This window comes from Pelodiscus sinensis, chromosome 1 (assembly GCF_049634645.1).
Source record: "Pelodiscus sinensis isolate JC-2024 chromosome 1, ASM4963464v1, whole genome shotgun sequence".
NCBI classification, from domain to species: domain Eukaryota; kingdom Metazoa; phylum Chordata; order Testudines; family Trionychidae; genus Pelodiscus; species Pelodiscus sinensis.
The window spans coordinates 224,647,459-225,218,583 of NC_134711.1; the positions used below are offsets into that span (position 1 = coordinate 224,647,459).

General features: G+C 43.5%; 8 protein-coding genes and 1 pseudogene across 20 annotated transcripts; 3 read left to right on the forward strand and 6 right to left on the reverse strand.

Moving 5' to 3' along the window:
• Positions 1 to 67,546: 67,546 nt before the first annotated feature.
• PPP2R3B (protein phosphatase 2 regulatory subunit B''beta) lies at positions 67,547 to 158,333 on the forward strand. Of its 3 annotated transcripts, none has more exons than XM_075916042.1 (14): positions 67,547 to 67,797; positions 70,674 to 71,120; positions 129,317 to 129,502; positions 131,409 to 131,512; positions 132,192 to 132,294; positions 132,861 to 132,935; positions 137,176 to 137,262; positions 137,736 to 137,892; positions 139,677 to 139,725; positions 141,971 to 142,060; positions 144,034 to 144,209; positions 147,670 to 147,788; positions 147,895 to 148,001; positions 157,021 to 158,333. In XM_075916042.1, exons 2-14 carry the CDS (start codon positions 70,773 to 70,775, stop codon positions 157,163 to 157,165), a joined length of 1,746 nt encoding a protein of 581 aa, XP_075772157.1. In that variant the 5' UTR covers positions 67,547 to 67,797; positions 70,674 to 70,772; the 3' UTR covers positions 157,166 to 158,333. The 3 variants fall into 3 exon arrangements, with proteins under 3 accessions (XP_075772157.1, XP_075772165.1, XP_006135909.2); XM_075916050.1 differs by lacking the exon at positions 67,547 to 67,797 and adding an exon at positions 69,545 to 69,783; XM_006135847.4 differs by lacking the exons at positions 67,547 to 67,797; positions 70,674 to 71,120 and adding an exon at positions 101,454 to 102,130.
• A 5,275-nt stretch (positions 158,334 to 163,608) lies between these two features.
• Positions 163,609 to 166,393, forward strand: LOC102455362 (transportin-1 pseudogene; annotated as a pseudogene).
• A 123-nt stretch (positions 166,394 to 166,516) lies between these two features.
• LOC102454764 (cohesin subunit SA-2-like) lies at positions 166,517 to 275,151 on the reverse strand. 6 transcript variants are annotated; one of them, XM_075916025.1, is made up of 33 exons: positions 275,038 to 275,151; positions 272,112 to 272,759; positions 263,779 to 263,863; positions 263,046 to 263,192; positions 260,783 to 260,879; positions 258,328 to 258,404; positions 255,995 to 256,066; positions 253,667 to 253,871; positions 247,355 to 247,506; positions 244,817 to 244,890; positions 244,008 to 244,131; positions 232,321 to 232,419; positions 230,844 to 230,923; positions 220,037 to 220,144; positions 212,726 to 212,837; positions 211,930 to 212,041; positions 210,470 to 210,573; positions 209,874 to 209,966; positions 209,700 to 209,789; positions 207,167 to 207,370; positions 205,208 to 205,284; positions 202,187 to 202,274; positions 197,692 to 197,772; positions 191,913 to 192,005; positions 190,445 to 190,610; positions 182,035 to 182,186; positions 180,316 to 180,417; positions 178,922 to 179,067; positions 178,696 to 178,824; positions 173,476 to 173,660; positions 172,356 to 172,518; positions 171,202 to 171,283; positions 166,517 to 170,584 (listed from the first exon to the last, which is right to left on the reverse strand). In XM_075916025.1, exons 2-33 carry the CDS (start codon positions 272,153 to 272,155, stop codon positions 170,345 to 170,347), a joined length of 3,783 nt encoding a protein of 1,260 aa, XP_075772140.1. In that variant the 5' UTR covers positions 272,156 to 272,759; positions 275,038 to 275,151; the 3' UTR covers positions 166,517 to 170,344. The 6 variants fall into 6 exon arrangements, with proteins under 6 accessions (XP_075772140.1, XP_075772141.1, XP_075772133.1 ...); XM_075916026.1 differs by lacking the exon at positions 275,038 to 275,151 and adding an exon at positions 274,882 to 275,019 and having other exon boundaries at positions 172,359 to 172,518; XM_075916018.1 differs by lacking the exon at positions 275,038 to 275,151 and adding an exon at positions 274,882 to 275,019.
• Positions 275,152 to 275,160: 9 nt separating this feature from the next.
• On the forward strand, positions 275,161 to 295,134 carry GTPBP6 (GTP binding protein 6 (putative)). Its single transcript, XM_075916065.1, has 10 exons — positions 275,161 to 275,622; positions 280,102 to 280,239; positions 282,225 to 282,295; positions 283,553 to 283,683; positions 284,947 to 285,017; positions 288,219 to 288,377; positions 289,633 to 289,841; positions 291,152 to 291,300; positions 292,242 to 292,394; positions 292,953 to 295,134. Exons 1-10 carry the CDS (start codon positions 275,280 to 275,282, stop codon positions 293,074 to 293,076), a joined length of 1,548 nt encoding a protein of 515 aa, XP_075772180.1. The 5' UTR covers positions 275,161 to 275,279; the 3' UTR covers positions 293,077 to 295,134.
• A 2,199-nt stretch (positions 295,135 to 297,333) lies between these two features.
• Positions 297,334 to 321,168, reverse strand: LOC102453791 (PI-PLC X domain-containing protein 1). The gene is given in 8 exon segments (XM_006135837.4): positions 297,334 to 297,375; positions 297,377 to 297,603; positions 302,213 to 302,396; positions 310,769 to 310,924; positions 312,863 to 312,991; positions 318,262 to 318,398; positions 318,915 to 319,061; positions 320,975 to 321,168. Coding segments are annotated over 7 exon segments (981 nt in total). The 5' UTR covers positions 319,027 to 319,061; positions 320,975 to 321,168; the 3' UTR covers positions 297,334 to 297,339.
• A 12,743-nt stretch (positions 321,169 to 333,911) lies between these two features.
• On the reverse strand, positions 333,912 to 359,203 carry LOC102453557 (regucalcin-like). 5 transcript variants are annotated; one of them, XM_075916112.1, is made up of 7 exons: positions 358,315 to 358,435; positions 350,085 to 350,250; positions 345,607 to 345,789; positions 344,464 to 344,511; positions 341,792 to 341,923; positions 336,992 to 337,146; positions 333,912 to 335,208 (listed from the first exon to the last, which is right to left on the reverse strand). In XM_075916112.1, exons 1-7 carry the CDS (start codon positions 358,339 to 358,341, stop codon positions 335,158 to 335,160), a joined length of 762 nt encoding a protein of 253 aa, XP_075772227.1. In that variant the 5' UTR covers positions 358,342 to 358,435; the 3' UTR covers positions 333,912 to 335,157. The 5 variants fall into 5 exon arrangements, with proteins under 5 accessions (XP_075772227.1, XP_075772223.1, XP_075772197.1 ...); XM_075916082.1 differs by having other exon boundaries at positions 333,920 to 335,208; positions 344,296 to 344,511; positions 358,315 to 358,431; XM_075916098.1 differs by lacking the exon at positions 358,315 to 358,435 and adding an exon at positions 355,329 to 355,426 and having other exon boundaries at positions 333,922 to 335,208; positions 344,296 to 344,511.
• Positions 359,204 to 367,992: 8,789 nt separating this feature from the next.
• Positions 367,993 to 391,969, reverse strand: LOC102453303 (regucalcin). Its single transcript, XM_075916138.1, has 7 exons — positions 391,776 to 391,969; positions 387,485 to 387,650; positions 377,656 to 377,838; positions 376,509 to 376,724; positions 375,044 to 375,175; positions 371,360 to 371,514; positions 367,993 to 368,323 (listed from the first exon to the last, which is right to left on the reverse strand). Exons 2-7 carry the CDS (start codon positions 387,645 to 387,647, stop codon positions 368,273 to 368,275), a joined length of 900 nt encoding a protein of 299 aa, XP_075772253.1. The 5' UTR covers positions 387,648 to 387,650; positions 391,776 to 391,969; the 3' UTR covers positions 367,993 to 368,272.
• An 11,952-nt stretch (positions 391,970 to 403,921) lies between these two features.
• Positions 403,922 to 486,738, reverse strand: JADE3 (jade family PHD finger 3). Of its 2 annotated transcripts, XM_075916158.1 has the most exons (12): positions 486,501 to 486,738; positions 484,105 to 484,157; positions 443,560 to 443,619; positions 442,239 to 442,321; positions 428,187 to 428,344; positions 425,467 to 425,657; positions 422,297 to 422,508; positions 419,104 to 419,271; positions 415,071 to 415,187; positions 409,415 to 409,888; positions 408,242 to 408,359; positions 403,922 to 407,216 (listed from the first exon to the last, which is right to left on the reverse strand). In XM_075916158.1, the coding sequence occupies exons 3-12, from the start codon at positions 443,606 to 443,608 to the stop codon at positions 406,321 to 406,323; spliced, it is 2,466 nt and encodes an 821-aa protein (XP_075772273.1). In that variant the 5' UTR covers positions 443,609 to 443,619; positions 484,105 to 484,157; positions 486,501 to 486,738; the 3' UTR covers positions 403,922 to 406,320. The 2 variants fall into 2 exon arrangements, with proteins under 2 accessions (XP_075772273.1, XP_075772266.1); XM_075916151.1 differs by lacking the exon at positions 484,105 to 484,157.
• Positions 486,739 to 518,861: 32,123 nt separating this feature from the next.
• Positions 518,862 to 538,201, reverse strand: RP2 (RP2 activator of ARL3 GTPase). The gene is made up of 5 exons (XM_075916172.1): positions 538,016 to 538,201; positions 525,597 to 526,262; positions 524,510 to 524,624; positions 521,890 to 521,975; positions 518,862 to 519,291 (listed from the first exon to the last, which is right to left on the reverse strand). Exons 1-5 carry the CDS (start codon positions 538,127 to 538,129, stop codon positions 519,208 to 519,210), a joined length of 1,065 nt encoding a protein of 354 aa, XP_075772287.1. The 5' UTR covers positions 538,130 to 538,201; the 3' UTR covers positions 518,862 to 519,207.
• Between the last annotated feature and the right edge of the window lie 32,924 nt (positions 538,202 to 571,125).

Here is a 571,125-nt window from a genome sequence, read left to right on the forward strand (position 1 = left end):
GAAATTCAGTTTCAGCGGGAACTTCCACTATACCCAGTCATTCCCATTACATGTGTCAGTTACAACATAATGGGCTTTTCATTCTCTGATGCTATCACCTGTACCTTTTCTCCCATCCGATATAAGATACAGGAAGATGTCAACCTACTACTGTGAGCTGATGCATGGTATTAGGGTTTTACAATGCACATGCCAGATGGACTGATTCCACTGTGTAATTATAGAGTGGATCCTCCGATCAATATTGGGCAAATGAAAGTCATACTCTGGATCTGTACTAAAATGAGCACATGTATGATCAACATATAGAATGTGTAACATGTAATCCCTTGGCCTATATCAACAGTCAATGGTCTGTAAAAAGTAGTTACTATTTCAGTCTGCAAACTGCTGTATAGATTTTTCTCTTACACAGTGGTGATCAGTAGTACATATTTAGTTTGAGTTAGGGGAGCAAGTTAAAATGCCAGCAGGGACATTTTGAATGGAAAACAAAAATAAAGGACCTAATTCGCCACTTCAAGGTACTTTATGTAGGCCTTTGCATCTAAATGGGTGAGGAATGGATATAAAAATGCTACTGCTTCAAAAAGATTTGTTTTACATATGCTGTTCCCAACTGTAAATGACTGTTCAACATGTAAGGATGTGAAGAATCAGGTCTGGCATCTCCTATATTTTCAAGAAATCCTACAAATGGATAAAATGCCCTTGGTTGGATAGAGTTGTCCATTTTGGTGGGCCACATTTCTGAAAGTTTCATCACATGACAGAACCTTTTATTACAATTTAATCTTTAATTCCTGAAGAGTCCAGGACAATCCTGGAAGGCGGGCAACCATAGTGCTGGAGAACTTTTGAATTTGCTTTTTAAAGGTATTTACCTTTTTTTAAGGCCACCTTTTCAATTCAATCAGAATGTAGCTTCTGCAAGATACTTCATCTTTTGCTGGAATTCTAATTCTGACCTGTAGCATAGTTGCAGGCACCAACATACAGTATACTGTTTGTCATTAAAACAGATTTTTTTTCTTGTCCATGATGCTTTCTCCAAATGGGGTTTATGGGCCTGTCAACATACATGAGAGCAGTGTGCACACCGCTGAGATCCACAAGTTTCATTCTAAATTCACCAAGAAAATGGGATATGACACCCAGCACTATGGGATGTTCAATCATTTCTGACCCACTTGCTCACTTGGCTTGTCAAGTCCATGTGACTGTAGCCTCAACCAGCTTTTCACATCACTACAAACAGTACTTGGAACGAGAGGTTTTTTTTCCCGTGGACATTGGATTAGAGTATTTCAGAGGCACATGCAGTAGAGCTGGGCAAACAGGTTAAGGTAAAAATAAGAACATTGCTATGTTCTCTTTCTTTCTCACAAATACACACAAACACATATTCTGAACACAATGTATAGAAGGCTTAACTTTCATCCTCTCTTCTATCTTTCTGGTGATGCCTCTTTCTTTATTTCATTTCTCGGAGGAGTTAGCTGGTAACTCCTTTAGGCCAGTACCTCCCATACTTGCAAAGAATGACAATAAATAAGAATAGAAGAGTTGTTTTGGCCAGGTATATGCAAGGGGACATCTTCATGGGAAAGCACTTACTGACTCTCTTCCCCCTTCTTCTGTCTTAGGTCCTAATTGCTTCCCACTGAACACTAAGTAAAGCAGTCACATGATGGGGAAGAAATACGGAGCTTTATTTTTCTTTTTCCAAAATGTGAAAACTAGGCAAAGACTTATATTTTGCTTCCCCTCAATCTTGCACATTGTCAGACTGCTCTCAGGAACTGTAACCAGAATTTAAGCTGAAGACTGGACAGATATTTAGTGCATGTGCACACGCGCACATACACACACACACACACACACACACCCCAACCACAAGGCATTTTCCAAATCACTGCTGCTGAACCTAGTTTAAAATCAATACAGAGACAAACAGCAGAACAGAGGCCATAGCCACCATCTGCATTAATAGGTTCCCTCTCGAAGCTGAATTAGCAAGAAGGCACTTGGAAATCAAGAAGGGATGACAAATTGCTGAGACAAATTCTGAAATGTCGTTGCATGTCTGCTCTGACCACTTCTGTTTCAAATAATGTATTTAAAAGCCCCCTCAGTTCAGCTCAATAAAATCAACCCTATGTAAGCAAAAGTAATTCCATTCAAGTCAATGGACTAGCATGCATTTATACCAGAGCAGAATCAGGTCTTATCCACTTATTTTGCCTGTTCATTCAATCAAATGGGCCTTCATTGAATATTTCGTATCATTTTAGCTACATACGGCTGACATTGTTAGGGCTGGGGAGACAAGGTGAGTGAGGTAATATGTTTTATCGGACCTACTTCTGTCAGTGACAGCATTGGTCCAGTAAAAGATATTACCTCATCTACCTCGTCTCTCTACTACCCTGGGACAGACACGGCTACAACTACATTGTTATGGCTGTAATTTTTTTCCAGGGCAATATTTTAGAAGGAAAAAAACATCATACGACTTCAATGGAAAAAATATCATGAACTGCAAGAATCATTTTATACTCACAGGAATGGTTATTTTTCAATCTTTAGTGTTTGTGCTGTTCTGGGAGTTTTCAATAGAGGATTTGCTACACAGGGTATGACCTTTGTAAACATAATGGGATTCAGAAAATTAAAATTTTAGCTGGGGAAGGAAAGGATAGACTCCACATGGACAACTTTAGCTTGGATTGAAAGTCAACTGGACTGGTCCTTTGTGTAGCTAATTGTCATCCCCTTTCAGAGGGTCGTGAAGCCCAGACTTTACTGTGCATCTCTCAAGTTTGCTACTATTTATCACAATGCAGCCACCCTGAAATTATATAATGCCAAAAGTCTTGGTTTTGTGTATTTGGTTTTAAATGAAAAAGATGGTGATAGCAATTCCTGTCACAAAAGCATAGCCTTACATTTTGCAAAATCCTATTGGACCTCATCATTTCAAAGCAGCAAATGACCTAGACAGAAACTGTGGCTACAAACAGAGATTACTATACAGGCAGTCCCCGGGTTACGTACAAGATAGGGACTGTAGGTTTGTTCTTAAGTTGAATTTGTATGTAAGTCAGAACTGGTACATATTGTAGGGGAAACTCTACCCAAACATTTCTCCAGAGCTCAGTTTTATTCTCCCGCACCTCACTTCCCTCAGTCCTTTATTCTCAAGCTGAGGTGTCTGCTGAGAAAAGCCGCTCTGCGATTCCCTGGTCTGCTGGGGGGGGGGGGGGCGCTAGCTTCGCATCTCCCTGGTCTGCTGGGGGGAAGCAGCTAGTGCGGGGTTGCCTCACCCCGTTTGTAAGTAGGGATCCGATGTAAGTCGGATCCATGTAACCCGGGGACTGCCTATATTAAGGAGTGTTCGAGTGTTAGTCATGTAAGAGACATTTGCCAATGAAACTATGAACACATTTTTTGGAGAGCACTAGGACTATTAGACATATATATGTCTTTGCTGAGATAACTTACAGTTGACTATCCCAGCTGGAGGGGGTTAGCAGTCTGCTTAAAGAAGTTATCAATATCACATTCATTTAGTCTCATACATATGGCTCTTTCATTACATTACATTCATTGCAATAAGTCTCAGCGGGATGTGCATTAACCAAGATAATACATGTCTAAAGCTGGAATTAAAAAAGAGAGACATTAAAAGTAAACTTTGTAAACAGTACAGGAAGCCTTTGCGAACCCTCTGCTAATTTCCACACATATCATTAGACAGAAGAGCAGCCAAGTAAATACGGTACGGTACGGTACGGTACGGTACGGTATGGTATGGTATGGTAACAGCATTGCTTTTGTTTGCCAAACAACCTACAAACTCATGCTTAACATTTGAAAATACTAATTTCAAATCAAGTAGTGAAAATACCAAAAGGAACAAGAACATAAACAACAATTAAATTATCTGACCTATTGTATAAGAAATATAGGGATGAATCCAATGGACACTTACTCTAAGATGCTGACGGTTTTATTTCTAATCAGTTTAAAGAAATATGTTTAAGCTGCCAGTTTTTTCACCTTGTACAGTCATTTACACCTCACTGTAAGATCACCACCGAGTCAGCATTTTATGCCCACTCTGAACAGGGCAGCTCTCAGTTACCCCATCTTATGTTAGAAGTTTTCCCCTTTGAAAGTTCCTCTGACTGACACTAGCGTAGAAGTTGTTAATAATAGTGTCATCCTCAAAGTCACAGGTGATTCATGACTAGGGCTTTGGATTATTTTTCCTTCTCAAGTTCAGTGGCCTCTGATGAAATGAAGCTTACAAACTACTAGTGCAAGGAACAATATGGTACTTTAATATATTGAAATGCTGATTTTGGTACTATAGCTGTAGATTATACTGTCATCTAGTGGTACCTAAATACACTTGCATCCAAAATACTTGAGGCTTATCTAGTGCTTTTAATACTGGCATCTATACAGCACATGGCATTTTCTGCTGGTCGACCATCTAAAACAACCAAATACCGTAATTAAGATCATGAAATATATATATATATATTGAAATATATTGGCCTGCAAAATTTGGAAACTATATATCAGGTATCCCCAAAACTACTGAACAGCTGCAGTACACATTACAAACTCTTAGCTGACTTGGGGAATGCATAACCCTGCCAAGCTTGTCCTACTTAATGAATAATTAAATGTAAACACTGTAGGCCTAAATTCCCAGAAAACCGAGAACCCTTGATTACAGTGGCAGCAGATATGGAGGAAACCTATTGTATAATCTTTGGAATGGGCCACACTGACAATATTTTTCCACTTTGCAGAGGGTGTACATTTTATTAGCAGTTAGTTTTGACTGGAGGACCCATCCTGACAAAGATTATATTGGAGATGGTATAAGTGAGGAGATAATAGGGATTTGCTTCCAAATGCACTTTTCTAAAATACTGATCAATCAGCTTTAAGGAGCACCGATCTTTAACATGAAGACATGAACTCCTTTTGTGTTTTTCCCTCTGTGTTTTTATAGCAATTCTGCCCTGAGCATAGAAAACATCCACATAAGATGCACATAACAAAAAAGGTCCTTCTCCCTAACCTGATGCAAATTGGAGGTCTTTCAAAAAGGTGGCTGTTCATTTTTTTTAAAAAGGCAGGTGGCTATATTGTTTTACTGTAGTCTTGACTATTCCATTCTTCTTGGATTGGCATTGTGCAAAAAATTACACATATGCATAAATTAGCAAGACAAGGCCTTTAGGATAGATATGTGCTAGTGTCCTAGATGTAAAATCCTCTATAGCTAATTATCCATCCCCTAAGCTATTCTGTCCTTCCTCCCAGTGAATTGTTCTTTTTAAGGCTGTAACAAAAATATTTTCTGCCTTTCACTGCTCATGAGTAGAGGCAGCCTTCCCTAATTTATTTATATCTATATTCTTGCAATTTGCACAAATGAAATGATCTACAGGAAGGAATTCTCAGTAGTATACATACCTATTATCACAAAGAATGCATTTGTAACCCCATTACAGAAACTTCATAACTAAAAAGCATTTTGATTGCAACAAGCCATTTAATATGCATACTCTTTGCTGAAATTACGCTATATTAGCTAATCATCGAAGAAATAAGAGAAATAATATCTCAGTGCAAATTAACAATGCTGGCTCTGGAAGATTGTTAATTTATATCTGACACAGAGAGAATGATAAGCAAGAAGCTAGAAAATTAGGAATTAGCCCATGTTCTGAAGTTTAATATGTTTCTTTTTACATAAATTGTTTTTTTCTGTTGGTTAGAAAGATGGCATAGAAAAATCATACATAGAAGAATTAAATGTGATTCATTTAGTTGCAGTTATGCCTCAACTGTAGTTAAGTAAATAAATAAATATGGGAGAATAAGAAGGAGATTGAAAGGAAATTATTTTAACTTATTGCTTCTAAATCTGTGTTCCATCTTAAGACCTCTCACTATAGTAAAAGCTGATAGAGATGCAGCCGTGTTAGTCTGGTGTAGCTGAAACAAAAGACAGAACTATGTAGTGCTTTAAAGACTAACAAGATGGTTTATTAGGTGATGAGCTTTCGTGGGCCAGACCCACTTCCTCAGATCAATATGTGGAAGAAAATCGGCACAACCATATATACCAAAGTGATACAATAAAAAAAAAGTGAACGCATGTGAAACTGACACATCAAATTTTAGAACAGAGTGGGGGTGAGGGGGAATAGCCCCACAGTACGCTAACGTCTTTATGGCTGACTTAGAACAACGTTTCCTCAGATCCCGTACCCTTTTACTCCATCTCTACTTACGCTACATCGATGACATCTTTATGATCTGGACCCATGGCGAAGAAACACTGGATACATTCCACAGAGACTTTAACAACCTACACCAATCTCATCCTGGACCATTCTACACGAGAGATCCATTTCCTGGACACCACAGTACAAATTACCAATGGCAAATTAGACACCACTCTCTACAGAAAACCCACTGACTCCTACAGTTACCTACATGCCTCCAGCTCCCATCCAGAACACACCATATGATCCATAGTCTATAGCCAAGCCCTTAGATACAATTGCATCTGCTCTAATCCCACCGACAGAGACCAGAAACTTCAGGATCTCTACCAAGCATTTATAAACCTCAATTACCCACCTGGAGAAATAAAAAAATAAAAAAACAAATTGAAAGAGCCAAACGAATACCCAGAAACCATCTACTTCAAGACAGACCCAGGAAAACCAACAATAGAACACCACTTGTCATCACCTATAGCCCCCAACTTAAACCCGTCCAACGCATTAGCAATAAACTACAATCTATACTGGAACAGGATGCTACACTCCGAGAGGCTCTGGGAGACAGGCCCATAGTCTCCTAGGGTATGTCTAAACTACATGGCTCCGTTGATGGAGCCATGTAGATTTGTTTGTTTGGCAAAGTCAAATGAAGCCGCAATTTAAATGATCGCGGCTTCATTTAAATTTACATGGCTGCCGCGCTGAGCCGACAAACAGCTGATCAGCTGTTTGTTCACTCAGCGCGCTAGTCTGGACGCTCCCCTGCCGACATCAAAGCCCTTTGTCGGCAGCCCCGGTAAACCTCATCCCACGAGGAATAACGGGGCTGCCGACAAAGGGCTTTGATGTCAGCAGGGGAGCGTCCAGACTAGCGCGCTGAGCGGACAAACAGCTAATCAGCTGTTTGTCGGCTCAGCGCGGCAGCCATGTAAATTTAAATGAAGCCGCGATCATTTAAATAGCGGCTTCATTTGACTTTGCCTATGTGTCTAATCTACATGCCTCTGATGACAGAGGCATGTAGTCTAGACACAGCCCTATAGACAACCACCTAACCTCAGGATGATTCTTACCAACAACCACAGGACATATCACACTAATACCAACCCTGGAACTTTCCCTTACAACAGACCCCGGTGCCAGCTTTGTCCACATATTTACTCTGCTGACACCATTATTGGACCTAGCCATGCCAGTTACAAGATCAAGAACACATATTCCTGTTCATCCAAAAATATAATTTATGCCATCATGTGCCTAAAGTGTCCGTCTGCTATGTACATTGGACAAATGTCTCAGACACTTCGCCAAAGAATCAATGCCTACAAAATAGACATAAGACTCTCTCACAGAGAGAAGCTGTTGTCTGCCATTTCAGCTAGACTGATCATTCACTTAATGACCTTAAAACATGCATATTGCTTCAAAGAGACTTTAACTCCAGACTTCAACGAGAAGATTCAGAATTGTCATTCATGCTTAAATTTGACACTTTATGTATGGGTTTAAACAAAGACTCTAATTATCTCACCCATTACAAAGATAGCTTCCCCAATTATCACCCCAATGTCATTACCTCACAGAAACTTCCCCTATTATCACCCCTATGTCACTACCTCACAGAAACTTACCTTCCCCCCTCAACCCCACTCTGTTCTAAAATTTGATTTGTCAATTTCACATGTGTTCACTTTTTTTTGATTGTATCACTTTTTGGTATATATGTGGTGATTTTCTTCCACATATTGATTTGAAGAAGTGGGTCTGGCCCATGAAAGCTCATCACCTAATAAACCATCTTGTTAGTCTTTAAAGTGCTACATAGTCCTGTCTTTTGTTATAGTAAAAGCTGTGTTATCCAGCCCTATACCAAATGTAAACCTGTATAAACTGGCATTAGTGATTTTCATTGAAAGTCCACGTTATAGTCTCGTTGGTTGGCTCCTTACCTGGCTCCAAATGGCTCCCCAGAAGTGGCAACATGTCCCTGCTGCTCCTATGCAGAGGGAACAGCCAAAAGGGCTCCATACACTGCCTCACCCTGCCCCGAGTGCTGGCTCTGCAGTGCCTATTGGCTGTGAACTTCATCCAATGGCAGCTAAAGAGGTGGCACCTGTGTAGGCAATACACAGAGCCACCTAGCTATGCCTCTGCCTAGCAACCGCTCAAGGTTGAGTGCTGCCAGATCCAACACCTCAAAATCCCTCCCACACCCGAACTCCAACCCCTGAGCCCAAACTGCACTCCTCTCACACTCTGATCCCCTTGGCCCCAGCCTGGAGTGTCCTCCTTCACTCCAAACCTGTCATTCCTGGCTTTACCCAGATCCCACACCCTCACTCACTCCCACACCCAACTCCCTGCCCCAGTTTTAATCCCCCTCCTGCACCGTGAACCCCTCACTTCTTGCCCTACCCTATCCCCACACTTAAGCATAGAGCCCCTGCCCACATTACAAACTCTTAGCTAACCAGAATATTTGACTAAACAGCACTCCTCTTTCCCCCAGCACAACATGAAACAAAGCTTTTACTGTAATTTTTTCAGTACTCTGCCCTTTCAAAGAAACTTTGCATGTGAGTTTCCCAAAGCTTTGAATAAATTGTGAGAGTATATTGCCCCCATTTTACAGACATTGTTTCTTAAACTTTTTAAGACCGAGGAATACTAAACAATATTTTTCTTATGAGAAACACCAAGGATTTTTGGTTGAGCAAAAAATAATAGGTTGGGGAGAAAAAGGGTCAGGGGAAGTTATTGAGAAAAAAAAAGGGGATCGGGGAAAAGTTATTGAGAAAAAAAAGTTGCCTGCCCCTTTAAGGGCAGCCATTTTGAACTCTGTTGTTCTCCGCAGCACACCTCCGACTGCCTCGTGGCACACCGGTGTGCCGCAGAACACAGTTTATGAAACACTGTTTTACAGCATCACAGTGAGATTTCAGTCAACATTTTCCAAAAGTAATCATCGGTGTGTCTAACTTGAGGCAGCTAGCCTCTGATTTTCAGTGGTGAAGTTCTCATTGAAGATAATGATGCTCAGAACTTCTGAAAATCAAGACTCATCCATCTCAAAATGAGCACCCAGAACAGAAGCCTTCACATTTAGCGGTCACTTTTATATATTCAAGCCGCTGTCACTTGTCCAAGGCAGTGGCATAGCCAGAAGGGCCCACTTGGGCCAACTTTGGGTGGGTAGGCAATGAGGATGGGGACAAGGATTAATCCTCCATGCCCTGGCCCTGCTTCACAGATGGAGCGCTGGGTAGAGCAAGGGTGGACCTAGATGCAAAGTGGGTGAGTTATACCCCCATTCAGGCCCAGCCACTGGTCCAAGGTCACATATCAGTTGAATGGCAGAATAGAGAATAAAATTCAAATCTTCTGATTCCCAATCCTTACTTTAAGTAGCAGGCTACTCAACCTCATTGCCACAAACCATCATGACTAATTGCATTGCTAAGATTCTAATTTCAAATACAGCAAAGGAATAGTTATTATATTTTCCTAGCCATATCTTACTGTTCCTGCTAGCCAGTCTATTAACTGATATTGCATTCTTCGGTTAATTTTTCCATTTAGTTCTACATGTTTACATTTGTAACAAGGTCTGGTGCTGTTCTACCAAAAAAATTCCAGAAGAACTATAGGTCTGTAGCTATAGCAAAAGCAAGAGTTGAAGGCTGACGTTGGTCTGTTATAAAGCTATGTCTCACCCTGCCCTAATTGCTGGCTCTGCAGCTCCTGTTGGCTGGGAACTTCATCCAATGGCAGCTAAAGAGGTAGCACCAGTGAGCTAAAGTCAGAATAAGCTACACAACTTGAGCTACATCAGTTGCATAGCTTAAGTTAAAATAGCTTATTTCGGCTTTTGTCACTGTCTTCACAGCAGAAAGTATGAGGTAGAGCACTCTTCCTCCAGCTTCCCTTACTCCTCATAAAATGAGGGTTATAGGAATCAGAATAAGATGTCCTCCAGCTCGACATTATTTTGGCATACTATCAAAATAATGCTTGCTGTGTAGATGCAGAATATGTTATTTTGAAATAACGTTAATGGTTTGCTGTGTAGACATAGCCTTAGGGTGATCCGGTCTTTCATGATATAGGGGCTTTCAAATTGTAATTAGTGAAGGTGGAAAACATAAGGCTGGTATCTAATACTTTTCTGGCACTAGAGCTGACCACAGATCTCTCTCCACCACTAGGAGGTGAAAGCTAATGAAAAGCAGCTGCTGTAGTTCACATTCATACTATACTTTGTTCCAAATGCTCTCTTGCCATTTGGGATTTGTCTCCGTTCAGCAGCCCAGTAAAGCAGCCATTTTTGGCTCCGTTTTACAAAACCAAGATGTATTTTAATCCCTCAGAATTAACAAGGGAAAGCTGAAGTTCTCCCATTGTTATTAGCCACCAACAGATCACTGCATCAATCATCTACCATCAAAGGAAGAGTTGGGTGTTTTCAAGTATGAGATAAGTTAAAGAGAGAGGCTATTCAGATGTCAGGAGTTTTGAGTTTACCAAAATAATATCTCCAGGATCTCATCTTCTGCACTGATTTCTCTTCTTTCCCAAAGGAAAACAAACAAAAGCAAGTTTTTCTTCACTCAGTGCACAGTCAACCTATGGAACCCTTTGCCAGAGGATGCGGTGAAGGTTAGAACTTTAACAGGTTCAAAAAAAAGCTAGATAGATTCATGGAGGTTAGGGTCATAAATGGCTATTAGCCAGGATGAGTAGGAATGGTGTCCCTAGCTTCTGTTTGTCAGAAGCTGGAAATGGATGACAGGAGAGGGATCACTTGATAAGTCCCTGAGCTGTTCACTCCCTCTGGGTATGTCTACACTACAACGTTAATTCGAACTAACTTAGTTAATTCGAACTAATCTAATTCGAATTAACAGATCCAGACTAAAAAACTAGTTCGAATTAGCGTTTTGCTAATTCGAACTAGCATGTCCACATTAAGTGGACCCTGAACCAGGGTTAAGGATGGCCGGAAGCAGTGCCGGCAGGGCATCAGAGGAGGACTTAGAGCGTGGAGATGCTGTCTCAGGCTAGCCGAGGGCTGTGCTTAAAGGGTCCCGACCCCCCCCCGGACAGACAGTTCTCAGGGGTGCCCCGCTTGCAAAGCAGTCCTGGCTTGGATTGCCCGGACTACCCACACTGGGCACATCACAGCACTCGGCCATCAACCCGGCTGCACTTGCCGCAGGCTGCCACCTGGGGAGAGGGGACAATTGGGGGGCTGCACGAGAGCTTCCACCCCCAGAAGCCTGCAGAGCCAACCCAGTCCTCCCCATCGGGGGCTCGTGCCCCATTCCTCCCTCACCTCCTTCCACTTACCCTTCCCTAGCCCCTCTTCTTGATGTACAAAATAAAGATAACGTGTCTTCCAAAATGGAATCTCCCCCAAAACTGGGGGAGACTGGGAAAAGGAGGTGGGAGAGGGGAAGAGAGATGCTGGGAGAGGGGAGGGCAACTAAAATGATCAGGGGTTCGGAACAGGTCCCATATGAACAGAGGCTAAAGAGACGGGGACTTTTCAGCTTAGAAAAGAGGAGACGGAGGGGGGACAGGATAGAGGTCTCTAAAAGCAGGAGTTGGGTGGAGAGGGTGCATACAGAAAAGTTCTTCATGAGTTCCCATAAAGAAGGACTAGAGGACACCAAAGGAAAGGAATGGGTAGCAGGCTTCAAACTAGTAACAGAAAGTTCTTCTTCACAAAGCAAATAGTCAACCTGTGGAACTCCTTGCTGCAGGAGGCTGTGAAGGCTACAACTAGAACAGAGTTTAAAGGGAAGTGAGATCAAGTCATGGAGTGGTATTAGCCAGGGGGTAGGAGTGGTGTCCCTGCCCAAGGTTTGTGGAAGGCTGGAGAGGGATGGCATGAGACAAATGGCTTGGTCACTGTCTTCGGTCCATCCCCTCCAGAGTCCCTAGGGTTGGCTGCTGTCGACAGACAGGCTACTGGGCTAGATGGACCTTTGGTCTGACCCAGGACGGCCATTGTAAGCTCAGGGCTCAGGGTCGGGGGTCTCAGTGGACCCCCCCTTGATTCTCTTGCACACCTGCTCCTGGGTGGCCAGGCTGGCAGCTATCCTGCCCTAGCCGGCCACTTTCCTGTGCCTAGTGCGGAGATCATGGACGAGGTCCACGATGTCTGCATTAGCCCAGGCGGGTGCCTGCCTCTTGCGGTCCCGGGCAAGCTCCCGGGAGCCGCCAGCCTGGTCCCGGGAAGAGGGGGAGGGCTGGGGGGCATCGGGTGGGTGGCTCGATCCGTGCCAGGTGCAGGGTCTGCTGGCTGGGTGCTGGCAGGCTTGCACCTGGCACGGGCACCATAGCCAGCCCGTGTCCCTTTAAGGGGTCCGGGGCCAGGAGGGGGGCAGAAGAGTTTCCCTGGTGTTGGCCAGAGTGGCCACCAGGGAAACCTGGGGAGGGCTAGCCTCCCACTAGTTCGAATTAAGGGGCTACACACCCCTTAATTCGAACTAGCTAGTTCGAACTAGGCTTAATCCTTATAAAATGAGGTTTTCCTAGTTCGAACTAAGCGCTCCGTTAGTTCGAATTAAATTCGAACTAGCGGAGCGCTAGTGTAGTGCCTATGAAAGTTAGTTTGAACTAACGTCCGTTAGTTCGAACTAACTTTGTAGTGTAGACATACCCTTAGGGACATCTGGTATTGACTACTGTTGGCAGACAGGATACTGGGCTAGATGGATCGTTGGTCTGACCCAGTATGGCTGTTCTTATGTTCTTATGATAAGCAAACTAGGCTAGAGATTGGACTGCATGAGTAGCCTCCTTCATCTCAGTGGGCCACAAAACTGTTGTAGCCAAGACAGTTGCCCAGGATAGAGTAGTTTGGCTTCCTAGAATTTTCAACCTAGAATTCTAGGGTAGTTTTGTGTATTTAGAATTTGTTGAATATGCTGATTGAACCATAGCAGTGCTTTGACTGGATGCAGAAGGAGCACACAGCTCTTAAAATCAATGTTGTGTGCAATCAGCATGCACCTCGCTTCATATGCCCTTGCTTTACATGTATATCACTTCAGTAATACTGATAGGAAAAAAACTACACTGACAGAAACCAGTAGAATCTGGCAACATGCTCATGGTCAATTGCAAGCAAAATATCTCAAGTCACGGGCCACACATAGAACCTCTATGGTCCGCATGCAGGGCTGCAGGTTCCCTACCACTGATACAGAGAGTGTAGTGACATGAATGTGTGAAAAAGATAGTGTGTGGCAGCTATAGATTTAGTAGTTGTGTCTAATTCCCCATAAAACAAACAAAGAAGCTCCAGAAGCCAGAGAGACAGAGCAGATTGATTGTCAGTCAGTCAGAGACAGGGAAAAAGCAAGAGATGAGAGTTGCCCGAGACAGAAGATAGATCCTTGAAGAAGGCTGAAAGCAAAAAGCAACAAGAAATGGTTGCTGGCTGGCATCTCTAGAGCCAGAGGGCTGAAGAGTGCTAACGGCAAAAGTAGCAGAAGAGGAAGATGCCTTCTGGCTCTAAGCTGGAGAGCCAGAGTCTAGGGCCAGAAAGAGCTGAAGGAAGAACAGTGGAAGGGCTTACCTGCTAATGTCTATTTGTTGGAGAGCTGGACCTACAGGAAAGAGCCAGGAAGAGTGAGAGATACTCCCCCGAGAAGAATACTCCCAGTAGAGAGGCTTTGAAAGTTTTCACTGGGAAACATGGTATTGCATCCCAGAAAGAAGGGTCAGGGTGGCTGTCCAGGAGAGGGATGGAATAGGACAGAGAAGGAGCCTAGCTATAAGTGAAGACACTGAAATATGGTGAGAACAAGGATTACTTGTAGTGGGGTGATTTAGATCAGGGTTTCTCAACCTATTTTTATAAAGTACCCTTTTTTAAAAAAAAATTATAAGTACCCCCTTTAAAAAAAAATTAGAAGTACCCCTAGTACATACAGCTTCTGTTTTTTCTACCATTGCAACACATTTGTTTAAACAACTTAATTGTAGCTGGGCAGGCAATGAAATTTTGGGGTATAAAAAATACAAAAATAATAAAGCGCTGTAAAACTTACAACAAAAATTCAGTTTTCTCCAAATTTCAGTTGTGTTGAAGTACCCCCCAGAGTTCTCTCAAGTACCCCTAAGGGTACTCGTACCACTGGTTGAGAAACACTGATATAGATTATGTTTTGTGTCTTTTGCACTATATTTTGTTAATAAACTATGTCTATGGTCTAGAGCAGGGCTACTCAACACGCGGCCTGTGGTAGGAGCCAAAACAAAAAAGTAATCAATATAATGGTTTTCTGTTGATATGCGTTTTAGTAGTTAAATTCCTGGACTGTCATTGCTAATTAAAAGTGCTGTCATATGGGTGGAAATCAGGTGAATATTGCATTTTATTAATATCAGCAGAACTGACTTAAATGGGGCCTGTGTGTTGTGTAGTCTTGCCTTAGTCTTTCTATTTGATTATATTTGCATGTATATGCAACCATACTTAAGTTGCGGCCCTCGGCATGTGCTGTGAGAATCATTGTGGCCCCTGGGGCTTCCGAAGTTGAGTAGCCCTGGGCTAGAGGATAATCTTCTATGGAGTTACTGGGGACCCAAGAGAGAAAGTGAGTTGATGGGACCATTTGCAGGGCTGGCCTGAAGCTAGGAGGGGGTGCTTTATAAAGTTTTTATAAAGGTTTTTTAGTGGTTTGAGCTGATGATAACGTATTAAGACATCTCAACTTCTAGTTCCAGCTTTGACACCATTTCCTCTATAATCTTGGGAAATTTACTCAACCTGTGTCAGCTTCCCCACCCACAGATCTGGCTCGATAATACAGACTTGGATCTGACTAGTACTATGTGAAAATTGTCTTTTGATAAGTACAGTCATTCATCAGTATGCATTGTCCTCCACTACAGAGTTTATTTGTGACAGGGATGTCCTGTAATGCCGCTGTCAACTTATTACCAGGAAAAGTACGGCTTCACATCTATTTTTTAACCTCTCAGGGCTTATAGGAGTTTGGTTAGTGTGGAATATATTTCTGTATTACAGAGGTGATAGGTGTTCTTCAAGTGTGTTCACTACAGAGTACATGTTCCTGAAATGTTCCAGCTCACATCTCCTCCTAATCAAAAATGACATTTTATTCTTTCAAAAATAATTTTACTGAACTTTCAAATGTACTAAATACGTGTCTTTTTGTTCCTGATGGGGCACATGATTTCCTTTCTAAACAGGGAAGGCCAACCATGTCTTCCTTTTCTTTCCACTAGAAATGATATCAGATGCATTCCACAAACAGATTAGTGCCTGCATCTTGAGTTAAGTACAACAGTACAACTGATTTTCAACAATACAATAACTCACATAGGGCATTTCCTATATAGCAGTGTTTCTCAATTGGTGCTCTGTGGAATCCTGGGGTTCCGTGAAGCGAAAGTAGGGGTTCCGCGAAGAGCCAGCACTTCCTCACCCCCTCTGAAAGAGAGAGAGCCGGCTAGCTTGTTTCCCGTTCCTCCCTGGCGATGCAGAGGTGTAGGGAGGTGGGGGCAGAGGGAACAGTTGCTCCTGGCCAGCACGCTAGGGGGGTGCCAGATAGGGGTGACTCCACGTGACCCACAGCGGGGAGGGAAGCACTTCCCCTCCCCAAAGGAGCCGGCGCACGCTGCCTGAACAGCTGGGGCTGTGACACCCGGCAACTTAGTTCCGCCGCCTTTCTGCGTGGTGTGGGGGGGGTGGGACAAGGTCAGGAGACCTGGATCTGCGCAGTTCCAACTGTGCAGGCAGTGTGCTCTGCCTTAGGACTCACCGCACCCTCCTCCCGACCCACCCCCGGAGGACGGCATCGCAGAAGTAAGTTGCTGAAGTAAAAAACCCCTGCTGCTCAGGCAGTGAGCACGCCAGCTGTTTGGGGAGGGGAAGTACAGTCACACACTTCCCGGAACCCAGAGGCGCTGCAGGATTGCAGGTACTGGTCCCAGCTGCCCCTGTCCCCTACCCAGACCCCCCATGAGTATCCTGGCCCCTGCCCCCACCAGCACTGTCCCCAGCACCCGGCAGCACCCTCTCCCCAGCCCCAGCACCCAGCAGCACCCTGTCCCCAGTCCCAGCACCCTGCCGCCCACCCCAGGACTCTACCTCTGTCCCCAGCACCCTGCCACTCACCCCAGCACCCAGCAGCATCCTGTCCCTGGCCCCAGCACCCTGCCACCCATCCTAGCACCCAGCAGCACCCTGTTCCTTGTCCCAGCACCCTGCCACTCACCCCAGTGCCCAGCAGGACCATGTCCCTGATCCCAGCATCCTGCCCCAGCACTCCACCACCTGTGCCAGCATCCCGCCACCCAGCAGCACCCTCTCCCCAGCCCCAGCACCCACTAGCACCCTGTCCCCTGCCCGCACCTGCACAGTTGGGACCACATTAGTGAGGCTTGGGGGGAGGGGTTGCATCTCAGTTGTGTGGCCCCAATTGACTTTTCTGTGGGTCAGTGACCCTTGACTCAGAACAGGTTCCTCGCCCCTCTCATAAATAAAGACAATGCTAAAACCTTTTGAGTTTGACATAATATTTTATTTAAAAATGAAACCTGGCCAACATGCCCCCAGTTGGGGCCAAAACCCCATCTCACTGCAGCATCATAACACTCCTGCACCACCTGACCCCAAATCTGAGCCTATCATACACTGGAACCCCCAGTGTCTTAAGCCTCTTACATCCCCAAACTCCTGCATCCCCACATCCTCAGTCTTCTGCCACAACACTCCTGCACCATCCACACATGGCAAATCTGTGTCCTGAGCCCATCATACTCACAGACTTCTTGCCCTGAGTCCCTCACATATCCAGCCCAAACTCCTGCACCCTCACATCCACAAGCCTGTGACTTGCTCGGCACCCAACATTCCCCAGCCTGGAGTCTCCTCCCTGAGCCAGCGTCCCCTTCTCCTGCATCCAAATTCCCTCCCAGAGCTTGCACTTCTCACCCCTTCCCACACCCAAATCCCTCATTCCCACCCCAGAGCCCGCACCTGCTATCTCAACCCAGTGAGAGTGTATAAGGGCTGGGAATAGCAAGTGATGGAGAGGAGGGGAAAAGAGAGGATAGGGCCTCAAAGGAGTGGGGTCTTGGGGAAGGAATGTGATTTTCATGCATTGGTGGGTTCCCTCTTTTTTTTTTTTTTTTCTCCTCGACAAACCTAGGGTTTCTTGAAATTCTGAAAAGCTGAAAAGGGTTCCATGGCCAAATAACATTGGGAAATGCTGGTATATATCATGGATGGACTCCTTGCATCTCTGACCTAATTGGTTCTCCAGGGCTTTGTAGGAGCATTGCTATTAGCCAAACCAAACTCTTAGGGTGCGTCTACACTGCACCGTTATTTCGAGATAACTAGCATATTTCAAAATAGCAAACAAGCATCTACACAGCAATTCCGTTATTTCAAAATAATTTTGAAATAACGGACGGCTTATTCCGAAATCTATAAACCTCATTCAATAAGGAATAATGCTCATTTCAAAATAGCTATTTCTAAATAGGGTGTATGTGAATGTGGTAGCTGCAGTTATTTTGAAATAAGGAGCCTCCAGGAAATCCCACAGGTGCCCTGCTGGCCACTCTGGCCACCGTCATCAGGACTATAGTTTCTCTTCCCCTGTAGCCCTTAAAGCTGCAGCCAGAGGGGAAAGGGCTTGTGGCAAGAAGCTGGCCCTGACAGCCTCCAGCCACACTGCTGCTGCCACAGTGCATCATCAGGCCAACATGACTGACCCTCGAGCCCCACAAGAGGCCTCCCCCACTCCCAGAAAGCACTCTAATGGCTCCCAGGAGCCTGCCATATGGCAATAGAGGCATGCGCTGTCCTGTTCCTCATTGAGGTTTGGGGCAAGGAGGAAAACCCACTTTTCCAGGGGAATGGAAGGTCTCATCTGGGAGTCCTGTCGTATGAGGGTAGGGGCGAGCCAGGCACACAGCTCCAAAAAGGTCTCCTTCCTCATGTGGAAATTCTGAAGCCACTGCTGGTCGTCCCACCACTTTATAATGAGTTAGTCTCACCATTCGGAACTGGTGTACAGCTGCCAGAAGCGACAGTGCACAATGGGGTACAGCTGGAAGAGCTGTGCTCCCAGATAAATAGTGAGGGTTTCATTCCTGCAGGGCAGCCTGCAGGAGCTGCTGCAGAAACTGCATCACGATAGTCAGGGGCCATCGCATGCCCAGAGCCAGCTCCGGCTCCATAACTAGGAGTGCTGTGGTGTCCAACAGGACAACCAAAGCATGCAGGGAATATGCTTTGCTGTCCCTCACAGAGGTAGGCAAGCAGGAGAAACATCTGAGAAACCGCTGTACAGGGGTGTCCCTTTAAACAGCATCTCAAACAGCCTCAGGAAGTAGCTCCAGGAAGTAACTGCTGTCCTGATGCCCTGCCTGAACTGGTTCTGGGTGGCTTTAAATGCAAGATAGCATCCAATCAGTATAGATGCTCTATTTCTAAATAGCTATGCACTATTTCGATGGTTTTTGTGCGTGAAGACACGCTATTTTGAAATAAATTATTTCAGAAAATAAATTCTGAAATAGCTTATTTCAAAATAAGCATGCAGTGTGTAGATGTACCCTTAGATATATTTATTAACACAGCAGCCATCTTAGCCTGTTTCAGCACTTTTTCTCTCTCAAGGCCACTAGGTGGCACCTATTGCCAGATGCAGTACTCACGGACATGAGATTCTCTTTGCTGAGTACAAATTAGTCTCCCCTGTCAAATATATTCGCTAGAAAATGTAGTACTCTGGGTGCTCAGGATTATTTATATGGATTGTCACTGTTACCTAATAAGCAAGTAATAGCACACTTAACTCAAGCAATAGAGATGCTGCCTAAACTAACCAGACTTTCAGCCATGGGTGTAGATTAGAGCTGGCAGGGAATTTCAAACACTGAAATCTTTTGGCCAAAAAAGAGACACGTTTTCCTGCAGAATATTTACTAAATATGGTCCTCTTCACTGACCAGCTCAAGTGGGAATTATCCTTCCACATTGCAAAGTACCTGAAGCCATACTGCCCCCTAGTATCAAAGGAAGAAGAGCTCTCCAGTGTTGTATGTGCAGTGCACAGTCTCTATCATCATATAATCTGTTTTACCCCTTGGCCTACAAAACTGGCATGCAGTTGTCCCAGAGCCCCATAGATCCATGTTTTCAGTAGAGCCAGCACCATGCATACAACCACCTGTTTCCTTACTGCCTATGGCCATTGCATTACCTTTTCCACAGACACTCAAATATCTCAGATTGGACTCCTCTCTCATTAGGCAGCCTGAGCACCTGCATATGAAGGACTTACTAAGGAAAACAAAAAATAGAAGACATAGCACACACACACACACCTTCTTTTCATTACCTCTGTTTAGATACATCAATTTTACTATCTCACACAATATTAGAGGAGAAATCAGTCTCTGAGAAACCAAAACAGGCCTAAATCATATCATAGCTTGACCCTGGCCACATTTTTAACAGCATTTTCATTATCTATTCCATTATTCATCTACAGATCTATCAAGATGAGGCCTTTTGGTTTTAACATCTATGAATCATATGCACACACACCCCCAAATACAGCAGTATCTGTGCATCTCACAAACACTAATGAATTTAACTGTTCAAGGCCCTGTGAGGAAGGGAAATATGATTTCCATTTCACAGAAGGGAAACTGAGGGTAGGTCTAGACTGCATTTTTAAAAGCACCTGCTATTTCCCGAAATAATGAGCAGGCTATTCCAGCATCCCTATAACTCTTGGTCCACGATGGTTAAGGGATTTGTCAGAATGGTGCCTTATTTTATTTCAAAATAAGCTCTTTCAACTTAAGACTCGGAATAAACTACCCAATTTGTGTAGCACAAATTGTGTAGCTTATTCCAACAGAAGGGGGCTGTCTAGACGCACAGAGAGATCAAGTGATTTCTCCAAGGTCACACGGGAAGCCTGTGGCAGCAAAGCACTGAACCCACATCTCTGTAATAGCAGCCCAGCACATTTAACTACAAAAGTATCCTTTAAAACATGAGCAGAGTTTTACAATTTTCCCTGTAATTTCCCTTGGAAACAGAAGAGATCACAATACAATTTAATACAGAAAGCATTAGGGGGCAGATCCTCAGCTGATTTGAAGTCAGTTAAGCTTTGATCATTAACACCAACTGTGGACCTGCCCGCTGGGGTGTAACCAAAAAAAAAAAAACAGGAAAAACTTGGGTTATCTGTGGCATCCACCTTCTGTTTGAAAAGAGTGGGGTGGCTCCCAGGGAGTAAGGTTTTGCTAGCTGATTTCAGAGTTCAAGTGTAGTTATATTTATAGATTGTGTGCCACAAATATCACATCTTCGGAATGAAAGTATTCTAAAATGTAAGGCTGTATCCCCGATGTCTGACAGGATATTATTTTTTAGATAACACACACACTTATTTTTTTTCTCAAGAACACAGTAAGAATGACAGCAATGCCAGAGATCTGAATTCTCTCAACAGCAACTATAGCATTCAGCTGTTAGAAGTCTGTACGTACTTTCCAGAAAACAATTTGTTGATTTTTGGTCCCTGGAAATGTACTGTTTCTATTACAATTGTTCTGAAGTTTGACTAAAAATAAAGGCGCCTGCATTCTTACAACATTTTCATTTTGTTTCACAAACCCAAGCCTTATTTCAGCTATACACTTAAGCATATGCATAATTTGTATGGGTCTTCACCGTGTGCTTCAGTGCTTTGCTGAATAGGGGTAGACTGAAATGTATGCCTAAAGCTAAGCCAATGTTTAGTTTCTATCATTCTTCCTGGGAAGGAGGTCAAGAAAAGCTTGTAAATCCTGTGCGCTCCCAAATTTTATATATATTCTGCTATTAATATTAGCTCCCAAACTCTAAAGTCCTTATTGAAAGAATCAGGGCCATTTTCTATCGTCTTACAATAATACAATATTTTTTGCCCATAAAAATGTAATCCTTAATAGTAACATCCCAAAGTTCAGCCAGTTTGGCTGCATGTGTACCTGGGGACCTGACCTTTCTTTCACTGCAAGGACCCATCACATGTATTATTCTGGGAACATGTTTAGGTTCTCAAGGATATCTGTGCATCTTTTCAGCAGAGTGCTATTTTCTATTAATGCTTTGTTTTGTGAGGTGACACCCCTAATGTCATCATTAAGGTGTAGCCTGAAGGCAAAGGAGCCAAGTCTCACTGAAATCATTGGCAAAATTCTCAGTGGCTGGTGATGATTAGGACCCAAATCCTGTACGTCAAGTCAGTGCAGTTAACTTTTTCTTCAGTTACATAGCTCTGTGTTTATCTCTTCCACTTTTTATTTTTGAGGATTTTATGGAGGATTGAACCTAGCTGTCACAATCTTTTCCAATATCCCCCTTGCACCATATGCTGGCAAATCTTACCTCCAGCTTTTCAGAACCAGAACCTTTCAGGGTACTTTGCATTATTGCTGGCTATCGTGCATTACAGTGATTTACTTTGTGTTTTTTACATCATAAGGACTCTTGATTATGTCCAGAGATTACCAGTTTTTAGACTGAAATGTAATATTTTCACGATCAAATTGGCTATTCTGTCTATGGTAGTTAATAAAACATGGGTGTCTGGGTTTTAAATGACCACTATGATGGCACTTCATATGCAAGAAAGGGATATGCACTGAGGCTATATCTACACTATGAAGGTGTCCTTCTCTAGACCTTCTCTAGACCTTCAGTATTTTGGAAAAACTCCGTTGCGTCCAAGGAACACGTTTGCTTTTCTGCTTTTTTTTTTTGCGGAAGACCAAACATGCTCTTTTGGGGAGCCCTGTATTTCTCAGTCTACAAGGGATAAGGGCTCTGCTGAAAGAGGAGGCTTTTCCACCATTTTGCCCTGTTTAGACTGGGCCAAATGGCGGAAAAACCTCTTCCAGAAAAGCGATTGGAAAAAGCTACACAATTTGCATAGCTTTTTCCGACAAAGGACTGTAGTATAGACCTAGCCTAGGAGAAGAGATGCTCTCAAAAACCCTTACATCAGCAGTTCTTTGCCATAATATATTCCTTTTCTTATTGGCTTTGAGAAACCATTATATAGTTAGCAACACCAATTTCTAGTGACAGGCAGGTATTTAAATTGCCAGCATATCTTTTCCATTAATACCAAGATGAATCATTTAACTAAAAACATAGAATCATAAAATACTAGGACTGGAAGGGACCTCGAGAGGTCATCGAGTCCAGTACCCTGACCTCATGACATGACCATGTATTGTCTAGACCATCCCCGATAGACATTTATCTAACCTACTCTTAAATATCTCCAGAGATGAAGATTCCACAACCTCCCTAGGCAATTTATTCCAGTGTTTAACCACCCTGACTTTTTCCTAATGTCCAACCTAAACCTCCCTTGTTGCAGTTTAAGCCCATTGTTTTTTGTCCTGACCTCAGAGGCCAAGGAGAACAATTTTTCTCCTTCCTCCCTGTGACACCCTTTTAGATACCTGAAAACTGCTATCATGTCCCCTCTCAGTCTTCTCCTTTCCAAACTAAAGAAGCCCAATTCTTTCAGCCTTCCTTCATAGGTCATGTTCTCTAGATCTTTAATCATTCTTGTTGCTCTTTTCTGTACTGTCTCCAATTTCTTGAAATGTGGTGCCTAGAATTGGACACAATACTCCAACCAAGGCCTAATCAGCGCAGAGTAGAGTGGAAAAATGACTTCTCATGTCTTGTTCACAACACACTTGTTAATGCATCCTGGAATTATGTTTGCAACAGCGTCACACTGTTGACTCATATTTAGCTTCTGGTCCACTAGAACCCCTAGATCCCTTTCTGACTTACTCCTTCCTAGACAGTCGCTTCCCATTCCGTATGTGTGAAACTGATTGTTCCTTCCTAAGTGGAGCACTTTGCATTTGTCCTTATTAAACTTCATCCTGTTTACCTCAGACCATTTCTCCAATTTGTCCAGATCATTTTAAATTATGACCCTGTCCACCAAAGCAGTTGCAACCCCTCCTAGCATGGTATCATCTGCAAACTTAATAAGCATACTCTCTATGCCGATATCTGAATCATTGCTGAAGAACATATCTGTATTGAACATATCAATACAGATCACAGAGTTCAAACCTGAAACCCCATTCATCTGTGAAAAAGGGTTTGAAAGATTTGACCATTTGCTATACATTTTGGGTCTGATTTCCATTCCCACTGAAGTCAATGGCAAAACTTCAATTGACTTTAGTAGTGCGGCACAAGGCCCTTGCAGAATGAGGAAGGCACAATTTTATTTCCCACTGAAAAATGTAAAACAGAAAAAAGCTAACAAAATACTAAAGTTTTAGATGAAAAAGAAAATGGACACCTTTTCAGGCTTTTTTAATAACTTTTTTCCCAATAAAAAGAGCAAGGTTTGTCTGAAATTATTATCTACGTGAACAGAAAATGCATTCTGTCCCAGGCAAGGCAATTATATCGTTGTCTATGAACACAAAAATGTAATATAAAGTAATAAAAAGAAAACGCAATATAAAATAAGATTCAGACATATTAAATTGCTTAATGAAAACATGAAAGAAAAAGAGGACAGGAAATGTGCTTTACTTTATTGAGAAAAATTCCTTTTCAAATGTTTAATCAATAATAAAGTTCATATTTCCAGACTTATGACTTGATTAAAACATTCTTCCCTCCTTGAAATAATTTGTGTGTTTTTGAGAAAATAATTAAATAACTATAATGAATACAGATGGCGTGGACCAACAGCATTCTGGACAGACTGCTCTGTGCTCAAACCAGTCCTTCTTTGCAAGTGATTGGTTAGATGGGGGCACTTTTGTTTCAAAATCATTCTTGCAAGTATTTGCGAATGCATGTGAGGAAAGGAAGTCCTGTAGGATCACAAAGCTCATAATTTGGAGATGTATCACAGTTGCATGGTATACATGTTGTTGTTAACAAATTCTTTTCTATTCCTGAACGACCTGAAAAGAAGTTTACAACAAAATTCAAGTTCCATAATTTGAGCAATGGAGACTCTAGGCCAAGTTCCCAAACCATGATCCTAATTCATCATTCAAAGAGTATGCAATATAGAGTCTGAAATTTGACAACAAAATCCATATTATTATCGGAGAATCAGAACTTAGTGCAGTAGTACGCATGAGCCTGTTCTCATATGTTACCTGTCCCACACCAATGACTAAGACAACTGAGCACACTCAAAGGAAGTGATAAGGCTAATCATACTAGACAGATTCTTTCTCTTTTACACGGGAACATTGGAATTGCCAGACTGGATCAGGCCCAAGGTCCATCTAGGCCAGTATCCTATCTCCAATAGTGGTCGCCACCACCAGATGGCTAAATATTCAGTCCTTCCCACTGCAAGGGGTGAAGTATCAGAATCATTGTGTGAAACGGATATAACCTTTGGTGAAAGTTGATAAACAGGAGAAAACTTTAGCAAATCAGCAACAGCACTGGAGTGTCTAAAGAACAAAAAAAGAAACAGTATATGAATCATTTACTACATTCTAGTTAGTTAGTTAGTTAATGTCTATTACGCCCGCTGGTGTGTGGGGCAGCAATGAAGGTTCTCCATTTTTGTTTGTCTTTGGCCATTTTCTTCAGTGTGTCCCAGTTGCAGTTCATTCTCTTCATATCTGCCTCAACAGTACGCCGCCATGTTGTTTTGGGCCTCCCACGTTTGCGTCATCCTTCAAGCATCCAGTGAACTGCTATCTTTACAATAGCATCTGCCTCCCTTCTCATCACGTGCCCTACCCATCTCCAGCATCTTCTCATAATGATAGTGGTTATGTCCTCCTGGTGGCATCACAGGAGCAGGACATGGTTGGAGATTGTTTTCGGCCCAAAGATGTAAAGTATCTTATGAAGGCTGGTGGTATGAAAGGATGAGAGCTTGGCACGGTCGCACTCTGTCATCCGCCAGCACTCTGAGCCGTATAGTAGTGTTGCTATGACACAGCTCTGGTACTGCTTAAACTTGATGTGGACACTGTACTGTGTAGATCTCCATACATTGTTCATACTCCTGAGGACATTTCTGGCCTTACTTAGTCTGCTCTGGATGTCGTTCTTGGTGCCTCCATCATGGCAGATGATGCTGCCTAAGTACATAAAGCTGTCTGTGCTGGATAAGTCTGCATAATCTATCTTGATTGGTGCTGGTGAATCTATATTGAGAATCATAATCTTTGTTTTCTTCTGGCTAACTCTTAGGCCAACCTGGTGTTCAAAGGTGCATAGGTGTTGTGTCTTTTTCCTGCATGTGTTGATGGGTATGGGAAAGCAACACAAGGTCATCTGCAAAGTCAAGGTCTTCCAATGTGGAAAAAGGTGTCCATCTGATACCCCTTGACGTATCTGCTGTTGTTCTCCGCATCACCTAGTTAATCACCATGTTGAAGAGTAGTGCAGATATGACACATCCCTGTCTGACCGCAGTCTTGACTTCGAAAGACAGATCACAGTATCCCATGCTACATACGAAGTTAGTATAAAAACTCTTAATGAACTGAACCACTTGTAAAGGGATTCCATAGGCTCTCAGAATGCGCCAAAGGCTTTCTCTGTGTATGCTGTCAAAAGCCTTCTCAAAGTCAACAAAGTTTATATACAACTGTCTCTGCCACTCTGTGCACTGCTCTATGATGTTTCTCAGGGTGAAAATCTGGTCTATACATCCTCTTCCCTTGCGAAATCCGGATTGTTCTTTCCTCAGAGACTTGTCGACGGCATCTGAGATCTGCTGGATGATGACCTTGGCTAGGATCTTGCTGGGTACAGATAGAAGGGTGATCCTGCTCCAATTGTTGCAGTCGCTGAGTGCTTCTTTCTTAGGAATCTTGATGATGAATCCTTTGGTCCAGTCCTTGGGTATCTGTTGTCCTTCCCCAATTGCTACAAACAGTGGTTGGAGAATGGTGGCTGCAAGTTCTGGGTCTGCTTTAAACAATTCTGCATCCAGGTTGTCAGGTCCTGGAGCTTTGCCATTTTTCAGGGATCTGATGGCTGCACTGATTTCTTCTTTCTCTGGTGGATCAATATTAATATCAAGGTCCTCCTTAGTTTCCTGAATGTCCGCTTATTCTTCAGGTGGTGGTCTATTCAGAACCTCTTTGAAATGTTCTGTCCAGCGTGCTTCTTGATCTTTCTCTCTTGACAGTAACTGCCCTTGTTCATCCTTAATGGGGGCACCTGTCCTGCCATGATACTTGCCACAAACAAGCTTGATGATTCTGTACATGTTTCCTTGCTCCCCTTGATTAGCTGCATCTTCAGCATGGCTACGTCTACACTGGCCCCTCTTCCGGAAGGGGCATGTAAATTTCAGCAGTCGTCGTAGGGAAATCCGCGGGGGATTTAAATATCCCCCGCGGCATTTAAATAAAAATGTCCGCCGCTTTTTTCCGGCTTTTAAAAAAGCCGGAAAAGAGCGTCTAGACTGGCCCCGATCCTCCGGAAAAAGTGCCCTTTTCCGGAGGCTCTTATTCTTACTTTGAAGTAAGAATAAGAGCCTCCGGAAAAGGGCACTTTTTCCGGAGGATCGGGGCCAGTCTAGACGCTCTTTTCCGGCTTTTTTAAAAGCCGGAAAAAAGCGGCGGACATTTTTATTTAAATGCCGCGGGAGATATTTAAATCCCCCGCGGATTTCCCTACGACGACTGCTGAAATTTACATGCCCCTTCCGGAAGAGGGGCCAGTGTAGACGTAGCCCTTTTGTTGCAAGGTTCTCCATGAAAACTTGTTTGTCTGCCCTCATTAACTTCTTTACTTTTCAATTTGCCTCTCTGTAATTCTTCTTGTATCTTTCTTGAATTCTGGCTTTTTTGACGTCTACCAGTCTCTTCTTTATGTTCCATCTCTCTTCGATGGCTTTCCATGTAGCAGGCTTAATCCACTCCTTCCTCTTCTTCCTATCCTTGAAACCCAGACAGGCCTCGCTGCTCCTTGTGTAGACTGATGCAATCTGTTCCCATGCCATGTTGATTTTATCTATGATACTGGTAGATATGTCATCCCTTAAATCTTGCAAAGCTTGAAATCTGTTCCTCAGTTGAATAGTAAAGGCAGTCTTTGTGGTGACATCTCATAGCTTTTCAACATTGAAGCACCTTTGTATGGATGTCTTAATACCTGTTCTTCACAGCTTAAGTTTCACAAGTTCCATCACTAAATGGTGATCACTACCAACGTCCGTTCCTCTCCTTTCACATCTTGCAAGCAGTGTCTCCATGTACCGTTGATCATCAGATGGTCGATCTGGTTCTTGTCTCTGCCATTTGGTGAAAACCAAGTCAGCTTGTGAATGTTGTGGTGTGGGAAGAGAGTCCTTCCAATGACCAGATTGTTGACAGAACAAAACCCTACAAGTCTCTCACCATTATCATTCATGGTGCCACACCCATGTCTGCCTGTGGCCCTGTCATAGTGTGTGTTGGTATTTCCCACTTTGGCATTCAAATCACCCATGATGATGGTAAGATCATGGTGTGGTGTAGATTCCACTTCTGCCTGAAGCTGCTCATAGAAGATGTCTTTAATTTCTTCACCACTGTTATTGGTTGGAGCATAAACCTGGATCAAGGTGATGTTCACTTGTCTTCCTTTCAATCTGACCCTCATCAATCTTCTGTTGACAGGTTTCCACTCTAGCAAACATTTCTCAATCCCCTTCTTAAGGATGATGGCCAGTCCCTCATGATTCTGGTCATCATCTCTTCCAGAGTAAAGCACTGTTTCTCCTGCAGAAGTCTTCAGTCTCCCCAATCCTGTCCATCTACTCTCACTAACACCAAGGACATGTAGATTGTACTGTCTCATTTCGGTGACTATTTGTGCTAACTTGCCAATATCGTACATGGTTCGTATATTCCAGAATCCAATTCTGGTCTTTGTCTTGGTGTCCATCATCATGGCAGTAGCTTCCTCACTACTGTCAGTCATACAGGTCCCCAGAGAAGACTTAAGAAGGCCATCACACAAAGTTGTAGGAGAATTCTTTGTTGCTGTTTCGGTAACAATTCTTTTTTCTAGGTCAGGGTTGTTAGCCCTGAGCCAAACCCCCAACCTGGAGGACCAATGAATCACACTTACTCTGGTCTCTACCCTTCAACCTGTTCAGTATGGATGATCCTACCAGGAGCACAAGACTTCCGCTGACATAGCTCTAGGGGTCCCTGAGATACACAAGCCTCCCAACCATGGCAAAGTAGTGATCCATTGGGGGGCTACATTCTAGTGAAACAAACTAAATTAAGATGGAAGGATCACTGTGGAAGGGTCTTGCCAATCCAATGCCTATGCTTCCATCTGCTTTTTTCTATCCTTTTATTTTTCAAGTATGTTCCTATGTCTGGATCTTGTTTAATTATATACTTCGTGCCAGGGTAACATTTGAATCTGGCTTCCTAGGAAACTAGAAATTGCCATAAAAATCGGACCAGTTATCTGGTATTCTGTCTCCAACTATGGCTACTATCAGAAGCCTCTGAGGAAGATGCAAAAATCCTACAGTACACAGTTTCAGAGTACCAGCTCCATAGGGAATCTTTCTTCAAAGCTCCCATCAATTACGGATTGGCAGATGCCCTGAAGCATGAGGGGTTTTATCTCTTATAAAAATATTTCCTACTTTTGAGTATCAGATCTGGTCGACTCCCAAAGCAGGAGTCATGCTATTGCTTTTGTTTTGGAAAAAAAATATTATCTCCAACATACTGATGGGGAACTGAGATACAGGGTAGAATAAGTAACTATATCAAAGTCACATTTGAAGTCTGTGACTGAGCCAAGAATTGAGTCAGGTCCCCCAAGTCCCAGTCCAATCCCCTAACCACAATCAACTAAATCATCTTTCCTCCATTCATTCTGTGAAAAGACAGCAGTTAACATGTTAGATTTTTTCTCTGTTTACCAATGTCCCAAAAGAATGAAGTCTTCTATATTTACTGATCTTCATAGAGCAAGGCTGTGTCTATACTACAAAAAAAAGTTGGAAAAAGATCCTTTTTTCTGGTTTTCCTCAGAAAGAGGCTTTTCCGACATTTGGCCCATCTACACAGGGCCAAATGTTGGGGAAAAAAACCCTCTTTTGGAACATGCCTTCTTCCTCATAAAGTGAGGTTTACAGGGATGCTGAAAAAAGTGTTCTGGAAGAGGCAAAGACCACCAGTATCGAGGCAATGATCATCCAGCAGCAATTTCGCTGGACTGCTCACATTGTTTGGATGCCAGACCATCCCCTCCCAAAACAGGTCCTGTTTTCTCAGCTGAAAGAAGGATACCATAATGTGGGAGGACAATGGTAGCACTATAAGGACTGCTACAAGATAACTTAAAGAAGTGCAACTTTGACATTGATACTTGGGAGACACTCACCCAGGATCACTCAAAATGGAGACAAGTCCTACACAATGACTCTGCATTTTGAATTTGCATTCTCACCGACACTTTCTGCATTTTCACCTACAAGCTGAGGAGGAGAAGAGGCACAGGAAGAAGGAGAGACTGGCTTTTATTTATGGTCATCAGCCCCCTGCAGTACCTGGAAACATCTGTCCTCACTGTAATAGAACTTGTGGTTCAAGGATCGGCCTTATCAGCCACCTGAGGGCCCACTACTCCCTTGGAAGATGATCATACTTGGCAACGAGTGATCCCCCATCACCAGACAAAGTATGGGTATACTGATGATCTGGGCGCTGTATGGCTGAGGATATTTTGGGTGGTCTCTTTAGGAAGAAGGTTAAGGAATGATGGAGGACAAGTGAACAGACAGTGAGAGAGAGATGATAGATTACACAGAGTGAGCAGCAATGCTAGCTGCTTTATGCATCCAGGTGGGTCATTTTCCCCACATGGGTACAGGAGGGAGATGCAGGGGTTAGGGCCACAGAAGGGACGTATGTGGAGGGTAGGAGTGAAGGGGCATAGTGCAGATATGAGTGGCAAAGGAGGATGCAGGGGTAGGAGTTAAGGGGCCACAGTCCAGGAGGTGAGGGGCACAGGAAGATTCAGGGGATAGGAGTGAAGGGGGCTCAGTGCAAAGGTTAGGGGCACAGGAGGGAGGTGCAGGTATTAAGGGCAAAGGGGGCATAGTGCAGGGCGGGGGTTGGGAGGAAGGGAAGGTGGCACCTATGGGGGACCAAAGGCAAAGGGGGGCACCACCACCTTGGAGGCCAGGGGCACCAAAATGCAAATTTGCCCAGGGTGCCATTTTCCCTAAAGCCGGCCCTGTACTCTACCAAAGAATGTTGAGCCGGCCCTGTACTCCCCTGAAAAGAATGTTATCTTTATCTTGTGCTTAAATTCCAGCTGTTAAACATACTCATGACATCAAGGCACAAATGATTTCAGCACATGTATGCACATGTCATTTGAAACACTATGCACCACTAGAATCAAGATGGATTCTAAACAAAAGCATTCAGGAAAATAGCCTGTCACATAAGAAAATTCTGACAGTTCTATATAACACTTTTGCTGAAAGATTTTTAAACTCACTAAAAATATAGTGTTGGTTTCCCCACAGAAAGTAGGATTATTTTATTATAACTTTCCATTTTAATTCCCCCAACATGGGATCTGAATAGTTTAGTATTAGCATAGGTTACTTTAAACAGAGTGTCATGACAACCAACAGATCCATCTGTATCTTCACAGCCATTCTGCTTATTACCTGTGGACAAACGTGCATACCAAATGCTCAAACTATTTTTTAAACATATTAAATATAAATAACTAATCTGATCTGACCTAGATAACTGAATGTAACATATCACAAGATGTGAGCATTAAAAATTAAACGTAAATACAGTGATGTATTTTACTGGAAAGAAGGAAGGAAAGCTGCTAAAAATGGTGGAGGTTAAATTTGTATGTAGGAAGAGGTTGTTTGTTACTTTGTTTCTGTTTGTTTGTTGTTTAAGAAAAGCCATTTTTAAAAGAAATAATTTCAATGCTGAAAAGTGTGGATCACCCATGCAAGACTTCAGGTATGCCTAGTACTTGTCAAATATTTTCCATGAACAGCACCAGAAAAGCATGTAAAGTGTATGTATTTTTATAAATCTGACATGTATCTAATCTACTGATTTACTTTTCCATTTATGCAAACTGTATATTAAATTGCCCTTTTATATTGCTCAGGCTTTGCATATGATTGAATCCTAGACTGGATGCATATAATTCTATATGGCATAGAACCATAGCTATTATGTAGTTGTATTTAATAGGGCCATTGTTATACATACCCATCCATACGAAAATGAGGCAAATCCAAATGGATTTGTGAGTAATTACCTATCAATGACACAAACTCTGATTTACATGCAGATGCATTAGACTATCATATTCCTAGAAAAGTCACTACATACATTCCAATCTTGCTTTGTTTTATCCTGTTGGAAATGACTGATACAAACTAAAAATTTGACATGATACTGATGTCCAGTTTGTACCTGATCTACAAATACTAACAATATATCCAACTTTACATTTTATCCTTAAACTATGCTATACATTTCATACTATCTGTGTTTCCTAATAATTTCGCCAAGGAGCACTGTATTTTTGGCAGCTAGTTTTCATAAGAGACAATGGGATTTGAGTTTGAAAAATGATAAAGGAATGTTAGTCCAAGAGTTATGCTAACTCAGGTTTTATTTTATGTAAAATATCTGTATATCAGACCTATTTTAAATGCTTATGTAACTTTATTGTTGTAATACAGACAATAACATAAGGGCTGGTATTTGGACTCTATGACCTTTAGTAAGAGATTGCTTTAAGGATGAAATATTGGATTCTCTGGTTCATTTCAAGTTTATCCCTTGATTCATTTCAACTTGATTCTGTCTAATTTGCCTCATCCTGTAATCCATTTTATATCAGTTCCCACACATCGTTCCAATATCTCTGCAGCTTCCTCCTCACAGCATGGTTCCAAGGCTTCACTCCCCACAGTACTGGATGCCTAAATACAGTAGACTTCCAATAATCCAGAACCTTTGGGGTGGTGCCAGATTATCGGATATGCCTGACTATCAGGAGGTACTATAAACTGGTTGTGTATATATATATATATATATATATATATATATATATATATAAAGTGTTTTAACCCTTTTTATTGTAGCACAAGCACCATCCAGCATCACACAATGCCAGTGGCAGACTGACTTGGTCCCATCTGGTTTCGCTCAGTTCAGCTGCTGCCACTGCTGCCTTGTGACTCGTTTTTTGCCAAAGCTCACTCACTAGGCTCTTGCCATTTTGATGCTGGACTATCAGGAGTGCCGTACAATTGGATACTGGACTATTGGAGCTTTACTGTATATCATTAGTGATTAGTTTTTCTCCCTTTTCCTTTAAATTGCCTCTCCAGTCCCCTTCATGTTTTTTCCAGTATTTTCAACAACATCTAGAGATGTATAAACCTTGATGGGTTTGTTTCCCTACTTCCCAAAAGTTCATCCAATTTAAAATCTGAGCAAGTTCACTCTCCAGGAATCTTCTTCTGAACTTTGGGCTTTCACTGTGGCCCAATTGTCAGAACAAAATGAAATCAAAGAGTTTCTACTGATAAGTCAGCAAACCACAGCTTTTGATGCAAAACCAGACTTGGCTATGTTCATTTGAAAGAACTCTAATAGTTTGGTGAATATGGTCTAAGTTTTGAGTCTGTCATGAAACCCAAAACCAAATGAATTTACTTGGTTTGTCGTGTCATCATGAGCCTTTCAAGCAGTTCTAATTACATTGGCATCAGCTCTAATTGCATTTGCACCAGATTTACTACATTTTTGGAGGAGAATCTGATATGGAATCTGTTTCTTCCTAATATAGGGCCAAATTCTGCCAGTTGTTAGTTAGGCCATTATTGACTTCAGTGAGGTTGCACCGGTGTAATTGAGATCAGGATATGGTTCACAAAAGCTGTTGCAGTCACAATTTTGTTGCTTAGGGTAATGAGACTGATTCAGGCCACCAGAAATACGGCAATAAAACCATTTTGGAAGATATAACAAACACTGATTGTATTTTTCCTCCACGGAATGTTGTATATAGTCTATTAAACATTTTTCCTGTATTTTATGCTAGCACAAGTTAAAAAGGAAAAGACAAGCACTGAAGTAGCACATGAACATACCACCCAAGGTCACCCCAATAATTTACTATTGTAGGACATGAAGTTTGGTCTGCAGCTGTTTCAAGGGAATTCCTCTCCCTGGAGTATCTCATGGCTTCAGTTTCCAACAGAATCCATTAGCTGGAATTGAGTATCAAGACTATTAGGAATGCACGGCTTCACTAGAGAGATGTGTGTTTCCTGGTCATAGATGGTATATTATTCAACCTTTTAGAAATGCTAATGGAGGTTTTTTAAGCGTGTGTGTGAGAGAGAGAGTGAGAGAGTGAGAGAGAGAGGGTATGGCTAGACTGCGGGGGGGAGTTCAGGATACCTCTGGTATCCCGAAAAAAACTCCGCTGCATCCAGGGAACACATTTGCTCTTCCACTTTTTTTGCGGAAGAGCAAATGAGCTCTTTTGGAAGTCCCTGTATTCCTCATTCTACGAGGGAGAAGGGGGCTTCCAAAAGAGGGGGGTTTCCAGTCTAGATGGACCAAATGCCAGAAAAGCCTCTTCCGACAAAAGAATCGGAAAAGGGTACGTAAAATGCAGAGCGTATTTTGCATATCTTTTTCCAACAAAAATTTGTCATCTAGCCATACTAAGAGAGAGAAAGAGAGAGAGAGCACTATCTACAATTCAAAGGCCAAATAATCCCCTTTAAAGGTTTAACATAGAGTGTAGAAGAATAAAAAAAAGCCTTCAAAATCCTTTAAAACAGGAAAGAATAAATGGTACCTATCCATCCCCTGAAATCCCAAGTTGGACCAATATCTGCTTCAGTCTCATATGCAGAATGGCAAAGATGCAAGCTGAAGTTGCTTCATCTTGCTCTCTTTACTATTTTTGTTTTAATACTGAGTCACATTTGGATCTGATGTCACTTTCTCTTTACTAGGTCAAGTCCATATAAGAGAATATTCTACAGTTTGCTTGAGATGGGAGCAAGCCATGCACACCATATTACGCTCTCCTGTGCTCCCCAGGTTATTAAGGCAGCATCATTTCTGGTGTAACTTATGCTTCTTTTACAGATGATTATATGTTACTTTCTTCCACCCCTTTTTTGTCAAATGCATGTCATATACTAGGCGGGACCTTGTGGGTGTCTGATCATTTTACATTTCCCAGATGGTGAGCCATTAGAATTATTAAAGTTGCAAACATATCATTTCACAGTCATTCCTTTATACCATTTGGAATAAAGGAAGAGAACTAGCTGTGCAGAACATACAATTGCAGAAACCTCCTTATTATAACCAGATTACATGGGTTTCAGCTTTGATCAATTCTTATTCAACTTTCCTGGGGAAGATTCTGATGTATTTGCACATATTGAATAGCACCTGACTTCACAAATAATCCCACTGGGAAAAACAATACTAGGGGAAAGGATCTCTTCAAAGTGAGTAAAGGTATCAGAATCTTGCTGTCAGTGGTATGACAATTGGATAGCAATGACAGCCAAAACGTAAAAATTTCCAATTCAGTATAGTCAGCATGAGACCCTACAATAATATTATCGTAACATGTTTGTGTTTTGGGTGTTGCAGCGAGGTATCACTCTCCCTGCTTCAGAGAACATGAGAGAGTCATCTAGAAACTATGACATAAAAAGACAATTCCATGTTTTTTTCTGTTTGTTCCCTTCAGCAGAGCTTTCGGTGTGCTACCTTGGAAATGCTTTAACCAGATTACTCACTTGGAGTTCACTCAAGGAGAAAAAGAGTCTTGGTGATACATTATTTTGTGTGTAAGGAAGACAAGAATACAACTAACAATGTCTCTAACTTTTCCTTCTTCCTCTCTTTTACATTACTCTATAGAGTTTTTGAACTTGCATTTATGATACTGCTCACACAAATTTCTGTGAACTGTCCTTCTGTCCTTCTAATTAATAATAATGATGCATATGAGGTGAGATCCCTGAAATAAGTTGCAGAGATTAAAATATGTGATATGTTAATGTATTGTATACTTTTGACTGCCTCTTCTGCCCTCTGCCCTTCTAATCCATCTCTTTGATTCCAAGCCTCTGAGCATCTTTAAATAGCACCTGTTTCTTTTTACATCAGTCGGTCAGATGTTTCCTTCTTCTCCTCTAAATACAGAAGTTCTTCCCAATTTATACCTGCACAAGGCTCAGATCAGGCTAGATTTAGTACTTGGTGACTGACAGGTTTCCAGACAGCATTTCAGTGTTAATCATCTTGAAACATTGTGGCAGTTGAAATGAAAGTTTTGCAAGAATGGAAAGGGGGAAGTCCCGGCTTCCTAATAGGATACACAATAGTTGCTCCTAGCACTGGAAGGGCAAGATACTGGACATTAAAGACATGATATTGTATGTACTGAAGAGTAATTTTGGATCACCTTTAGATACTTTTATGTCTACCTTTGAGCCCTGTTCAGTTAGGCCAGGTCTACACTGACAAAGAAAATCTATGTAAGATACACAAATCCAGCTATGACAATTGAGAAGCTGGAGTTGACATACCATATATCGATTTTCTGGTGCACAACACAGTGGCAGGTTGACAGGAGAAACTCTCTGGTCAACTTCCCTTACTCCTCGCAACTGTGAGGAGTACAGCAGTCAATGGGAGCACCCTCAGCTTTCGATTTAGCAGGTCTTTCACAGACCCACTAAATTGAATCCCAGAAGATCGATCACCAGAGCATCAATCCTCCAGTAAGTATAGACAAGCCCTTAGATTCCTGGGAATGAATCACCCCTTTCTCTGATGAAACACATGCAAAGAGATTGAAGATATGGAAAAATCAAAGAGGACCTCTTAATGGAGTTTCACACACGTTGTTCCATCAGTACTGGCTATTACTAATAACAATGAGCCTGCCACACACAAACTCTGTGTCAACAAATTCATTGCCTTGCCCGCTCCATAGACTCTATTGTTTTGCCTATTCCCAAAGGTCAGTTTATTGCTGTTAGACAAAATTAGTTACATTAAAGTAATTAACAAAATTGAAATTAACTTTTTCTTTGAGCCTACCAGTTTGTTCTCTTTCATATTTCACAAATACTTGTTAATTTCCTGACTGTAACCATAATGTCAGTTGTAAATTCCCTGTCTGATAAAGCTTTCGTTCTTTTTTTCCATTCCTTCCAAAATATCTTAATTTACCATGAAAATAAATACATTTTATATTATTTCCTCATGAAGGCTTTATCTTGTTCCCACTGAAACCAATGACAAAACTCGCAATGATTCCAAGTGTACAGCAGGAGAGACTACCTTTAGATTAACTTGTAAGTACACATAGGTATAACACAAAAGAGTTATGCAGCAGACCCTTAAGTTTGCACTAGCAACAAGCTGTACAGATTGACAAAGTTTCTGACAAACGCATCTTAATTTAATTTTGATGTTTTGTGTTTTACAGTACTGGACAATACATAATATTCTGAGTCAGAGTGGTATTGCAGGAATTTTGTATGGCTCCCTTTTATAGTTAAGTTATGAAACAGTGCAGATTGGAAAGAAAAAAAAAGTTCCAGTGGATTCCTAGATCAGTGTTGCATTTCAGGCGACAAAAAATAGCACAAACCTCTATTGGAGTGAATCTCTGCATAATTCTGTTTTTCATTTTAGATATTCAGAACAAACCATACACCATTGTATGAGACATAGATGCTATTTTTCCAGTAGAAAAGGCTTTTATGAGTGCTTATACAAGACAGCTTTATGTGCAGCTGACACGTCAGCTTGATGATTTATCAAAAATGCATTGATTCTGTAGCCACCTCCAAACATCACTAAAAACCCCCAAGGACATAGTAAATCATAAAATTACACATAAGCTTGGACTCCAAGTCAGCTGAAGCTCATGTACATCTGAAGAAACACATTTTGGGTACATCTACGCAGCAACAGTATTTCAGAATAATAAGCGTTATTTCGAAATAGTGTCAAAATACTGTCAAGCTGGAGGACTCCTGTAACCCTCATTGTACGAGAAGTAAGGGGAGTCAGAGGAAGAGTGCTCTATTTTGAAATAAGTGCTGTGTAGACACTCCCAATTTTGAAATAAGCTATTTTGAAATAAGCTACACAATTGACATAGTTCAATTTGTGTAGGTTATTTCGAGTTAAGCACCCAAAGAGAGTAATGGACTGAAAATGCAAATTGTATCTGAACCCAAGTCATCCTAAACTATACAAAAGTCCATCATCTGTCTGAATTCAGGAGTTAGATAATGATCAGTCTTTCAGATTTTTAAATAAATAAAGAAAACAAGACATAAACAAGTATCAGCAAGATAAAGTAGGATATGCCTCTTTATGTTATGGGTTTAGGAGTGTTATTTTATTTCCTTTTCTCAGCAAAGCTGTTGATTTTGATGAGGGAAGATTTCTGTTCTGCATGTCTAGGGGCACATCTGCACAGCAGGGATTAACTTGAAATAAGATACGCAAATTGAGCTATGTCAGTTACGTAGTTTATTTCAAAATAGTTTTTCTGACAAAAGGAAATGTTAATTGTTACTGGTTTTATATGGTATACTTATACCTTCTAAGATCAAAATGGAGTTTTGTAAACATTCAAAATGGAGTCCAGCCCTTAATTTTTTTGGAGGGGCATGTTCTGTTTCTCCACCTTTGCCACGTGGCCGGAGGACTTCTGTATTCTGCCAATTATGTGAGGGGGGCTGTGCCACTGCTTGCCCATCTTATCCACACTCCTGGTTGTGAGCATACTTATAAGAGCAATGAAGTGCATTTTGTCCAAAATGATAGTTCCCAATGCTTAAAATTAGCAAATAGAGTCAACTATTTTTAGCCATCACATATCCAGAACTAAATTATCTGCACCTATCATACATATATACACACACTGCTATTTAATAAGTTAACAAAAAAACAAGTAAATCATACTCTTTTAATTAGAAATGCTTGAAAAGCAAAAAGTGGGCTTTTCCCTATTCTGATCTCATCCAATGATTTCAATTTAACTTACTCTTTATTCAATGAAATTTCTGACTGTTTAGTTTTAAGTTTAAATCCATTTAAAATTGATTGCTTAGTTTTTGTTTACCTCTGCAATTATGGCTTTGAAGCTGAGAAATGAGAACTGCTTCATCATTATAAATAAGAACTAACAAAGTCATATATATGTTAAAATATTTTCCACATAGTTTATTTGTCCTAAACCTAATCATTTTGGAGCTATGAAAACTAAAGAGAAGGAATTTTTTTGCCATTCTGCAGTTTTCTTGCATCAAATGACAACATTGTTGCACAGTTCCAGTGGTTATCTCCCATTTTGTTCCCTTTTATTTTTGTTGCATTTGGCTGAACAAAAGTGTGCATGCCATAGGCGCTGACTTCCCCTTTTGCTGGGAGGTGCACAACCCGCCCTCCACTGAAAGCCCTGCCTCCACCTTGCCTCCTCCCATTCCTGCTCCATCCCCACCTCCATTCCATCCCTTTCCCCAGCCCTTGCCCCCCACTTCCCTGACTCTTCCACAAAGCACACCACATCCCTGCTTCTTCCCTTGCCTCCCAGAGTGTCTCAAACCCTGCAAAACAGCTGCTCAGGGCAGGCAAGAGGCACTGGGAGGGACGGGGAAGTTGGCTGTCAGAATGTGTTGAGCACCCACTAATTCTTTCATGTGGGTTTTCCAGCCACAGAGTGATGAATGGGGAAAAATGAGCATGGGTGACACATGAAACACTGGCTGGGGAAGTTAGTCCCCCACCCTGCTCCTTCTGCCCAAAATCTCACTCCTCTGCTGGAGCTCAGAGGTCCCCCCACCCATTGTGACTGCCAACCCCTTCCGCAAGCTAGTGCTCAAAACCACCCACCCCAGGGGAGCAACAGCCATGCCAGGCTGCTGGTCAAGGTGGGGGGAGACTGGCTTTGTGCTCAGAGAAGGCAGCCCTCATTGCCACCCGGAGCTCACCACACCACTCTACCCAGCCTTTAGAGCTGCCCAGAATGCACTGCACCTCGCTTCAGCAGCAATGTACAGGGCTGGGGGCTCCAGCTGCCACCACTGCTGTAGTGTGCAGTGGTATCTGGTATTGGCAGACAGGATACTGGGCTAGATGGACCATTGGTCCGAACCAGTATGACTATTCTATGAGCTTCAGGGGCCCAGGCCCTTTTGTATCAACAGGTCCACCAGACCTGCAGCACCGGGCAACTGATTGGTTGGGGTGCCAACTGTCCAATCACATAGAATCATAGAATAATAGGACTGGAAGGGACCTCAAGAGGTCATCGAGTCCAGCCCCCCACCCTCAAGGCAAGACCAAGCTCCGTCTATACCATCCCTGACAGATGTCTATCTAACCTGTTCTTAAATATCTCCAGAGAGGGAGATTCCACCACCTCCCTTGGCAATTTATTCCAATATTTGACCACCCTGACAGTTAGGAATTTTTTCCTAATGTCCAATCTAAACCTCCCCTGCTGCACTTTAAGCCCATTACTCCTTGTCCTGTCCTCAGAAACCAAGAGGAACAAATTTTCTCCTTCCTCCTTGTGACACCCTTTTAGATATTTGAAAACCGCTATCATGTTCCCCCTTAATCTTCTTTTTTCCAAACTAAACAAGCCCAGTTCATGAAGCCTGGCTTCATAGGTCATGTTCTCTAAACCTTTAATCATTCTTGTCACTCTTCTCTGTACCCTTTCCAATGAACTCAAACACCCTTGCCCTGGCCCCTGCTCTATCCCTCCCTAAAGCTATGCCCCTTCCCTGCCCCTTCTCCAAGGATCCACTCCACTCACCCGATCTCCCCTCTCTCTGTTGCTTGCTTTCCTCCACCACCCTTTCACTGGGTTGATGGTAGGGGTGAGGGCTTCAGAGTGTTGGAGGGGGCTGCAAGCTGAGGCAGAGGGTTGTGGTTCAGATGGAGGTTTGGGATGTGGACTCGGAAAAAGTTTGAATGTGGAAGGGGACTTCAAGCTGGGGCAGGAGAATAAGGGGTGGGTAGGGATGGCAATGCAGAGGGAGTTTGGTGTGTGGGCTCTGGAGGGAGTTTGGTTGCATTGTGGGGCTCGGGGCTGGAACAGAGGGTTGAAGTATGGCAGGAGTTTCGGGGTGTTGGCTCTGACCAGGCGGTGCTTACATTGGGCAGCTGCCAGAAGTAACCAGCATATCCAGTTCTTAGGGTGGCCCAGACAGCCCTGAGTGCTGTCCTTGAAAGCAGACGCCACCCTCACAGCTCCCATTGGCCATGTTTCCTGGCCAAAGGGCTCTCTGGAGTCAGTGATCAGGGTAAGAGCAGTGCACAAAGATAACCCTGGCCACCTCAAGCCAAGGAGCCACATACGGTGATTGCTTCCAGGTGCTGTGCCGAGCCAATGCATGCAGGGAGCCTGCCTTAGCCCTGCTGTACTGCTGGACTTTAAGCAGCCTAAAATCTCATGGATTGGCTTCAGTATCCACTGAAAAATCAAACCTGATTCCAGGAGGTTCCCAGCGAATCCAAGAGGGTTGGAAAATCTTTGAGCAGCACTGCCCCAATTTCTCCAGCCCCATAGCATTGGAAAGGTGACCATGCAGCCACCCATTTCCCCACCACCACCACCACCGCCTCAGGCCACTGGGAGGGGCATCCTGGTTGCAGCCTCCCCAGCACCAAGAGGGCAGATGGCAGGGCCCAGTCCAAACTGCAGCCTCCCCACAGTGGGATTCACAGAGGGAAACAGGAGTGGGCCACACACAGAGTCTGAAACTTGCCACCCATGATAGTAGCATTGGAGCCAGCAAGCTGTTGCTCAGCTTTAAACTCTATTAAAGTGAATGAGAGTTCACAGCACTTGGGGCCTGACCCACAATCTACTACAATTAGTAGACTGACTCCCACTGCCCACAGTGGGTTTTGGATTAGGCTGCATGAGTTCTTCCCATTCTCACTATGCAGTCTATTACATTTGAGTGAAGAGTCAGACTCTAGGGAGAACATGGACAGTCAGTGCATGAAGTTTCATCTGTCCTACCAGGAGCATGTGGCGCTTTGAAGCACCACATACTCGTGTCAGGGCGAGAGGAGAATTCACGTGCTCCCCTGCCCTCAAGACCTGATTGGCCTGGGGGTAGGGGAGCACAGGAAGTCTCCTCTCATCACCAGGGGCATGGGTGATTATTGTCCACCCCTATCTGAGATGGTTGTATGCTAATTCAGAAAGTATGGGGAATAAGTAGGAAGAATTAGAATTATAGTGACAAATCACAATTATAACAAGACTTATTCAGCATTGCTGGGTCCTTCAGAGCAGGAGCGGACAGTGTTGAGGGTATAGGAGTCAGGGTAGGGCCTAGGGATGGGGGGCAGGGCAGAAGTCTGGAGGTATGAGGGGTGCAGAAGGAGGATGGGAAGACTATAACCATCAGTGGCCAAAGTGTTAAATACCTTTTCGGTTTAATACCTTCCCACGGCTCCTCTTGGTTTCAAAGGACGAAATGGAGCCAAAGGGAGTCGTGAGGCTTCGTGGTTGCGGTGCCAGTAAATAAGCAAACCGGGGTGGCCAGTTAATGTGTTTCTGAAAGTGATTTCGTGGAGCACTTTCAGAAACACTGGTCTAGAAAACATGGCTTCTGAAGAAAGATTTAAAAGAATGGATTTGTTTAATATTGAGGCAGGGAACTTGATAACAGCTTTTAATAAAGAGGAGGGTGATAAATAGGTCTCCTTATTCACTAATGCTAGAACAAGAAGTACTTGTCAGGGATTATAGCCAGGGAGATTTAGGTTAAGCATTAGGAAAAATTTTCTAACCATTTTCCAAATATAAGTATTGGAATAAATTACATAGGAAGGCTTTCAAATTTCCACCACTGGAACAGGTCAGACAAATGCCTGTCAGAAATGGTCTAGTTAATACTCAGTCCTGCCTCAGTTGCCGGGGACTGGACTAGAAGAGCTGCTGAAGTCCCTTCCAGTCGTACATTTCTATAATTCTATGATTTGCACGCTGCATTATTTGAAAATTGTGATACTGCATGTGTGGAGCGGGAAATTTCCTGACATATAACAGGTGCACACTTAGACATAGCTGAACTATCATAAACAAACAGATACTTAAGGGCCAAATCCCATTAAAACAAATAAGAAGATTTCTATTGCTTTCAGTGGGGGACAAAGTCACCACTTTTTGGCCCAGATACCAGCAGAGCTTGTGAAATGACTGAGGAAAACCTGCAGAGAAATAAACTTTACTGATCAGGATGGCAAAGCCATAAGAATACCGTATTTTCCGGCGTATAAGGCGACTGGGCGTATAAGACGACCCCCTAATTTATTAGTTAAAAGATAGGTTTTCGTCTTATACTCGCCGTATAAGACTACCCCCCCTTAAGAGGCCAACCGGCAGCGCCCCAGTGCCCCTCCGCCTCCCCAGCTTTGCTCCCGGTGTCCCTGGTCTGCTGGAGACAGTCCCCAGCAGACCAGAGGCACCAGGAGCAAAGCAACAGCAGCGGCGGGGTCCCGCGCCTCTGAGGCTTTGCCAGAGCAAAGCTTCAGAAGCGCAGCACCCTGCCGCCACTTCGGCTTTGCTCCCAGTGCCTCTGGTCTGCTGGGGACCGTCTCCAGCAGACCAGGGACACCAGGAGCAAAGCCTCTGAGGACCCACTGCCGGAGCCCCTCTGCGGCTTTGCTCCGCGGCTTCCTGGTCTGCAGACCAGGGAGATGCGGAGCAGCTTTTCTCGCCCCGGAGTACATGGGTGGCGGGACCGCAAGGTCCCGCAGTCTGTGTCCTCCGGGGCGAGAAAAGCCCCGGCGTATAAGACGACCCCCGATTTTGGGGGGATGTTTTTTAGCATAAAAAGTCATCTTATATGCCGGAAAATACGGTATATAAACTCCATAAGTCAATATGTGGCAGATTTTTGTTCTCCCCCTTCCGTGTCTCCTCTTCTTCATTCCTATGTCACTATTTTTCCTTTAAAAATATCCAGGAGAAGTAATGCAATTTTTAAAACAAAAATAAAAAAGAGTTTTTATATAATGTCAAAAATTCATGATTTGCCACGAGCCCAGAGCAAGGGGCAGCACATTGCTGTGCTGTTCCAGGAGCAGAATAGGAGGTAGGTACAGTATACTTCCTTCCAGTTCCCCACTACTCCTTGGAGAAAGTACCCAGTGCAGTGTATATTCTCAGGTGTGTCTTCACAGGTATGCTTGTTAGTGCACTGGCGGGGGGAAAGGGGCATTGCAGCTCTGTTGAGCCTACTTCATCTTCACTGTCTGTGATGTGGATAGCTGGTATAGATTTGTAAAGAGCACTGTACCTCTTGCTCCAACTTATTACACAGCCTGCAATTTGGTCCTAGCTAAGCAAAATCAAGCACTTAATTGTCAGGACATACCACATAGCAAGGTTGCTCTAGTAGCATTCATTGGGTCAAATTTGACATGTGTAATATTTTCTGTTCTTTCCCTTGTTAAATGTAAGCCTCAGTATATTACTCTTTTTAACTGAAATACACCATAAAACACACCAGATGTGTAATGTAGCTGAACGACATTGCCAGACCTACCTTAACTTTTGCAATTTCCTGACCTTTGAGTACTTGATCACACAATCTTAACATTGTATGAACACTAGTTGTTTGGCATTTAATAAGAGTTCTGAAAAGTCTTTCATTAAGTACAGTACCTCTGTACTTTCTTTGAATAAAAATTTCCTTCTCATTCCTATAGGATAGCCTTTATTCTATGTTCACAAGAGCTATACTAGAATAAATATAGGGACAACACATATGTATTTCCCTATAGCTTTCCATTTGGTCACTAAGTCTACACTACATGCTTATTTCAAAATAATTCATGTTATTTCAAAATAACAGTGCATGTCTACACAGCAAGCCCGTTATTTTGAAATAACAGACTTCTTATTCTGATTTCTGTAACCCTCATTTCATGAGGAGTAAGGTAAGGAGAAGAAAGAGTGTTCTTTCTTCAACCTCCTGCTGTGTAGACAGCACCAAAAGCCAAGTTAACGTACTTCAACTTCAGCTACGCAATTAACTCAGCTTTAGCTCACTGTGTAGACATACCCTTAGGGGTTGAAAATGAAGATCCTCCCTGTCTGACCTCAATTCCCATTGACTTCAGTGAGAGCTGAGGGTGATCAGCATCTTATAGGAAGGGTGCACATAAACTTGTAGGTATAGTCCATTTGAGAACAAATCTTTCTTAAAACACGCAGACCATTTTGTATATTACACTGTTATACAATAATCCATCTTACCTATTTCCCATTTCTTCTTGTATGTTAACAGTTTCTGTCCTTTCTGATCATAAACTAAGACAGCTCTAAAGATGAATAGATATCCTGTTATTCATTGGCATTTTTAAAGAACCTCGGTAGTTAATAGCTGTCTCTTCCATTGCTTTACCACTTCTTCACTGCATTATTACCTACTCTAGTGTTTCTCAAAGTGTGCTCCGCGGAGCCCCAGGGCTCCGCGAGACATCTCAAGGGCCTCCGCGAGGTTGACAAACTGGAAACATCAATAGGTACAACACATACATACAGTGGACCGCTGGGGCTCTGCATACATTTTTATGCATGTAAAGGGCTCCAGAGCCCAAAAAGTTTGAGAACTGCTGGCCTACTCTATTCTATTCTGTGACTTGTTTATCCGGCAATATAGTCCATCCATTCGTTTATTCCTCCAGTCTTTGAGTGAAAGCATAAACTAAAGTTCCTTCCCTACAGAGTTTGGTTATTTATTTATTTATTTTTATTCCTTTCTTCTAACCTTAAGATTATAGTCAAATTTATGGAGACACTTTGTCCCACAGAATTTTGTTTCCATACACCGTGCCTTAGTTTGTGTTAAAAGAGTGTTTCTCAAAGTGAGCTTGTGCCACTTTGATTACTTAAAGGGTCCGTAGTCACGGAGCCTTGTGGCTCCCATTGGCTCCTGTTCACCATTTCCAGCCATGGGGAGCTGCGGGAAGCGGCATGGTCCAGGCCACCGCTTCCCACAGTTCCCTTTGGCTAGAAACTCCATGGCTAAGGACCCAAAGTGGTGCAGGCCCATGGCCCACTTTGAGAAACACTGCTTTAGAAGATGAAATACATTTCTTTTGGTGTTATTTCTCTTAGTATTACAATTACTTGGTGTTATTTTTCTGAACAATATATATCTTGTTTGTTCCCATCAGAGAAGCAGTTGTTTAATGTTCAGCTGTACATTTGCATATGTTTGATCTCAAGTGTCTTGCTGCCTAAAGAATTAATGGTGCTTATGAGAATATGTACTCAAAGGTATATTATTTTCAGGAACTCTTTTGACCTACTTGTTTCGATAATATTTGAGGTTTCTATCAGTATTGCTTCCTTTTTTTCATTTTTCTTACCTTCCCTTTACTAGAGGCTGATTTTCTTCTAACTACCTGTTTCATTTCTGCTCAGTAAAATTCTCTCTCTTTTTTTAATTTTCATAGTGTGACAGGGTGTCCGGCCCACACTGGCCCTTTACGGGTTAACACCCAGCCCTGGGAGTAGGCTGGAGCTGTGGAGCCAGCAGCTGTGGTAGGTATTTGCCAATTAGGGCCCAGCTGAGGGCTCTATAAATAAAGGCTCCTAGAGGGGTGGAGACAGATATACTCTTGCTCTGGCTGGGGAAGAGGACGGACTTGGCTGCCAGGGAAGCTGAAGGCCTAAGAATAGTAGGGCTGTAGTTAGAGCAGGGCTGGGAAAGGCAAGCAGAACTGGGGAAGCTCTAGCCCGGCAAACTCCCAGGCTGCAGGGCTTGAGGCATAGCCTGAGGCTACTTGGGCTGCAAAGAGGCAGTCCTGGTAGGCAAAGGCAGCAGGTCTACACCCCCTTGCCAGTGATGAGTGGCCATTTCAGACTGCAGTTTGCCCCGAGGTAAGGAGCTAGATGAAGACTGACAGTGGAAGGTGGGCATAATAAGCTGAGGGTTCCGAGAGAGGGGGGGATCCCAGAGGGTGGGGGCACTGTGGTAGGGCAGTACCCTGAGGTGGAGAAACAAAAATAGGTAGCTGTGTGAGAGACACCGGCAAGAAGGGGGTGCTCCAGCATCACAAAGCTAATTCCCAGAACGTCCAGCAAGAGGCGCCCATGGTGGTGAGGTGTGTCTGGTTGCACATAGGTTATTGAAATCCCCCACTTTCAAAAAATATTAATTTTACATTTTGTCAAATAAAAGTTCAGTAGACCCGACCAGACTGAATAATCCCTTTTATGTAATGTCCCTTTTCCTTTGCTTCCAAAAATTCAACAAACACGAATGAAATTTTGTTCCTATGATAGGCAGAAAACAAAAATGCTAATTTCATTAGATCTGGAATAAAAAAACTCATTGTCATTTAAAAAATGTATTCAAATATATAACAACATACTGATTCCTGTTCCATTTAGCAGAAGTTTGACTTTATAAAGACCGTGTCATACAATCTGATCCACAAATGAACTCTGACAACTCAACAGTCCCATTGAAATAACTTTGGGTTCTTAGTCAGACTGGCAGAGACCTTGGGTTATTTTTGCGTTCCTCTGCCCGACAGCTCTAGAAGCCAAGCCTGCAGCACTACTGGGCTGAGGATAGCTCTAGGCTACCACCCAGCAGCAGCTGTAAGCAGCTTGCACTCCATTTCCCATGACCCACTATGGATGTCGAAGTTCCTCTTCAAGGGTTTAACAGAAGCAGCCTCATGGTCCTGATTGGTTCCCTTCCCATGGGGCATTCCAGAAAGTGTCCAGTCAACAGCATGGATCTCCTATGGCTGTTATGATTGTTCCTGCTCCTGGATTCCTGGTTTTGACCTCAGCTTGATCTGATCTTTGCCTCCTGAACCAAACCCTGACACAGAATTAAGATACTGACCCTCAGTATTAACCCTCACCCTGGAACTCAGTTATGAACTTCTCTGTTGCTCCCAGCCCCAGGTTTGCCCCTGTTTTGACTGTTGACTCTGACTGCCTTTGTTGGGATTCTGATAGTAAATATTAGATTCCCTATAATTTGGAAATCTTTAAACCATGATTTCAGAACTTCTGTAATTCAACCAAAGGTTAGGGTTTTATAACAGGAGTGGGTGGGTAAGGTTCTGTGGTCTGCACTGTGCAGGAGGTCAGACTAGATGATCATGATGGTCCCTTCTGACTGTAAAGTCTATGGGTACGTCTACACTACAACATTAATTCGAACTATATTAGTTCGAATTAGTTAATTCGAACTAACTTAGTTCGAATTAGTTAATTCGAACTAAGCTAATTCGAACTAAGCTAATTCGAACTAACACATCCAGACTAAAAAACTAGTTTGAATTAGCGTTTTTCTAATTCGAACTAGCATGTCCACATTAAGTGGACCCTGAACTGGGCTTAAGGATGGCCGGAAGCAGTGCCGGCAGGGCATCAGAGGAGGACTTACAGCGTGGAGATGCTGTCTCAGGCTAGCCGAGGGCTGTGCTTAAAGGGTCCCGACCCCCACCCCAGACAGACAGTTCTCAGGGGTGCCCCACTTGCAAAGCAGTCCTGGCTTGGAGTGCCTGGAGTACCCACACTGGGCACATCACAGCACTTGGCCATCAGACCGGCTGCACTTGCGGCAGGCTGCCATCTGGGGAGAGGGGGCAATTGGGGGGCTGCAGGAGAGCTTCCACCCCCAGAAACCCGCAGAGCCAGCCCAGTCCTCCCCATCGGGGGCTCGTGCCCCATTCCTCCCTCACCTCCTTCCACTTACCCTTCCCTAGCCCCTCTTCTTGATGTACAAAATAAAGATAACGTGTCTTCCAAAATGGAATCTCCCCCAAAACTGGGGGAGACTGGGAAAAGGAGGTGGGAGAGGGAAAGAGAGAGGCTGGGAGAGGGGAGGGCAACTAAAATGATCAGGGGTTGGGAACAGGTCCCATATGAAGAGAGGCTAAAGAGACTGGGACTTTTCAGCTTAGAAAAGAGGAGACGGAGGGGGGACAGGATAGAGGTCTCTAAAAGCAGGAGTTGGGTGGAGAGGGTGCATACAGAAAAGTTCTTCATTAGTTCCCATAAAGAAGGACTAGAGGACACCAAAGGAAAGGAATGGGTAGCAGGCTTCAAACTAGTAACAGAAAGTTGTTCTTCACAAAGCAAAGAGTCAACCTGTGGAACTCCTTGCTGCAGGAGGCTGTGAAGGCTACAACTAGAACAGAGTTTAAAGGGAAGTGAGATCAAGTGATGGAGGTTGGGTCCATGGAGTGGTATTAGCCAGGGGGTAGGAGTGGTGTCTCTGCCCAAAGTTTGTGGAAGGCTGGAGAGGGATGGCACGAGACAAATGGCTTGGTCACTGTCTTCAGTCCATCCCTCCAGGGTCCCTAGGGTTGGCCGCTGTCGGCAGACAGGCTACTGGGCTAGATGGACCTTTGGTCTGACCCAGGACGGCCATTGTAAGCTCAGGGCTCAGGGTCGGGGGTCTCAGTGCACCCCCTTGATTCTCTTGCACACCTGCTCCTGGGTGGCCAGGCTGGCAGCTCTCCTGCCCTAGCCGGCCACTTTCCTGTGCCTAGTGCGGAGATCGTGGACGAGGTCCAGGATGTCTGCACTAGCCCAGGCGGGTGCCCGCCTCTTGCGGTCCCGGGCAAGCTCCCGGGAGCCGCCAGCCTGGTCCCGGGAAGAGGGGGAGGGCTGAGGGGCATTGGGTGGGTGGCTCGATCCATGCCAGGTGCAGGGTCTGCTGGCTGGGTGCTGGCAGGCTTGCACCTGGCACGGGCACCGTAGCCAGCCCGGGCCCCTTTAAGGGGTCCGGGGCCGGGAGGGGGGCAGATGAGTTTCCCTGGTGTTGGCCAGAGTGGCCACCAGGGAAAGCTGGGGAGGGCTAGCCTCCCACTAGTTCGAATTAAGGGGCTATACACCCCTTAATTTGAACTAGCTAGTTCGAACTAGGCTTAATCCTCGTAAAATGAGGTTTTCCTAGTTCGAACTAAGCGCTCCGCTAGTTCGAATTAAGTTCGAACTAACGGAGCGCTAGTGTAGCACCTATGAAAGTTAGTTCGAACTAACGTCCGTTAGTTCGAACTAACTTTGTAGTGTAGACATACCCTATGAGACTAGGAGCACCTGTACATGTGCACTAGTGTATGTGTGCCTGTGCACACACAGACAGAGCTTGCCAAACATGTATGGCACCTGAAAAATGCCAAAAGAATTTCCTTTTTAGAAAGAAAACATGTTTAGGTATAAAATATTAAAAGAAATCAAATTACTCCTGAATTCCTTCTGTGCCAAAAAAAATAAAAATTTTGCGCACAATATTTTAAAATTCTGCAAATTTTCATTTGTCTAATAAATATGGAGGTTACAGCATGGCATTGGGGAACACAAGCCACTGGTTGCACAGATGGGGGAGATCACAGTGCAACTCTCCACTGGGACATGGACTCAGCAGTGAGGCTGTCCCAGAAACATCCCAGGATTCTGCCTTTCCATGCCAGGTGCACTATGAGTGGGAAGGCAAGATCAGCAAAGCAGGATCCAAGTGTGGAGGGATTTAGTGTGTGGGGATCCAGGTGCAAGTTGAGAGGGTTTTGTATGGGTCAAACTGTACAGGGATCCCTCCCTCTGCAGCTGAGGAGCAATGGGTTTAGGAAGCTGGGAGGAGGGAGAGAGTTTGCAGAGCTTTCTGCTGCCCACCGAAAAATCTGTGAATGGGTCTGACCCAGCCCTAGATGCCATGCAGGGGAAGAGGAAGTACTGTCCTCCCCAGTCCAGCTAGAACTAACAGTTAAGCTCAGCATAAGGTAGGAGCCACCAGCTGGATCTTCCCCGTCCCACCCCTGCCCTACAGTGACTTATCTCTCTGTTGGTTGCCCTGGGCACTTAAAACATTTTGTTGGGAAGGGTCACATGACTGCTCTTGTGACTTTACTTTGCATCCTCATCATTCATTTTTCTGCAGAGAAGTAAATAAATCCATGGAGAACATAAATTCTGCATATGCTCAGTGGTGCAGAATTATTCCAGGAATATCAAATGTATAGCAATATATTTAAGGTATACTGAAAACAATAAGGATCATTGTAAATGAAAATTGTCAATGGTTATCATTGCACAAAGGCTCTGTCTTGTTTTACAAATTAGTTGTGCCTAGATTAAAATTAATAAAGAGGTATTCATTAACTTCTTTTATCACAGTGCAAAAGTACTTGCACAATTAATGAATAAAGAGGAAATCATTAACTTCTTTTAGCACAGTGCAAAAGTACTTGCACAATCATTTTGTTTGCTCACTAAGACCTGGTTTACACAAGGAACTTAAATCAGGGTGGCTACGTCTAGACTGGCATGATTTTCCGCAAATGCTTTTAACAAAAAAGTATTTCCGTTAAAAGCATTTGCGGAAAAGTGCGTCTAGATTAGCATGGACGCTTTTCCGCAAAAGCACTTTTTGCGGAAAAGCGTCCGTACCAATCTAGACGTGGTTTTCCGCAAGAAAGCCCCAATAGCCATTTTCACGATCAGGGCTTTTTTGCGCAAAACAATACCGCGTTGTCTACACTGGCCCTCTTGCGCAAAAGCATTTGCGCAAGAGGGCTTTTGCCTGAATGGGAGCAGCATAGTATTTCCGCAAGAACATTGACAATCTTACGAGATTGTCAGTGTTCTTGCGGAAATTCAAGTGGCCAGTGTAGACAGCTGGCAAGTTTTTCCGCAAAAGCATCTGCTTTTGCGGAAAAACTTGCCAGTCTAGACACAGCCTATAAGAACATCTCTCAGGATTGTGAAAAATCCACATCCCTGAGAGACATAACTATACTGACCTAACCCCAGTATAAACCGTGTGACATCAACAGAATAATTTGTGCACTGATAGCACCTTTTGGGGGAGATGGATCACCTACAACTGATTGTATAGGTAGTGTCTACAATGAAGCACTTTAGTAGTATAGCTGCAGCTGCCTCATTGTAGTGTCTTAAGTATAGACATGCCCTCTGACTTTGAAAGATCATCTGCTAATATTAGCATTGTAAATTATTCTTGAAGAGCAATACATATAAAATTAGAATTTGCTTTTATTTAGCTGTTTAGTTTTATATAAGCAAACTGTCTGGCTTTTGCTAATTATCTCACCTGTGTTAATGATTAACAACGTAATGTTGAAATGGTAAAGACTATGTAGACTTAGAAGCTCCATTTTCACATGGACTTTAACTGTCTCTTTATAACTGTTTGAGAATGTTTTCTGATTTATATTTTTAAAAGTTTAAACCACTTGACAAATATTGCATAGTACTCATATGGCTCACTGCTGCCACTTGTTTGGGAAACTGAAAGATAAGTTGAAAAATGCACCTTTTCCATTTTCATCTCTAATTGAATTCTCTCTTGACCCCCTTATTCCCTGTGGCTGTATTTCAGGTTTTGATGATAAGAAAAAGAATTTTGTATTTAGATAATACAATTTTCTCACTTGCCTTTGGCGACCTTCATCTCAATTTCCTCTCCCTAGAGACACTGTATATTATAGAATTGAATCAAATTCCTTATTCATAGAAAAAAGTTCCAATTTAATCTGAATATTCAGCATTTTACACTGGTCAGGGTGATGGATGGCATATTGAAATACTTTTGGTTCAGGTAATCAAATGGCAGAATTCAGACTTGTATTGAAAAAAATAATGAAGTCTATTCAATATTCCTATAAGGTACAAAAATGCACATTACATAGTAGAACTGGGGCCTTTTCTTATTATCTTACGAATAACATCTCCATTGCAAAAAGTATAGTCAAAATTAAGAATTTATGTAGGTTAGAACATGTGCAAAGCAGCAGCTGTTGAGAGCAAAAGGAGGTGGATACCTGAGGCTGCTTAGATGAACCAGTACTAAAACTGGGGGGGAGAGGACACACACCACAGTCATATACAACTGAAATCTTAAATATTGGTCAACTATGTTGTTTAATATTTCCTTTAAAAGGTATTTTTGAAAAGTAAACAATAGAAAGGGTTTTTAGAAAATTTCAAGTAATTAATTGTGTTATTTTATTACCATGCCAAAGAGTGTTATAAACTAACAAATTCACAAAATAATTACTCAACACAACCCTAGGACTGACTGCAGCTTGTAGAGGTATGGTATTTGGACAAAATATTACCAATGGAGCAAAAGCTAATGATTTTGCACCCATATAACTGTTTTAAATATAGACTAGGGGTCTGTGCCCTCTGCTTGCTAGATTCGCCTACCCCCTTTTTCTGGCTGCTTTTGCTGAGGGAGCTTCTTGGCGCTGAAGATATGATGATGTCATTCTGTCACCTGGCAGGAACATTCTGTCATCTGGCAGGAAAAACTTTTTGATATAGAGAGAGAGACGGTGTGGAAGTTCCTTGTATCCCTGATAAATATCTGTGGACGACCCTCTTTTGTTTTTAAGATCTTTTAGGCAACTTTGACAATTGATTAAAAGCACTTTGTATTAACAAATATAAACATGAGCACACTGTATTCAATATTTTAATACTGGATGATCTGTTACAATGATTTTACTTGCAATATGGCAGGTGAGATAAATTTCCATCAGAGCCCACCAGCGCAACTCCATAGCTGATTTATGGGAGGTGCTAATCACACCCTAAAGCTGGCCATTCTCCCTCTACATCAACAACAGCCCAGAGGGCAAGATATCAAACTCAAGTCTCCTGCATGGAAATGGAGAGCTTTAACACTGTGCAGTGGATCCTCAATTTGTATCTTAATTTCTGTGAATAATCCCTTTATTATGACTTTTACCTTTACAGACAACATGCAGTTTTAGAGTAGTATTTTCAAAAGCAGTTAAGGGTGATAGGTATCCACTGACACTGAATGGGACTTGGAAAGCTAGCTGTCATTTGAAAATCTCATATCCAGTCTTGTGCACTCACAAGTATAACACAAATGTATAGAATGAAAATAACCCTTCAGAATAATAGTCCTTAGAAGCCCTTAAAATATTGGACATCCTTAAAATTAAAGTAGCCTCTCATAATTAAAACAAAATTGTTAGAAAATGGAAAATGCTACAAACAGCTGTCGATTGTGATCTCACCAATATATTAACTCTACTTTGGAATAAGCAGGACCCAGTTTGATATAACTACATCAGTGTCACTCACATGAAGGTGAGCTTTATGTCCGTCCCCTCACCCCCATTCCAAATGGCTGACTCTGGAAATTCATCCTAAGGAATTGAAGATAACATGCAATTGCTACTAGAAATGCAAGTTCTACATTTGGATATTAGTTACCAATTCTGTTCATTAATGAATTAGAATCCCTCTCCCAGGCCTGGTCTATACTAGACCAGGCAGGTCGGCTTAAGGTATGCCATCCAGCTACCAAAATACCTAGCTGGAATACCTTTACCTTAATCCGAGTCATGATGGCGTCCACACAGAGGGAGGCTGATAACAGCACACGTTCCCATCAGTTTCCCTTACTCCTCACAAAACAAGGAGTACTGCACACCAGTGAGGGCTGCCAACAACATTTGATTTATGGGTCTATATTAGACCTGCTAAATCGAACACTAGAAGATCAACCTTCAGAGGGTCAATTTCTCACAAGTGGATATATGACCCAGAGCTGTGTCATGTCTGCAGATGTCGCAGTGAAATAAATAGTAAAAATGTATTGTTTTAAAAAGTAAAGTGAGTATATATAACCAAGTATACATGCACAGTTGTTTTGCTGAGTAAGAATGTCTTTTTTTTTTTTTTTTGTTAGCTTTCTGACAATTACACTGATTAAAGAACACATTCTTATTCAGGATAGAGCTTAAGCTTGTCACTTTAATGAGATTTAAGCGTGTGCTTAAATGCTATCTTGAATACTTTAATGATATCTTGAATCAAGACCTATAAGTACACTTTAAGGCCTGAGGAACAGCACACTAAAGCCGTAATCCTATAGACAATGTGCATGTGTTTTGCTTCATGTATGTGAGTAATCCCATTAACATCAATAGAACCAGTCATGGTCATAGCTCTTAAATGTCCCTCATTTTGAAGAGATTCACTCTTTCACAGTCCCCTACATTCCACACAAATAGTATTGTTGATATGTATTTATCAGTGTGTTTGACAATTCTGTCCTACATACAAATAAAAATAATGCATATACAGGAGGCCTCCAACTTGCGACCGCCCTAGTTCCGACCCCCAGCACTTACAACCATTTTTGTAAGTGCGGAAGGGGCCAAAAATCCCCAACTTACATCCTCGGCCTGCATTTACAATGGCATATGGTGCCTATCGTAAATGAGGGTTCAAGTTACGATACCTCCGACTTGCAACGCTTCCCCTGGAACCAATTGCATCGCAAGTCGGATGCCTCCTGTATGAATTAGCTACAGTATTGTACAATAGGGTGTTAGAAACAATTCACAGTTCCACAGAAAAAGTATGTGACCCTGCGAGCTGCTGAGCATTCTCTTCACCTTCAGCAGGGGTGGGCAAGAGGCGGCTAGCAGGCCAGATTCAGCTTGCCAAGCTGCTGGATCCAGCCCACAGCCACCTCACCATCACCCTTACTACAGAGCAGGTGCAGCCACTTTAAACAGCAGGCTGCTAATTGCTGTGCAGTGTGGGCAGGGAGGAGTAAGCTTCATGCGCTGTCCCCGCCTCCTAGCAAAAACTCTCAGCTCCCATTGGCCAGTTTCCAGCCAATAGGAGATGAGAATTTTTGCTGAAGCAGGGGCAGCACATGAAGCCTCCTCCCTCCCGCTCCCCCTCCCCCTCCCTTCTTCCCTCTCTCCCTGTGCTGGAGCAGAGCCACACAGAGCAGTCGCCCAGCCCACAAGCAGGGAGCATGTCTCAGGTTCCTGCAGAGCTGCTGGCTGGGAGCTGCCTAAATAAGCACTTCTCAGCCAGAACCTGCCTCTGGCACCCCACTCCCGCTCCCCCCCCTCCCAACTACCTGCTTCAGGCCATCACCCAAGCCCTTTATATCCCCTGATCCCACCACCTCCAGGTCACAACTCCCTCCCAGACCCTACACTCCCTCCTACACCCTTCTCCCAGGCCAGAATCCTTTCCTGCACACATACCCCTCCCTGACCATGCACCCCATTCTTCTGCCCCAGATCATAACCCCCTTTTCACCCAAATTCCCTCTCAGACCTCACACTCCCTCCTGCACCCCAGTCCTCTATGCCAAGCTCCTTCTACACCCCACCTGCCATCCCAGACCCCGCGTCCCAGCCACAGAAGTGCAGCCGTTGATCACTTACCAAAGTCTTGGAGTGGCCCCCCATTAAAAATTATTGCCCACCCCTGCCTTACAGTATTGCTCAGTGCTCTGCCAGTATCAGCCCTAAGAGAACATGAAGACTACATGGAGAGCATCTAAAAGTCAGGAAATTCCAAAGTTAGGATGACACAGAGTATTAACTGTATCCTCTACTATATACAGATGATGAGCTATATATACACACAGCACTGAAATAAATTGCCTGAGGAGATTGTAAAATCTCCATCATTGGAGATTTTGCAGCGCAGGTTAGACAAACATCTGCCAGGGATGATCATTCTAGATAACTTCTCAAGGTCCCTTCTAGTCCTATGATTCTATGATACTGTTTTTAATTATGTGATCAAATACTAATCCTCGGATCACAAGAACTGATCATACATTTTCTCTAGACCTACAGCCTTTACAACTTGCTTTTTTCTTAAAGCCACAGTGCTGGATTCCTGAGTTCCATATAATACAGTTCACAATGAAAAAATAAGAGGGGCAATAATAGAATCTATTAAAAGGGAATGGCTCAGCTCAAGGTACCAGTCTGCTAATGTGTCCCAAATGCCTGTTTCAAAGAGAATCACAAAGTACTTTGTTGAACTGTACAAGATATTGTGACAAGGAATTCAAGCATGTTTGGTTCTTTCTATGCATGCTTAACTCCGATTAATGTAAATGGGAGTTTCATGAGCATAGGCAAAGAAATACATGCTCTCGTATTAGCTGGCACACTATGAATTAGTTGCTAATGTGCTGTGTCGTGTTCACCCTGGAAATAAGCTAAGCATGGGTAGCAATTTAATAAAGCAGCTGAAGTTAATGCCATTTTTTGGCACCACATAACAGAGTTTGTTATGGGGTAGTCACATATGTGCATCTAAGAGGTCAGGTACTAGCAAATTTCAGGAAATCATAGACGTGCACGTTATTAGACTGAATTGTTGTCTGGCTCCAATATCTGAAATATGTAACCAACTCTTAACCTTATGCTACAGCCCACTCCAATGCATTTATATCTCAAAAACCTACAATTCTTTTTGTCTTAAACTAAGTTATTGTGGTAAAAAATAGACTATTAAGAATGCATGACAAAGTCCTGTACTGGAATACTTGGATAGAGCTATAATAACAATTCTACTGACATAGAATTGGAAATCCCAAGCACTCAGAAACCATGAATCAGTCCCCCTCCCATTATTAAATTGATTTTTTAAAATCTTGATTTAAACAAGTTATAAACGTGGGTTTCTTTTTATTTGAATTTGTGTTTTTGAGCACTGATTTTGATGACCAAAATGAGCAAATGATTTTGTCCATTTTTAAGCTTTTATCTGCAACTAGGAGGACTATAAACTTACTTGTTGATGTTGTTGTTATATTTTCATAATCACAGGAGGGCAGGACCTGAGCCTTTAAGAAACACCAAATATGACACTCATGATAAATGTGTGACTATTGGCAACACTGCACTAAAGAGTTGTATAGTGTTTTATTCCTTTCTAAAGTAATGGATATAACTAAAAAGATGTTAACAAGAGCAAAGGAACATGGTTCTCTATGCCCAGAATCTTCTGGAAATTTTAACATTTTCTTAATAAGAATGGAAACAAATGTACTTACTCCTGAAGGCTTTTATGGATATTAGAAATGAACTGGTATTTTCTAATGATGAAGACATGAGTTTTCAAAAATCAGAAAAAGTAAATATGGTATGCATTAGTTTGTAATTAGCCCACAGTTTTAAAAATAATGAGTTTTACTTGCTGGATTAAAATATTGTTCAAAGCCCAGATCCAGCAACTTACAACTGCAGTAGTACAATAGTGAATTAGGTCCCACTTCTCATAAAGGCCTGATCCTGCACCATTTAGAGTCTGGAAATGCTGCTACTGATGAGAAAAAGAGTGAACTCTAACTGCAGTTCCAAGATATTATTTCATAGATTACCACAAAATCAGTAAAAGAAGGAATATATGTTATTTACTAAATATGTGTTTTGCACAACATCATAATTCAACTACTAATTTGGTTAATTATTGTTAAATGTATGGACTAATTAGACCACTAGCCAAGATGATAGTGTGTTTTACTTCAAAGTTGTCACTTGGCACACATATAATACATTACAATAGACTCCACAAATAAAAGACATTATTTCAGAACCAGTTAAAGCTTCTAACAAAAATATACTTGGCTATCATATACTTGTAAAACCCAATCACTGAAATTCCAAAAAATTAGTAAAGAAATTGCAATTCCTATGCTGCTCATGGAATAAATATGTGATAGATAAATAACAAGTACAAAGATATTCATATTCCATAACAATAACACAACTCAACTCTAGTTTCCTCTGCTAGGTCCTGGCCATGTATATGAAGCTGCTGGGGATCATGATCCCAGAGTGGCTCCTGTGTGTTTGGGGGCAGATGAAATGGTTGGTAGGCCTAGCACCAGCTTGCTGCTGCTGAATGCAATGCATTAGATTCTGTTCTGATCTATAATGGTCACATCAGTGTGAAAGGAGAATTTGTCTCAATGACACTCAACCTGGAAAATGAATAGATTCACACTGTTATGTCCCATATCTCACACATCTTGCTAAACACAGCCCCTAAAACTGTGTTTTGAGCAGTTTTTCATATGGCTCTTATGTCCTACGTTCATTGTTAGATAAAACTTTTACATACAGCATTAGAACTCTGTAAATACAGGATACGAAGAACAGGATGACTTAGGCTATGTCTACACAGCAGCGTTATTTCAGAATAACTAACATTATTCCAAAATAACAGTCTCCATCTACACAGCAAGCAGTTATTTCAACAGAATGTCAAAATAATGTTGAGCTGGAGGACTTCTTACTCCAACTCCTGTAACCCTCATTTTATGAGGTGTAAGGGAAGATGGAGGAAAACTGCTTTCTCGGACTTCCTGCTGTGTAGACAGCGCCAAAAGCCAAAATAAGCTATTTCGACTTAAGTTACACAACTGACATAGATCAAGTTGCATAGTTTATTTTGGCTTTAGCCCTGATGTGTAGAAATGCCCTTAATGGGGAACCAGCCTTTGACATGTGGATTGCGGTCCAAGCGAAGGCCCACAGAGAAACAATCTACTAAATATTAATTCAGCAAAATGTACAACTGCTCAATTTTCTTGCTCCACAGTAATATAAATATGAATTAATCTGACTAAAGCTGAAATGGCAAACAACTGCTCAACTGCTTTTCCTGTTTACTGAATAGTGCACTGATCCTTATAGTCAGGGCTCGCCAAACTGTGGCGAGCCCCGCTTGCTAGCGGTGCTTTCCGGCGATCTGCACATGCGCAGATTGCCCGAACCCGGCTCTTCCGAGTTACAATCTACTCGCCACGAGCGAGTAGATTGTATTATTTGTCGAGCCCTGCTTATAGTAATTACATATTATGCTTGTACTTTTTCTTTTCCCTTGTAAATGTAAATGCTGCCATGTAGCCAGAACCCCTAAAGTAAAGAGACAGCCTGTGATGATGTCTTAGTCAATAAGTACACAATGTGATATAGAGGAAGTAAAACATATTCAGGGACAAAACATATTTTAAAATAATGTCTAAATCTATGACACAAGTTGACAGGCAGCAGAGCAATTCATAATTAAACCCAACATTACGCCCTGCCTGGTGCAGCAAGAATTGTTGATCTGAAAGTGATTATCCAGACTATTTGTTTTATAATCTCTTGTCACAAAGTGAAGGGATAAAAACAAATTTTGAACTTTAATTCTAAATTTCATGCTTTCCCAAGTTTGTAGCTGGCTGCAGAGCATGTGCACTAAGTCAACATTGTTGAAATTTTTTGTCTGCATATGATGCTACTTTGGGAGGCCATGTGATATCTAGCTCACCATTCTAGCTCTATTTTTGGTAGGCAGCTGCAAGAAAGGCTGAAGTGGCATGGTCCGGTAGTGTGGGTCCGTAATGTAAGGGATTCTCAGCCTATTAACATTTTCTTAGCCTTTCCCCTCACCCTAGCAGACAAGACAATGCATGAAGCCTCAGCAGTCAGTGCTCTATCCATGCAGATTTCAGTACTTGATGGCTTTCAGCATTAATACTTCTTTTTTGAATAGCAGAAAGTTGGATTTTCTCCCATTGGTCAGACAGGAATCCCTACATTTTCCTGTATGATCATAGAATCATAGGACTGGAAGGGACCTTGAGAGGTCAGCTAGTTCACTCCCCTGCACTCATGGCAGGACTAAGTATTATCTAGACCATCCCTGGCGGGTGTCTATCTAACCAACTCTAAAAAATCTCCAAAGGTAGAGATTCCACAATCTCTGTAGGCAACTTATTCCAGTGCTTACTTATCCTGTCAGTTAGGAAGTTTTTCCTGATGTCCAACCTAAACTGCCCTCGCTGCAATTTATTCCCATTGCATCTTATCCTATCCTCAGAGGCTAAGAGGAACATTTTTTCTCTTTCCTCCTTGTAACAACCTTTTATGTATTCTAAAAATTTTATCAAGTCCCATTTCAATCTTCTCTTCTCCAAACTAACCCCCCTCCAGTTTTTTCAGTCTTCCCTTATAGGTCACAAAAACAACAAGTAGTCCTGTGGCACCTCTGGGTGTGTCTAGACTACACGGCTCCATCAACGGAGCCATGTAAAGTAGTTTACTCAACATAGTCAATCAAGCGGGTATTTAAATAATCCCCGCTTCATTAAAATAAAAATGGCCACCACGCTGTGCCGACAATCAGATCACCTGGCACAACGCAGCAGTCTAGATGCAGATCGGTCAACAAGGGAAGCTTTTGTCGATCGCTCCTGTAAACCTAGTTTCATGAGTCTTACAGGAGCGGTCAACAAAGGCTTCCCTTGTCGACCGATCTGCGTCCAGACTGCCGTGCTGTGCCGGATCAGCTGATTGTCGGCACAGCGTGGTGGCCATTTTTATTTTAATGAAGCGGGGATTATTTAAATCCCCACTTCATTGACTATGTCAAGTAAACTACTTTACATGGCTCCGTCGATAGAGCCATGTTGTCTAGACACACCCTTAGGGCATGTCTACACTACCCCGCTAGTTCGAACTAGCGGGGTAATGTAGGCATACCGCACTTGCTAATGAAGCCCGGGATTTGAATTTCCCGGGCTTCATTTGCATAAGCGGGGAGCCGCCATTTTTAAAACCCCGCTGGTTCGAACCCCGTGCAGCACGGCTACACGGGGCTCGAACTAGGTAGTTCGAACTAGGATTCCTATTCCGAACTACCGGTACACCTCGAATCCTAGTTCGAACTACCTAGTTCGAGCCCCGTGTAGCCGCGCTGCACGGGGTTCGAACCAGCGGGGTTTTAAAAATGGCGGCTCCCCGCTTATGCAAATGAAGCCCGGGAAATTCAAATCCCGGGCTTCATTAGCAAGTGCAGTATGCCTACATTACCCCGCTAGTTCGAACTAGCGGGGTAGTGTAGACATACCCTAAGGTACTACCGGACTACTAATTGTATTTAAAGTTACAGACGAACACAGCTACCCCTCTGAGTCTTAAAGGTCATGTCTTCTAGATCACTTCTCTGGACTTCCAAATTATCCCCTTTTTTTTACTGAAATGTGGCACGCAGAACTCTACAGAACAATATTCCAAAGGAGGCCTAATCAGCTCACAGTAGAACAGAAGAATATCTTGCTTACAACTCTCCTGCTAATATATCCCAGGATGTTTTTTTACAACAGTGTTATGCTGTTGACTCACAATGTGCTTGTGATGCACTATGTCAGATCCCTTTCCACAACCCTTTGATTGTGTCATATGATCGAGTTAGAAAACCAAGAGCAAGTTTTGAGACACAAACCAGATCAGCAGCTATGGTCTGAATTGTCAAATGTAGGCACTTAAATAAAAGTGACCTGATTGTTAGAAATGCTGAACACACATCTCTCCAATTGATCTAAGCGGGAGCTGCAAGTCATCAGCAATTTTTAAAATCAGGTCACTATTTATTTCTTAGGTTCTCAAATATAGGTTTTACACCTAGCTTTAGATACATAAATTTGAAAACTGTGGTCTGTATCAGCAACAGCCATATTAGAAGCTGGACACAAAGTAGCTCTTCTCTTTTAAAACTACCTCTTAAGAAAGTATAGTGTTCCTCCACATGTGTATTTTTGAAACTCCAGTATGTAAAGATTCTTCTCGGTAAATTGAATCTTGACCTAAAAAAATAGAAATTTCACCTCACCATGCATGAAGTCTGTGAGAAATCTGTGGCAGCTCTTCCTTCAATCCAGGCTCCCTGGGATGCTCTTACCATAGCCTGACTCCAGCTTCTGGCCAGAGCAAGTGACAGGAGCCTCAGAGGAGAGTAGGAGCAGGACTCAGGGTGGAGAGTAAGGGGAAGAGGAGGGGCATGGCCAGAGAGGGTAATAGGTATCCTACACATGTCCCTCTTTTGTCTTTTAGTCACCCTAATTTGAAGCTACAAATAAGTAATATATTAAAAACATAAGTAATGTAAATGCTGTAGGCAGGGCTGGCGAGAGACTTTGATGGGCCCAGGGCAATACGGGGGGGCATTTGTGCAGGATCTCAGCTGGAAGAGGTGGGGATTGTGGCAGCCAGCCCTCAGTACCACCCAGACCATGCTGCACTCACCTATAGCTTGCTCTTAGTGCCACCCAGTAGGCACAGTGTGGGGCTCCGACTGTGATTTAAAGGGCAGTCTACTTGCCAAGGTAGCAACAGTGGCAGCCCAGAGTCCCAGGCCTTTATAAATCATCAGGACTTGGGATAATTGCCCCTTTGCGGGGCACTGCAATCTGGGCAGTACTGAGGGCTGTCTGCCCTTGACCCCACCCCTTCCACCAAAGGCCCCACTCCTTCTGGGAACATGCCCAGCGGCCAAACAAGACTAAGCATGTAAAGTATACTAATTTTGCATACCCACTGAGTCACATATTGGTGTACATTATTTTACTGCACCACCTACATCCCCCTAACCCTATTTCCTGATCATCATTTATCCCCATGTATAACTTTCATCACCTTTTAGGTAACTACTGAATATGACTCCATTACTTTAAGACACTGGATATCGATTCATAATTAATACACTCATTTTTTATTATTCAAATGTACATTTTAAGTGTTCATCACTGGAGTGAATGGGTAAATTTTGAACAAATTGGACCAAACAAATCTATGTTGACCACACATTAAACCAACTGAGATGTGGGAATACCAGTCAGAAGACAAATTTCTATAGGGAAGTGTAAACCATTGGACTCAGGAGGCGTGCGTGTTCCCCTTTTATTTAACCCTAAGGAAATTCAAAAGCCATCTCCTTGAAAACTCTTTGCTCCCTCCCCCCATGAGCCGCTGCCCACTCTAGTCTGAGCAGCCGAGTCCAAAGCCCTCCACCAGTTTCTCCACGGTCTTTCAGTTATTCAATTTCCGAGTCCAAAGCCCTTCACCAGTTTCCCCCGCAGTCTTTCAGTTAGTCAATCTCCGATACCATTCGCAAGGCTCACCACTTTCATAGCACCAGGAGACAATTGTGGATGGCGGGGTAGGAGGACCCAGCCCACCCTCACTCCCAGGTCCCAGCCCAGGGCCCTAAGGCAGGGACTCCTACTTCCTGTGCCTGGATGATGGGGGAGTTCCCCATAACTCACCAGCCCACGGGCTTCACGACCCCGCCTTGGGCCACTTCTTATCTGCCTACTGATGCCGACGTACCTCCGCTGGATACTGCACCTCGTCTGGCTGGGCCTCCGGCTTTCTTGCTCTCTGGCCTTCGGGCTGCTCCACCGGCCCTCCTCCCTGGGGTTGTACTCCTCGCTCTCCCCACTCTTGGGTCCTCCCTGACTCTTTTAAGCCTCCCGCTGCCGCTTCAGCGGGTGACGTCACTCTCCTGCACTGGACAGACGCCGGCATCCCCTCCGCTGCTTTAACGGGTGACATCATGTGCCTGCGCCGGGCAGACGCAAGAGGCACACCACCTCCTCTCTGCCCGTTCCCCCCATAGTGCTGGGCCGTCACTGTCACTAGTGCGGGGCTTGCTAGCCCTGTCACAGGAAATCCAAAGTCAGCTCTTATTTGGAAGGCCTTAACAAAAGGGTGCATTTACAACTTTTTCTAAAATTGGACAAGTTTGAGTTCAGACATGGGGAGCAGAAGCAAGTTTCATAAAAGACACCTTGTTGGAGGAGACCTGCTCCAGCTCTTTCAAGTTGTTTCCTTGGACCAACTTGCCAAACTGTTACCTCCAGTTGCAATACCAGCTGATGATTTTCTCCAAATGCTACTTGCTTCACTGAAGACATAAAGGGTCTGATTACCATCTCACAGAAAACAGTGTAAATGTTTACACATTCAATTAAAGTAAATTTAGTTTCTGTGAATTTACACCAACATGCATAGATAAGATTTGACCCTATGTATTTTTCACAGATGGTTTATTTCCTTTCTCTGATTTCTCCATCTGCTCCCTATGGGAGCTCTCATTGTCAGCATCGACAAAGGGAATCATTTCTATGCAGATGATATCCAACTTTACAACTCACTCAAGTGGCTCTCTGATCCCTTATTGCCACCTGTTGTCACTCTGTCAATCAACAGATGGCTACATCATTGCAAAGGAATGCTTCAGAGACTTTCAAAATGTTTTAAGAGTCCTCTTTGTTCCATGTCTCTGACTTTTCTGTTATTCACTCTGCTTAATTCAGGCCTTTACTCCAAGGGACAGAAATCTTATAATCCATGACAAATAATATTTTTTGTCTTCCCTCATCTTCCATATTGAAATCTGTCCTTGACTACTTCCAGAATATTCACAGATTTTTCCTTACTTCAGATTCTATTTTTCATATTTTATGTTCAATGCCTTAATAATTTTCCATCTTGGAGAACGCAATTCAATTCATTTTTGTCTTCCTAATATTCTGCTCTCCTGACTTTACAGTCCACTATGCAGGAGCCAGAGTATTATCTTACTCAAAAAAGTGAAGCCCCTCAATTTATTCCTCGTCAATTTTCAGACTTTCTTATAATCTCTGAATCCATTTTAAAAACTGTGTCAAAATATGAAATTATTTACAGGAATGGTTCAAAAAGCTAAACAAAAATGACAATTGTGCCAGTAGTTTGGGTAGAAGGTGAGTATTTTTAATATAGCAACTGCTTTCCTGCTTTTGTTGGCATTTGGATTTATACAAGATTGTTTCTCAACACCACTCATATGAACCTTCTCCTTTGCTCATGCAATCTTAGCTTCCTCTTGTCTATCCCCTCTTTCCTTTACTCTTCACAAGTGGAGGAGCAAGGCCACTTTTTCACAGCTCCTAGATTCACATAATTTTAAATTCAGGGTATGTCTACACTGCAATAAAACACCTGCAGTTGGCCTGTGTCAAATAACTCAAGCTTGCAGTAGAGCCCAGGCTCCAGCCAAAGGCCAGATGGCTTCACAGAAATTGTATAGCTCTGCAACCTGTGCCAGCTGACATGGGCCAACCATGGGTGTTTTACTGCAGTGTAGACATGCTCTTCATTCCTCCCTTCTCAAATACTAAATTCCATTTCAACTTAATTGCTGCTGCTTCATATAGATGATAATGTAGGGAAAGAACACTTCTAACGCTGCTACAGCCCTGGAACACTAATCTTTCAAAAACCGCCATTCCACCATTACACAGAAGATGCCATAGGAAGCCAGCAGCAAATCGTTTAAATTTAGCAAAATCCTTTCTTTCACTTCACAGTGACACATAGTTTATCTATTTATATATTTGAGAGAGTTTGTCTGTCTCTTTGTTCAATAACTCCTCCTAAACAGTAAGAGCAAGAACCACCAAATTGGGTATGTAGCTTCCTCTTATCATAATTTAAAGCAAGGTCATGGTTTGATTGTGCCAGGATAATGGGATGTGCGTGTAATGTGATTGTTTTTCATAACACGGAAAAGGAGGGTTCTGCTTGCAGGGACAGTTATATTGTATAATGACAACAGGGGGAGTAGTAAGGGATCAGTGATGGGGACTGGGACAGTTATAATGGGGGCCAGGGTAGACAAAGGGACAACCATCAGAAATAATTTGTCTGTTTGTGTATCTGTCTCCCGGCTGGGAAACATGCGCCCCTCTCCTGGCTGTGCCCTCTACAGCTGTAGCGGCCATGAACAGGCATTTATCACCTGACCCCAAGCTGCTGCGGTCAGAGAGGGCTGGGGCAGTCCTTTCTCCCTCAGCAGCCTGAATACTAACCTCCTCACAGTCAGTCCTAACTAAGCCTCCCCCGCCTCTCCCCCAGGCTCCCTTTAGGGAGGGTGAGGGGTGTTGAAGCCTCCCCCCAATTCATATGGAATATTGCTAACCCGAGCAATGCTGAATAAATCCCAGATTTCCCCACAACCTCTTCTGATATGGTTGCACTATATATATGAAAGGAAGTGCAACCATATTAGGAAAGGGTGGGGGAATATCTGGGTAAAAATACAGTGGATCTGCAGCTGGATGCCAATAGGTGAGTGAAAAGTGCATATAAGGGAATAAGCACATGCCCCTCTTTATATTCTCAACCCCACAAGCCTATCTAAAAAGCCGCAGATATTTGTGAAACGTATACAAATGATGCAACTATGCAGAGGTTTCGAAGCTGGAGAGCAAGAGTATAGTGAACTATATTGCAGGGAGTGGCTCTCAAACTGAGTTCTTAACAGAAAGACTCTTTACTATTTACCTTTACTATTTACCTTTAATTGAGCATTGCTTGGCTTCACACCCTCTCTCATTTGTCCATTAGAAGAAACACCTTTCCTCCCTTTTGCAACCCCCACCTTAGCATTCCTATGGCAACTACAGCAATTGCTTACATAGAAACGCAATAGGAAAATATTTAATGTATTTTTAGCTGTCTTTTAATGGAACTTAACAGCTGGAAACAAGAAGAGCCAGCATCACGTGATTAGTCAGCTCTCTTCAGAATACCAGCAAGTGCGCCGTTGACCCACTGCTTAGCAACTATTGCCAAAAGAGGCTGCCATCCATAAGGGTTTAGGTGAAGATGGGGGAGTCCCTTAGAGGAGCCTAGGACCATAGTGGCAAATGACACTGAGGCACAGCAGCACCTTGCTTTGTGACTTCTTGGCTGTAGGGACAAGCTGGGCTACTCCTTTGTGTCCCTTATGTTGTGATGCACTATGAAGCCAGGCAGAAGCATCCCTGCCACAGGCATGTGCCCTCAGCCATAAGGATGGGGAGACTCCCAAGCAGGAGGGAAGGATCCTGAAGATCCAGTGGCACAGGGAGGTAACCAAGCCCCAATCCTTGACCCACAAGAGACAAGGGTGGGAGCCAATAGGGCAGGGATGGGGAACTTTTTTGGGGGGAGGGAAGACTGCTGACACACAGAAAAAAATCAATTGGGGGGTGCACATAAGTGAGAGGTAAAACAAAAAAAACCCCCAACCTCTCACTGCCGTGTGGCCCCACTGAGAAGGAGACAGACCCTGCCCCCATTCCCCAGGCGCACCAGAGCCCTGGGAGGTCCAGGCTAGTAGATTCTGCCTGCTCCAGCCCCGCGGGGGGGGGCAATGCTGGAGGGGGGTAGAAACCCCGAGCCTCTGGCCAGCGGGGGCTGCATCCCCTGCAACCAGGGACATGGAGCAGGCGGAGGCTGCGCTCAAGGACAGCAAAGGGGCGGAGTCTGTGCTGGGAGAGGAGGGGAAGGATCAACACCTAGCCCCGCCCCCCGCGCCGCACGGGCTGCTGGGAAAGTAGAGCTGGAAAAGGGCGGGGCCAGGAAAGCAGCAGCCGGAGGAGGCGGTCAAGCCGCACGGGCTGCTGGGAAAGCGAGGCGCCCGCACGGTGCCGCCATCAAGCCACCGCCTCTTCCCGGCGCGGCGGTGTTTTCTTCCCGCCACGTGGGCCCTCCTGTCACCCGGGCAACCGCGCGCGCAGCTTCTCGCTGGGAGAGTCTCGTGAGAGTTGCGGGGGGGTGGGGGGGGATAAAGCGCCGGCTCCCGCGCGGGGCGGGCCGGAAGGCGGCGCGGTGGGTTTGAAGGCAGCGGCGGGAGGCGCCGGAGGTGAGACGTGAAACCGCCGCCGCCGTCTGCGCCCCGAGCCCGGCGGGGGAGTCCCGGGCCCTGGCTGCCAGCGGGTCCCCGAGCCGCCCGGTGGGGAAGGGACCTGAGAGGAGCAGGGAGCTGAGTGCGGCCGGGGCCTGTCCGCTGCCCGGGGGCTCGGCGGGGGCGGGGCGGGGCTGCTGAAGCCATCGGAGCGGCCAGAGCAAGGGGCCATGTGAGCAGCGGCCAAGGGCAGGTGCTTCGGGAGGAGTGAACAGAACTGGGCAGTTGTCAAACCATCCATCCCCTCTCCGCTTCCAGATGTCCCAGAGCGCGCACCCAGGAGGAGGGCGGGGTTGCACCCCGGACAATCTTGGCTAATGGCTAGGATGTCAGACGTGAAAAATGAGAATGGGGTAAAACAAAGCCCCCAATATTGCAGCAGTCTGGTAGCTCTGCGAATAGCTATTGATGGGCCTATGCTCTGTGAAGTGATCTAATTCTTTTTTAACTTTATCATTCTAGCTTTAATAACATCCCTAGATGACACGTTTCAGAGGTTGTGCGGTGTGTGAAGTACTTCCTCTTGATAGCCTTAAGCCTGCTGTCTATTAGTTTCGTGACTGACAGTAGTGCACCCTGGTTTGATCTCCTCAGGGAACTGAATCCATCAGGAGACAGACACTGTGCATTCAGCCCTGTAGTGAGCTTTGTGGACTAGGCCATGCAATGGGTTTCTTCCATATCAAATAGTTGTCATTCAATGAAAAAGGTCTGAATTTAACACAATGGATAACTCTGATGCTGTAAACACAACGTCTGAAAAATACACTAACCAACATAATGTACAGGAAGGGGTGAGATAATGTCAGTCACTTAACTGTAGCTCTGCCTGCCTTGTCTTGTGTGCTTAATTGCAAGCATTGTCACTGCATAGTGTGTTTAGGCTTTCCCTGTAGAAAACTGTGAAATCAACATATGGAATTGAACATATGCAAGTTTGGGTAAACTGAATACTGAATTTTTACTCTGCTTTTATTTGATGATAGCTTAAAATGTGGAGTATGGGTGTCTCTTTTTACTAAAGAGCCTCAATGTATTATGTTGCACAAATCATCTTTCAGTGTTACATGTGCCCCAAATTCACTTAACTGAAATCCCAATCTTCAAATATTTAGTGGAACTTGTAGTTAATTCTGATGCAGTGTATTACTCTGCAGATCTGACATTTACTCAAACCAGGACAAACAAGCCATATCTAAAGGAAGTTTGACTAAGTGATGTTATAGATGTTTAAAGGTTCCTGAGTTTTTTGTCCATTGTTAAGACATATGTTAGCTGGAAAATTGGATAAAAGCTCAAACTTCCTAATTTAAACATAAGTACATTTTTATGGTTTTGTCAAAAGCTTCAAATATGCTACTTTAATTCAGGTTTTAATAATAATTGCAAGTATTTTACATATCTGTAAAGCCTTCCATCTAAGGACAAGAATGTTTTGCAAACATTAAGCCCCTTTCTGAGAGTGTGTGTTGTTTTTTTTTAAGTGAGGTGACAGGTTATCAGGATCAACTATAGAACTGGGAGAACAACCAGATTTTCTCAGTATTTTGCTTTAGCCCTTTCCTTCTTCCCTTAAACTCTAAACTTAGGCATGTTCAAACTGGAGTTTTGCCTCAGAAGTGAAAGAAATTCAAAGCTGAAAGGTCTTGCTGCTATTCCAACACTTCCCAGCATCATAGGTTTGCACTGGCTTTTTAAAAGCACAATGTTCCATACATTGTAAAGGTTAATAATGTTAACTGGTGTTTTCAACAGTGATTTGTTTTGTGTTCTTACTAAGACATAACAATCCAAGGCTATGTCTACACTGGCGGGTTCTTGCTCAAGAACAGCCATTCTTCCACAGAGCGTCCACACTCCCCGCCTGCTCTTGCACAAGAAGAGTTACAGTACGGCGTTGGAAGAGAGGGCTTCTTGCGCAAGAGCTATGCTCTTTTCTAACGGGTAAGTCCTCTTGCTCAAGAGCTCTTGCGCAAGAAGGCAATGTGGATGCGGGGCAAGGGTTTCTTGCACAAGAAAGCCCTATGGCTAAAATGTCCATCAGAGCTTTCTTGCGCAAAAGAGTGTCCACACTGCCATGGATGCTCTTGCGCAAAAGCACATGACAGTGTGGACGTCTTCTTGCACAAGATGTTTTTGAGTAACAACCTGCTAGAAACTTCATTTAGGATTATACTGAGTAATCACTTTGTCTCTGTAGTATCCGGTTTTAAGCCTTATTCAAGACTGACTTTTTTCATTAAAAAAAACCCCAAAAGCACTTGGAACTTTGCACATTTACACTCACAGAAAGAAAGATTTTTTTTTTGGTAAAGTTGGAAATAAATGTTTAAACATTATTAGGGCTTGTCTTCATGTACAGTGCTCTAGTAGTGCACGCTTTAGTGAAAACACTCCAATGCTGACAGAAGAGTTTCTCCTATTGATGGAGTTAATCCACCTTCCCGAGAAGCAGTAATGGCATTGGCAAGAGGAGTTGTCTGTCGGTGGGTGGTGAAGTTGGTATAACTGTTGCTCAGGGGTATGGATTTTTCACACCTTGAGTGATGTAGTTTTACCAGTATAGGTCTGTAGTATTGCTCTGGCCTCAGATAATTTTTTTTTTTTTTGTGAAGATTGCACAGGATGGGGACCCGTAGAATAAACTTCACAGCTCAAATTAGTTTTAAAAGTCCTGGTACAAATCACAGTTGGTGGAATGTGGTCTTATTCTCATTTATTTGTTGTATGTTTGTCGTCAATCCTGGTATCCAAGTTTGTACCACCTGGAATTAGTTAAGTATTGATACTTCTTACAATCATGATACTAAGCAATAAAATCTTTCTCTCAATAGGCATCTTGGATTTTATGCAAAAGAGTGAAAAACCGTGGAATAAGCAGTGATCTTTTTTTATTCTGTTGATTTTGAGATCCTTTGTTGAACTGGTAGAAGATGCCAGCTGGGAAAGTTTTGCAGCCTGTACTAAAAATGAAAGTGGATGAACTCTTCCTGTGTTGGCTAAGCCAGCCAACAACTCAGGTGATGTTAAAGGATTGTTTGAGAAGGATTAAGAATGAAGAGAAGACTGAAATTGGTAGTGGAGATGCTGGGGACAATGAACCTCTCATTTTTACTAATAAAAACTCCCAATCTAAGCAAAGTATGCTAGATAACTTGATGTCTCCTTTGGTGACTCCTTCCAGTCCTCCTCATCTTTCCACAGCTCTCCCACTGGGAACTTCAACTAGCCCAAGAAGCCTATCTAATCGAGGAATACGTAGATCTACAGGAACAAGAGTCGTAAGTTCCTTTGGTTTCTGAGACTTAAATTAGAATACTTCTGTAATAAGTGATTCTGAAAAACAGGGTGAGGATGAGTTATGAGGATGTTTTTGTTTCACTATTGCATTTCATCAGAAAGTGAATTAGTGGCATAAATCACATGTCTTTGCTAATACTTGTCTAAATCCCAAGAGAGTGACAGTCATAACTGATTGCTTGCTGGATTCTTGTTTTGCTTTTTTCATTTTGTTTTTCTCTCTCGAATCTCCAGTTCTCCAAAATTAGTACAGGTTGGATCTCCCTGGTCTGGCAATGTCAGGGCCTGACTCGTCCCAAACGAGAGAATTTTCTGGACCAGAGGAGGTGTCCCCTGCCACAGGCCCTGAGCCAGATGACCCTCTGCCTTTGGGGTCCTCTATTTCTCCTCGCCGCCCTCAAGCCAGACTGTCCACCCTGCTGCCACTGCCTCCCTGGTCCCGGGTTGTCATGGATGTCCAAGGTTCTCCAGCCCTCAGCCTCATACTGCTGCAGTTCCCTGGCCCTGTGCTGCTGCAGGTGGCCCAGGTTTCCCCAGCTCTGCACTGACACATGCTGCTGGGATTCTTCAGCCCTCAGCCCCATATTGCCCCAGGCAACTGGGATTCTCCAGCCCCTGGCTCCACACTGCCATGGGCAGCCAGATTTCCCTAGCTCCGTGCTGCTGCAGACTGTTGGGATTCTCCATCCCCACACTGCCATGGGCGGCCAAACTTCTTCCTCTGGTCGGCGGTCAAAAAGGCAAATAGGATGTTAGGAATTATTAAGAAAGGGATAGAAAATAAGACAGACTATCTTACTACCCTTGTATAAAACTATGGTACACCCACATCTTGAATACTGTGTACAGATGTGGTCTCCTCACCTCAAAAAAGATATTTTGGCCTTGGAAAGGGTTCAGAAAAGGGCAACTAAAATGATTAGGGATTTGGAACAGGTCCCATATGAAGAGAGGTTAAAGCGACTGGGACTTTTCAGTTTAGAAAAGAGGAGACTGAGGGAGGATATGATAGAGGTATATAAAATCATGAGTGGTGTGAAGAGGGTGAATAAAGAAAAGTTATTTATTAGTTCCCATAATAGAAGAACTAGAGGACACCAAATGAAGTTGATAGGTAGCGGGTTTAAAACTAATAAAAGAAAGTTCTTCACACAGCGCGTAGTCAACCTGTGGAACTCCTTGCCAGAGGAGGCTGTGAAGGCTAGGACTACAACAGAGTTTAAAGAGACGCTAGATAATTTCCTGGAGGTTAGGTCCATAAAAGGCTATTATCCAGGGGATAGAAATGGTGTCCCTGGCCTCTGTTTGTCAGAGGCTGGAGAAGGATGGCAGGAGACGAATTGCTTGATCATTGTCTTCGGTCCACCCCCTCTGGGGCACCTGGTGCTGGCCACTGTTGGCAGACAGGCTACTGGGCTAGATGGACTTTTGGTCTGGCCCAGTACAGCCATTCTTATGTTCTTATGGTTCTGTGCTGCTGCAAGCTGCTGGATGTCTCCAGTCTGTCCCCAGCACTTCTGTGGGGCTCCAGTCCCATTGGCTCCGTCCGGGCTGCTGGCCCTCCTACCATTAGACTCCCGGGCTGTCTGGTCCAAAGCATTCGTGATCCTGCCACGAATATCAGTATATTGTCGGACCAGAGAATATCGGTTTTCAGAGGTTCAGCCTGTAGTGGTGGTGGTTAGTCCTTCAGTACTGTGAAGGTTAATGAAGTAATGTCAAAGGTCATTTAAATTCTGAGAACAATAAACTATACATGACGTACCACACTGAATGCTACCTGTGCAGGAAAATCTTTCCCTCCTAGATTAGAAATTGTAGAAAATTGTTGTTTTTTAGTTTGAATAGCTGTTTTAATAAACTCACCATCTAAGTTTATTTCCGCTCTTATGCTGGTGTGCATCTGTACTAGTGTCTGAAATTGGCATTTCATTTGGCCTAAGCAGTAGAGTATAGACTTCCAACCAGAGATGTCCATTTGTAAGCTCAAGTTAACTGAATATCCACATATCACTTTTCCCGGTACTAATACAGTGCATTTTACCAGTTTAAAAAATATACAATACATGCCTAACTCAGTCCAAAAGGAGTGATACCAATAGAAGGACAATGTCCTGGTGAGAAGACTAGGCCCACATTTTTAAAGATACTTGGGTGTTTCTTTATTCAGCATTGCATACCTAACTCTGTTTGCCTTAGACTCCAAAATCACTTTGAATAGGAGGCTTAAACTGCATTGCAGTGCCAAGTGAAGCAACATCTAAATTAAGGATGTTAAATTGCAGTTAATTGACTAGTAGAGTAGTGGATGGAATTTCCCTTCACTAGTCGATTGGCACTTCTGCATTCCGTCTTTGAAATGTACAAGAACCCCTGCTTCTCTGTAGCTTAACTGGTATTTTGCCCTTTGATTCTGGAGGGTTATCATTTCTATCCTTTTCTGTCTAATATGTATCTAAACTTGAACTTAATCTGTATGGTGCAGAATCCAAATGATTCATTGCCTCATATAAATGAACTTTGTTGTGGGAGTCGGTTTTAACTATGTGCCTTTCTTTCCATTTGTTCCATTTATGGTGATATCATAGATGCTTTCGAGTTGAATTTTCAGTGGAAGACTGCTAACTGTAGAATTTCTTATCCACAAGATCAGAATGAGTCTTGGGTTTTTTCCCCAAATACCAATAGCTGCAGAATGGTTTTAAAATTTCTCAGTGGAAAATATGCCCCAGAAATTATCTTCATTGTGAAAGCTTGATAAAATAGCATGAACGTGGAGAATTTAGTTATGTAGACTAATGCTCTTTTGTTATGCAGATACTATTGGGTGCATTACAAATTCATGAATTCATAGAAATTTCATATCAAAGTAGTATTGGAGCCAATTTTTTTATTCCTTTCCAGTGAGTAAGACAGTCTGATATCTGGTTTCCAGCACTTTTCTGACTGGAAAGGAAAAGCTAAGGGTTGGGGATGGGATGGAGAATATCCACATATCATGGATCATTGTTGGATTTATAGCATACTATAGTTAGAAAGAAAGAGAAACATAACCTATGACCTGGTCAACCAGATTTTCTGCCAGTCTTTCTGCATGAATTTGTCCAGGCTCAGACAGGAGCCCTGAGTGCAGGAATACCATTTGTTTGGAAGGCCAGAGATGAAAGCTTATAGACTCTAGATGCCAAATCTCTGACATATATGTGAAGTAGTGCTGATTATCCAGATATAGTGATACAGTAGTTACAGTGTGATATTCTTTCTCTCTGAGTGTGAGAGGAGTTTTTTCCTGTCAGTCAACAGAATGTTCTTGCTGGGTGACAGAGAGGCTCTGTCAGTGAAGCAAAAGCAGCCAGAGAGAGAGGGGTAGGTGAGCGTAGTGAGCAGAGAGCGCACCCCCTAGTACCTTTACAAAGCTAGCTTTTTCTTTAGTTAAGATTAGGTCTGAGGAAAAGATATTTTGCTACTTATTCTTATTTTGCTTCTGCCATAAAGCAGAGACTAGATAAACATTTGTGAAGACATTCTCTCTCCCTGTGTTAATAAGCTTACTAGGCACAATGTTTCTTATGGAACCTCAGACTTGTTTTAACTTAAATAGAAAGTACAGGAGACCCTTGCAATTTGCGGAATTGTTATTCACAGTTCCACATATTTGTGGGAGTCTCCTCTCCCTACCTGCATTGGGAGTCTCCTCTCCCTACCATGTGTGTGACAGGGGCCAGGAACTGTGGGAATCACAACCTAGCTGCCAGGAACCATGTTTCCTGGCCCCAGGGAGGTCACTGCAGGTGCCATGAATCATGGCTCCCAATATCCACAAATTTCACCATTTCTGGTGGTACCAGGAACACCCCCCCCCCCCCCCGCAGTTTAATCAGTTAGCCAACTGAGTTAATGTTTAACCGGTTAACTACTTAAATGGGATTTTACATCCCTAATGTGCACTCAAGGGGTGTGAATTCTCACGTGAATCAACATGTTACCCACTAATTGGGCCATATAGACCTTGCTGGCATGTGCTAAAAGTTCTTGCTGCCCATTAATATAATGCGGTTTGAAATAGGGATGTGAAAGATTAACCGGTGGCACCTGGAACAGCTCCCCACCGGCCATGGGCAGGGGGCTGCTCCAGCCCTGCAGGGGGCCTACAGGTGCTGTCCCCATAGATCCCATTGACTGGGACCAGCGAACTGCGACCTCTGAGAGCTGGGAGGTTCAGCAAAATCTCTAGCAGCCAACAGTCAAATAAGCCTGATGGGCCACAGGGTGTCTACCACTGAGTTATTCAATTCAAGGGTACGTCATCTGATCTACAGGATTGCTTTACTGGCTTAATAGCACTGTATTAATTTTCAGATCTAGTCAAGTAATCTGCTGTTTTGAATTTGAATAAAGATGCTCCCCAAACGCAGGGTGGAGTTGAAGTGTACTACAGAATTTATCTAGCTTTGTTGATTATAAGAATGCAGTGAGAATAGTTGCTTCGTGTTTGCAGCCTGAAAACTTATTATTAAGTACCTAATTATCTATCTGTAGCCTTGAAGTTCCTATAATAGCAGAGCAGGTGGCAAATGAATGACTTGGACTTCCATTATCAAAAGTAGGCAAAACTACTGAAGCCTCAACCTTAAATTCCACTGCAATAGACACCAGAATTTATTCTGATTTTACTGTAACATAAGGATAGTTTTATAAATATATTGAAAGTAATAATTTATTAGCTGTTTGACAGCAACGAATTAAAGCAGCTCTTGTTGCCACCAAGTAGGCTTCAAACAATAGAAAAATGTTTTGGAGAGGGAATTTTTATATTTCTAACAAATGTAAAGCATGAGGAAAATTAAAATGCCGTTTTTGGCAAAAAATGCACTTGGGATTTAGTTTTCCATAGTTATGTCAGAAAAAACCCTTTGAAGGGTATTGGAGTCTAGTTTAATCTACTCAGTTCTTCAGACACTTGAGAGAAAAGAAAATCTTTTGAAGCCCAGTATTACTCAGTTTGCATGGCAGTTTGAATACTCTGCAAACTGTGTATAGTAGCTAACCCAATGTGTCTTGTAATATACTGCCCTAGGTAAGTATAGAAGTTGTTTAAAAGAGCTGAAAATGTTTAATACTTATTATGGGGAGGGAAGGAAGTCTTAAATGAAAATGTAACCTTCATTCATTTGGTACAGTGGCTTTCATAATACTGTCCAGAAGTGACACTTATTGGCTTAGTTCCCCTGCAAAAAATTGGTTTTTAAGCTACAGAGAACTTGTATGAACTCTCGTCAAGTTTTATTAGCTGAACTGAACAGTCATCTTAAATATCTCTGAAACATACTGTGTGTTATAGAAGAGAAATAAGTTGCTTTAGAATGATGTATATTTGCGGTGTACATCAGCCCTTAAAATAACACCCTTGGTATAATTGCAGGTTCTCCAGTGGCAGCTAACTTAGAGCAGAATCTACCCTTTCTTTTCCCCTTCAGATAAGTTCACAAACCACCCATTACAATGTTAAATAGAATGCATCTGTTTGTGTATGAGCTTCCAAGCTGAGTTAAAACAGATATACCTATGGCTAGTTTAAATTTTAAGTGGTATTAGAATTCTGAAAGAGGGGCAGAGCAGAGGGGGCACCACATGGGGTGAGCTGGGATTCAACCAGTCCCCACTCGCCCTGTGTTTCTGCTGTGGTGTTTCAGCCTTTCAAATGTTCAACCTTTGAAAGGCTGAAGTGCCCACAATGGGAATTGGCGTGTGCCTGCTCACACCATTTTTGTTGTGCCTCTGCCTCCCCTGCTTTCCCATGGAGATGGTGCTGTGGGGAACCAGCTTTTAAAGCTGGCTCCCCCCCAGACAAGCTTCTGCTCCCACCCCCACTTGCTGCCTCTGATAGAGGCAGCTGGGGGGGGGGGGAAAGCAGCTAGTCGAGTCACTACTCGACTATCTGATAAGCTTATTGGATAGTCGAGTAGTCGCTTACATCCCGAACATGAAGTCTGCCATTCTTTAGCCAGCAAAAGTTCAAGTTCTTATTTGAACATAAGCTATGTCTGTGCTCCTCCAAAGCCACTGACTCCAAGTAGCTAAAGGCTAATAAGTTAGAGGATGAAGACTCTGGAATAAATTGGTTCTTATGCTGCTGCACAGACAACATAAAGGATACGTACTGTGTTATGCGTTTCCATGATGATCTGCCTTGGACTAGATCTGGTACACTATACAGCCGCTCCCTAAGTTACGACCACCTCCACTTACGACCAAAGCAGTCGTAAATGCAGATCCGAGTTACAAACGGAGATTCGTGCTTACAAACAGCGCGGTCGCCATGTAACTCTATGGGATCTGAGTTACGAACACTTCGAGTTATGAACCAAGTACTGGTCCGTAGCTTGTTCGTAACTCGGAGAGCAGGTGTAATAGGATGCCTGTGTGGAACAGTGTTTGACATCATTCAGCAGTCATTGTTTACTTCTGGGTTTTTCATTTTGCTTACACTGTGTCAACATCAAAGATGATATTTGCAAGGAAGTTGGTAGGCATTCAGAGCAGCTGACCACTTTATAGAGAAGGATCAAATTAGAAAATAGATTTCTGCATTCTACTTGAATTTGTATTATTTGATGTTTCAGTCATTCTTCATGTGAATGGTATCCAATTTCTTCTCAGTCTTAACAGTGTAGGCCACATTATAATCCCATGTCAAAAAATTGGCCACTGAAGCATTTATATAGAGAAGAGCAACAAGAATGATTAAAGGTCTAGAGAACATGACCTATGAAGGAAGGCTGAAAGAATTGGGTTTGTTTAGTTTAGAAAAGAGAAAATTGAGGGGGGACATGATAGCCGTTTTCAGGTATTGTTCATCTTGGCCTCCGAGGATAGAACAAGAAGCAATGGGCTTAAACTGCAGCAAGGGAGGTTTAGGTTGGACATTAGGAAGAAGTTCCAAACTGTCAGGGTAGTCAAACACTGGAATAAATTGCCCAGGGAGGTTGTGGAATCCCCGTCTCTGGAGATATTTAAGAGTAGGTTAGATAAATGTCTATCAGGGATGGTCTAGACAGTATTTGGTCCTGCCAAATGAGGGCAGGGGACTGGACTCGATGACCACTCGAGGTCCCTTCCAGTCCTAATATTCTATGATTCTATATTCCTCGTCTTTGGCTATTTATCTTAATAGAGCAGGTTGATAGTCTGCTTTTGAAAACTGAGAAAGCAGGTGAAAAATTGAATGTAATTTTTTTTAACAGTTATGTAAAGTTACTTTGCTTTTAAAGTCCAACTAATTTTTACCTGAATTTTCCCTTTAGTTTTCTCTTAAAGATTCACACAGAGAAAATGTCCTCATTGCATAAATGCTAAATGTATTATTTTTTGTTTTTACTTTGCTATTTTGCTTCACCGAAATCAAAATCACGCCAAAGATTTGCTAGATAAATTAGTATCATACCACCACTCACAGATATATTACTAGCTTTTGAATAAAGGATATCTTACAAAAAGTTTACTTTTCTTACATAGTCTTTCAGTGTTGATGCTGGAAGATTAGAACAGATATTAGCTTAGAAGAACACTGGCGCTGCCAGGCAGAATCAGGCTTTCATCTTCAGGGCAAGAAGACCCATACATCAAGATACATTAACTTTCTGGAGAAAGATTTAAAACTTGAAGTCTTGAGCCAAAATACAACTTTACAAAAGCTACATTAAAGAAATTTTAAGGTTGCAAAGTCAAGCATTCAAAGGTTAAGAAAAGCCATAATTAAGGATACACATTCAATTTGAATTTTGCCCTTTTGTGGGTATGGATTATGAAGCCTTTAATTTACATGATCAGTTTTCCCACAGGACTTTCTGCCTCATTCAGTACACAGACTTATAACTTGATCAAACTTGGACACATTTTCACGTGTGACAAAAGGCATGTCCCTAGCACCAGGCTATATTATGCTTTCAAGATAATCATCTTATTGAGGCTCTTGAAATCCTGTCTCAAGGAGTTATGCTGGGTTGTAAGCTGCTTCATCAATCCTGAATGTCTAAAATCGGTATAAGAGTTGAGTTACTAAGCACTGGAAATAACTATTACCCAACTTTCCTGAAATGGTCATATGCATGCAGGTAGTCTTCTCAAACAGCATTGGATTCTTTCTGCCTAAAACTACCAACCAACAGCTTCCCCTGCATTCTCAGACTATAGTATAGGTTGGACTTCCCTGGTCTGGCACCCTGAGGACCTGACTGGTTCCAAACGAGGGGATTTGCCACACTAGGGGAGGTACCCTGCCACTGGCCCCTCCAGCCTGCTGCTGGCTCTGTTTCTGGCTCCAGCTGGTCACCCTGCTGCTGGCCCCATGTTGGCAGACTGCCAGGCGGCTCTCGCCCCCTCATGGATGTTGCTGGTGCAACCTATACATTCATTTATCAGAAAGTTATGGGCACTCTAGAGAATTCTGATCCAAGACTTGTGAATCCAGCCATGTCCTTCCTGGCCATTGGAAGAGTTGTGAATAAAACTGGATGCTACTCAGACTGGAATAGCCCATGCATTTTTTTAGAGAAGGAATCTTCCTTTCCTCTTTCCAATGCACAATAATCTGACTAATAGGGCCTCACCCTCAATACTTAGAGCCAGCTGTTCATCTCAAACCCCCTATTCCTGAGCAAGCTCACAGAGAAACTAACACAAGGCCAACAACAAGTTCATGTAATGGAGGATAACATACTGTACCTGGAATAGTCTGGATTTAAACCAGGACATGGAACTGAAACTGCTTGAGTGGCACTAATGGACAGTTTGCCAGTGGATAGAAGACAGACATCCTGTACCTTCCTTCAGCATTGAACACATGAACTGAGAGTGTTGATGAAGCCCAGTGTAATGCACTAAAAGGGTTTGCGTCTTTCCTGGAGGGATTCACCCAACAAGTAGTGATGGGAAACTGCATCTCTACCACAAAACCCCTCACTTGTAGAGCGCTACAGGGATTGTTCTCTCTTCAGTTCTTTTCAGTGTGTGCCACCATTAAGTGAACTGATCAGACAACGTGGAATCAAATGCCAGCAATATGCAGATGATACACAGCTCTATTTATCCTTAACCCCATATACCAAAATTACTGACACTAAGATGGCCCAGAGTTTTCATGATTTCAACTCATGTATGAACAGCAGCTGGATGACACTGAACCCATGCAAAATAGCGATGGTGCATGCTGGGGGCCAGAGTTTGCAGATAGATACAATGCATTTTGTTTTAGATGAAGGGTTCTCATCCATGATTAGTCAGTTCAGTACATGTTCTAGGATTACTCTTGTATTCCTTACTGATATTGTGGTCTCGCATAGCAACAGCCATGTGTCACAATTGCTACCATTTCTGGCTGGCTAGAAGACTGCCACATCCAGTTGGAAAATTATTTGGGCTCAGTTATTCATGTATCTTTGTCACCTTTCCGCTGGGTTGTAGCAATGTGGTATATGTTACCAATTTAGGGCTTTGACTTAAAAGCACAACAAGCGCTTCAGTCTTCTAGAGACCATAGATATCATTGCATTGAACATACACTTTAGTGTTACACTTTCATAAAAAAGATGCTGTTTTTTCTGATAATATTGCTTTGCCACATTAACTACTGAGGGTTATCAAGGATTTATATTATTCATTAAGTTCTTTCTGTGGCTCCATGGGAGTCAGTGGCTATCAAACTTTTTTTTTTAAGATCTGAAAAACTGTAGCTAAGCAATGTTCCTCTGAACAGCATCTCAATACCTCAACTGCAATAATGAAATAATTGCACTTGATGCAAGTTGGTGTACCATTGGTGCCTTGTGACACACTTAATATATACTATACAGAACAATTTAGAAAGGAAGCATTGTTTGTTTACAATTGAAGAGCCAAGTATCAATTTGATATGAGACACTGATGTTATTCATTCACTAATCTAGCTCTTCTGTTTTATCGTTTCTTATGCAGAATTCCTTTATTCATTCATTGCACATGTGACCCTTGAGCAAAGAATTTTTCATTTCTCCTCATTGTCTTGGTATCCAGAAAGTTATTTCTGTTTACACATTTCTTTAGTCATGTCAGCATTTTTTCAAAATCTTCCAATTAGCTGTGTTCCAAACCACCAGTTAAATTTATATAGAACCTCTAAATGTTTTTTCTAAATACTAAATTTAGTAGTAATTTTTAGTGTTTACATATTGAAGTGCTCTTCCTACTCATCCATTCTTATGTTCTTTTTTAGAATCTTCACAACTGAAAACAAGTATAGTTAGCTTTCTCCAGAATATAGAGTTCATTTGAACTATAGCTATAGGAAAAATACAGATTTTGGGAAGTTGGATGCAACTCATTTTAGTTAACCATGTTTCACATGTTTGTCCTGGTGTTTCCACAGTGAGGCACCCCTTTTGTTACTTTCTCTCTCCTTTTTTTCTGTCTTCTGTCTGGCTCAGGCTCTGTTTAGAGCTTTCTATTTTTTTCCACCTCCCACTCCTGTCCTTCCTGGCCCAGGCTTTCTGTTTCCAAGATCCTTTTTCAAGGCGGTTTCACTTTGGGCCTCCTCCCCAACCTGCTTTCCCTCTTGGGCAATGATCCCAGTCAGTGCCCACCATCACTTGGTATGACAGGCCTTCTACCACCTGGCCTGTTTCCAATTAAACTGGCCCCAAACTTCAAGGGACACCAGACCATTAGGCACTGCCTTCCATCCCCATGGATGCATTTCAGATTTATGTTGGCACTAGGGATTATCTTCTTCTCCAGCTTACAAGAGTGTCTGCCAAAGCTGTATCCATCCATCATCACCCTCGCAGGAATGGTGGACAGTTTTCACACCTTTCTCTGCCCTCCTGAGTTGGTCCTCCCACAACATTCTGCAAAGCTACAGTCCCTATCTGGGCAGTCCTGTTTTTTATGTTCTACTTGCCCACACTGCCAGCAGTCAAGTGGTCCAGTCCCAGTAGGAGCTTCTTGGTTAGTCTCCTATTTTTTCTCGGGACTTTTCCCAGTCAGGGGGTTCCCTGGATTTTCTCCTGATTTTCTTGTCCTTATGTGGATGCCCCTACTTCCTGGGGCTGCCTCCAACATACCCACTTGGTGCCATCTCACCCAAACCCTTGTCTTCTTTGGGAGACTTTGTAAAAACCTGTTCTAGGAGAAGCACGTCCATAATCTCTCCTACCATCTGGGTGTCTGGTCTTAGCCACCAGCTAGCCCAGTCCATTAATTTCTGGACAAGGCATGGGGCCTGAAACCCTCTGTTCACTTTGCCGCTCAAAAGTGCTGGCAGTAGTTTTCGGCCAGCAGCCTCACCCGATCTAGGACTGGTGCTTTTACCACATCCTAGCTCTTGGTCTGTTCCTCACTGAGAGCCATGTAATCTTGGGCTTCACCAGTCCAGTGGGGAGCCAGCCACAGGGCCCAGGTTGGCCTGTCTCAGCCTGTTCCCATGGCTAAATACTCAGGAGTCCCCAGGAAGGCATCAGGGTCATCAGCAGGGACCATTTTGCACTGTCCCAAGTCCAGCACCCATATGCCATCCATCCTTTGCTGGGGAACTCACCACCTTTTGGAGGAGCTGCTTTTGAATGGCGATCTGTTACCAATAAAGTCTTGAAGTCTCTACTGCTAATCAGTTTGCCAGCTGAGCAAGGCCTGCTTCACCAGTCTCCTTGGACTGCTAATGGGAATGCTCTGCCTTTTGCAGCTCTTCTTGCTGCTTGATCATCCACTGCAAGGTTTCCTCTATCCCAAGCTGCCAAACGCTTGCTTTGGCGCAGAATCCCAGACAAGCCCCCATAAGTAATTGGATCTGCTGTAGGACCCTCCCGGCTTTGCTCCTGTTTCTCTGAGAGTCACTCAGAGACCTTTTTATGAGGTGTTTACCTCTTGCTATTGTTTATGGGCTGTGATCCTTTCCCCAGTACAGTTATAATAAACCTGTGATCCTTTGGGTGGACATGTATGTACCACACTTGTCACTTGAAACAGTTTTCTTCACTGAAATCCATAGAATAGAATGGGTAACATCAGGTAACCTTAATTTCTCTAAATTGGAGGCCTGATGTTCCAAATGATTGTCTCATGGAAGAAATTAATGTAACTAAATAGTCTGACTTTGATCTGGGGAAAATGTCAAATTAGTTTTTTCCCTATGCTCTGCACTTCATAATAAATGGGTACAAAAAATAAGGTTCTAGCTTAATGACAATGAAAATTACGTAATGCACCCCTTTATCTATACAGTATACTTCCAACTATCTGACTAGGATGGGGGATGCAAATTTTATTCAGGTAATTGGGAGTTTGGATAATTGGGAGGGCAGGAGACCTTCAGCGGTGGGGCGTCTACAGTTGAAGGTTTGTCCTTCTCATAGTCCTTTCTGTCTGTTTCTGCTCCACCGCAACTACAGCCTCCTCCTCCCTCCCCTCATGTCTTCTAGGATTAGGTGTCTCCAGTCATGTGGCGGCATAGGAACTGCAGTCACCACCCCCACTCACTTCTGTGATGGAGGGACTGCAGAGGGCTGCTTGTGGTGCTGTAGCAGCCAGTAGAATGGTCACCCATGCATCCCAGAACTTGCAGTCCTGGTCAGAGGCCTCTGCTCTATTATCCAGCCATCTGCATTGCCTATATCTTTGCCTTATTCTCCAGCATGAGATATGTGCCTCCTGCAGCAAGTATCTCACACTGTGGGACAAAAGTGATTCAGATTATGTGAAAGTTGCAATAATAGAGGTTTAGATAAATGGGAGCATACTATAATAGGTATATTATTGAGAGAGAAGTTCATAGAAATTAGTTCAAAAGGAAGTGGTGTTGGCCTAATTAAATAAGACTAGCTTGCAGTCCTTCAGCTGATAAATGAGGATAAAATACTTTTTTCATTTAGTGCATAGATACCAACCCAATAGCAAAAGGGATTTTTTTTTAAATGTAAGAACAGTCCCACTGGATCATCCCAATGGTCGACCTAATATGGTATCCTCTTCCAGATGCTTCAGAGGGAATGATCAAAACTGCAATTACCCACATATTTTTGGCTAATGGATATAGATGGAGCAAACCTCCGTGAACTCATCTAATTCTTTTGAACCAAATTATACTTTTGGCCTTCATGATATCCTCTGGTAGCAAGTTCCACAGGCTGACTATGTTGTGTGATAAAGTATTTCCTTTTTGTTTTAAACCCACTGAGTGACCCCTAGTTTTTGTATTGTGTAAAGAGGTAAATAACACTTCTTTATTCACTTTTTCCCACACCATTCAAGATTTTATGGACATTTATCAAATCCCCTTCTGTCCTCTCTTTTCCGAGCTGAATAGTCCCAGTTTTCTTAGTTTCTCCTCATGTAGAAGCTGTTCCATATCCCTTTGTGTATGTGTTGCTCTTTTCTGTATATTTTCCAATTCTAATATAGCTTTTTTGAGATGAGGCAACCAAGGTTGCCAAACATATTCAAGATGTGAGCATATGATGGATTTATATGGTGGCATTATAATATTTATATCTTTTCCATCTCTTACGTGGTTCTGATCACTGTTTGCTGGTTTTTGTTGTGGTGTGTCTTTTTTTTTAACTAATGTATGTTCAGTAGACGTTTTCAGAAAACTATCAACAATGACTTAGATCTTTCTTGAGTGCTAATTTAGATCCTGTCATTTTGTTTATATATAGTTAGGATTGTTTTCCAGTGTGCATTATTTTGCATTTATCAGAATTGAATTTCATCTGCCATTTTTGTTACTCAGTCACCCAGTTTTGTGAGATTCCCTTGGTAGCTCTTCACTGTCTGTTTTAGAATAATAGAATATTAGAACTAGAAGGGATTTCAAGAGGTTATCAAGTCCAGTCCCTTGTCCTCACAGCAGGACCAAGCACCATCTAGATCAGGGGTCAGCAGCCTTTTCAAACCAGAGCCAAACTACATCAAAATTCCAAACAAGTGGTCAACAAAAAGCTGTATAAGAATGCCCATTTGCATGACTCAAAATATACAATGTAATATTATTGATATTATGATTAATAGTATAAATGAAACATTGTACTCAGACCTTATTTAATGAGATTTATGCTGCTGCATCTTTTTGCACATTTCTTTGACGTTTACATTAAAACTGATCAAATCCAACTTCATGCATGCATTCAAGCTCTCTTCTGCCAATCTTATGACAGGAGACTGTTGATGTGTGGGTGCAGGAGTCTGGGTTGGGATGTACAAGGGGCTCAGAGCAGGAGAATGGCGCTGCGGCCAGATGGGGACTTGTTGGCCAGGCTTCATTTTTAAATAAAGTAAACACAAAAGGTTTCAACGTTGTCTTGATTTATGGCTGGAATGGGGCATTTATTTTGGTTTGGGGGCCACACAAGTGAGAAGCAAAAAAAAAAATCCTCCAGAAACCTCCAAAACCTCACTGTCCACCAACTGAAACACCTCACTACCTCGGTGCTCCAGACGGGGAGTGACAGGGAGGACTGCAGTTCAATGCCTTAGGCTAAATTTCCTCTTCTGGGGTTCCAGGGTTAGTGGATTTTGTGGGCCCCCTAGGCTCTGGGCTGGAGCCAAAAATGAGGAGTGAATTGGATAGGGATGGGAGTGCAGGATCTGGGCGGGAGGAGGTGGAATGTAGGAGGGGCCGAGGGCAGGCTGCCTGTCCAAGTGGTAGAGGGTAGGAACAGGCTGGGGGCTGGCTGCCTGGGCAGGGGGGGATTTTGGCCAGGGGCCGGAGGGCAAGGGAGTTTTAGACCAGGAGATGTCTGGTGGATTGTAGGGGGTGAGAGTGAGGGCGTAGGGTTCTGGGCATGAGAGGATGGGGAGCACTTACTTGTTTTTGTGCCTGCCACGCAGCACAAAAATGTGTAGCATGCCTTCCACTGCTCCCATTTGCTGGAAGACTTCAGGAAGCATTCTCAGGGGAGGCCTTTTTGTCCCAGGGGATGAAAAAGGCCAGTTTGCATGGAGCCATTTTGGCTACTTGTTTCCCCACATGCTGAGGGAAGGAAAAGAGCAGCACATTGAGACTTTTTTTGCTCTGCTTGTTCCCTGTGTGCTGGAATAAGGGGAGGCTTGGGGATTCTCCCCCGCAAGAAACCGGCACTGGCATTCCAATTTTGTGGGGGGTCATAAGGCTGTAGCGCTAGCGCTGGCTCCCTGCTGTGGGGAGAGCAAGAAGGGTCCGAGTTGAGGCTCCAGAAGAGCCATATCTAGCTCCCTAGTGAGCCATATTTAGCTTGCGAGCCAGAGGTTAGCGACCCCTGATCTAGATCATCCCTGATAGATGTCTATCTAACCTGCTTTTAAATATCTCCAGTGATGGAGATTCCACAACCTCTCTAGGCAATTTATTCCTGTGTTTAACCACCCTGACTGTTAGGAAATTTTTCATAGTGTTCAACCTAAACCTCCTTGGCTGCAATTTAAGTCCATTGCTTCTTCTCCTATCGTCAGAGGCCAAGGAGAAAATTTTTTCTCCCTCCTTCTTGTAACACCCTTTTAGATACTTGAAAACAGTGATCATGTCTTCTCTGTCTTCTCTTTTTTTTAAAACTAAACAAGCCCAATTCTTTCAGTCTCTCCCCCCCCCCCCCCCCCCGGTCATGTTTTCTAGATGAGTGGTTCCCAATTTTTTCGAGCATACGGATCCCTTTTCAATCTGTTAAAATTTTATAGGCTCCCAATGGGAGTGTCGGAAAGTAGCAGCTAGTATGTCCTTTGGCCCACGCTGCTTCCTCAGTTCCCACCCCCTCCATCTCCTGCCCATCCATGGAGCATATGGTGTGGGGGGCTCTCATGACCAAAAAAGGAAAAGAAAATTAAGGATTAGGCCCACTGCAGGACTGGAAGGGGGAGAAAGCTGGAGTATAAATGGCAGTGCATCTGGCAGCAGGAGGAGGGATGGACCCTCCTGGTGTATCCAGATCCCATCGCATGGGCAGGAGGCAGCATGCTTGTGACCAGTCGCGAATGGTGAGCTCTGGGCAAGAATCACCTGGCAGTAAGTCCCAGTCCCACAGTGGGCCCGATCCTTACTTTTCCTTTCCTTTCCTACACTTTTTGTGGACCCCCTACAGTACCATTGTGGACCCCCAGGGGTCCACAGACCATGGGTTTGGAATCACTGTTCTAGACCCTCAACGATTTTTGTTGCTCTTCTCTGGACCTTCTGTAATTTCTCCACATCTTTCTTGAACTGTGGTGCCCAGAACTGGACACACTACTCCAATTGAGACCTAATCAGCACAGAGTAGAGAAGATTAATTACTACTTGTGTCTTGTTCACAACACTCCTGTTAATGCATCCCAGAAGCATGTCTGCTTTTTTTTGCTGCAGTGTTACACTGTTGACTCAGCTTGTGGTCCACTATGACCTCTAGATCCGTTTCAGCAGTACTCCTTCCTAGACAGTCACTTCCCATTCTGGATGTATGAAATTGATTTATTTTCTTTTCCTAAGTGAAGTACTTTGCATTTGTCCTCATTAAACTTCTTCCATTTACCTCAGACCATTTCTCTTGCTTGTCCAGATCATTTTGAATTATGACCCTATCTTTCAAAGCACTTGCAATGCCTCCTAGTTTGGTATCATCTGCAAACTTAATAAGCATACTCTCTATGCCAATATCTAAATAATTGGTGAAGATATTGAACAGAACCGGTCCCAAAACAGACCCCTGCAGAACTCCACTTGTTATGCCCTTCCAGCATGACTGTGAACCATTAATAAGTACTCTCTGAGAACAGTTATCCAGCCAGTTATGCACCCACCTTATGGTAGCCCCGTCTGTTGTATTTCTCTGGTTTATTGATAAGAAAGTCATGCGAGATCATATCAAATGCTTTACTAAAGTCTAGGTGTACCACATCCACCACTTCTCCCTTATCCACAAGACTTGTTATCCTATCAAAGAAAACTATCAGATTGGTTTGACACATGTTCTTTACAAATCCATGCTGGCTATTACCTATCACCTTATTATTTTTCAGATGTTTGCAGATGAATTCCTTAATTACTTGCTCCATTATCTTTCCTGGAATAGAAGTTAAACTGACTGGTCTGTAGTTTCCTGGGTTGTTCTCATTTCCCTTTTTATAGATGGGGCTCTATTTGCCCTTTTCCAGTCTTTTGGAATCTCTCCCAACTTCCATGATTTTTCAAAGATGATAGCTAATGGCTCAGATGCCTCTTCTATCAGCTCCTTGGGTGAATTTCATCAGGCCCTGGTGACTTGCAGACATCTAACTTTTCTAAGTAATTTTTTACTTATTTTGTTTTTAAACTTCTAAACCCCATTTCCACTAACATTCACTATGTTAGGCATCCTGTCACCATCAATCTTTTTGACAAAAACTGAAACAAAGAAGTCAGTAAGCACCTCTGCCATTTCCAAGTTTCCTGTTATTGTTTTTCCCTCTTCGCTGAGCAATGGGCCTACCCTGTCCTTCGTCTTCCTCTTGCTTCTAATATATTTGTGGAATGTTTTCTTGCTACCCTTTATGTCTCTGGCTAGTTTGATCTTGTTTTGTGCCTTTACCGTTCTAATTGTGCCCCTTCATACTCGTGTTATTTACTCATATTCATCGTTTGTAAATTGACCTAGTTTCAACTTTTTCTATGACTCCTTTTTTATTTTTAGATCATGTAAGACCTGGTTAAGCCAAGGTGATCTCTTGCCATACTTTCTATCTTTCCTACGTAATGGAATTGTTTGCTTTTGGGCCCTTATTAATGTCCCTTTTGAAAAACTGCTAACTCTCATCAGTTTTTTTCCTTAGTCTTGCTTCCCATTGGGCCTTACCTACCAGCTCTCTGAGCTTACCAAAATCTGCTTTCGTGAAATCCATTCTCTATTTTACTGTTCTCCCTTCTACCATTCCTTAGAATCATGAACTCTGATTTTATGATCACTTTCACCCATGCTGTCTTCTACTTCAAAATTTTCAACCTGTTCCTCCCTATTTGTTAAAATCAAATCTAGAATAGCTTCTCCCCTAGTATCTTTCTCAACTTTCTGAAATAAAAAATTCTCAAATGCAGTCCAAGAACTTATTGGATAATGTGTCCTGCTTTGTTAGTTTCCCAACAGATATCTGAATAGTTGAAGTCCACCATCACCACCAAATCCTGAGTTTTGGATGATTTTGTTAGTTATTTTTTAAAAAAAGCCTCTTAACTATCTTGAGTAATTTTGTATAATCTTTAAACTTTGCCACCTTGCTGTTTATCCTTTTCCCACATCATTGATAAACATTACAGCACTGGTTTCAATACAGATCCTTTGAGAACACTGCTATTTACCTTCTCCACTATGAAAACTGGCCAATTACTCCTATCATTAGTTTCCTGTTTTAACCAGTTACTGATTCATGAAAAGACCTTCCATTTTATCCCATGACTGCTTACTTTGCTGAAGAATCTTTGGTGAGGGACTTTAGCGAAGGCTTTCTGAAAGTCCAAGTACAGTAAACAACAAATAGTCTATTGTCAGCCGACGGTCAGGGCAGTGTGTGCGTGTGTGTTACACCCAAGTCTTCAACTGCTGAGACAGTCTCGTTGCAGTGGACAGCCTAGGAGGCTGGAGGGCCCCCCGAAAAATAGTTTAACGTCTGTGACTTTACTGCTAGGACTGGGGCAGAGGGCAGCCAACAGGCTCTCAGATGCCCCGAGTTTATAGGAAGAGCTTATTACACCTTAGATTTCAGCTGCTAGAATTCATAATTCCTTCGCAGCGGGCAGCCTTGGGGAAAGACTGAAAGGTGCCCCAGTGGATTGTGCCACCTGGGTGTGACACAAATCCAAACGCCCAAGCTCTCCCTATATCTGTCCCTAATGACTGGCTGAAGTTCTTTTAAATTGTGCTTGGTTCTGTTACAGCAACTGAAGGAGTCAGGTTAAAGCTTAAACAGTTACAGGTTTATTGAGGAAGCTTATAAATCATATGGTTGCAATGGCTATTGTTCTATTTCTTAACTGCTAGCAAAATATAGATCTTAAAAATGGTTACAAAGAAGATCAAGATAGGAAAACAGAAATAATAGTATCAAGTAACAGCTTAATCTTTAAAGAGCTCTAAGTCTGTGTACACTTAAGACCGAGGACCACATCCAGGTACAATTTTTTACCCCCTTCTGTGCCTCTCGACTCCAGCATGTCAGGCCAGGGCCGGTCCCTCAATTCCTAGGAAAGACGAAAATACGAGGTGGGCATCCCCATAGAACCTCGGGAGGTCAAATACCTAACCCGACCAGCAGGTAGAGGGTAGAATGACACTCAAAGTGAGTGTGCTGGACCCATCTTTTATACTCATGGGGTCACGTATTTCTTTTATCTGTCATGCCAAATGGGGCTGGTCTGTCTTTTGTGAGACCAGTTCTTACAAGGGAGTTGTGAACTTAATTTACACTTGTAAGAGAGATAACTAAATTGGAATTACTGGGGATTCTTTTCTCAGTGGGAAATTCCTCTCCCAGGGACTGTGTGTGTTCGAATCAACATGGGTGCCAGCCGGGGGGGCATTTCTCGCAGCCTCGAGGCCAGCTTATTGACTTAATCGCTCTCTTTTTCTCCACATATCTGTTTTTTCAGCTTCTCAGGATCAGATGAGCCAGCATAGACTATGCTGATTTTACTGCTCCTTCTCTGCCCTGTATGCTTCAGAGAAGCAAATAAGATGGATGATATGGGGGGTTGGTCTGTCTGGCTACACCTATTAGCACCTTAAAGACTAACAAAGCATGTAGATGGTGTCATGAGCTTTCGCGGGCACAACCCACTTCTTCAGGTGACAGGGGTGTTGGAAGTCCAGATCCAAGAATAATTAAGGGAAGGGGGGAGAGGGAGGAGAAGGAACAAAATGGAAGGGAGGAGGGAAAAAAGTCAGTGAGTAGATAAGATTCAAAGGGATAGCTAAGTTAGTCTAACAGGAAAAACTTAAAAAACAACAAATAGTCTAGTAGCACCTTAAAGTCTAAATAGCTACAACAGGCTGACCTACACCAGATTCTACACAGATATCAGGAACCATTAGCACCTTCATTGTTTGTTTGGTTAAGTCATAAAGATGTGGAAGATAATGTGAGCCATCCTATATCTTGGTTCATACCATTTGCATAAGAATTCAAATTGTGCATGAAGTTAAGTTCCAACCCTTCTCTGTGTATTTGCCTTGTGGAATTGGTGTTAAAATAAAATGGCAACTTGGAGATCCATTAAGTGTCCAAGAAGATTAAAGTGTTCTCCAACAGGTTTTTGTGTATTGTCTTTTCGGATATCTGATTTGTGTCCATTAATTCTTTCCCGTAGAGACTGTCCAGCTTAGCCAGTATACATTGCAGTGGGGTGTTGTTGGCATTTGATGGCATAATCACAATAGTGGATGTTCAGTTAAATGAGCCTCTGATTTGGTGGCTGATGTGGTTGGATCCAGTGATGAAATTGCTGGTGTAAATGTGTGGGCAGAGTTGGCAGGGAATCTTTGGTATTTTCCCTTCCTACAGGGATGTTAAAATGTTGGTACGTTGTGGTTACCATAAATGGGCAGTTACTAGTGGACCGTGGATACTTTTGTTTGTAGGAGCTGCCTCTTTCCTTAGTGCTACTGAAGTTCAGAAACCTTCTGAGAAATAAAATCAGTTGAGGATATGCAAGTGCTGTCTTTTGGCCCTGAGTATCTGGAGTCAGAGCTGTGACCCCAAATGCCTCATTGCTTCTTTTTTTCTATCTTGCTATTGAAAAACTAATGGTTGTAGTGAACTCTGGTGGAGTGCTTAAAGGTTTTGACAATCAATAAACACATTTGCAAAAGGGTTAAACTATATGTGCACTAGTGTCTAGAACCGCTAATTACTGTTGGCTATTCTATTTTTAACTGTGACTTGTTTCTTAATCTTGTCATAGCCACATCTGGAGTAGCAAAGTTAAACTGAGGGGGTTAGTGAGTAAATGTTTCCTTATTGAGGTTTGTTGTCCATAGTCAGCTTGCTTTCAGGGTTAATTAATCTAAATAGCTTCGTTGAAGCTGCTTGATCTATTGGATTTTTGTCTCATTTGTCAGTGTAACATTAATCACTATTTGCTTTTTGCCTTTGTAACAAACTGTTCTTTAAAAAATTTCTTCTTTTAAAGAATCCTCCTTTTCTTTAGGCCAGAAGGAATCATGATAATCATTTGGTCTGACTTCCTGCATAACACAGGCCAAAGAATCTTGCTCAGTAATTGCTGCATTAAGCCAAAATCTCTGCTTAAGTTATAGCATGTCATTTAGAAAGAGATGCAGTCTTCATGTCAAGACTTAAAATAATTGAGAATCCACCACATCTGTAAGTAAGCTGTTTTGGTCGTTACTTACCATTGCCATTAAAAATGCACTTTATTTCTTGTCTGAATTTGTCTAATTTCAGTTTTCAACCACAGAAAAAGGCATAAACAAGATTTTGTTGGGATTCAAATCTTTCAAATATAGGTACTTTTAAATGTGGTTGTATTATCTTTTCTCATCTAAATTAAAGAGAGATTGAGTGCCTTTAGTTTTTCTTTAAAGGTATTTGTGGAGAATGTGAGATTTCTGTATTTTTATTAAAAAGACATGTTAGCTGCCGAACTAATTTTGAATTATTACCTACTGGGTATGAATGGATTAATTTCTTTCCAGGGATGGTGGGAGGGAGCGGATAAAAGATCAAATGACTATCATGGGTTTCCAACAGGGGGGCATGAAGATTTTTTTTTTTTTTTTTTTTTTTGTTCAACAAGTTTTGCTGCTATTTTTAGGGTGGTGGGAGCCTGAGAGTTTTTAAAACAAAAAGGGGGCGTGATGCTGAAAAGTTTGAGAACCACTGGACTTGATCATTTAGGCATGTTGGAATAGATAGGAATGTTAAGTCAGTTAAAACAGTAGCCAGTAACTGCTGAAAATCTTAGTGGCTATGTGTGCTTTAAATAAGCTTTATACTGCAGAGCCTGTAACAAAGCCTCCCCAGAGCGAGGCTGTTTGAGAGTTTAACCGATAACATTAACTAATAAGCATCAGCTTATCAGTTTACTGGTTAATCAGTTAAACTCCAGCATTCCTAGTATGAATGGACTATCAAGATCTGTCAAAATGGTGACCAAGCTTTCTTAGAGTTACAAATTAATAGTCCAACCATTGGTCTAATAGTGTGTAACAGTTGCCAACCAAGGGGACTTTTTTGGATGTGAACAGACAAATTACATGTCTGACCTCAACTCCACTCTTACCAGGCAGGGGTGGGATATGTGAAAACAGCATGACTGAAACTTGAGACAAAGGACTTAAGAGTGAAGAAACACTGATAAGAACCTGTTCTCACAGTTGATGAGCTTCAGAGAGGTAGCAGAGTTACTCTATGACTGGAAAAACTTAACAAACAGCCAGCAACTTCCAGACATTTCCCCTTCCCCACCTCTAATATCATTAACTCACTGGCATTCACCTTCCTTCCCCCCCCCCCCCCCCCCACATCCCCCTTCTGTTCTGTAATGTGATTTGTCCTTTTCATGTGTGTTCATTTTTTTTTTAATTGTATCCTTTGGTATATATGGTTGTGACTGTTTTCTTCCATTATTTGATCTGAGGAAGTGGGTCTGGCCCACGAAAGCTCATCATCTAATAAACCATCTTGTTAGTCTTTAAAGTGCTACATTGTCCTGCATTTTGCTTCAGCTACCCCAGACTAACACGGCTACATCTCTACCACTAATCTACATGTTTTGTTAGTCTTTCAGGTGCTGTTGGTTGGTTGTTTAAGTTTTCATAGTTTTCACAGTTGGTTGATTAAGTTTTCACAGCTCCTGAGTAGGCAAGAAGCAAAAGGTTGGCTGCAAGCATGCTTGAGTCTGCCTTCCAGACTAGGTGCTAAATGATACCCCACTAAATAAACAAGAAGATGCTGGCAAGCTTGATGGGAGACATTTAGTTTTCTTTGATCATTTTAACCCAATGCCCTTCATGACCACGAGGGTTAGCCAGCAGCCTGGGGACTAAAGGATTAACTACCTAAGCAGGTAGCAGGCAGCCAATAGAAATGCAGCTAGGAATTTCAAACTGGAACAAAGGAATTTTTTATTTTTCCCTCCTTTGTCCCTGGCCAGTTTCTCTCCAGGTACTGAGGGGGATAGATGTCATGTCTCTCTCCAAGAAAAGACTCTTCACTATCTGTAAGTAGGGTAAAGTTTAGATAAATCCATTAGGTTTTATTGTTTTATGGTTTAGGAATGGGAATCTGATGTCTGTGCATTTAAAAATGGGTTTTTCTCTCCTTTGTAACTAAGCTTTTGTCCAATGAGGGTCTCCCATGAGTATATTAATTGGTGACTTTTTTCCATCTAGTCATTATGCTTGTAACAGGAGTAGTGAGGTGATAAGAAAAGTTCTGTCTCTCTCTCTCTTTTTTTTTTTTTTTTTTAAATTAACCTGGTATAGGTTAATTTTTTTGTGTCCCGGTTTTACTTGATGGCTGAGATTTCCCAAGTGATCTTTTCTCTGGTTTTCTTACCATTACTTGGGTGGTGGCAAGATTTTATCACCAAAATCTAGGTTTTTAAGATGGGGGGGGGGGGAGTTTTATACCAAAGCCTGGAAAGATAAGGTTTTGGGGTACTTTTGAGGGCCCCCACTTCTTGCATTCCAGAGTGGGGAAGGAGCCTTGACAGCCCTAAATATTGTGTTCCAGGGGACTAATAAATGCTAGTTTGTTTTGACTGTCTTTTGTCACTGCATACAGCTGCTGGTTGCATAGCTCCCACTAGGGTGAGGAAGGGTGCAAGCTCATTTGGATCTCCTGAAGAAGCCACATTGAGAAACAGGTGCTGCATGCAAGGATGCAGTATCAGAGTAACAGAGCCATAGGGCTCTCCCTGGAGCAGGAGGTCAGGGCCTATAACTAACAAGGATACACTTCCAGTAAAGCTGTGCAAAAGTCAGAAGCACACTCTTAGTATCCATGACAGCAGGTTTTCCACACATCATATCCTTCTTGATGCTTTTTTCTTAACTCTTCCCAATTTTTAACATTTTTTTAAATTGTGTATGCCAGAAGTGGACAGTTATTCCAGTAACAGTGTCACTAATATTATATTTAGATATAACACTAATCCCCCTACTCCTGCTTGATATCCCTCCAGCCTATATAGCCACAGCTTGTGTTCTCGCTCACACAGCTTGTGTTCTTGCCTTCTGTGACTCAAAATGAACATATCTTACCAAGTATTCCAGGTGGTCTGTCCCTGACCCGTCCTCATCATTATTTACCACCAGCTTTTGTCATCTATACATTTTATCAGCAGTGGTTTTATGTTTTCTACCACATCATTGGTAAGATATTAGATAGCATGGTCCAGAAAGCAGATTTTTGAGTGACTGCACTAGAAACCTCTTGATTACTTTCTGATCTATCAATTAACCAGTTTTTAGTCATCTTAAGGTCTTAAAAGTTGTGGAATCCATGTTCCAACCCTTCCTATGCTGTAGTCTTTTGAGTCTTAGGACTATCTGGGGACAAATGTGGTAGAAACACATGCAGGAAACTGTTCTGCTGCTATAATTAAAACAAAATTACTGTCTTGTGATTTGAGGGACCAAATTACATGTACTAGTAGTATGTGGTGCTTAAATTCAAGTGGTGGTTGTACTTTCATACAGCAATCATTCTATTTTTGGAAACCCACTGAAATTCCAAGATACAAATGGGTTTTTGAAAGGATTAGTTAAAAATTCAATTCATGTTAGACTGATGAAGCAGTGAACAGCTGTTGCTGTGTTGGAAGTAGCTACTGATAAAGAGTTGTCATTCATATACTTTAAAAATATCCCTCCTTGTACCAGATTACTCTGCTGTCAGCTCTAAGTTAAGGTGATTCAAGGTAAATATATACGTAGAAGAGTTACATTTCTAATTCTGTCTGCAGGACTTCATAACTCATATCATGCATAAAACCAGCCTAGACCACAATTATGCCTTTTTGTTGGCAAACCTCAAACTAGGGTTCCTTATGCTCTGCAGGGTTTTGAAACCAAACCAGTATTTTTTTCTCCAAATTAGTATAAGTGTACTCAGACAAAATAGTAAGAGTTGTAGCCAGAAACTTTAAACTGCTTAAGTTCTTGGATGCCTAAATAAAGTGGCTTGGTTTTGAAAGTGGTCAGCCTCAGTTTTCTCCCTCTAACTTGGGATGGGAGCTATATATGCTTGCTTACCTTTCGTAGGTAAGCGCCAAAGCTTACAAATTTGGGTCATCGCTGCTTTTTTAACGTGTAGGCTTTTGTATAGAGGTGGGTTGTGCATTAATATCTGTGGATGATCACACTGGACTACAGTCTGGCCTCAAGTTAGTGTATTTTACTTCTGGGACCTGGAATCAGATTTCTAATCTCCAGTTCAGTGTTTTTTTTTAGCTTTTTAGTTTTCATGTTTCTGATGAGCTGATCTAAGGGTCATAAGTAACAAGGAAATCCTTGTGGTAGCCTTGTTCAACTCCAATAAGGTGATATTTGACACCAAATTGTGCTCTAGAGACTGCTTTAATTCCTCTCCCATGATGTTTGGGTGGAAACAATGAAAAATGGGCCAGTTTACGCTGTAAACAATATCGTCTTCCTGAGGCTGCAAAGAACCTGAAACTATAGTTATCATTCCTCTCAACAGTATAACTCTGAAATCTCAATTTGATAATTTCATTGTTGACATTAACTGTTTCACTACTAATCTTTTTAGCAAAAACATCCATCTAATGTGTTTATCTGCAATGTCATAAGTACCAACTCTCCCTTGAGCAACTTCGAAAACCTCCAGTTTTGCCATCTTATTTGTATAGCAAGTTAGACATTAGTCAGTACAAAAATGTGCACATATTGAAAACAGAATGTGGGGGCTGTGTAAAACTGCCTCGGGCTTCCTGTAGTCAGCGCTGGTCAGTTTCAGCAGCGGCTGACTTGGGGATGCCTGGGGCAGAGCAGCTGGGGTGCTTCTGGGTTGTTCCAGTAGCGCCGCTCCTCGGCGCTACTGGACCAACCCAGCAGCACCCAAGCTGCTCTGCCCCAGGCATCCTGATTCAGCCGCTGCTGAAACTGACCAGCAGCGGCTGAATCAGGACGCCTGGGGCAGAGCAGCTGGGGTGCTGCCGGGTTGGTCCAGTAGCGCCCAGAGCGGCGCTGCGGGACCAACCGGCAGCACGCTAGCTGCTCTACCACAGGCGTCCGGAGAAAAGCCTGGTCTGCTGGGGGAGAGGGGGAAAGCACTACCTGCGCCCCCCTCCCCAGCAGACGAGGGAGATGCGGGCGGCGGACCGAGACACACCGCGGTCCCGCCACCTGGGTCCTCCGTGGCTTTGCTCCGCGTCTCCCTGCGGCTCCCCCCAGCAGACCAGGGAGACGGGGAGCAAAGCCTCGGAGGACGCCGGCAGCGGGACAGCTGTGGCGCATCTGGGCTGTCCCGCTGCCCACGTGCTCCGCGGCTTTGCTCAGCGTCCCCCCAGCAGACCAGGGAGATGCGGAGCAGCTCTTCTCGCCCCGGAGGACGCATCTGGGCGACCCGCTGCTCCCGTCCTCCAGGGCGAGAAAAACCCCGTTCGTAACTGCGGATCCGACATAAGTCGGATCCGCGTAACTCGGGGACTGCCTGTATTGACTACTATGCTGATCGCTCTAGTACGTTTCCATGGATGCGGGACCTTGCTACAAAATTTGTCCAGACTACACAAGGCCTTATTAATAGGAAATAGTACTAACCCTTAAAGAGCGGAATGTATTTTTTCTGCTAGTTTATGGGATTCCTCACTAATAGATGCAGTTTTAGAGCTTCTGTGAACTGCGCTGCTGTGATTCAGCACTTTAGTAAGTGCATTTCAATTAGTTCAATAGTGTGAAATATGTTTTACTGAAAAGTTGATGTCTGTTCTGTGTATTTTGTGTCTACCCTACACTTTCTTATAAAGAGAGAGGAAATCTGTTCTCCGTGTATCCGAGTCTACTGCTGATACAAGGCTTCCACATATAAACAGATATTTCAAGAATGCAAACAACCTCTCATTTGGCTGCAATAGAATCTTCTGTATTTAAAGTTCTTGATGAGAAGCAAAGGAGAATCTAGGTTAAAATAGTTCAGGCTGAGGATTGGGGGTGGTTGTCAATACTTGACAAAGTGTGATTAAAACTTAATGTTTGTTTCCTTTTACGTTATCTTAAATCAAGTATGAGAAACATTAAGCGAGACTTCAAACTAGCTTGTTTGTACATTTAGTGGTTTTCTTGACTTCAGTATGGATTTATAGAGAATGACTTCAGCCTGCAGTGTTAGTTTTGACCTTGACTACTTCATGTTTTAACAGGACCTTAATATCATGTGTGACTTATAATGTTGCTAAATAAAGGGAGGAAATTCTCTCCAAACAAATATAGAAAAGTGTGAATATTCTCATTTTCTCTCTCATAATAAGAGAGGAACTTTTGCACTGAAAGACATCAGATCTAAATATTGAGTACTTTATACAAATAAAATAGGGTTTTTGTTGATCTGTCCACAGTGACACCGGAGATCTTTCCTGAGTGATGACCATTAATTGGAAGCAAATAATGTATGTAGATAGTCCAGGTTGTTCCTTTGACTGTAATAATGTTTTTATAAATGGAATTAACTTCCCATCATGATGTTTAACAGCTAGCACTCTTAGGTCTGAAGTTTGTCACACTCAAAATTATCTACAGATTTTGCCACCTCATTGCTAATCATGTTTAATAGATCAGCCACTGGTTTTGGTAAGGAAACTTGATGTGCTCCATTGATAACAATGTGGTTAGGTACTTGTTTTGTCTTTTGGACAATTCATGACCGTTTTTAGCTCTGTGCTACGATTACTAGAATGTTCTGAAGTAATTTGTCAAGAAGAATTTAATTCACCATTTGTCTGCCTCTTGTTTGATAAGCCAAAATCAAGTATTAATGTTGCTTTAATAGAAACTTTGTTTTCTAGTTCTAAAACAGAAATCTGAAATTTTCATTCAATCTTCAGAGTCTTTCTTATCCAGTCAGATGAAGACAGCTTAATCTTTAAAGAGCTATTAAACATAATATTCTGTGATATAACTTAAAGTCAACACATGTATCTCAATCCAGGTTGAGGACAGTTGAACAAGTCATATAAGTGTTGTCTGTTGTACTCTTTCTTATGTTGTGTACTGGGTGCATTTGATGGTATGTAATAGGTGGTATCAAAGTTAAGGTTGTTTGTGAATCTCTCCCCTGATTCTAAAAGAGACGGTTAGTACAATGGTCACTAACCAGTAGATTGGGATCCACTGGTAGATCTTGGATCCTCTGACAGATGATCCTAACTGGTTTGGCCAGGAGCCTATCAAGTGCAAGCACTTCAGCACTGCTGACCCCTTCTGCCATGCTGTTCCCGCCCTCTGCCTTGGACCTGTCCCCCCCGGAGCCACCTGCTTGCTGTGTAGGGTGGAGAGACAAAAGAAGGGAGGTCTGATGTCAGGGTGTTGTCCTCCCTACTGACCTGTACCCCATCTCCAGAGAATGAACAGGGTGGGGCCTCAGAGAAGGGGCGAGGTGGGGCAGGGCCTTAAAGAAGAGGTGGGGAAGGAGGTGGGACCAAGGGTACTTGGGTTTGAGGTAGATCCTGGATTGACTTAAATAGAAAGTGATCTTGTGCTTTAAAAGGTTGGAGACCACTGGGTTAGTGGCTTTCACAAACTTTAGGAGTGTAAGCTACTAGTCGACTATCCGTAAGCAAAAGCTTACCAGATAGTCGACTAGTCCCTTGACTAGTCACTTCTCCCCATCAGAGGCAGCAATGGGGGGAGGGGGTGAGCAGGAGCCAGTGCTTGCGGGACCTGGCTTAAAAGCTGGTTCCCCTAGCACCATTTCTGCTGGAGGCAGGGGGGTAGTGGGGACTAGGCACGAGCTGGAAAATTTGCTGATTCCCAGTTCATGCCCGGTCCCAGATGCCATGTCTCTGCTTTTTAAATGTATTAAGAGCCTGCTGGTGTGCAGCGAGGGGACCTTGCACAAGCCAGTAATCAGCTGTCCTGGCTCGTGCTGGGTCCCTTCTGCTGCACTTTAGCTTTTTAAATACATTAAGAGCAGACAGCGTCTCCCCCACTTATCGACTAGTTGATGGAAAATCCACTGACTAGTGGATTAATTGATTAAACTAAATTTAACATTCCTAACTGATATTACTTAATTTCCTGGCTTTTATTTTTTCATAATTACAAGTTAACTTTGTAGTAATGTTTTTATGTAACTGATATTGTAATTAACATATGTAACTGAATTATAATTCTTTGCTCAGAAAATGTTGTCTGTGATATCCATGTTGCATATTTGTGATCTGTGATCCTGTAGAGAGCCCATTTCAGTTTTTGTGGATTTTGTGAATTAAATTTAAGCCTTGTTACACTGGCATCTTTGAGTAACTTCCTTACAGTGCAGGCCAAAACAAAAAACTAACAACCCCCCTTCATCTAGATCTCTTTCCCAATGTTTGTTTTACTGTGTCCATTCTGTTACACACAGGTACAGGGTGAAACTATGTCCACTTTTTGAGCGGTATTGACTGTACAGAGGGCTGGAAGTTTTAACGTGGTAAATGGAGATGGTAAACAGGATTCCATTCTCAAAAGATAATGGTGACATCTAAAGCAAATGTATCTAAAAACTAAATGTTTTCCTTGTGACATCTAGAGTAAACTTATGACCATTTGAAATTTTAAAGTGATGCCATTTCAGTTAAACTTTTTCAAAAAATTCTGAAACAGAATACAGGGAGAGGAAGAATGTATATATTTTTGCACTTTAAAACCATATGAAAATGTACAAACTTTGGTGGGAGGGCAGAAAAGGGAGGGAACTCTTATGAACCAAAACTAAGTCTCAATCCAAAAAATATTGTTTAACTACAATAAACTGAAACTAGAAGTCTAGAATGGCTATCTCTAACTGCAACCTTGCTTCTGAAACATGATGTTCATGTTTTCTTTAAGATATGGCTGTATTTGCAATACTAAATGTACTTTTATTTGGGCAACAAAAGTTCATCCTGATAAAGCAGTTTTACATGTGTTAACTAAATCTTCTCTTTCATACTATAAGCTGCTATCTTTGTGAAAATGTCCCTTTAAAAGCATCCAGTTATGGTGATATTTGCCTACTTTTTTCCAAAGCATTTTCTGCTTTAAAATGACATGATGATAATCCTGCAATATGCAGGATATTTTTTCAGATAAATACAGAAGCTTTATCTTATGAAACTGTGAACATGAACTTTACAGCAGCTTATCCTTTCTAGTTCGTTGGAAGCTTATCTTGCTGTTTCCTTGTGTTCTGAGTTCCCTGTTAAAGGCTGAACAACTTAGATTTTAACTGCTGTGTGTGTAATAAGCCTGATCTTTCAGAGAGTTACTTCACTGAGGCTAGGCTGTGGTTTGTGACACAGAGAGAGGCAAAGAAATAACTGCAAAATGACCAAGACTGGCATCTTTACATTCCTTCAGAGTTTGCTTTTTTTTTTTAATTGTAAGCTCCTTGTATAGATGGTTCTCTAAAGAGGTTTGTTTCTTTCCATACCATCCCATTTAGTCTTTGGAATGCATGCAGCAAAAGGGCAAGCCCCCAAAGTGACTTTCCAGTCTGTTTTTGTGATTCCAGCCAAGTTCTCTTTAATGTATGGCGCAGGCTAAGTTGAGCTGGCACTCTCAGAGCAGCAGCTGCGCTTTAGTTCTGTGGTATTCTAAGTGGCACTGTGTGATAATAGACAGGCTGTGCTATTTACTTGGACTAAAGTGCCTGGACTGGCGCACACAGATATTTTATGAAATCTGAAAGCATGAGGATAAAAGAGATTTCCTTGAGACAAGATCCTGATCTAAGAAAAGAGTTGGCATTGCTAGCTCGGGGATGTGATTTTGTTTTACCTTCTCGATTTAAGAAGAGACTAAAAGCTTTCCAGCAAGTCCAGGTTTGTTGTTCTCTATATAATGCTTCCCCTTCTTGTGAAGGCACAACTTTGATCACCTGTAAACCTAATGAAATACTTAAGTTCTGTATTAACTAGGAATATTTAAATGTAACATTTGAATAATTAAATACTATGTGTGTTTTGAAAAGTAGATACTGTGCCTTAGTCCTGTTATGTGAATTGTTTTGAAAGCTAAAACAAATTCATAAATTTAAAATAGCTTACGCATGATTTGTTTAGAGATGTGTGTGAATTCGGAAGTTTGGTATACTTAATTAGCGCCAGTCGTGTTAAAATAATAATGCCATTATTATCTATGTGCACTTTCCCCATGGGCTTTAAGTTACTCCTCACTAAAACTAGATACACAAAAGTAGTCTGCAGCTTTGCCCAAATATAAATGTACTCCCTTAGCATTCTGTGTTGAATTCCACACATTATGTAACCTAAGACATTACCATTTTGAACTTGATGGCTCAGATCAATCCATAGTAAATAAGATTTAATATTACTATGTATTGCACATCTATCTGCATAACTGCTGCTTTTCAACCAGTGAGTTAAATCCACCATTTTACAAAGTGACGTCATAATTATTTGTGTGATCATGCATTTCAAATACTGTTAGTCAATTAAAATTGTACTCTTATAGAAGAGAAGTGCTCCAAGAGAACCATATTTTGTAAACTATGGCAAGTGTGCTTGTTTAGTTATGAAAAGTTAACAAATGCAATTTTAAAATTAACCTATATTCAAGCATCATTGAGTATTGTCATAATTTCTGATGTTTCAGAGCTTCAAGAGTTAATGTATCCACCCTTTATTAGATTACCCCCACCTCCCAATCTTTTATGCCTGACATTTTTGTACCCTGTTTATTTAGGAAAAGATTGGCTGCCAAACGTGAAATTTATAATTATCTTAATGTAAATATGGCCTACAATTTAATTCTAAATTCGAGGTCTAATGCACTAGTCTCTTTCAGGTGACCTTCGAGAGAGGGCCAAAGAACTCTATAAGGCTATAAATGTTTTGGTCTCCTGTTAGCTTAACATATTAGATTTAAAAAGTGAATGGTGGTGGTTTAGAGTTGGTTACATTAAACTTTATTTGGAAAGGTCATACTCCATTGTAAAGCAAACATATAAGGCTGATCCTGCTGTTTCTGAAGCATTTAATGTAAATTTGCTGAGTGTGAAAAGATTTTTATTACTGCAAAATTTAGTTTTGGTAGGTTTGAGTACTGAAGAGAGATGGACATAAAAAACTGAATACAGCCTGAAAATTACAAGAAGTCAGAAATGCTTCGTGCTATTTAATCTTGTATCTGGTAATTCAGTTAAATGTTTAGAGGTATCAGAGCTTGAGGATGGCTTATTCTAGTCACAACACCTTTCTGTAAACAAATCAGTATTACCTTCTCTGGTGAAAATAATCTTTTAACAATAAAATGATACTTATATTGTCATGAAAATTTTGATTGCTTCAGGTGGGAAGGAGCACTAAATATATATATGTGTGTGTGTGTGTGTGTGTGTGTGTGTGTGTGTGTGTGTGTGTGTGTGTGTGTGTGTGTGTGTGTGTGTGTGTGTGTGTGTGTGCGCGCGCGCCAATAGGCATATAATATCACTAAAGGAAACTTAGAATAAGTGCTTGCAAATCACTATGGCCTTATTCACTCTGCAATTTGTAATTGTTTAAACATGTTAACAAACATACTTGTAAAATCTAGTATGGACCAGGAACAAACACTTGTTGCCAAGTTACTTTTAACCCTAGTGTTAAATATTTCTTCTGTGTAAATATTTCTTCGGTGTATGTGTTACGGGTTCCATTTGTTACTTAATGTGTACACAATTATAATTTGCAATGTTGTTGTAAACCAAAATGCTCAGTGTAGAATGGGGAGGAGGGAGAAATAGCTTATGACATTCTATATTTCTTTATGAAAATAGAGAAGATCTGAATGATTTTTTAAAGTGTCTCCTGTTTTGTTTTTTGTATAAGTATCAGGGGTGTCAAGTTGGTTTGTCACTGATTTTTCCTGAAGATCTTCTGGGAGACTCAGAATGTGCTTGATGTGTGCTGGTTGGGATTTTTTTCAGCAAAACTATTTTTTTCGGAAAACATTGATTTGCCAAAATTGAAATTTTTAGTTGACATGAGTTTTGGCAAAACATTAATTTGGAAAATTTCTCAAGATAGAATTTCAAGAGACAGCCCACAACAGAGGTCTTCAGCTATTTTTAGTTTTTTTTTATTATTTTTTTTATTTTGTTTAAAACTAGAGAGTTACCACCACAACCAGAATAGCCAATAGCCTAGTAGTAGCTAGGGCATTAGTAATCAAATCCCAATTCTGAATTGGCATAGCATGAAACTTAGCCCTCACATCCTTTAGGAGTTCCCTAACCACCCAGGCTATTGGCTATTCTGGGTAGAACAGAGATTTCTGTTCTCCCCTAACTTTTTGTAGTCTCAAAAGTTGGTAGAACACTGTTTCCCACCCAGCTCTAATCCAAATGATTTTTACTTCTAGTAGTGACCACTATATAATAAGTGCTTTCCAAATAGAAGTAGAGATAGTCCATGCTTCATGAACCTCATGTTGAAGTTATGCAGCTGTTGAGAATGGGGTCGAAGGGGGGAAAGGAGAGAGAAGCGTTAAGTTGTCTGACCATAGCTTACTAGCCTCCTCTAGGTTGCGTAACTTTCCCTTTTGAATGTGTCAGTTCCCTATTTTTCTGGTGATTATAGTGCTTTTCAGTAGAGGAGATGACAAGATTTCACTTTCTAATGTAAAAACCAGAATATAAATATTTCAGTTTTCAGACATCATAAAGAAGCAAAAATAGAACTAACCCACATATTTTTGTAGACTGACTTTTAAGGTTTTTTTGAAATGTGGAGATCAGATACAATGTTTTACTTGTTAGACAAACTCCAGATTTTCTCTAGAAGACTTATTGCAATTAATACTGAACTCTGAAATAAATACCCAAAAAAGGAATAACTATATAACAAGATTTTGTTCTTAGTTTGTATATGAATGTATGCCACTAAAACTCTTGTGAGGTCATTCAGATTGATTGGCACTACAGTGGCTTCTGGAACAAATCAGTGGGCTTCCTTACCAGAGCTTTCCCTATAAATGGCTCCCCAAATAGAACCAATATGCTTTGTGAAAGTTGTCTTATGTACTACAGTAGGAATCACAGGAAAACTGGATGACCTTGAATTGAAGAGTCTGGGGACAGACTATTTTCCAGTATTTGGTTTTGTTATGTTGGGGACTAGAGGTGATAAAATTGGAGGCAGGCTTTAAAAAAAAAAAAACCACACCCTGAAACAAATCAGATCAGACGTTCAAAACCGATGTGTAAAAAAAAAAAAAAAAAATCTCAGGCCTAAAATCTGTGTTTTACCATGTTAGTGAAAATATTGACTTTCTCAGTACAGGCAGTCCCCGGGTTACACGGATCCGACTTACATCAGATCCCTACTTACAAACGGGGTGAGGCAACCCCGCACTAGCTGCTTTTCCCCCTATCAGACCAGGGAGACACAAAGCTAGCGCCCCACCCAGCAGACCAGGGAGACGCGGATCGGCTTTTCTCAGCAGACACCTCAGCTTGAGAATAAAGGATTGAGGGAAGTGAGGTGTGGGAGAATAAAACTGAGCTCTGGAGAAATGTGTGGCTAGAGTTTCCTCTACAATATGTACCAGTTCCGACTTACATACAAATTCAACTTAAGAACAAACCTACAGTCCCTATCTTGTACGTAACCCGGGGACTGCCTGTAATCAAAATTATTTTTCATAGGTAAGCAGAATTTTGCATTGATTATATGTAAAAGGGGTTATTCAGGAGATTTCAGATACTCTCTTAATCCATAATACTTAGGCTATGTCTAGACTGCAAGCCTTTTTCGAAAGAGGCTTTTTCGAAAGATACTTTCGAAAAAGCCTCTTTCGTAAAAGAGTATCTAGACTACAACCAGTACTTTTGAAAAAGCAAGCCGCTTTTTCGGTAGAGAGTACCCGGGCAGTCTGGATGCTGTCTTTCGAAAAAGCACAGTTTGCATTACATAGCATCTTTTTTCGAAAGAGCACTTTTGAAAAAAGACGTTATTCCTCGTAATGAGGTTTTCTGGTTCGAAAAAACTGCCGCGTTCTTTCGATTTACTTTCAAAAGAACGTGGCAGCAGTCTAGATGTAGGGGAAGTTTTTTCAAAAAAAAGGCCACTTTTTTCGAAAAAACTCTGTAGTCTACACACCCTTAGTGTGTAGTGAATTGGTAATATGAAACTTTAAAAGGCAGCTGTATCCCAAAGGCTTGTCAGTTTCCTTGAAACATTGGTGTCAGAAGTCAGCCACATGGAACACATGTCATCTGTATTGGAAACTTAAATCTATGAAGTTTGTGAACTGAACTAAAAGGATTGTTGCATGCTGATAGCTGAGTTGGGTATTTTACCCAGTGTTTGGTGACATCTGTCAGAACTAATATGTATGCCATCATTCAAGCACCAAACAGCCAAACTACATCAAAATTCAGAACAAGTGGTCAACAAAGAACTGTATAAGAATGCCTATTTGCATGACTTAAAATATACAACTTAATATTATTGATAATTGACATGATTAATGATAGCACAAGTGAAACGTACTTTCAGATTTTATTTAATGGGACATCTGCTGCTGCATCTTCTCGCACATTTCTTTGAAGGTTACATAAGTGATCAAATCCAGCTTCATGCGCACATTCAGGCTGTCTTCTGTCAATCGTATGGCAGGGAGATGAGGAGGTAGGAGTGCAGGAGTCTGGGTTGGGATGTATGAGGGGCCCAGGGCAGGGGATTTGGGTGTACGATGGTCTCAGGGCACAATGTTGGGGTGTGGGGTGCAGGAGTATTATGGCAGGGACCTGGGTATGTGGGGGCACAGGAGTTTGGGGATGTGGGGCTATGAGAGGCTCAGGGCAGGGAGTTTAGATTCATGATGGGCTCAAGGCAGGAGGCTGGGGTATGTGGGGAGTGCAGGAGTGTTATGATGCTGTGGCTCGATGGGAGCTGGGTCCCTACTGGGGGCTTGTTGGCTAGGCCTCATTTTTGAATAAAGTAAAATATTATGTCCAACACCAAAGGTTTCAACATTGTTTTTGTGACAGGAGTGGGGAACCTTTTTTGGGGCCACTGACCCACAGAAAAATAAGTCGGGGACCACACAAGTGAGAAGGGGGAAAAAAACCTCCAAAACACCCCCCCTGACCCTCACTGATGTGGCTCCCACCTGAAATACCTGACTCCCCTGGTGCTCCAGCCCTATGGTGGGGGGAGAGGCAAGGAGGGCTTAGGTTCAAGGCCTCAGGCCACATTTACTTTTCTGAGGTTCCAGGGTTAATGGATTTTGTGGGCCCCCCAGGCTCTGGATTGAGGTAAAAAATGGGGGTTCAAGTGCGTGGAACAGGGCTGCCAATGATTGGGACAAGGATGGAGGTGCAGGACCTAGGCAGGAGGTGGGGGTACAGGAGGGGGTGAGGGTGGGAGGTAGGGTGCAGGAAGCCTACAGGAAGTATTTCCCGGGGGAAAGAAAATGGCAGCACTCATGGAGCCATTTTTGGTTCCACTTGCACCCTTCATGTCGGATCCAGCGGGGAGGCTCAGGGCTTTTTCCCCACTCCCCTCTACTCCGCAGGAAGCCGGTGCTGGAGTTCCAATCTTGCGGCAGCCCATGAGGCTGTAATGCCAGCTCCGGCTTCCTGCTGGGAGTGAGCTGGGGGGCTCCAGAAGAGCCATATTTGGCTCCCTAGTGAGCCATATTTGTTTCGCAAGCCATAGGCTGCTGATCCCTGACCTACATCATGTGATGTAGCCAATACAATGGAAACTACCAAAATAAAAAAAACTTGTTCGTCTTTCAGTCCTCTTGCTCTGCAGATAACTTGCTGGATTCCTGAATCATTGGGTCTAAAAAAATCTTGACTTTATTAGAGCCATATTACAGTAAGAAATATCATTGCCACCTTTTGATCTCTTATATAAATATATTTCCACAAATTATATAAACCTGCTCCTCCCACTTAAAGGTATTTGAGCAAAAATAGACATTGGAGTAAAAAAATAAAGGTAGAGTGAAGGTATGTTAAATTCCACTGTTGATTCTCTCTCTATCACTTGTTGGCTATTAAAATTGTAAACTTTTTCAAAAGGAGCCTGTTCTGTTAATTTAGATGAAATATAGGGGCCCAAAGACTCAATGGTTCTAACATACCCAATCACTGTCCACTGTTTAAACAAGATTCAGGGTTTGATACAGAGGCCTCAGCCTGGTTAGTACCATTGCAAACACACTGTTAAAAGTCCTTTTAACATTTTATTTATGGTACAGAAACAGGAAAAGCTGTTAAGTATTTGAGTATTATATTAAATACATTTTCCTTTCTTTTAAACGCATCCCTTGTCCCCTTTCTCTTTCACAGCAGTTTTTAGAAAAAAGGGGGGAAAAAAACCTTGTTTTGACAGTCTCTTAAATAATTATCTTTTTTGGGGAAAATTCATTGAGATTGGTTGGAGCTGGTAAGTCCAATTCCATTTTCAGTGAAGACAGAACAAACAGCTAAAATGGAGAAGAATAGCAAAGATAGAAAATGCAGCTTCTGCTTGTTGTTGACTTTCACTCATTGTTAGAAAAACATTGGTACAGCAAACAATCATAGCAACTCCAAGACATGACAACTCGTACCAGCATCTCTGTCTAGGGAATTGCTTTTTATAACCTATTTGGTCACAGGCTTAGAGCTTTGTTGCAAAATATGCAGTCTTGGTGGGCTAAACCAGATTCTTACTAGACAGAAAGGGAAAAGGAGACAGGAAAAGGAAAGGACACATGAAGGGAAGAAGAGGTGGGGAAAAGAAACAATCTCACTTTCTAGGTTTAACTGATCAGGACATCTTTCAGGAGTGGGATTAAGACGTTATAGGTGGCAGCCATGATGGCAAAACCTCTCCGGTGATTGTTTTTTTTTTTCCTAAAGTTTCTTTAAGGGCCCACGAGGGAATTGTGGTTGAAGTTGCTTCCCCCATCATTTTGTCCACCAGTTAGGCTAAATATCTGACATACTGATTTTTCATTGATTTTTCTTGTTTACCAGACATGATCTTAACATAGTCCTTGACTTACACCAGCATGGCTTTTTTGTTTGAACTAATTCAGCTTTTCCCAGCAATCTTTCTCATAGATTATGAATTTACACTTTTTATAGTTGAATTCACAATTAGAGTGAATTTGTAAACCCAGTTATCACAACAGGACGTGCCCTCCCATGTGCCTGGAGAGTGCCTGGCGTGCTATAACTAAACATTAAATATCTTCAGGACCTCAGGCTTCTCTGTGTGGTTGCATTAACGGTTGCATTATAATTTACTTCGAAAGCAGATAAGCAGTCTGCCTTGTGTAAGCTGTTTTAATATATCTGCACTCCACATTCCTTTAACTAGTGCAGGAGCAGTACTGGTACCTTTTCATAATTGTCCAAAGAAGTGCTATGTTGGACAATTCAAGATATTGTGGGACCCGGCATTCTGGCAAACGAGTAATATCTCAAAACACTGTCCACATACATATTTCATTGTAGATATGTGCATGTTGAGTACACTTTAGTTTCTTGACAGTTTCCATTTTAATTGCATTTGGGAACTTTTTTTCTTCTTCCTCAGAGTATTAGGTACTAGGCTATTCAATATGATCATAGGTCCTCAGAATTCAAACATTCTCCATCTTGTGACATGATCATGCTGTTGATTGGTGATGTTTATTCTGCCTCAGAAGGTCACATGCCTGAACAGTGTGGCATTTGCTGATCCTTCTGCAGAAGAGTGCAGCAACCTAGAGAATCTTATCTCAGGGAATTCCTCCTTGAGCATCATTACACCCACAGTCAGGCCTGGTCACTGAAAAGTACGAGATCTTTGAAGAGTGATTCTGCATGTCTGACCTCACAGATTGTGAAAATAAACCTCAAATAATCTGTTTTAAGAATCTTTGGGAGGCAATGGTAGGAGAAAGTGCATAGACCCTCAGTGAGAAGAGAGGCCCATTCACTCTTAAGAGTGACTCCTAGATTTCATAAAAACTTGATGCTTTCATACTTAAAAGGTGCCTCTCAGCTTCAAAAGAGATCCCTGAGCAGCCATACCAGTATTGTTTGAACTGAATTGGACTTGCCTTCTATCTCACTAGGTATCACGTTGGCTATTTGGGTTTGTTTGTCCCACGATCAAGCCTTGGCAAAGTTTGACTATTCTATTACCAGTAGTATGAATACCATCTGTTAGAGGATGACCAGCGTCTACAAATCCAGCAACAAGAATAATTTATATTAGCACCTTCTCCCATGCCAGTTTCCTTCATACAGATGCAGTTTGAAGTACTATATCACAGCAGATTGTATCTGCTGCCACAGAGCTTACCATTTTATTGGTACTCAATTCCACAAGACTATTACCATTGGCCCAATCTGCAACAGTGGATCTAATGTAGTCTATTGTACCAGTAGTAAATAAAGAGCATCCCACATTATCACTGTTCCAATGGGGAACAGCACTATCTTTTCATGAGCACTACTTGCACCTCATTATCTTCAGAGGTATATGGAGAAGTCTCTGATAATATTGCAGTTTTCTGTGCTCTCGGCATACTCTATTCTACAGAATCTTCATGGGGTAGCCAAGTTAGTCTGTACAGAAAAAAACAAGTGGTCTGGTAACACTTCATAGACTAACAAAACATGTAGATGGTATCATGTGCTACCAGACCATTTGTTGTTGTTTTTCTACTCTACAGAGTAAGCCAAACACCCAACTACAGTAAAACTCCAATTGTCCAGCATCCAATGGTCCGGCACTCCCAATAGTCCGGCACCAACTGGAACCCGGAAGTGCTCCAGCCAGCCGGACAATTGGAGCGGCTCTGTGCCGCTTCCCCAAGTCCGCTGCTGAAACTGACCAGTGGTGGACTTGGGAAAGGGGTGCTGCCGGGTTGGTCCCGCTGCGTCGCCCCTCACCCCCCTGCTTGGCACCTGGCAGCACCCCAGCTGATCTGCCCCAGGGCTTACCCAAGTCGGCCGCTGGTCAGTTTCAGCAGTGGCGGACTTGGGAAGCTGTGGGACAGAGTAGCTGGAGTGCTGCCGGGTTGGTCCCGCAGTGCCGCCTCCGCCCCTCAGCTGAGCGGCGCTGCGGGACCAACCCAGCAGCACCCCAGCTGTTCTGCCCCAAGGCTTCCCCAAGTCTGCCGCTGCTGAAACTGACCAGCGGCGGACTTGGGGAAGGGTGGGCAGAGCAGCTGGGGTGCTGCCCAGTTGGTCCCTCAGCGCCGCTTAGGTGAGGGGCAGCAGCGGTGCTGCAGGACCAACCCACCAGCACCGCAGCTGCTCTGCCCCAGGGCTTCCCCAAGTCTGCTGCTGGTCAGTTTCAGCAGCAGTGGACTTGGGGAAGCCTTGGGGCAGAACAGCTGGGGTGCTGCTGGGTTGGTCCCACAGCACTGACCCTCACCATGCTGTTCCCCGCCCAACTCCCCCTCCCCCAACCCCCTTCCAGACCTGTCACAGCCCCCTGGCCGGAGTACCTCCTGATACTCCGGCATATCCGATAATCCGGCACCCCCGGGTCCCAAAGGTGCCAGATTATCAGAAGTCTGCTGTATTATGGCATAAAGCTCATAGACTCACCCTAGATACTAATACTCATTGGTTTGGCTACAATTTGGTATCTTATTTTCCTGCCTCCCTGAAATTTTGGGATATCTTGGGGTCCTTCCTGGGCATTGAGGACTTATCTCAACTACATGTTCAAGACATAAATCTCAAATCCCTTCTCAGATGATCAAGGGCTAATCTTTAGACACAACTGTCAGAACCAGCTCATAAGGCTCCTTCTCTTGACCAAGACTTGCAGACTAGAACAGACCATACCTGCGCATATCTCTACTTTCTCATCTAGAGCAACTGACAAAACTTGCTGACTTACCACTATGTGGGAAATCTTGTTGGTTTGGAAGCCCACTGTAGGATCTGCAGTGCTGGAGACATGAGTGACAACACAGTCCTGCAGCAGTGTATTAGCAATATGTAAAATGTCCGTGATAGATTTTTACATGCTAAGTTCCCCAAAAAGCTGGGGCAGTAGATGTTGTCAACCCATACAACCATCAGTGTATGACCGCTGAACAGGCCACTACTCCTTGGTACTTGGTAGGAGAGATGGATCACAGGATTCTGAATATTTAGTCTGCCAAAGAAATGGTACATAATTCAGTCTTCCCCACCATAGTCTATTAAGATTGGGGTGGGAGAGATTGTAACATTATCATGCTCTATTTAGAGAAAGTTTAGTATTCAAACAGTAAAAGGCCTTGCTTCACTGCCACCTCATAAAGGAGAGAATGTGGCTGGTGCCTTCAGTTGGACATCTGCATGACTTTTTATGTTTTGTACAAAATATTGTGAAAACAAGAGGGGAAATGTTCCTCCTGATAGACATTGAGCAGAGATGTCAGGCAGAGGAGGCAAAGCATTTCACTAGTCAATGCCACAACCTATAATTAGGTACCCCACAACAGCTGGCTTTAATAGATGTTCTGCTATAATTAAGAATGTCCTCTCTCAGCACTTTAGAAAGAGAAAATGAGACAGTGCAGATTTATACTATTTTTTTTACGTATGTAATACCATCATCTTCACAGTGTTGATTGTTGGTGGAAGGGAGGTGACATCCTACAAACTCCAAAAATTATTGTAGAATAGAATATCCTAGTGTTATTTTTTTAATTAATAGCTGAAGTTCTGTTAATCATACACAGTGCTTCAGCATCACAGCAATTCAACTAAAAACAGTATCTCAGAATTGGCAGTGCTGCCACAACACAGAAGCAGTAGTTAGTTGTATGTAGCTTTATTGGAAAAACTGAAGCATTTCCCTAAGTCTTTTGTAATAAATCAAGAACAAGGAAAACAGAATCCTTGTACTTCTGAAATTGCAAGTACAGTGTTCTGAGTCTTGGCTCTTATCTGCTGAGACAAGTGTTGCGTGTAGATGCAGTTCTAAATAAGGTGAGTATAAGATGCATTCTACAGTGGTGAAATGTCATTTAACGGTTGCAGAAATGGTGTTGATTCATTTGCTTTTTGCTACTTTTTTATTTACATGTAATGTGCCTCAGTAGGGAGGGAGTCTGATCTTTCTTGCTGATTGATTGAAAATCAGTTTGATTTGCCAGTTGTAAGAATGTTTTAAATTTTCCTGTGTGTACTCGCTTGTTATGCAGTGGCATACTAGCATGTTGTTGTATGTGGACATGTATAAATTCATATATTTATAGAGTGCTCTTGTTCAGTGCTCTGGATTTGCATGCATCTACAAAGCTTGAATGGAATTTCAGATTTAATGGGTCAACTTCCTGATTATGGTGTGCAGGGATCAAATTTAGTAAAATTAGATAGCAGTATTCTCCAAGTTCTACTTAAGATTCCAAAGTGAGTCACCATTCTCAATAGATTGTGATAGCCATTCTGTTGGGTTATCTGGCTAGGATTCAATTTAGTGTGTCTTTTGTGTCTTGGTAGGTTCTATTAGTCTTTTTGGATGGGAAAAAATACTTGGTGGTATTCTTCCAAGTGACACCTGCTTGTGGTCCAGTAAACTGTTGAATTATGAGGTCCTATCTCCAGTCATCCAAGGACATGCAGATAATATTGCAATAGAACACTAGGCGGACTATTGCTAAGCCCCTATAATGGTGGAGGAGCCATATTAGTTTCAGTGAAGCTTGTTAGAAGTTCCCAGAGTAACCTCAGACATCTTGCAGATGCAAATGTGCTTTAATTTGAAGAAGGGATGGGTAAGCCGTCTCATACTGAAGGTCTGGTCATTGATTGGGGTCTTACTGAATCTTCCTCTCAGGGCTGTTGATTTTTTTTCTTAATAACTTCATTGCTTTTGCTGCAGCTGACAATTTCAAATAGACACTTGGAACACTTTCATATATCACTCTCTTCCAATTGGTGTACTTAAGCTCACTGGATTGCTTTTGCTTCCAGGTAAGTATAAATATGCCATGGCCAGTAGCAAACTGTTACACGAGGAAATTATGGATTCATAAGTTGCAGAATATCCAATAATTCTGAGATCTTTGAAGTGAATGCTGCTGACAAAATATATGTTATAATTGAGGTGAATAGACAATGTTGTGTATAAGCAGCAAGGAGCTTCATAGATAATTATCTCTTAGCTCTCCCCAGACCCATCAACCAGAATGCACAGAACATTCCTCTAGGATAGTTGCAGAATTGAATTGGAACATTGTGTCTGCACTGTTGAACAAGGTTGGATGTGACCCCCATCACTTCCCTTTTACATTGACCAACTGAACTGTGGTCTCTGAAGTGTATACAAGACTTGCTGAGAGCTACTGCAAGTGATGAAAAGATAATCTGTACTGTTATGAAACATTAGGAGCACTCACATGAACGGTGTTCCAGATACTTGAATGTGCACTGTAAATGCCATAAGCTTCTTGGGTAGAGTGGCCTTTGTTGTCTCAATGCTTCATCTAAACTACTAGGTGATTTTTATTCTGCCCTCATACTATGGTAGCTCCAGTCTAATCTGAAAAGCCACCTAGTTTCTAAGAGACTGCATGAGACTTTCATGTTGTTTTGCAATGGGGGGGGGGGGGGATGTTTTGTAGGAGGGTCTGCCTGCAAGTTAATATGTCCAAAAAAACCTGAAAACCTCCTAAGTGCTCAAGAAGGATATGGGGTGGAGATAAAGTATCCCCATAAAGTAGACTCTGAGGGTGTGTCTAGACTACAGGTTTTTTCAAAAAAGGTGACCTTTTTTAGAAAAAAACTTGCCCTGCATCTAGACTGCTGCCACATTCTTTCACAAGTAAATCAAAAAAACGCGGCCATTTTTTGGACCGCGGAAAACCTTGTTTTATGAGGAATAACGCCTTTTTTCGAAAGTGCTCTTTTGAAAAAAGGTGCTATGTAATGCAAACTGCTTTTTCAAAGGAGAGCATCCAGAATGCCTGGGTGCTCTCTTTCAAAAAAGGAGCTCGCTTTTTCGAAAGTACTGGTTGTAATCTAGATGCTCTTTTTTGAAAGAGGCTTTTTCGAAAGTATCTTTCGAAAAAGCCTCTTTCAAAAGAAGCTTGCAGTCTAGATGTAGCCTAAGGTCTCAGGATGCAAAACTCAAATCCTTCTGGCTTGACTGCAAAAACATAAAGTAATAAGGAATTGTATAATCATGGCTTTGATTTATGTAGATGGATATGATGATCTCTGCCTGAAGTCACAGAACAGATACTGCAGAAGGTTTATACTATCTACTAGTTCAGAACATAATACAAGTTGCACCTCTGAAAACCGGTACTCTCTGGTCCAGCAACATATGTGGTCCTACTAGACCACAGATGATTCTGGACCAGAGAACCCCAGAGCCTAATGGCAGGAGGGTCAGCTGAGCTGGTGGAGTCCTACAGCACTGCTGGGGCAAGGAACAGGAGAACCCTGGCAGCTTGTAGCAGCACAGACCCAGGGGCTGGGGAACCCCAGGCACTTGCAGCAGCATGGGGCTGGCAGGCGTAGAAGCATGGATGCCCACAGCAGTGTGGAGCTGGAGAACCCAGACAACCAGCAGTGGTGCAGGGTTGGGGGACGAAGAAGTGTGGCCACCTGCAGCAGCACAGGAATGGAGAAATCTGACTCTTCGCAGTAATGCAGGCAAGAGCTGGAGAACCCTGGGTGCCAAAGGCAGCCCCAAGCCAGGACCAGGGGCAGCAAAACAGGGGAGAAAGTAGAGGGGGCCAGAGGAAGGGGACTGGTTGGCTCTGGGCCCCTTGCAGGGGGACACCTCCCTAGGTCCATCAAATTCTGTTGTTTGGGACCAGTCAGGTCCCAGCTGTGCTGGACTGGGGAGGTCCAGCCTGTACTGGTTGTAAACTTACCTTCCCACCTTGGAATCGTTTGTTGAATCAACTTCACTTTAACCTTCCACCCCAGTTTCATTTTTAGATTTGGAGTAGTGGCCATGAGTTTCCATTCCAAAAGAGTGTGAAGTCTTCCTTCATCCACAAACGTTTCCTAGCTAGTAACAAACTTATTCCTTGATAGTGTACTTTCATAAGTTTGTCCCTTCCAGATTCTTTTATCAGCTTTCAGAATATCTTACTTCCTTTTTGCTCCTGATCTAGTCAAAAGACTGGATCAGTGGACTTCTGACATCACTCAAGGCAGAGTTAGAAGCATATCCTGCTCAGGATCTGTAAACAGCTCATTAGTCATGTTGCTGGTTCCTCGTTCTGCTTGCTAAATCACTTTGAGACAGCTAAAATATATTCCCTAAAATTATTTTTCTGCATAGGCAGTTGCTGCTGTTAGAATTTGTGATCATGAACAGGAGGATGCTAATTCCCATGACTATCTTTGTGATCCATACTGAAAATTTTAGATCTCCTCATCTATGAACTTGTAGAAGTAAAAGACGTCCTACTTTCCAAGATTGTTGTTTGGGAAGACCCCCTAAAGAGATTGCTTAACTTTGCAAAAACTCCACTATCTACTGAATCGTGAACAAAACCATAATGAAGATGAACCATTGGTATGATTAAGTTTGGTAGTTCGTTTGCTCATTGTGTAGGTAACTGAAGCCTACCTATTACTTGAATGGAGCAATTTTGTTTTTAAAGGTGACAAAACCTGGGTTCAGCCCTGGAGTTATGAGGGAGGGACAGCTAGATAGTCTTTCTTGTGGGTTCTGTTGAAGCACTTCTCAGCTTGGCTTTAGCTTATTGCTGCTCATTGGCTTTCCATAGATAAAATAATTAAGCCATTCTAGGACTTAGTTTGGCAAGCTCATATACTTAAAGATTATTCATCAAATTGTATTTTGTGAACTCCTGTACTGAATGAAGAAGTAGATATAAAAATTATCTGTACGTTAACCCAAGTTTTTCTGGCATCTCAATACACCATCTCATAATTATCCTTCTGGGAAAACTCTGTTCCATATTTTATCTTCACATTCCAGTTTCTTGGTTCCTGCGTGTTGATTTCTCCATCTCCATCCAGTTAAACTTGCCTAACAAAAAGTAAGTTGTTAGGGATTTTGTGGTAGTGAATTATCATAGCACATTCTATGGTCAGAGGAAACCTCTTCCTGGGAAAGAGGGAGTTAATTTGTCCATGGAGAGTGATAGAGAAACGGATGTAGAGAAATTTGACATGTAAAGATCTCAAGGTGTATACTAGTTTATTTGGAAGAACCCAGATCTTGTTTTCAGCACCTTTTGATAAGACAAGGTACAAAATAAAATAAAATCTTCCTATGCACTTTGTTAGTAAGTTTCATGTATGCAAGAGGGAAGATGACAACTGTAGGTTGATGTGGTTATTGGGTTAATAAAAATACTAACTATTGATATTGTGGTTCGTTCGGTTTTTTTTTCCCCCTTTGTATTGTGACAAATCGACCCATATGCTATGTAGGTGGAGCTTGAATTTCACTGTGCTAATACAGTATACATAGAAGTTCTTCAAGAATGTTTTCTGTTTCACTCTCATAAATCCACTTATCTTAATGTGACTTTAACTTCGCTAAAAAAAGCACCAAGTGCAACTGTGAAAATCAAATAGAATGAACTATAAGGCTGTGCCCTCTGCTCGCTATGCTCCCCAGTTTTCCCCCAGGCACTGGGAGGGCTGGGCTGCTGCCGTGCCAGCCCAAACTTTCTCCCTGCCCTGCTGTGCCAGCCCAGGCTCCCCTTTTCACTCCTTTCCTTCTCCCCTGCCACACCAGCTGGGGCCCTTTTTCCTGCCCTTGCCACACCAGCCCAGGCTCCCCTTCTCCCCTGCCACACCAGCCTGGGGCCCTCTTCTCCCCATTCCCCGTGCCAACCCAAGCCTTTTCTTTCTCCCTCCCCCACCCCTGCACCATCCCAGGCCTTCTCTCTCCCTCCCCCCCCCCCCCCGCACCATTCCAGGTCTCCCCTCCACTGCCCACCAGCCAGGGTGCTTTCTCCCCTCCCCTCCCCTCCCTTCCCTGCACCATCCTGGGCCCCTTCTTCCCGCCCCTTGCCACGCCAGTCCAGGCCCCTTTCCTCCCTCCCCACCGCAGCCTAACCCTAACCCCAGTAGCTGGGGCAGGCCGGGCCGTGGCACGGGGCAGGCCCAGCTCTCCACAGAGAAGGCCAGGTTGGCAGTGGGTGGGGCTTGGCTCCAGGGATGGGGTCTCGAGTGGAAGGGGTGAGGTTGGGAGTGGGGCTTATGCATTCGCGCCTTCCCCCCGCCCCCCTCCTGTGGGTTACAGAGTGATGTGATGGTGTCACTTTGTCATCCCACAGGAAAAAAATGATAGAGAGAGAGAGACAGTAAGTCAGCTCATAAAGGAGTTGTGGTCTTCATCTTCTTGTGTCTCTACTCTATTGTAGCTGTAAGTCTATAATGGCTGTAGGAATGTACCACATTTGCTAAATAAGAAATTTCTTTTGTAAGAATTTCAACATAATACAGACTCAACATTTTATATTCAGGGACTGAATAGCATATATGATAAACTGTAAGTAAAGCATACGTTTTTGAGATTTTTGAGAAATTCTGCATTTCTGTAGCTTTTAAATTAAAAAAGAAACTTCATTTGGAAGATGAGTTAATTACTTTATTGACTGAACAATGTGGGATAAGATGTTGATCTAGTAACTACTTCCCAGCCTTTTTTCCTTGTGGAAATTTCATCCCCTCTGAATTTCCTGATTGATGCTTTTGGGCTCTTCTTCAGCAGAAATATCTGTCAGCTTTGATCAGACTTTTGACCGTTCTTCAGTACAATTGTTGAAATTCCATGTGTGTCATTCAGAGAGAACAGAGTTGAATACTGGATTTTATTTGTTTAGCCTTGCTCATAAGACCTAAAAATGGATTGTTCCAATAAGTTTCAGGTTTAAGTAATATACACCTGCAGAAATACTTATTTTTCAGACTTTTTAGAATCCACATAGCATTTTGTGATCTCTAAAGATGTCAAAAACTAATAAATTTAACAGCAGTATTTTAAGTAAAAATGGATTTACTGTTTTATTAAATCCTCTATCTTAAAAAAGAAACAAATTTCTGCAGAACCAGAAGTCTTTACCTTGTTAAAGTGGCTCTTGCATTCTCAGCCTTTTAAACTTTTAATTACTGTTTTGACTTGGCTATTTTTGAAGATTAAAGTACTGTGATGCACCACTTCTTGGAAGTGGCAACTCAAATTTTTGTCCATACTTTTCAGTATGTTAGGTAAGGTATTCTGAATCTCGTGTTAATTTAATCCTGCTGCATGTTTTCCCATCACTTGAAGTGCTAATGTTGACTAGAACCCCATTCTTGAGAGCTGTATTCTGGGGAATATATCAGGATAATTGATTTTAGTACTAGAAAATACACTTTTTCCTTATCTCTACTCCTAAACAATAACCAATATCAACTTATATACATGAGGCTTTGTTACTGTAAAACACAAGCATTGCCAATATAGAAGTACAATTTCACTCAATTATTCAAGTTTTAGAGTAGCCAGGTTCGTCTATAACTGAAAAAAATTAAAAACAGTGAATAGTCCTGCAGCACCTTAGAGACTAACAAAAAACATAGATGGTGGTATGAGCTTTTATGGGCACAACCCACTTCTTCAGGTGAATGGAGTAATGGGGTCTAGGTTTCAAATAAATAGAGAGAGAGAGGGAATGGGGAGGGAAAGAGAAGAGGGGAAAATGGAGAGAGAAAAATGTTGCCAATTAGTGTCCACGCTAAATGAGGTTAATAGTGGACTATAAGTATTCTAAGTACCTGGTGCTTAGCATTTTATATCATTAGGATATGGAAAGTAGTGGCCTATTCAGCACAGGTCTTTGTTTAAACCTCTGTTAAAGGTGTCAAACTTGTAACTAAAACCCAGTTCTGTAGTTTCTCCAGGGGACTTTTGAAATTGCTTTGGAACAATAACAGACCCTTTTAGATCCATTAGTGAGTGCCCAGGCAAGATGAAATGTTCCCCAACAGGTTTCCGTGTTACCATTTTGAATATTTGATTTTTCTCCATTAATCCTTTGTGCTAGAGATTGTCCAGTTTGGCCAACGTACATGGCAGAGGGGCATTGCTGGCACTTGACAGCATAGATCACATTGGTGGATGTGCAGTTATATGAGCCTCTGATGCAGTGGCTTTTGTGGTTAGTTCCTGTGATGATGATGATTGTAAGCTGTGTGGACACAGTTGGCATTGGGTTTGATTGCAGGGGTGGGTTCCTGGATGATTATGATGGGAGGTGTGCTTTATGGTTACTGGAAAGAATTTGTTTGAGGGTAGGAAGTTTTCTGTAGCTGAGGATTAGCTTTTCCCCCAAGGCCTGTGAGAGCGAGGAGTCATTTTCCAGGATAGGTTGTGGATTGTTGTTAATGCACTGGAGGGGTTTAAGTTGGGGGGGCTGTATGTGATGACTGGTGGTGGTCTGTTACTTTCTTGGGCCTATCTTGAAGAAGCCGATGCTTGGGTACCGCATCATGTCAAAACTGTGCATAGACTGAAAATTGTTTAGTCTGTGTCACCTTGATCAGCAAATTGTCTAAATGTATTTTTAAGTGTGCTTCATTTTCCCCTCCCTCCTTTTTCCAATGAATTCCATGTCCAAGTATTTAACTCGCTTTCTCTTGACCTTCACTCTGTAAACAATTGAGACTTAAAGTCAATTAGCTTAGTTGAGGTTATGCATTTGTTTCCTTACTGTGGTAATGCATGCACAGAGTTGCCATCCTGAAAAATGTAGCCTTTTTTTTTTTTTTTTTTTTTTATTAAGGGAAGGGAGCCCATTCTCCTTTTCTTGTTTTCAAGAGTAAGTTACTTTAGGTCTCCATTGTGGTACCAGGTACTCCCTTAAGTCAGAAAACAAGGAAAATGGGTTCTCTCTCTCCTAACACTTTGCAGTAATGGTGTGTAGGATGGGTCCCTCTGATGAGCTGCAAATACTTCATATTTCATTAGGCAGTCAGAGGAAGGACCAAGCATTCATGCCTCACCAAAAAGAGGATGCCATAGCCAGGATAGTCTGAGCTGCATAATATCCAGGGATCTCTGCTTAGGAGAGTGCTTAGGATTAAGGATGTTAAAGACTAGTCGACTATCCGATAAGCATTTGCCTATTGGATATTAATGTCGACAAGTCATTTCCCCCTTGCTGCCTCTATGAAATAGTCAACTAGTCAATCCTCCCCACCCCCTTTGCTGCCACTTGGAAACCCCAAGGTGGCAGCTGCCCCTTTAAAATGTCACCTCTGCAGGGATTCAAAGGGGCAGCCCTGGAGCCCGGGGTCAGCTAGGGATTCCCAGTTGATCCTGGGCTCCCCGCAGCATTTCCCTGGAACCCAGGATTAGCTGAGGAGTCCTCAGCTGACCCTGGGTTCCATGCGGCACATCCCTAGAACCCAGAGTTATCTGGGAACTCCCTAGCTGATCCCGTGTTCGGGGGGAGCCCGGGTTGAGCTGGGGAGGCCCCAGCTGAGCCCGGGCTCCCCCACCTCTGCGTGATTCAAAGGGGCAGGGGAGCCCATAGCAGTCCCACTGGGGACTCTTATGCATTTCAAAGCAGGCACCCGCGTGCATCCTGGAGTCAGCGGGACTTCCTGCTGGCCCCAGGCTGTACACAGAGTTCCGCATTTCTCCTTTGAAATGTACAAGAGTCCCTGCTGGGGCTAGTCAATTAACCGCATTTTAACATCCTTACTTGGGATAAGCATCCTCTTTAAAAAAAGAAAAAAAAAGAAAACAACTTAGGGTAACAGGGAAAGCAACAGCTACTTCCCCCATATTTAGATGTTGACCCATCTGGCTTCTAATCTCCTTGCTTCCTCAGTTTTGCTCAAAGCCAAATTTGGTGCTGAAATTGACTTTTTTGTCTGCTGCTAGGAGGAGAGAAGAATTAAGTAGGCAAGAGTAGGTCAGAAGATAAGTCTAATTTCTAGGGTTGGTGGAGATGAACATGATTTCTTTCAGCCTGATTGATGATGTGGTGTATTCCCTGTCTCTTGCTCTTGCAGGGCTGTAGGAATAATGTACCTGATGTTGATATACACTCAGATGTTCTCAGAGTAGGGAATATTCCTGAAACTAGTGAAGGGAATAAAGAAATCACGTTTGTCCCTCTTCCTAAACAAAAGAAATAAAAAATTGTCTTTCTCAGCACTTGTAACAATAAAGAAACACTTTCTTTGGGAAAATTCAGAGTATGTACTTTGCTTTTTTTATGCCCGGAGTAAAAATTGGCCATAAAAGGTACTATGAATCATCTTACATTATCTTTTCAAGGTAAAGCTTACAGAAGCTCATTTGCAATATTACAAAATTGTATACCATTAGCACATCACATTTTAGAGGAATCTTCTTATTGGCTTTTTAAATTACAAATTGCAGTTTAGGCTATTAATATAAAATAAATGTAATAGAGACATGGCATTACAGTATTGATTATGGTTTTTACATATGTTCATTGTATAGGCTAATATGTCAAATTGTCTTCATACTGTGACACTTCAACACAGGCAAATAATTCATTGAAGTGTAACTAAGGTTGTTGGGTTTTTTTAAATCCACTTTTAGCTCCAAATATTTCATAATTGTATGTGGTTTGGCAAGTTGTATGCTGGAGTTTCTCATTTGGCTGAACAGATTTCTTTAGGTAGTTTAATTAATAAACAAATTTTTAGCACAAGCAAGAACATTCAGTTTACTTTCAAAATGAAGGTTGATCTCCCTCCAACTGAAAGCATCACCACAGCACTGTCATTACCCGGTTTTCAGTCTAAATATGTTTATTCCTGGCACTAGCAAGATGCTTACCAGTATTTTTTTTTAGACATGAAAAGATATCCTACATTGCTTTAAATTGTTAGAATTAAGTCTGTAATTTGGAATTTGTATTTATCTGTGTGGAATAATAGAATCTTAAAGATGTAGGATTGGAATGGACTTTGAGAAGTCATCTGGTCCATTTATCCTACCTATGTTGAGATTAGTGTTTGTCTAACCTCTTCTTAAAATCCTCCAAGGATCACAACCTAGTCCAGTACTTAACAATCCTGTATATTTTAAAAAAATGTCCTAATATATAAAATAATTATATTTAACATTTTCATTATAAGGCTAGTTTTCCTAATATCTAACCTAAATCTCCCTTGCTGCATAGTAAGCCTATTATTACTTGTCCTATTTTCAGTGAACACCAAGGACAGTTGATTACTGACCTTTTAATAACAGCCCTTAACATGCTGAAGACTTGTCAGCTTGCTCCTTAGTTGTCTTTTCACAAGACTAAACACCCAATCTTTTAATCTTTTCTCATAGGTTGGATTTTCTAGTTTGACCATTTTTTGCCTTTTCATTCATTTATGGGGGACATACAGAGAATTACAACTTCAATAGTTCTTCAATTTTTTCTGACCATCTGAAAGTTGGAAATAAAGACCTAAAACTATAGTTATTTCCTTTTTCTTTTAAAAAGCAAAAAAGTATTCCTATACCTATAGATTTTGATTGGGTATAACTAATATACCATTTATTTGGGTTTTTTTTCTGTGCTCATTTTTTGGTATGGACTTGTTGACCTTGTACTCAGTGTTATAAGTATAGTTGGTCCCAGCAAAAAGTTTGAGTTTAAATGTTGTACATAATTCTGTACCAAGATATTGATCCCAGATAAAGTCTTAGTATTTGTTTGTTTCCTTTACTTCCTGCACTCATAGGAATTGGAAGTAGATTCTTGAACACTTTCTGCTTAAGGTGGGTCTTCAGTCATCTGAGTTAGGACCATTCTAGAGACCAAACAGCCCATAGAAGTCTTCAGAGATTCAGTTACATAAAAGGGGATGGTGGCCTTAATTTAGACTACTTCCTTGAGGCTGAAAGGGGCAGAGAGGCTCTTTGTTTCATGTAACATCCCTTAGCACTTCTGGAAGATGTGAAAGCCTGGGTTTGTGCTCCTAGTTAATGCTAAAGGAGGCTTTGAAATAGTTTTGATGTGGCAGAAACTCCGAGCGAGTAATGTGGGATTCTTCCAGGGAACTCTGAGTGAGTAATGCATTTATACAGCTGCTTCACCTCTCAGTGTAGTCTGGTTCAGTGCCAGAGGAATGCTTGGTATTTGCTGCTGAGGAATAGTGGAGAGTTACTGTCCTAGTATTCAGTTTCCTCTTCAGTGTGCCCTAGAAACCATCTCTGACCTTGCTTTCCAAATGTGATGGGTGTTGAAAATTGCTTTGGTGTAGATCAGGGGTGACCAGACTGGCTCTGAAGCTGCATGTGACTCTCCAGAAGTTAATATGTGGTTCCTTGCATAGGTGCTGACTCGAGCTGAAGCTACTGGCACCAATTTTCCAAATGTTCACTGTTCAACCCCTGGCTCTGCCTCCACTCCACCCCTTTTCCCATGGCCTTCGTGCCTTCCCTGAACCTGCTGCACCCTCGCTTCTCCACACTCTCCTCCAGAAGGTTTTCTCTATTCAAAAGCTTCAGAGGGGTAGCCGAGTTAGTCTGTAACAGGAAAAACTTAAACAACAACAAATAGACTAGTAGCACCTTAAAGACTAACAAAACATGTAGATGGTATCATGAGCTTTCATGGGCACAACCCTGAAGAAGTGGGCTGTGCCCACGAAAGCTCATGATACCATCTACATGTTTTGTTGATCTTTAAGATACTACTAGTGTATTTGTTGTTTTTAAAGTTTTTTCTGTTTCAGTTATTTATAGTTATCACCCTGCATTTTTAGTCTATTTTCAAGTATCACAAGAGTACAAAGGTTTAAGTTGGTAACTTCTTCCCACTTGAAGCAATAGAGAGGTCCCTCAGTAGTGCAAAGGAAGGTTATTTGCTTTATTTCATTGTGTATACAAGAAAAAAAAGGAAAACCTGCATCCCATATAGCTGCTCAGAAAATTTAACAAGTGCATAAAATGTTCAAATGTACATGGCAATTTGATCATTAACAAGACCTTAACTTGAAGATCCTTTTCCCCCATTATTTCATAGGATATTAGACAAATGCAAACTGAAAAACTGTCCCAGTGTTTTGTAACTCTTTATATGCTAGTTCATATGCAGATTGAATTTGTTTTATATTTATTGTTGCTTCCTGTTCAAGATCTGGGATATAAACATTCATAATAGGGCCCAGTTATGTGTAAACTGTTACCATCAAAATTGAAGCACATATTGAAATAGCACATATTTAGTGTGATTTTTAAATAGCACACTCAAGATAATTTTAGCTTGTATAACAAAAGCTGATGTTTTTACTGTTACCAAAAAAATCCTTAAATTTAGAATATCAAGTTTATTCGCAGCAGTATACTTTATGTAATTGGAAGAACAATTGTTGAATATTTACTGTTAGAAACCTGTGCAGAACTTTCAGTTGGATTCTTTTCTTCTCTTGTTTTTACTGGGTTATTTTCCTATCCTCTTAAGTCTTATTTTTTTTCTTCTTTGCAAAGAAAGCAGTTGTGCAACCTTTTCTTTACACTTTCTTAATCTTGCCTATATTTGATATATACTGAAAGATTGTTTAAGCTAAGGGTCTGAGACTTTGAACTAAAGCCATTTACAATAATTTATAATATCCTGGTTTTCCACCTGAAGGAAGAATGGACAGCAGTGATCTAAAGAACTTTATTACCTGCCAGTTTTGTCAGCAGTTGAAAGCTGGTGCCTAGGGAAATAACAAAGATAGGAGTAAAAGGAATGAAGTAGCTGGATCACAACTCAATCTAGCATTTTTCCCCTGCTTCCTTTTTCCTTGTTTTATCTGTTTCTGTAAAAATTGTCAGTCAACCCCAGCATTATTGAGAGCACACTATTGTCAGCTCCACGGAGAGGGAAGGGCTAACAATACACACTGCAGGCTGGCACAACAGATTAAGCCAAGATATATAATAATCCAAGGTTGTTTCTGTGAAGTTTAGAATATCTGAATCTGTTTGAGGTGATGGAAATAGCTACCCACATGGTTGAGATTTCCTTTTGTTTAGAACAGGGGTGTCCAAACTTTTTTCAAAGAGGGCCAGATTTGATTAAGTGAACATGCGTGAGGGCCGACCATTTTGCCTGACATTCTTTGAACCATTAAAACTAAATGCAAATTAACTATTTTATGCAAAGTTTATTGCAAATGGCATACTTTTCATTTCATCACATGGATGACAAATCTAAACAGGTGTTAAATCACTCTGCCTTTCATATCTGAAGGCCAGATGAAAAAAAAAATCCAGGAAGCTGAAATATATGTCAGGAACATTGTAAAGTACATTACATATTATTGGTAATAAAGGTTGTCTGTCAACTTTTAAGTTCAAAAAATATGAACAGGAACATAACACCAAGTATACATGTTGTGTCCAAATATATTTATAACTGATTTAGACCAACTGACATTAACTGAGATTTTACAATGTATTCATCTCAATACATATGGATTCGTTGGGGGCCATAAAAGATAGATATTGCCAAATTACCTGTGGGGCCGTATTAAACTGGAACACGGGCCGCAATTGGCCCGCGGGCTGGACTTTGGACATGCCTGGTTTAGAATATCACCAGATTGAATAATCACTGTCTGTCTATTCGGTTTTCAAGTTCTCAGCCATTGTACCTTTACGAATTACCCCTGTGTGATGCAGGCTTTCAGTGACTAGTTATGTTATAGAGCTCAACGCAAGCACTGATGTAAGGTGGTGGTTACCTTGAAATTTAGAGGGAAATGATAAAACTTGTTTATTGTCGTCTTAGTGGTTGTAACAATGGCACTACATTGGAAATGGAAAAATATTTCAGATTCTTAAAAACAGGAGAGGATGGCTCAGAAGTACATCTGGACCTGGGAAGGTATTTATGTGATATGGGGTATTTTTGTTTTTCAGTGTGATGATTGTTGATGTGACATTTTTATGTTTTTCTATGGCATGAGGAGAGCCTTGATGGTGTAACCGAAAAGTATAAATCTCGTAAATAAAATATTTTAAAACAATCACATACAAGCACCACAAACTTAGTTTAACTTTGTTCTTTTATGTTTTTATTCTATGACATACTTAAAGGCTAGCATTGACTTGGTTTAGCTGAAAGAACCACCACCTTAAGGAGAGTGGTGGTAATAACGTGTCTTTGCCATCCATTCCTTAATGTTGCTGCTGAACTGAGTTCCCTCTGAACTGTGTAGCAGCACAGCTTTGTAGGTGATTAATCAGCCCTGCCCGATCAGAGGCTCAGGGCTCCATGAAGGGAGCTGACTGACCACACATGAAGCTCTGCTGCCGCACAATTTAGAGGGAACACTGCTGCTGAATCTATCAGATGGTGCCAAGTGTGACTGAAGAAAATGGAGTCCACAGGGATCATTAATTTCATCATAGGCCAACATGGGAAATAATTTTTTATTACTACAGGTTGGACCTCCCTGGTCTGGCACCCTCAGGACCGGAGCCATCCTGGACCAGGGAGTTTGCTGGACCAGGGGAGGTCAATGTTCCACTGCTGGCTGCCCTCCTGCTGGCTCCTCTCCCTGGGCTCTCAAGGCTGGAGTTCCCTGCTCTGCTGCTGCCCCACTAACTCTGTTACAGCCGAGGCTCCCCGCCCACTGCCGCTGGGGTTTCCCCAGCCAGGGTTGCCTGGGTGCTGTCAGCCCTGTTCAGTCACTGCTGGCCTTGGTACCTCCGGGGCTTCCTTGGGGTTTCCTTGCTCTAAGGCCACCCGGCCATCACCTGCCCTGCTTCTGTAGCCTGGCTCTGCTGCCACCGGGGGGTTCCCAGCCAGGGCTGCCTAGTCACCTCAGAACCCACTGCCTCCGGCGGGTTCCTGGAATTTCCTGGCTGGGGTGCCAGGTGGGCCTGCTGCCACCAGGGACTCTGCTGCCGCATGGCCCCGCCGCTGGGGTTCCTTGGCCAGGGCTCCCGCTGCGCTGGGAAGTTCTCAGGGTTCCTGGCCAGGGTCGCCTGACCCCATTGATGTCAGGAGTTTTCTGGCTAGGGTGGAGGCTCCCAGATGCTGTCAAGCCTAGATGACACTGGTGTTTCCCTGTCTAGCCACTCCTGGCTCAGCCAGGTCTCTGTAAATCCAATACTCCCAGGGCTCTTTGGTCCAGCAACATCTTGCTGGACCACGGATGCTGTCAGACCAGAGAGTCCAGTATTTGGGAGGTTCAGCCTGTACTAAATTTGGACTGGTTTCAAATCTGTAACCTAGAGATGAAAGCCTTTGTATTCAGTTCCAAATTTGTTGAGCTGTCCAGTACACAAACTCTTCTTATTTGCTCAATTTATTTCTCTGTTGATTTATATCCTGATGACTTGTTTTTCAGCTACTGATCTTCTTCATGGGATTAACTGAATAAAGAACAAATTCTGAATAAATTTACATATTTTCATTGAGTTAATTACGCAACTCTAGAATATTCTTGCATTTGTGTGCTGACACATTAGTACACATACTGACAGAACATAGTCCTTTAATAATATTTTAAGGAAAGTTGTCTGGTCTCATTTTCAGGATTTAACCGATACTTTTTTCTCCACGGTTTTGACTTCTTGAATTAGAGAAGAAAAGTGTGCAGCTTGCAAGCCTCCAGAAGTTTGCATGCTTACCTGAATCTCTTTAGAGTGCAAAACAAAGGTGGACATTTTGCAAAAGCAAGATCTCACATGATTCTAGCACTTAAAGCAACAAGTTGAAATACTGAGTAGTCTTATGATATTTTGGGCTGTTCTGCAACTGGAAATGAAAATAACAATTGTGGGTACTTCAAAACTTCACAAGAATGTTTGGCTAGCGTTGAAAACTTGAGGTGAAATAGAGGAGAGAAGCTGTTTTTACATAGCCAAATTAGTTTCCTTATAGCAAATTTGAATCCATTTTGAAAATACTAAAATGTTCTAGATGCCAGTCTTTCAGAAATTTTCCACACATTTCCTTTTTACAGAATTTATTCCATCGTGTATAATGTGTTACAGTAGTTAATAGAAAACAGGATAAAGGCCTTCCAGTTTCATTCTAAGGATCGTATAGCATTCAGTTTGATATACCTGCTCTCTCAGATGTATTTATCCATTTAGGTTCAGACAAAGAAAGAAGAATCTTTGCCACCATCACTGAGCCAAACCATTCCATCGTTTTATTTTCCTCGAGGATGTCCAAAAGAAAAACTGAATATAGATGCAGTGATTGCTAAAATAGAGAGAACTTTCTCTCAGTTTCCAAATGAGAGAGCAAGTTTAGAAGACATGGGAAAAGTTGCAAAGGTGAGAATTTTCTGGGTGTGTAATTCCAGTATACTAATCTACAAATAGGAAACAAATGATGTGTTTCATATGTTGTTTGTTGTGTGATATGTATAAAATTCTAAAAAGTTAAGTCAAAATTAATCTGGGATCATAACCCATTAAAGTCAACGGGAGTATTGACATTAACTTCTGTGGGTTTTGGAGAGAGCCCATAAATGTCAACACCAGAAACTCAAGCAGCCTCTTGGAGTTGTATCTTATGCAGTCCTATAAATGTCCGTATGCAGCGTGTCCACGTGTCTTAACAGTAATCTTACTACTGCAGATGTTTTAAATGCATTCCTGTTGGTTTATGAACATGATGCATGATTAAAATGTTGAGTTATCAGTGTCAATATGGTATGCTACAGTTAAACCAGTTACTCAGGTAAAAATGAAACCAGAAACTTTTGCACCTTAAACAGGAAAAGAAAGTTATGGATGTGTATATTAAACCTTAAAATCCGGCTTTCTTTTTTTGGAGGACTTTTTCTTAGACCTTTTATAGTCACTAGATTTATTGCAGTGTCAGTATATGGGGTTTATCAATCCAAAAAGACTGACTTGTTTTGCTTCTGTATAACCTGCGTAACAAATTAGCTTAGAGAAAATGAATAACATTTTTCCGTATATAATATTGAAGCAGGAAAATAAATCTATGTATTTTAGAAATGTGCATTTGACTGTCTGTTAAAGAACTCCACTTAAAGGGTTAAAAGCTAGAACCACCAAATTGGTATGCAGCTTCCTCTTTTCCTAACTAAGGGTGTAGGGAAAAGGGCCTCCACAGGCTGGCTCTATCTCTCCAAGCGTAGGCCCTGCCGCTCACACCGCGGGGGGAGTGTATCAAGTCTCCTCTGGCTCTGCAAGGGGCTCAGCTGCTCAGCTGGCAGTTGACTCTAAGCATGGAGCTCCCTCACAGGGCAGGGGCGCGGAGCAAGAGATGTCACATGCTCCCTCTCCCCAGGCTCAGATTAACCTGGGGGCAATAAGAGGGAGCATGCAAAGTCTCCTCCCAGGGGCGGGGGTACCTAGAGGGAACTGCCAACTATTTAGAACATCTGGTGGTTCTCTCTGGGGGAGGAGGGGAAACTTTGCTGCTCCCCCATCTCCAAACCAATCAGGGTCTGTGGGTGGCGAAGCATGGTAGTGTCCAGGGCCCGTCCCTTCCAGGGTGGCCCAGATTACTTCAAAAATTTCTGAAGTGGGCCCCGGTCAAAAATTACCCACTCCTGTCCTAACTCAAAGCAAGGTCAGGGTTCAGTTGTGCCAGGAAAACTGGAAGTGCTGGGAATGAGACTGTTTTCCATAAAATGGAAAGGGAGGGGTTGTTCTGAGGGACAATGTACTCTTAGTGGCCACTGGGGGCAGCGAGCTCGCAGGGGAGAGCTATATTGCAGAGTGACTATTGGGGGACAGCTATACCAGCAAGATAGTAGCCAGCAGGGCTGGGGCTCACCATCTTACTTGCCACCGGACTGGGAAAGTGGGGCTGCCCTTTGGCCCACTTTTGTCCCGCTGACCCTGGAAGGGGGGATGAAGGGAGGCCCAATCAACCCCCTACCCCAGGAACAAGCCAACAGGTGAGGTGCACAGTTCCTGCTGCCCTGGTCCACCCCTTCTCCCAACCCCCTGTTCAGTACAGAAGAGACTAAAGCTGTTGATCAAATTAAAGGTTATCAGTCAATAAAACAAACTTTCCAGGAATCATATGTTCATGTAAGTTCCTTAGGAATGTGCACAATGAAACACATGTCTGTCCTGCTCCCCCATAATACTGCTTTACAACTTAAGTTTTCATTTTATGCTAATATTTGAGTGAGGGAGTAACACTCAGATAAGTAATCAATAAACTGACTACATTGTTCTACATTGTTAATTCCAGGCCTGTGAATGCCCACTTTACTGGAAAGGTCCTTTGTTTTATTGTGCTGGAGGAGAACGAACAGGATATGTCTCCGTTCATAAATTTGTTGCAATGTGGCGAAAGTAAGTTGCTTTTTGAGATGTACTTTATTTCTTAATTTAAATGTAATATTTTAAACTATGAATGTGATCCAGCCAGCAGACAGACAAATCCCCTTATGTATAGTCTAACACTCAAGAGTAATTTTTTATCAAGTCCAATATGTGCTGTAGATATATATGTAATGTAGTGGTTAATGACGAGTTCCTAGTGCTCCCTCCTCCCCCCACTGTAAGCTCTTGGCATATTCCTGCAAATTAAAACAATGCTGCTCAAGAGTTGTGGGCAGACATGTCTCCTTTCTAGCTTTTTCTATCCTCAGTGATCATAGGGAGAGAACTATGGTCTTTATTTCAAACTGTCCTCTCATTTGACTACTCCTTGCTGAGAGTAGGTAAAATATAGAGAATTTAATGTAATTGATGACTAAAGTCTAGTATGAGAGGAAGGTTTAATGCAATGGCTAGATCTGTGAAAATAGCTAGTAGGAAGAAGAAACAGACTACCTGCCTGTCATATATTCTGGTAATTAATTCTTTAGGTGCTCACATGTTAAATCAATGGGTTAGGAGTAAATGCTGAGTGTGCAGCTTTTTCATAAATCCTGCTATAGAACTTCCTAATACAAGTATGAACATTTTTCCTATTTAAATGGAGTAGAAAAGTATTATGATACGAATTCATTTTATATTTGCATTTCAGAATACTGCAGACCTGCCATGATGATGCTGCAAAGTTTGTTCATCTTCTGATGAATCCTGGATGCAACTACTTGGTGCAAGAAGATTTCATTCCATTTTTACAAGTAAATTGCAACTGAAATTTATCATTACCTCTTTGTGTCTTCAAAGCTAAACAAAAGACTAGATGTACCAGCACAACTCTAATTTCCTGATCATTATTCTAGTCATTCTTTTTACTAAAAAGATTACTGATATTTATTGCAAGCAACTTATATTGTCAACTGGCTTACTAATGAGTTTAGCTTGTTACAAGTCATTTTACAGTCACAAATATTTATAGCCTGCTTTTATGTAGGGAAGAAGTTGGGGGAAAAATCCCGACACATCCAACAGTAACTCTTAATTGTTTGATTTCAACTAATAGATGAGCACCTATTTAACCTTTAGAATGACAACTCATGATTGACATAGTAGTGTTAAGAATGTGGTTCTCAGGTTTTTGGGAAGTTATTGGGGATGGGAAAGAAGAAAAATGACAATTAAATCTCTTTTTGGACTGTCACAGGTCTTATTGCTTTGACCAAAAGCAAACTTGCTTGTTGGACTACCACTGTCTGTAGCGCACTTCCACGTGGTTTTATAGTTTATTTCTTTATTTGGCACTTCATTTCTTCCTATCTCTTTATAGGATGTGGTGAATAGTCATCCTGGCCTATCATTTTTAAAAGAAGCATCTGAATTTCATTCTCGTTACATTACCACAGTAAGTGCTTTACTTAGAAAAATTATTTTGTTTATACAATTTAACTATTTATTCATAGGTCAGAGGAAATATGTAAAACAAACCTATTCACAACGGTCTTATCTCCAGAAATAAGTATTCTGTTGACCACAGCTTTCCACACTTCCCATGCACTATAGTGAGTATAATTCAAATCTTTGGGAGACAGTCGTGGGAGGAAGAGCATCTGTCACTGCAACTCATGGTTGCAAGGTTTTCCTATTCTTTAGTATGTTCAGAGAGCTTACTGAATAACAGTCAAAATAGGAATAAGGAATAGAGAAAGTTTGTTTGGAACATGTTAATGAATTTCTATTGAAAAGCAAATTGCTTACTTTACTTGGACGCTTGTTTTGGGTGTGGTTTTCAACCTGTGGCTGGTGAGGAGCCTGACCCTGCTTTGCACTTCGTGATGAAAAAAGCCTGAAAATTTGAAATAACTTCTGCATTATTTCAAGTTCACCTGTATCAAGCCGATAATATGTAAGCTCCACAATATTATGGAATTGAAAAGAATTTGTGATAAGAATTGACACCTTCTTAAGCTACTTGCACCTTCCCAGTTCAAGGATTGTCCTTTAATTGAATTTTGTATACATGAAACTTTCCAGTTGTAGGTTCCCATGACTAATATCATCTTTCTGTCCATATTAGTAGTGAGTAACTGTTCTGTTGGTTTCCTTCAACTACTGATCTGGACTTGACAGCCTCTAGAGATTAGGTTGCTTCAGACTCTGTGCTCATTCACTCTTCAGAGTCTGAGATCGCTCCAAAGAGCATTCAGTTGCTAAAAAGTGTCAGTTGTTTAAAAAGTATCCTCCACAAACTGATTTAAGGCCATTGATGGATGTAGCACTTCTGCATGTAGCACAGATTTTATGTGGAAGTCTTCCTTTTGAGACATTAACTTTGGTTCTGCACCTTTCATACTCTATTCCAGAGTTGAAGGCTTCAGGTTTATCCTCCCCACACCAGTAAGCATTGCCAATGGACCAATAGTAATATACTCAAACCCAAGAGTTGAAAAATCATGATCAACCCTAAAAATCATGATTGGCCAAAAAATCAAGAAATTCTTTATGAAGATTCAATTGTGGGGTGTAGTCCATTCTGACTTTTTAACCTCCTTCTGCATACTTTCTATATGTTTTAAAAGTACTATTGTGTTAACTCTTGCACATTTATCAAAAGTAAGAAGACTTTTTGTCATCTTTTGCAGTTACACGTATCTCTTTCCAGTTTTGGAGTAGGTGCTTGTAGATCCACTTGCTATCTCTTGCCTTCCCAGTCCAAGACTGCTACCTGTTCCCTTAACTGCCAAAGTTTGCATGGATCCATGTGTGACACATGGGAGCTGACAGCTTCTGGGGCCCTGGGCAAGGTGCGGAGGCTGGCTCCACACCCTCAGAGAGGGTGGGGCCAGAGGGCAGCCAGCTCTTGGTGCTTCCCAAACTGTGCCTCTGCCCGCCCCTCCCTTGCCCTCAGAGCCGCACAGAGTGGCACTGTGGCGTGATTTAAAGGGTCCAGGGTTCCAGCTACTGCTGCAATAGCAGCAGTGGTGGCCAGGAGCCCACGCCAATTGCCCTCTTTTCCTTCCTCCTGATCTGTGGGCATGGTGTGACATTTCTCAGCAGTGTGAAAGTTTCTAATCTCCCAAATGTAGTCCCTTGCCACTGCTTGGGGATGTGGAGAGAAGACATCATGTGAGTGATATTAGAGAGCTTCTCCCCAACAAGGAAGGGTTACATCTGGAGCATCACAAAACTTTACTACTTTCAAAAGTTGGCTGTTACTACCATCCTCTTCCTCCCCCCACACCCCAAAAGTAGTAGTCAGTTGGTGCCCGCCTAGCTTGTGTGCTGCTGTTTCTGTTGTCTCCTGCAAAAAGCTATCAGTCAGGATTGGAGGATGTAGAGGAAGATGCTGAAATCTTAAGAAGGTACTCCCACCCTCTCTGCTTCGCAGAAATGCAGAATGGAGGTGCTGTGGGGGACTGAGTAATAAGGGCCAGTACTGGTCCAAGATGCTGAGAGAAGAGTGTAGCCATTGGAGATCTGGTCTATTGAAATGCCTCCATAAAACAATGTGTTTGTCCCTCCTCACTCTCTCCCCCGAGCAGCAAGGGATGGGGGTGGTAATGGGCCTTAGATTAATCTTCATGGTAGTGGAGTGAAGTGGGAAGGGTCAGAAGGGCTCAAAATTACCCTCCACAAGATGGGGGGAGGGTAATTTTGAGCCCACCCCCAGTTGACACTTAATGTATAGGGGACAGAGGGCTTAAGGCAGGTCTCTGGCAAAAGCCTATTCTTAGTGCTGTGGTGGGTGGGTGTTCCCTTTGCCCATAATGGGCTTTCTTCAATTGGATAGCCTGCTGGGAATACAGCTTTCTACTTCTGAGCCAGCTTTCGCAGTTCACCAAGAGGAGAGGACTGCCATCTTCCATAGTAGCCTGCCAAAAAAATGGGGATGCAGGCCAGTCAGTCACTTCCAGAAATCTGAGATGGATCAAAACAATCAGGTCCTCACAAGACAACTGCCTGGGTGTGGGAGGGGCGGGAAGAGCTTGAAGAATGAAGCAGTGGGGAGTTGGTGCAAGCACCTGCTTCCAAGTCACATGATGCCAGAAGCTCTTCATGTCATCACAAGAGCTCCTCAAACAGGTGTCAGATTTGTGGGACTTGCAATAAATTCACGAGGAGATGACACTGCACCTGCTGTGCTGGATTTTTCATGCTAAGAGTTAATGGCGTTAGTTTTTGCACCTCACCAGTGAGACCATAGCAGTTTATCAGTTAATTATTTCTCCAAAAGAGATGGCTGAAGCAGAGAGAGCGAGAGAAGGAAAAACATCATCGGGGAATATCTTTCTTGGCAATTTGTATTGAGGCCTGGCTTGTCTGATTTGTGGAAAAACTGCTGTTCCTTCTGAGAACTGTAGCAGCTCCATTCTCTCATCCCCCAATCCTTTCTTTAGCTGAGGAACGTATTTACTTAGGGTGGCCTGGGTTGAAATTGACAAACTGCCATGAGTGTCCTTTCTGAAAAGGGAAGCAAAACACCAATCCACAAATCAAACAGATGTTTAGAAAACTGTCTATACTGTTGTTTCTTGTCAAAGATGTTTAACTGGTTAACTGACTAAGTGGGATCTCACTGCTCCCACTGCCTAGCCCACGGGGCTGCCAGTTCCCAGCCCTGGCCCCAGGGCTACTCCAGCCCAGCCGGAGCAGCCTCTGCCTGCGATGTGTTAGGCGTGCCGTGGACAGGGGGCAGCTCCCAATGCCTGGAGCAGCTCCTGTTGACGGCAAGCCCCATCGGGTTGGAGCAGCCTCCACCAGTTAACTGGAACTGCTGAGCATCACCCGTTAACCTTTCATATCCCTAGTATTGGATCCAAAGGCTGGATTTGGAAGAGAAGGTGCTTGGCAGGCATGAGGCAGGAGGCTGTGGTGGATGTAGTGGAGAGCATTAATTCAGCATCAAATTGAGAGAGGCAATCACTGAGAAGTATAGGATGTGAGGGGTCAGATGAGAACTCAGAGGTAAGAATGGGCCCAATTTTATAAGACTATGTGGAGATCAGAATAAAAGTTCTGAGTGTAATAGAGTAAAAGGCAGAAACCCAGAGAGGAATATATATAAAATTAGTTGGTGGGAGCAATTAGAGGAAGGGGGAGGTCAGCAGTTGGGTTCTTAAATAAATAGGACAGAGGTGTGAAAGTTGATTGAGGATAAAGTTACAGCAGTTGAGGCAAGAGAAGCCAGAGCCCCAGCCCTGCTCAAGAGTCTTCTTAAACAGTTAACTGGTTAAACTTCAAGTTAACCTAATGATTAATTGATTAAATGGGATTTTACATCTCTAATCTATGTGGTATTTGAGGAGAGAGAGATTTGGAAATGATTTTGGAAAGTTAGTATCTAAAACAATGGGAGGATGAGCTCACTAAGGTTAGTGTTTGTGTGTGGGGGGGAGATGGAATGGACCTAGGCCTCGACAGATGGAGAGAGACAGAAGATAAAGACATAGAGGATGATGATGAGCAATAGTAATAAACATTGGAAAGTGAATAAAGCAGTAAACTGTAGAAACTTGCTTCATATTTCCTTTGTTTCTTGGCATTTGTACACAAGTATTTTTAAACACTTAACCAAGACTTGGAACATTACAATGTTTAGTTCAATTAGTTATAAGTAGACAGTAACTTGTCTCTTCATTTTACAGGTTATACAAAGGATATTTTATACAGTAAATAGGTCTTGGACTGGAAGAATCACATGTAATGAGCTCAGAAAAAGCAGCTTTTTGCAGGTATTTATGTAAAATTTTGCAAGTAGATATAACTTTTGCTCATTTTAATAAAGCTTTTAAGTTAAATACTTAAAAGGGCATAAGAACAAATACCATCTTTACTTGCTTCTTTCCAGATTAGTGAAGATTAAAGTGCACTGATTCTCCTGGGAGCAATTATTAATACAAGATTGTTTCAATTTAGATTGTGTTGTTCAGAGCTATATTTGTCTCTCACTTAACAGAAAGTTGGCTGTCCTCTCTATTCAACTTTCTCTGGCACCTTAACTTTTAACTCGGTTCATTAAAATCCTCTCTTAGCATGCTATCCTGTGCATACGGTCTTTGAAGATAAAATAATTCCACTAAAAAACTGTTTGTAATTAGTGATACTCATTGATGGTATAAGAACTTTCATTTATCCTTTCAGCTGTTGCTGTGACCAACAAGCATCTGCAGGTTCTTTAATGAGATTTTCTTTTGCCTGATAATAGAATGTGGCATTATTGGAAGAAGAAGTTGATATTAACCAGCTTACTGAGTACTTCTCTTATGAGCACTTCTATGTTATCTACTGCAAATTTTGGGAGCTGGATACAGACCATGACCTCTATATTGACCCAAAGGATTTAGCCCGGCATAATGATCATGGTATGACACATGGAACAACTTTGTTTAACAGTCTAACTTTAAAAACATATGTAGAAATTAACTGAAAATCTTTACGACACTTTATAGCATGAGGTATGTCTTCAACTATGCAGTCATCTCCCACAGGGAGTGGCCATCTCCTCATTGCTGTCACTAATAGTAGAATAGACCAAGCATTAATACATGTCGCAAGAAAAAATACTGAAATGGAAGAGGTATTCATGTGATAGTCTAACTGGTCTTTTCCCTCTAGTTTCTGTTATCTCAGCCTTCAGATGTGTCATGCCTTTTTCCCCCTTGAAGCAAACAAAATATTTTTGCTAGCCTCTAAGGTGCCTCAGGACTACTCTTGTTTTTTTTGTTTTTAATTAAAGTTGTTAAAGTTAGATTAACACGGCTACCCCTCTCAGACTTTTAAGATGAGTGTCATGCAATTCTGGGATTAAATGGTGAATAGGTTGCTGTTATTCTTTAGAACAGTGATTCTCAATCTTTCCAGACTACTGTATAAATTTCAGGTGTCTGATTTGTCTTGTGTACCCCAACTGTATTTGAAAAACTACTTGCTTTCAAAATTGGACATAAAACTACAAAAAGTCACAACATATTACTACTGAAAAGCTGCTTTCTTATTTTATCATTATAATATAAATCAATCGGAATATAAATATTGTACTTACATTTCAGTATATAGAGCAGTGTAAACAAGTCCTTGTCTATATGAAATTTTAGTTTATACTGACGTCACTAGTGCTTTTCATATAGCTATAGCAAATTTAGCTAGATGAATATATTCCCTGGAAGACCTTTGAGGGTACATACCCATGGTTGAGAACCACTGCCTTAAATCATCATAATGATGAGTTTTTTAAAAAAGATTTAGTCCAAACAGGAATTAATTCAAAAAAATCTTATGGCCAGTGTTATATAGAAGGCTAGACTTAGATGATCACAGAGGTCCTTCTAGCCTTATCTATGAAACCTTTGGAGATAGCAAAAACAAATGTGTGCTAGAGGACAAAGTTTGACTAATTAGCCTTATATAGAATCATTGATGGAGGTGTTTTGGTTTTTTGTTTTGTTTTAACTTTCAAATGAAAGGTTTCCATGGTTATTCAGATGCAATTCTGGGTCTCCTTTCTAATATTAAACTTTTAAAATTTAGAAGTACTTTTATAAAACATATAGCTGTGAAAGCCTTGAGTCCTGTTAATTCCTTAGTAATAGCTTCTGTATTCTGGTAGAAAAATAACTCTTAGAAAGCACCATAATGCTATGCAAATTAAGAGACAAACGTTTAACCAAATATGCTTCATCTTTAGTAAAACCCCAGAATTGGCAAGAAAAAACCATGCATCTCAGAACTGCGAGTCAGAGGTAGTTAAGTACTGTCTTTGTATATTAAAATTCCTAATTCCATGTTGGCTCTCAGAGGAATTATAGGTTTTTTTAAATGTAAAAACCTTGAAAGCAAGATATACTTGTTAAAATAATGCGTGTTAAATAAATACGGATCTAATAAAGGTGGATTATACTATGTGTGTATTGTCCTAGAATTCATGTTTCAGGTCAGAATTCAAGGCCATTTGGACCCATTTTGGAGGCTGTATGTGTCAAATGGTCCTTTCAAAGGGGACTCAAAATGATTGAGAGTTAACCTTTTGTTTTATGTACCTTTATGTTTATGTAATTAGGTAGATTTCAGTAAATATATTTCATCTTCTAAATACAATATAAAGCAAAAATAACTTTTAAATGCCTTCTAATATTTTTCTCATTGACAGCTATATCAAACAGGATGATAGAAAGGATATTCTCAGGAGCAGTAACAAGGTAACTTTTGATATACTGATTTAAATACAGGTAATCCAGTTCTATAGTCAGACTTGTTTATGCAAACTTGAGTATGAAGTTTCTAGAACAATTGAGTTCTACTGAAAATTAGTAGTTCATTTCAAGGATTCATCAATGTCACTACAACGTCTTAAATCCATTGTTTCAACGGGAATTTTAGTATTATACACAATGTACGATGTGTATATCTCTTTGATTTGGTAAATAAGGTAAATCAATGTTGACCATTACTTTGTAAGATATAATTTGGCTTGGGAGGAAAGCGAAAAGCAATCACATGCTTTCTCTGCCATTATATCTTTCCATTTGCCAGTTTAAAACTTTAAAGAGACTCCAGTTGGAAACTCAAATGTTCATTTGAAAACTTTACTTTACATCCCATATAAGTGCCTTAAGTCACTGGGATAGTGGTTACTCTGGAGCGGGCTTCTTATTTTGACCTATAATGAAGCCCTTCCAACAAATCTTACATGAAAACTAATAAGTTGGAATGAAAACCTCAGTTGTGATGAATTGGCATTTTTGACCCAAAAAACCGTTTTGTTGAACAATTCTCAGCTCTGTCGACCTCACATTAATGCAGTGCTTTTTGGCACTTAATGAGCATGCTGTTCCTGGGAGCTAGCACAGGGATTCTGACCAGTAATTGTAGCAGAATAGCTGAAACCAGAATAGTAGTGGGCAGTGCAAGAGAGGAAGGTATGTGAGATTCTTGATGTATCTCTTGACTTACCAAAGAGGTCTAAACATCAGCTTCATGGTAGAAAGATGCTTATTTTTAAAAATAGGAATTGTGTACAGGAGAAATTTCACAATGTGCTAAGCCAGGGTGAGGAAACCTCAGGCCTGGAGGCCAGATGCGCCCCCTTGCTTGCCCAGATCTGGCCTCCAAGACTCAGGGCTCTCCCAACATTGGGGAGCCCACACAGGCACTCTCTTCCCCCCTACCACCACCACCCCACTGTGGGATTAGAGCACACAAAATCTACTAGCTTCGGGTCCTCGAGCCTTTGGTGTTTAAGGGGAATGTAGGGTGTGTCTTTCTCTTCATTCAGGAAGTTTGTTTTGCTTCTCAGTTTTGTGTGGCCCCTGAGTGATTTTTCTGTGGGTCCTCAGCCCTTGATCCAAAAAAGGTTCTCCACTCCCGTGCTAAGCCAAGACTGCTTATCTTTTTCTTTTAAGAATCAGTCAGCTTTGTAAAAATAGAAGTTCTCTTTTTGAAGGTATAGGAGACAAAGGAAATTGCTTGGAAACTAATGATCAGTGCAGTGTAAAAACAGAAATGGCATGGAAACAAAACCAAAAATAATTCAGAAGTATCATGTTTGTGTATAGATAAACATGTACTTGTCACTCTTCTGTTGTTGCTTTCCAAGTGCTCATAGAATAGTCTACAGAATGTGCAACTTTTGTATTTTAATTCAAATGTAATCATAAGATTAAAAGGGACCACAGCAGGTCTTCTAGTGCAACCCTCTGAACTCATGGATGGTCTAAATACTGTCTAGACTATTCCTGACAGGTGTTTGTGTAATCTGCTCTTAAAAATCTCTAGTAATGGAGATTCCACAACCTCCCTATGCAATTTATTCCAGTGCTTAACCCTCCTGGCAGGAAATTTTTCATAAAATCTAAGCTACACCTCCTTTCCTGTAACTGAAGCTTCTTGTCCTATCTTCAGAGGTTAACAAAAATAAAATTTCTTCCTCCCCTTTGTAATGACTTTTTATGTACTCGAAAACTGTTACCAAGCCCCCCTCTATTTTCCCTTCTCTTGACTAAACAAGCTCAATTTTTACAATCTTCTCGCATAGGTCATGTTTTCTAGGCCTTTAATCATTTTTGTTGCTCTTCTCTGGACTTTCTCCAGTTGTCTACATCTTTCCTGAAATGTGGGACCTAGAACTGGACATAATGCTCCAGTTTATGCCTAAACGACCAGCTGAGAATTCCTCTTGTCAGTGCTCTTTGCCACCCCTTCCCCTCTTCCATCATACAGGATTGGGCCAGCACATGGAGTGTAGCTGACCCTGAGTCTGCACTGCAGTCCTTAACTTAAACTATGTTGTAACCTTTTGAGTAAATTTTAAAAGTAACAGAATGAACAGGAATCCCTTTATAATGATGAAGTTCAGTTCCAGTTTGCTTTGCAGTTTATCAGTGTCTTAAATTACTTGCATGTTCTTGTTTTCCATTTATGTTGATTCTTGCTTTGGTCTTTAAGGGGTAGAAAAGCACAGAAAGAAGGAAAAATTAGCTATGCTGATTTTGTCTGGTTTTTGATATCTGAAGAGGACAAAAAGACTCCAACTAGGTAAAAATTAAAACTCAAGCAGAACTAGAAACTGGCTTTATCAATATCGTCTCTAGCTCTATGCTGGCAAAACATACCTATCTAACATGAACACATGTAAATTCTTTTCGAATTTAATGGACAACTCTTAGTGGTTTTAATCTGCATGTTTCTTTTGACTTTTAGACCTTATTTCAGCTGTTGAGTCTGATTTGATTTAAAGGGGGTGGGTTGTGTTTGAAAAATATTTTCAAATATATTAGGCTTACACTAAGGACAGGTAGACTGTTTAAAATTGTTCTTTCTAACTCGATTTGGTAATTTTCAAAGATCTTTTAAACGAATTCATCTTTAAACATGTTCATTCCTGTCTGGCATTATGGTTAGCTTATGATGCTGAATGTGTGATACAGATGTCACTGTACGGGCAAAATGAATCTGAGCAGATAAGGAGGAAGTTGTTTACCCAACACCAGTCTGTTTAAAAAAAAAAAAAAAAGTAGGATGTAATAGGAAGCTAGCTAAGGAAATGTCTTTACATCAGAGTTCTCTCCTTTTAGTTTTGGTGTGTGTTCTTCCCCAAAGCACTACTTTAATACCTATGAATATGGTTAACCAAGTAGTGCTGTACATTTTATTCAAGCCTATACTGAGTAGGGTTAGACTTGCAAATAATTAGTCAAATTCTATATTGTTATATGGCATCAAAATGTTATATGGCTAGGCCCTACCCCATTCATGGTCTATTTCGGTCATTTTCACAGTCATAAGTTTTTAAAACTGAAATTTCATGGTGTAACTCTAAGGCCGTGTCCAGACTCAGGGGTTTTTTCGGGAAAAGTAGCCTTTTCCCGAAAAAACTTCCCCTGCGTCCAGACTCAAGCCGCGTTCTTTCGAAATTATTTCGAAAGAACGCGGCTTTTCTTTCGATGGCGGTAAACCTCATTTCATGAGGAAGAACGCCTTCTTTCGAAAGCTCCTCTTTCGAAAGAAGGCGTTCTTCAATGTAAAGAGGCCGTCTTCGAAAGAGAGCATCCAGACTCGCTGGGTGCTCTCTTTCGAAAAAGCGGATTTCTCTTTCGAAAGATCCGCCTGCAGTCTAGACGCGATCTTTCGAAAGAGGCTCTTTCGAAAGATGCTTTCGAAAGAGCCTCTTTCGAAAGAAGCCTGCAGTCTAGACATAGCCTAAGGGTCGTAACCCAAAAAGTAGCTGTGGGGATGGTGGAGGCCATGTTATTGTAGGAGGGTTGCAGTATTGCCACTCTTATTCTATGCTGCTGCTGACATGTTACTGTCTTCAGAGCTGGGTGCTTGGCAGCAGCCTCTACTGTCTGGCCACTCAGCTCTGGAAGGCAACACAGAAGTAAAGATGGCAATACTGCAACCCCTGTACAATAACTTTGCAACATCTCCCCATACAACCTCATTTTGGATTAGGTCCCCCAGTCTGAGAAACTCTGGTCTTCCCCCATAAAATCAGTTTAGTATGGGGTAAAAGCATACAAAAGACCTGATTTCATGGGGAGAAGGCTAGATTTCATAGTCCGCAATGTGTTTTTCACTGTCTACCAAATGACAGAATAAAACTGTGGTATGGATGAAAAATGAAGTAGTCCTTCAATGTGAACTCTTGTATGTATTTGACTCTTAATGACTTCACTTTTCATTGACTTCCCTGGGAATTGTGGAGGGTAGAATTTGGCCCTCCTACCTATTTAATTCATAGGTACTTTGTGCCATATACATTTTAAATATAAATTACACTGTATTGTTTGAGTCCACAACCGGGGAGAAAAGGGTTAGTGCAAAAGTCTGCTGTCCCATGCTAATTTGTTCTTGCCTTAACGCAGATCCCTACTCGGTATGCTTAAAGCTATGCAGTGGGATTCGTGAGCTTGTCCAATGCCTGTACAATTAAATAATTTTTTTAAAAGACCTTTGTTTACTTCACAAAAGGCTTTCTCAAGTTAATAAAGTGTAATCACTTATTTCAGCATTGAATATTGGTTTCGCTGCATGGATCTTGATGGGGATGGTGCATTGTCTATGTATGAACTGGAGTATTTTTATGAGGAACAGTGTCAAAAACTGGATAACATGGCCATTGAACCTCTGCCTTTTGAAGACTGTCTCTGCCAGATGCTGGATCTTGTAAAGCCACAATGTGAAGGTAATGGGCTTCTTTCCATTCTAAAACTATCTTTCTGTTGTCTCCAATTAATTTGGTGTTTGCCTATGAGGTCATCACTGGGCTGTCTTATGAATCTGCCTTTGCTGGTTGTTCAAGCATAATACTAAGGGACCTACCAAATTCATAGCCATGTAAAAAGACTGTGAAATCTGGTCTTTTTTTGTATGCTTTTACCCTGTACTATACAGATTTCATGGGGACACCAGTGTTTCTCAAATGTGGGATTTTGGCCCAAAAGGGAGTTGTGGGGGCGGGTCAAGTTTATTTTGAGTAGGCCATGGCATTGCCACCCTTACTTCTGTACTGCCCTCAGAGCTGGGCTTCTGGCTAGCAGTTGCCCAGCTGTGAAGGCAGTGCTGCTACCAGGAGCTACACAGATGTAAGAGTGGTAATTCCGCAACTCCCCCTACAATAACCCTGCAACTCCCCCACAGCTCCTTTTTGTGTCAAGATCCTTACAATTACACCATGACATTTCAGATTTAAATAACTGAGATTAAATAGATGAAACTTAGTTTTTAAAATCCTGACCGTTAATTTGATTAGGCCCTACTAATTCACCTACTTAAGCAGTGAACAACTTCTGATCAGCCAAAAGTATCAGTGTGCTTTTATAGTAAGAAACAGATTTAGGCCTAATTTTAGGCCAGATTTGGCTAATTCAGCCAAGAAAACTAGAGCAGAATATATTAATGTTGGTAAATAATTCTGTAGTTGTGGTCCTTCCCCTTGAATGTGTCTGTGCTTGTGACTTGAAGTGTCTGCTGAGCAAGTGAATTACTTTGCCTGTTAAAATCCAGGGGATCTTTTAGAAATTCGTTAGCCTTTTATTTCCAGTCTTACCTGAATCCATATACTCCTTTTCGTAGGTAGGTGGAGTATGCTCTAAAACTGAAATCCAGCATGACTGATGACAACTGAGAGCTGCCTGTCTCACTTTAACTGACAAGGCTCCATACTAGTATTCTCATTTCACTTGTGCTTCTACAAAGAAGCATAATGTGTAATAGAATGACTTGTCTTAGACAAGGGCAATCCTTTTCAACTGTGGGTTGAAATGTTGGTCTCCTAAATCCATTTTTAGGTGCCTAAAAATGGCCTGATCTTCAAAAGTTGAGCAGCTCACATTGACTGAAAAATCACTACGGTGCTTACTGGATTTTAATCTTCCTAAATTTGGGATATTAACATGATTCTTAACTGATGAAACCTACAGAAATTCAAAATTAATATAGAAAATATTATGCCTAATGGCAACATTTTAATATATTAAAGTGAGCATCATACTGCAGTGACTAATCCATTCTGTAGTTTTTGATATTCCAAGCAATATTGCTTGTCTTTCCTAAGATCTTTAAGGTACTGAGATGGACAACAATAATCTATATCCCTTATTCTTATTTCCATGTCTTCAAGCCATTTTCAAGAGAAGCTGTTCCACATGTTGCAAACTTTGGTTTCTAGCTGTGTAGAAGCCTTTAAAGTCCATCAACCCATGCTGTATTTGGCACTGGCCATGAGTCAAACTGTCCAAAAGTAAGGGCTGGCTGACTAGATTTATCACTAACAAGACATCGGATGAGTAGCCCAGTTCTCTGGCTTATCTTTCATGGCATCTATTAATTTTCACTGTGGAATTCATTTTAATAACTTCTATTTTGATATTTTTGTGGTGTTACTTAGATGTCATATTTTTCCAAGACATTTAAAGTGATCTTGCTATGTGAATTTTATGCACTCAGTTCTTAGATATCCAGAAGTGTGACTGTTACATTTCCCCATAATTTTGGTTCACTGAACATTGTAATTATTTTGAAGTCACATTTTCACCACCCACCTTCCTTGCTCAAATTAAGGGCTCTTTAAAAGGTTGCAAAACTTCTCTAATGTAGTTGAAAAGAAATTGACTGAAGCACTTACCAGCTCTCAAGACATGGCAGGTTTGTGGGCATGCACACTGCCTGCTAATGTAGATGTACAGCTCAGGACTTCACTTTTTGAAAAAATAACATTCTGACCCTGGTCACATACAGGTGCAACCTTAGTATGATTTTTGGTACAATATTGTAAATCCTAGGGATGTTTAAAATGCATTTATTTGTGTAAACATGTACCTGCTGAAATTTTCAGTGGGTACATGTATACGTGAGGGGGGAAGAAGGGTTTTAAGCCAGCTCCCTGCATGTAATGACTCCCACCTGGCCTCTGCACTGTTGCCTCTCATATAGAGACAGCAGTGAGAGGGAGGAGGGCAGGTGGCTTTGTGTGAATCGGTACTCCCACCCCCACCGCCTCTGTGGGAGGCAGCAGGAGAGGCAAACACTTCCACATGATACAGAGGCAGCGGAGGTTGGAGGAGCCTGCATGTTACCAAGAGGGTTAATCGATGAGCCCAGGCTCACTGGTTACCAGTGTGCTTGGCTAAACGTTCGCATCCCTAGTAAATTCCCTGTACTCTGAAGTTAAGTGCTTTCTCATCTTACTCTCTTATCAATTTAAACTCCTAATTCTCCAGGGCTTTAAAAATCAATTAAAAATAAAAACCATAGGATGAGGCCCAAGGTTTGAAATAGGTGGTAGCTGAGACAATAAAAACATGATGGAAAGAGACTGCTTTTGTTGGTGTGTAGTGAAGCTTGAAGGCTTGGAAGGGGTACTGGGAAGGAAGAGTTGCATTGAAGCCAGAGGCTGTTCACTGGACATGAGAAGGAAGAGGCAGGAGGGGAGATTGTAGCAGAAGAATAGTAAGGGAAGCTGTTTTAGAGAATTAAGTCAGGGATCAAGGGGGAAATCAAGAGGGCAGGTGGACCCTGGTAAAAGCCAAGCTGACTCCAGGAAAAACTTGCCCCATGGGAATTCAGGGAGCATTGGTAGCCCTTTCAGGGGAAAGGAACTGTGCTTTGTATGTGTGGTGGAAATAAATAGGAGAAAAATGAGAGCACAATACCAACTGAGGAGTTGCTCCCAGCTGGTTCTGAAATAGAAGGTGCCCTTCTAACCCATTAGTTTGTTAGACTATTATAATGTGCCATCTTAGTTCAGGAGTTAACCATCCTTGAAACCTAGTTTTAATCCTGTATATGACCCTGCACAGGCAAACACCTATGCTTCAATGATCAAATATTGACTTGAAGTTTTAAATATTGAAATTTTAAATATTGAAATTTATCATTAAGACAGATTGGGACCTGCTAACATTTCTTTATAAAAGGCACCCACAGCATATCAAATCATTCTTCATCAAAATAGCTACTGAAAATTGTAACTTTACACTGAAATAGTGCTGATCACCTTAGAAATATTTAGTTCTTGAGCAAAATATGGTGAGTTGTCCTTTTACATTTTCAACACACTTGCACTTTCAGAGAAGGAATGAATTACAGCTCAATCAGTTTACATTTTTAAATATTTTACTTCTTATCTCTTAATCTTTTTCCAGAGAAGATTACTCTGCATGACTTAAAGAAGTGTAAGTTAGCAAATGTGTTCTTTGATACCTTTTTCAACATTGAAAAATACCTTGACCATGAGCAGAAGGATCAATTTTCTATGTTGAGGGTAAGTGATAAGTAAACTTTGCCTTGTTAAATGCAAACATGTACACGGTAACGCCATGTATTGTGCATGTTTACTATAATACAACATTAAAATTTATTCTATTCAGGATGGTGAAAATGAAAGCCAAGAGATTTCTGACTGGGAGAAATATGCTGCAGAAGAGTATGATATCTTGGTAGCTGAAGAAGCAGCTAGTGACCAGTGGAATGATGGGTAAGAATGATGTGGGGAATGTTAATGACTTAGCTAAATTAGAGTACCACTCATTAAACATCTGTCGTCCATTTTTACCTTGCTTTCCCAGAGCCCCATTGTAGAAGTTACATAATAGTTACATTGCCAAGGAACGTGGATGAGATGGTATTGAGGGGGCAGGAGGACAATCTCCTGTATCTCAAGCAGTATATGCCAATGACTAGTATAAAATGCTAGAACTTCCTGAAGTTTTACAAAGGATTTTGTAAAAAGTCTTTTCTCCAAATCAAAATCAATTAAAAAAAAAAAAAAGCAGTTTCGCAGAATTGATTTAAACGTCTCACACTTTCATTTACAGCACAACCTCATTTTCAGTAAATACATACATATAAAACTTCAATAAATCAAAAAGGATCCATTTTGAACCCTGTAAGATGGAACAACTTTAAACTATTTCACAATTTTTCTTCCTGTTCTAATAAATGCCCTATCCCATCCAATCAAACCTCAGTTATTCACTAGCCAACTGCCAGAGGAATCACAAAATCCAGTTTGAGTTCGGGGACTCCTAAAAAGATGTGTCTAGGCATTTGTATTGTGGTCTGTGAGCATCTTTTAAATGCTGAAGTCTGTTGCAAATTCCCGAGCTAAAAGACTTCCATCCCTATAATGTTACTGGTATCCTGAATATCTGCTTTAAGGAGTCACTGCAAATTCTTTGTGTAAATACCTGTAAGAGAATGGAAAGAAATATAGATCCCAACACCATGGGATTAAACTGAAACTGGTTGTTTTTTAGTTTCATACTTGTAAACCTGGCATCCGTGCTGCCACAGCAATCAGATGTGCCTTCAGATTCAGCTTTTCGTGGTTTATGTTCAGGTTTTTTTTTCTAGTTAAAAACAGATAAGCAGAACACTGACATTCCTTCTGTAACCATTTTAGGGATTCTGATTTCTCTGACTACTAGCCTTGCCCAAGGCAAGGGTAAGGAAATGTTAAGGTAAGGATGCTTGTTTTTAAAAGGTCCAGAAGTTCCCACTGGTGCAGGGCTGCATGTTTTTAAATATCACATCCTTGCATAAGATCCAGAGTTAAGTTTAATTAATGTTCTTAATTTCAACTTCTCTCCTCCTAAGAATTGGCATCCCCAGTTGACAGGGCAATTAGGGCATTTAAGAGTATGGTTTAACTGAGGGTTCTCTACAAAGTTTGCTAAATATTTGTATAGGCATAATTTACCAAGTGTTTCTACATACTCTACCTCCTTAGTATTTTCTTACTAACTAACTTGAACCACTCATTGCCTTAAGATTAATTTTCTGAGTCTTTAATCACTGGGGTGATATTTTAAAATTACAGTAGATCCTACTGTTTAGTAGCCCCTCAGTTGCCAGCAAAAAATTGCTACCAGGGCAGGAAGCAATAGGGCACATCTGCTCTGGCTGTAAACCTGCCTCTGAGGAAGGGGGGGTGCTGACTGGATGCCAGCACTTTCTAAAGATGATAGAGGTGGTAAAGGCACACAGATATGCACAGTACCTCTCCCATTTGCTTTCTGCAAATAGTGCTCGGCATGCCCCTGCACTGCATTCCTTGTGGGTAGCCCCACCTGTGTGCAGTCTGCAAGGTGCAGGCAGAGGTACCAGCCTACAACCTCCCTTCCCTAGGGTTGCCAGGTGTCCGGTTTTGAACCTGGACAGTCCGGTATTTGAGCTTTCTGTCCGGGAAACAAATTGAAATGTCCGGTATTTTCTAATTAAGTTTTATTATTATCGTGAGTATCAGTACGTAGTTGCGTACTGCCTAGCTGGTAGATGTGCTCATGCTGCATGAGTGTGTCTACCAGCCAGGCAGTACGCAACAACGCAGTAGAGAGGAGGGGGGCCAGGGCGGGATGGAATCCTTGGGGCCCAGACTCGCCCGTGCACCTCGCTGGGACTGTGCACAGGACGGGCAGTACCCCGGGATCTGTGTGCGCCCAGGCCAGCCCTGCTTCCTGCTGGCCAGTTCCCCACTGCTCTTCCCCACCAGCCAGCCCCGCTCCTCCCAACCTCCTCCCGGCCAGCCCTGCTTCCCACTAGCCGGTTCCCCTTTCTTTCCCCTCCTTTTCCCCCTCCCCCCTATCTCCCTGGCCAGCCCTGCTCCCTGCCGGCCAGTTCCCCCCCGGCCAGCCCAGCTTCCTGCCAGACGGTTCTCCCCCCTCCCCAGATCTCCCCTGGCCAGCCCCACTCCCTTCCCGGCCGTACCCTTTTTCCCCCATCTGAGATCAAGTGTGTGCAGTATTTTTTTGAAACCATCTGATAACCCTACCCTTCTCAGCCTGCAGCCCCATACCTCCTGCATGTGGTACCTGTGCACAGGAAAATTTGTGGGCTGCAACCCCAAAAGGAAGCACTCATAGAATCACAGAATACTAGGACTGGAAGGGACCTCGAGAGGCCATCGAGTCCAGTCCCCTGCCCTCATGGCAGGACCCAATACTGTCTAGACCATCCCTGATAGACATTTATCTAACCTACTCTTAAATATCTCCAGAGACGGAGATTCCACAACCACCCTAGGCAATTTATTCCTGTGTTTAACCACGCTGACAGGAACTTTTCTTAATGTCCAACCTAAACCTCCCTTGCTGCAGTTTAAGCCCATTACTTCTTGTTCTATCTTCAGAGGCCAGGAAGAACAAGTTTTCTCCCTCCTTTCACAAGACAGGTTTGTGCCAGGCACAGGCAGGATTGCAAGACTGCAGCCAGGAAGGCAAATCCAAAGATTTCTCCCCTGGCTGCAGTCTTTGCAGTTGGGACCTTCTTCCAAAAGCGTTCTTTATAAACTGTACGCTATTGCTTAAACCTGAATCCAATTAACACTGACATACTGGGATTGGATTGGTTCCCAGTACAATGTTGCTATTAAATGGAAGTTAATCTCCAGGTTGCTGTTAAGCAGAATATACTAATACTGGCATCCTAATTTAATTGTTCAAGTGACACTGTGCACTTCTGTTGTCTGATGCCAGGGTAGAAAAATTATTCTTTTATACTTTTTTCCCCATAATAAACTTGTTTTAAAAATAAAGATATTGCATTTCTTTATTAAAAAATAAACCTGTGTGTAATTTAAATTTGTTTAAAATTATATTTGAAACTGATAGGCTACGTCTACATTGGTCCCTTCTCTGGAAGAGGCATGTTAATTTCCAACTTCAGAATAGGGAAATCCGCGGGGGATTTAAATATCCCCCGCGGGATTTAAATAAACATGGCCGCCGCTTTTCTTCCGGCTTGGGGAAAAGCCGTAAAAAAGCGTCTAGACTTGTGCGATCCTCCGGAAAAGGGCTTTATTCCGGAGGATCGCGCCAGTCTAGACGCTTTTTTCCGGCTTTTCCCCAAGCCGGAAGAAAAGCGGAGGCCATGTTTATTTAAATCCCCTGCGGATTTCCCTATTCTGAAGTTGGAAATTAACATGCCTCTTCCGGAGAAGGGGCCAATGTAGACGTAGCCATAATGTTTTAAGGACTAAACCTGTTATAACTATTAACATACATTAAATACAAAAAGTAATATTAATTAATTTAAAGCAGTATACATTTGCTGCCAAGTTATTTTTTAAAAAGTCAAGCTACTGAACTAGTTGGTCAGTGGTTGAGCCCTGGAACCACAGGTAGTTGAAGTGCTATAAACCAGCTTTTGACAGTAGGAGAGTCCTCCGCAAGCACAAAGAAAATATATATAATTGTTAATTTCAATGTATTCAACTAGTTGAGGTCAGTGACTAGCACATTTAAAGTTAAGAAGCCATTTGAGGAGTTGCAAAAATGGGGGGGGGGGATTTTTCTTCCAATCTATGAATAAAAAACTTGGTATGAAAATAGGAGATCTTATCCCTCAAGATTTTAGAATGAAAAGTGACCAGAAACAAGCAGTTCAATTGAATAAGTACAGATAATGCTTCCTTTCTCTTATAACTCAGTTAATTTTACATGCAAAATGTTTTGATAATTTTTTTCATATCCGTCCTGCACATTTAAAGTCGTTCTAGGTTTTTTAAATGCTGTTTTATGCCTTTTTAAAGGAATTTGAATTTCCATCCACATAGAGCTTGACAAAAGTTCTAAGTTACCTCTTTAACCTAGTAAAGAGGTTAATTATGTAATTACTTAATACATGTGTGTAAATGTAGCATATCATCCTGGTTACAATAAGCACCACATTTAGCACACAAGATATATTAAATTGCAAATCAGTGTGTTTTAATGGTTACCAAGCAAAACAAATGTCTTGCCTTAAGAAAATTAAAATATAAATGCAAAACAGGGTTAAAACTCAGATTTAAATCAAGGTTTTTTTGCTTCCTGATTTAAATAATAATTTAAATCACATGGCCTGGATGTGTCTAAGCCACAGAAAACCAGATGCTGGGACTGGGTGGATCACTTGATAATTGCCCTGTTCTGTTCATACCTTCTAAAGCATCTGACATCAGCCACTGTTGGAAGGCAGGATATTGAGCTAGATACACCATTAATCTGATCCAGAATGGCCGTTCTTGTATTGATTTATATCTGTCCTCCCTGATTAAAACTTCCAGTATTTATATCTAACTTATCTTACTTTAATTGGTCTTCTGTGCCTAAATCCTGCATTATCAATTTAGAGACCAGTGGCTTGGAAGTATGTCTCAAGTAGATCAAAACAAGGATAGCTACAAAATTCCATGTATACAATAATAGGTTGAACTTAAGTGACTTTCTAGAAGACTCGAAGCAAACACATACTAGTGTTTAAAGAGTAGGGCAAGTTATTTTGAAGCAAAAAAAGTTGGGTTACAGTTGACATGCTGTTAAAACAAGAATTTATAAAAACAAAAACTAGTAAAAATGTTTTTATAGATTTAATACTCCAAAGAACCAGTTACATTACATTTTCAGGGGAAAATGTTTATTTAAGAACCTGCAAAGGAAGACAACTTCATTTGGCTTTCATTAATGAGACCAAGAGAAAGCAGCGAAAAGTAAACTTGATTTTAGACTCTCAAACTTGTCTTACAACAAATAACCAGATTGGCATTTAGCTTTAAGTTACTAGGTTATATAAAGGAACTGATGAGCCTCCTGGTCTCCTTTCTTGGTTTTGTTTTGTAGACTGTGCTGTTGGTCTTTCTTGATATATGCATCTTAAAATCCAAATTTGTTTAGTTCAGCATAAAGTTTTGTTCCATCTTGTCTGGTCGAACAGCCCACACAATATTCAGGACAGTCACATAGAGAAATGAAGCATTCCAGTACAGATTTTAATTTTTTTATATGAATTACTAATAATTTGAACAGAGTTTGGAAAGTGAAAGGGGAAAAAAATAAAGGACCTAAGCAAAAATATTTTACCTATGAAACTTAAGTAAATCTGTCTGAAGCGTCAAGTGTGATGGGTATGGGGCTGGTCTTCTCAGTACAGGTCAGACCTCACTGGTCTGGCACCCTGGGAACCTAACTGGTCCTGGATGAGGGATTTTGCTGGATGAGAAGAGGTTGTTTCAGGACCCCTGCTGCCTGCCCCACCCCCTGACCTGCTGGCCCCCTGCATTTCCTTGTTGCCCTGGCAGCCCAGTTGAGTCGCATGCTGGGCTTCCTGGCCCTCTTAACCTCCCCCAGCTGAGCTCAGCCACACACTGGGCTTTCCAGCACCCCTCTGGTGGGTTGTGCATGCTGGCCTTCCAAGTTCCCCCAGCCCAGATGAGCTGCATGCTGAGCTCCTGCCTTGCCTGCCCCTCCCCTCTCCCTCTACCCCCTCCCCCCCCATTGCATCGGGCACTTGGGATCCCCAACCCGCATGGCACACCAGGACTCTCTAAACCTGGAACAACAGAGATGCAACCTGTATTCTGAGCAATAACTAAAGTACTGCCTAAAAGCTGGCATATGTGCATCTTGAGGAATGTTTACATTCCCTTTTGAGTCCATGGGTGTCTTAACTTCATAGTATAGGACAGTATCTGGTGATATCCTCATGCTGCCACCCTTTACGTAGTCTTTCTTTACTGCACAGTGGCATAAATGCAAACTGTACATTTGGATGTTTGGTTTTTTTTTTGAAGAATCTATTTTAGTCTCCAAAAGGAATTAATGCTGTAGAGGACTGTAAATTATAGTGTTCCTTAGCAAACCCATAATTATGGCTGAAGTCACTTACATTATAAACCCTTGTTTTTAGGCATTTCTAACATGAGTGAAAAATTTAACATGTCTCATGCTTCTTCTCAGCCTTGTGATGAATTTTTTGGGAAAATTTTCAGAAACGGTTTGACTGCTTTTAGAATTAGCTAAATGTGAGAGAGCTTCAGAGGGGTAGCCGTGTTCGTCTGTAGCTGGAAAAACTTTAAAAAAAAAAAAACAAGTAGTCTTCCAGCGCCTTAAAGATTAACAAAAAATGTAGATGGTGGTATGAGCTTTCGTGGGCTCATACTTAAAGTGAATTGTATCCACAAAAGCTTATGATACCATCTACATTTTGTGTTAGTCTTGCAGCACCTTAAAGACTATACAATATTTAAGTTTTTCTAAATGTGAAAAGATGTCACTAAAGACACTTATATTATTTTATGTCCCAGAAATCAAAACACTTCTTGATTTAAAATATCCATCAACTAAATCTTAAACGGGGACAAATATATTCTGACACACAAAAATGTATTGTGATTTCAAAGAATTAGACCTTTGATTACTGTGCATACAAGTGTGGATATTCCACTAATTTAACATACCAAGTTGTGGAGCTCTACTTACATGCTTATAAATACCCAGGACTTGCCACATTGGTTTGGTGAATTCACCCTTGCTGTTTACTTTAAACTGCAGTTTTGCATAACTTTGTTCCATAATGTAGACGTACCTTAAGTCGAATTAAGATACACAACATTCAACTACATTAATTGTGTAGCTGAAGTCGAAGTAGCTTAACTCTGCTTTTGGTGCCATCTACACTGTGGGGAGACAAAGGAAAAACACTCTCCCTTCAACTTTACTTGCTTCTCATGAAAGCGGGGTTACCGGCATCGACCGGAAAGCCACTCTCACTTTGAATTAGCTGTCTTAACAAGACCGCTAATTTGAACTCTGTAAAAACTCGGCAGCTTCAATCTTCCTCTGTAGTGTAGATGTACCCGTTCCCGTAGAAGGCACCTGAAACTTTAGTTAAGAGACTGTCAGCCGACGGTCAGGGCAGTGAGTCCCTTATGACCGGCTGAAGTTCTTTTAAATTGTGCTTGGTTCTGTTACAGCAACTGAAGGAGTCAGGTTAAAGCTTAAACAGTTACTATTTATTGTTACAGGGTAAACTTAGTTGTTAAATGCTACTACTGTGTTACAGATAACACAGACACTACAAAGGACAGGACAGAAATTACACTAATAAGTTACTTACAGGTACCATGAAACCCTTTGGTTCTCTGAGCTCTTATTAAATGCATGCAAAATAGACACATAGCAGGTATATATTCTCACCCCTGCGTTCCAGACTTGGCGTGGTCAGCGTCTTTCTCTCAATCCCTCGGGAAGAAGTAGGGCGAGGTTGGGCGTCCCACAGACCTCGGGAGACAATCAATACCTGCCAGCAGGTATAGATGATTGGAGCTCAAATGGGGTGGGCGACTGAACCTCTTTTATACCCCTTGGGTCATGTAGGCTTCTTCCTGGGCTCAAGTGGCCAATTAGGAAAAATGGCTTTGGATGCCAAGTTTCCCACGAAGGGTGCAAAGCATAATTTACACCTGGGAAAATGCAGACAATGGGCACCTCTGGTATGTGATGGGCGAAGATTCCTCTCCTGGGACAGTGCAGGCGTGTCAATTACTGGTACTAGCCATCAGGGCGACGGGAGGCCCCGGGTCGTCAGCTAGCCCATTTACTGTCTGGTTTCTGTTTATGGTAGAGTCAGGGACAGGCAGCAAACCTGTGTTCCCAGGGCATCCAAGGCTGACTGCCTTTCTCTTGCTCTCTGGGGGGGTGGGGAAAACAAGATGGGGCTCGTGGAAAAACAAGATGGGGTTTTGTGTCTGGCTACAGAGACTCAGGACAGCATGACAGATATAGTAGGCTCCTTCTTCAGATACATTTTTCATTAATGCAAACAATTGGGTTTTGTTTTCTAGCATCTACTTTGTTTGATTTACTGCCCGCTTTCTACCCCTAGCTTTCTCCTCATTAGTCTCACTTTTCAAAGCATTGTAGTTTCACTATCCTTCATTTCCAAATCTAATTTCTACCTTTTAAAGGAGAAATTGTTTCTTGACAAGAACGTGTACCGACGCATTTGACAGGCACTAGTTCTTGACTACAAATACTCCACTTGTATACTACGAGCTTGAGTCCTTTTAATTGATTCCATTCCTAGTATGTTTGGTGTACTTTTTATGAACAGGAGTACACAGTCCCAGTAACTGTATTGACTAGCCAATTAAACTGATCTGCGTCTAGACTGTCAAGTTTTTCCACAAAAGCAAACTTGCCAGCTGTCTACATTGGCCGCTTGAATTTGTGCAAGAACACTGATGATCTAATGTAAGATTGTCAGTGTTCTTCCGCAAATACTATGATGCTCCCGCTTGGGGAAAAAGCTCTCTTACGAAAATGCTTTTGCGCAAGAGTGCCAGTGTAGACAGCTAAAAACTGTTTTGCGCAAAAAAGCCCCAATGGCAAAAATGGCGATCAGGGCTTTCTTGCGCAAAACCGCGTCTAGATTGCCACAGACGCTTTTCTGCAAAAAGTGCTTTTGCGCAAAAGCATCCGTGTCAATCTAGACACTCTTTTCCGCAAATGCTTTTAACGAAAAAATTTTTCCGTTAAAAGCATTTGCGGAAAATCATGCCAGTCTAGACGCAGCCATAGGGTATTGCTGTATTCAAACCTAAGTTTATCCATATTTACATGCTACTTAAATTTTGTCAGAAATCTCTTAAAGCAAATACACAGGTAGAACACTAATGCACCTACACATTTCCCTGTGACTCTGGACTCTTTTCTTTTTATTCCTTCTTTATTTCCTAGTTATGAGGCAGAGCTGAATCCTGTAGACCATCAGAAGGCCAATGTCCTAAAATTTCAGATGGAGAAAAGACCTTTCTTTGAAATGCCTTCCCATCTGGCAGATGTAGACTTGGATGACTATGATTATGAAGAGGATTTTGAGTGATTTTGATCAACACTTGGAAAAGGAAAAGGACAGTCTGCAGCAGGTCTGCTATACACATATAAAATGAGTGGATTTATTGCAAGAGAAAGTAAGCTTAGTTCTTTGTGCTACAAAATAATCATTAGATTATCATTTAAAGAAAATGAAGTGCATTTGTATGGAATGATTAAACACTTTTGTATTTATTAGTAGTCTATAGCTTGTAAAATAGATTTAAATATTTATTTATAGATGTTGCATAATTCCTTAATGGAAGAGTAACCCTATTTGAATTCTTCTCTAAAGTACTCTATTGATTTTAAGAGATGACTATATAATTCTAGAGTTGATACACAGTGCACTGATCACCTTCATCCTCTATCTGTGAACCGAAGTCCCTGTGCTAGGATGGGAAATCAGGAGAATGCTTGTGCATGACCTCCAGTGTTCGTGCTGTCATGGCAAAAATCTAGTAACATTAGCACTGGCAAAGAGAATGACAGTAGCTGTGAGTAAAGGATTTGACTCAGTACTTTTGGCTAAAGGTTCATTTGACAAGCTGGATACGTTGGTACACAAGCTAGACTACATAATGCCTGAAACAAGCTTCTCCTCTTTCTTTACCACCCTCTCGTTTTATTTGCCTCAGCTTTTAACTTTGCCCTTTAAAATTTCAAGTCTTTTCTTTCATGTCCATTCTCGAATACCGAAGTCTCTTTTAATGTTCATACTTGATGCCAAAATGGGTATTTTACTCCATGTAGAAGGAACCAATTTTTTAAAAACTTGTATAAATGTTACTTGATCTGTGATGTGCACTAATTTGTGGGCATTCAATGTTTTTGTTTGTTCCTCCTTTTCAATGGTTAGCTATTGACACATTCCATAAATATTCAAAGTGTCACAGCAGCTTGAAATTGTTGCCTCACCTGCCTACCTATGACAAGAAATTGCTTAGACAGGTTGACATTTGTTACTCAGTTAAATCAGAAGGTTGTAGTGCCTTGAAATGTACAAATGTAAATGAAAGTTTAGGTATGGAATGTTTTCAGCAATACTTTAGTGCTAAACCAATTTTCATGTAAAATGTACAAAAAGATGTAAGTTATTTTTGTTTGCGGTGTAGATCTGTTTAAAATGTTTAAAAGATCATGTTTGTATTTTCCAATAAAGATTTTCATACATGTAATCTACCTGTACTCACTTATTATAGACAACAAATGTCGTTCTATTTTAATTTCAAGATGCCTTTTTAAAAATTACAAGGTATGCATGTTTGTAAATGCTTCTTTAAATGTTAAGCTTGGATCAGTTTGGCATGTTTATTCAGAGCTAAAAATGTTGAAGAAATCTGTAGGTACTTTCCACTATAGAAGGCAACATGGTTTTTAAACTTCAGGAAGATTGCTATACTAAACAAGCAGGAGGATAGTGTGTGATGATCTAAGGTAAATGGTAGCCCAAGTTCTCTCTCAATGTCACATAATGAAAGAATACCCTTTTGTAACATGAGCTCTGGTGTTGATTTCCAGTACCAGAGCGTAATTAGAGAGAATGCAAGCAGCATTCTAATCGCTTTATATACAAGGATTATAAAAAGAACCTTGTCTACTAGTTTTTTTGCAACTTGTCTAGTGGGAGATTACATAAATCTAACTTCTACAGTTGTGTAACACCTTGCAAACACCAACTTAGTCTGACCCTGAAGCGAAATTTCTCAGCAGGCTCCCTACAGAATTAATTTCAAGCTTTGTCATGACTCCCTAAATACCATGGAGAATGATTTATCTTGTGATGAGTAAACTAACTTCAGAGCATGCTCAGATACAACCTTATTCATGTTTCAAAGTTTTATGTTGTTGTGCTCTCTCAAATAGATTCCAACTTGTAAAAAGCATTTGTATGCGTAGGCATGTGGTTCTAATGATCTAGTTCTCTTCATGAGCTGACATTCCTGCACATAAAATGCAGCTCTAATCTGAAAAGTGGCAGAAAATGTTATACCTCACGGCAGAGTTGCTTTCCTGATTTTTTTAATAATGGCCGCTTTACATAGATCTGTCACTTTGGTTGTTTCACTCTCAGTAATAAAGGTCCTTTGAGTTATTGGATGTGTGCATACCTAATGTGGAGAACCTATAGGGATGTGCATTTTTGATTGGAGACTTTTTTCATCAACATTGTTCTGGGTTCCCCACCTCCAGTCTGTACATCCTCAGAATATATAGGTATGGCAGATATGCTGTTTCATTTCCTTTTCAACCTTGTGCACCTTACTGTCAGACAAGCAGTGCTCCATCTCCTTTCTTCAGCTGGCTTGTTCTCATCTTCATTAATCTTTCATTTAGTTGGCACCTTTTATAGCATAGACTTTTGCTTTCAGAGGGGTTCCCCTTCCTGCTCAGGGGCTTTGCTTCCCCAGGGTGCTTGCGGACTTTTTTCTAGATAAGTTATGCCCAAAACTATGGGTTTCAAACCCTGCCAGACTTTCCATAGGTCCTTTTTATCCCAGCAACAGACATTCCATCCATGTCCCATATTCTATTGAAGTATAACGTTTGCTTTGGCTTCAAGAATAGATCCAGAATATTGAGGGAGACAAACTAGTTATTCTTTATGGAGTATTATTTGGGACCTTCAGAGTAGGTCTCATGTGCATGCATCACCAGCACCTCCCAGGACATTAGCCTCAAACTCCCAGGCCACTCTAACAACTTTTAATTGGATTGCAGTGAGCCGAGGCTAAAGGCTGGCTTCAGCGTCTTAAAAAAAAAAAAAAAACTTAGATCCCTGACAGTGAAAGAAAGGGAAAACTTCCCCCAGAGGTCTTTAAATAAGGAGAATTCATGTTCTGGTATAAGTACAGCTGAGGGGCCAACCTTCTGGTACAGAGATGTCAGTACAGAGGAAGAGACTTCCAGAATGCATATGAAGTCATCTGGGATAAACAATCTGTTTTTCTCATGGGTCCCACAGATCAGCCAAGCAGAAGGGCATGGAAAATCATTTCTGACCCTCAACCTAGGCAACCTCTGAGCTGTGGACATAAGCATACAGCAAACCAACTGCATAATGCCTGGTATTGCGTCACCTCATTCTGAGGAACTGTACTTTAGCTCATCAGTACTGAACACTTTCCTCTATCATGAGGATCTCTGGTATTGGAAGCACCTGAATCGCCTCTGCTGAGAGGTACAGAGGGATTTTCTGGTGGTACCAGCATACCTACCTGCACTGACACTACTGCCCATCACTGCTGGTACCGCTGCACCCTCTTTTTCCCTTAAACTCAGCATCCAATATCAATATTGATACTGGCAACAACTTGACCACTGCTACTTAACCCCCTAGCTCTGCCATTGGATATGAAATAACACTTCCTCAGATGCAACGAGGAGTCCTGTGGCACCTTATAGACTAACTGAAGTGTAGGAGCATAAGCTTTCGTGGGCAAAGACCCACTTCAGTTAGTCTATAAGGTGCCACAGGACTCCTCGTCGCTTTTGCAGATTCAGACTAACACGGCTACCCCTCTGATACTTCCTCAGATGTTTGTCTAACATTTCATCACCTTCCCATTTCAGCCTCCCTCCTTGGCAGTGTCCTGATGACAAGACTAAGAATCCCTGGGTCCTGCCTTTTCTTTATAACCCTCCTCATAGTGAGCTTTTTGATACTTGTGGGTCTCCAGTAGAGAGACCCGAAGGTGAAACAGGTGTGAGTTTCCGTAGAACAGGAACTAAAGACAGTTCCTTTTAATGAAACCTCTTCTTTCCCTTACTGCTGAGACAGTTATGACCTCTCCCCCCTATTATCCAGTTGATTTTAAAGTCCTTCAAGAATTAAGGAAGTGTGGTTGAGACTTTACAGCTCCTCCTATAGCAGTGGTGGGCAACCTGTGGCCCATTAAGGTTCTGTGTGTGGCTCAAGAGACTTGTTTACCCTTGCAGGTGCACACAGAGTTTCCAGATCCTGCTGATTTTCACCCCCCGTTTTCTTCATACCAGTATTACTAAAGTGACACCCATGTAAAGCAAGGGCACATGAAGTGGGTGTGCACTGATTGCACACATCATTGGTGAGAGCCAGGCCCTCCCTCTGTGTCCAAACAAAGTGCTGCTGTGGTTCAATTGGGACATCCATAAATTCTAGGTATGCACGTGGAGTTAGCAAAACTACCCTATCCCAGCAGAAATGTCTTGGTTATGACAATCTTGGGGCTCACTGAAATGGAGGGTAGCTCATGCATCCCCCCCTCACTAGCCTAGGTGGCCCCTCAGTGTCCTAGAGGAACCCCAACTATGGATACTGTGCATAGCTCACCAAGGCAAGATAGCCTGGCCTACCAATGCTGATGGTTAGTTTCAGGATAACTATCTGTATCCCCACACCCTGCTCCAGCCCAGGCAGCAGTCAGGCCTATAGCTATCACCTCGTCCCATTCCTCCTTGCCAGATGAGTTTTGAGGCTGTACAGCACTATCCGCAGCAAGGGAGTCTGCCTAATGGCCCAGCCTCTGCTCTTGGCTCTCTCTGATGGTTAGGACCAATATTGCCAGTGGTTATGAAATACCACACAGCTCTCTCTAAGCAAGAACACTTATTGGAAGGTAAAAACGCAGCAAAATATTTTAAATTCTTACACATTTTAGAAGCTTACCAGCTGTCATCCATCTTTTGGGGCACTAGAAGATCAAAGTCCTTCTAACCTTTCCTCAGGGAGCTAGTCTCCCCTGCCAAATACAAGGTCATGTCAGTTTGCTAGACTGGAAATAAGGCCCTGAATCAGTTTACTAGAGGCCAAGGACAGGGCTTTTAATATGAAAAAGGACAGTAAAGTCAGTTTTGAAACATTATATGGTCTATTCCATCATGTAGTGTTGAAAAGCAGGAAACTTACCACAAGAAAAATGTACTTCTGGAAGAGGAATCATTTCCAGAAGTCATCATCTCTGTCTGAGTCTCACCTTTCTCATGTTCTTTAATGGCCATTGAACTTAAAAAACTGAATTTGTCATTAAGTTTAAAGTTCACCTTGCTGCCATTACAGCAATACACCTACCAATTGAAGAGTTTTCAGTATTTCTGCATCCCACCACCAGGTCCCACTGCTGTTCTGTCCAACATGCTTACAGTTCTCTAAGCCCTCCAGGGATCCTTAGCCTCTGTTTGCCAGAAGTTGGGAATGGGTGATTGATGGGATGGATTGCTTGATGGTTACATTCCGTCTGGGGCATCTGGCATTGGCCACTGTTGGAAGACAGGGTATTTGGGTAGATGGACCTTTAATCCGACACAGCATGGCTATTCTTATGTCACAGTCCTTACTCCCTGGACTTCAAACAGCAACGTGTCCTGCTCTGCCCCACAGCCTCTCTTACTGACTGTTTCCCACAGTGTCTGGCAATGTGAGGCAGACACCCCATGAGATCTACCGAAAGTCTCATCTTTCCACTTCAAGGAATACGTTGGAGTACCAGGTTTTTACCCTAAACACTAAGTATCTTGGCAAGACTAAACCCTTTAGAACCTCCCCTAGAATCTTTGTCTCCTTCGCGAGAAGAATGTAGGGAGCTTTTATTTCCTACCACGTGCTCAGGGCTGTAGCACTAGTAACCGCGGCCACCTGTTGTCCAGCAACCCAAGATGGAGTATGAGTGGAAACCCGACGAGCAGGGGTCCCAGCAGATCCTGCAGCGACTCAGTCGCAGTCTCTGGCCACCACCACGCAGAGGGCCATACAACAAAAACTGGACCAACTCAATCCGTATTCACATTTTAACAACTACCTGATATTTGTTCTTACGAAACTGAAGTCTGAAGATGAACCCGTGCGGTCCCTGAGTGGTCTCATCTTGAAGAATAATGTGAAAGCGCAGTTTCACAACTTTCCAAATGGAGTAACTGACTTCATCAAGAGTGAATATCTAAACAACATTGATGACTCCTCCCCTTTAATTAGAGTGAAAGAATACAATCTGGACACCGTATGCAAGCAGGAGTTTATTACACAGCGCTGGGTGGAGTGTCACTTGCTAAGCTCAGTGAACACTGCCAAACAATAGGTTACAACTAGTTATATAGGATGCTCAATGGGCAGATCAAAGTTTTTTTTGGGGGGGGGGGGGAGATCCCGGATCCCCTGGATAGATGCTAATAGTAAGGCAAGATAAGAGCAATAATGTAAAGTTACATAGTGTTTCCAGTAAAACAAGTATTTAAACAAAGCAGACATCAATTATCAGTTAAGTGGTGATATGTCTGTCAGCTTCAAGAAGGAATCACTGCAGGATGTGGTCCATCTGGGGATTAAAGCAGAGACATTAGCACCATTGATGTGTCTTGTCCTGCCTCCCATCCTGGGTGATGGCTTTCCTCGATGGGCTAGACTGGTGGGGAGGGGGAATAACCATGTACCGTGTTTATGTGCCATTCCCAGAGTCTGAATTTAAATTGGGTTCTTAACAGAATATCATAGCCTTCCTCAGAAATTTTCATCCTACAAGGGCAACTGTAGGTATTCTGATTACAACCATTGCCTCTGAGAGAATTGATCTGAACTCTTACCAAAACTTTGCAGCCTCTGAAGACTACAATATCTGTGCACTTGGAGCTCTTCAGAAAATATGTGAAGATTCTGCTGAAATCTTAGATAATGATGTATTAGACCAACCACTCTATTATGATCCCTAAGTTTTTACAGTTCTTCAAACTCAGCAGTCCAAAAATAAGGTCCCATGCTATTGCATGCGTCAATCAGTTTATCATCAGTAGGACCCAAGCGCTCATGTTACACATTGATTCTTTTATTGAGAATCTCTTTGCGTTGGCAAAAATGTATGTTGGGCTTTGGTGACGTTGCTGGAAGTTCAAATGGATAGTCTGCTTCCTCATATGGTTAGTATAATAGAGTACATGCTTCAGAGGTCCCAGGACCAAGATGAAAATGTGGCTTTGGAGGTGTGCGAGTTTTGGCTGACTTTGGCTGAGCAGCCAATTTGTAAAGATGTGTTATGTCGACATTTCACTAAGTTGATACCTGTGTTAGTAAATGGTATGAAGTATTCACAAATAGATATTATTCTGCTGAAGGGGAATGATGAAGATGAAGCTATTCCAGATAGTGAACAGGATATAAAGCCTCATTTTCATCTTTTACAGACAGTGGCACAGCATGAAGAAGATGGTATTGAGCTAGATGATGACTGGAATTTAAATCCTTCATGGATTTAAAAATCAAGTTGGGGATGAAAATTGGAGGCATTTATTTGACAAGTTTCCTCTTCCCTTAAACTCCATAATAAGCTGCAAGATGCTCTTTTAATAGATTTTCTATCAGGACGCATCCTAACATGTTACAAATCAAATGATTGCTCATTCCAACAAAGTATCATTCTCCTCTCTAGCCCTACTTAAGAATATAACAATTGCGGACATTTGCAAGGCTGTCACCTCCTCATCTGTGCATGCCTTTTCCTAGCATGATGCTATCCTTTATGATTCAGGAGCAGATACAGCCTTTTGTGCAGCTGTTCTCCAAATTCCACTGAATGTCTCAGCACCCACTCTCCATGACGGGGGCACTGCTCAGGACTCATGTAGCACAGAGTACTCACACGGACAATAATTTAAAGGAGCAGTTGCTTACCTGTACAGAAATAAAAGTTCTTCAAGCTGTTTTGTCCCAACAGGCGTGCCACTACCCACCATTCATTCCCTTTTGCTTCTGAGACCTCCTGTCTAGACTGCATGGTTGAGAAGGAAATGGAGTGATGAGGATTCCTTTTTTCCAATATACTGTCTGGCATGTGAGGACAGCAATTCACTAAAAATCTCCAATTAGGCACAGCTGCCCACACACTTAAAAGGGACATCCATATGGACACCACATTTTGAACCTCAATTACTCAACAGGTAAGTAACCTCTTCTCCTATAGATCAAATCCTACCTTTAATGTTATTTGTACAATAAATCCCCATTCTCTTCAATGAGTCTATAGAGATGTAACTGATTATTGAATTTGGTCTTTCTGTTGGAACTTAATACTAATAATATATGAACTAGAATAAACTTCTGTTTACTGTCCTATTGCTGTCAAAACTTAGCCAGGCTACAGTTAACAGAAGGGATAAAAAGACAGAGTCTACACAATGAAAACCTTTTCAGTAAAGATGATGCTTTTTAGTAGACTGGTTTAATGTGTCTGGCCATGTCTTGTGTGAGGTGGGCCTGCTATTTCTAGCTATAGTGGATTATCTAGCTCTTCAGCTAGTTGGTGAGGTCATGTTTCTAACTTTAACTGAATCTGATCCACCAGCTCAGAATGGGAGACAGCCCCTGCATGTTGTGTAAATACTTGCCTTATAGGTAAATCTGTGTCTAGTGCTGCCATTTTCATGTTTGTGAAAGCAGGCCCAGCATGGACTAAGCAATCAGTGAGATGACTAAAGCAGAATGCCTGCCAGATGTAATTGTGTACAGTATAATCTTGCCTTTGCTAAAGAATCTATTAACAAAACCTCAACTTAACACATGGCCTGAAAAGTAATTTTTTTGTTACATGTGTCACCCATAGGGTTAACTAGGGTGCTAGTTGCTAATGCTTCATTTCCCAGATTGTTGCAGAAATAGAAGGTCAGGCTGCAGAACAGTTCATTAGCTATATGAACTAAAATATACGCTCTTGAAACAGTGCCCCAAAAGGGACAGGCAAAACAACCCCCTAGGCTCTTAGCTCATCTCCATAGCAGTATTTCTCCTCATACATACCTTGGGATAGCAACTGCTATCTCCTAACCTTACACAGCACGAGCAGCTGTTCACTACTTCATAGGTTTGACCGAAGTATCCTTATCACAGCAAATGCCATCAATGGCCACACCTCTTCTAACAATGGGGATTTGGATTCTGAAGGGCTCTACAGCTACATGTGAGCTGTCTGTCAGAGAAGGAAAAAAGTCCTTTGGTAGCTGTAAGGTGTGGAAGCAGAGGGAATGACAGAAGTAAAGTATATAACTCACCTTGTACATGCACTAAGGCATCTGGCTATATGTAGGGCTGTGCTTCTCCTGTAATCTGTTCTCACTGAACAGGCAAGCACCCTAGAAATCCAGTGGCAGATAAAATTGCATTCAGCAATGGGCAGAGTTAAGTTTCTTTCTTACTTAAATTTTCCATTTTAAGGTGCTGGTAACTCTTGCATTGGTTACAGAAGTCTTTGGGGAGGGAGAAATAGGAGATGCAAGCAGAGGGTTTTGGCAGTTGAGTACAGGAAAGCAGGGTCACTCTTGGCACTGGGTCACTTAATTCACCGCCACTGTCATGTGGCATTTAAAGAGCATTGTAACCTCAAAATAGAAACAGGGACCCCTGTAGTTTTGATACACTTTATTTTGTACAGTTAGAACAAAAAATGAAATGTGAAATGAACAGAGCGCACAGTGCAATTTTGAGAGCACTCAAAAGATGAAAAAAGTTCAGGCGCAACAGGATCTCCCATGGTGAGTATAAGGGAACAGTTCACCTTTACATCAAGCAGATGAAAAAACTGACAGCATCAGGGACTGAAACAGTTTTTAAATAATGGCTAAAAACTTTATAAAAGTGTGTACTCTACACTTACATTGGTTTTTTAGTACAAAATCTGAGAAACAGCAAATCCCCGTTGCTTATAAAGTTTGCCCTGCATCTCTTCCCTATTTCCCTCCTCCACACTCTTTCTCCCCATCTCATGCACGCCCCGCCATCCTCCAGGCCTAGTTACACTGTTTTGTTCTTCTGGAACAGAAAGCCCGGATACAATTCCTAGGAGTAGGAGTGGTGTGCTCTCTCTATAGAAACTGAGCATTCTGCCACGGATAAGGGATTTTAGAATTGAATTTGCCGCCTCACAGCTCTGAGCTGGTACCCAGCAGAATGGTGACCCACCCAAAATGTTGATGAAACTTATCTTACAGGGTCTGCATTTAGTCCCTGGCAGGCTGCTACCATTATGTTTCCCTACACTGCCGCAGGTATCGGAGGATCACAGCTCTGGTTGGCCGCAAATCTACATTCACAGTCAATGCGAGCCGTGGGAAGCATCATGGACTGGGACACCACTTCCCAACGCTCGCATTGGCCGCCAATGGTGATTGGCGGCCAATGAGAGCTGAGATCTTCCGATACCTGTGGAGGTGCAGGTAAACATGGAAGTGGGGGCCCACCAGGGACTGCAGACTGGATCTGGAACCTCTTCTTCCTCAAGTGAGGGTCCCACTATGTGTTCCAAACACAGGTGAGTAACAAGCAGTGATCAGCATGGGGCTGGGTGTGAGGATAAGGTAGGTAGTGCCATTTGCAGTACAGTGCAGCCACTGCTTGGGCTATGGCCTAGTGCAGTGGTTCTCAACTCGTTTCAGTCCACGGACTACCAGGCCAATCAAAATGGACCACCAGGACACAGGACGAACGACACAGCAACTGCTCAGCATGACGGCAGCAGCTACACTGACGCTCAGAGCCTCAGACGGAAGTTACTGGCAACACAACGAGGTTACGTCCTAGGTGACGCTATGGATGACATGTCGCGTGCTTGTGAATACGGCATAAAACAGCCTAATGGTGGTGCCTGCTCACGCCGTGTGACTTTGGACAATGTTCCTGTGGACCACCGAAAAAGTCTCCATGGACCACCAGTTGAGAACCACAGGCCTAGTGGGATGTGACTATGTGGACAGTGTACCATGATGCTCTGCAACAGATGTCCTGTCATGGAGACAGTTGTAAAGCAGGATAATGTAGCTGCTTACAGCTTTGAGAATGACTCGACTTGGTGGCAGCACACTGGATTGTGTATAGCATTTGCAGATGCATCTGGAGATCCTATTGGAGAGTCATTGGGAGGAGAAAGTGTGGGTTTTGGATTGACTGGCAATGGCTATAAATGGTTTCCACAACATGCAGGAGTGAGTCTTGCATAGACAGGCTGCTAGTGCACAGTGGACACTGAGGGAATGCAGGACTCTGTGTGTGGTTTGAGACAGAAAACAGGTAGGTGGATGAAGTGGCTGATAGAGGATATGGCAGAGGATAGTGGAGACAGTGGTGTAGACACATCAGGCTGAAGAGGCTATACCCAGAATGGTTATTACACCACTATTTTTGGGTCAAAATGGAAGGCCTTAGTTCCAATTATTTTTAACCACCCCAATATTGGAATGGGAATATAGATTTTATATTGACTTAAATTCAATCTTATCCATTTTGAATATAGATACTAGGTTAACCTACTTCAGGGGTGGGGAATCTTTTTAAGGGGCAGGAGCCACTGACCCACAGAAAAATCAGTCAGGGGCTGCACATAAGTGAGAAAAAAAAACCCTCCTCTCATCACTGTGGGCTCCACCATGCTGGGGGGAGCCCTGAGCTTCAGGGGCCAGATCAAGGTAAACCAGGGGCTCTATCGAGCTCTTAGGTTCCCCACCTCAACCTTCTTCCATTAACCCCTCAAATTCTGTATTTTAAATGTAGTAGGAGGGCAACTTTTAATGCCAATAAGTATGCTACTATCAATTAACACATGCCAAAGACAACTAAGCACAGTAGACTTCCAATAATCCAGAACCTATGGGACTTAGGTGGTGTCGGATTATCAGATCTGCTGGACTATCAGGAGGTACTATAAGCAGGTTATACATATATACTGTATACATTATATAAAGTGTTCTTAACCCTTTTTATTGTACATACTGTATACAGTATACTGTAATGTTTTAGTTTTTTTAAGCCTTTTTTACCCTTTTTGCTCAGTTCAGCTGCTGCCGCTGTTACCTTGTGACTCGTTTTTTGCCGAAGCTCACTCAGTAGGCTCTTGCCATTTTGATGCTGGACTATTGGAGTTTTACTGAATTAGGCTTGGCCTTATGCACGTTGGGGATGGAAGAATACATTTTTGTAGGGTTGGATATAATGAAAATATAAAACTGTTTTACTGACATTAACAGAGTGTTATGGAGGATCAATTAAATATTTAAGTTAAAATAGGAATTTAGTACCGTTAAACAAAAGTTACTGTTTACTATAGCTTTTTGTTTTTCTGTTATTGAAAACAAAGATATTTATAGTTCATTGTTAAAATAAAAGAAATTTGTTTTGAAAGGAAAAGGGGGTCTCATTATTTACATCTTTCAGAAGAGAAAGCCTAATGGTGGAAGATGTTTCTATTCATCTTGGCTCTTCTGAGTATTAGTATCTATGGGATTCCACTTTGTATCTATGAAATTTGAATCCAGGCAAGACCATTGTACTCTCGTAGGCTTGGAATTTTGTCAAGCCAGTGAGGAGGGCTGCTAGGGTGGCAAACTCCAGCACAAAGTGTCTATGGTAACGAGCAAGAAACTGCCTCACTTGCCTCTGATGAGAAGATTGAGCAGGCTTAGGGATCGAACCTTACCCCCTATTGGCTGCAACTGACCACACTCTACACCACGTATCTCAGGTACATTATCTCTTTCTGTTCCAGGTGGCATTCCAATGGTTTTGTAGTTAGCCTGGCTTCCCCAAGGGCACTGAGGTGTCATGGATGATAGCTCCCCAACTGGCATGGTCAATATAAGCTGCTGTTCATTGATCAAGTAGCCAAAAGTGCTGGTCCCCCAAGCCATTGGAACACTACAACCATGCTATGTATGGGGCTGCGGTAAACTGAAAAAGGTAGAATGGCGTGACAAAGGCTGTCTTCTCCCAGGAAGTTGGACTCAGGAGAATTTGCCAATACCCTTTTGTTAGATCCACTGTAGATCTAAATTGTTGGGGTTCCCTCTTGTCAAACAATCACAGTCAAGGGGCTCAGGACCCTGGCAGGGCAGAGCAAAAAAACAGTCCAGAGCCCTTGGGATGGGACAGAGCAAACAGTCTGTAGCATCTGGGCCTCCTAGCCAGAGCGAAGAATAACAGTTGGGGGCCCTGACCCTCTGGACAGGGCACAGAGTGAATCATGAGTCTAAATCAGGAGTCCCCAGTAGCAATGCCTAGTGGTAAGTGGCTGAGGGGGGAAGTAGGGGAACCTGAGCCCTCCCTACTCCACTGGGTTTGAAGCCAGGAAATTCTGTATTAGGAGCCCAGGCTTGAACCCTTAACATATTCCCTGGAGCACTTCCTACCAGAATGACCATCTTCTCAGCTGGCAGCAGCTCAACACCCATCAGTCACCATGGTGAGCTAATCGCCTGCAGCGTAGTCTGCGTTCACAGTCCCAATGGCCTGAGGAGTCAACAGCTCCTCTGCAGGAGCCTGAAGCACATGTTCTTCCTCCTTTGCCGGCACTGACTGAGCTGGGCTACCTCCTTTTATCTGTCCCCTCCAACTGGAGCGTGCACAACAAGAACGAGGGGGGCTGGTCTCTAGTGACTGGTCAGCACCAATTGGCCCAATGCACGGTTGATATGCTCCATCACATACCTGAAAGTCAAAAAGTCCCATAACAAATGTATCTGGAGAGAGCCACAAGGACAAAAAGCTATTTATACAAACCAATTCTACCTATACAACCTCCAAAATCTAAAAGCACCCCAAGATTGGCAAATAGGGTTATAATGAAAACAATCTAAAGAAAATTTACAACTTCTGCAGCTGCTGACCTCACTAGTAAAGCAAACGTCACCAAACTGTGAAGCAGAACCCTTGGGGTTAGGGTGCAATGAAACATTCATGGGGGGAGAGCCTGAGTTAGTTCCCACAAGGGGCAGGGAGGGAGCACTGCCCAACCCAGCCTTGCCCTGCTCCACTCTGGCTCCACCCCCAGCCATGGCCCCAGATCCCCACACCTGGCCCCCATCCTCAGCCTCAGTGCAGCTCCGCTCCCTCCCGGGGAGCGTCTGGCTGCCAGCCCCCACCAGAGCCCAGCTAAAGGGGCCGTTCCACTACCGTCTCCCCACCCCCGACTCAGCCCCTGGCTGCAGCACTCTCTCTGGCCCCAATGCCAGTCCCAAAGATCACCCCCCTGCTCTGACCCCCCCCTCCAGCCACACACACACACACACACAAATTAGAAGAAGCCAAAACTAAACACCCATTACCAGGTCTGCGCCAACAACATCCACATCAACATCTTCTGGTCCCCCATCTACTGAGAAGTCTTCTGTCTTGATCACATCTTGGCTAGAATGAAAAGCCAAGTAGTTTAGTTCCTGACCCGAAAGGTTCTACTTAGGATGTGTTTTGCTTGCAGCACTAAAAGAAGAGGACAAGTTTCACGTGATACAAGTTGCTTTTAGGATTCTTGTACAAAGAAGCTCAACAGCTTTAGCCCAAAGTTCGAAAGAGCTTCATTATATTCTAATAAAAATGAATTTTGATTCAATTTACCATCAACCAACCAAAAAGTGTAAGAAAAATAACACAAACCACCTATGAGTGTCCAATAAATCCACTTCAGAGGAGGCTGGGTGGGCATTGTCATCTAGGAAACTGCCTTTCTGGTTGGCCTGAGTTTGAATTTCTCTTTAAATCTTACATCTAAGATTAGAGACAATACTGTTTGATTTTTCTGTTTGTTCCCTTGGTTCAGTGGATGGCATGTGGAATCTAGCCATAGGCCCTGTTTTGTTTATAATGTTGGGCCCTTCTTCCATTATATCATGTTCTGTGTGGAGCTCCTACACACTTGGCCTCAAGTCTCGCAGGAGGAAATTAGCATCAGCTTCAGGGCTGCTGAGGCCAAGACAGAGTGTTCTTCAATTCCTTTCTAAGAAATAAGAGAGCTGGGGCCAGGTGGGGTGGAGATACATCCTTCTTCACTCGCAGCCCCAGGGCTGAGAAGCAACCAGTAACTGGAAAGCCCCCTTTGTGCTCCATAGAAAGTTAGGGAGTGATTCAAAAATTGGCTGAGGGGACTAGGAAACCCCATTCTTCCCTCTACAACCCTTTGAATGTACAAGTCAAGCAGGAAGCTTCCTCTTCTTTCCCCCGCTGCCTAAATGACTAGGGAGCAATGGGAGTCCGGGTGGGTTGGGGAGAGGGCTGTAACACTCCATATAGGTTCAAGAGGAGAACACAAGAGTTGGAACATAGAATCAGCAGTGTGTGGCCCCAGGCAACTGCTCTGTGGCAGCATTAAGGAGCACTCTTTGTGTTCAAGTCCTATAAGGCTGCAGCTGCACACAGTTTTGCAGTCTGCATATCTGAAAAATTCCAGCTCTCACTAGAGACTTGTAAGCAATTTTCCCCTCACCTACTACATCTTCTTTTCAACTGGGCAGGACAATGGAATGGTGGATATTCCTGGAGGCTTGTATTGTGAGACTTCAACCTCTTTCTCCTTTTCCCTGCTGCAGCAGAGATTTCTGGAGTGCACTGGAAGCCTGGAGTCTTATTTGTTGTTTCAGGCAGGAACCCTGTAACAGACAATCAATAGAACCCTCGCTCTCTGAGATACTAGGAGAGGAATACCTCCCACAGCCCAAGAGAAAGGGAAAAGCGGTATTCGTTACAACGGGTACAGTCACTGTAGAAGACAAATTAATGGAGACTCTTTGAGCAAAGCATTCATTTTAAAATACCCACTGTGTTGAATGACCCGGCTAAAACCTCTATACAAAAACACTAAAATGACAGCTGCCCAATGGCTGATTTTGCACAGCGTACATGAGGCCTCCAACTTACATTTTTTGGGTCCTGACTCCTTCTCCCCAAGATATAGGGCACTGCATAAACTGAGCATGTAGCTCCTCTAGAAAGGCAGACTGCTTTTGTGACATGCTGCTGCAACTCCTCCTGTCCCCACACAGATACGGGGCTCTGAAGGCAGTCCTATTAACTCCTCAAAGGAAGGTGTGCAAAGCACAGCTCTGAGGGTGGCTGTAAGCCAGGAAAGGAGGAATTAAAAAAAATCCTCTCATTCTCTTTGTTTCTTCTAACAGAATACATCCCAAAAATAGAACCAATAAAAATCTGTTGTTAGCACTTCTATAGTAACTTTTTGTGTTATTAGAAGGCCTTCATAAAATGTGTCTAATCCTCACAATATGACGGAATCAAGTAATACGAGCCTCATTTACACCTGGGAAAACTGAGGCAGGGAGTTTAAGTGAGTCCCGAAAGGCTGCAGAAGGCAGGAATGATAGCTGGAACTAGATCACAACTGGAGAGTTTCTGGCTCCCATACTCAGTTCACTGAACCAAGCCTCTCTCTAGAGAATGATGAAAACAAATCTGAAGGGGAGGAAAGGGGTTTAGAATGGCAAGTCTACAACAGTCCATGCACTGCAGTATTTTAATGCAATATGTGAACAAATCCATTTTTACTGAGGACACAAGAAGTCAGATTTAGCAAGATAGTGGAACTATCATACCGTTGGATAATTTTCTTTTAAATGATGTCTTAGATCCGCCTATGGATGATTCTCTTGAACTGCTGATGATAGAATTCACCTCATCTTCATTTGCCAACAAAGAGTTTCTGTACCAAATCAAGGGGTGCCATTCATCACCTCTGCAAGATGCTGGCTCTGTTATATACCTCTGCAAGTACCCATACCTAGTTAAATGGAAAAAATTAGAAAAATTGAAGTCTCTTTGGTGACTATCTAGGCTAGCCCTTCTTGCATTTGTTTTTTTCCTCTGCAACCAGGGAACCAGAACCAGAACCAGACCCATCAAGCAACAGAAAGAGGGCGAGCCTGACACCCCCTTCCTGAAAAACAAATCAGTGTGAGCACTTCCAAAGCTGAAAGATTGCTCACAACGTAACTCTTGATTCCCAATAATTATGGAGCCACATCCATTTTTAGTACCATTTCCTACACTCTCGCACAAGGTAAGCAACTGCTTGTTGCTGCTGCCAGAAGGAACTGAGTGGGTAATTTTCTTGCAAAATAATTGCTCCCCAGCAGCAGAAAGGTCTAGTCCGCCCTCCTCAACTGCAGAGCAGAGGAAAACCCAACAGAGACACTCCCTTTGATTTCACAGCAAGACAAAACGTCACATCAAAACTCAGAATTGCAAGTAGGGGCCTCACTGCCTTTCAGCTACATGATAGCTTCCTTTCAGCTACATCATCACTTCCAATCCTGCCAGCACTGCTAAACCAGACCCCACGTTACAGCATATGCACAATGAAAGCATTATAATTTTTAATATATTAATTATAGAGAGAGAGATATTTTAGAGAGAGTGTGCATCTGTCTGATCATGAGTCCGTCCGTCCATGAGTCTGTTTGTTCATTCAAGTACTCCTAAACAGTAAGAATTAGGACCCCCAAATTTGGCATGCAGCTTTCTCTTCTCCTAACTTAAAGCAAGGTCAGGGTTTGGTTGTGGCAGGACAATAGGATGTGCCTGGGTTCTGTTTTCCATAACACAGAAAAGGAGAGGTCTGAGAGCAAGGACAGCTATGCTCTGCAATGACCACTGATACTGTAAAGGGACCACAGGGAAGAGAGTGGCCAGCTTCCCCCCAGAGGCTGGGGCTGCACTGCCCATGTAGCAGCTCCTTCCAGGAGGGCTGGTGGCTCCTTCTAGGAGGGCTGGGCAGCACAGCCCCTACTGCCATGGCCCCTCTGGGGAGCACCACTAGTCAGGCAGTGCAATCCCAGTCCCCCCAGAAGGTGTCGGTGCCAGAGCAGCACCACCCTCACTGCCGTGGGTGGCCCTGGTAAACCCCCCTCTGACCTTCCAGCCCCCTGCCCTGAGCCCCTCATCCCCTACCCTGACTCCTGCATCCCCATCCACTGATCTGAACCCCCCCACCACCACCACCCCTTCCAATCCACTGCCCTGAGCCCCATACACCTCTCAGGGTTCCTCTAAGATGTTTGCATCTATGAGCAGAGTGAGTTTTGTCTTGTGCACCAGTATTGAGGTTGCAGTGGCACCCCCCCGTTACTAACAAATATATTCGCATTACAGATACATTTTTTAAAACGTTATGGAAGAAAGAAGATTTACACAGTCACAAAGAATAAAAAGAGCTGTTAAATCAGCACTTTCACTCACACATCTTTATTATTATGGCTGACCCTAAGTGCCTATGTACTGTATTTGTCCCCCAATCTGCTTATTGACTCCCCACACACATGTGATTTGTCACCACACACAACACTGAAAGCCTGATAGTCATTCTGAATGGGGGCTTCCTAACAAATGAGCCTGTAAATAAAGACTTGTGATGGTTGCAGCAGGTAGAAGAACAATCCCATTTAAATTGTTTAACTATAAAAAATTTAGTTAAGATCAGATAGCTGAAACATGGAAGGAAAAGATGGAACTAAACTTTGCTAAAATACAGAAGTTATCAAAGCCCAGACCAGAAGAGATCTCAGCTGGAAAAACAAATAACCTTGGTCAAAGCTTAAAAAAAAAAAATGAACAGCAGTTTATAAATGTAAGCAACTTAAATGAGTCATTTGTTCATAACTTGCAATTTACACACGACCCCCCAAAGAAGCTCTCTGAAAGTCTAAAATCATTTTAAAAACAAAAAACCTCAAAACTTCAGCTAATAAAAGGTAAGCCAAGAAAGTTTAAAATATTTAGTCTCATAATAAACATAGCAAGGGATCTCAAATTTTCAAAAAAAATACTTTAATACATATATATAAAATAAATCAGCTTTTTAAAAATGTCATTAAAAATCTATTCAAATATCTTATTCACGGTTGCAAAACTCAAAGCTACTCTTTATCTAGCCGCGAGCATCTACTGATAACCTTAACTTACTTAGTTAACTCTTCAAGTGTCCTGATGCTTTCACAAAGTTTAACTTTTTTTTTTTACTTAAGGGGTTAAACATAAAATAAGTGAAAATAAAAAGATAAACCCAAAATAAACACCCTGAATCCCTTTGTCAATAATAAAGCAACTAAAACAATTAAAACTATCATTAAAATAAAAATGTAAAAATAATTATAGGTATTCCTATAAAATACAAAAATTAAATAATTCTTACTCAAAATCTTTTAAAAGCTCAAAAAAGGCCTGGATGGTTTAAAAACAAAAACGAACTTGGCACGCATGCACACACAGGCGTGCGCACAAGAAATTAATACCAGAGGTGTTGCCAGAGTAGGGAGGTTTATGTGTATTTTATATTATTAACACGACTTCAATTTAGAAGGCAGCCTAGAAAATATCAGAGCTTTCATCAAAAGAAGAAAAAAAGAGTCCTAGGAAGAGACTCAGATAATTAGACAGAGGTAATGAAGTCTCAAAACACTGATTAAGGAGTATGTTGGTTTCAAACAAGTGTGTATTGTAACTAAAGTTATAGGGTCTAATCCAACTCCCATCGATGTTAATGGAAAGAGTCCTATTTTCAGGGATCAGGCTCTTAACACTGTTTTTTATTTAATAAAATTACTTAAAAGTAGCAAACACCAACTGATAAATAAAATATTTTACCACTAAATGCCATATACTTAGAACACGTTGGTTATATTCCCTTCTAACAAATGTCGTTAGATGTGTTATAGGTGCATTCACAAATGTTGTGCAGGTCTGTAGACCGGTACTGTGCCTGATTAATAATAATAATTAAAATAAGGTGATGGGTTTTTTTTCAAAAGTTCATGTTGACTTAAAACATTCCTTCCTATAATTTATGATGCAACTAAATCTAAATATTTCTAAAAGGAAATATAATCTCCAGACCCTGCCAGGCATTTTGAGTCTCCCAGAATAGAAACTGTTAGTTTAAAAACATGGCTTGAGTGTCAAGTTGTAGATAAAACTGCAATTTGCCAATCTTATGAACTCGTTTTTCATTTATTTTTGATACAGATGGGCAAGTCAAAGACAGCTGAAGATAAACTCTAGGCAGTGTCTCTTGCTTTGTTCCCCACAAGAGTGGTCAAAAGATGAGCAAATCAGTAGGAATATTCCCATTGTAGAAAAAAATTAGACACTGCGTTTGAAAATTATCATGAAAATTTACCAACTTGTCCATCCTGCTGATGAGATTTTTTCCTTTATCATTAAAAATGCTCTCCTTAGACAAGTTGGTAAATACGAGTTTTACAAAGTTTGATTCACAGAAATCCACCTGAGATTTAAAGAACAATTGCTGAAACCAAGTCCATGGAGTGATGGCAGAATTAAAAAAAAAGTTTGCAGAAGGTACAGGCTGAACCTTTGTAATCCCTGGTCCAGCAACATCTGTTATCCGGCAGGACCACAGGTGTTCCAGGGCTGGAGAGTCCTGGTGGAGGGCTGGCGGTTGGGCTCCTCGCAACTGGGCTGCCAGGTATAACCCAGCAGGGCTGCCTGATGGGCCAGGAGCCCTGCGCACCACAGTGGGGCTGCCTGGGGGGGGGAGGGAGAGAGGAGAGGAGCTCAGCACTCCACAGCGAGGCTGCCCCGTGGAGCCAGGCGCACAGGGAGCTGGGCTGCCCGGCACAGCAGAGAAGGAGGTAGGAGGACCCGCAGGGCAGCAAAGCTGGTGGCAAGGGGGAACCAGGCAGGAGACTGGCGGCTGGTCCAAGGCTGGGGGGAGCTAGTAGCAGGAGAGCCAGATATGACCTCCCCTGTTCCGGTAAAATCCCTCATCTGGGACCAGTCAGATCCTGAGGGTGGCCAGACCAGGGAGGTTCAACCTGTACAATCTAGTGGTACACACAAGAGTTCCTGGCAGGCAAAAATGCTAAAACAGAAAGAGTAATACTACTAATTATAGATTGATCAAAAGCAAACAAAATCAGAGGTCACAATACAAAAAGGGAATTGTACATTTGCCCCTGCATAGTGCATTTTTAGATTTTAATCATTTCTCAACGTGCTTCTATGTAACTGAACCCTGAATACATTTTGTCACAGATTACAAGTAGCATGAGATGAGACATCATACCACTCTTGATCCTAGGCATACATGAGTCATTTGACGTTCTCCAATGAAAGATCAATTCCAGTTGAATCCATACTGATGCTGTAACCAATAAATTCAATCACCCCAAAATATGCAAGTTACTCACATGACAGGATGTAGGCAACATGCTTTCCTACTTTCTCCCTTGTTTCTTTTCTGCCACATGAAATTTTACCCATTGGGATTATTATAAATTGCCCAGAAATTCACCATCATTTATTCATATTTAATTATAAGCATCCACATCTTAAAGGATACTTGCTTCTTAGAAAAAGTATAAGGGGGGGTTATTTTATTGTTACTGATTTTACAAGTCACATAAATAAACAAACTGCAGCTGCAGAAGTCAAAGTGGGAGTTCCACTGACTAAGGAAATAAAGGGAAGGAATGGAGTGGAGGAACCAAGAGACAGAAAGGAGGAAGGAGTTCTTGCCTTATCAGAGACTGAGAAGAGCACAGACTGAGGAAGCTGGGTTTAAGGGCTTGTCTACACTTGCAACAGTGCCATTGTAGTATTTAGTGAAGAGGCTACCTATGTCAACAGGAGAGTTTCTCTCATGGTACTCCTGGGGTGGTAGCTATGTCAATGGGAGAAGCCCTCTTATCAACACCGGGCTGTTTACCACAGAGTTAGATCAGAAAGAGTCCCGTGCGGCTACAAAATTTATATCCACAAAAACGAGCCAGAGATATAAAGCAATGAAGGTAACTTACACTAATCTTTTGTCAGGCTTTAATAACTTGTTGGAGAATTCACTGATGATTAACAGAAAGCTTAAGTTTGGTGGCAGGCATTTCCCTTCTACTCCAGCAGCTCCTTGGAAGGCAAATTCAATCCCTTCTCTATTGAGAGGGGAAAATATAAGAGGGACAAGGTAATTTAACAGAGAAAAAGACGACAATGCCCCCGACAGATAATATATAGTTATGTGGAACATACTTGTGTATCATGGCTACTGATTCTCTGGATTTCACTTGATCCCAGCCAAATGTCAGTGAAAAGCGACGAGCAAGTTCTTTAATGTTTGTGAAAGATGAATCCATGCTGTTCGTACTACCATGGGTTTCTGTATGTTTCTGAAACAGCTGCAAAACCACAAACATCCATGTGTAAACTTCCAGGGGACAAAAGCACCAGGAGAACACAACAGCCATACAACACTTGCCTCAGTTAGTGAGAATCCTTGGAAAGAAAACTGACAAGTACAAAACAAATTCATTTGTTGAAGAATCACAGTCACTTGGAACTTGAGAGGTGTGAGCACCGGTTTGGGGCAATCTCTCCTTTTAGCAAGTAGGAACATATCAGCGTACAGCCCTACACACACAGGCCTCTAATCCTGCAAAGTGATGAGTGTCTGAGAGCAGTGGGTCTGGGCAGAGGGCTTAAACTCCCCAGAGGGTTAGGGAAAATCAGAGCATGTGTGCACAGCTGCTAGTTTTGAAAGAGAGGCAGCAACATTTGCCCATATAGCTACAGGCAGGACTGAGCCAAAAGAGACAGAGACATGTAGACGTTCTTGCTAAGTTTTTTCTAACAGAACATGTAGGTAGTTTGTTCCCTTCGACATGTACATTCTGAAGGTCAATGAAAGACCAACCTGGACAAGCTGTCTATGAGATATGTAACACAGGCTTTCTGACTATGTGAGCAGAATCTGTGGCTAAATGCTGCTTGCCCTCGCTTTATCTCATATTTCAGGGGTTGGGTCATGGATCTAAGCTCCTGGCAAAGTGTGTGAAGTCAACAAAGTTCATGTATCAGTCACTTTAACAGGAGTCTGTTCTGCAACTCAGAGTATGACATGGATGCTGAGAGAACAGATGTCCATGAGGAAACCAGGCGAGAGCAGTTGCTAGAACAGATTAACTGGTTCAATACTGCAATAGCTATCACAGAGTTGATGTAACTAGAGAAGCAAGAGCATCCTCGGGTGTGTCCAATTTCTTCAATAAAAATGTAATTTAAATTTTCTAGTGAAGCACAGAAACACTGAGGGCCTGCTCCCAGAAGGCACTGAAAACCTCTAGAGAAATGCCAACTACTGCCAATTTCAGTGGAAGTTGAGACTACTCAGCACCATGTAGCAAGAGACCCTTAATCTGTGTCTTGCAACACAAGACTGTGCCATACTTGATTAATATTAACACCCTAAAAGATTTAAAATAAAAAAATCATGGTTACTCTTAGGCAAAAGCACCTACATGAATTCAAGAGAGTGACATTTTCACTACACATTTCAATTAGTTTCAAAAACTATGACAAGATAGGAAGAAAATTATAGTGCGTGGATGGCTTTCATCAGAGTCCCTTTTCTCTTGCATTACTCTTACCTGCTGCAGGCATAGAACTAATGTCTTGGCGCTCTGGATTTTGTTGTTAAGCCTCATCCTGCTCAGAGTTTCTTTAATTATATCTCCAAAATCATTGTACGTCTATTAGTTCAAACAAAAAATAATACATACGTCACTGTCCTACTACAGCTCAATGTTCAGATGGGAATACACTCCTGATACACAGGAAAACTAAGAAAAATTGAACAATTCATAAAATATTCCAGGTCTCAGATATCTTGTTAAAAGGAACCTTATTACATGTTTTCAAAAGGATAATTTTATTTATGCTCCTTTGTAAAGTTCTATGAGAACTTTATTTCTCATGGAATTTTATTTAGTTCTCATAAAGTTCTCATAGAACTAAATAAAATTCTATTTATGCTCCTTTGTAAAGTTTTTTGTAAAGTTCTATGAGATCTATGGATGAAAACGTACTATAAAATAGTTCAGTATTATTCAGGAGGACTGAATCAGTGAGCTGAAAACAGAGTATGGAGCTTTTCACACCTAGGCTACTGATTCACATCCAGCCCATTCCATATGGAGACCACGTTTAATCACCAGCAGACAGCTGTTGAAACTACCAATTCATTTCTCAATTTTTGAGGGATCCTAGTGACCAAGTGACACCGTCACAAATGGGACCTCTCTGGCAGCCTGTACAGAAGCCAAAAGATTAACGAGCAAGGAACTAAATGATCCTCTCATTTAGCAACTATTCATTCTACTCTCTGGTACCTTAGCAGAGCAGTGGAAACCCTACCACAACTTTTCATTTCTGCAAACAGATGACTCCAGCCTCCAAGGCTGTTAATTCAGCTCCTTCCACAAATACTAGTGACATTTGAATGGCATAGAGCAGGGGTGGGAAATAATTTTTGATGGGGGGGCCACTCCAAGATTTTGGAAAGTGGTCGAGGGCCACACCCTTCCATGATATTAATGGAGATGTGGGGTCTGGAATGGAGGTTGGATGCAGAAGGTAGCTTGGGATAAGGGACTGGAGTACAGGAAGGAGACTGGAGTCTGGGAGGGAGTTGGGATGAAGCAGGTGGTTGTGACCTAGGGCAGGGGACTGGAGTACAGGGGTTTGGGATTGTGACCTAGGGTAGGAGGGGATTGTGATCTGGGGCAGGAGATTAGGGTGCTAGATCTGAGAGGGGGTATGGGTGTAAGAGAGGGACAGAGGGTTTGGGTATGTTGAGTGGGGGGGGGCAGAGATTTGGGGGAGGAAAGGATTGGGGTGCCAGAAGCAGGCTGTGGCAAAGAGACTTACTTGGCAGCTGCCAAACTAGCCTGCCTGCAGAGCTTAAAATGTTTCCCAGCCAGCCTGCCTGGCCATGTGCTTCATGAATAACTGAGCCTAAGAGAGGGGTCATGATTCTTCTTAGCTGCCTTTTATTCTAACAAGCAGCTTGTATCGGCTAGTTTCCGCCAGAAACCGGCCAATGGGATTGTTCTGTGGGGGGGGAGGAGGTGTGGGAAGAGAGGGTGGCTCCTAAATCTTCCCCCCTCCCCTCCAGTTTCAAAACAGAAACGAGCCCTGCAGCTGCATTTCTGCATTGCACGCGGGGCTGCAGGACAAGCTGGGGAGCCTGCCTGGGGCTCCCCGCTGCCTCTGTGGGCTGGATCTGGGGGCTTGGCAGGATGGATCCGGCCCACGGGCCGTATTTTCCCCAGGCCTGGCATAGGGGCATTTTTAAAGCTAAGTGTTACCTTCATATAGTGCTTATAGATCTCAGCAGCTGCAGACATCTCCACCACAGCAAACACAATTAGCTTGCAATAGGCTGAAAGTAGACTCCGCCTCCTGTGCAAATCATTCAGCTTGTAGACCTCCTTTTCCCTCTCCTCCTCTTCTGTTAAGTCTAGGGAAATAAGCATTCTTTGGGTGACCATATTTCCCTATACCAAATATGAGACACCTTGTAAAATTGCTCAGATTTCAGTGAGTTCAAGGGCAATCGATCAGAACTATGCAGTATAAACATTCAAAATCACATTATGTTGAGCAACAACCCATTAAAAAGGCTTGCTGCATTATTTTAGAAATGTGCGTCTGTCTGACTGTCTTGTCTGTTCAAGAACTCTTCCTAAATGGTAAGAGGTAGGACCATCAAATTTGGTAAGCTGCTTCCTGGTGTCCCAATTTAAAAGTAAGGTCAGGGTTTGGCTGTGCCAGAAAAACAGAATACACCTAGAAGTTGATTATTTTCCAGAACTTGGAAGGGAGAGGGCCGAATGGAGGAGAGCTATACTGCAGAGTGACCACTGGGGACAGCCATACCAGCAAGACAATGGCCGGCTGGAGCTCACTATCTTGCTAGCTACTGGACCAGGTAAGTGGCCCCCCTGCACCAAATTCCTCCCCCTCTGGCCCTTGGACCACACCGAGGGCCGTGCAGCACAGCCCCAGCCCCTGACCAGGAGATGCTGTATGGGGCCAGAAATCCCAGTCTGGCCCCACCTCCCCCAGGAAGAAATGCCAGGGGGACTGGGAACCACCATCTGGCTTCCCCCAGGAGATGCCAGGGGCACTGAAAACCATGGCCTGCCCCCATGGAAGAGACACCAGGAGGGCCAGGAACCGTGGCCTGGCCTGCACTCTCCCAGGAGACACTGTGGGGTACAGAAGCTGCATCCCCATCCTGGCCCTCCCACCAGTAGAGGCTGGGGTGCTAGGAAATGCAGCCTGCCCCCACTGCAAGTAGAGACCAGGGGCTGCACAGCCCAGACCTGGTCCTGCCTCCCCCACAAGCAGAAGCTGGGGGTCAAACAGCTCCCCCCACAGGAACCGCTGGCTGGAGGGCAGGCAATGCATCCCCAGTCTTGTGAGATAAGCTGGTGGCCCTCCTCACAACACTGCAGGATCCCCTAGGGCAGCACAACCCCAAGCCTCCAGAAAGAGCTGCATCTGGAGCAGTGCCAACCTTGCCACCAGGTTGCCCCGGTAAGCCCTCCCTCACCTCCATGCCTTGAGCCCCCCTACCCTGATTTATACCCCACTACTCTGAGCCACCAACTCCTGCCTTAACTCCTGCTTCCCCACCCCTGCCTTCAGCCCCCCACCTGAAACCCCAGCCCTGAATCCCACACTGCTCCCTAGCCCCCTGTCCTCACTGCTCTACCTCCTCGCCTCCTACCTGAGCCCCCACTAGGATCCAGGCAATGCTGGGTAAAGCCAGTCTAGTACCTAATACAGTAAACTTCCGATAATACGGCACCTTTAGGACCCAGGGGGCGCTGGATTATCAAATATGCCGGACTATTGGAAAGGGAGGGGCTATGAAGGGTGTGGGGGGGATGCGCCCCTTGGCGCTGCGGAACCAATCCGGCAGCACCCCAGCTGTTCTGCCCCCAGCTTCCCCGATTCAGCCGCTGCTGAAACTGACCAGCGGCTGACTCCGAGAAGCCCGGGGCAGAACACCCCAGCTGCTCTGCCCCGGGGTTCCCGGAGTCAGCCGCTGGTCAGTTTCAGCAGCGGCTGAATCGGGGGCAGAGCATCTCCAATTGTCCAGCACTTCCGGGTTCCAGATGGTGCCAGACCATCAGGAGTGCCGGACCATTGGATGCCGGACCAATGGAATTTTACTGTTAATAGGTTAAAAAATTAACAATATAGACTTACAATTAGAATAATAGGGTTGGAAGAAATCTCAAGAGGTTATTGAGTCCAGCCCCCTGCCCAAAGCAGGACCAACCCCAACTAAATCATCCCAGCCAGGGCTTTGTCAAGCCGAGACTTTAAAACTTCTAGGGAAATTCTACCACCTCCTTAGGTAACCCATTCCAGTGTTTCTCCATCCTCCTAGTGAAATTATCTTTTCTTAATATCCAACCTAGACCTCCCCCACTGTAACTTGAGACCATTGCTCCTAGTTCTGCCATCTGTCACCACTGAGAACAGCCTCTCTCCAGCCTCTTTGGAACCCCCCTTCAGGAAGTTGAAGGCTGCTATCAAATGCCCCCTCACTCTTCTCTTCTGTAGACTAAATAAATCCAAATCCCTCAGCCTCTCCTTGTAAGTAATGTGCTCCAGTGCCCAAATAATTTTGGTTGGCTTCCGCTGCACTTTCTCCAATGCACCCACATCCGTTCTGTAATGGGGGGGAATGGAGGACCAGAACTGGATGCAATACTCCAGATGTGCCCTTACCAGAGCTGAATAAAGGGGAATAATCACTTCTCTAGATCTGCTGGAAATGCTCCTGTTAATACACCCTACTATGCCATTAGCCTTCTTGGCTATAAGGGCACACAGTTGATTCACAGCCAGCTTCTCATCCGCTATAATCCCCAGGTCCTTTTCTGCCAAATTGCTGCTAAACCAGTCGGTCCTCGGCCTGTAATTAAGTGTTTACTGCTCTTTAGAAGTGCCTGACTTGTCTGCATCTTGCTTCCTCCACAGTGTGATGTTTCTTCTGGTCTGTATTTGTCACATGAACCAATTTTTTGAAGGAGCTGCTTGTTTTTCAGCAACTTGTCATAAAATGCAGCACAGTCTAGGGCAAAATTCACTCACACAGACAAAATAGCCTTCATGGTAGAAACACCAAGATATGATTTTTCAGGTGACCAAACTGCATTAATTGCTGAAAAGACATGTTCAACAGAGGTTGCGGCACCTGGCAAACACTGCCTTTGCCAGATCTGAGTATTCTGCTGTCTTACTGTCCATCTGTTGAAAAATGTTCCACCACCTTCCAGAAATGAGGGTTTTCTGAGTGTTCCAGTCAGACATGTGACAAGATTTTATTGGTTTTGCAGTTGTCTGACTATTAATCAAAAAGACAATTCTCATTTATCAAATGTAGGGTGGGAATTCTTGTGTGGCAAAGGCAAGACTGCTTTGTACACCATCCCACACTAGCATGTTTCTCAAGAGGGCCCACCCAAGCTTTTCCGAGCACTTAACAGCAGGTTTCTAGTGCTCCACATACTTCAGAGATGTTGAATACAAATTCTCATCAACAGCATTGTAAAATACCTGTTCCTTAATTCCCTTCCCCCTGCCACCACCAAAGACTTCAGTGGGGTCCTTGTGTGTGATGTGACAAATCTTTCTCTGAGCCTCATGCTAAATAATTTTGCAGGGTACAAATATCCAGTGCAACTTCCTGTCACCAATGAGTCGTTTTTCTCAACTGCCTCTACTATCTTTGGACGGGTGGCTTTTTGCTTATTAGCAAAAGCAATCCACAGTTCTGTGCAAGGGTTACTGAACACTTTCTTAAACAGTGTTGGGCATGCGTCTTGAGAGAGAAAATATAACTGGTGCCCATCAAAAAAAGCTCCTTTGCTCTAGCAATTTAAAATACTCCAGTTGACAGATCAGCAGAAGTCCTTCTATTCTTCAACATGAACAGTGTAAATGTGAAATTATTTACAAACTTTCATGGCAAAGGACTCCAAAACAATTAGAAGGCAGTCAGCTGCTGCTTGCAGGCAGTTATAAATGATGTGAGCACCAAAGCTAAAGATCTCTTCCTCTCATTTGAGTTGCAGTTTTTGTCATGCACTGTTTTTCCCAGCACGTTTTACCACCACCGCTTGTACTGGCATTGTCTATACAAAGCCCAACAAGTTTGTCACTAAGGGTACATCTAGACTACAGGCTTTTGTCGACAGATACTGTCGACAAAGCTTCTGTTGACAAAGAGCGTCTAGACAACATTCAGTTCTGTCGACAAAGCAAGCTGCTTTGTCGACAAGGCAGTGTAGATGCAAAGAACAGTTTAGATGCAATAACGCCTTCTATCGACAGAACTCTGTCGACAAAAGGCGTTATTCCTCGTAAAATGAGGTTTACCAGCGTCGACAAAACTGCTGAGTTCTGGCGACGTTATGTTGACAGAACTCAGCAGCAGTGTAGACACAGGTTTAGTTTTGTCGACAAAAGTCCACTTTTGTCGACAAAACCCTGTAGTCTAGACACACCCAAAGAAAATGCTTCTCAATTAATATAGAAATCTGCACTCGGTATCAGAAGTTTCACACGGTAGAGAATAAAACTCAATAACGTTTGTGTTTACCCCATCAGAGGGAGCAGCTAGGGACTCTGTACAGCTAAGGTGCAGAGAGGGATAGCCAGGGGCTGTGTGCAGACAGGAGGATACCTCAGGATTCAGAGAAGGGGTATCTAGAGACTGTGTGCCAGGACGACTTTGTGGTCCCCTAGTTTCTTAGGGCTCTGCCAGCCACGGAGCTGGGTCCCTCACCCCTGCCGGTTTTACTGGCTGTGTGAGCAAAGGGGGCTGGGAGCTATGGGGAAGCTTCTCTCCTCTCCTGCTGGACAGGGGGTTGGACACCACTGCTGCCTGTGCTATGACACCAGCCAGGGAGCAGCTGCCCATGATCTGGGCTCTTGCCTCTGACCTGGCATGGGGCAGGGAGAGAGAGAGCTGTGGAACTGTCTCTGGCACTGCTCTGCATGTGCTAGAGGGCCCCATAATTCTGCCCATGCGCTCTGGAGCCTTCTCCCTCATAGGGAGCACTAGGCATGGAGGACTCAGCTCTGCCGCTCCTAGTTTGAGCTCCAGCACTCATGGCTTGAAGGATGGGAGGGGACAGGGATTGGGGAGTGTGGATGCTGAGGATTCAGGGGGCACCCCAGATCAGGGCTTCAGCCTGAAGGGTACTGGGAATTCAGACCAGTTGCAGACCAGGGCATGAAATTCAGTGTGGGGGAGGGGGATGGCAGCCTCCTCCCCGCTGCTTTATGGTGCACATAGGGAGCAGTGACACACACCCTTCACCCCCACACACCATTACCCTGTATCACACACAGGCTGCATCTCTTCCTACCCAACTCCTGCCTTTTCGTCTCTGCACCCTGCCTGAGAGCACCACCTGCTGGCTACTGCCTGCCGCATTCACCTGCCAGCCACAAACAGGAGGCTGCTGTGGCTGCCTGACACCAACTGACCAGCAGGGAGAGCACCACAGCGGAAAACACGGGACAATCCCCTCCCCCCCCCCTTTTTTTTTTAAGTTGACACATGTAAGGGGACTTAAATAAGGGACTGTCCCATGTGAAACAGGATGGATGGTCACCCTAAGTGTGCTAAAGCTTTGTTCTAACATTTTACTCAATTGATTCTATTTTTAAGACCAGCTTTAATCGAAATAACACAAACTCAGTTGTTCAGTCAACTCTCTAAACAACAGATGCTATCCTTAACAGAGAATATAGGTGTATTTCCATTTCAAAGCTCACAGTTAATGACCGTGCAAGCTGCTCATCTGCATATCCTTTTCATTCTGATCTTTCCAGGGATTTCACATTTCTATCTGTCAGAATCTCCTTGTAAGATCCTGGCTATAGCTGTAGGACAGGATTAACACAGAGCACAGAACCAAATCCAAACACACCTGATAGAAAAAGACTGATGAACCATATCCGCATCCTTTCCTTAAAAGAAATCAATGCCAGCACCCAACACCCAGTTCATGAGTACCTCCACACAAACAAGCAGTACATCAGTAGTCACCAACCAGAAGACTGGGATCTACTGGTAGATCTTGGAGCTTCTGACAGGGGATCCTGACTGGTTTGGCCAAGAGGCTATTAAGTGCCGGTACTTCAGCTGCCCCTCCCCCTGCTGCTGCGCACCTCCTGCCCTTTGCCTTGGAGCTGCCTCCCCCCACCCCCAGGAGCCTCCGGCAGGGCAGGGTAAGGAGAAGAGGGGTGCTGATGTCAAGGTGCCCCCTCTCTCACCTTGTATCCTAGCTCCACAGAGTGGGGGAGGCGGCACAAGAGGACTTGGGATGGAGTTTTCTGGCTGCTTTTGGGAATGGTGCAGTGCCAGGGCAGGGGTGAGCCTGACTTGCCACCACTCAGAAGCCACCTGAGATAAGCAGTGTCTAGTTGAAGCCCAAATACTAAAACCCTATCCTAGTCACGAACCCCCCCGCCCCAGCACCCCAAGTCCCTGTCCTAGCCCTGAGCACTCCTGCATCCAAACACATCCCCCAGAGTCCAACCTAGAACCCCCTCTGACACCCCAACTGCCTGCCCCAAGAGCAGCTCAGAGCCCTTCTTGGACTCCAAATCCCTTAATCCAAGACCAGAGCCTGCACCCCAACCCGCTGCCCCTGCCTGGTGAAAGTGAGGGAGGATGGGGGAGAGAGGGAGTGAGTAGGGGGTGTGGAAGCAGGACTAAGGGAAAGGGGATTTGGGTGACTATTTCAGGGTTTGTCAGTAGCAGAGCAGGAGTCTGGGTCACTCTGACTCCTGCTAACGCGAGAGCCAGAAGAGACACTGTGTTCGCCTCTCTGTCTCTCCCATATTGATAAGAGTGGAATGCTTACCTCAGTGAGAGCCTTGAGATAAGACAGTGTCCGATGGGAACTGAGTGGGCAGGGAAGTAATTGTTTAATGTTATATGTAATAGAAAGGTATATATATTGGCTTTTAATTGTTTTGTATTTGAAGAACTGTTTTCGCTGTCTTCCCTTGCAATATTGCTCGAATAAACTGCCTCTGGCTACTTGTTGCTTAAACACAACGCAGAGTGAAGGCTCGTTTTCTTCCACAATTTGGTGCCGTGACTCGGATGGCAACGCCCGGGTGAGGGCAGCGGCAGCTGCTGCAGGCCGTATCCCCTGCTAACCCCAAAGGCGCCTTGCGAGAGGTAAGAGACCTTTTGAAATCTCTGAGGGGGTCAGAGGGAGGACTGCCTGTGGAGCTGTCTGCCTCGTTGGGCTCATGCCATCCGAACTTCTTGACAATGTTTTCTTCCACAGGGGTGAGGCCTCAGAGAAGGGGCACAAAGGGGGCAGGGTAAGAGTATTTGGGTTTGAGGTAGAGTTTGGATTGCACAATTCAAAAAGTGATCTCATGCTTAAAAAAGTTGGATCCCATGGAAGAAGAATTTAGTTGCCAGTTTTTAAGTGGTTATCAACAACAGCGAAGAGGAAAAAGAATTTGCAGATAATGAATATGTGAACCATTTGGAAAATGGTTAGTTCTCAAGTGGATGACAATTATATAGATTGTAAACTTTCTGGGGCAGGTTGTTTTGTTCTGTGGGTGTATAGTGCCTAACACACTCAGGTCCTGGTCCATAACGGGCCCACAAGCATTACTTCAGTACAAATAACAACACTTTTGAGAACCAGATGCTTTTAGAGTTTTTGCCAGCCTAGTTGCTTGAGGTGCTTGGAGATAGTTACCTACAAAAGGAAAGTATGGGAGGGAGAGACTCTTGCCCGGCATTAATTCAGCCTACTGACTGCCAGAGAGCTTCCCTCATCTATGGTCTAGCAGGCCCAATTACCTGTTTCTGGGTCTCAAACCCAGCCTCTAGCCTAGGAACCAATGAGAGGCAGGTAGGCTAACCAGGATCGTGTGACTGTCAGGGTCACAACTGATAGGGGGCAACTGCCAGGACAGGCAGACGGGTTCAAGGCAGAGAAAAGACTAGGAATCATTCCCGGATGAAAGAGTTTGTTGAGTTTATTGTAGGGGAGAAAGTAAGATGCAGGAGGGGGGAAAGTTGAGAGGACTGAGGAATTTTTCACCATATCCAGTTCTTCACAGCAGATTGCTAGATGAGTATCACAGAACCATAGAAATGTAGGGTTGAAAAGGACCTTGAAAAATCAGCTAGTCCAGCTCTCTGCACTGCGGCAGGACAAGTAAACCCAAACCATCCCTGAGAAGTGTTATATTATATTAGCCTTTTTCACCCCTCCAGCACGCTGTTGACTCATGCTCAATTTGTGATTCAATATACACCAGGGAGTGGGTGAGCATAGTTGTCCATCAGCGGGGAGGGGAGGAGTGTGTGTGTGTTTGCGCACACGTGCATTTGCTACTTTGTTATATTATCAATAAATGTAGCGTGTTGCCTTATCCCCCTGAAAAAGATCTTGTGTGCTTCTTATAAGCATAACACAACCACCTTAGCCCCTTTTATATTAGCAATACCTCCCTTGGTAAAGCCACAGCAGACATAAATTGCCATACACTGAGTGATCCATTGTGTTTGTATTCACATGCTACAGCTCCATTTGTGAAGAAATCCAAAAAATTAGCAATCCTTTCATTTGACAATGTCAAACGCTGCAGATGAATGGCATCAGCAAACATTAATTTACTTCCCTGCTGAGGAAAGTGGCTGACCTTTGATTTCTTCTTCTTCCTCTGTGAAAACGTGATCCTGAATGAACAAGAGCATTTTTGACTGAAGGGATGTGCTGGGAAGATACTGAATAATTCCTACAGTTTCATCATCATCCAAAGCTTGGTGGCTCAAAATCATCAGCAAATCACAGAGTATCATGAAGGCCTGTAACATATACACATACCAAACAAGGATTTAGGAAGTTCGGGAAAAGCTGCTAGACCAACGATATTTTTCCATCTCGGTTATCAACTAGTTTTGCTATGAGACCAAAGCTCTGACTTTGGGCCTGGTTTCAAAAGTATGGAGTACCCTTAGCTCAGCCCTTCTGGAGATCAAGAATTTGTGAGAGCAACATACTAATCCCCATTCCCATCTGCTGAAGATTTGCTAACTTGTATAAAAAAAACCTGCATTCTGTCATGTGCCAATGTCACTCTTCTTAGAAGTCTCGGGAGCTGAACTATGGAACACTTTGTTCCTGGTTTTCCATTTCTGCAGTTATATCTCAGCAAGGAAACCCATTTTTTCAAGCATTTATAAACAAACAAGAGCAGTAAATACACTCACACCAACAGTGAGTGTAGTGATTGTTAAAAGGAGAACTGCAAATGCAAATATGAAAAATCAATTTATTTCAATAATATGTGCTGAAGGTGTCCTGCCAATTAACCAAAGTCAGAAAGAGCATTCACAGCACATCAGCAACAAAAACAGCAACCTTTTGTTTCCTCTGCCACACTCCAGTTCAGTTTCCTTGAATCACAACCTGTCAACTCCCAATCCAGAGTGGCACCATGCTGTGACCTCAGTTTATATAATCATGTTAATGCTTTTAGTCTTCAAATCATATGACACACATTAATCCATCCCAAAAACACTTCAAGGTAAATTTTGTTCTGTTTGCTTTACAGATGGAAAAACTTCAGACAGTCAATGGCAGAACTGTGATTAGAACTCAAAAATTCCTAATATCTGGTCTTGTGCTTAAACCTCTAGACTTCATCTGTTTCTTCCGTCCATAGAGCCAGAGACCAATGAAGTCCAGAGCTGTAGTCCAGAGGAGGATTATAGCACATTGTGCATTTTAGAAATGTTAGCATTGTTTTACATGTACAATTTAAGAATATTTTGCAAACCCTTGTAATACATTTTATTAATGAAAGGCTGAATAATGTATCCCAAGGATTATCCTAGCGGCAGCACTTAGCACAAGTACTGCAGAGGAGAAACAAACAATCTTGCTATTTATATTTTCACTTCAGTTTTATTTAACAATGCAATCCAAACTTAACCTCCAGTCCTGCAACTGGCTCCATGCAAATGTATTACTGTGCTTTTGCAGAGCACAGTGCTCTCATTAACAAGGACACTGCTTTTAAAAAGCAAAATAAATAAAGAAAAAGATTTCAAGGAAGAATGAATAAACAAATCATTAAACAAACTAGCCCCTAAAGAGCCACTGACCTTTTCACTTAAATCTTTATCTTCATGGCTGAAGTAGCATGCACAAATCTGGCAGAAAAATCTCAACTCTCTGCTTAGTGCGAAAAGGGCCTCCTAAAATTAATGGGGGGGGAAAAGATTAGAGAAAAGATGGACACAGACACCTAGCAAAGGACAGGAATGGGGCCCCAAGACATGTATATCTATTGAATCAATCCCTAAATGGTTGGTTCCCTTCTATCACTTCTGAAACATCAAAAATAAAAAAATGCCACTTCCAATGTTGGTACAGGCAGTCCCCGGGTTACGTACAAGATAGGGTACGTCTACACTACAGCGCTAGTTCGAACTAACTTAGTTCGAATTAGCTAATTCGAACTAACACGTCTAGAACTAAAATCTAGTTCGAATTAGCGTTTTGCTAATTCGAACTAGCAAGTCCACATTGAGTGGACCCTGAACTGGGCTTAAGGATGGCCGGAAGCAGTGCCGGCAGGGCATAAAAGGAGGACTTAGAGCATGGAGATGCTGTCTCAGGCTAGCCGAGGGCTGCGCTTAAAGGGTCCCGACCCCCACCCCGGACAGACAGTTCTCAGGGGTGCCCCGCTTGCAAAGAAGTTCTGGCTTGGATTGCCCGGACTACCCACACTGGGCACATCACAGCACTCGGCCATCAGCCCGGCTGCACTTGCCGCAGGCTGCCATCTGGGGAGAGGGGATAATTGGGGGGCTGCAGGAGAGCTTCCACCCCCAGAAGCCCGCAGAGCCAGCCCAGTCCTCCCCATCGGGGGCTCGTACCCCATTCCTCCCTCACCTCCTTCCACTTACCCTTCCCTAGCCCCTCTTCTTATTGATGTACAAAATAAAGATAACGTTTTTTCCAACATTGACTCTGTCTTTATTGAACAAAACTGGGGGAAACTGGGAAAAGGAGGTAGGAGAGGGGAAGAGAAAGGCTGGGAGAGGGGAGGGCAACTAACATGATCAGGGGTTGGGAACAGGTCCCAGATGAAGAAAGGCTACAGAGACTGGGACTGTTCAGCTTAGAAAAGAGGAGACGGAGGGGGGACAGAATAGAGGTCTCTAAAAGCAGGGGTTGGGTGGAGAGGGTGCATTCAGAAAAGTTCTTCCTGAGTTCCCATAAAGAAGGACTAGAGGACACCAAAGGAAAGGAATGGGTAGCAGGCTTGAAACTAGTAAGAGAAAGTTGTTCTTCTTGACAAAGCAAATAGTTAACCTGCGGAACTCCTTGCTGCAGGAGGATGTGAAGGCTACAACTAGAACAGAGTTTAAAGGGAAGTGAGATCAAGTCATGGAGGTTGGGTCCATGGAGTGGTATTAGCCAGGGGGTAGGAGTGGTGTCCCTGCCCAAAGTTTGTGGAAGGCTGGAGAGGGATGGCACGAGACAAATGGCTTGGTCACTGTCTTCGGTCCATCCCCTCCAGGGTCCCTAGGGTTGGCCGCTGTCGGCAGACAGGCTACTGGGCTAGATGGACCTTTGGTCTGACCCAGGACGGCCATTGTAAGCTCAGGACTCAGGGTCGGGGGTCTCAGTGGACCCCCTTGATTTTCATGCACACCTGCTCCTGGGTGGCCAGGCTGGCAGCTCTCCTGCCCTAGACGGCCACTTTCCTGTGCCTAGTGCGGAGATCGTGGACGAGGTCCACGATGTCCGCACTAGCCCAGGAAGGTGCCCGCCTCTTGCGGTCCAGGGCAAGCTCCCGGGAGCCGCCAGCCTGGTCCCGGCAAGAGGGGGTGGGCTGGGGGGCATCGGGTGGGTGGCTCTGTGCCGTGTCAGGTGCAGGGTCTGCTAGCTGGGTGCTGGCAGGCTTGCACCTGGCACGGGCACCATAGCCCGCCCGTGCCCCTTTAAGAGGTCCGGGTGTCACATTACCGAATTGGAGGGAAGCAGCCAGATCGCTGCTGCACCCCTAGGTGGGGGTGTTGGCCCCGGAGATCTGTATGAGGGGGAGCCATGTGGGGTATTGAATGGGAGCTTGTTGTTTTCCAGTCCTGTGTACACTGTTTATGTGAGTGTATAATGTCTGTGTGTGTAGATCTGTAATCTGTGTGGAAACTGAAGATTTCCCTGCATGTGGTTAAGCATTGGGCAGGGCTGAGCCTGTGGAGCCTGTGGACATGCTAATTACCTGTGGGACAATGGTTCTCAATGGGCCAAAGACACACCCAAAGAATGGGGGCTGTCCTGAGAGCAGCCAGCAGGGAAGACAGAGAGGCTGAGGACCAGGTGACCTGCTGCATACAAGAAGAGGCCAGGAAGGAGTATAAAGAGGCCATGTGGTCGATGCCATTTTGTTCTCAGCTCAGCACTTCATCCCAGAGGCAGCACTGCAGGGATTGAAGAGCCCGGAAGACCTGTGAACCCATCCTGATCGTAGGATGTGCAATAAGAACTTTTAAACCAGCAGCTGCAACATCTCTGCTAGAGCCTGCATCGAGGACTAGGAGATTCGGTGCATGTAACGTACTGTACTTTAACAACCTTACTCTCATGCTTTTCTTTCTTGTGATAATAAACCTTTAGATATAGATTCTAAAGGATTGGCCCAGCGTGATTTGTGGTAAGGTCCAGAGGGTAAATTGACCAGGGATCTGTGGCTGGTTTCTTGGAACCGGACAGAACTTGTTCGGGGTAGGTGGGATTGGGTGCTAGGACCCCCCACCTGTGTATAGGCCCGGGGCCATCTGGGGCACGGATATTGCTGGGGTGTCGGAGGGGTTTTGCTCGGGAGGCATCAGGCAGGCTGCTGAAGCGCTCTGTGAGACTGGTTTGTGGCCTGTTTGGAGAGGTCGCCAGTCAGGGGGACTGTAAAGAGCCCCGGATTTGAGCAATTCGCCCTGAGCGGACGCCCTAAGCTGTGCCCAGACACGGCCCGGTCTGTCACAGTGGCGTAGTCGGCAGGATACTCACATAAACAGTGTACACAGGACTGGAAAACAACAAGCTCCCATTCAATACCCCACATGGCTCCCCCTCATACAGATCTCCGGGGCCAACACCCCCACCTAGGGGTGCAGCAGCGATCTGGCTGCTTCCCTCCAATTCGGTAATGTGACACCGGGGCCGGGAGGGGGGCATAGAGTTTCCCTGGTGTTGGCCAGAGTGGCCACCAGGGAAACCTGGGGAGGGCTAGCCTCCCACTAGTTCGAACTAAAGGGCTACACAGCCCTTAGTTCGAACTAGCTAGTTCGAACTAGGCGTTAGTCCTCGTAAAATGAGGTTTACCTAGTTCGAACTAAGCGCTCCGTTAGTTCGAATTAAGTTCGAACTAACGGAGCGCTAGTGTAGCGCCTAGGAAAGTTAGTTCGAACTAACGTCCGTTAGTTCGAACTAACTTTGTAGTGTAGACATACCCATAGGGACTGTAGGTTTGTTCTTAAGTTGAATCTGTATGTAAGTCGGAACTGGCATCCAGATTCAGCCACTGCTGAAACTGATCAGTTTCAACAGCGGCTGAATCTGGACACCAGTTCCGACTTACATACAGATTCAACTTAAGAACCCCAGGCGTCCCCAAGTCAGCTGCTGCTGAAACTGATCAGCAGCTGATTCCAGGAAGCCCGGGGCAGAGCAACTCTGCCTCGGGCTTCCTGTAGTCAGCCGCTGGTCAGTTTCAGCAGCGGCTGACTTGGGGACGCCTGGGGCAGAGCAGCTCGGGTGCTGCTGGGTTGGTCCAGTAGCGCCGAGGAGCGGTGCTGCGGGACCAACCGGCAGCGCCCCACCTGCTCTACCACAGGCCCCGGGCTTTGCTCCACGTCTCCCTGGTCTGCTGGGGGGGGGGCACTAGCTGCGTCCCCCCCCCAGAGACCAGGGAGACACGGAGCAAAGCGGCGGAGGAACCGGGCCGGACCGCGGCGCTTGCAGATCAGCGCCCAGTCCGGCCCGGGTCCTCCGCGGCTTTGCCCAGCGTCTCCCTGGTCTGCTGGCTCCCCCAGCAGACCAGGGAGACGGGGAGCAGCTTTTCTCGCCCCGGAGGAGGCAGCCGGCGGGACCAGGCGTCCCGCCGCTCCAGTCCTCCGGGGCGAAAAAATCCCCGTTTGTAACTGCGGATCCGACATAAGTCGGATCCGCGTAACTCGGGGACTGCCTGTATCTTATTCTGTTTACAGGGGTACAAAAGAGGAAGAGGACAGACTGTAGAAAACAGCAATTCTCATAGAAGTCAGAAATCTCTAGACAGAAACTACATACTTGTTTTTATTTGTATGTAGATCAAATGTATGAGCATTCGCATTTTTGTACTTTAAAACTAACATAGCCCATGAAGTGCTTAGCATGCTTTTAGTGCTGTGTAATATCAATTCATAAATAATTATTATAGTAAAAAACTGATAGTAAGATTGCCTAACACTTGTCTTGGGCATTCTTCATGCATATCATAGGCTAGGTCTACACTACACCCCTCTGTCGGCAGAGGGATGGAAATAAAGCACATTGAACGGGCAAATGAAGCGGGGATTTAAATACCCCGTGCTTCATTTGCATAATCACGTTCTGGCACTGTCTCGAACAAGCGCCATTTCGAAACTGAAACCGCAGTTTAGACACAGTTCTGCAGACAGCGGGGTGATTTTCGACAGATCCTGTTCTCATCGTTTTTTTGAGTACAGGATCTGTAGAAAAATCACCCTGCTGTCCGCAGAACCACATCTAAACCGCTGTTTCAGTTTCAAAATGGCGCTTGTTCAAAACAGCGCCAGAAAGTGATTATGCAAATGAAGCACAGGATATTTTAATCCCCGCTTCATTTGCGCTTTTGATGTGCTTTATTTATATCTCTCTGCCGACAGAGGGGTGTAGTGTAGACACGGCTATAGTGTACTAAACACAAACATACGTAAAGACTGAATTCCAAGGGTTTTCATTGAATATTGTATCATCGCTGTTTTTTTTATTTTAATTTTAACAATCTGTTTATCAAGCAAATCCTTGCCTCCGCCATAGAATACTAGGACTGGAAGGGACCTCAAGAGGTCATCGAGTCCAGTCCTCTGCCCTCATGGCAGGACCAAATACTGTCTAGACCATTCCTGATAGACATTTATCTAACCTACTCTTAAGTATCTCCACAGATGGAGATTCCACAACCTCCCTGGGCAATTTATTCCAGTGTGTGACTACCCTGACAGTTAGGAACTTTTTCCTAATGTCCAACCTAAACCTCCCTTGCTGCAGTTTAAGCCCATTGCTTCTTGTTCTATCCCCAGAGGCCAAGATGAACAAGTTTTCTCCCACCTCATGACAACCTTTTACATATCTGAAAACTGCTATCATGTCCCCCCTCAATCTTCTCTTTTCTAAACTAAACAATCCCAATTCCTTCAGCCTTCCCTCATAGATCATGTTCTCTAGACCTTTAATCATTCTCATTGCTCTTCTCTGGAGCCTCTTCAATTTCTCCACATCTTTCTTGAAATGCAGTGCCCAGAACTGAACACAATACTCCAACTGAGGCCTAATCAGCACAGAGTAGAGTAGAAGAATGACTTCTCGTATCTTGCTCACAACACACAAGGATATGCCAGGATTCAGGAACACAGAACATTGTACTGAACACAGAAGAGCATTTGCTCAATTTAATTATATCCTCACAGCGATTTTTAAAAGCCTACACTTTTCCAATGTTAAAAACTCAGAAGAGAAAAATGCCTGATCCTAATCTGGTTCCTCCAAGGAAATATTCACAGGACCATTTTGGGAAAGCCATGAAAGAACAGCAAGTGAATGTGAACCTTTAAAGTACAACACTTGGTTTCAGAATTATTTGCACTAGCCAACCTTGGAAGATGACCTCTCAACAACTGAAGATAGCTGCCACAAGAGAGCAAAGTATGTGCACTGTAGAGCTGGTAGGACCATCTGAAATAAAAGTACATATCTTTTAATAATGTGAAAGGCTTGGTAGTGAAAGCAAAGAATCAACATCTCATATTCTGTATGCTGCTTGTACTACTATCTCTGCAGCATGAGACATTTAGATCCCAAAACCAAATTCCCTCAGAACCCACTGAATTAAGTCCGAGGGTATGTCTACACTACAGCACTAATTCGAACTAACTTAATTCGAATTAGTTAATCTGAACTAAGCTAATTCGAACTAGTGCATCTAGACCTAAAAACTAGTTCGAATTAGCGTTTTGCTAATTCGAACTAACATGTCCACATTGAGTGGACCCTGAACCGAGGTTAAGGATGGCCGGAAGCAGTGCCGGCAGGGCATCAGATTAGGACTTAGAGTGTGGAGCTGCTGTCTCAGGCTAGCTGAGGGCTGTGCTTAAAGGGACCCGACCCCTATCCCAGACAGACAGTTCTCAGGGGTTCCCCGCTCACTTGTCTAACTTGATGAGGAACAGCAGAGCAGTCCTGGCTTGGAGTGCCCTGAATGCCCACACTCGGCACATCACAGGACTCGGCCATCAGACCGGCTGCACTTGCCGCAGGCTGCCATCCAGGAGGAGTGGGGTCAATCGGGGGGCTGCAGGAGAGCTTCCACCCCGAGTAGCCCGCAGAGCCACCCCAGTCCTCCCCATCGGGGGCTCATACCCCATTCCTCCCTCACCTCCTTCCCCTTACCCCTCCCTAGCCCCCCTTCCTGATGTACAAAATAAAGGACACGTGTGTTCAAAAATAGAAACTCTCTTTATTGAACAAAACTCAGGGAGACTGGGGAAAGGAGGTGGGAGAGGGAAAGAGAGAGTGGGAGAGGGGAGGGCAACTAAAATGATCAGGGGTTTGGAACAGGTCCCATATGAAGAGAGGCTAAAGAGAGTGGGACTTCTCAGCTTAGAAAAGAGGAGACCGAGGGGGGATATGATAGAGGTCTATAAAAGCATGAATGGTGTGGAGAGGGTGCATAAAGAAAAGTTCTTCATTAGTTCCCATAATAGAAGGACTAGAGGACACCAAATGAAATGAATGGGTAGCAGGCTTCAAACTAATAACAGAAAGTTGTTCTTCACAAAGCAAATAGTCAACCTGTGGAACTCCTTGCTGCAGGAGGCTGTGAAGGCTAGAACTGGAACAGAGTTTAAAGAGAAGTTAGATAAAGTCATGGAGGTTGGGTCCATGGAGTGCTATTAGCCAGGGGGTAGAAATGGTGTCCCTGGCCTCTGTTTGTGGAAGGCTGGAGATGGATGGCATGAGACAAATGGCTTGGTCATTGTTTCGGTCCATCCCCTCCAAGGTCCCTAGGGCTGGCCGCTGTCGGCAGACAGGCTACTGGGCTAGATGGACCTTTGGTCTGACCCAGTACGGCCATTCTAAGCTCAGGGCTCAGGGTCGGGGGTCTCACTGGACCACCCTGATTTTCATGCAAACCTGCTCCTGGGTGGCCAGGCTGGCAGCTATCCTGCCCTAGACAGCCACTTTCCTGTGCCTAGTGCGGAGGTTGTGGATGAGGTCCACGATCTCCGCACTAGACCTGATGGGCGCCCGCCTCTTGTGGACCCGGGCTGGCTCCCGGGAGCCACCAGCCTGGTCCCGGGAAGAGGCAGAGGGCTGGGTGGCAGCGGGTGGCTGGTTTGTGCCGTGCCAGGTGCAGGGTCTGCTGGCTGGGTGCTGGCAGGCTTGCACCTGGCACAGGAACCGTAGCCAGACCGTGCCCCTTTAAGGGCTCTGGGGCCGGGAGGGGGGCAGACGAGTTTCCCTGGTGGTGCCCAGAGTGGCCACCAGGGAAAGCTGGGGAGGGCTAGCCTCCCACTAGTTCGAATTAAGTGGCTACACAGCCCTTAATTCGAACTAGCTAATTCGAACTAGGCATTAGTCCTCGTGGAATGAGGTTTACCTAGTTCGAATTAAGCGCTCCGCTAGTTCGAATTAAGTTCGAACTAATGGTTTGCCTGTGTAGCGCCTATCAAAGTTAATTCGAACTAACGTCTGTTAGTTCGAATTAACTTTGTAGTGTAGACATACCCTGATTGAGTAAAGCATTTCAGTCTCATTGACTTCAATGCAGATGTAAGCACATGCTTAAGTACTTTGCTAAACTGGCATTAGGTATTCATGGCCATTGGAGGCTATCAGTCTGTAATGCTGAGCAGTAATTCTATCTCCAGCAATATTAATGCTGAACAGGCAACTTGAAGTTTATAGTTTAGACATTAGTTGATAAACAAATTGGCTTCACTATTTGTTTTGCAAGTAACAGATCTGAAATATTTTCATTTTGAGTTACATTCAATCCACAAGTGACAAGCAAATCCCTGAATTACTTGCACTTTGTTCATAACAACATTGCAGAATAGAGAAAGTGAGTTCCCTGTCTAAGAAAACAACTATTCCAGACTCCAACAACGACACCCCCAGCATAGCACTGGACAAACTTTGCATTGAATAAATTCATGTCTTAATACCACTGAGTACAACAAGAAGTCAACAGAGATTAACTTGGCTCTCTATGTCTCAGCCTCCCAAACTGTGGAATGGGAATAACAACATTCATCTCCCTGACAGATAATGTAGAACTGTCACTGGAGACTGGGATCCCATGGGTCCCCCAGGACCCACTGCCATAACAGCGGAGCAGGTAAATGTATTTCGTTGAGGGTGGGCTTGGGTTGAGGAAAAAATCCAGACTGCAGTAATTTGTGTGGGGGGGGAAATGAATCACTTGTCAGTTTGCCAAACAGAATTTCAGTAATGTAAAGCAAGGGTTTAAAAAAAAATAAGAGTTTTAATAATTAAATGTAAGCAAAGGATAGAAAGAGATCTGATATCCATTATATAAGGAAATAAAGGATTTTTACATAGTCTAAGCAAGATTATGTTATTCTTTTACTCTTAAAAAGTGTGTCTAAATTGCATTTATATATATATAAAATGTACTAAAAATACTTACCTAGCATTGCTCAGATCTTTAACTCAATTAATATTTGGGGTTTTTTGCAAAATAAAATGAAAAGGTACATGTTTAATTTAAATCATTGAGGTCAGGGTGGAGCTGGGGAGAAGGGGTCCAGTATACAGGCTGCACCGGGGAGAGAGGACTACCCCAGGCCTCTGTCACCGCAGCAGCTTGGGTGCAGATGAGAAGCGCCTGACCATACCGCTGCAGCTCCAATGGGCACAGCCAGGCAAGGGCAGGTTCAGGTTCGCCTGCCCCCTGCACTCCCCAGCCAGAGTGAAAAATGCAGCAAACTGTGCACTTTCCCGTTGCTCCCTGACAAAGGGAACAGCCAGCAATGTTCCTGTATTAATTGGGGGGGAGCTTCAGTCCTCCCTCCCCCTCTGCCCTCCCTAAATGTTGCCAGGAGAGGGTGAGAGGCTCAGGGCTGGAGCAGTCCCAGCTGGAGGAAGGGGCATGCCTCCACTTCCAGCTAACCCCTTTCACCTATGTGGTTAGTCTATCTCTTTTCTGTTTCATTTTCTGAGAAGCAACCTCATTCCAGGCACATCCCATTTTCCTGGCACAACCAAACCCTTGCGCCTTGCTTTAAAAGTCAGGGGTGGCCAACCTGTGGCTCCAGAGCCACACATGGCTCTTCGGAAGTTAATATGCGGCTCCTTGCAAAGGTACCAAATCTGAGGCTGGAGCTACAGGTGCCAACTTTCCACTGGGCTGGGGGGTGCTCACTGTTCGACCCTCAGCTCTGCTCTAGGCGCTGTCCCCCTCCACCCTTTCCCCCTAGGATTCTGCCACTTTCCACCCTCTCCACTGAGCCTGTCACACCCATGCTTCCCCCCTCCAGTGTCTCCCACTGAGAAAGAGCAGATCACAGTGGGCAGGAGGAAAAGAAGAAGGAGGCGCTGACCGGTGGGGCTGCCAGTGGGCGGGATGTGCTGAGAGTCGTGGTGGGAAAATGATCAGGGCTGGTGACATAGAACTGTTGCTCTTTGGCAATGTGCATTGGTAAATTCTGTCTCCTTCTTAGGTTTAGGCTGGCAACCCCTGCTTTAAGTTATGATAAAAGGTGGTACTTTTGTGGTACTTGCTCTTACCATTTAGAAGGAGTTCTTGAACAGACAGACAGACACACAGACAAACTCTCTCAAATATATATTACGTTAACTGTCTTTTTGTTGTTGTTTAGGGCTATTAGTAGCATGGAACAATCACTCTCTTATGGGATTTGGGGGATCTAAAGCTTTTGAAGGTCAGCGAAGATAAAAATGCAAGAAACAATGCAGGAATGGGTGGGAATGGGTACTGCAGGGCAGGACAGAGGCGGGATTAAAAAATAGTCCCTGCAGGGCTTTAGTGTAAGGTTTAGTTTACATTTGTAAAGTATTTTGAATAGGATAAATGCTTTATTAGTGCTAAGTATTGTCAATTTACCTGAACAGGTAAACTCCCATGCTTCATCTCAAAAACCAGCAGCTTTGAAATCTTCCCATAGAGATTCCATCTGGTGAGATCGTGAGCACTGCCAGTCAAAAAGGAAAATAAATAGCATGCTAAGATCATCGAAAAGAGAAAAGCTACTGTTTGTAACAGTCCTATCCCTCCCCACCTGCTCCTAACAGCTATCAAAAAGATTATGTTTTTATTTGGAGAAAAGGCTGATGACATTCATAGTAAAATCTAAATTTATAAAGAGAAGAAAGAAAAATCTCACTACATGTATAAGTAGTACAGGCAGTCCCCGGGTTACATGGATCCGACTTACATCGGATCCCTACTTACAAACGGGGTGAGGCAACCCCGCACTAGCTGCTTCCCCCCAGCAGACCAGGGAGACGCGAAGCTAGCGCCGCGGCCCCCCCCCCCACTCCAGCAGACCAGGGAGACGCGGAGCGGCTTTTCTCAGCAGACACCTCAGCTTGAGAATAAAGGACTGAGGGAAGTGAGGTATGGGAGAATAAAACTGAGCTCTGGAGAAATGTTTGGCTAGAGTTTCCCCTACAATATGTACCAGTTCTGACTTACATACAAATTCAACTTAAGAACAAACCTACAGTCCCTATCTTGTACGTAACCCGGGGACTGCCTGTAAATGTATTCTCTTTGTGTCAGCATCTAATGGATACAGATGACTAATTGACAAAAACCTCAAAAAAATTTAACCAATTTTGCACATGCTGTATCCTTATGTTCCCTATGAGCTATATAATAATTTCGAAATAAAACAGCCTCCATCTATGCAAACTGTATGTAGGCACGTGAAGCACAAGGATCTCCTTCCAGTTTGATGACAAACGTTAAAACTGATCATAGTTTTTGCCCTTTACAATGAATCTGCTAAAAAGAGATGCTTGAAATCTTCTAGTACAAAGAAGCTCTCATTATAGACAGAAAAAGGAAAATACAGATAAAAGTACAGCCTAATACAGGGCATTCCCGCGATACGCTGCCCTGGCATACGTTAGTTCCCAGTTCACTAGTGTCATTGATGCTTGTAGGAACTGTTGTGTTATAAATCCTTCTATTCCCCACTGTTACGTTGCGGGGGGGGGGGGGGGGGGGGGGGGGGAGGGAGAGAGAGAGACCAATTCACACAAACAGAAGTCAGCCATAGGGAAAAAATTCCCCACTTTACATTGTTTCGCTACATGTCCACATTTTTTGGAACGTATCTTGGACAATTAGCAGGGATGCCCTGTATCAATTATAGCCTTTAGCCTATTGTTTCCAAAGTTATCACACAGACTTGTTCCTGCTACAAATATACCGCTTGCCATGAGCCAAAGGAATAGGAATATGCAGAAGTAAACTGAACTGCTCCACTTTTTCCACACAAACCAGAAATGCTCTCTCCAAACACACATCCAGTAGAACCACAGAGTTCATGAAATGACCATACACCTCATTTGGAACTGGAAGTAAACAATCAGGAAGCAGCAGACCAAAAAAAACTTCCCCGCAAATACAGTACAGAACTATGTTAAACATAAACTACTAAAAACGTTTAAGGGAAAGCAGAATTCTTTTTCTGCATAGTAGTTTCAAAGCTGCATTATGGTAAATCAAAGTTCAATTATAAACTTTTGAAAGAACCACCATCACATTCTATTGAGAGTTACAAAGTTTTCATAGTTACAAATAATCTCCTTTCCCAAGGTGTTTGTAACGCTGACGTTCTACTGTACTTTCCAAAAGAGATCTCAGGCTTCATGCCTTAAACAGTATTAGGCCATGCCTACAGTTTCTCACCGGAAAAAAATCCCCGTGAACACAGCAAATTACAGACCCGTAAAGCGCCAGTGTAAATGGGCTCCGAGTGCTGGAAGCCCCAAGCTGCTCTCCTTGTTTAGATGGTTTCAGTAGACCACTAGGAGAGTTCTTTCCCAGCGCTGGTGCTGTGGCCATACGTTCATTTTAAAGTGCTGCCAAAGCAGCACGTCAACGTTTTAAGTGTAGACTCAGCCCTAGAGCATGGGTTACCAAACTGGGGGGGGGGTGAAGAAATTCCAGAGGGTCGCAAGGCGACCCAGCCCTCCCCCCTACAATCAACTCTGCCCCCCCCCCCCTAAGTTTTGCTGCTATTTTTGTTTTCCGGTCAGGTGGGTTTTTTTGGTTGTTTTTTTTTTGGCTCAACAAGTTTTGCTGCTTCGTGAGGGTTTCTCAAAAATCAAAAAGGGGGCATGATACCAAAAAGTTCGGGAACCACTACCCTACAGGGTTTTTTTTGGAGCAACAGGAAATCTCAGCAATGCATGATAATGGGAAAGTTACTCCTAGGTGATGGCCCATTTCTGACACACTCAGTATCTTACTTGGTAAGAATTCTCAAGTAAGTCATCGGTAAGATCCTACTCAAGGTGAGCAAGAGTTGCAGAACTGGGCCAGTAGAGAACAAGCAAGAGCATTCTGCACTACATGAGAGAAGGGCTTCAGAAATTTGCTCTTTGAGAGACGGAGACCAGACAAATTAGAGTTAATATACTGTGCCTGCTGTCAGTCATAGTTCTCTTACTGCCTTCCTTATATGCTGATTGCCAGATTGGACGCAGTGGTGGTTCATATGGTATCCAGATAGGAGGGAGGATATGGAAACAGCTCCAACTAAAGGGTCTACATGCAGATAGTGATATTCTGATCCTGTAAGCAGTCCTGGTCAGACTTCAAATTGACTTCATCACTTCCACTCAAGCCCTACCAGTAAGTTCATCAAGAATTCTCTGTACAGAGATTCTGCCAACATTTAGGTCTAGAGTCTAGAAACTAACAGGAAAAAGCACTTGTGATAAAAATGAATTCCACCTGAACGTTCTATGCACAAACATCACACCTACTGACTATTTTTTTTCCTTTTATGCAAGCTTGATTTGACAGCCACCCAACAGCAATTCCTGTTTTATAGAAGCATGCTAGCAGTATAGGAAAAGAAGGCAATAATCATGTAAACAAATGGCTCACTTATGAAAAGCTGTTATTCTTCTCAAAGTGGAATATATTTGGCAAATTCCTTCTTCGTCTGTGCAAAGACCTTCTCCCTAAATCACACAAGTTAGGAAAGAGGAAAGAATAAACAGAGGTGTTATGGGGCAGCCGTTAGCTCCTCTACTAGCCATAGGTTCAATTATATTCCCCAGGCCCTTCCCTAAGATAAATAATAATGTACCTGGGTTGGAAAGAGGTTATATGTAGAGCCCTGCACAGATACAAAACTTATATCTGCATCCGCAATCTGTAGCCACAAAAATGAGTGTGGATATCCGCATTCACATCCACAAACATGGATACCCACAGATATAAAGCAGATTCATGTCCATGGATGCAGAATACCCACAAATTTGCAGGGTTCTAGATACAAAATCTGTATCTGCAAAAATGAGTCGTGGATATCCACACCCACATCTGCAGATGTAGATACCTGTAGATATAAAGTGGATATCTGCAGCATTGCAGGGCTCTAGTTATATGCCTAGGAAATGCCATGCTGCTACCCTCACATTATAACATCCTCATAACTAAACATCCCACGGCTGCCTCTCTGCACTTCCGTGTCCTGGTAATAAAAACCACAAAGAAGTCTAATGCAGACATTCTCACATTGTGGTGTGTGCCTACTGTTGATCCACCAAGCACCTGCTAGAGGCCTGCAGAGAGCTGGCTACTCACATGGTGCTGGCTCTCCTTGTTTTCAGCTGCCAAGTCACACAGAGAGCTAAAAATATATTAAATACTTTCCGAGTATTATTTTCCCATATATACAATTGCTGTAGTTTCCACAAGGATACAACAGCATCATAAACAGCAAAGGAGATTCTCCTGCCAATCAAGGGTGAGAAGACAGGAGTTCCATGTGACAACCTCTTTACTGTGTTACACATTACACAAGTAAAAATAGTCTTGCAGCACCTTAGAGACTAACAAATCATGTAGATCGTATCATGAGCTTTCATGACCACAACCCACTTCTTCAGGTGAATGAATCGTGCCCACAAAAGCTCATGATAGCATCTACATTTTTTGTTAGTCTTGCAGTACCTTAGAGACTATTTGTTATTTTTTAAGTTTTTTCAGTTACAGACTAACATGGCTACCCCTCTGAAACATTACACAAGTGTTTAAGTACCCTTGCTGGCCTCTTATAACCTTATTTCTAATTTTAAAAAAATACACATTAGAATAGATGTCTAATTAAACTACTAAAATAAATCCAAAATGATTTTTTTTGCCTGACACATTAACAGTATTCCAGCACCCAATAAAAATCAACTTGTTTGAACTTCCATGCTGTGGCATGACACCTGTTAGCGATGGCATAGTTCATCAGCTACATGGTCCTGTTGTCAAAACCAGCCAGAAAGCTATTCAAAGCTCCACCTGCTGTTCCTGCTTTTGAGAATTAATGAAAACCCTGGAGACAAATCAGCAGACTTCCTTCCAGAAAGCAAAAGCTATTTTCAAGACACAAAAGCTACTTTAATGTAATAGTACCTACAGAATTATCTTAACTGCCCCCGCCCCAAACAGCAACAAAATTATAAAGGGCTCTTTGATGTACCTAACAGATCCATCAAGCATGTCTCATTAGAGTTTATATGGGCATTTTCCAATAGTAATATTAACCCTCTGTCATTCAGGGATAGCATATCTGTTGGTGCTCTGGCCATAAGAATCCACATATTAGTGCATGCCCAGAAATCCGATTCTCTAGTGCCAGAGACTACACCATCCCTTCGCTTTCCCTTCTTCCTTCCAGAACATAATTTTCTCTCCTTTAAAATGTAAGCTGACTGCCCCTGTAAGCTTTGCGCTCTTTGGAGCAAAGAAAAAACAGCTGATTACCATACTGTACATCTCTCCTTTGTATTTATTTCATTTTAATTCTGATATGTTTCACATATTTCTATTTCCAGTCACACGCACCTCATGCCAAGATTCATCCAGCAGCTCATTAAATTTATCCACCAAGTCATCTATCAGCTGAGTTCTGGCAAGATCTGCCCTCCTGTGGATGGCCAGTTCTTCATTGCAGAGGATATAGTATGTCCTGGAGCAAGCCTCGAGGACATCCGCATCAGAGTGTTCGGCTACAATACCTTTCACCACTTGCAGCAAAACATCCAAGTGCTGCAAGTGATCATGATGATACAGTCAAATCAATATTATGCCTATTTTACATTTATACCTTTTTACTTTTATACAACCAAAAATTAAATAAATGCCAGTTTGGGGAGGACAGGCAGGGTTCACGGGACAAGATTTTGTTTGTTGCCTTTTATGCTGTCACTTAAGAACAGCAATACTAGGTCAGACCAATGGTCCACCTAGCTCAGCATCCTGTCTTCTCACAATGGCCAGGGACTGCTGCATCAGAGGGAATAAACAGAGCAAGTATCTAACAATCTATTCCCTATCATCCAGTCCCAACTTCTGGTAGTCAGAGGTATAGGGACACCCAGCACCCATCTCTGACCATCTCATCTAATAGTCATTGATGAACCCATCTTGCATGAATGTATCAATTCTGTTCTGAATCCAGTAATACTTTCAGCCATTACAATATTTCTTGGCAGCAAGTTCTACACGTTGACTGCACATTGTGTGATGAAGTACTTTCTTTTGTTTGTTTTACACTTGCTACATTAATTTAATCAAGTGATTCCCAGTTCTTATGTTATGTGAAGGTGTAGATAACATTTTCTCTACACCAGTCAAGATTTAATGATCTTCCCACATTGTATATTTTCTAAGCTAAACAGTCCCATCTTTTTTAAATCTCTCCTCATCTTGAAGCTGTTTCATAGCCCTGATCATTTTTTGTTGCTCTCCTCTATACTTTTTCCAATTCTAATATATCTGTTTTGAGATGGAATGACCAGAACTGCATACACTATTAAAGGTGTATGAGAACCATGAATCTACATAGTGGCATTATGATATTTTCCATTAGCTTTGTTAACCACTGCTGCATGCTGAGCTGACGATTTCAGTAGGAATGTTGCTACACTTAAAAGGCGAAAGCACTGCGATGCATCCTCCCCATGGCATTTCAAAGTGGCAGCTGAGTCCCCAGCTAACTCCGGGCTCCATGTGGTGCTGCCACTTTGAAATGCCGCGGAGAGCCCAGAGTCAGGCTCCACGCGGCGTTTCAAAGCGGGAGTGCTGCATGGAGCCAAGGGTCAGCAGGGGAATCCCCAGCTGGCCCTGAGCTGCACGCGGCATTTCAAAGCGGCAGCGCCACATGGAGCCTGGGGTCTGGCCTCAGGCTGCACGTGGCGCTGTGGCTTTGAAGCACATCTCTCTTCTCCCCCTTTCCCCTTGCTACCTCTTTCTGATAGAGGCAGCAATTGGGGGGGGGGGGAGAGTGACTAGTCGACTGGCCTGTCAACTATCCGATAAGCTTATTGGATAGTCGACTAGTCGTTCACAAGCCTAGTTTTCAAAGAACTATCTATAATGACTCCAACATCCACTTTCTTGAGTGGGAATAGCTAATTTAGACACCCATCATTTTATATGCATAGTTGTACACCTTAACATCTTCCTAAAAACTTAATTACATATTTCAGCCCCAAGTCTAGCAACACAACTGACTCTAAATAATGCTAATAAAAGAAGAGACATAGGGGAAAGAGGGCAGAGAAGAAAGTGCCCTCTAGATACAAGGCTGCCTAACCAAGATGATGCATGTTTTAGAGCTCCCATCATTCTGTGATGGACTTATTTCTATGCGTGGGTCACTGATAGTATTGCTTGTTACACAAACAAAAACAGGTAACAGCATCTTTCTGCCATATTGCTACTGCTTTAGCTTCCCCTAAGTGTGTGTGTGTGTGTGCATGCGTGCGCGCAGCAAGTATCCAAGGATCCAATTTTTCCCTTGCCTTGTTATGGATATTTACAGGGGATTAATTTGAGCAATCCACTCCACTTACATACGGGCTTTGCTATTTCACGGATCTCATCCTTCCATTCCTGAATTCCCCTCCTCCACATAGAGAAATACTATCCCCATTCTTCTCTTTGCAGTTACTATCCTCCCTCAGCAGCTGATAAGGGAGACAGTTTCCAAAGAGAATGCAACCTCATTCTGCAGTTAGCTGCTGGGAGACACCAACTTGGATACATGTTGTAACTCCCCCTCTTCTCTGTCCAACAAAAGGCCAAGTACTAAGAAGCATTAGTTTATTCCCAAAGCTGGGCCTCCTCCACAAAGCCATAAATCATTATCCACTGGGGCTTTAGGCCAACCTTGCCTTGGTATAGCTATACAGGCAAATGTTAAAGCATTTCTCTGGTGGCTTCAGTTCAAATAGGAAGCATTTCAACAGGGTATAAAGTAGTGCTTCATGTCCCAACAGTCTCCTGGCTGTAACAAGGTCTCTCTGAGCCCTATAAATGGTCTCATAAACGTGCTCCGCTTCACACACAGCCAATTGCCCCAGTTCCTATTCACCTTCTCCAGACGTCCAGTACTGTAAACATCTAAATCATAATACTGGGGAATCTGCAGGAGGGTCGCCACTTTTTCAGCATCTGCTGAATACTGCAGAGGAAAACAGGATATGAGTGTGCTGCAGGAATTTTAATGAAATATTTAACATGCGTTCATGGAACAGCTGCTAGTTACCTTTGCCAAGAGCTGAGGAAGCACCACAATAAAGTGCTCAGTAATTTTGGTACAATCTTCCAATTGTATTTTCTTCTCTTTTGCTGACAGGATCTACAGACAAAGCATTCAGTTTCAATTATAAAATACTCTTGGAGTTGATTAGAACCTTAGCCTTACCCAAGGTTCTTTACACATCAATATAATTTTAACACATCACCAGGCTGAGTCAAATATCTCCCCATGGGATTTCAGAGAGAGAGAGAGACAAGAGACAGAGAGAGACAGAGAGACAGAGACCCTTTATTTAAAAAAAAAACACTTGAGTTACAGTTGAACAACCAGACTGCTGCTTGGATGCTGTTTGAACTACATCTACTAATGGATAAAATGGCTTCCACTAAGCTGAGCTTTCTCTAATAGCTCATCTCATTCAAAATCCATTGATAGTAAGATGTTTTCTCTAAAGGTCAAAAGGCATTGTACTTGTCTTGTAAACACAATGCTGTTCTCTTTCTGCCAATGTAGCCGTGGCTGGAAAGTGTTGTGGGCAGACCACATAAGGAGGACAAATTTGAGTGCAGCACAATAAATATATTAGAACAAAATCCACTGACCTTCTTGGCAGCTCCTCTGCCCACAGGAGGGTGACCTTCAGCAGCTTCTCGGACAGTCACAAAGATGATTTCAATGAGGGCACTTTCCTGGGCATCACCCAATGCTGTAAGCAAACCATCATCCCCTCAGCATCTCACAAAAGTAAAGTGAAGATGCAGGGATAGGTAATGAGGAAAGTCCTACTCAGTGCTCAAAACAACTTTTGGAGGAGAGAGATACTGCTAAAAACAGATGAAGAATGTAAATTGAAATTCTTTTCTATGTTATACATAGAAAAAATAATCAATTTTTAATTGCACCTTTGAGAGTTAGGCACCTAAAATATCTTTAAAAATCTGGACTTATGTGCTTTGATCCCATAGCAAAGCATTACTTCTACTTCTGCCACAATAAAGAGTGTTCAAGGCATTTTCTATACAAAACTAAACCCTCTCAAATATCAGATTTCTGAAAGTGACAAGAAATTCAACACAGCATTTTTCTTTAACGTGATGAACATCAGTTCCACACTACTGTGTTTCAATAAGATAGGCACATTTAGATTCTTTACTCACCCATGAAAACCTATATGCTCCTTGAAATGTAAAAGGTAGATTAAGATTTCTGAATACAAAGAAAACCTTCATGCAGTGAAGTCATTTTCCTTCCCACCTTACAGTGAACTTAGTGTGTGTAATTCATTACAACCACAGCTACAATACACACACTGTGACTCACTAAACTGTTTGGAAATTTAATTTTACTGAGCTCATTATCAGTGGACCCCCACTCTATTTGCTAAATAAAACAACATATTCAGTATCACAGAGCTGACGTTTCCCCAAAGAGAATGGGCCAAATTCAGATCTAATGCCAATAAAATTTCATCCTCTTCCATCAGGTCTGAGACTCATCATCTCCTGGGAACCCTTGAGCTCAATGTGACTCTAGAACCTCCTATTGCTTCTCAGGGCCCTATTTGCGGCTCTCCTGCAATCCAGGGATGTGACTGGCAATTTTCTCCTCCAGAAAGTACAGAGCCATTCACCAGAGTGCTCCCAGAGCTGCCTGATCCACAACTCACTCTTGAGGAGGAAACAGTGTAGAACAAAAGACACTGGCAGCCCCTTGAATCCTTTCTTAACCTTCTGAGTAGGAGAAAAAGAAGAACATTCTTCATCCTCTGCCTCCCAGCAGGCAGATGGGGAGGAAGAAAAAAAGAGACAGAAGGGAGGAGTCACCGAGGACATATTCAGGACATAATTGTTGGGTAGTTTCTCACAAGGATTCTGTAGGAAGACTGCATCAATATTTGAGGGCACTGAGTCATGGCAGGACACTGAGCCAAAACTGTTTTGTGGCTCTCTGCAACCAAGAGATGGCTCTTCATGTGACGCTGCTATAGTTTAAAGGTGAAGGACGTTTCCTCTAGTAAATACAAGAATAATCTGGGCAACATTACTGTCTTAACTCAGCTTACCTTCTCCTTCAGCAGCTTCCAATAAAAGAGTGGTCATGCAGTCCCAGTCCTTCAACAAACCGCCTGCCCAGTCCCACAGGCTGTCTACAAGGTACGTGATGTGTTTATGTAGCTAGAGAGTAAAACATAAACCCATGGAATCCATCATTTACTGAAATGTAAATATAGATTACTTCCCCCCCCACTATAAAACTGTGTGTGTGAATATATATGTATGTATGTATGTATGTATATATATTTTTCCCCCCCTCAATGTGTAAATTTTTTTACTAGATACAAATTAAATAATAAATCTTCTGTTTGCCATATGGAGAACAGCATAGGAGAAAAAGAATTACCTACAGGACAGAAGAAAGATTTCCTAAAAAGACTACTATCCCCCAAAGCTATCCTGAATATCACCTATTTGTTGGTAACAACTAAAATTCCCACTCCAGTTTAGGAACTTGAAATGAGTTACACTTTAGTTACTATCCCTGGCTGAGAAGTCCTTGATTTTTTCAGAAAGCCAGTTCAATATCACCTCTCTGCATTAACGAAGCTGTAAATCAGAGTGTTGGTACAACTGAACACACATATACAGTTTTACTTTACTTAAGATCATCCTAGAGTTGAGAAAGTATCAAGTCCTAAGATCAACAGTTCTCAGCATGAAACCAAAAGGAAGTGCTCCTCCCTTACTCTACTTCTCCCTCCTATTTCTAGCAGCCTCATAGTACCAACTCTCAAACAGCTGCATTGGATTTGAAAGCCTCCCCTCTTATCTTTTGTCTGTCTCCATCTACATTTTCCTTACCTCACTCTCCAAGAAAAACTTTATTAATTTCCTCATGGAGCTGGTATTAGCCCCAAACTTCCCTCTTCTTTTAGATGGTACTTCCTCTTCAGTTCCCGGATAACTAAGCAGCCTGCCAATCAAAAAAAAAAGAAAGAAAGAAATCAGTCTATTTCTGCTGTGCACCTTTAGTTTACTCAGTGAAGACACACAAATTCTGTCAGGATTTCAGGCAACTTTATTTCTTTCTTGTAAAAATTTATTCATCCATTCAGTGAGGCGCTAGATAATTTTTTAGTTCAAAGTTCTCTCTGCGAAAGCAGGAACTACCTGCTGCAGCTGATACTGGGGACCACCAGTTGTCTGGGCAACATACATAGATTCCATGGCCATGAGTGCACCTAGCGTTAGGCATTTATTTATCCTGTAAAGGTGCCCACTATAATTTAGAGATCATCATAAAGAGAAATAGCCTTTTAATAAAAATCGTACTGCCCAGCAACCTTCATAATATGGTACAAGCCAGCCTCTTAGGACATGTCTACACTGCAATGTAAGCTCAGGAGTAGTGGGACTTGAGTCAGATGATCTGTGTTAAGAACTTGGGGCTTGAGCAGCCATGCCTATTCTTGACCCTACGTTACAATTTTTCTAGGCAGTGCTCAAACTTGGGGCTTTGGTGTCCACACAGGAGCATGCAGACCCAAATCAAACCAATCACATCACAGACCCCTTAGTGTCTTCCTAAATGTGGACACTGAGGCTGTGGTGCACTGTGGTGAACACCCCTCCACAAGAAGTAAGAGGAGGAGGAGTACTCAGACATGGAAGTCTGATGCCCCACAACACAGTCAGAATAGTTTCTGAGGCCCCCTGTGTAGACTTCAGGCACTAGGCCACAAGCACGGACTCGTGGGATCATATCATCATACAGATCTGGGATGACCAGCAGTGGGTTGAGAACTTTTAAGAAAGGCACATTCCTGGAACTTTGTGAGAGCTTGTCCTGACCTTCCAGCATAAAAACACACATCAAAGAGCACCTAAGTACATCCAGAAGCAGGTTGCTACCACTGTCTATAAGCTGGGACAATATTCCCAACACATGGTACTATCATAAACAGAGTTATTGTCCCCGCCATTACTCTGGGCATCCCCACTTTTACTTTCACTTATGAAACCAAACCTTGATTTCAGAGGCCCTGGCAAAAGATTACTTAATTACACTCTCCACAGCTGCAGAAGGGTTGTTGAATACGCTTTGGGCAGACTGAAATTCACTGGAGATGCCCACAGACTAGTCTGGATTGCAGTGCCAACAATGCTGTCTGCATCACTGTGGCTTGCTGTGCTCTTCACAAGCTCTGTAAAGCCAGATGTGAGACATTTCTCCCTGTAGGGACCTATGACAGCAAAGTGCTACTGAATCAGTGCCTCAGCTAGAACGTGCAGCTACCACAGTGAGAGGTAGATGCAACCAAGCACCAGAAGTCAATTTTTTGCTGAACTCTGTCTTCCACCTCCCTTAGCCACTGTTCTGGAAAATGCATAGTAAGTGCCTGCTGCTTCACTGAAACCCTGTCCTCAAGCTGCATGGCCAGTCTCAGCCTTTCCTTCTGCCTCTTGCTATGCGCCTCTTCCGCAATCTCAAGATCCTTTCTGGTAAATGGACCTGCTCATCAAACCATCTCAAGTACTTCAATCATAACTTAATCACGGAACCGTTTCTGCTTGGAGCGGTCCAAACTTACTGCACTGAGGTTGAGAAGTGGAGCTACAGCAGTCAGTAGAGGTCGAGGGGTCAAGCAAGAGGACAAGAAACGGAAGGTTGTTGTCTCAAATGTCTCAGTGGAGGACAGCAGAAATAAATCTTGTGGAATTACAAGGATATAAAATGATACATTTAAAAAATGAACTGAAATATGTTGTGAGGGGGGTGCTCTCAGCCCACAGAATCTCCCTAGATAGAGTTTGGTTAATCATAGTTACAGTGGCACAGAGACAACGATAAGTTAAAAATCGCAAGCTGTTTTTATTTTACCACAATTGCATAGCTACTTAGTTTGGGGATCAGGGAAAGGGTAGCTGGTGGCCATGCTATAAAAGCTTTTTCTATCATTACAGGCCTTTCACATTTTGGAGAATGTAACTTTTCTTGTGATGTTCTTGTAGCATCTCCTGGCAATAGGAGATGCTATTCCAATCTGCTGGAGGGAAACCTGCAGTGTATCCAGTCAAAGAATTCAATCACATAGTGACTGAACAGCACATTTATGTGTGGAGTGGGCTGGTCAGCTCCAGAGGCCTAGAAAACACTCTCTTCCCCACAATGTGATTGCCTATGTTGAGTTCCTGCTTCAGGACAAGTTTGCAGCTATCTGCAGCCGGGACTGGGTCGAAATCCATGAGAGAAGCAACAGGATACTGCCTGCATTAGTCTGCACTTGGCTTATCATATGTTATGGCTGCATAAAAACACACAGAATTCCACAGGCATCCTCCTCTCTACCCCCTGACATATATTGTGACAAAATTCTAACCTCTGTCATAGTTGGGACAAACTATTTTGTCATCTGAAGAGTGCACAGACTGCCTCTAACTGAAATAGGCACAATGTTTGCTGTAGACAGCTCCGTAGACCACTGAACGATTACACAGCAGCAAACAGGGGAACCACTCAGAGGGACACTGCCCTGATATGTGTGGGTGTGTCTAGACTACAGGGTTTTGTCGACAAAACTATACCTGCGTCTACACTGCCGCTGAGTTCCGTCAACATAATGTCGATAGAACTCAGCGGTTTTGTCAACGGCTGTAAACCTCATTTTATGAGGAATAACGCCTTTTGTCGACAGAGTTCTGGATGTAGTCTAGACGTTCTTTGTCGACGTAGACGTACCCTGAATGGGCAAGGGAATGAAAAAAGACTGCCAAGTATCGAAGAATCATAAGCCTCGTCTACATGTACTGGGAGATCAGTGTGGTGGAGATTTAGCTAAAACAATGGCTGATCACGCTCCCATCAACTCCGGTACTCTCCTGGAAAGCTTCTCCCATTAATCCCTTGCAATGGGGGCACTGTGGTAATTCAAACTACGTTACGACAACTCCAGCTACACTATTCATGTAATTCAACATTACCCCCTAGTGTAGATCTGGAAGGGACCTCAAACGATCCTCTAGTCCTGTCCACTGTGCACATGGACAGAAATATTATCTACGCCATCCCTGACAGGTGTTTGTCTAACCTGCTCTTAAAAACCTCCAATGATAGAGATTCCACAGCCTCTCTAGGCCACTTATTTCAGTGCTTAACCATCTTCACTGTTAGAAAGTTGTTTTTTTAAATATCCAACCTAAGCCTCCCTTGATTCAATTTAAGCCCATTGCTTCTTGTGCTATCCTCAGAGGTTAAGAAGAATAGTTTTTCCTCCTTCCTCCTCTTAACAATCTTTCAGCTACTTGAAAGCTACCATGTTCCTTCTTAGTCTTCTTCTTTCCAAACTAAACAAACCCAGTTCTTTCAATATTCCCTAACAGATCATGTTTTCTAGACCTTTAATCATTTTTGTTGCTTTTCTCTGGACTTTCTCCAGTTTGTGCGCATCCTTCCAGAAATGTGGCCCCAATACTCCAGTTAGCGCAGAGTGAAAGAATTATTTATCTTGTCTTGTTTACAAAACTCCTGCTAATGCTTCCCAGAATGATGGGGTTGTGTTTTTTGTTTTGGGGGATTTTTTTTTGCAATAGTGTCACACTATTGACTCATATTTAGCATTTTGATCTGCTATGACCCCTAAATCCCTTTCTGAGGTACTCCTACCTAGACAGTCATTTTCTATTTTGTAATTGTACAACAGATTGTTCCTTCTTAAGTGGAGTACAGTAAACTTCCAATAATCCAGCACCTTTAGGACCCAGAGGGTGCCAGATTATCAAATATGCCAGACTATCAGAAGGGGGGGGTCTATAAAGGGTCTGGGGTGGGGTGGGACAGATGGGGGGGGGGCAGCGCTGCGGGACCAACCCGGCAGCATCCCAGCTGCTCTGTCCCAGGCATCCCCAAGTCAGCCGCTGCTGAAACTGACCAGCGGCTGTCTCTGGGAAGCCCGGGGCAGAGCAGCTCCAATTGTCCAGCAGCCTGGAACACATCCGGGTTCTAGGTGATGCCGGACTAGCAGGAGTGCCGGACCACTGGATGCCGGACAACTGGAGTTTTACTGTACTTTGCATTTGTCCTTACTGATGTATCAGCAAAATATTTACCACACCCCCTGCCTATGTTCCTCAAACCTGACACCCATGGTATGTCTAGACTACATGGCTCTGTCGATGGAGCCATGTAAACTAGTTTACCCGACATAGTCAATGAAGCGGGGATTTAAATAATCCCCGCTTCATTAAAATAAAAACGGCCACCACGCTGTGCTGACAATAAGCTGATCCAGCACAGTGCGGCAGTCTAGACGCGGATCAGTCGACAAGGGAAGCCTTTGTCAATCACTTCCTTACGCCTCATGAAATGCCTCATGAAATAGGCTTCCGTTGTCGACCGATCTGCGTCTAGACTGCCGCGCTGTGCCAGATCAGCTGATTGTCGGCACAGCGCAGAGGCCATTTTTATTTTAATGAAGCGGGGATTATTTAAATCCCCGCTTCATTGACTATGTTGAGTAAACTAGTTCACGTGGCTCAATCGACAGAGCCATGTAGTCTAGACATATCCCAAGTGGCCACGAGTGGCATGAGGGCAGTTTAGCATCAGCGTAGAGTTAAGTCTGTGATTTCTCTGCCAAACCTGCCAACAAAGCTATGAACTACTGTCATGTGTGATGGTGGTTTATGTGACGTAGAGCTCTGTGCACTGATAGCAGTACAGTAAACTTCCGATAATCCAGCACCTTTGGGACCCAGGGGTGCCGGATTATCAGATATGCCGGACTATCGGAAGGGCGGGCTATGAGGGGTCTGGGGTGGGAGGGATGCCACCCCAGATCCCTCATAGCCCCCCCTTCCGATAGTCCGGCTCTGCCCCAGGCATCCCTGATTCAGCCGCTGCTGAAACTGACCAGCAGCGGCTGAATCGGAGACGCCTGGAGCAGAGCAGATGGAGTGCTGCTGGGCTGGTCCGGTAGCGCTGACCCTTGGCGCAGCAGGACCAACCCGGCAGCACCCCAGCTGCTCTAGGGGATGCCTGGGGCAGAGCAGCTGGGGCGCTCCTGGGTTGGTCCTGCAGCGCCGCTCCTCGGCGTTGTGGGACCAACCCGGCAGCATCCCAGCTGCTCTGCCCCAGGTGTCCCCAAGTCAGATGCTGCTGATACTGATCAGCGGCTGACTCCAGGAAGCCCAAGGCAGAGCTGCTCTGCCCTGGGCTTCTTGGAGTTAGCCGCTGGTCAGTTTCAGCAGCGGCTGAATCAGGACGCCTGGGGTAGAGCAGCTGGGGGCTGCCGGGTGTGGTCCCACAGCGCCGAGGTGCGGCGCTACTGGACCAACCCAGCAGCACCCCAGCTGCTCTGCCCCAGGCATCCCCAAGTCAGCTGCTGCTGAAACTGACCAGCGGCTGACTCCAGGAAGTCAGCCGCTGGTCAGTTTCAGCAGCGGCTGAATCTGGGACACCTGGAGTGCTGCCCGGTTGGTCCCGCTGCCCCGAGGGGCAGAGCTAGGGGACCTACCCAGCAGCGCCCCAGCTGCTCTGCCTCCGGCTTCCCCGATTCAGCGGCTGGTCAGTTTTAGCAGCGGCTGAGTAGGGGAAGATGGGGGCAGAGCAGCTCCAATGGTCCGGCTGCTCGGAACACTTCCAGGTTCCTGATGGTGCTGGACCATCAGGAGTGCCAGACCATCAGATGCCGGACCATCAGAGTTTTACTGTACAATGATCAGCAGCTCATGTCACAGTGACCCAGTGATTTGCTTGGATTCCAAGGCTGTGTCCAGACTCAGGGGTTTTTTCGAAAAAAGTAGCCTTTTTTCGAAAAAACTTCACCTGCGACTAGACTGCAGCCGCGTTCTTTCGAAATTAAATCGAAAGAATGCGGCTTTTCTTTCGACGGTGGTTAACCTAATTCCACGAGGAAGAACGCCTTCTTTCGAAAGTGCTCTTTCGAAAGAAGGCGTTCTTGACAGCAAACAGGCTTTTTAGAAAGAGAGCATCCAGACTCACTGGGTGCTTTCTTTCAAAAAAGCGGCTTGCTTTTTCGAAATTCCGCGTGCAGTCTAGACGCTCTCTTTTGAAAGAGGCTCTTTCGAAAGTATCTTTCGAAAGAGCCTCTTTCGAAAGAGGCTTGCAGTCTAGACATAGCCCAATGGAATACTGATGAGTTGCTGATGTTACAGGTCCCAGGTTACAACAGAGAAACAGGAATAAAAAGTTTAGTAAGTAGCACCACCAATGGGTAAGAGCGACACTGTTTTGGTGATAAATCACTGATTAATAACATTAGTCCAGAAAGTTGGGGACCTACAAAAAAAATCAGGGCAGAGCTAGGATATATGACGAGATACCTCAGAGAAGGGATTTTTCTTTTTATTTTGTGTTGGGTGTTGGGCCTGGAACCACAAATCCTAGGCCTTACATAATTTTGCTGGGTGGGTATGGACAGCAATGGAGGAATGGGGGAAGAGGTATGAATAATCATGGTCAACTTTTAATATTGCTTCTTCAAAGCCTTGCCAAAAGTATTTTCAACAATTTTTGCTAAAACAAAACACAGAATTTCATTAAGCTGTAGATACAAAATATTTATTAATTTCCTTTGTAGCATGGCAGTTCCATTCATTTCCCACATCCATTGTCATAAAGACCCATTTATAAAAGTTACACCTGGGAAGTTAGATTTTATATTTCATTGATTTGACTGAAAATTGGGAGGATTTTTCATCTGTGGGCTCTCTCATTATTCAAAGCCTTTACAATGTATAAGACAACTTTCAGGGGGAGAAGAGGCCACCTTTGCAATTAATCATAAACAGCTACAAAAAACCCAACAGATGCCAGGTGATCAACTAGTTCATCAGAAGTAAAACAACAGGGAAAAAGTAGAAAGGAAGGCTGCACAGTCCTTGGCATGATATAATACCTGTGGACTAGTCAGTTGTTTTATACTTTATTATAGTTTTGTACATTTCTCGTGCTTGCTTAACATGCTGGGGCTGGAAAGTGAAGCAGTTAGCCCCAGATAACCGCACTCCACTTATTCAGCAGAAGAAAGCACATCTGGTATCCTCCAGAGACTAGTCACCAATTGAAAGATAAATGTTTAATGTTCCTCATAAACAAATCCATTTTCACTCTGAAACAATGAAAATATGCAAAAAATATCCAGGCAGAGATACCTTTTATAAAGGAATTCCCCGGCGGCTACTGCCAAAGGTCTGTGCATGGTATAAACAAACTGGAATAAGGTTTCACAGTCTTCAGATGATAACGCATCCTCGCAGTTCCTGTGCAAAGATAAAATATAAGTAATTATGCATATTTAACTAGAAAGGATTATATGTATGCTAATACTGGACATGATTCTCCACTGCCTTGTAGTTCATATTGTCAGTTTCTGCAAATTAAATCGTGATATGCTACATACTCAGAGCAATAGTATTTTTGTACTGACTGCAGAGATGTATCTACACAACATACAAGGCATGAAGAATTTGGCTCTCCGTGCGGCATAAACATTAACATAAAAGCATGGTTAAGGCTCTTTGGCCTTCAAGGCAAAAAAATTCAAAAATTAGTTATCAAAAAGGAAAGTCACTACAGAATATTTTTAATCTTGGATTGTTTCCCATATAAATTTATAATATAGATTAAATATCCTGTATTTTTCAAGAAAAAATTGTTTAAAGCTACTTAATCAAGAGGCCAATACTATATAACAATATACTTATACAGAAACCCATTTTAAAAATCATGGAGGAAACATGATCAATAGCAAACTGATTGGTATGCCAAAGACGGACTATTTACTGGAAAACCTAAAAAGTAACAGTTTTTTCAATAAGTATACAGCCATAGTAATGACATTTCTCATTTACACAGCCCTTTACACCTTCAATGCACCACATAAATAATAATCCATCCTCCAATATACACCCAGTGAGACCAGATGATATCCCGATTTTCCGAGGAAGGAAACTGAGGCAGCAAAGCTTGAGTGACTTGCCATAGACTACAGAGGGAGTGAAGATTAAAGCTCAGATTAGAATTTAGAAATTCTAGGCTCCTACTCCTGCATTAATGTCATTGGACAACACTGTCAACAGAACAAGAGCAATAAGACCCTTCTACTTCTGGGAGTTTATGGTAGGGGGAAGGTAAGCTAAATAAGTTGGGGCAGAGAGCACACTTGTAGTGGGGTTATTAATTTATTAAATAGCTTTGCTATCAGCCTCCAAGAGGCTACATCTTTTAATACAAAACTGTCTGGATAAAGGGGCTACTACAACATCTAACAAGACTCTCAATTTTGCAGCTGCTGAGATTGACATCCTAGTAACACATTGTTCTTCTTCTGTGTTGGCTACCAGCTCTTTTGCCATCAGCACTGCCTTTGCATTTAGCACCGTGACAAGTTACAAATTCAAAATAGAAAGCCTCTGGCACCCTCAAATCCTATTCCCTAGCAGGTAAATACTAGAAACAGATGCCTCTCACTAACCACTACTTAAACACTGGGTGAAGGTTTGTGGGAGATTATAACAAAACAAAAAAAAGACAAACAGCTCTTAAACTAATCTATAAACATTGGCTGTGGTTTAAAACAGTAAGAATTGGTTGGAAGCCCCAGGGTAGTTGAAAAGAGGGCATGCTCTCTGTTGGCTTTTCACTTCTGTGAGGCAACAAGGTCTTAACATTCATAAGTTGATCATTATGGTTTATTTCCCTGTGCACTACTTGTATATTTTTGCTGAAAAGTTCCCTGCTATTTTTAATGAAAGTTCTCTCTCCTGCTAGGTTGCCCTCAAGTAAACTTGGTTATAATGATCACCGGCACAGTAAACAGGTTTTTATAGTGAAAATGTTGATGATGTGCCAAGTAAATATTGACTAGAACGTGTTTAATAGAAATTATACACTAAATAAATGCATTGCCAAGTGGAAAAGTGGCATTTAGGGGGGTGGCAAATAATTATTCAGCCATCTTTAGGACTGCTGAAATAGTGAAAAATATATTTATGAAAAAGTTATTCAGTGGCATATTTGAAAAATTTAAAATGAACTACATACAAATATGATTCAAGCAGCTCCTGTGTGGTGTAGTTTTGTACAGCACATGAGCACCCAGCTATGTATTCTGTGGAACCAGGATTAAAATTTTAATAACAAAGGCTGATGTAGTTGAGTGACATTCACCTTCTCTTTACTTTTGCATCCTGTGGTGTCAATGGGACTGAACATACTAAACAGCACTTACAAACGCAACAGCTGCTCATCCAGCTTTGTATCAGAAAAAATATGGAGAACTGGGTGAAATAGGCTTATTCACTATTATAGCAACAAAAGCTAAGTCCTCTATAAACACGGACGTTAGTTCGAACTAACTTTCATAGGCGCTACACTAGCGCTCCGCTAGTTCGAACTTAATTCGAACTAGCGGCGCGCTTAGTTCGAACTAGGAAAACCTCATTTTACGAGGATTAAGCCTAGTTCGAACTAGCTAGTTCGAATTAAGGGGTGTGTAGCCCCTTAATTCGAACTAGTGGGAGGCTAGCCCTCCCCAGGTTTCCCTGGTGGCCACTCTGGCCAACACCAGGGAAACTCTATGCCCCCCTCCCGGCCCCGGACCCCTTAAAGGGGCCCAGGCTGGCTACGGTTCCTGTGCCAGGTGCAAGCCTGCCAGCACCCAGCCAGCAGACCCTGCACCTGGCACGAATCGAGCCAGCCACCCAATGCCCCCCAGCCCTCCCCCTCTTCCCGGGACCAGGCTGGTGGCTCCCGGGAGCTTGCCCGGGACCGCAAGAGGCGGGCACCCACCTGGGCTAGTGCGGACATCGTGGACCTCGTCCACGATCTCCGCACTAGGCACAGGAAAGTGGCTGTCTAGGGCAGGAGAGCTGCCAGCCTGGCCACCCAGGAGCAGGTGTGCATGAAAATCAAGGGGGTCCACTGAGACCCCCGACCCTGAGCCCTGAGCTTACAATGGCCGTCCTGGGTCAAACCAAAGGTCCATCTAGCCCAGTAGCCTGTCTGCCGACAGCGGCCAACCCTAGGGACCCTGGAGGGGATGGACCGAAGACAGTGACCAAGCCATTTGTCTCGTGCCATCCCTCTCCAGCATTCCACAAACCTTGGGCAGGGACACCACTCCTACCCCCTGGCTAATACCAATCCATGGACCCAACCTCCATCACTTGATCTCACGTCCCTTTAAACTCTGTTCTAGTTCTAGCCTTCACAGCCTCCTGCAGCAAGGAGTTCCACAGGCTGACTCTTTGCTTTGTGAAGAACAACTTTCTGTTACTAGTTTGAAGTCTGCTACCCATTCCTTTCATTTGGTGTCCTCTAGTCCTTCTTTATGGGAACTAATGAAGAACTTTTCTGTATGCACCCTCTCCACCCAATTTCTGCTTTTAGAGACCTCTATCCTGTCCCCCCTCCGTCTCCTCTTTTCTAAGCTGAAAAGTCCCAGTCTCTTTAGCCTCTCTTCATATGGAACCTGTTCCCAACCCCTGATCATTGTAGTTGCCCTCCCCTCTCCCAGCCTCTCTCTTCCCCTCTCCCACCTCCTTTTCCCAGTCTCCCCCAGTTTTGTTCAATAAAGACAGATTCCATTTTTGAACACAATTGTCCTTTATTTGGTACATCAAGAAAAGGGGCTAGGGAAGGGTAAGTGGAAGGAGGTGAGGGAGGAATGGGGTACGAGCCCCCGATGGGGAGGACTGGGCTGGCTCTGTGGGCTTCTGGGGGTGGAAGCTCTCCTGCAGCCCCCCAATTGCCCCCTCTCCCCAGATGGCAGCCTGCGGCAAGTGCAGCCGGGCTGATGGCCGAGTGCTGTGATGTGCCCAGTGTGGGCACTCCGGGCACTCCAAGCCAGGACTGGTTTGCAAGCGGGGCACCCCTGAGAACTGTCTGTCCGGGGTGGGGGTCGGGTCCCTTTAAGCACAGCCCTCGGCTAGCCTGAGACAGCATCTCCACGCTCTAAGTCCTCCTCTGATACCCTGCCGGCACTGCTTCCGGCCATCCTTAAGCCCGGTTCAGGGTCCACTTAATGTGGACATGCTAGTTCGAATTAGCAAAACGCTAATTCGAACTAGTTTTTAGTTCTAGACGCGTTAGTTCGAATTAGCTTAGTTCGAATGAACTAAGTTAGTTCGAATTAGCGCTGTAGTGTAGACGTACCCCTATTTTCTAGGAAACTGCCTAATGTATATTCTCTCTCTATTTGCAAGTCTCTCTCTCTCTGTCTTTTTAAAAGCTGTGATCAAACTGCAAAAGGCATATGCTAGAAGAAAGTATTGTAGCCTGGGTCACCTGTGGGCAGCAATGTGAAGTGAGAGGGTACAGTTTTTGAGAAAAGTAGCTATTTCTTTTTCTAGCTTAACTCAGCTTCACTCTCTTCACTATATTCCAAGGTGACAGAATGGGCCAGGTACTACATTCACTACAGAAAGTCTTTTATTTTCTAAATCCCTTTGATAGGTGAAATGCTTGGAAATATTTGTGCACTTATAAATAAATCTCACTTTGGGGACAAACACCACAAACTATTTCTAGTCAAGGGAAGTAAAGACTAAAAATGGGTGAAGTCCTAGGAACCAGGACTTCACCCCAGGTATTGTACTCTGTACTCAGTTTTCCCCCTCATCAGGGAATTGTTAGATGAGGTTTGACCTAGGCTCCTTGTACAGAATGCTCTCTGGATGCCAGGGAGGCATGGCATTCTTTTTCAAAATCCATTAATTAAGCAGACAGAAGTTCTCAATGTGCATCTGTTCGCTCGCTTTTTACACAGCGCTCAGCAGTTGCTTACTGTTAAGATGCCAAGGTTTCCACTTGAAAGATACTTGACCAGTTCAAAGACTACTTATCTCTACAAAGGGCAATACCTAGTTACACCTATTACCATGGCAGTTTTAGAAGTATTTCTCCAGTGAAGTGGGCATTTCTTTTGTACCTATAAGCCAATAATTGCACATTCAAAGAATATTTCATGTAGTGCAATACTACTGCTGCAAATTTACAGCCCTCAAAATGCCAAGTGACAGATAAAGGTTAAGCCAGAAGTGCCTGCCAGTATTTAGATGCCTAAAAATAAGCATGGCTTTCCACATACCAATGCCATGATGTATCACTGTCTCCTCGTGTCAGTGTGCACAGGCAAGGAAGAAGGAAGACAGGTTATGCCAAGGAGAGAGTAAAGACTCTATCTGTTCTGGATGCCCAGCATTAGTTGGGAAACTTCACATCTTTTATTTTATTTTACATTTCATGAGATGACTTTGGAAACAAAAGACCCACTGCCTTCTCAACATGAGCGGTGAGATTGCACATGGGCTGACTGCATCATCTCTTGTTTATGTGCAATTATTTGTATTCCAAAACTTAAAAAAAAAATAAGCCTACATTAAAAAAAAAAACCCTACATTAAAAATCTCTGTCTTTTAAATGTACTAAGAGCCTGGCAGCTCTTAATACATTTAAAAAGAAGAAATGCAGCCCTGGCTCCCGCCTGGTCCCCCCCACTGCAGCTCTGCAGTTCCCTCCCCCTTGTCGACTAATTGAATAGTCAATGGAAATTCCATACTCGATTAGCTGATTAAGCACAATTTAACATGCCTAGTCACAGCTCAGCTTCAGCTGCAGGAACTTGCTCGGGGCATGGAAGAGAAGGGCGATGATAGGGACATGTAGCAGCGATGTGTAAAAATGAAAGAGTGGAGGCAGACTCAGCAGGAGGGCATGGACACAAATATTTGCCTCTGGACATGCCACTTCTACTAGGAGGGGGCTGACGCAAGGGTGGTGGTGAATAGGCTCCAAGTAAACTCCCCTTAGAGCCTAGGATTTTTAACACACAGCACAATTCCATACTGCAGTGCAAGATCCATGCAGTCTGACACAGATGGCTGGCTCACAGGTTACCAGGGCAGTTAAAAAGTGGCTGGAAACATAATAGGATGCCCATGGAATAATGGGATTGAGAAACCTTCATCAAGTGACACTGTTCCTGACCCATGAAGCATTGCTAACTCCTCCAAAAACACCCTGTGGCTATTTGCAAAGAGGAATTGCTATCCACAGTGCATTGCTCTCTGTATCAATCGAAGTGCTACTACTGTGGATGTGTTCCACCAACACGAAGAGCATAGTATGCACATGCAACAGCAGTTTGTTTACACAGATGGCTCAATGTTGCCATAACTTAAATTGCCTTAACTTCATAGTGTAGGCATAGTCTTAGTCTCATAATTTCTAATTTATATCCAGATTGACATGGACCAAAATAATTCTTCCCTTGTTATTTACATCCTCCAGCTACTTCCCTTTCCAAATCAGTAATCTCCTACCTTTACCCAATCATTTTTGTTCCTCTTTTCTGAACTCCCTCTACTCTTTCTGGTAGTCAAGCAAAAAGAAATGAACACAATAATCCAAGTTACTCACTGAAGCACTATAATGAGGGAACATTGTATTACTGTTTTATGTCACTATAACTCAATTTAAAATGTTCCTAACCCTTTTTACTGACATCTTGCATTGCAGTCACATGTCTATTTGCCATCCACTAAGATACCTGGATCTCTTTCAGAATTACTGCTTTCTCACTTCTACCAAGTATCTGTGGCTCATGTTTTTCCTCCCACTCTATTTTCTTCTTAATTTTAATCTACAGAGCTTTGTATCTTTTCTCAGTCCTGGTTAATGTTTTGTGGCACCATTCATGTTATGATAGCATCTAAAGGCCCAATCAAGCTCCCATCACGCTGTATGCTATAAATATAAAATGATGAGATCCACTCAAGAAAGAGATCTGGGAGTCATTGCGAATAGTTCTCTGAAAATATCCACTCAAGAGCAGAGGCAGTCAAAAAAGCAAACCAAACAGAATGTTGGGAATCAGTAAATAATGACAGAGACAAAAAATGTCATATTGTCTTTACACAAATCCATGGTACACCCGCATCTTGAAGACTATGTGCAGATGTGGTCGCCTCATCTCAAGAAAGATACTTGAACTGGAAAAGGTTCAGAAAAGGGCAACTAAAATGATTAGGTGTATGGAACGGCTGCCATATGAGGAGAGATTAATAAGACTGGGACTTTTCAGCTAGGAAAAAGAGACAACTAAGGGGGGATACGAATGAGGTCTATAAAATGGTGACCAGTGTGGAGGAAATAAATAAGGAAGTGTTATTTACTCCTTATCATAACACAAGAAGGGGTCACCAAATGAAATTAATAGACAGCAACAAATACAAGGAAGTACTTAACACGATACACAACCTGTGGAAATTCCTTGCCAGAGGATGTTGTGAAGGCCAAGACTATAACAAAGTTCAACAAAAAACTGCATAAGTTCATGGTGAATAGGCCCATCAATGGCTATTAGTCAGGATGGGCAAGGAAGGTGTCCCTAGCCTCTGTTTGCCAGAAGCTGGGAACAGGCAACAGAAGATAGATCACTTGATGATTTCCGGTTCTGTTCATTCCCTCTGGAGTACCTGTTATTAGCCACTGTCAGAAGACAGGATACTAGGCTAGATGGACCTTTGGTCTCACCTAATATGGCCATTCGTATGCTGTACAAACAGTAAAGGAAGTCCCTCAGAGTTTGGCATTTTATATATATATTTTAGAGGCATCTGTCTGAGTCCTTCTGCCTGTGAGCCCATTTGTTCAAGAACTCTTCCTAAACGGTAAGACCACCAAATTTGGTATGCACCTTTCTCTGATCCTAACTTAAAGCAAGTTCAGGGTTTGGTTGTGGCAAGAAAACAGGATGCGCCTGGAATTTGATTGTTTTCCATAACATGGAAAGAGAGGGAGCAGATCAGAGAGAAGCTATACTGCATAGTCACCACTGAGAGAAGTGAGCCCATGGCACAGCTGTACTGCAGAGTGACCAGTAAGGGCAGCCGCACTAGGAAGGGATTGGCCAGCTGGGGACTGAGTTCACCATCTTGCCAGCCACTGGTCCAGTAAGTGCCCTTCCCCTTCCCCTCTCTCCTCCCCCCCAGCCTCCCTCCCATCAGCATCACTGCCACAGGCCTCCCCCGCAAAAAACTACTGGGGTTAGGTAGTTGAGTTCCAGTCCCCTCCCCAATACCACCAGGCCCTCCTTCTCCCTGTCCAGGTTGGCCCAGGGAGCGCTGCCGGGGCTGGCCTGGCCCCTTCCCTCTGCCCCCAAGTCCAAGGAGCATAAGCAGGAGGCCTCCATGACCCTGGTCCTGGGCAGCATTGGCAAGACACCTCCGCAGGGCACCTTCCCTGCCCCTGCCCCCTGGGCCAGCCCCTGGCAACACCAGGTAAGTCTTCTACTTAATACAATATGCAAAAGTGGATATATACCTCTGAAGGAATAAAAAGGAGGGTGGAAATAAGAATGTGACCAACACAGGCCGGGCATGTGCACCGCTTGAGGGTCCTGTGTGATACCATCTACATATTTTGTTAGTCTTTAAGGTGCTGGCAAGACTATTTGTTGTTCTTTAAGTTTTTCCAGTTACAGACTAACTCGGCTACCCCTTTGAAGCTGTAGGAAACTATGTTGCTTAAATAATTTAGTACATCTAAATAAATTAGAAATATCAGAGTTTGTCACTGGCTATCTGCCTAGCAATTATCAACTAACAGCATCTAACTGGCAGCACTAGCATCTAAAAAGTCTTCTGGGCCTCACCAGATGTACATCCAGTTAGAACTTAGTTGATATACTGCTGATGATGAAACTAGAGGAGAAACCAGTTCTGACAGAAAAGTTTGAACTGGCTAAAGGAGGTGAACATTTTTGTACCAAATAAGCAAGCAAATACGACTGAACACATACAGGAAGCAAATCTGTTGAACAAATCTAATCCTTACAGGTCACTCTTATGTTATTACTCACTGGAATTCCTTAATTCCCAAACCCATTTACAGTTTCTCTGTGTGCATGGGCTTCCACACAAGCCAGTGTCAAGTACATACTCAGGGTTCACAGCAAGTACACTTGTTGCCAGCCCTTGCTGAGCCCTTGCTGAGCCCATGCCACCACACCTACACTGCTACTGTTACTCAAGCTCGCTAAGTTAAAACTACCATGGGTGTGCCAACCTCTGCTACAATCACACCTCCACTTGCAGTGCAGACATACATCTGAGCTCTTTCCTGCTCCTGGAATGATGGCAATCACTTCTGAAACATCTCCCTTGCTGGAAAGGCATCTTGAGACATGCTCTCAAAGCAACCATATCACAGCCACAGGGTGACTCCTTATCACAGAGAGTGCAATATTTCACCCAACATGTTTAGACTGGACAGTACAAATTTTGTAAGCGAAAGATAGGATTCTTGGTTGGATTTCTGGATAATTCATTTCAGTCCCCAACTCCCATCTTCATCTTCCCAATAATTAAACCAAATCAGCAGGGCTCAGAATGACTACAAGCGCTGTTGGCGCTGCAACAGATGGAGCAGAAACAAAGACAATGAGTATGTGTTTGTTGGACCTCTGCCATGGCTTAATAAATAAAAACATGCACTCATTTTATTTACGAGGAAATATGTTTTATGATGGACAAGTGTTGTTTGGAAAACTTCTTCTGAGGAATTGCTCATTGCTGGAAATCTAATTTTAAACTTTGTTTAGATAAGGCTTTCCTAAAAATAAAGACAACTGATAAACTTTTTTTGACTATACTTAGCATTCAGGAGTTTTGCGAGCATGTGAACCCAACAATAAAGTCAGAGAAGCTAAACAGCTGCAGTGCTAATATAGCGCTTGTTGGTTCAGTTATAGAACAAGAGCAACCTTAACTGGTTTAAAGAGTCATTGTATTTTAACAATGGAGTGTTACTCCTCCTAGCACAGGCACATGTTATGTACATAGCTGCTGTAACAAAGTACAATGAAATATCTATGCAATATGGGGAAGCAACTATCATACGAAGTAGTTGTTGTGTTTGTTTACATTAGCAGTAGTAACCCACCTATTCTTAGGGTCACTTAAACAATGGTATCTCCCATAAAAAATCAAGTTATGTCACCAACGAAGTATACAATGGGCCCAAGTCTATTCTCATGTATAGGCTGGTGTAATGGAGTAATGCCACTTAAGTCAGTGGAGTGGTGAATGAGATAATTATCAGTTATGCACAAGATTATTCTGGTACAAGTAATGCAAAGATTCAGAAATTCAACAGTTGCTATCCAAGTTGTACAGCTCTCCCTGTGGCTTTCTGTAATTATGGGTATATGTGTACTTGAAGGAAGGGTTTGATTCCCAGCTCACACAGACATACTGCTGTTTTTTTTCAGGCAGAACGGCTCTTGTGCAAGAGGGGGGGGGGGGGTTGAACAAAAAGGATCTGTGTAGATGGCTCCTTTTTGTGCAAAAGCCCCTTGCACAAAATGGCAGCTTATTAAGTATACAAATGAGGTGCGACGATCTTCACCACTTTGCCTCGTTTGCATATTTTCTTGCGCAAGAGAGCGCAGTATAGATATAGCCAAAGAGTATTTTCATTGGGATGCAGTCTGTACAGCCGTTCCCCGAGTTGCCAACGGTCAACTTTTGACCATTCGCAGTTACGACCAAAAATGTCATAAATGGCGGATCCCGAGTTATGAACGCGATCCTCACTTACAAACAGCGTGGTCACGTGTAACTCTATGGGGGCCGACTTACGGAAAAAAACGAGTTACAACCAATTGCTTGGTCCGTAACCGGTTCGTAAGTCGGAGACAGGCTGTATACAAATAAAAAATGCAAAACAAAAAGGGAAATAGAAATCTCACTATTCTGGGATAACCATATTTCTTAAGTACCATTCTGACTTTGGTCACAACATCAGAACAGACTTTTAACTTAGTTATCCTCTTTAACCCATGGGCTGCAGGGGACAACTGTTTCTGAGCTCCTTATCAGCAACAGGAGGATTCCCCAATGAGTTAGATCTGGGTCTTGCCAATAAAACAATACAGAATATTAAGAAATTGCTTACTGTGCTATAAGCATCAAGAGTTTCATGGCTTGAACTGCTACTTCGTGGTCCTTATCTAGAGCCATGGACACCATTCGATCCTAATGGATATAAAATGACAATTAAAAGGTGCAATCCTTTGAGTTCTGGACAAATATATTTTCTGCAGATCACCTCCACTAGCAACAAAGAGGCATATTTATATTGTAATGACTATTTCCTAAGCAACATATGGCAACTTGCTTACCACCAAGTTGTCCTATCTACCTCTAAAAGAAAATGTTACATTTTTATTTGAATTAATTGACTAAAGTGAAATTTGTGCAGATTGAAGCGTACCTACACAAGAAACTAGCTGCTGCTTATAAATTGAGAATGATTGGACACTTGTTTGTAAAACGAAGAACAATTTGCCAAACCACATTAGTAACAAGATGCTAAATCAGGGTATGTTCCAAACTACAAATGTTACATACCTTTTTAGCAGGGTTATGTCAACTAGAATTTTTTTTCCATATCTGAGTTGAGAAATTAGGTAAGTGGATCTTGGATGACACCCTCTTTAATAGCACACAGCAATATGACACAGATTAGGGTCAAAGTACAGAGGACTGCTGCAAAAATGTTTAAAATACGGATTGAACTCAGCTAGGCAGAATTTATTTACTCAGACTGAAACACTGCTAAAACATGAGAATTATAACCCTCCTCTTTCAAAAAGTGCCATGGAGAGCCAAGTGCTTGGTTGTACATGTCATCCAAAAAACCATACCTTTAGGGTTCAGCAGTAGAGTATGAACTAGCTGGGGCACTGGTTCAGTTCTTGGAAGGGAGAGTGCCACCTACAGAGTCACAACACCACTTTAGCAGCACTTTGGGTTTTTTTACTCTAGTACTGGCAAGCCTCAACCCTGGCTAATTAGTAATGGTTGACGAAATCAGAACCAAAGGTAACATTAAAAGGCGGAGTCCTGACTGCCTGAACTAGCCTGTATGTGACAACATGATCAGCGCAGTATTCTAGGGACACAACAGATCCCCCAAAAGATGTTCCTAGGGTATTCAGTTATTGCCTAACATTTGACTTGTTTGGATTGGGGATAAGAAATCTTTCTGCAAGGTTCAGAGTCATACATTCAGCAACAAGTCATACATTCTGATAGCAGTCTATGCTGAACCACCCAATCCAACATCTAACATAGAAAACCAGTTTTGAGAGGGACAAAGGAGTCTATGGGATGCTCACTACATCTTGCCAAAAGAATCTTGGCCAAGAGGCTAGACATGGCAGTCTGCTAGACCTGCTAACATCACTGTAATCATTAGTCAAAGCAAAATCAAAAGGTTCTCATGAATGAAGGGAAATGTCCCACAAACTCTGCCACCCAATAACCCTTGCCTATACAAGGGAGTAAGAGACAAACTCTGCTCAAAATATGAGATTCTATGTGGCTAACCAATCCAGATTTTTAAAATAGAGAATGGTAAATTCATTTACCTTGAATCTGCTAGTAAAGAGATCCATTTTAGATACCAGTTCTTTTCTGTTATAAATTCCTTGCAGTCCCAGAAGACACTTCAGCCGCACTTCGGGTTGCTAGAAGACAAAGAGCAATGTACTAACATTGACTAATCTTAGGCATTAATGCTATTTACTAATGATTTGATGCTCGTCCTGTGGTAATGGGAGCCCTATAAATACCTACAATAGACTAAGCAAAAACTGCCTCAATCTTCATTAGCAGATAGTGTTGTAGTTATGTCACATATGCCTAATAGTATACCATGGGCCAAAATTAGAGGTGATCTCTAAGGGCATGTCTACACTGAAGAGCTATTTCAAAATAATTCCCCTTATTTCGAAATAACAAGGCGAGCATCCACACTAACAAGGTCTGTTATTTCAAAATAATAACTCCCGTTTGTGAAGAAGAATGAGTTTATTTCGAAAGAGTTATTTGGGGAGTTATTATTTAGAAATAACTTATTTCAAAAAAACCTGGTAGTGCAGACATAGCCTAAGCTCTTTTTACATTTTCATAGACTTACAAACAATTACCAACGGGAGTGCAAGGAGTCCACGGTCATGTAATTCACATGCCCAAAGTGTAAGAAGGTGAAGCCAGGGAGGCACACTTATGGCAAGCCATCGTATATCTCTCTGCTATTTATTTTTCTTGCAAAAATTTCCTCAGATATGAGTTAAGCCAACTTAGAGTCACTTAGTTTTGGGGATGTAAGTGGGCCAAATTAAAAACTAAAATGTATACAGGCAGTCCCCGGGTTACGTACAAGATAGGGACTGTAGGTTTGTTCTTAAGTTGAATCTGTATGTAAGTCGGAACTGGCATCCAGATTCAGCCGCTGAATCTGGACACCAGTTCTGACTTACATACAGATTCAACTTAAGAACCCCAGGCGTCCCCAAGTCAGCTGCTGCTGAAACTGATCAGCAGCTGATTCCAAGAAGCCCGGGGCAGAGCAACTCTGCCTCGGGCTTCCTGTACTCAGCCGCTGGTCAGTTTCAGCAGCGGCTAACTTGGGGACGCCTGGGACAGAGCAGCTCGGGTGCTGCTGGGTTGGTCCAGTAGCGCGGCCGCTCCTCGGCGCTACTGGACCAACCCAGCAGCACCCCAGCTGCTCTGCCCCAGGCGTCCTGATTCAGCCACTGCTGAAACTGATCAGCAGCGGCTGAATCAGGACTCCTGGGGCAGAGTAGCTGGGGTGCTGCCGGGTTGGTCCAGTAGCGCCAAGGAGCGGTGCTGCGGGACCAACCGGCAGCACCCCACCTGCTCTACCACAGGCCCCGGGCTTTGCTCCACATCTCCCTGGTCTGCTGAGGGGGGCACTAGCTGCGTCCCCCCCAGCAGACCAGAGAGACACGGAGCAAAGCGGCGGAGGACCCGGGCCGGACCCGCGGCACTTCCAGATCAGCTGGACGCGCCGGGTCCGGCCGGGTCCTGCGCGGCTTTGCTCAGCGTCTCCCTGGTCTGCAGACCAGGGAGACGCTGAGCAAAGCCGCGCAGGACCCGGGGCCGGACCCGCAGCGCTTCCAGCTGATCTGGAAGCGCCGCGGGTCTGGCCCCGGGTCCTGCGCCGCTTTGCTCCCCATCTCCCTGGTCTGCTGGCTCCCGCAGCAGACCAGGGAGACGGGGAGCAGCTTTTCTCGCCCCGGAGGAGGTGGGCGGCGGGACGCTCCAGTCCTCCTGGGTGAGAAAATCCCCGTTCGTATCTGCAGATCCGACGTAAGTCGGATCCGCGTAACTCGGGGACTGCCTGTATATGTTATAGAATACTAAACCAGTATAAGCCAGTATGAGAGCATTTGAGTTGATGCAATGGTATCTAGTAAAGGTTTTATGTTACAACATTTAGATTCTTTCATGCCTAGTCCACACTGACAAATTACTTCTGATACAAACAGCCATAGGCTGCCTGGTTTAATAGATCACATCAACAGGTTCACTCTTAGGCTATGTCTCAACTGCATTCCTCTTCCGAAAGAGGAATGTAAATGACCCCGATCGAAAATGCAAATGAAGTGCGGATTTACAAATCTTGTGCTTCATTTGCATAATCGCATGCGAGCGCTTTTTTGAAAAAAGGCTTTTCGAAAAAGAAACTGCAGTCAAGACGGGGTTCTTTCGGAAAAAAAAACTATTTTTGAAAGAACCCATACTCCTCATTTTTTCAGAGTATGAGTTCTTTCAAAAAAAGGGATTTTTTTCATCTAGACTGTGGTTTCTTTTTGGAAAAACCCTTTTTTGAAAAAGCGCTTGCATGTAATTATGCAAATGAAGTGCGAGATTGTAAATCCGCGCTTGATTTGCATTTTTGATCTGGCTCATTTACATTCCTCTTTCAGAAGAGGAATGTGTTTAGACATGCCCTTAGGGTTAACCACAACCTCCTGACATACTGGTAAACTGCAACAGTCATTACCTACTCTGAGTACTGAGTCACATCTGAGTTCATGTTGGTTAAGATGTACCCTAACATGATACAAATTTTCAGCGTAGACAAGTTCTCAGGCTCTCCTCTGTATTTGGCTAACAAATATAGTTGGTTTAGACCAAAATATTTATGGGCGTTATAAAGATTTACCTCATTTGTTTCTCTGTAAGCCAATACCGCTACTTACAATGGTTGTGAGTAGTGATGTTAAATTCTTGGGAATAAATTTTCAGCGAATATTCAAGAATGTTCTCGAGAATATTCTCCAATGTGAGAATTTTTGAGAATTTTCTCTTAAATACTTGTTAAATAGTTTTTAAAGAATTTTACTATTTATAATAATGTCTTTCTTTAATAAAACTTCAAGAATCCTGAAAAAGTTTCCAATAGTTAAAATGAAAATTTGGGAAAGTAAAGAAAAAAAGACAGGTTTAAATTACTAGAACTTTTATTACGAATCTTCTGTTGCAGGATACAAATATTTTTAACTTTCTGGATTGAATACAAGTCTAATCAGAATCTGCACTTTCCGAATCTGACCCATATATTTCTATATCCTCTTCTTCAACTTCTTATTTCTCTTCAGCATCATCAATTTCTTCTTCCTCATTTCTCTGTTTCTGTTTCCTTTTTTCTCTTGGGGATTTCAACACAGCATCATTTGGGTTTTTAAGAAGCTTTATATTACGGGCTATGAATGTCAGCTTGCCTGCCCTTTCTTGTGTTAACTTGTTTCTTTTTGCATTATGAATGATACTATACGTACTGAAACTTCTTTCAGTTGCTGCCGTTGTTGGTGGCATATTCAATATGTTGATCGCTGCATTTCCTAATTTTGATCCATAGCATATACCTTTCCACCATGTTACTGAATCTACTGAGCCAGCTGATTTTGTTACATATGATTTTCCAAAAAAAAACACCTTCTTTAGCATGATACTCTGCAAGCTCTGCAATGACTTTTGCTGAGTGATCAGTGCCATACATTCTTGTGACTAATTTATCGATGAATTCAGTTCCTTGTATTTGTTCATTCTAGTAAGGCACTCACCATTGATTTTGGATCTAGAATATTTGCAGCATAGTGAATGTCTTTTAGACATATCTTTTCTTTTTTCAAAACTTTTCATCACATCCTGTTTTTCTTGTTTGGTAAGTGGACTTTCAGGAAGTAGCCTATCAAAATGATTGCTTAATTCCCTGAAACATTCAGGAACTTTGCTCATTTTTGGCTGGTCAGATTCAAGCAGCATAATCCATTTAACAACAGGATTTATCAGTGCATGCTGTTTTTGGACCCGTACCCAAAATACGTCTTCATCCAGGACTGAATTCCTGGTACGTTTGCTCAGTTTAGTCTGTAAATCTTCATGGACAGCAAGGCATTTTAAGACATTTTTCTATTTCAATAAGCTTTTCAAACAATATAAAAGGGAACTCCACCTAGTTTTAACTGGCAATTTAAGTGCACAAGTTTGATTTTTCTTTTTGAAATGCAGTAAAATGAGCTCGTAAAACTTGCGATTTGTTAATTTCCTTCACAATAGTTTTACAGGTTGCTTCAGTTTCTTGGACAGATTTTAAGTTACTGATGTCACCAAATAACAAATTTAGTGTATGAGCAGCACAAGTGTACATAGCAATGTGATTGTATTTTTCGTTATGCATTGATAAGGATTTCACCATTGCTGCAGCATTATCAGTTACAATGGCACCAAATTTTTCAGGGCCTATTTCTGTCATTATTTCTTCCATACGGAATGTCATATACTCAGCAGTATGGCGTTCAACATCGTTTGCCACTGTCTTGTAAAACACTGGTTGGGGTGTTGACATAATAAAATTTATAACCGATTCATTTCTTCGGTTGCTTCAAGCATCACACTGTAGTGCAAGAGAAGAGGCTTCAGAAATTTTTGTTTTTATAAGAGCATCAACACGTTGATATTCATCTTCTAAAAGTTTGTTAGAAAGTGTGTACCTGGATGGCGTCTTGTAAGATGGTCTTATTTTTTCATGAAAGTAATCCAATCTTCGGTTTCAACCAGTGAAAGAGGCGACCCCGATGAGAATATAGCTCATGCAAAAAATTAATCCAAAACTTTGTTTTCAGTTTCATTCATAGAATCGAAGTAGCGACTTACAGAGTGACATACCTTGGCTGAACTAGATGTGGAAGGTGGTGATGTAAATTCACTAGCACTATCACAGTGTTCTATAGATGCTGATGCAGTTGCTGGTTGAGGTGATCTGCTTCTGGACTCTGAGAATTCTGTTGCCTTTTCCTTGATGTAAGCAGGAGTCTTCAAACAACTGGAAATATGCTTTCTCATCCTTGTTGCATTTCTGATGTATTCAGCCTTGCAGTACTTACATTCATATAACACTTTGTCTTTAACTGTTTTATGAAGGAAATAATCCCACACATCACTTTTAGGCTTAGTTCTTCTCTTCTGAGAATATTCTCCAAAAGCTTATTTCCCGAGAATTTTTTAGAATTTTCTAATTTTTCATTTCCCTTTGAAATAATATATTGTATTCAACTTTTAGAACACCTTGAATGTTAAAGAGCTTTCTTGATCATTCAAGATAGTTTGAGAATGTTATAGAACGTTCCAGAATGTTACGGAACTTTCTAGAACATTCGTGAGTCAGGAATTCTGAGAATATTCTCCCGAGAATATTCTCACCTCACATCACTAGTTGTGAGAGGCATTGCAAAGTCTGGGAAAAGGGCACAAGTGTAATGCTGCAACTTCAAAATGTCAAAACCTTTAAGAATATTAAAAGACAGTCATTCTGGGGCTCTAAAGCAGAATTCACTGATTCTGCTGCACTCTCATGGAAAAAATATCTACAGAGTCCCTGTAATAATACAGTTCTTGTAATCAGTCTCATCTCCTATGTGCTATGGAGGGCTTTTGGGTTTGTTTGTTTTTTTCCATTTCTCCCTTTAACATGGCAGAAAAAAAAATAAAAGAAACCTGAGAAGAACAGACCTCCCTCCCACAAGCAGACTATCCATTACTACAAACCTCCCATTCTCTTCCCTAAGATGCAAAGGATGCCATGCTTTAACTAATGAGTCTGTGTAAGGAGCTTTTTAGTTAGAAATATAAAATGAAAGATTACTAAAGGATATAGACATTGATTTTTCAAATTATCTAATTTATCCTTCTGTCCCACGGTCATCAGGCACATTTCTTGAACTGTGATCACTGCTTTAAAATTTAGGGCTGTTTCCACAGGTGGACTGCCGCACTTGTTAAAGTCTCTTGCAGGATGAGAGCCCAAATTTATTACTTATCCCTAGCTATTGCCTGGCACATCGCAGACAAGAGCTTTACAAACTTATAAACACAATCAGAAAAGCCACTGTACTTTAATCCTGGCCTGAGCCACCCACTGTGTTCCATTCCTGGACTCTAATCCTGAATATAGACTACATCTGTGCTACATTTAAGTTGTGCCAGTTGTGCCAAATGGTCAGATATCAAGTGGAACACAGAGAGAAATCACTTTCATTTGCACTTGTCAGTCAGGCACTATTTGAGCATATGTGATAAAGAAACTATGTCTAAGGACTAAGAATAAATAATCCATTTATCTCCACTACCATTATTTGTATCACCTTCTTTATATTTCTTCCATTTGTTTTAAGTCACAGTTCCTGCCCCATTTTCCTATTCATTAGAGTGTTTATCAATCCCCCACTACTTTTTCAATTATTTAATTTTTTTCCCAAATGATCTCAGCATCATTTGATACAAATAAAGTCCTCTTTTTTCCCCTCACCAGAATCACCATTTTAGTTTATCTGAGTCTGCAACGGGAACTTAAGTTTATAATACTGCCGGTCTGTGAAAAGAACCCAACACGCTCTCCCATAACACTGCCAAAATAAAACACAGTGAACACATTTTTTCTCTCCAGAAAAATCAACAAATAGGACTCAGAAGAAGACCAGCAGGGAGTAGATCAGTTGTGTAAGAGGAGGGCAGGTTTACAGAGACACTGTTGCAGGACATACATGTGAATTTCCACAACACCTGGCAGCAGTTTCCACATGCAATTTGCATTGACTAGTCAATTAGTCAATAAGGGTGCCTCTGCCTTTCAAGTGGGGCTGTTGCTACAGTTCAAAGGCGAAAGAACTGTGGAGAGCACAGGGCCAGCGGGGGACTGCAGAAGTTCCCCACTGACCACACACTCCCCATGGCATTTCAAAGCAGCAACTGAGTCCCCAGCTGACCCTGGGCTCCAAGCAGCACTGCCGCTTTGAAATGCTGCAGGGAGCAGGGGGCCAGCTGGGGGCTGCATGTGGCATTTCAAAGAGACAGTGCAGCACTGCCACTTTGAATCACCCCCTCTTCATCCCCCCCCCCCTTGCTGCCTCCTTCTGAAAGAGGCAATAAGGTGGGGGGAAGCAACTAGTCAACTAGAGTGTCAACTATCCGATAAGCATTTGCTTATCGGATAGTCGACTAGTCCACATCCCTACCCAGGGCTTGATGTCAAGAGGAGGTCTGGGCTCTTTTCCCAACTCCTCCACGTTTCCTATGCAAAGCAGCAAAAGAATAATTTTATCTTTATGCTTCAGCTTCCTCATCAGCACAGGGGGTCTATCTACTTAGCTCTTCTCTAGCACCGAGTAGATAATCTCAAATTCGTTTTGCAAGGCTGTGAAGACAGTCTTTGTTTTTGAAATTTTTCTCCCACAAGAAACACATTTTATTCCAAGAGAAATTCAAATGAAAATGCTATATTCCAGAAACATAAGAATCAGACAACTCTCCGTGCAACTCCAAAGCTAGGCTGACACATGCAGACATCTCAAGTGTATGTACTTCTTTCACCTACCCAATCCCTGCTCTTCTCCATTTTTTAGCCTTCACCCCCTCACCTCCAGAAGGAATTTTTTCCCCTGCTCTTTTCTATTCTTCCACATCTAATTTTTCTGATCAACATGTAGGCAACCAAATATCCACTGAAGACACCAAAGCGCCACTGAGGGCACATTTAGACTACGTTTTACTTTCAAAAGAAGATATACAAATTCGGCGGGAATTTGCATATCTTCTTCCGATTGCTTATTCAAAAGTTTTTTTCTGAAAAAGCAAGCAGTCTAGAAGTGGTTCTTAAGGGGGGAAATGTTTTTCAAAAGAACCTATAAACCTCAATTTTTGAGTAAGAAGGTTCTTTCGAAAAAAGAGGGTTTTTTCAAAAGAACCACATCTAGACTACTTGCTTTTTCAACAAAAAAAAAAACTTTTAAAAAAGTGATTGGAAGAAGATATGCAAATTCCCGCCAAATGTGCATATCTTCTTTCGAAAGTAAAACGTAGTGTAGATGTGCCCAATTAGGCACCCAATTTTGAGAAATTAGTTGCTATTTCTTTAAGAAAGGGGTTAACTTTATAGTGATTTTTCTTGTATATTTTACCAGATTTTGCATTATATTTTGTACAAGCAGAAATACCCGGCGTCGCCCGGGGAAAATATAGTAAAAGGTGTGATGAATGAACTACGTCAATTACATTAACATAGCATATTTTATTGGAAATACTTTTTCTCTTATCATATTACTTTAAGAAATTAACATAGCTAGTGCTGTGCTTACAAAACGCTATTGATTATAATACCCATTTTTGTGTGATAAAATAAAAGAAAGAGCGTTGAAAGAAGCCTAGTGGATAACAGATGAACTACTTAGCTCATAGCCAGAGGGAAAGGATCCCGTAGTTGCAGTTTATGTGACACGCTTAACAGAAGAGTCCAACAAATGCCCATGATCAAGCACTACTAAAAGCTAATCATCAGTGGGCCCAATGGGGGAACTGATTTCGAGATATAACCAATTCAGTTATTTAAGTTAGGAAATCAGTAGTATCTATTCAAAATTTTGTGTTTCTAGTTCTTACCGTTCCGGAGATCTTTCGGGACAAACAAACAAACAAACTTCCTAAAATATTTATAAAATTAGTGTAAAAAAGCAACATTTATCCCCATCTTCTAGAAATTATTAACCACTGAAGTTGTTCCAGAAAATTACTCCTTTGGGGCATTGTTCCACTAGTCTTACTGGGGCACAGAGTGACTTTTCATTTTTTTATTCTGAACTCAGTACTAGTGTTCCCTCTAAGCTGCTGGGCAACACACTCCTCGGGTGATTAATCAGCCCCACCCAGTGAGAGGTGCAGGGCTGATGAATCACCTGTGAAGCTGTGCTGTTGCACAGCTTAGAGGGAACACTGCTCAGTACCACTAAGAGGCATGGATTTGGAGCATCCAGTTGCATGTGGGAAAAATCTTCTAAGCCAGCATTGAATCTGCACTGGTTGTGCAAAATGGCATCACAAAGGAAAAATAAGTCATAACATTCCAATAGGTCTTTGAAGATCAAATAGGTGTTTAAGCCTTTTTTTAAAGTCTCCCAAAGTGTGACCGCGCGTAGTTTATAAAATTTAGAATGCCTCAGGTTATCGAAGCTACATTTTTCTGTAGTTTAAAACAATTCTGTGGTTGCTTAAATTTGGGCCCTAAAATTATTAGGCAAATGTCTCTAGATCTATATCCCAAATGACTCTGAACTGGGTGCACCCCCAACCCACAAAAATGGGAAGGAACATAGCTTTCAGGAGGGGGTTTTACGCTAGAACTGCAATAAAATATTGGCACTTTAATCAGTCAATTGGATGGAGATGAAATCCAGAGGCCTTCTCATTTTTATCTCACAGTTTTTGCTGCAATGATTGTTTCCAGTTAACAAGCATTTTTTTTTTAAAGCAGCTGTTTCCAGTCTCCAGTAAAATACAGCAGATGGGTTGTGTGCTCTAGCCAAAGACACCAAATTTCTATCATTTTCATACAGTACTGCACTGACAGCAATGTCACATATGCTAAGAAAAAATGGAAATCCTACGTTTGTAATTTCTCCCACTGAACCTACCTTTAAAAGTTTGTATAATCCAAACTGAGAAATTTCTCTAGACTCCATGGCTACATCTACTCTATACACTACTTTCAGGGCCTAGGGTAGACATCTAGCTACGTGCCACAGTGAAAAGTGTCTACGCTTCTAAAAAAAGGCTCCAGCAGAAAGGAGGCAGCAGGGAAAGGCTTCAGCTGCTCTCTACTTCCAGAGCCTTTCACTACGGAAAGAAAAGGCTTTTGCAGAGAGGAGGTAACACGGAAAAGCTGAGCTTTCTCCTCAATGTCTCTCCCACTGCAAGCCTTTCCCCACTCCCTGTCACACGAAGGGCTCTAGTAGTGGGGAGATAACAGCTTTTCCTCACTGCCTGCCCACTGCTGGAGCCTTTCCCTGTGGCAGAGTCCATCAGTGGACAGCTGGCAGTCTTTCCCCACATGCCTTCACCCTCTGCGCAGAAGGGCATCAGCAATGGGGAGCTGATGGAACCTTTCCCTGCTATCTATCAGAGTCTTTTGTTCAGAAGGAGAAAGGCTCCAGCAGCAGTACACGACACTAAAAAAAAGCTATGTTCACGGACGGCACAGTTTAGACCAATGTTTCTGAAAGTTACTGCAGAAACACTTTCAGAAACACTTTAGCTGGCCGCCCTGGTTTGTTTGTTTATGGCGCCACAGCCACAGAGCCTCGCGGTTCCCATTGGCTCCGTTTAATCCTTTGCAGCCAAGGGGAGCCGCGGGAAGCGACATGGGCTAGGACACTGCTTCCCACGGCTCCCCTTGGCTGCAAAGGATTAAACGGAGCCAATGGGAGATGCGAGGTTCTGCAGCCACAGCGCCGGTATATACAGGGGCAGATGAGCGTTTTGGGGGGCCCCGGGCAGCATAATTCCGCAGGGCCCCCCCTTAGCCATGGTGCATGCGCAGGGCTTTCTGAAGCGCGGGGCCTGGGGCGGCTGCCCCGTTCGCCCTGCTGTATATCCACCCCTGGGTATATAAACAAACCGGGGCGGCCAGTTAATGTGTTTCTGAAAGTGTTTCGACAGTACACTTTCAGAAACACTGGTTTAGACAACTTGAAAAAGTTTAGGGCATGTGCTTGGCTTCATACTTATACCCATTAGGCAAGTATTTATTCTAGTGACTTAATGTATACCTCACCATTTACTCTGCTGTCTATATCTAGGGAGAGGGTAGGGGAGGGAATAGGGGGGCTCTGTTGGTATACACACAACATGCTGCCAAAAGAATTCTGTAATTTAAACGCACCCTAAAAGTTGTTATTGGTAAGTTAGTTCCTTTTAAAAAATGTTTAACCACTGTTGGTATAGTTACAGCATGAAACAAAAAACAACATGATTCGTGCACCCTCTGCTGGCCTTGGAATTAACTAAAACTATTCAAACAACTATGCACCATCATATATAATAGATAACCCCAGATGCAAAAGGAAAGATGTTTTGGTATTTCTACAGAGCTATATGAACTGATACATATAAAAATGTGCTACAAAAGTACAGAACCATACTCAATAATTAAACTATTCACAGCAAATACTGCCTCCAACTGACTATTAAGCACATACTGCTAAGACTGAGATCAGTATTTTACAAGTTAACTTTTTAAAAAGCTAGGCATAACAAGTTTAACCTCTGCTCTAGCACAGGAAAATTGTTACACAGAAGAGAACAGAAGCTTTGGGGATAGGGGGAGGGAAGGAAGAGACTACTCAGAAGATGTTAAGAATATAAAAGGTAATTAAAAAATCTCAACAGTTTCTTAAATAATATCCTTCAAATGTTCTATAGCTTCACTTGTTTTCCAGTTCAGAAACAAGGAACGTTATTTCTTTCTCTTTCTCTCTGAAATAATATAACTGAACAATGTAACGACTGTCAAATCTTAAGACGAAGTTTACCCTAACTACAAAATTGTAAATATCACAGAGGAGATTACCATTTATCAAGGATAGGTTTCAAAATCTATCTACCCAATAAAGTGCTGCACTGACTGAGGTCATATACATATACGTCCATCAAAGTTATACTTATTCACACCATGGATAACTCTTGCACACTTCCACACAACTCTTTGCTGAGGATGGAAAAAAGTAAGCGCTCTCTATTATTTAGTGCTGTAAGGTGAGTTTTAAAACAAAAACATAGCATTGGAGGATGGGAGACTTTTTTTCAAGGTAAGAATACAAATTCTAAATTGTTTTAATCTTTAGATAATTTTAAAATATCTTGAACTGACTTTCTGTCTATGTAGACAACACAGCAAGAAGGAGGAGAAAACCCTCACCTTATCATACAGCATCCATCCAATATATTTCAAGTAACTATCATTTAAGAATGTATCAGGATACATTTTCATCCAACTGCCAATTTCTTCAATGCAGATAGCCCGTATCTCAGGAATCACATCACTATAAAATTACAACACTGTGTTATAAACATATTTATAAATACCCAAAAGGTATCAGGTTAATTATTTACTTTTTCCAGCAGGGTATCAAGAGTTGCACATATACCTGCAACCCTGAGTAGCATCTTATGTATCCATTACTAACTTTTAAACATGTCTCTAGATCAACACATCCCTCACAAGTATTATACAACAATATAACTATATTTGTTATTGTTTTTAAAAACTGGTTAGCTACACAAGTTCCTTGTTGCAATTATTTTGAGAGTATGAAAAAAGTCTTTCAACCATAACCTTATTATTCTCTTGTAAGGAGCAAGAATCAAACAAAGGAAGGGAGAATAAGCTTATATAATGAAGGGGTTACTTTCTAAACCTGAAGGAGTTCTTTCAAATAATTCAGCGCTATGTGCTGCTTCAGAACAAATTTCACAGTCCCTTGGACATTCATCTTGAGTTTAACCTGCACACTTCGCATGAAATTTTGTTGCAAGATGCATGTAGGCCATACTTATTTTTATTTCTTTCTATTCCTTTTTTAAGTGAAGAAACTTAGATTGTCAATTCTTCAGGGAAGGGACAGCAGACTGCTATGTGTTAGTACAACATGCAACTCGCCACAGTCCAGTTTTGATTAAGGCCTTTGGGTGCTATTCCAAAAGCATATAAATAATAAATACTCTTACCGATATCTCTGTAAGAATGTTCCTTTGAAAATAGCATTCATCATATTTTCTATTTCCAGTGGTTTCTGTTCATACTGAAAACACAAAAAAGACTTGAACATTTCAAGTAGGGAATATGATAAATCTCCTTTATATTACAGGACATTCATACCAAGGTAACCACATTCACGATATTATATTGAGTGCAAGCTCATAATCATCAGTGAGAAAAAAAAAATGAAAGAACGAAAGAAAGAGAGAGATTTGGTTCATCTACAGTAAAATGAAATGTCGCTGGATATTGTCAAGGGGCGACAAGCTCTTGGAGGCACCTCAAACTTTTTCTCTTTGAACAGCCACCACATCTCTTTACAGAATGGCTCAATGGCCTCAGTTTATCCCCAAGACGCTCTATTCAGGGTATAACACCCCAACAGCCACAGTCCCTACACAAGCCTCTCCATTCAGCACATTCCGGCCCCACAGCCTCAGTCAATATACAAATCTGTCTAGTCGGGGTATTACAGCCCAATGGCCCCAGTCTGTGCACAAGTCCTTCTAATCAGGGTATTACGGCCCTGCAGCCTTAGTCAAGTCAGCACTGGTAAAGCTCCCCCCATGCAGGGGTATGTAAGGAGAGGATAGGGGGACCTGAGCCCTCCTTCTCCACCAGGTCCCAGTTAGGGATGTTAAATTTCGATTAATCAACTAATCGAGTAGTCGATGGAATTTCCATCGACTACTCGATTAGTCGATAAGGGGGCACACTCACTATCCCGCTGTGCCTCTCCCTTTGAAATACCCAAGAGCCATGAGCGGTTCTTGTACATTTCAAAGGGAGAAGTGCAGCAGCAGGGACACCTCTGCCTCTCCTAACCCCGGTGGAGATGGTGCTGGGGGGAACTGGCTAAGCACTCAGGGAGCAATTCCCCACCCTGGACTACTTCCTACCAGATCCAGGCAGACATCCTCTCCATACTCTCATCCAGTCCTGTGGTTGCTCTGGTAACACCTCTCAGCCCAGCTGCCGCTGCTTGGTCCAGCTACGCTTTCTCCCTTGGAGCTCCTTTAGCATCTCCTTCCCCTTCAGCAGCCAACCCTGACTGAGCTGCTCCAGAAGCCTTTATAACCAGCCTCCAGTTGGAGCATGCCCATCAGGGCTGTGGGGGTGGGACTCTCTCAGCTAAGCCAAGGTGACTCTGTCAACTACAGTGCGGGGTTGATACACTCTGTCACAGGTATCAATTATAAATCCAAGTTTTAGGTTACTTCACTTAATATGTTGATTGAGGAAAAGAACCATGTTCCAGCAATATACAGAAGGAATGATAAATGCCATTACACAACTAGTTTGCATACACAGTAGGGATGTAAAATCCAGTTTAATTAGTTAACTGGTTAAACATTAGCCCCTTCCCTTGCCAGTTAACTATAACTTTTCTTCTGTCACATGTAAGTGCATTACAAAGACAAAGTTAACTGGTTAATCATTCACATCCCTAATACATAGGTCTAAGTTGTCTTTGTAATGCACTTACATGTGACAGAAGAAAAGTCAGAAGCTGGGAAATCCCCAGAATACCTCTGGAGGAAATAGTCCATTGTGTACCATGACCAAGCCCTGAAAATTTGGTTCTGGTCTTCAGAGATAACCGATCATTTAGTCATAGTCTATCATTTCTGTTTAATAAAGATGCCATGAAGGTGACAAGTAATTTCCAACTCCCACCCTTTCCCTCTGATTTACCCAAGACACAGGGAATCAGGAAACACATTCACCCTGGTCTGTCTCTCCAGTCCTAGCCAGCCATATTTCACCACTGAAATTACCTCTTCCCATAAACAAAACAATTGTACATATGGAGCCAGTTCAAAGATTGTGTCTAAGGTACTTGACTGTAAGCTCAGGGGGGCAGCAACTGTGGCTCACATTTGTGAAGCGTCAAACTATGCCAGTACCTAAAAGATAGTTTTCCATGTTGCAGAATGTAGGACACAAGAGGCTGTCGGGATGACAGGGAAGTAATAACGGAGTCCAAGCAGCAGGAGAGAGATGAGCCATAGTTTAAATTGCAATCATGTGGTATTTTAAGAATCCTGTGCTCATGCAGTGACAAATTCCAATATTCTTGGTCAAATTCCAGAGTATAATCTGAGGATTTAGCCCATGGTCTGTGACACTCCAGTTGTGTGTGTGCATACGAATATACATGTCAAAAATACCAGATGTGCACAAAGGAGACGCCAATACACTGACCAGTCACATCCTCAGTTTTGAGAGACTACCATCAAAACGGAGACCTCAAAGAATACTATGCATGCTATTGCTCATGACTACAGAAAGTAGTAATAGATGTGTGTGACATGTCTGGAGTGTCCTTCAATGTAGCACTGAACATGACAAGTGAGAATGGCTTTGCAAGCTATCACTGATGGTGCTTAGTAAATATCACCTCCCTAGATTTCAAGTATTAGAAAAACATGTGTAAGTCAGCAGATAGAAAACAGCTACCTCTATTACTTCATCTTCAACCATCACAAATAGCAAATCTGACCCACCACTTTCCTTTTCCTCTCCAATTGGTCCAGTCTGTGATTGGTCCTCTTGACAGAAATCCTGTTCTTCTCCACTTCATACAGCCTTTGAGCATTACATTTGCTGACATCAAGATTTAGATTTACTCTTACAAGTGCTGTCAGAAGCTTCAGAGCTGAAAAGGAAGAGAAACCAAATAAGTAAGCCTTAGTTCAGAGGTACACATTATAAAGTATATTCAACATGTTAAAAAACTGGGACTGTCAAGCAATTAAAATAATTAAATTGCATGATTAATTAGAATGTTAATCAATAATAGAATAGTATTTATTTAAATATTTATCCTTTATATTTTCTACAGTTTCAAATATATTGATTTTAATTACAACACCAAATAAAAGTGTACAGTGCTTACTTTATATTTATTTTGATTACAAATATTTGCACTGTAAAAATGGTAAATAGTATGTTTCAATTTACAACTACTCTCCTCATTCATACAAGTACTGCATTGCTGTGGTTCCCAATCTTTTTCATACCATGGACCAGCAAACTCATTCAAAAACTGTTGGCAAAGCGGCACTGAAATATTTGCATATTCATTATGGTAATTAATGTATTGTGTATTTGCATATTCACTGTGGTTATTTTAAGAGGTCACTTGTTATTTTACATTGCATCTGTATGCACACCATACATATCATAGTAACCGTAACCCATGGTATTTGAGGCAAATCAAAGGAGGAGGGACATGACAGTTAATTTAAAAAATTGCTGCACGCAAACATTTTTAAAAAACAATAAAATAGTTGCTCATACTTGTTAAAGAGTATTCTCCAGTCCAAACCTTTGATCTCAACTGCACCGGAATTAAAGAGGCAGTAGTTAGTAAGTCTGACTATGCTGAAATTCTGCACATTCGTATTTTCTTATGCACTTAATAATGTATAACAATAATAATGTGTGTTAGCATTGGCTGGGAGCAGCTGGAGGCCAAGGGGAAGCTCCCGCTGAGCGGGGAGGGAGGAGAACTGGGTCGCAAGGGCAGCCGCCCTTCACGCATCTGAGTCGCTCCTCGATGGCTGCTCAAACATGCACCTTACAGGGAACACGCCCATGCTCTTTTGTGTTTAAAAATAAAGCACATCTTTTTGGTTTAGGATGGATATTGAATAAATTCTGCCTGTCGGAGGGGAGCCTCCAGAAAGGACCAAAGATAAAACTTAACTCCTTATGTGCTGTTGGGGCACGTGAGCTGCAATTCACCAAATTGCTTAGAAAATCCCTGGAGAGGTGTCCTGGGACGTAACAAGCTCAAATCACAACTTTAAAGCTCAAAGAAAACATGGAAGGCACTGGCACCACAAAGGCTCATGCCCTAAATTTTCCTGGGCTAAAAAGGAGACCCAGACTTCCACACACCAGCCAAGCCGGCTACCCAGAGGAAACCCACTGGCCAACATATGGTATTGATCACAAACAATATCACCTACTCCCCTTTATCAGTGTTTCTGAAAGTGTACCACGGACACACTTTCAGAAACACTTTAACTGGCCATTCCGGTTTGTTTATGTACTGGTGCCGTGGACACGGAGCCTTGCAGCTCCCGTTGGCTCCATTTCGTCCTTTGCAGCCAAGGGGAGCCGCGGGAAGTGGAGACCCAGCCCACGTCGCTTCCCACGGCTTCCTTTGGTTGCAAAGGATGAAACGGAGCCAATGGGAGCTGCGAGGCTCCATGGCCGCAGCACCGGCACATAAACAAACCGGGGCAGCCAGTTAAAGTGTTTCAGAAAGTGCTTCCATGGTACACTTTCAGAAACACTGCCCTATGTCGTAATCCCTCACTCTGAAGCTCTAAAAACCAAGCAAGTCAAATGAGAAGAACCTTTCCTTAGATCAGTAACATTATTCCTTTTTGTTCCTTATTTCAACAAATCACAGGGATACCTGCAGCTAATTTACTAATTCTTCTAATATGGTGTTTCTCAAAGTGGGCCCTTGACACTTCTGGTGTTATCCCACTAGCTCTTCAGCCATCACAGAATCCTCCAGACCTGAAATTCTAAATAAAGAGCACAACAAAACCCTTTCCATTAATAAGCTCCTTTAAAAGTTGTTTAACTTAATAAAAAGTGGGGAGGGGGGCAAGTCCCCTTAAGAAGTCATTTGTTAGACATGTAACCAAACACGTTTCCAAACCAAGAGACATTGATAAGTCCCTGGAAAGAGAAAAAAGCTAACAGAATAATGTCAATCCAAGCCCTAATCATCTCACTGAGAGCACTACTAGAAATAAATAATAAAATAATGTAAATTCTTATACTGTATCTTCAAGGTTAGAGTCTGAAGCTGTGGATGAGAGGTTCGGTTCACTAAAAACAATTCATACCCCAGAAAGAACCCAAAATATTTAATTTGTTCCTTCCACCATAAAAGAATATTTTCTCAGAACAGTGTTTTTCTCTTCACCTCTCTAACACTGAAAACATAATATGGGAATTCTTGCTGTGAAGCCCTTGCTTGTCACTCAGTTGCAGAGTAAATCTCTGTTATACAAGGAGGGTTACATGTGCACTGCAGAATTAGATTTGCTAAACCATCAAGGTTGGTGGCAAAAAATGAGAACGCAGCAACTGCAGTCACATTATAAATGCCAGGATGAAAAATATCCCAATTTGGGAGGATTATAATGAGTCACTTTTTATCCATCACACTCACTATCACTTTCCCAGAATGGAGAATTATGAAATTATCATGCTTCTTACCATGACATATCCAATGGCCTGTTTTGATGCTGCATCTACTGCAGAAATTATTGGGAGTGAAATCCTCAGTTTGTTTTCTCTGGGTTTCACACCTCATATCATTGATATGGTCAAGAAAGGTTGACACCTACCTCAATTCCTAGTGCGCTTGGCCCCGGTGGCCAGGTCAGCCACTTTCCACTTGGCGCTTGGCCCTAGCTGAGTGCTGCAGCCACTCTCCATGTGGCCCCACAAGCCGGGGCCAAGTAGCAGCCACCAGAGCTGGAACTGGGGCCACGGTGAGGCTGCCCCAATAGGGACAGCTTCATCATGCCCTGGCTCCAACCACAGCACACTGGATGCCAGCCACACAGCTCATTCTACTGCTGCGTGGGGAAGTGGGTGGGAAAGAAATTCCCTTTTGGGGAACCCCGGGAGAGGGGAGAGACTAATTAAAAGCTGGGGGCATGAGCGGGCAATGTGCTGCAGCCCAGCAGGCAGGGGTTCATGGCCCACTGCTGGTCCACAGACCAGCGGTTGGGAACTGCTGCTGTAATGCAATCTCCTTATGAAAGTTGAAAAATAAAACCATGTAAAACTTTTGCTCCTCCCAGTCCTCTCAGTCCTACTTCTTGCTCAGCCAAACAAGTTTAGTTACAATTTGTAGGCGATAATGCTGCCCGCTTGTTTACAATGTCACCTGAAAGGGAGAACAGGCTTCACATGGCATTGCTGTAACCAGTGTCACAAGATATTTACATGCCAGATAAACTAAAGATTCATGTGTCCCTTTATACATCAACTGCTATTCCAGATTACAGACTGGTGAGGGATTCTGCTTGATAATGAAGCAGCACACGCTACACATGTTCATTTTCATCATCTGAGTCAGATGCCACCAACAGAAGGTTGATTTTCTTTTTTGATGGCTCAGGTTCTGTAGTTTCTGTATTGGAGTGTTGCTCTTTTAAGACATCTGAAAACATGCTCCACACCTCATTGCTCTCAGATTTTGGATGGCACTTCAAATTCTTAATGTTGAGTCGAGTGCTGTAGCTATTTGTAGAACTCTCACGTTGATATCTTCTTTGCATGTTGTCAATGTTGCTGTAAAAGTGTTCTTAAAATGAACATGGGCTGGGTCATCATCCGAGACTGCTATAACATGAAATATATGGCAGTATGAAGGTAAAACTGAGTAGGAGACATACAACTCTCCCCCAAGGAGTTCAGTCACAAATTTAATTAATGCTTCTTTTTTTTTAACGAGCATCATCAGCATGCAAGCATGTGCTCTGAAATGGTGGCCAAAGCATGAAGAAGTATACAAATGTTTAGTATATCTGGCACATCGATACATTGCAATGCCAGCCTGTTCTCACTGACAGCAGACATTGTAAATAAGAAGCCAGCAGCAGTATCTCACATAAATGGAAATAAACTTGTCCGTCTGAGCAATTGGTTGAACAAGAAAGTAGGACTGAGTAGACTGACAGGTCCTAACGTTTTACATTGTTTTGTTTTTAAGTGCAGTTATGTAATAAAAAAAAAAATCTACATTTATATGTTGCACTTTGGCAATAAAGAGATTTCACTACAGTACAAGTTGGACCTCCTTGGTATGGCACCTTACCAGTCCCACACATAGGAGATTGCCGAACCAAGGGAGGTTTTGGAGATGGGGGTGCCAGCCTCCCCGCTGGGCTCCTCTCCCTAGCCTCCTCTCCTTAGACTTCCCACCTTATAAGCTGCAGCAGCCCTACCACCCCAGAGCTTGCGGCAGCCCCATCAGAGCTCATGGAAGCCCTGCCATCCCCCTGGAGCACCTGGTGTCTCTGTTAGCTGCAGGCTCCACTGCCCCACAAACTTCGGCTCCCCCCTCCTGGTTCCCTGCCCTGCTGGCTGCGGGCTCTAGTGCCCCACAGGATCCACTGACCCCACCAGCTAGCGCCATTGTGACCACGAATTTTGCCGAACCAGAGAGTCCTGGATCTCAGAGGTTTAACCTGCACTTGTATGAGGTGAACTGAAAAATACTACTTATTTTGTTTATTGTTTTACAGAGCAAATATTTGTAATCAAAAATAAAAATATAAAGCAGCGGTTCCCACACTATGGGTCAGGGCCCCAATGTGCATTGGGACCCTATTTTAATGGGGTCACCAGAGCTGGCATTAAACTTGCCTGGGCCTGGAGCTGAAGCTGAAGCTCTAGCCTCACTGCTCAGAGCCAAACCTGAAGCCTGAGCTCCACCACTGAGGTCTGAAGCTCAAGAGGCAGCGAGGCTTGGATTTGGCTTTTGCATCCCAACCAGGACAAGGCTTAGGCTTCACCCTCCCTTCCTGGGGTCATGTAGATTTTGTCGTCAGAAATAGGTCATTGTACAATGAAGTGCAAGAACTCTTGCTATAAAGTGAGTGCTGTACATTCTGCAGTCTATGCTGTAATATAAACTAATATATTTGAAAATGTAGGAAAATATTCAAAAATATGTAATAAATTTCAGTTGGTATTCTATTGTTTAACAATGCAATTAATCATGATTAACTTTTAATCACAGTTAATATTTTTGAGTTAATGTGTTTAATACATTGACAGTCTTATGAAAAAAACACAAGCATACTGGCCAAACCCAGCCCTGCTTAGTCTCTAAGATCACAATCAAAGGTAGAATCAACAAAAAGACAGATATTGGAATAATATTTCTTTAAACTTGGCTGTGAAACAAAAGTGTTGTCAGAAGGTGTTTTATTCTGTTCTTGGCGATATACTTATTTTGGTAGCTATTTTAATTCCAGGTGAATTAACTGAAAAATGAATCAATTCTGGACATCTATCTAAAGCTACAGAATAAGTGCCTTCCACAAATGCAAAGAAATATTGTGAAATCCATGCAAGAGCTCAAGACCATGTGCACCAGAGTCTTGTAGTCTTTATGAAACTGTATAAAGTATGTTTACTTTTGTTAATTCAGATCAACAGCTAGATTTCCATTTGTCAGTGGGCAGGGATGTCAAAGACAAAAAAAAGGAGGAGAGAGGCTGTTCTGTGGCCAATTGCTGACTTTTTAAAAGTATAAGCTAACCTAGATACTGTCATGCTGTAAGAGATAAGCAAGCTAGAAAAGTATTCATTTTTAATAGGGGTATTGTAAAAAAAATCTCTTAAATGACAGATTTCTTAGTACAGGCCTGTGTACTAAGAAAATTTAGACAAAAAACTAACAATGAAAAGCAACTGTTGCTTATGCACAACTTCCAGTACACAGTGGAATTCTGAAGTTAATTATCTGAGCAGTTACAAAAGAGTTTGCTAAATGTTAAAATGCAACTCATCTGCTTTATGGAAAATCTACATTCCAAAATTCCTCTTCAAATAAGAATTTTTGGGTGCCAAAATACTCCTGAACACATTTTAAATATGTGTGCCATTCATAACATGCTAGGCATTGTTAATGCACAAAGGAAGACAATTCCTGCCTTGGAAAGCTTACAGTCCTTTTCATAGTTGACCTATATTGTACACACACAGAGTCACCAAAACCCATAGTCTCTGATGAAAACTGTGACAGCAACGGGAGTTGTACTTACCTGCTAAAGTGCTGGTGTGCCTGAATGCTCTGACCCTGGAGTCTGCTAGCCCTGTGAGCAGTGAGATGACTGTGTCCATCAGGTAACTATCATAGAGGATGCTGTTCTGGCACTGCTGTATTAGTACCGCAGTGAACTCACAGAAGTTGGCCTTAAATTTCTTCCAGTAGGATCCTGGTTTGATGAGTGGATAATCTTCATTGTCCTGTATTAGAAGGAAAAAATAATTATAAAAACTGAAAGTCTCTCCATCCTGGAATGTCTTTTACACTACTTTGTTGGTGCACAGCAATCCCTTCATGCTCTGCTCACTTTCAGCCACAAATATGTAAAATCATTCCCAGACACAGGAAAGCCATGCCCAGCTAACCATGGACTAGCTAGGGAGAGACACCTGCACAACCCCAGTCCCAGCCTTCCTCCCCAGAAATGTGCATCTGATGCTGCTCCATAGCACCCTGGGCAGTACAAACTCATCGATTATTTCTCATTCTTGTTTATACTTTCTCCCATGCTGGTGGATGGGCAGTGAAGCAGGTCACAGCTTTTTAACCCCAGGCAGGTGTGCCAGTATGTCTTTGTCTCTGAGAAAATGGTTTGTGGGCATTACCCAGGAAACATATTTCAGTAGCAGTCATATAGCAAAATCTCCTATTTTTACACACGTTTCAAGAGAATTATAATATTCAGCAGATAAGAAGTTTTCAAATGGTAATTCATAGGTGACGCTACACTTTAGTCATAGGTACTTTTAGTAAAAGTTATGGACATATCACAGGGAATAAACAAATACTCATGACCCGTGACCTATCTATTACCTGTACTGTAAACCCCTGACTAAAACCTTTGGGGTGAGGGTCTGAGCAGCCCATTGGTGCCATGAATACTTGGCAGGACAGCCCAGGCAGCATTGCAGGGGAAAGCCCAGGACCACCCACGGGTGCTGGGAGGGGGAACTGGCGGGGCTGGAACTACATGGTTCTGTGTCTCCCCCGAAGTGAAGACACCCCCCTCCGTCAGCTCCACAGCAAATGAGACCTGCAGTGGAGTTGCCTGTGAGCAGAAGCAGCATGCATGGAGCTGAGGGAAGATGCTGCCACTGCTGGAGAGCCTCCCTGAAACAAGTGTCATCGAGAGCCCTCCACCCATCCATGCCCCATCCCCCCTATCCTAAGCCCCTCCCACACCCAAACTCTCGCTGCTGGGGGAGTGCAGTGAACTAAGACTGCCAAGCAATAGCTGATACAGCTGGCCCAGGGGCTGCTTGAATTGCTCAGGTGGCCACTGGAACAATCTCACCGGTCACTGCAGAAATCATGGGGCTCCAAGGAAGTCACAGAATCTGCAACTTTCATGACCTCCATGCCCAACTTACAGTCGTACTCCCAGGGCATACTTTTTGCCCAATGTATCACAGAAGTGGTGAACATGAGGTACAGGGTGTCTCACAATCCAGTAGACAGCTGCAGTTAAGAGGAGTATTGTGGCTGAGGTCTTGTCTACACCAGTGTTTCTTAATGAGTGGTACGAGTACCCTTACGGGTGCTCAGGAGAAGTTGGGGGAGTACGTCAACACAACTGAAATTGGGAGAAAACTGAATTTTTGTTTTAAGTTTTACAGCGCTTTATTATTTTTGTAATTTTTACACCCAAAAATGTCATCACCCTATCAGCTATGATTAAGATGTTTAAACAAATGTGTTGCAATGGTAGAAAAAAATTGTGTGTGAAAACTCTAGGTACTGGGGGTACTTATAATTTTTTAAGGGGGCATTTTATAGTTGTTTCTATTGCAATTTTCTTTTTAAAGTTTCAGAAATGTCTATTACTCTTCAATTTTGCAAGATTATTTTTCTGAAAACTAAACTTTAAGCCAAATTTCACTAGACAGTGGCTCTTCCAAAATATTATCTAAAGAAAGGAATTTTTAAGGGTGTGCATGGGGAGAACATACACATAAGAAAAGCTAGTTGATGAGGGGGGTGATGAAAGGAAACACAGTTGGAAACCATTCAAGGTACACACTCCGTTCAAACAGATGTTTGAGCTCCATAGTCCTACAGTACCTCACATAAGGCTCAATCCTGCAAGCTGTTGAGCACTTCCAACTCCTGTAAAGCCATTGTGTGCTCAGGTTCTTGCAGAATGGGGACCCCATAAATCAAGAAAGTTGATTTATTTAAAGCAATTCTGCAGTCACACAGGCAACATCACTGCACTTGATTTTCAGTACTGGAGCATTAGACTACACCATTAAGTACAATTTTCACATATATGCATCATTTGAAATCTTTACTTCAAGGATATTCAAAAAATGCAGTTATTTACCATATCCACTGGCCAAGTAACAGTCAGAATCCAGGGATAGGCCATAAATTTCTTGTATTGCAATCCTGTTTCCTGGAATGCAAAACACAAATTATAAAAGCCTTTGATGAACCTGCAAAAGTGATTCTGAACAATTTTATCTACCTAAAAGTACCAATTGTGAATCACATTAAAAGATGTCATTTAAGCTTTAGACTGAATACATCTCACGCACATGCACACAATCTAATCCCCTTTTATATCACTTGTTTTTAGCTAAAACCAATGTGTACTTCAGTAAAAGACAAATGCAGCTGTAATGACAAGTAGTCACTGGCAAGTTTCATTTAAACATTATGTCCTGAAATGTGCAAACTATAGTCTTCACTGTTTATTCTGGGAGACAAAATCTACTTCATTTAAATTTAAATATGTATCAATCTGCAACATTCAGTTATTTGCTATCGTGAAATAGCTAGCCAAACGAGGAGTTTTCTGAGAGTATGGAATACTTGTATTCCTGTACTTGTGAAGTGTTCCTTGGGTAGGCATGGCCTGGGTGTTTGCCAGATCAGGGCCATTATGAAGTAAAACACAGCAATCATTCCAGGAGAGCAACATATCTCAAGTCCAAGATGAACAGAGTCAGACTTTTCAATTTACTGGTATTTCCAAGGAGGGGCTTAAGGAGATATACAGCCAAGATGAGAATGGTGGTGATTTGGCAAAAAACTCAGAGGGCAAGCACTGGAAAAAGATCCTCAAAGGAGTGTAAGTTAAGTGGCAAAAGAGAACGGGGGCTGGCCTCATTACCCAGGCAGGAGTGAGGGGTGGAGGTGTCATTTTAAAGATACAGTTTTTTAGTAAATGCAGGCAATAAAACAGGAATGTGAAAGGTTAACTGGTTAACCAGTAAGCATTACCCATTAAAATAGGAAGGTAAAAGGTTAACCAGTTAACCGGTAAGTATCACCTGTTAACCAGTCGGAGCTGGAGCAGCTACCCATCTGCAGCAGACAGGGTGGGCCCTCCACATACAGGGCCTGCTCCAGTCATCACAGCAGAGCAGCCTCTGTCCAAGGGAAGCTCAGGCACTCCACAGGCGGGACTCCTCTGGCGGGGCTGGAAGAGTCCCCCTTCACCGATGCCCCCTTTAATCCGTTAACCAGTTAAACATAATTTTAAGTGGTTAACCAATTAGACAGGATTTTACATCCCTAGAATAAAATATCTTGTCTGGACTGTGATTGGCCATCCTTAATTCATATTATTATTGCTCTCACATAAGTAGGACAGCAATGCAAATTCATACGATCAACAAAATAGGAAAGGAAAAAAGTTGTAAGTTTCAACTGACAACTACAGGTTGAAGCTCTCTAGTCTGGCACCCTTGTATTTAAGTGGTGCAAACCAGAGAATTTGCCAAACCACAGGACAGCAATACAACCGCTCCCCAAGTTGCGAACGGTCGAGTTACGACCATTCGCACTTATGACCAAAGCTCCCATGGAGCGGCCGTAAATGTAGTCCCCGAGTTACGAACGTGACCCGCGCTTTCGAACAGCGCGGTCACGTGTAACTCAATGGGGTCCGAGTTACAAACAGTTCGAGTTACGGACCAAGTGTTGGTCCGTAACTTGTTCATAACTCGGAGAGTGGCTGTATTGTCTGGCAGCATTACCAACATTTCAAATGCTTTAAGGTCTCTTAAAAAACATTTAAGCGTTAATTTGAGCTAAATAATAATACACAACATGGAGAGCCAGAACTGGTGGTTGTAAACAAACTTCATGGGACTGCGGGAAACTTGGCCACACTCATGACAAGCGAACATCCAGCTAACTAAACTCATGTCAGACAACAGATGTTGCCAGACCAGAAAGTGCTGGACTAAAGAAGTTTAACCTGCAGTTTCAACAGCAGCTCCCCATTAATCCACATTATATATTTTTAAAGGCACCTATCAATCAGCTACCAAAGCAGCATGTTACTTGCAGCCATGCCAGATTGCATTTATCATTATTAGAATATCTTAACAGGAAAAAACTGTATGCCCCCAATTTACTTTTTAATTGAAAAAGAACTAGATGCAAGACGTGGCAAGAATGTAGGGAAGTATTATGAAAACACTGAAGGCAGGAATATTCTTTTTCAGGTACCCATGACTGCTTCTCATTCCAAACATGCATAAAACCTTTCCTACAGGAGAAAGAGAGGAAATGTAGGTTTCAGAGCGAGAGAGGGAGGAAGGGGGACAGTTACTACATAATGAACAGGACCATACAATTTCCATATTAATAGTTACTGCTCATTCGAATTAGCCATATAAAATCATCATTTCATGTTGCAATTACCTCATCAAATGTCTCTGTCATTTTTTGCATTACATCACTGTTGCACAAACTTTGGAACATCTCCGCTGTTACCATTCCTAGACAGGGGAAATTAAAATATTGGGGAATTTAAATGGAAATATTTTGCCATGCCATAAATTAACATTACTAAAATAATAAAATCTGTACTATAATAATGGCATTGATCTAAATCAAAAGTGCCAAAAAGGGTAACCTAAATTGTTCTTCTTGTTTTTGCATTAGTGCAGGATGACAAATGAATAGGTTATTAGCAGCACATAACAGAGCACCAACATTCAGCTTTAGAGGAAGGGAGTTCAGTTCAGTGTCACACTGACACCAATTTCAGTTTGTTCATCCTCTTGTATAGCTTACATTCCTGAGTTCCATATTTTATGATAGAGGTGCTTAACAAGCCATGTAACAGAGTAAGCTTTGTTCTGTTCACTACAGCACATAAAATCTACAAGATTCCAATCTGTACATCCAAAAGATATGAGAAACACATTAAGTTGCCATTTATTTCTGTAGCCGTAACACCAAAAATTGAGCATGGTGCACACAATTCAGTATGGGTATGTACACTTGCACCCTAGTTCGAACTAGGGATGTAAATGCAGGCATTCGAAATTGCTAATGAAGCGGGGATTTAAATATCCCATGTTTCATTAGCATGATCGCGCCAGCGCGTTACTCTGAATGCCAGCTGTTCCGAAAGTGAAAGTGCACACCGGGACGCATTAGTCTGAACCAAACCCCTTGGTTCGAACTAATGTTACTCCTCCACTGGTTGTACTTTCCTTAACCGGAACTCCCTGGCCCAGCAACATCCGTGGTCCAGCACAGACCACAGATGTTCCTGGACCACACGGCCCAGAAACAAGGGGGGATCTGGAGGTGGGGCAGAAGCACCGTAGAAGGCACTGGCGACTCAGCTGGGAGCCCTGTGTTGAGGGTGTGTGTGGACAGGCAGCACAGCGGGGAGTTCTGGCCCCAATGGGGCTCTTTGCCCCGAGTGGCCATGAAGCTCCTGCTGTGGCCAGGGAGCTCCAACCCCAGCAGCAGCCAAGGAGCTCCAGCCACAGCCCTCCGTCCCATCCACAGAATCTGGTGGCTGTGGCACTCCAGCTGTGGCAGGGATGGCAGCATCTAAAGAGCCCCAGGAGGCTTGGGCAGCAGCAGGGGCAGGCTGGAGCCCTAGCTCGATGGCAGCATGGGCCATGAGGGGAGGGACCTTCCCTGGTCCGGCAAATCCACTCATTCAGGACCAGTCAGCTCCCAAGGGTGCCAGACCAGTGAGGTCCAAGCTGTAGTTCGTGGCTCTATGCCTGCTTTGGAAATAGTTATTATCTAGACTCACAATCACTCTGTTGCAAGTAGATAGAAGGAAGAGAGACACATTGTTCCTCAATCAGCTGACATGCATGACTCAATTTGCTAGTACTGTACTTTCAGATCCCCAGATGAAAGAACTAGGTCAGTGCAAACTAGTATTCTGAAATCAACAAAAACTTAAGATCTTAAATTTGAACAGTGATAAAAAATGTTTTTCAATATTTTCCTCACTGGTATCACTAAAGTGATAAGCACATAAAGGACATATGAAGTAAGGTGCATGCTGATTGCACACAACTTTGACTCAGAGCTGTGCTCTCCCTCTCCAGCCAATCAAAGCACTGCTGCAGTTCAATAAGCGCACCCCACAAATTCTAGGTAGGCAAGCACAGTGATCAAAACTACCTTGTCCCAGGAGCCCATCTTGGGCTCCCCTTGTGGGTTCCAGAACCGGATGCTCCAAGAAGCAGTCACTCAAAGTATCAAGAAATTTTATCTCTGAATCCTGTCCTGAGGAAACATGTACCCTGTCAATATGGGGATAGTTGAAATACCCCACTATCACTGAGTTTTTTATTTTGACAGAATCTCTACTCTCCCTTAGCATTTCATAGTCACTATCGCTGTCCAGGTCAGGCGATCGATAATATATCCCTACTGCTATATTCTTATTATTTGAGCATGGAATTACTATCTACAGAGATTCTATGGAACATTTTTGGCTCATTTAAGATTTTTACTTCATTTGATACTACATTTTCTTTCACGTATAGTGCTTCTCTCCCACGAGCATGACCTGTTCTGTCCTTCCAATATATTTTGTACCCTGGTATGACAGTGTCTCATTGATTGTCCTCATTCCACCAAGTTTCTGTAATGCCTATTATAGCAATATCCTCCTTTAATACAAGGCATTCTAGTTCACCCATCTTATTATTTAGACTTCTATCATTTGTGTATACGCACTTTAAAAATGTGTGCCTATTTATCTGTCTGCCATTTCCTGATATGAGACTCTTTTATATTTGATTGTTTTTCATCTGATCTTATCCATACTTTATCATCTTCTACCAAAAGAAATTTTCCAGCAAAAGGATATGCCTATATGATACTGACTTACCTTGACAGCCTGAGCACTGAATGTAGAAGCTGATCAGATCCAGAAGTGCCACATCTCGATCTTGGATATACGCTTCAACCCAGTCATCTACCACAGACTAAAATAGATTACAGGGGAAAAAAGGCAATCAAATGCTAAACAAAGCACATATATTCCAGCCTGCAAATTCTTAATATCATATGTCTAACATTATTCTGTCATCAATAGTTATAAAAAATAGATATCCAGAATAAGTGGTCCACCATTTGGTTATTACCACAGCAGTATGCATACAAGTCCTTCTGAAGCAAAGTAAACTATTGGAATGTTATTCCCAAAACTACATACACCCTTTATGCAGTGTCAGAACTAACTCGGGGTATGGCACAACAAAACAAAGTATCTGCTCTCAAAACAACAAAAACCCCAATGTTTTATCAAAATTTGTTCCTAGAATTTCTCAAACAAAAGAAAATAAAAAGAAAATTGGCACCATCACTAATCAATATCATAAATATTTTACAACATTAATATCATGCAAAAGATGATTACAATATATGTAAACTTCTGAAAAACATTTTTGTATCTATTATCAGAGATGGAATAAACTATAAACACTGATATTAAAAAAAATCAGCTTTAAAAAAAACTTCTGACTAAAAGTTTCAGGCTATTCTACTCAGCAGCATTATTTTGGAATAACTGACATTATTCTGAAATAACACAGTACATGTCTACACAGCAAGTAGTTATTTCGACAAAATGTCAAAATCATGTCGAGCTAGAGCCGAAATAAGCTATTTCAACTTAAGCTATACAATTAACATAACTCAGGTTGCATAGCTATTTCAGCTTTAGCCCTGCTGTGTAGATGTGCCCTCAGAGCGCTATCTGTGTTAGTCTGCAACTTTTAAAGACAACGAGGAATCCCGTAGCACCTTAGAAACTGACAAAAATACATATAGTTTTTGTCAGTCTCTAAAGGTATCACAGGACTATTAGCTACTTTTGACTCAAGTTTGCCACCTGCTATTACAGATAGCACCAAAGACAACTATAACTGAAAGAAATAAGGAAAAATGTTTTACTTTCATTTAGTTTCATTCAAATTCATACATCCCGAGGTCAGAAAGACCATTGTGATTATCTAGTCTGACTGGTATGCAACATGGGCCATAGAGCTTTCTCCAAAATAATTCCTTTTAAACTAGAGCTTACCTTTTAAAAAAAATCCAATTTTGATATAAAAGTTGCCAGTGATGGAGATTCCACCATCGGTGGAGCCTACCATCCAGAATATAGATTAATTATAAAGGGCTTGTAAGAAGCACGTCTTTGATTTCATAAGGCATTCTTCAGCAAAGAAAAAACTTACTGGGAAACAGGGAAACTGACTATTTACAAAATGCTGTCAAACGGGAAGGACAGGAGAAATAATAGTCAAGATTTCCTAAAAGGGTCTAAAGTTAATCTCTTAGCGCCACATCAGGACCCTTGAAAAACCATGCTATCTAAGTGTCCTAAAGCACCTAACAGCTCCCACTAAAGTCAATGGGAATCCTTAGGGCTTTGCCTTCACACAAAAATTTAAAGCTCAGCCCAAAGGCATAGCCAGAAGGGCCCACTTGGATGGACCCCAACTTCACGTGGGTGGGCAATGACGGAAAGCATGGGTAATATCTAGCATCTGGCCCTGCTCCTCATGGCTATGCCCCTGGTGCAGCTGTGGCAGCACTTGAACATGGCAGTATGGTCATAGCACCAGCTCTCCCAGTACTCCACGTAAACCACCTCCACAAGGGGAGTAGCTAACTCAGCTGGGAGCACGGTACCCCAAACTGTAGCTCATTTTACACTAGCACTTCACAGCACTGTATCTTTCTGGGCTCGGGGGAAGGGAGCTCACATCCCAAGCCAGCAAGTTGCGATACAGTAAAGTAGCAGTGTAGACCTAGCCTAGGGTTTGAAAAATCAGATACTTTTTTTTTTTTACGTGCTTAAATATTGCTTTTAGATCCTGGCTTTAGGCACCTTTTGTTTGGAAATTCCTGCCCAACTTTTCTCACTAAATCTTCTCATATTTACAGTAAACTTATTACTTGTAAGAACAAAAAAATATTTCAGACAAATGTAATTTTTCAAGTTGACTGTATAATGAAAACTACATTAAGACTCAATGGATTTTAAAGTTAAACCAGAAATTACTGAGAGTCGATTAAATATTATGTGCCTGTTTCCCCTCCCAGCAAGTAGAGTGCCAATTCAGTCTAGGAACTGAAAGTACCTGAATTGCCCTCTTGCCCATGCTGACCACTTCAAACAATGTAACCGCTTCAACCACTTCTCCATTCTGTGTCTGGCTTGACTTTCTGCTTCTGGAAGAATTTCTTCGTCTGCATGCAAACTGTTCCTGGACCTTCCTTTTTCCGCTCTAAAAGCATTCAAGAGAAGATGTGTAACCATAAGACAACTAATGGCCATCCAAATGCAGGCTCTCTGGATGTATTCTATTCTTTAGCAATGTGTTCCTGTTACTCGCATTTCCCCTGATTTTATAGATTTATTCAAATGTTGTCTAGCTGCCAGTGGCAAGGAACTATCAAGCAGAGCAGTATGGGGAAAGGATAAAGAAGATATGCCAGATGAAGCTTCCTTTAGCAAGAATATTCTTAAGTAGGAGACTGTAACTGATGAGCAGCTGCCAAGTGGTTGCCAACCATTGTGAGGGCGTATAGCAATAGTGGTTTGCTAAACAAGCATGGAGGTTTGCCTATTCACTCACAGGATAAGCACTACATTGGCATTAATATCAGCTGCATATACTGTGCATTTAAGGAAGCTTATATCCCAAAGTGACTTGATTGCGATTCCTGATGCCAAGAGAATTTCGAATCAAACTCTACTCATGAAATGAGAGGTTAGAAGGTCTTTATCCCCAGTATCTATGCCTTGCAATATTCCACCCACTTATTCAATGCAACAGGCTACTAATTTATATAATGAAAACATGCACTCACTGGAGTTTGCAAGTTGCCATTTCTCAGAGAGCTGCCACTCTGTACAGTGGATTCAGGCACAGTCTCATCATGGATGACATTTTCTCTGGGACATAATAAACAGAAAAAACTTTGAAAGATATATAGGACTTCCTGTGAACATATTGATCTGCACCCAAATAACAGACTTGCACTGTCTCCACAACAGGCTTAGTAGCATCCAAAGAACAGAAAGTTAAATATTAAAATGTCAACATTTGGGATGAAAATCATGGCCTATTTTATCTTTGCACAGTCTCCATGTTGGGTTTTGAAGCCATTTGATTAATCTGTAATGAAATTACATCTTTTTTCAGCATTTTCCAAGGTGAACATGCTTTACAAAGGCTATTTTAAGCTGTCTTTAATGAACTGATTGGTTATCAGCAGGCAAGGAAAGATGGGAGAAAAAAATAGGAGGTATGGTAACCCCTTTTATTCTATAATCTCTTAACTTAAAAATAACTTTATGCATAAATAATATGGGATTCAATTATTTTTCACAACTACCTATGCAACAAAAAGGTGAAAAACATTTACAGAGAATCTCGCATCAGTGACGCAGTCACTATCTTTCAATAGTCCCATCAATGGCATCTGAAATTTAAGAGAAATAAATTTTAAGACCAGATGGGACCATTAAATCATCAACTCCAAATTCCTGTCTAACACAAGCCACCGACTTTCATCCAGTTACTCCTAATGCAATAAAATACAACCATAACAATGAATGTTAGGGTACGTCTACACAGCAAAGTTATTTCGAAATAACTTTACTAGCGTCTACACAGCCAAACTGCTATTTCGAAATTAATTTGAAATAAGTGCTGTGTAGACACTTATTTCAAAATAGGGGGCCTCCAGCCTTCCCAGGGTGCCCTGTGGCCACTCCAGCCTCAACCAAGAACACTCCTCTCCCTCCCCCCCTCCCTGGAGCCCTTAAAGGGGTTGACTCTGGCCACAGTGCCTGTGCCACCTCCAAGCCTGCCAGCCCAGAGCCAGCAGTCACTGCCCCAATCCAGTGGCCCCAAAACATGAGCCAGCAAGCCACTAGCAGCCAACCCTCCACTGCTCCTGAGGAGCAGTCTGCCAGCTCCCAGGAGCCTGCCAGGGTCCGGAGAAGGCAGGCGCCTTCCTGGTTCAGGGTGGCGATCATGGACCTTATTCAGATTTGGGGGGGATGCCCCCAACTTCCACGATCTCCACACTAGAGGAGGGAACGCAGCCGTCTATGGCAGGATAGCTGCCAGCCTGGCCATCAAAGGTCACATGCGAACCCAGGAGCAGGTTTGCATGACAATCAGGTTGGTCCGGTGAAACCCCCAACCCTAAGCCCTGAGCTTCCCCTCCCTCTTCTTCCCCTTGCTTCTCCCTTCCAGCTCCCTCCTCCCAGGTTTCCCCCCTCCCCTCTCCCACCCTCTCTTCTCCCGCCTCCTTTCCCCAGTCTCACCAGAGTTTCATTCCTCCCTTTTCCCCCGAGTTTTGTTAAACAAAGAGAGTTTGTGTTCATGAAAATACGTGTATTTTATTTTACATCAGGAAGGGGGGTTGGAGAGGGGTAAGTGGAAGCACGTGAGGGAGGAATGAGGCACAAGCCCCCAGTGGGGCAGACCAGGGAGGCTCTTAGTGCTCCTCAGGATAGAAGCTTTCCCACAGAGCCTCCTGAATACTGACAGCCCCCAGATGGACCTCCCGGATGGCAGCCTGCAGAAAGAGCAGCCAGGCTTTCAGCAACGTGTCCACGAGAAGCACCAGAGTACCCAGGGACAGCTCTGGCTCCATGCTGCAGAGTACTGTGGTGTCCCGAGTGAGGGAAACCAGAGCACGCAGAGACAAAATGTTTTGCTGTCCCTCATCGAGGTAGGCAAGCAAGCAGGGAAAGCTGAGAACTGGCTGTCCGGGGGGTGGAGGAGGGGCTGGTCCCTTTAAGCACAGGCATCAGATAGCCTCAGGAAGCAACCCCACACAATAAGTCCTGACCTGATGCCCTACCGGACCTGGTTCCCGCTTGCCTTAAATGCGATTCAGCGTCCACTCAGTGTGGACGCACTATTTCAAAATAGCAAAACGCTATTTCGAAATGCATTTTGTGCATAGACGCGTTATTTCGAAATAACTTATTTAGAATTAACTATAATGCTGTAGCATAGACATACCCTGACTGACCTGTTAGTTTCCTTAGAACCCCTACTGGAACAAATATGCACTCTGCCCCACTCCTGCAACTAACTGCAATCTGCAGAACAGACTCCGTCACTACATACACACTTGAAGAATTGAGGCTCCGGTATATTTTACTGGTGATAATAAAGGGTAGGTTTAAATTTACTTTTTGGATCTACAGTGACTACTCAGTATCAGCAGAATTAGACTCTCAATGACTGCCACATAGTTTTAGTATTTTGCTACATGAGCCCCATATAATGTATGCAGGAGGCTTATGTGAGGAGTCTCATTGGTTTCAATGTGACTTCTCACTACAGTAAAATTTAAAATGTACATACATATTTGAAGAACTGAGCGCCGAGACAGCAATCCGGAGTGAGTAAAATCTTAGATAAATTTTATTAATTTAAAATTAGTTTGAATGTAGCGAGATGGATTATAGGTAACAGTCAAATCAGGCCACTACATGCAAGAATTATCAAATATTTCTCTTTGATTTATTATTTTCTGAGCTGCAGACAAGTAAGTGGTTCCGTCAAATGCTGCTTAAAACATTTTAGATCAAAAATGGAGATGCTAAAAAACTAAACATATATTTAGCTTGTTCTTCAAACACACGTTCTTTTCCTGATCCCAGATGGATCTCTCCAGACCTTAATTCTTTGTAGCTCACTAACTAATTAAAATGATTCAAGAGTGTATTTTGTTTTTATTCTTCTACATAAATAATTTCTCTCTCCATCAGTTTTGAACCTGGGTATAACATTATGTAGCTGGACTAACACATTCTTTCTTGTGCTGTTTTACTAGAAAAACCACCACAGAGCATAGCCAATCACTTCACTATTTGCACAATCCTTTTAAACACTTAAAATACTTGTTATAATGCTCAATATAACTCTGCACTATCTGCCCCCACCTCATCCAATATAATGTACAGAAATATTAGTGCTAGTACATGTTCCAATGATGCCTACGCATATTTCACAGCTTCTGTAATCAAATCCAGACATAATACAGGGACTTAAACTATGGGAAACGTAAAGATCTCATTGTAAGACAACTCAACCCAGGTCATGTCTGAGCATGCAGATTACTGCTTCTAAGAATTGTTTAGTATTCAGTTCAACAAAAACTTTATAGCAAGTGGTTCTTTCCCACACAGAAGCCTGAAAGGTGATCTAAAACCAAGGCACATATGTTACAGCAGAGATGAATTTGGCCAATGGCATTTACTTCACACAAGTGATATATATAGGACTTCCACTAACTAGGCTATAAGGCGCAACCATGCCACAATGCCAATGCTTCAACTTTTTAGATCACTTGAAATATGGGATTGCCTCTGTTCCCACTGCACTGTGATGCAACATGAAGTACCATGCTATAGCATAATCCCACCGACCTAGAAAGAGTCAATAACATATCTTTGGGCATAGTGCTCTGTTTTTTAAAAATAATTTAACAAAAGAAAATGACATGCTGCATCCCTTTCCTTCCCGCCCTCTTTCTATTATCTGTAGGATTTCCATCTAGGTTAGAAATTCTTTGGGACAAGGATCCATTACATGACATGTGCAATAGGCCTCTTACTGATCTCTAAGCACCATCCAAATGCTAAACTTCACACACAAGGAGAATCTTACACAGAAGCCATATTAGGACAGGACCAACAAAAGTAAAAAAGAATGCGCCTCAGAATGAATTAGGAAAATTCCCTCTCATTTAAACAGCAACCCAAAGAATCAGTAAATGTTCAACTTCCCATACCAGGTATAGATTGGTGTTAGTTCCAAAGACATATAGCCTACTTTCAAATCCCTCTAATCTGCCTTTCTTTATCTTTCCAGGAGACCTGGAGAGTCTCTCCCATTCACTAGACATTCAAACTGTGCACACATTTTTCTTCCAGGCAGACTGTTATCCAGTTCCTTTCAACAGACAGCTTCCCTAACCCATCATTCACATAGGGATGTGAACCAATAAGTATCACCCATTAAGGTGATGGGTTAACTGACGCGGGGCCAGAGCAACTCCCCACCTACCATTGGCAGAGAGCTGCTTCACCCTGTAGGGCCCACCATGGACAGGAGGGACTCCAGCTAGCCCACTGTAGAGTGTAGACACCTAAACATACTGCTGCGGACAGTGACGCTGTCTTCAGAGTTGGGCTCCAGGCCAGCAGGCACCACTCTCCAGCCTCTCTGAAGGCAACAGCAACAGTGCAGATGTAAGGGTGACATGTATGGTATTGCCAGCATTACTTTTGCACTGCTTTTGGCAAAACACTGCCTTCATGGCTGGATGCCCAGCCATTAGCCACTGCTCTCCAGCCTCCCAGCTCTGAAGGCAGCACAGATATAAGGGTGGAAATACCATAATCCCCCCCACAACCCATTTTAGGACATGACCCCTACAGTTTCAACACAAGATTTAAATATCTGAAATAATGAAATTTATTATTTTAAAAATCTTATGACTGTGAAATTGGCCAAAATGGACCCTGAATTTGGTAAGGCCCTACCCATAACTACGTACTGTGCTTAAGAGCCTTTGATGAGGAATCTTATCCAAGGCTTTCTGAAAGTCCAAGAACACAATAGCCCTTGGATCACCCTTGCCCATGTGCCTGCTGAGCCCCTCAAAGAATTCTAGTAGATTGGTGAGGCATGATTACCCTTTACAAAAGCCATGTTGAGTCCAACAAATCACGTTCATCTAGGTATCTGATAATTCTTTTCTTTTTCAGCCACTTTGTCTGGTACTGCAGTTAATCTTACTATCAGGATCATCTCTAGAACCATTTTAAAAAACTGGCATCACATAACCGTCCTCCAATTAGTTGATACAGAAGTGATTTAAGTGACAGGCGAGTCATTGGACTATATTTTCCAAGAGAAAGCACAGAATCAGATATCAAATTCAATACCAAGCTGCTCTGAAGGCAGCACAAACACCAATAACAGTACAGAAGTAAGGATGACATGGTATGGAATTGCCATCACTTTTACACTGCTCTTGGCAAGACACTGTCTTCAGGGCAGGACGCCCAGCCATTAACTGCTGTTAATGCTTTTCCACCATGATGGCAGCTCTCACTTTGATGTCCCTGCGACAGAGGGTAGAGGCAAGTTCTGTAACCACTGCTGCTCATCCCATATCTGCATCACAATGTCAACCCACGTGTAAGGGTTTCCCAGGCCCAGAACCAATGGTCCATCATGTGCAGCTGCTCCATGAGTGCAAACTGTGTTCCTGCCAAGCTATATCTTTTCCTGTCCTATCCCTTTCACTACATTTTTAGTGATGCCAGTAATGCGAGGCCTGCAGGACTTGACTTATCCTCTATAAGTTGGCTGTAGAAGTAGTGTAGTGTGATAAGGGTTAATATTTTTTAGAAATTAACTAAATATCTTCAATATCTCTTTAGAAATTATGGAAGACTTTGTAGCGTAATCTTTAGTTGGATCAGTACACAGATGGGGTATGTGACTCAGTGCCTCATGAGACCTAAAATAGGCCCAAAATCTGCAAGACCCAGTCAACCAACATTTTTTTTTTTAAAGGAAACAGGCCTTCTTGTACCTAACCACCAATTCCCGCTTTTTCCACATCTGGGAATGAGTCCAGGGGGGCATCAGCTGATATTATTCATGCATATTCAAAAGCTGTCCCTTTATCACCAATCAAGTATGTGTACCCACAAATTCTCAGGGTGTGGAAATCTGTTATGGCCATTAGAGGCTGGGTGTTAATGATGCAAAAAGATGGATAAAAGCTATGGAAATAAGGAAGCTCAGGGCTCGAGCACAAGCTCTCTCTTCTTCCTAATTAGGATCTTCTCTTTTCACATTCGTGCCTTTACTTTACTTGACCTTACTTTGCTTCTAAATTGCTCTGCTTACTAATTTTCCATACTTCACCTAGCACCAAAGTCCCACAGGCAGAGTGAGGCTGGTCTCTCACACTCACTCTTCTCATAGAAGGGTACATAAGTATGGTATTATATTAGGTAACTCTATCTGTATACTTAGATAAATACAATCTATATAACCAGATTTTGTTATTGCTACCCTCAGCGGTGAATGAATCAATCTGCGTGATCAGTGCTGTTTGCTTTGTTTTGTTTGCCATCTTAATACCTGTCACAATAAAAATGGTTTTACTTTGGTACTATCCTCATTGTGAGTGTGGCTGCTGCTATGGGCCCCCAGATCCACTTACAAACACAGAGCTTCATAATTCTCAACTTCTGTGACCTGGGGAAGGAGGACAAACCTAAAACCTTCTAGTCAGATTGGAGAGCCTTAACCACATAAATCATATTATACTTCACCCCCAGGCAACATCAGCAATCTTTCCATGACACACAATAGGGCCAACACCACAATGTCATTATCAGATTTGCAGCTCATGAAATTCTCCAGGATCAGTCATACTGTGTTCATAACACTCACCATAAGACTGAGAGCAGTATAGGATCCATGCTTTCAGATAGAGATGGCAGGCATGCAGTTTACAGAGGAAACTGAAAAGTGGCACAAAACATAGCCCAAAGCCCATGGAATGACAGGATGGAGAAAACTGCATCATAGGATGGTGAGCCTGCCCCATTGAGGCACTGTGATTGATTCCTAGCAGCAGATGGTGACAAGCTATACCGTGGAAGAGCTACGCACTGGTGCATTGCTCTCTCTATCAATACAGAGCACCAACTGTAGATGTACTCCACCATCACAAAGAGTGTTGTGTGGATGTGCAAAAGCTGACTCCAGCTGGGGCTGCACTCCTGCGCACTGGCCCAGGCAAGACTGCACTCCCACCTATGTAGGCCCAGCAGGGACTGTGCTGCCAGCCCCGCTGCCTCAGCTGGGCGAGGCTGCGTTCTACACTGTGCCATCTCCACTGTCGCCAGGGCTGGGCTCCCCAGTACCAGCCCAGCAACCAAGAATGTTGCCAGACAAGAGAATCCCGGATTTTAGAGATGCAACCTGTAGTTCTGCAATTTCATATTTGAGTTCCTTCAGAACTCTGTGAATTACCATTAGATTCTGGTGATTTATTACTGTTTATCAATCTCTGTTAAAACCTCTTCTACTGACACAGTGTGAGATAGTTCTTCAGATCTGTCACCCAAAAAGCATAGTTTCTTCCATCTCTTCTGCAGCAAAGACTATGGCAAAGAATTAATTTAGCTTCTGTGCAATGATCTTGTCTTGTCCTGAGTACTCCTTTAACATCTTGGAAATACTATCATCCCACTGCCTATTTGGCAGGCTTCCTGCTGCTAAAGTACTTTAAAAAATACCTCATACAGTTAGTGTGCACGCCTTTAGCAAGGGACTTCACAAACTCTTTCTTGGCCTGCCTTATCAGGGAACAATAAAGGAAACAAATTGTTTAAATTAAGGTTCTGCACATTTTTCATGGCAGGCAGACTCCTCCTCAAGTCAATGAGGGTGCAAAATCACACAGTAACTTAAAAGATTCTTGGGGATGCCTGGAGCAGAGCAGCCAAGATGCTGCCGGGTTGGTCCTGCAGCGCGGAGGGGTGGCGCTACGGGACCAACCCAGCTGCACTGCCCCAGGTACCCCTATTCAGCCGCTGCTGAAACTGACCAGCGGCTGTTCCAGGAATAGGGGCGCCTGGGGCACAGCAGTTGGGATGCTGCTGGGTTGGTCCCCTAGCGCCGTTCCTCGGCGCTGCAGGACCAACCCAGCAGCACCCCAGCTGCTCTGCCGCAGGCATCCCCGATTCAGCCGCTGCTGAAACTGACCAGCAGCAGCTGAATCGCGGACACCTGGGGCAGAGCTGGACTATCGGAAGGGGGGGCTATGAGGAGTCTGGGGTGGCATCCCCCCCACCCCACCCCAAACCCCTCATAGTCCCCCCTTCTGACAGTCCGGCATATCTGATAATCTGGCACCCCCTGGGTCCTAAAGATGCTGGATTATCGAAAGTTTACTGTATATGGTATATATATTTCAATGAAACAACAAAAATAGGCGTCAGTAACAGCAAATACTCAGTAGAGGGAATCTCCCAAAGCCATGCATTTTGGACCCAACCAGTGACTACAGGACAATATACCACAGGCAATATACCAAAATAACAATGTATGTAGAGACCCCTCATTGTCAAGACTTACTTTTGGATGGGGAGGTTACCAGTGGTGTAGGCCTTGGCTATCATTTCTGCTACATCATTTCAGCAGAGCAGACAGCAAGCTGACATGATCCACACCGTGTTTGCGAAACACCGCCAGGAATGGGAATAAGAGTAGGGTTACCATATTTCATGTTCCCAAAAAACGGACACTGCAAGGAGTGAGAGTGGTGATGGGGACTGGAAGAGGATATCTGCAGAAGGGGTAGTCACTGGAGAGGGGAGGGCAACATCATATTGGCAGGGAAGCTGTTATTAGCCCAAAACACAGTGACTACACTCAGTCAGTACCTCCCTGTGGGACAGTCCTGGAACCCCTTTCCTAGGATTGAGAGGGGATAGGGGCTTTGGTTAGTGGGATCCAGCTGTAGGTTGCAGAGGAAAGGACCAATTAGCTGAGTGGATAGGTGAACTGGGAAGCAGACCAATAGGGGTTCTTTCTGAGTTTCAGCTTGCCTGCCCTGCAAAAACCTAGACATTTGCTGTTATTTGAAAACTCTGCCCACCCAGAGAAAGCAAGCTCAAAAAAGAGGCTCTCTCCAGGGAAACGCTGGTGTATGGTAACCCTAATTAAGAGCAGCAGAGACTAAACTCCACTTCTTTAGTTCTTGTCACAGAAGCAGCAGCGAACCTGTCAAGAAAAAAAATCAATGGCTAGAAATTAGCAAGCAAAATCTCTTCACATTAATTAAAAAGAAAGCCAGAATAGCAAGTTAATTTTAAATGCAATGACTTCAAAATAATATATCAAAGTTGTGAGAGGAAGGTGGAGAGCAGAGCAAGTAGCCACTATGAACAATTCTACAGAGCGGGTTAGGTTTTAAAAGGTAATTATGATATAATGTGGGTTCATATATATATATATCACTGCAACATTACAGAGAACACAGGAAACATGAAGGTATCCCCCATTGATGAGAAGTGATGCTAAGGATTTGCAGATAATACGAGCAATCAGTTATTTTGGAGATAAAATGGTATAATCCAAAGAAGGGGATACAACTGACTGAAAAGGAGAGTAATGCAAGAGTAAAAAATGTATGACAGGGTGCAGGTAAGAGGGCTCTCACTGTTGCACAGGTGGTTTGCAATACAGGAGAGGGGTACGGTAAAGAGTTGCAGCGTAGAAGGGTTACTCTGTAGAGCAGGAGGGTCGAATCTGAGGGGGGAGGAGTGAGAGGTTGCAGAGCAGAAGGGAATCAGTGCACTGCAGCACAGATCCACTTCCTGGACACCACAGTACAAATCAACAATGGAAAATTAGACACCACTCTCTACAGAAAACCCACCGACTCATACAGTTACCTACATGCTTCCAGCTCCCATCCAGAACACACCACACAATCCATCGTCTATAGCCAAGCCCTTCGATACAACCGCATCTGCTCTAATCCCACTGACAGAGACCAGAAGCTTCAGAATCTCTACCAAGCATTTATAAACCTCAACTACCCACCTGGAGAAATAAAAAAGCAAATTGAAAGAGCCAGACGAATACCTAGAAACCATCTACTTCAAGACAGACCCAAGAAAACCAACAATAGAACACCACTTGTCATCACCTACAACCCCCAACTTAAACCTGTCCACACATTATCAAGAAACTACAGCCTATACTGGAACAGGATACCATACTCCCAAGAGGCTCTGGGAGACAGACCCATAGTCTCCTATAGACAACCACCTAACCTCAAGATGATTCTTACCAACAACCACAGGACATACGACACTAATACCAACCCTGGTACCTTCCCTTGCAACAAACCCCGTTGCCAGCTTTGTCCACATATTCATTCTGCTGATACCATTATTGGACCTAACCAAGTGAGTTATAAGATCAAGAACACATATTCCTGCGCATCCAGAAATATAATTTATGCTATCATGTGCCGAAAGTGTCCGTCTGCTATGTACATTGGACAAACATCTCAGACACTTCGCCAAAGGATTAATGCCCACAAAACAGATATCAGACAAGATCACAAAGAAAAAAGTTTCTTGCCGTTTTAACCAGAAAGGACACTCTCTAAATGACTTAGCCACCTGCATTCTGCTACAAAGACCTTTTACATCTGCACTTGAAAGGGAATCCTCTGAACTGTCATTCATGTTAAAATTCGACACTCTCCGAGAAGGAATGAACAAACACTCAAACTATCTTACCCATTACCAAGATAGCTTCCCCAATTATCACCTCTAATATCATTAGCTCACAGACATCCCACTCTCCCCACCTCTAATATCATCAATTCACAGACACTTACCTTCCTCCCCCCCCGCCCCCCCAATCCCACTTCTGTTCTGCAATGTGATTTGTCCTTTTCATATGTGTTCATTTTTTTTAATTGTATCCTTTGGTATATATGGTTGTGACTATTTTCTTCCACTATTTGATCTGAGGAAGTGGGTCTGGCCCACGAAAGCTCATCATCTAATAAACCATCTTGTTAGTCTTTAAAGTGCTACATTGCCCTGCATTTTGCTTCTGCAGCACAGAGGTAACCCAAGAAGGGTGCGGTGCAACGTGACACAAGGGGAGGGCGCAGAGGGAAGTGCGATGCACGAGGGGACGCAGCACCGTGTAGCCCCTGGGGTTGCAAGGCAGAGGGGCGGAATGCAACACGGGGGGAGGCGATGCAAAAGGGGGACGGGGCAGGGGGTGCAAGGGGAGGGGGACAGGGCAGGAGCGAGCAGGCTGTGCGAACGCGTTACCCCCCCCCCCCCCCAGGCCAAGCATTAAGGACGCGACTCACCCCGGACCTTCTAGGGCACAAACCGTGACACCCCCGCGCGCGCGGCGCTAACCGCAGCCATAGCGACCCCGCCCGCCAGCCCCCGCCGCGCGCACAGCTCGGCCCCCCGACCCAAGTTGCCCCGATCCCGCGAGCGCGCGCGGCCAATCGGCCTACCAGAGCGCGGCCGGGTGTCACGTGACGCTGCCGAGCCGTCACTCGCCACCGTGGTCCCTCTCTCCCCCCCCCCTCCCCGGCAGCCAAACGCCCGCCCCGCCAGTCCACAGACCCCGCCCTTCGCGTGCGAGAGGGCGGGGCTCGGGGAGACGCGCGCGCGGTGGAACGCGTTGGGCAGGAAGGGCCTCGCGCCGGCAGTTTTCCACCCCCCCCTCTTTGCCTCAGGCGGTGCCGGGGGGGCGATGGGGGCCAGGCTGCTGCTCCGAGAGGCCGCCGCGCTCTGTGCCCGGGGCTCGCGCGCCCCCGCGACTGGGCGGCTCCGCCCGCTGCTTCCCCGGCCGCCCGCCCGGCCCCTCCACGCTGGGGGCCCCTGGGGCCTCCGTGCCGCGCTGGAGCCGCCGGGCCAGAGCCAGCCCCCCGGGGGCGCGGGGCGCAGCGGGGAGCGTGAGGAGGCGGAGGAGGAGGAGGAGGGCGAAGAGGAGCTGGAGGAGCTGCTGGGTCCAGCGCTTCCCCCCGGGGCCCAGCGGCTGTTCTTGGTGCATCCGGCCATCAAGTGGGGCCCGAAAAAGCCCCAGCTCACCACAGGTGAGGTGCGTGGGACTGGCCCTTGCCCCACAACCCCGCCAGCCCCAGGGGTCAGGGCACCGCCCCGACCCCCCACCCCCAATGCCGGGGCTCTGCTGGCATGTGCGCAGCCACCGGGGGGGGGACTTTTCCATTAATCAGCTAATTGAACCATAGGATCTTAGGGTTAATAGAGGCCTCAGCGAGTCCAGCCCCCTGCTCTAGGCAGGATCAATCCCAACTAAATCAACCAGCCAGGGCTTTGTCAAGCCGAGACTTAAACACCTCTAGGGATGGAGACTCCACTACTTCCCTAGGTAACCCATTTCAGTGCTTCATCACCCTCCTAGTGAAATTGTTTTTCCTAATATCCAACCTGGACCTCTCCCACCACAACTTGAGACCATTGCTCCTTGTTCTGCCATCTGTCACTACTGAGAACAGCCTGTCTCCATCCTCTTTGGAACCCTCTTCCTACCCCCCCCCCTTGCCCCATCAGGAAGTTGAAGGCTGCTATCAAATCTCCTTCTCTTCTGCATACTAAATAAGCTCAAGCCCCTCAGCCTCTCTTTGTAGGTCAAGCTGAAACAAAAAACAGGACTATGTAGCACTTTAAAGACTAACAAGATGGTTTATTAGATGATGAGCTTTCGTGGGCCAGACCCACTTCCTCAGATCAAATCATGGAAGAAAATTGTAGGTCAAGGAATTTCTATCAACTCCTCGATTGGTCAATAAGAGGGCTGTGGTGCCCGCTAACCCTGCTGCATCTCTCTTTTAAATGTAGTAAGAGCCCTGTGGGACTGTTATATTTAAAAGGCATAGCAGTTGGGATCTGGCACAAACGGGGACTGTTTCAGTCCCTCTCTCATGCTATTTCCCCCATTGCACCTCTGCCTCCCCTGCCCCCCTCCCTGCAGATACAGTGCTGGAGAGAATAGGGGTAGTGATTAGTCGGGTAGTGACTACATTACCAGATAAGTCTAGGCCCCAGTAGGCCTAGGCCTCCAATCTTTTACATCCAAGATGACTTTAAATGTAAGGGCAAGCCAATATCTATCCCATCCTTTCCCTAAGACCCCTATACCTTCCTTGAGGCCCTGCCCTCTGCATTCCCCTCTTGTCCATCATTTGCTGTCCCCAGCCTTTACTTACTCTTACTGGGTTTAGATAGCAGTTATGGGCTCTGGGGTGGGAATGAGGGATTTGGGTGTGGGAAAGGGGGAGTGGTGTAAGCTCTGGTTGGGAATTTGGGTGCATGAAGAGTTAGAGAAGGGGATGCTGGCCCAAGGATGGAACTCCAGGCTTGAGAGTGTTGGGGTCAGGTGGAGGGTTGCACTGCTGAGCAAGCTGCAGGCTTGTGGAGGTGGGGGTGCAGGAGTTTGGGTTGGTGTATATGAGGGGCTCAGGGCAGGGGGGCTTGGGTGTATGATGGGTGCAGGGCACAGGTTTATGGTATGTGGATGGTGCAGGACTTTTTGTGGCAGAAGACTGGGGATATGTGGGGTAGGAGTTTGGGGATGTGAGGGGCTCAGGACAGTGAGTTCAGGTGTATGACAGGCTCGTGGTTGGGGTCTGTGGGAGATGCAGGAGTGTCATGATGCTTTGGCCAGGTGGGGGCTTGTTGACCAGGCTTCATTTTTAAATAAAATATTATGTCCAACACAAAATATTTCAGCATTCTTTATTTATGGGAGGGCTGGGAAACCTGTTTTGGGTCATGGGTCACTGATGCACAGAAAAATCAGTCAGGGACCACACAAGTGAGATGCAAAATACAACCTCCAACCTTCCCTGATGTGGCCCCAACTAAGACACCTCAGTCCCCTGGAACTCCAGCCCCATGGGGAGGAGGGTAGGTAGGACTAAGGTTCAAGGCCTCAGGCCAGATGAACTCTTCTGAAGTTCTAGGGTTAGTGAATTTTATAGACCCCTCTACTTTCTGAGGTGGGGCCAAAAATGAGGGATCCAGTGTACAAGACAGGGCTGCCAGTGAGTGGGCTAGAGATGGGGGGGTGCAGAATCTGAGTGGAAAGTAGGGTACAGGAGCAAGCTGGGAGCAGGTATCTCGCCAGGGGAGAGGGGGCAGAAGCAGAGGTCTCTGGCCAGGAGGCAGGAGTAGGGTGCTGGTGGAGGTCTGGGCGGAGGCCAGGGTGCTAGGGGGGGTGTCTGGCCTGTGGAGAGGGGAGCAGGGGCAGCTCAGATGGTACCTGGGGATCTCCAAGGGGAAGTATCTCTGGGAAAGTATCTGTGGGCAATGCTGGATAAAGTGAACATGTGGCTCCTTTAAAAAATCCAGCTGCTTGGGATCCTGCACCACCATTTTAAAAACCCACACATACACCTTCCCAGAGTACAGGGAAAGAAGAGAAGACAAGAAAGCGCAAGCTCTTTCTTGTCTTCCCTTCTTTCCCAATGCTGTCTGCCTTCCTTCCTCATGGGGGGAGGAAGTCCTGAGGGCTAGATCCAGCTTCCTGAGAAGCCAGATCTGGCGTGGAGCCTCAGGGCTTCTTCTCTTCACCCCCATCCTCTGTCATGGCTCCTTCCCCACTCTGGCATAATAAATGCAGAAGTGGGGGCCAGCAAGTGTACCCCAAAGCCTTATCTACCAGGCTTTGGTATAAAACTTCCCCCAAAATCTTAAAAACCTAGATCTTGGGAATAAAACTTCCACTGCCACCACCCAAATGTTGATAAAGAAATCAGGGGAAAGATCATTTGGGAAACCTCACCCCTAAAATAAAAATCAAGGCACACAATTAACCACTGCCAGGTTAATAAAAAGAAAAGAAAGAACTTTTATTATTACAACAATAATCCTGTTGCAAGTATAATGACTAGATAGGAAGGTAACAAAATATACTCATGGAGAAACTCCATGGGCCTAGGACTTAGTTACAAAGAAAAGCCAAAACATTTTTTAAACAGTGCCAGATCTCAGATCCCATACCCAATCCTTAAAACAATAAAGCCTAACGAAACTACCTAAACTTTACCCTACTTACAGAAAATGAAGAATGGTGTCTTGGAGAGAGAGAGACATGCTTGTCCCTCTCTGTAGCTGCAGAGGACTCACCCAGAGAGACAAAAGGGGAGAAAGGAAAAAACCCAAATTCCTTTGTCCCAGTTTGAAAGTCCCATCTACATGCCTATTGGTCACTCCACCTGGCTAGGTGTAGTTAACCCCTTAATTCCCAGGCTGCTGGCTAACCCTCATAATCATGACACCCTCCACTGCAGGAAGCCGGAGGCAGGAGGTTAAAATGCCAACAAGCAAGGGGGGCCTGGGAACACCTCCGCAAAAAATGTCCAGGATACCAAACTCCATTGTCTGCTCTAGACATAGCCTCCATTACTCTGTGTTGCTAGAATGCTGTTTTGCAGCAGATTGCAGTATAGCCTAGCTAGCTAGAGTTGGAGCAGGTTATCTCAGTCAACTTCAGTATAGATAACTAGAGCTAACACTGAAGTGAAAACAAGCCATGAAAAAAGTTGATCAAGTCCATAAGTGTTTGCGGGATCAGGACCTAAGTTTACAACAAAGAATTGACAATGTGGCATTCAGTAATTAAAAGTAATGTGAAAGAAATACTTAATGGACTTCCCACAGAGACAGGGCCGGACAGAGGCATGGGCAAACCAGGCAGCTGCCCAGGGCGCCAACCTACGGGGGTCGCCTGATAACAGCTGTCAGGGGCGTGCGGCATCCCTGACAGCTGCCATCAGGAGCTGCATGCCCGGCTTCCGCAGCGCCCTTCCCTCCGTGGCTGCGGGGCCCTGCACGGCGTGGCGTGCGCGCCAGCAGCGCTAGCTGGGCCAGGCTGGGCAGCGCATGCGCTGTGCGCCCCCAGGGCGGGCCCCAGGCTGCACGCCAGCGGCCGTGGCCAGCGCACTCATGGACCATGCTCCCTGGGGGACAGGCCTGTGCACCTTGCGGGAGCAGGCAGGCCCACGCACGCGCCAGGGGGCAGCGCCGCGCTCCGGAGCCCAGGGCGCCAAAAGGGCTCAGGCTGGCCTTGCACAGAGATACAGTTGTTCCCTGGTTGTTTGCCAAGCTTTCCTGCACACCTCTTTGTAATGTATTTTAGGGATGTAAGCAACTAGTCGACTACCTGATGAGCCTAGTCCCATGGTCGCCAATCAGTCGATCGCAATTCATTGTGGGAGCATGGCCAGTTGATTATGAGCAGACACGCTCTTTCAGAAGCCCTATCTAACTATGTCATTTCCTTGGGAAGATTTTTGCCAATATCATTTAAACTAGTTCCTTGAATGAAAATGACTTTTTTCTAGAATTACTACAATTAACCTAGGTCTTTTGCCATCCTATGTATGTAGTTGAGCACTATTTTTTTCATATTCTCTATCAATGCAGCTATACTGGCAAAACCTTTGTGTAGGTCAGGTCTCACTGTTCATGTTCTTACTGCATATGTTGGAAATCTGTGTGCAGATTTAGGACTCTAATGGGTAACCTTTTTTCTTTCTCCAACACTAAAGCTGAATTACAGATCGCTGAAGCAGTTGCTCTAATAAACACCCTTCAAAATTGGACTGTTTTAGATAAAATAATTCTGTCTACAAAAACTCCTGACAAGAAGTTTATTTTTGGCAAAGGAAATTTTCAGATTCTGACTGGTAAGATTTATAAAAACAATGTGTTGTATTAAATATTGAAATATCTTTATCTCTCTTAAGCTATTTAATGATGATTGCAGACACAGGAAAGCTACGGTTTTGTCTATTTCAGTGGTTCTCAATTATCTGGAGTCCTCTATGAGGTCACAAGCAGGTTTCAGGGGTCCCCCAAGCATGGCCAACATTAGACTCACTGAGGCCCAGGGCAGAAAGATGAAACCCCTCTGCATGGGGCTGAAGCATGTGGCCCTGAGCCCTATTAGCTGGAATTGAACCAGAAGTCTGAGCAACTTAGCTTCGCAGGGGCCTCTATGGCATGGGGCCCTAGGCAATTTGGTGCCCCTAATACTGGCTCTGGCTTTTATATGCAGAAAAACAGTTGTGGCACAGGTGGGCTGTGAAGTTTTTATAGTATATTGGGAGGAGTGCTCAGAAAAAGATTGAGAACCACTTGTCTGCTCCATAGGCAGGTTTACAATAGGGATGTTAGATATTGTGTAATTGAATAGTTGTGTAACTGCATGAAATCTTAGCAGTTACACAATTGTTCAGTAGTCCCTGGGGGCAGGGCCGGCAGCCAGTGCACTCCCGGCCCCACTCCCAAGGAGCCCCCTGCTGCCCCACAATGCTGCTTCTATATCAGAGAGGGGCAGGGCAGGCGGCACTGTGGAGCTGGTGCTGTGGGGAACCGGCTTCCTGCCATCATTCCCCCTAACTGCTTCTGTAGGAAGCAGCAAGTGGGGGTGGGGGCAGGTGGCTCCACGGAGCTGGCATGTTTGAGGAGCATGCTTAAAAGCTGCCATCCTGCGGGTATCAGCTCCAACCTGCCCCTCTAACCCTACACACTGCTGCTTATCAGCTGAATCCCCACAGTACTGCTAGCTTGAGAATCAGTAGCATTTGATTTCCAACCCTCCCTACCAATCCAGCTAGCTCATATCTAAAGCACTTAAGTCAAACTTGAGATTTTTGTGTGTGGATGGGAGTTGATGATGGGTCAAAACTCAAGTTTTAACTTGAGCTAGAAGAGCTATAAAGACAAGTCCTAATTGTATGGCATATTATGATTCTAAATAAATTAAGTAAAGGTATGCTATCTGCAGAGTGATTCTGATTAAAATAAAGTGACTGACTTAAGTAAAACTGTTCAATAAACTATAGGAAATTAGTTCATATTCTTAGACCCTAACTTAGCAGCCCAGGAAAAACTGCAAATACTTGGCTTTCTGTGCAGTGCATGGGAGAGATAGGATCCGCAAAAGCCTAGCTGAACAGCTGCTTAAACTAAGCAACAGCAGATGCCAACAAGAGAAATGATTCGTACGCCCGGCCGCCGCCAGCCCATTTCAGCTTCCTAGGGTTCCTCAGGGGTTCCCAGCCCCGAGGCCACCCAACCACCGCCTGCCCTGCTGCTGTGGCCTGCCTCCGCTGCCACCAGGGATTCACCTGCTGGGACCAGGACTTCCAGCTGCCCTCTGGCCCTGCCACCGGGGTTCCCTGGCCACGGCTCCCAGGCCGCTGCATAGCCCTGCTGTACCAGGGAGTTCTCAGGGTTCACTGGCTGGGGCCATTCCGGCTGCCTGAACCCACTGATGCTTCCCCGGTGATTCCCCGGCCAGGGTGGAGGTTCCCAGATGCCACCTGGCCCAGCTGAGACCAGGTTTTCCCAGCCTAGCTGCTGGCCCAACTGGGATTCTGCTTTCCTGGTGCTCTTTGGTCCAGCTCTTTGGCTCGTGGCCTTGCCAGATCATGGATGTTGCTGGACCAGGGAGTTCCAGATTTGGGAGGTTCAACCTGTATATATATTTTTGTTAGTCTCTAAGGTGCCACCGGAACTCATTGTTTTTAAAAAAACGGCGAGGAGTCCTGTGGCACCTTATAGACTAACTGAAGTGTAGGAGCATAAGCTTTCGTGGGCAAAGACCCACTTCATCAGACTGGCATTAACCATTGCAAAATTACACAATTCAATCCTCTTTATTTAGAAAAGATTAAAGAATTACCGCACATAACGGCTGTCTTCTTGAATATTGAAAGGCTCTCTCCACTGACAAAGGTAATTTAAAAAACAATATTTAACTGGATTTTTTATGTGTTGCTTTCAAAGACTGCTTGGAATGTACTGATGCTATGAAAAGGTCAACTTTTGACTCAAAAGCTGCACATAACACTTTTCGAAGACACTTTGACCAAATTACTTCTGGTGTAATCAAACAGTTCTGGTGACTTCGCTGGGTATTATGCCTCTTACTTTGTGGCTAAATTTATCTCATTCTGGTACTCATTTAAACTGGGTTCTACTCCCAGCTCTGCCCCTAACTGTCATCTTGGACAAGTCACTTAACTTTTGTGCCTCAACATCTCCATCTGTAAAATGGGGGCAAACTTTGCCTTCTTTGTAAATCACTTCAGGATTTTAGGATGAAAATATTAAAATGCTGGGCCTCAATATGTAACGTGAAAATACTTATAAGTGGAAGCCACACCTATATTTGAATTTTCATATACTTCAGTGCTTTACACTTTTAAAGGGACACTGGTTACAATTTATACATTTTAAAAATCCTTAACTTCATTACTAATTACTTTAGATTATTAAAACTGGAAAAAATAAGTATGCTTTCCATTAGTATTTTTTGCATTTCAGTTAGGACAGTAAAACCTACTGGTACTTGTCCTTTAGACGCTGTATTGATGGGCAGTTTTAGAAAGGAATAAAACATAAAAGTGTCACTTTCTTGTTTTCATGCATAAGCAGCATCCTGCACTGTTTTGGTTGCAATCTCTTCAATAGAATATTATTTACAAGTTGGTTTTATTTAAAGTTTTCAAAAAAATATATGGATGGAATTTGTGAAAAGACTTTAAATGCCACATTTTTTGACAAAAAGACATATTTTTCTTAAAGTTACCTGTTTTTCATCCTCCATTCATTTGTGGAAATCTCTCTATTAGAGTTTATAAAAAAAGCTTGTTTTATCACACTTAAATCTTGGATATAATGTAACATGATAGTGACCATGATTCAGAAGGTATTTAAGAATGTGTGTAACTTTAAGCAGATGAGCAGTCCTGTGAACTTCAGTGAGACTATTCACATTCTTAAGCACCTTACTAAATAAGGGCTGAACCAGCTTACAGCAGAAAAATAGCTCTGTATAAGTTCACAAGTTTGTCTCTTTAAGCAGAAGTTGATCCAATAAAAGATATCCAAATTACCTCTCTCTAGTTTAATTTCTTCATCCTGCTGCAGGACAAATTGACTTAGTCATTGCCCTAAAACACTCTCTCAGGTTATCTTATCTTTTTAAAGAAAGAACTGGAAGATGCTTGGGGAGTGACAGTTTTTGACAGATACACAGTTGTCCTTCATATTTTTCGTTGCAATGCTCGGACAAAGGAGGCAAAACTTCAGATAGCATTGGCTGAAATCCCGCTTCTCAGGTACCTCAGCTTGTGCAAATAGCAGACATTAATATTTCAATATAGTATAATGACATTTTCTTCACAATCACTAAAATAGCAGTATTATTCTTGAGGGAGGAAAGTAAATGGTTTGTTTTATAATATGTTTTGTTGCATTTTATGCCATAAACTGTCTGAAACAGATTACAATATAGCATAGCTTTAAGCTTTTAATCATTGACTAGCCAAAAAAAAGCTGCTCAAGAGAAATCCTTACCAAATAAATTTCATGTGTGAATTACTAGTTTATCACAATGCTGGTAACCTGCGATGAACAGCAGCAGCAACTTTGTTTTTAGAAAATATGTGGCAGATTTATAATGTAGAGTTAGAATTTTAGCACTCAACAGAGGAACTGAGATTAGGGCCTGGCTGTTTTGTATGTGTATCCCACATCAAATACTGGTAAATTTAATAATGTATGTGGTATATTTTGTATGTTACCATTCCTATACCTGACTGGAGTCAGTGGGAGTTACGTATGTGCATTAGGGATGCATGCGACTAGTCGACACAGTAGTTGACTAATCACTTCCTCCCCCCTAACTGCCTCAATCAGAAAGAGGCAGCAAGGGGGAGAAAAGGGGATGTTTGCAGGAACCAGCTTAAAAGCTGGTTTCCCCCAAACTCCAGCTCCGTGGAAGGGCAGGGGCACAGCAGTGGCGTTCCAACTTTGAAATGTACAAGAGTCCCCACTGGCGCTGTTATACATTTCAAAGATTGAAATGCCACGTGGAGCCTGGGGCCAGCGGGGAGTCCCCCGCTGATCCTGGGCTCCATGCAGATACTTCCACTTTGAAATGCACAATAGCCCCTGCTGGGGCTCTTGTACATTTCAAAGGTGGAACACCACGTTAATCCTGTTTGATTAATAGAATACTCAATGGAAATCCCATTGACTATTCGATTAATTAATTAATCAAAATTTAACATCCCTAATGTGCATCTGACAGTATTGTAGTACCTGAAATTTTGGGTCAGCCATTTTTTTCTGCAGTTATTTGCTAACTGTGTTGTCTTTTGAGGGGGGGCAAGAGCAGGAATCTTGGATTCCATTATTAATAAAACTGCTTATTCATCATGTGATCTTGAGCTAGTCACTTAACTTCTCTGTGTCCCAGTTTCCCTACCTATAATATTAGGCTATTACTTCTTAGCCATGTTTGTAAAGTAATTTTAAGATCCTTTAATTAAAGTCACTATAGTTATTTTGATACAAATTTACTCTTATTCCACTGCCAGAGCAAATCTGAAAAATGAGATGTCTCAGTTAGATCAGCAAAGAGGTGGCTCGCGGTATATCATGGGTTCAGGTAAAGTGTAAACATTTATATAAACTGTAGAGTTATCCTCTATAATGAATGACCAGGTTTAATTGCTTTTTGAAAGTCATCTTGTTGTGACCAGGGTGGATTGATTTAAGAAAGTGATATTCAAATCAGCAATTTGAATAATGATTTAAATCACCAAGTGGAAAGTCTTGATTTAAATTATTGATTTTGGTAAACTTTTGTGTTTGTACTTCAGTGATTTTCTAAAGAAAGGTGCATTCTCATTGACTGATACAACCATTAAAACACATTGATTTAAAACAAGAGTCTTTACACTAGATTTGATGCAGATGTTTGCTATCTAATGGAGTATATTGACCATAACTATATATATTTAAGCTATTATATTGCTTAATATTTTCAGATTCTTCTTATACATTATAGCATATTAGAAAATATATTACATTATAAATATATTTAATTATATAGTTTATTTATTGAAGTATAACTTTTGCTCAAGGCTTGTGTCAAGCTGCATTAGGTTGGTAACTGAAATTTATTTAAGTACACAAAACAGCCTGTAAAATGTATTTTTATTAAACAAAACCAACCTTAACTGTTTTGGCTACAAGACTTAGTATTTTGCCATGATCTGGAGAGTAAGGGTATGTCTACACTACAGAGTTTTGTTGGAAAAACAGCCGTTTTTCCGTCAAAACCTGAGTTACGTCCACAGTGCTCTTGGAGGCTCTTGTAGGTTATGGAGTGCTCTTGTAGGCCCCCAACTTCTGCATTCATCGTGCCGGAATGGGGAACAGCCTTGACAGATGCAATCAGATTATTTTGTTTATTTTTGGACTTGGACTTCTCTGTACTACCCCCATCTGTAACTTTTAAACTGAATCCCTGGGAAGCAGTTTTCTGTGCTTTAAAAGTTCTTTTTCAGTTGCTCTGAAACACCTAGCAACCAAGTAATGTTTTATCAAGTATGTCTTCTTTGTTTAGTTAACATAAATCACCCTTTTAGGATCATGATCTGATTCCTGTGTCCTAGAAGGCAGGAGATTGTGTGTGCATGTGCCTAAGACTGCATGGTCAGCTATGAAGGAATTTAAAAGGGGTTTTTTTAAGCTCTCTCCAGAGGAAGGATTAAAGAGTTTGAGGGTACCCACAGGAAGAAATTCCCAAATGTGTCTTCCTGGTTTCTCAAAGAGGTTTTTGCATTTGGGTGTGGCAGCATACCATCCAGGGAAGCCTTTAGTGACAGGGTATTTTAAAGTCTCTTGCAGGTCCCCAACTTCTACACTCAAAGTGCCAGTGTGGGGAACAGCCTTGACAAGGAGTATGAGACCATCCAGTGGACTTAGTGGATGATTCTCATGTCAGAAATAGTGCTGTCTCCTGAGTCTGTGGCAAGATACCAGTGCTTGTGATGATTCTGCCAGTCTCTTGCACCCAGTGGCATAGCCCTAGGATCCCCCAGAAGCAAACCATTAATAAAAGATATGATCTATTGTGTTATATTTATAAAGCTTGACCTCAAAAGTTGGATTAAGAAGAAAGTTGGATTAAGAGGAAAAACATCTTTCTTCATTCTTCATATAGAAAGCAACCATTTACTCCTTAAATTTGTTGAGAGATAATAAGTTTAAGCCTAATGTATTTTGTATTACATTCAAAATTTCATTTTAAGTAGATATTTTTTTAATGTAAATAAAAAAATACAAAAATACAATTTAAATCCATTTTTAACCTGCCTGCTAATATGAGAAATAAAATTCTGTAGAAAAATGGAGTTTGGCTGAAGCTGCCATTATCTCTCTGTATATTAAAAAAACCTTTTCCTGCAGGAAGACAGAGTGACGTCATCATGTCACTCTGCATCCCGCCTGCCTCCTCCCTCTTCTTCCCCTCCCCACTTTGAATTGCTATTTTGAACCAAAGCTCCTATTCCTCTTCCTCCATCCTCCGCCCCACAGGGATTTCCACAGCAAGAAACATAGCAGAGAAGCCAGAAGACCCCACATCACAGCCATGACAGCAGCCCGGGGACAGACACTAGGAGCCGGGCTGGTGGGGAGAGGGAGAAGGGGCCCAGGCTGGCACAGCTGCAGCCCAGCCCCCCCGATGGCTGGGAGAAGAGCTGGGGTTGCCTAGCCCCACGAGAGGGAGGTTGACAAGCACAGTGAATAGGGGGCGCACAGCCCCCTAATTTCTCTAAAAAAATTAATTTGATATTTCCACATGGACATTCCTGACACAGTTTAGTTGGTCTCTAGACTGACTCAGGAATGACAATGTGAAAACGGCATACTCTAAAACAAAAATTTAGAGAAATAATAACTTCCGGCAAACTCCATATTTTTTCTATAGAACTTTATTTGTCATATTAGGATAGTAAAATACAGGTCTATACTGAGTCAGCAAGTTACTTTACACACAGACTACCACAACTTTATTATTTTTAAAATGCCCACACATATACTACGTGCAACACAAGGCAATGAACAGGCTATGTGGTAGCTCTGGTATGACACCTTTAATAATCACTTGTTACTTTTTCTTGAGTCTGACTTACTTAAACAATTGAATCGATGTAGTGTTAGTGCTTTGAATTTGTATTGTCAGTTCTCTACAAAGGCTGTAAAGCACTAGTCGACTAGTTGCTCCCCCATCCTTGCTGCTTCTGTCAGAGAGAGGCAGCAAGGGGGAGAGGAGAAGAGGGGGGTACTTAAAAGCGGCAACGCCGCAAGGTCAGCTGCTCTGTACAGTGCTGCAGCTTTGAATGCCACGGGGAGCCCAGCGTCAAGCTCCTCATGGCATTTCAAAGCAGCAGCAGCACGCGGAGCCCAGGATCAGCTGGGGAGTACCCAGCTGTCCCCAGTTCCGTGTGGTGCTGATGCTTTGAAATGTACAAGATTCCTCAGCATGGGCTCTTCGAAGCGGAAGCGCCCGCTTGGAGCCTGGAGTCAGCGGGACTTCCTGCTGGCCCTGGCTGCACGTAGTGTTCCAACTTTGAAATGCACAAGAGCCCTGCACGGGGTTCTTGTACATTTCAAAGGCAGAATGTGAAAGTGCTCATCGACTAGTCGAGTAGTCGATGGAAATTCCATCAACTAGACTAGCAAATTAATTGCTACTTAACATCCCTATTCTCTAACTGTTCTAAGTAGTTTCATAACACAGCTTGATTTCTGTGTATCTTCCTGGTTCATCAGCCACTTATTCGTTTATATATCTTAGGTGAGACTTTCATGGAAATGCAATATCGTCTCTTGAAAGAAAAAGAATTTAAAATTAGGAATGCCCTGGAAAAGCTGAGAGGAAAAAGGTCTGTACTCAGAACTCAGCGCAGAAGACGTGAGTTTCCAGTTATCTCAGTAATGGGCTACACTAATTGCGGTAAGAGAACTCCTGGAATTGTAAAAAAAAGAGCTTGGATTTCTAATATTTAATTAAATGCACTAGCTAAAATCCTATTTCAGCATGCAGGGGCTCTGTGTTACAGAATTTTAATTAGTTCCCTGATTGTCTAACTAATACACATCAATGAGAATTTTGATAGAAAGGTAAACAATTCCATTTGTTAGTGAGATCTATTGCATGTTTTACCCTGGATAATTGCTCAATTCCCATTATCGTCAGGCATTTTGTATACTGTACAAGGGAAGATTATGTCCCTTAATCAAAATGGGTACTAGGTTAAGGCTTCATTCTAACTTTATAACTTTCCACAGAGAGCCAGCAGATAGTAATTATTTTCAATCAGTACGGCTGTGTCTACATTGGCACGAGTTCTTGCGCAAGTATACTGACATTCTAATGTATGAAATCAGGGCTTCTTGCGCAAGAACTATGATGCTCCCGATCAGGAATAAGCCCTCTTGCACAACTGTTCTTGTGCAAGAGGCCAGTGTAGACAGGCAACATGAATTTCTTCCGCAAGAAAGCCCTATGGTTAAAATGGGGGAGAAGGAAGGTAAATGTCTGTGAGCTAATGGTATTAGAGGTGATAATTGGGGAAGCTATCTTTGTAAATACTAATATCATTAACTCACAGACATTTACCTTCCTTCTCTCCCCCCCCCCCCCTTCTGTTCTGAAATGTGATTTGTCCTTTTCATATGTGTCCACTTTTTTTTAATTGTATCCTTTGGTATATATGGTTGTGACTATTTTCTTCCACTATTTGATCTGAGGAAGTGGGTCTGGCCCACGAAAGCTCATCATCTAATAAACCATCTTGTTAGTCTTTAAAGTGCTGCATAGTCCTGTATTTTGTTTCAGCTACACCAGACTAACACGGCTACATTTCTATCACTATGGTTAAAATGGCCATCGGAGCTTTCTTGCGCAAGAGAACATCTACACTGGCATGGATGCTCTTGCGCAAAAGCACATCTCTTGCGCAAATGCACATGCTAGTGTAGACGCTCTTTTCTGGAAGAGTTTTTGCACAAGAACTCTTCCGCAAAAGAGTTCTTGCGCAAGATCATGCCAGTGTAGATGTAGCCAGCATGTATGAGCTGGATTTAAATTGGTGATTCAGGAACTTTTACTCCTTGATCCCATTACTCAATCACTTGAGCCAAGTGTGTTAATTTTATTTGATGCAGACAGTTTAAATTGCGTTTTAGTCAACTCTGATTTCTGTTAGGGAAAACCACTTTGATCAAGGCACTGACTGGAGATGAAGGACTGCAGCCTCGAGACCAACTGTTTGCCACCCTTGATATTACAGCTCATGGTGGATATCTACCTTCACACCTGGCAGTTATTTATGTTGATACTATAGGGTTTCTCTCTGAACTGCCTCATGATCTCGTTGAGTCCTTTTCAGCCACATTAGAAGATGTGGCTTACTCAGTAAGTTATTGATTCTAAAACGTATCAATATCTGGAATATTGTCTGTGGGGCGGTCTTCACCTTTCCAGATGGTGGGAGTTAACTGGCATGCTGTTTATAGTGGCATATCTGACTAGCTTTATTGCAACAATCAGTAGATGGTGAATATTATAAGCACTCTTGGACTAAGGATGTTAAATGTAGTTTAATCAACTAGTCGATGGATTTTCCATTGACTAGATGATGTAGTCAATAAGCAGGGGAGCTGCAGCGGGGTTAGCTGCCAGCCCCGGGAGCTAATCCCACTGCAGCTCTGCCTTTTAAATTTAAAAGGCTGAAGCCCAGCAGGGAGGACCAGGCGCAAGACAGCTGGTTCCCAGCTCACACCAGAACCCCCTTGCTGTGTATCATCCTTAAATGTAGAAAGGCTGTAGTGCAGCCGGGTGGGGGGGGAGCCGGTGTGAGCCAGGAATCAGCTGTCCAAGCTTAACTAAAACTCAGCAGCTAGCTTGAAAACAGACACAACGATCTTTTTCATTTTTTGCCTAGTTATTGCAGTTTCTGCAGGATGCTTTAGAAATTATTTATAGTAGCGTGTAGGCCCGAGATGCTAAAACATTTCAAGTCAAGTGCTAAAAATACAGGGTTGATAAATTTTGGGTGCCTATTGTGTGTCTTTTGTAATATTCTTCTTGCCCCCATGTATGGTCATGGGTATACCAAGCCTAATACAGTTTCTGTAGTTTATGCCACAGATTTATTGCATACCAGAGATGCACCATCATTGACACAGGTGTACCAAAGGCTACTGGGAAAAGTAAAGTTCTAGAGTGTTTATAGCTTTACACAAATATGTATTGCCTAATATCCCAGTTTTTGTTGGGAAGGAGAAAAATCTATTTTTTAAGTATCTGAGTTGTTTCTTCTTTACCTCCCCACAGCTACAGTAGTTGTGTTTTTTGTGGTGTTGGATTTCTTCAGGGATATTGCATTTTTTTCTGCTGTATTTTTCAAGTACCTATCTTTGCTCAACCTTAGCTTGTAAAGATGAGCCATTTGCTCCCTGAAACCTAAGAAAATCATAACTAACTTGTTCGGGAAGATTTGTTTGAGGCCATATGAAGCAGTTGCAACCCTTTGTGACGCTAAGGATCAACCTACAGACCTGACACACAGCTAGCCTTCCACCCTGAATTTATTGTAGAAATACAGTTTCAATTGTTAACTTGTCTGTGTACTCTCCACTATAAAGGAATGTGCTTCAATGTCAAATATTATTTTAAAATAGCCTTTATCATCAGTAACCGTATTGTGTACTTATATTTGCTAGGATTTAATAGTTCATGTGAGGGACATTAGTCATCCAGAAACTGTCCTCCAAAAAGCAAGTGTTTTGTCTGTTCTGAAGAAGCTTAATCTTCCAAGCCATTTGCTGGATTCAGTTGTAGAAGTTCATAACAAAGTGGATTTGATAGAAAGGTAAGAGGAAAAGTACAGTTCTAAAACTTACTGCACATTAGTTCATGTTTCCTTGTTGAACTGTAGCATTTAAAAGTCTTTACTTGTATCATTGCACACAAATGCTTACAAAGAATCTTGTTTCCCAGGTGTGCAGGGAACTTTCAGCCATTTTTTGTTACTAAGATACTGGTTGCTCAGTCCGTTCCTTATAAAGGCTCTCCAGAGTTTCAGTCTTCAGAAGTAAAAATAAAATTAGAGTTCATAATTATCTGCAGAAGTCTGTGTAGTGCAGTGGTCACCAACCAGTAAATCGGGATCTAGTAGATCTTGGAGCCTTTGACAGGTTTGGCTGGGAGGCTATCAAGTGCCAGCACTTCAGCTGCCCCTCTCAGCACTCTCGTGCTGCTCCTGCCCTCGGCCTTAGAGCTTCCCCCCACCCGTGGGAGCCTCCTGCTTATTGTGCAGGGCATGGGAAGAAGGGGCAGGGGGGGTACTGATCTCAGGATGCACCACCACCCACCCTGTACCCCATCTCCACAGAGCAGAGGGGGGCAGAGAGTTTGCTGGCTGCTTTTGGGAGTAGTGCAGGGCCAGGGAGAGGGTGAGACTGCCTTAGCCCCCTGCACCACCACCCAGAAGCCACCTGTGGTAAGTGATGCCTTGCTAGAGCCTGCATTCCAAACCCCAGACCCAGTCCTGTACCCCTCCTGCATCCCAAATTCCTGCCACCAGCCTGATAAAAGTGAGTGAGGATGGGGGATGGAGTGAGAAGGGGTGGAGGCAGGGGGAGGGGTATATTTGAGGTAGATCCTGGATTGCACTTAAATTCAAAAAGTGAACTCATGCTTAAAAAGGTTGGAGACATGGGTGAGTAAAATCCCAGATAACTGAGATGTAGGAATTTGGCTAAGTCACCTGCTCTGCTAGCACATCTCTTGCTGACAGATGTTATTTTCCAGCTATCAGTCCCCTGAACCAAATGCTATAGCTGTTTCTGCTCTTCTTGGATATGGATTAGAAGAACTGAAAGAAGAGATTGAGCGAACAGTTTTGAAAACAACTGGGAAAAAGATTCTGACAATTAAAATCAAGTTAGCTGGACCTCAACTAAGGTAAACAATTGTGACTTCTACATTTAGACGTTGAAAGGCAGGTATATATAAAAAAATTAGTTTTCGGATAAATTGATGAATTGTATTTATTTTTGTTTCGATCTGTGATAAGAATGGTGAGAGTTTTTGGAGTTCTGTCTAACCAGTCTCAGATGAAATGATGCAGTCTGAAAAAAATATTTTGTATTCCATATAGTCAATTAAACAGCGTAATAGAATCTCTTCTCATGTGTCCTCATACAAAATAACACTTTAAAAAACAGAATCCAGATTTCTTTGGGAGACCATCTACCTATTGGGGCTAGAACCAAAGTTGAATCTAATAAAAGACCACAAGTCTTAAATGTTTTATTAAGTAGTATATCTCTTTTCAGAAGAAGAGTGTCTTATTGTGGAAGCAAAAATAAGAATGTTTCCTGTTATTATTAAGCTTGTTTCAAATAAGCATTTACTTTTATTTAAATTGTCTATAAATACCTTGTTGTTGATGTAAAAGAAAAGCTTTATTTTGTACATTATTGAATGCCTGTAAAATGCTGATGATTTGTTTCTTTTCAGTTGGCTCTATAAAGAAGCAACAGTTCAGGAAGTGGATGTTATGCCTGAAGATGGCATGGCCAATGTGAAGGTGATCATAAGTAATTCTGCCTTGGGCAAATACAAAAAACTTTTCCCACAGTAATAAGTTATTTATTCTGACCATAGTCTTTGGAAAAAGAACTAATCAGCAGTGAAATGAAACGAAGGCAATAATCTCTGTGTTCATTTGTAAAAGAGATTGTCAGTGCTGACCACTTGAGTTTTTTGAACATATGACATTGGTCTGGACCTATGAGAAATGGTGACAGTACTTCTTAAATGTCTCTCTGTGGAAGTATTACAGACCTCCAGCCTCATTCCACTGACAAACGTACACCAAGGAAACCTTAATTTTGAACTATGAAGCATTTGTCAGTGTGCATCGGGACTGCGCAAAACAACTGCTCTAAGCTTTGGACCTGGATGATTTCTGAATCCTTGTGTGCTAACCAAATTTAGTTTCAACAAATTGCAAGTTTACTTAATCATGTGCACTCATTTTTATATAACTGATGTAAGAATAAATATTGTTTATTAATGCTGGTCCTGACCATTTGAGATTTCATGATTGGCAAGTGTAACCTAGAGGGAAAAGAGAGATTGCTGTCACCTATCACAACTGCTTAAGCTTCTTATAAATAGAAGGCAGATTGTTGTGTTCAGTAAGCATTTTACTTATTAAAAGATTAGTACCAAGGGTTTTAGTTTTTTACATTAGGATAAAAAGTACTTGTTTATGTAGCGTTTTAAGCAGGGAAATTGACTTTTACATCACAAATCTCTCCAAACAAAATAAGGCACTATTATCTATACTTGAAAGTTGTTTTAAATATTATTGACGATGTGAGGGTAAAGGTTTATCTTTCCTGATTAACAATTGATAGTTCAGTGTAGTCCAGAGCTACTGACAGAACTCATTTGACTGTAAAAATCAGTTGGGATTTCTGCTTCAAACCTGCTTTCACAGTGGCTACATCTAGACTGGCATGATTTTCCGCAAATGCTTTTAACGGAAAAGTTTTTCGGTTAAAAACATTTGCGGAAAAGAGCGTCTAGATTGGCACGGACGCTTTTCCGCAAAAAGTGCTTTTGTGGAAAAGCATCTGTGCCAATCTAGACGCGGTTTTACGCAAGAAAGCCCCGATAACCATTTTCTCCATCGGGGCTTTTTTGTGCAAAACAGTTTTTAGCTGTCTACACTGGCCCTCTTGTGCAAAAACATTTCCAGAAAAGGGCTTTTGCCCGAACGGGAACGTCAAAGCATTTGTGCAAGAAGCACTGATTTCAGACAGTAGAACGTCAGTGCTGTTGCGCAAAATCAAGTGGCTAGTGCAGACAGCTGACAAGTTTTTCTGCAAAAGCCGTAGCTTTTGCGGAAAAACTTGCCAGTCTGGATGCAGCCAGTATGTTGTAGGCATATTGGGAGCTAACAGGATTCAAATACTGCAGACAAGGAAATTACACCTCAGATTTAAATTTAGAAGAATGTAATACTTACAAAAACAGAGAGAAAAATCTCAGCTTAAACCATTTCATATCTAGATTATGAATCAACTGGAGACAGAATATGTAACAGTACTAGAGAGAACTGTGATGCAAATAGCATAATTGTGTCTCAGAAGTGAATAAAATTTTGTCTACTATATAAAATCATAATGCTGTACAGAAAAACTTTATCTATAAACATATAATACAGCATTTTATGCAAGTGGCATACTGAAATTTTATATATATTCAACAAAATACATTACTGTTCTATATCAACAGTATAACTGAGAGGACATGGATAAAAAAATATCATGATAGTCAAAATTATTTCTAAACAATGTCTGGGTTTCCTCTGAAATGCTGCCTATAAATCAGTGTGAAGTTTCACAAGGAGGTAACTTTTTTGCCATTTATTTCTGGAACTTACAACACTTATGAGTAACATTTGAGTTCAGTTTTGTCCACACAAGATGTTTGTTCATCTTAACAACCCACCAGGAGCATAAAAAGTGTGTTGTGCATTTAAAGAATGAATTATTCTAACAAAGCAGCACAGTGAAGGTTATATAACACTTGTTTCCTCTGTTCCTCGCTCTTGCTAATAATTCTGGGCCCTCACTTTTCTGATCAGTAAAAATACACCTAGTTTTTAAAAAAAAGAAAAGAAAAGAAAAAGCAGTGTATGGCTTAAACCTCATCATTTGCAATGTACAAGTACACATAACAAAATAGCAATTAGGAATGTAAAAGTCCAAATGGTTAAGCATTAAGTTTAACCCATTAACTAATTAAACACAGGTGAGTGCAGGGCTTGTCCAACCCACTGGACTGAAGTGGCCTCCCCCTCACCGCTGCCATGGCCAGGTTGGGGCAGCCCCCGCACCATGGGAAGGGGCAGTTCCAGCCCTCGTGGGCTAGAAGTGTAGCCTCGCACAGGGAGTGGGGTGGAGGGCAGGGCTGCCAACTCTCAGCCCACGCAGGCTCACGGGCTGAGAGTCAGCAGACTCTCGCAGGAGGTTGGGTTGCCAGGTGTCTGCTTTTGAACCAGACAGTCCAGTATTTGAGCTTTCTGTGAAACAAATTGAGAAAATATCAATGGGAAAATATCAATGTCCAGTATTTTCCAAATAAGATGTCATGTAGATTGTGATGTAATGTCAAGTGTGTCCAGTATTTTTGTTGAAACCATCTGGCAATACTAGTGGGAGAAGGAGGGCTGCTGGCTTCCAGGCTGCCCAGGTTCACAGGCAGCGGGCTGAGGACCGGCACCCTGCCCCTGCTGCTGCTGCTGCTCTATGCAGGTCTACAAACCCATACAACCTGGGAGCTAGTAGAGACCCCCCCACACCGCACTGCTTCCGTCCTCCCAATCCCCAGGCTGCCAACTCCCAGCCGACACGGGCTGGAAGCCAGCAGCCCCAGGGGGCCAAAGCAAGTCCTCTTCCCATGATGGGCTGCTCACAGGGGTGGGGGTTAACAGTTAACTATTAAGGGTGAGGCTTACCAGGTAACTGGTTAACCAATTACCTATTCACATCCCTAATAGTAACTAAAGCAAACAGTTGGGTAAGGGGAGGTGGGAAATGTCTGTTTTCAGTTACACAAATATTAATCTAGGCTGAAAACTGATTTCTAACCATTAATGGAGTGAGGTTCTGGAACAGCCTTCCACTAGGTGGCATGGGGGCAATGCCTAGTTTTAAAGTGGTGCCTGATATATTTATGGAAGCATTGCCAACAATGGTAAGGGACTGGACCTGATGACCCAGGTGGTCACTTCCAGTCCTACAACTTTGAAACGCTATTGAAAATATTTACATCAGTGTAAATTAAAGTATACTTTAATTTACAGTATATTCTGGTTCAAGTGAAGTGTGAAAAAAATCGAAAATCTTTTTTGGTATTTTACTTACGTAATAGCCCTTCAATTTAAAACATTTCAAGCTAAATGGGTAAAAATGTAGTTAGAGGGCTTAGCTGTGCTACCTTAACATCAGAATTTGCATGAATATAAAATGGGAGCAATACAAAGCCTTAACATAACTGCTGTGTACTACATACTCTTATCAGATTGCTGAGGACCATTGTAATTATAAATTTACCAGTTTAAAAGACATTAAAGTATCAGTTCAGCACCCTCTTGGGTATGCTATTGCCGTTTCCCTCCAAAATGTCAAAATGCCTACCTGATGACCAACTTGAATCATGTCAGGTTTCTTTAGGTACACTGCCAGTTTTGATACTACTATGACCATCAGTAAATGTAATCCCTGAGATTATCAAAATGTATTCGAAAAAACTCATTTTCTGTTTACTAATTATATTGTACACTTTTAACATTTCATGCACCTTTATCCATGAAAACAAACTAGTCAGTTTCACAGTCTAGTGCATGTCCCATGGTGTTTGGTTTGCAAACGCACACAAGCAGATTTTAAATACATACCTAATATTTTTCACAAATAAAAACTATTTAAAGAAAAAAACCTAGCAGTGAACCTAAGTTTATTTTCCAAAAGTTTTGCAAAAGATGAGTAGGGATGTTAGACAATATCCTAACACCGGTTATTGCAAAATTTATGTACTGCCCAGCTAAATTATGCCTAGCTGGCAAGGGCTATAAAAAAACTTAAGAAGAGATCTTGCTCTTCTCTCCCCCCGGTATAGGAAGTTTTGCTTGCCATAAGCATTTTTTATTTTAAAGTCTCATTTTGGTGCAGTCTTCGAATTATGAATCTTCACAACATCCCTGGAAGGAAGAAATGTAACTTATACGCACACGATATAGCTGAATCAGGAAAACTGCCCTCTCTGTGAAATGATCAAAATTTACTCAAATCATCCCATGATTATGAAGCTAAAAGTCATAAAACATCCTTTAATCCATTTTATTACTATGGTAATGTAATGGAAGGATTTTTTTTGTTAAGTTCTATCACATCAGTCACAAAATCCTCATTTCCTATGAAGTCTCCAGCAATGATGTTGATACATTTCCTTTCCGGTCCTGGATGCTGTTGCTTTATCCAGCCTATAAGGTAAGGCAGGCTTGAAAGGGTCATTTTCTTCAAGGATCCAAATGGATGTGCTAAAATGTATTCTAAGTCTTCAGTAAGATTAATCCCTGCAACAAAGAAACCTTCTGAAACAACAAAATAAAAAGAAACATTAAATTGGTATCTGTCATTACTGAGCATTTATTCATCTAGTGTTAGCAGAGGAGCTTCCTCCAGAAACTTGGGTACTCTTCCAGCAATTGGAATTTTCTCAACAGCTCACTTTCTCTTAGGCCTTGTCTATACTTACCTGGAGATCAATGCTTTGAAGATTGATCTTCTGGGGTTTGATTTAGCAGGTATAGTAAGGACCCACTAATAGGGTTGCCAGATGGTTTCAACAAAAATACCGGACACACTTGACATTACATCACAATCTACATTACATCTTATTTAGAAAATACCGGACATTTATATTTTCTCAATTTGTTTCCTGAACAGAAAGCTCAAATACTGGACTGTCCGGTTCAAAACAGGACACCTGGCAACCCTATCTACTAAATCGAACACTGATGGTGCCCCTGTCAATCCTAGTACTCCGAGATGAGAAGTAATGGAAATCAACCAGAGAAATTTAGTTTAACCTACACTGTTATCTTAAATCAAAATTGCACATCTTAAATCAAATTTCTCCCCCAGTATAGACCTGGCCAGAGTTTCAAAGCATGCTATTCAGACTGAGCGCAATTAAAACCAGTTAACTTAACTCAGGCACCCCCGTTGTCAGTATATAATCACTTTACTCATCCAGTGAAAAAATGTTCCCTGCTTGCTAGTCTCCAGCAATCAAGGACAATTTTTATCAAGGTGAAACCTAGGTCACTTAACAGTTTCTGGTATAGGGCTACACTGTACCTTGATTTGACCATTTCTTTTCAAAGAACAGTATTGTACAATATCTGTGGAAAAATCCTGCCTCAACTTCTACAGCCTAGCAAGCAATGGCTTGAGGAGTCCCCTGTAAATATCAGTTGTATAACATGACCCATTGTTTCCCCCCAATCATCACTCCCCATCCCTGCATCTCTGTTGCAGAAAAAAAAGTGAAGGGCTGACATGCATCCTCTTACAAGAGAATGTACAAATTGAGGCTCAAACCACAATGCAGTGCAAAATGTGAGGGAAGAAACAATGTGGAATGCAGAAAGAAGAGTGGGGGGAAAGGGGTGAAATAGCTCTCCCCTGTACTCCACCACTCCTCCCCCATCCTTTAGATATATCTTAATCTGTAGAGATCAACTGGATAGCTAAAACATCTCTGTTGAGGTGGCAGCACTCCTGTGACACAGCAAAGCATAAAGCCCAACCCAAGTCTACACTGGCAAGTTATAGCACAGTAAATCAGCTCCCAGTGGTGTAACTCCCGAGGTGTCCACTCTGGCAAGGCATGTAGTGCACACTAGTTCCGCAGTTGCTGCGCTCCGGGTAAACCACCTCCACGAGAAACATAGAGCTCGTTGCATTCTGGCTACAGCGGTGGGCACAAGGTCGAGTGGATACTTGAATTATTTGCTGAGCCCTGACAGGCCTTCAGACATGGTCCGTAATCCCTCCAGTTCCCTCTGCTCCTTGTTTTAAACTCTGCTCACTTCCCTACAGGCATGTGCGATTCCCCCTCTAGAGCTCTGTTTTGGACAGCCTGCATGCTGAGCTGATTTGCTGTGGATACAGAGCAAACTAGTGAGGTGGAGTGCTCCTGTTGTTAAACACAGAGGCAGGCAGCTGTGTATGTGTGTGAGAGCACAAGTGATTGCTAGGCAAAGAGCGAAGAAGGCAGGCAGGAGAGAACGGGGGACTGAAATGTTGGGGTTTCCCCTTCCCCCTGCCTCAGGACGGGTTGTTCCCTGCAACTGAACTTACAAGACAGCATGCTGACATCCCCCAAAACATACTATCTCTCCCCTCCTTCATGCACCTGCTCCCTGTCACACACTCCCCTGTTCCCCAGGACTTCAGTTGAAAAGCGGCTGTGAATGTAGCGGGATGACCCTGAAGCAATAGGATTGGGAAACGTGCATCATGTGATACCGACTGCCTCATGCATTGCAAATTTCCCAAAGCACCCAGTGGCCAGTTGCACAGTGATATAACCACCACAATACACCCTGGCATTGCAAGAGCTACTAATGTGGGCATGCTCCACCATCACAAGGAGCACTATGTGGACACACAACAGCAGTTTCCCTGCAGTGCTCTGTGAGCGGCACTGTCATGAGCAGCACTTTACACCTGCCAGTGTAGACAGTCAAACTGTAATCCTTTCACAATTCTTTGCTAGTCTCACATCAAAAAAAGAGTGTTTAAGATTTAATAGTCACCTAATTTACTCACTACTAACCTTCCTAATGAAAGGCCTTTTTCTTTTTGTTAGTGGTAACATACTGGCTTGCTATGCCCCAGTGTATTGTTGTGGCTCTCTCACTGTGCGACTGGCCACTGGGTGCTTTGGGAAGAGTTTACAATGATGCATGGAGCAGTCGGTACCACATGCAAGTTTCCCAATCCTATTGCTTCGTGGTCATCCTGCTACATTCACAGCTGCTTTTCAGCTGAAATCCTGGAGACTAGAACTTGCTCTAAAATGAAATAGATGCAGGCTCAGTTCAGACAGAGCTACTAAACCTGCCGACATGTCACTGCCTGTGACTTGATAAAATGCTACTCCTGCCAAGTACTACAGGTTTTACTTCAGAGCTTGAGCTAATGGTACTGATCAAGGCTTGTGGGTTTGCAGCCTGAAGTGATCAGGAGTTTCGATCTCCCAGGGCTGTGGTTAGGTGCTGGCTGTCTATGATTACCTACATGTAAACATGATAATTATAAAATGAAACCAACCTATGAGGGCTTTAGCAGTGAGCCATGTCTAAGAAAAGAAAATTTAGAATAGGTTTCCAAAGTCAGTGAAAACCCTGCCTGTCTTTAAATATCAGTCACCCACGTTTCTGTTTGTTCTCTGTCTTAGTTTCTTCCCAGAAGTCAAGTTAACGTCCCAGCTTTAAGCAAATAACTGATATGTAAAAAGCAGATAGCTGATCCATCTTTGGAGACATCATGAGGGAAGATGAACTTCACTCTGACCTAACTAGCCACAGAGTATGTCACACATTCAGAATTATGGACATTTAGAGCAAGGTAACAGCTATTACATTACAGTGTAAGAAGTAGTACATGAAGGCCCAGTACAATAAAGGGACTTAGGCACTGTGGTGCTGGGCCCTGCAACACCTGAGTTTTAGGCATCTAAAAACGGCAAAGGGATCCACGCTACCTGAGTTATGCACCTAGCATCCCAATACAGTTTGTGGGAAGACATAGGTATTTTACAATGTGATCCAAAAAGCTAGCGTGCTACATAGGAAGACACCTAAGCTAGCTAATGGGAGATGCTAATGGAAAAGTGTTATAAGCCCCCTTGCATTGATGGAAATTGGTCCCACCCTACAGTCTGTATTTTAGTGTCTGTCTCTGGTAGCCATCTCTAAAAAGGAACTCCTCTTGTGGAGTCGGGGGGTTAGGTATGTACATTGTTTCTGATGAGACTGAGTTAGGCATCTGCCTCTCTCCAAACAGAAGGGGGGCCCTTCTAACTTTTAACCCAATGGTTAGGGTACTCACCTGAGTTCTTCCCGCTGCTTGAGGGGGCAAAATAATTTGAACAGGGACATCCCTACCCTCAGAAGAGGGCTCTAATCACTGAGCTATGGGATATTCTGATGTATGACTCAGTCTCTCTTGGTGGAGCTGTTCCACTATGAATAAATAATGAAGGTGATTAGAGCAAGTGAACTTGATCCTGGGTCTCCCAGATGTGTACTCTAAGTGCCTGTCAAGAAACAGGACTATGTAGCACTTTAAAGACTAACAAGATGGTTTAATAGGTGATGAGCTTTCGTGGGCCAGACCCACTTCCTCAGATCAAATCTCATCACCTAACATGGCTACATTTCTACCACTATTCTGCCTATCAAGAGTCATTCTTATTCCCTCTGGCCCAATGACTATTCAGAACCCCCCTTGAAAGCTCCTGTTTAGAACAATCATTGGGACAGAGAGAAAATGAAAGAGACAGAGAATTACTCTGTGACCTGGTAGTGAGGACTCCCACCTGGAGATGAGACCCCCCGGGGTCTAATCCCTGTGCCCCAGTCACTCACTTTATTCACAGTGGAACAGCATTGACAGGAGAGATTGAGGGCACCCTACTTCAGAATATCCCAGAGTCTGGTGGTTAGAGCTCACTGATGAGACATAGGAGTAAAACAAGAGTTTCCTTTCTTCTCCTTTGGCAGAAACAGGGAAATTACACCTAGGGCTCCCACAGCCTTAGTGAGTGTTCTCACCTCTGGGCTAAAAGTTTACGGTAGGCTGCATCACCACCAGCCAAATTTTCCATAGGACCTGATCTGATATGCAGCCTCAGAGCCTGCCTTCCAGATCAGGTATTGTATGCAAGATAAGTATTGAGATGCCTAGAGAGAGGCAGTAGTGCACATGGCCAGCGGCAAAAGCTAATGCACCTGCAAGGTTCAGCAGGAGTTTTGCAGATCACAATGCAGCCTAAAACCGGGACTTAGGCACTTCAGTACCTTTATGGATCCCACTCAAATGCATACATTGGCAATAAGTTTAGGGTTTCTACTCATTTATTGTTTCTGAGTACGGTGCTAGTTCCTGTAAGTGAGATGTGGTAGGTACCTGGGCGCCCATTCTGTTTCATACTTTCCAGATACTGGATAAGATCGTGGGCTGTAGTCTTGTTGCCCCACCAATATGGAATTGCAGGCCATAGTTCACAGTGTGTCATTACTTCAGTCACGTCCTCATAGGAGATGATAACCTGGTAACAATTTGTCCACATGTTCCGTAGCGTTGGAACCACCTGAAAGAAATGACATGCTTACTATTAGAGTTGACAGGTGCTGGATGACTCACTCATGGGCAACTCTTTAAACATTCAATTGCTAAGGCAAGAACTTGCTCTAAACTGAAATAGATGCAGGCTCAGTTCAAACAATGCTACCACACTTGCCAATGAAAAGGGCAGGCCCCAGGTGCATTAGAAGCTGCCTTGGGCTTACAGAGCTCTGTGTTGGTAATCATAACTTAGGAGATCAGGAAGTCTGACTTTATGGCAGATCTAGTTAGGGCACACACTAGAAGTTCTCGTTCCTCATGTCTAACAGGAAACCAGCCACAATTCCCCTAATGCCTTCCACAAACACACACCAGCTCTAGAGGTATGGCAAGAATGTGAAGGGCAAAAGGGGAGCATCAAGCAACAAAAACATCTCCCATAGCCCTTAAGGAAGCACCCACATTGGAATGACCTTCCTAAAACCATCTAGGGATGTTAATTTTAGATTAATGAGCTAATCAAATAGTTAATGCAATTTGTCCTGTGCACCCTGTGGCATTTCAAAAGCAGCAGCACTGCATGGAGCCCGGGGTCAGTTGGGGACTCTGTGTCCCCAGCTGACCCCAACTGCCATGCGGCGCTGCCACTTTGAAACACTGCCGGGGGGTGGGGGACAGCATCAGGCTCCACGTGGTGTTTCAAAGCAGCAGCACCGCATGGAGCCTAGGGTCAATGGGGGAATCCCCAGCTGAACCCAGGCTCCACACGGTGCTGTCATTTTGAAACACCACATGCAAACTGGGGCCAGCTGGGAACCCAGGATGCACATAGCACTTCAAAGTGGCAGACCCTGGGCTCTACACGGCGTTTGAAAGTGGCAACCCCGTGTGGGCCCATGGTTTGGCCCCAGGCTCCATGCAGCACTGCTGCTTTGAAGCACCCCCTCCACCTCCTCTTCCCCCTCTTTCTGATGGAGGCACCAAGGTGTAAGGGAGAAGTGGCTAGTCAACTAGTGTGTCAAGTATCCGATGAGCATTTACTTATTGGATAGTTGACTAGTCGTTCACATCCCTAGACTCATCAGTAGAGAATTCCTACCACTTGCCTGACCCTCTTCTCCCACTCTCTGACAGTCCCCAGCATCCCCAATATCCACTTCCATGTGTTTGAATCAGAACCAGTTCACCTATCTTTAAGAAAAAGATGATTGCTTGGATGTTTCATGCAAGAAGGGATGTATAATTTGAAACATAAAAGTCATATTCATGTAGGGCTCTTTTCAATGTATCAGTCCCTCTCGCATTCCTTGATATACTATATGTGACTCATCCACATTAATGTTTACCTCTAAAAGGCTATTTCTCCTGTATCTGTTTCATGGCTCTACTGCTCATGCACCTCAGACTGCTCAGATAAACACTCTGATGCTCCGAGAACTAAAGGCTGGCCACATGTCAGGTTCAGCAGCGTAAGTAGTACAAGCAAAAATCTAGCGCTGAAAACTACAGCACATGCCCCTCCATGATCTTAGTCCCTTCGTTATTTTGGATCAAAACTTCCTGATGCGATGAGCACAGCTTACTTCATCCCACTCTGGCTGTCCATTCCTATGACCATTCTGAACTAGGGTTGTAAGCAACTAGTCAACTGGAGTATTGACTACTCACTCCCCCCCCACACACACACACACAGGTGCCTATGCTGTCTCTATGAGAAGCAGCAAGGGGAAACAAGAGCTGGTGCTGGGGAACTGGCATTTAAGCTGCCTCCCCCCATCCCACTGCCTCTATCAGAGGCAACGGGGGGAAAGAAGAGGCTGCTGTGAAGCAGTCTCCACCCGCAGCACACTGAGGCTCGCTATGGGCAGAGGCAACCCCAACAGGGGCTGCTGCCAAGCAGCTCCTGTTTGTGACGGCCTGAGGGGCTGCACGCGGGGGCTGCCCCGGCAACAGCCCTGGGTTGTGGCTAGCCCAGGCCACTGAACAGGGGCGGGTGCTGAAGCAGCCTCTGTTCACAGTAGACAGGGGATGCTGGATTCAGCATGAGCCAGGACCTAGCAGTCCCGGCTTACACTGGTCTGGGACGCTGTGCCTCTGCATTTTAAATGTAGTAAGAGCCTGGCACAAGCCAGCTCTGCTGCAGCTCTGTAGAGTAGCCCTTATCAACTAATTGCGTAGTCGATACAAATTGTGTCAACTACAGCATTAGCCAGATAACCACAACTCTGAACACAACTAATCTATTCCATTACCTTCTCTTAATCCAAGCCTTTATGTCAAAAAAGAATAAAACAATGTCACTCAAGTCTTCAGTTATTCAGCTGAGGGGAGACCTGAATATTCAGGTTCATCTCATTTCCCCCAGAATTGTTTTATTTTAACTCTGCTGCACAAACCTCTTTGAAATGATAATCTTGAATGGTTACCACTACGTACAGTAGCTTCAAAGGCTTAATTCAGATAGTAAACAGGGTCATCATTATCTTGTAGCCTTCAAGTCTCCAGAGACGTTTCACTGTTCATGTGCCTCTTTGAAATGTTAATTGTTTAACTGCTCAAAGCACTTGTACCTTGTAGCTGGTTTTAAAAAAAAAACTTGAAAAATTGTAACTCTTCACATGTAATGCTTAAATAATTTCTGATTATTAAATCAAACTCTTTCTGGAGGGCTCAAAAGAGTGGTGGTAGCATGTTAAGCCTCTCACCCATGGGGTGTCAGGCGGGGCGACCCGTGTATACAGGCAACCTTGGCAGTTGCCTAGGGTGCCGCATTTAACATGGTGCCCAATGATGATGTCACGCCATTGAGGGCTATGGAGGCAGGGGCGCTGATCGCACATTCCACCTAGGGCACCAGTTGCTGGCAGCTCTCCTGAAGCCGCCTGGTCAGTTTTAGCAGTGGCTGAATCGGGGAAGCTGGGGACAGAGCAGCTCCAATGGTCCGGCTGCCCGGAGCACTTCCGGGTTCCTGATGGTGCCGGACCATCAGGAGTGCCGGACCATCGGATGCTGGACCATCAGAGTTTTATTGTAAATGGGAGTCAGTTATGGAGTGGCCCTGTAAGGGAATGGACTCAGATCTACCTGTGGGGTGTCATCCAATTTCAGGTGATGGGTTTGGATTTGGACTTGTGATGGAGTCAGGCTCCTGTCCAGCCCTGGTTCTGCCGCCCGCCCCCCCATCTCCATGGGACAGCCCTGCTACCTCCAACCCTGCTTTTGCTGTGCGCCCGGCCCCCTGCTCGGATCTCCGCGGGACAGCTCTGCTGCCCCCCACCCTGCTTTCGCCGCCCACCTGTCCTGATCTCTGCGGGACAGCCCTGCCGCCCCTAACCCTGCTTCCGGGCAGCCGGTTCCCAGCCACCTCCTCCCACCCTGCCCCACTCTGCTCCCCTCCCAGCAGCCACGCTGAGGCCCAGTATTTTTGTTCCGCAGCCCAGTACCGGGCCGCGGCCCATAGTTTGGGAAACGCTGGTTTAAATGAAGCATGTACACCTTCATTGTATTTTCCAAAACAAAAATCAATTGAGTGAAGGACCTGAGCAATGCTGGGTAAATCTTCTAGTACAGGGAACTGCAACCTATGGCTCTAGAGCCAAGTATGGCTCTTTTGTCATTCCAAAATGACACACAACTTTTTAAATTAAAATGAAAAGTTAATTCAGAATTTTAAGAACACATAATTACATGTGTCAAGTGGTCGGTGGGTTTTTTTTTTGGTGTATGTGTGGCCTATTTCACCTTTAACTGTTTATTTTAGCAACCATCCATCCTCTCCACTCATTGGGGGGCATATATAAATTCTACTTCCTGGAGCAGTGACTGAAACTGACGGTGATTAACGGCTCAGGCAAGAATCCAACTTACAAGGATAACAACCAGTCCCATTTGGTTCCACAAAATTGCACACAAAGCAGCTCCTGATGCACAATGCAATGAAAGTTCAAAAGCAGGCAGGTCAGCTGTTTTGACAAAAGAGTAAGGAATCCCCTGTATTTGCTGACCACACAAAGTGCACCATCCGTACACACAGACACAAGATAATCCAACTGTATTTTTCATTTACAAAGTTCATCCCATTTTAAGAATGTCTTCGCCCCTTGTTTGATTTTTCTTTGGTAATATCTCAGGGTATGTCTACACTACAGCACTAATTCGAACTAACTTAATTTGAATTAGTTAATTCGAACTAAGCTAATTCGAATTAGTGCATCTAGAACTAAAAACTAGTTCGAATTAGCGTTTTGCTAATTCGAACTAGAATGTCCACAATGAGTGGACCCTGAACCGAGGTTAAGGATGGCCGGAAGCAGTGCCGGAAGGGCATCAGCTTAGGACTTAGAGCATGGAGCTGCTGTCTCAGGCTACTCAAGGGCTGTGCTTAAAGGAACCCGACCCCCACCCCGGAAAGACAGTTCTCAGGGGTTCCCCGCTTGCAAAGCAGTCCTACCTTGGAGTGCCCTGAGTGCCCACACTCGGCACATCACAGCACTAGGCCATCAGCCCGGCTGCACTTGCCGCAGGCTGCCATCCTGGGGGGGGGGGGGGGGGTCAATCGGGGGGCTGCAGGAGAGCTTCCACCCCGAGGAGCCCGCAGAGCCACCCCAGTCCTCCCTATTGGGGGCTCGTACCCCATTCCTCCCTCACCTCCTTCCACTTACCCCTCCCTAACCCCCCTTCCTGATGTACAAAATAAAGGACACGTGTGTTCAAAAATAGAAACTCTCTTTATTTAACAAAACTTGGGGAGACTGGGAAAAGGAGGTGGGAGAGGGGAAGAGAGAGGCTGGGAGAGGGGAGGGCAACTAAAATGATCAGGGATTTGGAACAGGTCCCATATGAAGAGAGGCTAAAGAGACTGGGACTTCTCAGCTTAGAAAAGAGGAGACTGAGGGGGGATATGATAGAGGTCTATAAAAGCATGAGTGGTGTGGAGAGGGTGCATAAAGAAAAGTTCTTCATTAGTTCCCATAATAGAAGGACTAGAGGACAGCAAATGAAATGAATGGGTAGCAGGCTTCAAACTAATAACAGAAAGTTCTTCTTCACAAAGCAAATAGTCAACCTGTGGAACTCCTTGCTGCAGGAGGCTGTGAAGGCTAGAACTATAACAGATTTTAAAGAGAAGTTAGATAAATTCATGGAGGTTGGGTCCATGGAGTGCTATTAGCCAGGGGGTAGAAATGGTGTCCCTGGCCTCTGTTTGTGGAAGGCTGGAGATGGATGGCACGAGACAAATGGCTTGGTCATTGTCTTCGGTCCATCCCCTCTAGGGTACCTAGTGTTGGCCGTTGTCGGCAGACAGGCTACTGGGCTAGATGGACCTTTGGTCTGGCCCAGTATGGCCATTCTTATGTTCTTATATTCTAAGCTCAGGGTCGGGAGTCTCACTGGAGCACCCTGATTTTCATGCAAACCTGCTCCTGGGTGACCAGTCTGGCACCTATCCTGCCCTAGACGGACATTTTCCTGTGCTTAGTGCGGAGGTCGTGGATGAGGTCCACGATGTCTGCACTAGACCAGGCGGGCGCCCGCCTCTTGCGGCCCCAGGCAGGCTCCTGGGAGCCGCCAGCCTGGTCCTGGGAAGAAGCGGAGGGCTGGGTGGCAGCGGGTGGCTGGTTTGTGCCGCGCCTGGTGAAGGGTCTGCTGGCTGGGTGCTGGCAGACTTGCACCTGGCATGGGCACCGTAGCCAGACCATGCCCCTTTAAGGGCTCCGGGGTTGGGAGGGGACAGACGAGTTTCCCTGGTGATGCCCAGAGTGGCCACCAGGGAAAGCTGGGGAGGGCTAGCCTCCCACTAGTTCGAATTAAGTGGCTACACACCCCTTAATTCGAACTACTTAATTAGAACTAGGTGTTAGTCCTCGTGGAATGAGGTTTACCTAGTTCGAATTAAGCGCTCCGCTAGTTCGAATTAAGTTCGAACTAGCGGTTTGCCTGTGTAGCGCCTATCAAAGTTAATTCGAACTAACATCTGTTAGTTCGAATTAACTTTGTAGTGTATACATACCCTCAATCATTTCTTCGTGCACAACATTACCACAAATACACTGTCCCAATATACACAACTGATTAACATTACATATGTCGGTTGTCTTGTCCAAAGCAAACAAAAATAAATAGCTGTACTGAAATTTTGCATTTGTTTTTTGTCGATTTGAAGGTCCATTTTCACAGCTCTGTCATGAACTGGTTTTGCTGATAATGGCATATCTTGAATTTTCTATAAGATTTTGTCCTTGTTGTGAAACTCGTCAAATAGATCATGACCAATTTTTAGCATGCATCCCTTCATGTAATCCCTGTCAATGAAAAACTTCCCATCTTTAATAATGGTGTATGAGGTTGCAAAACTTATAGAGTTTAAGCTACCACCTTTTTTTGACCATGCCAGCAGGCTATTTTGCCCAATGTTTATTTTTTGCTGCAGCTCCTCACAGGCTGTTTTTCGTGCACCACTCTCAGATTACTCTGTAACAAATGCTGCATGTTTTGTCATGAAATGCTGTTCTAAGTTTGATTTTTTTTGTTTGAGGACAGTCACACTACAAATGAGTCAGTGTGGAGATCCAGACCTATCCACAAATGCATACAAGTCTGTCTGTTCCCTTTGAAAATGTTAATACTCATCTTGCTTTCTCTTCACCATTTTTGCTATTAGGGGGCCACAGAGTTCACCATTACATATGATGATGGAAAGATTTCTCAACAATCAAATAAAAAGAGAATTTATATATGACCCCCAATGAGTGGAGAGGATGGATGGTTGCTAAAATAAACAGTTAAAGGTGAAATAGGCCACACATACGCCAAAAAAAAAAAAAAAAAAAACCACCAACCACTTGACACATGTAATTATGTGTTCTTAAAATTCTGAATTAACTTTTCATTTTAATTTAAAAAGTTGTGTGTCATTTTGGAATGACAAAAGAGCCATATTTGGCTCTAGAGCCATAGGTTGCAGATCCCTGTACTAGAAGATTTACCCAGCATTGCTCAGGTCCTTCACACAATTGATTTTTGTTTTGGAAAATACAATGAAGGTGTACATGCTTCATTTAAACCAGTGTTTCCCAAACTATGGGCCGCGGCCCGGTACTGGGCTGCGGAACAAAAATACTGGGCCTCAGCGTGGCTGCTGGGAGGGGAGCAGAGTGGGGCAGGGTGGGAGGAGGTGGCTGGGAACCGGCTGCCCGGAAGCAGGGTTAGGGGCGGCAGGGCTGTCCCGCAGAGATCAGGACAGGTGGGCGGCGAAAGCAGGGTGGGGGGCAGCAGAGCTGTCCCGCGGAAATCCAGGCAGGCGGTGAAAGCAGGGCTGGGGGCAGCAGAGCTGTCCCGCGGAGATCCGAGCAGGGGGCCGGGCGCACAGCGAAAGCAGGGTTGGAGGTAGCAGGGCTGTCCCATGGAGATGGGGGGGGCGGGCGGCAGAACCAGGGCTGGACAGGAGCCTGACTCCATCACAAGTCCAAATCCAAACCCATCACCTGAAATTGGATGACACCCCACAGGTAGATCTGAGTCCATTCCCTTACAGGGCCACTCCATAACTGACTCCCATTTACAATAAAACTCTGATGGTCCAGCATCCGATGGTCCGGCACTCCTGATGGTCCGGCACCATCAGGAACCCGGAAGTGTTCCGGGCAGCCGGACCATTGGAGCTGCTCTGTCCCCAGTTTCCCCGATTCAGCCACTGCTAACCTGACCAGCGGCTGAATCGGGGACGCCTAGGGCAGAGCAGCTGGAGTACTGCCAGGTTGGTCCCGTAGCGCCGCCCCTCGGGGCTGCGGGACCCAACCCGGCAGCACCCCAGCTGTCCCCGATTCAGCCGCTGCTGAAACTGACCAGCAGCTGACTCCAGGAAGCCCGAGGCAGAGCTGCTCTGCCCTGGCTTCCTGGAATCAGCCGCTGGTCAGTTTCAGCAGCAGCTAACTTGGGGACAGCTGGGGTAGAGCAGCTGGGGAGCTGCCGGGTTGGTCTCGCAGCGCCAAGGGTCGGCACTACCGGACCAACCGGGCAGCACTCCAGTTGTTCTGCTGCAGGCGTCCCCAATTCAGCCGCTGCTGAAACTGACCAGCAGTGGCTGAATCAGGGTCGCCTGGGGCAGAGCCAGACTATCGGAAGGGGGGGCTATGAGGGGTCTGGGTTGGCATCCCCCCCCCACCCCAGACCCCTCATAGCCCCCCCTTCCGATAGTCCGGCAAATCGGATAATCTGGCACCCCCTGGGTCCTAAAGGTGCCAGATTATCGTGAGTTTACTGTATGTTGTTTTTAGTAAGGCAGGTAAATGTTTCCATTAGCTTTAAAGAACATAATGATAACGTAATGCATACAAGGACTCAGAACACATCAAAGAACTACTGTATCATCCTAAAATAAATTGGGTCTCCACTTACATCTCTTGGACATAGTTTAGAATGGAAAATCTTTTTTATGCAGGAGATAAGATGACAATGAAGTTCCCTGGTCAATCCAACAAAATTTCTACAGGCAAGGATAACGACCTCCTGAGGATGGGCCTGCAACCACTTGAAAATTTCCAACAGAACATCCTACAAAAGTAAAATCACATCAATTTAGAAAAGCCTGTGCGTGGGTAAGGGAGAATTAATTAAATAATAAACTCATAATTTATGATACGCCAGCCCCCGGTGCAGATCAGCATAGCTTTATCATGCAAGACGGTATGGGACAGTTTGCTGAAAGTTTCAGAGTGGCTGGAGAGCCATCCCTGGGATTTTGTTTCAGTTGAGCTATGCTGATTTATACCACCAGTGGCTTTCCACCTTATAATATACCAGAGTATATAACAGGGGTGGTCAATAATTTTTTTTGGGGGGGGAGGGGCGCCACTCCAAGATTTTGGCAAGTGGTCAAGGGCCACATTTCTACCAAGGAGGTTTGGGATCTGGGACAGAGGTTGGGTGCAGAAGGGAGCTTGGGGTAAGAAACTGGGATGTATGAGGGGGTGTGGAACCTGAGAGGGAGTTTGAGAGAAGGAGATGGTTGTGATCTGGGGCACAGGCTTGGGGGTGAAGAGTTCAAAAGGGGGTTTTGTTGCAGGAGAGGCTCTAGGAGGGGGTGCAGGGTCTGGGAAGGAGTAGTGACCCGGATGAAGGGGGTGCAGAGAGTTTGGGTGATGACTTGGAGAATGGGACTGGGGTGCAGGATCAGGGAGGGGGTATAGGTGCAGGAGAGGATTCTGGCCTGGGGGAAGGGTATAAGATCTGGGAGGCAGTTGTGATCTGGGGGAAAAGGGTATAGAGAGTTTGGGTGGTGGCTTGGGACAGATAGTTGGGGGAGGGGGAAGATGGGGGTGCCTGAGGCAGGCTCTGACTGGGAGGCACTTAACTAGGCAGCTGCCACTCAGCAGCCCTGCAGGAACCTGAAGGCTACAGTCACAAACTGCTCCACATGGCTCTACTCTGAGCAGAGTGAAGGAGGAGGGAGGAGGCTTCATTGGCTGCCCCAGCCGCCAGCAAATTGTTTCAGCTGCTATTGGTCAGAAACTGGCCAATGGGAGATGAGAGATTTTGCTGAGGGGCAGGATAGAGCACAAAGCCTCCCTCCTCCCTCCCAGAATAGAGTAGCCACATTTGTAGCAGCTGCTGCTGGCTGTGCTTAAGGGTCCCAGTGAGGCAGCCACAGGCTGGATACAGTGGCTTGGTGGGCCACATCTGGCCCGCTGCAAGCCTCTTGCCACCCCTGGTATGTAAGGGGTATAGTGGCTTTGCATTTTCAGTGTCTTTCCTCATCAGAGGATCTCAAAGTTGAAAAGTAAAATCCTCATTTTTCTGGACTAGTTCAAGATCCAAGAGTGAGTCAGGGCTAAAATCCAGGTCCTCTGACTCCCATGGTCTTGCTATAACAAGACAGGCCTCTATTATACTGTTAGTTGCACACACATCTCATTGAAGTCATATGCACCTAACACCATAGCCCAGCTCTAGTGGTGCTACTATAGCAATAGAGCAATCAACATGTGACATTTAAGACTCAAAACACTGAATCACTAGCTTTTCATTACATACATTTGCCTTGAAAACTATTGTACCTGTATTACACTTTAATTCAGGTACAATCTTATCTTTCGGTCACTTATTTCTCAAAGAGATCATTTGTGCTCACTTCACAGAGTGGTGGGCTGGGTCAAGATAGATATTGGGACCATCACAAAACACAACAATCATTTGTTTGCAAAAAACAATGGGAGATAATTCCAACTCACAGGTTGCATGGAGGTTAGGCCTGATTGATCACTGTAGAAATTAATTTCAGTTTCAACAATCAACCCTGCAGTACATTTCTTATTTTGAAGTTCCCATGTTACTGAAGAAAGAATAACCGGCTTAGAAAATCTTGGGGTCAATGTTCCTCAACAAAAGTAGTTCTTATTCAGATGTTGCTAATAGTAAGCAGCACCTTCTTCTCCTTCCCCCCTCCCATTCTCCTCCCCCCCAGTTTGAATGCTCCAGATTTAAGAACAGTACCTCTACTACAGCCGTTGTGTACACCATATGCACAAAGTACAAATTCTCAGAAGAGTCATTAGTCTTGTGAGCAATTCTAAAATCCAAATATCTAATCCCAGCATCCAGTTGTTCTAACACATTTAGTACCTGAATGGTTAAAGACAACAAAAGAGTCCTAAATTTCTACCAGTAACATGTACTCCTTTATTTTAGGAAAGAAATGAAGATTATAAAATTAGCCAATCTTATTTGTCATATTTTTAGGATTACAACATCAATTACATCTATCACCTTGAAAATGATGCTAAACATTTTGTGTGTGGTTCTGACTGCTCTGAAGTTACAGAAACATCTGACATAATGGGTTTTTGTATCCTTATGTAGCTACTCAAACACAGATTAGATCAGTTTAAGATCTTTTTAAAAGGACTTTCAGTTGTCTACTTAATAAAGGGTTAGGAGCCAATCCTTCATCCTCTGCACACAAGTAGTTCTGATTCACAGTGAGTTCTGAATTCAGTAAAACTCCTATTGAAGTTATCTGGACTGCTCACATGAGAAAAGGTTGTAGGCTCAGCAACTTAAAAACATCTGCACTCGTTTTCCTCAGATCAAAGACTTTATGGAGATTTTATTTTAGGGAGCTCTCTGATCATATTCCCTCAACAGAAAATTAATCCCATGGATACTGAATTTGTATTTTATGTATTTATTTACAATAATAAAGTAATTAAGAAGGCTGAATCAGGAAGTAGAGTAACATAGCTGGGAGAGGGAGCAGAGGGAACTGGGGCCAGGTCACATCTCTTCCTTCTACTGCCAGCAGCAAGTGCAGGGGGCAACCCAACTCCTGCTGCCAACACCAGTCCCTGCTCCCCACCACCCACTAGACTCCCAGGCCACGTTGGCTTGGGGGAGAGGGTTTGGGGGGAGGAAGAGTTGAACTAGGAGCAGGGAGGAGCAGAGCAGGGGCAGGGGCTTGAAGGAAGGGGTGGAATGAGAGTGGAACAAGATGAAAAGAGGCAGGAGCTAGGATACAGTGGGGGCATGAAGAGGTGGAGCCCTTGGGCTAAATGTGGTGTGGGAAGGCATCATAGGGGAGGGAATCACATGATCAGTGACCCCCTTATGTTTCTCCCCAGCAGTTGCACATGATACAACTTTTCTAGTAGGTAAAGACTCTAACTAAGCAGTCAAGGATAAGAGGGAAAGTGTTCTCATGTAAATGGTAAAGAGACAGAAAACAAAGGATAGGAATACATAGTCATTTTTCTTAACAGAGAGATGTAAATAGTGGTGTCCCTCTAGGGCCTGTTCTGATCGATATATTCATACATGATCTGGAAAAAAGAGGTAAATAGCAAGGTGGCAAAATGTGCATATGGTAGAAAGTTACTGAAGATAGTTAACTCCAAAGGAGACTGTGAAAAGTCACAAAGGGATCTTACAAAACTGGGTGACTGGGCTGACAGATGAAATTCTATGTTTATCAATTCAAAATAATGCAGACTGGAAAACACAATCCCAACTATACAAAATGATGAGGCTTAAATTAACTGTTTCCACTCAAAAACAAAGAGAGTGGAGTCATTGTGGGTAGTTCTCTGAAAACATCTGCTCAATGTGCAGCCGCAGTCTAAAAAGCTGACAATATTAGGAATAAATTGGGAAGAGGGATAGATAATAAGATAGTGACTATCATAATGCCACTATATAAAATTCATGGTATGCCCACACTTTGAATACTGCATGCAATTCTGGTGGCCCCATCTCAAAAGAGATACATTAAAATTGGGAAAGCTACAGAAAAGGGAAACAAAAATGATTGGGGTGAAGAATAGCTTTTATATGAGAAGAGACTGAAAAACCTTGAACTATTCAGCTTGGAAAAAAGATGATTTCGGGGGATATGATAGAGGTCTATAAAATTATTACTTGTGTGAAGAAAGTGAATAAGGAAGTGTTATTTACTCCTTCACATAACACACAAACCAGGAATTACCCCATGAAATTAACAGGCAGCAGATTTAAAACAAATAAGAGGAAGTATTTCTACTGAAGGGCCAACATGTGGAACTCAATGCAGGGAATGTAAAAGTCAAAACTATACTATAAGGTTAGCCTATAAGGTGCCACAAAACTATACTGCAGTTCAAAAAAGGAACTAGGTAAGTTCCTGGAGAATAGGTCCATCAACAGCTATTAGTCAAGATGGTCAGGGATGCAACCCTATGCTCTGATTACCAGAAGCTATTATTGGATTAGAGGGATGGATCACTCGATGGTTACCTGTTCTGTTCATTCCCTCTGAAGCACCTGCTATTGGCCACTGTTGGAAGACAAGATACTAGGCTAGATGGCCATTGTTCTGAACCAGTAAGGCCATTTTTATGTTCTTAAATAATTCCAATTAGAAAAGCAGTACAGGCAGTCCCCGGGTTACGTACAAGATAGGGACTGTAGGTTTGTTCTTAAGTTGAATTTGTATGTAAGTCGGAACTGGTACATATTGTAGGGGAAACTCTGGCCAAACATTTCTCCAGAGTTCAGTTTTATTCTCCCACACCTCACTTCCCTCAGTCCTTTATTCTCAAGCTGAGGTGTCTGCTGAGAAAAGCCGCTCCGCGTCTCCCTGGTCTGCTGGGGGTGGCGCTAGCTTCACGTCTCCCTGGTCTGCTGGGGGCGGCACTAGCTTCGTGTCTCCCTGGTCTGCTGGGGGGGAGCAGCTAGTGCGGGGTTGCCTCACCCCGTTTGTAAGTAGGGATCTGATGTAAGTCGGATCCATGTAACCCGGGGACTGCTTGTATGTCGAGGGGGGGAGGGGTCTAGTTAACAATATCCCTTTAACTATTGCCTTTAGTTCTGAATCCTACAGCCTAAAATATCAACTTCTCTCACCAAAAATATTTTCCCCATAAACAGAAACTTGGTATGTACAGCATGTTTTTGTCTTCCTTCTCTACCTATCCTGTTTAGAATTTGCCTAAAAATATTCACATGACTAAGCACTGATGTGTTCCTTAATTGGACTGAAAAAAGTATGAACATTCAGTACTTTGTAACAAACTTCCGTGGAAACCATTTCATATTTAGCTAGATGCCATTCTGTATACAAAAGCCATTTCAGTTTCTTATGTCTGCACATATACTAGAGGGAGCGAACTGACCTTCAGTGATGTAAGAAAAGGCCAGAAGGATGGGCTGCTGGAAAGTGTTAATGAACTATTTTAAGCTGAAGCCCTTACTCCCTAAAACTTGTTTCTTTTTTTGCTGATAATAATTCCTCTTTGAAGTTAACTTTGATTTCTTTGCCTGAATTATTGAAAGAAGCTGCAAGAAAAAAAAAGGAGTCATTTTTAAAGCAGGTTTTCCTCCTTACACATTACAATATTGCTTAATTTCTTTCCTCAGAATTTGAAAGAACACTTTCCTTAAGCTGTTAAATGTATTCTAAACTCGGAGTTTTGCTTTGGATCGAGCAAGTTTGTTACAGGAGCCCATGTTTTCAAAAGCGAAGAGCTAATCCCTTTTAGTTATCTTTTATATTTCCTCTCTATTTGTGTATGCATCATAAAGAGGGGTAGAGGGGTGATATTGTGCCAAATCCCCCCCCCCCCCAAGCTTGGGAGAGGCGGCACAGTTGATACAGACGTGCCAACTGAGGACTCCTTTTCTCTCACTTCTTGTGCATTCTTTTCCTCTTTTCCAATTTGTAAAATTCTTACAGGTCCTTGGACCATTATGCACGTACATGTAGTACGCAGGGGTGCCTTTCGGCAGTGTGGGAGGTATGCTTAGACTAACCCCCACCTAAACTAACTCTACACACTCCAAAGAAAGGATCTGCCGGGTCTAGAGTGTCAGACAGTAGCAGCTCATGAAATAAGGGGAGTCATCACTCCCTCACATATCCGCTGAGTCTCGAGGTTCGGCTGACCCCCCCCCCCCCCTTTGCATTCAGAACCCCCTCGTGGAGAGCCCTGGTGCAGCTGGGATCAGTTTAAGTCTCAGACCTATGCAGCGGTATTCATACTTCACTCATTACATTTATACTCATTTTCCACACAATTTTTTTTCTCTTTTTTTCCCCCACATTTCCCCCCGCACAGTTTCCACATTTAGATGCATCTTTCTTTATTATCCAATTCCCATGGGTTTCTGTTAAGTGGCGCTGCCCTAAGACACCCAGCACTTAATATCAGACTTCATTAAGATCCTATACCAGGGAAAACCAGGGCACTGGAATTCCTGTAGACTGACCTACCCCCATTTTCTGCACGCTTTGAAAGACTCTGTGAGGCACCAAACCGAGAGTTTGCCTGCTCACACTATTTTCTTCTGCGGGTCACTGAACCAGAATTCGCCTGCTCACAAGATTCCTCCCCCCCGTGCTCTCGCCCTTTGGTTGAGAGGCACTGAACCCAAAGTCCACCTGGCTCGCAGGGGTTTCCAGCACCCGCCCCAGCCTGGCAGGACACCTCTTCCTGGCGTCCAGAGACAGCCTGGCGGAATGTGGAAATACTATGGCCTGGGATTAGCCTTAAAGGTTAGTACTACGTCCGCAAGTAACAGAGAGAGACAACAAAGCTTTCCCACAGTTCCATGTGCCAAGAGAGTGTAATGGCACCACACCAGCTTTCAGCATCTGAACACAGAGGGTCCAGCGCATGGCTGCCTCACTAGAGACACCGGTGTGCCCTTTTGGAACTGTGACACATAAGACAGGCCTACAAAACACAGACAGACAAAATGTTAGCCACTCCACAGAATTGGATTCCGTAGCTCCCCTTACCCTGACGGCTGGCCGTCACTCCAAATCCCAAGCCCTCACCAGGAGATTTCGTAACAGGTATCCCTCTTACCTTCTACTGAGCACTCTGAGAGGCTTGGAAGTGGAGTGCTGGTCCATCTGCAGTGGCAAGTGGCACGTTAGGAATCTCGGTGGAACCTCCAAATTGTTGAAGCAAATGCTCCCCTCTGTTTTGGTGGCTAACAATCAGCTTTATTGATCAATAAGGCAAGAGTGAGCCAAACGTGATCCCAGCAGAGCCGGGCCCAGTAAGGCTGTTCAACACAATCAATCCTAGTATTTTATACCCTTTACCAAACAAGTCTGACGTCAGGGCAAGAAATCAAAGCAAACTTCAAAGAGGAATTATTATCAGCAAAGAAAGAAACAGGTTTTAGGGAGTAAGGGCTTCAGCTTAAAATAGTTCATTAACACATTCCAACAGCCCATCCTTCTGGCCTTTTTTTACATCGCTGAAGAACAGTTCACTCCCTCTAGTATACGTGAAGATGCAAGAAACTGAAATGGCGTTTGTTATACAGAATGGCTTCTAGTTAAATATGAAATGGTTTCCACACTTCAGACAAGACAATTTATTCAAGTCTGAGAACATTAGACAACTGGTTACCTGTGTTTTAGACCACTTCATAATAATAGGGTGTACGATGAAAGGCATACATTTATCTAGCATCTGCAACAGCTTTGATTCATTGACACATATATCAGAGCTTTTGTCCAAACAGTAAGTCATAGTGTCATGGCTCCCTACAGAATTAAAAACAAAGGTTAAGTTAGTGCCAATCATATATTAATACCCTATTTCACAACAGAAAATCATGTTACATATGTTCACCTATGTTTCCAACTCCCACCCAACCCCTGAAACATAACTATGTATTGGCAAAAGGCATAGATGTCTTCATTGCAAAATAGATGTGCTTTTTACAGCAAGGTAGCTAATTCAAGATTTACAGCTCAATGTAAAATCCTAATGGAAAAAAGACATTGTCACTTTTTTCCTTGATGTAGCTAGTAAAGGCCAATCCTATACCCCTCACCTGGTTCATCTCAATGTAGCTACCTTAACGTAAAAGCAACAAGACCTTGTCTCCAGTAGGAGAGACGCAGCGGGGGGGGGGGGAGGGGTGGAGATGGGAGTGGAGAGAGTAGGCAGCATCCTGGAGACTGCGGGAAGTGAGGAGGACTGGGGTACTCAAAGGATATGGTGCTTAAATGATTTGACAACAACATCAGTATGTTGAGGACAAAGTTAATATTTACCTGGAAGAGATAAGTTATAGAGAGGAACATCCCAGAGAGTTTCTGGCAGCTGTGACATCCAATGACCATTTTCATAGCATAGATTAATGAACCTTTCTGAAGTGGCTTCCATTAGTTGCAACAAGTAGTGGTTTCACACAGGATGTTCTGAAAAGAGTTGAAGTATTTTTGTATATTTTAAATAGGACGAGTGATCTGTGCTCCAACTGCATAGCTCACATTTGGTCTGCCTGATGAAGTGTGGTACTAGGACCTGATGTTGAGCATGCTGAAGTTAGTGGAAAGGTTCCCATTAACTTCAGTGAGCTTTGGCCAAGACCCCTATACTCTGGAAAAGGAACCAATTTATTACTAAGCTGGTGGAAATGGCTTAATGGTGTCCAAAGTTTAAGTCTGACACCATTATCCTCCTTGGAACCACGTGTTCGCAACCCAGCAGGATCACCTCAGACTTTCTTAATGAGGTAAATAATCCAAGCACCATGCAGTTTACTTTCGGGCAAGGACAAAAGCTTGATATATTAGTCAAAGATCCCACAGCACTATCCTTACACACATTACTTTCCCCTTCACTATTGTTCTGTACTGTATCAATCAGTTGGCTGATCCTTTCCTCCCAGCAGACCTGCATTTCAGTGGTGCTGTGTACAGTGTTTATACTGAGGAATCAGCAGTGCTCTGCAAGCTTAAAATAATATTTTTAAATGCTACACATCTGCAAGAAATTGGGTAGTCTTCCTTTCTCTCTTCTATACAGTCAATGGGAGCTGCTGGATGTGCAGTACTTCTGAATATGAGGCCATTTACTTAGGTACCTCATATTACTTTACTTGTAATGATTTGAGGCCTAACTTTAGGCACCCATATTTGAAACTTTTTTTGGACTTCAAACTTCTTCCTAGGGGTTTCCCAGGCCACTTTTTCCCCCACACACTAGCAACCCCACAGAGTTGGAGCACAGCCTCTGAAACTGAGGCCAGTCTCTTAGCTTTGTAAAGTAATGAAATATGCCTGTGCAATTACGTTCAAGTTTTTCAGGATAATACTTTAACAGTCAGTGCTCCTTCCTCTCATGTGGTTAGAACTCTGAGAAGCAGATCCTCAGCTGGCAGAAATTGTAAAGAGTTCCACTGAAATTAACAAAGCTATGAAAATGCATATGAGCTAATGATCTACTACTTAGAGTGTGTCATTTAGAAAGAGATCCTGCCTTGGTTAAAGAATGGAAAGCAATGGAGAATCCATCACACCCTGATATGTTGTTCTAATGGTTATTAGCTACCTGATAAAAACATGTGCCTTCTTTTCAGTCTAACAGTAGACTCACTAGGTGTGGTCACTACCTAGAACTTTGTGGATGTTACTATAATACAGATAATTATTAAACCCAGTCACTAAATGGTATACAATTGTACAGACATACTGCACAATTTCATTAATATTGCAATATCTGTATTAAACATCTGTCCAAAATCACAATAAATAATGCAAAAACATAATACAGAGTATTATCATTTTAACTCATTGCTCATTCTAAATTCAGTAGGCCAAAAAAGAGGGTGTGACATTTTACTGGTATAGGAAAGTTTACATTGGAAGTGTATATTATATGCTCAGACCTATGAAACTCCGGATGAAACAATCAAGTGATCTTAGAAACACATTAATACTGCAGTGACTGGGGAACATTTTTACATTTTTTTTCTATCATGCTGGGGGAATCGAGGAGGGGGTGTAGGTAAATTAAAAATGCGGGAGGCGTAACCTCCCAAACCCCAGCCCTCTGCTAGCCCCACATCAACCGCACCATGAACCAGACCTTCTGTGCATATCAGAAATGCAGATTTATTGAGCTTGCTAGTGAAGTTCAGGATAAAAGACTTTATATACAGCAAAAGCTCAGTGAAAAGGATATCCACGCCAAAGCATCCACATTTAGAAACACTATAATATCTCACAGATTGCTTTTAAATGAAGTATTCAAAGGAGTCCAGGTCTTTGATTTAGTTACACTATGCTTTTGTACTCAAAGAGGAAAGGTTCGTTTTAGTTTTACTTACTCTTATAAAATCATTCCGTTTTCATTTCAGCTGTTCTTCAAAAACATTTTCACTTTCGCTGATCGTCGTCTTACCCTGTTAAAAGACTGAACTGAATCTCACTAGCTACAGCAGGAAATCAATGCAAACAAGCACAGCGTGCTATCTGCCATGGGATTGGTCAAAATCTGCAGCAGGCATTCTCAGATCAGGTACCGCCCAGATTTGTGAGAGAAGGAAGAACATAAATTCTCCTGCTAATGAAGCTGCCTAATATGTAAGAAGGCGACACTTATTTAGCTAAAGCTGTATTACTTCATGATAAATGTACATGCAAAGACTAAGGAAAGGAAGTCTAGTAGCACACAAAGTAATAATATTTAGCAAAGCCTTTCCAGCATGTTAAGATGTAAGGATGAAAAGGACTGTGTAAGAGCTAATGTATATCATTATTTCTATTAATTATCACCTTTATCTTCTAACAGTTTCCATTCTCCATTTCAAGGAGAAGCACTAGGTGACCTAATTTCTCTTTGCATCTCCAATTTTTACAATTAGGATGTAGGTTATCATTTAAAGTGATAGTCCAATGCCCTAAGTGCATGGCAGCAGAGCCACTTGTGCCCAATTGTGAAACAGGAGCTTCACCAATCCTATATCCCCTCCTGCACCCAACCTCCCAACTAGACCCGGCACTCCCAGCTTGCTCCTTCCACACACTGAACCCTTCATTTTTGGCCCCATCCTGGGGGCACAAAATCAACTCGCCCCAAGTTCTCAGAAGAGTTTATTCAACAAAATTGCTGCGAAATTGCCCTGTTGAAATTGTTCGAATTGGGCCCTGCACCTCCTAAAGCTGGTACTGGCTGTCACTTCCCTTTTACATTTTCTTGCAGCTTGCTGGAAAGATCTATTGCTGTATTGGGGGAGGGATAGCTCAGTGGTTTGAGCATTGGCCTGTTAAACCCAGGGTTATGAGTTCAATTCTTAAGGAGGCCATTTAGGGAGTTAGGGCAAAAATTTGTCAGGAGTTGGTACTTAGTCCTGCTGTGAAAGCAGGGAACTGGACTTGATGACCTTTCAAGGTCCCTTCCAATTTTAGGAAATAGGCAATCTCCATTATAAAAAACCCTGGGTGGAAGCCCTGAGCATCAGTATCCTCCATCCCATGGGGCTGGAGTGTGAAGAGAACATTGATGGGTGAGGTGCTTCTCATTTGGGGGCCACATCAGTGAGGGATTTTTATGTGGTTGGTTTGTTTTAGGTTTTTTGTTTCTTTCCTGTGCATAAACAGGAGCCACCCTGATGCACAACTGAGGCAGTCTGACTGCATTTGAATGGGATAGCTCTCCTGGTTCCCACTCCCCAAGTCCTTTCTCCCCTAGATTCTTTGCTCCCAGAAGAGCGGCGCAGACAGTGGTATAACTACTTATCTCATTCTGGGGCTTACCAAACCTACCCTGCCTGTCCAGGATATTGGAGTCTGCTGTCTGCTTGTAGGCACAGGGGAGATCAACTGCACTCAGAGCTCAAAATAAGTTATGCAATTTGAGCTATGGAGATTGCATAGCTTATTTCAAGTTAGTTGAAATTTGGTGCTGTCTACACAGCACTTACTTTGAAATAAATTGCTATTCCAATATGTCCCTTATTCTTCGTGGAATGAGGTTTAGAGGGACGTCAAAATAGTGAGATGGCAAAATAGCACTCCCATTATTTCAAAATAATGGGTAGCTTCTGTTGATGCGAGGTAGCTATTTTGGGATACCGCCTGTATCCCAAAATAGTAGTGCAGTGTAGATGTACCCTGAGAGAGACAGAGAGAAACTGAGTTGGCTGCTGGGGAAGTCTCAGAAACAGTGCCCTGTCTCTTTAAGAAAGGCAGTCAGTCACACTTATTTGGAGTAGAATGAAAGAGTTTGGACCCCAATCCTCCTGAGAGAGATCTTCCTGTGTCCCTCTCCCCTGCTCTACATAGATGGGAACAGGTGCAGGAGAACACCCTGAAATCAGGACCCCTTCCACCTGCTCTGCACAGCTAGTAGAAGGATATGAAGGGGCACTGACCTGCAGTAGGATGGAGAAATGTCCGGGAGGTGGGGAGAGGCACCTGCTGCCTTTGCTACTCAGCCAAGAGGCATGTGAATCTCTCCTGCACAGCAGAGCCCTTTGAAATCACTCAGGCCCTGGGCACGTGTCCCCCCTGCACTCCCCACTCCCTCCCATCCCGCTCCAATGGCAGGCTTGATGGGTGAGCAGAGGGTTATAAAGTCAGAGACACAAGATGATGCAGAGTCCATGGAGAGTTTTAAATATCAGGAAACAAAGTTAAATTTGAGTCAGCAACTTCCTAGGAAGGCAAGGTGATGGAGGAGGGGTGAGAAGAGAGTTTTCTGACTCTCAGAAACTTACTGTGATGATTGCATTAAAAATAGAGAGGTTCCTTCATGCTAAAGCAAATCTGGCCACAGCAGTATGGACACTTTCAAATTTAATTCTCTTCTCTAGAATGACACTGGTGATTTCAGTGGAGTTACTCTTATTTAAATTGCTCTGACTGAGATCACCAAGTGGCCCTATGATTTAGCAGGACCATAAAAAGAAGCAATAACAGGGAAAAAAATGAGCAAGCGATTAAACTATGAATAAGTATTTCAACACAGTAAAGGTCAAAGTAAGGATGAATTCTGGTCATACTTTAGAGATAACAATAAGCAGATTTACTGATAAGGAATCTGTGGGAGAAAAAAGTCCAGGATGTCTTCAAAATTTCTGGCTTTGGTTGCAAAAAATGTCTTTGTTAAAAAAGATTAATAGTGAAATTAGAAATACTGGACAATCAGGAACTGAGGAGAAGTTGCTGAGTTTTTGAAGCATTCGGGAACAGGAAGTTATAGAGTTGGGTAAATAAAGTCAGGGAGCTATCTGGAAATTAATGTGTGCGCTGATGGCCACATGGATGATTTATGTCTGTATCTGAGTGAAATGTTTGTTTTGTTAGTTATGTAGGCAAACTTCATAGTTAAAGCTGATGAATTTTGCATTTAGAGCAGGGATTCAAACATTTGATTGTGTGTGAAGAATACACTTCCTTTTCCTCTGCATTGCAGCACTTACTCTTAGAATTCGGAATGGATTTTCCAAAAATATGCAAGTAAATCTGAGTTAAAAGCCATTAAAAGTGGGTTCCTTAATACATTACACTGCTGTGTGAGACTTTTGTCCTGAACGATCTCATCTAGGTACTGTCTAGCTAAGTGAAAGTGGCAAAGAAGCAACTCTTTTAAAGGTGTGGTGCAATTGATAGTTTAAAAAAAAGTTTAGGATTGATGGTCCTTTCTTCCTTGCTATAAAGCAGGGGTTTTCAAACTTTTATTCTCATGTCCCAGTTGAAGAAATGTGTTGATGCCTATGACCCAACATAATTTGACTTGAGTGTGGGCTCTGGGGTGGGGCTGAGGATGAAAACTTTGGAGTATAGGAGAGGGCTCTGGTTTGGGAAGGGTGTTGCATAAATTGCTGGTTTCGTCCCCTTGGAGGCTAGTCTGATTTACCCCAAGAAGAGAGTCACACTTTCAGGCTGGGTCCAACTCAAGTTTATTGGTTGCAACCAAGGTACGGCTAAGGAACTCAATGTTCAAAGCAGAGCCGACCCCCAGCTTCGGTAAGCAAGGGGTCTTATAGGGTTAACATCCTTCCTGGTTTAGGTGCCTTAACATGATAGGTTACTTCATTTTTGACATTTAGCATTCTTATAGGTCAGGTTAATTTTCCAAATGAGGTTAAATACAGTGCCTACTTGCTGACTTTGCGGTTACAGCTGTGTTACATTTATTCACTTTTGCTGAACAATGGGCGAGCCATACTTCCCTTTTTTCTTTCCTGCTTGAGCCTGTCACAAGTTTAAAGCATGTGGAATATATCCATATCTCTACTTAACAGAAGACTGGTTTCACTTCCCATCGTCTCCTTATTAGGTGTTATTACTTGCGACAGGCCTTGACCTTTGTCATGTCTTACTCCTATACAAATAGCAAATATATCTAAGCATTAGCAATGTATGTATATTGTACGTGCCCCTCATAGGGGAATCAATGGCTCCGGGGGATTTGACTTCCCTTTTACACATCATGGGGGGGGTCAAGGCTGAAGCAGGGGGGGCTTACTTTGAGTGGCAGGCTTCCAGGTTCTCCTGGCACCACAGACCATGATGTGCCCTAGAAGCAGCCAGAAGTAGCAGGTTCCCAGCCAATGGGAATGCAGAGCTAGTGCTCAGGGCAGGGGCAGGGCACAAAGCCTTCTCCCCTTAGGACAGGGTTTCCCAACCTATGGGTCGGGATCCAAATCTAGGTCTCCATTACATTTCAAAAGGGTCACCAAGTGTCTCCCCAGGTGGCTTTGCCCTTTCTCATCCCCCCGTTTTTGAATTGCCTTGGATCACCAAGTCTTCCTGAATTGTCAAAATGGGTCCCCATCTGGAAAAGGTTGGGAACTGCTTCCTTAGAGGCTGATCCTGTTGCTGGCTCCTTCTGCGGCAGTAGCACAGTCTGCAGTGCCAGGATAGGTTAGTAGCCTGCCTTCACACCCCCACTGGTCACCTGATCCCCCTGCAGCAATGAGACCCAGTGCCTGACATTCCAAGACCCAGATCTGGGTTGCAACCTGTAGTTTGAAAACCACTGCTATGGAGTGTAGAAATGCAATGTTAAGGCATCCAAACAGAAATAACAGTGAATTTCTGGGGTTTACAATGCTTGTTTCAGGTATATATGACACTCCATGCCTGAAAGGAGCACCCTAGCACTGCCATGTTCACCACTGTCGTATAGTTATGATATGTTTCATACAAAGTATGTCTTGTGCAATATTAATCTGATAGTGGCTTGGTCACTAATTTCCTGTTGGACTGTACGTCCTATCATTATATGAGAAGTTAATGTTTTGCTATGTGAGTGTTACTGAAATCTGTTGTAAGGGTGGGTGATGCTCACAGCCAACCTTTCAGTTACAACAACAGACCAGCCAGACTTACTGATGGCTCATTAAAAGGACTCTACACTCACAAGGGCCATTCCAGAAACTCCTCTGAGAGAGCATGGATAGACTGTAGACTGCTTGACCAATGGAGACTGCCTGATTCCCGTGTCACAGCAAAAGATCTTTCCAGCAAGCTGCAAGAAAATATAAAAGGGAAGTGACAGCCAGGACCGGCTTTAGGAGGTGCAGGGCCCAATCCGAACAATTTCAACAGGGCCCCGCAGCAATTCTGATGGAGCAAAAGAAAAAACGCACACAAAAGTTGCAACAGCAGGAGGGGCGGGCCAGAAATGTTTTTGGTTGAACAAAAAAAAAAAAAACCAACGGCACACAAAAAATCCCTAGCTACCTCCCCCACAAAGCCCCAGTAGCTAACACACTCCCACCCCCATCTCTCCATGGTGCAGGGAAACCCTGCACTCAACTCACACCTCCTGCGGTACGGGCAACCGCTCACTCCTCCTCCGAGGCCGACGTCCCCTCCCGCAGCGTACCTGGCATACTTCCGGGTTCAAGCCACGGGGGTCCTTTCAGCGCGGGGCCCAATTCGGGGGAATTGGACGAATCGGCCTAAGGCCAGCTCTGGTGACAGCATCACTTGATCTTTCTTTCCCATCCCCACCCAGCTCAACATCTGAAAGAAATGTCTGAAGGGCAAAGACTTTGAGCTAGAGAAGGATGGTCCTGGGCTGGAAGGCAATTCCAGTCTGCGTAATGAGGATGCGACACCTGTTTGTACCATCTGTCAGGGTGAGACATGGGCTTGATTCAAACCCTGCTCAGTTTCTAGATCTTAGACGGCACATTTCTTTTTATTTCTTAAATAACCAACTGATCTCTGTGCTTGCTACTTATAATCACTTAAAGTATTTATTTTCTGTAATTACTAAGCCTGTTTTATATTTTACCCTAAATGGTGTGTTTTCTTGAAAGTGCTTAGGAAATCTCAGCTCACTTTACAAAGGTACTCTGTGTCCTCTCCACATAGAGGGTATGGCATTCTTAATGAGCCTACACTGATCAGGCTTCTGACCAGTGTAAGACTGGGGAGCTGAGGAGAACTGGCTGGAGTCTCCCTACTCATAGTTCATGAGTGGCAGGGAGACGTTTCATGTAACTCAGAAGAGTGTATCTGTGCCTGTGGACGGCTGTGCAAGTGCAGTGCCTGTGACAGAATTGTAATTTAACAATAGCATAACAGTGTGAGAGGAATATCCCACGTTGGTGGGACAGAGGACTCAGTGGTCCCACAATCTAATTTGCACCTAGTAGGTATCACAGTGGTGCAGTGATCAGGGTGAAATGCACAGCTGGTTGTTCTGAGTTAGATTTGCACTTAAAACACTGGTGTAGAGACCTAAAGGCTGTGTCTACACTGGGCCACTTATTCTGGAAAAGCAGCCGCTTTTCCTGAATAACTTGCCAGCTGTCTACACTGGCCACTTGCTTTTCCGGAAAAGCAATGACGATCTACTGTAAAATTGTCAGTGTTTTTCTGGAAAAACTATGCTGCTCCCGTTCGGGCAAAAGTCCTTTTCCGGAAAAACTATTCCAGAAAAGGGCCAGTGCAGACAGCACAGTAGTCTTTTCCGCAAAAAAGCCCCAATCGCGAAAATGACGATCGGGGCTTTTTTCCGGAAAAGCGCGTCTACATTGGCCGCGGACGCTTTTCCGGAAAAAGTGCTTTTCCGGAAAAGCATCCTGCCAATGTAGACGTGCTTTTTCCGGAAATACTTATAACGGAAAACTGTTCCGTTTTAAGCATTTCCGGAAAAGGGTACCAGTGTAGACATAGCCAAAGTGTAGTGGTGGAAAACAGTCAAAGAGAAAGTTACCAGTTTGTGATTTTCTGATCACTTATTTCTGGAAAAGGAAGTATAAATAGAAAAAGCAGAAGGTGGGCGATAATGATGCAGTTGCAAAACTAGAGATGTGCCAACATCAGACTGCAGAAGAAGAAGAAAAACATCAACTAATTTTGGAGTTAAAAGAACTGGCAATAAAAGAAAGAGAAAGCTGCAGGTTAACACATCAGCAATTCCTAGAACTGCAAGCCTACACAGCTGAGACCCAGAAGCAAGTACATCAGTAAGCCCTAAAACTGAAAGCAGAAGGCTATTGACTTGAGCACAATAGAACTAACTAGATATGGCAGACAAGCAGAACCACACTTACCCTCCCACTTCCCCACATCACTGATTCCCACGACTCCAAAACCAACAAATGGGAAAAATTGTGTCCTGCATACAAAAAATAGATGATATTGCAAGATAGTTTACTACCTTTGAGAGAATGCATATGATTCATAAGATTCCTGATGACAAAGAATATCCCCACTTTGGCTGCAAAGCTAAAGTTCTGAATATATTCAATGTGCTGCCAATTCAGGATTCTTTGAATTACTGTAAATTCAGAGAAACAATTTTGAAACTTTTTCAGATTACCCCTGAAACATATAGATAGTAATGGAGAAATCTTAAGAGGGGTGCTGGTGTGAGTAATGGGGAATATGTGGACAAGATGAAAGATTTGATGGAAAAATGAATGAGGGGAAAAGGGGGTTTTGTGCAAAAAGAAAATGTCCACACTACTTGTTTTTGTATATTTTTTTGCCGAGAAAACTCGTAGTGTAGAGATAGCCTAGGAGTATAAACCTGGTGGGAAACAGTGATCCCATTTTATCCATGGGAAAAAGGTGGGTGGCTTGGAGGCTGGGCACTCTCCTCCACAAAATGTTCCCCCTAATCCTCATCCAAAATCTCCCATAAAAATAGGAGAACCCAAAACACATTATCAATGTAATTTCACTGATCACCTGAGAAATAAATGGCCTATTCTGGGTGGAAGCAGGAAGCAAATAGCCCATGTTAATTCTGCTCTCCTAAGCACAAAAAGCCCTCAAGTGCCTGTCATACTGGTTTTGAGAGATTAGCCTCTTGTAGAATTAGATTGCAGATAATACAGTAGGGTTATCAGGGTTAATGGCAGGGACTGCTTAGGATGGAAAGATACAGGGCTCCAATTTCTGTGGTTAAGCAGAGTGTGGCCCCAGATGCCAACATATTACCAGCTCAAATTACTGATATTTTAGATGAGGTGGGGGGATAAAACCAGATTCCTGATACCAGCTAGAATTCATGTGCTGTGGGAAGATTTGGAGAGTGTTTTGACTGCTGGAGTGATAGGGCCCCTCTTGGTGGACATGTTTCTTGAAAATGATTTTTTCAAGGCATAGCTCAGATTGTTAAGGTGCTTGCCCACAGCAAGAAGGAATATTCCCCTAGAACTCCTGAGGAAAAAGGTAATGTGCTGAAGGAATGAGATTCCGATTTTTCTGCAGCAAGGGGAAGCATGTTTCTAAGTGTGGAGGAGGTTGAGACTGGCTCCTGCACTGCACCTGAAGGCTGTATCACCTCAGGAAGGGAGGGAGGTGTAGCACTGATCACTGAGAAAGCTAACACGGCTACCCCTCTGAGATTTCTGGAGGGGAGCAATCTGAGGCTGTGTCTAGATCTAGACTACATCCCTCTTTTGACAGAGGGATGTAAATTAGACACTTCGAAATTGCAAATGAAGCTGGGATTTGAATTTCCTGCGCTTCATTTGCATAATCGTGTCATGGTGCTCCTTTAAAAAAGTGCTATTTCAAAAGAAGTTTACAGGATGTTTCAAAAAAGGCTTCTATTTTCGAAAGAACCGCGTCTAGACTGAGGTTTCACTTTCAAAATAGCGCTTTTTCGAAAAAGCGCCTTTTATGCAAATGAAGCGTGGGAAATTCAAATCCCAGCTTCATTTGCAATTTCTTCATTTGCAATTAGAAGTATCTAATTTACATCCCTCTGTCAAAAGAGGGATGTAGTCTGGACACACCCAAACAGATGACTTCTCAGGGACAGAGCAAGGGTCCCCAAACCAAGTCCCATTTTGACAAGACACCAGTACTGATATGTGTATGGAAATTAACTATGACTTTTTATGGCAGGATGCAAAATATAGTGAAGATATAGTTGTCTGTGAAAATACAAATGATCCAGCTGACAGAGGGAAGGAGGACTTTTCTCTGGCTGGTAAAATACAGAATGCAGCCAGGGGAGAGCAGCTGTGAAAAGGTGCGTCTGACCCAAGAATAGACACTTTTAGCCCAGCAAGCACAAAACATAGACCTCTAGGACAGTGGTCCCCAACACGGTGCCCGCGGGCGCATTTGTGTGTGCCAGCCAAGTGCTCGGGGCTGGCTTGGCCCCGGGCACATGGCGCATGCATGGTGCCAGAGCCAGCCCTGGGCGCACGGTGAGCGCCGGCCCTGGGAGCACCGCTGATTGGCCGCCAGCGCTCTGGGCGCGCGGCGCTTGGAGGGGGCGCTGGCCCCGGGCGCGCGGCACTTGCGGGGGGAGGGGCACCGGCCCCGGGCGCGGCTATGGGGGGGGGGCCGCCCCCGCCCCCGGGTGCGTAAATGTCCCCGCCCTCTGGCTCAAGGCTCCAGGACTGGGGATGGGGATCACAAGGTCTCCAAGTGGGGAGAGGGATTTTTTTTTTTTTCTTACATGGGCATAAGCTTGGGATTGTGAGACAGCTCCACAGAGGGCTAGCCAATGTCCTCTTAGATCCTTACCTCACCAGACCCCGGAGAGAAAGAAAAATCTGTCTCTGAACACAGTCTGAGCTTCAGGCAGGAGCGGAAAGAAAAAACACGAGTCTTGAACAAACCAGACTGTCTCAGAGAAGTTAACTGAAACGTGCTCTCAGCCTTAACTCCCGCTGAACACCGTTCCTTTGTGGAAAAACATTTGGCTTGGTATTTCACGGGGGAAGCAGCAACTGTCAGATGCCAACAGTGCCACCTGCGATGCGTTAAGAGGAAGGAGACGTTCTGTGGCAGTTGGGAGGGCAATTAGTGGAGCGTGCCTGGGCGGGGGGGGGAGGGGCGCATGGAGAATAACTGGAGGTGGTTGCTGGACTATTCTTTGGGACCCATTAAGGACTAGAGCGCATTGGGCCTGGCAGTTGAAGCACTGTATCTAATTTCCATATACAGAAAGAAAATTAAAGAAATATTTGACCCATTGAGCTCTAATACTAACACAACAGTCGAAGCAATGTTAGCACTATCTAGATTACTTTTTACCATTATGACTAGCAGGTCTAGCTAATCTTTACTTACCTGGTCTTTTTTTTTTTTTTAATGGAATAGTATTTTCTGTACCACAGCAGTATGACTGGATCCTGACTCTAGGAGAGTTGACTGGTGTGTCATTGTGGAAGAGAGAGTAATAAGGTCTTCTCCTGGATGGAGCATGTAGAAAGCCATCTGATGTCAAGAAGGTTCAAGAGAATCCTTTGGGTTGCTATTATTTGTATTACAGTATTCCAACTGCCAGAATTTTCCTGGGTTCATTTTACCAGCCCTATTCTCCTGGGATGTGATTCACAATTTATGGACTTCTGTGAGCTCTTGGCTAATGCTACCCTATTGCAGTGCCTGGGAAAAACCATCAAAATTCTTTCACAACAAATAAGACCTGTGGAGAGCAAGACATGGTTTCATCCAGTAATCATTGGCTTTGAACGAATGTAATACAGTGAGTATTGATTATTGTACCATCGTGCTTTGATTTTTGAGAGAGAGCGCTTTGAAATAGTGCTTGACAAAAAAGGCCAATCAGCTGCATTGCTACACAACTCACATAATTTTACATCATACTTTGAACATCACTTCAATATCTGTGCCACATGTAATGAATTATTACAACATGACATTTTGATGTCCATTTGAGAATGGCAAAATGATACAATAGCTTAATCAAGTGTTTGTAATTCACCCTCACCAGGGCCTGGACACAAAGCTGCCAGGCTAGTCAGCTGACTGATTTTCTTCACATGGCTAACTGAATGTGCTCTAGTTCCCCATTCCCTCCTTTGGCAATCCCAGCAATGGAAACACATTGTTCCCTCATGCTGCTGTTGTACACGTGCCCTGCTCACTACAGCCGGGCTGAGGGATGAGCCTTTGCCTGTGCCTGCATGGAAAGCGAAATCCACTGCTCAGTCATCCCTGGCTTTTGATAGCCATCACTGGGTGCAGAATCCAGCAGACTCTCTCATCCAGGAGCAAAAAGGGGAAAAAAAATCTGATTCAAAGTCTTTCCAGTATGAAAGAGACCTTCTCTGATCCTATCCCCACGCCCCAAACTCTTGGTGCTAAGTTTCCCAGTTCCCCACCTTACTTTCTGTGGTAAGTAGCAGTCTGGGCCCTGGTCTACACTAGGAAGTTATTTCAAAATAACTCCCCTAAAGCATCCACAAGTGGAGCATCCATACTACCAAGCCTGTTATTTTGAAATAATGGGCAGTTTACTTTGAAATAACAACTCCCGCTTATTCATTAGGAATAATGCTTATTTCTAGCAGTCTAGAAAACATGAGCCATGAGGCAAGGCTGAAGGAACTGGGCTTGTTTAGTTTGGAAAAGAGAAGACTGAGAGGGGACATGATAGCAATTTTGAGGTATCTAAATGGTTGTCACAAGGAGGAAGGAGAAACATTGTTCTCCTTGGCCTCTGATGATAGGACAAGAAGTCATGGGCTCAAACTGCAGCAAGGGAGGTTTAGGTTGGACATTAGGAAAAACTTCTTAACTGTCAGGCTGGTTAAACACTAAAATAAACTGCCCGGGGTGGGGGTGGGGGGTTTGGTTGTGGAATCGCCATCACTGGAGATATTTAAGAGCAGGTTAGATAAACATTTATCAGGGATGATTTAGATCAGAGTTGGGAAAAAGCCACTCAGTGGGCTGGATCCGGCCCACCCAGGGCTTTGATCTAGCCCACAAGGCTGTTCCAGGCCCCACCCCCTAGTGCAGTGGTCCCCAGTGCAGTGCCCACGGGCGCCATGGCGCCCGCTGGGGCATTTATGTGCGCCCTCCGAAACATCTGGGCTGGCCCCGCCCCCGGCACTCGGCACATGCGTGGTGCCAGCCCCGGGTGTGTGGCGCATGGGCGGCCACTGCCCCGGGCACGCGGCACATGCGTGATGCTGGCCCTGGGCTCAGGGCACGTGGGCAGCCCCTGCCCCGGGCGCACGGCACATGCACAGTGCCAGCCCAGGGCTCACGGGTAGTCCCTGTCCCGGGTGCATGGCACATGCGCAGTGCTGGCCCCGGGCGCAGGACACATGGGCGACCCCACACCCAGGCATGCGGTGCGTGAGCGGCCCCGCCCCCGGATGCCTGGCAGCCATGAAAGGTTGGGGACCACTGCTCTAGTGTGTTGCCTGGGATTCGAAGCTGCACGAACCCTTTCAGCTGCTTCTATTTAAAGGCCTAAGACCTTCACCATGGCTGTCAGGCAGCAGCCCCAGGGAAGGTGCAAGCCCTTTAAATAGAAGGCAACCCGTTAGCAGCACAGTCAGGAGCAGTGAGCCCTTTAAATAGCAGGAATTAAAAGGGTTTGCCGCTCCCATCCCCTCCTAATATGATGCCTGGGAGCCTCAGGGGAGATACGAGCCCTTTAAAAGCTGCTATTTAAAGGCTCCACCCCTTCTGCCAGAGGCTCCTGCCCTTCTCCCTTTCCAGGGAGGGCCGCGACCACTTCAAAATTTTGAAGTAGCCTCCACTCAAAAATTATTGCCCATCCCAATCTAGATGGTGCTTGGTCCTGCTGTGAGAGCAGAGGACTGAACTTGATGATCTCTTGAGGTCCCTTCCAGTTCTAGTGTTCTATGATTCATTTTGAAATTGTTATTTGGAAGTTACTGTTTTCAAACTAAGTTATTTTGAAATAATTTCCTAGTGTAGGTATGCTCTGAGAGACGGACTGTGGGAATGGTTATTTATTCTTTGTATGGTACCCAGTTACCTCACAGGGACATTTCACTAAACAAGGTTCTTGTCTCAAGGATCTTACAACCTACAATTAAGTAATATAACAAGTAAGGGTGAGAAACAACTATGGAGTAGGAGCAGGTTGAACAGCATTAAATAAGATCATGGTATGACTCAGGTACTTGAAGTAGACATGTTACAACAATTATTCTTCTCTCTTCTTTATGCCTTGTGGCCGAGATAAGATTTTAGCAGGGATTTTAATGAGGTCAGATTCTTAGGAGAGTATTCCAGGCACAGGCGGTGGCATGGAATTAAGGTACAGTGATGTTTGTGTGAGGAGACAAATGGAAAAATCTGAGTTTAGGAGAGTACAGAGACGGGGAAGTGCAATGAGAGATGTGCACAGAGGTATAGAGCCTTGTAGACAAGGTCAAGAACTGCAAACCTGATATACAATCTGATGAGGCTCCTTTGCAGATACCCAGGGGAATTATAAAAGAGTTAAATTAATAGAAAGAGAGAAGGATGGGAGTTGAAGGAACAGACACAAAGCAGTGGAGGGAAAGAAATGCCACATCTGCAACAGGAGCGAAGGACAAGCCTGTATTACAGGCCTGAGTAAAGGTGAATACACATACATACAGCATTCCCAGGATAATTTTTGTTTCAAAAGAACATTTTCAAAACACTTTGTAACATGATCATAATTTATTTTCAGCTGCATAGAATTTGGCCTAAACTAAAAAGACAAGAGAGAAATGAAGATAAAGAAAGGAGAAAAGGGTCAGTGGGGCAAAATAACTAAAAGTGGAGAAGGGTGACTGCTAAAAATAGACCCATACTGAGAAATCAAAAGTCAGAAGAACAACCAGGTTCCAGTCAGCACTTTTGAAAGAGTGACACAAATCAGAGCATGTCTCATTACAGTTATATCATTGTACAGTAGCATGAAAATAAAAATAAAATTCTGTCTTCAGAACTACACAAGTAGGCCAGAATAGAACTGGTCATAACAATTTTTAAAAGATAGAAATGCTGAGTAAACAATAAAGAAGGCTTATGCAAGAGCATAAGAAATTTTAAAAGTCTACACATTTTGAAAAATTGTTTTCAGTTCTAAAGTAACCTCATTTATCTGCTTCTGCTAAAATTTCATTTTGGTATCAGGCTGTAGATCCAAACATGGAGAAGAAAAAATTAGTTTTAAGTTTCAGAAAATGAAGGTTCAAAAGGTGCATAGAAAAATCTTCAGATAGATAGGTTTGCAATTCAATAAGCAGTTCCTGTTCAAAATTGCTCCTACGTTGGCCATGCATTTATTTTGTTTGCAATAAAGTATTAATATTTAAGCAATGTATGAATATTGTGGGATTCCTTTCACACCCAGGCCTGTTATCTGTTTAAAAAACAACAACAACAACGTCAGTCTTTAATTGATTGCTTTGGAAGCAGACATATCTCACACAATCAGAACACACACATTGTAATTTATTAGCCTTCTAACATACCTAAAAAGAACCCAGCTACAGCTCACTATAATCTGAAAAGGGAAAAGAACCAAATGACTCCACTAAGTTCATTAGGGACTGTCAATTGCAAATAGATTTTATACAAAAGGGCTGTGTCTAAACTGGCAAGTTTTTCCGCAAAAGCAATTGCTTTTGCGCAAAAACTTGCCAGCTGTCTACACTGGCCGCTTGATTTTGCGCAAAAGCACTGACGTTCTACTGTCTGAAATCAGTGCTTCTTGCGCAAATGCTTTGACGTTCCCGTTCGGGCAAAAGCCCTTTTCCGGAAATGTTTTTGCACAAGAGGGCCAGTGTCGAAAGCTAAAAACTGTTTTGTGCAAAAAAACCCTGATGGCGAAATGGCGATCGGGGCTTTCTTGCACAAAACTGCGTCTAGATTGGCACGGACACTTTTCCGCAAAAAGCATTTTTGCGGAAAAGCGTCCGTACCAATCTAGACGCTCTTTTCCGCAAATACTTTTAACGGAAAAACTTTTCTGTTAAAAGCATTTGCAGAAAAACATGGCAGTCTAGACGTAGCCAAGGTGAACAGATATCACAGTGATTGGAAGCAGTACAAAATCCTAAGGTTGATTCCAGATAACAAAATACAATTCAGTAATTCTGTTCTTAGGGTTGCCAGATGGCTTTAGAAAAAATACCGACCCTCCCCCAAAAAAGAAGGCCCCTTTAAGAAACGCATAGTGACGCTTTTTGGCCCTAACAGGCTACCGGTGGCCATCCACCATCTTTCCTCCCTGCGCCAGGCTGGACAGCTCCTCGGTAAACACGTGGGCTACGTCTACACTGGCCCCTTTTCCGGAAGGGGCATGTAAATTTCATGAGTCGTAGTAGGGAAATGCGCGGGGGATTCCTTCAAAGTAGGAATAAGAGCCTCCGGAAAAGGGCGCTTTTTCCGGAGGATCGGGGCCAGTGTAGACGCTCTTTTCCGGCTTTTTTAAAAGCCAGAAAAAAGCGGCGGACATTTTTATTTAAATGCCGCGGGGGATATTTAAATCCCCCGCGCATTTCCCTACTACGACTCATGAAATTTACATGCCCCTTCCGGAAAAGGGGCCAGTGTAGACGTAGCCTAGGGTTGCCAGGCTGCCTTCATATTGAGCTGGACAGCCCAGAATTTTCACCTCCTGGCCGGGAAAAAAATCAGAAAATACCAGACATTTTAGGTGTCTGGTATTTTCTGAATTTTTTTGTTACCGGATAGGAGGCGAAAATACCAAACTGTCCAGTTCAATACCAGACACCTGGCAACCCTACCTGTTCTACAAACCATCAGTCTTAGGTATTTATGTGTCCCTATTACATTTCTTAATCCATTTTCCCCCATTGTCATTGTGTTTTAATAAAAGATAATTAGTTGTCTTGTAAAAATGTAGATAATCTGTCACAGTTCAAAGTGAGAGAACTAACAAAATATAAGACAGTACAATAGGGCAAAGAACAGTGATGTTTGTAAAACTGATACAACACAAAAAAAGAAATAAGGGCCAAAAGGTTGAACAAACAACTATAAAGGACATAAAAAGTCCAGAAATATGAAGATCAAGGGTACATTTCAATCTTGGCCAGAGCTGCCAGATTTGAACTACTGTACTACTAACCAACCTGGAATGTTTAATCTTTCAAATGAAAGAAACAAAATCCAATCACCTTGAAAATCTCCCCTGCCCGAGGTTCCTTTGCCAAAGCTGCCTGGTCTAGCCCATCATAAGCAGAAGTCACATACATTTCTGAATAATCTTTTCCACCAAAGCAGCAGGAGGTGATCCTTGAAGCAGGCAGCATCACAGTCTGGATTCTTTTCCCTAGAGGAAATTAATGGTTACTTGATTCAAACTTTCTGAGGAAAATATAGCAAGTAATTTGCTATTAACCAACTGGACAGCCTCTGTGATTCTCAGACTGAGCCTTTTACAATATGAATAGAGTGTTTCCCCCATCAGAAAGAAGCAGTTTCTGTAAGGACAGTTGTAGAGAATTGTGCTGAATTGGTTCAAAGGCACCACCTCCTACATTTTACTACAGGTTGCACCTCCAAAATCTGGGACTCTCTGGTCTGACAACATCTGTGGTCCCAAAAGGACGACAGATGTTGCTGGCCAGAGAGTCCCAGTGGTTGGGAATGGGGCCTGCTGGGAGTCCAGCGGCAGGGGAGCTGGCAGATACACTGCAGTGGGGCCAGTGCCAGGGGCACTGGCTGTGAGTGGGAAGCCCAAGGCCAGACTGGCTACAGAGGAGCCAGCAGTGGCTGGGAAGCCCCAGGCCAGACCAACAGCACAGGGGCTAGTGGCAGTGGCCGTGAAGCTCCCAGCCGGACCAGCTGCAGGGGAACTCCAATCACGCCAGCAGCTGGGGGGGCTGGGAGGGTACAACCCCAGTGGCAGAGGGTTCCAGTGGCCTTGAATTCTGCCGGACAGGGTGGAGCCCACAGCATGGCTGATGGTCGACGGGAGCTTGGACACCTCTGGTCCGTCAAACTCCCTGATTCAGGGCCACTAAGGTCCCGAGGGTGCCAGACCAGGGAAGGCCAACCTGTACACTGATCCAGTTCCTTTTTCAAATACAGGCAACACTACGGCTACGGCTAGACTGGCATGATTTTCCACAAATGCTTTTATCACAAAAGTTTTCCATTAAAAGCATTTTTGGAAAAGCACGTCTAGATTGGCAGGACACTTTTCCGCAAAAGCACTTTTTGTGGAAAAGCATCCGTGGCCAATCTAGACACACTTTTCCGCAAAAAAGCCCCGATCGCCATTTTCACGATCAGGGCTTTTTTGCAGAAAACAAATCTCTGCTGTCTACACTGGCCCTTTTGCGCAAAAGTTTTTCGGAAAAAGACTTTTGCCCGAACGGGAGCAGCATAGTATTTCCGCAAAAGCACTGACAATCTTACATGAGATCATCAGTGCTTTTGCGGAAATTCAAGCGGCCAGTGTAGACAGCTGGCAAGTTTTTCCGGAAAAGCAGTTGCTTTTCCAGAAAAAGTGGCCAGTCTAGACACAGCCCCCCTGCGTGATCAGTAACAGGCAGGCCACATGCCCACTGAAGTCTAGTTCTGAAACAGCGCATCCTGGAGACATTTCAGCACTAAAGAGATTCTTAAATTGCAGGTTTAACAGGCAAACATAGTGGACTGTACTACAAAGCACCCAACACTGGACACTTTGGCTATGTCTACACTGGCAGGTTATTGCGCCAAAAGTATGCAAATGAGGCTAAGCGTGGAATATTGCCAAGCTTCATTTGCATACCTAATGAGCCACGATTTTTGCGGAAGAGGCTCTTGCACTATAAGGAGCTGTCTATACTGCCCCTTCTTGCACAAGAAAAACCCTCTTGCGCAATGCCGTTATTCCTGAAAACAACCAGCGTAGCAACATTGCACAAGAGGGTTTTTCTTGCACAAGAAGGGGTAGTATAGACAGCTCCTTATAGTGCAAGAGCCTCTTCTGCAAAAATGGTGGCTCATTAGATATGCAAATGAGGCTCAGCAATATTCCACGATTAGCCTCATTTGCATACTTCTGGCGCAACAACCCGCCAGTGTAGACATAGCCTTTGGGTCGGATTCAGAGGGGACATAAATGGGAGGAGGATATTACACATCAGTAAATCAGCATGAGTGAGTGAGCGTAACTTACTTGCGAAAGGGCTGGAAAGGTGGAGCTTGTATTAAGAGGCTCAACAAACAAAAAATAAAGGCAGTGAATCCTTTTTCTCACAACTTCTTAGCATCTTCTGCTGGTTGCCTTTCCTGCAACAACCTCATCGCTCTGCTCTCCCTCTCCTCCTCCTGGCATATAGATTGTGCCAGATTACTGAAATCTAATTACATGCATCATTTCTGACTTTGGCTAAATGTTTCTGTTTTTTCTTAACACTGCATTATATCACCAAGGGTATATCTACTCAGAGATAAAAGTATCACAGCTTGGCCAGCAGACTTGGGATCCAGGACTAAAAATTGCTGTGTAGACTGGAACCTGAGCCCTGGAACCCTCTAAACTCTCAAGGTCCCAGAACTTGGGCTCCAGGCCAAGTCCAAATGTCTACACAGCAGTTTTTCAATCCCAGAGCCAAGCCCCTGAAGCTCAAGTCAGCTGATCTAGGTTAGCAGTGGGGGGTTTTATCACGGTGTGGAATGCTAATAGAGAAAAACAGTTATACTGGCAAGTAATCAAACACATGGAATCAGGATTCTCAGCTGGTGTAAATCAATATAGCACTCAGAAATTAGTGGAGAAGTGCCAATAAGCCAGTTTATACCAGCTGAGGGCTTGGTCCAGAATGTTTAACTCATAATTAAAGCCTCAGTATCCAATTAGTAGTGATAGCAACTATTATTAAGTGCTGGCAATGTTCTCACAAGGGCCCAGATCCATAAAGATATTTAGATTCCTAAAGTCCAGTGATTTCTAAGATAGCTACAGTCCCTGCCTTGAATGGTTTACCATCTAATAAGCAGAAAGAAGAGAGGATTGCTCAGGGAAGCCTAGAAAAAGTGTAACAAACTTTTTTCTTTAAGGTTTGATTTTATTCCCTTCCTGTGAATTTTCAGGAAAGACTTGGACTGTGAGGAGAGAGAAGGGTGGTGGATTGTACCAGAGTGACAAACAGTAACTGTGGGACAGATGGAGAGCATTCATCCCAAACTTCAATTCATGTAGATAATCTCTTCAAACTCCTGAGCTGTGTCTAGACTGGCCAGTTTTTCCACAAAATCAGCTGCTTTTGCAGAAAAACTTGCCAGCTGTCTACACTGGCCACTTGAATTTCTGCAAGATCTCATGTAAGATTGTCAGTGTTCTTGCGGAAATACTATGCTGCTCCCGTTCAGGCAAAAGCCCTCTTGCGCAAATCATTTGCGCAAGAGGGCCAGTGTAGACAGTACAGTACTGTTTTGCGCAAAAAAGCCCCAATGGCTAAAATGGCTAAAAGTGCTTTTGCGGAAGAGCGTCCGTGCCAATCTAGACGCTCTTTTCCGAAAATGCTTTAAACGGAAACTTTTCCGTTAAAAGCATTTCTGGAAAATCATGCCAGTCTAGACGTAGCCCTGGAGTAAAGTAACACCAACCATTTAAAACTCTTCACAATATCCCACCATCATCAGCTGCTCAATTCTAAATTTGTTTTCCTTGGAGCCAAGTTTCACTGTCACCTTTTCAACCTGCTTCGTGATGTCACAGTTTTCCATTGGTCTCTGGAAAGCTATTACAAAACTCCTGTGCCACTCACAGATAATTAAGGTTCAATTACCAACATTTCTCATGAAAAGTAACATTTACAAATCCAATTGCTTTGATCCTAATTTAGCAAGGCACTTAAGTACTTGCTTAACTTTAAGCACATGCAGAAGACCTTTGCTAAATCAGGATAATTATTCAGATTCCCATCTTCTTGCACAAGAAGGCTTATTCCATGTGGGGAGAGAAATAACTCTTGTGCAAGAAGCCCTCTGTTCTGATGCTTTACTGTAAATTTACTTGCGCAAGAACGCATGTGCAGTGTAGACGCTCCGTAAGTTTTTGCACAAGAAGGCCGTTCTTGCGCAAGAAGCCTGCAGTGTAGATGTAGCCCCAAAGCATTGGGCTGTAACCCTGACCACCTGAAGTTATAGCCATTGATAGAACTATTCTCCATGAACTTGCCTAATTCTTTTTGAACCCAGTTATTCTTCTAGCCATCACAACACCCCGTAGCAAAAAGTTCTGCAGGTTGGCTGTGCATTATGTGAATACTTCCTTTTGTGTGTTATAAACCTGATGCCTATTAATTTCATTGAGTGACTCCTGTTCTCGTGTTATGTTAAGGAGTAAATAATTCTTTCTTGTTCACTTTCCCCACCATTCATGACTTTATAGACCTCGATCATAACCATGCTCAGTCTTCTCTTTTCCAAGCTGAACAGTCCCACTCTTTTGAATCTCTCCTCATATAGAAGCTGTTCTATACCCCCTAGCCATTTTTGTTCCCCTTTTCTGTAACTCTTCTAATATGAATATGTTTTTTTGAGATTAGGTGACTAGAATTGCACACAGTATAAGGCAAGAGACACCAGATGGAGACAGAGCAGGGAGTACAAGGAAGAAATAAGACAATACTGGTCAGCATGATAGGCTGTGGACTCAGCACACCAGCAGTCTATCCATTGCCAAGTTTTTTTGCAGGCATCATGGCAAAGGAGGGATTCGAAGGAAGCTAATGGGTTTAATTTCTGGATGTGTACCCTATGTTTATGAGTTCATATTTGTTGCCAGTTTCTTGTGCCTAATCCCAAGGGGAAGTGAGCTGTTATCAGAGTAGGCCACAAACAGAACCTTTAACACAAAAGCCAAACTCGATAGACAGAGGCCGCCTTCCTCAAGCAATACATGTGGCACAGGTGATTCCTGTCCTGACATTGGATCCTTTAATACAAAACTCCAGTTCATCTTTGTGAGGGCTTACCTGTCTCAGGGTCTAAACGGATCACTCTCCCTCCATCAATGCAGGCCACCCAAAGTTTCCCTTCTGTATCAATACACATTCCATCAGGCATTTGCTCCTCCTTTTCTAATTGGTACAAAACTTTACAGCCATCTGTAAAAGGAATTATGAAATCAGCACGGAGAGTGACACTGTCCCATATCCTAAGTTAACAAATTCATTTAAGAACTTCCACAGTCCCTTCAATGTCCTTATTTTGTGGGCAAATCATCTCATTTTGTGACAAAAGCCTTCAACAAAAACTTGACTTGTGCACAGATGCCTAGAGATGGATGACAGGACATAGTTCGACTGAACCCCACTAGAGCTGCTATCTGAGGTTATAACTGACGTGCTTTTACCAAGTGAGGAGTTCAGATCTTTGTTACTGTAGAATCTGTTCTATCGATATTGTTCGATATATTAGCCCTAGGCCAGTTTATGACAATCTGCCTGTGTGGGTTTTTCATATGCAAACCACAGAACTATTTAATTTAAATGTAGGTAATACATAATGTTTCCCAGACAAAGAGCAAAAAGTCATTTTAATACAAAGAGAAACTGGCTTCTTGTTGACCAGCTAAAAACTTATTATTTTAATTGGGTTTTGGACACCAAGAACATAATTTTCAAAATTAGGCACCGATAATTAAATGCCTAAACCACAATCCAATGTAGTATTCTGTGCAAACAGCTGTGCACACCTGGAGTCCCAATGATGCACTGAAGTCTCCCAATAGCAACAGTACTCCTGATGACAATGTAAGATCAGAACCCTAGTTTGCAACCATAATGGAGATTCACCAGTATAAAAGCAGTATGAAAGGAGTTTTTTTTATATTTTTGGAAAAATAGGTGTCATAGAAAAATCTTCTCACCAGAAATTTATAGAAATAAGCAAAGGAAGTCTACCAGGGCATTTTTATTCTACTGCTAAATATTTTGTTTATACATGCCTAAACTCTGCACCAATTAGAGTGTAAAGGGAACCAGTTCTGTTATTTGAATCAAAACTGACATGAGATAACTAGTCTCAGTAGAATTGCTGCTATACTAGATGGGCCAAAAACATTTCACTGAATGTCTGTTTAAGTTTTTAAATGAATTTGTGCCAGTTGTACTCACATTCCAGTCTTCTTTCTGCAAAGACTGTAGTAAGCAAGAAATATTTGCTCAGATTGTGGATTTTGCATGAATGCTACAGAACGTCTGTGAAAAACTTTAAATTTACATTTGTGAGCATTCATACTGGAAGTCTGATTTTAAAAATATGCGTCTGCAAATCAAGGAAGAGAAACATAAAGTACAATCTTGTGAGAGTTAACAGAAAGTGTGCCAGTAGATGACACTCAAGAATATATAGCACTGTTTATGGATTTTGTAGGACTGATACAGTTCATTGTGATTGTGCTTCCTTTGTGCACTCTTAACATCCGCTCTTAACTTGACCTGGTGTAGTGAAAATGTGGAAGACGATTGTGAGGTTGGGGAAATTAGGTGATGTACCACAATCGTTCCTTTTGTGCCTGCGTTTTCTTACAGGCCTGGATGCTCTAGGAAGCCATTTGTGCTTTTTGCTTCTTATTATTCTTTTGTTGTTCTCACAGAGTGAGCTGTTTGCTCAAGATGGTACAGTGTAGGAATGCACTGTTGACTTTCAACAAGCTCTGGGACAGGTCCCAAGGTCATGCACCTGGTATGGAAGAGCAGGAGGGCTTGGGAAGATCACATTGATATCTTTGCTGGATGTTTCCCACCTGATAATGCTAATTATTTGGCCTGGGAAAATATGCTAAGTATCAACAAGCTAATTATTGGATGTGGGAAAATATGCAATGTATCAATGATCTTGTTAGGTTCTCAGAACAACAGGTGTGATTACTGTAGATCCAACAGTATATAAAGACCGGGAATATTCCTAACATTAGAACCTTGGCGTAGACCAAAGCTGCAGAAGGTGCTACGCACTGGCCTCTGGGATCCATCCGCTGTCCTTCTTCAGGGGGTTCCTGGCAGCAGAAGGGACATAGGAATTGCATTTGATTCTAAGATTTGCTTAGGCTTAATAAGTATTGTATTTTATTCTAAGATTTGTTTCATTGTATTTTACTCTAATATTAAGCATTGTATTTTACCTTAATATTTGCTTAGTAAAATCTTTAAGCCTTCACCCAATTTGTGTGCTTATTGCCTCCAAATCCCTTAAAGGAAGAACCATTGCCTCTTGGCAATACACCTAGCTATCCAATCAAAACAGTTCCATTTCTGAACTCTCACAATGAACTGTTCATGAACAACCTTTAATCCAAGAAATGTTTACCAAATAATGTTGGTTCATAAATTGTGATTTCCTTTGTTCACTGACAATTTGTGAATAGAGCATTAGAAATTTGTCATCTATGTCATGGCCAAATATACACCTGTCTCTTTGTGCAGATAGTCAAACTACATTGATGTAAAAACTGATTTAAGAAAAGCATCTGTACCGATTTTTCCTGTGTGCACATTATAGTCAAAGGCCTGGACAGCGTATGCTAGGCTATCAATATGAAAGAAGGTTCTGTGATCTAGTGACCAATCCAATCCATTAGAGATGTCCAGCTGGTCTAATTGCTTCACTACAGAATAATCCGGAAAGAGTGTGTAGAGGGCACCTTGGCGTCTTGCTCGCACACCAGGTTCTGTCTCCTCAGCCATGGTACCTAGAAAGATAATGGGATCAGTGGCTGGAATGCAGCATCCTGGAGACTCTTCCTGGTAACAACAATAATGACCTCCTCATGTTCTCCTTAGAGTATATGGAGTTCCCACTGAACTCATCAGATGTTCCATCCAAGGCTTGCCTTTGGGCTGCGTGATCTGGGCTGAGGGCTCCAGTTTCACCCTACCCCTCCCTCCTGGGAAGCCTAGAGCTGCAACAGTGTCCCTCTCTGCCAGGAGCAAAAGTTTGTGGCATATGAGTGAGCAGGTGGGGGCCAGGCAAGGCTGGGAGAGAGGGAGCCCAGCTCAAGGAGTAGAGCAAGGCACAGGGACTTCAGGGAACACTATGTGTATGGGGGGAGGGTACCAGGCTGGAGATGGCTGCAACAGTAACAGGGCTGAGAAGGGAAAGGAGAAGGGGTATTGTCTGGCTCAGTGAGCTAGAAGTGAATGTGCTCGGGCTGCCTGGGGAGCAGTCTGGTGCCCCTGGGGGACAGCAGCTCTTCCAACTTGCTCCATTAGAACCTAATTCTGGAAACACTGCCAAGTATAGAAATTACAGTCACGACTCTGTGCATCTGCTCTCACTACTAATTGCTGTGTTCGATAGCACGCATTTGTAGAATCAGGCCTTCATTTTGGATCTACAAGCCCCAAAGGAATGGGGAACCAAAGAGTGAAATCCTGACTCCACTGAAGTCAATGAAAGGACCCAAGATTTTACCCAACAACCCATACAAATCTTTCGCTGGCTTCTTTACATGTCTAGTAAAAGGCCTGTATTTTTGCTTACGAGGCACAGTTAAAAACATGTCCAGCAAAGAAAAACATAGGCCACTTACTAGACAGGCCAGACTGCGTGTCTATCCTTGCTACATCCAGCTCAGCCCCACTTTAAACTGTGAGTACGTTCTCCTGATCTGTCACACAATCAGAAGCATCTAAACACTACTTTCTGCTTCCATGATTCTGCAGTAGTGTCTTCACTTACTGCTGAGTGAAGTTCAGCTGAAGAATCAAGTTCCCAGAGAATAAAAGTACAATACACACTAGAAATAGTCCTTTTTCATTCAGAGTGAAAAGCCTAACAAACATACCAGCAAAAAACCTCCCCTTTGGATCCACTTTCCCATCATTGAACCTGTTGTTTGGTTTATCCTGTTCGAGTTCAACAATATTGGTTACTGACTCCGTTTCCCAGTTTAAAAAGGCAAATCGGGTTCCCAGTGCAATGACATAACCCCCACACTTCCGAAGAGCCACTGAGCCAACACGAGCATCTGCAAAGAGGAGGGGGACAGGAAAAATTCAGTGAATGTCAGATCATGTTATTTCATATGCTCTATATCAGGGGTCTGCAACCTATGGCTCTAAAGCCAAATATGGCTCAGTATGGAACCAAATATAGCTCTTTTGTCATTCCAAAACTACATGCAACTTTTTAAATTAAAATGAAAAATTAATTAAAAATTTTAAAAACATGTAATTACTCATGTAGCTTGAATGCATGCATGAACCTGAATTTGACCAGTTATGATGTAAACTTCAAATAAAAAAACGCAGCAGCAGAAGTCCCATTCAATAAAGTCTGTGAGTATGTTTCATTTATGTTATATTAATCATTATGTCAATTATCAATACTATTACATAATATATTTTCAGTCATGCAAATGGACATTCTTATACAGCTCTTTGTTGACCACTTGTTCTGAATTTTGATGTGGTTTGGCTCTTTGGTTTAAAAGATTGCCAACCCCTGCTCTATATCCTCCTGACATCACCTTCTCACTAGATGTGCAGTGCCATTTCTTTGCTCCCTAAGGGCATGGCTGAGATCAGTACCTGGATGGAGAACAGCTGAATTCAATGAGGGACTCTGAAAAACTTGCCACCTCTATAACTTTACCTTCCATTGTGATCATTAGCATAGCTTGTAGTCTCAGTTTTCTTTCAGGATCCTCACTATTTCTAAAAGCTCAAGCAGCCAGAAAAAAAAATCATCTATAGCTGCCAGGAAAACTGTGGCCTTTCTTTCTGACTTTGGACTTAGACCCAGTAAGCCATGCTTTTGGGACCTCCACCTTGATAACTATAATTCTCTGTCTTGTTGGATTGCTAAACAATGACTGTAGGGCTACGTCTACACTGGCATGATTTTCCGAAAATGCTTTTAGCGGAAAAGTTTTCTGTTTTCCGCAAAAAAGCCCCAATCGCCATTTTTGCGATCGGGGCTTTTTTGCGGAAAACAGTACTGTGCTGTTTACACTGGCCCTCTTGCGCAAATGATTTGTGCAAGAGGGCTTTTGCCCAAACAGGAGTAGCACAGTATTTCCGCAAGAACACTGACGATCTCATGTAAGATCGTCAGTGTTCTTGCAGAAATTCAAATGGCCAGTGTAGACAGCTGGAAAGTTTTTCCGCAAAATCATGTGATTTTGCGGGAAAACTTGCCAGTCTAGACACAGCCTAGGAGTCAGTTCACTTGTCTCAATTGAAAGTAAAAGGACAGCATAAAATGCCATGAACCTGTGATTCTCAACCATGTGTACTTGCACCCCCTAAAGGTATGCAGAGGTCTTCTAGGGTTAGGGGTACATCAACTCATCTAAATAGCTTTACAATAGGCTACCTGGAAAGCACTAGCAAAGTCAATACAAACTAAGATTTCATAAGATAAAATGAGGAAGGAAGCAAATTTTCAGCCACAATATGCTGTGACAATATGCTTTTGTGGTTTTATGTCTGATTTTGTAAACAAGTAGTTTTTAAGTGAGTTGAAACTTGGGTGTACGCAATACAAATCAGATTCCTGAAAGGGGTATAGTAGTCTGGAAAGATTGAGAGTCACTGCTATAAACTACTTCTGATGCTGAGGAGAAAGAAAGAAGACCATGTGTACACTAAAGTTATCACCACTGACATAGCACCACTGTTACAAATTGTGATACATTTCATACAAAGTATACCTTGTAGTGCATCATTGGAAAAGTGATGATTTGTTGAATGCTATCCTGTTTATGTGTATGTGAAGGATAAACTTAATTTGTTGTCAGTATGACCTTTGTGTGACCTGGATGTTAAGTCTGGTCTTTGTAAAGAGGTACGTGCTTGGACACGGGTATACAACAAGGAGGGGATAGGTGAAACTGGTTTGAACCTGATGTAAGGCCTGAAAAGTGACTGTGAGGGGGAATGATTGGAGGGAATTTGGTGCAAAGGGGCATGACCTGTGTACGCAGGCAACTGTAAGTGGTCAGTGGGAAAGGGGTGATTACCATATAAGATGATACAAAAGACATTGCCTTTTGTTTGAGAAGTTGCGAAACTTTTCCTGAGAGTATCCTGGAGATTTTTGCCCTGGAATGCATTCCTGAATAAAGCTGGTTGCTTAAGAAGGGTGTCTGGAATTAATTAGGACAGGCTTGGAACCCTCGGATTAAAATTCTCCGTCATATGCATTATCGTATTATATGAAGTTATGAACCTTTGCTGCATGTTTGTATCTCTAACCTGTTGTATTCCTGGGTACCACCCACAGGACAGATTTACATCCAGACCAGCCAGCGATGATTGATGGGCCATTCAGAAAAATCAATTCTTTTGCAGGGGTGAGGAACCTCAGGCCCTTGATCCAGTTCATGAGGCTTGGGGCTTGCCTCTGCCCCAGCAGAGGAGCAAGCCAGCACAGATTCTCCGGCCACATGGAGGACACTGTGGCTGGAACACCAAAACAGCTCCCTGCTGCAGGGAGAAGGGCAAGCCCCAAGCCTCATGAATGTGTTCAAGGCAAACTGGGGCTGGATCCAGCCCACAGGCTCTGCCTCGTAGGGGGAGGAAGCAGCTCTGTGTGCTGCAGGGAAGCGCTCCCTGCACGCACCACCACTAGCACCTTCTCCCCAATGAGAGCAGTGGGGACGATGCCTGCAGGGAATGCTTCCCTGCTGCATGCAGAGCAGTGCGAAGCCACCTGCATCCCCTCAGGTGCTGTGCCAGATAGGCACCCCAGTCCTCTCCCCTCTCCTGGCTGTATCTTCCCTCCCGCCCTGACCCCACACCTGTATCCCACTCCTGCACTCTCCCTCTCGGACCCCACACCCTCACCCCCAACCCGCTGCTGCACCATACCTCCTGCTCAGACCCCGTATCCCATCCTTCTCCTGCACCCCATCTCCCACACGGACCCTCCAGCCCAACCCCACTCCTGCATCCTCCCTCCCTCCCAAGTCCTCCATCCTGCTCCTATACCCTGTCTCCCACCCACACTCTGCACTTTCACCTCCAGCCTGCTCCTGCACCCTTCCTCCTGCCCAGATACCTCACCCTATCCCAGCCCACTCCCTAATTGCCCTCTCCCACACACTGAACCCCTTATTTCTGGCCCGGCCCCAGAGCCTAGGAGTGCCCCATAAAATCCACTAGCCCTGGGCCTCCAGAGGAGTTAATCTGGCCCTAGAGGGGAAGGCCTGAGTGTCTCTCCCCACTCCCCAAAGCTGGTGCTTGAGGGGAGTGAGGTGAATGTCTTTTTCCTACTTCCCAGTCAGAGGCCACATCTATGAGGGTGTTTTCTCCTCACTTGGAGGCCAGGTCAGGTTTGTTTTTTGTTTTTTGCTTCTCACTTATGTGTGGCCCCCGACTGATTTTTTCTGTGGATCAACGGCCCCCGAGCCAAAAAAAGGTTCCTCACCCCTTTTTTAGAGGGCCCCTCAGAAAGCATATAGGCAATGGATGCCTTCTGACTCAGCAAGGGCACATAGAAAATGTGATTCCTGACTCCATGTTTGAAACAGTAACTTTCCATGCACATAGGCTTGAGTTAATAAACTGGAGAGCGTGACACCATCCCCTTGTCTCTTTCCTACTCCACATCTCTGAATTATGATTTCTAAAAAAAAAGAAGAACTTTGAACAATGGACTGAGGACCCCAAAATTTGAGATGAACCAGAAAGACTTATTACAAATTGGCAAATTTAGCATCACTGCTATTATCCTGATCTACAAACTGAAATCAACTGTCATGGATATGATTCATTGGCACCTCTTAATAATGCTCTTTTTTATATATTAATAAACCTTTAGTTTCTAGTTGTTAAAGGACTGGCTACAAGCATGGTTTTTTGGTAAGACCTGAGTATATCTGGCCTATAGTGTGTATCTGGTTCTTTGGGACTAGAAAAACATGTGATTCTTGATTTTGCTAATCATTTGTCACAGAAGTCTGGTTTGTCTGAGTAGTACAGGAGGAACTGCAGGGCCTAAAGGAACCAGTCTGTGGCTAGATCATAACAACTAGTATAGCATTTTGGAACCACACATTTGTAACTGGCTAGGTGAAATCTTATGACAGTCTATACCATCAGTTTGGAGTACATGCTCTATTTTCTGACACTCCAGCATGAGTTTGGTGCTCTTGGCTGTCAGGCAGCATGGCACTACTAAACTGGGACATGGCTACAATTTCACTGCATATAAATATCTAATGGCAGAGATACACTGACAATAATACAGAAAAAAAACAAAAAAGGTACAGAAACAAAATAGCACACAATTTTAAGACTCAGAGTGGCTCTGTCTTACCCACTGATACACTGTATACTTCATTGGTGACTGAGTTCCATCGGCAAACTTTCTGTGAATTAATATCTACATATACAAGTGCATTTTCCCTTTCTTCCCATATCGGGCACTCCCCCATCCTGTTCTTCTCCTTCACAGCAGTCTCAATCTTAATAGAAGACATGGCCTGAGAGGAGGAGAGCAAAAGATGAGCCACATGAAAAAAATAATTTTAATAAAAGAAGACTGCTTGTACTGAATTTTTTTTATAGAAACACCATATTCAGAGCACCAATTAGTGAATGATATGGTCCCATAGATGCCACACAGCATTAGGATAAATATTTGGGGGATCCAATACATCTAGACTATGGCACTTATATGACTCCCGTTATTATCTTATCTTAGCACTTCACAATCGAGGACTAGCCTATTGAGAAATACAGAGTGAGGATCACAGTTTTATATCTGGACAAATTATAATACACTAAAAGCTTGATAAAAAAAAAACTCCTGATGATATTCTAAAGCCATCATATTTGCTAAGCAGACTTCTGGAAGAGAAAGGGAAAAGGCAAAAAGAGGGAATAAACAAAAATTGGAGTGAGGGAAGAGTCAAACATGAGAAAGCATTATTACAATTTATAGTTAAATAAGGTAGGTGGAATAATATATTTTACTGGAGTAACTTCTGTAGGTAAGAGAGACAAGCTTTTGAGATTACATAAAATATGTTATCTTGCCCACCTTGTCTCTTGTAATAAATATCCTGGAACCAACAAAGTTAGAATAATAGAATCATAGAACTGGAAGAGACCTCAGAAGGTCATCAAGTCCAGCCCCCTGCTCTAGCCAAGACCAATTCCAACTAAATCAACCTGGCCAGGGCTTTGTGAAGCCGAGACTTAACACTACTTCCCTAGGTAACCCATTCTAGTGCTTCACCACCCTCCTAGTGAAATAGTTTTCCCTAATATCCAACCTGGACCTCTCCCACCACAACTTGAGACCATTGCTCCTTGTTCTGCCATCTGTCACTACTGAAAACAGCCTGTCTCCATCCTCTTTGGAACCTCCCTTCAGGAAGTTGAAGGCTGCTATCAAATCCCCCCTCACTCTTCGCTTCTGCAGACTAAACAGACCCAAGTCCCTCAGCCTCTCCTCATAAGTCATATGCTCCAGCCCCCTAATCATTTTGGTTGCCCTCCACTGGACCCTCTCCAATGCGTCCACATCCTTTTTGTAGTGGGGGGCCCAGAACTGGACACAATACTCCAGATGCGGCCTCACCAAAGCCGAATAAAGGGGAATGATGACATCTCTGGATCTGCTGGCAATGCTCCTCTTAATGCAACCTAATATGCCATTAGCCTTCTTGGCTACAAGGGCACACTGTTGACTCATATCTAGCTTCTCATCCACTATAACCCCCAGGTCCTTTTCTGCAGAACTACTACTTAACTGGTTGGTCCCCAGCTTGTAACTATGCTTGGGATTCTTCCGTCCCAAGTGCAGGACTCTACACTTGTCCTTGTTGAACCTCATCAGATTCCTTGTGGCCCAATCCTCCAATTTGTCTAAGTCATTCTGGACCCTATCTCTGCCCTTAAGTGTATCTACCTCTCCCCCCAGCTTAGTGTCATCCGCAAACTTGCTGAGGGTGCAATCCATCCCCTCATTCAGATCATTAATAAGGATATTGAACAAAACCGGTCCTAGAACCGAACCTTGGGGCACTCCGCTAGAAACCGACTGCCATCCTGACATCAAGCCATTGATCACTACCCGCTGGGCCCAGCCTTCTAGCCATCTTTCTATCCATCTTACCGTCCATTTATCCAATCCACAATCCCTTAACTTGCTGGCAAGAATATTGTGGGAGACCGTATCAAAAGCCTTGCTAAAGTCAAGGTATATAACATCCACTGACTTCCCCATGTCCACTGAGCCAGTTACCTCATCATAGAAGCTAATCAGATTGGTCAGGCACAACTTGCCCTTTGTGAATCCATGCTGACTATTCCTAATCACTTTCCTCTCATCCAAGTGCCTCAATATGGATTCCTTAAGGATCCCTTCCATGATTTTTCCAGGAACCGAGGTAAGACTGACCGGCCTATAGTTCCCTGGATCATCCTTCTTCCCTTTTTTGAAGATGGGCACTACATTTGCCTTTTTCCAGTCATCCGGGATTTCTCCCGATCTCCACAACTTTTCAAAGATAATAGCCAAAGGCTCCACAATGACATTTGCCAACTCCCTCAGTACCCTCGGATGCACTAAGTCCGGACCCATGGATTTATGTACGTTTAGCTTTTCTAAATAGTTCCTAACCTGTTCTTTACCCACCACAGGCTGTCCATCTTCATCCCATCTTGCGTCACTTGGCGCAGAAGTCCAGGAGCTGACCTTGTCCGTGAATACAGAGGCAAAGAAAGCATTGAGTACTTCAACTTTCCCCACATCATCTGTCACTAGGTTACCTTCTTCATCCATTAGGGGCCGCACACCCTCTCTAATCACCTTCTTCTTGTTAACATGCCTGTAGAAACTTTTCTTGTTATCCTTCACATCCTTAGCCAGTCGCAATTCCATTTGCTCTTTCGCCTTCCTGATAACCCCCCAGCATTCTCGAGCTGTACATTTAAACTCCTCCCTAGTCATTTGTCCAAGTTTCCACTCCTTGTAAGCTTCCTTTTTGTGCTTAAGTTCACCAAGGATTTCCCCTATAAGCCAATCCGGTCTCCTACCATGTTTGCCTCTCTTGCTACGCGTCGGGATGGTTTATTTCTGTGCCTTCAATAAGGCTTCTTTAAAATACTGCCAGCTGTCCTGGACTCGTTTCCCCTTCATGTTAACATCCCAGGGGATTCTGCCCATCAGATCTCGGAGGGAGTCAAAATCTGCTTTTTTGAAGTCCAAGGTGTGTATTTTACTATTCTCTTTTCTTCCTTTCGTCAGGATCCTGAAATCTACCATCTCATGATCACTGCTTCCCAGGTTGTTACCCACCTCCACTTCCCCTATTAGTTCCTCCCTGTTTGTGAGCAGAAGGTCAAGCTGCGCACGGCCCCTGGTCGGATCCTTCAGCACCTGTGTCAAGAAGTTATCCCCAACATTCTCCAAAAACTTCCTGGATTGCCTGTGTACTGCCGTATTGGTTTCCCAGCAGATGTCAGGGTGATTAAAGTCCCCCACGAGAACCAGGGCCTACGATCTGGAAGCTTTGCTCAGTTGTCCGAAGAAAGCCTCATCTACCTCATCCACCTGATTCGGTGGCCTGTAGCAAACACCAACCACAACATCAATGCTGTTGTTTGCTCCTTTAAACTTAACCCATAGACTCTCAACAGGTTTTTCTCCCTCTTTATACTGGAGTTCAGAGCAATCGTAGTGCTCTCTTACATATAGTGCAACTCCTCCTCCTTTTCTCCCCAGCCTGTTCTTCCTGAACAGTCTATACCCTTCCATGACAGCGCTCCAGTCATGCGAGTCATCCCACCAAGTCTCTGTTATCCCAATTAAATCATATTTCTTGGTCTGGGCTCCAGTTCTTCCTGTTTGTTGCCCAGGCTTCTCGCATTAATGTACAAACACTTCAGGTAACCAGTTGATCGTCCTATCTTCTCCATTCGAAACATGGGTCCTCCTTTCTTGCCCCTTCCTCTCTGTATTTCTTCATGGTATACGACTTTCCCACTGTTCCACGAGGCATACAGATAGTTCGGATTAGAAGCCTAATCCGAACTATCTAGTCCGTGCCGCATGTAGCCGCGTGGCACGGGGTTCGCACTAGCCTGCTTTTAAAAATGGCGGCGCCGGCTTTATGCTAATGAAGCCCGGGAAATTCAAATCCCGGGCTTCATTAGCAAGTTCGGTATGCATACATTACCCCCCTAGTTCAAACTAGGGGGGTAGTGTAGACATACCCTCTCAAAACTCCCTGTTAGCAATCACCTGTTCGCAAGTTACAACAACACTGCATAAAAACTTTATTATTAACATGGATTTTCATTCATTTTTCTACATATATTTTCTGATATTTCCCTGGAGTAATTCCTCCTTCTCCCCAATTCTAGGACACGAGTTTAATGCTTTTGTAATGTTGCCAAGTATTTTCATGTTGTTAAGCAATGCCAGGGATGTAACTGTGGAGTGAGAGTCAAAGGGAACAGTGTTTAAAAAGTAATGGGTGAAAATAGTGTTTTTATGTCATTAAACCCATTACAAGCCTGTGCTGTCACACAGGTGTAATACATAAACTCTTGGGTTGTGTCTACACTGGCAAGTTATTCCGGAAAATCATCTGATTTTCCGGAAAAACTTGCCAGCTGTCTACACTGGCCGCTTGAATTTCCGGAAAAGCACTGACGATCTAATGTAAAATCATCAGTGCTTTTCCGGAAAAACTATGCTGCTCCCGTTCGGGCAAAAGTCTTTTTCCGGAAAACTGTTCCGGAAAAGGGCCAGTGTAGACAGCACAGTAGTGTTTTCTGCAAAAAAGTCCCAATGGCAAAAATGACGATCGGGGCTTTTTTGCGGAAAAGCGCGTCTAGATTGGCCACAGACGCTTTTCTGGAAAAAGTGCTTTTCCGGAAAAGTGTCCTGCCAATCTAGACGCGCTTTTCCGAAAATGCTTTTAACGGAAAACTTTTCCGTTAAAAGCATTTCCGGAAAATCATGCCAGTGTAGACGTAGCCTTGTGGTATGATTCAACCTGGTACCATCTAAATATTTTCCTTATTGAAACAACTTGAAATTACTATTGTTTTGAGTATTCAAGAAGTGTTTTTTCAGTTAGGTGCTAAACACCAAATGATATAAAAACATCCAATCTGATGTAAAAAAGAAATGGTATTATTAGAAGCCTCTTTCCAAGAGCTTTTTTAAAACAGTATTTCTGAATGTTAAATATTGTATGCCTTTAAAAATCATTGTTGTAGCAAAGTTTGTGGCTTCAGTATATATTAGTCGTATAAAAAGAATCTACTATTAATCACACTGTGCCTGTGATTCTGTGTCATGCACACACACACACAGAAAGAGAGAGAGTGTGTGTCTCAATTTTAACTTCAGATTGAAATCTTAAACAACAAAGCAACACCTAACAATTAAATTTTCTGTCCAATTGAATAATAGTCTATGAAAGATAATTGAGTAATTTTGGGAATTACACAATTTTAAGACACTGCCATTTCAACACAGTCAAAAAGGTAGAATATTTAAACAAAGCTACAGGGCATAAAGAGGCAATGTGATACTTACTCAGCTATTAAGGACTAATTAAAGCATATAGCTCCAGCAGATGAACCCAAGGACTGGATTGGTGTTTTCTTTCCTATGCTGACACAGTAAAGCTGTCAACAGTTTCAGAGATTAAAAATGTGTAATAGTTATCTGTACTTAGCAGCTAGCTGTTTACATTTTCTGTGCAGTCAGCAGTCACATGAATGATGAGGCATGAAACAAGGCCCTGAAAATGGTCTGTTTCATAATGCTAGCAGCAGCAGGACATTCTAAAAGGTAGGAAAATCTTGCTCAGAGCTGTCATTGGGAGCAGAGGAGGAAAATGAAGATATTTCACCATTCATGTTGTCAAGTGACTAGTCCAGGCATTTTAAATTTAGAGACGTGACTAGAGAGATAAAATGAGGTGAAAATAAGATTTTCATAGAATCATATGGAAGGGATCTCATGGAAGAACCAAGCACCGTCCAGACCACTGGTGGACCAGTGTCACTTTGTTTTATTAACATGTCCATAGCCATGGAGTCTCACAGTTCTGTTTTTCCTAATGTCCAGTCTAAAATTTCCTTGCTGCAATTTAAACTCATTACTTCTTGTCCTAGCCTCTGAGGTTCAGAAGAAAAACTCTCCCTTCTCCTTGTAACAACTTTTTATGTACTTGAAAATAGTTACCATGTCCCTCTCAGTCTTCTCTTTTCCGGACTAAACAAAACCTTTTTTAAATCTTCCCTCATGGGTCATGTTTTTTAGACCTTTAATCATTTTTAATCAGCTCTTCTCTGGACATTCTCCAATTTGTCCACATCTTTCCTGTTGTGGCACCCAGAACTGGCCACAATACTCCAATGAAACCTAATCAGTGCAGAGCAGAATGGCTTCTTGTGGCTTCCTTACAACACTCCTTCTACTACATCCCAGAATGATGTTTGCTGTTTTTTAACAGTTTTATATTGTTGACTCATATTTAGCTTATGATCCACTGTGATCCCCAGATCCCTTTCTGCAGTACTCCTTCCTAGATAGGCTCTTTCCATTTTGTATGTGTGCAACAAATTGTTCCTTCCTAAGTGGAATATTTTGCATTTGTCCTTTTTTTTTTAGTACAGGTTGTACCTCCCTTAACCAGCTTTCCCTGTTCTGGGAACATCTGTGGTCTGGCATGTACCATGATGTTCCTGGACCACAAAGTCCAGGAAGAGGGAGGTCTGGCGACGGGACAGCAGTGCCGTAAGCAGCACTGGACACTCAGCCAGGATCCCAGAGTGTGTGTGTATGGGGGGAAGGGGAGGATGGACGACATGGCAGGGAGATCTGGCCCTAGCAGTGCTCCCTAGCCCCAGCAGCCATGAAGCTCTAACCTGGCCATGGCCATGGACCACCAGCCCCGGCCAAGGAGCTCCAACCCCAGCAGTAGCTGGGGAGCCATGCCCTGTCTCTGGTCGAGGAGCTCCGGCTGCATTCTGGCTCCAGCATCTGGGGAACTCCAGCCCCAGCGGCAGCCAGGGAGCTCTGACCCAGGCTGAGGAGCTTTGGTCCCATCCCTCCACCCCAACCACACATCTGCAGAGCTCTGTTCCAGCTGTGGAGCCAGGTGGCTGCAGAGCTCTGGCCATGGCACTCCGGCCCCAGCAGCAGCGGGGGCAGCATGGGCCATGAGGTGAGGGACCTTCTCTGGTCTGGCAAATCCACTCATTTGGGATCAGTCAGCTCCCCAGGGTGCCGGACCAGCGAGGTCCAACCTGTATAATGTTACGTGAGACCTCAAGGAAGGAAGTGTTAGAATATTGGGTTCTAAATATGGTGGTGAAGAACCCTTGTCTACACTAGAAAAACATAGCCAGTATAGCTACACTGGCAGAGCTCCGTAGTGTAGTGTTTGCCAACAGAAGGCGCTTTTCTGTCAGTGTAAAACACAATGACCTCCCCAAATAACAATAGCTAACCCAGTGTTCCCCTGACAGTTTTCCATAGTACACTGTTTTGTCATCAAGCCCAAACAGGTGTGCCCCAGAATTTTTGTGTTTGAATGTTTCACAGGTGTTTGTGCCAGGCTCAGTTTCACAGCATGGAACCTACTGGCCTTCCTTTCCTACAGAGAGCTGATTGAAAAACAATTACCATTTTATATATTTAAAAAAAATGCCTTTTTGACTAAATGGAAATTTTGGGAGGAAAAACATTCTGTTTTCATTTAAAAAAAACCCCTGAAAACCATATAAATTGTTCATTTTTGTTTGTCAAAAAATGAAAAATTATCATTTTTAAATCAAAGCCTCCAAAAATCCATTTTCAGCAAGAATTTTTTATGGGAAAAATACATTTTCCAAACAGCACTACTTTTCTCTTGCTGAGACTAAAGTTTAATACCATATTGCTAAAATGAAATGAAGCAATGCCAAGAAGTGAAGTAATAACCATAACAATGAAAACGAATGCACTGTTTTCTCAAAGAGCAGTATGGATGTAATATAGTCAGGCATTCATCCCAGCTATAAGCCAGTTATGAAAACAGTATTACAATGAAAAAATACAAGTCACACAGAGCTAGATGTAAATGCTCTGAGAATGTGCAAGCATGCAGGTGGACATCTGTGGAAAGGTCATCTTCATCCTGCCCAATAGCCAGCCACAATTGCTATCTTGTGCTCCCCAAAGCTCATGAAGTGCTTCTGCCATGTGCCCCTTGAGTTGCAAGACACCCTAAAGCAGGCCCAGGCTTGCTACTCAGATACACCAGCTAGCAAAGGTAACCCAGCATGTAGTGAGATGCATGTTTTCCCTATTAAATCTCAGAAATTCTCCCAGGGTGGCGCACCTCACCACCCTCTAATCCCCACCAAAACAAGACTAAACAAGACACTAAACATTTTCCTCAACTTTTCCTTCTTTATCCTCGGTTAATTTGCTTCTTGTCCTATTGTTCTGTGAAACAGAAAAATTCTCGATTGAAATCCTCAACCTAACACTATTCACAGATCATGATCATATCCCTCTGCAATAGTACCTGTGGGTTCACAGTCCCTGACAGCATTTCTTCTCCACCAACAACATCAGGATTACACACACATTCAGAGCATTTTGTTTCTCCTGATATCTTATCCTCCAAATCCTTATGCAACTGCTGTTGGGTTCTTTTAATTTTAGTTTTCCTAAACTGAATGAACTGGTTCAGACACTGGGCCATGTACTAGGGCACTATTACCTCTCTGCATGAGATTCATAAACACACACACACACACACACACACACACACATTTTGTGCACATAGTACACTCACCAGAGAACACCAGTTTTGTCACTATGGCATTGCAAATATTTACTAATTTTCTCTCTAGAATAGTAATAGAGATGTAGCCGTGTTAGTCTAGTCTGGCTGAAACAAAGGCAGGACTATGTAGCACTTTAAAGACTAACAAGATGGTTTATTAGGTGATGAGATTTCATGGGCCAGACCCACTTCACTCCTTTCCTCCTAACTGCCCCCTCCCCCTTCCTCCACCAAAGTATCCAACTTTACACTTACTACTGCTAGCATCTTCTTTTTGGATGGAACCTGCATTTTGCAGTTTGACTCTGTTCACCTTTGCATTTGCCATTCTCCTCTTTTAGAGTCAACAGCAAACTTGTCTGAATTTACATTGTTAATAAACAGGCACAAGTGCCACTACTGACCTCTGTGGCACCCAACTCGGCAATATTCTCCTAAAGCCAACTGAAGGGTTATGTTCATGTAACGTCCTTCTCCTTCAAGAATCCCTCTTGAATGAAACTTGGGTCAGGAAGATTTTGAATCCCAAAGCAGCAATTACTTTATTGCTTATTTCAAGAGAAATTATTTCTCAGGCAAAGGAATACCTTGATTCTCCCAGGTTGGTTGGAAATAAATACACAAACCCGTGACTATAGATTTAGATCACGAATGAAAAACCCTTTAGGGCACAGCAGCTGCTCCTCCTGATACAGCTTCTCCTGTTGTTGAGTTCTTGCCCAACCCTACCTTAAAACAGTGCAAGTCACTGTTCAGGAGATAACATAAACAAATTAATGAAAACAAAAGTGAAGAAATTCCATTAAATTAGATGAATGATAGCAGGGCAGGAAATCTCAGGGAGAGGTGATTGCTCTTCGTTCATTCAAATATAAATGGAAAAACTTCTGTATGAAGAATCAGAAAAAGTTCCATTGAAGGGATGGAGAGTCACCATACCTCGTGTATAAAAGTCTACCAAGCAGTTCGTCCCCATTGGTCAAGGTTTGGGAGCTGAACTGAAAGCAGCAGCCACATTCTCTGGGTGGGATTTGGGATTTCGGTAATACAGCAAGAAAGGTTCAGAAAAGGGCAACAAAAATGATTAGAGAGATTAAAAATACTTGGACTTTTCAGCTTAGAAAAGAGGTGACTAAGAGGGGTTATAATAGAGGTCTATAAAATCATGACTAGTGTGGTAAAAGTGAAAAAGGGAAAGTTATTTACTTATTCCCACAATATAAGAACTAGGGGTCACCAAATGAAATTAATAGGCAGCAGGTTTAAAACAAACAAAAGGAAATTTTTCTTCACTCAGCGCACAGTCAACCTGTAGAACTCCTTGCCAGAGGATATTGTGAAGACTAGGACTTTAACAGGGTTCAAAAAAGAGCTAGATAGATTCATGGAGGTTAGGTCCATCAATGGCTACGAATAGTGTCATAGAATCATAGAACCATAGAGCTGGAAGAGACCTCAGAAGGTCGTCAAGTCCAGCCCCCTGCTCTAGGCAGGACCAATCCCAACTAAATCAACCCGGCCAGGGCTTTGTCAAGCCGAGACTTAAACACCTCTAGGGATGGAGACTCCACTACTTCCCTAGGTAACCCATTCCAGTGCTTCACCACTCTCCTAGTGAAATAGTTTTTCCTAATATCAAACTTAGACCTCTCCTAGTGTAACTTGAGACCATTACTCCTTGTTCTGCCATTTGTCACTACTGAGAACAGCCTGTCTCCATCCTCTTTGGAACCTCCCTTCAGGAAGTTGAAGGCTGCTATCAAATCCCCCCTCACTCTTCGCTTCTGCAGACTAAACAGACCCAACCTCATAAGTCATATGCGCCAGCCCCCTAATCATTTTGGTTGCCCTCCGCTGGACCCTCTCCAGTGCGTCCACATCCTTTTTGTAGTGAGGAGCCCAGAACTGGACACAATACTCCAGATGTGGCCTCACCAAAGCTGAATAAAGGGGAATAATGACATCTCTGGATCTGCTGGCAATGCTCCTCTTAATGCAACCTAAGATGCCATTAGCCTTCTTGGCTACAAGAGCACACTATTGACTCATTGTAGCGGGTTTTAAGGGTGCGAGCTCCACACCCCGGATCCCACGGGCTGGGCCGGCGGGGTGGGGTGGGGCTCCGCGAACCCACCGCCTTCGGAACGCCCAGTTACCCTGCCCTCCGGGGTTCACGGGCGAGTCCGGGCCCGGGTGCGATCACCCCTCGCCCCGAGTAGGGCCGAGGGGGCTCGGCGGACCCGGGCCGGTAACTTCCCGGGCGGCCCCCGGCCAGGGGCCCGACCGGGGCTCTCGAGCCGTCCCTCTAGTCTTGCCCCCTTGTCTCGCTGTCCCTCTCCGCGGGGAAGGGGAGGGGTGGTCTGTGCGGCCGTCGCCGCCTTGTGGACCTACACTGAGGTCGGGGCGTGGGGGAGTGGGGGACCCGGGCCCGCCCTCACCACCAGGTCCCAGCCCGAGGCCCTAAGTGGGATGGGTGCTTCAAAGCGCTCCCCCCACGGCAGGCAGGGCAGCCGCCCGAAACTCGCCTGCCCACGGGCGCCAAAACGGTCCCGCCTCGGGCTCCTTCCACTCCCGCTGCGCCGGTCCCCCGGGCCGGCGCAGAGTCAAATCACTTACCCCGTCGCCAACGCCGGGCTCGTCCCAGGGCAAGTCTCCAGCTGCCTGGGTCGTCCCCTTTCGTCTCCCGGAAGGCCGGGTGCTTGGAGTGCCGGGAAGCCAGGGTGGCTGCCCGCTCGCTTCCCCCTGCCTGGGCGTCTCGGCGCCCCTGTTATGGGCGCGGGCGGGTGACGTCAGGGGCGTCAGCCCCGCCCCCTCCAGGGTGTTCCCGCGCGGCTCTCGCCAGAGCGCGCCCGCGGCTTCCACCCTGGGCGCAAACCGGGGCGCCCTCGCCGGACGTCTCCCGGGAGCCCGGGGCTTCCCCCGTTTCCTCCGGCGCGCGCCCGCCCCCGCCTTTGGCCGCGGTGGAGCCGGCGGCGCCGTGCCGAGCGGCTTCTGGCCATCCCTGGCCGCCGCTTTCCGCTGGGGAGGGGGGGGCCTCCCCCGCTCCTAGTGCGGACCCTGCTGGATCCGTCACACTCATATCCAGCTTCTCATCCACTGTAACCCCCAGGTCCTTTTCTACAGAACTACTACTTAACTGGTTGGTCCCCAGCTTGTCCCTAGCCTCCATTTGTCTGGAAATGGATGACAAGAGAAGAATCATGTGATGATTACCTGAGGTGTTCCCTCCCTCTGAGGCATCTGGTATTGGCCACTGTTGACAGACAGAATACAGGGCTAGATGGACCTTTGGTCTGACCCAGTATGGACATTCTTAAGTTCTTATGAGCATTCCCTCAGCACCTTACACTAGGCAAGTGGATGCTTTTTTAGCAAACGATTTATCATTTTCCACTGATTCCTTCGCTAACGTTCTTAGGGTTCACCATACAGTGGCATATGGCACTGGGCATCTCAAAATTTGGGGCACCACTGGGTCTTAATGTCCATCCACATGCCTTTTCCTATCCCTGTTCTGTGGCTTTTCTTCCTCTGGAGAGGATCTAGTTACCTTAAAAGTGAGGAAGCCTGACAGGCCAACCTGTGAAAGAGCCATTCCAGTGGTAATGAAGCCATTTAACAGGCATTTGCCAATCTCGTTTCTGAATGTACTGTCTTAGCCTACAGACCTTTGTTTAAAATGTGCTTTACAAATATTTCATGTGTGTTGCTGAAGATTGTAAAATCTCATCTCATCTCTAAAAAACTGTCATCACCCCCCACTCTCCACAGAGGCCCCAGTTTAAAAGTACTGCATGGGGCTCCATAAATCCTAAGGATAGGCCTGCCACCATATTTTAATATCAGTAACACAGGCAAATCACCGTGTTTGTTTCTATTAATTTGCCAATATTAATACCAAATGGCTGTGCTCATCTTTGTGAAATCTGGGTCTGAAGGCCCAGGATCCAGCAGGCGTTGGGTGTGGGCTTTATTCATGCCTGATTATACACTTTTTCTTTTTTTGTTTTGAAAAAGAAAATTCTCTGCCACCTCCAGTTTGCCGATTTATTTTTATATATCCAGGTCTTTTGGACAATGCACTATTGAAATCAGAAACAGCTGGATCCAAAACAGAAGCACAGCACTGATGAGCTGTTTAACACCTCACCAAAAAAATAAATTATTGATGTGACATCATTGTCAATTCAGCTAGCCTTTCTGCAGTCCTAGCTCCAGCCCAAACCAGAGAAGCATAGGACAGGTGTAAGAGAGAGGAGTGTGGTTGAAATGTAGTGTGTAGTCTATAGAGCTAACCTGCTTGCTTGCCTATAGACATATTTTCTTATGGTTTACTTAGCTGTTTTATTGTAGTTTATATGTTTAGATTGAAGTAATTTGGTTGTAACACAAAAGACCTACAGACCAAATCCTGCATGTTAAGCTAAGGCAAGTTAGTATTTTTGTCTGGGACCTTTCACCCAGATGGCAAAAGATGACTTGCATATGCTCCAGACCTTTTACCTGGATAGATGGTGATAAGATAAAGCGTCTTTCCATGGTACTAGGGCTTCCAAGAATACCCTCAAACTGAACAAGTACACCACAAGAAGAACAAAAATAACATAGAAATAACTCAGGTAAGAATGATCCAATATCATAAATATGTATGTACATGTCATTCATTCATACAAACATGTTACATGTGTCCAGCCTATGGAGTAAGTATGTCCCAGTAATTTGTGGGTGAGGAAGTTAAATTTGAGCATAGAAGGAAGACCCAGGCTCCTATGCTTATAAAACTGGTGCCTGGAGCTTTTGTGGTAAGAAATAGAGAGGGAGTTTAGAAATTAGGGTAAAGAAGAAGGGCAAGAGGAGTGAGGAATTGAGATTAGTCTCTAAACTTTGTTTTTAACCCTTTTTCCTAATAGGCTCTTAATAATCTAGATTTAGGTCACTCAGTTAAGTAAACTATGTTAGCTTCAATAAGCTTTTAGCATTAGCTCCCAGCTCCCCCCTGCCATCCTTGATCTCCCTGTCCTCCCACAGACAGATACTCACCTCCCCACACCGCACTGTGCTCAGCCAGCCAGCAGCCTGGAGAGGAGATGGGTTGTTAGGAACCAGATCTTAGAGCAACTGAATGCTACACCCTGGTCGCAGATCCCCCCATGGGCACATGCCCCGGCTGTCTCCGATACTCACTGAGGAGGAGGATGGTGGGAGCAGATGCCATGTCAGGGCAGTGGAGGGCCCCCCAGAGCTGCCAAATGCCCCAGTGCCCAGCTGCACCCGGCCTGAGTGGGAGCAGAATGAGGAAAGGCGAGGGGGCTGCACTCCGGGAAGCCGGCAAGTCACTTGGCCCCTTTCTTTCCTGTCAGATGGTTTTGCTGCAATCTCCAGGCCAAATCCACAGCGGGCAGAGCAAAGCCAGCACCCTCCAGCACCCAGTAAACCACATCCCCCCGTGCAGCCGCCTGGTCCCTTCTCCAGCACCTCCCAGCCCCACATGGGAGCTGCCCACTGCAGGCACCAGCTGGGAACGGGGGAATCTCAGGAAGTGTCCGGAGGGGCCCAGGCGGCCCATTTTCAAGCGGTCTGTCTGCAGCTGCAACTGAGAGCAGAGATGGGCAACCCCCACACAGTCACCCCCCTATCCCCGAGCGCCCCTCTCCAACGGAGCACGGCAGAGATTCCTTCCTGACCCAGCTGGGCCCAGCACCTGCCCTGGAGCATGACGGTGGAGGGGCCTGGCCAACCTCCTGTTCAGGTAATGGCGCTGCCGACGCTGTTCTTGGCTGAGGGCCATGGGACAGAGAGAGGACCGGGAGGGCAGGTGTTTGTGGTTTCTGGCCCCGTGAGTGGAGGAGGCCGAGGGACACATTTAGAGCCTGTTTTGTGAAAGGAGGTGCTGAAAAGGCAGGAAAGGGGAAGTCTGCCCAGAGGCAGCTCTAGCCTGGGGCTTCTGGAGCTACCCCTGCCACTCGGTCCAAACCTCATTCCCCAGGAGCTCCCATGGGAATGGCTCTGGGAGGGGAGTAGGGGCTAGTGGTTACAGCGGGGAGAGGGAGGAATGGGCTGTGAGTCAGGACTCCTGGGTCCTTATCCTATCTTTGGCGGGGGTGGGGGCTAGTGATTAAAGGACACAGATATTAGTGGTCCCCCGGAGGTGAAAGGCCCCGTGTCCCCTTCCCCGACCCGTTCCCTGGGCAGTGGGTCGGCGCAGACCCCAGTCCTGGGCAGAGCTCATGGGGCCGACAGCTGAGCCATGTTTCCTGCCCTGACCTCAAGGTGCGCAAGAGATGGGGGGAGCGACAGGGGAGGGGTGAGGTCACGGGGACAGAGCACACAAGTAACTGGCCCCCCCAACCTCTGTTGCCTCCTCCATTCACACCCCGCCACCACATCCCGTGTCTCCTCATGTCCCCATCTCCTCTGTTCTGCCCCCTGACTGGCCTCTGTCACCTTCCCCTTGTGTCCCCCCAGCCTGTAGTTTCCACACATCCCACCCCCTCAGCTAATGTTTTTCCAGGGCAAATCCTCCCCATGTCTGGACCAAGGACCACAAGCAAAGACTGGTAGAACCATATTGTGCTAGAAACATGGGATGGCAAACAATGGGTCCTGAACTTGTGTGTGGAAAGTCAGGGTCCCGCTGGAGTTATGGCAGGAGTTTCTCTTATGTGGCCATTGGTAAAACACATGAGCAGAGAGCTAACAACACTCGAGAATCATGATGCATAGCACTGTAGAAGCTGGCAACCCTACACTGTTATGAACCTGTTGGTAATGAGCTCATGGTAGGGAAATCCACGATGGACACGATGGCTGTGGCAGCTGACAAAGCGATTAACTGCTGTGCTGTCTTCCAAGGCTCTAAAAATTTGACACACTTCTGAAATATGAGCAAGGATTTGATGGGCTTCCCAAACTCTGCAGATGGGATCAACAACATCCATGTACCCATCCTATCACAGCCATTTCAAACAAGCAAGTGCATTAACTGGAAAGGGTACTACTCCAGGATTATACAGCTTCTTGTAGAGTACCATGGCACATTCATCATGGTTACCTACACTGGAGGTACCAGCAGGATGCAGATCATCAGGGTATTCTGGAGGTCTGCCCTATTTCTGTGTGGGCAAATGGTGAGTGAATGGGGTATGCTCCTCCTGAGGAGACCAGGCTGGGATGGAACAGACAGAGGACCATCTGGAAGGCATGAAAGCATCTGGCCACTTCCTGGTCCCAAGGAATGCTTGCCTTAGGAAGACAGGCAAACAAATAGTGGGTTTATTGTTTTAAGATGCTTTCTCTGAAATGTTTTGATTCTAAAATGCTACTTTGCTTTCAGAATGCAGGATGGGCATTGTATTAACCACGGGCCATGCACAGACTCAGGCTTTGTCCACACTTAAAAGTGAAAAGTGCAGCTGTGGCAGCACTTTAAATGGAGCGTGGCCATGGCAGGAGCACTGGAGTGAGTTCTCCCAGCACTCTGTAAACCACTGTGCTGTAGCCTGGTTCACACTGGCACTTTATAGCGCAGTCACTTGCTGCGCTCAGGGGGCCTGGGTGTGTGCTTTTTTACACCCCTGAGCCAGACAGTTCCAGTGCTGTAAACTGTCAGTGTAGACTGACACTTTAGCCAGGCCTGGCTGAGGTAATTACAGTTGATGCAGAGGCTTTTAGTCCACAGCTTGGTCTGAGTAGACTTGTGTGATCCCACTCAAAGAGGTGACAGGCCTGAGGCCTTAGAGGGGCACAGGAGAGGTCAGAAGTGCAGTGAGCCCAGAGCTAACAGGAAAAACTAGACTGACACCCTCTCAAATTAGAGCTGCCACATGGCCAGTTTTTGTTCTGGCTCGCTAAAAGATTTAAAGTGATGTTTTTTCCCTATTTAGGGCATGTTACAATACTCTGATTCCCGCCCCCATAATCTGGACTGCCATTCTCTTTTAGATTAAAGTAAAAAAAAAAAGAAAACACACGCACACACACACACACAATAGTGCTTTGTTTAAAATGTGTATCAAACATTTTAGTGATAATTAGCAGTAATTAGCACTAGGACTCTTTTTCTTGTGGCAGGCTACCTCTCACAAGAGGAGTGGGTTCAATTCTGTTGCTATTATTTAACTGGAAAGTTCACATAATTCAGTTTGTACTGAAGTGTAAGATTAGATGAGACTAAATATACATGCATGCTATAGCTCTGAAATCCTCTAACACTTTACTCCAACTACTAAATAAAAACACTTTGTTGTATAAAGGCTGTGGGTCATAGGTTTAGTAGGAAGTGCAAGTGCTCAGACCCAGCCTAGTCTGGAGGCTGCTAAGTGGTTGATGTATATACACGCAGGGAGTAGCATATTTAGGTCCCATGCTAAGTGTTAAAGGATTGTGAGATTCCACCCCAAGATAGATAAGGGCAAGAGCTCTGTCTCAGCACATCCCTTGAGATGATACCAAACGTGTAACTAGCCCTGTAACTGTGACATACTCATAGTAAGAGACACTGTTTTCTGCTAGTTTTGTTTAGATGTTACATCCTTGCATAAATAGAGCACACATAACTAGTTAACATATTATACCTTAAATTTAATTAGGAAAAAAAATATTTGACCACAAATTCAAACTCTCTCACAGTGACTCACTGTAGTAGTATTTTCAAACTGAAATTTTACAGTTTTCAAAGTTTTCCAGTATTTGAATTTTTACTGAAAAGCTGAAATTTTCCATACTTTTTTTTCTAGTTAGTTGTATGTACAGTACTTTGGAATAGCCATAATCATAATTGTATAAAAACCTGAAGTGGATAAGACTTCATAGCTGAATGAAAAAACCACTGATGTGTTGGTGAAGGTGACTGCCTTAGATTAGAACATAAACAATGCTCTGCAGATAAGAAAAGCACAAACATCTCTCTCCTTCAATGCCTTTAGAGGTGAATTCTAGTGAGATGGATGGACAGGGGAGATGTATGAAACCAAGATCTTGAAGGTGAATGGGTATATCACCTGTATAATGCAAGCTAATTTGCATTGTCCACTGCAGCTACTGTTCCTATTCTGAATATACTGGGATGGTAGCTAATGCAGTTAGTCAACACCTTTCAAAGGCACTAATTTAACAATTAAAAATCTAAGTTACCTATAAAAATCAACTATTTAATAAAATAAACTATCCATTTAAAATTAAACATCCCTGGCGAAGTTATATTACAGTAACATAACATTGACAAATGTTTTCTTTATTGTGATGTACACAGTGGATAATTCATGTGAAGTTCTAAAAGCTTGTTTGAGAGAAATAGCAAGCAGCAAATGAATGTTAAAAAAAAAGTATGACAATATACTGTAAGCTACAAATAGAAAGGTGATGTTGGAGCAAACAAACTGAAAACAAATGTTAAAAGTAAAAAAGTACCACTGCTCATTATATTCCAAGTTTATTAAGATGAGTGTGATTTTAGGGTTATAAAAATGACAGGAGAAGTCACAAAAGAGCCCAAGAAAACAAAATTTTGAAAAATTTGATGCATTTCAAAAGTTGTCTTATTTATCTGTTTCTACCAGAAGTCTACCTACAGAGCTGTGGTTTCAAATTCAAATTCCGTGGAAGGTGCAGAATTCCAGCTGACGTACTTTAATGTTTCTTGCTTAAGCTGCTCCTGCTTTCAATTTGTACTTCCTTTGTTCTGCAGAGTGAATTCTTAACCTGCAAATGAATACGGTGGGATTCCTTTCACCCCTAGTCCAGTTATCTATTTAAAAATAAGGAGGAAGACAGAAAATAAATGTGATGATTCATGTAACTTTCCTCAGAGTAATTTGTTTTAGAAGACGTCCAACTTGATATCCTGCAATTTTCTACATTATAGCCCATCACCAGCTATTAATTTCAATCCACTAATGTTTCCAAAGAACTGTAATTTCTAAACCATGGTCTATTCTCCTGACAAGCCTCTTTCAAACATACTTACCACTAGACTCCTTGTTATTAATCCTAAAACTGATTGTTTATGGCTACAGGGGTGTGTCTGCATGCAGTCAATTGCAGGATCAGTGCTTTAAATCCACAAGGTCTGTGTAACATGCTGGCCTGTCCCTATAAGAACCAACAGGCCTGGGGCTAGCCAACCTTGTTCAATCGGCCCTGCCTGCCTGCCTGCCTGCCTGCCTGCCAACCTCAGGACTGACTGGGTCAGGAGTCAGTCTGAAACACCTGGGACTGAGAAAATACAGTTTAGGAATGGAACCACAGGGTGGCTGGACTCATGTGAAAGGACTCGTGAAACTCATGTGAAAGGCCCTGAATAGGGTCTACTCTAGAAGAAATAAGGGTTTCTGCCCTCTAAGGTGGCCAGAAAGGGCTGGGAATTAAGCTCAAACAACAGGCTGAAGAGGAGCAGGGCAAAAGAACTTTGTCTGGACCTCTGGCTATATCTAGACTGCAGGCTTCTTTTGGAAGAAACTTTTCCGGAAGAGATGTTCTGGAAAAACTTCTTTCGAAAGAGAGCAGCTACACAGCAAAAGAGCAACGAAAAAGCGATCTGCTTTTTCACAAAGTAGTGTCCACACTGACTGGAAGCTCTCGCATTTCAGTTGTGATTACTGTGGGTGGAGTGGCCACCAGAGCACCTGTGCTTTTTCCTGGAGGCCTCTTCTTATATAAAAAAAACCCAAACCCTCTCTTCCATGTCCATGCATGCCTTTTTCAGAAAAAGGCTTCTTTCTCATAGAATGAAGTTTACCACAGTTGGAAAACCCCCTCCGTTCTTTCGACTTTCTGTCGAAAGAACACAATAGCAGTGTGGACGTAAATATTGTTTTTGCAGAAAAACTCTGCAGTACAGGCAGTCCCCGACTTACGCGGATCCGACTTATGTCGGATCCGCACTTACGAACGGGGCTTTCTCGCCCCGGAGGTCGAGGTAGCGGATTGCTACCTGCGAGCTCCGGGGTGAGAAAGCCCCGTTCGTAAGCTGCTTCGGTGCCCCTGGTCTGCTGGAGACCGTCTCCAGCAGACCAGGGGCACCGGGTGGGTTCCCGCGCTTCTGAGGCTTTCCTCAGGCTCTGGCAAAGCCTCAGAGCGCGGGAACCCGCCCGCTGCTGCCGCTTGAGTCCCAGTGCCTGTGGTCTGCTGGGGATGGTCCCCAGCAGACCACAGGCACCGGGTCTCAAGCCGCAGCCGGGGGGGGGGGGGGGGGGGGTCCCGCGCCTCTGAGACTTTGCCAGAGCAAAGCCTCAGAGGCGCGGCACCCCGCTGCCGCTGCTGCTCTGCTCCCCGTGTCCCTGGTCTGCTGGGGGGGGGAGGGGCGCGGCTAGTGTGCCCCCCCCAGCAGACCAGGCTTTTGTTTTGGACCCTGGAGCAGAGCAGCTGGGGCGCTGCGGATTGGTCCTGCAGCACCCGCTCTGGGCACTACTGGACCAACCCGGCAGCACCCCAGCTGCTCTGCCCCAGGTCCTGATTCAGCCCTGCTGGTCAGTTTCAGCAGTGGCTGAATCAGGATGCCTGGGGCAGAGCAGCTTGGGTGCTGCTGGGTTGGTCCAGTAGCGCCGAGGGGTGCTACTGGAGCAACCCAGCAGCACCCCAGCTGCTCTGCCCCAGGCGTCCCCAAGTCAGCCGCTGCTGAAACTGACCAGCGCTGACTACAGGAAGCCCGAGGCAGAGTTGCTCTGCCCCAGGCTTCCTGGAATCAGCGCTCATCAGTTTCAGCAGCAGCTGACTTGGGGAAGCTTGGGGTTCTTAAGTTGAATCTGTATGTAAGTCAGAACTGGCGGTCAGTTTCAGCAGCGGCTGAATCTGGACTCCAGTTCTGACTTACATACAGATTCAGCTTAAGAACAAACCTACAGTCCCTATCTTGTACGTAACCCGGGGACTGCCTGTATAGATATACCCTCTGTTTTCCCAGAAGGGGGTTGAACTCACGAGTGACCCTGCTTGACAACTGAGTCACATGAATCCTTAAGAGAAACAGAAAACTTGGAAGGGGGGAGGGGTGACAATGATTGAAGCAGGAAGTATGTGCAATGCCACACTTGGTGAGCAGAGCACGCTACAGGGCATGAATTTCCTATGCTAGTCATCAATTTAAAAAATAGTAAACTTAGCACATTGTCTCCAGGACTCTCTGGTCTGGCAACATGTTCCTGGGCCTGAGAGCCCCGGTGGCAGCAACTTGGGCAGTAGGAGGGCCTGGTTGGGAACCCTGCCACAGGGCAGTGAGGCTCGAGGTAGTAACCACAGAGCAGCCCATACTGGGTCCAGCAGCAGCCACAGGGCCAGCAACCTGAGCAGACCGGTGGCTGGGAGCCCAGCCAGGGCAGCAGTGGCTAATGCGGAGGTTGCAGGGGTGAGGGGGCCAGCAGCTGGGCCAGGGAGCGGAGTTGGGCAGGAGGGCTGGAATTGACCTTTGCTTCAGCAAAATCCCTCATTCAGGACTAGTCAGGTCCCAAGAGTGCCGGAGCAGGGAGGTCCAACCTCTACGGGATTTTTTTTTAGAAATAGAAGGTTTTGGTACAGAAAACGATGATTGTACAAGACAGTAACTAAGTCAGTATTTTTTCAAGTTTAGCACTAGTTTACCATGTGAACACAACAAGACTAGTAATTTTTTAAATACAGCAGAAGAGACCAAATCACTGAAAGTCAAAAACCCCCAAGAACAATAGTTTTAAGAGATATATGGTATGTTAAGACTGACACTCTCTCCCCCCCTCCCCCCATCTTCAAATCAAAATGCATATGAAAATTTTTTTCTGGCCTTTTAAATGAAAGGCAATACTTTAATCACCTTGAAAATACCACCAGCCTGTGGCTGCTGTGCAAGCAATTCATCATCCATTCCTTGACAGGCAGAAGTCACATACATTTCTGAATAATCCTTTCCACCAAAACAACAGGAAGTTGTATTGTCAACTGGCAGCTTCACAGTCTGAATTCTTTTTCCTGAAAGGGAAAAAAGAAAGCTTTTGTTGGTTTATTTTCTGCCAGTAATCAATGTAGAACCATATGCTACACAGAAAAAATAAGGTAGCAAAGAGGAGGATCGGACGTATGAATTTCAGCAGGATGAATGGGAGGCTGGGAAGAATTCTAAGGTCTATTCTTGATTCTGTCACTTATTCCCAATACAGCCATTGGGAAGTCACTAAATCTCTGCATGATCTAAAAGGGTACGTCTACACTACAGCGCTAGTTCGAACTAACTTAGTTCGAATTAGTTAATTCGAACTAAGCTAATTCGAACTAACGCGTCTAGAACTAAAAACTAGTTCGAATTAGCGTTTTGCTAATTCAAACTAGCAAGTCCACATTGAGTGGACTCTGAACAGGGCTTAAGGATGGCCGGAAGCAGTGCCGGCAGGGCATCAGAGGAGGACTTAGAGCGTGGAGATGCTGTCTCAGGCTAGCCGAGGGCTGTGCTTAAAGGGTCCCGACCCCCACCCCGGACAGACAGTTCTCAGGGGTCCCCGCTTGAAAACCAGTCCTGGCTTGGATTGCCCGGAGTGCCCACACTGGGCACATCACACCACTCGGCCATCAGCCCGGCTGCACTTGCCGCAGGCTGCCATCTGGGGAGAGAGGGCAATTGGGGGGCTGCAGGAGAGCTTCCACCCCCAGAAGCCCGCAGAGCTAGCCCAGTCCTCCCCATCGGGGGCTCGTACCCCATTCCTCCCTCACCTCCTTCCACTTACCCTTCCCTAGCTCCCCTTCCTGATGTACAAAATAAAGGACAATTGTGTTCAAAAATGGAATCTGTCTTTATTGAACAAAACTGGGGGAGACTGGGAAAAGGAGGTGGGAGAGGGGAAGAGAGAGGCTGGGAGAGGGGAGGGCAACTAACATGATCAGGGGTTGGGAACAGGTCCCAGATGAAGAGAGGCTACAGAGACTGGGACTGTTCAGCTTAGAAAAGAGGAGACGGAGGGGGGACAGGATAGAGGTCTCTAAAAGCAGGGGTTGGGTGGAGAGGGTGCATTCAGAAAAGTTCTTCATTAGTTCCCATAAAGAAGGACTAGAGGACACCAAAGGAAAGGAATGGGTAGCAGGCTTCAAACTAGTAAGAGAAAGTTGTTCTTCCCAAAGCAAATAGTTAACCTGCGGAACTCCTTGCTGCAGGAGGCTGTGAAGGCTACAACTAGAACAGAGTTGAAAGGGAAGTGAGATCAAGTCATGGAGGTTGGGTCCATGGAGTAGTCTTAGCCAGGGGGTAGGAGTGGTGTCCCAGCCCAAAGTTTGTGGAAGGCTGGAGAGGGATGGCACGAGACAAATGGCTTGGTCACTGTCTTCGGTCCATCCCCTCCAGGATCCCTAGGGTTGGCCGCTGTCGGCAGACAGGCTACTGGGCTAGATGGACCTTTGGTCTGACCCAGGACGGCCATTGTAAGCTCAGGGCTCAGGGTCGGGGGTCTCAGTGGACCCCCTTGATTTTCATGCACACCTGCTCCTGGGTGGCCAGGCTGACAGCTCTCCTGCCCTAGCCGGCCACTTTCCTGTGCCTAGTGTGGAGATCGTGGACGAGGTCCACGATGTCCGCACTAGCCCAGGAAGGTGCCCGCCTCTTGCGGTCCAGGGCAAGCTCCCGGGAGCCGCCAGCCTGGTCCCGGGAAGAGGGGGTGGGCTGGGGGACATCGGGTGGGTGGCTCTGTGCCGTGCCAGGTGCAGGGTCTGCTGGCTGGGTGCTGGCAGGCTTGCACCTGGCACGGGCACCGTAGCCAGGCCGGGCCCCTTTAAGGGGTCCGGGGCCGGGAGGGGGGCATAGAGTTTCCCTGGTGTTGGCCAGAGTGGCCACCAGGGAAACCTGGGGAGGGCTAGCCTCCCACTAGTTCGAATTAAGGGGCTACACACCCCTTAATTCGAACTAGCTAGTTCGAACTAGGCTTAATCCTCGTAAAATGAGGTTTACCTAGTTCGAACTAAGCGCTCCGCTAGTTCGATTCAAATTCGAACTAGCGGAGCGCTAGTGTAGCGCCTAGGAAAGTTAGTTCGAACTAACGTCCGTTAGTTCGAACTAACTTTTCAGTGTAGACATACCCAAACACATTAAAATTAGTAAGCGTATTTTGCCATTGTACTAATAAATATTAACCTCTCATTATTTTTAACTCTCACAATTCTATCATTGGTTACCAAAATCCTTTTTGTATTGTAGGTCTATAAATGTAGTCCCCTGTACAGGTGAAAAATGTGTTAGTCTCAAGATGCCACTGGACTCCTTGTTGTTTTTGTTAAAACAGACTAGAATGGTTGCCCTCTGAAACTTGTGAATATGAATATGCATTACTCAAACATGGTTTAAGCAAAATGCATCATGTAACAATGTTACATTGTGCTGAATGCGTATATTCTATTTTTGTGTGTGTATCACTCTTGTATGTGAAGTTAGAAATATGAAGCATGGATCTGTTTATAATTCTAAATGTGCTAATGAGGACTATTGCTGATACACTGGAAACTTAATGGCTCAGTGATCAAGGTAATAATCTGGGAATGGTTTTGTTTTTCCTGTAAACCTGGAATGATTTTGGTTCTGCCAGGACATACAGCCAGATCCACCTGATGCTGGAATCCATGTTTGATCTGGTAGTTTTCCACTCAAGAGGAGAAAAATTTGAACTGAACACAAACAATTCCTACCTTAGGAAATAGAGATATAAAGGGGGGAACCAAACAATAGTAGTAGTGGCTAGACACCAAAGATCCCCCACTTACTACCCAAGATACCTGCTAGAAACATCGAATACTGAACGGGGGAAGGACTGGACCCAAACTAGGAGGCTGCTTAGCTTGTGAAAGAGATGATTTTAACAACTATTAGGGTAAAAATTAGCATGTAACAAGTTGCTTAGTGTATTAGGATTAGCTGGCGTGTTTTGTTTATTTGCATTCACTTTGACCAGTCTGTTTTCACTTGCAATCACTTAAATCCTACTTTTGTACTTAAAATTATTTTATTGTCAAACCCAGTGTAAATAACTGTTCCCTGGAGGGGGGAAAGGGGAAAGCAAGCACTGTGCATATCTCTCTTTCATTGATAAAGAGGGTGAATTTATAAGCTTTCTCTGTGTAAAATTTTATACAGAGTAAGGTATATTTATTTGGGGTTTTGGTCCTCTTTCAGTGTTCATACGTGCTGTCAACAGCCTTACAGCTGAGCCCTCCCAGAGCTGAGCTGGTTCAGCATCTGTGTTTCTCTGCTGGAAGGCTCTTACCCCAACTTTGGGCCTTGGCTGGGGGAGACCAGAGCTTCTCGCCCAACAGGACAGGGTGGTGGGGAATCCCAGAGGGCAGATAGGCAGGCTCAATGGTATGCCCAGCACGCTGGGATATAGCCCCAAAGTGACCCCTGTGATCCCCCATCACACTGTTCGTCCATAGTATATGAGTACAAACACGCTTCCAGAAACACGCATGATCCAGCTACCCTTTAGCTTATGTAATATAAAATTTTAGTTAATCTTCTGTGAGGAGTTACCTGTCTCAGGATCTAGACGGATCACTCTCCCTCCAGCATAACAGGCTACCCAGAGTTTGCCTTCTGTATCAATACACATTCCATCAGGGATGCTTTCTTCCTTTTCTAGCTTATAGATACTCCTGCGATTGGCTGCAAAAGGAAATCAAATGTATTGTACATTACGTAAAATATTATGTTACTGTTGGTTAACATTTTCCTAAGTCGCAATCCTAGAAATAGCTAAGAAGGATGTTTTTCTAATGCTGCACTGAATTCAGCTCCCTGCATTCTTTCACACAAAAGGGTATGCAAGACTATTTCTTTTCTGCAGATGGCTATTATTTAGCTTCATAGCCTTTCAGTTTCATGAGTTTGACTGTCAAAACTCAACCATTATTTTTGGTGCTCTCTTCTGATGTATCAGCCATACTTTTTCTGCTATCTATAAATGAGGGAATTATTAAATATATTATATGAATTAATAATTTGTGTATTCCAAATTGGACTCTTTTACATCTGTACCACATTTTATAAGTGGTCTAAGCCATTTCAAAAATAGATTTCTTTTTCCAATTAAACTGAAAACTAGAGCCATCTCAATAAAAAGATTCCTAGAACACACCACTAATATTTCCAAAACCAAGCTCACATTCAAAATATGTAAATCAACAGAAAGTAAGGAAAACCATGAACTCAAAAGGACACATTTTTTTAAATGATTTTGTGAACATTTTGCCATCCACTGTTATTACAAGATATTAAAGAAAAAGAAAATCTGTTTCAGTTTGTTTACTTGGCATTTTGACAGCTGTCAGTTTATTTGTAAGTTTTCTGTCTGAGTGGGGCTTCCACACAAAAAAAGAAGATAGGTCAAATATCTGAACCCTCATATACAATTTGTCCTAATACTGAACCTCTCTAGTCTGACACCCTTGGGACCTGACTGGTGCCAAGTCAGAGAGTTTGTCAAATCACAGGTGGTCAACCAAGGCCTGGAGGCTTCAATGCTGACCCAGTGTCCCAACCTCTGGACCCTCTGCTGCTGCATGGGATCCCGGCCACTGGCCCTGGGGTACCGCAAAGGCCCCCAAGCAGACAGGAGTAAGGAGGGGCATACAGGAAACTTGGTCCCGCCCACAATAAGTGGACATCCAAGCTAACTAAAATCATGATGGATCATGGATCTTCCCAGACCAGGGAGTGCTGGACTAGAAAGGTTCAACCTGTAATACGACCCAACCCCCCTAATTACTCTAAGCTAGGGACCTACTTAGATTAGCCGTTTCTTCAACATGGTTTTTGTTAGCTAGTTTTAAATAGTCCAGCATAGATGCCAAACCACATTTAAACTAACTCCAAAAATAATATTCTAGAACCAGAGATGTAAGTTGGGCCTGGGTCACAACTGATTTTTTGCTTAACAGTTGAAAGGAAAAAAAGAAAATATCTTTAAAACATTTTAATGCAAGAATAGAATTCGTACAAATTTTTCCTGTTTGCAGGTCATAATCAAAGGCATCCACAGAATAGGACAGGCTGTCAATGTAAAAGAATGTCTTGTGATCCAGTGACCAATCCAAGCCATTAGAGAGGTCCACCTGATCAAAGTGCCTCACTACAGAATGATCAGGGAAGAGCGTATACAGAGAACCCTGATGTCTCTCCAGCACAGCAGGTCGTATCTCTTCAGCCATGGTACCTACAAGAGAGGGTGATTAATTAGAAAGCACAGCTCCACAGAAACCAAAATGCACTCCTTTAAGAGTCATGATGACTGCCTCTTTGACATCAACTTCTCCACAGGCATTGACTAGGTTTTCTCCTTAAACATTCACGGAAGATTTCGTTAAAACCAAAAGGGGGAAGGTAAATTTGATTATATGCATTTAACAGAGGATGGTAAATAAAACTGAAGATTTTTTTAAAATTGCAACTGCAAAGGAGTTGAAGGCAATCCTGTTAGTGTTGTTAATTATCCAGTGTTTTCAAGCATTTAAGATAGTCACAATTGAATGCCTTCCTTTCCCCCTCCCCGCCCCAAAAAATTACATTTTATAGATCTGAGACATCAAAAAAATGCACTCTTTAGAATCAGGGCTACAAAAGTCTTATTATCATTTTGGGGGGTTCAGTAAGAAAAAAACTGATGTTAAACCTTGAAATTTCAAATGTATATTAGACATACTCCCTGTTTTGAAAACATTTTGCCATATGCTTACATTATTTTTACAAATATCATCTATAAGCAGTGTATAGGAAACAATTTGGCATGACCAAGTTTTCCACTGAAAACATATTTGCATTGGTATTTAAGTGCATTCCAAACAAATCATGCGACCAACGTCAGACATAAGAAAAAGATTTCTATACTAGGCAAGTTCTAAATAAGAACTTCCCTTACTTCTTTCTTTTTTCTTTTTCTTTTTTTTTTTTTTTTTTTTTTGTAACAGAATAATGCTCTGGAGCGATACATTTTAAGAAGTGGATGAAATCAATATTGCCGTTTAGAATTAGATTTGGCGTGGTCTGAAAGTAAAAAGACTTCCACATCTTGACAGACACTTTGTGCATTTACGAGAGCTCTTTACAAATTGTCACTAAAATCAGCACTGGAACTTTGCGCAGCATACCTGCAAAAAACCTCCCTGCAGGATCCACTTTCCCATCATTGAATCTGTTGTTTGGTTTATCCTTGTCAATCTGAACAATGGTGGTTACTGACTGGTCTTTCCATTTTAAAGAAGCAAACCTGGTTCCCAGAGTAACAACATAATCCCCAGATTTCCGAAGGGCCACACTGCTAACAGGAGCATCTAGAGACAACATAAGAATGGGGGTGAAGAGAGAAGTAAAATGCTCTAACTGTAGATAAAAGCAGCTCATCATATTCAAACAAGGTTGACAAATATTTCATTCACATCTAGACATTATGCTATTTGTAATGTATTTGCCAAGTACTGCTCAAGGAAAAGCATGAATAATAATGGACAATTAATTAATTGGTTCCTTCCTGGGTGCCATCATTCACAAGCCAACTAGCATTTATAACATGACATATAAGAAGCATATATTGTACATGCTTGTGTACACTTATGGAATTCCATTAGTAAGAACTATGGCCTAACATCGCACACAGAAAATTAATTACATTATATACTGAATTAATTTGTAAGATTGCAAGCTACTTGGGGAAGCACCATATTGTCCTGCACACATATACAAATACCTAGCAAGGAAGGATAATCTAAGAGTTAGGGCACTAGCCTCAGTCCTGAATGACCTGGGTTCAACTCCCTGCCATGGTACAGACTTCTAGTGTCACCCCAAGCGAAGTTATCTCAGCTCTCTGTGGCTCAGTTCTCTACAGTGCAGTACAATGAAGATAACAGTACTTATCTCACCAGACCACTGTGAAGATTAATGCATTAAAGATTTTGTGGTGCTAGTAATCTATGGTAATGGTAAACTAGCAGGGCCTACTGCAATACTGATGAGAATACTGTTATGATTTGTTTATAAATGAACTAGATCAGTGTTTCCCACAGTGGGCCGTGTCCCACTTTGGGAAAGCCAGGAGCGGGCTGTTCCATTTTGTTTAAAGGCTCTTTAGCCACAGAGCCTCGCTACTCCGCTTAGCTGGAAACGGTGAACTGGAGCCAATGGGAAGTGTGAGGCTCCATGACTATGGAGCCTTTACATAAACAAAGCAAAGCGGCCTGCTAGCAGCTTTCCCAAAGCAGGCAGGTGGCCTACTCTGAGGAATGCTGCGCTAGATCCTAGAAACCTCATTGTGCTAGGCACTGTACAAACACAGAACAAACAGGCTGCTTGTATGTAGAATGAAGAGTTGATCAGGTATATTTACAAAAATGATTTTTAATTATATTTTTATTTCAATTAAACAGTTTCCTTTTTAAAATACACCTATTTAAAATTATAGCAAACTGTGTTAAGTCTTAAATTATAATCTACTTAAATCATTTAAATTTACTTTTTTTAAAATAATATTCAAGAAGTACATGTTCTCTGCTGAAGTTTTAAAGGAAGTCAAACCCCTGAACTAGTGAAAGTGGTTGACTGAGCACCAGCAGACCAGAGTTCACTGAAGTGCTATAGCAGCTTTTAACAGCTGTAGCCGCTTCTACAGTGCAAGAAAATATTTTCTTAATTTCAAATTTATTCAGCTAGTTCAACTCAATGACTAGCTCATTCAAAGTTGAGAAACAGGGATGCAGGGTAGCAACAGAGTCCTAGGCACAGCCCCCGCAGCTTCAGTGGATCTCAGCAGCTGTGTCAGACCACGAGGTCAGATAAGCCCCAGTCACAGGGCCAGCAGTTCAGAGGGACCCTGGGACACCAAGTGACAGCAGAACCCCATCACAGGACAGCAGCTAGGATGCCAAGTGCACAGGGACGCTGGAATGGCAGGCGGCAGCAGCACCACACGCATGGCAACAGCAGAACTCAGGGCACCAGGTCAGCAGCAAGGAAGAATCCCAGGCACAGGACCCGAGGCAGGGTTTTTTTAACCATTAATGGAAACCCTTAAGCATCACCTCATCAGTTGACCGATTAACCTCTTACATCCCTAATACCAACCTAAGTCCCCATGCAGACAGTGCTAAGTCAATGGAAGAATTCTTCTATGAGCCTTTTGGAGAGGATGTAGAGTTGCCAGCCCTCCAAAAGTCACCTGCAGTCTGCAGGAATTACAGATGTATATTTAATTAAAGATTATGTCATGCAATAAAATCTCCAGGAATACATCCAATCAAAACTGGCAATCATAGCCATTGGTGGATTACTTACACTGGCATAACAACCCCTCCTGTGAAAGTAAGTAGTGTCTACACTGAAGCACTGCATTGGTGCTACTCTAGTGTTTTAAGTAGAGAAGCCCTTCTATGATGCAAGCCACAAAACAAAGAGATTGTAGCCTTTGCCTCTGAAAATATATACAGTTTATTGCACAGTTAGTGTACCATATGCTATATCAGAAGCAGGAAGCCGGCTAAACAACCAGTGGAACCCTGGGACAATTGAGATGCTAAAGTAGCACTCAAAGATGATAAAGTCATTGCAGGAGAAGCTAAATGAATTCTTTGCTTCAGTCTTCATGGCAAAGGATATTGGGGAGATTCCCAAATCTGAGCCATTCTTTTTAGTTGAAAAATCTGAGGAATTGTCCCAGACTGAAGTGTCATTAGATGAGATTTTGGAACAAACAGATAAGCTTAACAGTACCAAGTCACCAGGTTGAGATGGCATTTAGCCAAAAGTTCTGAAAGAACTCAAATGAGAAATTGTGGAACTGCTAACTGTGGCTTGTAACCTATCCTTTAAATCAGCTGCTGTACCTAATGACTGGAAGATAGCTAACATGGCGCCAACATTTAAAAATGGCTCTAGAGGTGATCCTGGCAATTACAGACTTGTAAGTCTAACACCAGGACCGGGCAAATTAGTTGAAACTATAATAAAGAATAAAATTGTCAGACACCTACATCATCATAATTTGTTGGGGGAAAGTCAGCATGGTTTCTGTAAAGGGAAATCATGCCTTACTAATCTACTAGAATTCTTTGAAGGGGTCAACAAATGTGGACAAGGGGGCTCCAGTGGATACAGTATACTTAGATTTCCAGAAAGTCTTTGACAAGATCTCTCACCAAAGACTCTGAAGTAAAGTAAGTTATCATGGATAAGAGCAAAGGTCCTTTCATAGACCAATAACTGGTTAAAAGACAGGAAACAAAGGGTAGGAATAAATGGTAAGTTTTCCGAATGGAGAGAGGTAACAAGTGGGGTCCCCAGAGGGTCTGTCATAGGACCAATCCTCTTCATCTTATTTATAAATGATCTAGAGAAAGGGGTAAATAGTGCAGTGGCAAAATTTGCAGATGATACCAAATTGCTCAAGATAGTTAAGACCAAAGCAGACTGTGAAGAGCTTCAAAAAGATCTCACCAAACTAAGCGACTGAGCAACAAAGTGGCAAATGAAATGTAATGCTGATAAATGTAAAGCAATGCACATTAGAAAAAATAATCCCAACTATACGTACAATATGATGGGGACTCATCTAGCTACAACTACTCGAGAGAGATCTTGGAGTCATTGTGGATAGTTCTATGAAAACATCCACTCAGTGTGCAGTGACAGTCAAAAAAGCAAATAGAATGTTAGGAGTCATTAAAAAAGGGATAAAGAATAAGACAGAAAATATCTTAATGCCTCCATGTAAAACCATGGTACATCCACATCTTGAATACTGTGTACAGATGTAGTCACCTCATCTCAAAAAGATATACTGACATTGGAAAAGGTTTAGAAAGGGGCAACGAAAATGATTACAGGTTTGGAATGGATCCCATATGAAGACAGATTAAAAAGACTTGGACTTTTCAACTTGGAAAAGAGGAGACTAAGGGGGGGATATGATAGAGGTCTATAAAATCATGACTGGTGTGGAAAAAATGAATAAGGAAAAGTTATTTACTTATTTCCACAATATAAGAACTAGGAATCACCAAATGAAATTAACAGGCAGAAGGTTTAAAACAAACAAAAGGAAGTTTTTCTTCACGCAGTAGAGGGGCTGGGTGAGGCTGTAGAGGAGCAGGCAGAGGGGCCGAGTGAGGCTGCAGGGAAGCATGGAACTCCTTGCCAGAGGGGGTGTTGAAGGCTAGGACTTTAACAGGGTTCAAAAAAGAGCTAGATAAGATTCATGGAGGCTAGGTTCATCTTTGGCCATTAGCCAGGATGGGTAGGAATGGTGTCCCTAGCCTCTTTCTCTGGACGTGGGTGATAGAGGAGGGATCACATGAGGATTATCTGTTGTGTTCTCTCCCTCTGGGGCATCTGGTATTGGCCATGGTTGGCAGACAGGATACTGGGCTGGATGGACCATTGGTCTGACCCAGTATGGCTGTTCTAATGTTCATCTATGGTCTTCCAGAAACTACGGGTTTTTCATCCCTAAGAAACTTAATTAAGCCCATTAGTCCTGACAAACTGCCAGGCTACGTCTACACTGGCCCCTTTTCCGGAAGGGGCATGTAAATTTCATGAGTCGTCGTAGGGAAATCCGCGGGGGATTTAAATATCCCCCGCGGCATTTAAATAAAAATGTCCGCCGCTTTTTTCCGGCTTTTAAAAAAGCCGGAAAAGAGCGTCTAGACTGGCCCCGATCCTCCGGAAAAAGCGCCCTTTTCCGGAGGCTCTTATTCCTACTTTGAAGTAGGAATAAGAGCCTCCGGAAAAGGGCGCTTTTTCCGGAGGATCGGGGCCAGTCTAGACGCTCTTTTCCGGCTTTTTTAAAAGCCGGAAAAAAGCGGCGGACATTTTTATTTAAATGCCGCGGGGGATATTTAAATCCCCCGCGGATTTCCCTACGACGACTCATGAAATTTACATGCCCCTTCCGGAAAAGGGGCCAGTGTAGACGTAGCCCCAGTGTTTGAGACTGAAGCTGCATTTTTCTATCCTTTGCTATTCTTTCTCCTTCTCTGTATGCATAGGTTCTGTCTAGTGAAAAACAGCATTGGCCTTTTAATAAAACTTGAGAGGTGAAAGTTATCACTTCAACTGATTCTCCATTGTTCCTCACCAGCCACCCAAGAACATATAATGTAGTTTGAGAAACTTTCAAATAATTTTCACCCCTGCACCATTTAAAAGGTTCTATAAAGAGATATGGTTCAGCCCTAGAGGCAGGAATTTTTCGGGGTGTGTGCTTTTTTTGTAAATATGGACTGCAGAGGTGTGACCGCACCTCTCCCCAAGTAAGCGTGCTCCAGCCAATCAGCCCCAGCCTTTCTCCGGCCAGTCGGAACATGCGGGAGGGAGGTTCAGACAGCATGCTGCTCCTGCCTTTCCCCAACTGGCTGGAGCACATGTACTTGGAGAATGATAGCGGAGTGTGCTCACACCCTTTGGGCAACAGCACCTGCTAGAGCAGCAATGGCCCCCTTGCAGCAACTCCTAAATATCCAGGCAGCAACGGGCAAGGAGTGGGGCACTCATCCCAGCTGGAGGTGAAGTTACACCCTTGGGCCTTTCCTGCTACAGCCAGCAGTGTCCCCAGCCATCCTGGGGTACAGCCTGTCTGCCTTGCAGACAAGACATGCTATTGCTGTGGTTAGGAGGAAACGAAGGATAGCAGCAGCCCCCCACTTCCCTCTGAGACCTGGACTTGGAATGAAGTTCTCAGAGGCCTCCCACTTTTGCTGTGTACAGAGTTAATCCATACCATAGATGGGCAATAATTTTTGATGGGGGACCACTCCAAGAATTTGGAAAGTGGTCAAGGGCCATACTCTTCCATATTAATGGAGGTGTAGGGTCTAGGATGGAGGCTGGTGCAGATGGGAGTTTGTAGTAAAGGACTGGGGTGAAGGAGGGGTGTGGGGTCTGGGCAGGGATTTGGATAAATATAATGCTGTGAAATGTCTGAAGTCCTTAGAAATTCTAAAATTTACATCAGTAATCATCACTACACCACCAGAGAAATCACTAGAACCAAGTAGTTAAAGAAAGTATTGATAGTCCAACTCTTGGGCTACGTCTAGACTGGCATGATTTTACGGAAATGCTTTTAACGGAAAAGTTTTCCATTAGAAGCATTTGTGGAAAAGAGCGTCTATATTGGCATGGACACTTTTCCGCAAAAGCACTTTTTGCGGAAAAGTGTCCATGGCCAATCTAGACGTGCTTTTGCGCAAAAAAGCCCCGATCGCCATTTTCACAATCGGGGCTTTTTTGCGGAAAACAAATCTCAGCTGTCTACACTGGCCCTTTTGCGCAAAAGAGACTTTAGCCCGAACGGGAGCAGCATAGTATTTCCGCAAAAAACACTGATTTCTTACAGTAGGAAGTCAGTACTTTTGCGGAAATTCAAGCGGCCAGTGTAGACAGCTGGCAAGTTTTTCCGGAAAAGCGGCTGATTTCCCCAAAAAACTGGCCAGTCTAGACACAGCCTTGATGTTTTCAATCAAGTTTGGATACCTTTCTCAAGGATATGCTTAACAAAATGCTAGCTTTGGTTTAGTTACACACAAATTATTGGTTCAATTCAATGGTAAGTGTGTGAAATGTAACGGCCTATGTTATGTAAGAGTTCCGATTAGGTCGTTCATTGGTCCCTTTTAGGTTTAAATTCTGTCTATGGAATTTGATTATATGGTAACGTCTTGACTTTCTGCTGTACCACAGGTACACATCTGTATCACAGCTTCCCACAGGCAGGACTGCAAAGACAGATACCATAGGTACATTAATCCTTACATCACTTAGGTGGAACATGAAGTCTTCACCCTCTATGGATAGCCCTGTATTTTCTCAAGGCTACTTTCCTTCTTCTCTGCGGTAGTGTTCCACTTCACTTATCCAGGAAGTACAGCTATCCAGCAGAATGTCACTTATTGGAATAATTGCTTTTAACAAGCACTCTGTTATGTTTAATTTTAGATTGTTGCTGTGCATGTCAGGACACACTTTCCTGCCTTCTGCAACCTGTGTGGGCCTGGGCAGTGTTACTAAAGGTTTGTTCATACATTAATTTGCATTCATTTGATTAAATCAGTTGTTTGTCTGTACAACTCCCTTTGGGAATATACTTATTTTAAGAGTGGCTTATTTCGATTTAGCTTACACCTGTTCCTAATTGACTTTACTAAACTTAAACCAAAATAAATCAGGGGTCGGGACTGTGACCGAGAGCAGGGGATTGGAGTACCAGAGGGGGGCAGAGAGTTTGGTTTGTGACTGGAGCAAGGGATTGGGAGGGGGGGTTGGGATGCCAGAGGCAGACTCTGGCCAGGAGACTTACGTGCTTGACACCTAGTCTACCTTCTCAAACAGATTTCCTGCCCCTGCACTGGCTGCAGGGGCATGTGGTTTTTGAACAGCCAGGACCCTGAGGGGAAGGGGGGTTTGCAAACTGTCTGTTAACAACAGGCAACTCCCACTGGCTGAAACCGGCAGCAAATGGGATTGTGCTGGGGACAGAGGCAACTCAAGGCTCACAGCTGTTCAAACAAAGCCCAGCAACAGTTTCTCAGCACTGTGCTAAGGGGGTGGCAGGCAAAGAGGTTCCCTGCTGCATCTGTGGGCCAAGGGTATTTTGCTCAGGCCTGGTCCATACTCTGCATCCAACCCACCCACTGGGCTGGCTTGTCATAGGCGCCACAGGAGAGCTGTATGACATGCTGGGAGTTGTAGTCCTTTCTCGGCCCCACACTCCCACTTCCCTTCCGGTGTCAGGTGGCACAGAGGGATGGGGGAGGGACTACAGCTCCCAGAGGGCCGGGACCCTTCCCTTCAGTGTCAGCCAGACATTGGCAGCGGGTCGTATTCTTGGTCAGCTCTGATCGGCCTCCGCGGCAAGCAGCTGGCAGAAGGAGTGGCTGCCATTTGAGTCTGGCTGGAGACACTGCAGCCTTCACCAGCCCGGACGGAATCAGCCCTATGGAGGTCATGGGGGGCAGGATCATTCGCAGCACTGCCCCCTCCCGCCACGTATGGGCCTGATGTTAAAATGAAGACTTGTGTTTTAAATGTTGTGACTTCTTTCCTTTACTTTATATGCATGAATACTAAATGTTAGAGACTTTTGTTCAGAAGCGTACACAAGAAAAACTGAAGCCCTGGCAACTGAATCCTGAACTCAAAATACTATTAATATTGAGCCAATATGAAAATAAAGAAAAATAACTTTGAAATCTTAACTCCAAAATCCTATCAAACTGTTATAAATGACCCAATTACAACACTGTAATAGTGTTGCAGCATTGATGGGACCAAACTGTGTTTTGACTTGTATCTGACTCATGCTATGGGGAAGACAGGAAAATATTCTGCATATTTCTCCTCAATTTCAGATGCCAGCTATGGACAGAGTAAGGAAGCTGGTCTATTTTTTTTTAATTAATGGGACTTTTCAAGAATTGTACAGCCATTTTCTAAATAAATTTATCATTGACTTTCTAGATTGTCTTGTGTCTATTAATATTGTACAGAAACAGTGAAAGTTACTTATGTATTTGATTATTTGAACACACTACCGATATAGTCTCTGAAGGGACTGTATAGCTCAATTTCATGCTAGACAATGTGGAGGAATGGAAGAAGTGTAAGTGAATTCTGTTTTCCAGTCTTGGGTTAGGAGACTAGAGTGAAGACTTGTTTTCACTTAAGATGTACCAGAAAAGAAAAGAAAAATCAGATGAAAAATACTGTACTGTGGGCACAAAGACTTGTGTGTGTACTCAACTCTAAGTGTGCGAGGAGTCCCACTGTGTTCAATGGGATCAAAGGCATCAACAACTCCTGCACAATTCATCATTACATTGTTGCCCAAGATGCAAAAACCAAATATAAGATAACTGCTGTGCATGGAAATCTAAGCTTCACTCTCTCTAGAACACAGAAAATATTAATGGAGTTTTGTCATATTATTAAAAAAATTGTAGGTGACAGAGCTTTCCAGAGATTTAAATACACCAGTGATTCAGCAAATGATCGCTGCTTATTTTACACTCAACTGGACCATTAGGTATGATTACAGATGATTAACAGGGAATTAACAGAAAAGGAAATTGAGTAGAAAGATCGTGTTTCCATAAAAATCTACTATCTAGAAACTAATAATCAAAAACGGTCTTTTTATAGGATGTCCGAGAAACACAATAACATTTTGCACCAATTTAATTACTTCACAGTATAAATACAATACATGGAACTCAAGCATACGACTGGGCTAGCATACATATGAGCTGAGATCTGGCAATAAAGCATGCACACATTCTCTAATCATTCTCTGCTAGGAAAGTAAATGGAAAAAATACCCAACTTGGCCAATAAGTGTATACTAGGGCTGTGAACGACTAGTTGACTATCTGATAAGCAAATACTTATCAGATAGTCGACATGCTAGTAGACTAGTGGCTCCCCCCTCCCTCTTGCTACCTCTATCAGGAAGAGGCAGCAGGTGTGGGGGGGGGATGCTTCAAAGTGGAAGTGCTGGGTGGAGCCCGGGGCCAAACCCTGGGCTCCACATAGCACATCTGGAGGCTTAAGGGATAGGGCATTGGTCTGGGTACCCTAGAGTTGTGGGTTTGAGCTCTGGACTGCACAAGGTGTTTCAAAGTGGTAGCGCCATGTGGAGCCTGGAATTAGCTGGGGACTCCCCTCCTGGGTCCAGTCATGAGTTTACTTGTTTTCAAGACACACTGCAAAACCTACTCCAAGGGAGTGTGGGCATAAGTTGTAATGAATGTTCTTTCTTCCCCTAGCACTAAATGAAATGAAGTTATTCTGTATTTATACACTTTTAATTTCTTTATGCATGAGTCTGAGCTATATGGAAAAGTGTATTCTATCAATCCAAAGAAAAAAACCACAACATTACAACATTTACATTGTGGCAATCCATGTCATCTTTTAAAAGCAGGTTCTTACCTACAGATATACTCTGCACTTGCTTGGTGATTGAATTCCATCGGCAAACCTTTTTACCACTTATATCCACATATAGGAGGGAGCTTTCCTTTTCTTCCCAGACTGGAGATTCTCCAATTTTACAGTTCTCTTTGACAACACACTCAATCTTAATGGACGACATTTCCTGACAGAAAAATAATTAAAAATCAACAACACATAACATTAATATGTAAAAGACAAATGACTGGACAGTGACTCCTGATCACCATCTGAAAATCAGGAGGCAGAAAAGACCAACTTCATCCTGATTGTAGGTACTTGAAGTCATACAGAAGAGAGTTACCTTCAGAAAAATATGAACAGATGCTGAAAAAGCAAATTAATTAGTAAAAAGTATGTAACACTGACTTTTCCTAAGGTACAATCTGTACTGTTGGATAGCTGTGTCCCCTCAATTCCCCAACGTGGGATGCTTTTTACACTCCTACACCAGTCACTCCTTGTTTGCTCCCACAAAGCCTCCAGCATTTAAATCACACCCAGCTAAATGGTAGGCTATAACCAGCCACTCATGAATTACACTTCAGGGCAATGACAGCAAACTCCCAGCCCCAGAACCCTCCCCTGAAATGTATGTCTTGTACTGCAGAGCACTCTCCTGCATAACACGAGTTCATATATAGTCTGTCCTTTATTAATAGAAAATAAAATGCATAAATCTTATCCCAAATGGAGTTTCCCGAACATTTCAATCCAAACACACACACATAAATAAAACAACAAAATATATTAACTACAGACAGATTTTAAGACACAAGTATTGAGGCACATTAAGTCAGAATTAGCCCCCAAACTTTTCAGGATCACACCCCCTTATTCCTGTTCATGATTCACCTTCCAGAGCTGGGAGCAGGGCTATGGCTAGAGGGGGAGGAAGCCACAAACAGAGGTAAAAGGACTATGGGTTTGGAGCAAGGCTAGGTGTCGCTTCCTCCCTGCCCAACTGTGGGGGCTGGTCCAAGCCAGGTAGCTATGTCCCACATAATTATTTCTCTATGCCTCCTAAAGGGGCTCATCCCACGGTTTGGGGATCTCTCAGCTAGATGAATGCAAAAGAAAGGTCCCCCTCCCTACTGTACCAGCAATCTTAATGTCACCTTTCAGTCAGGGATCTCTCCCCCAATCCAATGATACTGTTGCTCTTCGCTGGGTTGATAATGTGGATAGAAAGCAAGGGAGAGAAGTTACTTGGGGAGTCTGCCCTTTCCTTTTATAACCCTTTCTCTTGCATAAGAATTACCTCCAGCTAATCCTCAGGAGACAAGAAGTCTATGTGGCCAGAAACCTTAATCTGCTTCTTTGTCAAAATGTAGATGTTTACCATACCCCAGTCCTTCCAAAGAATGGCCACTTAATCAGGTGATTGTTGTTTGATTTCATGAGGTATTAGCTAGTCTTTTGTCCATGAGAAACTTATCCGTGACTGCCCTCCAGAACATGTCAGAAGATTCCACTCTAGGATATTTTCAATCTTTACATCCAATGTTGTCACACACATTTTCATCAGAATAATATTGATCAGCAAATCATGAGTTTTTAAAACAATACCTTACAATGCATATGCTTTGAACAAAATGTAACAGTCTTGTAAAAGGGGTGAATGAACATAGGGGTACAAACTAAAGATGTTAAATGTGTTTATTTGTGTAAATGTGTAACCACTGAAATGTTCAGTCATTACACAACACACCCGGGGGCAGGGGTTCCTATCCTCCCCCATCTCCGCACTGCTGCCTCTGTATCAGGGGCATACATGCTAGCTTCCCAAAAACACCCGCTTCCACCTGCCCCCCATCTCTGCGTTACTGAGGGAAGTAGCATGGGGGGGGAGAGAAGGGATGCATGTAACCTAAGAGGGTTAACCAGCCCAGGCTCAGGGGTTAACCATGTACTCAGGCACATGTTCACATCCCCAATACAGACTTGCCATTGAATACTTAAGAATAGATTAGGGATGCATTAACTAGTACACGGGGGCAGCCCCCTGCCCGTGACTCAGCCCTGAAGAGAGGGCTGCTCCAGCCCCACCAGGTCTGCACAGCAACAGCCTCTGCAGGGAGGGGGGAGGGTGTGTGTGTGTGTGTGTGTGTGTGTGTGCGCGCACGCGCAGAAGCGGCAGCTCCCACACAGAGGACAGGAACAGCTGGGCTGGAACAGCCCCTGCCTGTAGTGGGGGTCACTTTAGCCTGAACCCAGTGGGTTCCAGCCCCCTTGGAGCAGCACCCGCCATGCACCACCTTGAATCGGTTAAACACAATAGCACTGTGTTTAACCAATTAAATGGGATTTTACATCCCTAGAACTGATTGAGAAGCATGATTAAGAACTAAATAACTGTCTCAGGTAAAGACTATATATTATTAGGTTCTTCCTACACAACTGAAAGGTTTTCATTTGGGACCATTTAAGCCTTCCAGTCACTCTGTAATGTGTTTTGATTTTACTTTTTTCCCCCATAGAATTTTCTTTTCTTTTTTAAGTGTACAACTGATAGCATAGTCAGGACCCAAGAAGTTTGAGGTTCAAGATGAATTTTAGTCCTCTAAAAATCCCATTAGTCACCTACATACAATGAAATGTTTGCTCTTTTACTGGTAAACTAGTAATAAGCTCACATGCAAGTGCCTGCAGTATCAGACTTTCACATACATACAAAGCATCTGTGCAATACAGTAATATCAGAATTTATTTATGGACATGAATTTCTCTTTCATTCATCTAACTGCACACAGTTCACAACAACTCATCAATGGCTATTAGCCAGTTGGGCCCAGATAATATCCCTAACCTCTGTTTGCCAGAAGCTGGGAATGGGTAACTTCATCAGTGCCTCTTATGTTCATTCTCTTTAAGACACCCATTGCTGACCACAGGATACTGGTCTAGTTTGACCTCTGGTCTAATCCAGTGTGGCTGTTCTTATGTAACTCTTCTCCCACTCATGGCAAAACCCATCCTTATAGGCAGGGCTCACTGAACCGCGGCGAACCATTTGCCAGCCATTTGCAGATCGCCCAAACCCGGCTCTTCCGGGTTACAATCTACTCGCCACAGGCGAGTAGATTGCATTATTTGTCGAGCCCTGCTTATAGGTAATATACGTGGTGCCTACATAAACTCATCTGATGAAGTGGGTTTTACCCAACTAAAGCTCATTATTCTATATATTTTTGTTAGGCTCTAAGTGCCACAGTTCTACTTGTTTTTTAAGTTACAGACTAACAGGGCTACCCCTCTGAGACTATATAAACTTTAGCAGCTAACTTGTTTAAAGTAGCCATGGAGACGTGGGTTGTATCTTTCATGAATTAGAAAAAAAGCAACCAAGATTCCAGAGCGAAAGCTGTATTTCTGGCATTTAAGCCAATACCAGAGATTAGTGATAGAGATACACCCTGTTAGTCTGGTGTAGCTGAAACAAAAGCCAGAACTATGTAGCACTTTAAAGACTAACAAGATGGTTTATTAGGTGATGAGCTTTCGTGGGCCAGACCCACTTCCTCAGATCAATATGTAGAAGAAAATTGGCACAACCATATATACCAAAGTGATACAAATTTGATTTGTCAATTTCACATGCGTTCATTTTTTTTGATTGTATCCCTTTGGTATATACGGTTGTGCCGATTTTCTTCCACATATTGATCTGAGGAAGTGGGTCTGGCCCATGAAAGCTCATCACCTAATAAACCATCTTGTTAGTCTTTAAAGTGCTACATAGTTCTGGCTTTTGTTCCAATACCAGAGATGGTGAGACTCCCTGGCTCAGTCTATCCACCTAGCTATGTAAATGGCCTAGACGTTTTTTGTTTTGTTTTTTCAATGATGCCTCAGCCACAGCAGGAGAACCTGTGGCACGTTCGCGTCAGAGAAGTCTGCCATGTCACGAGGTCTCAAAACCTGCTAAGGCAAAGCGGACAAAAGCAAAGCTGGCAAAGGAAGAGGCCAAGCTGCTCGCTTGTTTCCGAGAGGGAACGTTTCACTTCCTACCGCCGAGAGCAAAGCTCTGCAACTCAGGCGGCTCCCCCACGCGCACAACTAACGAGCTCTGCACGGCTGACTGGGGCACGGCTCGCTTTGTAACCCGAGTCCCGCCACGCAGCAGCCCTGCAAATCGCAGAAGTGCCGCGGGAGCAAAGGCGCGCCCCGCACACTCCGCCTTGGCCAAGCTCCCTGCCTCTCGCTCTCGAACCCGCCCTGCGTGAGAGCGCCCGGGGCTCGGCCTCAGCCCCTCCCGGCCCCCCGGTACCTGCTGCGGGGGAAGCCCCAGGAACTGGCCGGCCGCTCTGCTGGGGGCGCTGGCTGGCTGCAGCCTGAGCCGGGCGGGCGAAGCACTTATAACCCCCCGACTCTGTTACTGGTTAACGCGGCTGCTCTCGCTGCACTTTTGTGCTCCCTGAGGGCAGCGCGCCGGCTCAGCAAGTGTCCGAGGCCGGCGCAGGGCAGAGCCGGCCAGTTCCCCCCGTGGTAGGGGGTGGGCTGACTGGGCGCCCCGCTGCCCCGGGCCAAAGTCTCCTCCCCCCTCCCCCTTCCCTCTGCAAGCGCCTCCCTAGGGGCGCGAACTCCCCTTCCTGCTTCCAGCCAGGCCTGTGCCCCGGGGCCGAGAGGCGCGCGCTCCCGGGCTGGCCCCTCGTGCGTGCCCCGGGACAAGCAGAGCGGGCCGGGCTGCCAGCTGGCGTGCGGTGCAGCCTGGCCCGGGCCGGGGGGAGCGTGTGCAGCGGGCTGGCAGGGCAGCCGGAAGGCGAGGCCGGGCTTGGTTGCAGCTGAGTGCTGCCTGAGTGCCACCGTAGCCAGAGGCGGGGCAAGTAAGGAGAGGAGTCAAGGTGCAGTTCAGTGGTTAGTGAGCGCCCCTTTGGCAATGCCCTAGGTCGGGAGAAATACCTAGGGTGGATCCAATCGCTGAGATTTTGCATTTTGTGTGTGTGTGCGCCTTTGAAATTTCCTTTCATGCTGATGCTTTAAACCAGGGATTGGGAACCTAAGGCCCCAGAGGTTCCCCAGCATTAGGGAGCCTGCAATGGTGCTCCAACACCCATCCACACACCCCCAAGCTTTGTGGCACCAGAGCACACAACATCTGTTAGTTTGAGCAACCCCCTCCCTCTGCAGGCTCTGATATGTGATGGGAATGTGGGGAGCATCTTTCTCATTCTCAGGCAGCGGCCACAATCAGTGAGGGTGTGGGGTTTTTTTACTTCTCACTTGGCTACGTCTAGACTGGCATGATTTTCCGCAAATGCTTTTAATGGAAAAGTTTTCCGTTAAAAGCATTTGCGGAAAAGAGCGTCTAGATTAGCATGAACGCTTTTCTGCAAAAGCACTTTTTGCAGAAAAGCATCCATGCCAATCTAGACGCGCTTTTGCACAAAAAAGACCCGATTGCCATTTTCGCAATTGGGGCTTTTTTGCGCAAAACAAATCTGAGCTGTCTGCACTGGCCCTTTTGCAAAAGCTTTTGCGCCAAAGGACTTTTGCCCGAACAGAAGCAGCATAGTATTTCCACAAGAAGCACTGATTTCTTACATGAGATCATCTTGCGGAAATTCAAGCGGCCAGTGTAGACAGCTGGAAAGTTTTTCTACAAAAGAAAAACTTGCCAGTCTAGACACAGCCACTTGTGTGCAGCCCCTCACTGATTTTTCAGTGGGTCAGCAGCTCCTGACCCAAAAAAGGTTCCCCACCCTTGGTTTAAACTAACAAAGATTCACCACGTAGGAATTTTGCTTAGAGAGGAGGGGGATGGTTGAGATAAGCTGCCAAACAATGAGTTGCAAGGTGACTTCACCAAACAAGTGGTTGCACTGGAGCTGAACAGACAAATTGCAATGCTAGGATGTTCATTGCATACACTCAGTTCCTTGATATATGGAACATATGCTGATGCATAATAGCTGAGAGCTCTGTTAAGTCAATAGTTTAGGTCTACCAAATAGGGTTGTAAAATCCCACTTAATTAGCTAACCTGTTAAATGTTAACTTGCTCCAGCCCAGCTACTTCTGGTCCCATACAATGCTGCCTGATCCCACTCTGCCCAGTGGATCTGGAGCAGCCCTCTGCCCATGGCAGGCAGCTCTCAGGGTACCAGTTAACTGTTACCCAGTAAGCATCACCCATCAAGAGTGATGCATACTGGGTAACTGGTTACCCAATTAGCATCCCTACTACCAAAATGTCAGAATATCTCACCCTTTGTTCCAAGCAGGGCGTGTAACAAGTTTTCCTCTCCTTTTGTTTAATGGCAAGCCTACTAATTCCTCTAAGTCCTCCCCCCTTCACCAATTCTGAACACTCTCCACCTTAAGCTATGGCACAGTAATTTGAAGCCAATGGAAGTTGAAAGTGGTGGACTGAGTCTTAGGTCTGATGGCTGAATACTCAGATTTGCTTGCACCAGCCATTGCAGAGGAAAAAGGTTTTCTGGTCAGCCTAAGGCACCACACACATTTCAGAACCAGCATATCATGTTTGAAATTTGGATCAGTATGCCTGTTTCACATTTAACTCTTTCATCCCTGGCATTATCTGTTAAGCAAGAGTCATGTTTGTTTAACACAGTTGCATCCATTAATAGCAGTCTACTCTGAGGAATTTGCCCATCATAGTTAATTTTTTTCTAAAGTAGGATATTAACTTGTCTAGTTGTTGAATGTAATGTAGATACTAAACTATCAGCATGTAAAGGTCAACTGGCTACAGAGCAGGAGTCAGCAGCATCTCTAAGAAAATTGCCTTTAACTGACAATGGTTCCTAGCATAAGCATGAAAACTGATGTCTTTTGATCATACTTAGGTTAGTAGATGGCAAGTAAATCAAGGGGAAATCAAATTTCTATGTCTCTTTGATTTTCAGTTTACTAGTCTGAATCACAGTCATGTGTTCCAACATAACTTTTCATGCAGTCTGTCCTGAACAATATGTACCCACTTTACAAAATGCCTTCTGTAAGGAGCTCCAAACATTTAGCTGTAATAACAAAGGCTTATGTTCTTTTCCTAGCCCCCGCACTCACCAAGGCAATCATTACAGACAATTGCTTGTTAGGCTGGAAAGGTCTTAGGGTATGTCTACACTACCCTCCTAGTTCGAACTATCGTTACTCCTCATTCCACGAGGAGTAACGGTAGTTCAAACTAGAAAGCCTAGTTCGAACTACCTAGTTCGTGCCCCGTGTAGCCGCGCTGCACGGGGTTCGAACGAGCGGGGTTTTAAAAATGGCGGAGCCCCGCTTATGCAAATGAAGCCCGGGAAATTCAAATCCCGGGCTTCATTTGCAAGTGCGGTATGCCTACATTACCCTCCTAGTTCGAACTAGCGGGGTAGTGTAGACATACCCATATGGATGGTGGCCACAAACCTGGGCCATCCTTTGCTATCATAATATCAGATAACAACTGTATTCTACATAAATAAGTAGAGAGAGAGATGTGATCCAGTTCCCTGTGTAGAACCACCAGGTTCACTGTTCCACATAGGTGGTGCATAAGCAGCAGTACTGGCTCCTACTCACTTGGGGCTGCATCTCCTGGGCAACCTCCCTGTGTGGTTGCAGTTCCCAGCCCAGCTCTGCAGACAGGACAGTCCTACTCCAGGTAGAAAAGCCCACGCTGGGGCTGGGGGATGGGAGAGTTTGCCTGCTGGAGAGGGACATGCATGGGCAGGGTTTGGGGGAGTGGCAGTGGGGCACTGGCACTCCAAACAGAGGCAAAGAGATGTGTGTGTGTGGGGGGGGGGGGGGTAGGGGCATGCATGCAGAGTCACTGCTGCTCTCCTCCCCCCCTCCCCCCACCAATTTCTGAGGGAATGGAAGGGATGGTTCTGTCCTTTCCATGCTGTTGCCTATCTCTCCACCTCTTCTTGTTTCTGGCTTGTTCTGCCCCTTTCCCAGACATCCATTCTTGCAAGGGTGTAAAAAGAGGCAGTGTGGGGGGGCTGAATCAAGGTGATGGGATGGGAGAAGAAGAGGGAGCACAGAGGAAGATGCAGGGAGGCGGGAACTCAAAACTATTGAGGGAAACTTTCCTGGCAGTGAGGTCTCTACCTTTGGCTGTGGAATAGTTCCCAAGGGAAGGGCTAGAAGAAATCCAAAGGTCTGAGACTTTTAAAAGGAGACTGGACAAAACATGCTGTGAGAATCAACCCTGCATTGTCAGGGAGAGATGATGCGGAGCCAGGATGATCACAGAGGGCTTTTTCTCCTGTAACGTCAGTAATTCCATCCCACTAGTCTGGGTGTACAAATTCTGGTACAGGCTGGACCTCCCTTGTCCAGCACTCTCAGCCACCCTGAATGAGTGAAGTGGGATCAGAGGAGGTCCCCTTCCACCAGCCTCCCAGGATGCTCCCCCTTCCTGCAGTTGGCTCTGCTCTGGCCCCACTGCTACTGGGCTCCAGCCTGCAGGGCTTAGACTTGGGCTCTGGCCTGCTGGGGCTCCCCAGCCTTTATGGCCCCTCTTCTCCACCTGATCAGGAATCCTTGGGAATGGTGCTTGCCAGTTGCCCCACTTCTGCTGCACTCCGCCAGAGATCCCTGGGGATGCAGCTTGCTGGCTGCTCTGCTTTTGTGGCTGGCTACTCTGCCCGGCCAGGGTTCCCCAGGCCAGGGCTTGCCGGTCCTTCTGCTGTCCCGCCCAACCTGGGCTCCCAGCTGGTTTGCACTGTTGGATACTGAGGTTCTCTGATCCTGCAATATTCATGGTCCTGCTGGCCCATGGATGTTGATAGACTAGAGAGTCCTAGATTTCAGAGGTTCGTCCTGTACTAATGGCCTGATGCCTGGATCCCCATTGTACTGGGATTAACGTCCTGACGTGCAACTGCTACTAGGCCAATAGGGCAGACCTTGCTGTTAGTATAGCAGCTTGCATGTGCCTGTGTGTTTCCCTGAACCCATGCACTCAGTCCCAGTGTGTACCCCTCCTCTACGGAGAGCTTGCATTCTGACTCTATTCTGTGTGGATCCTGGTGTGCTTGTACTATGCATTTTTGGCACTGACACTCAGTTATTTGTATCTCATTGTGCTGATAGTGCTAGGTACCTGGAGTAGTGGTGACAGTATGTTAGAAATATGAATCCTGAAAATAATGCTCTCATGTGATGTCACTCTGGGCCAGGGGTGGGCAATAGCTTTTGAGAGGAGGCCACTCAAAGAATTTGGTAATATTAATGGAGGAGGTACAGGGTCTGGGATGGAGGCTGGATGCAGAAGGGAGCTTGGGGTAAAGGATTGGAGTGCAGAGGGGGCAGAGGATCTGGGAGGGAGTTTGGGTGGAGGGAGTTGTGACATGGGGCAGGGGAGCATGGTGCAGTGTCCAGGAGGGGGTCTGGGTTCAGGAGAGGACTCTGACTTGGAGGAGGTGTGCAGTGCAAGAGGGAGTGCAAAGTCTGGGAAGGAGTTGTGACCTGGGGCAGAGGTGCAGGGGTTTGTGATGCAGGATCTGGGAGCAGGTAGGGTAACAGAGGGTTGAGAGGAGGGACAGGCTGGGGTGTTAGAGCCAGGCTCTGGCCAGGAGACACCCAGCAGGTTCCTCAGCTAGCGTGCCTACCTTCGATACCCCGACACTGCCTGCAGGAGCCATGTATGGCTTTGAACACTGCGAGCCTAGGGGTGAGGGGACTTCGCATGCGCTGCCTGACCTGCAAACCAGCCAACGGTAAGGATGTAAACATTCAATTAATTGGCTAATCTAATAGACAATGCAATTGGCATTGACTATTTGATTAGTTGATAAGGGTGCTTCTGCCTTTCAAGTGTAGCAACAACCTTGGGGCTGTTGCTATGCTTCAAAGGCAAAAGTGCTGTGGGGAGCACGGGACCAGCAGGGGACTCAAACAGTTCCCCGATGGCACCGTGCTTCCCATGGCGTTTCAAAGTGGCAAGGCTGCATGGAGCCCGGAGCCAGCCAGGAACTCTGAGTCCCCAGCTGACCCCAGGCTCCATCCCATGCTGCCACTTTAAAAGGTTCCAGGAGCCTCGTGTCAGACTCCACACGGTGCTTCAAAGTGTCAGAGCTACATGGAGCCTCAGCTCCACACGATGCTGCCCCTTTGAAATGTCATGTGCACCTTGGGGCCAGCTGGTCCTGTGGTGCATGCAATGTTTAAAAGTGGGAGACCCCAGGCACCACATGGCACTGCCTCTTTGAAGCACCCCTGCCCTCCCCTCCCCCTGCTTGCTGCCTCTTTCTGATAGAGGCAACAAGTGTGTGTGTGGGAGGTGGGGGGGGGGGAAGCAACTAGACGACTAACGTGTCGACTATCCAATAAGCACTTTTGTCGAATAGCCATTCACATCCCAAGCCAATGGTAGCTGCAAGATTGTGCTGGGGGGCCAGGGCAGTGCACGAAGCCTCTCTCCCAGGCTTGCAGCATTCAGAGAGCTGCTCTGAGCAGCATATGGGGTGCAGCAGGCAGGAAGCCTGTCTGAGCTCCCACAGGCTGGATCAGTAAGTTGGTGGGCTAGAAAGGGCCTTCTCATGCAGCGCCTGTAAATTCTGCATCTGGATGTGTCCCTATCTGTGTGCTGTGAAAAGAAGGGTCCAGGAGTTTGTCAGCACTTCCGGTGAAAGGGAACTCAGGTTGATGGGTCAGGGGGCTCAGTGGTACCCCAGTTCCAGGCTTCATCTTAAGGGGATGAGAACCCATCAGACACCTCTGGGGGGAAGGGATATCTTCCTCTGAGATATATGGAGATATACCTATCTCACAGAGCAGGAAGGGACCTTGAGAGGTCATCAAGTCCAGTCCCCTGCCTTCACAGCAGGACCAAGTACTATACCTGACAGATTTGCCTCAGATCCCTCAATGGTCCCCTCAAGGATTGAGCTCACAATCTTAGGGTTAGCAGGCCAATGCTCAAACCACTGAGCTATCCCTCTGCCTTGCTTGGAGCTTGACATTACAAGTACAAGGATAAAAACCTGAACAAGTAGTTGTAACTCTCTAAATTGTTCCCAATGCAAATAGGAGCTCAGCCAAGATAACATGATGCTGTGAGGTTAGTATACAGATTTTATTGGCACTCATTTGGGCTAACTTGTAACTGGTGAAACCAGTCTAGCCATCCCAAACTCATACTGATAAATCCCTTATTCTTAACAGGAGTGGTGTTCATAATCTGTACTGGGGCTGCAGGTCACAATATCCAACTCTTCCCTATGGTGTAGCCTCAAAGTTGGCTACATTTTCCTGGTAAATGCTTGGACCATTGTCAAAGGTCTCACACAGAAGTGTTTTGCTGGGGATAAAGTGGGGAATCCATCTCTTACTTTACTCCCCCTGCTAATTGACTCTTACCTGATTACACTCAACTCTTCCCTCCCCCCCACCTGCTTAGAAACTTTGCTCTTCCTCAGCTCCCTCCCCAATGCCCTGAAAATTCTTCCCTTTCCTTTCCTGTTAAAAGATGGAGAAACCTCCCTACTCATTTCCAAGTCCGGAAAGGCAGAGGGAAAGCTAGCAGGAAGTCTGAGCAGGGGCAGAGTGGTGGTCTGGGATATGTATTTTAGGGAAGGGCTATCATCAGTAAAACTTATGGGGTGCGTCTAGACTGGCAAGGTTTTGCACAAAAGCGGCTGGTTTTGCGCAAAATCTTGCCAGCTGTCTAAACTGGCCGCGAGACTTTGCGCAAGAACACTGACGATCTAATGTAAGATTGTCAGTGTTCTTGCGCAAGAACTCTGATGCTCCCACTCGGGAAAAAGCCCTCTTACGCAAGAACACTTGTGCAAGAGGGCCAGTGTAGACAGGGACAGGAATTTTTTGCATAAGAAAGCCCCGATGGCAAAAATGACCACCGGAGCTTTCTTGCGCAAAACCGCGTCTGTACTGGGCACAGATGCTTTTGCGCAAAAGCAAATCTTTTGCACAAAGGCACTTGCCAATATAGATGCTCTTTTGCGGAAATACACAAAATCATGCCAGTCTAGACGCAGCCATGCTGTGTATGCAATAATGAAATCAGTGAATGGGATACAAATGGAGTAGGAAAGAGTGCTGACTTATTTTGGGTTTGGCCCTTTTTCTGGCATCCTTCTGGGATTCAAACAGATTTGACACTTGCAATTCCGCTGATTTCTATTAACCACCAACTTGCTAGAAAAGAGTCTGATTGTCCTAGTTTAATCCTCAACAAACCTCATGTGGCCTCTGAAGAAAACAGTGTCTGGTGTAGGGATGTTAGTATATAGACATTTAAAATGTTTAACCAATAAGCCTGGGCTTATCAGTCAATCCAAATGACTACACACCTTCCCCTCCTTGCTGCCTCTGTATCAGGAAGGCGGGGATGGAGAGGGGTGGTAGAAGCTGGCTCCCCACCTGTGCGGGATCCCTTGGAGTTCCTCCCCCCACCCCACCACTGCCTCTGATACAGAGGCAGCAGTGAGTGAGGGGGTATTGGAAGGAGCCAGTACACATGGGAAGCTGACTCTCAAGCCAGGTACCCACATCGGCTTCCACAGAGCTGCCTGTTCATCCTTGCTGCCTCCCACAAAAGCAGCAGGGATGGCAAGTGGGAGCCGCTGGTCGGGGGAAGCTGGCTCCCTGTGAGTACTGGCTCTGCTGAGCCACCTACCCCTCCTTCTCCCACAGACAGGGGCTTCAGCCACCTCAAGCTGCTGCCATTGTATCAGATAGCGGAGTGGGGGTTCCAGGATCGCACTTGTTCCCGGCTCCACCCGAGAAGCATTTTAGTAACCAAGTAACTACTAAAAATGGTTACAGCTACACAACTGCTAAAATGACTGATATCTAACATCCTGAATGGCACCAGACTAGGGACCAGAGAGGGGCTAGAAACAGATTCTTGTCTTTGGGAGTGGAGCAAGTCAAAGGTTGGATGCTGCTAGCTGTCAGCTTCCAAAAAGTGAGACCAAGCTATATATGCTTGGGTTAAAGCCCTGGAGGACTGCTGTTGGAAAACCCTAGCTAGTGAAGCTGAATTGTTACCAGGGGGTGGGGCAAGGGTTGGAAGAGGTAGGGAGGGGGTGGAATATTTCGGTACATTTCCTCTTCCAGGTCAGGGGAGAATAAATGGAACAATTTATTCTACCTTTGAGACACAGAGAGAGAGAGAGAGAGAGAGACAGGACGGACTGGTGGTTATTTTTAGGGCACATTCCTGACAAGAAAACAGCCCTACTCTTTCCTTTGAGGGGCTAGCCCCATGGAAATTATATTCCTGTTCTGGGACTCTGCTGCACAATATTATTTTCTGAAGAACTGGAGGTGACTCAACATTTACCTAGGGAAGTTAAATAACAAGTAATTGAAGAGTTGATTAACCTCATGAATTCTCATCAGTTTCTTGACTATTCTGTAGTTCCTGGGGATGAGGCCAGCAGCTAATGAACTCCAACCCCACTCCCCAGGAGGCCCCTGTCACTTTGTGCTGTTGCCTCTGTATCAGAGGCAGAAGCATGGGATGCCAGGCAGGAGCTGGTCCACAAGGGGAGCCAGTTTAAAAACCAGCTACCTGTCACCCTGTGCTGCTGCCTCTGGCAGCAGCCCTTGTCCAGGGGAGGAGGAGGGTATGAGCCCGAACTGGACATGGCTTGAGTCAGAACAGAGCCAGACTGTCTGCCCACCTGGCTCCTAGTACACTTTAAATGCAGAGCTGCAGTGAGGGTAGGGCCCGGATCCAGCATGAGCAGGGACTAAGCCAGGCTGCTAAAACATTTATTGGCAATGGGGGGAGGGGCAGAATGAGTGTAGTCTTATAAGCACAAGCTTATAGGTTAATGCTATAGTTAATCAACTACACAATTATATTCCATTAGCCAGGTGTATGGCATCTCTAGGCACAGGAAGCAAGTCGTACTGCAGGTGCTATACATCACAACTGCTCTCTCCCAGCCCCAGATGTGCCTTAGCTCCATTAATCTCTAATAACCACCCACCTCATTTGTACTATACCACAGCAGAACCATGTCCATTTGTGAATAAACATACACAGCCTATTTACATTTTTCCTCATATTTAGTTGTACCGAGTCAGGCAAAAATGCAGGTTATTTTCCACAAAGGAGGAACACAAATGTTAAGAGTTGTGGGGTAAGCTGCTGGTATGTTTATTTTGATGCCAATAATAAAAATTAGGGCTGCCGAGAGATTTAAACAATTAATCACACAATTACAAATTGTGAGTAATCATGCTGTTTAACAGCAGAATACCCATTTAAATACTGTGGATTTTTTTTACGTTCAAATATACTGATTTGTTGGTGATTTTGGTTCTGTAGTTTCTACAGCAGACAGTTCTGCTCTTAAGACTTCTGAAAGCATGTTCTATACCTCATCTGTCTCAGATTTTGGAAGGCACTTCAGATTCTTAAACCTTGGGTCAAGTGTTGCAGCTATTTTTTGTAATTTCACATTTTTTTTAAATTGTCAAATTTGCAGTGGAAGTGTTCTTAAATGAACATTTGTAGGGTCACTGTCCGACACTGCTGTAACATGAAATGTATAGCTGAATGCGAGTAAAATAAAGTAGAAAACATACAATTCTTCCCTAAGGAGTCGAGTCACAAATGTGATTAACTTTTTTTTTTTTTTTTTTTTAAATAAGCATCATCAGCATGGAAGCATGTCCCCTGGAATGATGGCCATAGCATGAAGAGAAATATGAATCTTTAGCACATTTGGCACGTAAATATCTTACAAAGTCAACAACAACAGTGTTGTGAATGCCTGTTTTCACTTTCACATGACACTGTAATTAAGAAGTGGGTACCATTATCTACCATAAATGTAAAACAAACTTGTTATTCTTACTCCTTGTTCAGCCAAGCAGGAGGACTGAATGGGCCTGTAGAGTCTTGAAGTTTTATTTTTTAGTGCAGTTATATAAAAACCCTACATTTGTAAGGATACAGTTGTATCCTTTCATGATAAAGAGATTGCCCTATAGTACTTGTATACTGTGAACTGAACAATACAGGCAGTCCCCGACTTACGTCGGATCCGCACTTACGAACGGGGCTCTCTCGCCCCGGAGGTCGGGGCGAGAAAGCCCCGTTCGTAAGCTGCTCCGGTGCCCCTGGTCTGCTGGAGACCGTCTCCAGCAGACCAGGGGCATCGGGCGGGTTCCCGCACTTCTGAGGCTTTGCCAGAGCAAGCCTCAGAGGCGCGGGGAACCGCCGCTGCTGCCGCTTCAGTCTGGGTGCCTGTGGTCTGCTGGGGACCGTCCCCAGCAGACCACAGGCACCCAGACTGAAGCGGCAGCAGCGGCGGTTCCCCGTGCCTCTGAAGCTTTGCTCTGGCAAAGCCTCAGAGGCGCGGGACCCCCCCGCGGCTGCGGCTTCAGTCCGGGAGCCTGTGGTCTGCTGGGGACCGTCCCCAGCAGACCACAGGCACCCAGACTGAAGCCGCAGCCGCAAAGCCTCAGAGCAAAAGCCTTTAGCAAAGCCTCAGAGGCGCGGCACCCCACTGCCGCTGCGGCTCTGCTCCCCGTGTCCCTGGTCCGCTGGGGGGGGGGCGCGCAGCTAGTGTTTTCCCCCTCCCCCCCCCCCCCCCAGCAGACCAGGCTTTTGTTTTGGACTCTGGGGCAGAGCAGCTGGGGCGCTGCCGATTGGTCCTGCAGCGCCCGCTCTGGGCACTACTGGACCAACCCGGCAGCACCCCAGCTGCTCTGCCCCAGGCATCCCCAAGTCAGCTTCTGCTGAAACTGACCAGCGCTGACTACAGGAAGCCCCAGGCAGAGTTGCTCTGCCCCGGGCTTCCTGGAATCAGCTGCTGATCAGTTTCAGGAGCAGCTGACTTGGGGACGCCTGGGGTTCTTAAGTTGATTCTGTATGTAAGTCAGAACTGGCGGTCAGTTTCAGCAGTGTCTGAATCTGGACGCCAGTTCCGACTTACATACAGATTCAACTTAAGAACAAACCTACAGTCCCTATCTTGTACGTAACCCGGGGACTGCCTGTACTATTTATTGTTTTTGCAGTGCAAATTTTTATAATAAAATAGTGTGCACTGTACATTGTAGTGTTGTAACAAATCAATATATTTGAAAATGTAGAAAAATATCCAAAAATATTACATTTCAATTTGCATTCTATTGTTTAATAATCACGATTAATTTTAGTCATGATTTTGAGTTAATTGCGTGAGTTAACTGATTAATCAACAGTCTTAAAAAATAAAAAAGTTAACTATTTATCGGATAGGTCTGTATGAAGTCAGTATCCCAAGTATCCATTTTTAACTTAATAAACTAAGTATTCTGTCCAGTTACCATCTTTGGAGTTCCTTTTTCAGGAAATTCAGCAGGAAACAGTGCTGAGTATGCAAAAATATTAATCTGCACTTGACAGTTGTGAAATCACTTTTGTTAAACTGATTAGTTTAGCAGACTACCATACAAAAGATAAAGCCCTGAATAAATCACAACAAATGAAGAGACTGTTAGCAGTTTCATAATTTAATGAAAAAAGTACTTGTAAAAAGGGGACATCTGAAAAAGACCGAGTCCATCTTGGAAAATTGTGTGAGTGTGTGTATAGCTGTATATAAAAACAAAATGCAAAAAACAAAATTAACAAATAAGGGTAAGAGGTAATACTTCAAACAGTTAGCCACCGAACACAGTAAAAACTAGCAAGTACACTTTGGGGACTATATTTAAGAACTACAATAACCAAGGGCTCCTTCATGTATCTATTAAAATCATGTTAAAATGGCAAAACTATTGCCCAGACTGGAAAGAGTTACATCCCCAAAAAAGCAAAACCGTGAATTTTTGCTGAAGCACCATTTTCCTCCATGATTGTTCTGCTGGCCTCCAAGATAAATGTTCCCAAGACAAGCTCCTCAATTTTGTGGCCAGAAAAAAAGGATTAATAATAAATATTGAAGGAGAACTAAGAATCAGAGCTAGAATACAAATGAGTTTACTTATTCTGAATGACCCATGGCTTAGGAACAAAAAGTACTTCCTGTTAAAATATATGGAAACCTAAAAATGCTACTGCATATTTACACCAAAAGAAATCTGAAAATACGTCTCTACAAAGACAAATTACACAAATATACAGAAAATCAAGAAAGGAAAGAAAATTAAGGATTCATGAAGCAAAGAGGAAAAACTGCAAGGTTTATTTTTTATTTCACTACTGAAGTGTTCTCTAGTCCCTGGCCAGTAACTATTGGGAGGAACATTTCAAAGTTTAATAATATGAAGTACTTGTTGTAGTTTCCCAAACTAAGAGCAATAAGATAAAAAGATTTGCTGAAAATCAAAGTATTATTTGTATTCTGCTAAATATCTTTACATGGGGAGTTTAGCATTTTCCTTTTGGATGAAATTCACCCCAAGCAAAGGGAGCTATAATAAAAGGCCCTCTGCAATACCTATGCTCCATTTCAGCCCTTGATGTGGGACAATGGGCTTTGCTCATTTGTGACTGAAATGTCATTTCATCAGACGCACAATAGAATTACTCTTGGTTTAACAGAGCAGCTTAAGAAAATGAGAATTTTAGTTTTCTTCAAACAAACCACATGTAGTAAAGAACAAAATGGGACTGATAGTGTGAAAGTTATATTAGTATTTGCATGTTTTAAAACTTGTACAAAGCACTTTTAGTTTGGGAAAGAGCAACTAATTAGAGGGGGCTAAGCAGGTTAATGTAGTCATGTGTCTTACATAGGCGTCCAGATTTATCTAGCAATAAAAATGTGCTTCAAATAATGATCAACTAAAGTTTTTCAAATCTATGAGCCTAAAGTTAAACTCCTAAACCCCTATTTAGTCTTCTAGGTTTGGAAATTTTGGCCTTTTTTTAAAGTCAGATAAAATGATTTAGTTCAAGCTTATTTTTAACATACCAGGTATAAATGCCTCCATATGTGAAAACTCATGTTTCAAGAGGAACCAAGCATCATCAATGATTGCCTAAAATGTAAGTGTCAAATAGCATTTTTCTTTGAAGTAGTACATCTACTGTTGTAAACACTATCCACAAATTTAGTCATCTGTACTTGTTAGCTGGGTAAAATATTTACAAGTGCATCCCACAACAAGCAACTATGTACAAAGATAAAAAACTGAAGTTTTATAAGTTGAATATTTACAAAATAAAGTGAATTACTGTCAAGAGAAACACAACCTTTAGCTGGAGCAAAGTATATGGGGCACATCTAGAGGTCAGTGAGTTTGGCAGCATATGTGATGCTTGCTTCTACCCTGCAGAAGGTTACAAGCAACACTGGAGTTCTAAAATGGACATCCTGTTCCGCAGAAAGGTTAGTAGTCACTTGGACCACAATCCAACAGAGAATTTAAGCATGTGCTTTAAATATAAAGTGTGAGAGTACTCCCATTGAATCAATGGAACTATTCATATGCCTAAAGTTTTAAGCACATGCTTAAGTTTTTGCTGATCAGGTTGATATTGTAGGTGCAATAGGAATGCAGTTTCAGTGTTTGTGTATTAAGTCTTTGACAGCTTGTTATAGAGCAATGCAAGTAGTCCTTTAATACCTGCCCAGCAGCACAAAACTGACATTTTAAACAATGCCTTACACAAAATCAGGTAAAAAAAGGCAGCAGCTCCTGGAGTTTTGCAAACTACTCCATACTCTCTGATGTTAAACTTTAATATAGCACACTGATTTCTATACGTAACCTTGACTATCTCTTTAAAAATCACAAGCCAATTCACTAATGAGAACTACTCTTTTTCACTGTATTTCTTCCTAATGTAGGTCCTGCACTGTTTTCGGAAACCCTCTGATGCCTAGGTTTGCACTGATACTGATGCATTATGCAAAGGTTGAGTTACCCTTTGGGCTTTATAATCACCTTTGTACTGAACTGTGAGAAATCACATTTTTTTTGTATCTATTGTGACAATCTCTACCAAAGTCCTTACTTTGGCTTTCTCTCTCTGAGCTGCTTCTCCTTAATCTGACTTGTTCTTTATTCTCATCACTTTCAGCTTCAGAGTCACTTAGCTCTAAATCAGGGCAATACCCATCATTGTCCTGGTATGGTGCTCCTCCTGTCTGGTATTCAAGAGTCTGCTTGCTCCACAAACGTTCCTTTGTTGAAAGCCTCCTTGGTTTTTCACAGCACCTCAGATCTTCTGTGGTCCTAACCAAACTGTTGGTGGCCTCTTTAAAAGACCTACTAAAATGTTCTATTGTAGATTTTCTAAAATTGCTTTGACTAGCCAAATGAGCAGTGAGCACAGATTCTTGTTCATATGACGTCTGACTGGACCTGTCTCTCTGAGTTACATCTCCAGCCCTGCCCATTAAACCGTTGGACTTGGCTAGTCTTGAGTTCTCTTGCTGCATTTTTCCATTCCCAATTGAAGACTGTCCATGCAATGCAGCTTGAAGTGCTAATGGTTTACCAGATGGCTGCCCACGATGAAACTCTGGTAATTGGGCTGGCCCAGAGTCTTTTATTTCATTCCTAGTCTTGCCAATCCCTGCCAATAACCCATTACTTCGGCTGTCATGCTGATACCTTGAATATGATTTTGCTTTTATTTCATATGACTCCTTTGACATCTGCATACTCCTTTTGTTGTAAACTGGGGTGTTGTCAGGAGAAAGGGGTCTATTGCCAGGTTTCAGAGAGTTATTTTTGCAGTCTCCCAGTGCTGACTTAGGCATTTTTAATTTCAAGGTGATTCTGGGAGGTGGGTAGAACAGCGTGTTCTCTACTGCACTTGTCAGAGAGTGGCCTAAAAGAAAAAACAGACAGGGATGTATTTAAAAGGTGGTAAGACTTTCATTAAACTTAGTTAATAGTTTTCTTGCCAAAAAATGCATGTACACATTAAGGGTTGTTTTCAATTAATTTTCCAATTACTACAAGATGCAGTTAGGCATGAATTAAAAATTAAATTGGCCCAAAGTACCCAAACAGAATGTATGTAAACATGTAATATTTCTATTCTGTAAGGACAATTTACTTCAGATGTATAGTGTAACGTAGTTTTTAAAATAAAACATGTTTTCAACTATTACAGACTTTGTTACAAATACGCACGACCTCTGTATTCAATTAAAAATAAATTACACTGGAGTACATACTCTGCCTTATTCCATCAGTCTTGGTTCATGATATTTACTAGTTAAATAAGGCACAGAACTGTTTTTGGAACATGAGTTCTAAGGCAGCAACTATCCATTTTTAACTTCATAAACCATTATATGGTGTGGAAAGAAATGACAGATCTCTAACTGAGAAATGTGTTTGCAACATAAAATGACATATGAGACATGAGAATAGTGTGAATTTGTCAGTTATTCTCCCCATCTCTGTCTGAAGGAAATAATTACCAACCATAAATTAGTTATCGTCCTTAAACTGGAGAAAGAGACAAATTGTGGTGTGCTATATGTAGCCACTGTGGGGAAAGTGGGAATACAGAATAGTAACCCAAAGAAAAAATCCTACATCCTACCTGACACAGATACCAGTAATACAGCTGTGGTGCCTAGATGCCACAGTAATTGGTATCTCATCTGTATATGGTACCCCATAAATATCTAGGACAGGATTGAAAAACCGAAGTATGACTCTGAAGATGAAAATTCTGTGCATGTGCTGCTATTTAAGAAAATGGGCTATTGGGTGCATACTCACAAAAACTCATTAAATATACAGGTTTTCTGAGTTTAAAATGATAATGGTGACATGGACCAGGCAGAGGCCAGAATCTTTAGCAGATATAATTACTATAATCTTATACGTATAGATTACCTGCAGCAATTTCCTGATTAATGAGCTGGACTTGCAAATTGAAGACTTGTTCATGTACTTTACTGTGGGACAGTTTTAGTTTCTCTCTTCTACTCACCATGTAGCAGAGATTCCTTACCTACACAAAACGACAAGAAATTTAGAATTTTCTCTTTTAAAAGTGGTTAAGAATATTACATTAACATTCAAATTCTTGAACAAAATACCTTCGTACATGTAAAGCCCTATAATAGAGCAACTATTGTATAACATGCAATTATAAAGTATTTTCAGTTTCAAGGATTTTTAAAAACCATTAAAGATTATGTTAAAAGTGATCTGCAAATCAATTGGTCAAATTCCCAAACTGGCAATAACTGAACAAATAAGCAGGTTAAAAAAAAGAAAAGACATTAAGCAGATTTTAGAACTCACATTTTTTTGTTCTTAAATCCCACACTACTTTGCCTATTCACATCACCGGCTGGTACATTGCTCCAGTAAAGTAATACATTTTCCAAAAATATACAATAGCTTTTCTTAATAGCACACGTAATATGCTAGGAAACCTTACTGACATGGTGATATCATGAGTTTTAAAGTAAGCTTCAAGTGAAGGATAATTATTTTTAAGTTTATTTCAGGTGTTACAGCACTCTGCTTTCATTCACTAATTTAAGCAATATTTCTACCCAATGTAACAGTAGCAGAATCAGGTACTAAATCTCTTGACAGAGAGTCATACATTTTGTTGAACACAGTGTTTCCCATGGTGCACAATTAGACCTGTTCAAAAATCAGAATTTGTCCCATCAAATGCCAACATTTTTAAAGTCACAAAATAAGACAATATGTTAAAAAATTCCATTAAAATTGTCAATACGTTCAGAAAACTTCTAATTCTCATTTTAGACATTTTAAAACGTCAACATGTGGAAAAAAATCATTTTGAATAATTTCATGTTAAAAAGATTTTAAAGTATTGCTGTAATCAATGTCACAATTGTTTCTGGCAGAAGGTTACACATTAGTTCAGACTCTAATGTCAAGAGACTTTTCAGAAAAAGCCCACTTCTGATTTTATAAGAATAAAGTTGAAAAAAAGCATTACAGGAAATGTAAAGCACTGCGTTTAAGGCAAGAACCTAGCTCGCCTATAAGTATGTAGTCAAATCTCTACTGTGCAAATCTTACCCTCTCTAGATCCTGCCTCAAGTGCATGAACATCCTCATGCGGGTATGAATGCTGTCTTCCTTTGGCTGCACCAAGCCATTTTCTTCATCCTCCTTGGGAGGAAACAATGGTTTGTTAAGATTACTTTTCCGCTTTAATTTCCAGTAATTATAAATGAAGTCCACAGCAATTTTAGGAAGGCCCAGTTCTGCTGCAACATCTTCCACTTTAACTAACGAGTAGAATTCCTCCTCCAGCTCTCTCAGTTTCTGGGCACGCAAACTAGTTTTCTCACTCTCGGTTTGCTTCTGGTCTGCCATGCTCTTGGGGTTCTCATCAACGTCAGGCACCGAATTCTGCTTGTTTTTGCTATGCTTTAGGCAGTACGATTTGAACTTGACCTCATCCCCATCGTCCAAAATGGCCTTCATCTCTAGGCTATGCTCAAAGGCACAGGTGACATGAAAGGCAGTGATGCAGCTTTTCACAGAGCACTATGAGTGAAACACTAGAGTCAGCCAATAGTAACAACAAAAAGAGAAAAAAAAAAGACCAAGGAATGCTTAAGTTACATAAAACCCACCCCTTTAAATACATTTTTCCACATCATGCTTTAAAAATTAGAGCCTTAAGTACTCCTCAGCTGAAAAACTCAACGGTATGTTTCAGCCCAAAGCAAGTCAATTCTTCCACATTAAAATCCCATTAAAAAGTGCATGTTATAACAAACTGCAATTCAGTCTTAAATAGGGAAATTCCAACTTCTAAATATTAATTACATCTTACACCTGAATAGGTGGTAAAACCAAACTGGAAAGGAACTGGGTTATCTGGCTAACAGTTCCAGTATTTTCTATTTCTGAGTTCATGGAATTGCTCCTATATTTACATTCTGTTACAACAGGAATGTAAGTTTAGACCTTATTTTCTTACATGGGAGACCTTTCTGTCCATCTCTGGCAACTGTCCATGTGATAATTAAACAGTCCATAGCTTGGTTCCAAGGCAGTTCTGTGTCTTGAGCAGGACACTAGCACCAGAGTTCCCTTCTTGTTGTTGACTCCTCTCCCAAGATTCATGTCCATGAAAGCCCCTCCCCCCTTCTTCTAAGAGACAGGTCAGGAGTGTGGGCCTGGTACCCTTGGGACCAAGTGTACCGGGGGAGGGGGGAGAAGCAAGGCCCACAGGAGGAAGGTGTGTGTCTCACTGCTCCCCAACAAGGGAACTTAATAGGGCCACACTGAAAGTCCAAGATCAGAGTAGAAGGCTGCATCTGGTATAACTGGCCCAGCTCCCTCCTGAACCTGGACAACTTCAATGTGGCCCCATCCACTTCCCTATGTAGGGTCTCTGTGGCAGACGAAGCAGATGGGGCTCTGTGTCCCTGAGCCACTCTGAAATACCAATGGGTTCAGGAGGTGGCAGAGGTCAGTACTCACCAGATGCAGCCTCTTGCTAGCCTCCTCAACAGAGGTAGTAACTGCCAGTTGGTGGCTGCTGCAACAATGGAAGAGCAAGATGAACTGGGAGATTGGTCCCAGTAGCTAAGAGAGCCCACACAGAACTCTGACCCCAAGTCAACAGTACCAGATGGCATTCACCCAAAAGTTCTGAAAGAACTCAAATGGGAAATTGCAGAACTATTAACTGTGGTTTGTAACCTATCCTTTAAATCAGCTTCCATACCTAATGATGGGAAGATAGCTAACATGACGCCAATATTTAAAAATGACTCTAGAGGTGATCCTGGCAATTACAGACTTATAAGTCTGATGTCAGTACTGGGCAAATTAGTTGAAACTATAGTAATGAATAAAATTGTCAGACACATGGATGAATATAATTTGTCGGGGGAAGTCAGCATGGTTTCTGTAAAGGGAAACCATGCCTTACTAATCTGCTAGAGTTTTTTTTGGGGGGGGGGGGGGGGGTTGTCAAGAAATATGTGGTTAAGGGGGAATCCAGTGGAAATAGTACACTTAGATTTCCAGAAAGTCTTTGACAAGATCCCTCATCAAAGGCTCTAAAGTAAGGTAAGTTGTCATGGGATAAGAGGGAAGTTCCTTTCATGGATTGAGAACTGGTTAAAAGACAGAAAACAAAGGGTAGGAATAAAAGGTAAGTTTTCCGAGTGGAGAGAGGTAACTAGTGGGGTCCCTCAAGGGTCTGTCATAGGACCCATCTTATTCAATTTATTTATAAAAGATCTAGAGAAAGAGGTAAACAGTGAGGTGGAAAAAATTGGCAGATGATACCAAACTGCTCAAGATAGTTAAGACCAAAGCAGACTGTGAAGAGCTTCAAAAAGATCTCACCGAAGTAAGTGATTGGGCAACAAAATGGCAAATGGAATTTAATGTTGATAAATGTAAAGTCATGCACATTGGAAAAAAATCCCAATTATACATACACAATATGAGGGGGACTAATTTGGCTACAACTACTCAAGACAGATCTTAGAGTCATTGTGGACAGTTCTCTGAAAACACCCATTCATTGTGCAGCGGCAGTGAAAACAGCAAATAGAATGTTAGGAGTCATTAAAAAAAAAAAGAGAGAGTAAGACAGAAAATATCTCATTGCCTCTATATAAAACCCTGGTATGTCCTCATCTTGAATACTGCATACAGATGTGGTCACCTCATCTCAAAAAGATATACTGGCATTGGAAAAGGTTCAGAAAAGGGCAACAAAAATTAAGGGTTTAAAATGGGTCCCATATGAAGAGAGATGAAAAGACTTGGACTTTTCAGCTTAGAAAAGAGGAGACTAAGGGGGGATATGATAGAGGTCTATACAATCATGACTGGTATGGAAAAGGTGAATAAGGAAAAGTTATTTACTTATTCCCACAATGTAAGAACTGGGGGTCACCAAATGAAATTAAGAGGCAGCAGGTTTAAAAACCAAACAAAAGGAAGTTTTTCTTCATTCTGTGCACAGTCAACCTGTAGAACTCCTTGCCAGAGGATGCAGTGAAGGCTAAACTAACAGGGTTCAGAAAAAAACTGGATAGATAGATTCATGGAAGTTAGGTACATCAGTGGCTATTAGCCAGGATGGGTTGGAATAGTGTCTCTAGCCTCCATTTGTCTGGAAATGGATGACAAGAGAGGGATCCCGTGAGGATTACCTGTTGTGATCCCTCCCTCTGGGGCATCTGGTATTGGCCACTGTCAGCAGACAGGATACTGGGCTAGATGGACCTTTGGTCTTACCTAGTATGGCCATTCTCTCATGTTCTTACACTCTGCTAGACAGATCTCCCTGCTGATTTCAGCACAGTTATGACCTAATGCCTTCCCCCCCCCCGCCACCACCACCACCTCCCACACTCACATATACTTGAAAAATCTCTGCTCAAAAAAATTTCCTAATGCCCAAGACTGTTTTATAAAAAACAAAAAGCAGATTTTGACTCCCTCCGAGATCTGATGGGCAGAATCCCCTGCGATGTTAACATGAAGGGGAAAGGAGTCCAGGACAGCTGGCAGTATTTTAAAGAAGCCTTATTGAAGGCACAGAAAGAAACCACCCCAACGCATAGCAAGAGAGGCAAACTTGGTAGGAGACCGGATTGGCTTACAGGGGAAATCCTTGGTGAACTTAAGCACAAAAAGGAAGCTTACACAAAGTGGAAACTTGGACAAGTGACCAGGGAGGAGTTTAAAGGTATAGCTCGAGAATGCCAGGGGGTTATCAGGAAGGCGAAAGAGCAAATGGAATTGCGACTGGCTAAGGATGTGAAGGATAACAAGAAAAGTTTCTACAGGCATGTTAACAAGAAGAAGGTGATTAGAGAGGGTGTGCAGCCCCTAATGGATGAAGGAGGAAATCTAGTGACAGACGATGTGGAGAAAGCTGAAGTACTCAATGCTTTCTTTGCCTCTGTATTCACAGACAAGGTCGGCTCCTGGACTTCTGCGCCAAGTGACGCAAGATGGGATGAAGATGGACAGCCCGTGGTGGGTAAAGAACAGGTTAGGAACTATTTAGAAAAGCTAAACGTACATAAATCCATGGGTCCAGACTTAGTGCATCCGAGGGTACTGAGGGAGTTGGCAAATGTCATTGAGGAACCTTGGCTATTATCTTTGAAAAGTCATGGAGATCGGGAGAAATCCCGGATAACTGGAAAAAGACAAATGTAGTGCCCATCTTCAAAAAAGGGAAGAAGGATGATCCAGGGAACTATAGGCCGGTCAGTCTTACCTCGGTTCCTGGAAAAATCATGGAAGGGATCCTTAAGGAATCCATTTTGAGGCACTTGGATGAGAGTAAAGTGATTAGGAATAGTCAGCATGGATTCACAAAGGGCAAGTCGTGCCTGACCAATCTGATTAGCTTCTATGATGAGGTAACTGGCTCGGTGGAGAGGGGGAAGTCAGTGGATGTTATATACCTTGACTTTAGCAAGGCTTTTGATACGGTCTCCCACAATATTCCTGCCAGCAAGTTAAGGGAAAGTGAATTGGATAAATAGATGGTAAGATGGATAGAAGGCCGGGCCCAGCGGGTAGTGATCAATGGCTCGATGTCAGGATGGCGGTCGGTATCTAGCGGAGTGCCCCAAGGTTCGGTTCTAGGACCGGTTTTGTTCAATATCTTTATTAATGATCTAGAGGAGGGGATGGATTGCACCCTCAGCAAGTTTGCGGATGACACTAAGCTGGGGGGAGAGGTAAATACGCTTGAGGGCAGAGATAGGGTCCAGAATGACTTAGACAAATTGGAGGATTGGGCCACAAGAAATCTGATGAGGTTCAACAAGGATAAGTGCAGAGTCCTGCACTTGGGACGGAAGAATCCCAAGCATAGTTACAAGCTGGGGAGCAACCAGATAAGTAGTAGTTCTTCAGAAAAGGACCTGGGGGTTACAGTGGATGAGAAGCTAGATATGAGTCAACAGTGTGCCCTTGTAGCCAAGAAGGCTAATGGTATATTAGGTTGCATTAAGAGGAGCATTGCTAGCAGATCCAGAGATGTAATTATTCCCCTTTATTTGGCTTTGGTGAGGCCGCATCTGGAGTATTGGGTCCAGTTCTGGGCCCCCCACTACAAAAAGGATGTGGACGCATTGGAGAGGGTCCAGCGGAGGGCAACCTAAATGATTAGGGGGCTGGAGCATATGACTTATGAGGAGAGGCTGAAGGACTTGGGTCTGTTTAGTCTGCAGAAGCGAAGAGTGAGGGAGGATTTGATAGCAGCCTTCAACTTCCTGAAGGGAGGTTCCAAAGAGGATGGAGACAGGCTGTTCTCAGTAGTGACAGATGGCAGAACAAGGAGCAATGGTCTCATGTTGTGGTGGGAGAGGTCCAGGTTGGATATTAGAAAAAACTATTTCACTAGGAGGGTGGTGAAGCACTGGAATGGGTTACCTAGGGAAGTAGTGGAGTCTCCACCCCTAGAGGTGTTTAAGTCTCGGCTTGACAAAGCCCTAGCCGGGTTGATTTAGTTGAAATTGGTCCTGCCTAGAGCAAGGGGCTGGACTTGATGACCTTCTGAGGTCTCTTCCAGTTCTATGATTCTAAGCTATTGCTAAGAACATGTCATCTGCCATATTTGGAAAGAGTCACTGCCATTATGAAGCATTATGGATATGAAAAATGCTTTTTAAATCCAAATTCTAGTTTTCATGCTCAGTCAGATGGAAGCCACTGCAGAACTAGTACATACCTGAATGCAAGCACCAGTTTTAAGTTTGCATAAGCTACAGACTAAAGCCCATCGACTTGGTGGAATGTGAGACACTTTTGTGATTGGTTCCATCCTTTCTGGGCAAGCAATGCTAACCTGCAAACAAAAATAGTGGAGGAAGCATTTATGAGGACAATTAAAAAAAAAAATCTTATCTTTTAGTAAATTAGTAAGAAAAAAACAACCACATTGACGGAATCTCAGAGTTCCTGTTTCCAAGTATAATCAAACAACATTGCTACAGCATCTGTTAAACTGGCAAAGGAATCTTAGACACAGTAACGGAACGCGAAGACTTGATGGAGTTTAGAGCAGGGCTTCTCTCAACACACGGTCCGCAGACCACATGCGGCCCACGGCTGGTTTGGGTTTACGTGAGGCTCAAAATGCAGCCCATGGGTGGGAGCCAAAACAAAAAAGCAGTCAATATAATGGTCTTCTGTCAATATGTTTTACAAAAGTGCTGTCATATGGGTGGAAATAAGGTAAATATTGCATTTTATTAATAGCAGGATTGACTTAAACGGGGCCTGTGCATTGTGTAGTCTTGCCTTAACCTTTGTATTCACACCCCGTAAGTGTGAAAGAAGCTATTCGCATATATATATTTGCATGTATATGCACCACACTTAAAGTTATGGCCCTCGGCATGTGCCATAAGTATCACTGTGGCCCCTGGGGCTTCCAAAGTTGAATAGTCCTGGTTTAGAGTGTGGGGCTCTGCAGAGTCCAGCAGATGGGAACATACACAGAGCTCAATATTCATCTGGGCTCACTTTTCCATCACCACAATTTTTGGGTCATTCCCTTCTCAGTACAATTACATAAATCTATATTCCTGCATTTTACTGACATTCCTGACTTATAATCCATCTCTTTACATAGATTTTTGACTATCATCCATTTTATAAATCTTCTAATTTTCTTCTGAAGACATTTAGGATACTTTGAAAGATGCTAATTGGAAAGATAAAACATTACTACATACCGATTCTGAATTAGTAAAGCTACTTTAGCATTGATTACATTCTTTAACCAACATAGAAATTCACAGACAATTACATTAACAGGAAATTAAAAATTACTGACTAGTGCACTGAAAGAATTCATATATACACTGCATTGATTTCAATATTTCCTTTTTTTCAGATCATTGTTACAATGCAGCTTTGTGAAACCAGGTAAAGTACACAGCAACTATTAAAAGATTACAAAGAGCAAAGAAATTCAAATCACTCAATGAGAACAGTTGCTCTGTAGCTTCACATGACATTGAGGATGCATAGTTTATTATTTTATCAGGAAATAAATGTGTAAGAAAAAAAGGAAGGAAAACTAAGTAATAACTGTCTATAAATTGTACTGGCATCTCATGAACTAATAGCTTGCATCAGTATTACTCCTAGGGGAATTCACAAGGCATAGAATTCATACCTTCAGCAGATTTCTTGGCTACCCTGAAGAAACATGTGGGAGCAAAGAAATCTGTGAGGAACACATGCAGATTCTGCAGCAGCTTGGGCACATCTGTCAGGAGCAGGTAGCAGCAAAGAGCAGATCACCACAGGGGGTGAAGTGAAGGGAGGCAGGCAATGTTCCTTCTAATCTTTTTCATCCATGTATGGAATAAAATTTTCTATGTGCACCAAGGCATATGCAAATGTGCATGACCAATAGAAACAAAAAGGTAGCTTTGGGCACTCTGCTAAATCAGCTGGGCAGCATTTGAATCTCTCCTGAGCAACCATAGGAGCTCACAACTTAAAGGGAACACTGGAGGCTGGGTGTGAACTTGTCCACAGAGAGAGTTAAGACAGTGGGGTTGGGCACCTGACTGCATACGAATGAGAGAGAGAGACAGACACTCAGGCCTCGTCCACACTACCAAAAGCTGTTGACCTAAGATATGCAATTTCAGCTACATTAACAACATCTGAAGTCTACATACTTAGATCTGCTAACTATGGTGTCTTCACAGCAGTAAGTCAACAGCTGACACTGTCCAGTTGACTCCACTTATTCTTTTCATTCTGGTGGAGTACCAGAGTTGACCGGAGAGCATTTGGCAGTTGATATATCATATCTATCCTAGACATGCTAAATCAACTGCTGCTGGATCCACCACTGCTCATCGACCCAGCTTGTGGTGAACACATGCCCTCACTCTATCCCTCTCTTCAACTTGCTCCATCCTGGGCTTGAGGCCTAGGGTTGTGTGTAGCAAGCTCTGTCCTTGAATCAAAGCAGAATTGGGACAACTAAAAAGGCAGGCTCTTGATTAATTGTTCTCATTCTTAGTCAATTAAAGCTCCTTTACTGTGCCAGGGTAGCGTAAAGGAGCCTTATTATGAATGATAATCACTGAATCCTCAGCTAGGAAAGTTTGTGCGCTTATTGGCTTTTTCTTTTTCCTTGTGCCAGAAAGGCACAAGAAGATTAGATTAAAACAGATCTTGAGCTGTACTTATATTTATAAAACGTGCAGGACAAGAATTAGCAAAACCGTATGACTTTTGTTTTGTGTGTGGAAGTCTGAGCAATGTAAAGCAACTTTCTACTTCACTTTTATTTTGGTGTTTGGTGCTCTGTGATGTAATGGGGTGACTGCCCAACTTTGAAGGAGAGGTTGAAGTAGGATGGAAAGAGCGTGTGCAGACCCAACCAATGAAGCTCTTGTGAAGAGCCAACCAGGAGGCAACTTGCTGGGCCATCCGGATATAAGGAGCAGCTCAGCAGAGCAGACTGGGAGTTGGGCCCTGACCAAGAAAGGAGAAGCTGCTTGGGCAAGGCAGTGCTAGACAGGGACAGGGACAGGGACAGGGACAGGGAGAATGAATCTCCAGCTTGGTACATACTAGACTGTGGCCCCTGCTAAAAAGGGCCAAGAAAGTGCAAGGGCTATGGGGAAGTGGCCCAGGAAACATCGGCAGACAAGGGGAGTGAAGGAGGGCAGGACTTAGCTGCCGCCAGAGGGCCCCTGGGTTGGGACCCAGAGTAGTGGGTGGCCTGGGTCCCCCCTAGCACCACCTTTGCACTACACCAGTATAGCCAGTATAGACTGTGGCTAGCCAGTGAGGCAAGGGGCTAGTCTTTGGTGCTGAAATTGGCCACAACAGGTACCTGGATTGAGGACTGTTGATACCCCTCAAAGGGGGCTGAAAGGCAGTGTCCTGAACTGGATGCCACAGACCAAGGGAGCAACACAGGTCTAGAGTCAAGAGGGTGGAGGCAGAAGAGTGGAAACGGGCGAAACATCGATCACTGGGCAGTGCCCTGCTGACAAACTGAGCTAATTCTCAGACTGACCAGCAGGAGGCACTATGGTTATGAATCCAACCAACCAAGTATTTGTAACTAACTTTCATGTGTTTAGGAAATGCTGAACAGTTATTGTGATTTTTTTTCCTGTATGGTAGTTTAAATAAATTACCAAAATAAATGAAACCGGTGAGCTGCAAAATTTGGAGTGTTTTTTTGTGCAGAATTCCCCCATGAGTAAGTAATGCTTTCTTACAAGTCAATCAGATGCTTATAACATGGCTACATAAAAGTAAGGGGCAACCAACCACTGATATGATGTTATTCTTAGCTGTCAAGTATCAGAAGGGTAGCCGTGTTAGTCTGAATCTGCAAAAGCGGCGAGGAGTCCTGTGGCACCTTATAGACTAACTGAAGTGTAGGAGCATAAGCTTTCGTGGGCAAAGACCCACTTCGTCAGATGCATGAGACGAAGTGGGTCTCATGCATCTGACGAAGTGGGTCTTTGCCCACGAAAGCTTATGCTCCTACACTTCAGTTAGTCTATAAGGTGCCACAGGACTCCTCACCGCTTATTCTTATATGTATATGAGTTGGATTGTCCAATTTTTCTAAATCATACAAACCTTACCAGAATAATATATAGTACTAAAGCATTATCCTCTTAAGTAAACATTAAGATGGGGCAAAATAAGGGGTAAGAATAATGATGAGGAAGAGAATGTGTAATAAAAGGAACATAAATTAGTTTTACCTCTGGAATCCAGAGGGCACAGCTCACATGTGCCCACTTGGTCCCTGTCCTAGTAGCTTTCATGGCACCCCCTCTCTTTGGGCACAAGAGACACTGAGGATGTATTCCCAGAACACAAGTGCGACACAACCAGCTGCCTTCGGGAACCTTTAAGATTCCATAACATGCCTTGGGACAAAGGAAAATTCTCTCTGTATCAGCATATAAGTGAGACAATATCAGAGGCCTACATCAATGATTATCATTTTTAAAAATTACTCTACAAATCTTACCCAAAACACACCACTTAGTGATGGATGCAAGTAATGCCTTCTCATCAAAACACACAGACCAGAACACAGTGTTTCTAGAATGGAAACATTATACACAAATATGAATTGTAATGGAGTGAGTGGCTTTCAGAGGAAAAGAGCAGTTGGGAACCCAACTACCATGAAAAGCCAGTGAAAGTTGGATGCTGTGCTCTCTCGGATAATCTCTCTATAAAAAGCTACAAATACAGTTAAAACAGTCAGGGGATGAAAAAGTTATTTCAACAAATTATTTTCTCTTTTTTGCAAAATATATGGTAAACTATACACTGAAGGATCCCCAAAGTAGCTCTAGAAATTAGGGATAAGTAACAGTTTAAATGGTCAACAGATAAGCATCAGATTATTCGTTTCCATTACAATTACACTTGACCGGTTTGTGCTGGCTGCCAGCCCTGCTCTTGGGAAGCCAGATGCTGCTCTGTACTGTGGGCATCTTCCTGGGAGCAGGGCTGGGAGCTGGCTTATGTGCACCGGCTCCTAGCCCAGCTCCCGGGGAGCCAGCTGCACTGTAGACTCTGCTGTATAAGTCTCATATTGCAGAGCTCACAGTACGAGTAACCACTAGGATTTTTAACAGTTAAACTATCCTTAAAATAAAATAAATAAATAAAAACACACCACACATCCCAACTAGAACTTAAAAAAAAAAAAAAACCAACCCTAATTTTGATTTAAATTACATGCATAAATAGCAATTATGTGTGAGATTAATACCACCATTTAAAATGCTTCCAGATCTAGGTTTTGGAGGTCACTTAGGATTTCTCCCTTCCCTCCCTGACCCATCTCCGCTGTAGCTATTTGGCTAGTAACTTTTCTCTGTCAGTTTTGATTACCACTGAAGTGCATAACTGTGTTGGCTGTACACTACTAACTACAGTTTTGTTTTGTTTTTTTAAACAGAAGTATTGCAGAGCGCAACAAAAACTGTGGAAACATCCTAGATCTGTGGGGTACACTCTTCTCCGGGTCCACCATTTCCCACCTCCAACTCTGAGGAATGCATGCTTCACAAAGTTTAAGAAGTGGAATTGATCTAGATGCTCGTTTTTTAATATACAAATATGCCGTAGGTCTCACACTACTAGATTTCACAACTGTCTAATTCCACGTGACTACTCTCAGGCCCTGTTTATTACAGATGTGGGTCAAAAGTTTCCTATCATTCCTGCCTCAGAGATAGCAATGTCGAAAGCATTACTTGTAGACAGACCACCAGCGGTGTTCCATTTAATTTTTTCCATCCACGTGCAAAATAAATTTTATCTAAAAACGTGCACCAGCAATAGAAACATACTGCCAACTGTGGGCACTTGGCTATTCAGCTGGTGGCACCTGAATCTCCTGAGCAGCCACCCAAAGGGGTGGGCACTGCTCTGGCAGTGCTGGAACACCCCTGCCCATGACGGGCCCCACGGGGCTAGAGTAGCTCTGTGCCCATGGTGGATGGGGAGCTGACAAAGGTTAATTTTGAGCCTGTCAGAATACTTATACAGACTAAACTAATTTAAGTCAAAGCCGAAGAATTTAACAGTACTTTTAAAAAACCTCAACAGAGGGAGCTCTTCCCTAAGTAATGATGTAGCAAGTCAGCATCTCGTTTTATGTAATATTTTACTTTACCCTTTTCAATTCCAGCTTAAAAAGGCAATAATTACAGATATGGAAAAGCTTTCATATGAGGAGAGAGAAAGAAGACTGGGACTTCAGCTTGGAAAAGGGATGACTAACGGGGGAAATGTGATAGGCCTATAAAATCATGACTACTGTGGAAAGGGTTATAAGGAGGAGTAAACAGCAAAGAACTAGGGGCAACCAAACGAAATTAATAGGCAGCAGGTTTAAAAAAACACCAAGAAGAAATATTTCTTTACACAACACTGAGCTAATCTCTGGAACTCTTTGCCAGAGGATGTAGTGAAGGACAAGACTAACAGGATTCAAAGAAAGAATTAGGTAAGTTCTTGGAGGATAGGCCCATCAATGGGTCTGAGCAGGGAGGAGCAGGTATGGTGTCTATGCTTAAGAATTACCACAGTGGCACAGCTGCAGAGCTTGAGTGAAGACACTACTACAATAGTGGAACAGCATCAGTGTTAAGCCACCTCCCAGAGGGCCGGTAGCTATGTTTGCTGGAGAAGCTCTCCCTTTAAATCTAGCACTGTCTACACTGGGGGTTAGGTTGGTCAAACTGCATCACTCAGGGTTTGGTGCCATCACTCAGATGCCAACAGGAGCAAACGCTCCCATCAGCTTCCCCTGCTCCTCGCAACTGACAGAAGTACCTGTGTGCTGGCCAGAATCGCTCTCAGCATTCAACATAGCAAGTCTTAATTTAGACCCGCTACATCAAATTGCCAGAAAATCGAACTCAGACGTGGTAAGTACAGACATGGCCTTAAGCGCCTAAATTGGGCTTTAGATGTCTTGTTTTAGGGCAGTTATGTTCTGGCTCCCATTAACTGGCCAAATCAGAATGGAAGACTTGTCTGTTTTTTAACAAAGGTCTGCAGTGCTTAGCATCTTTCTACCTTCAGAGCACCTTAAAATACTAATTCATCCTTACAATATCCCTGGGAAGCAGGCAAGTATCTCAGCTTTAAAGATGGGGAAATAATTTGCACTGGGCCACAGAAAAGTGCTTGACAGAACTAGGATTAGACCTCCATTCCCTCTATCCTCACACCATATCACTATAATAGCCACTGTGCTAGACAGAATAATCAAGTCTATTTGTAGAAGCACAGAAGTCTACCTTCAAGCAGTAGCAGTCTCCATGTTTAGAAGATCTTAAAAAGCCCTCCAAAGTTCTATTTAAAGCTAGCTCAAATTACACACCCACCAGCAAAAACAATTTAATCATCTCTTCCAACACAAACCTGATGGACACAAACATTACACTTGTCACAAAACACCATATCATTCCCATCTTCACTATCAGGGGACCGGCACACATCACAGATCACATTTTCATCGTATTCTATGCCCAGCCCTTCCTCAGTCTCAATGGCATGGTTCATATTCTCATGACACTGCCGTTCCAGGACTTCTACAGTCTTCTCCATTGTATTTTCATCAAGGGTCCCACAACCTGCAAGAGGGGAAGGGATTAGAATACATACAATCTATAAGTAAAGACAAGTTACAAGAAAACAAGAGAAATACACTTCTATCAACTAAAAGAAACAGAGCCGAAACAGAGCCCACTTTTTCATCTTTATGTAAATCCTGATGAAAAAAGTTCATTTACAAAATGTTTATTCTCCATTGGCTATATTTGGTTTAATAAAGTTTACTGGCTAACAATAAAAAAAATGTTGGAGTAAAAAACTAAACAATGGTAACTTTATGGACCACAACTTAAGCAACACACAGAAGAGAAACAGCCTGAATGCCATAAGGTACAATGTGATTTTTTTTAAAAAGTCTCAAGAGTAATTTTTTTATCTAGGAAATCATATATTGCTACAAAATGCCACAAATTATTATAAAATCAACACATATAATGCAGTACCAGAGCAATTAGGATGATGGCAGTGAAAAATTCATTTTTAATAAAATGGTAAATATGCTATCAAGCAGTGATTAACATTATCTGAAGTTTGTTCATATTACCCTACCTTCATTCAAATTCTACCTTAAACACACACTTCACTCTGATTAACGTAAATCCACTGTAACAGAAGCTTCCTTTAAAAGGATCTGCCATGCTAAGATCAGTCACAACATCCTGATTATTGGGTATTTAGAGGCAGGAGCTCCAAGAGGCAGAGACTGTCAAAGAGTCTTCCTCAAAGTCAAACTGTAAGTCCACACTTGGTAGCAATACTGTGCATATTTATAAGAAGGTGTACAAGAGAAAAGCTTGCATGTTCAAGAGGAATTTCAAGTTTTAGGAACTAAAAAAAAAATTAGGTCTAGCCTACTCAACATTTGTTTTGAGTCTACAAAAGCTGTACATAATCATGAAGCTTATGAGGAAAAACAACAAACGTAATTTGTAACTTTTAACTTAAGCTAATATTGCAAATGACTGCTATAAACACTTTGACAGTGTCAACATTTTTTCCTAACATTTTTCTTCTAAAACTCATCTGTACAAGACCACTTATTAAACTCCCAACTCAATTTTTTAAACAACCAATATGGCAGAGCTCCAGCTATTCCCAGTGGATCTCACGCTACTGGCCGACAACGTTAGCCTCAGAGGCTCATTGTGGCCCTCCACATGGCCTCTTTCTAGGGTTACCATACATCTGTTTTTTCCCTAGACCTATCCTCCTTTTTGGTCCTTAAATCTCCGGCTGGCTGGGTTTAAGAATCTAAAAATGTCCGGAATTTTGCTCTGCTCATTGCTTTTCAATTAAATTTGACCCCTAAATAGCTCCTCCGGCCCGTACACACCGGGCCGTAACAATACGAGCAGCTGGTGTCAAGAGTTTGCTCATTAGGGCACGAGGCGCAGGGGCCCCAGAGAGGGAGCATGCGCAGTGACTGAGGCTACTGCCCTCACTCTGTGTGCAGGTGCAGGAGGGCAGGGGCTGGAATGCTGGGTGCAGCTGGCACCACATACCCGGCTCTGCACACTGCCTGTCCTGGGCACAGTCTGGCTGCGGTTGGACCACGGTGCCCCACAGAGGTGGTAGCAGCATGTGACCGGGCAGCCCCACCCCAGGGTGCAAGTGGGAGAGACACAGCCTCCAGCCTTGCCCACCCCGCAGCAACACCTGAAGTGGGGAGTCACTGGCTCCTGCACTGGGCCCAGCGTCCCTGGGGCTACCCGTGCCGGCCTGGGTATGAAGCTCCCGAGAGTGAAGGGGTTAACTCCCCCTCCCCCATACAGCCTCTGCCTTCTACTCTGGGAAGGGGTGGGGCTGCTCCACAGATGGGGTACAGCAGCCAGTCACACGCTGCTGCTACCACCACTGTGGGGCACCAGAGCCTAGGCTGCACCGCAGGTGAGAGGTGAGCCCTGGGCGAAGGGCCGGGCCAGGCAGGGAAATGACTCTGCCTCCTCGGCCCTTCCCCCAGCCTCAGCACCCTGGGGGTGAGGCTGTGACTCCCAGCGAGTGTGCTGGGGCCACACAGATTTGGGGGTGGTGGTGCCAGAGGTTGCACTGTGGGGGGGATGGGGTGCTACAGGGGGATTATGGGGTTGGAGGAGAATGAGGCTGGAAGCCAGAGCTGGGCTTGGTAAGAGCTGCCAGGGTGCCCAGGCTGCGATGGGTCTGATTTTTGAGGCCTTAACTCTAGTTCTTATTTAATAGATACTCAATGTAGAGGACATGTAGTACACAGTATACTATAGACGAACGTTGTATATTCTGTTACTCATTGTATATGCTCACGTTGTATTAATGTGTTATTTATAGTATATAAATAAAACACATTAATACAACGTGAGTTGGTAGATACTGATACACTCCCTCTTAGGAGTGTCCTCTTTTTTGAATGTTCAAATATGGTACCCCTACTTTTTCTCTTTACTAGAGGCAGGAGCCACAGCCTACTGAGCAGTTCATAAGTTTGGGGTCCTGATCTTGCTTCTCGAGGCAGAGGTTGGAGGGAATCCCTCCTCCTTCAACTACTCTGGGTTCTAGCCCGGGGACCTTAAAGGCAGTGGCAACAAGCAGGGTCACTGCCACTCTCAATCTGACCGATTTTTCCTACGCCACTTCCCCAAACAATCCCTCCCCGTACCTTTTCTTTAGTACCTTCTCAACAGTCCTCTGCTCACACCCACACAGCTCCTGCACACAAAACTTCCACCTTCCTGTCCTTCGCTCTTTTCCTTCCCCCTTCCTTGCCTGGGGTAGACCTTTTAGAGCAGCACCACAGGCCTTACTTAGCTGCAGATGATTAATCATCCTGTAGCTTCCAGCAAGCTACAATTGACACCAAGTGCCTGCCTGATTATGCTGCAGTCAGGTCAACTGCTTTCTTTTCCTGAGTAAAGGAAAGCCCATGACCTAAGCATGTCTTCCCTGCAGTAGTGCATGGCACCCAGCTAGTCTGGGTCTGTCACACCAAATTGTATTGTAAAAATTACCCATTTCTGTAAGCTCCTCATTTAATTCTTGAAGCCAAAAGATATCCATGTCATCCAAGTCATAGCGACACACAGATTCTGCCAGTTCTAGAATATTGATGTAACCAGGTTCTGTGGGCTCTTGGCTGGAACAATGGATGTACTTCCTAGGTCGTGTATACAGTACTTCCTTCACCTTTTCTGCTACAACCCTAAACATAAAAATTAAGAAAAATGGCATGGTTAGCTACAGTTCTTTAGTTAGGTCCCATTGCTACAAGATTTTTAAGTGTCTGCTATCAGCTGCAAAATACCTTCAGTTTTTACTAATTTCCACTGTCCCAATGACTGACAAGAGCACAAGGGTGGTGTTTTTCCAATGAAAAGATCTGTTCAGGAACTCTGTTAAGTACAGTAGCTGCCAAGTGGATTTGTGGCTTCTACTGATTGAGCCCAGACTCAGTGAACTAGAGAACTGGTTATCAGAAAGTCTTTAGATCACATAATTTGATCAGACTATTGTGTAAATGTTTCTTCCATACATGAAAAGTCCCTGAAGAAAAAAAAATGTTTTATTCCAGAATAGTTTTCTAAATTATAATGGTCTTTATTTAATTTGAATGAACATTAATTTTAATTTAATTTAATTGTAATTAATTTAACAAGAATATGTTTTCAACTGGACCATTTTAGAATTGTTTATGAAGTTGCAGAAGATGTTATGTACATAAAGTTCCATGCACCTTTATTCAAGCCTCCTTCTAAACCAGATTAAAATCTTCATAAAAATTATATTCCTGGCCAATAATTTAGCAGATAATTGGCCCTTGTCAATTGACTTGTTTGGCATTTGAAGGGAAGCTTCAACCTCAACTATACTTCACAGCAGGGAAGTGAGCAGTCAAGCAGGTTGGGGCCCTTCCTAAACCAGCTGTTTACAAGGAACAAGCTTCAAGTAACCATCCGTGTCCAGACTAGAAAAATGCAAATGATAGACCATTAGAAGACACTCAAACATCCCATCCCCAGCATACCAAATCAAAAGGGGATTTCCACACCCTGAATAAGCACGAGTAAGGCTACAAATTGTCATGGAGGTCACAGATTCTATTATTTTCTACGTCCTCTATGACTGAGGGGATGCAGGAGGGGCGCTATGGTTTTACTCTACCCCTGTGATGGGGGACCACCACGTCTATTAACTCTTGTTTATTACCCATAACCTATGAAGGACTTTTTCCCCTAGAAATAACCCTGACAAAATCTTAACCTTTACTATGGAGTCATCACCATGGTCAGAGAAAGAAAAGAAAGCACCTTTTAAAAGCAGGCTGGGGATGGGATGTTTTTTGTCCAGAGACTGAGGGATAGTCATAGTAGGAGGCTATCTGTGAACACTGGATTCCACCCCATAGCTGGAGGATATGCTGGGAAGCGGTTAAAAGGTGATACTTGTATTGGAAAGGACATTTTATCTAAAATGGAAGAGTAAAGCCTCAGGTTGCATCTTTATTTCCTGTCTACCTTGTACATATTCCCTTTCCCCATATTGTTTTAATCTTTTAATCTTTAAACTGGGGTGTGGAGGTTTCCTATTAAGTAAACTTGGTATATTTTTAGCACAAGCAGGTTTCTGGTGTGCAAACTGTACAGAGTGTGCATGCCAAACTCTTCTGATATCTGGTGTCATGCCTTTGGGGGTTACAAACCAGTTCGACTGTCTGGTTCTTACGAACTCAAGGAGGATGGATTTGGAGAGACTTGAGACTGCAAGGGCTGTTGGCATCGCCCTGTAAAGATAGCTAGGCTGAGACACACAGGTTAAGACTTTCTGCTTGAGAGTGGACTATAGTGTCAGCGTTCTAAACAAGAGAAATACTGGTGGTCCATCACATTTCCCTTCAAAATTGTTAGAGACCTTCTGGGAGAAGCGCACAAATTATTAACAACTCTGAAGACTGGAATTATGTAAGCACCAAGGTCAAAGAGGCTTTGCAGTACACAGATGTCCACCCATGCATCACCAATTGCAGGGTCAAGGGCCTTAGACTAGAAAATACCACTTGAGTTTACACTTACCATAGAGACAGGGGGATGAACATTTCCATCTATATATTTATTATAGTTAAAGTTCTCACCCTCTTATGTCATGGCAGAAACAGGTTACTGGACGTGGCTAGGAAGGAGGCTTATGCCCCTCAAAGGATTCTGGGAAGTTCTTACCTTTCTCTGAAGCTTTGACAGACATCAGTTACTGCTAGAGAGTAAATCTTGTCTGATGTGGATTAAATGTTTGCTGCATTATTACAATGAATGTTTTCCTGTTTTATGGGTGGATTTATGTAATATAACCAATACTACAGAGAGCCTGTTTTCTATCCGGAATTGGATTTGATCGATCACAGTTAAGTAAGATGACCATTTTACGCAGTGCACCAACTGTTCAAAGAAAGCATTTCTTTGGGGTTTTTTTAAGTTTATCCTAGTTCTGAGTAGTGAACGTTTACTTTCTGCCTTTAGTTGTGACAGGTCTATTCTCTCAGTCCCAAGTACCACTGATGTCTCCAAATTGATATTTTATTTTTAAAAAGATTTTCATACTGGCGAGGCAGTTGCACCACAGGTTTAAGTATACTAAGTGAGCAAGTGTTAGCTGCAATTAAAATGTAAATCCTTTGAGACAGTGACTCATGTTATGTTTTGTCCAGTTCCGGGCACATCAAATGTTAAAGACTAATTACCTGAGAGAAGGCTGTGGAATAGTGTCGGGACTGGCTGGGACCTGAACACCCTTTTCCCATTCTTGTTTCCATGTGTCCGCAAAAATGTAATATTCATCAGGGTTAACATGGTGAGAGTCTGGGAGTTTCATGGCACTAATGAGATCCTTTCGGAACACCTGCAAAGACAACCCAGATATCCTGTTTGAGAAGGCAGGTCTATTACATAAAATCTTAAATCATTCTCCCTTCCCCTAACACAATAACCAACCTGTTAACATTTAATGTGGTCAATTCTTAGTCAAGTATTCTTTAAGGCATCTTTCTAAACTGGGGCAGTGGGTTGAAAAGTAATACTTACACCCCACCCCTTGTTTGCTGTTCACCAGCAGAAGATAGGTGTCCTCCCCTGCTTCCTCCCATCCCTCAAGCAAGCCCTGTTGCCTCCTGAGGCCTTCCCAGTTCCACTGAGCACCAGGAGATCCTACCCGCACCAGACTGGTAGCCTCACATTTGCAGTCCACCTCCTTGTGGACATGTGTCCCATTGCTTCACAAAAATCCCAGGTAGCGTGATGTTTATACCAGCTTCCTGCTACCTGTAGCTTGATGTTTACTACCTCCTGCTTGCTTGCTCCAGATTGAAGGAGTGGTCAATTACCAGCAACTAAAGGAGGCAGAATTCAGGTAGTCATTCCCAGCAGGGTCTCAGAACTCCAGCCAAGAGTCCTTATTCACCTCTGCTTCAGCGGTCACAGATACCTCTTCTACCTCAGCCCTCTCCAGACATAGGTTGGTCCTCAGTGTACAAGACACTTAAACATGAGCCAACATTTTAAAGATTAAAGACAAACTTCACAGAGCTCAACACAACTCATCTCCTGGATTCTGTGTTTCTTATGGCAGCCATCCCATATCAGTGTTATTTAATACAAGCCATATAATGCAATACACAGACTTTCTAAAAGATCACACACACTGAGCAATCACACTAACTCTAAGCACTGATATGGTTTAAAAGGAATTAAGTTTCTTAAAACCAAATAATGTAATTTGAATGGAATAACCTCTACAGACGGCCTCCAATAGTTTGTTTCTTCCACAAAGTCGGTACATACAATTTAGTTTAAATCAGCGGTTCTCAAAGCTGTGGTCCACAGACCACTATGCTTTGCAGGTGGGTAGTGACTGCACTCAGTCTCCCCTTCTTTCTCCCCTCCCCGCCACAGTGGGGAGCCTACACTAATGCTCCAGCCTCACATGACCTCCTCCCCTGTAAGGCTGAAGTGTCAGTGCCAGTATGTCAGCACCAGTTTCCCACTGAGGGTAGAGAGAAAGCCCTGAGCCCTCCTGCCAGATCCAGCTCACAGGGAAGAAGCAGAGTCAGATGCAGCTCCTTGTGTTGTCACTCCCCCTCTCCAGCTGGGGGAACATCAGTGCACAGATGCGCTGTCTGGAGGCTTTCCCCCTGCTCCCATTGACCAGAATCCAGCCAATGGGAGCAGTGGGAGGCCATACCTATGACATGGAGCCTGGGTGCAGAGAGGGATGCAAAGGCAGTTAAGTGCCCTCCCCACTTCCTGTCATAGCCAGACCCTGCACCCTCACCCGCCTGCCAAAACCCGATACCCCCAGCCCATTCCTGCACCCTCCCCCCAGCCAGACATCCTACCCACCCCCAGCCTCCTGCTGCACCCTCTCCCCGACCTGACTCTACACCCCTCTTTGCTCTTCCACCTTCCCTCCTGACTATACACGGCACCCTTTCTTCCTTCTGTCCTATTCCCAGCCTACTCCTACACCCTACCTCCTCCTACACTCCACCTCCCACCCAGATCCTGTACCCCCATCCCTATCCCACTCACTGACAGTCCCGTCCCACACACTGAACTCATTTTTGGCCCCACCCAAGAGCCTGGGGAGGGGGGGTCCTCAAAATCCACTAACCCCAGAAGAGTGAATCTAGCCCTGAATCTCAGTCCTCCCTGTCTCTCCCGCCCCCTCTGAGGCTGGAACACCAGGGAGTGATGTGTCTCAGCTGGAGGGGTTTTCTGGTTTTTGTTTTTGCGCTTGACAGTTGTGTGGTCCCCAACAGATTTTTTTTTTGGTGGCTCAGTAACCCCCATCCCTACCATAAACAAAGACAATGTTAAAATCTTTTGTGTGGGACATGAATTAATATTTTACTTTATTTAAAATGAAGTTTGGTAAACTAGCGTGAGACAGTTAAAACACTTAATCTGTTTAATAATTGATTAATATTGACCCTCTTCCTGGTTAAATTAAACAGTTCTCCCTTGCTGCAATACTAGCAAAATGGTTCAAGTGTAATTAATTGGTGGTCCATGAAAATGTTTGCATTGAGTGGAGTGGGCCCTGGGTCAAAAAGTTTGAGAACCACTGGCTTAAGTGAAAAGCATAGTTACAATCCGCATTAGACAAGTTAACAATTGCACTGGTAGACTGTAAACCAGGAGTGGGGAACTTAAGGCCTGGGGTCCAGATCCAGCCTCTGGCTTGCCTGGATCTGGCCCGAGGCTCAAGGCCTCCCCCCAGCTTTGGGGATCCCATGCTGACACTCCAGGGCCCCCACCACAGGGCTGGAGCACACAAAAGTCTACTAGGCTGGGCTCTCCTAGGCCCTAGTGTAAGAGGAGAAAGATACTCCGCATATTCCCCCTCAGTTGGGGGCCCCAATCAATACAGGGTTGGGTTTTTTCTTACTTGTGTATGGATCCTGACTGATTTTTCTGTGGGTAAATGGTGCCCTGATCCAAAAAAGGTTCCTCACCTCTGCTATAAACACATTTATACAATGAGCAAAAGAAGTTAGCATGGCTTGTTTCAAAGAAACTGGCTTCAAGTGGAAGTCACGACTGATGATGTGCAACAAAACCAGACAACCCTACAAGCCAAGTGATCTAACTGGCAAAAATCAACAGAAGGGAAAAAAAAACTCTGGTAGGGTTGGAGGAATTCTTCTCTCTTCAATCGAATGGCACTAGCCATCTTAATCCGAACAATTGGCTTAGAAGCCTCTTCAAAATTTTGATGAGCCTGCACACTCAGCGTGAGAGATTATGAAAGATGTGTGGAACCATGCTTTTATGCAAACTCATTGTAAAAAGAATCTGAGCGTTCCCTACCATGCGACTACTGGAGAAGAGTAACAACCAATTTCTGATATATAAATGCTTAAATCGGGTCTATTAACATTTCATTTTAACTCAATCAGGCAGAGAAAGTTTCATTGTTATATAAGCACGTGTTTGTTAATTACTTAATAAAACGGACATTGTGTTCATTTTAAAGATAGGCTGTTGGAAAATCTGGGGCAGAGGCTCATATACCATATCAGCTTGTTTTATACATGTAAAGAGAGCATTCTGAATAAAAGCTTAACAATAGACAAAGTACAGGTACGATAAACCCCAGAGGTTCTACCACCAAATGCCATTGTATTAGAGCATGCCATTTGCAAGTCTTTTGTTATAAGACTTCTCAAGTAACCAAACCTCTTAGTAGCTATTAGTACATTTAAAATAAATTACTCCTCCAAAAATTGACAACTAATTAAATCAGCCCAAGCCATGTTAATAAAGCCTGCCCTAGCTGCATCACTGTCGGTATCTTTCTGATCAATAAGAATATACTCGTTCTGAAATTTCCTTTACTGGAATGAGAACACCATAGGGAAACTGAAATCTGTTGAAACATTCAATTTTTCTAAACCATGTACAGGCAGTCCCCGGGTTACGTACAAGATAGGGACTGTAGGTTTGTTCTTAAGTTGAATTTGTATGTAAGTTGGAACTGGTACATATTGTAGGGGAAACTCTAGCCAAACATTTCTCCAGAGCTCAGTTTTATTCTCCCACACCTCACTTCCCTCAGTCCTTTATTCTCAAGCTGAGGTGTCTGCTGAGAAAAGCCGCTCTATGTCTCCCTGGTCTGCTGGGGGCGTGGGGGGGGGGCGCTAGCTTTGCGTCTCCCTGGTCTACTGGGGGGGAAGCAGCTAGTGTGGGGTTGCCTCACCCCGTTTGTAAGTAGGGATTCGATGTAAGTCAGATCCACGTAACCCGGGGACTGCCTGTAATATGATAAATCCAACTGAAAGTGTTTTATACCAGTTCAAACCCATGTGACTCCATCTTTTACTGTGGAAGAGGACTGAGAAAAAAGCACAATATATTAAAAATAGCCATTACTGGCTTAATTATTTGAAATATACTAATATTAGCTGAGGCAGTATTTTACACACTACTTCCTTGCAATTATTGGCTGACACTAAAACACAGAAGATTTCATATCAAAGTGATTCTTAGCACTAGAAGTAGAAGTGCTATTTGAGAAGTCAGTATTCTCATAGCACTGTTTTAAGATGATTTCATCTCCTCAATTATTTTATGAATTTGAATTGTCATCTGTAATTTTAGAATAAAAATCATTTGGGCTCTGGACAGTTTTTCTTTGTTGCACAGTACCAACTGCTTGGTCTGTGCTCAACAATATTAAATACTCTGCTTTGGGCACCAACAGATTTTCAATACATCACTAGTGGCTAATCAATCAGATTTAATTGTTAGGCATATGAATGTTTTAAACCAGGCGGTAGTCAATAGGTAGGCCTGAGGCCAAATCTGGACTAGACATCTTTCAATAAACCCTGATAATCTTTTTATTTATTTATTATCATTCTTGTTTGTTTTAATTTTCCATGGAGTCTTCACCTCGACCAATAATAAAAGAACCTGACTACCCCTATTCTAAAAAATAAGGAAGAACTCAACACTGACCAAAATGTCCTTAATACAGATAGGTTTATTTCAGTTACGGAAACACTAAGTTAGCTTTTTTTTTTCCATATTACTACAAGACCATCTATAGTTCTTTTCATCAACCACAAGCCCTTTTCACCTTTGACCAAAGCAGCCTCTTATAACAGTTAAAAGTTCCCATTCAGAACAAAAACATGTATCAAATATTAGTTACGTTATAATTCTTTGCCACTACAAGATTGATGCTAGTAGTAGTACTTATGAATTCAATTAATTTATTTGCAGCATTTATTCTCAGTACTGTCACTGCGACAAATAGATTTGGCAAAGAATGGACCTCTTTCAAAAGGGACAGTGTCAGAAATCTAGCTTTCCTTGTATATATTTTAAACAGACTAAAAATTCCCCATCTGTCAGATCTTTGGAACAGTAGTGTTTTAAGGAGTTGTGCTGTATTCTCACTTTTTTTAGATCCTAAAATATAAAATCCATAGCAAAAACAGACCTCAAAAGTCACATACCTATGTAACCTCTATGCACAATTAAGATTCAAGCTAAGCTGACGATAGTACAATAGCTGCATGTGAGCCATAAATGATTTCAACATAGTCCTGATAGAAAGCAGAGACTTTAAATACATGATAATCCGGAATCCTGAAGCTGAAACTTATCAGTAAGACAGAAAGTTAGGTATATTCATTATACATTTTCTTAGGTTAAGCACATGTTGAATTATAATTGGCTACTCAATATCCATATCCCACAAACACAGCTATCAGACCTTGTTTATACAGAGCAGCAATGGCACTACCATGGTGTGATTTCTAAAGCACACTGATGTTTGTCATGCACTAACTGGTCTTTTTAAACCCTAGTGGTAAGCACTAAATTTCCCTTTGCACTTTTAACATACTACTGTTCACAATTAGAAACAGAACTAAGCTAAAATATGTTACAGAACTTTTAAATGAGCACAAGCAGCGTCTACATGGATCAGTTAGTATGCCACAGGTACAGTAGCATGCTTTGGAAGTCACAGCCCAGTAGTGCACATTACCCCATGATGTAGACAAGCCCTTAATATGTAGTCCTTTCCTCGTCCGTTTGTTCTCTCCCTCTAAAACAGTTACAGGTTGAACCTCTCTGGTCCAGTAACATCCGTGGTCTGGCATGATTTTAGTCAATCCGTTGTCCACTTAGCATGGGTGTGGCCAAATTCCCCATGGTCCCATAACATTTGTTTACAGCTACCAGTCCTGGATCTCAGTGTTCTGTGCCATTACTTAGCTCTAATTTACCTCTAAATGTCTTCTAAGAGACCAGTAAGTAGTGGAAGTGTTCGTAATCCTGTTAGACAATACTGACCTCTCCTGGTTCAGCAAATTCTCTGGTTCAGCACTGGTCAGATCCCAAGGGTACTGGATTAGAGAAGTGCAATGTATATTAACCTTCTGTGACTGTTCTTGGAGATGGGCTGCTTATATCCAAACCAGTATAGATGTGTGGTCAGCGCAAGCCCTATGACACCCGTATAAACAGACCCCTCAGCTACTTCTTGTCAGCTAACACCTGCCAGGGATGCTCTAGATAATACTGAGTCCTGCCATGAATGCAGACAAGATGACCTCTCAAAATCCTCTCATGCTAGGATTCCATGGTTGAGGATTAATCTAAGCAACCTTTTGTGTCCCTGAAAAGCTGCAACATGAAAATAAGTGTCCTTCAAATAAAAAAAAAAAAAAAAGACAGCATACCAGTCCCCTGGGTCCACAGAGAGCACTATGAAAGTCAAAGAGACCATATAAAAAGTGAATTTCCTCATGAACTAGAGCAACTTCTTATTCAAGAGGTGCAGCTGCTTCTGCTGTTGAGAGCTGTAGAGGAGATTACATGAGAGCAACTCCTGTTCCTAATCCCAAAGGCTGATGAGAGTCTGAGACTAATTCTGGACATGCAGAAGGTCAGCCAGTTCATGAGGAAATTCAAGTTTTGTATGGTCTCTGACTCCAGGGGCACAAGAGCTGACCAGACAGATACCACTAAGGGGGAAAGTTTTCCAGCAAGAATACTTGGAGGCAAAAACACACCAATGTTGAAATGGACATGAGCAAACACTCAAAAAATGCACCTCATTTCACTATTATTCTCCTTTAAATAACTTAAAATGGAAATGCACACTCAAGGGGAAAAAAGGACAAGGATGGAAAGGAAAGTAAGAGGGAAAACATTTTAGATAAAAAAAATGTATTTTCCATTGAACAGGTCTGGCTCCTGGATCTAATCTTTCCGAAGCTGAAGAGATGAAGGCACAGGTGAGAAGAGGAAGACAACATTTCAGAACAACTAGACCCCATGTTAAGCAAGAAATTAAGACAAACACACACTGAATGCTGTTTTACTTGGTAAACAAGAGCACTACCTTCCTACTAAACAAGAGTAACAACAACAAAATATTTAATAAAGAGCTTCCTGTGGTCTTGTCTCATTAATGGATTATCTTTCATAAAGCACATCCCTAGCTGAAAGAAAGTGCAGGCTCAAAATCCAGCAATATTCTTATTTATTTTAATAAGGAAAAGATACACAATATTCTAACCAGAGATATGCAAAGGCCAGTCAACTCAACTGGAAACAGAAGAAGCTTCTATGCTGTTGTATTTGTCAAGTAAAATCGTTCCTTGGAACAACCACATTAAAAAAAAAAATCAATATTAGAAAGTGTCAGCTAGAAGAGAAAGGAAAAACAAGGATGTTTTTATGCTCCAATAAACTCTTTTATAACACTTGACATGTTCAAATCACTGTACATACTTTGTACTCTATTTTCCATATAGATGATAATTATAGAATTCCTCCCATCCTTTCTGCTAACCTTGCCTTTTCATTACCCTGTCTTTTCCACAAAGCTGCTCCACAACCACTTTCTGTGATCCCTTGCGGAAGTAGTATTTTGCTAGTCAGCCTAGGTGGCCTTATAGGAACAAGTTCTCCAGTATCAATCTCATTCACATGAGGGCACAGCCACAAAGCAGCTCTGCAAGTGCTTCTGCGGCCTCCAGTTCAGTCGCTCATTTGATATTCTGTGAAACAAAGATTACAGTGTAAGCATAACATCCTGAAAGGATGCTTAATGCCAAGGCAAATCTATGCCTTTTATTCTTCAATAGACAAATGCTTATCTTGCCAAACTACTGAAGGTAATAAACACAGCTGTCCGCCTCTTCCGAATCTCCTGAAAGCTGAGATGATCCTAATTTATATTTATAACACGCGTGTCCGCAATTTGCTATTGTACCACATAAGTTTAAAATTACAGTAATTTGAAACAGATCAGTGTTACTGGACAAAACATCCATGCTCATACCCAGAACAATTTGTGCGAGAAGTGATATTACTAGAAGAAAGAATACAAGTTTGTAGGGACTCAAGGTATGAAGGAGAAGGATTTCAGTCCTGCTTTACAGGGAAACCTCAATGAAACCGTAGCCCATCAGTCCCCACACTTCTGGATTGAGCTGGGGCCCAAGCAGGGTCACTGCTCCAGAAGGGAAGGAAGCAAACTGGGGCAGTGGAGTCAATGTAGAGGGTTGAGGCCAGCAGCAAAGCTGGGTGGCACTCCCTTCCTGCGCCCCTCCAACTGCATCCCCCTCAATGCTCCAACTCTACTTAGGGGGCACACCCCACAGTAGGGGGCAGGACTCTGCCTTCGCCAATGCTTCCAGTATATCATCAATAGTGGATAATGCCTCCCATAGTTAAAGGTCACTGGACATTTCTCCTTATAGACCCTCTGTTTTCATGGCTTCTAAAAAAAATCTGGACTGAAATCCATGTCAGATGCCTGCGCCTGAGGTGAATATTTTTTTAAAAACATTTCAGTAGTTTCTCAGAATGGGGTTAGGGAAAACATAGTTGCTTGTGTAAACTTTAGTACAACTATTTGAAACTCTAGCAGTTTCATATTTTGGAGTAGAGATTTGAAATTCATTAAAAGGGAACTGCTCTGGTGGCAGGGTTGTGCCTTTTTCCATCCTAGTGAAATTGTGCCCATATACGTCCAAGTTATAATGATATGAAAATCACTTTGCACATTACTCCTGGGGGAATTCTGTGCCACTGCTCAATGCACAGTTTTGCAGAAATTCATCTTGTATGCACAGAATTTCCTTTCCACCACAGAAATAGGCTTCAGTGCTGCTGGCCACCAATAGGGATCACTGGACCTGACTAGAAGACACAGACAACACTGCTGGGAGGGGAGAGGGGGTAGAGAAAACAAGAGGGATCACAGGAGCTGCAGTTCCCCCGAGGGAAGGAGAGGGTAGGACATGCATAGGAAACTCTGTGCAAACCTGGGACCAAGCATCAGGCTATTTCTCCCTTTGGACTCTAGGCTTGGGGGCATAAGGCAAGGCCAAGTATCTGCAGGCCTGGCAACACACTTTGCCAGGCCCTGGTCAATATGGGGGGGAGGGGAGGAGGAGGGAGAGAGTGTGTGTAAGAGAGAAGTGCTTGGCTCCAGACACACCAGAAGGGACAGGGGCAACAAGATCTCAGCACCCCTGGATTCTGCTATACTTTCTCCATCCAGCCCTCACCAGTGCCTGGACCACACTGCATGGGACTCCAGCAGTGTTTTAGTGGGCCCAGGACTCTGGCCATCACAGTAGCATCCCGGAGCTGTGGGCCCTTTTAAATTACCAGGCCCCAGGGCAACTGTCTCCTTCCTTGCCTCTGCTCTCCATCCCACTGTCAGCTCTGGGTGTCTGGGATAAGAGGAGCCACGTGGTTGGGCTCTAGGAATGAGGGGATGCAGGTATCTGGGCAGGGAGGACCTTGCAGCTAGGCTGGGGGAGGTGGCGGAAGAAGATGGTTAGTATGTATTGGCGGGAGGGAGGGGGGCGTGACTGGACTGAAGGGCAGGAGATGATTGTGGATGTCAGGCTGGGATCAGGTGTGTGGATGGGGAAGAAAAATCAGGAGCTAGGTTGTCATAAGCATTTCTTTAACCCTCGGTTTCTGGGGGAAATATTGTGTGTACCTGTATTGTTACACACATACTTTCTGAAAGTAATTTTGAAATAAATTACCAAAATAATTAAAACTGGTGTGATGATTATGCAGTGTTATTTTGACAAATAAAATTTATAGAACTTTAAAATATTGTTCACAGAGGGGTGGGTGGGAGACACCAGTCCCCTATGAGTAGCACATGCTCAGTAGAGACTTCTTAACTACATTCTCCAAAAACTTCAACTATACTAAGCATGAACTTTTCTCTCGCAGCACTTGCGATGCACGGATTACACATGCACCAACCCACAAAGCAAATGAGTATGCTCAATCCTAGGGCTACAGGAGGAGTAAGATTTTCCATGCACCTGCTCTTCCCAATAGTGGGGTATTCACTATGATGGCAAGTATCAGTATTGAGATAGCAGCTTCCAGGATTATTCAGCACACAGGAAAGACTGGCATCGAGGAGGAAGAGGAAACTGTCGTCACACTAGAATGCAGAAAAGGTAAGAAACAACAATGGCGAGGGGGATATGGGAAGGAAGAGGGGCTCAATTCCTCAATTCCTACTAACAGCACATTCCTCTACAGAATCTGCAGTTTCTCAGATGTCTGTATTCCTCCTGCTGTCAGCAAACAGCTACAAAACCCACTGGCAAAAGTACACCTCATCTCCTCCTAATCATGGGCCCACACAGAACAGTGTGCTATTGCTGCCAATTACACCTTTAGTTCAAGTCTGTGCTGTGGATCTAAAGATCTGACCTCTGCTGATGACCCAAAAGTTGCAGGTCAGGAGGCTCCACGCAAGGGAATTTGTTTTTCAGGTTCTCTCAAATGAGGAAATTACTAACAAACATTCCTCCCTCCCCCCGCCCAAAACCTATGAAGTTGAGCATTCAAAAATTAAGAAAACAGAATTAAGGTTGCTTGTGCCCCCTTAATTCAGTATCCTTGTGCAGATGCATTAGGAAAAGTCTTTGATCACACATTTGTCCCTCACAGGACCCCTGCTTTATTGAGTGTAAAGATTCCTAGAGCCTATCTAGGTCATATAATAAAAGCACACGTAAATGGAGAGGTGGAACTGTGTCTGTTAGATCCCTGAGTAAGTTGGATGTCTTTTAATGACTGGGATGATATTGTAGGAAGGAAAAATAAATGGTGTCATTATTTCAGCCATCTGAATGTAGTTCTGGAGCATTAAATTGTATCACTGCCAATGTTCCCTCTATTTTTGCAGAATAAAAAACAGTTACATACCTTCTTGTAACTGTTGCTCTCCGAGATGTGTTGTTTATGTGCATTTCAATTAGGTGTGTGCGTGTGCACAGTGGACAGAAGATTTTCCCACAGCAGCACATGTAGATTTGGCCTGGACATCCTCAAGTTGTGCCTCCATGGCACCCAATATAGCACACTAGCAATGCAACAGGGGAGGGCCCAAGGTGACAAGATGTCCACCATTGGGTCTGTCTCTTTCATTACCTCCTCTGCTTTAATACCCAAACCCTGCACAAACCTACATAGGAGTTGCTGGAGTACCTTAATATTCTCGATTACTGGCACTACTACAGCACCAGTTAGTGCTTCATCCAGTGAAGATGAAAGACAAAAAGTACTATGATTGGAGTACGGTCCCTGCCATCAGGACCTGGACCTTTGACATGGTCATCAGGTGTGCGGGGGAAGGAGATTGATACAGGAAGGCTGGGTAGAAATAAACAAATAAAAACATATCTGACCAAAATGCTTTGCTTACTATACTAATAGCTAACTGCTAGAGGATGAAAACCTTGGTGTGGGACTGCTGAGTTCCATCTCAGGCCGGGGACAGTAGAGAAGGAACTGAGGAGACAGGCTGCGCATGCATGCAACTGAAGTATGATTGGCACAAGGCAGGAACTGCGCATGCACAGGAGCGCTCTCAAGGCCATCTCTTGAAGTGAGGTCATTATTAAAAACTGAGACATGCCTAGATGAACTTAAAGAAAATGAGATGTTTATAGTGGCAGCATGGCTCATGGAACAGGTGATAGTAGTAGAAGTTACCACATGAGGTGAAACTCAAATTTACATCTTAATAGGACTAAACTGAGGGGAGAGGAGGGGAGAGGGAGAACAAATAATCTCCATTCAAGAATATTAAAGTAACTGCCACATGAAATGGCAAAGGCCTATAGCAAGGATTTCTAATGAATCTATAAGCTGGGGACATATGCTATGCCTGGAGAATTGCCAATACTGTCCCTATTTTCAAAGAGGGGAAAAAAGTGACCTGGGAAATTACAGGCCTGTTAGTTTTATCTGACTTGTATGCAAGGTCTTGGAACAAAATTTTGAAAGACAAAATAGTGAAGGATGAAGTAGTTAATGGTAATTGACAGGGCTCGACAATCGCAGCGAAAGCCATTTGCCAGCCCCGCACCGCGCATGCGCGAGACCCGCACTGCGCATGATAAGGCGAGTAGATAAGCGTATATGTCAAGCCCTAGCAATTGAGATAAAATAGAACATGCTTTTATAAGAGGCAGACCACACCAGACTAGCCTGATGATCGCCTTTGAGAAAATAACTGATTTTTTTAGATAAAGGGAATGCAGTAGACCTAATGTACCTGGATTTCAGAAAGGAATTTGATACCATTCCACATGGGAAGTTACTAAATTGGAAAAGGGGATTAAGAAAAGAAATGAAAGATGGATAAAGAACTGGCTAAAGGGGAAACTACAAAGGGTCATCCTGAACTGTGAGGCTGGAGTAAAGTTCCTCTGGGATCAGTCTTGGGATTTGTCTTATTTAATTTTAGGAAAACATAGCACACATTTCAGACACTGCTCTTTCCCAACAAACCAAGTACAATAAGCCGAACTTAATAAAGGGACCTGCACCTGATCTTGAATTCTCAGGACAGGCAAACAGACATTCAAAAAACAGTCAGCATTTCATTGTGTGTGCTCCCCTGCATACATTTTCCTGGCTCTAGACATTTATAGGACTCCTATCTCAACAATATCCAGGTGACTAAAAAGCGTACACTGCTACCTTGAGCCATGAATCTCTGGTTTAAAGAGACAAAACACTTTCCCCATAGTGTCAGTTCACACTTCCCTCAGCTAACAGTAATCACAGGTGCATATGGTCATTTGTGATTTTTTCAGGGAGGCTTTTTTGGAGAATGCTTGGGAGTCAGAGGTGGCACAAGACTGGCAACAGAGATACGGTTCTCTCATGTCAAAGAGTCTGAAGTAAACGCCTCAAAGAAAAAAGTGTCAAGATTTAGTAATGCTTCCAAAATAGGGGGAAACTTGGCCATTAGTGACTAAGCCCCACATACAATGGCCAAGCTGTCATGGTAAATACTTGTAGGATGACTGACATACTGCACTATCACTTGCAGGCTAATGTGCATGAAGCTACTCTCAACTATGGCAGGCTCTGGAGTGTGGTTCTCCAGCATATACGCCTCAGGTGAAAGAAGGCTGATCAGATGTCTTGATATTAATCAGGACCCCTTGGATATTAGAGGCTGTGTCTTATATAGACAACCTATTACTCCCTCCTCTATCCCAATTTTTCCACACACTTACTATTTGGTCACCCTTTGGTGACAGAGGGAGAAAGGAGTCTGTATTCCGTGGTCTGTGCTATGGGGTCAATTCTCTTCAGAGGCAGAATTAGGGCTCCCTATTGTGTATGCTCATGCTTTCCCAGACGCCACCATTTGGTACAAAGTGGAGTTTTGTGAAAGGGAACAGAGTTCTGTGCCAGATAGGAGAGGAAAGAGGCCTGTGTCTAGAAATGGGTTTTCTGACTTGCAAAGGTTGGGTACATGTGTGTGAAGTGGGGAGGGGCATGCCCTGACACTGGGAAAGTAAGGTGAGAGGTTAAGAATGTGGAAGTGTTTCATTCTGTAGAAGGCATTCCTGCCCCATGGCAGCCAGCCTTATAACAAGACAAATAAACACACACAACTTCTCTAGCACCACACCCTTGAACCAGAAATGTTTCTATTTCATTTCAAAATAGTATCAAACTTCCAAGACGACTGAGGCAGGTCACCTCTTTCTCTACAGCACCACCAATCCTTTTGGGCCCCAACAATGCCATTCAAACATCTCATTTGTGGATTGAGTGCATACAATTTCACTTGAGAGATTTTACAGTTTACAGGATCACCTCTCTTCCTCAAGCTCATAGTCTAAAGCTCAGAGACAAAAAATGCACACATTACAAAATAATCAGATTACCACAAACTAAATTTAACCACATGTTCTCACCTCAGCAGGTTTCTTTTGTTCATTTCCTGGAGTTTTCGATTTGCTCCTGTATTTGGAACAGGAGGAAAAGGAAGTGGAAGGACCTATTGAAGAAAAAAAAAAATAGTTTAGTTGTAACCCACTGAATTTCACACGTTTCCTCAACATATTGCAAGGCACTACAGACTTGAATCATCTTTCTGGGCCAGCTATATAAACTCATGAAGTCTGAGACTAGGCTGACGTCAGACTTACAATAAGTCTAGTTTCAGAAGGAATAAGTGAAAAAGTAATCACTGGAGTATTCTGTGCTCTGCCTGATACACACCAGGTGTGAGCAAAGAGGACAATTATGCAGATCCTTTCCCTTTCTACCCAATGCAGTCAATACTGGAGAGATCAAGAGTATAGGAGGTCCCAGAGAGTTTAGAGAATCAAGATGGTGTTAAACTGAAGTACAGAGATGCAGTAACGGTAATTTTTGTGTACGTTTTTAAGAAGATTCTGGATTAATATATGACATATCATGTTTCCATGAACCATAAATGCAACATAAGCTACTTCTAATGTCAGAGACTTCTGTAATGCTTAACAAAAAGTAGATCAGTCACTGTCCTGAAGGGTTTACACAATTTGATCTAGGGCTTCTGGATTCACATCTTGGTGTCTTGAAGGAAAAGACACAAAAATATAAATGAATGAAGTGTGCGCCAAGGAAGTTAAGACAAAGTTTAAGGCATTTGGTAGATATCTTCTCCATTTAGAGCTCAATCCTGCAAGCTAATCCTCATGGGTAGAATCTTGCATCCGTGTGGAGCCCAAGTGCCATTTATATAAAAGCTAAGAAAAATATGCCCCACTTATCTCTAGTAACTCAAGTGCAAAAATATCTTAAAGTGAAGCATTTTAAGATAACTAACTACATGCATTCCTCCCACAAACAGTTCTTTACCCTTACAATTTTTTTCCACTGAGGCTCTGACTATGCACATAGATCAGCTTACAGAATTAGGCCTCCTAATACACAGTACACACAAAAAATATTTGACTACATCCAATTTCCCTGTGTTATGGAATTTTCTCTGAAAAGGAAAGATGTACACATTTATGTTTTAATTCTGCTCAGGAATCAAATTCTCTTCCTGAAATTATCAGGCATTGTAATATCATCTCTAACAGAATTCGAAAATACTTGAAATCTAGAAAAAGCAAGAGAGGAAAGGAAATGAAACTTTCTTTTTTTTTTTTTTTTAATAAGAGGTATAACAGTTTGGCCTCAAACCACAGGAGGAAACCATGAAGGGGTGACAGGACCAAGGGAAGATTAATGCATACTACTTACTCTCATTGTCTGAACTCTCACTGGTGCTTAGATGCCTGTGGCGTTTCATCCTGACGCATCCTAAAGACAGAAAAAAAAAAGTTGATACCGTCCATTCTCCCAGGCAATGGACTTGCTTACAAACTTCCCCTCAGTTTGGGCTATGGAGGGTGTGAATAGCAGTGCACAACAAACTGCTGCACTGTAACTCTTTGTGCCCACAGCATCCACATGGCAGTTCCTCATTTGCCTCAGTTCTGTTTCAAGATGATTACATTAATAAAAATAGGAACCTTTTCATTTGCATCTGCGGCATTAACTTCAGTGCACACTGCAATTCACAACCACATAGTTGAGTGGCGTTTTGTACTGGTGACCACTTTCACATAACAAGCCTCTCACTGTGCCCCCCTTTAAATATATAAAAAGTGTCCGCAAGTTCTAAGACATTATAAATGCTGGAGGCAAAGTAGGATTTGAGGTGGAGGCTGACAGCTCAGAATGCCCCCCATGTAATATCCTCGTGAACTCCCAAAATATCCAGACACCAAGTTTGAGAACCCCTGCCATAGTCTAAACTGCAGGGCAGCAGAGAGATACTCAAAGTATCTGTGGATCCTGCTAGTTCATAGACGGCTAGTCGCAGACAAGAGAGGATTTCTCCTAATAGTTTTTACCAGTATGTAAATACCTTGTGATCTAGCAATAGTTAATCACAAACAAAATGCTGGGGCCAGGCACACAGTGCTCTATTTATGAGATTTAGCCACAGAGTTAGCCACAAATAAAATGTCTCCTTCAGCCTCTTTTTAGAAGCAAGCTCAACCCGCTGATTTTCAGAGCAACACTGGTTGCTTTCTACATCCCATCTGATCAGCCAGAGGAAGAGTTGCCATGGTGGCAGTTGCTAGTCGAGTGGGTAGAAGTGCAGAAATAAGATAGTACTGGAGTACGAGGGGGAGACACATGTTAAATGGTTAACTGGTATGCTTACCGGTTAACCAGTTGACCAGCCCTGGACAGAAAGATCTGCTGGGTAGCCAGACGAGCTGAGCAGGAACAGCTCTGGCCACAAAGGGGCTTGTGGGCTGAACAACAAGACCCACTGGTCAGACTGCAAGGCCTAAGGTTACATGGTTAACCATTCTTATGTAACCAGTTAGCCATTTTAACATCTCTAGTAAAAATCACCTTTAGAAAAAAGAATTCACGATTGTATGAGTATGTGGGGGTAGATTTTAAATTGGGGTATTCAGACAACACTGAAGTCTAGTCATTCAAATGGTTACACAAGAGCTTTATTTTAAAAGTAAGCTTACATGCCAAAAGTGCCCTTTCAAACGTCTGAAAAGCGACAAGGTGTCAATAATAATTTTATGACAGCATTGCTGGTTTCATAACCAACATTTGGAACGCTGATATTTAAAAAGATTAAAAGCCAAACAAAAGAAGCAGAGCAGAAGAAAAATCGGACCCAAAAATAGAGAGGAAAGAATTAGTTAAAGTACTGTATCTGACATTCCAATCGAAGTGTCAGCATGAATCCATTTAGATTTTTACAGGTCTATATGCCCCCCTGTAATAAAGATATAACAGTTGACTGAAGCCATAGCCTTCTCACAAAATTAAATGCTTTTGACATCTAAACTGGGAATCTGCACCTCTGTATCCTAATTCTTCACCAAGCTAACTGAAAGGCAACTGCTCCATATTAAATGTTTGTCATACCAGAACTGCTTGTCCATACTGTAAGCTTATTTTTAAATTAAAGTAGTGTTTACAGGAAGAAAGTTTTAAAACGATTAGCACAGTTTGATTCAGATGAAAACTTATCAATGGTTCTTGGGATTTTCCTTGAGATAAAGCTCCCTGTTATCTGGAAATCCTGTTTAGAAGACTTTGAAGATACCACGTTGGGATTTATAGAAATATTTCCAGTGAAATTGTTATATTACTCAAAATCTCCATTAGTTTTCAGTTTAAGGGTTTTGTAGCAAGGGGGCATGGCCTCCAAAAGCAACAGGAGGGGTGGTCAATTACACCTTGCCGGGAGAAGTCAGGCTACCCATCGCCACTACCGGAAGGAGGAGATCAGAAACTACAGAAGGCGGGCTCTGAAGCTTAATCAGGCTGCATCTGGCAAAGGGGGCTGGGGGGGGGGGGGGGGAGAGACACCTGAAGCAGGATGCTGAGGAGGACCTCTGTTGCCCCAAGAACTTGTCTGAGCTTCCAAAGTGTTCCATCACTCTAGACACCAAGGAGCTGCAGAGACTATCATTGGCCATGTATTCTAGGGAGACAGCGGATGACTCATGGAAGTAGGTACACCCCTCAAGAGGAGAAGCAGCTGCAGAGGGACAGCCGACAGTAGCCTGGCTGCAGTGCTGCCTGAAGACAGGTTAGTGCCATGGCTGGATTCCTCATTGACCCAATGGTGAAGCACGGTGCCACTATTCGGGCCCTGGGCTAGGGCCCAGTGAACAGGGGAGCAGGAGATCAGGACAGTTTCCTGTGAGGAGAGATTCAAATGCTGCCTAGCTGATTAGCAGAGTGCCCACAGATAAGTGGTTGTTTCTACCAGTGCACATTCAAAAATGCCTCTGCACATAAAAAAAATTATTCCACAAATGAATGGAAAAATATTAAAGAAAACATTGGCCAGGAGGCCTGTATTAGTCTACAGTTCATCAGAGCTAGGACACGAGACTACCCCGAGCTCTGCCCTGACTGAAGGCCAAAATGTCAGACTACAGGCGACCCCCGACTTAAGACTGCCTGACTTATGACCCCCCACGTTTGACCATTTTTTTCATGAGATGGCTCCTAAAAACACCCAAATTTACATCCGCAGCTCGCATTTATGACGGTGTAAAATGCAGACTCCATGCATCATTAAAAGCAAGACAACGACCAAGGAGGTACCTGAGCCTTTAGCTATCATCTCTGAAAAATCATAGAACACAGCAGAGATTCCAGAAGACTGGAAAAGGGCAAATATAGTGCCCATCTATAAAAAGGAAAATAGAAACAACCCAGATCAGTCAGTTTAACTTCTGTGCCAGGAAAGATAATGGAGCAAGTAATTAAGGAATTCATCTGCAAGCACCTGGAAGATAACATAAGTATCAGTCAGCATGGATTTGTAAAGAACAAATCGTGTCAAACCAATCTGATAGCTTTCTTTGATAAGATAACAAGTCTTGTGGATAAGGGAGAAGCGGTGGATGTGGTATACCTAGACTTTAGTAAGGCATTTATGCTATCTCGCATGATCTTATCAATAAACTAGGCAAATACAACTTAGACGGGACTACTATAAGCTGGATGCATAACTGGCTGGATAACTGTTCTCAGAGAGTAGTTATTAATAGTGCACAATCCTGCTGGAAAGTCAGAACAAGAGGGGTTCCGCAGGGGTCTGTTTTGGGACCGGTTCTGTTAAATATATTTATCAACAATTTAGATATTGGCATAGAGAGAACGCTTATTAACTTTGCAGATGATACCAAGCTGGGACTGATTGCAACTGCTTTGGAGGATAGGGTCATAATTCAAAATGATCTGGACAAATTGGAGAAATGGTCTGAGGTAAATAGGACAAATACAAAGTACTCCAACTCCACTTAGGAAGGAACAATCAGTCTCACACATACAGAATGGAAAGTGACTGTCTAGGAAAGAATACTGCAGAAAGGGATCTAGGGGTCATAGTAGATCACAAGTTAAATATGAGTCAGTGTGACGCTGTTGCAAAAAAAGCAAACATGATTCTGGGATGCATTAACAGGTATGTTGTGAGCAAGACACGAGAAGTCATTCTTCCGCTCTACTCTGCACTGATAAGGCCTCTGTTGGAGTATTGTGTCCAGTTCTGGGCACCACATTTCAAGAAAGATGTGGAGAAACTGGAGAAGGTCCAGAGAAAGGCAACAAGAATGATTAAAGGTCTAGAGAACATGATCTATGAAGGAAGACAAAGAACTGGGCTTGTTTAGTTTGGAAAGGAGAAGACAGAGGAGACATGATAGCAGTCTTCAGGTATCTAAAAGGGTGTCACAAGGAGGAGGGAGAAAAATTGTTCTCCTTGGCCTCTGAGGTTAGGATAAGAAGCAATGAGCTTAAACTGCAGCAGGGGAGATTTAGGTTGGACATTAGGAAAAACTTCGTAAGTGTCAGGGTGGTTAAACACTGAAATAAGTGGCCTAGGGAGGTTCTGGAATCGCCATTACTGGAGATATTTAAGAGCAGGTTAGACAGACATCTATTGGGGAAGGTCTAGACAGTACTGGGTCCTGCCATGAGGGCAAGGGACTGGACTTGACCTCTCGAGGTCCCTTCCAGTATTAGTGTTCTAGGATTCTATGATGATCTCAAAACAGGAAACACACAAGGTCAGACTCGCCAGTCTGCAGCTGCTGCTTGAACTGCACATGCCTCTTCCACATCAGTCTTCACTTTTTTGTTATTTTTGTGCATTATTTGAACTACTTAGTTTAGTTTTCCTCTATTTCCATAGTCAATTTTGGTATTTTTAGGGTATGAAATGGGTTTCCAGGAATGGAACCGCCATTTATAACATTGCGCCTATGGGTAATAAGGGTTCGATTTATGACGGCTTGACTTACAACAATTCTCCAGGAACCAATTAGGTCGTAAGTGCAGGGGTCACCGGTACATGGTATGCACTCTGCCCAAGGGCGTGGGCCCCTAAACTATTCACTACTCTGCCCTTCCTGAGGTCAGAGCTCTTACATTGGTTTGTGTACAATACTGTTTGGTACCCTTCCCTGACTTAGGGCTTGACTCCCTGATTGACTATTCTGCCCTGTTGGAGAGCCAAAGCCCTAGATTTAATGGAGGCTCCCTCTTGCCTGAAACTTGATCCCCTCTCCCCAGCCAGATTACTGCACAGCCCCACTTAGAGATCCTGGACACCCAGGATTTCCCATTTTTCCATACTGCCCCTAGCAAAATAAGATACCAAGGGAACATGGCAGCCTTCCATGATTGACAGGGAGAGACAACCATACACTCTTACAGGCCTGAATTCTTAATAAAATGGTTTGAGTGGTTGCTGCTGGTTTTGATTTGACATTCAGTTGAGCTTTTAAGCTATTATTACAGGTGCTAAAATTTTAGTATTAGTTATAAATCTATATTGATATACAGTGATAAAACCGCCTTAAGTGCTATGAACTTAGCCATTTAAAGAGCGCAACAAAGAATTGCCTCAACAGGTTAAGTGTGTCAAGGGATAGCACTAGAACAGAGATAATACACAAAGGCTAGATTGGCATGTCTGCATTTGGAAAAGTTAGTAGATAAATACCAAAATTTAATTGTGGCTTATATAGAGAGCTGGAATGGCAAACAATAGCTACTTTAATTTACAGATCTACGGAAAGGAAAGAAAGCATCTAAAATCTAAAGTGTTTTGCACAAATTGAAAACGATGTAGTTAAATAGGGTTTTTTTTAAAACCTATTAAGTTTATGGAGCATTCTTATAGTTCAGACACTGGATGTACACCTCCATTCCAACCTGCATTTAAAGGTCATTGCTCAAAAGACAACTTTCCTAGGATAGCAATATTGTTACATTCCAGTCTGAGCCCAGCAATAACTATAAATACAAAAACCATGAGCAAAAAATTCGGCACAAAATGCCATACGGGTGAAATATCCAGACTGACTGACATGTATCTAACAGGTCAGAACTCCCGCGCATTTTACACACCAGCATATTGAAATACAATATAAGCCCAAGAGTTCTAGTATGAGCTTGGTAGGAACTTGTTCTCATGTACTCTATAACTCAAGCTACACACTGCATGGATTGTTCTCTGAGGAAGACTATTTCTAAGAAAGATAGTATCCCTCCTTGATAGTTCTATCTGAGCTCTCAGAGAGAGACCACCTAATCAGTTCCAAGACTCTAATCAGTTGCAAAATGTGCAAGTGCAGAGCAATTTCAGAATGGTAAGTCGAAACGCTGCATCAGAAGATGCATTTAAATGCAAATTTGAATGACCACGCTGAAGTATACAGAAAAAAACCCTCAAGCCACTGGCCTTAGCAGCCTGTATGAAAGATACTCTGATCTTGGCAAGCAGAAGGCTAATAGTGTCACAGAAGAGTATGCTTTCATCCCAAAAATGTGGTAGTCTCATCTTGCTAAATAAACCTCTGAGATACGATCATCATGGCACCTGTGGGGATGCTAGAGTTTAACCGATCAATTGTTTAACCAATAAGTTAATGTGTATCAGCTGAACTCAGCCAGCTTCCAAGGAGGCAGCTTCGCTGCAGCAGTGAAGCCTCCTCCTTGGGAGCCTGGCTGCTAAGCTAAGCTTTATACTGCAGAGACTGCAGCATGTGTACCCATATATCCCGTAAACATTTTAGCAGATATGCTGTTACCATATTGAACAATTTAACATCCCTAGTCACCAGGAAAATCCACAGTCACACACTCTAAGATTCAATTGTGTATGATTCTTGAGATCTAAGAGTGACTTTGGGGGCAGACTAAGCAGAAAACAAGGGCCCTCCATTTTAAAAAAGTTTAATTCTCCTCACCAAAAAAGCTACCATGGACTTTGTCTCTAGAATAAGGAAACAAAGAAGAATCCAAGCTTTGAATGGTTGATTTATCAAATCATTCAATAGCAGGCTAAAATTCTATGAACAAAGGAGGCAATGCATCAGCGGATCTAAAAACAAATCTAGGAAACTCCACATTTCCTAAAGCCTTTGAAAAGGGAGTCAGATCCTTTACTACTGAGTGCCTGCATCTCAGATGGATTAGCTCAGCCTTTTTGGCAAAATCCCCCTGAAAATAAAGTCCACCTAAATGTGGCAATGCATTAGGGTTTTCCTACCTATATTTGCCGACACATCCTCTGAGAAAGGTATACTGCAATAGGTCAAAACAGAATAACAATTCAGTGAAGTACTGTCTCTCCCCCTCCAACAGGCCTCTTGAAAATTATACCATGAACACAGGTAAAGCAACATCCTACGCAAGCATTAGACTGCACTCTTTAGTGAAGCTGTTCATTATAAAAATCTCTCCTTTACAGACCATACATCCTTGGAGCACAATGGTGTTTTAATGAACTTCTTGGTTTTGCAGGATAGCATGTTATTAACACGCCCAGTCTAAGTCAGGAGTAGGAGAGGAGAGGGTTCTGGGGAAACTTTATATTCAAGTGCTTGCCCTTCAACCACTCCCAAGTTTTCACTATCCTTCCTCAGCAGGGACATGTGGAGTAGTCTCGTAAAAAACACCAACTCAGAATCAAAAGGATTCAACAGTACTGTGGAAGTATACACAATGAAATAATTGGAACAAAATGTTATAATGACCAGAATATGTGAAGACTGCTACGCTAGGTCCCACTCTGTATAAAAAGCTGAAATTGGCCTCAAAGTGGTGAAAAGCTGAGGCCATGATAGAAACACCTTATCCTTTTGGATATATCAGTAAACCTACAAAGGAAGAAATCAAGATGATCATTTTGCGAGTAACTATACTCACCACCTTCAAAGCACACCTAGATGCTTGCTACTGCTAACGTGGCTTCTAATTCAGAGACAGAGTGTGAGTTATCTATGCATGGGGTTGTGGCCTGCATTTACAGACTTCTATTGTTTCAGTCACGACCCATTTCTGCCAAAGGAAAATGGTCAAAGAAAAAAGCCTAAAATCTAGGTAACAATTGGGGCCCACCACATTTAGTCCACAGTAAATGCAGTTCTTGCACACCAAGTGACCGGACCATCAATTCTGTTGAAGCCATCTAGACTAGTGACGTTAAAATGCATTTATGTTGGCAAACGCAACTGCTGAAATTTCCAGCAGTTAACATGTTTACACAGGAGCAGGAGGCAGCAAGGCAACTCCCACCTGACCCCCTGTGGTGCTACCTCTAATAAAGCATTTTTTTTATGTCCTCCATTTTGATTTCCTCTTTAAGATGGTAGCCAGTCTCCTGGTCACCATCTCCTGTCAGAAAAGAGCAGGAAAAAGAAAAGGTGGGAAAATGGATCGCATGACTCTAACCTGCCTGGTAACCAGAGGATTCATAAGGGGTGTTCACCTCCCCCTCAGGGCTCTGTGTGTTATCCGCACAACCCAGCGGTGCTAGAGTGACAGCTAGCAGGCTGTTTGGCTTAGTAGGCAGTCTGGGCAAAAGCCAGCCTGGTTGCTGACAGCCCTTTGTAGTGCAGCAATCCAGTTACACAGTCGTAATGACTGCTAGCACAGGGATTATTTGTTTTTAATTAGGGAGCCTGCAGCAGGGCCAGTCAGACACACACGCATACATACCAACATGTCTTCTAGTCTGCACACTGCACGCAGGACGGTGCGTCAAGTATAGAAGAAAGGAAGAAAGAAGATCAGACACAAGAAGACTACCTACGTACCTAGTCTCTGCAATTCCATCCTGTGACTGCTTGTTCCCTTTCCTCAGTCTGAAGATGTTCACTTACCTCTCTTCTCTGGACACTGTAGTAGGATTGTTTAGACTATTCCTATTACGGGTTCTGGCCTAACGCCAGGTTTCATTTGGAACAAATGGATTCATGCTTGCTTTCCAAGTTCAGTATTTTGTTAAATAAAACAGTTGTTGTTCCAACTATTTTTGTTGGACTTGATTAATATACCGTGATACAGATACAGTGCAGGTGTAGCACCTGTGTTCCCATAAGCAGGATTAAGTCCTGGTTTATCAATGGGGGAAAGAATAATGTAGCACTCTGCCATTTTCGACTGTTAGATTTGTGGAGCAAACACAAAACAGTGAATCCTCTGCAGTTCTAGACCAAAATATTTTCACCTCTTATCAGAAGAGAAAGCTAAAGAGCTTGTTTTTGGCCAAGCTGAGTTTGTTAATATGTGGCCATCTGCCAGGTGATGTTAGAAAGCCTGGGCTAAAATTTAGTTTGGAGTGAGACAGATCCGGAACAGAAAAGTAAAGAGAGCAAGATTCTACATGAGCAGATTTTAATGGAGTCAGATCCTGTACTTGTATCGGTGTTTTTCTATTGTAACACATTTAGGCTGCTTTACGAGATAAGGATTCAGGCTAGGGATAGACTTAGCTTATGACATTTGCATGATTATATTTCAAACAAAGTTTACATGGGTGTTAACTGTTAAGAAAGAAAAGGACTTTTGGTGTTGTAAATATCTGAAAAAAATCCCTGTGTTAACAATTTACTATGTTTTAATTAGTAACACTGGAAGAACTTTACCATGGATCCTGTTTGTTTGACCTTTCAGTAAGAGTTGGATTCCAGACAAGTGATTGCCATTAAGTTTTAGAATTTGTTTGTGGAGCAATACTGGCATTAAGGCAAGATTTTTTCTATCTGGTAGAGTTCTGGCTCTTAGGAGTCAAGGGCCATACTAAGTAGCAGCAAGCACTAGATGTGATGCTAAGTATTTTTTAGGATAAAGACCTTATTTGCAAGCTCTTTAAAGAATGGAAGACTACAAACTCTGAAGCCATGTGTTAATGCGCTCTAGGTATGGGGACCATATTTTCTGAACCAAAATTAGGGACACATTAGCCACATCCCCTGACCCTTGTTAGTGACACCCCTGACCCCCACTAGCCACGCCCTTGGAGGTAACACTCTCGTGGTCAAGATGGACACGTGACCAGAAATAAAGTGTCATGTGACACCCCCTCCCCCCAAGAACTTTTCCCACCAATAGAGATGAGTTTGGCTCCCACCAAACCCCCCTCATGCAACAACCCTGCAATTGCATTAACCCAATTTGTGTCACATTAACTGGGGGGGAGAGGGGGGAAGGAGGGAAGAGGCTGGGGAAGTGTTCACTCTAAGTTTCCTCCCATGAGCAGAATGAATTGTGTGTTGTGCACCAGTACTGAGTTTATGTTGCTTGTTTGGATGTGCCACTGTGGTACCCAAGTTATTAATAAATATCTTATAAACCTCTACCCTTTCCCTCTGCTGCTCTGTCTCCTCCCCTTACTCCCTTAGCTCCCCTGGTGCCTGCTGCCCCCCAACCCCTCTCCCTCCTCTGTTGTCCTGACTCTTGCCCTTCTCAATGCCCTTGTGGGACCTGCCGCCCCATACCAGCCCTTCTCTCCTCGCTGTGCCCACTCCTCTAGTAGCCCCACTCTGATCACTTGAGCTACCCCTCCTCATCCCCTCTCCTAACACCTCCCTCTATACACCTGCCCTGCCTCTCTCCTCAATTTCTGGTTCCCTCCCCCCACGTGTCTGCCCTTCTGCTTCACCCCCAGAATTCTGGTACCTGCACCATCCGCCTTCCTTCACTGTCCCTTCCCCCCTTTTTCCTTGATGCCCACTCCCCCACCCACACCCTCTGCCCCAGTTCCCCTCAGGCCCCTCTGTGCCTTCACACATGACTTGCTCCATCCCCGCCTTTCTTATGCTCGCCCTTCCTTTCAACCCTTCTCCTAGCACCTCTCCTTCCCCCCAATTCCCCTCTCCTCGAATCACCCTGTCCCCTCCACCCTCCCATCCCCACTGACACCTCTCCTCCCTCCTCCTGCCCTTTTCCTCATGGTCTGCACTTGGCACCCTGGCATTTGTCTCTCCTCCACCCCTGTCCCTTGGTGCCTTCCCCTTTTTTCTCCTGCCCTGCCTTCCTCCCCTCCCCTCAGCACAAGCCCCTTCCTTTCCCACCTCCCTTTCCCCTAGTTTTCCCCCTGCCCCTCTTCCACCTTCCAGTTTGCAGGGCTGGAGTCTGTGGTTGGGCCCTAGAAGTCCCCGCAGCCCCGGCCCCAGGTGCTTCTGGGGCAGGACTGCTTGACGGGCCTGGAGCTAGGCTGCCCGCGGTGCTAATTTTACTGCAGTCCCCGCATCAGCTTTGGCTCCCATTAGCAGGAGCACGGAAGGGAGGAAGCCCCCCCAAAAACTTGGCTTGTGGAGCGCAGCTGTGTGAGCGGGTCCATGCACGGCATCTCCCCTGGCAGAGTGGGAAGGGCAGAGGGAGAAAGGGCTGTGCACAGAGCTCACAGGCAGAGCCCAAGCGCTCCCCGCTCTGCAGCGCTCCAGCCAGGCTCTGCCAGGACTCCGGTGGCAGCTCTCAAGAGCAGCTCACCAGCTCTGACCAACACCCCTCTTCCTCCGGCAGCAGCCACCTATGGATGGAGGAGGCTGGGCTGGAGGCTGCGCATGGCGGAGGCAGTCTCACAACAGGAGCGAAGGGCCATGGGGAGGTGGGGGGGGAGAAGAGGTTCATGCTGGATGGCAGCACGTGCTGCAGGGGAGCTTGGCGCTCCAGACACTGTGCGTCACTGGCAGTGGCCCAGGGGTGCCCACGCAAAGCAGCAAGGGGGCCGCTTACATGCTGGATGGAGGTGGAGTGTTGCTGCTGTGCTGCACTAGCTCTGGGTGTCTGCGAGGGTGTCCCAGAGAGGGGGGGAAAATGGCGGTGCTGTTTGTAGCCGGATCCCAACGGGTTTCCCAGGACATTTGCTGCCCTTCTTAGGACACCAGGACTGTCCCAGAAAAAGAGGGACATATGGTCATCATAGCTCTAGGGCTTCTACTCTGAGTTGGTCACAACACACACACAGTGTGAAAGTTTCAAGTCAGAACGTGTATCTGTTTTACACGTCTGTTTCACTTGCATAGCATGGATCCTAAACACTCATTTAAAATACTTATAACCAAGGCTTGACCAACGGCAGCAAAAGCCACTCGCCAGCCCCGCACTGCGCATGTGCAAGAGCCGCACTGCGAATGCGCGCGCCACCAGTAAACGGGGCGTGCGGCTGAAATCTACTTGCCACGGGCGAGTAGATTCTAGTTTGTCAAGCCCTGCTTATAACCAGGCATCCGGTGTTTTGCTTCCCTTTCTATTTTCAGTGGTTACTTGTGGCTGTGTTGCTTAATTACTTATTTTCACTGTTCTCTGTTTATGCACTGTCAAATTAAGAGTTGACATCCTAGAGAGAAACAGTGTATGCCCGAGTGAATGCCTTTTACTCTCCTTTCCATTATCAATAAATATTGTATTAATATTTGCAATAAGAGCTAGGGGTGATAGTGTGTAATTGAATAGTTGTATAACTGCATCAAATTTTAGTGGTTACACAACTCTTCAGGAGTCCCCAGGGATGGGGCCTGCAGCCAGTATGCTCCTGGTCCCGCTCCAGGGGAGCCCCCTGCCATCCCAATATTCACCTCTATCGGTGTTCCTCCATGGAATCATGCATTCCACAGAGCAGCCTCTGTCCACAGGGAACTGGGACCCGCTGTCAGAGCAGCCTCCCCTGCTGCCACCCTGCACTGCTGCCTGGGGGAGGGGGGGAAAGGAGTCAGCAGGTGGCTGGGGGGAGGGCTTTCCCCGACTCCTACAGAGACAACAGGGGAGCGAGGGGGGGGAGGAGGAAGAGATGCGTGTAGTGGACAGGATTAACTGATAAACCCAGGATTATCAGTTAATCATGTAGTAGTCTGCATGTTGACATCCCTAACGAGAGCATGACTTTCTAACTGATTCACAGATTTGTTTGGTACCTTAAAGGTGAGCTGTGTGAGAATTATATGCATGCAAGAAGGATAGTTTTGTGAACTTCAAAAGTCTGTAGCATGCTAGTGTTTTGACAGATGCTTCAGTGGAGATTCTGAAGATGTAGTGGTCTATGAAGTAGGTAGTTAAACTGGGGGCTCTGGGGCATACTTTTCATGCTTTTGCCTAATGGCCATTTCTGATTTATTTATATAGTTGTTTGCAGTAGGCCCCATTTTGGTGTTTACTAACTGGAGTTTAGAAAGGATGACAAAATACATGTAATCCAAGTGTAGTGTTAATTTTCTTTTTATTTTATATTAAAAAACTTAAGCATTGCTTCTCATTAATTCCCTTGTCTTAATATTTGTGTCTTCAATACCTACAATTTTTTTTTAATATATTATACACACGCGTAAGTATGTTTGTTTGGACTGGTGGTGTACATTCACACATTCTTTCAATATTAGTGTCGCATAGAAGAAAATTCAACACACCCAAAGACGGAAAGTTAGAGGGAACACTCATCTGTGCAAAGTGGCAGAATGTACCTATGCCCCAGAAGACCATGTCTTTCCATGTGTCCTTTGCCTTCTTGTAAGAGATCACCTCATCAACTGTTTAAAGGAAAAAGAATGCAGATACCTGCAAAGACCCAGGTTCAGATCTAGAAAAACATCCATGAATCTAGACAGCCAGAAGAAATCTGTTTTTTTTAAATGTTGAAATTATGGTCAAGTATGGTCAGCTCCCCAATCTCTTCTCACAACTGGCACCCATCCACAGGAACACTGGACCAGTTCCTGTGTTGCACTTTGGTATGAAAGACAAAATTTAAATTTGTCATATGCTATGGAAGCATGGGGTCAGATTTTCAAAATGTGTTCAGGATGTGCCTAGTATAATTTTTTTAAAAGCTCTTAGGCACATAACTCCAACAATGGGGATTAGAGGCTTTTGAAAACCCCGTTAAGCTTCTGTTTCCATCTTTAGGGCACCTAAAAACCCTTTGAAAATCTGGCCACTGGACACTTTCAACTTGATATACATAAGACCCTTGTGATTTGCAGAATCACTATTGACAGTTCTGCATATTCACAGGGGTCTCCTGTCCCGGCACCCACAGTAAGTTTCCCATAGCTCCCTGGCCCCTGCAGTGAGTTTGGGATCCATAGGAAGCTTACCACAGAGGCCAGGAGCCGCAGGTTACAGTACTTGGAAATTTTGCCATTTGTGGTTGTGATACTAAATGAACCTCTCTGGTGGGATCTGATGAGGGATTTTGCAGAACCAGGTAGTGTCATTTTTGGACCCCTGCCACTGGACCTGGCCCAGCCACTAGCCTTCCAGCTGGCTCCCCACCTCCTGCTGGCCAGGTGCACATGCCGAGTCTTCCAACCCTACTGAGCAGCTCCGCTGCCACATGCTGGGCAGCCCCACTCTCAGCTCCCTGTGGGCAACCCGTTGCCCTGCCAGCCCCGCAGGGATGCTTGCTGCTGGCCCTCACCGGGACTCATCCATGGTCCAGCATGTACATTGCAGGACCAGAGAATTCCAGTTAGAAGAGAGTTTCAACCTGTAGGAATGCCTCCACACCACAAATAGTGAAGGTTCCCTGTAATTAAGATTATCTTCAGTGCGGTTCTCTCTCAGATTAATCTCACAGAAGGGCCCATTTGATGCCCTTCTGCATGCAGCCTTTTTTCAGAAGCTCTTGAACAATGAACAGGACATGCATTGATGCAAGCTGCAGTTTCATTCATTTTCCACTCCCACAGAGGGAAATGCTCTGTGTGAGTGCTGAAAAGAGAAATGCTGTGAAAAGAAACCAAAGTAAACTGCCAGGTGGTGAAGAAAACAAATCTCAAAAGGGGAAAAAATTAATTGCTTAGTTCAAAGGTAGGGATGGTATCAGAGTTTCTTTTGGATACAACTCCAATTAACTACCAGCCTCACCTAACCTACTATTAAATGCAACTCTCCTCAGCCCCCCACCCTACTCAACATCTGAATTCCCAGTCTATAAGGTTTGTGGTAGACAGGAAGAGGTCTAACCTACAGCTCAGATGAAACTAGAGTACTACCAATTAAGTAACATCACATGGAAAACCATGGCTTTCTAACTAGACTTCTCTCAAAATTCAGCTGTGTCAGATGGCTGTTTTTAGTACAAATCCAACAGTTTCCCCACCCCAAGTACCACTGTCCAATAGATTAACAAGGTATGACTACAAGAAAAGAAAAATCACGACAAATTAACATTTTCAACATGTTTAAAAAGAAACTGAATTCATGTAAATTGCATATTGACACACATATTTTTCTAAAGGCCTTAAACATGAACCCTTTTCTATTTGGAAACCAAAGAAAAAACTACTGAAAAACAGAAGTGAATAAATGTTCGGAAACAAATTTAGCTATGAAGATATACTTTAGTTCCAATTCAAATGATTAAAAAATGGTAACAAGTCCAGGCAAAGGAAAGAGTTAACACTTCAATTAGTCACTATCTCTCTAAAGTACATGGATATAGCCAGGCTTACTGCATACTTTAATGTTCTGAGGGATCATTTAAAAAGTACTTTTTTGTTGTTGTGGGGTTTTTTTTAGATTTGCTACTGAAACAGTACTTACATCCAAAGTGCTTGTTTACGGTTTCTAGAAAGGACAAGGTGTTTCTAGACAAGATAAACCCATGCTTCTCAAATATTCGTTATTCTAATTGTTTACCACAAACCAGTAGGGCCACAAACTTTTATGCAGCACATCAGAAAGTGTAATGTGGAACCCCCAAAGATTTTATGCCAAGATACAGCTTTGCATTGAAAGGTTTTTATTCTATTCTCCAGTTGTTTCAAACAAGACATCCACAAAGCAGAAGAGACAATGCTACACAACACAGAGGAAAAAAAAGATTGGATCAGTTCCAAAATGGGAGAAAGTGCATAATAAAGATTTCCTAGGCTCAAAAACCTTTCAAATTCAAGACTATTAGTCAAAACACAGTAAGTTTTGTAGTCAAGATTTTTAGGAAACAAAGGTGCTTATACAGTAAAACATAAAAAGTATGAATGCAAGGTTTTGTTTAGTGACAGATGGAGGGAAATTTTTTTTTTAATTTTATATCCTCAGTTATTCCTCCTTGTTTTTCTCCAAAGCTCCCACTCTGGGGATATTTAATTCGGGGGCAGGGGACTGTTATAAACAACTAACTATGTCATTCTAGGCCCATAGTTTAAGTGTCCATGATATCTTGTTTCTTCTAGGAATTATATTTCCATTCACCAAGGTTTGGATAATTGGCATGCTTTTCCCCAGTGAGATATTATGTGTCTATTATCTCAAACTCAAACATTTTCAGGACAGATCTGAGTTTGTGTTTCTTCCCATTTAGGGAAACAACTCAAAATATATAGTCAATAAGTGCTACTATATATCTGAATAATTATTTCAATCAGGTGAATTCCTATTTCCAAAAAGAAAACTAGGTTTAAATATTCACTTGGAGAGCAATTACAAGTGTGATCTAATCTGAGATGCTGAAATATTACATCTCCCCGTATGTTTTCAGGGTGAGGTCTCACTGCATTTCACTCCTTTTAACACTTGTAGTCAATCCAGTTAAGAGTGAGAGAGAAAGAGAGATTAAGATTAAATTATTCTTGTGCAGCATTAGAATTGCCCATTAAGTTCCAGCCCATTATATCTGTGCAAACTCTAAGCCAATGAAACTGCACAAAAGTAATCCAAGGATATAATTTTGTTTGGACAACTTGGGGTGATGCATAAGAGGAAGGTAAGATGACCTCTTACAATAGTTATGTTGGTAGAAATGGAAATGAAAGACTAAAACGGAACAAATACAGAAATTGGGTCAACTCCAATTCAAAAAAAAAAAAAAAAAATCAGTCAAATTAGAAGCACACTTTGAACTAGTAGCCCTGAAATATAGAACACTGTCACTTTCTTTGACACTCCCCATATATCCATGCCGCAGATGAGTGGCTAAACTTCAACTTCCTTTTCCAAAGGAAAAAAGTAGACCTAAAACAGTACAGGCAGTCCCCGGGTTACGTACAAGATAGGGACTGTAGGTATGTTCTTAAGTTGAATTTGCATGTAAGTCGGAACTGGTACATAATGTAGGGGAAACTCTAGCCAAACATTTCTCCAGAGCTCAGTTTTATTCTCCCACACCTCACTTCCCTCAGTCTTTTATTCTCAAGCTGAGGTGTCTGCTGAGAAAAGCCGCTCGTCTCCCTGGTCTGCTGGCGGGGGCACTAGCTTCGCATCTCCCTCGTCTGCTGGGGGGAAGCAGCTAGTGCGGGGTTGCCTCACCCCGTTTGTAAGTAGGGATCTGATGTAAGTCGGATCCATGTAACCCGGGGACTGCCTGTACTTTGTCAAGGCAGGATTTTACAGTTACACATACAGCGATACAATTAGAGGACTAGGGATTTCAACATGTACACAACTACATGATTAACCAATAAACCTGGGTTTATCAATTAATCTTTTCCACTACACACACTCCCTCCCCCCACCTTGCTGCCTCTGTATCAGCCAGTATCCGTGAGGAGATGGCTTAAAAAGCTGGTGTTTGTGGGGAGCCGGAGCTGCCTGTCCCTCCACCCCTGAGCTGCTGCCCCTCAGAGTAGGGGATGTAAAATTTCGATTAATTGGCTAATTCAATAGTCTTTCTATTAGTCAACCCCCAAAGCTGTTGCTACACTTCAAAGGTGAAATTGCTGCAGTGAGCACGGGGAGTCCACAACTGACCCCGGGCTCCATGTGCCATTTCAAAGAAGCAGCAGCGCCGCGAGGAGCCTGAGGTCTGGCCCCAGGATCCACGCAGTGCTGGCTGCTTTGAAGCACACCCTTTTCTTCCTCCTCTTGGGGAAGCAACTAGTCAGCTAGCATGTCGACTATCCAATAAGCGACTATCTGATAAGCAAGTGACTAGTCGTTCACATCACCATCAGACAGGCAGCAATGGGAGGGCAAGGGGGGCAGGCGTGAGCCGATATGCACGGGGATCCGGCTTTTTGGACCCTCCCGCCCTCCACCCATGTTGGAGGGCAAGGCATGAGCTGGTGCTGGGGGGAGCCAGCTTAAAAGATGCCTCCATCAACTGGTTACACGTTTACATGCCGGAGGGGGCAGATGGGAGCCAGTGCTCAGGGGGAACTGCTCTCCCCTCTTCTCCCCCCCCCCCCCACACACACAGACACAGACACAGCTGCACCACGGTGGTTCCATGGGAGCTGGTATGTGCAAGGAGCTGGCTTGAAAACCAGCTTCCCACATGCACCAGCTCCCACCTCCTAAACTGCTCCCCAATATAGAAGCAGGGGGGAGGGGGCTGCGTGTAAACCTGGGCTCATCAGTTAACCCTCAGGGTTATCAGTTACCACATACATGGGTACATGTTGACATCCTTTGTTCTGCCACTAACAATATAGGCAGATCATTGTTGACATACCAAGTCTTCATAGCAGTGACTTTGTATCTTAATCCTTTAAGGCTACATTTCCAAAAAAGGCATCACTTCAAAAAATGTCCATTCAAAAAATGACAAAAATAGCATTGCCTACTTAAGAAAAAAATTACTCAGTCACAAAAATGCACATTCACTGTATGTGCACAAACACAATGCTTTTATCCAAACATGCAACTGGAGTGTTTAATCTCAGACAGATACTACAAGGACTATTTACACAATTTAAGACAATACAAGCAATCTGTATTGGGAGTTGTTTTTTTTTTTTTTTTTTTTTTAAAAACAGAAGACAGGAGGAAGTCAGCTCATTAACACCTAAAGGTTCAGGATTTCTCTCTAGAGCAAGACTGTTAGGGCTTTGTTCAGTGGGCCCTACCAGATTCACAGTCCATTTCATAAACATAGGATTTTATTAATCAAATTTCATGGTTCCAGCTATTTAAATCTGAAATTTCAGTAATTTTAGGCATCCTGATTTCAAAAAGGAGTTGTTTCTGGGGGGTAGCAATGTTAACTAATGTGTTTGTGTGTAAACATGTAACTGCTTGAATTTTTAGCGGTTAGATGTTTACATGGGGGAGGCAGGGGCACGGAGCAGACGTGCGTGGGGAACCAGCTTGAAAGCCTGCAGAACTGGGCCATCTATCAGCGGATGCCTGTGTCTAGCAGCCCAGCCTTCAAGGTTATGTGCAGGTCCCCCTGTGCTGCTGCCTCCAAGTTGGGGGGGGGGGGGGAGAGAAGGATGCAGCTCCCCATGTCTGTCGGCTCCCACAGAACCCTCCCCCCCCATGAAAACACGTAAACAAAAACACGTAAACGAAGAAATTTTCAGTAGTTAAATACTTTTACCAAAATAAATGCAACATCCATAGTTTGTGACGGTATTGACTTTTTTGAGATGGGGAGACACTGACTTAACACCAAGACTCTGTATTTTATTCATCTTGTTATACAGGCAGTCCCCGACTTACGTCGGATCCGCACTTACGAACGGGGCTGTCTCGCCCCGGAAGTCGGGGCGAGAGAGCCCCGTTGGTAAGCTGTTCCGGTGCCCCTGGTCTGCTGGAGACCATCTCCAGCAGACCAGGGGCACCGGGCGGGTTCCCGCGCTTCTGAGGCTTTGCCAGAGCAAAGCCTCAGAGGCGCGGGGAACCGCCTTTGCTGCCGCTTCAATCTGGGTGCCTGTGATCTGCTGGGGACCGTCCCCCGCAGACCACAGGCTCCCGGACTGAAGCCGCAGCCGCGGGGGGGTCCCGCGCCTCTGAGGCTTTGCTAGAGCAAAGCCTCAGAGGCGCGGGGAACAGCCGCTGCTGCCGCTTCAATCTGGGTGCCTGTGATCTGCTGGGGACCGTCCCCAGCAGACCACAGGCTCCTGCACTGAAGCCGCAGCCGCGGCAGGGTCCCTCGCCTCTGAGGCTTTGCCAGAGCAAAGCCTCAGAGGCTCTGCTCCCCGTGTCCCTGGTCTGCTGGGGGGGGGGGGCAGCTAGTGTGCTCCCCCCCCCCCCAGCAGACCAGGCTTTTGTTTTGGACTCTGGGGCAGAGCAGCTGGGGCGCTGCCGATTGGTCCTGCAGCGCCCACTCTGGGCACTACTGGACCAACCCCGCAGCACCCCAGCTGCTCTGCCCCAGGTCCTGATTCAGCCGCTGCTGGTCAGTTTCAGCAGCGGCTGAATCAGGATGCCTGGGGCAGAGCAGATGGGGTGCTGCTAGGTTGGTCCAGTAGCACCCAGGACCGGTGCTACTGGAGCAACCCAGCAGCACCCCAGCTGCTCTGCCCCAGGCGTCCCCAAGTCAGCTTCTGCTGAAACTGACCAGCGCTGACTACAGGAAGCCCCAGGCAGAGTTGCTCTGCCCCGGGCTTCCTGGAATCAGCTGCTGATCAGTTTCAGCAGCAGCTGACTTGGGGACGCCTGGGGTTCTTAAGTTGATTCTGTATGTAAGTCAGAACTGGCGGTCAGTTTCAGCAGTGTCTGAATCTGGACGCCAGTTCCGACTTACATACAGATTCAACTTAAGAACAAACCTACAGTCCCTATCTTGAACGTAACCCGGGGACTGCCTGTACATATTCGAGCCCACATGATATCTGCAGTCATCACATTCTTGCAGTAATCCAGCACTATGGGATAAACAGGCTCGGTAGATTTTTTAAAAATAATTTCAAATACCAATATTTATTTTTATGCTTTTTGATTGATTCAAATTTTTACAGTTGCAGATTGAAGGAATTCAGACATTGTTATAGTAAATGTTGAGATTCAAAAATTTAAGAGCTTAATAACTGTGATGTTGACATTTGTCATGTCAAAATATACAAACACCATTAAATAAAAATCTAATCTAATAAATTCTCAACCAGCATTTTTTATTTTGCCCATCTGTGCATGTCGTTTATTAATAGCAATGAACATATTTCTTCACCAGGGTACAAGCATGGTGAAATTGACATTCACTGATAAAATACCAATCCCTCCCAGCCTGAAGGTAGCGATCAAAGCAAATTTAATTCTGAATTTACCAGAGAAATGTCTGCAGGTTAGAATCCAATTAACAACAAACTTCCTTTGCATATTCCCTTCCTTGAATGTTAATCTATAAAGCTTGTTTATAACAAAAGTATTAAAACAACGCATGTTTAGATTTAAGTTAAACACTTCTGAAAGAACACAGTTCCTCTTTACATGACAGGTCCTGGGTCACCAAGTCTTCCTGAATTGTCAAAATGGGTCCCCATCTGGAAAAGGTTGGGATCCGCTGGTCTAGAGACACCACAACTTTGATCCACTTTTTCAAAAGAGCACCCAGGCAATCTAGACTCTCTCTTTTGAAAAAGCCCTTGTTTGTGGTCAAGAATCCCCTTTTTCGAAAGAGCTTTCTCCAAAAAAGGCATTCTTCCTTGTAAAATGAGGTTTACCGCTGTTGAAAAAACCACCGTGTTCTTCGGATTTAATTTTGAAAGAACGCTGTCGCAGTCTAGATGCAGGTGAAGTTATAAAAAAGTGGCCACTTTGCCAAAAAAAAAAAAAAAAAAAAAAAAAAAAACACACCACACAAAAACAAAAATAACTCTGTAGTCTAGACACAGCCCAACTGTTCACACTCAGAATCTGAATGCTGTCTCAATTTTGCAAAGAAAGGGGAAGAGTAGATATTTTGTGTCCTATATAGAGCATTAAATATGGTTATAATTATCATGCCATGTACACGTGAAATATTTCTTCCAAGTAAATAAAAACTCAAAATTCCTATGAATAAAGGAAGGGAATATACAATTTCTTATTTTGTTTTAGATTTATTTTTCAAAGCCACAAATGGCTAACTCTGGAATTGTGGTTTGATTTTTAATCTGAAGAACCTTAACATACATATACAAAAATCTCAAATTCAAACAGAAGTGTACAGCATACTTGGTAACTCTCAATACCTTAAACACTAGTTTACAGCTATTGCACTTAATTGTGAAAACAGAACTTGACACCTTACCCTGAAAACTGGACACATGCAAATACAAAAAAAAAGTTCAGAACTGGAAAATTTTTGCAACTATCACTGACTTAAAATAACTTTTCTTTGTAATGTAATACTAGAAGCAGAAGACCAAGACCAAGACCAGGGTAGTTCCAGTACTCTGAGGAGGGAGAGAACACAGCAACAGCCCAACTGGTAGATGCTGGAGGAGCTCTCTGCCCATCCTGGGCAGGGGCTGCTCTGTCCTCCCTACTGCAGGGTACATACTGGCTCCCACAAAAGTGGAGCTGGCAGGGGCTGCTTGTCCTGCTCCCAGAGAGTGGCTACCATTGCGCTCCTGCCCCACTCGCGGGGTGCCAGGCAGGAGCCAGACCACGAGGGGAGCCAATTTAAAAACCAGCTCCCTGAACAGACCAACTGCCTGCTGCCCCATGCTGCAGCATCTGATATACACTGCTCAGGGGCAGTGTCTGTCTGTGAGTGTGTGTGTTGGGGGAGGAATCTGCTTTGTGGGATGTGTAGCAGCCTCTATCCTCAGGGAGCCTCCCTGCCCACTCAGAGGCAGGAGTGGGAGGAGGGCCCACAAGCGGCACTGCCAATCCGGTGCTGGGGGGAAAAAAAACCTGGCTTTTAAGCCAGTTCCCCTCCCCCCCACACACCTTGCTGCTTCTGATAGAGGCAGCAAGTGGTGGTGGGGGAGGATATGCATGTAACTGACAAGATTAGCCGATAAGCCCATGCTCCCATAGTTGATTACACACTGACATTGTATCAAAAGCCTTACAAAATTCAGGATATCACATTTGCTGCTTCTCTGACAGAAGGCTATTAGATAGCAGTGTCACAACTTTCTCGTAAGTAACCCAGTCAAACATAGCATAGATAAGCCCACTATAAAGTAAGGATGTTAAATATCAATTTACTAGTCGAGTAGTTGATGGAATTTCCTGGGGGCTCTTGTGCATTTCAAAACGGAAGCACCTGCATGGAGTCGGAGGTCAGCGGGGGACTCAGAGTCCCCGGCTGACCCTGGGCTCTATGCGGTGCTGCTGCTTTCAAATAAGGATGTTAAAGACTAGTCAGTCTACTAATCAATTTCGCCCCTACCCCCCTTGCTGCCTCTATTAGATTAAGAGGCAGCAAAGGCGCAGGAGGGGTAAGAGGGGGTACTTCAAAGAGGCAAAGCCACACATCTGAGCCTGGCTCAGCTGTGCAGCGCTGGCCCTTTGAAATACTGAGGCGTCTGTTTCAAAGCAGCAGCGGCACCTGGAGCCCGTGTTTCCACTGACATGCTGCGCAGAGCCTGGAATCAGCTGGGGAGTCCTCTGCTGACCCCGAGCTCCATGAATGCGCTTCTGCTTTGAAATGCACAAGAGCCCCTGCTGGGCTAGTGCTGCTGCTTTTAAACGGTCTTTGACTTGACTATCTGATAAGCATTTGCTTATGGGACAGTCAACTAGTCCTCAACATCCTTACTATGAAGTGGACGCACAAATGGTTGGAAAGCCATACTCTCCCTCAAGTAGTTATCAAATGACTCAGTCAAGCAGAAAGGGCACACTGAGTAGGATTGTGCAGGGATCTGACCTGCGTCTAGCTCTTTTCAACATCTTCATAAATTATTTGAATAATGGCAGAGATCAGAGTTTGGAAACCCCTGGCATCAAACCCAATACATTTAAAGGTTACACATGCATTGCATCAAGGAGTAGTAATAATCCCCTTCTGTGTATGATTTTGGCAAGTGGCAAAGTAGGAGCAGGCATTCACATACCAAAGTAATGCATATTTCTGGATTCTGATTTTTAGGGTTTATTAGCTTACTATTCTGAGGCTTATTTTTAGTAATTTGAGTTTTATGTAGATACCCAAAACACAGGATCTTTCCAGGTCTCTCTTCATATATACTGTAAAGCAGGGCTACTCAACATGTGGCCCACAGTGCAGTTTGAGTTTATGCAGGGCTCATCCCACAGTCCACAGGTGGGAGCCAAAACAAAAAAGTAGTCAATAGAATGGTCTTCTGTTGACGTGTGTTTTAGTAATTAAATTGGTGTCATTGCTCATTAAAAAATACTGTCAATATGGGTGGAAGTCGGGTAAATATTGCATTTTATTAATATCAGCACAACTGACTTAAATGGGGACTGTGTGTTGTGTAGTCCTGCCTTAATCTTTGTATTCATGCCCATCAGCGTGAAAGAAGTTATTTGCATGTACATGCAACCACATTTAAACTGCGGCCGTTGGCATGTGCTGGGAGTATCATTGTGGCCCCCAGGGCTTCCAAAGTTGAGTAACCCCGCTGTAATGAATAATCTTTGTAATATTCTCTAGTGAGATTTAACATTATTCTGTCTCAAACGTCATTATACCAAAGCACACAAGGGAATCTTTAGTGCATACCAGCAGGGCCAAGATGACCACCTTAGCAATCACACCCTTGTAATCCAAGTTACTACTCCATGTAGATAAGGTTTTGGATACAGAAATACTGAAAATTGTTACTATGTTCAATAAATAAAAACCACTCTAAGGCTATGTCTACACTAGCACGATCTTGCGCCAGAGCTATGCAAATGAGGCTAAGCGTGGAATATTGCCATGCCTCATTTGCATATCTAGTGAGCCGCCATTTTGCAGAAGAGGCTCTTGTGCAAGAAGGAGCTGTCTACACTGCCCCTTCTTGCACAAGAAAAACCCTCTTAAATAATCAGTGTAACAGCATTGGGCAAGCGGGTTTTTCCTTGTGCAAGAAGGGGCAGTGTAGACAGTTCTACAAAAATGGCGGCTCATTAGATATGCAAATGAGGCATACCAATATTCCACACTTAGTCTCATTTGCATAGCTCTGGTGCAAGATCACACCAGTGTAGACATAGCTTAATTGTTTTTGGTGTTCAGGTATTATGTATATTCATTTAAAAATGAAAAATCAGAAACCCTACATATACACGGCTTATACTCAACAGTTTAAGTTTTTGAACTGAGCACAGTATTACCAGAAAGGTTGAGAAAACTCATGTTCAAGAGAAACAAAAATTAGCAGGCTTTAAGAAAAAGTTTAAGCCATTGAGTAGGTTTTCACAATAAAAAAAAATTCAGTGGTATAGTTCATTTTCTATTTCTTGTAGCACCTCAAACAGTCCCACATTTAAGGGGCATTCCAAAATGTTTTGCTTTTAACTGCCCCCCCCCCCCCCCGCCCTTCTTTTGACAGGGACATGGTACAAAATGATTCATTCTGTACCAATTAATAGTCTGATTGTTCCTTAAATCTAAAAAAAGGTAACAAGTGACTGGGGCACAAGTGACTGACTTACAAGGGTAGAGGCAAAAGGAACAATACACACAAAACTTGACTGAGAAAAGAAAAAAGTGTGTGGAGATGAGGCAACTGCCTATTTTTTATATTCATAAGCTATTTAATACCAGTGAAGTAGAGGAAATAAGCTGTAAAAAACAATGTAACTAAAAGAAAAGCTAAGAGATTTAAAAAAAAAGCGAGAATTTAAAATGAATTTTAGGATAAATATTCCTGGAGTAAGAGCTATTCCGCTGTGTCCCGAAAGTAAGTGGTGGAAGTTATCCCACTGCATGAGCCAAGGCATCTTTTCCCATTGCTCATCTCCACTATTTGGAGTGACAATATTTGTGCATTTATACAATTTTAAACAGACGACATGTTAAAATAAAATTCTAACGGGCTATGAATGTAAACACATATCTAAAACAGTGGCTCTCAAGCTCAGCTCCCCTCCCCCCATGCAATGTGGGACACAGCAGGCTCTTATGGGGGCTTGTCCACATCTCTGCGCCTCAGGCGAGGCTGCCCACCTCACCTCATTCTTTGTGCTCAGTCTGCAGCAGCAGCCTCGAGCCTCGTCATCCCCTCCTATCCCCATCACCATGTCACTGGAAAACGGCCGGAAGGTGGGATTCTTAAGCCAGGAGCTGCTGACCCTGTACTTCCCCCTGCACCAGCTTCCTGGTTTAGGGACCTGCCCACCCTGTGCACCTTGCTGCAAGGTGCACCCCACTCTAACCTGGTCACTGAGGACTCATTTTACAGCTGGTCACCCATCCATTGGGCCATGCACTGTGGCAAGGTACAGTGCAGCCTGCCCAGCGGGACCCTTGCACTCACACGGCACCACCTCTCCATACGCGGGGGTGGGGGGCAGGAGGGCAAGGGGAGGAGCAGGAACTGCCACACAGCTCAGCAGAGGGGGGCAGATGTCAGTACCCTCTGTAGCCCCTGGGGAGGGCCAGGGCCCAGGGTGTGGCAGCATGCTCATGGAGGAATGTAGGACACAACAAGCTTTCATAGGGACTTGTCCATGTCCCTCTGACAGAGGGATCAGCCGCCTTGGCATCTTGCCATTGCCTCCTCCCTCACACAGCATGGAACCCACACTGCAAGCCCTATCTGGCAGGGAAGATTGGGGCTTTCTTCACCTCCCTGCCCAGGACACACTCTGACCTGGAAGCTGGAGCTGGCGCTCCCTGCTGCGTCAGGGAGGAGGAGGGGCTGAGCTCCCTCTTCCTCCCCACCGCACTGGGCAGAATGGCAGCGCAATGATGTGCTGTCCAGACACTTCCCCCACTGCAATGGGGTGTGAAGCATCCTCACTCACACCCAGACCTGCACATCCCAATCCTCCTCACTCCCTCCCCAACCAAGACACTACACACCCAGCTTGCTACACCCTCCCTCCTGGCCACACACTGCACGCTCCCTTGTCTTGCTCCCTCCCCGTGGGCAGACACCCTACTCCCAGACTGCTTCTGCACCCTACCTCACACCCAGACTTTGCACCTTTGACCCCTCATTATCCCACTCATACTCCATCCCTATCACACTCGCTGGCAGCCCTGTCTTGCATACTGAACCCCTCATTTCACTGTCTCCACACTTATCATGATTTCATAGACCTCTGTCATATCCCCCCCTAAGCAGAAAAGTCCAAGTCTTTTTAATCGCTCTTCATATTGGACCCATTCCAAATCTCCAATAATTTTTATTGTCCTTCTCTTTTCCCATTCAATATTTCTTTCTTGAGATGAGGTGACCACATCTGCATGTAGTATTCAACATGTGGGCATACCATGTTTTTATATGGAGGCAATAAGATATTCTTGGTCTTATTCTCTATCCCTTTTTTAAATGGCTCCTAACATTCTATTTGCTTTTTTGACTGCCGCTGCACACCGAGTGGATGTTTTCAGAGAACTATCTGCAATGACTCCAAGATCTCTCTCTCTCTCTCTCTCTCTCTCTAGTAGTTGTAGCAAAATGAGTCCCCATCATATTGTATTTATAGTTGGGATTATTCCCCCCCCCCCCCGTGCATTATGTTACATGCATCAACATTAAAGTTCATTTGCCACTTCGTTGCCCAATCGCTTAGTTTGGTGAGATCTTTTTGACGCTCTTCACAGTCTGCTTTGGTCTTAGCTATCTTGAGCAGTTTGGTATCATCTGCAAATTTGGCACCTCACTGTTTACCCCTCTCTCATTTATAAATAAGTTGGATAGGATTAATCCTAGGTCAGACCCCTGGGGAACCCCACTAGTTACCTCTCTCCACTTGGAAAACCATTTATTCCTACCCTTCATTTCTAGTCGTTTAACCAGTTATCAGTCAATGAAATGACCTTTCCTCTTATCTCTTGACAACTAACCTTACTTAAGAGTATACTTAGATTCCCCTTGTCCACATGTTTGTTGACCCCCTCAAAGAACTCTAGATTAGTAAGGCATGATTTCCCTTTACAGAAACCATGTTGACTCCCCCCCCCCCCCCCCAACAAATTATGTTCCTCTATGTGTCTTACAATTTTATTCTTATTATAGTTTCAACTAATTTGCCCGGTTCTGACATTAGACTTATCAGTCTAATTGCCAGGATCATCCTCTAGAGCCCTTTTTCAATACTGGCATCACATTAGCTATATTCCAGTCATTAGGTATGGAAGCTGATTTAAAGGATAGGTCACAAACCACAGTTAATAGTTCTGCAATTTCACATTTGAGTTTTCAGAACTCTTGGGTGAATGCCATCTGGTCTCAGTGACTTGGGGTCAGAGCTCTGTGCTCGGGCTCTCTCCCCATCCATCTTGCTCTTCCATTGTTGCAGCAGCCACCAACTGGCAATTACTACCTCTGTTGAGGAGGCTGGCAGGATAGCAAGAGGCTGCATCTGGTGAGTACTGACCTCTGCAGTCTCCTGAACCCATCGGTATTTCAGTGTGGCTCAGGGACACAGAGCCCTGCTTACTGTGCCAGAGAGAGCCTGCAGAATGTATTTTCAGCGCTAGTATTATGAACTGTGCATTGTCTTTATCCACAGAAGGAATCTCTGACATTTACCCTGAAATCAGAAAATCTTTTCTACTTTGAGGTCAAAATTAGGTGTGCAACACAATCAAGAAGGTAATAATTCTGGAACCACATAACAGAGCACCTACACACAGTAAACTAGGAACGTAAAACAATGTAATTAACCACTAAAAATCCTAGCAGTTACACAGGCCGCAGGCTCTGCAGTATAAAGCTTATTTAAGCTTGATATTGCAGAGCCCTCAGCAAACCCTCCCTGTTATGAACCCGAAGCAGCCCACTGCCTGGGGAGAGTGAGGGAAGTATTCCACCCTGACCAGTTAACTGGTAAGCCTCATCCGTGAAGGGTGAGGCTTACTAATTAGCCATTTGCTTTCTTAATTTAAACAGCCTCGCCTCTGTGGCTACACATTTCATCGCAGTACAGGTTGGACCTCCCTGGTCCGGCACCCTCGGGACCCGAGTCATCCTGGTCCAGGGAGTTTGCCAGACCAGGAGAGATTAGTGCCCCTCTGCTGGCTACCCAGACACTGTCCCACTAAAGCTGGCCCGGCTGAGGTTCCCTTCCCTGATGCACACCCACTGGGCTGGGGGTTCCTTAGCCAGGGCTGCCCAGCTGCTGTCAGTCCCACTGCCTCTGGGGGTTCCTGGCTGGGGCTGCCTGGCCAGTGCAGCCCAACCACTGCCAACCTCGCTACCTCTGGGAGGAGGGGATGGAGGGGGGTTTCCACAGGGTTCTCCAGCCTCAGTCTGTCTGGCATCCATGCCACCATTGGGGGGTTTCCAGCTAGGGCTGCTAGGCCAGCCCCACTGCTACTGGGGATTCCCCTGCCGGCACTCCCTGGCTGCCACCTGGACCTACCACCAGGGTTCCCCAGATGGAGCTCCCAAGGCTACCAGATTTCCTAGTCAGGGCTACCAGGCCATCCTAAACCCACCACAGGGAGGTCTTCGGGGTTCTCTGGCCACCACTGGTCCTGCTGCTTTGGGCTCTCCACCCACATGACCCCACTGACACTGGGGGTTCCTCGGCCAAGGCAGAGGCTCCCTGATGCCACCTGGCCCTGCTGACACTGGGATTCCCCTGCCCCACTGCTACTGGCCCAACTGGGATTCTGCAGACCCCAAGTTCTCCAGGCTGGCTCTTGCAGCTCCTTGCCAGACCATGGATGTTGTCAGACCAGAGTCCCAGATTTGCAAGGTAAAACCTATACTCAGAAAAATATTTCTTCCTTAAAGACTATTTTAATTGTCTCTGTCCTATATCAAGTAAAGGCAAACTCAATCTAAGGTAACCCTTCCTTTGCCCTTCCCCACCTCAGTTTAAGCAGAACTAATAAGGAGTTCTAAGAAACAAACAGTAAAATCCTGGCACCACTGATGATACAAGGAGTTTTGCCACTGACTTCACTAGAAACCTTTTTTTTTTTTGAGAGAGAGAGAGAGAGAGAGAGAGAGAGAGAGATCAATGAGATTTGCTTTGTAAAACTTGCTTAATTTTGCTGTGTCCCAGGCAAACCAAGACTGTTAAGATCAAGTCAGGATATAAAAACCTTTGTGGAGAGAACTACACTCTTTTAGTCTTTCCTGGGAGTATGAGTAAAATTATGACATTTAATGAAATAGCATAAAAACTTCAAGGTCTTCACTGTCTTCCCCCATTAGCTTAAAAAATTTATAAGAACGGTTTTGAGAAACTGACATATAAAGCAATCATCTTTAGGACTAAAGTAAAAAAGTTAACCCTACCTCAACGTAGAAGCAGTATTATCACTTGTGAAAACTGAAGCACATAAGGTCTTCCCTCAAAAATAAACGGCACTAACAAAATGGTTAAGAAGTCATTTACGCCAACCGTAGAAATCACATTCAAGACAACGCCAATTAAAATTACAAAAGAGAAGCACTGTACCAAATCTTCCATACTATTAAACTAGAGTTTACTGATATCTGCCCTGAATGCAGAGTTTTCAAATGGATTCCACTGAAAGACAAGATTTATTCTGAAAATTGATTACATAAAAAAGCACTTTCAGGTATCTGCTCACTTATGTTTTATCCGCTTATTTTAAAGGACAAAAGTTAGCTTTCATGGTTTTACTCATAGCCCTGCAAAGCTAACTGTGCTGTAAGAAAAACCTAAATTCTGTTCACTATCAAATTCAAAATTTGAATCAGTTATAACTGGGCTAACCAATTAAAGGAAAAAGAGGTTGCACAGGTGTCATTGACAGCATTATCTGAGTACAGTAAGATGGCACAGATCCTCTTAGGGCATAATTAGACCTGAAGAAACTTATTACTGGTGACAATGCCTGATGAAGCCAGCTAGACTTTCACATCCAAGTCATAGCATGATGGACTGAGAGTAAAGCCATTTCTATATTAGAAAATGTAACACAACTGATTTAGCCACACCAGTGCAAATCCTTAGACTTAAGGCTGCATAAATTGCTCTAAAACTAATTTAGCTTATACCACTGTCTCCTTAGGCATAGTTCTTTCAAAGAGAAACATTTTGCAAATAGAAAAATTACTAGAAGACAGATGATTGGCAAAAAGTGTAGTAGAGTATTTGAAGCTAATTTTAGACAATTTAGAAATTAATGCTCTCTCAAGTTTGCTATGGTCTCAGCTTATTTTTTCCTGTAACAGAGCAAAATCACTCAAAGCCCTATATGGCCATAAGTGCCATTCAAAAATTAGTAACAATATGACAGGTTTAACAGAAAATTCAGTTACAACTGTATAGATCATGGGTTCCCAAACTGGGGGGAGTGCCCCACTGGGGGGAGGAGGGGGGCTTGAAGGAATTCCAGGGCAGGCACAAGGCGACCCAGCCACACACACACACCCCCATCAATCCCACCCCAAGTTTTGCTGCTTTTTTGGGGGAAGGGGGGCGTGAGGGTTTCTCAAAAATCAAAAAGGGGGTGTGATGCTGAAAAGTTTGGGAATCACTGGTTTAGATCTACATACCAATGTGTTTACACAGATTCTATAACAATTGAAAAACAAAAACAAAACTATCTAGTTATATGGAAGCAAATTTGTAATCATAAGTGTATTCGCCAAAAAATTACAAGAGAAAACATTTCTTCTCTCACACTTAATAAAAACATTTTCTTACGAATAGAAGTTGATCCAATAAAGATTATGTAACCACCTTCTCTTATAGAATTTCCATGCATGCTAACACAAACAGCAATTTTCAGTAGATAGTACTGTATTCCACACGTACATCTGCCAGGAAATTATACCACTAAGAGAATTTTTTAATATGACATAAGTCTGCCCCCCAAAAACAAAAAAGCTTGGAGGGGCTGAGAATGTTTTCAGGCCAAACGTCAAAGAATTCACTTGCTGACATTGTTTGGGGCAGCATTTCCCAAAGTGTGGTCCATGGCTCGGTACTGGTCCTTAGAAGAATAAAAAAAAATACCGGTCCTTAGAAAAATTATTGCACACGATCCTATTAATTTGTGCGATAGGATAGCAGCACCCCGCACTGCCAAGCGCAGCGGCGCGGCCCTCTTGAGAGAGAGCCTGCCACCTCCCCATAGGACCCAGGGACAATGTCAGGCGCCATGCACACTGACTCAGAATGCCTGGCGCCAGATGCAGCCAGAGGAGCCAGTGCTGGCTGATAAAAGCAGCCGGAATTGGGGCCGGGGGGGGGGGGGGGGGGGAGGGGAACAAGCCGCTGGACAGATAGTGCCAGCGACAATTTATTTGCATATTCATCATTTGCTTAATGAATATGCAAATAAATGTTACCGGTCCTCCAAAAGCTTGTCAATGGGTTTACTGTTGCCCAGTATCTAAAAGATTGGGAACCACAGGTTTGGGGTAATGATAAATCTAACCCAGATAATTTACATGGTACTCAAGATAAACCGTTTGGCAGCTCAAAAAAAAAAGGGGGGGGTGGACTTTCTAGGGTCATTGTAAAATAACCTGGAGAATCAGTGCTAAAGTGTTAGAGCAGGGGTCAGCAACCTTTCCCAAGTGGCGTGCCAAGATTTAATCCTCCTGCCTTGGGCCAAGCCACTCTCCCCACCATACTCCCTACTTGGTCTCCTGCCCTGGGCTCCACTCCGACTTCCCCACAAGCCAGATCTGGTACCAAGCCTTGGTGCTCCCTCCCTCCACCCCCATGCAGGAAGCCAGCGCTGGCTCCAATCTTGCAAGGGGGCATGATGCTGGATTGCCAGCACAGGCTCTCTATTGTGGATAGGAAGGAGTGAGGAGGAGCCTGTTCATTGCAATTGCCACTGAAAATAGTCTTGCGTGTCACTTATGGCACATGTGCCATACGTTGCCGACCCCTGTGTTAGAGGATAAAAACCATCAGATAGAAGAACTGCAAGTGTCAAATGTATGTTTGGAAGGTAAATGAGACCAAAAAAAGCCCCAAAATAAAACATGTTCAAGCTGTCTTTAAACATCACTGACATCTGATTTATCCTTTCCCTCCCACTCCCATCTCAGCACTTAAAAGGCTCATTTTGGTTCAAGAACGCATCAAGTGCTGGAAGGAGATGAGAAAATGGGAATGAATTTAATCACTTCATATAAAGACTGTTAAATATCACCTTCAAAAGCACTTGGATACCAAGTCAGTCTGGTTGACGCTGAGTTGGCAGATCAGAGTTGAGGACCATCTTTTAAAAGAATTTCAGAACTTAGCCATACTTAGTTCTCCATGATTTTATTTATATAATTTTCTGCCTTTTTTGGCCAAAATATGGCATTACCTTATTAACAAAACAGATTTAGGGTAAAAAATGGATACTTAGTCAAACTCTATAGACAGCATAAACCAAGCATTAGGGCCACAAAATAGGTTTATCCTCTTCCTCCTGTGCTCACTTAACCCACAATCTTTATATTTGGTAAGTCATATTGGCTACATGGAAATATTTCATTGTTTCTCTGAACAGTTTTATTTTATATTTGTGTGGCCCATTTCTGTTTAATTAGATCAAGCCAGATTTCCTCTGAGAATGCAAGAGCAGTAGTCAACATCCACGCATCCAGCCCCTGGGAAACCTCTTTCAACTGCCACCGTAAATCTGTGTCTCTGTAGACAGCCTTGTGTAAAATGATGTATTTTGATTCAACAAGTCTTCCTCATGCTCAGTACAAATTTAAATATATTTACAATATTTGAATGAAAATAGAAAATTTTCCAGAGACTTTCACAAAGTGTCATTGGGAAGCTATTAGTTGTTAAAGAAAGTGCTGGAAATGTAATAACTAAAAAAAACCTGCATTGTATTTTATAACTTACTACTTCATAAAGTTTGAGGAAACATGCTGATTGCTCATGTAGCAGAATTCTAGGATGACTTCCCTAAGAAAATCTCATCTCTCTCATTTTATATTTAAGTAGATGGGAAAAGGCCAACCAAAAGTTGTAGAAAAAAAGCATCTTCAGTAAATTGGATACAATATTCTGCCAATCTTCCCCACAGAAGAACCAACATTAAGCAAGGACGCTTGTAGCCATTCTTAGATACTCATAGAAATGTAGCCGTGTTAGTCTGGTGTAGCTGAAACAAAAAACAGGACTATGTAGCACTATGTAAAAACCATCTTGTTAGTCTTTAAAGTGCTACATGGTCCTGTTTTTTGTTTTAGATACTCGTGTTTTTCCAACTATTTAATATTAGTGTTGATTCTTTAAGCTCTTCCTTCGATTTGATTCACTTCTGCCACATTTAGATGTGAAACTGAGTGCAAGTTTCTCTGAAGTAGTACATGCAGGGCAAGGTGCTTTACTTGCTTTCTCACAAAGTTCATTTCAGGCTACATTGAAGGAGATGACGACAGTAGCCTAAGACTGCAACTTCATTATCAAATTCAAGTCTTTCACCTGTTGTTTCAGGCCCATTCCACAAGCCAAATACACAGAGAAGCCTTGGAACTTTACTTCATTTACAGACTTGGGACCCATCACAAAAGGACTAAAAGGTATGAATAAAGACATTACCTGGCTAGCACACTAGCTTTCACATCCTAATGATTTAAACCATACAATGGGTACTTAAGAACAATTTGCACCTAATCTATCAGCTCATAGTCATGCAGCAGGAACACTGACAATTTTTCTCCCTTCTCCCCCCCAATCCCATATTTATTTTGGAACTGGATCTTAATTAACTCCATCTGAGGAAGTGGGTTGTGCCCACAAACACTCATACCGTCTACATGTTTTGTTAGTTTTTAAGGTGCTACTAGACTATTTATTGCTTAAGTCTTTCCTATTAATGGTGAGGCTTACTGGTTAACCTTTGGAATAGTGATAGAAATGTAGCCGTGTTAGTCTGGTGTAGCGGAAACAAAATACAGGACTATGTAGCACTTGAGTCCTGTATTTGGTTAACCTTTCACACCCATACAATGAATAGCTCCTCTGCCTGCCTCTGCTATTCTTTACAGCAGGAGAGGGGAACCTAAGGCCAGAGGGTCAGATGGAGCCCCCAGCTTGCCTGCATCTGGGCTCCATGTCTCAGGGCTCCCCCAGCACTGGAGAATGTGAGGAGTATTTTTCTCCTTCTCAGTCAAGGGGCCACATCAGTGAGGGTTTGTTTTGGATTTTTTCTGCTTCTCACTTGTGTGCAGCCCCAGACTGATTTTTCTGCAGGTCAGCAGCCTCCAACCCCAAAAAGATTCTTCACCCTGTCTTAGAGCTTTCCTACAGAATTAAACCCACATTTTACAGAGGTGGAAAACACATGCAAAGGAAAACTGGGTTTTTTTGGAGCATGGAGAAATCCCATCCAGATTTGGTCCTATTATGTCACCATAAAAGATAAGTCCAGTTAGAATCTATTTGATATTAAGGTTTGTCCGTTACTGTTAGAATGATACAGTAAACTTCCGATAATCTGGCACCTTTGGGACCCAGGGGGTGCCGGATTATCAGATATGCCGGACTATCAGAAGCGGGGGGTATGAGGGGTCTCGGGGGGGGGGGGGGGGGGAGGAGATAGTCCGGCTCTGCCCCAGGCGTCCCTGATTCAGCCGCTGCTGAAACTGACCAGAGGCTGAATCCGGGAAGCCGGAGGCAGAGAAGTTTGGGCGCTGCCCGGTTGGTCCCGCGGCCCCGAGGGGCAGCTTCCCGGATTCAGCTGCTGGTCAGTTTTAGCAGCGGCTGAATAAAGGAAGCTGGGGGCAGAGCAGCTCCAATGGTCTGGCTGCCCAGAGCACTTCCGGGTTCCTGATGGTGCCGGACCATCAGAAGTGCCGGAATATCAAATGCCGGACCATCGGAGTTTTACTGTATTAAGAAGGAAAAAAAAACACCAAAGCTGTTGAAGCAATGGAAAAAAAAGATAATCACATTCCCATATATCTACTATGTATTTGAGAGTGTTTCTTTGTGAGAAAGTTTGTCTGTTCATTCGAGAATGCCTCGTAAATGGTAAGAGCTAGGACCACCCGATACAGCTGTTTAAAGCAAGGATAGGGAACTGTTTTTTTTGGGGGGGGGGGGATGTTAGGGACCGTTGGCCCACAGGGGGAGGGGAGAGAAATCAGAGGCCCCAGAAGAAACAACAAAGCACCACAACCCTCAAATGAGAAGCAGCCAGCTCCCCAAGGGGTGGATGACTGGATCCAGGCAATAGAAGTGCTAGATCCAGCCCCCGGGGCCATAGGTTCCCCACCTCTGACTTCAAGCAAGTTAAAGCTTTGGTTTTGGGCGGGGGGAGGATTCAGCTCTCCCACCCCGTGTGTATGGGGACACATACAATCCATACGGAAATAAATGAATCACCAGCTAGGTGAAAGAAGCTGGTTGGAGGCGAGTGACCTACCACCCTATATCTGGAACTGCCGCAACCCCGAGCCTCCCACTTCCAGGCATCTTTTAAGACTAGCAGGGGGAGTGCCATTTGTATGGGAACATTGCTGGCAGTTCCCCTTCATCAGTGAATGAGGAGAAAGTGCAGTTTGCTCCATACCTCACTCTGGCTGGGGAACTCAGGGGGCAGATGAACCTGGACCTACCCTAGCTGGGGGACATGCACCCCTTCCCCGGCTGTGCCCACTGGAGTTGCAACAACTATAGAGAGGCACTTCTCATTGAGCTGATGTGGTCAGAGAGTGATGAGATAGTCTTCTTTCTGCATGGAAGCCTAAGTACTGAACACCTAACCCCCATATCCCCACCCCAGATCAATGATTTAAATGAAGAAAAGCAAAAACTAATTAAGGACCCAAACAATGCCATGTAAATCTTCTAGTTTTGGTATATGTGGTAGGTGGTGTGTAAACACATTTGTTGCACTGGAACAGTAAATTGCATACAAAATCCTATTTAAACCTCATTTACATTTAAAGACTGTCAAATTATTTAAAAGTTCACTTGTGAATGGTTTTTTTCCCCCCCAGTTAAATTCAGTTCATTATGATTCTGCAAGAGACAGAGTTAGAGAGGGGTCTACTCAATCAACCCCCCTAATTTTAATACAAACTATTATTAGTCTGGATGTTTGTAGCAGACCTACCTTATTTATTATTTGTATGTTTTAAAATTTAGTTATCCCCAAAGGGAGACGAAATACCACATGACCAACAAGTTACTACTATTGTCCGGCTGCAAATTTGTGTAAAGAGTCAATCCCTTACCACTCTTGAAAAGTGCAAAATTTGAAAAGCCAATTTTAAGTTTCTCATGTTGACCTAGATTATAGTCAATTTAAAAATATTTCATTTAACTATTTTAGTTAATTTTAAACAAAAAACAAACTTGAGTTTAAAAAACATGAATGTTTACATTCAAAAATTCACATACTTGTTAAAATATTTTATGTTTGCTGCTGATGAAAAAAATCCAAAATACATAATGTTTTTAGTTAAATAAAACATTTTAAATGTCTAACTGGTGATGTTCTCCTCCTAATACAGTATAGCAAGAAAATCCCTCAAATATTAATGATTAACTTATTGAATTGGAGACAGCTCACCTCCCAATGACTTCATAAATATCTGCTTCAATTACCTTTGGTAAATGAAATAACCAATCATTCATTTTCTGATCTAGCAATAAAACTAATCTGAAAAAAGTTCTTAAAATAAATTATTTAAAAACAAATAGTATGCACCGTCTAAAAATGAAACCTACATCTAGCTCTGAATTGTGAAGAATACATATTAAGGTTATGACTACCAACAAGAATGCACTTTTATGTAAAATATGATTAAATCAAATCTTCCTGACTAGTGAATTAAATCAGCGTGATTTAAATCAAATCCACCGTGGTTACTTGTAATCCTGCTGTTACATGACTATTTAACTACCCGATATCTAACATCCCTACTCCAGACTGCATGCTCACTTGATCATGTTACCTAAAGTTTCCAAAGATTTTTTTTTTTTAGATAGCTTGCCTACAAAAACACTGAGTTTTAAACAGGCATTTTAGATTTTTTTTTAAATCAATAGAACATGTAATAATTAAACTAGTTATTGTAACTACCCTGGGATATTTACTATCATGCCAACAAGAAATTAGAAGTTAAATGGTATTTCTAGGAAAATGCAAATGTAAAAAACAAATCTAATGGCAAGAGCCTTGGGGCAGGAATATTATGTGAAAATACTTAACTCATTTTTTAAACTGGCTCAATTTCAAGTTGACTATCCTTTTTATTGTATATAGACCCTAAGGGATGGGACTTGGGCATTAATATTCACAAAAAATGATTGCTCTGCTGCTTCCTAACCCTGTGGAAACCTAAAGTCTGCATCAGTAAAGTCCCTCAGCCGGACATGTGCCAAGCCACGTCAGTCATGACACGGATCAACAACTTAGTACAGGCTGAACTTCTTAAATCCAGGACTCTCTGGTAGAGCAACATCGGTGGTCCAGCAGGGTCATGGATGTTCCTGGACCAGAGAGCTCCAGTTCCCAGGAATCCAAGCCAGTCAGGGAGTCCAGCAAAGGGCAGCTCTGCCATCATCAGACTGGTGATCCCCATCCCCAAAGCACCCCAGCCAGGCAGGGCAGCAGCAGGCTCAGCAAGGCCCATCCCTGCAGAGCCTCATCCCTGGACCAGCATGGAGCCGTATCCCCGGGGAGCCCTGGCAGGGCATGGCAGCAGCGGGGCAGACCCAGAACCTAGCCCCTAGGAAGCCCCAGGTGGGACAGAAGCAGGGCTGCGGAGCTCCATCCCCTGGAGAGGCCCAGTCGGCTGATGGCAGCATGGCAAGCCCAAGCCCTGTAGCTGCAGGGCTGGAGTCCAATAGCAGTAGGGCTGGAGCAGAGCCAGCCAGAGGGAGGGGCAGTGTCTTGGGAGGCAGGTGGCAGAGAAGCTCACCTGATCTGGCAAGTTGCCTCATTTGGGACCAGTCAGGTCCCAAGGGCGCCAAACCAGGAAGTTTGAACCTGCACATAAAAATCACACCCATATATGCTCCAATGAGATTCTCAAATGAGGCATTCCATGCAAATCTTGCTTTTGAGGGCCAGTTCAGGATACATGTCCTGAGCACCCCTAAACCTACACAAGAGATGTGAAAATTAGTGATGATGCCCCTCCCTTTCAGTAACCTTTTGCACAATGGTTAAAGTACTCACTTGGGAGTCCAAGTGCCAATCCCTACTCTGCCTAATGCAGAACAGGGTCTCAGATTTCGATCAGCAGCCTTCCCGATACATGCCCTAACCCAGTAGTTTTCAAACTACAGGTAGCAACCCAGTTCTGAGTCATGGACTGTCAAGCACTGGGGCTCTTTGCTGCATGGTGATCAGATGCCAAGACTGGCTACCCGCCTGTCCTGGCACCACAGACAGCGCTGCGCCCTAGAAGCAGCCAGCAACAGGCTCAGTTCCTAGGTAGGTGGGGGCGCACAAGACACCACGCACTGCCCTGTCCTGAGCACTCAAGGTAAACGTCTCCCTTCCCCGCTCCCCAAAGCTCTCCTTCTCAGTCCCACCCTGAAGCCCACACACTAGTCAAATTATGGTAGGCTGCATGCATCAATAATTTTCTTCAACTGGATGATGAGAAAAAAAATTTGACTGACTGCATAGTGCAGTAATTTGGGGCAGGTCTCAGTATCTCTCCTGTTAAAAACTCTTCCTCTTTCTATAAATATGCATTGGAGCATGACAACCGAAATCTGGTTCTCCTACACAGGTATAGTCACTCTCTTTAGCCCAATGCATTCTTATTTGTATGCTAATGGAGCTCATCCGAGGGATTCTAAAGCCAGGTCTCTTTCATACTACTTGAGTGCTCTAACCACTGTGCTGAAGGTAGACAGAGGATGCCATCACCAGCTTGGGGGGCGGGGGGGGGGGGGGGGGGACGGGGGACACGACACACTAGCCTAGCAAAGGTGCCTAACTCCAGGAGAAAGTAAACTAAAAAAAACACCAACAAATAGTCTGGTAGCACTTTATAGACTAACAAAACATGTAGATGGTATCATGAGCTTTTGTGGGCATCTGAAGAAATAGGCTGTGCCCACGAAAGCTCATGATACCATCTACATGTTTTGTTAGTCTATAAAGTGCTACAAGACTATTTGTTGTTTTTTCAGTTTACCTGTACAGACTAACTCGGCTACCCTCTGAAGCTCCAGGAGAAGGGTCACTGCTAAGAATTCACACAGGGAGGTGCCTGCCTCTGGCCCACAGTTCAGCACACAACTTTCTGAGAATGATGGCAATCAGGCCACACAGCTCTCCTCAGCAGTGTCTAGTGGCTAGCTTCAGCCACTTCTCACTCCAGGTGCTGCCTTTTATCTGCCCCATTTTACAACACCTATGTACCAAGAGAGTTAGTATGGGCAATCTTGGTGCCTAAAAGTTAGGTGTAATTGTCAGTGTTGCTACAACACTTAAGTCTCCTTGGTAAAGGGCATCCTAAATTATCCCATTGCATCCTGTTTTCTGTGTGTTATCTTTTCAGCCCCAATCCAGCTATGTGCATAAGTGGACTGGTGTGCCAAAGAAAAGTCCTAATGGCTCCAATGAGCAGTCTGCTCCTGATGCAGGCTCTTTGAGACAGAGCTTACTTCATGCATCATACAGTACTCAGCATATTATAGGTGCTAAATAATGGAAGGACAGGGAAATCAAGATTCGTTCATCAATGTCTCAACTTCCAAGTTAACTGTGACAGTACTCTCCAGTACAAACAAATTAGGCCATTGTATTATCCAGAAAGCCAGAGATACCCAGGCATACATACACTCCACATTCTCCACAAGAGTAGAACTTCAGCAATAAAGAACGGCTTTTTGAAAGCATACTTTAGAGTACACAGTGGGTGAACTGCCATTTTTTAAAAAGCCAAAACTTCTGTAAAATTTTAAAAAAAAACCTCATGGCCTACTAAGCTAACATTAATTTATAAAAACTTTTTAACAAGGACGACCAGCCACTATAATCCCAAAGAACAAGACACAAACTTTCTGGTTTCTCTGCCTGAGTGAGTTCACAAACAACAGGTAGAAAGAGAAAGAGGGTCAACCCCAATTCTGCGCAGAGGTCTCTCAATACGTACAAAAAACAACAAAGAGTCCCTGTGGCATCCTTTAGATGCAGACTAACATGGTGACCCCACTGAAACTAACCACCACCTACATTCAAAGGATTCTACTGATTTCAACAGACCTCCTGATCAGGTAACAAGTTTTGACACCACTGTAGGTTTTCATGTGTGATCTCTTTTGCAAATCTTTGCTTCAGGTACTTGCTGTATTAGTACTCACTCTAGGAAGAAAACATCTCAAAATCTTAAGGAAGCCATTTGTGTAATGATGACCTACAAAATAAAACAAGAAGTTAGGGGAGGTATAGCTTTTTTGTAACGTATAGGCCACACAAAAACCTGAAAAGGTTTTACGTGTCTGCACAAGATTTCCTCCCTGCTTTCTTTAAGCATTAAAAACGCATGTCATGGTCTAGTCTGATGAAGTCAGAAGTTCAGGCAAAAGAGACAAAAATCATTTTACAGCACACATTACTGCAATATGATTTTTTTTTAAATCAATTTATTTGAAAACCCATTGTTCTACTAAAACAGCCTTTAAATACCACTTTCTTACAATTGCGTACAGTTTTTTTTTTCTTATTTCCAATTTATACATTTGTATAGATTTTTCCAGGCAGTTCTGAGAGTTACACTACCCAACTTGGTCAAATCATCTTATTCTTCTCTATGCATGTGCCCACACTCCAGCATTTTAGCTTCATAGCTGAAATTGGAAATATTCTTTTGTATTGTTCAGGAATAGTAAATGCAACTAAGCTCCCCCCAAAACAGCACCTCATAGGTGTAGCACCTATGTGATGTAAAGAAGTGAAACTGATCATCAAAATAGTGAAGCTTGTCATGCACAAACTGCCTTCAAACGCACCAAGAAAAAAAAAGAGACTCCAGCTCTCTAATGTCTACAGTTATAATATCAGGTGTTTTTTGTAGTAGTACTAGATACATTTTCATATGGGAATGAAATTCTCAACTGTATAGTGTCTCTTCAATTACAGGACTGCCAACTGAAACAGCTGACCCCTCTTCCTCATATATAGCAACAAACGGAAAGCAGAATTAATGCAGATTTTAAAAAATATTTTTAAAGTATTGTTAGTATGCTTGATTCATAGAAATGATATTTTAAAGAAAGTGCAGTGTTTCATCTTCCATTTTGATGATGCTTAAATATCTCGGGCTGCACCACAAGATTTAAACACTCTTCTGTGGATTGTCATACAATACAGTTGATTTACAAAGATTGTTACATTAACTCCTACTCATTGTGCTGGGAGCTCTGCAAGTGTAAAATAAGACAAGACTATTTCAAACAGCTTAACATTAACCTAATACACTGTGAAGGGTATTGAAAGGTGTCATCTGGAGTAATAAGTAGCGACTGAAACTTCAAATTTCTAATTCCAGCAGCCATGTAACATTTTGCACTCTTGTCGGATTCCCCATGGTAAAGTAAGGCTACTACTTATCTGCATCACGCTATGCTAGGATTAGGTGTATTTCCAAGACAGTGCACATAAAAGATTATGCAAGTATGTATTGTTTCAGCTATTAAACTATTACCTGGTAAGGAGTTTTTAAATCTACAAGGGTGTATTTCAAATTCATTAAAAATCTGATTCTTCACTCAAGTGAAGAATATTGCTAATACATACCATAAACAAAACTCTTCCACATAAACCACATACTTTGCAATCTGACTTTATTCCTCTTGGTAGAATGTGTCCTCATTTATTCCAAAGGCAGTACTAAATTTTGCATGCTACACTAACCTTCCACCACACCCAAATGCATGCTTTCGTGATTAAGCAGACTCATGCAGAAACTAACAAGTCTTCACATCTATCTGCAGTGAACAAAGAACATTTCAGCATGGACTTTTATTAGGCATATGCCAAGCGCATAGTGCAACAAGGTCCTGATCAGGGTCTTTTGACATTACAGCAGGGTTTGCAGCTGAAATGCCAAGACATCATCATAAATAAGTGCACGCTGACCTGGTGAGACTACTCACAAGTCACCTTTGCTTTCAGCCTGATCAGCACAAGGGCCTCGTCTACACAAACTACAATGTCTTACCGAAGGGTTGGATGCATTGCTGTTGAGCTTACACCTTCCAAGCCATTTAAAAGATACATGAAAACAAGCCGCTCCAAAAGAAACGGGAGCGTCCCCACAGGGGCCCGCACTAAAACCGGCTTTTTTTTTTTTTAAAAAAAAGTCACAATGCGACTTCAACTACAGCAACTTTCTTGGACTGACAACAACCCCCCCCCCTTCCCAGGGCAGCAACAACCCTCCCCCCCCAGGCCCGCCTGCGCCTTAATCCAGCCCAGCCAGATGGAGGGAACCGAGCGGGACTGGAAAGCCAGGTCGGGAGGCCACTTGCAGCTCGTGCACTTGTTATTGCCCCTTTGTCGGCGCACGTGGGGCCGGCCGGAGGAGAAAAGGCGGCGGCGGCGCAGCCAGTCACCCCAGCCCGGGCCCCCCCCCGTGCTCGGCTCCCAGGCGCCCCCCAAACGCTGCGCGGGGGGGACCCTGCGGCCGCTGGCCGGGCGAGGGAGCCGCCCCCGCGGCCTTGGCGCCAAACGCTCCCGCCCGCCGGGCCCCGCTCACCTTCTGGCCGCGCCCGCGTCCCCCGGCGTGTGCGGCCGCAGCGGCTCCGGGGCGCTCAGGGCCGCTCCCCGCCCAGGGCCCCTCCGCTGCCGCCGCCGCCCCGCTCCCAGGCCCCGTCCCCGGCCGCGCGCCCTAGGCCCCGGCCGCCCCGCTCATGCCGGGCTCGCGGGCGGTGGCAGGCGGCGGAGGCCGCACAGGAGCCCTATTGTACCAGCGCCGCCGCGGCGCCAGGCCCCGCCTCTTCCCCTTCCCGGCCCGGCCCGGCCGCCGCTGCGCAGAGCGGCCGCCCCGCCCCAGGGCCGCCCCCGGCTCCCTGCCCCGGGAGCAGTCGGGCCCGAAAAGCCCCCGCAGGGCAGGTGGCGCGGGGCCGCCCTGCAAGCAGGGAGCAGGTGGGAGCCGGCTCAGGGCCACATATCTCAGCCCGGCCCGGGGCACGCTTAGCGCCGGGACTGTGAAGCCTGCAGAAAGCAGCGGCGGGGCTGTTTTTAACCATCCTTTGGGCAGCTAGACCTTGCCCCAGCACCCGCTGAAGCGCGTGACTCATGAGGGATGGTACAGGTGTGAGTAAAAGCCCCCTGAACTCATGCGGTTGCCCGCCTGTGGGAGGGAGCGTGTGTGGGATCATCGCTTTACTGCAGTCAGACAGTGGTTTGTTTTTAAAGAGCACTTTAGTGCCACCTCAAAGCGGTTTAATTCTCAGTGCTTGACAGGTATGAATTGCATTTGTCATCTTGAACAAGTGGTGGGTGGCATCCACTATGGCTGCCCCTACCCTCGCTGAAAGAAGTGTGTCTCACTAGACATTTGTGAGAAATACAAAATGACCTAATTGACAACCAAACCAGTTCAAATACAAGTAAACTGTTCAAATGAGAATTACCACCTGCCCTGAACTTGGGCCACTGTCAAAGTGAAGGCTCAGCCTCCACTCTGGCACATTTTATCTTACACAATATATGAATCTCAATTTAATTTCACTTGCCTCAATGGATGTAAGGTAAGGGGTGTTTTTCATAAGAGGGTCCTGAAACTTCAGGCCTTTTAAAAATAAGAGTCTGCACTGAATTGCAGCCATTAATAGGAAACAAGTTCAGAGAGTTGGTCTGATTTTAAGTACACATTATTAGTTACGTCTCCTTGTGATAATCATAGAAACATAGAGCTGGAAGAGACCTCAGAAGGTCATCAAGTCCAGCCCCCTGCTCTAGGCAGGACCAGTTCCAGCTTAGAATAGGACACAGTCTCTGTCACAAAGAATTTACACTGTAAGGTGCAGATCTTGCAAATAGATATGGGAATAACTTTTGCACTTGAGTAAATGGGACTATGTGTGCAAAGTTACTGATAAACGTTCAAGATCAGGGCCTGAATTTACTATAATCTGCAGCCTACCATACTTACAAAGTAGACAGCTGAATGCTACCTAAGGCTATGTCTATACCGGAAAGATTTGGCAATGAAAGTATTGTCAACATGCAAAGGTCATCAAAACCGAAAACTCATCAAAACCGTTTTTCTGCCACCCATTGTTGACATTTTGTGGCCACAGTCTTAGCTCCCCTGTCATCAGAAATAGAAAAGCAACATGGGTGAGCATCCCACAGTGCCTGGTGCCACGTTCAGTCACTAAGCACTGTAGTAATGTGCAACGTAGCACTATGGATTTTGGGAAGGTGAAAAACGTCCCGTCAGCCATCTCTTTGCTTCTCAGCCTTCCCTGGGCTTCTGGCTTCCTTCCACACCAATGACAGTCCTTGCTGCACACTCCAGCATCTGCTGTGAGAAATCACAGATCTCACAATTCTCTCCCATTCTGTGTTCAATATGCTTAGGACATCACACACTGCAGCAGAGCTACTTATGCAATTAATAGTGGAGGGTGAAGGATGCAGACAGCATTGTGAGTGACAGGGATAGCACCGAAGTGGCATTGCATTTGACTTCCACAGATCAGCAATGCACTATAGACCGTCACTTTTGGGCTAGGGAAACCAGCAGTGAGTGGTGGAATCGCATTGTGAGGCAGGTGTGGGATGAAGATCAGCGGGTACAGAACTTTCCATGCATAAAGCAGCTTTTGTGGAGCTGTGTGCTGAGCTGACCCCTGAACTGCGGTACAAGGACATTTAAATAATCTTCTCCTGATCTTATTAAATAAACTAGGGAAATACAACTTAGATGGGGCTTCTATAAGGTAGGTGCGTAACAGGCTGGATAACCGTTCTTAGAGAGTAGTTATTAATGGTTCACAATTCTTCTGGAAGGGCATAACAAGTGATGTTCCTCAGGGGTCTGCTTTGGGACTGGTTCGTTCAATATCTTCATCAACGATTTAGATATTGGCATAGAAAGTATGCTTATTAAGTTTACAGATGATACCAAGCTAGGAGGGGTTGCAACTGCTTTGGAGGATAGGGTAATAATTCAAAATGATCTGGACAAACTGGAGAAATGGTCTGAGGTAAATAGGATGAAGTTTAATAAGGACAAATGCAAAGTGCTCCACTTAGGAAGAAGCAATCAGCAACTGTCTAGGAAGGAGTACTACTGAAAGGGATCTAGGGGTCATAGTGTACCACAAGTTAAATATGAGTCAACAGTAGTGTGACGCTGTTGCAAAAAAACCAAACATGATTCTGGGATGCATTAACAAGACTGTTGTGAGCTAGACAGAAGGGCTACGTCTACACTGGCTCCTTTTCCGGAAGGGGCATGTTAATTTCAGCTATCGTAATAGGGAAATGCGCGGGGGATTTAAATATCCCCCGCGGCATTTAAATAAAAATGTCCGCCGCTTTTTTCCGGCTTTTAGAAAAGCCGGAAAAGAGCGTCTACACTGGCCCCGATCCTCCGGAAAAAAAGCCCTTTTCCGGAGGATCTTATTCCTACTTTAGGTTGGACATTAGGAAAAAACTTCCTTACTGCCATGGTGGTTAAACACTGGAATAAAATGCCAATGGAGATTGTGGAATCTCCATCTCTGGATATATGAAAGAGCAGGTTAGATAGACATCTATCAGGGATGGTCTAGATCAGTTGGAGGTGTGCCGTGGAGAACAACAGAATTCCAAATGGCCACCCTTAAAGGGGCTGGTGCCTTTTTTTTTTTTGGCTCAATAATTTTCCCCTGGCCTTTTTTTTTTTTTTTGGTGTTCCTCATTAAAAAAAAATTATTGTTTTGTGTTCGTCAGTCTTAAAAAGTTTAAGAAACACTGGTCTTTATGGTGCTTTGTCCTACAATGAGGGCAGGGGACTGGACTCAATGACCTCTCGAGATCCCTTCCAGTTCTAGTGTTCTATGATTCTGTGATTGTTTCTATGAAATGGGAGCTGCTCTCTAGGTTCTTGCTTTGCGGAACCTAATGACTCCTGTTTGCTTCCATTCAGTTGTAAATTAGTTTGGAGTGGAGAGGTCTACCATGGGGGGCAGCACTTATAGAAGAGTTCAGGGCAATAAATCACATTTTGCTGCATAGGACTGTGACTGGGAAAAATGGATGACATAGTGGCTGGCTTGGCTGACATGGGCTTTCTAAACTCTGGTGGGGCTATAGATGGCACACACATTTTCATTGTAGCACCATCGCACCTTGCCTCAGAGTACATCAATCACATGGGGTACTTCTCCATAGTGCTTTCAGTGCTTGTGGATCATTGTCAGCATTTCATACAAATAACCGTGGGGTAGTCTGGAAAGGAGCATGATGCACGCACCTTCAGTGCTCTACTTTTCGTGATAGCATTTCACTAACAGACAGAACAAAACTTGCCAGTTTTCTTGTTACTCTAGAGGCAAACACAGATCTCTCCAGACCCTCTGATGCTGGTGAATGTTAAAGGTGGGAGTAAAGGGGGAAGAAAGAATGGGTATGGGTCCCCAAGAAAGTACAGTCCATGCGTGTGCAGCAGGTGTACATGGAAACAATTTTTAATAATCCTACACTTGTTCACAGGCTGCCATTACTCTGGTTGGCATATCCCTGCTGAAGATGAAAGGCAAACCCCAGTTCAGCTTCTGCATGCAAGTGGGAGGGCACCGTGCTCCTTATGGAGCCAAACTCTTGGTTCCGGCAGCACAAAGGAATGGTTTGGGAGAGTGTCATACCACAGCACTGGGGAAATGGCAACCCTGCCATGGAATCTCTGTGAGAAAATTAATAATTGCATCAGGCAAAGCTTCAACATCATTTCACAGTAATGTTCTATCAATATCAGTGTGTAAATCGATGCTCTGTTTGGACATAACGCAGACCCAAGCAGGGCTTAACCAGCTCACAGAAATACAGCCTCCAGTTGCCTCAGGATGCCCCTCCCCCAGTTGCAAGAGCAACTTCTCAAGCCACTGCCTGCCCACCCCTACCCCATCTTGTTGCAATACACAGCAACTTACTGCCCCACGTGGTCATCGCTCCCCCTCAGCTTCACAGAACTTACCGCCCGACATGGCCACCAATGGTCAACTGGACATCCTCACCCCGCCCCACCACCTGCACAGCAACTTACCTTGCCTCTCCTCCCTTGCTTCATGACCCTGCGTCTCTTCCATTCCTTCATGCTCCATGTATAGTGGCTGAGAGTCCTCATAAACATCAGGACTTGAGAACAATTCCTCACTGCTTGGCACAGTGGTTGTCACTGGATTGAGCTTCACTTTCTCGTCCACTTCCATCTCTTCATCAATAACTTCTGTCTCCAGAACAATTCCTGTTTCTGACTCTGTACTGTGTGAAATAACTACTTCCTCCTTGGGTGTGGACATGGGGTACCGACCCCAGACTGTGTCCAGTTCTTTTTTAAGACGGCATGTTGTGGGTGCCACATCAGACCGCTTGTTTGCCTCCTTCACGTTCTAGTACTCCTACCAGAATTCATTTATCTTGGCTCTGCATTGTAGGGTGTTGCTCATACCCCTTCTCACAAAGGGCTTGAGAAATATTACCATACATGTCCCAGTTCTTACGCATCACTCGCAGCTGTGATTGAATGGATTCTTCACACATTGATAAGATCCAAAAGCTCTGCTCCAAGCAGGAGAGCATTTTAGGCAATAGCCACCCATTTCCCTGAGAAGATGCCATGAGGATCACTACCACAATGAGCCAGATACTAGGAAATGGATTTTAACATTCCCAGGGTTTGCAAGTGGGAGGGAGGCATCTGTTTACTAGTTTACATGACTGCAGAGCAGTTGAATTCAAAGCACTGGCCAGAATGGTTAATCGGACATTGTGGGAAACATGCTGGAGGTCAATAAACTTGACAAAAATCCTTGTGTAGTATATATTACATGATTGATAACAATATAGGGAGAGGGAGAGACTAAAATCTGATGCAAAGGTGGAAGTTTTTTGTCACCAAAAGTGGGCGTTTGTCATGACTTTTGTCGCATTGCAATGTGAACACTTTCTGGGGTTTGTCACCAACAAGGGTTTTACTTTGGCCTTGTCAAGTTAAGTGGCTTGGTCTTTTGACCTATTTCAAATAAAAGCTATGTTAACTAAATAAAAAGCTCTCATCCATTACTCTGAGAAACATTACAGTAAAATATGCAATTAAAAAAAGGATAACTGCTATGGGCCACCGCTGTTTCCTGAGTATCTAAGAGCAGCAATGGCTTCAATAGGCCAACAGATTGCAGATGTTTTGGGCAAAATATCAGCAAAATACCTTCAATAATAAATGCACCCCCAAATAATTCCTTATTCAAAGTATCAGTTATGTCATCATAGTTGTGTATTATTTGCATTCAAACCTATACACCTTCCATTATCCAGAGTATGGGAGTTTTTCATTGTGTTTAATGGGTATATCTTCACACTACTCTATGTGGTAAGATAGTTCTATTATTCCCATTTCACACGTGGGAATCAAGACACAAAGTCTAAGTCCAAGGTCATACAGGAAGGTTATTGCAGAGCAGGGAACTGGAACTGAACCTGAACCTCCCATGTGCTAGGCAAGAACCCTAAATGCTAGAGTATCCTTCTTCTCTGGTAGCCCCTGGGAAGATTGTGCAGTGGTATAATACGGTAGAATGAGAGCAGGCTGAAGAGCATAGTGATGATTGATTACACACAGAACATTTAACAATCTACCACAAGGACTTTTGTGTGCACAGTGAACAAGTGGAATGCGCAAAACAGAACATTTAGTTAACTTTTGCATAGCTTAGGATATATATTTTAATAAAAGATTTGATTAGGCAGAAACTACATTAAAATGGTGAGGATAACTACCTGGTCATTTTTTTATCTATTGATGATCACCCCGTTTTGTATTCTGTCAATTATTGTATGTTTGCCAGAACAAATGCTAGTATGCCATGCATCTTCAGACAACCACAACTTTGAATACAATGCCAGTAACATTTTGCCTTGTGTCCATCACTAGCAGAAGTTCCTGCACCAAATTACAATGGGCTAGGAACCAAGATGGGCAATATTTATTGCTACAGTAGACAAATTAAGGTTCAACATCTAAAGACTTAACGGCTACAATTAAGTATAGGAGAATATGGTTTCTCAGTTATTAGATCTTAAAATCACATTATGTCAATTCAATATGGACATGCTAATCCTGATAATTTTTTCAGGCCCATATAGTTGGATTTATAGTGTTTAAAGACATGTATATGTGCTGGAACTAAGCTTGAAATGATTTCTATTATATACAGGGTTTACAGTTTGATTCTCAGCACTCCCAAAACAAATTGTTTTAGCACCTCTGGAGCCAGTGTTTAAGAGGATGAACATGATAAATACCAATTCACATTTTTAAAACCAAACATTTCTATGATAATTTTTCAGTGAACTTTGTTGTCTATACAGCATAGTGAACTGAGGCCATAGGAAACAATTGACATGGGACATACGAGAACACAGAGTCAGTGGGACTACACCAGGGGTCTCAAGCTTAATTTACCTTAGGGCCAGGGCCAGCCCTCAAATCCTCCTAGTGGGCCAATTATGTCACTGAACATTAGGGTTGCCGGGTGTCTGGTTTTGAACCGGACAGTCCGGTATTTGAGCTTTCTGATCAGGAAACAAATTGAGAAAATATAAATGAGAAAATATAAATGTCTGGTATTTTCTAAATAAGATGTAATGTAGATTGTGATGTAATGTCAAGTGTGTCCGGTATTTTTGTTGAAACCATCTGGCAACCCTACGAAGATGGTGTTGGAAAAAAATGTTTCTTGTATTTTGTATTTCAAATTTGAGACCCCATGGACTACACATTACAGCAATTGCTTTCCGTATGAGCAAGGGTATCAAAATCTCTACTGGGAGTGAATCCCCAAACTTTCTGCTGCCAGGGCCACATTGCTCAGTCTTGCTCTTACAGTGGGACTGGAGCAGGTCAATTATAGAAAATAATAAATACATTTTGTACCTAAAGCTAAAGGTGTAAGAAACTATTCATACGCTGAAGAGCTTACAGTTAATATAGACAAGACCACAGAAGGTGAGAGAAAGTTGATAAGTCATTTTATCTTAGTAGTGCGCACAGTGAAGTAGATAGGAACGTAAGTAAAAGCAAGAGGAGAGAAAGAAGTGGTGTGGTGGTAGGAAAATAGGAGGAAGGGGCAATGGAGAGGGAAGATGAAGTGAGGAGTAGCATGGGGCCTTGCAAAAAGAGGTTGCATACGAGTCATTCCTACAGGTTTAATTTTGTCTTTATTGCATCAGATCCTAGAGTGTGCTTTTCTGTAGATGTGTGTACATGCTTGCTTTGATTAAGTTTCTTGTGGAAACATCACATTCTACCACTGCAGTTCTACGGGACAGTGAAAACAATGTTTGTACCAGGAGCAATGCATGCTGCAAGGCAAGTGGGCTCAGTGGTTAAAAGTGTCTGCAGCCTGCAACACTTCCCACAGCTCCCATTGGCTAGATACAACAAATTGTGGAACTCAGTGTAAACAAACTCTCACAGAAGTGGGCTGTGCCCACAAAAGCTTATGATACCATCTACATGTTTTGTTAGTCTTTAAAGTGCTACCAGACTATTTGTTGTTTTTTATGTTTATCTTGTACAGCTGTGGTCTCCAACCTTTTTAACCACAAGATGACTTTTTCAATTTAAGTGCAATGTAAGATCTACCTCAAACCCAAATACCTTTGCCCCACTTCCTTCCCGCCCCTTCTTTGAGGCCCTGCCCCTCCTCCACCCCTTCTCCAAGGCCTCATCCTGTTCACTCCATCCCCCTTTGTCTCCCATCCTCACTCACTTGCACCAGGCTGGAGTAGGGGATTGGGGTGCAGGCTCTGGTCTTCGGCCAAGGTGTTTGGTGTGTGGGAGGGCCTCCAGGTTTAGCCCAGGGTGGGGTTTTGGGGGTCCAGGAGGGGTTCCAGGATGCAAGCTCTGGGACGGAGTTTGGGTGCAGGGGGACTCACATTTGGGGAAGAAGGTTGGGCATAGGAGGAGATTCAGGGTTGGGACAGGGGTTCAGGAAGCAGGCTCTGGCCGGTCACTGTTTAACTGAGATGGCTTCTGGATGGTAGAGCAGTAGGGTTAAGGCAAGCTTACTCCTGCCCTGACCCTGAACCCCTCCTGAAAACAGCTGGCATGTACAGCAATGGCTGTATGGTGCCTTGTGTTTCCCCTCATCTATAGGCACTGATCCCACAGCTGCTACTGGCCACAGTTCCCCATTACTGATCAGTGGGAGCTGCAGGCAAGGACAGCACGTGGAGACCGTCTGCTCGGCCCCTCTCAGGTGCTACAGGGACATGCCAGCCACTTTCAGGAGCAGCAATTACCACTGAGATAACTACTCCAGCCACGACAGGTTAGACATTTGAAAACTCACTACTCAAAGAATTATATTTAAGCATAAGAGAGAAATAAAAATCATGAAATGCACAGACCAGTCAAAAACCAAAAATAACCCACTTCGCAAGCAGTAAAAGAAGTAACAACAACCACCCACGTATGTGTTGGGTCAGGAGATGAGAGTAAAGGACAGTGTGTGTTTGTGAGTGACAAGTGTGCATTGCCAAGCTCCCTCCATCCCCATCTCTCTGTGTGGAAATAGGGTACAGGAGTGGGGGGAGGAGGGACACCCTGACATCAGCATCCCCACTTCTCTCTCCCATACACTGCACAGCAAGCAGAAGGTTCCCAGGGGAGCAACTCCAAGGCAGAGGGCATGGACAGCAGGACTGTGGATGGAGGGGCAACTGAAGTGCCAGCGCTTGATAGCTTCCTGGCCAAACCAGTCAAGATCACCTGTCAGAGGCTCTAAGATCTACCAGTAGATCCTGATCAACTGGCTGATGACCACTGCTGTACAGACTAACTCGGATACCCCCTGAAGCTCTTGTCTGCAGGTTACCCTGATGGGCCAAACATAACTCTAATGCCACTGGACTCAGCAAGCCAGTTAAAATGTGTTGATAGGCCAGATGTGGTCTGCGGACCATTGTGTGAGGACTCCTGATCTTTAGTATGTAAGAAAGAATGACAATAACATTCTAAGTCTGTCCATAGGAAATGCAGCATGATGAACAAATACAAAGCAGATATTGTGGTGTTCTTTTCAGAGATGTCAATGCAGTTTCCAAGTTCTAAGTTGAAAGGATAAACTATAAATGTTCCAACCATCTAGAGAATATAAGGAATTTGCAGAGCCAGATGTTAACATGCCAATAAAATATAGTGCAAACACAGAAAATCATCCCCAGGGAAGATCGTTCTGAGAACTGAAAATACACGATCAGATAATATATATGTACACCATACTAGGGCTGAAATGAGTAATTATTCAGCTGTAGAGGCTGGGCTCCAATCAACACAGTATATTAAACAAATAAAATGGCTACAATCAAATAATGTTTCACATCTGAGAAATAAGGTCATTATGAGTTAAGCATGAATGCAACTGGGGGAAGGATGTATAATCCAGAATCCTGGAAGTATTTCAGTGAACAATTTTGGGAAGGGGGGATATTTTATACCAACTCTGTAGTCGATGTGCAGATGCGTCAAAGATGATCAGGCACCTGTGAGGTACAAATGCCACATGATCAGTCACCTGAAGTGAGAACAGAAATACACAAATATTATATCAAAACTCAAAATGCTCCTTTACTTCACGAGAATAAATGCCAATTCTGAAGATTGCCAAAACTCTTCTTTCACTGGTAAGAACTGACACAATTGATGCAACACCTTAGTCTTCAGACTGATGAATGAGTATTGCCAGTGTGTTGAACTCTCCCCCGCAATGCTTTATGAAATTGACTAATTGGGTACAAATATGCGTAACTCAAAGATGCTTTGGTCAAAATACATGTAACCTATCAATTTTAATTTCTCAGTCTGCTAGATCTGTACATCTAATTTTCGTGTATGCAGCATTCTTGTGTGTAAAATTAGATGTTTGGAGCATGGAATGGTTTATGGTTTTAAATGTGCAAATTAAAGCCATCAAGGGCATTTCCCTCAATATCTAGGTGATCAATGTAAACAACCCCTTTTGTACTTTTGTCTTAGCAGTGGTTTGTCTTAGGAAGTCATGTGGCCTCCCTAACTGGTAAGGCCTGACCAAGTAACTTTCCAGGGAAGGAGAGAATATAAAACAGAAAATTCCCACCTAAAAGGGAGGCTATTTAAGAGGCAAAGGTTTTCAGTTCTTAGTCTTTGGCTGGAATGGCACACCCCAGAGGATAACTAAAAACTCCCAGGGAAAAGGGGACTTCCCTGGTTTAGAGGCTTAGCTGCAATGAGAACAGTTTTAATGTGAGTTTGTAATTACAGGCTGTCCCCGGGTTACGTACAAGATAGGGACTGTAGGTTTGTTCTTAAGTTGAATTTGTATGTAAGTCAGAACTGGTACATATTGTAGGGGAAACTCTAGCCAAACATTTCTCCAGAGCTCAGTTTTATTCTCCCACACCTCACTTCCCTCAGTCCTTTGTTCTCAAGCTGAGGTGTCTGCTGAGAAAAGCCGCTCCACTTCTCCCTGGTCTGCTGAGGGGGGGCGCTAGCTTCGCGTCTCCCTGGTCTGCTGGGGGGAAGCAGCTAGTGTGGGGTTGCCTCACCCCATTTGTAAGTAGGGATCCGATGTAAGTCGGATCCATGTAACCCGGGGACTGCCTGTAGTTAGTGATAAGTGTTAGAATTAACTATGCATTTTGTTATTTTAAATTTGTAATTCACTTTGCTCTGCCTGTTTTCCCTTGCAACCACTTAAATCCTACTGCTTGTACTTAATACATTCACTCATTTACTGTAAATAATTGTAAATAATTGTTACCTATGGGAGCAATCAGTGTGTACATCTTCCTTTCATTGTTAAAGAGGACTTACCAAAATAATTTATTTGAGGTTCTGATCTCATTTGGGGAGTGGTTTCTTTGGAAGCTGGGCCAAAACTCCATTTTCCTCAGACCTGAAATGTTTCACTATCTGTACCGTTCCTCTAGCGAGGGCGGTGATTTCAGCTCTGTGCTTTGGCTGGGGAAGACTAGTTGAGCTGTCCCAGCCGGACAGGGTAGTGAGAAGCCCCAGCAAGCAAGAAAGCGAGTATCAGTGTGTTTGGCAGCACACCGGGAAGCTGTGTGGTCTGTGACCGTCCTCCATCACAGACAGTTGTTCCTCTTGTTCTCACTTCCCTGTTATTTATTTTTTGTATCATTGGAATGCTATAGCACAGAAAAATTACCTGTCAATTAAGGTCTAATGATTGTTGTAGATTTCTTCTGAGAAGAGTTTAATGCCAAATAAAATCGTAATAAAAAGTCATTTAACTGCAATCAATTTGTGGCTGAAATTTTAATTTTTTGTGATATGTAATTTTAGCAATGAGACAAAGAAACCTCAAACTTCAAGATGACCTTTTAGCTTTAACTTGAATCCAATAGGTTTAGTGGAGCTCTCCAAAAAGTGCCAATAGCTTATTCAGGCAGTCCCTCAATTGAGTCAGAAGTGTGATTCAGAAAACCCCCAAGGCATGAAGTTTCTCAGAAGTGAGGTTGGCGGGGGGGCACTCATTTCTGAACAGGACCAATGTGTCCAGACATGTTAGAAAGAGGAGTCCCATATTAATGAAATGGTGTAGCTCTCTCAGAGAGGAACTACTGCAATGAGTTTCCCCATTTTTGTTATTAAGTTTCTTTGAAATATTCTCTTTTCTACACCTCTGCTGATATTTAGAATGGCCTTTTGAGCGGGTGTACCAATTGGTACCAATGGTGTACCAATAATGCTCTGATGGCAACATTAAGTTCTAACCAGATCGGGATGGGCAAGACAGCCGCCGTGGGCTGGACATCCTGCCCAGCTGGTGGATCCAGCTCGCAGCTGCCCTGCGCTCCCCCACCCCCATGCCAATCAAGACCTGGGCATGGGGAAGCATGTGAAGTCTCCTCCTCAGACTAGGGGCGTGCGGCAGCTAGAGAAAACTGCTGGCAACAGCTGGTGGTTCCCTCTGGTGCCGCGCGACCCTGGCAGAGTGGGGTGCAGAGACTTCATGCGCTCTCCACCCCAAGGCATGAAGTCTCCTCCCCCTACACCAAAGGGAACTGCCAACTGTTCAAAACAGCTGGCAATTCTCTCTAAGTGCCAGAGGTGGGGGGCAAAGTCCTCACACACTCCCCCATCCCCTGGCCAATCAGGGTCTGTGGGCAGGGGAGCACAAGAAGTATCCTGGCCCCGCCCCACCCCACCCCTTCTGGGGCAGCCTGCGGACACTTCAGAAATTTCTGAAGTGGCCCCCCTTTAAAAATTATTGCCCACCCCTGAACTAGATAAAACTGAGGGACTTTCTTCTCTCCCCTTACCAAATAATATATTTGAATTAACTTTGACCTGGTAATAGTGTTCAGAATCTCTAATAAGGCTTTTGGCACACTCTGACATGACATTATCATAAGAAAACCAGAGAAATGTGGTGTACATGCAGCTACTATCAAGTGGATGCACAACTAGTTCAGAATAAAAACTCAGTAGTTATTAGTGCATGATTTGCTGATAAACTAGGAGGACACATCAAGTAGGGTCCTGCAGGGATCCCTTCAAAGCTTGGTACTATTCAGTATTTTCATTAGTGATTTGGACAATGCAGAAGATGTGTATGCTTACACAATTTGCTGATGAAATCAAACTGCAGGGGGAGGGGAGAAAGTTGCAAGCACTTTGGAGTACAGGATTAGAATTCAAAGTGACCTTAAAAAATTGGAGAAATGGTCAGAAAACAAATGCCATTCAAAAAAGACAAGTGCAAAGTACTACACACAGGAGAACATCAAATGCACAATTAAAAATAAGAAGTAACTGACTGAGTAATACTGCAAAAAATAAGCTGGGGGTTACAGTGGTTTGCAAATGGAATGAGTCAACCCCATCATGCTGTTGCAAAAAAAGGGAAGTGTCATACTGAGATATAACAACAGAAATGTCATATGTAAGACATGGGAGGTAACTGCTGTGCTCTATGTGGCACTGGTGAAACCTTAGCTGGAATACTGTGACCTGTTTTGGGGCACCACATTTAAAGAAATATGTGGACAAATTAGCGATGGGCAACAAAAATAATTTTAGAAAGCCCGACCTATCGGGAAACATTAAAGAAAACTTGCAAAAAGACAAATGAGGAGGGACACAATAACAGCCTTCAAATACATAGAATAAGTTACAAAGAAGACGGGGAACAACTGTTCTCCACATTCAGCAAGGGAGAAGAGGACACTAAAGACAAGAAGTAATTGGCTTAGTTTGTGGCAAGTAAGATTTGGGTTAGATATTAAGAAAAAGCTTTTAAAGGATTGTTAAGCACAAGTTATCTAGGGAGGCTGTGGAATCCCCTCCATTGTGGAAAAAGTTAGACAAACACCTGATAGAGGTGTCTGAGTATACTTATTCCTGTCTCCGTACAGGAGACTGGACTAGATCTCTTGAGGTGCCTTCCACTCCCATATTTCTAGGAGAAACAGACTCAAGCCTAGTCTTAAACACCCCTTATACAGAATTCACACTTATTTCAATGGTATTTATGTATACTGCTTTTCATTCAATCTGAAAGAACTTAAATATCTCACGGTTTTATCAAATTGTCTCTTGATTTCTACATTATTATGGTAGTAGAGATCAAATTAGACACTTTTTACTGTGTTTTAGGAATAAAACTCTTTGGCCAGCACACAGAAAGTACCCACTCTAGCATTGCTACCTTTGGTAGACTATCAGACCTTGTGCTCATGTTGCTACAAGATACAATGTATTTTGATTAATATTTTGTTGTTGTTTAAGCTGTTTGTTAACCCTATCCCAAAATGAACATTTAGACATATTAGATATAGACAAAATGTGTAATTAAAGTGTGCATTAGGCTTGCTGTTTCTGCAGACTTCCTAAATTTCACAGTAATTTTTGTAGACTTGGAAAGCCTGCTCAATAATTAGAAGCAGCAAAAAAAAAAAAAAAAAAAAAAAAAAAAAAGCAGCAGCACAGGAGTTTAGGAATCAAGGGAAAAGACAGTGTGGAAAATTGCCTGGTAGCAAAGGATTCTGGGAGATTAAGAACATTTAAAGTATGCATCTGAGATATGCACACTTTATGAAATACGCATCGGTAGCATTCTGGCATTTCTTAAAACATTGACACCAATATCACTTTTATGAAAACTCTTCAAAAAACATGAGAAAAGGTGGCCCTTCACCAGTTTAAAGTTTTAAGGTTGTGACTAACACTACAGTTAAAATGCATCCATGTAAAGGAAAGCTACATTAATAAAACCTAAGTACTTACAAATATTTAAGACAAGTCAAATACATATCCAAATATTCAGAGTTAATACTCTTAAATACCTCAAAGAATATTTTGTGCCTATTTATTAGCAAGGTCTGCTAAACATATTATTATAAGTAGTGAAGTATGAGAATGCAGTTCAGAATGGAGAAAACTACAGTTATTTAAAAGCAGGCTGGTATTTGGATTAATTTTAAATCTATATATTTTATGTATGACTATTTGGATTTGACTAGAGACATTATGCATAAGTAACTGGAGCTGAACACTTTGTCTCTGCGTATTAACACTTGGGATATGCCAACTAGGGATAGATATCCACAAGTAAGAATGTACAGAGGCTGCTTGATTAAGAATTAGAAGTTGTTATAAAATATTGATTGCCACCATATTAATTGTGGTAAAGAATTTGAAAATCAAACACTATTCAGAATTGTAGGATCAATTCAATTAAAACCCATTTTTAGAATAAAATGTGTTTGGAATGAAGTCCATAATTTGTTACTGGATTTTTTTTTTTTTAAAAAGCCAGTCTCATTGACAAAAAGCAATTTTGTTTAACCTAAAGCTCTTATTCTTTAAAGACTTCAAGTTGTGAACATCATGAATGTATGGGAGAGTTAAAGTAATATAGTTCTTCATCTCTTTAAAGCTAAAATTCAGTACATAAAATCACAGGGTGCTGCTAGTCTTCTTACTTCTCATTAGCTGAAAAGCATTTGTTTGTAATTGAACAATAATGAATTTCCTTATTGTAATTATCTTGGGATTCATTAAATAACAAACCAGTGAACGAGAAAGGAATAAAACTTTAATAAAACAAACTGGAGGGCTTCTGTAGTGAGCAGCTGTACACAGCCATGTGGTGTTCCCAACCCCTGCCTCCCAGGCACAACTCCAAATTCCTATATTCATAATACTATCATTATGAGGGAGTGTCTCTAAATTGTAATCTTCTATAAACATATCTCTGCGTTTTCCCTGAAAGAAAGACAATATATGCACACTCAAAAACAGCAAACAACTATCTAATAACACATGTATTCAATTCTCAACCCACGTAGTATATTTCCATAAACCCAGTGTGTCACTGTCCTAAAAAGGAGAAGTTACCAGCACATCACTCTCAAGTAAATCCCTACCACTCACTTTCCTCAAATACTCCTTTTCCCAGCAGGTTAGCAAGTCTCTAGGGCTGCATCTATACTTACTTGTGGATCGACGCTCCGGAGGTTGATCTTCTGGTGTTCAATTTACTGGGTCTAGTAAAGACCCACTAAATTGAATGCTGAGGGTGCCCCTGTGGATGCCGGTACTCCTACTCTTTGCAAAAAGTAAGGAAAGACCATGGGAGCATTTCTCCCATTGCCCTCCCACTGTGGGGACAGCACCAAACTTCAAATAAAGGTATATCGATTGTAGCAACACAATTAATGTAGCTGGAATTGCCTATCTTAATTTGAACTTATCCCCTAGTGGAAACCCGGCCTACATCTTTCAGGATGTTTATTCTCCTGCTCTGATCTCAGTATCAGCCTTTCATTAGCATCTGAGTTGTTCTCTTGTTCCTTGCAATTTTCTCCTTTGTTTGTTTATGATAAAGGATCAGTCAGATGGGAAATGCAAGAGTCCACATCAGCTGTCAATGTGAGCCTTGTGTCCCCCTGGTCTGTCTGGACTACATAAGACCTTAGTGTTCTTTAATGCTATCCCTTTGGCCCCAAGTATTAGATGTGTGATTCTTAAGGCACAATCTATCACCTGGGTTCAGAGATAAGAGATCACAGGTCCTTTGGTCAAAATATTATTTCGTCTTCCACTTTTCTTTCTTCTTTCCACATGGCTTCATGTTATGAGATTTCAACAGGTTATCAGTAATTGGTAAATTAGATCTGATCCTTCTTCTAACAGCTGAGCTGGAGAAAAGTTATTCCCCAAGATGTAGTTCAGTAAACGAGTAAAGCTTTATGTAAATCACTTTCACTGTCAAAAGTATTTTTCATTGTTCATTACTATCCCTACAGATCTTTCCACAAGTCCATTTCATTGGGGGTAATTTGGACTTAATGTTTTGTAATGAAAATCCCAATTTATGGTTAATTGGCTAAAATCTGCACTGGAAAATTGAGGCCCATGATTGCTAAAGACTTATCTGGAATTCCATGTCTGGAGAAGATTTACTGCATGCCATCTATCACTGACCTACTGTTAGTATTGTGCATCATGTACATTTCTGGATACAGAGAATAATCATCTGCCACTATTAAATAATCCTTTGATTGCCAAAAAAAGAAGTGAGTGCCTTCCTCCTCATAAGGTCTTTGTGGAACTGAATGAGGTCTCAGTGTCTCTGTCAATTGGCACAGCTTGGATTTCAAGCATGAAAAGCGGTTTCTTACCACCACATTAGTGATGTGGTGACTGACCTGCAGCTAATACAGCCCATCTCATGCTCATGGTTTGCACTTCTCAACCCCTAAGGATATGTCTACACAACTGGGTTATTTTCATTGTTTTACCATGAGTCTCAAAACATTTGGGCTATGTCTACAGTCACGGCTTCTTGCACAAGAATCTGCAGGGTATCTACACTGCCCATCCGCTCTTGCACAAGTAAATGTACAGTACGGCATGATAAGAGACAGCTCCTTGCACAAGAGCTACGCTGTTTTCTATCAGACTTAAGCTCCCTTGTGCAGGCACTGTTGCGCAAGAGGGCAGTGTGGATATTCGGCAAGTACGTACTTGTGCAAGAATTGGCCTCCAGTGAAAAACACAGGTGGCCTCTCCAAACACTCCGTACAGGCAATCACCACTCATTGGTTCCCCCTAATTGCCCCCCCTTAAAGGTACAGGCACAGAGCACAGCCATTTGCCACATGCAGCCCGGGTAGCAGCCAGAGGGAGGAATGACAGCTGCCCAGCCTCAGTCAGGTCCCTCAGACCCCACAGAGGAGCCACCCCAGAGCACCCAGCAGGCCCAAAGGGGCACCAAGCGGCAGACTCCATGTTGGAGCACCGCTGAGGTGACTGCCCTCCTGGATCTCTGGGGAAAGGAGGAGGCTCTCTACCCCAAGTCCCGGAGAAGGAATGCGCACATCTTTGCCCAGGTGCTGGCTGCACAGGGACACCTGGCCCGGACCCTGGAACAGGTCCGGGCCAAGGTGAAGGACCTGCGCCTCACCTATGTGCAGGCCAGCGAGCATGGGGGCGGTGGAGTCACTGCCTGTCCCCAGTATCACCGCCTGCACCAGATCTTGGGGGACAAAGGGGCCAGTCCCCTGCTGTCCCAGGTGGACACGGTGGTGGCCACTCCAGTGGTCTGACCCAGGCCACTGGAGGAGGAGGAGGAGGGAGACCGGTCCTCAGAAGAGGAGGAGGTGGCAGCCAGACCTCACCATCCCGGCCCAGCACCAGTCAGGATGTGTCCCGCGCATCCTCAGAAGCAGCCGAGGGATTGTCTGGTGACTGCAGTGGCTACCATTCACAAGTGTGCTGGAGAAGGTGGGGGGAGGGCTACAGAGTAGGGGAGATGTAGCTGTACATGGCACAGCTTGGCCACATGCTGCGCAGAGGCCTGCAGCACATGCAACCTCGTGCACCTAAGGTTGCCAGGTGTCCAGTTTTGAACCGGACAGTCCAGTCTTTGAGCTTTTTGTTTGGGAAACTAATTGAGAGGATATAAATGAGAAAATATACATGTCTGGGATTTTTTAACTAAGATGTAATGTAGACTGTCATGTAATGTCGTGTGTCTGGTACTTTTGTTGAAACCATCCGGCAACCCTACGTGCAGCCAGACCAGTGGCACAGAGAAGCGGTAGCTAGCCCCAGCACACTCCTGGGACCCCAGGGATTCCGCTCGACCAGACCGGGGAGAGGGGGGGAGGGAGGCAGGTTTGGCCAGGAGTAGGCCAGCCCCAAGGTTGCAGGCCTAACCCCACACAGCCTAAAGGGTGCTGCACACAGCACACATCCATGGCTACCTCTGGGACACTGTGCTTCCCCTGGGGAAGGCACAACAGGCCCCCCCAAGCACAGGCTCCTGGGCCACCTTGGGACCCTCCCCCCACTGCCCCAGGGGAATTCCCCCTCACCAGCCACACCTGTCCCCAGGCATCGTGATGTGCTGGGAGGAGGGCACGGGGCTCTGGAACACCATTTGGGGCAGGGCTCACTGACCATGTTGCTCTCCGCTGCTTCTCCTGCAGTGGGACCCCCTGCCAGCGAGGGACCTTCCAGCCCCATCCCGCCGGCGCAAAGGATCCAGGGCCCATCACAGCGCTCCCAGGACCACCACAACCTGCTCCACCGCCACGTCTGTGCAATTGAGCACGTGGAGTGCGCTCTGACAGAGAAGATCCGCGCAGATGTGGAGTGGTGGGAGCGGGTGTGGAGCCAGTACCTGGATCGCTGCGACCGTGTCTGCACTCTTCTGGGCATCATTGCCGACCGGATGTGCCCTGTGCAGCAGCCCAGTACTGCCAAGCCCCCCTCTGCCACCCCCAGCTTTCCACCCACTTCTCCCCCTGCCTTGCCCATGCCCCCTCCTGAGGTCCCCCACCCTCCGCACTTACTGGTGCAGCCTGCCCCAACCCTGCACAAGGGGCAGAGGCGCCCTCCCACCCGTGGGGGTGGGAGAAGCCTTCATTCAGAACCATGAGGCCCTCCCAGTTCAGGGTCCCCTCCTCCCCCTTCCCCACAGTGCACTCCCTTCCCCATGTAAATAAAAAAGTGCCTTATCTACAGCAAGTGCATTTTATTTATTGGGAGGTGAGGGAAGGGTGGCAGGAAGGGGTGGTGATGGGAGCGGGAAGTGGGGGCACGGGGGCATCCCTGCAGTCAGAGATATAGGAGCGGCCTATTGTGGGGCCTGGTCCAGCATCATCCGGAGAGCTTCCCAGACCCAAACCCCATGGTGGATGGTCTGTCGGGTGGTGGCTATTTGGGGCTGCTGGTAGACCTGGCCCACACCTGCCATCCATCCCGGGAGGAAGGTCTACCTCCTCCCCTCAATAATATTATGGAGCACGCAACATGCCAAGATGACCTCCGGGATGTGCTGCACCCCCATGTCCAGGCGGGTCAGGAGGCACCTAAACCGTGCCTTCAGATGCCCAAAGGCGCACTTGACGGGATTGTGGGCCTGGTCCAGGTGGCTGTTGAAGGTGGCCTGGCTGTGGTCCAAGTGGCTGGTGTATGGCTGCATCAGCTAGGCCAGCAGGGGGTAGGCCGCATCCCCCAAGATGCAGACCGGCATCCTGACATCCCCAATGGTGAATTCCCACTGGGGGAAGTAGGTGCCCGCCTCCAGCCTGTGGCACAGGCCTGAGTGCCTGAAGATGCGAGCGTCGTAGGCCCGCCCAGACCACCCCACATAAATGTCCTGGAACCGGCCCTGATTGTACACTAGCGCCTGCAGCACCACTGAGCAGTAGCCCTTCCAGTTTATGAACTGGGCTGCTTGGTACTCTGGTGCCCGGATGGAGATGTGGGTCCCGTCTACAGCTCCCCCACAGTTCGGGAACCTGAGGCTGGTGAAGCCGGCAATGGTGGTGTCCACGTCACGGGGGCGGATCACCCTCTGGAGCAGCACGTCATTGATGGCGTTGACGACCTGCAGAGGGATGCATGGAATGAGACACAGTGCGTACATGGGCCCCTGGGATGTGCTCACCCTCCCTTTGATGGCCCCTCCCCCCATGCAGGCCAGGGCCCTCTGCCCTCCAGGATTTCCTCCCCCCCACTAGCGGGGTTGTGTGCAGAAGGGACAGCATGACCCCCTGGGTGCGGGGCTTCCCTCTGCCCCTACAGCCTCCCCCCACCCGGTCTGGGCCCTTCCCTCCCCCAGGACGAGCCCGTGGTCCACTGATGGCCTTACCTGCCGGACGACCACGCCGAGGGTGGACCTGCCCACCCCGAACTGGTTCCCCACGGAGCAGTAGCTGTCCGGGATGGCCAGTTTCCAGAGGGCAATCACAACCCTCTTCTCCACGGGGATGGCGAGGTGCAGGCGGGTGTCCTGCTTCCGGAGCGCAGGGGTGAGCCAGGTGCAGAGCTCATGGAATGTCCCCCTACGCATCCAAAAGTTCTGCACCCATTGCTGGTCTCCCCATTGTCCCAGCACCAGGTGCTCCCACTAGTCCCCACTGGTGTTGTTGCTCCAGAGGCATCTGTCAGTGGTAGGATGCGGGGGCCCGAGCCCAGCTGCAGTCGTGGCGAGGTCCTGCACCTGCTGCCCAGTCTCCAGCTCCTGCTGGAGCAATGTGGCTCCCTGGTGGAGGAGCTCCACAGCCTCTATCATGGCCGTGAGGAGTGGACGTTGCTGGCTGGGGTCCTCCTCTGGTTCCGTGGCTGTGACGGTTGCAGCGAGGGTGCCCGGGGTACTTGCCAGGAACAGAGGTGACAGGTGCTGTTGTGGCTCTCGCTCCCTCAAAAGGGTGTGTGAGCATGCAGCCACAGGGAAATGGCTGTCCAGGAGTCCCTTTAAGTACGTTTCCCAGTGGGGGTCCGGTGCATGCCCACAGATGCTGCTGGTGACCTCTTGACATGGCCGAATTTCTTCTGGAGACACGTTCTTGAGCAAGGGCTTCCCGCCAGTATGGACGCTTTCTTGCACAAGATATTCCTGTGCAAGAACCCGCCAGTGTAGACATAGCCTTGGTGTTTTTCTAAAGGCCTGGAATCAACTGATTATGTAAGAATGTCAGCTTTCATTTAAAAAAAGTTCTCTATACTTTTGGGCCTTACAGTTAAGGAGGACAGCTTTTAAACACGAACCCTAAATACTCAAGAAACAAAAGGCCAATAAAAATCCAACGTTTTATTTTTAAAAAATCTTATGATTTGTAGTCCAGTCTCATAACTTTGTGTAGGCGTTGCTTGTGATTTTTGGGTTGGCAATACTGCTCTTTGATTGGTGAATTTAGAGAGGTCTCTCCCTTCAGTTTCCCTTTCCACCCTCCTTTTTTGTCACAGGTCATCAGAGAATCATAGAGACAATGGAGAGTAGGGTGAGTCCATGACTGTGGTTAATGACTGGTCAGGGAGACTAACTATTATCAGCCTGTGGTCTGAATGAGCTATCTACTGCCATCTGTTAATCAACTGTAGGAAAAGGCTTCACCAGGAGACCTTATTTATATAGACATACCTACTTTGCCACAGAGATCAGTAGACACACTTGCTGTGTCAAGGTGATCAATTTTGGCTCTTTTGGGTTGAAATTCACTTAAGACTTGGAGCTGGGAGAAATGTTGTTATCCATATTGTATGATTAAAAGGTAAAAGACCTGAACTTAATATGACCTGGCTTAGGGTCTACCATAATTTGAACATTAAGTAGAGGATAGTGAGTCACATCTAACTGAAAGTGACAGAAGATGGAAACAGGTTTTATTTCTGGTGGGATAGAGTCTGTTTGGGAGTCCTCAATTATATCTGACACTTTACATCCAGTGTTTAAAGGCAGAGCTGACTAGAATCAATTGAGAGTCCTTGTCTTGTCTCAGTGATCGCTTGAGCAAAAACCATTGATAAAATCTTGTGTAGACTGACCTTGGACTCAACATGCAGGCAATGTGTTGAAGGGCAGTGCAAAGGAGGCAATGGTGGTAAGGTACCATATTACCTAGTGAAATCATTGGTGCTGAAATCACTAAGGACTGGAATTTGACCACAGAACTGACACTTTCTTAACAAGGACTCCATTTTTTGCTATTTAAAAAGTAAATCAATGTAACAGAAAACTGCAACGCTCTCTGGTAACTTTTTAAAAATCAAACTTTAAACTTTATTGAAAAGACTGGATAGTTTGCAATTGAAAATATTTGACCTACACTTAAGGCAACTGATTTAATTTTGTGTACAATTTTGCATAATAAAGGATGGCATTTTAAAAAAATATTCAACTATATTGATATACATTTTGATCAGATCTACTTCTGATGTGATATTTGTGTGTGGGTTTGTTGTGTAGGTGTCTTTTTTTGAATTTTATTTTTTGCTCAACAAAAAATCCTGGGTTCGAAAAAACTGTTCGAATTGGGCCCTGTACTTCCTAAAGCCGGCCCTGGATGTGGGTGCTGTCAATGGACCCGCCCACAGTTGGGGCAGCCCGTGGCAACAAAGCCAGTGATGATGGGCTCCACATTGCCGGTGATAACCCTGCACAACAAGATGGTGTTGATGGTCTTTACCACCTATAGAATCATAGAAACCTAGAATCACAGGGTTACCAGAGCCCTCAAGAGTTCTCAGAGTACAACCCCCTGCTCACATCAGAAGCAACCTCAACTACCCTATCCCTGGCAAGCTGTGTCAAGCCAGGACTGAAAAACTTCTAGGGATGGAGATTTTTTACACAGACACAGACACACACACTTCACAACCCTCGTAGGACAACAGTAAGAGAGTCAAACCTACTGACTACAGCCCTGACAGTAGATCTTCCCACACCGAACTGGTTCACAACAGAGCGGTAGCTCTCCAGGGTAGGGATCTTCCATAGGATGATGGTTACACACTTCTACAGAGGGATGGTGGGTCTCCTTTGGGTGTCCCATTGCCAGAGGGCAGGGGCAAGCCACTCACAGAGCTCCAGGAAAGTGGCCTTCCACATGTGGAAGTTCTGGAGTCACAGCCGGTCATTCCACTGCTCCATGACAATGTGGTCCCACCAGTTGGAATTGGTCTCCCGGCGCCAGAAGCAGCAGTGCACGGTGTGCCATGTAGGATGGACAGGCATGTGGTGCAGGAAGAACACCTGAGCCTTGGTGAGGAGGTCCCCCATTCCAGGCTGGTCGTCATTCTCCTGCAGCATCATGTGGACAGTCTGCATGAACTGCGCTACGAGACACAGCAGAAGATTCAAGATCCTGGCACTACTTTGCAACAGCTCCAGCTCCATGTTGGAAGTGCTGTTGTATCTGCAAGGGCAACCAGAGCAATGTGAGTTTCCTGTCCCTCAAGGAGGTAGGCAATGGAGAAGAGTGAGACACGAATGTAGAGGGGAGCCCTTTAAGCACAAGCCTCAGGTTATGTCTAGACTGCAGCGCTTTTCTGGTATACCAGAGGTATCCCGGAAATGCAATGCTGCGTCCAAGGAACAAGTCTGCTTTTTCGAAAAAGTGGACACACTCTTTCACCATCACTGTAAACCTCATTCTACAAGGAAGAAGGGATAAGTCAAAAGAGCAGGTTTTTCCAAAATTTGGCGCCATATAGATGTGCCAAATTTCGGAAAAGCATCTTTTGACGGAAAAGCAGAAAAAGATACACAAATTGCGGTTTGCCATTTACATATCTTTTTCCAACTTACCTTTGTAGTCTAGACGTAACCTCAGATAGCCTTAGGAAGCAGCTACAGGAAGTGATTGCTGTCCTGATCAGAGTTCTTCTGGGGAGCTTTAAATGTGGTTTTCAGGCTCCAATCAATGTGGACGTTCTATTTTGATATAAATCTGTGCTATTTTGATGGGGATTTGTAGTGTGGACGTGCTATTTTGAAATAACTATTTCAGGGGTTATTTTTTCAAAATAGCTTATTTCATAATAAGCACGTAGTGTAGACAGTCTCAGTCAGTGATTTGTATGCATGTGCTACTTGCTATCAACAATCCTCAGGTTTCTGTAAAATCACTGTCCCTATCCCAAACTGTGAAGTATCTGCTGGGATTTTAATATTCCTCCCAGATGCAGAGAACTTCAACACTGGCTCTTGCTGTTTTAAGCTTTCCTATAATTCCTCCTGTTCTGCATCCCAGTACCTTTCATTTATATTCTCTAGAAGTTCTCTCAATGCCACTGCTTTGGTAGGTAAATTAGGTATGAATTTTCCAAGATCATTAATCATTAGACATCTTTCTTTGACTAGGTCCATGGCATCATTTCAATCTTCCTTTTATCAAGATTTACACCTTTGCTGGATATAATGTCCCCAACAAAAGTCAGTTCTGTAATTCCTACAACACATTTCTCCTTGTTTAGTTTGAAGTTTGCTGCTGTAGTTGCACCCAGGACTTTCCAAAGTCTGTGATCGTACTGCTCTTTCTTTGGGCCTTATATGATTATGTCATCCATTGAGATGTCAACACCTCATGTTCCAAGATCATCTACGTGGTTTTGTGATACACTTCTGACACAAAAGCAAAAGATAACAGTAAGACTCTGCATCTTCCAATTGCAGTATTAAATATGCATAACTTTGAGTTTTCTTTAGTTAATGTTAGCAGCTAGAAACCAGAGGTTGCATCCAATGTACTGAAATATTGAGCACTTGCAAATTGAGCCATAATCTCTTCTTGAGTTGGAACATTGAAATGTTCTTTCTCTATAGCCTTATCTATGCATATGTGTAGCTGGCCATAACTTTTATCCACAATGACTAGGAAGCTCATCCATTCGGTTGGCTCAACTTTTTGTATTACTTGCATTGCTTTCACCTTGCAAGCTCAGTCTTGAGTCTGTCATGGAGTGCAAATGGCATGTTGCTGCCTGGATGGGTAATTGGAGAGATCAGCATGTTTATCTGGATTGAATGTTCATCCTGTGAGCACTCTATTCCTCGAAACAGGTCACAACATTCCAAAAAGCGTGCCTCATAGCTAGGTTGTGTGATGTTGCAGTAAGAGCACCCGTTTTACCAGATAGAGTTTCTTATATGCAGCCACGCCTAAAACTGGGTTCACTTCTTTTGGCCCCACAGGGAAAGGGAGCCCATACATGGTGTTTTTTTGGTTGGTGCTAGCAATGCACATTTTCTTCACTGGTATATATATTTGTTCTAGAATCACCCGTTATTTTCATTTTATTGTTCCCAGTATTAGTCTTATTTTCAGTTTCCATCTTGTTCAGACAGAATACTAACCTAAGGGCCTGTGACCAGTTTCAGTGAAATAATTGCTCCAGTCAGTGGCTCAAGCAGTATCCTGTCCTCCTCATCAGGTAGGATCCCAGTACACCTATTAAAAACTCTGCAACCAGATGGTCTTTACATGACTTTTCTGCATTTGGGTTCTGCAGCATTTTTCCAAATGATTATTTTCCCCCCATTTATGACAGTTTCCCAAAATCAGCACACTGTTTGGGCTATGCTGTGATGCACATATTCTACATAACCATCTGTGCCCACTTATCCCCCTAGCAGTGTTTTTTCTAGAAAATGGTTCCACTCTTTGATTTGACCTATTCTGGCTATATTTTCCAGTTAGGAGAGAAGAGCTCCTGGTGAATTCAACTCTTTGACTTATGCTTTTGCCATTTCTGTTGCCCTGCATAATTGGAAAGCTTTTTCTGCAATGAAGTCTTCAGAGAGCAGTCTCTTTCTCAACACATCTTTAACACTACCAACCATTTTGTCTCTGGCCAAAGACTATCAGCTCACTAAAATCATGTTGTATGAGCTATTTGTTTCTGGTTGGTTTTTTTTAGTGTGACCTATTGCTTTATGGTATCAACAGTTTTTTGCATGCATATAAAAATGTATCTCTATTTTTTTATGTGAAGCTCCTCAAATGTAGTCAGTATTTTTACTTCAGGCTTTCACCTTCAAACTTAAAATAGTTAAAAATATCCACTGTTTCCTTCCAAACATTAAAAAAAAATGATGCTTTCACTTGATCATTTTTCTCTTCTGCCGTTGTGGCTGCTAAATATAGTTCAAATCACTTATTTTTTTTCAGTTCTCTGCAACATTGCCTGACCATTGCAGACTGGATGGATGTCTCAACATTCATTTTTGACTCACCCACCCTCTTTTAAAGCTAGAAAAACCGAAACTATTCTAGTTTTAGGTAGATACATGCAAAAGCTTCTATGCTTGGTGCTCCATATACTTCCCTGGTGCTTCCCTTTTGGTGGCAAAGACAGGTGTTAACTGCAAAATGACTGCTGTTTCCCTCATTCAGCACTTCTGACATCCATGTAACAATCTTGGGGTTTGTTAAATAATCAACCAGTGAATGGGAAAGAAATAACACTTTAACAAAGTGGAGAGCTTCTGTATTGAGCTGCTGCACTTCCTGTGTGGAGGTCCCAGTTAGGGTTTCCAACCCTCCAGGTTTCACCCCAAAGTATCCTGGAATGGGGTTTGATCTCCCAGAGACTACAGCAGCCCATTTGGGAGATTTTCAGACACAATAGTCTGGTGCAGTGGGGCTAAGGCAGACTCTGCCTGCTCTGGCTCTCTGCTGCTCCTGTGGCCCCAGTGCAAGGCAGTTAGGGCTCCCCCCACTTTGAGCACTGACTCTGCAGCTCCCATTGTTCAGGAATAGTGAGCTACACAGGGCCAGGGCAGACAGGAAGCCTGCTGTACCTTGGGCAGCTTATGGTCACAGAGGCTAAATGCTGCCCAGCTGGAGCCTGAACCCTTCACCATCTCCTACAACCAAATCCACTACCCCAGCTCCAAACCTTTTTCTGTACTCAAACTCCTGCCCAGAGCCGCCACCCCACACTCCCTCCTACACCAAGCCCTGGCCCAATGAAAATAAGGGAGGGGGATGTAATGAGCGACATAGGGACTCCAAGAAAGGGCAGAGCTGGGGTACTTTGGTTTGTGACATTAGACAGTTGGCAACTCTATTTTGCAATCCCCACTTGGAGGACACATCTCCAGAATTCCTTATGGAGGGAGCATCTCTAAATTATAACCATCCAGAAATGTATTTCTACCGTTATGCTGACACAAAGAGAGAGCTACTCCTAGTCTTTAAGTCTCATTTATTAAACAAGCACATTTGGGCATGTACAAGCTCTTGCAACAGTTTGTATTAGAATAGTTATTGACTTCCATAAATAAAATGTACACCAGCAAAATAATGTGCTTCTTACACATGCCTAAAGATGAATATATACAATGCATTGTGTTTTTGCAGGGTTTTTTCTTTTTGGGGGTACAGGGCAGGCAATATAACCCCAGTACCTGTTTGGGTCACTGCCTTTTCTTACCAATTTAAGATCTGTATACCCTTGCTAACATGACATTTGTGTTCACAGTGATGTGGCACAATTTGCAGATGATACAAACTTTTGTAGTTAAGTCCAAAGCAGACTGAAGAGGGGATCTTACAAAACTGGATGGCTGGGCAACACAATGGCAGATGAAATTCAATGTTGATAAATGCAAAGTAAAGCACATTGGAAAACAACCCTAAATATACATATAAAATGATGGGATCAAAGTTAGCTGTTATCACTCAAACAGATCTTGGGAGTCATTGTGGACAGCTCTCAGAGGCAGTCAAAAGAGACAACAGAATGTTGGGACTCATTAAGAAAGGGATAAAGAAGACAGAAAATACATTACCCTGAATTTATATAGAGACATGCTCACATCTTGAATACTGCATGCCGATCTGGTAACCCCATCTCAAGAGACATATTGGAACTGGAAGAGGTATGGAAAAGGGCAACAGTCTTATGGAGCAGCTTCTGTATAAAGCGAGATTAGTAAGATTGGGACTTTTCAGATTAGAAAACTAAGGGAGGGATATGACAGATCTTCAAAATAATGACTGGTGTGGAACAAGTAAATAAGGAAGTGTTATTCACTTCCCCTCATAACACAAGAGCTAGGGGGTTACCAAATGAAATAGGGAGCAGATTTAAAAACAAACAAAAGGAAGTATTTTTTTATGCAACACATAGTCAAACTCTGGAATTCTTTGCCAGAGGATATTGTGAAGGCCAAGGCCATTAACAAGCTTAAAAAGAGATACATTCATGGAGTATAGGTCCATAAATGGCTATTAGCCAAGACAGGTAAGGATGCAAAATCATGCTCTGAAGTGTCCCTACCCTCTGTCTGCCAGAAGCTGGGAATGTGCAACAGGGGATGGATCACTTGATAACCCAGTTCTCTTCATTTCCTCTGAACTACCAGGCATTGGCCTCTGTTGGAAGACAGGATATTTGACTAGCTGGCTCATTGGCTGTACAGGGTCAGGCCAGTCTCATGTTTTTTTCCCCCCAGCAGCAAGTCATTTCTATATTTCATAAAAGGGACCTCGAGAAGCCATCAAGTCTAGTCCCCTGACCTCATGGCAGGGACAAGCACTGTCTAGATCATCCCTGATAGATGTCTATCCAACCTGTTCTTAAATATTTCCAGTGGTGGAGATTCCACATAAGTTTCCAACAAAAATGATTGGATAAACAAAAAAAGTATCTAAGATGAGCTGATGACTACAAAAAAAGCTGATTGTGTCTTCCACTAAGCAGTAAGAGCTTTGACTGTTTAAAATTCCTCCTAACTGCTCTGTTTTACCATTTTTAAAACTGTTATAGCTATACTCCCGCTCAATGTTTTAAATTCTTATGAAATGAAAGTGTGAACTGTTTTCATTTTGAACAATGTTTATTATGAACAACATTTCACAGCTACTAAACAAATCACTTAAAAATATACCAACATACAAAATCTGCATGAAGCACATATTGTTACGCTATTGTTACAATAAATGAGTGAGCTTACTTCATAATGAATAGAAATGTTCCTAATGTGTTAGCAATAAGGTTTATTAAATTAAGTTAACATATTCAGTATTATTCTGTTATCAAGCAGTTATAATTCCATTGGGCTTTTAAATATTACAAAAGAAATAAGAGTCCTATAAGAAAAACTCTTTCATTGCATTTGGCAGTTTAGTTACCCACCACATATAAAAACATTTTCTTTAAATTGGGGGAAATTTCTGCAATATTTTAAGTCTAAATCTGTTTATCAGAGAAAAGTTCATGCAGAAATAGTTATTTATCACCGTAGAGACAATTAAAAACAACTTCAACCTGGTTAGCAAGCAGAAATGCTAAGGGTAAGGATTTAGGTTTTTTTCTTTTTTCTTCTTTACATATAGGACATGGCTTAATTTACTGATCACAAAAGGGTTTAAGAATAGGATGATCAATTGTATTTGGACTATTAAATGAAGACAGATTTGAAATATATAGAATGTAGGGTTCTAATGCATAGTGAATATAAGGACACACACAGATGTGTGTTCAGTATCAATTCCACTCAGTTTACTGAAACAACTTTAACCCTCCACCTAAACTTCAGCATGGCAGATGCATTATACTGCAATGATAATTTGAATGACCACTTCCAAACAGAAAAACATACTAATTTCTACTACCAACTTGTACTTAATGGCAGAAAAATCTTGTTTTGACTTGCCAACTCTAATTGAAGTCTACCATGTCCATGGCAGATTTTTTTTTTGGCAATCAGCAGAGTTTAGAAGTTACAGCATCTCTTGAACTCTCTCAGGGAGATAGAAAAAGGTATTTCACCCAGCCACAGCACTGACCATCAAGATAGTCATTTCCTGCTCTATTTGCAAGACCTTTTCTTTGGACTACTAGAGGATAAGCTACCGGACTACGTAAAGTCAATGAGATTTCTTTAGGAAATCACAACATTTAACATTCAGGCTACGTCTACACTGCTGGTTTTGCCGGCAGTGAGTATGCAAATAAGGTACAGATTAGCATTTCACCACACCTCATTTGCATAATTTATGCAAGCTGTTTTTGCACAAAGGGTTTTTACGGAAAAAGAGTTGTGTGGACGTTTTCTTTTTGTGCAAAAACCCTTTTCCTGCCAGACTGGTAAACCACCTTTATTGGGGCATACAAATATGGTGGGAAAAGGGGTTTTTGCGCAAAAAGAAAACATCCACACTACTCCCCCGCCCCCCGCAAAAACAGCTTGTATAAATTATGCAAATGAAGCACTGCAATATGCTAATACACATCTCATTTGCATACTCACTGCCAGCAGAACCAGCAGTGCAGACGTAAGCTTCCCAGTACCACTGAGGCTACGTTTACCCCATCAAGCCACATTTAATCTAAAGAGTTGTGGTTTTGCACCTCAGATGGCATGAGAGCAGTCAGCTGATAAACTGTCACAAATTTACTGGACTTAAGTCTCTGATGTCTGAACTAGGGATGTGTAAGTTTAACTGGCAACTGGGAGAAGGGGACTGGAGCAGCTCCTCACCTGCCATGGGCAGGGGACTGCTCCAGCCCCACAAGGAGACACGGCAGACAGGCTGCTCCAGCAGGGGCTGGGAGCCAGTAGCCAGTCGCAGCACAGGGCTAGAAGTAGGAGCCCTGTGGAGCAGTCCCCTGCCCGGATCCTGCTTGGTTGGTTAACCATTTAAATGTTAATGTCTGGTTAATAGATTAACTGGGGTTTTACATCCTACTTTGAACAGAGGGCCAATGGAATGCCAGCCTTCGCTCTTGTAAGCTTACAGAAGCTCAATCTGCATGTTGATTAAATATTTTCATGTGTATGCATTAAGATCCATCATATTGTAGTGAAGGCTCTTATGCTGCAATGATGTATCCAGTCAGTGTCACCAGGAATACTCTATAGCTCATTTATTTAAAACAAAAAACACTACAAATCAAACAGCTAAAGTAAAAAAAATGTGACATTCCTTGAGTCTCAAATTAGTGCTTTCTTGGTCTGTTTCTAGAAGTAACTGACTAATATTAGTTTTACAGTCAATCAGTATCTGCAGCCACTTCTTAGAGAATTGTGCTCATAACCTTCACCATGATGGAGGAGCAGTCTCAGTAGAGGGGCATGCAACCAAACACTGCTATAAAACCACCCGTGTTTCTAGACTGTGGTGAGGTTCCAGTGTAACTAAACTATGGCAGTCATTTAAGATCCATTCTGGCCACTGGACTGTAAGGAAGCCTCAGGCTTATTATACTAGCCCAGAAGAGGTATGAGACAGGAGCCACTACATCAGGGATGTAGAACCTATAGCCCAGGCTTTCCTTGATCCAGCCCACAAGGCTCAGGGCTCCTCCCGCAGAGGGGATAAGCAGTGCAGAGCGGGGACTAAAGCCCCCATGAGGCCAGCTCTACCTGGTAGAGGGAAAGGAAGTGACTCTGCATGCTGTTCCCTTCCCCCTAACTGAGGGGGGCAACTGCAGCACAGGGAAACATTCACCTACAGGCTTTTCCTCTGCCGCTTCCATTGGCTGGGAATAGCAGCCAATGGGAGAGACAGGGGCAGTGCCTGCAGACACAAGGTCTCACAGAACCACGTTTCCCATGACTCAGCTGTGCCAAGTATGTACCACATTCTCTCCTACCCTCCTCACCTTCCCTCCCGGACCCTACAACCCCTTCACCTTCCCTCCCAGACCCTGCACTCCCAGCCCACCAGCTGGCAGCCCTCTCCCACACGCTGAACTCATTTTTGGTCCCACCCCAGAGCCTAGGAGCCCCCACAATCTATCAGCCCTGGGCCCCCAGAAATGCTAATCTGGCTCTGGGAAAGCCGTGAGCTTAGCAAACCTCCTCCCTGCCGTGGGGCTGGAGCAAGAGGGGAATCCTGGCACCCCCAGTTGCACGAGTGAGGTGAGTGTCTTTAGTACACCTTGGTGCAATTGATGTTTCTATTTATACAAAGATTGTACCAGAATTATTTCCAAGAGAAAATACTTTAAGAAATTTTAGAAATGACATTTTTCTTGATTAAGATAATTTTGCATATGGGAATGTTTTGAATTCTAGAAGTTACCATCTGTAACATACCACTGACACATCCTGGCAGTAGCATATTTCAGTTACATATTTTAAAAAAAAAAAAAAATCTATTAAAATTTGTTCTAGCATTGTACCTACTTTCTAAAAATCTTACAAATTAAAAGATCTAAGGAATGTTCACACATCAAAATATAATTAAAATGTCACTATAATCATAAATTACTAGAAATTATCTTGTGTAAGTAATACACAAGTATTAGACATACATTTAATCCACATGATGCAATATTAAATTTACCAATTCCGTTTATAAAAAGCATATGCTATACAAAGTTTAATAAAAACACACACACTTAGCTGCTAATGCAGCATTGCACAGTCAAACCAAAGCCACATCCAAGTGGTGAGAGGCCATATTCAATAACTTCTTCAAGTCACACTTCACATTCCCATCTGCATGTCAGCAAAGTTGTAGAAGCTGTCCACATCTCGAGAAGCTGATGCTTTGCTCTCAGACACAAAAACCTGTTTTTTAAAACAAGTAGTTACTTGTCAGTATACACAGGCAAGTCATCTCAGCTCATTCAAAAGCCCTGTTACAGAAGCATTGGTATTTCCAAAGATTTATTTATAGAACAAAAGGTAGAATTCATTTTTGAAAGGAAATCAGAACAGTTTCAAGATTCAGTATATTGAGTAAAGAAATCTGAGACTTCATCTAGAGAGCAAAAGTGTCTTTCCTTTATAGCAAGTGCTCCTACTTAAGCAGTTCACCCTAAAATATAGTTTTAAAATTGTAGTCTAGACTATTTAAAAGTTACTTCAATCATCATGTAAAGGGAAGAAGAGGTATTGGGTATCAAACTCACTTAAGGAGGTACGGTAAGTACACCTTCCTCCTCTCAAGCCCAACGGCTTTTTTTTTTTTTTTTTTTTTTAAGCCACACAAAATTCAGAAATGCATGTATTTCCTCTTCTCCCATATTTGCCCCTTCTGATGTTTTTGAAATTTCAGAAATACTTTCTTGGCAGAAGTGGCTGCTGCTTTTGTAACATCCAAGTAGTTTCAATATTTATAATTTTATAAAAACTCAAGTTGTGCAAAGTAGATGTCCTTCACTACCCTTAATCACATCTTAACTTCCTCCTGGGATGCATAAAATAGACTGTAAAATCCAGCTTTGTGTTGGGAAACAAATGTTTATTTTAAGGCTACGGGTAAACTGCCATATCACTTCCCTGGCAAATAATACCGATTTTTAACAAATTGCCTTCAAAGACATCTACTTTGCACAACTTGAGTTTTGCAGCTTCCCCCTCCAATGGTCCTGCCTCCCCAGGCTAGGACCCAGACTGCAGGGAGGGAGAGGTGCTCATCAAGAGTGGCGAGTCTCCGGTGTCTTCTCTTGGCAGGGAACAGGAGTGGGAGATGGCAGCCCATCAGACACCCAGGAACCTGTGGGGCAGCAGCAGGGAGACCAGGCTCTCAGATACCCACACTGCCAGTTTTATGATGGTGGAAGCACTTTGGTGAAGTTCCACTCTGCTGACCCAAGGAAGGTAGTGTTGTCATGCACTAATATACGCTGACTTAGGAGAAAGCTTAACTTAGAGGATATTTAGGTTATAGGAAAAACCTTGGTGAATCTTTAGATTATCACCTAGAATTAGTAAAACAGTCGCGAACCCTGAAAGTTATCTACTGATCACTTTTCAGAAAAATCAGTACAGGCAGTCCCCGGGTTACGTACAAGATAGGGACTGTATGTTTGTTCTTAAGTTGAATCTGTATGTAAGTCGGAACTGGCGTCAGCCACTGCTGAAACTGATCAGTTTCAACCGCGGCTGAATCTGGACACCAGTTCCACTTACATACAGATTCAACTTAAGAAACCCAGGCGTCCCCAAGTCAGCTGCTGCTGAAACTGATCAGGGGCTGATTCCAGGAAGCCTGGGGCAGAGCACTAGCTGCACCTCCCCCCCCCCAGCAGACCAGGGAGACGGGGGTGGCAGGACCGCCCAAGTCCTCCACGGCTTTGCTCCGTCTCCCTGGTCTGCTGACCTGGGAGACGCGGAGCAAAACCGCAGAGCACGCGGGCAGGGGGACAGTCCAGGCACGCCGCGGCTGTCCCACTGCTGGCGTGCTCCGAGGCTTTGCTCCCCATCTCCCTGGTCTGCTGGGGACTGCTTGTAGTCTCATCCTACTAATTAGCCAAGAATTAAGGAAAGATTGCTGCAGTGTGGCCCACTTTGTAAGTTCAGAACACAGCCCTACCCTACTAGATCTCTGTTAAGTAAATTGTGCAACCACAAGTTTCAAATGGAAAGCTTAAATTCTTAGGAAGTTGAGTTAACACCCTCTCTTTCCTCACCAGGGAAAGTTTCCTACTGACCATGGTGACTGTGCTTTTATTCAAACTAAATTAAGTTCTATGCAAGTTTCTAAAGAAAAATAAAAGACCAACATTTTCAGGTCTTTCTGGCTGATAAAACCTTAGCAAATGAAAAATAAGGTTTCTAGATCAGTGGCTTCCAAACTTTTTTTTCCTTCTGACTCAGTTGAAGACAATTGTGGATGCCTGAGACCCAACATAATTTGACTAGAGTGCGGGCTCCCGAGTGGGGCTGAGGATGAGAGCTTTGGGGTGTAAGAGTGGGGCTCCAGCTTTGGGGATGCCAAGAGGAGCTCACCTTGAGTGACTCCTGGTCAGCAGTGCAGCAGGGGTGCTAAGGCAAGCTGCTTGCCTCTCCTAGCACCATGCTGTGCCCCAGAAGCAACCAGCAGCAGGTTCTCAGCCAATGTGAGAGTGGAGCTAGTGCTTGGGGCAGGGGCAGTGCGTGGAGCCCTGTGTGCTCCCCCCACCCCCACACACATGTAGGAGCTGGACCTGCTACTGACCCCTTCTAGAGCACAGCACAGTCTGTGGTGCCAGGAGGAGGGAGGTAGGACCCCTGCTGATAACCTGATCCCCCCGCAGCAATGAGAACCAGTGTCTGACATTCCATGACCCAGTACCGAGTCACAATCCATAGTTTGAAAACCACTGTTCTAGATCATGGAATATTTTTCAGGTGGATTCCGGTTATAATAATTATTTCCTCATAAGAGAAAATATAGCTCACCTTGGTTCCACCGAAGACATCATTTACAATGCTTTGACATACTTCTACAGCGCCATCTCCATTAAACTCCAAAGCAACAACAGGACCTACAAAAAAAGTTTCACTTCTAATAATGTGTTTTAGATTTCCATCTTAATTGGAACATTACGCATTTGCTATTTTCTTTAACTCTTACAGAGCCTTGAGTTTTGTTCACATAAAGCAGAGTTTCTATTGCGCGCCACTATCCTTCAGTATAAAGATTAAAGCTGTGGTTAATGGAGCTGTGAAAATACAACAGTTGTCTGAAAAAGAAGGATGTGTACTAAGGAAAATATCTGAAAATCCATGCTTGAAAAACAGCTGCTGTAGAAACAATTTAATATAGCAGTTTTCCATTAGAATTTCTTGAAAAAGCAATAGATTATGAAAAGGCCAGAAAATGAAGGGAAACCTTATAGCACGAATAAGGGTCTCAGTACTCTTAAGCGAAGTAAGTGGTCATGGGATAAGAGGGAAAGTCCTCTCATGGATTCATAACTGATTAAAAGAAAACAAGCAAGGGTAGGAATAGATCTGCAGTTTTCAGAATGAAGAGAGGTAACTAGTAGTGTCCCTCAGGTGTCCGCACTGGGACCAATCCTATTCAACCCATTCATAAATTATCAGGAAAAGCGGGCAAACAGTGAGGTGATAAAATTGGTAGATACTAAATTGCTCAAGATAGTTAAGTCCAAAACAGACCAAAAAGCTTCAAAAGGAGCTCTTAAAACTAGGTGAGTGGGCAACAAAATTGCATGTATCAACATTAAAATTAATCTGCCAAATAATGCATTTTGGAAAATATAATCCGAACTATATGTGTAATATGATGGGGAATAAATTAGCTGTTACCACTCAAGAGATTTGAGTGTCATTGTGGATAGCTCTCTGAAAATACACATTCAATGTTCAGTGAAAGTGGAAAAAAAGCAAATGAAATGTTAGGCATCGTTTAAAAAAAAAAAAAAAAGATATTTTCTATCTTATTGCCTCTATAAAATCCATGGTATGTCCACATCTTGAATACTGTGTGCAAGTGTGGTCCCTTCATCTCAAAAAAAGATCTCGGCATTGGAAAAAGTTCAGAAAAGGGCAACAATAATGATTAGGGGTATGGAACAGCTGTCATATGAGGAGAGATGAATAAAACTTGGAAAGAGATGAATAAAACTTATCTTAGCTTGGAAAAGATGACTAAGGGGAGATGTGACAGGTCTATAAAATCATGACTGGTATGGAAAAAGTCAACAGTTATTTACTCCTTCCCATAACACAAGAACTAGGGGGATCACCAAATTAAATTAATAGGGAGCAGGTTTAAAACAAAACAACGTATTTCTTCATATAACATACAGTCAACCTATGCAATTACGTGCCAGAGGATATTAAATCCAAGACTATGACAGGATTCAAAAAAGAGCTAGATAAATTCACAGTGGATGGGTCCATTAGCCAGGATGGGCAGGAATAGTGTCCCTAGCTTCTATTTGTCTGAAGCTGGGAAGGAATGACGGGAGGGATTACTTGATGATTACCTGTTCTGTTCATTCCCTCTAGGGAAGCTGGCATTAGCCACTGTTGTAAGACTGGATACTGGACTAGTTGGACATTTGGTCTGACCCAGTATGGCTGTTCATATGTACTAATTGATAGCTATAAGATGGCTTAAAGTTAATTAGGACTAGTCCTTCAGAAATTGTTGCATGGTTCATAAGATAGGACACAAGCCTCAGATCAACTGGCCCTCATGCACTCCTCTCGAGGGGGAAGCAAGGATCTCCCTCAATTCCAAGCATCAGGTCTCCAACAGGCCTGAGCTGCCATGTAAGTATGACTGCTTTTGCTATTTTAAGTTTGTAGAAAACAACATGAAACTGTTTATATGTTAAGTGTTGAGTACAGATTTTAGCTTTCGTCATGGCTCACTATGACAGTATTTTATTCCTCTGAAAAAGAAGGAAGAACACGTACAATGGGACTACTTCAGCACTTGAAATTATGAACAGTAACGTGGAAGCCAGTGGTCTCTTGAGTTTTAAATGCTTTAACAGTAGCTAATCCAGGCTACTGACAAACTGGGATTCTATTTTGGTCTGCCATGCCAAGTTCTAGCTTTCCTCTTTTTGAATTATAGATTTAAACACAACACCCTTATGGTTTGCCCACAGCTAGGACTGAACATGGAAGATCTGGACCTAAAAACACAAATCTATTTCCTAAGCTAAGAGTACCAGGTCTCTTAGATGTTTATGTTGCCATAGCCAGAGACACATATGGTCCTGTTACTAGAAAGCTACCACACTAAGCCTGTGTAACAGAGGATTGGGAACGTTGTCTGGAGAGATCAGGAAGGAATTCACCACTTCATTCAGGGCCTGATCTTAAGTCTGTAGTAAACGAACACAGCTTCCATTGATTTCAATGATCTATATGTTGTACTGCTCCTGCGGCTCAAACTATTTCCCCACTTCTTTTGAAGTGTGATTATCTACAGCCAGAGGCAATACATCAACTAAGCTGAACTAGAAACTTAGTTTTTTTACATATCAGAGGGGAAGAAAATAAAGGACCTTTTAAGTGATATTTTATGTAGGTGTACCTTTTTCAAGCAAAGGGATGAAGTCAGATGCACTTTGCTGGAATACTCTTTGAGCATCTTCTGGTTTCATTGAAACTTCCTTAGTCTGAACCAACAAAAAGCCTTTGCCAGTCATCTGTTAAGAAACAAGGTACTGATGTTAAGAATGGCTTTTAATACCATTAATATATAGTCATGAAAGCAGAAGTCCAAATACACAATTTTTCCCTCCAAATAATAAAAAATGAGACAATGTAGTCAGCTTTCTCAGTTTATTCTTTCCTTCCCTAGCTTCTAAGGGAAAGCACTTTTGTCATCACACTTGATTTAGTTTTACTTATCTCTTCACTCCGTTCATCCAGTCTTTGCTTCTGTTCTAGTCACCTACCCGGAACTAAGTTTTTTTTTTTTTACTAGTCTCAAATTTAAAATGTACATGGTGTTGAGCTCCTAAAAATGCTACTGAAGCGAACTGATTGACTTGCAAAGGTGTTGAATATCACCAGGTTTACTTTAGCCACAGCAGACACCAAAACCTGAATCAGGCTCATCTCTAACTCACAACTGCAGCATTTGCTTTTCATCAACTAGTTAAGGTTTTCTCTTTTTAAAAAGAAGTCATCTGCAAGTTCATGATTTTAGTCCTAAAAAAGGAAAAAATTCTCTGTATGGAGAAGTTATGTAAAGATACTGTAGCCATACTTCCAAGAAAGCTTCCAACTGTAGTCTCCCCAAGGAAAAGTAAGTTACTTGTGCATATAACATTTCACTCAAAGCAACTTTGTGCTCTCATAAATCCCTCAAATTGATAGATATCAGAATAAGATCTAACAGTCTGAGCTCATGGTATGATGGTCGTTACAGTCACATTATAAATACCTAGATCAGTGTAAGAAAATGCATTATGAAAAACAAGTGTGGGGATAACAGTTTCACGTGTTTTTCAACACACGAAAACTGGATACCGAAAGGTATTTTAGTAGACATCCAGAAGAAAGCCAGTATGAACTTCAGTATCTTCACTTCAGAAAGATTGGGAATAAATTTCAAATTCTCATGAGACATGAAATTGCAAAGTCAAGAAGCTGGAAACAGAAAAGTGTCTTACCTCATCAATTAGCTTTCTAGCATTTGCTGTTGTGTAGTCTCCAGCAAAGAAAACTGCCAGACATGATTCTTCACTGCTCTTCTGCCTCCCACCCCGTGTTATTGGAATTATGCTCTTCATGGCATCTGTAGAAATTCTGACTACTTTTAGTTCCTCAGATATAGGAAAGGGGACATAATCCTGAACCAGGGCATCTTCGGATAGAAGACTCCAATTAGTTTCTCCCGACACAGGCGTAAAGTCATGGATGTTGCTCCATGTGTTATTGAAGACACTCAATCCGGCATCTTTGAATTGCAGAGCCAGCTCTGGATAGTAGTACTGAAAACAGCCAAATTTCATACCTGTGGATGACTCAATAATGGGTTGCGTGGCACAGCACAAGAATACTTCCAACTTTCTGCAGTCCCGGGTGCGAAACTGTTGGCAGGCTACTACACATTTGCAATCTTTGCAGTCACGGAAAAAGACACTACCTTTTACAGGTCCTAGAAATATTCGGCAGTTTGTACAATCATCAATAGTGATTGTAGCGGAATGGTCAAAGATGTAGATATTACAGTTCTCACACTCCTGAATGACAAATTGCTGCCCTGCAACTTTTCCAGGTAATCGACCCACAGTTTCATCCTTAAGTCCAGAAAACATGTAATCTTTGGGATCAACCTAAAGAAAAACATAACAGTTTTACAAATGACAAGCAATAGCCAGCATTAAGTGCCGATGAAGAAATCCGAACAAACTAAATTCAATGGAGAGTCATGGAACTGGGCTGGATACCCATCTTCAGAACAGACTTTTGTCTGGGATTTTGTCAAGGTGATGGGAGACAGAAGAGTCGGTGCACCAACACCTTGAACAAAATATCTGGATTCAATTCCTTGCCCTGCCAGAGATTGCCTCTATGATCTTGGAGCAAACAAGTTTGTGTCTCAGCTATACATTTCTACAGCAATCTTTCCTTTCTCCCTACCTCTCTCTGCCTGGTCTGTGGATTGTGCACTCTTACAATCCCTTTGCCAATGTTTGTGTGTGGTAGTTGGCATACTGTACAACTTCGCCTAGGAGTTACTGAAAGAAATCAGACACACTGGTCAACCCTGTGTCACATATCTCCTGGGTCTTTGTGCTTTACAGCTTTTGTCTTTTCTTCCACCAGCTTTCACCCTAATCCCTGAAATGAAAGCTTTGGGCAATATTTAGAGCAACATACGTTGCATTTATTAAAAAGTTATCCCTCTCTAGCATGCAATGTTGCAAGCCAGAAAACTGTTACTTTACATCAACCATAGCTATTGGATGATCTGCCTTCTTTTTACATGATACTGTGGACAAACATTGGCTGGGTTAGCACAAAGTCAGCTTTATAGCCTCTGTCTCCCAACAGTATTCTCTCCTATTCAGAAGAGTCACACACTTAAAGGAAGTTGGTCATTAAAACATGACCCTTCATCCAATTAAGAGAATGACTAATAGTAAGCCAATTACAATTTATTGTTTGGAAGAGGACTTAACAGTTGCTAGAACAGAAGTGGGCAAATACTGGTCTGTGAGCCAGATCCTGTCAGCCAGGAATAGTTCATGGTGGGCCCTCACCTCTATATTTACCTACACCACATAAGTACCAGTGATCCATGGCCAATGAAGGCTGTGGGAAGCTATGTCCCGGTCCATGCTGCTTCCCGCTGCTCCCATTGGCTGGGAATGGTGATCCACAGCCAACAGGAGCTGTAATGCCAGTACCTGCATCAATGCAGGTAAATATACCAGCTGCAGCCCACCAGGGGCTAACCCTTGCAAATGGCCACTATGTTATTGCCCACCCCAGCCTAGAATAATGAGACCCAAACCCAGCTCAACATGTATGATGTGGTAATGTCTAGAGTTTAATAAGCATTAGGGAAACCCTTTCAACAGTAAAGAAAAAGAAAACAATCCTGACTACAGACACCAAATTTCAGGATTATTTCCCCAAATATGCATCACTCAAAACTACACCACAACCAGAAGCCCTCCCTCCCCCCGCCAAAAAAAAAGTGCAAAGGAATACCTGTGACCAAAAAGATTTTCAAGACAGATACAGTACAGAGCCAGAGGGACCCAATGAACACATGCTACAATGCTACTTCAGGACCTTTCCTGCAGTTACTATGGGCAGGAATAGTAAAAATGTTATTGGGATTTGAACTTAAGTAGACCAGAGAGTAGTGGCCGGTGTCTCAGATGCATCCAAGAAGCCTGAAGTTTACCCCCCCACACACACACACACACCCCAAAAATCTGCTCTGGTTTATTGTAAGCAGTATGGAAACAAAAAGAAAATTTATCTGAGAAAAGCAAAGATGGAAGTTTAAGGAACTTATGATTTCTACTGTTTAGCATGAATATATGCTTGTCAAATAATAAAGGACTTCGGAAGCAATATTGTTTTCAAGTCTTTAGGAAGTCATGTAAACATAATAAAAGGAGTAGTCCTATAGTACTTAGAGACTAACAAAAAATTATATTCATGTAGATATAAAATGAGCTTTCCAGGGCAAAACTCACTTCTTCCAATGAGTGGAGAAACTTTTTTTTGCCCACAAAAGCTCATTATACTATCTATCTAATCTATCTATTTTTTGTTAGTCTCCAAGGTGCTACAAGACTACTCATTTTAAAGCTACAGACTAACATGGCTACCCCTCTGAGGCACGTAAACATAATGTATTTCAATACGGTTAGTCTTCTAGTTTTAGATTTTTAAGAAAAAAAGTGAGTAAGTCATTCAAAATAGTTTAATTTAACTTGTAGATAAGCCACAAGTGACAGTGCCCTACAGAAACAACTGCTCCTGAATCACTTACATGGAAGGGTGCCTGATAATGATTGTGTTAAGACTGAACAGCCAGCTTCTGACTCCTGGAACTGAGTGTTCAACTGTGATTCTTAACTTTGCTGTATCTCCAGGATGGGAAATGTTAAATGCAAAAGAATCACTGTTGCAACACAAATTAAGTTCCTTGATTTCATTTTGTCACAACCCTGAAGTTGGTCAATTTCCTTTGAAGGAAAACTGCAAAGCAAAAAATTCAGATCAAGTTAACCGAAACTGGGGTAGAAGAGGCAAGTTGCACAGAAGTGCTATTAAGTTTTGCTAAAAAGGTTAATTTTCCTCTCTCAGAATTCCCTTGCTCTGATTCACCAGAGGCAGGCTAGAATGCAACAGCACTAGTGATGTCAAATGCATGCATGCTGAGAACTAAATCTTGTATGTGTTTTGGAAGAGGGCAGGGAGAGGCAGTGTTAAAATGTTGGTAGACACACACTGTCCATGTGAGGTTTATTTCCATTTACTTTCAAAATTCAGTTCATACTAAAGTACATTTTCCTAATTTTTAAAAGAGAGTAATATCACCCGTGTTTTTCATTGGGTCTTTTCAGCAAAAGAATCTGACAACCAGGAATTATAGGGGAAAACACTAAGTTACTGTACACAGGAAGGAATGTCAAATGAAAAAGACAAAAGCAAAATCTTTTCCTGTTAATGTTCTGCTAGAGTCATCTTAAGTGTTAATGTAATTAAGTAAATCAACTATTTTCAGAATACATTTTAGTGCTGAATGCAGCTACTGTTAGATATTCAGTGGAGAAGTTCATACATAATACAGTTTCTTCACAACTCCCTATTTAGACAGTAGGGCAGGGCTACTCAACATGTGGCCCACAGTCTGTTTGCAGCATGCGTGGAGTTTGGATTTATGCAGGGCTCAAAATGCAGCCTGCAGTGGGAACCAAAACAAAAAAAAGAGTCAATATAATGGTCTTCTGTTGATATGCATTTTAGTACAGTAAAACTCCAGTGGTCCGGCATCCAATGGTCCTGCACTCCTGATGGTCCAGCACCATCTGGAACCCAAAAGTGCCCAGGGCAGCCGGAGCCCTCCGGACAATTGGAGCTGCTCTGCCCTGGGCTTCCCCGATTCAGCCGCTGCTGAAACTGACCCTGGCTTCCTGGAGTCAGCGGCTGGTCAGTTTCAGCAGCAGCTGACTTGGGGAAGTCTGAGGCAGAGCAGCTGGGGTGCCGCTGGATTGGTCCCACAGCACCAAGGGGCGCATCCCCCCACTCCACCCTAGATCCCTCATAGCCCCCCCCCCCCAATAGTTCGGCATATCTGATAATCCGGCACCCCCTGGGTCCTAAAGATGCCGGATGATCGGAGGTTTACTGTAGTTAAATTCCTGGACTGCCATTGCTCATTAAACATGCTGTCATATGGGGGGAAATTGGGTAAATATTGCATTTTATTATCATCAGCAGAACTGACTTAAATGAGGCCTGTGTGTTGTGTAGTCTTGCCTTAATCTTTGTATTCATGCCCATCAGTGTAAAATAAGCTATTTGCATGTATATGAAACCACACTTAAGTTGCGGCCCTCAGCATGTGCTGTGAGTATCACGGTGGCCCCCAGAGCTTCCAAAGTGGAGTAGCCCTGCAGTAGGGCAACCTTTTTAACTTAGAAGGGATCCTCAGGGATTTAAGCACACAGCCTCCATAACTAATTGGTATTAAGGGGTTAAATCCACCTTCATTACAGTTAATCCTTAGTTGCCTAAAAAGTTTAATTTAATAGCCTGCCTTTTGCTATGTTAGGAAAAAACATGAGTAAAAAATACAAGCCTGCAACCAACAGATTCCTCAAAGAAATTATTGCCCTATATGCAATTATCTTTAATCAAAATTACTCTTTACCTAGCTATGAAATTTCTAGCATAGATAGCAAGAGTTTCTATAAGCCTGAAAACAGGGATATAGTTCAGTTTTCAAGCAGCATTGTAGCTGAACAATTCTCATTTATGTCACCTGTCAGTATCTAGATAGAATTTTTTTAAGAGCCATGTTATAGTCTTCCCCTCTCCTCCTACCTTCTTCACAGTTTCAACTGTTACGGAGAAGCCCTTTAGCTTTAATTTGAAGCTGGTAAAAATCATAAGACTGACAAGGTTTATAGAAAAAAGTAAAACATTCGTAAGTACAAAAGAAAAAAGCCAAGGCCTCAACCTTTTAAAATGGTAAGTGTTCCCAGGATGACCAAGGATTTGAACAGCTACCTGAACTTCCCTAAAACAGGCATGCTGGCACAAGTTATTCTTTGTCCCATCAAACTAGCAAGTATTGTTACTCACCTCATCACGATGCATCACCGTGGACTAGTAACCATTGTAATTTTCAATGTTTATCCAGCATGTGAAAATTTCCCGGGCTTCCTATCCAAACTATTGGCATTAAATGAGATCTTTGAATTAGGCAATAAGGTAAGAAGAGGTGCCCAAATACATGAGTGGTTAGATTTCACAAGGTAGCCTGGCAGAAATCCACAGTTCTTAATGTTTAAGCTTTAAAGTTTGACAGCAACATTAGAAGTAAGGGAGATTTGTTTTATGAAAAGCTCTTCAGCACACACTAGCATCTCCGCACAATGTCAACCAAAAAATTTCAGACTCCAGTGGATATTCCTACCAGATCCTGAAGACAGAGACTGAGTAAACTGCAAAGTGGTGTTAACATAAGACCTGGGACATTTGAAGAAATGACTGCCAAGACCTGATTAGGACTACTGGAGATATCTTGGCTCCACTGACAACAGATCTCCTGAACTAATGGAAGCAGAATAAACAGATGAGTCCTTGATTCCATGCCAAGAAAAGGGAATGTGCTAATAACCCTTGGATGACCCTAAAGCGGAACTGGAACGTGTCAGGATTTTCTGCCCTTGAAGAACACTTAAGACAGAAGACTGAAGACACAGTTGCGCTGTTGTATATAAGAACTTCATTCAAAGAATTTTTCTAATCTAGACATAGGGGGAAAACAGTCTGGACTAGAAATTGGCAACCCCCAGCACGCATGTTACAAGTGCCATGCGAGCTGATTTCCCATGGCACATGGGGCAGGAGCTCAGCCCCACCCTCTGCACAGCTGCAGGCTGGAACACTAACTCCAGTTTCCTGCTTGGGGGGGGGGGAGGGCGCGGGGGGAAGGGCATGCAACATCTCTGGGGCTGCCCCTGCCCAGCCTGGGAGCTAAGGGATTAACACCCCTCCTGTGCTACCGGCTTCCTGCTTCAGAACTGGATGGGGCTGGGCCTGCTTCACAGAGCCAGAGCTGGGCAACCTGAACATGTGGCATGCAGGGGCCCTGACTGCTTCCCTGGTCTGTGTGTGGGGGTGGGAAGCCCTTTCCCCAGTGCCCCACTGCATCTGGAGCCAGCCCTGGGAAGTCCCAGGCTCTGTCTGCCCCAGCACGCAGGCAAAGGGCTGATCCGGGCAGGGATGAGACGCTGCCACCACTCCCACCTCTCCTCGTTCCAGCACTGCTGTCCTGTCGGTGAGTGTGCTGGGGCACAGGGATATAGGAATAGAAAGGGAGGGTGAAGGAGGATGCAGGGGCAATATGGGAGAGAGCAGGGATTACACTGAGGGCACGGGGTGATGAGCAGGGGGATCACAGGGCTGAGGGGAGCGAGGCTAGAGCAGAGGGAAGATGTGAAGGGGATACAATTTTACTTTGTAGACGCTGCACTTTCCTTTACTCCCCACTTTTTTGCCTCCTTTCCAAAATAGCTATTTGGCTGAATTCTCACCCTCTCACGTTTTCTGCATTACTCCCCCAACCCTGTCCTGCCCCTAAACTCCTTCTCATACCTCCAGCCCTCTCCTGCTGCCAAACTCCCTCCAAACCCTGTCGTCCTCAGCCCATCCGGATTCCCTAACCCACTCACTGGCAGCTCTGTTCCACTGAACCCCTCATTTTTGCTCCCACCTCAGAGTCTAAGTGGATTTTGTGGATCCCCTAATTCTGGAACCCCCCAAAAGAAAATCTGGCCTATGGGAAGTCCTGAACCTCAGTCCTCCCCAATCTCCTCCCCTCACCCCATGGGGGCTGGAGTGCCAGAAGACAGGTGTCTAAATTGGGGGCCACATCAGTGAGGGTTGGGAGTTTTTGAAGGAGTTTTTTTTGCTTCTCACTTGTTTGGTCCCCAGCTGTTTTCTCTGTTGTCAGTGACCCCCACCCCTGCCATAAAGAAAGAAAACATTTGAACCTTTTGTGTTGGACATAATATTTTACTTTATTTAAAATGAAGTTTGATAAACTAAACATTTTAACTTTCTCATGTTAATATGTTTAATAATTTAAATTAAACCATTCTTCCCAGCTGCAGCACTAGCAAAATTGCTTGGCCATAATTATGTAATTAATAGTGAGCTGCCATTAGCAACTGGTAGTTCACTTAAAGTTTTGTATTGAGCCAGGTGGTCCACGGGGTGTGCAGTGGAGAGAGTGCCTCTCCTCTTCCAGGAGAGCAGCATGGCCCAGGGCAGGGGGGTTAAATCTCAGTACGCCACTTCGGAAAGGTTGCTGACCCCTGAATCCTTATATATGTTAAAGTAGATGACAACTGACTCCCTGATGAACATTTTCAGTGACCTGGAACTTCAGTGGTTCAGGAGTAAATAGCACCAGGAAAATGCTGCATCTTTGTAATTAGTTTTTTAGATAAAGGTAGGTTTTTAAAGATGGTCATTGAAATTTAGCCCTCTTAATTGTTACAAGATTTTTTTTTTTAAGAACTGAAATATCAGAAAACGTTTCTTTTTTTAAAATTGGTTTTCTGTATGGACTTCTCACCAAATGAGAGAAAATATGTGTCTAAGCATGAATATGTCTAAGCAGGAAAACATGAAAGTAAAACCACAGTTAGCAGGAGGATCCAATGAAAAAGGTAGTACTTTAAAGTTCCCCCAAATGACTAGATTTCAATCTGACATTGTCCACTAAGTCTCTGTACAGAGCCAAAGCCTAAGGAATTTCTATACAGAAACAATATTTGGAAATATTAAGATGACAAACTAAAGGATCTAGAACTGAAGTAGAATCTCATTTTTACTCTTTTATCATTACTGCAATGCAGATTACAAAAAAGAGTAACCCTGGCAGTATTAGCCCAGTACTACACTAAGAAGAGTCAGAAGATTATTGCATTTTTAAGATTTAAAACTATTACACTAAATTAAATCCTGCAACTTACAGTGACAGAGGCAAAAGAAAAATCAACTTTCTATTTTCACATTTCAGTCATAGTGGCTATAACACCTACAATGTAATAAAGAAGGCTTCTTTTACAATATTTGAGATGGGATGTCAATTTTTTTGAAAACAGAAAGCTCTATTCAACATTTACTGGTAGTTCACAGAAAGGCAACTAAATTCTGCAAACAGAAAAATCCAATTACAGTAAAACTCCATTAGTCCGGCATCCAATGCTCCGGGACTCCTGATGGTCCCGCACCATCAGGAACCCGGAAGTGCTGGGGCAGCCGGACAGGCTTCCCCCATTCAGCTGCTGCTGAAACTGACCAGCAGCTGAATCGGGGAAGCCGGGAGCAGAGCAGCTGGGGTGCTGCCGGGTTGGTCCCGTAGCGCTGCCCCTCAGGGCTGCGGGACCAACCCAGCTGCTCTTGGGGATGCCTGGGGCAGAGCAGGTGGGGTCCTGCCGGGTTGGTCCCGCAGCGCCGTCCTTTGGCGCTGCAGGACCAACCCGGCAGTACCCCAGCTGCTCTGTCCCAGGCGTCCCCAAGAGCAGCTGGAGTGCTGCTGGGTTGGTGCCGTAGCGCCGCCCCTCGGCGCTGCGGGACCAACCCGGCAGCACCCCAGCTGCTTTATTGCAGGCATCCCCGATTCAGCTGCTGCTGAAACTGACCAGCAGCAGCTGAATCAGGGACACCTGGGTCAGAGCCGGACTATCGTAAGGGGGGTCTATGAGGGGTCTGGGGTGGCATCCCCTCCCACCCCACTCCAGACCCCTCATAGCCCCCCCTTCTGATAGTCCGGCATATTTGATAATCCGGCACCCCCTGGGTCCTAAAGGTGCCGGATTATCGGAAGTTTACTGTACACACTTTTTTCCCCTACACATTGTTAGACTTTTAAAGTTTCCAATAATTTTTTCTTCAATATAATCGGCAACTTCTCTTGCCAACAGGTAGCATCACATACAAAGCTGTCTTGCTAACTGACTGGATCAGCTGAAGCTAGAAATAGCATCTAGTAAATGTGAACTTCCCCACCCAAAGCAGTTGAGAACTCACACTATTAAAAGGTGACGAAAATGAATGCTGAAAGACACCAACTGAAACTATTTATGAAGCTGAGGTTTTGGAGGCTCAGTTATTATATATTTTCACGTGTGACTTTGCATAAAAGAGCAAGATCTAGGTATCTTGTAAATTGTTCTACTCGGTGTATTTGAGAGCAGTTTTTCATATTTGTTTAGTTCTTTCACACAGCAATTAGAGAGAACAACATTAAAGGTAGCATAAATTTGTTAGGAAACTTAAGGGCAGTTAGCTAAATATACTTTTATAAAAAGGAGCTTACATTTTGAGTTTGTGCCTCTAAGTTTGTCAATTTGTCTTCATGCACAGCTCTATACTAATGCCCGACTCTGTTATAATATTAACTATTTCCCCCATAAATGTTTACTACTATTTCTCAACACAATGCAAAACAAAAAAGTAGTATTGACTACAACTGGCAGCCAATACAAAAAGACAAAGAGAAAGGGTAATGAATATTTGAAGCAGTTTCTATATACCTTTCTTGAGACATTCAAAAGTTAAATATTTAATCCTGCGGTTTTCAGTATGGTCCTCTGAACTCAGAAGACAGAAGTCATTGCATGTGATATCTGAAAAGAGGAAGCCCTTGCACAATTGGCTATAAACATTATGTGCAACAACTTTATATTTAATAATGAGATTCTCTTTCATACAGAGAACTGTTTAAAATTTTGTAATCTATTAGAGACTTTACAAACATTAACTTCAAATGTACTCTACTGTAATGTCTGAGACACTGTTCCTAATGTGGTAATATATTCACCTCCGAGAAATCAGCTCAGCATAACACCGAAGGGGTGGGCAGGCAGGAGGGCTCAGGGAGGAGCATAGAATTTTCTCTTAATGACTTGTTTTGACTTTCCTCTTTCCCCAGGGCTAGCCAGTAACTGTAACTATCAATTCATATTAAACTTATTCTTGTTGCTGAAAATAACAGGCTCAAAAATGTAGTTGACTAATTTAATTGTTTTAACTTTAAATGAGATTAATATTTTGGTGACTTCTGTAGTACCCTTTTACAAGTAAAAACCACTCTAAGTAGTAGTAACTGCTAACAGTAACACTGTGGCAAGGGAATAACATCTATAAGTAACATGGTCTCCCTCCTCCCTATGCAAGCACTGTATTAGGCAAGCTGTGCCATAAGTATTCACTAGGAAATCGAAGTATCAGGTCAGTCATGAGGTAGCCTCCTTTGTCCTTATCCTCCAAGATTTGTACATACTTAACCCCGAATCTTGGAATAATCCACTAGAAAGCTTTGTGTGTCACACCAGGGCATCTGGCCACATTTAAAAAGAAATCAAGTACGCAATATTTAAAGTTTATACCGTTTTTCTCTTTATGGCTCATAAAAGTGGCCTGTTTTTTGTTTTAACACATGCACAAAATGAATGTCTAGATTGCTCTATTTTTTCCAGGAAGTCTTAGCTATAGATGACTGGAAAACTAGCAGGATTATGACATCACAAGTACCAAGGAAGTGAAACATGAAGTGACAAATGAAAGAAGGATTTTTATTCACATTCTTTTTTGTTGAAAGAGAGAGCGCGCTCTCTCCCTCTCATATCCTGTCACTTTTTGAGCTGAAGCTCTACTTCTGAGCCTCCAAAAGGACCTCCAGCAAATAAAAGTAAAGAGTGTCAGGGGAATATAAAACACCACTTAAGAGAATATAACATGCAAGTTTAAAAAAAAAAGCCTTCCACATATGCTTGACACCTCATAATAGCTATAGGGTTGCCAGGCTGCCTCCGCATTGAGCCGGACAGGATGGGATTTTTGCCTCCTGGCGGGGGGAGGGGGGGGGGGAAATCAGAAAGTATCGGACATTTTAGGTGTCTGGTATTTTTTGAGTTTTTTTTACCAGACAGGAGGCGAAAATACCAAACTCTCTGGTTTAATACCAGACACCTGGCAACCCTAAATAGCTAGGTTAACTTTAAATATGCCTGGGTAAAGAGGCATTTCAATCAAGAAGTCAGTTTGGTTCTGTAGCTGCAGTTGAATTTTACTTTTTTTTCTAACTTGTGTCTAATGTACATAACATCCACCCCTTTTAATTACGGTTAGAAAGCCAGAGGATTAATAGAAATAAAGGTACAAACACAGCTTTGGCCCCATCTGCCACCGCTTACCATATAACTCAGTCACCAGCTAACTTAGTGCCAAAAAAGGAACAAGCTACAGTACCAATTAAATGGGAGAGGGTGAAAAACAGCCTCATGCTACTAGCATGTATTTTGCCCTATAAAGAATACTGTCAGAATATGGCAGCCCAGCCAGTAAGCAGTGTGTTGTGAAGAGGAGCAGTTTGCCCCAGTTGGCTATTACAGTCTACCCTAAAACAAAGGATTGGTAGGGCTACAGGTTGAAACTTTAGAGCTACAGGTTGAAATTCTCTCATCTGGCAACATCCATGGTCCAGCAGGATTTTAGTTAGCTAGATGACTATTTATTATGGTTGCTGCCAAGTTTCCCCGCAGTCCCATAATGTTTGTTTACAGCCACCAGTCCTAGCTCTGTGTTCTGTGCTATTATTTAGCTCTAATTTACCCCTAATTGTTTTCCAAGAGCTCAGTAAACAGTGGAAGTGCTGGTAATGTTGCTAGAGAAAACTCAACTTCCATGGTCTGGAAAATAAAATGCTCTGGATCAGCATTGGTCAGGCCCTGAGGGTGCCAGACTAGAGAGGTTCAACCTGTACTCAACCTACCCAGTGTCTGACTTATCCCATTTTTCATGGGCAGCCCTCAGCTCTGAAATCCATTCCTCCCCCTTTGGCACGCTAGCGTTCACATCGCCTGCTTCTCATGGGGACGATGCTACCACGCCCAGACAAGTATAACAAGGAACAGAAGTGGAAGCCAGCACTTGGTCCGCAGGATGGGGAAAGCGCAAGCTCCCTCCCCACGGAAGGCTACGCGGGCAATTTACGATGATGAGGAGAAGGAGCAGTAGCAAGAGTCGCATTAAGCCTGGCAAATATCAAACGCTGCTGCCCAGGGTGAGCGTCAGCGACAGTCCCAGGGGAGTGGCGGGGACAATCTCACTTTCTGAAGCGCCCGGGAGACCGCGGAGGCAACTTCCCGACCCGAAAGCAGAGCCCCGCCACCTTGCGGGGGAGGGGAAGGGGGGGCGGGGGCTAGACCAGCTACGGCAGAGCCGGGTCCGCCACAGCCCCACGGGAGCAGCACGAGCGCCGGGAAAACCGCCCGCCAGGGAGCACCGGAGGGGGGGGGGTCGGGGGCAGCGTTACCTTGTCGCGCTGGTCCCAGCTGTACTGCGGCTTCTCCTCGCCCGCGGCCGGGGGCTCCTGGCCCTGCGCGCCCCCCTTCGCCGCTTTCCGCCGCTTGGAGAAGAAGCAGCCCATGGCCCCGCCGCGCGCCTGCTGCCTCCCAGCCTGCGCCTCCCGGCAGCCAGCCGCCCCCGACGCGCTCCTCGCGCTCGCGCGCGCCACCGCCCACTTCCGGCTTCTCCTAGTCCCGTCTCCCTTGGCTACGGCAACCCGGCACCCAATCACAGCTCTGCGCCTTGGAGCCGGTCCCGCCAATCCGCGTCGCCCCCCCCGCGCTAGCCGCTCTTAAGGGGATAGGCGCCGCGTTTGGTCTGGCCCCGCCTCCTGCCCTGCCCCCGGGGAGGCGGGGGAGGCAAGGACGTAAACACATTCCACCCCCCCCCCCACACACACACACTCTCCTCCTCCCCTCCCCCCCCCACTCTCCGCCACGCCTGTCTCCTCAGTTCCCATCGGGCTGGCTGAAGAGTCACAGCACAAACCGTGCGGCAGGCACCTTGATCCGGCAGCACAGCCCCCCCCCCCAGCAGCGGGGGCCCCTGCCCTGCCAGCCACAGCACCGCCTGCCTGGGGGCGGGTCTCTGGGGGCGCGTTGTGACAGGCCAGCGCCTGCAGCCACAGCTCAGCACCTGACTGGCCCAGGGCCGCCGGGCGCCACTGGCTGAAAACCCTTCCGCGATTCTACAGAGCAGCGCGCAGCAGCGTCCACGGGGAGAGAGGGGCTGGTCTGCTCCTGTTGCCACCCCCTAGAATGTTTAGAAGGAAGCTCCCAGCCATCTTCAAGCTTTACAGCAGGACTCGCAATTTCTTTACAAAAAAAAAAAAACAACAAACCCTCAGATTTTTGTCTTAATCCTGTGATTCATAGACTCATAGGGCTCGTCGACATTGGCCCCTTTTCCGGAAGGGGCATGCTAATTTTTCAGATCATAATAGGGAAATCTGCGGGGGATTTAAATACCCCCCCGCAACATTTAAATAAAAATGTCCGCCACTTTTTTTCCGGCTTTTAGAAAAGCCGGAAAAGAGCGTCTATACTGGCCCCGATCCGGCCTGATCCTCTGGAAAAAAGCCCTTTTCCGGAGGATCTCTTATTCCTACTTCAAAGTAGGAACTGATATTTAAATCCCCCGCGGATTTCCCTATTACGACCTGTCAAATTAGCATGCCCCTTCCGGAAAAGGGGCCAATGTAGACGTAGCCATAGACTTTAAGGTCAGAAGGGACCATTATGATCATCTAGTCTGACCCCCTGCACAGTGCAGGCCACAAAATCTCACCCACCCCTCCTAGAATAATCCTCTCACCTATATCTCAGATATTGAAGCCTTCAAATACTTTGAAGACCCCAGGATGCAGAGAATCCTCCAGCTGTGATCTGTACCCCATGCTACAGAGGAAGGCGAAAAACCTCCAGGGCCTCTGCCAATCTACCCTGGAGGAAAATTCCTTCCCAACCCCAAATATGGCGATCAGCTAAACCCTGAGCATGTGGGCAAGACTCATCAGCCAGACACCCAGAAAGTTCTCTATAGTAACTCCTATCATCCCTCCATTGACCTATTTCCCACTGATAATGAATGGTCAATTAGTTACCAAGATCATGTTATTTCATCAAACCATCCCCTTCATAAACCCATCTAGTTTAATCTTGAAACCAGATAGATCTTTTGCCCCCACTACTTCCCTTGGAAGGCCGTTCCAGAACTTCACTCCTCTAATGGTTAGAAACCTTCGTCTAATCTCAAGTCTAAACTTCCTACTAGCCAGCTTATATCCATTTGTTCTTGTGTCCACATTGGTATTAAACTTAAATAATTCCTCTCCCTCCCTGGTATTTATCCCTCTAATATATTTAAAAAGTGCAATCATGTCCCCCCTCAGCCTTCTTTTGGTTAAAGTAAACGAGCCAAGCTCCTTGAGTCTCCTTTCATAAGACAGGTTTTCCATTCCTCCGATCATCCTAGTGGCCCTTCTTTGTACCTGTTCCAGTTTGAATTCATCCTTCTTATACATGGGAGACCAGAACTGCACACAGTATTCCAAATGGGGTCTCACCAATGCCTTGTATAATGGCACTAACACCTCCTTATCCCTACTGGAAATACCTCGCCTAATACATCCCAAGATCGTATTAGCCTTTTTCACGGCCATGTCACAATGGCGGCTCATAATCATTCTATAATCAACCAGGACTCTGAGGTCCTTCTCCTCCTCCGTTACTTCCAACTGATGTGTCCCCAGCTTATAACTAAAATTCTTGTTATTAATCCCTAAATGCATAACCTTACACTTCTCACTATTAAATTTCATCCTATTACTATCACTCCAATTTACAAGATCATCCAGATCTTCCTGTATGATATCCCGATCCTTTTCTGAATTGGCAATAGCTCCCAACTTTGTGTCATCCGCAAATTTTATTAGAACACTTCCACTTTTGGTGCCAAGATCAGCAATAAAAAGATTAAATAAAATTGGCCCCACAACTGATCCCTGAGGAACTCCGCTAGTAACCTTCCTCCAACCTGACAGTTCACCTTTCAATATGACCCGCTGTAGTCTCCCCTTTAACCAGTTGCTTATCCACCTCTCAACTTTCATATTAATCCCTATCTTTTCCAATTTAACCAATAATTCCCCATGTGGTACTGTATCAAATGCCTTACTAAAGTCGAGGTAGATTAGATCCACTGCATTTCCTTTATCTAAAAAATCTGTTACTTTCTCAAAAAAGGAGATCAGGTTGGTTTGGCAAGATCTACCTTTTGTAAAACCATGTTGTAATTTGTCCCAATTGCCATTAGCCTCAATGTCTCTAACTACTTTCTCCTTCAAAATTTTTTCCAGGATCTTACATACTACAGATGTCAAACTAACAGGCCTATAGTTACCCGGGTCGCTTTTTTTTCCTTTCTTAAAAATCGGAACTATATTAGCAATTCTCCAGTCAAATGGTACAACCCCTGAGTTTAGAGATTTATTAAAAAATTTTGCTAATGGACTTGCAAGTTCATGTGCCAGTTCCTTTAATATTCTTGGATGAAGATTATCTGGGCCCCCCGATTTACTCCTATTAAGCTGTTCAAGTTTGGCTTTTACCTCGGATATGGTAATATCTACCTCCTTATCTTTAGTCCCATTTGTTAACTTACCATTATCCCTAAGCTCTTCATTAGCCTCATTAAAGACTGAAGCAAAGTATTTGTTCAAATATTGGGCCATTCCTAGATTATCCTTAACCTCCACTCCATCCTTAGTAATTAGTGGTCCTACTTCTTCTTTTTTTGTTTTTTTCCTATTTATATGGCTATAAAACCTTTTACTATTGGTTTTAATTCCCTAGTTCGAACTACCGTTACTCCTCATTCCAGGAAGCCTAGTTCGAACTACCTAGTTCATGCCCCGTGTAGCCGCGTTGCACGGGGTTCGAACGAGTGGGGTTTTAAAAATGGCGGCGCCCCGCTTATGCAAATGAAGCCCAGGAAATTCAAATCCCGGGCTTCATTTGCAAGTGCGGTATGCCTACATTACCCCGCTAGTTCGAACTAGTGGGGTAGTGTAGACATACCCTGAGATGCTTGGTCTAACACACCTGCCTATAATTTTTTTCCCTTTTCTAGGGATACAGGCTTCTGACAGCTTCTGCAACTTTAACTTAAAATAATTCCAGGCCTCCTCCACTTTAAGATCCATAATTTCTTTAGTCCAATTAACTTCCCTAACTAATTTCCTTAATTTACTAAAGTTAGCTCTTTTGAAATCAAAAACCCAAGTCTCAGATTTATTTTTGTTTATCCTTCCATTTAATTTAAACTGAATTAGCTCATGATCACTCGAGACAAGGTTGTCTCCTACAACCATTTCATCTATGAGGTCTTCGCTACTCACCAAAACCAAATCTAAAATAGCATCCCCCCTTATTGGTTCAGCAACTACCTGATGAAGGAATTCATCAGCTATCACATCTAGGAAAATCTGAGCCCTAATATTATTACTAGCACTTGTTCTCCAGTCTATATCTGGAAAGTTGAAATCTCCCATGATTACGCAGTTTCCATGAGTATTTACTTCATTAAAAACATTAAAGAGGTCTCTATCCATGTCAAAATTGGATCCTGGTGGTCTATAACACACCCCAAGCACTATCCCAGGGGAGGATCTGGTAGTTTTCTTCCCCAATGTGATTTTTGCCCAAACGGACTCTGTCTTCTCCATTCCATCACTTTTTATTTCTTTACAATCTACCTCATCTTTGATATACAATGCGACTCCACCACCTTTACCCTTATTTCTGTCTTTCCTAAACAGCACATACCCTTCAATACCTGTACTCCAGTCATGCCTAGTATTCCACCATGTTTCTGTTATTCCTATAATATCTGGTTTCACTTCCTGGACCAATAACTCTAGTTCCTCCTTTTTGTTACCTAGGCTCCTCGCATTGGTGTACAAACATCTTAATTTTTGCTGTTTGGCCTCATTCACATTCTTTACCCAATTTGGCACGGACATTATACCTCCAATATGACCTATTAGACTAGTATCCACCCTACCCTTCCTCATGTTCATTCTCATACCCCCAGCTATATCCTTTCTTACTTCATTTTCCTCCTTCTCAGTGTTAAAATCTGGCGTAGAGATTACCTGGGCATCTCCCAACCGTCTCCCCCAAATTCCTAGTTTAAAGCTCTCTTAATAAGTTGAGCCAGCCTCCATCCTAGAAGTTTATTTCCCTCCCTACTTAGGTGAAGTCCATCTCTAGAGAACAGTCCTCTGTCCATAAATACCTCCCAGTGACCATACATCCCAAAGCCCTCCTTATAGCACCACTGCCTAAGCCATCTATTGATCATCATAATCCTGTCACATCTTAGTTGCCCTTCTCTAGGAACAGGCAGAATCCCACTAAAGATCACCTGAGCCTCAATTTCCTTGAGCATCCTCCCCAGACTAGCATAGTCTCCCTTAATTCGTTCCAGCGAGAATCTAGCCGTATCATTTGTTCCTACATGAAGGATGATCAATGGATTCCTTCCTGCTCCCTTAATAATTCTCTTCAACCTCAGTTCCACATCTCTTATCTTAGCACCTGGCAGACAGCACACCCTTCTATTCTCTGGATCAGCTCTGGTTACAGGCCTATCTATTCTTCTCAATAAGGAGTCCCCAATCACATAGACCTGCCTTTTCCTAGTGACAGTGAAATTCTCTGGTCTATCTCTAGCTTCCTCTGGCTGCAAGTCCTTGCCATTCCTATTTTCCCTTGTAATCCTAATGCTCATTATTGGTGTTGTCTCCATTAAGTCTTCCCCTTTATCTATGGGACTAGCCACTCTTCTCTTCTTCCTTACCCTTCCATCTTCATTATCTACCTGTTGTACCCCTTCTACATTTTCCAGCTCCACATACCTGTTCTTGAGCTCTATTTTTCCTTTACTGACCCATCTTTTCCTCTGCCTGGTCCTCTGAGTCACATGTTTCCATTGTCCATTTTCTTCGCCCAGCAGTCCCCCCTCTGAGGCCCTTGATCCTGCTTCCATCTGCATATCTAAGCTTTCCCCTTCAGCCATATCATGCCTTTGCCCCATCATCTGCTCAAACCCCCTTCTAAACTCGACCAGAGTTTCCACGTGCATCTCCAGTCCTCGGATTTCAGCAGCTGGGGCTCTAAGAAAAACACCAGATATCATAGGCTCCCAATACAATGGCGAGGGTTATCCTGCTGAGTAAATATAACCAGCGTACTTTGGAGAGTGACCAACAATATATGAACTTAAAAAACAACAAATGGTCTGATAGCAACAATATATAGGGAGCCAGATTTTGCATGGTGGGTGAGTGGATGTGTGTAAATGTGTGGGTGTACAAAGAGCTTTCAGTTCCTTGTGCAACCTGTTGAAGGCCCAGACAATTCCTGTTTTTGTACTTAGTGGTGCATGGGCCCTACTTCCTCTCTATCCCTATGAAGGAAAACAGTGCCAAATGGAAAAGAGAAGAGAGAAACCCAGCATCTATCCACTCATTCCTAAACCCTGACCAACCCATCTGCGCAAGGAATAAGCTGCATTCTCAAAGAGAAATAGCAGACACACACGTCCTGCCTCTGTTTTTCTGCATTGTCTCTTCTTTTGTACCTACTAGATATAGTTGTACCCAGTGTTACAGTAGAAAGTTCATGTAGAAAAGATTAGGATTTTTTTTTACATTGCACTTCTCCAGCACCTGTCATCTGAAGATCTAAGTTCAGGATAAACATCAATTAATTTTCACATCACTGTTAGAAGGGAAGTACCTAATTACAGCAGTTTGTTTAAATTAAAAATAAGTACAGTAATGGATCTTAGTAATTGAGTTATTATTGTAATCAGACTGCGACTGTACTTCAGGCTACAATTTTATCAAGTCTCAACTCATAAGTAAGGCTGGGTCTTATAAGTATTTAGATAAGAAATTAAGTGCTGGAAAATTGAGTATAAGAACATAAGAACATAAGAACGGCCGTACTGGGTCAGACCAAAGGTCCATCTGGCCCAGCATCCTGTCTGCCGACAGTGGTCAGCATCAGGTGCCCCAGAGAGGGTGGACCGAAGACAATGATCAAGCGATTCGTCTCCTGCCATCCCTCTCCAGCCTCTGACAGACAGAGGCCAAGGACACCATTTTATCCCCTGGCTAATAGCCTTTTATGGACCTAACCTCCATGAAATTATCTAGCTTCTTTTTAAACTCTATTATAGTCCTAGCCTTCACAGCCTCCTCTGGCAAGGAGTTCCACAGGTTGACTACACGCTGTGTGAAGAAGAACTTTCTTTTATTAGTTTTAAACCTGCTCCCCATTAATTTCATTTGGTGTCCTCTAGTTCTTCTATTTAGGGAACTAATAAATAACTTTTCTTTATCGGCCCTCTCCACACCACTCATGATTTTATAGACCTCTATCATATCCCCCCTCAGTCTCCTCTTTTCTAAACTGAAAAGTCCCAGTCGCTTTAACCTCTCCTCATATGGGACCCGTTCCAAACCCCTAATCATTTTAGTTGCCCTTTTCTGAACCCTTTCCAAGGCCAAAATATCTTTTTTGAGGTGAGGAGACCACATCTGTACACAGAATTCAAGATGTGGGCGTACCATAGTTTTATACAGGGGCAGTAAGATATTCTGGGTCTTATTTTCTATCCCTTTCCTAATAATTCCTAGCATCCTATTAGCCTTTTTGACTGCTGCTGCACACTGTGTGGAAGTTTTCAGAGAACTGTCCACGATAACTCCAAGATCCCTTTCCTGATTTGTCGTAACCAAATTATCCCCCACCATACTGTACGTAGAGTTGGGGTTATTTTTCCCAATGTGCATTACTTTACACTTATCCACATTAAATTTCATTTGCCAGTTTGTTAGCCAATCACTCAGTTTGGTGAGATCTTCTTGGAGTCCCTCACAGTCTGCTTCTGTCTTGACTATCCTAAACAGTTTGGTATCATCTGCAAACTTTACTACCTCACTGCTTACCCCTTTCTCCAGATCATTTATGAATAAGTTGAAAATGATTGGTCCCAGGACTGACCCTTGGGGGACACCACTAGTTACCCCTCTCCAATCTGAAAATTTACCATTTATTCCTACCCTTTGTTTCCTGTCTTTTAACCAGTTGTCAATCCATGAAAGGACCTTCCCTCTTATCCCATGGCCATGTAATTTACACAAGAGCCTTTGGTGAGGGACCTTGTCAAAGGCTTTCTGAAAATCTACGTATACTATATCTACTGGATCTCCCTTGTCCGCATGTTTGTTAACCCCTTCAAAGAACTCTAACAGATTAGTAAGACAGGATTTCCCTTTACAGAAACAATGTTGACTTTTGTCCAACAAATTATGTTCTTCTACATGCTTCACAATTTTATTCTTTACTATTGTTTCGACTAATATGCCCAGTATTGAAGTTTGACTAACCGGTCTGTAATTGCCAGGATCGCCTCTACAACCCTTTTTAAATATTGGTGTCACGTTGGCTACCTTCCAGTCATTAGGTATGGAAGCCGATTTAAAGGATAGGTTACAAACAACAGATAATAGCTCAGCAATTTCCTATTTGAGTTCTTTTAGAACCCTTGGATGAATGCCATCTGGTCCCGGAGATTTGTTAACATTAAGTTTTTCTATTTGTTCCAAAACCTCCTCTAATGACACTTCAATCTGGGACAGTTCCTCAGATTCATCACCCACAAAGGAGGGTGCAGATTCGGGAATCTCCCCAACGTCCTCAGCCGTGAAGACTGAAGCAAAGAAATCATTTAATTTCTCCGCAATGGCTTTATTGTCCTTGATTGCTCCTTTTATAGCTCGATCATCTAGGGGACCCACAGGTTTTTTAGCAGGCTTCCTGCTTCTAATGTACTTAAAAACATTTTGTTATTTCTTTTTGAGTTTGTGGCTAGCTGTTCCTCAAACTCTTTTTTTGCTTTTCTTATTACATTTTTACACTTGATTTGACAGTGTTTATGTTCTTTTCTATTTATCTCACTAGGATTGGACTTCCACTTCTTAAAAGATACCTTTTTGTCCCTCACTGCTTCTTTACATGGTGGTTAAGCCACGGTGACTCTTTTTTAGGTCTCTTGCTATGTTTTTTAATTTGGGGTATATATTTAAGTTGGGCCTCTGTTATGGTGATTTCTCATTAAGTGACATGCTGCCTTCTTACAAAGCAGGAACTAATGGTCTAGTGTAGTGGCAAGGGGCACTGTGCAAATACATTTTGTATGAAAGGTAATACAAAGGTCCTGACCACTTGTGTCCATTACAAATTCTATAGCACTTTTTACAACAAATTTTAGCCATAGCACCATGGAAAACTTCCTGCTCAGCTAATTAAAGTGTTCTATAATTTGTTTTTTGTCTCTAATGATTAAGTTTTTCACTTCCCCATTAAAATATCATTGACAGTGTAACTGGGTAATGCATTTCCCATCCAAAGATGGCTGTATTTCAGTACTGAAGGAAATAACTTCTATTCATATGGTACTACAATATAAAATCCTTTGTGATGAAAAGTGCTCTCTTGTAAACTATATTGTAAATGCAAGATATTTTAGCAGTAAAATAGCTATAAGTTGGTCTTGTCCAACCCTAATCTTCTATGGTTCTCTGACTGCATAACATTGTAAATAACATTTTATCTGCCGTTCTAAGAAATATTTACCAAATAAAATAATTCCTTATATCTAGACAATGTTATTCTTACATATGAAAAAAGGAACATGGGGTGATTTTAGTGAGGGAAAGACCAATCCTCTAATCCTCTGCAATGGTCAATGGAGCTAGATGGGTAGCATAGGAAGGGGGATACAAACACTGCAGTTACTGAAAGAAAAGTGACAGAATTTCATCTGCAGCATGCACTACTCAAAAATTGTAGGAATTACGCTGAATCAGCTAGAATAACTCTTGCTGCAGTGTTGCTCCTGCTCGAGCATGGCTCTTCATCATTCCCTCTGCTGTTTCTTGTAATTTCTTGTGAAAGTAACTTCTTACGGTACTGTCCTAGCACAACCCCTCTCCAGGGGAGGTCAGGGAAGAAGGTTGAGGATGGAGCAGTTGTTATAGGACAGTACCTGTAAGAAATTATAGGATGGAGTGTGGGGGACTCATGGCAGGGAGCTGGAGGTGTGAGGGAGCTCAGGGCATGGGTTGGGGATGTTGGGGGGATGCAGGAGTCAGGGCAAGGGGTGGTGTTCTAGGGAGTTCAGGAGTCAGGGCAAGGGTTGTTTGGGGGGCTCAGGGCAGGGGGAGGGGATATGGGGGAGAGCTCTGATCTGGGAGTGTGGCTACCACACTGTCTGGCCAGTGCTGCCCAGCCAGCCTAGTACTGGGGCTGGAGCATCTAGAACTCACCCCCCAGCTGGCCAGTCTCTTACCAATGCACCATATCAGGGCACATTGGGGTGCACCAGCTTATTTTCACCTTTGTGTAAGCAGGATTCTTAATACACATTCTGGACCTAAATGCAGCCAGAAGCTGTATCCTTTATGATAGATATGCTTTAAACCAATTTTAAAATAAATTAATCATTTAAGACTATTCAAAAGCTCACACTCCATAACATTATATATAAATGCAGTCAAATCTGGAGAAAACATTTGGAAAGGTCTGTCCTAATAGTAGGCTGGTTAGCATAAAAAAAAGTCATGACTTTTCATGGGAATCCCCTGAAAGTCATGTTGTTTGTCATGGCAGTTATGTGACTCTCAGCCCTACAACTTCTAATAGACGTGCATACTGAAATGCTTGTGCTAATACATGTATAAGAAGTCACAGGACTGGCATCTTTGTTACAGTGTTTAATATCTTTTAATAACATATCTCCTTTCCAGTAGGTCAACACTTAACTGCAACTCTGATGAATTATAATATATTGGGTCGGAAAATAAAGACAGCTTTGTGTGGGAAAAGCTATTTTAACATTTTTATAAGACGCCTCTAAAATTTGTCTAATTTATTTTTCATCTCAATTTTGTGATATTAGTCTCAGGATGCTAGACATCTCACTTTTCCAGTCTAAAGGATATGAAAAATAGAGCCTTCATCCCCATTACACCTCCATATCTCCTCTCCTTCCTTCATCTGTCTTCTCTATCCCCAGGGCAAGAGTACCCACAGGGAAAAATTAGCAGGTGCTCAGCACCCACCAGCAGGCAAACTACCCTTTATTCTCTCTCCCCCAGTGCCTTCCACCCAGAAGCGGCCCTATTTCTACTCCTCCCCATTTCTCCCAGCATCTTCTGCCACTAAAAAACAGCTGTTTCTCAGCATTCAGAAGCTCCAGGAAGAAAGGGGAGGGATGGGGATGGGGAAGAGAAGAGGCAGGGTGGGAGCAGAGAGTTGAGGAAAGGGGTGAAACGGGAGCAGTGCAGGAGCAGGAAGGGGTGAGTGGGGGCAGGAGTTTGGGGAAGAGGTGGAGTTGGGGCAGGACCCAGGGTGGAATCAAGCACTCCAGTTAGAGCAGAAGTTGGCACCTAAGCTGGGGACTCTTTAGTTTCCACTTTGTCACTTTCCCTCTCCCAATTCCTTTTTTCTCCCCTCTGTTTGGTCTCCATTTCTGTCCTTCTCTGCACCTCCTTGTCCCTTTTTTCATCTTTAAGCTCTCTTCTCTTTCCCTAGGTATCTCTTCCCAAACATTTTGGTTCTCTGTGTGTGGAATAACAAGTAATCTGGTGACACCTTATACACTATCAAATTAATTAGCTTTAGGTAGACACAACTCACTTCCTCAGATGCTTGAAATGAAAGAAAGGCAGGGATACAGAGCTGAGAGTGTAACATCAGTGCTAATTAAATCAGGGTGGATGTAGATCACCTTTAACAGTGATGGAAGGTGAGAGTATCTGAAGGGGAAATTATTTATTGTAATGAGAGAGTATGTGTGGAATGTTTTTGTTGCTACCTCCTCTCAACTCAGCAAAGAGTAAAGGAAAACCTCTTGGGGGGTTAGTTCGTCTTTATTTCCAAGATGCCTTCACTTGTTTTTAGGAGGAAAAAGGTGAGTGATCTACTCAAGTTAGCCAACTAAAGATAAAATCTGTACAGACAAGGCTGTTTGGACTTTTCACATAAACTCCCAGGTTGAGTTGAAGACTATGGGAAAGCCTAATGTTGCTTGACACAGCACATTTTCAGCAAATAATGAAGAATATTTGTGGAAAGTGAATTCTAAATTCATAAATGTGCTTTCTTCACACTAGAAATCTGATTCTGAGTGATACTCAGCCAACAAAAACATTGCATATAAAATATTTGAAAATGACTGCTTATAAACTCCAGGTAATCGTAATACTTATAGATTTTCACTCCTACAGCACTATCTCCTGAGCTTTGTAGATGTTCCTTTGAGTGTGTGTGGAGTAGCATGACAGACTGTGAAGGTGGACGAGGCCCCAGCACTCAAGGCCTTGAGGCCCAGCACTTGGAGGCCTTTCTGCACCCAGCTCCAATGAGAAGAGTAGAAGAGAGGTTCTCCAAGCAGGATACAGTGGCCACAGCAGAGGCAGCCAGTCAGGGCCCAGCAGGCTGATATAAAAGAAACTGCTGGGACAGGGCCTGCTAGTTCCTCACTGGAGCGTGACCCAATGAGATCTAAGCGCTGATTGGGAGGACAGCAGCACCTTGGACAGCTCTGAGTGCAAGCTGAACTTTAGACCTGGTTCAGACCCAGGTTCAGAGGCTGAAGACTAGCCACAGAGCTTTACAGAACCTGAGACAGGGTAAACTGAGAGCCAGGCCTCCAAGCCCTGAGGGACGGAGCAGTGTCTTGGGGAAGTGGCCCAAGGAACAAGGTAGTAGCACACACTAGTGACTGTTAACAGGCAACTGCTACTGCTGGCTGGGACCCAGAGGAATAGGTGAGCCTGGTCCCCAACCCCCCAGCAGCTGCAGAAAGGGAGTAAGATGATGCCTAGTCTCAGTAAACGACCTGAAATCCTTTGGGGCCACTTCCACTCCCGGAGAACAGCTGGGCTGAAAATTGCAGATGTGCCCTTGACCACAAAGGGACACTAACCGGAGCGTGACCCCTTAAAACAGACACTTGCTACACAGTGCTTACTGCTATTTTGTTTGTTCTCCAGACACTGCTGGGTGTGTCAATTAGCAGAGATCAAGCTTAGATACCAGTGCCCTGGGCTAATCTAGATGTGAGTTAATAATTGTTTTAATATGTTAACTAACATAACTGAACATTCCAGAACAGACCAAGGCACAGAAGTTTTGTCTAGTTGAGTCCTGTGTAGGCAAGCTGTGGAGAGAAAGAGAGAGAGAGTGAGAGAAATTAATCCATTTGGACACTCTCATCATCCTATTTCTCCCTGCTGGGAATTCCAGTTGACTGCTAGTTTATGGCAGAGTGAGCAATGCGGTCAAACATTCCTAAGGCAGAAAACAAGACACCAAGTGAAGGGATGATAAAATTGCTTTAAAATGAATCTTACATAGGTTTAGATCAGGGGCCCCAGAAAGTCTAACACTAGTGCTAGTGGTCTCATTACAATGCGGTCATGACCCCTTTTGGGGTCCCAGCCCACAGTTTGAGAACCACTGGTTTAGATTAATCCAAGTTTGTGCAGGGAGGTGTAAATTACGCCTACATTGCTGCTTGGTCTTCTGTGCCCCACAGATATTTGTTCCTAAGGGGGGTACGGTTAATTCTACTGCTCTTCTCATTCTCTGTATTTCAGCTAGGGGAAGCTATTTTAAAATTGCATCTGGGTCTAAACAGGAACCTGCTTTATGGAGGCAGTTTGGAGAAATGCCGAGCGAGCACATTGCATAACCACAGTAGCTCTGCCCCATTTAGCCATTGCCAGACACCCTGGAATCAGAGTGGCCCTTTTGTGATCTCTCTACAGACGTTCTAGTGCGAGAGGCTTCTGCCAAGACACACAGTAGCAGAAGCCAACAGAGACCATAGGATGTATCTGGGCTAATGTTCTTATTTGATATCAGGCTAACTGAACTTTGTTCAACTGTGATCCTTTTGGACATCAAAAGAGTGTGTCTTTTGTGGAAGTCCTCAGATGAAGATGTTGACTGTAAAGGTGTCTTTGATGGTGGGATAATTTAAAATAGATGACAGCGGACAAACAGGAAGCAAGACTTTACAGTAAACATTGTCTAATTATGAGAGACAAGGTGAAATAGAAGCATATAGAAGTTATAAGCAAGTCACACATCAAATCATTACGCATCATACTTATATTCTTATAACCAATACTAAAATATACATTTTTGCTACAACATGAGTCTAGAGTAATTATTCCTGTGAGGGTTTTAATTTAGAGTAGCTAGGCAGTACACTGCACTCTGATGCAGAGTCCTAGAAAATGCCATCTCTTTACAATTCCAAAATGTAGATTAGAAATTCTAGGAATGTATTTGAGAAGGGTATCTGATAGTGTCTCTTTAGACTTTACCCCTTTTTTAGTGCCCAGACTACCTTTTGGCTGTGCTAGGACACCTTTTTTCCTTCCATCAAATGTCCATTCACCTCACCACTTAACGGCTATGTCTACACTGGCGGGTTCTTGTGCAAGTATGGCCGTTCTTGCGCAAGAACCCGCAGAGCATCCACATTGCCCACCCGCTCTTGTGCAAGAAGATTTACAGTACGGCATGGTAAGAGAGGGCTTCTTGCGCAAGAGCTACACTCTTTTCTTACAAGTGTAAGCTCTCCTGTGCAACAGCTCTTGCGCAAGAGGGCAGTGTGGACGCACCACAGGGGTCTCTTGTGCAAGAAAGCCATATAGCTAAAATGGCCATCAGAGCTTTCTTGCGCAAGAGAGTGTCCACACTGCCATGGGCGCACTTGTGCAAAAGCACATCTCGGACATGGCAGTGGGGATGTGTTTTTGCACAAGAGTTCTTGCACAAGAACCCTTGCGCAAGATGTTCTTGAGCAAGAAGCCGCCAGTGTAGACATAGCCAACATGTTATTCTTTACTTTGTTACTGCATACTCTATCAACTATGCCCCATTATATTAACTTCAGAAGATTATGCAAGGTATACATCTATGCACAGTTTGGCCACAGTTTTACAGCACACCCAGTCCATATCGACTAGAGGCAACAACAGCTCAAGATTAAAAATAACCTAGAGCTTCAGATATAGCGGCACTACCATTAAGCCAGTGGACCATAACAAACCCTAGATATTTTAAACAGTAATTTGTAATAAAATCATCCTGTTAAATTACATAAATGTGGGATTGTCTCTACCAGCAGACTATGTGATAAACAAACATTCTGGTTTTGGAAATATTATGTCACTGTGGGTCTCTGTGGAATAAATTAATTCCACTTGGTGGTAACACAGAACAGCAGGGGACTCAGTAAATACAGAAGATGAAATGGAAAATATTTAAGCAATTAATAATTGGAAGCATCTGAACCCTAAAGCTTGCTTTCAACTCAATGAATTATAATAATCTGTTCCTTCAGCCACCCAGTATTGATCATATTAGCTCTCATTGTCCACAACCTCGGAATATGACACACTTAAGAAGCAAAAATGCTCTGGAGGGAAATAATCCAAAAATAAAAACCGGAAATAAAAATGTTGATATAGCATGGTAGGTAGGAAATAAAGGAAAGATTGTCTTGGCAAGTGGATGTTAATACAGAAGAGGTACAACCTAGGCAAATCTTATGTGTGGAACCATCATCACTAGAGATGCCCCATAGTAAGGTATTTGGTTCCTAAAACCAAATCCCAAGGCAGTTCTGTGGTACCATGAGATGTATGTACTCTCCATTAATCCACGTGTATGGTAGAGGCTGGTTATTCCTGATGCAAGGAGAGGAGGCGATGAACAGACATGCTGCAGGAATCAGGTGCAGAGTGGCTTGGAGAGGAAATATGTACTGGGAAAGGGCTGGACCTAACTGTAATCAGGGTCTGAATGAACTTTCCTCTACCTGTTAGCTAGGGAGGGGAAAAGACTTCAGCAGCACACTGTACTTACACAAACACACTTACTCTGCCTAAGTATCAAGCAAACAGAGCTGTGTTGCCCAAAGAGATCAACTTAGGCTGATGTTGGGATACAAATCACCTTAGTAGTGAATGTAGGGGTAGTGAGATCTCATTATTAATTTTTACTGTAATATATTTTTATTGTACAAGTGCTTTACTGCATTTAGGCTTCTTGATTGGGGGGAGGTACCCTCAACTAAAAGGAACTACCTAAACCAGGGGCTTGAATGCAAGATCACTGTGAAAATAAGAGGGGGTGGAGACAAGTGTCCCTGCCAGCAGAGATGGGCTCTATTTCAGAACAACAGGCATGGATGAACCTGTTTAACCCACAGTTCATAGAGGGAGCTATGTATGGCTCTAGTAAGAATCTTTTGTTAAGTGTACATCACTTGTTGGAAGGGGGCACGGTTTTGGCCCAGCCTGCTTCCACATAAAGTTCATCTACTAAGAGCTGACAATTGCTAGGAACTGAAAATGACCAAGGATATGCCTACATTACATAGCTTTTAGCAACAAGGTTGTGTGGACATAGTCATGTCACTAAAAGTCAGTGCATGTGAATGCTCTTCATCTGCACTTCTGCTGGCAAAATACTTGTAGTCCCCGTCAGCAGCTTTTGCTTTGTCGGCAGGAATGCTCCTGTCCACAAAGCAGCATTCATGCTTGCACTTTTGTTATTCAGGGAGGGAAGGTTAAGCACCCATGCATGACAAACATTTTGTTGATCAGATGTAGACATAGCCTAAGTGCTTAAAACACTAACCTGCAGAAGTCACATGAGAGAAGCAGGTGACAGCAAAAAGTTACTGTGTGTTGCAAGCAGCCCGTAAGGGCAGAGAGTGGTGCAGAGAAGCAGTTGGTGAGATGGACAGCCAAAGCAAATATTCAGATGGTGCTGCAAGCCTTCTTGCCCTTTGCCCTGCTGCAGGTGAGAAGTGAACTCACATAGATGTACCTCTAAACCCTGGGTCCTCACTGATCAAGGACAAACCTTAACCAGGGGCCAGGGCTATATAAAGCCCACTAGTAAGCAACCAGGGAGCTAGCGACCAGGAGCAGCTAACAGGGAGTTGGGAAGGGGCTAGATACACTTGATATTCTTTAAAACTTTTAAACTAAACTAAAACCAAACTACCTGATATAAATAAAACCCCTATAAAATTATCTGTAGGAGAGAATGTAGCAGAAGCCCAGAAGCACAGTGGGGGCCATCCTGTTTATTACACCCAATGTAGCATGTATGGACAGGTGGCAAATGTGGGCATACTGTGCAAGAAATTCCTGGCCCTCAGACACTGGATATGGGCTTTGGAGGTGCAAAGGGAGACAGAGAGGTACGTAGATGAGGCTTTCCAGGACACTGTAGAACTGTCCCACCTCCAGTCAGACAGCCCCCTTGATGTTGAGGAGGTTGAAAGGTTCAGGGAAGGAGAACATTCAACTAGAGCAGAGGGAAGTGATCTTATAGTTGGGATCCTCCTTCCAGATGATGTTGTGGTATCTTCTCACACTGAGAGGAACTAATTTAGCTGCAACTACTCATGAGAGAGATCTTGGAGTCATTGCAGATAGTTCTCTGAAAACATCCACTCAATGTGCAGTGGCAGTCAAAAAAGCAAATAGAATGTTAGGAATCATTAAAAAAGGGATAGAGAATAAGACCGAGAATATCTTATTGCCTCTGTAGAAAACCATGGTATGCCTACATCTTGAATACTACATACACATGTGGTCACCACATCTCAAAAAAGAGGCTTAGGCCCCATATTTATAGGACAATCTAGACTTCTTTATCACATGGAAGCAATAGGAGAAATTGATTATTATTTATTTGCAGTAGTACCCACTACATGCTAGATGCTGAACAAAGACACATTAAAGCAAGATACTTGCATCCAAAGCTTATATTTGACACAATGCTAAACTAAAGGTATACATAAATGTATCAAAAAGCTGACCACTGTAGTGACTGAAGTTTAAACAATTGCTTGAAGTAGAGCCACTAATCTATTACTCATGATTGGTGATGTGGGTGTAAATAACTACTGGTGTTGGTCACAGTCTAGATGGATCTCAGATGGAAACAAATCAATTTAAAAATCTTACTGGAATCCAAAGAGAATAGAGGAAAAGAACCTGAGAGAGCTAAACTACCTATATAGAAAACATGGTGGAATGAATGATAAGGTCATATGCTACTGGCGTTTTACTTATTGACAGTGTTTGCTCATTTAGAAAGCTTCATAAAATGTGGTTCACACTTGGTCCTCAGAGCATGAAAACCATCTCCTACAACCTTACAAATAGAAAGCAGTTGGAGGAAAATCCACTCATACTGGGCTATCAACAAGATTTAGCCTTCCAGATGGCTTGAAGGGCCAGCAGGAGACACTGAGTAATTGGGAGCCAGCAGGTCAGTTAAGAAAGCTTTCCTGCTTCTTCTCAGAGGCAGGTATGACGAGACTCAGATGGAGCACTTGCCTTTGAGTTTTGTTTGTCAGTTTAAAGCAAGGGTGGGGTCAGGGGCTGCTCACCCACAGAAAAATCAGTTGGGAGACACACACAAGTGAGAAGCCAAAAAAAACCCCCACTCAAAAGCAAACAAATGAACCCTCACGGACGCGGCACTTGACTGAGAAGGAAAAAGACACTCTCCATATTCCCCTAACTCACCAGAACCTAGGGGGGCCCAGGCTAGTAGATTCCGTATGCTTCAGCCCTGCAGGGGGACAATGGTAGGGGGCTGGAGTACCAGTGCAGTTTCCCCAATGCTCGAGGAGGAACCATGAGCCTTGGGAGCTAGATCCAGGCAAGCTGGGGGCTGCATCTGTCCTCCAGAACTGAGGTTCCCCACCCTTGGATTAACGACTCAAGGAAGCCAAATTCTGAGTTTTCTTATTTTAAGTTAACTGTTTAAACACCATAGCAGAGCATCCAGCTTGGGCCACTGTGCTCCAAACAGGCAGCTGCAACTTGAGGATAAAGGCAGGGAATGCCTGCAGCTTTGTATTTGTCTTTGCAGGAGACACACTACAGAGCAGCCACATCTAAGACTCTGGCACTAGCTGTATTCTAGCTATTACAAGTCACAATAGTTGTGAAGACATAGTAGTTCATAGTGTGTACACAGGGTCCTTGAACAACTTGTACTTGGGGGCGGGGGCTGGTCTCTGAGCCTGTGTCTTCACTGTGTCTTCACTATTGTGACTTGTGACTTGTAGTAGGTAGATTAAAGCTGGCGTGGGGGTATGCCCACTTGTGCAACAATTATACCTTAGTTTGCAGTGTACACATTCCCTGTTGACAAGTGAACACTCTTGAATATAGCTGTGCAGTGTATGTCTTTACTGCACAACAAGGAAACCAATAGCCTCCACAGCCCCCCTGGCAAGGTAGGGCCCCTAGAAAGGGCAGTTCCTCAGGTGGAAAGGGTGGAGCCAGGAACAGCAAGCCTTCCACACTGCCTGAAACAAGTGTGGCGCCATTCCAGGTCTTAAGAGCATGTCATGAGGCACTCTGGGCAGCAATTCAAAGAGCCTGGGGTCCAGCCACTATTGCTGCTATAGTAGCAGTGGTAGCAACTGGGAACCCTGGGCCCCTTTGAATTGTTGGGCCCTATGACAACTGCCCCCTTCCTCCTCCCCTCACTGGTAGGCCTGCTACAGAATTAACATGGATGACTGGTGAGAACACCTGGGGTGGCCTAATTCACATGGGGTCACAATGCACAGCTATATTTAAGGGTGTCCACATCAACAGTTTCTACAGTAGTATGATAGTCATTCACTAGAGCATTGCTAGGGCATCCAGGGACATGTCCCAGAGTTCTTAGTGTAACCACCACCATGGAGATTTGAACCTGGGACCTCTGGAGCTGAGTATAGGAGCCTCTACACCAGTGGTACCCAACACGGTGCCCATGGGGGCATTTGTTTGCGCCCGCCAAGTGCTCGGGGCTAGCCCCACCCCAGGCACGTGGCGCATGCGTGGTGCTGGAGATGGCTCTGGGCGCATGGCGCACGAGGAGCGCCGGCCCCGGGCGCGCGGCTATGGGGGATGTGCTTGCCCCGGGAGTGCGGCGAACTGGCCACCCCGGCCCCCGAGCGCGCGGCTCTCGGGGATGCCAGCCCCAGGAGAGTGGCAAATTGGCCTCCCTGCCCCCGGGCATGCAGCTATGGGGGGTGCCAGCTTTGGGCGGCGGCTCTGGAGGACGCTGGCCTCAGGCTTGCTGCGAATGGGCGGCCTCCCCGCCTGTGGCCACGCAGTACATAGGGTTGCTGGCCCCAGGCACGTGGCTCATGGGGGTGTGGCTTATGCGCGGCCCTGCCCCTGGGTGCGCGAGTGTCCCCGCCCTCTGGCACCCGGCAGGCAAATGGCCACGCCCCCTGGCACCCGGCAGCTTCAAATGGTTGGGCACCACTGCTCTACACTTTGAGCTAAAAGACAGCAAAATGCAGGACAATGTAGCACTTTAAAGACTAACAAGATGGTTTATTAGATGATGAGCTTTCGTGGGCCAGACCCACTTCCTCAGCTAAAAGACAGCTTGCTCCCAACCCATGCTGTAGAGGTCTCTTGATCTTAACTGTTGCTGTGCTCTGGGTACCACTTGTATTGCTCAGTAACCACACTAGTGTGGAATAAAGTAAAAGGTTCAGGAATGGGACTAGTCCCAGGGAGATGCAGAAACAGGCAAACTATTACTAAATATCTTTTAAACTTTTATTAAAGGACTTCTATGTATAAATTATTATGTTATCAATTTTATAAATACCTAGGCACCAAATAATTATTAGAATGACTAATAAGCAAAATGCAATACAGTAAAGAAAATTCCCTGAGGTTTTTCTAAATCCCAAACGTTGTTAACAAGGGACCAGGGATTATTAACAGTTACATTTACATCAGTCTTATTTATAAGACTAATCATTTATCTAAAACTCTTAACACTACTACTTAGCAATACCTCTAAACAATTTCAGATAACAATACTTACATTTAACAGACACACAAACTACAATAATAACAACAACATATTTGGTATACGTTATGTTTGGTATACATTACATTCTATAGGAACTCGTTTGGTTCGGTGAACAGGAGTTGGACCTCGGGTGTTTAGTCCTCGGACCTGGCTCGTATTCTGCCTTCCAATGTTTATTCGGGATTCCTTAATTTGATACAGGAGGGGAAGCTGTTTTATAGAGAAAGCTTTTGCGCACTTTTTGTGATAGGCTAGCAGACCCTGTCTGTTAAGTGACAGGAGTAAGGGGGTGAGATGGTTTCCTGTTTTTCCCTTTCTGCCTTATCAGGCATGGCACAGCCAGCACAAACTTTGAATGAACTTCTCATGTCTGGTTTTTGTTCCTGCTTCCTAAATATTACAGCACGGGGCTTTTTCATTGGGGGAAGGATGACCTTTAGCTAGGAGGCTATATGCGCGAGGCCTGGCCAGCAAAGAGCCTGCTTTCACAACTAGGGCTGTGTCTACACTGGCGCAATCTTGCACAAAAGTGTCTGCTCTTGCGCAAAAACTTGCTGCCTGTCTACACTGGCCGTGTGTTCTTGCGTAAGTAAACTGACGTTCTAATGTATTAACTGACGCTCCCACTCAGGAATAAGCCCTTTTGTGCAACTGTTCTTGCGCAAGAGGCCAGTGTAGACAGGCAACATGAATTTCTTGCGCAAGAAAGCCCTATGGTTAAAATGGCCATCAGAGCTTTCTTGCGCAAGAGAGCATCTACCCTGGCAAGGATGCTCTTGCGCAAAAGCACATGCCAGTGTAGATGCTCTCTTGCGCAAATACTTTAACACAAGAACTCTTGCTCTAAAGAGTTTTTGTGCAAGATCACGCCAATGTAGACGTAGCCCAGGTGTGGGGGTCACATTGGCATTGCGCTAAGCTGCACCCACTGCATTTTTCTTGCAGAGCTTTGTTGGAGAACTTTTCTATTCTTTCTGGGCACCTGTGCAAAACTAGTCAGCCCAGCAACTGAGTAAAGGAAACCATCTCCAACTTGGTATGATCTAGATTTCTGTCATCAGTCTTCATTCCAATCAGTGGAAGGCACACATTCTATCTACACTGTGTAGATGACCAGTGATGACCAGTTCCAGCTGTTCACATTAATGCAACTCTCATTTTGGCAACAAGATGGAGATACAGGGCACAGAGGGCATTTTGTTTCCTTTGGGCTTCGGTGGGGGTGAATAGTCACATGGGGAGGAGTAGCCTGCCCATGGCCAAAACTGGCATGGGAATCTTACCTATGTTTGGTGGCCTGCAACATCCACAGCTCTGCCCCTAGTGAGCCACTATCTTACCAGTGCACAACACTGGGGTGAACCTGCTTACTTCCACCTATGATTTAGGCTCCTGGTGGTTTACAGGCCCAGTACAGGAAGTCAGAAAATGTGGCTCTGCTAATGAGGGTTGGATCTAGTACAGTGAGGAAAATGAGGATTCTTATACTCTTGGCATGGAGGAAAAATGGGGAATTAGATAGGGGAGCACTGTCGTGACAATTAGGGCCTAGTAGGGCTACCCACTTATGAGCATAACTGTAGGAAAGTATATAACAATAAATGTTGATGGGAAAAGGTACAAAAAGGAAGACAAAGAGGCTGAATTAGTTTGAACAAAAAAACCTTTGGATATCCTTTAAGGACTGTGTTAAAAATATGCCTGGTAAACCAGAGACATGTGGGATTGAAAAATCAATGGATAAAAACAGATGTGTCAAAAATTAGGCTTCCCCTGGCCTGGACCTTACTGTTGCGGATAGAAGCTGAGTGAGCTGTTGCTTCCCTGCCCCCCGGCATGCTCAGCCTCTCTCCTCAGTAGCTGAGCACAGTCCGGGAGTAGGCTGCCTGTGCCTCCCAGCCAGGCTCTAAGGCAGAAGTGACTCTGTCCCACTACCTGCCCAGTTGATGTGGAGAGCAGCAAATGTGCAGGAGAGAGAACAAAGCCCCTCTCCTTTCTCATCCCTAGCAAGCCAATCTGGAAGGGGGAACTTGACCCTCTGTGTCCCCCCATGTGTCATCTCTGCTGGGGGTTTTGTCAAAGAAATCCTTAACACTCAACCAACCTAGCAGCAGGCCTATAACAAAGGGTGCCTGTGTACAGCTGCTCCCCGACTTACGGCCACCTCCACTTACAACCATCTGCACTTACAACCAAAGCGGTCATAAATGTGGAACCGAGTTACGAATGGCAATCTGCGCTTACGAACAGTGCGGTCGCCATGTAACTCTATGGGATCTGAGTTATGAACAGTTCGAGTTACGGATCAAGTGTTGGTCCGTAACTCGTTCGTAACTCGGAGAGCGGCTGTATATATTTGAGCCAGGTGATTGGATACTTCTTCTGCTCCCAAGAATGGAATCCAAGTTACTTGCCAAATGGCAGGAACCTGATGGAGTGGTGTGCCAAGCTGGGTCAGTTAACTATGCAAATAGGCATCCCAGTAACTACTTCCCAATAACTACGTCCCCTCTCTGGCTTCTTGGCAGATACTGCAGCCTCAAACAAACCTCCCTTCTCACAGAAAGTGACTGCAAACCACTTCCCCGTAGCCTCTTTCTGTTCTCAGCTTCCTCCCTTTGTACAAGTCCAGCCTGTGCTTCCATCTTCCATTCAGCTTTATAGTGCCTTGGCTTTCCTCCAGGTTCAGAAGTTAGAACACAAGATTAATTGATTTAATTTAAACTGCTCTGTATTGTAATGGATTGGACACTCCATCACAAAATGGAACTGAAAAGGGAATTTTAATGGAGAGTCTTAAGTATTTTAATTAGTATTTGGCTAGGGCACCAGGGTTAGCACTCCTAGTTTTAGAGACTGTGGTAAGACAATGTTAAAGATCACAGGAGGTCATGCCTTACTTATGCACCTCCCCTGAAAAATAGCAGAAGCCCCTGAAGCACTATACTCCCTAGCCCCATGGAATAACATCATCTCAGAGAACAACGAGAAGTCCTGTGGCACCTTATAGACTAACAGATTTATTGGAGCATAAGTTTTAGTGGGCAAAGACCCACTTCGTCAGATGCATATCAGACAAAGTGGGTCCTTGCCCATGAAAGCTTATGCTCCAATAAGTCTGTTAGTCTATAAGGTGCCACAGGACTTCTCATTGTTCTTGCAGATTCAGACTAACATGGCTATCCCTCTGATAATTGTCTCAGAGAAGAATATCACCTGCTGAATCACTAACCCTACTGCAGAGGTATTTTGATGGATGTATTTTTATAAATAACTAAATAAAAATAATATTATTGAAACGCATAGGCAAAAGGAAAATTCTGTACTGACAGAGCCTAAAAGACCATATAGAATGGGACATTTCCAAACTTTTACAGATAGAAGGCTCATATAATGCCAAATTCTGATACTACTCAGCATGAGAAAAAGTATCATACTCTGCAAGTAAGCTCATTGAAATCAGAGGGAAAAACGTAAAGAAGTGGGTTGTGCCCACGAAAACTCATGATACCATCTACATGTTTTGTTAGTCTCTAAGGTGCTGCAAGACTATTGGTTGTTTTTTTAAGTTTTTCCAGTTACATACTAACTCGGCTACCCCTCTGAACCTTTTGAAATCAGAGGGGTTATTCATGCAGTATGGTTCGATTTAGTGAGAGTCAGGGTAGCCAGCCCAGTCTCTTAGATGAAACAAACACACAGGTGTTGGCAATGCACAGTAAATTCCTTGGCAGTGTATCCAGGTGTATACTCAGAGTAAACCACACCTCCATGTGAGGGTGAGCTAATTACATCCCACATGAAACTGCTGAAGGGACAGAAACAATCATATCCTCACTAGCAATTCAAAGTAGCTATCTTATCACATGCACGCTCACGATAAGGGTGCTTTGTGTCAGATTTATGTGTTAATACTAAGGTATATAAAGTCAGTAGAGAATACATTACTTTGGGTAAATCACTGCTCATGCATTGACTTGAATAGGGTCAATTTTGGATGAAATTTGACTCCTATGCAGAAGAATAGCACAAGCCCACCTAAGCCCCACAGAAGTCTGCATCGGAGTTTATACGAGATATAAGGGCTGGGCCTTTGTACTATTGATGAATGTTGTCCTCGGTGAATAAATAGAGCTTGAAGGATAAGCCCTTTTCCATGTTTTAGTCTATCCACTAATTATTTTGAAGACTGCCATGGTATCATGAACTTTTACCCATGGCTGGAGGCAAAAAGGACCGCATTTTAACATTCATCCTTTGACTTAAGTCTCTGCCAATGTTATAGTGCACTGGAGCATTGTCACCAATGGTTGTAAGGCTTGTAGGATATTGTAACTTAAATATTTAAACATACAGTGCTCACAGTACATTAAAATAATGAGGATGTGTGACATCAGACAGTTTGAAGAAGGTAACCTTTAATTGTTAATGTAGCTTTTAAGGAACAGATCTGAAGTACTAAACTAATCTTTTGGATGGTTATAAAGTTTTCAAAGGAAGGTAATACAGTCTGAATATGTTCAAATATTGACAGATAATTGCACATGAAGACTGCAATCTTAAGTCTTTTCAAAGGACTCCAAATAAACATATTAGGTGTATTAGGGCTGGTTACTTAAAACTTAATGCCTTGAAAGGTCTGTTAATGAATAACCAAATTCTGGGTGAGGCAATGTTTTTGTAGACTAAAGCTGAACTGATTTCAAGACCTTGCAGTGATTACAGCCAAAGTATTAGAAAACTGGGGGAGAAAAACACCAAAAGAAGGACACAGTTAATTTTTACCAATTTACAAGCATTTTGTGTTACTTTAAGGAATGATATTGTAAAAATAGGTACAGAAAAGAGTTTTCTAGTAGTTCCTTTCCCAAAGCTTCCCTAGAATATTCTAATTATATACAATATATTTTCCAATCCAACTCAATAGAGCATGTGATAAGATAATATGAAGGAGAGAAAGAAGAGTTGGAGGAGGTACACTTTTTTTTAAAAGGACAATGTTTTAAAATACGGTAACTGAATTAGCACCTACACAAAAGGTTAAACAGAAAAGAGAGAATCAGGGTCCTTCCTCTAGGGTTGCCAGGTGTTCGGTTTTGAACCAAACAGTCCAGTATTTGAGCTTTCTGTTCAGGAAACAAATTGAGAAAATATGAATGAGAAAATATGAATGTCCAGTATTTTCTAAATAAGATGTAATGTAGATTGTGATGTAATATCAAGTGTGTCCAGTATTTTTGTTGAAACCATCTGGCAACCCTACCTTCCTCCAACATGGCTAATTTAAACATATGTCCAAAGGTTGTGAGGGGGCTTTTAGTACAATATTACAGACAGAATGAATTTACTGGGAATTATGATCCAAAATAAGAAGCCCTTATTTATGCTGGGAGAAGAGTATCTAAAGCAGACATCTAAGCACATAACTCCCACCAAAGTGGGAAAAGTGGAACAGTTCTACATACAGTCTGGGTCAAAGCCTGCTTCAGAACTGCTTACCAGAGCTGGTCAAACATAGTACATCTTACAATTTTTTAAATTTTGTTTTCTGGAAATGTGCATGAAAAATTTCAACATTTTCTGATTTTTGTGACAAACTCTCCATGCTCCTAACCCTGAAAAGCCAAACATTTTTCATTTCTGGTTTACCCCTGTCATCTCCTTCTGTTCCTCTGTCCCCTTTTCCAGTTCCATTTCACCACTGAAAAAAGAAATCAAGGGAGTGGAAGAGCGTAAACCCCAAAAAACTAAAGCAAATGAAAAACAAACAAACATTCAAAACAGAAAAAAAATGCAAAACTGGAGAGTATATAAATAAACATTTTCTGGAAAAACATTCATTTTCAGAAAGGCCATTTTTTTTAAATGGACCAGTTCTACTTTACCTCTCTCAGGAAATAGCATCAAAACCTCATCCTGTTTTTCGCTTTGAGGAAACAGCAGAAAAATTACTATTTCTGAAATGTAGTTTAATAGTTTTGCTTCCTGGAACCAAATCTCCAGCATAGCGCAAAAGGCTATGGAAAGTCTTAGAGCATCAAATGTTAACTCCATTTTATTTTGAATGTGTTTCTGCCATGTGTTTAGTTCTTTGGGCTAAGAAAGGTGCACGTGTAAATATGCATTCATTACATATTTGTTAATAAACATATAGGAGAAGGGTTCAAAAGCACTGAGGGATCCAAGTGCCTCTAAATCTCATGAGGACTTTTGAAAATCTCCCCCATTAGCAGTATGAATAACTGGTGAACATATTTTTACCCTGAGTACCTTCCTTCTATATCCAGAATCAAAACTACCATATGATATACCATGGTGAAGTAATCTGCATGTCTATTATCTTTGTGGGATTCACAGTAGCTAAAAAGAGACTCTTGTATGGCTAAGGTGGTCTTTGGGATCATATTGGAGTGTTGAGTAAAAGACTGAGCTACTGGTACCTGACAGACACAATTCTATGGTGTGGGTAGTGCATAGCTGCATCTCTATTGGGAGTGCTCCAGAGAGACTGATATTCCTAGCCATATAGGCATGCCAGGTTACCATGCCACCTGCATCATCAGCATCCCTCAAAATATTCCTTACCAGCTCAGCAGTCTGTGCCTAGAGGTTGGGGCTACTTCTTTACATTTTTGGGGTGGGGGGGTGAAGCCTCCTTTAGACCTGTTGAGATTGGCTCACCAACTCTCCCGGAGCAGACAGTCCAGACTCCATTGCTGTAAATGGGGTCTGGTCCATCCAGTGTGGGAGAGTTGGATGCTCTCACCATCCCACCCCAGGTCCAGCAGGTAACAGGACCCTGAGGGCTGGTGGGACAGGACCCCATGGGCTGGTGGAACTGGCAGGACTCAACAAGGCCAGCAAAGCACATCGGGCTGGTGGGACCCTACAAGGGCTGCCTAGTGGCTCAGACCTGGGACTGGCAGTATGGCTGGCCTCCAGGCGCAAAGAAGCTAGTGCAAAAATTGGAAGTGCTGCAGTACCCCCTGAGCTCCTACTTCTCACTCTGTGCTTCTCTAAGGCCTTTATGTCCCTTTTGAGGTGGCTTGCAACCCTGGGCAACAAAGAGGAAACAGTCCCTACATTCTGCTGAAGACAACAATTACACTTAGCCACTGAAGAGTTTGCCAACTGGAGAAAGATTCTTGCAATCTCCTTCACTGTAGCTGTTTAACATAATTAGTCTCTGTAAGGATAGAGGGGAAAGCATTGATATCTCAAAAACTGTCAAGTTGATATGGTGGATAACTTTTAAGGCCCAAATTTACTTAGCCAGAAGAGCTGTGGTAAATTTGCCTTAAGAAGGACAACATTACTGGGTCTTAGAACAATACACCACAATTATGCTTACAGTAAATAACTAGGTCTGTGCACAAATGCAAAGAGTATGGGAAATAAACAACAAGAACTGAAAATCTTAAGTGCTTAAAACTATTATTTAATTGGAAACTCTCATTCTGAGGTCCAGAAGGAGGTAAGAGGCAGACCAGTTGAAAGTCTCAGAGTGAAGATAAAAAGGGGAAAAATACAGGTGCAACATCAAGATAGGTGTCTACTACAGAACTACCAAATCTGGAAGAGGAGATAGATGAGGTGTCACCTCTTTCCAACAATGTTCTGCTCCTGTTTACTCCTCTACGTCCCCTCCCCGTCATTCACCCTTATGGCCAGTAAAAAGTGGGGAGAACATGGCTCCCTAGCCTCCCCTATTCCAGCACCCGAGATGAGGCATTGCTAGAACAAACAACAAAAATATATAAAACAAGACCTCGTAGAAAGGGAATTTAAACTACCTTGGCATCTAATGGAAAAGTCACACGAGACAAAACAAAACTCTCCAGTCAATTTTTGGAACGTGTTAAGTATAAATTCTTGTTTCAGAAGATGGAGGAAATTGTGAGGGAGACGGCCATTTTATACTTGATTCTGACTAGCAGGGAGAATTTGGTTGAGTATCTAAGGTTGAAGGCAACGTGGGCAAGTGATCCTGAAATGAGAGATGTAATGATTCCAAGGAACAGGACGAGTCAGAGCTGCCAGATAAGGACAATGGACTTCCAAACTGCAGACTTTAACAAATTCAAAGATCTGTAGGCAAGGTCCCATGGAAAGAAAATCTAAAAGTTAGGAGTGCTGGCAATTTCTCACTGTGACAGTTGTAAAGGAACAGCAGCAAATTATCTTAATGTAAAAGAATAGCAAGAGGTCAATATGACTCCATCAGGGATACCTTAATGACCTGAAAATAATAATAATAAACGAGTCCTCTGGGGGTGGTCCTGCATTAGGAGCAAGAGAAAGACAAAGACAAATGTAAGTCTGATACTTAACAAGAAAGGAGAGCTAATAATGAGTGACATCAAGGAGGCAGAGGAGTTTCATACCTATTTTGTTTCAGTCTTCATAAAAAAATGTTGTGACCAGATAGTTAACATGATTACCATTAACAATAAGGGAAAAAAAGAGTAGGTCACTAGGCCTCACTTAATACCTCCAAATGCACAGCTGGAAACTAGTCTTGCTTATCTCTGTATTAGTATTATCAAAATACTTATGAGAGTGATAACAATGTATTTAGCATTTAAATTTTATGAAAGGCTTGTAGAATGATGCATGTATTAAACCTACTTAATAAGTCTGTATCCTATATTATAAGGTAATGCTTAAATGTTTGCTCTGCTACTATAAAACTGTCTAGACGCAGCCAATGCATGGAGAACAGATGAAGTCCCAGAGGACTGGAGAAGTGCAAACATTGTTGGTATCTTTAAAAAAGGAACAAAGAGGACCTGGGAAATTACAGACCAGCCATTATAGCTTTGATACACGGAAACATACTGGAACAAATTATTAAACAATTTGTAAGTACCTAGAGGATAACAGGATGATGAGGGTTAGCATAGATTTATCAAGAACAAAACAAGTCTAATCCTTCATTGACAGAGTTACTGTACTTGTAAATAGGTGGGGGAAGCCATGGATCTGTATATCTTGTTTTAGTAAGGCTATTGACATACCCATGTGATCCAGATGAAATTACTATAAAGTGGGTACATAACTAGTTGAAAAACCGTACTCAGAGAGCAGTTGTCAACAGGTCTCTGTCAAACTGTAAAAACATGTTTAGTGGGATCCTATGAGGCTCTGTTCTGGGCTTGGTAATATTTAATATTTTCATTAATTACTTGGATAATGGAGTGGAGAGATTTCTTACAAATTTTGCAGATGACACCAAGATGAAAGGGGTTGCACATAATGGAGAACAGATTTAGAATTAAAAATTATCTTGACAAATTGAAAAATTGGTCTGAAATCAACAAGATGAAATTCAATAAAGATAAATGCAAAGTATGGGAGGAAAAAAAATCACATACACAGTTACAAAATGAGGAATAACTGGCTAGGCAGTAGTACTGTTGGAAAGAACCTGGAAGTAGTAGATCAGAAATTGAATATGATACAGCTGCAAAAAAAGTGAATATCATTGCGGGATGTATTAAATGAAGTATCATATGGAAGATCCTGCTATACTCAGCATTGGTGAAGCCTCTGAAGGTATATTGTGTCCAGTTCTGGGCACCATATTATAAGAAAGATGTAGACAAACTGGAGAGTCCAGAAGAGAACAATAAAAATGATAAAAGGTTTAGAAAACCTGACCCATGAGAAAAAGTAAAACAAACAAAACAAATAGTTATGATTAGACTTGAGAAAATAAGACTGAGGCTATGTTTATACTACAGGGCTTTATCGGAAGAAGGTATGCAAATTGCAGTCCACAATTTGCATACCTTTTTCCCGATAGTTTTTTCGAAAGAGGCTTTTCCAAAATTTGGGCCATCTACACTGGACCAAATTTTGGGAACCCCCCCTTTCAGAAGAGCCCTTCTTCCTCATGGGAGGAGGAAGGCAGGGCTTCTTAAAAAGCGCATCTACTCTTCCGCAAAAAAAAAGCAGAAGAGCAGATGAGTTCCCTGGACACGGTGGAGGTATCTCGGAAAAACCCCATAGTCTTGACATAGTCTGAGTGGGGAACCTAATAACATCTTCAAATATGTAAGTGATTGTATAACAAAGGTGGCAGTCAATTGTTCTTCATATCTACTGAAGATAGAACAAGTAATCATCTTAATCTTCAGCAAGGGAGATTAGGTTACATATTAGGAAAATCTTTCTAACTAAAACACTAGTTATGTATGGGAGTTTTAAAAAAAACAAGTTAGACAAACATGTCAGGAATGACATAGGTTTACTTGATCCTGCCTTTGCAGAAGGCTGGACTCAATGGGTCCTTTCTAGCTTTGTATTTCTATGATTATTGCTAAATAGATTATTAGTTTGTAAGCTAGTGAGTCTAAAACCTGCTCCTTAATGTTGTTAATGCTTTTGAAAAGATGACTTGCCCCTTAGGACTATGTCAATCCTGATTAAAAGGTAATCAGAGGACTGCAGTGTAAAAAAGAGCAGGAAATTGTAGCCAAGTGGACAAAGTCTAGGATGTTATGATAGAGTCTGCAGGGAGTCCTGGGAGAAATTCTGGCCCAATAGAGATGTCTAGGATGGACCTTATCTAACACAGGAAGGAGTGTAAATGCCGTATACAGGAAGGCCTGGAATCAGGAAGAGAAATTGTGCATTCTATGCACTTAAGAATTCTGAGTTTTATTTATGATAAACTTATATTGATAAACTTAGTCCCCAAAGATGGATTTTTTAAAATTGAGATGACCTGAAGTTTATTTGAGCAGTCCAAGAGGGGAAACTGATGCAGACTACCTATAGCAGTGTTTCTCAACCTTTTTAAAAAAAATAAAGTACCCCTTTTCCAAAAATAAATAAATAAAAATATTAGTACCACCAATACCTACCGTTTTCAGACTCACACATTTCTTTCTACCATTGCAACACATTTGTTTAAACAACTTAATCGTACCCAGGTGGGCAATGAAATTTTTGGGTGTAAAAAGTACAAAAATAAAGCGCTATAAAACTTAACACAAAAATTCAGTTTTCTCCAAGTTTCAGTTGTGTTGATGTACCCCCCCAGAACTCTCTCGAGTACTCCTAAGAGTACTTGTACCACTGGTTGAGAAACACTGACCTATAGCATCACCCTAAGCCATATTGGGAGGCAGATTTGTTACTATAATGTCTAGTCATTTCTGCTATTGATTGCTGTGGATGGTGACTGAAAAAAATATTAGGAGAGTCACTGTCATGTAGTTTAGGCTCCCCAATTCAGTTTACAAAATTGATTGTTATAAATTTAAACATTTCATTAATAAAGTTTAAATAAAAACAGAAACTTATTTGGATTCCATTGCTGTGTCTACACATCAAAAGTTACAACATGCTAAGACATAACCACGGGTGAAAGTAACAGATTTCTTACAGGTAATGCTATCATTACCCAGGTCCCCAGCTCTTAAAATAGCTCACTGCTGGCTTTTGCTGCAGCTCAGCCAGTTCTTGCTGGAACTGCGCATCAGGGTGTAACCCCTTACTTTCACCTCTGGATATATCTGAAACTGAGTAGGTTAAGTGACATTAAACAGTGTATTTCATCTTCCAAAGTGAGTTAGTTCAAAAAAATAAAGCAAGATGAACCAAAGTTTGATTTGTCCCACCCCAAAATTTCTTAGTTTTAAAACAATAAAGTGGCATTTACAGGCAATATAGTCTGTAAACTATTGCCTTACTAGAAGATTTGCCAGGTGTTGCTCTAGTCCTTAGCTCAATTAATTTTTGGTTTTGTTCATTTAAATCATTGCTCTAGGATGGGGCCGGAGATGAGGGGTTCAGTATGCAGGCTGCCCTGAATGGAGAGAACAACCCCAGCCCTCTCTCATTGTACCACGTTGGGGCCAGGTGAGACGCGGTTCTCCATGACCACGGCAGCTCCAGTGGGCACAGCCAGGGGAGGGGTGCTTGTCTCCCCAGCTAGGGTGGGTCCAGCATCATCTGCCCCATTCTCCCCAGTGAGATTGAGGAATGCAACGAACTGTGCATGTTCCCTTTGCTCCTTGACATAGAACAGCCAGCAATGTCCCCCCAAAGGCTCTGGGCTGGTGTGCTCTCAGCTAGTCCCTTTCACCTCTTTGGTGATTCTATCTCTTTTCTATAGCACAACCAAACCCTGACCTTGCTATAAGTTATGATAAGAGGAAGCTGTACACCAATTCGGTGGTCCTAGCTCTTACTCCTTAGACTAGAGGAAATAACTTACTCCTTAGATTAGAACAAATTGAGGATGGATAGAGAGACTCTCTCTCTCTAGCTCAAATATATAGCAGATTCTAATCATAATGCTGTAATGCCCCTTTAAAATAATGTGGAAAAACGGTGCTTGCAGAAATGAAGCGCGTTGCATGCTAAGTAGTCACTTACATCTGTGCCAAGCATGTGTAAGATCTTACCCACCCACCCCCAGTGTGCAGGGATAGTTTTACGACCACTTTGCACAGCTGTCAATGACCACCCACAGCCTAGGGCAAGAGGGTAGAGAACCAGGCCTTCACAGCGTTTGGATTTAGTAGCGGGAGAGACAATTCTTCAGCTG

Excerpts from the sequence above, each read along its gene's own strand:
- PPP2R3B (XM_075916042.1), top strand. The coding sequence starts at position 70,773 with ATGCCAGCTGGGAAAGTTTTGCAGCCTGTACTAAAAATGAAAGTGGAT. Across the intron at positions 129,503-131,408 it reads ACATGGGAAAAGTTGCAAAG|GCCTGTGAATGCCCACTTTA; the intron begins GTGAGAATTTTC and ends TGTTAATTCCAG. Across the intron at positions 147,789-147,894 it reads ATCAATTTTCTATGTTGAGG|GATGGTGAAAATGAAAGCCA; the intron begins GTAAGTGATAAG and ends TATTCTATTCAG.
- LOC102454764 (XM_075916025.1), bottom strand. The coding sequence starts at position 272,155 with ATGATAGCCAAGGCCTACACCACTGGTAACCTCCCCATCCAAAA. Across the intron at positions 258,405-260,782 it reads TCAGTGCTCAGGCTGTCAAG|GAATGGTAACAGCGGAGATG; the intron begins GTAAGTCAGTAT and ends TCCCCTGTCTAG. Across the intron at positions 180,418-182,034 it reads TCTATAAGCACTATATGAAG|ACGTACAATGATTTTGGAGA; the intron begins GTAACACTTAGC and ends TTGAACTAATAG.
- GTPBP6 (XM_075916065.1), top strand. The coding sequence starts at position 275,280 with ATGGGGGCCAGGCTGCTGCTCCGAGAGGCCGCCGCGCTCTGTGCCCGG. Across the intron at positions 280,240-282,224 it reads AAATTTTCAGATTCTGACTG|AAAAGATTAAAGAATTACCG; the intron begins GTAAGATTTATA and ends CTCTTTATTTAG. Across the intron at positions 282,296-283,552 it reads GGCTCTCTCCACTGACAAAG|AAAGAACTGGAAGATGCTTG; the intron begins GTAATTTAAAAA and ends ATCTTTTTAAAG.
- LOC102453557 (XM_075916082.1), bottom strand. The coding sequence starts at position 358,341 with ATGCTGTCAGGGACTGTGAACCCACAG. Across the intron at positions 337,147-341,791 it reads CCGTTTAGACCCTGAGACAG|GGAAAAGAATCCAGACTGTG; the intron begins GTAAGCCCTCAC and ends AATTTCCTCTAG. Across the intron at positions 335,209-336,991 it reads GGGCAGGGGAGATTTTCAAG|ATAACAGGCCTGGGTGTGAA; the intron begins GTGATTGGATTT and ends TTTTTTAAACAG.
- LOC102453303 (XM_075916138.1), bottom strand. The coding sequence starts at position 387,647 with ATGTCGTCCATTAAGATTGAGTGTGTTGTCAAAGAGAACTGTAAAATT. Across the intron at positions 375,176-376,508 it reads CCTGCAAACAGGAAAAATTT|CCAATCGCAGGAGTATCTAT; the intron begins GTACGAATTCTA and ends TTCCTTTTGCAG. Across the intron at positions 368,324-371,359 it reads AGGCTGGTGGTATTTTCAAG|ATAACTGGACTAGGGGTGAA; the intron begins GTGATTAAAGTA and ends ATTTTTAAATAG.
- JADE3 (XM_075916151.1), bottom strand. The coding sequence starts at position 443,608 with ATGAAACGCCACAGGCATCTAAGCACCAGTGAGAGTTCAGACAATGAG. Across the intron at positions 442,322-443,559 it reads TGAGAGTTCAGACAATGAGA|GTCCTTCCACTTCCTTTTCC; the intron begins GTAAGTAGTATG and ends TTTCTTCAATAG. Across the intron at positions 428,345-442,238 it reads AACAAAAGAAACCTGCTGAG|GTGTTCCGAAAGGATCTCAT; the intron begins GTGAGAACATGT and ends TTGTCTTTGCAG.
- RP2 (XM_075916172.1), bottom strand. The coding sequence starts at position 538,129 with ATGGGCTGCTTCTTCTCCAAGCGGCGGAAAGCGGCGAAGGGGGGCGCG. Across the intron at positions 526,263-538,015 it reads GCTGGGACCAGCGCGACAAG|GTTGATCCCAAAGATTACAT; the intron begins GTAACGCTGCCC and ends GTTTTTCTTTAG. Across the intron at positions 524,625-525,596 it reads CTAGAAAGCTAATTGATGAG|ATGACTGGCAAAGGCTTTTT; the intron begins GTAAGACACTTT and ends GTTTCTTAACAG.